Here is a 576,716-nt window from a genome sequence, read left to right on the forward strand (position 1 = left end):
GTGGGGCCGAGAACAGCAGGTGGCTTTCGTCAAGTTGAAAGAGCAATTTTCCTCATCAAGACTGCTAACCTACCTTGACCCATCCCGAACATTCCTGTTGACCTGCGGCGCTTCTCCATGTGGTGTCGGGGCCGTGCTGGCACACACCACGGATAACGGATCTGATGGTCCTATCGCCTTTGCCTCAAGAACGTTGGCTGATGCAGAGAAGCGATATGCCCAGATCAAAAAGGAAGGTTTTACTGTCAAGTTTGGGGTCAAGAAATTTAATCAATGTCCATGGGTATCGCTTCACCGTTCTCACGAACCACAAGCCCCTCCGAGAGCTCTTCAAGGAAGATCGAGCGATTTCTCCCATTGCTTCCGCCAGAATCCAGCAATAGGCATTGCTGCTTGCAGCATCTGACTATGTTTAGGACCACCTACCACCGCCCCGAGGCCAAAGTTCCTCATGCCAACGCATTAAGCCATCTGCCCCAACCGACCAGGCCACCTACACCAGCAGCGGCTGGTGAGGTCATTGCCACCTTCCATACACCTGGGTGGACCCAGACTGATCCACAGCTATCCTGTGTCCACCACATGGTGCAGTATGGGACTCAGCACAGGGCGTTACCGCAGGACCTGAAGGCCAACGCCACAAAGATGCAGGAGCTTAGCAGAGAGATGGTGTGCTTCTTTCGGGGACCTGTGTAGTGGACCCCGAACATGAATGTGGCCTGCACTTGACAGACCTCCACAATAAATACTCAGGTGTTTCCAAAATGAAAATGTTAGCTCGAAGCACCGTTTGATTGCGTGGCATTGATATAGACATCGGACGGGAGGCCGAGCGCTGCATCCAGTGTCAAGTACACCAAACGTTGTCTCCTGCAGCCCCGCTCCACTCGTGGGAATGGCCAGGTCATCAGTGGTCTCCCGACCATACAGACTTTGCGGCCTCCTTTCAAGGGTCGATATTCCTCATCCTTGTCGATGCCCACCAAGTGGATGGAGGTCCTCAGGATACAAGCGACGACTGCCCGGACTGCCATAGAGAAACTCTGGCACATTTTTAGCACGCACGACATACCCGAGGTGCTGGTATCAGACAATAAACATAGAACACAGAACATAGAATTTACAGTGCAGAAGGAGGCCATTCGGCCCATCGAGACCCTTGAAAGAGCACCCTACTTAAGCCCCACACCTCCACCCTATCCCCGTAACCCAGTAACCCCACCTTTCTGGACACTAAGTGCAATTTATCACGGCCAATCCACCAAACCTGCACATCTTTGGACTGTGGGAGGAAACCAGAGCACCAGGAGGAAACCCACGCAGACACGGGGAGAACGTGCAGACTCCGCACAGACAGTGACCCAAGCCGGGAATCGAACCTGGGACCTGGAGTTGTGAAGCAACCGTGCTAATCACTGTGCTACCATGCTGGCTTACGAGTGTGGCATTTGTGGTATTCACGTCTGCCAATGGAATCCGTCACGTGAAGACTGCCCTGTACCACCAGTTTCGAATGGGTTGGCCGAGTGGGCAGTGTGCGAGTTCGCACCAGGAGACACAGTACACACCCAGAACTTCAGTGACGGGCCGCTTGGATCACGGGCGTCATGTTGGCGAAAACAAGTCCAGTTTCCAACTAAATACGGACACAGGGTTGTGAGTGTAATCGCCACGTGGACCATCTCCGCAGCCGCATGCCGGATTCACCCGCTGTACCAGCCATTGATTCAGATGTCCCGGCTCTGCCATATTCACCATTACCCCGGCTGCCCCATTACCGCCGGCGCCCCAGCTCCGCCGGTTGTTGAGGATCCAGCGGTAATTTTTGAGGACATCGAGATGCCAAACGAAGAACTGCCTAGCTCCGACTCGGAAACCGGGATGGACATTCTGCCACCGCCGGAGGTGCCCATGCCAGCTCCTGTGACCACACTGGCGTTTCTGCCGCCGCTCAGATGCCCATCACGTAAACGCCACTCCCCGGTCCAACATACACCTCCTGATGCCGCAAGGTCTGCCCTTGAATGTCATTCATAGGCAAAACGGTCGAAAGACCCAGCGCACTTACCCATGGATGTGGACATTGCTCCAGACGCAGTGGAGGAGGAGTGTTATAACCCCAATGGAGGTTCCATGATCAGGACCATACAATTTCCCATGACCTCCCTGGAATATGACCTTTGTCCTTTAAGGGAGGCAGGGCTCCCCTTTTTTTAATTTAAAAAAAATAAATTTAGAGTACCCAATTATTTTTTTTCCAGTTAAGGGGCAATTTAGCGTGGCCATGCCACCTAACCTGTATATCTTTGGGCTGTGGGGGTGAAACCCACGCAGACATGGGGAGAATGTGCAAACACCACACGGACAGTGACCCAGGGCCGGGATTCAGTGCCGTAGTCCTAGTGCTAACCTCTGTGCCACATGCCGCCCTCCAGGCTTCCCCTTTAACGGGGGCGGGATTTCCCCTTTACAAGGAAAGCCCCAGCTGTATAAAAACGCTGGCCGAGATGCAGGTTGGGGAAGGAGTGGAGGAGTATTGGAATTGGAATTAGAACCGGAACTGGAATTGGAACTGGAACTGGAATTTAATTTTTTTCCATTGTCTGTATTCTGCTTATCATGGATTCAAACAGTTACATGTATACAGATTATATTTATTAGAATCTTAGATAATTATTTGAGAACATGTAATGGGGCACTTATTGGTGCTGGTGGTGGGTTGAGAGTACCCAATTATTTTTTTTTTCAATTAAGGGGCAATTTAGCGTAGCCAATCCACCTACCCTGCTCTTCTTTGGGTTGTGGGAGTGAAACCCACGCAGACACGGGGAGAATGTGCAAACTACACACGGACAGTGACCCAGGGCCAGGATTCAAACCCGGGTCCTCAGCGACGTAGGCAGCAGTGCTAATCACTGCACCACATGCCGCCCTGTAATTTTAATCTTAACACATCTGAATTCCAGCAAAGGTATGATTCAGAAAGTGGTATGTGCATTTAAGTGCAACCTCTGAACTTCATTTTTACTTCAATTATCTCCTCCTTAGCATTTGAATATAAGTATCTTGCCTTTTTATGAATAATATTTCTATCCTCTTTGCTGCATGTTTTAATGACTGCCTGTAATGTTACCCTTGTTAATTATCTTTAATTTGTTGGTTTGCTTCTTTCCCTTAAGCTTGAAAACCAATAATAATTCATAGCCAGAAATAATTTATCAGCAAAATAATGCAGCAACATAATAATTTAACAACACAACAAAACTACGGTATGCACTGGATTTTCCATTTCTTTAACAAATAATGAAGTACAAGAATTTGATTACCCATGCAATGAGTTAGATCGACTGGTCAATCATCAACCATGTCTGGCTATGGGCAGCACGGTGGCACAGTGGTTAGCATTGCAGTCTCACGGCACCAATCCCAGGTTCGATCCTGGCTCTGGGTCACTGTCCGTGTGGAGTTTGCACATTCTCCTCGTGTTTGCGTGGGTTTCGCCCCCACAACCCAAAGATGTGCAGGTTAGGTGGATTGGACATGCTAAATTGCCCCTTAATTGGAAAAAATGAATTGGGTACTCTAAATTTATATTTAAAAAACATGTCTGGCTGAATTGTGGAACTACCTGACTCATGTATCAGATTACTCTGTTGATCAGGGAGCATTGACTTGGCTCTGTTGTTTTATTACCAGGCATGTCATCCTGGAATTGCTATTAAGCCAAAAGGGGTCCAACTTCCATCACCCCGTAGGAGGATAAGACCATAAGGAATAGGAGCCAGAAATGGCCCTTGAGCCTGTTCACCGTTCAATAAGATCATGGCAAATTGTCTCTTTCAAGTCTACATTGCTGTCCCATCCTCGTGTTCCTTGATTTCCTTGGTGTCCAAAAATCTATTGATCGCAATCTTGGATATCCTCAACAATTGAGCACCCACGCCCCTCTCAAATAAGGAATTCCAAAGATTTAAGATATTTCCCCTCATCTCAGTCCTTATGGGGTCACCACTTTCCTCTCCACCGCTCAGTTCTAGACTCTGAAGCCAGGAAAAAGGGCCTCTTGGCCTCACCCCTGTCAAGCCCTCTAAAAATGTTATACATTTCCTTTAGGCAACACCCATTCTTCTAACTTTCAGCGAAAATAAGCCCATTTTGCACCATCTCTCCTCATACAACAACTTTGTTATCCCAGGAATCAATCTAATAGCTAGAATGATAATGTTTTCAGTTACTGATTCACTTTATGATAATTTTATTTTAACTCTGAATACTCATGCCCATGAACAACAACAACATTCTCAATTGTACATTTCTAGAGCTATGCTGCGCCTGGAGAGTAAATACATTTTATATTTCTGGAAACTGGAGCATCCAGAGGAAACCCAGGCAGACACAGGGAGAACAGGCAAACTCCACACAGTCACCCAAGGTCAAAATCGAACCAGGGTCCGTGGGGCTGTGAGCCATCAGTGCAAACCACTGTGCCACTGTGCCATCACACTAGATCACAACTTCACCTGAAAAGCCAGAAACCTTAAACCTATATTGTCTACAGTAAACCAAGAGAATCCTTCAGGCCTGAAACATTTAAACTACCATTTTGAGGGATGTTCGTAGAAGTGATTTTTTTTTTTTAGCCTTTAGGTCATTTAAGTGCATGCTTCATCTTTACAAACAGCCTGTGATGCACGATCAATTGCACAAAGACGAGAGTTGAATACAACTGAGGCTTGATTGCTCTAAGATGTGTGGCCTCCTACAGCAGCTAACGAAATGGCTGCTGCACGGAGGACACACATATTTATACTCTTCATCTTCGGGCGTGGGCGGGGGAGGACGGATGGTCCTGGGGGGGTTGCTGCTGAGAGCGCCGGGGGAGGGGAGGGTGGCGCTGGGCCGGAGGGGTGTGTGTGTGGGGAACCTACTGGTGCCAGGTCCCTGAGGGAGACAGAATCCTGGCGGCCGTCGGGGTACGCCACGTAGGCATACTGGGGGTTTTGCATGGAGCAACTGCATCCTCTCCACCGACGGGTCCACCTTGTGGAGTCGGATGTGACTACGGAGAAGGACGGGTCCTGGAGCTGCGAGCCAAGTCGGGAGCAACACCTGGGATGTGGACTTCCTGGGGAAGGCAAAGAGACGTTCATGGAATGTGTTGTTAGTGGCGGTGCACAGTAGTGACCGAATGGAGTGTAGTGCATCAGGGAGGACCTCCTGCCAGCGGGAGGCGGGGAGGTTCCTGGACCGTAGGGCCAGTTGGACGGCCCTCCATACCGTCCCATTCTCCCTCTCTACTTGTCCGTTTCCCTGGGGGTTATAGCTGGTCGTCCTGCTGGAGGCGATTCCCCTGCTGAGCAGGAACTGGCGCAGCTCATCACTCATGAATGAGGATCCCCTGTCACTGTGGATGTAGGCAGGGAAACCGAACAGAGCGAAGATTGTGTTGAGGACTTTGATGATGGTGGCAGACGTCATGTCGGGGCATGGAATGGCAAAGGGGAATCTGGAGTACTCATCGACCACACCGAGAGAATATGTGTTATGGTCGATGGAGGGGAGGGGCCCTTTGAAATCCACGCTGAGGCGCTCAAAGGGGCGGGAGGCCTTCACCAGGCCCGCATGGTCCGACTGGTAGAAGTACGGCTTGCACTCCGCACAGACCTGGCAGTCCCTGGTGATCGTCCGTACTTCCTCGATGGAGTAGGGCAGATTGCGGGCCATTATAAAATGGTACAACTGTGTGACTCCCGGGTGACAAAGGCTGTCGTGCAGGGCCCGGAGTCGGTCTACTTGTGTGCTGGCACATGTACCTTGGGAATGGGCGTCTGGGGGCTCGTTGAGCTTGCCGGGGCGATACAAAATCTCGAAATTGTAGGTGGAGAGCTTGATCCTCCACCTCAAGATCTTATCATTCTTAATCTTGCCCCACTGTGTGTTATTGAACATGAAGGCTACCGACCGTTGGTCAGTGAGGAGAGTGAATCTCCTGCCGTCCAGGTAATGCCTCCAATGCTGCACAGCTTCAACGATAGCTTGGGCCTCTTTTTCGACGGATGAGTGATGAATTTCTGAGGCATGAAGGGTGCGGGAAAAGAATGCCACGGGTCTGCCTGCCTGATTGAGGGTGGCGGCTAGGGCAACATCTGATGCGTCGCTTTCCACTTGAAAGGGCAGCGTCTCGTCTGCTGCGTGCATCCCGGCCTTGGCGATATTGGCTCTGATACGGGCGAAGGCCTGTTGAGCCTCGGCCGTCAGGGGAAAATGGGTGGACTGTATGAGTGGGCGGGCCTTGTCCGCATAGTTTGGGACCCACTGGGCGTAGTATGAAAAGAACCCCAGGCAGCGTTTGAGGGCCTTAGGGCAGTGGGGGAGGGGAAGCTCCACGAGGGGGCGCATGCAGTCGGGATCGGGCCCCAGAACTCCGTTCTGGACCACATAGCCGAGGATGGCTAAGCGGTTCGTGCTAAATACGCACTTCTCCTTGTTGTAGGTGCGGTTTAGGAGAGTGGCGGTGTGGAGAAATTTGGCAAGGTTGGCATTGTGGTCCTGCTGATCATGGCCGCAGATGGTGACATTGTCTAGATACGGAAAGATGGCCTGCAAACCGTACCGGTCGACCATTCGGTCCATCTCCCTTTGGAAGACCGAGAACCCGTTGGTGACGCCAAAGGGAACCCTGAGGAAGTGATAGAGGCGACCGTCTGCCTCGAAGGCCGTGTATGGACGGTCCGCTTTACAGATGGGGAGCTGGTGGTAGGCGGATTTGAGGTCTACCGTTGAGAAGACCCGGTACTGTGCAATCTGATTAACCATATCAGACATGCATGACAGGGGGTACGCGTCGGGCTGCGTGTACCGATTGATGGTCTGGCTGTAGTCCACGACCATTCTGTGTTTCTCCCCAGTTTTAACTACTACCACTTGGGCTCTCCAGGGGCTGTTGCTGGCCTCGATGATGCCTTCCTGAAGCAGCCGCTGGAACTCGGACCTGATGAAGGTCCTGTCCTGGGTGCTGTACCGTCTGCTCCTGGTGGCGACGGGTTTGCAATCCGGGGTTAGATCTGCGAAGAGGGAAGGTGGATCGGCCTTTAGGGTTACGAGGCCGCACACAGTAAGGGGTGGTAGGGGCCCGCCAAATTTCAGGGTTAGGCTCTGGAGGTTACACTGAAAGTCCAGGACGAGTAGTAGGGCAGCGCAGAGACTATGGAGGCCGTAGAGGCGGAAGCCGCTGAATTCTATGCCCTGGACCATGAGTGTGACCGTACAGTACCCCCAGATCACCGCGGAATGGGATCCAGAGGCCAGGGAGATTCTTTGATTGGCGGGGTGTACTGCAAGGGAGCAGCGCCTTACTGTATCCGGGTGGATGAAGCTTTCGGTGCTCCCGGAGTCCAGCAGGCAAGAGGACACGTGTCCGTCGATCTTAACGCTGGTCGATGCGGTGGCCAGGTTGTGCGGACGAGACTAGTCGATGGTCACTGAGGCGAGTCGTGGTTGGTCGTTGCTGGTGTCGGATGATGGGGTGTCCAGGGGGCATGGGTCCTGCAACGCTGGTGGTGCTCATGTACCGTGGGGGAGACAAGATGGCGGTGCCTGAAGATCTTGGGGAGGACAAAATGGGGACGCCCATGGGCCACACGTGGCGGGGTTTGAGGAAGATGGTGGCGCCCATGGGCCGCACGTGTTGTGCGGAGAGGAAGATGGCGGCGCCCACTGGCTGCGCTTGGTCAGAGGGGGAGAAGATGGCGGTACCCACTGGCCGCACGTGGTCCAGGGAGATGAAGATGGCAGCGCCCATTGTCCATAAACGAGGGGGATGGGGGTGATAGCGGCGACTGCGTGGGCCTGGCACACCGCGGCGAAGCGCCCCTTCTTACCGCAAGGGGCAGCGCAGGCCGGGCTGCCTTGGCAGGGGTGTTTCTGCTGGCCGCAAAAGTAACATTGGGGACCCCCAGGGTTCGCTGGCTAGCACGTGGCGCAGGCGTATTGGCTGGGTCAGGCAACCGCTGGGGCGGCCGTCTGTGGGGCCCACGATGCGTAGGAGGGGTGAGCCACGTGGCTGGGGGTGTAGGCCTGAACATTGCGCAAGGCGACCGTCAGAGAGAGCGTTGGCTTCTTTGTCTCTGCGAGATCGAGCGTGGCCCCTTCTAAACGTCGCTGGCGTATGAGGTCCGACCCAATCCCCGTAACAAAAGCATCCCGCATAAGGAGGTTAGAATGTTCAGTGGCCGTAACAGCCTGACCGTCACAGTCCCGGACTAGTGGGATAAGGGCCCACCAGAAGTCTTCTATGGACTCACCAGGGAGTTGAGAGCGAGTGGCGAGCACGTGCCTGGCAAAGAGCGTGTTCGTCTTCTGGGCGTAATTTTCTTTAAGTAGCGTCATGGCTTCGGTGTAGTTTGGCACGTCCTGGATCAGCGGAAAGACGTTGGAGCTCAACCTCGAGTACAGTATCTGTATTTTTTGAGCCTCCGGAACAGGGCTTGGCGCCGAGTTGGTGTACACCTCGGAACAGGTGTACAGCTAGCCAGTGCTGAAAGTCCTTTTTGGCGTCGCTTGATTGCAGATCCAGCTGCAGGCGATCCAGCTTGATACGGAGGTCCATCTTCTGAAAATCTTAGAGAAATAAGTTGATGCATGATCAATTGCACAAAGACGAGAGTTGAATACAACTGAGGCTTTATTGTTCTAAGATATGTGGCCTCCCACAGCAGCTGGCGAAATGGCTGCTGCACGGAGGACACACATATTTATACTCTGCCTACTGGGTGAAGCCAGCAGGCAGGGACTACCGTTGTACCTGTAGTACAGGTCCTACCATACATCACCTAATATAGGTGCAACAGTGGTTTACCACAGTCTGTTCTTGTGCGTGCATCTCTGTGTGGATGAGGAGTGTTGTGATTCTTTTGGGTGTTGTGAAAAATAAATGTATTTTTTAAAAATATTTTTATTCTCCTCCTTTTTCACATTTTCTCCCAAATTTACACCCACCAACAATAAACAATAATCAGTAACGAATATGTCGATCCCCATATCAATAACAACGATCCCATCCTCACACCAAACCCCAAACATTAGCCTGAACATTCACATAAACAAATGACAAAAAGGAATCAGGAATCACCCATAGTCACCATTAACACACACCCCCCCCCCAAACCCTCCCAACCACCCTCCCCAACTAATGTTCGATGTTATCCAGTTCTTCTCTTTTCTTTTCTTTTTCTTTTTTTGTATAAATTTAGAGCACCCAATTAATTTTTTCCAATTAAGGGGCAATTTAGCCTGTACAATCCACCTACCTTGCACATCTTCAGGTTGTGGAGGCGAAACCCACGCAAACATGGGGAGAATGTGCAAACTCCAGACGGACAGTGGCCCAGAGCCGGGATCAAACCTGGGACCTCGGCGCCGTGATACTGCAATGCTACCACTGCGCCACCGTGCTGCCCTGATGTTATCCAGTTCTTGAAAGTGCATAATGAATAATGCCCATGAATTGTAGAACCCCTCCATTTTTCCCCTCAGTTCAAACGTAACCTTCTCAACAGTCACCAATTCCAACAGGTCCCCCCGCCACGCCAGTGCACAGGGTGGAGAGGTTGCTCGCCATCCCTTCAGGATCCGCCTTCAGGCAATCAACGAGGCGAAGGCTACTACATCTGCCTCCGCACTCGTTTCCAACCCTGGCTGGTCCGACACCCCACATATGGCCTCTCAAGGGCCCGGGTCCTGTTTCACGTGCTCTACTAAAAACCTCCTTCCAGTAATCCTCCAGCTTTGGACAGGACCAAAACATATGAATGTGATTTGCGGGGCCCTCCCCGCAACGTTCACACATATCTTCTACTCCTTCAAAGAATTGGCTCATCCTTGCCTTCGTGAGGTGTGCTCCATATGCCACCTTCAGCTGTATCAGCCCCAACCTCGCGCACGAGGTGAACGCGTTCACTTTCCGGTGCACCTCATACCAGATCCCCTTCTCCATATCCTCTCCCAACTCTTCCTCCCTCTTTGCTTTGATCCCTTCCAGTGCTTCCTTCTCATCTTCCAAAATAGCTCCGTAAACCGCCGACACTACCCCCTTCACTAGTCCCCCTGACATCAGTACCTCCTCCAGCAATGTGGAGGCCGGCTCCACGGGGAAGCTCTGTATCTCCTTTCTTGCAAAATCTCAAACCTGCATGTATCTAAACCTTTCCCCCTGCTCCAGCCCATACTTCGCTTCCAGCTCCTTCAATCCTGCAAACCAACCCCCAAGAAACAAGTGTCTTAATCCCCTTCTCCCTTTTCCGAAAATTTCCATCCCACTTCACTGGCTTCATTCGTGAAAAATAAATGTTTACGCTATCTTTTGATTTAAATTTAACTGAAAGCCTGTTTTGTCAATGTTCTTTAAAGCCACAACATTCAAAGGGTTTAAACGTTTATTCTCTAAACTACACCTTGGGTGAGATCGTACGGCTGTTTCCCAGTGGCATGGGGTGGATTCAGCGGCTTGATCAGAAGATCCCCTGCCAGCCAACGACGGGCCAGCTTCTGTTGCCGAGAAACACGTCGCGGGGAGGCCAGAGCATCTCACCCCTTGTTGTGATCAGTCGAGACGTTGGGAAAAGGGAGAAATTATCCCACATCTCTCCTCCTTCCATAACAGTGGATGTAAAAGTTTCCACCCAACAAAGAAGACAATGGAGTTAATTTAATTGGTATTCGTTGGATTCAACTCAGCAGTGGACAAGACAACTGCCATGTTTATCACAGTCCGCACACTTCAAAGTAATATTGTGCTATGCTTTAAAATATTTGTCGAAATCTGATCAGGATCCAAGATAAATGTTAATCTTTCTTTTCCATTCAATTTTACTTTGCTTCATTGCTTGGCTGTTCCCTTCTCCTTTTTTATTATTATTTTTCCAATTAAGGGGCAATTTAGCATGGCCAATCCATCTACCCTGCATAGCAGGGGCTGGTTTAGCACAGTGGGCTAAACAGCTGGCTTGTAATGCAGAACAAGACCAGCTGCGTGGGTTCCATTCCCGTACCGGCCTCCCCGAACAGGCTCCGGAATGTGGCGACTAGGGGCTTTTCACAGTAACTTCATTGAAGCCTACTTGTGACAGTAAGCGATTATTATCTTTGGGTTGTGGAGGTGAGACCCACACAGACACTGGGAGGACTTTCAAACTCCACACGGACAGTAACTGGGGCCGGGATAACACCCACGTCCTCCGTGCCATGAGATAGCAGTTCTAACCACTGTGCCACCCTACTGTCCCTCTCTCTTGATCACCAGTTATCACTGGACAAAGCCATTAAAGTGAAGGAACAGAAGAAAATATCAGGCGCCCTCCTTTGATTCATTGATCCCCTTTATCACCATTATAGAACATAGAACAGTACAGCACAGAAACAGGCCCTTCGCCCCTCGATGTTGTGCCGAGCAATGATCACCCTACTCAAACCCACGTATCCACCCTATACCCGTAACCCAACAACCCCCCTTAACCTTACTTTTTTTTAGGACACTACGGGCAATCTAGCATGGCCAATCCACCTAACCCGCACATCTTTGGACTGTGGGAGGAAACCGGAGCACCCGGAGGAAACCCACGCACACACGGGGAGGACGTGCAGACTCCGCACAGACAGTGACCCAGCCGGGAACTGAACCTGGGACCCTGGAGCTGTGAAGCATTTATGCTAACCACCATGCTACCGTGCTGCCCATTATATGAAGGTTTCAGTTGAGGTAGATCATTCTTTATATTAATCTATTTTCTGGGTTAGGTGATAATTATAAACAAAATAAAGTTCTGGCATATCCTCCTAAAAGAGCATTAACTACATAAGATCAAAGTTCAAAGCTCTGTGGAAACAAACAAAAACTTCTAATCACCACTTGTGCTTGTGGTTTACCGACAGTGAAACTAATCCCTCCATATCTGCAATCTCAAAATCTCTCGCCTTGTCTGAGGCTTGCCAGGTTTTGTGCTCATGTCCTTTGTTTCTGTATTTATGGTTGAAGTTAAATAACCTGGTTAAATCTGCCTTTCAGCATTTGAAAGATCCAAATGTATATTTCTCCCAAACCTCTTTTCAAAAATGTAAACACATTCAATCTCCTGAGGCTGCTCTCAGAATGCACAGCTTTAGAAAGACAGTGGGCAATTTACCCCTCCAGTCTGATGGTCATATAAGGAGATCATGGCTGCTCTGCGAGCTTAGGTCCACATACCCTCCTTTGCCCTGTATTCCTTATACTTACAGTTGACAGGGCAGCACGGTGGCCTAGTGGTTAGCACAACCGCCTCACGGCGCTGAGGTCCCAGGTTCGATCCCGGCTCTGGGTCACTGTCCGTGTGGAGTTTGCACGTTCTCCCCGTGTCTGCGTGGGTTTCGCCCCCACAACCCAAAAATGTGCAGAGTATTGGCCAAGCTAAATTGCCCCTTAATTGGAAAAAATAATTGGCTAATCTAAACTTATAAAAGAAATACTTACGGTTGACAAAAAGCACGTTTCACATTTAAAACTGGTCGAGCATCAGTTGCCATTTGAGGAAGCGAACATGCATTGCTCATCCCTAAACATCATGAGAAGGTGGAAGTGGGTCTTCTTCCATGAGTTATATAGAGCTGTATTTTGTAAGAATGGCAAGGATCCTGACGACAGGCTGGAAAGCCGGCAGCAACCCGCCCTCGGCCGTCTGGGGTATCTCCTGCTAAATTCTAAGCCCATCTGGTAAATAATTAAATACTGTCAGGGGTCCCATTGCTTTACAGACTGGGGCCTGGCCAGCTCTTCAGTCTCGGCATCATCGCTGGGAGCAGTGGCCACTGCTGCACTGCATCCAATTGACAGAATGTAGCAATGGGTGCTATCCACGGAACAAATGAGGTCGGGGTCACTGCGGCCAGTCACTCAAGCCCCAGCGAAGGGAGAGGGATTTGGTGAGAGCAGGCGTTGTGCTGCCACGGGGGAGACCATTGCCACCATGCGGCCCGCCTCGGTGGGCCACAGTGTGCCTGATCAGGATGAGGCCCACAGATGCCCACAGCAAGGTCTCTTAATCTGGCAGAGGCCCTACCCTGCACTGGTAAAATACCAATGGGAGGGAAAGAGGTCCTTCATTGGCCACTTAAATGGCACAATTGGCCTTTGGGTAGGAGTGCTACCCTCCAACCTCTCTACCAGCAGAATGCTTTGGTGGCAGAAGGTGATGGGCTTCTGCCTGGTTTGTACCACCGTATTTTGAACATTCTGCCATGCTGCCCATTCTTAGCAGGCTAGTAAAACCCAGAAGCTTAACATTATTTCTCTTTTTTTTAAATTTAGTGTACCCAAATAATTTTTTCAATTAAGATGCAATTTAGCGTGGCCAATCCACCTACCCTGTACATTTTTGGGTTGTGGGGGCAAAACCCACGCAAACACGGGGAGAATGTGCAAACGCCACACGGACAGTGAACCAGAGCCGGGATCGAATCTGGGACCTCGGTGCCGTGAGGCAGCAGTGCTAACCACTGCATCATCGTGCTGCCCTGACATTATTTCACTTGACATCAGGTGGCACCGTGGTGCAGAGGTCCCAGGTTCGATCCCAGCCCTGGGTCACTGTCTGTGTGGTGTTTGCACATTCTCCCCCTGTCTGCTTGGCTCTCACCCTCATAACCCAGGCTAGGATTGGCCACACTAAATTGTCCAGTAATTGAAAAACATATATATATAGTTCTCTTGACACAATTAGATGCCCCTGAGATATATCCTGATATAAAAGTGACCTGTTCATGAGCAGCTCTGAATTACGTAACTGGAAGTCTTCAACAAATAACCAATAAAAAACAGCTTTTTGGTTTTCTTTCTACATTTATCCATTACCGAGAAACAGCAATTGGACTTGTATTGATAGGGACCTACTTAATCAAAATGCTTAACCCAATGGATTATGTTGCAGAGTAGTTATATAGGTCAACATCAAAGACATTCCAAAGAGTCAGTTAGCAATGTTTCACTCACCATGGAGGCTCTTGATCTGCTGAGTATTAGCAGCATTTTCTGTTTTGATTTCAGTAATATTTAACCGTACCAACAGGATAGACTAGCTCTTGGTTTAACATTTCATCCAATTTATTACATGTCCAACAATTTCACATGCCCTCAGTATTGCACTAAGCCTGGATTACTGTCGCATCATAGGATAATGCAGTCCAGAATTAGGCCATTCAGCCCATTGATTCTCTGCTGCCTCTTTTTGTATACATTCTGCCAGACCTCTGGGTATCATAGGCTCCAGGTACACCCTCACTCCAACTCTTACCTTATCCTTCCCTTTCCCCGCTTTAAGTAAACATCACAAGAAAGAGAGGGGGCTGAATCATGGGAGAGTAACCAAACTGATAACAAGTGAAGGAGAAAATAAGCAAAGAGATAGAGGAAAGGGGGAGTGTGGAGAATAGGGTGGGGAAAAGCAGGTGAAAGAAGGAAGTACAAGAAAGAAATTAAGCTGGAAAGGTCAGGAGAAAGAAGTTGGGATTGCTCTTCTTGGAGAAACTGAAGGTTGAGAGAAGACTTGAGGTATTCAAAATCATGAGGGGTCGGGACAGTAGCTGAGGGATGGAAGGATTAAGAACGAGAGTGCGCAGATTTAAGGCAATTGGCAAAAGAAGCAATGGAGACATGAGGAAAAACTGAGCCCAATTTAACCAAAAGGTTTGAGTGTGGTGGCAAGTGGGTATTGCAGCAAGCTTCCTGATGCTCGGACAAGCGACAATGCTATAAAACATTAATTGATCCACTTATTGAGGCCCATGGGCTTCACGCCACAATGATGGTCCCGCCAGCTGATTGGCTGGGACTGCGCTCGCCAGCCCCTGCTAACAAGGGCGAGTAACAATTAAACCAATCCTGCACAGCCAGTCCCACTCCACTCGCAGCCATGCCACCGAGGAGACCAGCCCACGATTCGGCGACACAGACCTGGGCAGATTATTGGACGCAGTCAAGGCCAGATGGTGTGCCCTGTTCCTCCGAGGGTCTCGGAGAGTCAGCCGCAGGGCAGCCAGTGCCACCTGGAAGGAAATGGCAGCGGCCATTAGCTCAGGGAGCGTGACCAGTAGGACTGGTACACAGTACTGTAAGGTTAACAACCTCCACTGGGCCGCACCGGGTTGGCACCCCCCTCCCCCCACCCCAATGAGAATGTGTCTGGCACAGCCGCACTCAGCACTGTTCCGGGCCTACCAGTGCTGCTCATTCTGCCCCCCCACCCCCCATTTCCCCCATCCCTATACTCCCCATCTCCCCTGTACTCCCCATCTCCCCCATACTTCCCATTCCACCCCATACTTTGCATTCCCCCCCATACTCCCCATCTCCCCCATACTTCCCATTCCCCCCATACTCCCCATCCGCCCCCCCCCCCCAACCCTGCCAAAAGCCCCCACTCCCAAGCCCCACCACCCCCCGGGACCCTCCACCCCCACACCCCCGCGATGAACGACGCATGCGGCTCACGGTGCCCGTTCTGTGTCCCCACATGGAAAGTTGGCCCACAACAGACGTGAGAGGGCCCAGACGGTCGCAGGGGTGGCTGAGGACATGTCGGTCACCAACGTAAAGGTCGGCGTACGGCGCATTGGTGAGGATCCACTGGCCTCCACTCAGATGTCCTGTCATGCGTGAGTTGTTAATGCCATGCAAGTGACCCATCCCTCCCACTGACCATATGTCCATTCTCCCGCAGGATCTCAGCCAACGGTGCCAACCCATCAGGGTGGTCCCCCCACCACCTCCCATGAGAAAATCTTGAGGAGAGCTTCGAGGATACCACCATCAATGCGTCACAGCTATCATCCCCACCCTCCACCAGCGGGGACACACACCTCAGTGAGCAATGGTAGTGGACAGGCACCTTGGGCACATTCTGGTGAGCACCTCACAGTTGCTGATGCACATCAGCTGGAGGCAGGAATGCCAAGGCGAGACAGCAGTCGGAGGTTTGCTTGATCCCAGGATCCAGCTGAGTCCTAGTTAGATGCTGAGCCTCTGGGCCAGGTTTGCCTCCCACAGGCATGTCCAGGCATCACAGTCTGATTGGGATGCAAGGTGATGTAGGAGCAGTTTCAAGACCTGTGTATTGAGTCATTTTCCACGTGGGGTTATTCCCTGTGGCTCAGCTCAGTACAGAGAGAAACAAACACAACAACCTGGACAAGAAGGCTTATTTAATCAAGCTTGTTACGTTTACATGGAAAACAGATTGGATATCTGCCAAGACCTGTTCTGCCAAACAAAGACCAGAACACAGTACTTATACAACATTCAAAATTCAATAGCCCACCCAAGTTGGACGCGATCCAATCCCTGAAGCTGCTACTATTAAGCTTAGCCAATAGAATTGCAAGCAGTGTTTAATTTTCACCCAATAGAATTGCAAGCAGTGCATGATTGATCCTCATCCTGACAGCTGTGTACAATCCCAGCAGCTTGCGCTGACTGTTTGTGAGAAACAGAACAGCACTTTGAATTGTTTCACAAAGACAGAGGGCGGAATTCTCCGACCCCCTGGGGGGTCGGAGAATCGCCCTGGGCCAGCCTCAATCCCGCCCCCGCCATGTCCCGAATTCACCGCCCCCCCGAGATTCAGCAGGGGCGGGAATCAGGCCGCGCTAGTCGGAGGGCCCCCACGGCGTTTCTCCGGCCCGCGATGGGCCGAAGTCCCGCCACTGACAGGCCTTTCCCGCCGGTGTGGTTTAAACCACCTCTGGTACCGGCGGGATTGGCGCGTGGGTGGGCTCCGGGGTCCTGGGGGGGGGGGCGCAGGGCGATCTGGGGTGCCCGCCACCCGCTGATCGGTGGCCTGGCCTGCGATCGGGGCCCACTGATCGGCGGGCGGGCCGGTGCCGTCAGGGCACTCTTTTTCGTCCGCCCCCGCCATGGCCTTCACCATGGCGGGGGTGGAAGAGACCCCCTCCCCTGCGCAGGTATGATGTCAGCAGCCGCTGATGCTCCGGCGCATGCGCGGTATTCCGCCGGCCGGCGAAGGCCTTTCGCCCCCGGCTGGCGGGGCGCCAAAGGCCGTTCGCGCCAGCCAGCGGAGCGGGAACCAGGCCCGCCGCCGGAGTGGTTCACGCCACTCCATCCCGCCGGGACCCCCCGCCCCGCCGGGTAGTGGAGAATCCCGGCCAAGATTTCAGAAGTAATATCCTTTTGGTCAAGTTAGCTATTTTAAATCCCATTTGATTACTTATTACTGCTATGTCCTAACAATGCATGTTTAATGGTTAATAATGATTACTCAGTCCTATAATTCATCTCAATCCTTAATAAAATAACTTATGTAAAACTACTCTCGTGGCATGCTAACTATTCAGTTTTAAGAGGTGTCATCGCTGAACCCCCCCTTCACTAGGCGATAACTTCCACATGCCACATGGCAAGCCTACCCACAGGGGTCCACCTGGGATGTGTGAAGTGCTCACTTAACTACAATTGCCAATTCCCAATTAGCAATAGCCTTCAGCCGTGTGGCCAGAGGCCTCCACGGTCAATGGAAGTGATGGGTGGTCGGTGGAGCAGGCAGGCTGGGGCTGGGGTTGCACCAGGAATGGGAGTACACGATCCAGGGGGTGGCATGGCGGACCCGCAGGCGCTGAGACACCCAGCTCCCCCTCCTCCCCCCACCCAACTGAGGCCAAGACCATAAATGTCCACCCCCCCCGCTCCATAAGCCCCCGACCCTCCCCCTCGCCGATGGCAGCCCACCCCGACGGAAGCTAGCCCCCTGGTGAGCTCCCCCACCCACCCTCCAAGCACCAGTGCAGCAACCCCAGTCCCCGAGCACATTGCCCGGGAGAATAGATAGATGCTCACCTCCTCGGATCCCCACAGCAGCCCTTCTTCCAGCTTTGCATTTTAAAAAGGAGTATTAATCGGCGCCCGCATGGCCATTTGCTGGGGAGGTGGTCAGATCACGGGAGGCTGTTAGATAGGGGGTCGCTGCCTTTACTGTATGGAGATTGGTCACAAGTGGTGATTATTGGTTTCTCGTCACGCTACGGCGGGATCCTGATTTTGTCAACGTGGGCGGGCTGGTTAGATCACCCTTTCCGGTTCTCAATTTTGGCCTTTCCCATGATCTGATGGCCTTGTTGCACTCTCACTTCAGCACAACGTGGCCATTAAATCGAGCCCACTACTTCACTCAGTAAATAGTTGAGGTCTGGATTGCGCTGCCTCACAGTGTGGTGGAGGCAGCTTCAATTGTGGCCTTCGAAAGGAAATTGGATTATTATCTGAAAAGGAAGAATGCGCAGGGTTACAGGGAAATGGCAGGAGATCAGCACCTGGGTGCTTTAAACAGCCGGCCAAATGTCCTCCTTCTGCTCTGCAGCAAATGTGTGAGAGCGCAAGGAGAAAAAAGTGAGCAAATGAAAGGGGGAGAAGAAAAATCATTCTGAGTGAATCCATCTCCAACGAATAAACTTCTGACTTTATTCAAGTTCCAACCACACAGCAGCTGAGTGAATCGAGAGGGAAATTGTTTGGAGGGAAGAATCGGAAGGTTCAAATGAGGTGCGTCAAGTGACAGAAAGCAAGATTTTATTCAGGGGCAAGAAGGAGAAGATGCAGAGACGCTAATAGCTGACACCAGAATAGGATTGCTTTATATACTAACTTCTCATTCTCTCAGGATGTCTTAGAGTGGTTCACAGCTGATGAATTATTTTGGAGTACATTATACATGGTTTTGGATGCAAATACATCATCCAACTGATGCATAAGAAGGAAAGCATGGGAAGACCAATCAGTTATTCTTTTTTTTAATATAAATTTAAAGTACCCAATTCATTTTTTCCAATTAAGGGGCAATTTAGCGTGCCCAATCCACCTACACTGCACAACCTTGGGTTGTGGGGGTGAAACCCACGCAGACACGAGGAGAATGTGCAAACTCCACACGGACGGTTACCAGGGCCGGTTTTCGAACCCGGATCCTCAGTGCCGTAGGCAGCAGTGCTAACCACTGTGCCACATGCTGCCCTGACAATCAATTATTCTGATTTTGTAAGGTATGTTGACCAGGACTCCAGGAGAATTTTCACTTCTCCTTTAGATAGTGTCAGGTGTTGAATATTTTGCATATCAGATCTTCACCAGTGCAATGCAGAGATGACATTAGCTTCTAACAGGAACAGGTTTATTTACACAAGTTTATAAAGATTTCTGCAATCACAAAAGGTTCCCCACGTCTAGCTTCTAAGCCTTTCTGTGGTGTCTGTTTACTTTGCTCTGGGTCTACACCCAGGCTTAACCAAGCAAGCACAATGTGCATAGATCACGTATCAATTTCACATATTCAAAAACAGAACAATTGAACTCGACATCAACCAATCTGCTATATCCACCTGATCAGGCAGACAGGGCATTACATCTCTTATGAAAGATGACACCTCTGATAATGCAGGACTCTGCCATTACTGAGCTGAATGTCAGCATGGAATTATGTACACAACTCCACAAACTTCCCACGACAGATTATCCCACTGTCAGGGTGGTTCAATCTAAATTCATCTACATAATCTATTTTGTGAATGAGACATTAGACCAAGGGCCAGTATGCTGGCAAATAATCTATGGCACTGCTCAGACAGAATAGGAGTTCTCTTGGTGTCATAGAACATCGAACATAGAACATAAAGTGCAGAAGGGGGGCATTCAGCCCATCGAGTCTGCACCAACCCACTTAAGCCCCACTTCCACCCTATCCCCATAATCCAATAACCCTTCCTAACCATTTTGGTCACTAAGGGCAATTTATCATGGCCAATCCACCTAACCTGCATGTCTTTGGAATGTGGGAGGAAACCGGAGCACCCGGAGGAAACCCACGCAAACACGGGGAGAATGCAGACTCCGCGTTGACAGTGACCCAGCAGGGAATCGACCTGGGACCCTGGCGCTGTGAAGCCACAGTGTTATCCACTTGTGCTACCACCAGCATCATTAAAAAGTTACCTAACTTCTATCATATTGCTGTTGGTGGGAGCTTGCTGTGTGGAAATTGCCTGCTGTGTTTCCCTCCAGCGCAACAGTGACTACACGGTCACCTGAAATGTAATTCAGTGACTGTGATACACTATGGAACATCTTGAGGTCATGAAAGGTGCAATATAAATCCTTCTTATTGTTTTCTTCTTGCCAATTGTCTTCCCTACCTTTCTGAAGATATTGAATTCTCCATTGGAGGTGGCTCCATCAGCATCTTTCAACCTATGTTGAGTTTTTCCATCAAGTGCGTTGCAATTAAGTTTAGCTCACCTGGCAGAAGAGGGCACATAATTTGGGTCCCCCCTGCCGACTGCTATTCAGCGGTCCCCTGATGGATGTCAGTTTTACAGATACCAAGCCAGGATCAGGGGTGCTCTTATGGGCTAAACAGCCTGCTGACGTCCAGGATCACACATGAAACACTTGTGCAAGATAGTAAGGTGGTCTCTATGCCAGTAAAAAGAATGGGAGAAAACTGAATGAGAAAAAGTAGTCTTCCAAATAATGAGATTGGTAAACACAGTTTGGGCCAAAATGTTTCCATGTGCTCCAAAAATGTGAGTGCATCTTGTACCACATTTCAACACAATAGAAAAGACACCAAATAGACAACTATTGATCAAAGTATTTGTGATTTCACCAGTTCTAGAAAAGTAGAACCAAAGTACATGGTCAATCTGTAGAACTGACACCTTCGGGATATTGTGGAAGTAGTTATGAGCAATCCACCCAAATATGAATGAGATATATTTACTTCAGAAAATAACATTTTGGGATTCTGTATACAAGTGATTTGAGACCTGGCCTGTGGTAAATGTAGCTTGCTTGAGAAGACAGGAAAGTGTCTATGGAACAATAATTGTTCCTAAAGCTCTCCAGCACTGAAATTTCTCTTGTCACATTTCTGGGTCTGTTGTAGACTAGTTGATAGAGATTGATTAGTATCATTAGTCTATAATTACCATTGCTATTGTATCATGCGGCTGACAGCATGGTCGAAGGTGAGTGAGTCTTTTTTTAACTAGCAATTCCTTTGCCTGTACATTTGTTGTTTAAAAAAAAGACCTACATTTTCCACACTGTGGATCGTTGACTTGACGGGGTAATCGGGACAAAATTTAAGATGGGGAGGAAAGAAAGAAAAAAATTGAATTTACATCGCACCTCGTCGCATGCACTGGGTGCTTGACACCCAATGGATTACTTGGGAAAGAAGTAATTGGGAAGTCACCCAAACTGCCGGCTCATACGGACTCGAAACGTTAAGTGTGCCTCTAACCCCACAGATGCTACCAGACCTGCTGAGTTTATCCAGCATTTTCTGATTTTATTTCATGCTCCTCCTCTCAGTTGGCTGAAAGGTGATCTATGAAGAAGTTTGGAATTAATTAACAGTCCAAGTGATGTAGAATTTGGTGGCAATGATAACAAAGATCACAATTTGTCCAGCAAAAGTGGCTAGGTTCTGTGGTAAGTCGCCACTCACAGAGTAGACACATGAAGCTGAAAATTTGTAGCTGAGGAGGTGGAGCATAAGGCAAAGCAGCGTCTCACATTTTGTGCTGTGTTGAAAGTATTACTGGAACCGCACGATTGAGTTAAATTACCTTATAATAACTCCCGGCATCATGAGGTTCCCTTTATACAATCAATTAATTGTGTTTTTTTAAAAGCCACTCAGCTTCACCTTGGAATTAAGAATTGAATCAAACCCACTCTGCCCTGTAATCTACTTCTTATGGATTTAATACTCATAATTAAATCGCATGCCACCAAGATGATTTATTTCACTGCAAATTAAGTTTAATTGTCTGCACAGCTGCAGTTTTGACTCAAATTTCGAAATGTTTCCCAACACTTCCATTTTTAGAGGCCTGATTTTATCAAAGCTTGATTGGGTGTTACATACTCCCAACTCTCTCTCACACACACATTCTTTCCTTATCTTTAAAACCAAATTTTCTATTTCTTTCCCCACTCAGCCAACAGAATGACTGGCTGTTCTTTAATGGATGATCATTATTCCCTTCACCCTCTTTCTGGAAGTATCTTCTTCCGAGCTATGATGGGGACATTTAACATGTCACATAATGACTGGAAGGCCAGCAATCTCCTACCTTACCACGCCCTGCAGATGTTCAGTAACTTCAGCCTCTCAGTGTTCTTCCACTCTGGCCGTGATTTTGCTCCAGTACTAGGCCGTCAGGAAGTACAGGGTCCAGGAGAGCCAGACCTTTTCCCTCACTGTTTATCTCTGACTGATAGAAGCCAAAGCTGGCCATCTAGAGTTTCTCCTAACTAGCACGTTTGTAAATGGCTATCTGGTTCTGTGCAATGACGGCAGGTGAAACATCTGTTCAGTATATGGTGATTTCTGCTTTTAACTTGTGCAAAATAACGTGTTGTGCAGATTCTAATTTTTGTTTTCTGTTTTCTCGTATTTATTGACCCTGGGAGAACATAGAAGACAGGTTCTAGATCACTGTGGTGTTCATTAACCATACAAAAGAAAACACTTAACTGCTTGGAGATGCAAGCAGCTCACTCATCTCTTATCTCAGATCTGTACGTCGGGGTTTAGTTCTTATTTGGAATGATGTGTCAGTTGTTACTCAGTTGATGGCACTCTCACCTATGAGCCACGAGGTTCCAGGTTCTAATCCCATTCCAGCACTTGAGCACAGGAATCCAGGCTGACACTACAGTGAGAAACTGAGGGAGTGCTGCACTGTCAGAATGGCTGACATTTTCCCGTCCACTGCGGCGTGTTTCCCAGCAGCAGAGATGGCTCGCCAGTGGCCGCCGCGGTGATCTTCCGATCCTGCCGAAGTCAATTACCATTTGTATTGCTCGTCGGCCGTGTCACCAGGGAACCCGTCACGGTGCGGGTGAGGGCACATAATCTGGTAATTTCCACATTACTGTTTGTGGAAGTTTACTATTGTGCAAACTGCCTGCCATGTTTCCTAGTTTACCACAGCGACCACGGCTCAATAAAGTACATCATTGACTCCAAAATGCTTTGAGGCTTCCGGTGGCCATGAAATGCGCTGTATAAATGAAAGCCTTTCTTTCTTTTTATGACTATTCTGTGAGGCAGTCATGCCTGCGGGCTGTCCACCCCTACCATCAGATGGAGTTTTGTAAGCTTCAGTCGTGTACTGTATTTAGATAACCATGCAAACAGAGTATTAGAGAGCGGCAAGTGGCGTAGTGGTTAGCACTGGGACTATGGCATTGAGGACCCGGGTTCGAATCCCGGACCTGGGACACTGACCGTGTGGTGTTTGCACATTCTCACCGTGTTTGCGTGGCTCACACCCCCACAACCCAAGGTGAACAGGTTAGGTGGATTGGCCATGCTAAATTGTCCCTTATTTAGAAAAGATTATAATAATTGAGTACTCTAAATTCATTAAAACAAAACACAGTATTAGGCTCCCCATACCTATATAGTTTTCCCATTCCCAAATATATATGGCATTTGGATCCTTCACAGATATTCTCTCGATACCATGGATTGGTAGGGAAAATGATACAGTTGCCATTGTATAAATAATTCAACTTCCAGGGTTCTGATGATACCCTCTAAACTGCTTTTCACTGGTGCTGTTCTAATCTAAATTCTAGCATCCATGAGCTGACTTCTCTGATGTTTACAACACTGTTGAATAAGATAGCCTAATCTGGCGGGGCATAGCATGACTTCCTGCTTCCACCCTTACATACCTGCTCAATGTGCCAATCTCTGTGGTACCTCAGCTCCACGTCCCTACGATTGGTCCCAGCTCACCATTGCCCGCAGCAATCTGCTTTCCGGTTCCTTCTGGCAAGTCTTATGGGCTCTTCATGATCAGATTGATGGTTCTTGGCTGTCAGCAAAACAGGCTTTTATCCCCTAACCCAAAGATTTTTTTTAGAACAAATGAACACAAGACGTCAACTATTTAAAAAACAAAAACTATTTTTTCCAGTGTGCCCGATACTTTTTCTCTACAGTTGGTCACAGCAGAATCATGAAGACTCTGCTGCTATCCTGGAGGGTTGGCAGCCCTGTTTCTACCTCCATCTGCCTTTACCCCAGCTGAAGGGGGGGGGGGGGGGGGCAAGGTGGCGCAGTGGTTAGCACTGCTGCCTACAGCGCTGAGGACTCGGGTTCGATCCCAGCCCCGAGTCACTGTCCGTGTGGAGTTTGCACATTCTTCCTGTGTCTGCGTGGGTCTCACCCCTACAACCAAAAGATGTGCAGGTTAGGTGGATTGGCCACACTAAAGTATTCCTTAATTGGAAAAAAAAATAATTGTGTACTCTAAATTTATTTTTAAAAACAGCTGCAGAACTTGTTTCAATTCCCCGAATCTGCGACTGAATTAAAGAAGCTGAATTTCGGGCCTCTGAAATTTTTGGTTGCAGATCTCCTGCGATTAAAATTGAAACGAGCCAACTATAAAAGCAGTACTATTTCCGTGGCTTTTAAGTGCCGCCAGTGGTGGGTCTTCAATTAAATCCAAAAACCCAGGAACTAGAATGTCTCCCTTTCAGCTCTGAGGATTTCCCATCTTGATTTTGAGCAGCAGTGAAAAGACAGATAAAAGGAGAGGACAGGTTATGGGCGATACAGCACAGTTCCCCCAGGACCACTTTGTGATAGTAATGTAAAAGTGCCAAGTACTGCTTCCGTTAATGCATGAGCCTGAATACTCACGGTTACTAACTGTATTGCTCCAGCAACTCAATCAAGGAGTGGGAAAAATGACAGGACATAGGCACACAAGCAAAGCTCCCCGGATTGAACACTGTTCTTACTCTGAGCTAGTCCTTGCGTGAAACCTACCGTTATGAGCATCAACCACCAGTGACTTACATCTGTTGACAACTGGCAGCTGTTTATGCATGTCGATTTCACATTTACATAAAATTACACAAGTTCCTTTGGGCCAACCAATCACATCTCTTGCTAATGTTGCAGTGCTTGACGATGCTGACATGTTAATGATCTGTGAATCTCATAATGAAGTAGATAGTACTTAAATAAAAACAGAGGATTGCTGGAAATACTCAGCAGGTGAGGCAACATCTGTAGAGAAACAGGGTTAACGATTCATTAGAACTCAGAGATGTTAAGCAAGTCCAGGAGTCGGGAGTGAAAACAGAAAGTGCATCTGTGGAGAGAAACAGAGTTCACATTTTGAGTCCATATGACTCATCTTCAAAGCTAAAGAGAGGGCGAAATGTGATGGATTTTATACTGTTTAAGGGGGGAGGGGGGGAGCAAAATAAAAGATCAGTGATTGGTGTGATCCAAGGAGAAATTTTGACAAATATGTCATTGAACAAAGAACAAAGAAAATTACAGCACAGGAACAGGCCCTTCGGCCCTCCCAGCCTGCGCCGATCCAGATCCTTTATCAAAACCTGTCGGCTATTTTCCAAGGATCTACTTCCCTCTGTTCCCTGCCCATTCTTATATCTGTCTAGATGCATCTTAAATGATGCTATCGTGCCCGCCTCTATCTCCTCCACTGGCAAAGCGTTCCAGGCACCCACCACCCTCTGCGTAAAAAACTTTCCACGCACATCTCCCTTAAACTTTCCCCCTCTCACCTTGAAATTGTGACCCCTTGTAATTGACACTCCCACTCTTGGAAAAAGCATCCACCCTGTCCATACCTCTCATAATTTTGTAGACCTCAATCAGGTCCCCCCTCAACCTCCGTCTTTCCAACAAAAACAATCCTAATCTACTCAACCTTTCTTCATAGCTAGCACCCTCCATACCAGGCAACATCCTGGTGAACCTCCTCTGCACCCTCTCTAAAGCATCCGCATCCTTCTGGTAATGTGGCGACCAGAACTGCATGCAGTATTCCAAATGTGGCCCAACCAAAGTCCTATACAACTGTAACATGACCTGCCGGCTCTTGTACTCAATACCCCGTCCGATGAAGGCAAGCATGCTGTATGCCTTCTTGACCACTCTATCGACCTGCGTTGCCACCTTCAGGGTACAATGGACCTGAACTCCCAGATCTCTCTGTACATCAATTTTCCCAAGGACTCTTCCATTGACCGTATAGTCTGCTCTTTAATTGGATCTTCCAAAATGCATCACCTCGCATTTGCCTGGATTGAATTCCATCTGCCATTTCTCTGCCCAACTCTCCAATCTATCTATATTTTGCTGTATTCTCTGACAGTCCCCCTCGCTATCTGCAACTCCACCAATCTTAGTATCATCTGCAAACTTGCTAATCCGACCACCTATACCTTCGTCCAGATCATTTATGTATATCACAAACAACAGTGGTCCGAGCACGGATCCCTGTGGAACACCACTAGTCACCTTTCTCCATTTTGAGACACTCACTTCCACCACTACTCTCTGTCTCCTGTTGCCCAGCCAGTTCTTTATCCATCTAGCTAGTACACCCTGGACCCCATGCGACTTCACTTTTTCCATCAACCTGTCATGGGAAACTTTATCAAACGCCTTACTGAAGTCCATGTATATGACATTTGCAGCCCTTCCCTCATCAATTAACTTTGTCACTTCCTCAAAGAATACTATTAGGTTTGTAAGACATGACCTTCCCTGCACAAAACCATGCTGCCTATCATTGATAAGTCTATTATCTTCCAAATGTGAATAGATTCTATCCCTCAGTATCTTCTCTAACAGTTTGCCTGCCACTGATGTCAAGCACACAGGTATATGATTCCCTGGATTATCCCTGCTACCCTTCTTAAACAAAGGGACAACATTAGCAATTCTCCAGTCCTCCGGGACCTCACCCGCGCTCAAGGATGCTGCAAAGATATCTGTTAAGGCCCCAGTTATTTCGTCCCTCGCTTCCCTCAGTAACCTGGGATAGATCCCATCCGGACCTGGGAACATGTCCACCTTAATGCCTTTTAGAATACCCAAAACTTCCCCCTTCCTTATGCCGACTTGACCTAGAGTATTTAAACATCCATCCCTAACCTCAGCATCGGTCATATTCCTCTTCTTGGTGAATACCGATGCAAAGTACTCATTAAGAATCTCACCCATTTCCTCTGACTCCAGGCATAAATTCCCTCTTTTGTCTTTGAGTGGGCCAATCCTTTCTCTAGTTACCCTCTTGCTTCATATATACAAATAAAAGGCTTTGGGATTTTCCTTAACCTTGTTAGCCAAAGATATTTCATGACCCCTTTTAGCCCTCTTTATTGCGCGTTTGAGATTTGTCCTACTTTTCCGATATACCTCCAAAGCTTCATCAGTTTTAAGTCGCCTAGATTTTATGTATGCTTCCTTTTTCATCTTAGCTAGTCTCACAATTCCACCCGTCATCCATGGTTCCCTAATCTTGCCATTTCTATCGCTCGTTTTCACAGGGACATGTCTGTCCTGCACTCTAATCAACCTTTCCTTAAAAGACTCCCACATTTCAAATGTGGATTTACCCTTAAACAGCTGCTCCCAATCCACATTCCCTATCTCCTGCCAAATTTTGTTATACTTGGCCTTTCCCCAATTTGGCACTCTTCCTTTAGGACCACTCTCGTCTTTGTCCATGAGTATTCTAAAACTTACAGAATTGTGATCGCTATTCCCAAAGTAATCACCGACTGAAACTTCAACCACCTGGCCGGGATCATTCCCCAATACCAGGTCCAGTATGGCCCCTTCCTGAGTTGGACTATTTACATACTGCTCTAAAAAAACTCTCCTGGATGCTCTTGACAAATTCTGCTCCATCTACGCCTCCAACACTACATGAGTCCCATTCAATGTTGGGGAAGTTAAAATCTCCCATCACGACCCCCCTATTGCTCCTACATTTTTCTATAATCTGTCTACATATTTGTACCTCTACTTCACGCTTGCTTTTGGGAGGCCTGTAGTAAAGTCCCAACAATGTTACTGCACCCTTTCTATTTCTTAGCTCTACCCATATTGCCTCAGTGCTCGAATCCTCCATAATGCGCTCCTTAATCACAGCTGTGATATCATCTCTGACCAGTAATGCAACTCCTCCACCCTTTTTACCTCTCTCCTGAAGCATCTATACCCTGGGATATTTAGTTGCCAATCTTACCCATCCCTCAACCAAGTCTCAGTAATACCAATAACATCATATTCCCAGGTACTAATCCAAGCCCTAAATTCATCTGCCTTACCTGCTACATTTCTTGCATTAAAACAAATGCACCTCAGACCACCTGTCCCTTTGCGTTCATCATCTCTTCCCTGTCTACTCTTCCCTTTTGTCACAATGGGTTTATTATCTAGTACCTTACTGGCTTTAGTTGCTGCCTCTTTACTGATCTCTAACTTCCTAATCTGGTTCCCATCCCCCTGCCACATTAGTTGAGAACCTCCCCAACAGTGTTAGCAAATGCACCCCCTAGGACATTGGTTCCAGTCCTGCCCAGGTGTAGACCATCCAATTTGTAATGGTCCCACCGCCCCAGAACCGGTTCCAATGTCCCAAAAATCTGAACCCCTCCCTCCTGCACCATCTCTCAAGCCACGTATTCATTCTGACTATTCTTGAATTTCTACTCTGACTGTCTCGTGGCACTGGTAGCAATCCTGAGATTACTACCTTTGAGGTCCTGTTTTTTGACTTATCTCCTAACTCCCTAAATTCTGATTGTAGGACCTCATCCCTTTTTTTTACCTATATCGTTGGTGCCTATATGCACCACGACAACTGGCTGTTCACCCTCCCCCTTCAGTATGAACACAAGACATAGGGAGTATTAATGATTGTTGTGTTAAAGATTAAAGAAGGTGCTGATAATGGCATAAAGGTAGGATAACAGAATGTGTTCTTAGCAAATCAAGGGTCAGCATTCTGTGAAAGCAAAATTTAAGGACCTGTTTTTGTGTAAAACTTTCGCTCTCCACAAGCATGACCCAGAACCTCCTGTCATTTGCCATTTCAACTAACTACCCTGCTCTCAGGTGCCCAGGTGTCAGTCCTAGACCTGCTGCAATAGTCCAGTGAAGCCCAATGCAAACTGGAGGAACAGCACCTCATCTTCCAATTTGACACTTTACAACCTTCTAGACTTATCAGTGAGTTCAACAACTTCAGACCGTGAACTCTCTCCTTCAGCTTGATGCCTTTTTTAAAATTCCCCCAACCCTCCCCTCCCCATCTTCCACAGGACTATCTGTCACTCGTACTTGATCTTAAATTTTGCTTTCACACAGCGCTGACCCTTGTTCTGCTATTAACACATCCTACACAGTGTTGTGGAAATTATAATAAAGACAACTTCCTCGAGGTTCGATTTAAGGAAATTTATTTACACAAATATATTTGTAGAGAGAGTGTTCCAGCTGCAAAGCCAGTGCACTGTGCTCTGAGATTCGATTGAAGGAAGAATATCTTTATAGTCTGAAATAACAGCTTGAAGTAAACAGGCATGTTTATATTAAATAGTCCTTGGAAAGTACGTAAGATGAAATACGTAGTACGTATGTTCTTGCCCTTGGCTAAAAACTCGAGTACACATTTTGTTATCTTTCGGAGGACAATGTGTTTTCATAATAAAGCCGAGACCAGAATATTAAGCAATATTTCATTTAAGTTACCTGACCTACTTATTTTCATTCAAAAGTAGTGTTGAACTATAGTCAAGCATTTCCCAGCATGCTTCTAAGTTGGCAACTCATTAATTTCCCTTCCACACACAGTAACGTCATTGAAGCCTACTTGTGACAATAAGCGATTATTATTATTATTTTATACCACTGTCAGCACCTTCTTTAGTCTTTAGCATTACCATTAACACTCCCTTTGTCTTGTGACCATGACATGTTTGTTAAATTTCTCCTTGGCTCCCACCCTATCCCTGACCTAATTTGCTCCACCTAATCCACCATTTCTTGAACTATATAAAAACCATCACATTTGTCCCCCTTCCCCACCCTTTAGTTCTGAAAAAGAGTCATACAGACTTGAAATGTTAACTGTTCCTCTCTCCATAGTTGCTGCCAGACCTGCTGAGTTTTTCTGGGTTTTTTTTAAATTTCAGATTTCCAGCATCTGCAGTGTTTTGCTTTCATTACAGGAGTATGAATGTGGAGGGAGAGGCGAGAGAACAAACAGTTGGTCTGTGATCGGGTAGAGGGCAGAAATTAATAAGTATCAAAAGGGGTGTTGGTGTCAAGCAGGAAGGAAGTGGTAATAGGACAAGCAGAATCATTATCAGAATGTGCAAAACACTGGAGCACTAATTATGATTCAAAATTCTTGAATTGAGTGCAGTTCCTGCCCATTTTTCCTGATATTTTATTTTTTTCCATCAGATATGATCAAAATAATTTTGTTTGTCCAAAATTCCATCCCATCATGACTCTCTTCCAAAGCTGCTAATGCCTTCTTTCAGTTGACCTCCTACTGCATTGGAAATAATGGGTCTTGCACCGGTCAATTTCCCATCACCTGAAAGCGCTTAAAAAGACGTTGACTGCGAACAGTTTTTCCTGCCTTATTTCCATAGTTGTAATGGGACCTGCTGCCAAGTGTAGGCTCAGTTCATCCAGCCCAGGAATCCTCTGTTTCGCTGTGAGGGGAATTTCACCAGGTCCCTGCCCCGTCTTCCGGACTTCTGCTTCCAAGTAAGGATCAGGAAATCCAACAGTGTTATGCTGACTGCCAATCTGAAAGGAATCTGTTGCCGTTATATGATGAGTAATCGCTTCAACATCAGCTTGGGTTGCAGAATTCTCAGGCACAGCCTATGGACCTCTGGTGTCTCTCATATAACAGCTCCAAAGGGCAGCATGGTGGTGCAGTGGTTAGCACTGCTGCCTCATGGCCCCGAGGTCCCAGGTTCGATCCCGGCTCTTGGTCACTGTCCGTGTGGAGTTTGCACATTCTCCCCATGTTTGCATGGGTTTCGCCCCCATAACCCAAAAGATGTGCAGGGTAGATGGATTGGCCAAGCTAAATTGCCCCTTAATTGGACAAAATGAACTGGGTACTCTACATTTAAAAAAAGAATGAGTGGGGTGACATAGAAGCCTATCAAATTCTAACAGGACAGAGAAGCACGGTGGCACAGTAGTTAGCACTGCTGCCTCACAGCGTCGAAGACCTGGGTTCGATCCCGGCCCCGGGTCACTGTCTGTGTGGAGTTTGCACATTCTCCCCCTGTCTGTGAGGGTCTCACCCCCAGAACCCAAAGATTTGCAGGTTAATTGGATTGCCCACGCTAGATTGCCCCTTAATTGGAAAAAATTATTGGGTACTCTCAATTTTTTTTTTTTAAATTCTAAAAGGACTAGAGCGGGTAGATGCAAGAAGGATATTCCTGATGGTGGGGGTGTCTAGAACCATATGAGGATACGGGAAAGCCCATTTAAAACTGAGATGAAAAAAAAGTTCTCCAGCCAGAGAGGAGTGAGCCTGTGGAATTCGATACCAAGAAAGCAATTGAGGCCAAAAAACTGTATATTTTCAAGGAGCGGTTAGATAAAGCACGTGTGGTGAAGAGCATCAAAGAATCCTGGGGGAAGGCTGGGTCAGGCTATTGAGTTGGATGATCAGCTATGATCATAATGAATGGCAGAACAGACTCAAAGGGCCAAATGGCCTCCTCCTGCTACTATTTTCTACGTTTCTATGTACTTACACCAGGAAAACCCTACTTACTTCCCAGATCCTCAACTTTAAAAAAAATAAATTTAGAGTATCCAATTTTTTTTCAATTAAGGGGCAATTAGCATTGACAGTCCACCTACCCTGCACATTTTTGGGTTGTGGCGGTGAAACCCATGCAGACACGGGGAGAACGTGCAAATTCCACACAGACAGTGACCCGGGGCCGGGATCGAACCCGGGTCTTCAGCTCTGTAGGCAGCAGTAATAACCACTAGGCCACTGTGCTGCCCGCCCCAGATCCTCAACTTTGACTTCCGGTAATTGCTGTCCCCTTCAGAGTGGCAAGCTGCACACACACATATATCAATATTTCACACTGAGGTCTGCATTTGTAAGTCACTGTCTCCTTACCAGTACTTGCTGGCGGGATTGGTCATGCTAAATTGCCCCTTAATTGGAATTTTAAAAAAAAGTAATGGAGATCACGCTGGTAGGTGAAGAGGCATCACAGGAATAGTTGGTTATGGAGGGATGGAAAATTAACAGAGTCATCAGCTGAGCACGGGGTGAGTTTTATTTGAGTTATTAGCAATTGAATATTGTTGATTCAGTTTCTGTTTGCGGCCTTCAGCAAGGGGCAATGTAGATGTTGGACTAGAATTTCCATTCAGTGTTATTGCTAATTTTGTCCACCAGGGGATGCCAATGTAAAACATACAATCCATCAAAATGACATTTCGAATTATATTTTATCGTCATTTGTAAGTATTCAATTTTTTTCTCTTGATTCTTTATAACCTCATTATTCCTCAGAGTTATTTTATGTGCGTGGAAAAGTACTTGAGGGCAGTGCCTTTTTAAACACAATTGCCAGGGATTTCCAGGCCATTATTCCATTCCTAATTATACTAATGGACGATTTCAGGGCAATCCAGGCCCCTTCACTTCTAATGCTGCAGGTATTATCTCCATCTGTTAGACTGCTACCAGCTCTCATAGCTTCCAATTCTGAAATGCAGAAAGTCAATTTAGACCCCTGTGATAGTTCTACTGATGTGACTTTCAGGATACAGCCAGTGAAAATCATCGCCCATCTTGATTTTTTGACTCTGAGCTTGTAGAGTTTGCGACAGCAATTCTGCAAACTGTCATGTGGGTTTCCAATGTGCATTGTGATTAGATTCTTAATAATTCAAAAGTATCGACTTCCAGTGGCATTTGCGAGCGGCTCGGCCGCATCGAGAGGAGCTCCCGCTGGTGGCCACTATTTGCAGTGCTTTCGGGGGTTTCCCCGATTCTTGGCTCTCCCCCCCCCTGATTATTGTCGGCCTTTGGGGCCGTCCCAGGCATCAAGTGGGGCCGGATTGAAAACCAGCGAGGAGCACCCGCGCGGGAGTCGGGCGGCTGGTGCTGAGGCGTCGGGCCCAGCACGCGTGAAGGTTGGAACAGCAGGGCCGGAGTGAAACTGAGGTCGGTTTGCAGGATTGAAGGAGCTGGAAGCGAAGTATGAGCTGGAGCAGGGGGAAATGTTTAGATACATGCAGGTTCGAGATTTTGCCAGAAAGGAGATACAGAGCTTCCCGGTGGAGCCGGCCTCCACATTGCTGGAGGAGGTGCTGACGACAGGGGGACTGGAGAAGAGGGTAGTGTCAGCGGTTTACGGAGCTATTTTGGAAGAGGAGAAGGCACCGCTGGAAGGGATCAATGCAAAGTGGGAGGAAGAGTTAGGACAGGATATGGAGGAGGGGTTCTGGTGTGAGGTGCACTGGAGAGTGAATGCCTCCACCTCGTGTAAGGTTGGGGCTGATACAGCTGAATGTGGTATACAGAGCACACCTCACGAGGGCGAGGATGAGCCGATTCTTTGAAGGAGTAGAAGTTGTGTGAGAACGTTGGGGGGGGGGGGGGGGGGGGGGGGGCTAATCACGTTCATATGTTTCAGTCCTGTCCAAAACTAGAGGATCACTGGAAGGAGGCTTTTAGGGTAATTTCTGAAGTAGTGCACGTGAAACTGGACCCGGGCCACCGGGAGGCCACATTCGGGGTGTCGGATGAGCCAGGGTTGCAAATGGGTGCGGGGGCAGATGTTGTAGCCTTCGCCTCGTTGATCGCCCGAAGGCGGATCCTGATAGGTTGGAGAGCAACCTCTCCACCCTGTGCTCTGGCGTGGCGGGGGGACTTGTTGGAATTCTTGACTCTTGAGAAGGTTAAGTTTGAACTGAGGGGAAGGATGGAGGGGTTCTACAATTCATGGGCGTTATTCGTTATGCACTTTCAAGAACTGGATAATATCGAACATTAGTTGGGGTGTGTGGATGGGAGGGTTGGGGGGGAGGGGGCTGTGTGTGTTAATGGCGACTATGGGTGATCCCTAACTCCTTTTTGTCATTTGATTATGTGAACATGCGGACTAATGTTTGTGGTTTGGTGGGAGGATGGGATCGTTAATTGATATGGGGATTGACTTATTTGTTACTGATTATTGTTTATTGTTGACAGGTGTAAATTTGGGAGAAAATGTGAAAAAGGAGGAGAATAAAAAATATTTTTAAAAATAATTCAAAACAATGGGCGGCATGTGGTGCAGTGGTTAGCACTGGAACTGCGGCTCTGAGGACCCGGGTTCGAATTCCGGCCCTGGGTCACTGTCTGTGTGGAGTTTGCACATTCTCCCCATGTCTTTGCGGGTTTCACCCCCACAGCCCAAAGGTGTGCAGGTTAATTATTTATTTTCCAATTAAGGGGCAATTTAACGTGACCAATCCACCTAACCTGCACATCTTTTGAATTGTGGGGGTGAAACCCACGCACACACGGGGAGAATGTGCAAACTCCACACGGGCAGTGACCCGGGATCGAACCCGGGTCCTCAGCATTGTGAGGCAGCAGTGCTAACTACTGCTCCACTGTGCTGCCCTAACTTTCAATTTTCAATCAGTGATCTCACTCCACCCCACATAAACCCCAGGAACCCTCAGTTCCTGCTGAGGGAACAGGATTGGGAGGGAGGGAGTAAAGACTTTACTGCAGGGAAAGGGCTATCGACAGTTCCAGAAATACTACAGAAAATGAATAGGCAATTGGCTGAAAGAGTCTCATAGCCATTTGCAAGATAATGAAGAAATGCCTGCTGGTTGCATATCTTTACTGATAGTGGACTCAACAAGTGAAATCTGTGTCAAAGTTGACAATATCCAGCCATTAAGCTCCAGTGTCTGTTATCAGTGTTTGAAATGATCTTTTAAAATTGGCATTCTGAGTAACCTTGTATTGTCAAAGGAAGGAAATTGCTGCCCTTTCAACATTATATAATTTGTTACAGTTAAATACCGTGAAGCAAAGTTCGCAGAAGTGCAATGCAGAGTCTGTGAAATAAACAGCAGAGCACACAAAGTAAATGGCGACACTTTCCTGCAATCAGCTTATCCGTGGAAATGGCAAATTAAGAAATCATTTACAACTCCTTAAGCAGTGAAGTTATTTCTTCCCTGCCATCCTCCCGCTCACACACAGGACAGAGAAGGTGGCCATTCGACCCATCGTTCAATTGAGGCACCCAAGATAGTATTAGATGAATATTTGAATGGAAGTAAGGCACAAGGGGGACGGCACTAAGTCATGATGCTCTCGTTTGGAGAGCCGGTGCAGAAACGACGGGCCGAATGGTAACAATCCCGCTCTTTCGCTTTAGCCCTGCAATGTTCTCCTGTTCAATGGTTCGTCCAATTCTCCTTTGAAAGTACACATTGAATCAGCTTCCACTGCCCTTTCACACAGCGTCTTCCATATCTTAACAAAGCTGTGTGTAAAATAAAACTATCAGAGCAATCTTCTCCCAGTTGGTTAAAATACAAAACGTGCCGTCTTGAATCCTGTAAAAGCCCGTCCCAATGCCACAGCAGAAGTAATGAATGGATTGTCCACATTGATTTCCGGGGTATTAGTTATTTCATTATTAAATCGCGTACTCATCAATCTTACTGCGAAAAATAAACCTTGGAACAAAGTGTAATTACTGAGTTTCCAAAGTTTGAAATTCGACGGGACAGAGAATCGATTGGTAAACATCTGCTTTGCGTGGATTGTAACCTTTACCCCTCCACACTTGGGAAATGAGTTTCAATTTGTACACACACCCATCAAATGTAACAATCCCAACACACAATTCAATCATCCCAGCTAACGGCTCAGACGCAATAAGGTGACCGGATCTCTGTCCTTATGAGGATTTAAAAAAAACCTCTGTAAAGTCTCACTGCAAAATCCACAGCAGGGTTTTCCTGAAGCAACAGGTGTACCTGACTCTGGTGGGGTCCGGTTTCAAATTGCTACATTCACATGTCTCCTTTCACGCGAATCTCTCTGTAACAGGCACGATCAGCAGGAGAGAGTGGAGGGACGAGTCTTGTAAATTACAACCTCCCGTCCCTCCTCCCCCTCCCATAGTTTCAGTTTCTACCTCCTCCCAAGGACAAATAATGATTACTGAACTCAGGAATTCGGCGCTCTTGTGACCTCGACTTTGGAATTTGTGTGAAACGTGGTAACCAGTAGATGCTGGCAAACAAGAGTGTTTTATTTTAAATCGCTGAAGATTTAATTGGAATTGTACAGGCCATTCGGTCCATAACCACTCCCCTTGCCCTTTCTGCCTGGCTCCCTGTCATTGCCTCCTTTCCTCCCCTCTGTCACAGGTATTTTGCCCAAGTTCGCCTTTTGAAAGTTACAACTAAAGTCTGCTTCAGTCACTCTGCCAGGCAGGGAGACAGAGAGAGAGGGGAGGGAGGGGGTCTTTATTCTTACATTAGCCGCACGATTGGCTGGAGTATGAGATCTGCTTACAGGTAACTGGGGTTGCGGAATGGTTAATAAAGCTGTGTGGATAAGTGATACAATTTGGTGTAAACTGCCACCCACACGTGATAAAGCGCAGCCTGTGTGTAGTGAGATAGAGGGAGAGCCGAGCCCAGTGTGTTGTAGTGAGACAGACAGAGAGCCTAGCCCTGTGTGTGTGTGTGTGTGACGGCGCCTCTGTACGAATTTCTCTACCTGCTTTCAATTCTGTTTGCTTTCGCTTTGATTGGACCGGCGGTCAGAGTCTGTGGAACAACTTGCACCATCATTGGGCGAGAACCTCAACCCCTCTCCTGGGGAGGAGAGAGAGAGAAAAAGAAAAAGAGAGTGTGAGAGAAAGAGCAGCCAAAGTTCTTTGTTACCAGTATCGATTTTTGAGGAACCAGTTGCACTTTTGCAATCGCCTGGATTCTGAAGGCGCCATCCTCCCGGAGCGGGAGCCGAGAGAGGGATATTCCGGGGAATGTGCGTTGTGCAAGTGCTCCGGTGCAGTTTGTGAGCGGGGAGACAGACACACCATCAGGATTTCGAGAGGTGGATGACATCCCCGTCCATGTTCCGCAGCATTTCCCATCTGCTGTCAACAGTGAATGCGCTGAAAGCCTCGGGATTTTGTTTTTAACCCCCCCCCCCCCCCCCCCCCCAATAGAAAATAATTGCGAACCACTCGACATCACCGAGAAGTGTGTGTGTGTGTGTTTAAGCCACCAACCACAGGCAGCCCGGAAATCTAAGACGACCGACTAAGAGAGACACCGAGGCTGCAATAGAGACGGATTTAAACCATTTTTATTTTTCGCCTTTTATTTACAACCCTCCCCTCCAAATCGGATCGCTTCAACACTGGGAGACGTGTTGTTTTGCAAACAGCGAGTGGCTGCCAAACTATCGAGGCGTGCGATTCACGATCCTAGTTCCACAGCACCGACCCGGGTCAACATGAGTTGGTCCTGTTGCAACATGAGGAGGTAAAAGGGGAAAACAAAAAAAAGGAGGGGGGATTTGTCAAGAATTTTTCCCTCCCTCAAATAAGGGACTGGAATAAGATTTTGTTGCAACCCCCCCAAAAAAAAAAATAATTGAAAGGACATGGCTAAGAATTCCCCAGATGGGTCCAGAGAGGATCTGAGTAAACTGACCGACGAGGAGTTGGTGAAATGGGGGAAGGTGGAGCTGGTGAGGAGGCTCCGGAGGAGCGAGGCTGAGCGGGTCAGCCTGATGCTGGAGCACGGCAACCTGATCAAGGACGTGAACCGGCGGCTGCAGCTCCACCTGCACGAGATCCGGGGGCTGAAGGACATCAACCAGCGGCTGCAGGACGACAACCACGAGCTGCGGGAGCTCTGCTGCTTCCTGGACGATGACCGGCAGAAGGGCCGCAAGCTGTGGCGCGAGTGGCAGCGCTTCGGCCGCAGCACCGCCGGCGCCGTGTGGCGGGAGGTGGGCGCCCACCAGCAGAAGCTGCGGGAGCTGGAGGCCCGGCAGGAGGCCCTGCTGCGGGAGAACCTGGAGCTCAAGGAGATCGCCCTCATGCTGGACGAGGAGCGCAACGACGCCGGCAGCCGCAGCTCCATCGACAGCCTGACCAACCTGCAGGGCGGCTCGGGGGCCAGGGACGTGGGCGACGGCAGCAGCACCTCCAGCGCGGGCAGCGCCGGCAGCCCTGACCACCACCACCAGCATCACAAAGCCGGGGACAAGGGGGCTCCCAGCAAGAGGTCCACCGACGACCTTTCGGGTCCCCCTCATCACAGGAGCATCCCCAATGGGCTGAACGGTGAGTACTTGGGGGGGTGTGTGTGTGAGGGGGGTGGGTGTTGGTGCTGCTGGAGGGTGTGACACACTCACCTTCTACACCTTGTCAAAGTAAATGGCAGAGAACTGCGACCAAAAGAACTTCAGTGGGGCTGAGCCATGGACTCGCCCGCAGGTAGCTATAAATTCAGCTGGGGAAACCGTCTATTTAGGAGTCCAAAGATGTGCCGGTTAGGTGGATTGCCCCTTTAGTGACCTAAGGTTAGGTGGGGTTACAGAGATGGGGTGGGGGAGTGGGCCGAGGTAGGGTGCTCTTTCAAAGGGTTGGTGCAGACTCAACGGACCGAATGGCCTCCTTCTGCTCTGTTGGGATTCTTTGACTCCGACAACATGCTGCGTGTGAAATAGAAGTTTACATAGTGAAGTTACCAGTTATGCTCCACCAGATCAGGGGGCTGGTTTTGCTCAGTTGGCTGGACAGCAGGTTGGTGATGTAGAACCCAACACTTGGGTTCAATTCCTGTACCAGCTGAGATTATTCATGAATCTTCCCCTTTGCCTGAGGTGGGGTGATCCTCAGGTTAAATCACCACCAGTCAGCTCTCCCCCCCTCAAAGGGGAAAGCAACCTATGGTCACCTGGGGACTTTATCAGATCAGTTCACGCTCAGATTTGATTAAGTCGTTCCCTTCATGCTGTGTGAATGAAAACATTGTAACAGTCGCAGGCAGAATACTCAAAGTATAACCACTGTATCCAGTCATTTGAATTGAGCAGCTAACCGTATCTCTGTTCTCCCTTTACAAGAAACGGATTTGATTTCTATTGAAATAGGCATTCCTTCTTAACTTTCCTTCGATCGCGTATGTGCTTATAAATAGACCAGTAAAGGGATATTAAATATTATTGTGGTATCCCCCCCCCCCCCCCCCCATAACCTCCTAAATCCACCTTTTATTTTCCACAATTTTTATACTTTATTAAGTATCAGCCTGCAAAATTACATTCCCGGTAATGGGCATGTCTCGAGATTCACATGCTGCTGTTAATTAACATGGAAAAACACCAACAGTCTCCCATTTTGTGTTTAGATGAATTTTGGGCCCAAGTTCAGTTATTTCCTGCCACTGTGCCTGGGCAGCACATTTAGGCAGCTGAACAACAAGTGTTGTCACTTCAGATTCTGGAAAGGCATCATAGACATTTCAGCATTTGGAATCAAACGGGAATCCAATTCACTTGTTTTATTTGATGGTTTTGCACTTCCTTTCCATGTCACAACAGCCAAATTGACCTTGTAAAATACAGGATTCCTAATCCATGGATTTACTTCTCTAACGCATGATAAATCATTCCATGTGCCCATGCTGGGTAACAAAGCACCCAGTGTAAGAATTTCTTTGCTTTTGTGACTTAAACTCTAAGTAATCAGGAGCCACTCTGTTTTAAAAAGGAGAAACATTGCTGGAAATAGTCAGCTGATTTGGGAGCATCTGTGGAGCGAGAAACTGAGAAAACATTTCAGGTCAATGACCTCTCGTCAAAATGATTCCTCCAGGAATTGAGGGATGTGAGGAGTGGATGGGGACATGGAGTTAAACTCGATGATGAGTCATGAGTATTAAATGATGGAGAAGGCTGGTATGTTCCATTCCCATCACTATTTCTTTGATTGAACAACTGGATTGTGATGTAATCCTGGAGTGTCATGCATAGCTTTACAGTTTCTTAATTAGGGTACACCTTTGGTATCGGAGTAGTTGCAAAATTGAGTGCATTGCATTTAAAATACACATAGTATCATTACCAGTTAATTAGTATGCTAGTTTGGTTCTTGTTTTGGAGATAGCTGGCTGCAGCATAATTACAAACTGCTGTGGTTCGCAGTAATGGGCCCTGGCCTGTTGGGCACCCTGATGCATGCAGTGTTATTACATCGCATTGCGGAGTGATCTACTTTAACAGTATCAGAATAGTTTGCCAGATCGACGCTTTTAAGGACAGAGGGAAATAAAAGAAAGACTTGCGTGACTAGAGTGGCCTCCACAACCGAGCGGTTTGCAACCAATGAAGAGCATTTGACGTGTCGTCACAAATATGGCATAGAAAATGGGGGGGGGGGGGGAACAGTTGCAATTTGGCAATGACCTGATAATTGGTGCGGGGGGCCCAGTGGTCAGCACTGCTGCCTCATGGCACCAAGGACCTGGGTTCGATCCTGGCCCCAGGTAGCTGTCCATGTGGAGTTTGCACATTCTCCCCATGTCTGCGTGGGCCTCACCCCCACAACCCAAAGATGAACAGGGTCGGTGGATTGCCCATACTAAAATTGCCCCTTAATTGAAAAATTAAAATAAAACAGATCTTTGACATACATCTGAGAAAGCATTCATCGTCTCTTGTGAAAGATGGCAACCCCAGGAGTGCAGCATTCCTTAGCACTGCGCTGGGAAGGGCAGCACGGTGGCGCAGTGGTAGCACTGCAGTCTCATGGCGCCGAGGTCCCAGGTTCGATCCCGGCTCTGGGTCACTGTCCGTATGGAGTTTGCACGTTCTCCCTGTGTTTGCGTGGGTTTTGTCCCCACAACCCAAAGATGTGCAAGGTAAGTGGCTTAAACTCACTAAATTGCCCCTTAATTGGAAAAAATGAATTGGGTACTCTAAATTTATATTTTAAAAAAAGCACTATGTGCTGGGATATCAGCCTTGATTTCTTTTTTTTAAAAATAATTTTTATTGAAATTTTTCGATACAAACATTTACCCCTACTACATTTTAAATTATAACACCACAAATCCCCCACGCCCTCCCCCGCGCGCACCCCCCCCACCCTTCCCCCCCCCCCCCCCCGCGCTACCCGTCTAGCAACCAAACCGTTTTTCCCTTTCTGCCGATGGCCTCGGGCAGTCATTGCCCGCGACCCCCCGCGGACGTGCTCCCTTCGTTGCTATCCCCCCCCCCCCCTTTCTCTCCCCGAGCCTTGATTTCTTTATCTCTTAAGTGGGATTTGAACCTGGAATCCCGTGACTCACTGGTGCTTCCAACTGAGCCAATACCTCTCACAGAAAGGAATTAGAAGTAAATTGTCAGCACCAGAAGTTGTTTTTTTTTGGAAAAAGGCTTCCTAGTACCTTAGTGAATTGATGCATTGCCTGGTGTCGTAGGAATTCATACAAACCAACATTTACCAGTTTTGATTCGAGATCCATGCTGGTCTCAGAAACAGGACAATAGTGAAAACTGCACATGACCGTTGCAGCCCTGCATGGCAGAAGGAAAAAATAGTGTCAGTTCTGCAGTCAAGTTTCCTATATTTTTGGTACTTTTAAACCTTTGTATAAAAACTGAATTGATTTGTGCTGTGCTTTATCAGTCTTTTCCTCCAACTGTTCAATGATAAAGCCACGGGAGAGCAAACCGTTGGCATTATTCTTCTGTTCATTGGACAACCATATGCTTTAACATAGTAAAATGACCCAGACATCCCCCACAGGATGTCTTTTTTATCACCCAGAATTGTACACCTGAGCCCCTGAAGGAGGTTTTGGCGCAGCTAAGCAAAAGCTTGGTTAAGGAGTTGGGTTTGAAGAAATGCCTTAAAGCAGGAGGGAGACATTTGGGGAAGGAATTCCATGTCTTAAACAGCCGGCATTAGTGAAGTGATTAAAATTGAAGAGGTCCGAATCGGAGGAGCACAGTACTCTTGGAAGGTTGCAGGGCTGGAAGGGTTTACAGAAATATGGAGGCATGAGACGAAAGCAAATTACTGCAGATGTTGGAATCTGGAACCAAAACTGAAAATGCTGGACGATCTCAGCCAGCCTGGCAGCATCTGTGGAGAGAGAAAGGAATTAATGTTTCGAGCCTGGATGAATCATCCAGACTCGAAGCGTTAGCATGTTCTCTCTCCACAGGAGTGGCCAGACCTGCTGAGATTGTCCAGCAATTTCTGTTTTGGTTGTGGAGACCCTTTGTTGAAGGGTCAGTCACGAGGGAACACAAATCCGTGGTGAGGGCAGGTGGTTTGGGGGGGTGGGGGTGGCATGTTTACCCAGAGGATGGTGACGGTCTGGAATGCACTGCCCAGGAGTGTGGTAGAGGCGGATTGCCTCACATTCTTTTACAAAGTACCTGGGGCGGCACGGTGGTGCAGTGGTTAGCGTTGCTGACTCACGGTGCCGAGGGTTCGATCCCAGACCCGGGTCACTGTCCGTGTGGAGTTTGCACATTCTCCCTGTGACTGTGTGGGTCTCACCCTAACAAAGATGTGCAGGTTAGGTGGATAGGCCACACTAAATTGCCCTTGGAAGATGACTGACCGCCTTTGAAAGAAAATTGTATAGATATGGTTCTGTGTACTGTCTATTTCACTTAATCTTATAAATATTGTGGGCCCGTTGTGGAAGAAGTGAGAGAAGAATCACAACCATCAGGGATTCCTACTCAGCAAGTCTGGAGGGTTAAATAAATATCATTAACATGTTCCACAATATTCCTCATGTCCTTGTTTTAATGCACAGCAAGAATGCATGAGCTCATTATTGATTAATTATAGTGTTTGGATTTTGTAAACATGGAATGGAACCTGTATTGCATCCAAACTTGGAGCAGGTTATTTATTTAAAACTCATTCCAATGTCGATTGATTCTATTTACATGACAGTTGAAAGCAAGGATAAAGCAACAAGATTATTCATTTTCTCATGATCTGATCACTGTTAGATATGCAGATAATGGTGTTTAGCTACACTTGCCATTTTATTCTTTGAACCGTTATCCAAGCCAAAAGGCTTCACTGTGATCTTATCAGTCTGTTTCCTTTAATCTATCCTGCTTATCCCGGGATTACATTTGGCATACTCCAGTACCAGTGTGTTTGGGGAAATAAAATGCATCTAGTTTTACAGCCATGATCCTCCAAAGAAAGGATGGGTCATTTCCAAGTTATGCTTGATGTCACCTCATTGATGCATTTACTTTGCTAACCTGCTGAGATATAGCCATTGTTCTTTCATTCTATGTACCCTGCATCTGCACAATGTTTTCTGGACTGCAGATTAACAAGGGGTATTGTGCTTGAGTTTACAGTGTTACATTGAACCCAGCAAAACTGCTGGCAGCAAACCAAAGCTTGGTGGGGGTGGCCTGTGGTGGATTAGCGTTGTTGACTAAACAGTCCAGAATCCACTAGTTGCTGTGATTTGCATCAACACAGCAGTTACATTTACTTACTGCATTAGTCCCATGCAAGTTGGCAGATAATATACAATTTGATGCCTGATATGACCTGGTGGTGGCAGCTGGATTTCCAGATGACCTCTGGGCAATTGTGCTGTTGGGTAGATGACCCTTCATGAAATAGAGAGGAGGAGGGAGGTGTACAGCTGGTAGAACCTGACAAGTAAGCTCTGGCACACCTAAGCTGTGCAGCGGACAAGAGTTGTGTACGCGGCTGCAGGCGAAGACTGGAAGAGGTTGCTGATTCATTGATGGGTTTTGCCCTGTAGAATTGGCCTTTACCAGCTCTCGGGGCCTGAGAGAAATGAAACCTTTCTGTATTTTGTTTTATTTGGTCACGGGATGTGAGTGTCGCAGGTAACGTTAACATTTATTGTCCATCCCCTAATTGTCCCTTTGAAGGTGGTGGCGTGTTGCTTTCTTGAACCGCTACAATCCCATTAGTGTGGGGGGGGGATCCAGCATTTTGGCCCAGTGACAGTCCGGAATATAGTTCCACGTTAGGATGGTATGGCTTGAAGGGTGCCTTGCATGTGGCCTGTTCCCTTTGATCTGCTGCCTGTGTCTTTCTAGATGGTGAAATCACAGGTTTGAAAGGTGCGGTCGTAGGAGCCTTGGTACCAGAAATACCCACATCCCACAAACAAACAAGAAATTATGTATCTGTGTATTTTATCACTTGCATGGGCTTTTAAGAAATTAAAGTTGATTTCAGTCAATCTTGTGCTTGGATCTGAGGGAGAAAGTCCTGGGACTGAGAAGTTAAGAGGGAACAAGTGTTAGAAATGGTACTGCATTCATTTCCTGTAGCTGGCATGTTTTACAAATGACATCATTTATTAACCGGAAGGAATAGTATTAAATGTGTCGAAAGAATGTGGTCAGTCAGGTTTGGAGCTGGAATTCTGGTGATAGGCAAGTGGACTATACTGCATCTGTTCACCTGTTTGAATCTGTCAGCACCTGGTGACCTCAATACACCTGTAGCGGGTATGCAAAGATGCACAGTCTATTTAACTCTTTTCACTGCTGCAGTGGCATTTCCTGGCTTATTTGCATATGTTAACAGTAAATTTGAGTCATCACAACAACTGAGACGAGTTAAAAGTTGTGTGGAGGGCGGCACGGTGGAACAGTGGTTAGCACTGATGCCTCATGGCACTGAGGTCCCAGGTTCGATCCCGGCCCCAGGTTACTGTCCACGTGGAGTTTGTACATTCTCCTGGTCTTTGTCTGGGTCTCACCCCCACAATCTAAAGATGTGCAGGGTAGGTGGATTGGCGGGGCATTCCTTGCCAAGGCCCTGAAATTAAGTGAAGTCTTGTTTAATAGTTGGGGTCGTTATCTGTGCTGCCAGTGCCGGGAAGCACCCGGCTAAACGCGCTCGATGATTTCTTTTAAATCGCACCCATAGTTTTTCTTCTCTTAATAATGGTTTTATGTTGTAATTTTACAAACTGGAAGAGAACATCATGCCAGCCAGCGTTGCACTTTATCCAGGCGTTGTTCTTTAATCTTCAGTGAAGCACTATGGAAACCGCAATTTAATGCTAGGGGTTTCTGAGATAGCCCATTATTATATTGTACTTTATTATATTGTACTTTACACTTCATTGGCAAGAGGTTGCACGTAGACACTTGGCTTGAAGAAGGAGTGGATTAGTAAGCTATTTGATTTTAATTGTATACCCATAACCATATAAAACATATACTATTGTGGCATGGAACATGATAGCTGGTATGGTCAGGAAAAGAGCCACATTTAATTACTAGTTGTGAACTTGTCTTTCCAATTTTAATTGTGAGAATGATGACATTGAAAAGTAAGATTTTAGGGTCCTTTTTCTCTCTCACATGATTGACAAAATTGATATTTAACTATTAATCGCAAAGTGCTGGCATGAGAAGAGCATAACACGTGGTGTTATCGACCACCAGAGTGGAAATTGGCACACTTTAAACAAACTCCAATGGAAGTGTGCCACATTAATCTATAGTTATAGGTGTCATTGGGGAAGGTGCAGGGTGCACACTACAGCAGAGTGGAAGTTGACATGTAATTGAAATTTAAAGGGCTGGAGACAATTGAGGGGGAGCACTTGCAGAGCAGGCGTGAGTGTCCTTCTGCCTCTCCTATGTTCCTACCATTATAGGGAGTCTCTTTAGCAGCCTTTGCCAGAGCTGAAGGAGCAGAAAGCACCAAGAAGAGGCCAGCAAAATTAAAGGGGTAAAGAAATCCAAGGTACAGGCATGAATCTTCAGGACGGTGCTTAGAGATGGGGATTGTACGCAGGACCCTCAACCCATCATCTCCATCGGTCAGCAAAACGTAGAAGCAATTCAAGGTTACAGCAGCATCAATATCGCTGTGTGTGCCAGCCCTATGATTTATTGCAGCATTTGTCCATTTTGTAGATGGCACAGCGTTGCATCTGCTTCCTATTGATCCAGAATGGCAAAGTCGTTTCCCGTGGTCACTATCAGGTAGGCTTGTCAGGTCCTGCATAAACAATGGCATCTTGACTGCCTGGTCAGTCAGGCAATGCCAGGTTTTGATTGCGTGGTCAGTCAGATGATGCCAGGTTTTGATCACCCTGGCTCTGTCTTCTGCATGTTTAGTCACTGAAGGCATGATGCAAAGTGACTGGAGTCCCATTGAAGAAAACTTGAACAGTTATAGTTCTTCAAGCTGCTGTATTGTTTTGGTGGTCTTACTGGATGTCTGTCTCTGCCTCCAAGGCTAGAGTAAGTAAACGTCCTTGGTCACACTTGACCCACCCATGTAATCTCCTGGACTGGTTTTATTCCCGTGAAGAGATGGAGGGGGCTGGGGGAGGACAAGTATTTCACCCTGATGTTTCCAGTCTGCTCCAGGAGTAGCGGGCTGTTCTATATAGCCAAGGACCTTCAAAAGTCTCCCCCTCCTGAATCTTGGGAGTTAAATACTGTTGGTTAAGCAGTGTCAAACTGGAAGGAGAGATTGCTGCCTCTTCTAATCCCTGCAGGCCCCATCATCCTCTGCCCTCCCGTGTCAGGCTAGTCCTAAAAACAAACAGCGGAAATTCTAATTATACGGAGCAAAGGCTGATGGGTCTCTACCTCCTATTCTAAGGATTGGTTTAGGCTTAACTTCAAGGTGTGTGATTATGAAATTCAATCTAGATGTAACACACCTTGTTGATGAAAGCTGAATACAGCCATATGCTGTTGATCAGTAGCCACTGATATACCGTACAAGCCTGTACTAGAATTTCTGTTGCCTGGAGGAGAAACCTAATAATTGAAGTTGCGGATACGTCTATATTCCCATGTGCAGAGCGGCTGTTGATTGTGACCTGATTTGCTTTAAAGGGCGTAGTGTGAATGCGCAGAGTGGATTTAATTGCTGGGCTTTTTCTAGAATATAGCACTGCAATTGCAATTAATAGGGCATGTGTGCTGCAGGATTGATCACATCCAGTCAACATTAGCGGGTCGGGCAGCACGGTGGCTCAGTAGGTTAGCACTGCAGTCTCACGGCGCTGAGGTCCCAGGTTCGATCCCGGCTCTGGGTCACTGTCCGTGTGGAGTTTGCACATTCTCCCCGTGTTTGCGTGGGTTTCGCCCCCACAACCCAAAGATGTGCAGGCTAGGTGGATTGAACACGCTAAATTGCCCCTTAATTAGAAAAAAAAAAAAATACTCTAAAAACATTAGCGGGTCAAATCAACATTTCTGAAATGCAGTCTCTGGGTAAAATTGCTCCAAGGCGGAAATGAGGGACACGGAGTTGGGTTCTGGTCACTGTTACAAACACCGTGAGTGGTTCCAATCCCTGTGACGTCAGCCAAAGGAGGAGGGTTTTTAGACCCCACACAGCAAGAAAATGACGTGTCATTTTAGCCCAGGAAAAAAAAAAAGAGCTGAGATTGTTGGCTAAAGACTCAAGAAATGGATACCGTGTCTAAGAAGAAGAGAGTAGGGCGGGTGACCCAAAACAAACTTGGTCGACCAGGTACGTTTTGAGGGGAGAAGCAGTGGAGAGTGGCCACCAGTGGTGTGGAAAAGGCAGGGAAGTAGAAAGAAGTGGCTGCAGGGGAAAGCCAGTCAAAACCAGTTGGGATTTTTTTTTTTGCAGGATGTCCACAGAGCTTTCAGCACTCTTGGCAAGGAAATCTGCCACCAGCCACCAACGTTGGGCTGGAGAATGGAGGGGTTGGTGGGTTGTTAGACATAAGGCAGGACGGGATTGTGGAGATGCAATGAAAGGATTTAAACACATGGATCAACGTTTTCAATTAGGGAGGCTGGAGAAACCAACATAGATCAGCAAAGGCAGGAGTGATGGACAAAGGCTTGATGGCAGAAGGATATTGGCTGCAGAGTTCTGGTAAGTTAACTTTTGTGGTATGGAATATTGAAAGAAAGAACTTGCATTTATAACGCACCTTTCACAACTTTACGAGGTTGCAAAGCACTTCACAGCCAATGAGCTGCTTTTAAGTGTGTGGTAGGAGAGGGGCAGCTAATCTGCACACAGCCAGGTCTCTCAAACCGTAATATGATGACCTGTTTCAGTGATTTTGGTCAGGGGTTTAATATTGGTGAGGATACTGGGGAGGTCACCCGAGCTCTTAGAAATATTGTTGTGGGATTATTTAGATCTGGGAGACAGGGCAGACGGAGCCTCAGTTTAACACCCTAGCAGAAACATGGCACCTCTGACAGTGCTGCACTCCCTCAGTATAGCAGTGGCATGTCAGCCTGGATTTTAAACCTACGTCCTAGGCGAGTGCTAACCACCGAAACATGGCTGAAATTGGAGTAAGATGGTCTGAATGTGACTGAGGTTAGGATTGGGGTAACAATTACAATGCCAGAAAGGGTAATTTACAATGCCTCCAATGGATAATGTTTATATAAGAGGCACAGTGAAGTTACAATGCTTTCTCTTGCAGAATTTAGTAAGGAGTGATGGGCTCACGCTGTCCTTATCCAGCACTCATTACAGCCCCAGGCCTTTGAAAAGGTTTTCCTGCACACATGAGGTGTCCCTTTGTTTTGCACACTGCTTCACACTTCCAACATGTTGTTCATGATGATTTCCGATTTTGGTGACTTGCTGGATTGGATTTGGATTTGATGTATTGTCACGTGTACTGAGGTATAGTGAAAAGTATTGTTCTGCGTACAGTCCTGACAGATTATTCCACACATGAAAATGTAAATACATAGACACTGGCATTGGGTGAAACATAAATGTGGTACTGCTCGAGAAGATGTATTCAGTCCATAAGAGGATCATTCAGGAGTCTGGTAACAGTGGGGAAGAAGTGTTTTTTGAACCAGTTAGTGAGTGTTCTCAAACTTTTGTATCTCTTTCCCAATGGAAGAGGTTGGAAGAGAGAATAATCCAGGTGGGAGGGGTTTCTGATTGTGCTGTCTGCTTTCCCAAGGCAGCAGGTGGTGTAGACAGAGTCAATAGATGGGAGGCAGGTTTTCATGATGGACTAGGCTGTAGGGCAACAGTGGGCTAGCACTGCGGCCTCACGGTGCCAAGGTCCCAGGTTCAATCTCGGCTCTGGGTCACTGTCCGTGTGGAGTTTGCACATTCTCCCTGTGTTTGCGTGGGTTTCGCCCCCACAACCCAAACAAGATGTTCAAGCTAGGTGAATGGGCCATGCTAAATTGCCCCTTAATTGGAAAAAAATGAATTGGGTATTCTAAATTTATTTAAATAATAATGATGGACTAGGCTGTGTTCACGACTCTCTGTAGTTTCTTACGGTCTTGGGTTGAGCAGTTGCTATACCAGGCTGTGATGCAGCCAGGTAGGATGCTTTCTGGTAGAAAGCATCCTATTTTCATCTGTAAGAATTGGTAAGAATCAATGGGAACATGCCGAATTTCCTTGGTTTCCTGAGAAAGTACAAGCGCCGTTGGGCTTTTTCCTGGTCGTAATATCGACGTGGGTGGACCAGGACAGATTGTTGGTGATGTGCACACCTAGGAATTTGAAGCTGTCCACCATCTCCACCTCGCCACCATTGAGGCAGACAGGGGTGTGTACGATACTTTGTTTCCTGAAGTCAATGACCAGCTCCTTGGTTTTGCTGATGTTGAGGGAGAGATTGTTGTTGTTACACTACGCCACTAGGTTCTCTGTCTCCCTCGGGTAACCGGACTCATTGTTGTTCAAGATCCAACCCACTACGGTGGTGTCATCAGCAAACGTGTAGAGAGTTGGAGCTAAATTTTGCCACGCAGTCGTGTGTGTTTGTGTGTGAAGTAAAGTAGGGGGCTAAGTATGCAGCCTTGCGGGTTCCCGGAATTGAGGACAGTTGTGGAGATGGTGATGTTATTTATCCTTACTAATTGTGGTCTATGGCAGGCATTGTCAAATTCAAGGGCGTAACCCGTGGGTGGGTGGCGGGAGGGTCACGGAGCCATCCATGGAGCGCTCCCGATCACGCAAATCCTTCCACACAGCTGCCGGCCAGGAACAGATTGAAAAAAATTGGGCCGCACTACGCATGCGTGCCCGATCATCAGTGCACATGCGTGCATTTAAAAAAAAAAAAAATATGGTTGCAGCCTTTTTTTTCAAGTTCGGGGGGGCCAAAGGGACCATTGGGGCAAAAGGGACCCAAAACCATTGCCTCCATTTTTGTTAGCAGCAAACAAGGTAAGAGAAAATGGTGGGTCGCGCAGGTCGGCCGGCGTGGGTCATGAAGGTCGGCCGGCATGGGTCCCGAAGGTTGGCCAGTTGGTAAAAATGGATCCCCGGAATAAAAGTTTGAATAACTCTGGTCTATGGGTTAGGAAGTCGAGGATCCTGTTGCAGAGGGAGGAGCCAAGTCCCAGGTTTTGGAGTTTTAACCTTGGCTGGGATTATGGTGTTGAAGGCAGAGCTGTGAAGCATTTCATAATGATAGATGTCAAGGCCACCGGATGGTAGTTGTTGAGGCACGTTTCCTGGTTGATGGAATGAATTGCTCTTCAGTGTGAGATAATGATGTTTTGCTCTCTTTATCTGCCTGTCTCGCTCTCTCGCACTCTCTCTATTTGTCTGTCTCTCTCTCGCTCTCTCTGCTGGCTAAACACTAATGGAATTTATACCCAATAGCCATTATGTTTGTACTCCTGCATTTTGACTTCTGGAAAACAATGGACTTTAATTGAGGGAGGAGACAGGGGTAGAAGGGTCCGGTGCTTTGTGTCAGTGGGAATACACAATTTCTAATTGAGAAATATAGTGCAAGGGAAGGATGATGTTCAGTTCCTGCTGTGGAAAAATTGTTCAAAGTTAAAACTAGTTCCAGAAATGAGGATACCTTTATCATTGTCAGGCTGCCTCTCCCTTTTATGCCTCTGAAATCTCATTCATTGGGGTCATGAATGCGTCTCCTTTTGTTTGCCCTGCGTCCTTTCAAAGGAACGCAACAAAGGACATTGAAAAGAGCGTGACAGTTGTTTTGAGGTCTGCGGAGCAGGAAGGGTCAGTGAGGGGAAAGGGTCTGCTTGTCAAATCGCCCCTTTGTCTTGGTAATTGGATTCCAGTTGTCTGGGGGCCCCGGAGCCTGGTGGATGAATGATTTTGAAGCAGAGAATCTGTGGGTAGGCCCAGAGAGAGCCGAATGCGATTGATTGCAGCAAACCTGTTGTGTGTTATCTGCCGTAGTAAACACTATCTTTATTGTCATTGGCTGTTGCGTAGCAGCTACAACGTAGTGATTTACAAAATTCTCCAACCAGAGATGTCCAAGTAGTTAAAGTCCACCAAAGGCGACCGACTGAGCAGTGATTGAACATAACACTAGAGACTTGTGTCGGGATATAAAGGGTCACTTGGCATTATCTGTTCTTATTGTAGAACTGAGTTTAAATGTAACCTATTTTAGCACTACTATTGAAATTCTTTGAATCTATACAATCCCTGTAGTGCAGAAGGAGGCCATTCGGCCCACCGACCATACAAAAGAGCACTCGACTGGGTCCGCTCCCTGGCCCTATCCCCCCAATCCAACCTGCATGTCCCTGAACATTAAGGAAGCAGTTTTAGCATGGCAAATGCATGTAACCTGCACATGCTTGGATTGCGGCAGGAAACCAAAGCATAGAATGCATACATAGGCCTCTGCCCCATCTCCGTAACCCCAGCTAACTAAGGGGCAATTTAGCATGGCCAATCCACCTAACCCACACATCTCTGGACTGTGGGAGGAAACCCACGCAGGCACGGTGGGGGGGAAAAGTGTAAACTCCACATAAACAGCCACCCAAAGCTGGAATTGAACCCGGGTTCCCTAGTGCTGTGAGGCAGCAGTGCTAACCACTGTGCCACCCACCTTTGCAAGGAGATCATATTTCTTTCTCCTTTTTTGTTTTTTATTCGTTCGTGCGATGTGGACGTCGCTGGCTGGGCCAACATTTATTGTCCATCCCTGAGGGCATTTAAGAATCACATGTTGGCCAGACCAGTTAAGGGTGACAGATTTCCTTCCCTAAAGGACATTAGTGAATCAGATGGGCTTTTATGACAATCGACAATGGTTTCATGGTCATCTTTCGACTTTTAATTCCAGTTTTAAAAAAAAAAACTGAATTCAAATTTCACCATCTGCCTTGGCGGGATTCAAACCTGGGTCCTCGGAGAAAGACTCTGGAATACTAGTCCTGTGACAATACCACTACGCCACTGCCTTCCCTTCCACCTCCCTCACACACACTTTTTTTTTCCTTGAGGCATTGCCTGAAACTGTGATGCAGTTCATGAGCAACAGCAAATCAAGTGACCCCAGACAATGTTGGCAGCTTGTTTGACTTGTGAATGTCTTTCAGCCTGACCACTTTCCAATTTCGCCTCCCCCAAAATTCTATATTGAACATCCTCCCATTTACCACTTTGGTGAAAAAGGCCTGTTGGTATCAGCAATTTGAAATGTCGTGCAGATTAAATGGAACATTGATACAATCCTCTGTGACGCTCTAGTGCTCACATTCATGACTCACACGAATATAAACACAAAAGCTTGGACACCCCCAGTGCAAACTGTCTATTAGCATCTGCATCTTAAAACAGTTACTGCATAGCTTGCCAATACTCATTACGGGAAGCTGTTCATCAGCCCACACAATGTAAAAATGACACATTGCCTTTTGCGCACACCCTCCCCGACAATCATCGGAGCACCGTTCAAACCTGAATATGGATCTGTGTTAATGAAACAACTCGAGCTTTGAATGCTTGCCTGCTATTTTCCTAATAGGTCAGTTGGTTGGTCTGCAAGGTGACAATGAGTGATATCTACCATTAATTGCTGCCCTGTTTGGAGGAGTTGGGCAGTATCCATTGTTAATACTGGCTCTTTGATACTGCTTCGAATGGCCAGTCTCTCAGAAACAGCAATGAAAGATTGGGCCTCTGTAGTAGGTTTGAGAGGAGGTTTAGATCAACGCACATATCCAGATGGCAAAAAGATGAAGGTTGTCTTGATGGATATTATAGCCTGGGTAATGGATTTAACCAGCACTGATATTTTTGTTTGTCTCTTGTCTCTTGAAAGCACAAGACCTGGACAAGAAAACTATAATTAACAATTTACCTAATCCCCGGATTAGGGATGGGAAAATTGGCAGAGGCTTCAAGAGTTTCTTGGGGGCTATTGAATGATTGCTATCGGCTTCAGATGTACAGGTATTGGTGGGATTTAGATTTACCTCCAGTAGCCTCCACCCCCTGCGGTTGAACCACCCGCTGTTACTCATTGTTGAGGTTCACACATGAAAACAGCCACTCCGACAAGTGCTGATTACTAAACCAGCAAAGAAGAGGCAGTTTTGGGCAGTGGTAGAATTGACAAGTCGGAAATGGGGTGTGTTGTAGTGAAGAGAGGGGAAATGATGTTCTGTAACAGCACAGGAAAGACTGCTGAGCATCAATATCATGGCAGATGTTAATATGTATCATTCAGTTTGCTGAGCAGGACAGATGCAAATGGTGAAACGTTCCCATTCGGATCTGCATAATCCATTAGAGTGCTAGGCAAGGGTCAGGGAATCTGTACAATGGGAGGCGGAACGGGAAGTGATCAGGCACATTGTAATTCTATGCTTGGATTAGGCACACATTGATTGAGTCGGTGGGGCAGAATTTCTAGACCCACACTCTGCTGTCTCATGTTAAAAGTGCTTCCACCTCAGCAGGTGCTCGGATGCTTCAAGAGTTGTCAGGCTTGCAGACTGACTGGGTCGCAGAAGACTTAATGCGGCCCTGCAATGGCTAAACGAGTCGTCGAGTTTCAGCTAGTTTGATAGTAAACCTGGCCTCATAAAGCTTATTAGACTCTCCACAAAAGACTCACTGGGAGCCTTTAATACAACTCAAAAGTGCAGGTAACAAAGACTGATGAATTTTCTTAGTGAGCAAGCTTTGTAAGGAATGTACAATTATAAAGCGTATAGTGGGGGGTGCACTTCAGAGAGTATGCTAATGCAAAAGATTTTTCAGCAGAACTTGAACATTCTAATGTGTGTGATACATCTCACATTCTCTTTTCTCTCTCTCTCTCTCTCGTTCCCTACCCCCGCCGTTTCAGGTCACTTGAGATTACATTCTCTGAGTTGATGAGCAGCTTCCCATAATGAGTATTGGCAAGCTATACGGTGACTGTTTTGAGATGCAGATGCACAGCCTACACTAGGGGTGACTTAAGTTTATTTTTGTCTTTGTGGATTATGAATGTGAGCACCAGAGTGTCACGCAGAAGCTTATATCTATGTTACATTTAATCTACAAGTTGCTGACACTAACAGCAAAGTTCAAAGGAAAAAGGTTCTTTCCAAACTCGACAGTCCCACAAAATTCAAAAAGGGAGCAATCCAGGTTACAGACCTGGTCAATGAAACAGATTTGTGTCTGTGTGTCAGCTGTGGCTCAGTTGGCAGCCCTACTGTCTCTGAGTCAGATAGATGGGGCCACTCCCAAGACATGCACATAAAACTCTAGGCTGACACTCCAGTGCAGGATTGAGGGGGTGCTGCACTGTCTGAGGTGTCACCTTTCAGGTGAAATGTTCTTTTTTTTAACAGCACCCAATTCATTTTTAAAAATAATTTTACCGTGGCCAATCCACCTACCCTGCTCATCATTGGGTTGTGGGGGTGAGACCCATGCAGTCACGGGGAGAATGTGCAAGCTCCACATGACACTGTCCGGGGCCAGGATCCAACCCGGGTCATAGAATCATAGAATTTACAGTGCAGAAGGAGGCCATTCGGCCCATCGAGTCTGCACCGGCTCTTGGAAAGAGCACCCTACCCAAGGTCAACACCTCCACCCTATCCCCATAACCCAGTAACCCCACCCAACACTAAGAGCAATTTTGGACACTAAGGGCAATTTATCATGGCCAATCCACCTAACCTGCACATCTTTGGACTGTGGGAGGAAACCGGAGCACCCGGAGGAAACCCACGCACACACGGGGAGGAAGTGCAGACTCCGCACAGACAGTGACCCAAGCGGAATCGAACCTGGGACCCTGGAGCTGTGAAGCGGTTGTGCGATCCACAATGCTACCGTGCTGCCAGTAACTCTGCCAGTTGGGTCCTCGGCAGCCTGAGGCAGTAGAGTTAACCACTGCGTCACCGTGCCGCCCTTTCAGACGAAATGTTAAACCAAGGCCCTGCCTGCTCTTTTTAGTGAATGTGAGAAGTCCCATGCCACTATTTTGAAGGAGGGTGGGAGTTATCCACCACATCCTGGCCAAAGTTGATCAAAAAATATAGACAATCTGTTCATTATCATGTTGCTGCTTGTAGGAGGTCGCTGTCATGTTTTGTCCATTACCACGGCGTCTAGAATCAAAAGCACTTAATTTGGTTGTAAGGTCCTGTGGTTGTGAAAGGCGCTATTTAAATACGTGTTTTCTCTTTTTGTGGTTAAACTGAATTTCGAGGTTCAGGGGCCATTTATTGTCAATGACCCACAGCCCTGGCCTGCGTACTGCAGATAAATGAGATACAAATGTGAAATTGTTTGTTTCATGAGCTACCCAACAACGACCATTTTAAGCTCTGCATTTGCGTTATAACTTACTCATGGAAATGATAAACTAGCTACTCGTTCTCAACTGCAATCCTTTTTAGTTGCCTTTTTAGTTTACTCAAACAACAACTTCTTCAACACCTTTAAAAAGAAAAAATTTAGAGTACCCAATAATTTTTTCCAAATAAGGGGCAATTTAGTGTGGCCAATCCACCTACCCTGCACATCTTTAGGGTCTGGGGGTGAAACCCACAGACACAGGGAGAATGTGCAAACTCCGCACGGACAGTGACCCAGGGCCAGGATTCGAATCCCATCCCACCCCCCCCACACACACACACACACAGACACACACACACAACCCAAAAAGATGTGCAGGGTAGGTGGATTGGCCACACTAAATTGCCCCTTAATTTGGAAAAAAGAATTGGGTACTCTAAATTTAAAGGGATAAAAACGGATATGATATGAGCCACATGAGGAGATATTAGATCAGGTGGACCAAGGCTTGGTCAAAGAGAGAGGGTTTAAGACGTGCCTCAAAGGAGGGGAGAGAGAGGTGTAGAGCCAGAATTCCAGAGCTTGGGTCGAGGCAACTGAAGGTATGGCCACCAATGGTGTGCACGGTGGATCCCCTCCATGCACAGCGCGTTCACCATTGGCCGGTGGCAGGATCTCCTCCATCCACGCCGTATTCGCCATTGGCTGGTGTCCGGGGCTTCCCTTTGTTCACACCCTCAGACGCTGGGGAGCCTGTGTCAGGGTGGGGAGAGGGGGGGGGGGGGGGGGGGGGTGTCAATGCATGGGGCTGGGGGTGCTGAAGATCCCGCTGGCAGGAACGGCTGGAAAATCCCATCCAGGGGTGGGGTGGAGTAAATATTCGTAGAACTTCACAGGGGACCTGGTGTCTTTTCGGTGTTAAAGTGGATCTGGTGTCGGCAGAATTTTAGAATATATTTCCACATGGAGTAGCAGACTCTGACCAAATTGAAAGCAGGACTGATTTAAAATAAACATTTCTCTTCCTGCCTTCCCCACCTAAATTTAAAGTCGGGCCTCCTGCTTGTTTCAGAATATGTGACTGGAATGTCATGTCTTTCCCTGGATCCATTCAGCATCTTTAATATTTGCCTGAAGGCAACATAACATTGCTCCGCATCTAAAGTATTTGGTGTAGGATTTGAAACTAGCCCTGCACTATAAGGATAACAACAGAAAATACTGGAAGTACTCAGTACTATCGGGACTGTTTAGCTATCATAACTCGCATGTCAGCAACATTGACAAGTTTGGGTTCCCCAGTGTACATGGTTGTATCGAGCTCCTACTATCCGAGCAGTAAAAACTAGCTAGATTGATGTATGGGTGATGCTGATGTATTTCACTGCATCATGCAAAATGAATAGAGCTTGAGAATTGCATCTCAACATCTTTTTTTAAAAAAAGGAACGGCCTTTATGTATTAAATTGCATATTATATGACATGTATTAAATTGCACTCTATATATTAATCATAAACTGTTCTTGTAAACATAGCAACAATGTTAAGGGTTTTATCTGCAGGTGATGAAGTGTACTGGGCTCCTGGAACAGTTCTCTATTCAGTGCATTACTGGTGTTAATTGGGCCTGGGAGAGGGACTGAAGAGAAATACAGGTAGCCAAATTGCGAGACATAATAGATAATATCAAATGTTTGCTTCAGGAAAGCTGCCTTTAGAATCTGCAGACTCTTGATTGCAAATGCTCTGGACTAGCTACCTACAGTTGCTTGACTGAACCTGGCAACAGCACATCCGCATCCCCAGAGCTTTAACCTAACAGTTGTGCCATACAGTGACATTTCTACCGTTTTACGATGCTGTAAGGGTGTTAGGCTCCGTGGTATTATTCTCTGTGAGTCAGAAGCTTGTGGGTCCAATTCCCGTTCCAGAGTCTTAAGTGCAAAATCCTCGCTGATATGCAAGTGCAGCACAGTAAGAGGTACGGTCTCTCAGCAGAGACATCGAACACAGATCCTGCCTGTCCCTCAAGTGGGCATAACCGATTCCATCACACCAAATTGAAGATGAGGAGAGGAGTTTCCCCTTGCAGGCTGTAAAATTCTACCCTGTCTGCCATGGGCCACATTGCTTTAATGTTCATTCACCAGTAACTTCATTGTAGTGTTTTCTTTTTTTTTTTTTTTTTTTTTTATTAAATTTTGAGTAGCCAATTATTTTTTTCCAATTAAGTGGCAATTTAGCGTGGCCAATCCACCTAACCTGCACATCTTTGGGTTGTGGGGGTGAAACCCACGCAGACATGGGGAGAATGTGCAAACTCCACACGGACAGTGACCCAGGGCCGGGAATTCATTGTAGTGTTAATGTAAGCCTACTTGTGACAATGGTTATGCATCTTCAAGTTTACTAGGCCAACCAAGTGGAAAGTTATGCAGCAGAATGGACATGAGGTGGTGGCCTTTCCGTTCTCTGGGATTGGGGAATAGTGAGGGACATTTTTCTACCTTAAAGACTCTATGGCCGTGATTTAATGGCCACATTGTGCTTGAGCGAGCGGAGGCTGGTGATCGATGCAGAGATCCGATTCAATGAGGCCGTCACTGAGCGGTGCATTGGACTCCTCAAAATGCGGTTCCAATGCCTCAACCACTGGTGGTGCCCTTTTAGTAGGTATGTACCCCCCCCCCCCCCCCCCCCCCCCCCCCCCAAAACACACTCACACTCCCAGAGAGGTTGATGGGACTGTTGAGGCGCGGGGAGGGGAGGGGGGGTGAAACCCGCTGGGGTCCTCAATCAATGCCACAGTCTGACTTCCGCCTGTCTGCTGAGCGCTCGCTCACATCCATCACCTGCACATGGTGTACCTGGTAGGAGGGGAGACGGGGAAACATCCAGCACTTGCATGTCTGGGGGGCTGGGGCAAGAGATTGGTGGTCAGCCTGCATTGCAGCAGAAAGTGTCAGTGGTGTCATATTTCTCGATGCAACACTTTATTTAAAAAAAAACCCAAAACAAATTATCCATTCATGGGCGTTGCAGGCTGTGCCAGCATTTATTGTCCATCCCTAATTGCCCTTGAGGGGACAGTTAAGAATCAACCACATTGCTGTGGATCTGGAGTCACATGTAGCCCAGACCACGTAAGGACGATAAATTTCCTTCCCTAAAGGATATTGGTGAACAGGATGGGCTTTTATGACAATCGATCAAGGTTTCATGGTCATCATTAGACTTTGAATTCCAGATTTTTATTTAATTTAAATTTCACCATCTGCAGTGGCGGGATTTGAACTCTGGGTCTCTGGTTTAACTAGTCCAGTGACAATACCACTATGCCACCGCTGTACATATGTGTTGCCAACTGCCCCTGGCTCCCACCTTCCCTCTTGTCGGGGAACAATGACGCACCATTGTCGGGGGGTGGGGGGTAGGTCTCGGGAGTTGGTGGCCACCATCGCCAATCCGTAGGGTGGCTCCAGATTGGCATCCAGTGTCCCCACCTCCTGGTCGGTGTCCATAGGATCCTGGGATTCGCCTCGGGATGGGGGGGCATCTATAGTCACCCTGGCTGCCCCTGTGTCATCTGGCTCTGCCAGTCCTGGTGCTCCCCAATGTCTGCTGCATGGTTTTGCACTCATGGCGATAATCCTTAGTGACTGGGATATGCTCTAGTACACTGGCAATGCCCACCTGAGGCTGGGACATGCTCTGCAGTGTCTCAGCAAGGGCCACCTGGGACTGAGTCACGTCCCCCAGCAACTGGGACACACTGTTGAGGTGATCAGCCAGAGCCGTCATTGACTGAGTCACGCCTTGTACACCACCACTCATGATGCTGACGTTGTGCACTTGTGCACCAGGATCTCAACTGCGGTCGCCACCCTTGCAGTGTTGCCTCAGTGCCACTTGTTGTCAGCGCTTTCTCCTGTCCGTAGCCTCTGGCACTCCTCCAATCGGCTGTGGACCTGCTGGGGTGTCACTGACATCTCCCTCGAATTATCACGGCCGCACCTTAACATCTGCATCAGCTCTGGGTAAACCTGCTCCAGAGGCTTAGCATCTGACTGGGACCCAGCTGGGTCCTGGGATCCAGCAGACCTCTGCCTACTGTCTCGCCTGGGCATTACTGGCTCCACCTGATGTGCGCCAGCAACTGTGTGGTGCTCACCAGAATGTGTCCCAGAAACCTGACCACTACTGTTGCCCACCGAGTTGTGCGTCTCTGTGCTGGTGGAGGGTGGGGGTGAAGGCTGTGCCGCAAATATGGTGGTATATGGTGGTGGTGGTGGGGGGGGGGGGGGGGGAAGAGGAGAGGTGCCAGGGGGCCAGTGTCAACCCATGCGTGCATCCGGTGGAGCTTGTTGATCTTGCGGCAATGGGTGCTGGCCCCCCTGATGACTCCTCCCAAGCTGATGACCGCTGCCACTTCCTTCCAGGCAGCACTGGCTGCCCTGTGGCTGACCCTCAGACCCTCGGGTGGACAGGGCATCCCGTCTGATCTCAACTGCGCCCAACAATCTGGCCGGGTTGGTATCCCCGAATCGTGGGGCTGGTCTCCCCAGTGGCATGACTGCGAGCTGTGCGAGGTTTGCTCTGCAGGATCGGTTTAAGTGCTGTTCTCCCTTCTGTTCGAGGGGAGCTGGCGGGCGTGGTCCTGGCGAATCAGCTGACTGGACCATCATTTGAAGCATGAAGCCCGTGGAGCTTCGTCAAGTGGTCCAATTAATGTTTGATACCAGTGACTGCCTCGCCGGGCCGAGCGTTGCGAAGCTCGCAGCATTTCCCACTCGCTACCACACTTCGAGACATCTCCATTAAATCACGGCCGATATAAATGCAAGTTGTTGATGATGGTGCAACAAAGGGAAGAACTTGCTTTCTACCTGAAAGGTGCTCATTGATTCTACATCAGATTGGTAGCTTATGACAAACTGTTTCCGGTAATGATAGCCAACAGCATGTAGAAAGATCAGAGTTATCTTTGTGTGTGACGGACTTGGCAAGCTGTTTAAATACCACTCCGATAAGCACACTCCAAACAAGATTCTGATTCATCCTGACAATAAACAAAGAACCTGACCCAGAGACTGTAAGGTCAGTGTTTATACAAATAAAATGTTCATTGGCTCGATGGTGGGTGCAAGCATGACAGTGGCCCAGTCTCTCCCTCTTTAGCTCGGTCTGTTTCCACATGGGATGGGCTGACTTTAAAGGGGGCGCCATTTTCATGAAGAAAAGTATGGCCTAAAATTCTCCCTGTCTTCTTTTCCTTTCCTTTCTTTCCTTCTGCCAACAGCGAAAGTTAAAGGTTTGCCAAATACTTTTCATACAGTTTTCCCATTAAAAGGCAAGTAAATTTTACTGCTGTGTAGGATATCAGATCCTAGTACAGTGTCGATTTTACATGGCAGTGTGACCATTGCTTGTTCTGTGCTTTGCAGAGAGACAAGAGAATGATTCAGTTGCAGTAGTTGGACTTAAGCTGATGCGGATTTTGCTTTTTTTTTGTTACAACATTCGAATAAGTTGCACTGGATGCTCCTGAGATAAGCAAATAATGTTATTTATCAAACTATCGCTGTTCAGTTGGATCCATCAATGATCATTTGAATACCCTGCAAAGCTTTCAGAAGAATTTAGCTCACGAGGAACATTTTCTTGCTTTAAAGGTGCAGGTTAAATGCGATCCAAGGATATGCCTGTGGTGTTTATTGGAGATGCTGGTTTGAGCAGTGGGAAATTGAAATGGTTCATTCCGGATTTTCATTTGTGGTGTGTGAGGGGCGGGGGGGGGGATGAGGTTTGTTTAAAAAAAAATAAATTTAGAGTACTCAATTCATTTTTCCAATTAAGGGGCAATTTAGCGTGGCCAATCCACCTACCCTGCACATCTTTGGGTCGTGGTGGCGAAACCCACGCAAACACGGGGAGAATAGAGCGGCACGTGGCACAGTGGTTAGCATTGCTGCCTATGGCGCTGAGGACCCGGGTTTGAATCCCGGCCCTGGGTCACTGTCCGTGTGGGCACTCTAAATTTATAATTTTAAAAAACCACGGGGAGAATGTGCAAACTCCACACGGACAGTGACCCAGGGCCGGGATCGAACCTGGGACCATGGTGCCGTGAGGCAGCAGTGCTAACCACTGCACCACCGTGCTGCCCGCAGGTTTGTTTGTTTTTTTTTACTCTGAATTGCAGCAGAATTGTAAGAATGACTGATTTAAGTGGGATCTCATTACAACCGCTAGGTTTGGAATATCTAGCATTGTTTACTTGTCATCTGCGCACCCCCCTCACTTTTGTTTGTCACCACTCCAAAATAAAAAATCATGGGTGCGATCTAACGGCCGGGTCCTGCCCGAAAATCTCGCGAGATCACGATCTGGATCCTGCCCACAACAGGCGGGACCCAAATTTGCATGTTTAAGTGTACAGTTAAACACACTTGAATGTGCACTCACCAGATCTAACCAGCACCCGGGATCGAATGCCTTTGCCGAGGAGACCCCAGCCTGACCTAGTTTAGCACTGGTGTCTGCAAACAGGGACTAGGCAGAGCAACACTTGGAGACGGGGAAGTCTCCTCGGGGATCAGACGCCCTTGGTGGTCAGCCTATGGGCAGGGTGGGACCCTGGGACTGCTGATGCCAATTAAGCACTGGCCGTGCCATCTGGGTGCCAGCCTGACGCTGCAGTGTGCCCAGGTGGCAGTGCTGGGCTGGCCGACGGGACGGGCAAGGTGGCATTTTGCCCACGCCTGGGAGTGCACAGCCCTTATGAGGTGCGCGGCTCAATGACCCCCATTTATTTATTTATCTCTGTTTTTTTTTTGTTTGTTTATTATTTATTTATTTAAAAAATAAATTTAGAGTACCCAATTAAGGGGCAATTTAGCCTCACTGATCCACCTAACCTGCACATCTTTGGGTTGTGGGGTGAAACCCACGCAGACACTGGGAGAACTTGCAGACTCCACACGGACAGTGACCCGAACCAGGAATCGAACCTGGGACCCTGGCGCTGTGCAGCAACAGTGCTAACCACTGTGCCGCCCATAGGTGAGCCAGGGCATTGGGAGAGGCAGGAGGCCGCGGTGGGGTGTCCAGCGCGCAGGAAATGAGACTAAGTGCTGCCTCGGAGGGCCGTTTCTCGCTGAGGCCCCGAAGTGAAGCAGAGTCCAGTTTAATAGCAGGGCTGCGCTTGGTGCTGGGAAACACCCGGCGAAACGGGCTCAACCCGGGGCCATGTTTCATTTCCGTTAAATCGCGCCCGATATCACCTTCGCTGTGAGGTCAAATTCAGTTCAGAAATTGGTGGGAATGGACAAATACACTTTTATATTAATTTGCAGTTCTTCATGTGCCTCCGTACTGCATTAGAATGAAGACTGCACAAACAGGTCTGTTGGGGCACCAGCTCACTGTCTTGGTAATGGTGACACACAGACCTGAGACCCCGCTCTCTGCCAAGCTCGCACTCACTTGGGAATTCCCAGCCACTAGCCTTGCTGCTGTGGAAAGCAGATGCCAGGCACTTCTCTCTGGGTGAATAGGCAAATTATTTTTGGATTGAAAGTGGCGTTGGTGGAAGCTACTAATGAGACTGACATTTGTGGCCTGGGAAGGGAGGAGATTGGAATGATTTCACCCCCTTGTGTATGTAATCGAATCACACAAGACCAAAAACATCCATTTGCCTCTTGTATTTGTGGCAGCTCTTTTGAAAGCACGATCCAATTAGTCCCAGTTCCCTGTTCTTTCCCCATACTCCCAACAATATTTCTGCCTTGGCATTCATGTATTGTATTCACCCAAATCCCTTTTTGGGTAAGGCTCTCAAAATATCCTATTTGAGCCAAAAAGTTGCTGGCAGAATTTTTTATTTTTTAAAATAAATTTAAAGAGTACCCAATTATGTATCTTTCCACCTATGGCATAGCCACCTAACCTGCACATCTTTGGGTTGTGGGGGTGAAACCCACGCAGACAAGGAAGAATGTGCAAACTCCACATGTACAGTGACCCACAGCTGGGATTCGAACCCAGGTACTCGGCATTGTAGGCAACAGTGCTAACCACTGTGCCACACGCCGCCCCTTGTTGCTGGCAGAATTGAGCCGCGGAGGTCGGCAGTGGATATTCCCAAATGGAAGTTCAACACTGATACCCACCAATGCTTAGGGCCTTGTATCTCTAAGGAAACGTAAAAGAGGGACATGAGTGGAGTCTGAGTCTGTGGCCAATATGAACTGAGAATTGTAAATTAACAGCAGCATTAAGAGTGGGCTGAGCTGTTTAAATTTGCAGTTTGCTATATTGCCTCCACAAACCCGACTCTGTGCTAAACCTTCACAAGGAGATCTTGTAACCTTGCAGGAACAAATTCCAATAATCTGTGCAGAATGCTGACGTGATTACAGGATAATAGTTGGCCAACAGGGAGTTTCTGCAGTGAAATAGAGAAGTTTGGATGATGGGCACTGTGGGAGTAAAGCTCGAGTAACTTCTGAATGTCAGAAGAAGCCCGAGATGGAATTAATGTGGGATATTTGCTCCCAAATTTACGGCTCGGTTCACAATGTGATGTGATAGACATAGGTGAAAGGATAAAGCCATAATATAAGGTCATAATATAAGGTATGTCGATGTGGTTAGATAAAGGTGACTGGGAAGAGGCTCGTCCGGCATGCACAAGCTCTGGCATGGCTGCGTTTGGCTGAATGACCTCTTTCTGTGCTGTACATTCTATCTTATTACCTTTTTGTAAATACTACGTTCTCTATTTACACTCGATTCTGCAATGTTTCACTTCGGCATCCCCGCCTTCTTCATCCATTCAAGATTTTTATGATGGCGTGTTTGACAAATAAAAGGGCCTCTTTCTATTGGAGCAGATGGGATTTAATAAAGGTGAAGGGCCTGAATAAGGTGAATAGGGAAAATCATTTCCTTTCTGGTTTGGGAGTGAGTGGGGTTGCAAACTCCTTGCGCATGATCAAACTTCCAGCAGTACATGTGACACCTGATGACCAAAAATGTTGAGGCCATAGTGGTGGCACCGAGATGTCTCGTGTGGCTCTATTATAAAAGCAAATATGCTGAAATAAAAAAAGAAAGGGCTGGAAAAACTCAAGCCTGGCAGTATCTGTGTGAAGAGGGAAATATTTAATATTTCTAGTCCAATATGGCTCTTCAGAACAATAATCTTGAGTTCCAAAGAACAGCTGTATTGGACTTGAAATATTTCTTTTTTCTCTCCACAGATGCTGAGTTTGCCTGGCACGTTTTCCTTTTAGTTTTCATGATGCTTTGTGTCTCGAAAACAGCTCTACAGTTCAAACTCTCTAATGGGATGTTGGCGTCGCTGGCTAAGCCAGCATTTATCCCCCATCCCTAATTGCCCTTAGGAATGCAGTGGTGAGCTGCCGCCTCGAACCGCTGCAGCCTGCGTGGTGTAGGTACACCCACAGTGCTGTTAGGGCTGGAGTTCCAGGATTTTGTGTGAGGAGAGAAGTCTCCTGTGCTTGGACGCATTCCGGGAGGTTGGGTCAAACCAGGTACGACGGCACATCTTTTCACCAAGGCTGCTCATAGGTGCATGGGAGGTCGATCCTCAAATCCACAAGACTCCCTAAGCCTGATGGCTCCAATGAAGAGGACTCATCAACTGAATAATGTCACTGAGGATGGGATTTTCCAGCCCTTGACGCTGGCGGTATCCTCCGCTCCTGCTGAAGGCAACCCCCTCCCCTGCGGTTCCTCGGTGGTGGACTGGTGAGCTACGCAAAACTTTACAGACATTGGCGGGACGGGAAATCCCATCAATAGTCAATGGCGGGCCACCTCCGTTGATGGAAAACACAAAGTGGGGGTAGGCTAGAAAATCCTGCCCTGAGAGTAAAGAGAGGGATTAAGAGAAACATGATTGCATTAGTGCATGGAATGTTTTGTATCAGGAAGAAGTGAGGAAAAGTGGAACTAAGCATTTAATGCAAAGGCTATGTGGAAGGAGGTGAGCAGCAGGATTGGTTTTGGGTTAATCTAGACCAAGTTGTCACAGAAATTGGCACCACCACCTTTTTTTTCCTTTTTATAAATTTAGAGTGCCAAATTCATTTTTCCAATTAAGGGGCAATTTAGCGTGGCCAATCCACCTACCCTGCACACCTTTGGGTACATAGAACATAGAACAGTACAGCACAGAACGGGCCCTTCGGCCCTCGATGTTGTGCCGAGCAATGATCACCCTACTCAAACCCACGTATCCACCCTATACCCATAACCCAACAACCCCCCCCACGGTAGTGGGGGCGAAACCCACGCAGGCACGGGGGGAAAATGTGCTACTCCACACCGGTAGTGACCCAGAGCCGGGAACGAACCTGGGACCACGGCGCCGTGAGGCTGCAGTGCTAACCACTGCGCCACCGTGCTGCCCTCTATGATTATAAGTTAATCTTTCCTGGGCCGGACTTCTCCGATCCTTGCAATTCACTTTTCCTGCTGGCAGCACACCCCCACCCGTGGGTTTCCCAGCGGCATGGGATAGTTTCAGTGGGAGTAGAGAATCCCGTCACCGAGAAGCACGTGGCTGGGGAACCGGAGAATCCATCCCCAGATTTGAGTTAGGAGTATAACCATGGATTGCCCACATTGTGTTCGGTCACAACCTCTTTTTTTTTTCTAAAACAAAAAAGGTCATTATTTTGCATTTGATCAAATTCAATCCAATTGCCAAGTACTGTTCTGTAGCGGTCAGAATCCCGGGGAGTATCTTTTACAGAATAAACAATTTGTGCTCCTAGGAGCATCTGAACAAAATCATAAACTCTAGTTAAAGTAGAAAGCGCTGGATAAACAAATATTTTTTTTGCCTTTTTATACTGGTTCAGCATTTGGGGAAAGAATAATGTTTTCCGATGTCAGCCAGAACAATTCTCTTTTTACAAGACATGATTAACATGATAAAGAAGATGGCTGTGTGCTGCCCTGGCAACAGCCACTGCACTGTCCACTGACAAAGGGAAATGTGACTAATTGGACACCATTTTATGCCTTCATGAGTTCTATGTGATGAGAGTAAATAGGGGGCTTCTCCAAAAATTGGGCTATGTCCTCACGGCAGCAGGGTCGCATGGTGGTTAGCATAAATGCTTCACAGCTCCAGGGTCCCAGGTTCGATTCCCGGCTGGGTCACTGTCTGTGTGGAGTCTGCACGTCCTCCCCCTGTGTGCGTGGGTTTCCTCCGGGTGCTCCGGTTTCCTCCCACAGTCCAAAGATGTGCGGGTTAGGTGGATTGGCCATGCTAAATTGCCAGTAGTGTCCTAATAAAAGTAAGGTTAAGGGGGGGGGGGTTGTTGGGTTACGGGTATAGGGTGGATACGTGGGTTTGAGTAGGGTGATCATGGCTCGGCACAACATTGAGGGCTGAAGGGCCTGTTCTGTGCTGTACTGTTCTATGCCTGTGTAAAAAAGCACTGGGGTTTGACTCCCAGTTTCCTGCAAAAAAATTAAAGAGCTATTCACTTACCTTTAGGGGGCTAGCAGGGACCCGGGGAGCTTCACGCAGGTTCGGCTGCGGATACGGGTCCCCGCACTTCCGGTTCCGAGTCTGTGCATGTGCACGGTGGCGGCCTCCAGCGGATGCGCCAAGCACCATGGCGGACTTGGACCGCAGACCATCACTAAGAAACAAGGTGTGTCCCCCAACCCCCACCACCACCACCAGGACGGCCGCGGACTGAGTCCCGACTGGCCATAGTGGTTAGAACCATGCCATCGGGAATTCAGCTGGTCGGGCGCGGAGTATCGCTGGGAGGGTCTCTGGCAATGCCCCCCCTCCCGCATGGCGTGATTGATGGACGAGTGATTCTCCTGGGCCCGGAGAATCGCCGGTCAGGAACGTTGATTCTCCGTCCCCGCGCCAAATGCGGTGGCTTTGGTGCGGGGCTGGGCAGAATTCAGCCCAAGGATTGATTTGGTCATTCCAGATTTCTCTGCACTGAAATTGTGTATAGACTTGGAGTTGACCATGTTTCATATTTGTTATCGAGGACCTGAACTTTTAAAACCGTGTGAAGTAAAGGAGTGACTGCTGGAAGTCAGCAGGTGGTGGCACCTTTTAACGATACAGGCTTTTACCATGGGAAACTGTGCCACTTGTCTTTTTCTCTCATTGGCTGGCGGCAGGATGTTCTCACAAAAATGAGAATTGACAACAAAAGAGAATAGTTCAATTTTGGTGCGCTAAGTCCAACCACATTACCAATTGATACAGTAAAACCCACAGTGATTGGAGCAGCGTCTTGGTGTTGGACTTGGGGCGTTGCCATTACTCGAGAAATATTCCAGAGGTATAAATCATTAGTTTAAAAAAAAAAATAAATTTGGAATATCCAATTAAGGGGCAATTTAGCGTGGCAAATCCATCTACCCTGCACATCTTTGGATTGTGGGAGCGAAACCCACGCAAACACGGGGAGAATGTGCAAACTCCACACGGACAGTGACCCAGAGCTGGGATTGAACCTGGGACCTCGGCACCATGAGGCTGCAGGGATAACCCACTGCGCCACCGTGCTGCCTGTTCAAATCATTAGTGATGTCCATGTAGACACTCGCTCACAAACAGCCAACACAACTCATGTATTCCTTCTATCAGCCTTTACATCCCCACTAACACTGAATGCTGATGACACATTCCTTTCTCTGTATGTCATCCAAATGTGCTCATCTGTTTTTTTTGAGGTGGCAAAAATAATTGCGTTTGGAGTTGGACCACCATGTTGTAGCTGTTACAATCACTGCATCTCCCACACGGGTGTCCCTTTCATACTTCTGTTTGATTTGGTGCCCCCGTGTTGCGCAGGAATCAAAGGAGGCCTGCGTCCTCGCTGTATTTTGGGCCCCTCGAGAGATTGGTACAGCAAAGCTGTCAGAGAGCCAGATGGCTGCCCACCTTGAGTTATTTGAAATTTCCCCGGGGTTGCAAAACGCTACAAAAACAACTTGCATTATATAGCCCCTTTTGCATAATAGTAAAACTCCCCAAGGCACTTCACAGAACTGTAATCAGGGGAAAAATTGGCACCAGCTCAAAAAGGAGATATTTGGACAGGTGACGAAAGGCTCGGAGGTAGGGATTTGTTATAGCCGGGAGAGATAATGGGTTTTCTCTTTTCCAACTCTTGACTTTAAAAGAAAACATGTTTTACCCACCACTCCCGCCGAGCTGTGAATACCAGACAAATAACAGGTTTCTTTGTAGGTTTAAGAAGAAAAAATATATATTCAGAACTACACCTGACTTCACAGACACACACACACACACAGAAAATAAATTATAATTGCAAACCGGTAACATGCTTAAAGGTCCGCAGTTTTCTGCCACACTTGTTTTTTGTGAGGTGAAGGCCAACAATATCCGGCCGTTGCTGCCAGTGGGATTTTCCAACACTGCCGACAGCGAAGCTCTATTGGTGAAGGTGCTAGTCACGGGAAGATCCTGCCGCCAGCCAATGATGGACCGCCTCCGGCACTGCAAAACACACTGGGAGGGGGGAGCTGGAGGGTGGGAAATCCCGCCCCAACGCTTGAAACATTGCAGGCCTGTACTTCCGTTGTGGTCCATTGAACAACAGAACTCCGGAGGGTTAGAAAGTTGAATTTTGAGATGGTTTTCCCCTTGCACCTGTTTTCTGGTGCGGAGCACCCTTGCTGGCAGTGGGATTCTCCATCCCGGCAGCTGGCCAATGTGGTTGCCCAATGTGGGCACCCCCACGCCGTTGGGAAATCTGCGGGCGGGTGTGCTGCCGCCGAAACGGCAGATCCCGCCGACGGATCTAAAAACTTTGTTTTATCATGTGACTGTTTTTGTCCAACATCCTCGCAAGTAGTTTCTGACAACTAGACCATTGTTAAACAATGGGAGTCTGCATTCCACACATTCACATATCAAAGTGATTGATTAGGGGTTTTTTTGCGCACCGATTCTTTGGAATTCTAGTCCAAAGCCAAAACTCTGCTTGCGGTATTGTGGATCACTTTCTCTAATTATTTTCAGTGGGATGATCATTAGCCATAGGAGAAGTCTGCAATAATTTACTATCTTTTCAGTGGGATGTGCCAAAAGTTTGTCTGTATTTTTAATGCCTCGTCCAGACATGAAGACTAGCTTCAGAGCCTTGTGTTGTTCCATGTATATTGATAGGAGAGAAGAAGGGCACCTGACCTCTCGACTCCATTTCATCTTAAAAGTCGTATTCATTTTGAATTTATACTCCATATATTACATGGGCGTGACAGATTAAATAGAGCCTCAAAGGAGCTGGGGTGGTGAAGAGGTTTCGGGAGGGAATCCAGAGCTTGGGGTCTAGACAGCTGAAGGCATTGTCGCCATTGGCAGGACAAAGGAAGTGCAGCATGCGCCAGAGTTGGAACAGTGAGTTTTTGGAATGTGATCGGGCTGCAGGAGGTTATCAAGATATTAATGGATGTGACAATGGATGGGATTGACAGATTGAGAGTCAGCATAGGTTAGTGAGCAGAGCTTAAAAAGTGTCCACCTAAAAGAGGACAAAGGTTCACTGACGATGCTCAAAAATGCCCCACACTACACAATAGGGCAGACTTCATCATGGAAACCAAACCTAACTTCCTGAAAAGAGGATTGAATCTTACAAATTTGGAAATGTTGTGAAGCAGTCACTAGGTGAGCAGATGGGGGTAACCTTGAAGACACTGTCCACCTGAACTTTTGAATAGTTTTAATAGTACTTCTCGAGACTTGGGTGGCAAGGTGGCACAGTGGTTAACACTGCTGCCTCAGAGGGCAGCATGTGGATAACACTGGGACTATGGCGCTGAGGACCCAGGTTCGAATCCCGGCCCTGGGTCACTGCCCATGTGGAGTTTGCACATTCTCCCCGTGTCTGTGTGGGTTTCACCCCCACAACCCAAAGATGTGCAGTGTAGGTGGATTGGCCATGCTAAATTGCCCCTTAATTGGGAAAAAAAAATTGGGTACTCTAAATTGGAAAAAAAAACACTGCTGCCTCAGCACCAAAAATTCTGCTTGCGGTATTGTGGATCACTTTCTCTAATTACTTTGAGTGGGATGGTCATGAGCCATAGGAGAGGTCTGCTATAATTTACTAGCTTCTCAATGGGATGTGCTGAAAGTTTCTCTGTCAGGTTCAATTTGGGGCCTCGATGGACTCTGTGTGGTGTTTGCACGTTCTGCCCGTGTCTGCGGGGCTTCTTCCGGGTGCTCTGGTTTCCTCCCATAGGTTAGGTGGGGTTACAGGGATAGGGTGGGGGAGTGAGCCTAGATGGTGTGCTCTTTCAGAGGGTTGGTGTAGACAATGGGCCGAATAGCTTCCTTCTGCACTGTAGGAATTCTGTGGCCTTTCTCTCTGAGGTAGAATCGTGTGGAAATGATAGTATTCTGCTGCAGTGAATTGTGAATTGGCAGACTGGCTGTGGCTAAAGTGTCGGTAAAGAATCTGGGTTTGCTTGGAGACCAATTATTAATCAATAATGTCCTGCAGAGATTGATGTTTGGACCTTTTGCTGCTTCCTGTTTTAATTAATGATCTAGACATTAGGGGAATTATCTGCAGGTTTACTGACTTTTCGGCAAATCTGCATATTAGAGCGAGGCAGCTAGTCTAACTCTAATATGCATTTTCCCATGGCACCGAGGCACTGGGATCTATCAACTTCGCCTCGTCGACATTGGGCGAGCACAGTTCAGTACTGGACTCCACAAACGGATACCAGACAGAATGGCACTTGTGGGGGTCTCCCAGGGATTGGAAGCCACAGGGGCTTGCCACCTGGGTAGGGTGGTACCCTAACACTGCTGGTGCTACCCTGGCACTTTCAGCCTTATAGTGAGTTGGGGCTTTGGAGGGGGGAATCGGGGTTCATGTCAAGGGCTCCAGAAATTGGGACGCTATCTCTCACTACACTGAGGAGTTCCAGCGAGCGGAGCTTCTCACCGCTGAAAACAAACGGGGCCATGTAAGGCCTTGGCCTCACTTTCCCCGCTGAGAGCCTCATCTAACCCGGTGATGTTTGATAGTGTTGTGTTTCTCGGCACTGCGAGCACCGGGAAACACGCTGCTAAACGTGATCGCTATGGCACTTTATTCTCATTTCGTTAAGCGCGCCCACTGTCAAAAGTTTCGAATAACTTTAAGAAAATGTAGAAATAATTGAAAGAAATTAGGAGTGGCGGTAGAACACATTATGAGCACACATTGACCAGCTATCTGCTCACACTGCTAATAACATAAGAACATCTTTAACAATGAAGTATTTGTGATTTATAAGAACTGATCAAGAAGGAGGAGTTTAATCAAAGAGGCAGCACCCATAGTTGTTCAAGATGATGAAACCAAGCGTGGCGCAGTGGCGTCACGGTGCCGAGGTCCCAGGTTCAATACCAACTCTGGGTCACTGTCCGTGTGGAGTTTGCACATTCTCCCGGTGTTTGCGTGAGTTTCGCCCCCACTGCACAAAGATGCGCAGGTTAGGTGGATTGGCCACGTTAAATTGCCCCTAAATTAGAAAAAATGAAATGGGTACTCTAAATTTAAATTTAAAAAATAGTGATGAAACCTGGTTCAGAATGGTATAAACCTACTGGTTTCTCGCCAAGAAATTCGGAGAAATTGTAGAAGGGTTTCAAATGTATTTTGAACCCTCCAAGCATGCATGTGTAGGTCAGGTGAGTTATAGGGACAGGGTGGGGATCTGGGCTTAGGTAGGGTGATCATTTAGAAGGTCAGTGCAGACTCGATGGGCCGCAGGAATTCTATGGTTGAAATATTTGTCCAGTTGTTGGGGACTGGATGTCTTGAGGTAGAGAGCCTTTTGTGTCTTGTTTCTCGGACAACTGAAGAATGTGAGGATTCAAAGTAAAACATTCCTTCGAATATTTGATTGATACCCATATCTGATTTTATTTTTAGCGTCGTATTTTTAAAATCTTTTTATACTGGATTCTCTTATTAGAAACAAGACTATATTTTATTATCTTTCATAGTCAGTAACACTGCGATGTACATATCCAGTTTGAAGTATATTGCAGGCATGTCCGTCACAACTGACCTGTCGGTCTTTTTACATCATGTTTGGTTTACTGTTTCATGGCAGGTTTCCATGGTTCTGGGTGGGATGGGCCCTGTGTGCAAGGATCCATAGGGCATGACAACTACATGTGACAGGCTAGATGACCCAGCGTTCTTTTTCCTTTCTGTCAATTTTGTATTGTTTGCATTTGAAACAAAATACTTTTTTGGTCTGGAGCGCTGCTGCGCACATTTGGGCATCCTGGAAGGAAACACCACTTACCCAAACACCACCGGGTTGTCTCAACTGGATCAAGTTGACAGAATTCAAAAATATTCAGTCTCAGAAAATGAAATGCACATTTCACAATTTTCTCTTTTTTTTTCTGGCTTCTGGATTGCTGTACATCACAACATCAGGATTACTGTTTGGAAGATGCCTTGAATCTCTTTCAATAATAAAATGAGTTAGTTGATCCGGTAGGGTTAATTGCCCACTGTGACAGCCAACTGTGTGCCTTGTCGATCATGCTTTGCTTCCCAGGGAACGGTGAAGTTAAAGAATGGTTTGCTTTTGATGTGGAAATCTCGGGAAGAGATAACGGCCATCGTGTGCATTAGCAGGAGAGTGATTTCTGCTCGCGCAGACAGCAGAGTCTGGTTGAAATATATTCTTCATTGATAACTCAATTGGACATCTATCACACTAAATAGCCTATAGTCGGAGTCTAGCTGCAATAAATGTCAAGCCAGCTGCTTAACTCTTCCGAGAGCTTAATTAGAAGAATGAGCTATCTGCACCTGTCAGTGACTGCGTTTTCTTGTGCTTATTCCTTGGTACCTGTGTGGAATGATTATCGAGCTTAGTAATTTCTTTTTGGATGAGTTCTATTGGAATTGAACGGTTAAGGGCGTCCAAAAACCAATGTTTAAGGCAGCAGTCTTGGCATCACAGTAGCTTTCCTCTCTTCACCATAGTAGTAACGGAGATCCCTGTGTCTTCCTCATTTGAGAGTGACGTTGCAAATTTTGTATCACATTTAAACAACGCAACATTACTGAAATGCAGCAACCAGTTTGAGCGCGGTGTTAATTTAGCAGCTCAAGATCACTAAACCAGATTATCTTGTCATTATTATGTTGCCGTTAGTGGGAGCTTGCTGTGTGCACATTGGCTGCCATGTTTCTTGCAGTACAACAATGACTACATTTCAAAAGAACCTCAGTGGCGGTAAAACACTTTGGGCCATGGAAGGTGCTATGTTAATGCAATTCTTTTTCTTTATACAGAAATCTCCACATTTTCTTTACTATTGTGTCCAGGATAAATGAGTCATTTAAACCCGAGGATAAGAAGGGAGTCACTGTTGTTCTTGTCATGCATGTGCAGTCTTGCTTAATCCTACCGTATAACTACCAAGGCCAGATCCATTATCATCCGCGAAATTTTATAACTGAGCCTAATTGCCAACCTAATGAAATGGATTACAGAGGTGTGTAAGTAAAGTGGGTTCTTCATTCAAATTACTGCATTGTCTTTTTTACTTGAAACAGCCTCAAGTGATTTTTAAAGGCTTCTGTGGTAAGGTTAGAAGAAGATTGTCTGCTGGTGCAAGGGGCCCACATCTTCACTGTGCTAAAGTTTCTACTCTGGCACTGCCAAAACCAAGTGCTGTGTAAGTCTGTTGCCTTCAGGGGAATCTCCGTGTTGGGCCCTGGGATCTGGCTAGGCCTGCTCCACGGTTGGAGTCGGAGTGTAAATGCATCCTGGATTCCTTCTTGGGAGTACGGGAATCCGAACGAAATAGAAAAAGCCTTGGGATAAGGTGCGCTTATTTCGGCTGTCCCAAGATTCAAAACCAGAGTTGACAAGAGGGGGTGCAGTTCCTGACATGATTATGATGGTGAGATGCAAGGGCAGCACGGTGGCATAGTGGTTGGCACTGCTGCCTATGGCGCTGAGGACCTGGGTTCGAGTCCCGGCCCTGGGTCACTGCCCGTGTGGAGTTTGCACATTCTCCCCCCTGCCTGCGTGGGTTTCGCCCCCACAACCCAGAAGATGTGCAGGATAGGTGGCTTGGCCACGCCAAATTGTCCCTTAATTGGAAAAAGAAATAATTGGGTATCTAAATTTATACAGAAAAAAAAATGATGGTGAGATGCAAACGCAGGCTGTAGTTTCAAAGGGCACTGCTCAGATATATTCTGTGGCAGGTAATCTGGAAATAAATTAGTGTTTACTGATTCGGACGTTTACTGGCTGCCAACTTGTTTTAGATATTTTTGACACTTTACAGCATGATAAAGAAAACGTGCATTTATATTTGCCGCGATTCCGTGCCCGCATTTGCTGCAATGTGTGTATGAAACTCTGACAACGGGAATCTCGCTGCTGAGGTCTCGTTTTGTGATTCTCCCCACCTTGCCGGTGATGTAATGAGGGAGGTCGGGAGCCTCATTGCAATATAATTAATGGGCCGCTCCGCCTTATAGTCCCCCCCACATTTGGAATCCCCACCGAAGTGATGTCACGTCGCGACATTTACGATTTAAAAATGGGAACCAGGCGAAAGGAATCTGCACAGTTTAAATATAACCCCAGGTGAGAGAGGGGCATGTCCGGGCAGTTCCCTGGCATTGTCCCCTGGCACTACCAATGCCAGAGTCATGCCAGGCTGCCGAGCGTCAGTGCTGTGGGGGTGGGCTCTTCTTATTGGTGAGAGTTGTTCCCCTTGTATGTATGGGGGAGGGGAGTGTCTCTGTGCAGGGGAAAGGTTCCTGTGTTTTCTATCCGAAATTAAGTATGCCCCAATCCCAGGATCCACCCCTTCCAGCCTGGCTATGCAGTTGCGAACGAGCCCACGTCAGCCAGCACTCTGTGCAGAGAATGGAAAATTCCGCCCATCGTGTTTTCCGCAATCGCTGGGCATCCCAAAGCATTTCACAAGCATCGAGGTGCAATCACTCATGGAATGCAGGAAAACACTGCAACCAAATTGTGCGTAAATTTCCTGCTACTTTTACTACATTACGACAGTGACGACACTTCGGAAAGTGTATTTAATTGGCTGTGAAGTACTTTGGCACATGCTGAGATTCTGCGGTCACAGTATCACAGAACCTTTATGGTGCAGTAGGAGGCCATTCGACCCAAGGATAGATGCAAGACTTTTATCACCTGTGCAGGACTCTGAGCCAAATTCACCTTTGCAATTGAAACTGTGATGTCTAGACTATTTTTAGCTTAATATCCTCTTTTTAATTTAAAGTACTCCATTCATTTCTCCCCCCCCCCCCCCCCCCCCCCCATCCCCCATTAAGGGGCAATTTAGCGTAGCTATTCCATTTACCCTGCACATCATTGGGTTGTGGGGGTGAGACCCACACAGACACTGGGAGAATATGCAAACTCCACACGGATAGTGACCCGGGGCCGGGATCGAACCCAGGTCCTCGAAGCCGTGAGGCAGCAGTGCTAACTACTCCACCACCGTGCCACGCTTTAGCTTAATATCTTAAAGTTGTTTTGTTCTTGTTCCTAGTTTTGATTCCTGGACAGCTGTGGTTTCTCACACCGTGTGTCAGTGTTACTTTTAATTTTGGCAGTGAGAAAGTTGGCAGGAAAAGCTTGAGTAGATAGAAGAGGAGAACAGTGTGTTAAATAGTCCGTTGGGTCAGTTGATGGTCGTTTTGTGGCATATGTATTCTGTAGACTGCGGGCCCAATTTCAATGTGACATAAAAGTTCCTGAATTTTACAGAAATTAATTATTAAGTATTGAACAGGCTGGGGGAGGGGGGGGGGGGGGTACACAGCAAGTGTGTTTATTTGCATGAGTGAACTGATAAGGAAATAGATTTTAAACCACAAATCTTGACAATAAAATGTTGGCTGATGGTGCTTCCTCGAGCAGAGCCAGGAATGTGGAAAAGAAATTGTCAGTTTGCACGATCTCCCGTGTCTACGCGGGTTTCCTCCCACAGTCCAAAATTGTGCAGGTTAGGTGCATAGAGTCATAGATGTTTACAGCATGGAAACAGGCCCTTCGGCCCAGCTGGTCCATGCTACCTAGTTTCTATCACTAAGCTAGTCCCACTCGCCTGAATTTGGCCTATTTCTCTCTCTATATACCCACCCTGCCCATGTAACTGTCTAACTGCTTTTTGAAAGACAAATTGTACCTGCATCTACCACTGTCTCTGGCAGCCCGTTCCAGATGCTCACCACCCTCTGTGCGAATAAATTTTCCCTCTGGTCTCTCTTGTATCTCTCTCTACTCACCTTAAACCTATGCCCTCTAGCTCTAGACTCCTCTACCTTTGGGAAAAGATGTTGATCATCTACTTTATCAATGCTCCTCGTTATTTTATAGACCTTTTAGCATTGGCTATGCTAAATTGCCCCTTTAGTGTCCAAAGATGTGTAGGTTCGGTGGGGTTACCGGGATAGTCAGGGAAATTGGGCGAGGTGGAATGCTCTTTCGGGAAGGCGGGGGGGGGGGGAAGGACTCGATGAGGCGAATGGCCTCCTTTTGCACTGTAGGGATTCTATGGTCACCTTTCACACCTTTCATGACCTTGTGGTGAAGGGAGGCACGGCGACGCAGTGGTTAGCACTGCTGCTTTATGGTAACGAGGATCCGGGTTCGATCCTGGCCCCTGTCCATGTGATGTTCGCACATTCTCCGTGTTTGCGTGGGTCTTACCACCACAACCCAAAGATGTGCAGGGTAGGAAAATTGGCCATACAAACTTGCCCCTCAATTGGACAAAAAAAAAGAATTGGGCACTTTAACTTTATTTCTAATAATGAGCTTGATGTGTCCCAAAGTACTGTAGGGCCAGTCTTTAAATAATATGACCAGCTTGCACAGGGCAAACTCTCACAATAAGGAATAGTTTCTGAAGTGAATCCCTTATAAAACATACATGCTTCCTCATCCTTAATGCCTCCTTTTGAGTACAGGTGCTGATTTCCTAGCGAGACTGAGTCGCTGTGTGCTGTTATTGCACAGTCCCTTCCAACCAGATCAAGACAAGTATTTGGCAAATTACTTAGAACAGGAGCACTCTTTTGTATTAATGAGACATGTTTGGGGACCAGCAAGTCTGTCCCTTCCCACCCACCCCAGTTGGTCCGTTTGTGCTTGCCTACTCATTTGTGCACTTACAGGATGCTCCCACCTAACTGAAATTTGCTGTGTCTTTATGGAGGCCATGTAAAAACCACAAATCTGTAGCATGTGGCTTATTTGACGCCTTGAAATTGTTGCACCACCCAACAAAGGAATTTTTCAAGGTTGACTACATCCCTAGAACAGAATGCACAAAAGAGTCCGCTGTGGTGTATGTGTGTATGTGTTTGTGCGTGTGGTGTAAGTAAGCATGTGTGCCAGCAGACATCCAGTTCAATGCAGCACAAAGCTCCACCCAGTCCAGCCCTTTGAGGCCCAACCATTTAACTTTATCTGATATCGACCCAATTTGACATTTTTCTGATTGTGAAATATTTAACTGACTTCAGTAGTGTGCTGTAATGGAGTCCAGGTCGTCAACAGACCTCTTGCATGACTGCTTAAAATAAAGTATACAATTATGTTATTTTACATTGTCTTCCTGTGCGGTGTTTTAAACAATACTGGGCTGTATTGTTTCGGGGCTGGATTCTCCAATAGTGGGGCTATGTCACCACGCCAGAATAAAAACTTTGGCGTTTCACTCTTGACTTTCCTTAAGAAAGTCCTGAGTGATTCTCCCATCTGCAGGGGGCTGGCAGGGCCCTGGAGTGGTTCTTGTAGCTCTGGCTGAGGATACGGGGCCCTGCACTTCCGGCCAGGAGTCCGCGCATGTGCACAGCGGCCGCCTCGTGCTACATGGCGGACTCGGACTGCGGAGAGGCACCAAAAATGTAGAACCCCCCCCCCCCCCCCCCCCACGTTCGCACGCACCCACAGGTCCGTGATGCCCGATCGCTCCTGTGGCCGTCCATGAGGCCCCCCCCCCCCCACCAGGGTGGCCGCGGACTGATGTTCCTGACGGCCGATAGGTGGTTAGTACCACGCCTTTGGGAACTCGGCCAGTTGCGCGTGGATAATCTTTGTCAATGAGATTCTCCGGGGACTGGAGAATCGCGGGAGCGGTGCCGGTCCAAATTTCCAGTTTGACGACCATTCCCCCCCCCCCCCCCCCCCCGGTGCAGAATGCGATTTCAGCCTTGGAGAATCCAGCGCCTGATTTTCAAATTCTGGTCCACTCACCCAGAATTGGAGGTTCTTTAATCAGTCACTGGAGCAAAATACAAAGGCCGTTGCTGAACCAGGCGGGTTGATCATGACTGCCAACTGATTTGCACAGGAGACCAACAAAAAACACGCTGTTCATTCCAACGTTCAATAAGCATTGTGTTAGCGACACGCTGGGGTTTCAAAAGTTTCTTTGCCTACAAGCATATAGCCCTTGGGGGAAATTGTGGATATTTGAGGCTTTTTGGAGCAAATAACCGTGTCCAGTTGAAATTTGGTGAAAGCGATGAGGGGGCAAGTTCAGGGCAGTTCGACGAATGCAAAGTGGACGATTTTGATTTTATCATCTGACCTGCACTTGTGAATTGTTAGAAGCTGGTTGCTGTACTTGGCAATTGCCTCTTGACTCACATGAACAAGTGGCAGGACTACAAAGAGCTGCAGCTATATGGCAATAAAGTGCAAAGCCAATGTGAGTCGGCCTGTAGCTCAGTGCAGTGTTCAAGGGACTCGGGAGAAGGTTCCCCTTCACTAACTAACCTCAGAACCAAGACCATAAAAGTTGCCTGGTCCATTCACTCAACACTTTCACTGTACTGTTCCCCCGCCTGTTAAAATGGGTTATTTTGGTGCTTCACTGTGGTGAATTCTTTCATAACGAGCTGTTGCCCAGTTTGTGAATGTTGAAAGCCAAATGGACAGATTTATGTAATGATTGTGGTTGAAAGCTTCTTTTTTTCTGTTCAACTGAACATATGGTGCTCCAGCTTCTTAGATCCAGTCAGGGGTAGGTTGATTGAAACTTCAAAGTGCATTGGCATAGTAGTTTGTGGCAGCAGATCTGAGTGTGGATGTGCGACAGTAGAGTTGGCAAAGCATCCACTGAAAGGTCAGCAAATTGGCTACCACTTCAACAATTAACTTGGGGCATTGCTAGGAGTGGTGAATGCTCATTTGTGGGAGTGTGTGTTGTGAGCATATGTGTATGTGTGCAGGAGGTGTATGTGTGGCAGATATTTTCTCTCCCCTCCACTTTCAGCCCCTAAATAATTGGAATGGAACGGTATCTAATTTTTGTTCACAATTATTGACCAAGTTGTGGGATGCTGATTGCAAATCTGACAACTTAATTGGCTTCATAAGGACGAATGCATCAAAGTCACTCTGATTCCAATTATCCCTCGGAGTTTTAAAAATTTATTTGTACATTTTTTTTTCAAACATCTTCTCCTGTTATTTCTGGATCAGATTTTGTTGCAGCAGAGTGTGCATAACGATGTGGGAATTGTTGAAAGATTACGGGCGGAATTTTGTGACGCGATCGTGTAAGGGCGGGGCTAGAAAAGGAGGCGCGCTGTTCAAAAGTACATTGGCAGCACAGTGGTTAGCACTGCTTCCTCACAGCAGCAGGGACCTGGGTTCAATTCCTTGGGTGACTGTCTGTCTGTGTGGAAGTCTGCACATTCTCCCCGTGTCTGCGTGGGTTTCCTCCCGGTGCTCAGGTTTCCTCCCACAGTCCAAAGATGTGCAGGTTAGGTGGATTGGCCATGCTAACTTGTCCCTTTAATGTCCAGGGAGTGGACCTAGGAAGGGTGCTCTTTCCAGAGGGTCGGTGTAGAGTCAATGGGCCAAATGGCCTCCTCCTGCCCAGTAGGCATTCTGTGGCTGAGATTGGGAAATCCTGTGGGTGGGAGGAGTCATTGAATTCCACCCTGCGCTTTGAGTGGCCTCCAGGTAGGAGTTCCATCGTTTTCTTTCAGGGCATTTACACACGTTACCAAACGTTGTTGTTCATTAAAATCCTAATTCCGCGGTATTTATTGATGCTGCCGCAATATTTGAATCGTCCTTTGCAGGAATGAGAGTTGTGTAGTGATATACTGACAACACACTGACATCCATCATTGCTTGTGCCCAGCTACAATGCGGCACCAACAACTTACATTTAACATATGACAACTTTAGCATAGTTAAACATCCCAAAATGCTTGGCAGGATGTTGCCAAATAAACTGCATTGCACAAAGACGTTTTAGACCAGGCAGTCAAACCCGTGGTCGGTTTTAAGGAGCATCTTAAAAAAGAGAGATCGAAAGATTAAAGATTGAGAGAGAGAATTTCAGGGTCTAGGCTTGGCTGTCAATGATGGCGTGATGAAGAATCTGGGATACGCAAGGCCAGAATTGGAGGAATGTCCGATAGCTGGGAGAGTTGTAGGGCTGGAGGAGGCCAGAGATGGGGGCGGGTGAGGTCATCATGGAGGCACTTGAACAGAAGGGTGAGAATTTTAAAATTGAGACACGGAACCTGGTCGGAAGGAGAATCTGATTGTGACTGACCGGCTTTTGGCCCGAATTGCGTTTTCAGCATTCAGCCTCAAGTGCCCAAGCTGCTCGGATAATTAAATCAGCGAGTACCTGGGCCCTGCCACCATGAATAGTAAATGTTTAATCCTCTACTCTTGGCTGATTTCAGCAAAGATCACAGGGCAGACACAGTTTTGTGGTCACAGTGCCCATGGTTTGCGAGGAGAAAATTGGCCAGGGTTCTCCCTCCTTGTCTGTAACCCCAGCGCAGTGCTTAAGGGAATTGAGGCACCCAGTTCAGATGAGAAGTTAAACCAAGACTCCCACAGGTCTCGTGAGGTGGATGTAGAAGATTTAATTGGTCATCTATCACTTTGCTGCGTTCCGGGTGCACATTAGCCACCATGTTTACCTTCCTTTTTAAAAAAAATTTTAAGTACTCAATTCATTTTTTCCAATTAAGGGGCAATTTAGTGTGGCCAATGCACCTAGCCTGCACATCTTTGGGTTGTGGGGGCGAAATCCACGCAACCAAGGGGAGAATGTGCAAACTCCACACGGACAGTGACCCAGGGCCGGGATCGAACTTGGGACCTCGGCGCGGTGAGGCAGCAGGGCTAACCCACTACGCCACCGTGCTGCCCTATGTGTTTACCTTCCTGTATGATTGTGACAATGTTTCGAACGGTAATTAACGGGCCTTGAAATACTTTCAGACCTCCTCAGGTCAGGCAAGGTAATAATGTAAAGATGTTCATTCATGAGAGAGTTGGACTGTGAGGAAAATTGAGTAGAATGCTCTCTGGAGTTTGGAGATCATTGCAACATGGAGAATTCTTTTTCCTGGTTTGATTCAGCAGGGACTAAATGGAGCCAAGTTCTTCCTTATCTTTCTGACAACTCGCGCTGGATGTGACCGTGGGGAGACAGCAGGCGAGAACAAATTGATCTAGATTGTGAGGTTGACTCACCCTGCCAGCACTCCGTTTCTGTCTCGGCTGGGGAGAAATAAGAGGCATGTAGTGGTGAGCAAGTCACACGCTGATACTCGTGTTGTGGTTATGTGGTGTTTAATAATGGTTCATCCACCCTCCAACGTAATAGTTTTGAATTGCAGAATTCAAATTGGAAACCCATTTTTACATAACTAGCACGTTACCACGTGAGGTGTATTGCAGGATGTCTGATGGTCGTGAGGAATCAACATGTTCTGGAAGTGAAAATGAACGAGGCAAACTTAGAATTAAAAAAAAAGCACCCAGCACTGATTCACAGATCCAGTCTAATCGGGCAGAAGACTAGATAGTGAGGTTTGTCCCCTTGGACGTTTTTTCTATTGCCTTGCCTGGTCACGTTAATTCTCATTGTCTACCTGCCCCGCCACCCCACTATTAACCCTTTTAGTTATGATATATAGTTATGCCATTTCTTCCATATGAATCAGAAGAGGACCTGAGAGAGTATCTGTGGGATGCTTTCCTGCTCGATAAATAGTCTGGAACTTGTGCCCACCATGACTTCCGGGTGAGCTTGCCACAGTGAATGGATACTGGGGCCGGAAACTGGAGCCTCAGCGCCTCCATACCAAGACCACGGAGCAGAATTAGACCTCGAGCCTGGACCACTTGCGGTGTTATCTGACATCTCATCGCACTGCGAGGTGAAGAAGTTCTTAACGCGTTGCCTACTTGTGTACGTTAGTGCGTGAGCGCCCATGTGTTTGTATCCTCCCCCTCTCCAACCCCACTGAGTTTGAGTGAATTAACGTTCCGCTACGTACCATAATAAACTGCATCCCGAGAATTTTCATTTAATGACAAGTTGATTGATCAGCATGCTTCTTGACGCCATTAGTTAGCTAAAAGCCCAGACGGTGTGCTGTGACGGCATTAATTAGAGGCCAGATTGTTAATGATGACTGTGTTGGCATCGTGCCGGCTTCCTTGAGCAATGCAAAATGTTGAGTGCCTGTGCAAATCAAAACTGTTTGCCTGGTTAGAAAAAACTGCCAGCTTTTAAAACAACATCTCCACGTTATTTGTGTGACATTTTTTTTAGGTTCGGTTTTAAATTCTGAATTACTCACATTTTTGAGGATTTGGGTCACTTTTGGTGTATGCAAAGCTTCACTTGGCAACCTTTCAGTGTGCTTATCAAGAAAAATGTGATGGTGTTTCTGATTTGGAAACAGATCCTTTGTTGTTCCATCTTTGGTAAAGCTGTTGTGAACTGGCATATATGCCCCACCAGAGCTTGTAATAATGCTTCAGCTTCAGAATATTCTTTCCAAGCAGTCAACAGGAGGATTAACAACTACTTTTTTTTTTAAAGCTGAGGACCTGGGTGACCCGGACCATGCAAATCGCTTATTGCCCAACTCTCATTGCTATGACAACTGAGAGAGGGGCTCCCTCAAAGAGGGTATTAAAAGTCGACTGTGAGGTATGGATTATCGTCAGGGGCAGGTTAGCATGGCAGATTCTTTTCCCTCAAGAGCTTTCCGTTTAGGGCGGCACGGTGGAGCAGTGGTTAGCACTGCTGCCTCACTGCACTGAGGACCCGGGTACGATCCCGGCCTTGGGTCACTGTGGAGTTTGCACATTCTCCCCGTGTCTGCGTGGGTCTCACCCCCGCAAGCCAAAAAGATGTGCAGTGTCTGCGTGGGTCTCACCCCTGCAACCCAAAAAGATGTGCAGGGTAGGTGAATTGGCCACGCTAAATTGCTCCTTAATGGGGAAAAAAAAAGATTTGGATACTCTAAATTTGTTTTTTTTTTAAAAACTTTTTGTTTGGGTTTTTAAGGAATTCTGGCAGGTTTAATGATTTTTTAAAAAGGTGTTTACCCACAAATAACCAAGGCCCCACACACCTGAAGGCTAATATCCTAGCGTTACTGCCATCATTTACCCCTCCCCTTTGGGGAAATGGTGGCGTAATGTTAACACTACTGGACTAATAATCCAGAGGCCCAGGATAATGCTCTGGAGTTCCTGTTTCACATCCCACCACGTCAGCTGGTAGAATTTTAATTCAATTAATGAATAAATACAGAATTAAAAAGCTACTGTCAGTGATGGTGACTGTGAAACTATGATTGATTATTGTAACTATCATTGATTATTGTAACTATGATTGATTATTGTAAAGACCTATCTGTTTCACTAATGCACTTCAGGTTGGCACAGTGGTTAGCACTGCTGCCTCACAGCTCCAGGGTCCCGGGTTCAATTCTGGCCTCAGGTGAGTGCCTCCCAACAGTGTAGCACTGGTATCACAGTGGATAGCACAGTTGCATCACCGTTCCAGGGTCTCAGGTTCGATTCCTGGATTGGGTCACCGTCTGTGTGGAGTCTGCATGTTCTCTCCGTGTCTGCGTGGGTTCCCTCCAGCTGCTCCGGTTTCCTCCCACAGTCCAAAGATGTGTGGGTTAGGTGGATTGGCCATGCTAAATTGCCCTCGTGTCCAAAAAGGTTAAGTGGGGTTACTGGGTTACAGGGATAAGGTGGAGGCAAGGCATGCGCTTGAGTAGGGTTCTCTTTCCACGGGCCGGTGCAGACTCAATGGGCTGAATGGCCTCCTTCTTCTGCGCTGTTAATTCTGTGATTCTATGAAACTCCTTCAGTACTGCACTGCAGTGTCAACCTTGATTTTGTGCTTGGACATCTGGCGTGGTACTCAAATCCAGAAACGCTATCAACCGAGTCACGACTGACACTCTGCTTGTTGATGCATTTTTAATTTAATCCTTCTGTTTCCCGTCTTGGTAAACATGCCTACCTGTCTGCACCAAACTATCTCCAGGAGTAAACAACACAAAGGTTGACACTCTGGCACCATGGGACTGCTTCAATGTAGGGAGCAAGGTCCCACTGGCCTGTTTAATCATTTCAGAATCAGCATGCATTCATCAGCTGTGGCAAGGTCAGCATTTGTTGCCCATCCCTAATTGCCCTTGAGAAGGAAGTGGTGAGTTGTTTTCTTGAACCACTGCAGTACATTTGTTGTAAGTATACTCCCAATGCTTTAGACACATAACCCGATCACCTTGTGCTGAGGAGCTCCGGCAAGCAGAGCTCCTCAATGCACAAACGGGACTAAGTGCGGCCTTGACGGGGAATTCCCCGCTGAAGCCCTGAATCTCCCCGAATGGGAAGAGAGTCCCGTTCGATAGTGTGGGGCTTCTTGCCGCTTGAAAGCCGGGAAACACCCGGCTAAGCGGGTACGTTATGGGACTTTGTTCCCATTCTGGTAGCCCGCGCCCTAAATCTTTATAAGGGTTTTGGGGTCTTAATGTTTAGGTTTGTCATTCCATTGGGGGAAAAACGTGCTAGTTGTCATTAAAACAAGAAAGAAAGACCGGTATTATTTTGCAACCAGTGAAGTAATTTTGACGTGTAGCCGCTGTTATAATATAGATACAACTAAATGATCTGGTTTTCCTACTGTTGGCATTGAAATATAGTGAATCAAATCAGTTTAAACTGTTAAATTGTTTGGTTGAAGGATATAGATTTACATTTGAGGACAGACGAATTAATTGTAAATTTATGTCCAAATGTAAGTATTTTATGCGAAGTGGATATTGTACCAGAGATGTCATTTTAGAAGGTAGTTGTGAAGTCATTCAAATGATGCCAAACTCGTTCATTGCCGACTGAGCTTACATTTTAAAACATAGGAGTTTTAAAGGTTTTCTTGATATTTTACTGACAACAGCAGATGACCAGATGTGTCCCTCTGTCTCAATCCCAGTAAGAAGGTAGTTGTAGGGACGGTGGCGCAGTGGTTAGTGCTGCTGCCTCCGGCTTTGAGGATCCGGGTTCGAACCTGGCCCCGGGTCACTGTCCTTGTGCAGTTTCCACATTCTCTCCCATGTCTGCGTGGGTCTCACCCCCACGATCCAAAGATGTGAAGCGTAGGTGGATTGGCCATGCTAAATTGCCCCTTAATTGGGGAAAAATAATATTTGGGTACTCAAAATGTTTTTTTAAAAGGTCGTCGTTGCCCAGTTTTTTGCCAGCTCCTGTCCAGGATGCCACAACTGTCTTCTGAAAAGGCGTGTTTGAGAATAATTATGGGATTGCAGTTGTCTTCTAAACCACAGAGACACAGAGTCTAGGCTCTTACCTGAATGATGCCACTTGTGTAATAAACGGGAGACTGGTGTCTGTGTGATATTTTTCATTGAGTTAGCACTTTCAGAATTGTCTAGAATTTTTTTACCAATTGAGGGGCAATTTCATAGAATCATAGAATCACTACAGTGCAGAAGGAGGCTATTCGGCCCATTGAGTCTGCACCGGCCCTCTGAAAGAGCCCCCACCTTATCCCCATAACCCAGTAACCCCACCTAACCTTTTGGACACGAGGGGGAATTTAGCATGGCCAATCCACCGAACCTGTACATCTTTGGGTTGTGAGAGCGAGATCCACGCAGACATGGGGAGAATATGCAAACGCCACACAGACAGTGACCCGAACCTGGGTCCTCAGCGTTGTGAGGTAGCAGTGCTAACCATCATGCCACACCCAAGTTAGGACTTTCAGGAGCAAGGTTTTAACTTGTTGCAGAGAAGGAGGCATTTGGCTCATCATATTGGGTAGAATTTTCCGATTATTAATTTTTTTTTTTGTCCTTTCGGGTGGGAAACGTGGAGGGTGGATCGTTGGCTGCACTGGTGGCATTCCCCGCCATATTTTTGACACTTTTGTGGAAAAAAGAAGAGAAGGAACAGGTCCAATGATGTCATGCTGGCAGAGTGGGCTCATTAACAGCATGCCCCGCCAGCAATTTAGGCTTTTGAAAGATTAATTTAAAGGACGCCCTGATTTTAAAAAATAATGGATCACCCCAGGAAGCCCCCCACATGGGACATTGTGTTGTTTCTTTGAAAGAACGATCTGATTATTCCTACCCCGTTGCTCTCTCTCCATAGCCCTGTAATATTTACCGTTTCAAGTATTTATCCACTTTCCATTGGGAAAGTTACAATTGAATTTGCTGCTGCCACCCTTTCAGGCAATGTATTCCAGGTTGTACAAACTCACTGTGTGTAACAGGGCGGCACGGTAGCACAGTGGTTAGCACTGTTGCTTCACAGTGCCAGGGACCCGGGTTTGATTCCCGCTTGGATCACTGTCTATGCGGAGTCTGCAAGTTCTCCCCCTGGATGCTCCAGTTTCCTCCCACAATTCCCGAAAGCCGTGCTTGTTAGACGAATTAGACATTCTGAATTCTCCCTGTGTCTATCTGAAAGGTGCCGGAGTGTGGCGACTAGGGGCTTTTCAGTGACCTCAATGCAGTGTTAATGTAAGCCTACTTGTGACAATAATAAAGATTATTATTACTAACAACGATTATTAAAATAAATCGTTCTCAACTTCCCTCTGGCTCTTTTTCCAGTTACCGTAAACCTGTGCCTACTGGTTACTGAACCTTCTAGTGAAAACAATCCAACTTTTCATAATTTTGAACATTGTTTCAAATTCCAAGGTGAAATAAACTTCTCCAGTTTCTTAAGCCTGATTTCTGAACAAATTTATCAAAACAAGCCGTCAGCAAATTTATCAAGACAGCCGATGGCGAATTGTTCAGAAGAAGCTGCCGCTGGAACTTGATGGGAGTTTGGCCACTTAATTCAATAAACCTGAACATTTGCTTGCCCTCTTTTTGTGCATATATGCATTTAGACAAACTGTCCCTTTGTTTCAATATGTCGTCGCAGCTGGTGGCAGACAAGTGGCTGTCGTTTCATGGCTGAAGCCTTCAAGACAAGTACTTTATTGTGTGCGGCTGGAAGAGGAAAAGAGAATTGGCCAGCCCGTTCTTTAGAGGGTAGTAAGTGATTTAATTCACATTGAGATGAAGAGTATGAAAAGCTTATTTCCTCGCCTCCAGCCTGCAGAAGTATCAGGAAGAGTGAATAATCTATTCTCTGGCTCTGTGAGTTTGATGCTTCAGGATTCATTTCCGAAATTGACATCAAGACTTGCCCTTTGCTCAGAATTTATTTCTAAAAAAACAACATTTTTGTTCCATCCGTTCGCTTGCAGCCCCTCTGATCCCCAGGCTCGCAAATGCCTTTCACATCTTGTTGCCATCACATTTGGAATGACCTGAGCTATGTTAACAGTTCTGTGTCCTGTGATGTAAAAGGGGAATCAATGGCCAACCTTGCTTGAATGGGTTGGGCACTTTTCCAAACCTTCCCTGACTGTTTGACACCACATCGGTCTTGTGGATGAGCCTGTTTCAAGGAGACTAAGCTGGCAGCAGATGTCAAAGAGATTCTGACTGTTTCGAGCTGTCACTTGATATTGCGCAACAGGAGGGGCCAGCCCCTCGAAGTTGTGCGCAGGCAGTGCAGCTCAGATGGTTGAAACTAGAGTCAGCGATTGTCGGTGAATGCAAGCAAGCGTTTACTCATGGGCATCACTGTTGAATCTGAAGACTGTTCTAATGTCGGCAATTGCACTTTTCAGCCAGGTCATGGGACAATGCGCAGGACCAGGAACTTTGGCTGGTTTTCCTAAGCCCCCTCCCCCATGTGGTTAGGGCACATGGGCCAGTGTGCGGTTGATTCCAGCCCCACAGGCCCCGGAGTCCCTATACAAGTGAATGAATTAACCAATAATTCTGATAAAATTCCCGAAATCTAATTTAAAGTCCCCAGATTTGTAAGTTGAAACACCATTACTGTTTATTTATAACAGAGATAAAGATGAAATATGCAGTAATTACACGGAATAACGGCAAGCTAATCTACTACCCACCCCCTTCTGCTGTCCCACCCGCTGCCCAGCCACGACAAACAAACACAGCGGGGTGGAAAGGGGTAAAGATGATAAGGATTAAGATAAAAAGAAAGATAAGAGTCCTTGCTTTTAATGTTGAATTCTTTGTCGCAGGCTTTCCTCCCAGTATGCTGAGTGTGTGCAGTTGCCGATGGTCTTCTGGCAGTAGCATTCATTCAGTACTCACGGGCAGTGTCTCTGGAGAGACACTTTAGCCTTTATTAAACTGGGCCTTTTAACATTGCCAATCCACCTACCCTGCACATCTTTGGGTTGTGGGGGTGAAACCCACACAGACACTGGGAGAATGTGCAAACTCCACACGGACAGTGACACAGAGCCGGGAATCTGGCACCTCAGCTCCGTGAGGCAGCAGTACTAACCACTCCGCCACCGTGCTGCCTGCAAATGGAGTATAATGAGGGAAAATGTGAAATTGTCAATTTTGACAGAAAAAATAAAAAAGAAGCATACCATCTAAATTATGAGAGATTGCAGAACTTGGGTGCAGAGGGATCAGGCTGTCCAAGTGCATGGATCGCAAAATGCTCGTATACAGGTACAGCAAGTATTCCGGAAAGCTAATAGAATGTTATAATTTATTGTGTGGGGAGTTTAGTACAAAAATAGGGAGGGTTTGCTTCAATTGTGCAGGGCATTAATGAGTGCATTTGGAGTGTTGTGTACAGTATTGATCTCTTTATTTAAAGAAGGATGTAAATGCATTGGGAGTAGTTCAGAGAAGGTTTACCAGATTAATACCTGGAATGAGTGAGTTGACTCATGAGGAAAGGTAGGTCAGGCTAGGCTTGTATTGCTGGAGCTCAGAAAAGTAAGTGGCGACTTAAATGAAATGTATAAAATCCTGAGAGATCTTGATAGGGTGGAGGTGGTAGAGGAGATGTTACCTCTTGTGGGAGAACCTAGAACTGGGGGATCATTGTTTAAAAATAAGGGGCTGGATTATCCGTAGCCCGACGCCAAAATCGTGTTCAGCGATTGGGCGGAGAATGGATTTTCGCGCTGAAATCGGGGCTGGTGCCGGTCAGACGCCGGTCCGCCATGCTTCAAACTGGTGACGTTGTGAAGTGTGCCGTTTCAATGACTTTGGTGTATCATTAGCCAGCCCACCCGCGATGCTCCATTCCCAATGGGGCCGGGTTTCTGACGGCGCGGGCATGTGTGGTATCGGCCGTGTGGGAACCCGGCATGACGGCTGCGGACTGTATCCAGTGCCGCCACGCTCAGCCGGGATCTGTGCCACTGGTTGGGGGGGGGGGGGGGGGGGGGTGGGTGGCATGGGGGCTTCTGCAAGGACTGAGGACTGGTGGGGCGTGACCAGGGGGTGGGCTGTGGGATCGCGGTTGACGGGTTGGGGTCACGCACGACCGGCGCCATGTTGCATGATGCGATCGGTGCAGGTCATCAGCCGTGCGCATGCAAGACCCGGGACCCGGCCATTATCTGGCCGTTTTTGGAGCGATCTGTGGGTGTTTCACCCGGCACTAGTGCTAGCCCCTCACCTCATACTGGAACCGCGTGAGGGGTTTGCGCCGATTTGCTGCTCGTGAAACACCATGGGTTCCATGCCAGCGTCGGCATTTAGCCGCTGAAACGGTGAATCCAACCACTGGAGTCTCCCATTTAAAATGGAGGTGAGATATGTTTTCTTTCAGAGGGCCGTGAGGATCTGGAACTCTCTTCCTGAAAACAGAGTCTTTGAATATTTTTACGGCAGAGATGGATAGATTCTTGATCAACAAGGTTATTGGAGGTGGGCATGATGGAGATTTGAGGTGACTCTCAAGTCAGCCATGATTTTACTAATTGACGGAGCAGACTGGAGGGGCTGAATGGCCTAATCTTGCCTCTTGTTCATATGTTTATATGTACTGTTGTACCCAGTCACGAGGTTAGCCCCCCGATTAAGTTTGATATAGTGATTATGTCTTTTAAATGTGTGTCATATGGCATCACAATGGTTGTGCCACTGGACTACTGCTCCAGGGTTTGTGACAGTGTGAGCAGAGCGTCGACAAAACAATGACCGTGAAAGCTGTTGGTTTTGATGCCCACTGTACCCGCCTGTCTTTTGGGGAAGGAAACTTCCAAAACGCCGCAGGTCTGGCCAGCAGCTTGACGCCCAATCCTGCATTTTGTTCTTGATGGTTAATCTTCTTTGGCGGTCCTTCGGCACCGATGACTTGCTTCCTGCCCAGTTCGCTGGGTGGTGAGGTGGCTAACAAATCCACATATGCAGATTCTGCCACATGCAGGGGCAACCGGTGCCTGGAAGGTCAGGTAGAGGGTTGCTGGGAAGTTTTTTTAAAATAAATTTTTAGATTACCCAATTATATTTTCCAAACAAGGGGCAATTTAGCGTGGCCAATCCACCTACTCTGCACATTTTTGGGTTGCGGGGGCGAAACCCACGCAGACACGGGGAGAATGTGCAAACTTCACACGGACAGTGACCCAGAGCCGGGATGGAACCTGGGACCTCAGCGCCGTGAGGCAGCTGTGCTAACCACTGCCACCGTGCTGCCCTAGGGTTGCTGGGACGTTTGCGCACTCTCTGACGTGCCACAGAGTTGGGCAAATAATTGTTTAGAAGAAGCAGGGCCAGCACCACTTGCCCAGGGCAAGATAGAATGGACAATAAATCAATAAATGCAGCAGCTCATCACACTCTGAAAACAAATAAAGTAATTTAGTCTATCACCTCTGATGTTGAGTGGAAATCCTCTATCTGTAACACATGAAATGCAAGTATTGCTGGCTGATCTTTCTTCATCTTGTTTGCTGCCCAATCAGCAAAAAAAATCCTCCCGAGTTAGTCCTGTTGTGAAATTTGTGTAAATGGGGAAACTCCAATCTTCAGTCTTGACAGTACTCAGAATGAACTCCTCAGAATTATGAGTTTTAAATGCAGCTAAAATTAGCTGACGTAAAGAACTTCAGAGCATCAAAATTCTTTTGAACCAGCAAATTAATGAAACTTAAAAATGGTCAGTGTGTTCTGTTATTGATGGCATCTGCTGATTATGCTCTTTGTGTTCTCTTCAACGGTTTAGCTCAGTTGGCTGGGCAGCTGGTTCGTGATGCGGAGCGGGGCCAACAGCAGCGCGGGTTCAATCCCTGCACCGGCTGAGGTTATTCATGAAGGCCCTTGCCTTCTGAACCTTGCCCCTCGCCTGAGGTGTGGTGATGCTCAGGTTAAATGACCACCAATCAGCCCCCCCCCCCCCTCAAAGAGGAAAGCAGCCTATGGTCATCTGGGACTGTGGCAACTTTACCTTTTTACTTTTTCTAAAATGCATTTATTTGTTTGTCATGGATTATCGTTCGAATAAAACCTGAGGTGAGGAAGCCTTATTGCGAAATCCTGGAGGGTCACCAAGCAGCACTTTCAGAAGTCTCCAAAAAGGTTACACCATTATATTGTGTTTGAAATGGGACGAGAAATGAAGGGAAAGCTAGAGGGTGATTAATAATTGTTTTACACTAGGATTTTATTTTTTAGTGGGGGGGTGGGGGGGCAGCAATCTTGAATCCCAAAAGTTATCCAATACATGGAAAGAGTTAATGGCATGATTTGTTTTTAAACAACACATTTTAAATATTCTGAAATGTACTAAAGGACAAAACCTGTAGCCTTGCTTGGTTACTGTTGTACAATGAGAGGAGTGGGTGGGTTTGGTGCCATGTGCTTGCAGCCGCTTTCAGTTCTCGCTCCCGCCAAAAGCCAACTGATCCTCAGAGTGAAAAGGCACAGTGACATTTGTCCCTTGGCCTAGCCCTCTTGCAATCTGGGCCCTCTGCCACATCATGGTGCTTTTTTTACAATGTAGCCAAAAACCTTGGCTTTGAACTTGTTTTTCTGCCTGCAAGGTTTGAGAGTTATGCGGCCGATTGCTCACGAGGCTGATTCAAACCTGGCCGCAACACAGCAGAGGGTGAGGCTTCATCCAGGGAGCATCACGCAGTGTTCCCAAACGTCCATTTCTGGGAGGCTGAATCACTGAGATATAGCAAAGTGAATTACTATACTCTGGCAAAAGACCAGCAGCGTCTGTCAAAGCACATGAAGTTTCCAAAGCCCGAATTAAATGCGGCAGTCTCTTCCAATGAGTTTGAAGCCCGATTTATTGAGAACTACCTCAATAAAGCCCTTTAATCTGAACAATCAAATGGGGTCCTTTAAAAAAATAAAATAAATAAATAATTCATCCAAGTGGGTGTCGCTGGTGAGGCTAGCATTCTTTGCCCATCCCTATTTGCTGTTCCACTGTGAAGGAGCAGATTTAATCTGGACGTGGGTAATTGAGGCATCGCACATCTGGGATTGTAGGATGGATGTGTTTTTTTTAATGTTAGACTAATTTCTCAGGGTAGTCTACTTGCTTGTTGTTGGGTTTTGCTGTCGGGTTGCCTATGACTGTGCCTAATGCCAAGGAACAGTTTACCCGGACCACTGCACAAAGAGTTACTTCTGCAGGCTGCCAGGATGAACAATTGGTTAACGCTCAAGTGATTTCTGACCACCCGCCATCTGCACACTCCGATTACTTCATGAACAAAAGCTTGTGGTGGGGTTTTTAAGAGTTTGTTTTGAAAGGAATGGCAGTCACCAACTTCTGGCAGTGTGCAAGGATTTGAAGTGGGGTGGAATCTGTTTTATTGGTTAGCGGAAAACTATGTAAAACATATTGAAGTGGAAGATTGGGATTGGATGCAGAACTTAGCATCATCTGTAAAGGAAAGGCTCAGATCGACTTGACCATAGACGATTGAAAGCCATTTTCCGAAAGCTTTTTGTTATAGCTGACTAATCCGCCCATGGCATTGCCCGCAATGGGTTGAATTTTCATCCCAGCGTGGAGGTAGGGGTGCCAGCAATTTCTCACCACAAAAGACTTTTTGTGCAGATCAGTCAGCATGTCCCCTGCTCACGGGAGGTGGCGTCTGAAAGCATGATGGCTACCTGCCCTCTTCACACGGTGTCTGGCTGTGGCTGGAGCTTGTGGATGGCATGGCGACCAGTCCCTCGCTGGCAGGGCAGGGTGGTGGGGCCTGCGGGCGCATCCTGCAAAGCAGCCCAGCATGAATCACCTGGGCTCTGAGGGACACAACCCTGGCTACAGGCCGTCCCCCTGTGGAGGGATGCCCCTCCTCCGCTCTGGTGGCCTGGCCGCTGCAGCCACGGGAACATTCTTTCACATTTACAGGACTTTGAAGAGGGTGCTTCCCTCTTGAGGATGGGGCGGTGTTCCCAGCCGACCAGAGCCCCGTCCGTACATTTGGCTCTTTCGAGGTGCGGAGCCTGCCAGCCATCCTTAATTGGGAGGGGCTCCTGGAAGCAACCTCTTTATTAATCACCGCCTCCAGAGTCCTCCCACTGCCACCCCAAAATAGCTGTCCCAGAATTCAGCCTGGCACCGAAAATGGGACCCTGGAGCTAAACACCAGCCCAATGAATCCGGGCACAACAAATAACGGTTTTATTCTGTGTATCAGCCAATGCACTAATCATGGTCACTGAATTACAGTGACTGTAAGTCGAACGCTGTGCTTAATAATTCAATTTAATTGATCTGGGAAACAGAATATCCAATTGCGGCCCAGGTCGTTTATGACAGGCTGAAGCCTTGAAGTTAGTATTTTAGTGAAGGTGTTAAATCGCAAGGTACACAATTCTGCGTATAAATTTACTAATTTCATTGTGATTTCTACAATTGGTTGATTTTGTTTTGAAATCGTGGACATGATTTTACGGCCACGCACCACCCAAAAAGCAGCTCGCCGCGGGGGCAGTGTGGCCGATAGAAACTGGGCAACTCTGCTCCCCGGCTCTACCGGGCTTGCAACACCGTGCGAGGTCAAACATGATCTCGTGAGACGTTACGATGGCAAGATCACTTTTTAGCAAACCTACATATCCAATGCGAGACAGCTAGTCTCACATAATGTGCAAATTCCCACGGCGTTGGGATCGATATCCTTTGCCTTGGAGACCTCCTGGCGAGCGCCGTCTAGTGCTGGTCTTCGCAAACGGGGACCAGACATAACGGAACTCCATGTCTCCCAAGGGATTGGAGGCCCCAGGTAAAAGCCCTTTGGGCAGGGTGGTACCCTGGTACAGCCAGAGGTTGTGGTGGGGGGGGGGGGTGCTAGTGTGTGCGCAAGGAAGGGGTGTGCAAGGGGACCCTCCCATAATGCATTGGGGATTGTCACTTCGGGAGCTCCAGGCCCTAGGTCCCGGCGAGTGGAACTCCTCAGTGCACAAAACGGGACTGCGTGCGGCCTCAGCTGCTCATACTCTGCTGAGGCCCCCTATCTAATGCGAGTGCCATTTTATAGCGTTGTGTTTCTCGACACTGCGAGCGACAGGAAACACACGGCGAAACATGCTCGCTGTGGAACTTCGTTCCCATTTACTTAAATCCCGCCCCTTACTTTGGAGATCAATTTTACGTACATGGAGAGAGGACGGCTAAATCCAGCTATTGTGTCCCAGATTGTGGGCCGAGAAACCAAATTCCCATTTATGGGTTTTGGGTGTGTGCACGTTTCAGGTGAAGGTGTGATCTGGCTTCACCGCCACCATCCCATGTTAGAGATTTCACCAAGGCTTGCAGTCCAGGCCACATATAGAAAACCATGTTTGTGTGAGTTAGCGAGAGCTGTCTGTTCTCATGGGAACAATGCCACACCATGAGTTTCGTCTTTATGGGGTGGGGGTGGGTGGGGGGTACAGAATGGGGAGGCCAAAAGAGTGATAGCTGCATTGCTCCCTCACGGCGCCGAGGTCCCAGGTTTGATCCCGGCCCCAGGTTTGATCCCGGCTCCGGGTCACTGTCCGTGTGGAGTTTGCACATTCTCCCCGTGTTTGCGTGGATTTCGCTCCCGCAACCCAAAAGATGTGCAGGGTAGGTGGATTGGCCATGCTGAATTGCCCCTTAATTGGAAAAAATGAAATGGGTACTCTAAATTTATAAAAGAAGAGTGATAGCTTTCTCAAAGTATACCAGAAGATTCCGTCAAAGCCTGTGTGTTAAAGACAGTGCCATGATGTATTCGGTACCACAGGGCTGTTAAGACATAAAATTCCCCAAACAATGCGTTGATGGCCCATAAATGTAGCTTCAGCCCATGGGGCAAAATTACTATGGCAACCGACATGAGAGTAATTGAATCAACTTCTCAGATTGGCCAGCAGTTAGTTGTTTGACAGGAGCCGTAGTTTAGCCAATCAGGCAGGTGATCCCTCGTGGATGAACATGTCCAGATGTTGAGCGAGGGCGGTGGGGCATATGGAATGAGGGGACTTACTTTTCATGCAGCGAGCTGTGATAGGCGATGTGCCCCTGAAATGGGGGAAAGATTTCATAATAACTTGCAAAAGGAAAATTGGATAAGTACTTGAAAAGGAAGGTTTTATGAGGCGATGGGGATAGGGCAGGGGGATATGGGGAAATTGGATGGCCTTTTCAAAGAACCAACACTGTCGTGATGGGCAGAATGGCCACTTCCTATGCTGATGGGTTGGGGGAGGGGGGGAACCGAAGGGGACCCTCCCATAGTGTGTTGGGGCCTGTCACTTTGGGGGTTCCAGGCAGTCGTGGTAATGTCACTGGGCTAGAACCTCTGAGGCCCAGGTCAATTTTCGGAGCACAGGTTCAAACCCCACCGTAGCAGCTAGTGGAACTCAAATTCAGTAAATAAATCTGGGACATAAAGCTGGTCACGATAATGGCGATCATGGCAACTATCATCGATTGTTGTAAAAACTCATTGTGTTCATTAATGCCCCCGAGGGAATGAAATCTGTCGTCCTTACCCTGTCTGACTCCAGATCCGCAGTTTTGTGTTTGATTCAGAGCTGCCCTCTAAAGTGTTCTCGCAAACCTAGAGTTGCCTTTTGAAAGTTGATGTGAAATCTTCAACCCCTTTCTGGTGCTGCATTCCAGGTCAAGGGCAAATAGTAGTGGGTCATGGGCAAATAGGAGTGGGCAACAAATGCTGGCCATGTCAGTGACACACTCACCCCATGAAAGAATAAACTTGGGGGAAAAAAAATTGATGAGTAGTTGAAAAACTGTATCTAGCCTTCCCTATAAAACATGATTTTTGCTGAAAAAAGAGACGTATGTCGAAGCTTTTTGTCTTGCACTCATCAGGACACTTTGCAGGAATGCCAATATAAAGTTTTCCCCTTGTTATAACCCGCACGAGACCTAGGGGGAGGTCCAATTAGTCTCCCTGTTAGTCTCATTGAGTACCAGCTTCCCTGCCATGGACACTATATCTAAAAGCTCGGCCCAAGTGGGAGCTGAGCAAAGAAATCCCAATTGGGACCTGTGTAAAAACGTGTAAATAGTTTCTTGTTCAATAAATAACCAGTTCTTTAAGCCTATCGTGTCGACTCCTCTTCTGGATACAATACCCCTTGCGTTGGTATTCTTACAAAGTTTTCTGATGAGTTCAAGAACAAAAGATTCGACCTTTCTCTTTCTTTCAGCACTACTATACTACCAAACGACTAAAACATGATATGTTGAGATAGAGAATTTCTTTCCAGAATGTCAGCCCTATTTTCATCCCACTCCAGCATCTAGCTGCTTCTAAAAATGAGCCGAGCGTCTTGGCCTTGTTAATCCTTCCTTGTAGCTCATTCCAGCTGGTGTGTGAAGAAATGCTCCCTGACGCCTGTCCCAAGTATGCCCCTTTTTAATTTTGAACCCTATAGTGCCTGCCCCAGCTGGTGTGCGTCTGAAGAAACATTCCGGAATCCCATTCGACCTTCCAGATTTCAGTGCAATGATCACTTGAGCACGCCTGGAATTGAACCCCGCAAGCAGTCCCTGTCTGTGGGGAGAGGAAAGAAGAGGAATGGGGAATATTTTATACGCTCCCCGATAGTTGCAAACCGGTTAAGGTGTGGAACTTCAAATAAAAAGGTTAACATCAGGTTATAGGACAAAATGTTCTCTGAAGGCAATTCAGTTGAACAAGGTCATGGAACATTCAGGTATTTTGAGAAACGGAAACGACATTGTTTCTCAGTTTTAAACATTGATCAGGTGCCTGAATGGGCAATGTGTGCTGTATCTCAATGAGTCTAACATTCCTTTAATCAATTACAGCCCATTATTGCTACTGTTCTTGTTCAGTAAATGCTGATTTATGAATTAAATGTTTTGGAGGAGGGAATTGTTAGCTGGTTAAATTGCTTTTCTCATATTCAGGTTAATTGCCGCGATCGGACAGCTGAATCCCGTTTTAGATTTGAGCTGATCTACATTTCGCTGCGTTGTCCACTTGCACCAAGTGAAGTGGCGGCAGGGTTAAAAATAGCATTTTCAATGCAAGTTATACAAGGTTTTTCCTTTTAGTCGTCCCCGAGACGTTTGAATGGCTTTGAAAGTGACAGATACTGCATTTTGAATAGATCGGTGTTAATGACGGTAATGTGGAAATGATGCTATTTGCCTTTGTGCTCAACACTGTGTAGGAGGTCATTCCTAAAGCTATGGAATGTCGCAAAGCTTTATAAGCACTTCGTTTTCTTTTCAACCCAGCAGGTAAGTGTGTACACCAAGGTCACTTTCAGAGTTCGACTCGCACATGCGTCATGAATGGGATTTGTCTCAACCTGTCATTTTCCAAGAAATTGCCTAATCTATCTGAGTCAGTGGGTAGGTGGTGGGGCAGGTTACAAGGGAGGGAGAAAGAAAATGTGTGCGAGGTACCACTCCTTACCTCATCATAACTTGGGTGTGTTAAACTTGATCCTGCTTTTAACAAATCTGCAGTGACTTTCCTTAATCAATCCCACATTCGTTAAAGTGACTGTCAGTTATGCCCCGGATCACCATTTCCAAAAACTTTCCCATCACTGAGGTTTCAACCGACTGACCATCAGTATGCCCTTATTTCTAATAGGATGGTGCAACAGGTTTGAAAGGATGAATGGCTGCCTATTATCACTACGTCTTTCCCTATAGTGGATGTTTTAATTTGAGTGGGACTGTTTGGGTGGGACAATGAAGCCGTGTTGAATAGAAATTTATGAGGATAGAAGTAGATTTTTTTTTTAAATTCCCGATTTAAGGGCAATTATCATGACGAGTCCACCTACCCTGCACATCAGTTTGAGTTTGTGGGGGTGAGACCCACGCAGACACGGGGAGAATGTGTAAACTCCACACAGACAGTGGCTCGGGGCTGGGATCGCACCCGGGTCCTTGGCACTGTGAGGCAGCAGTGCTAACCACTGCGCCACAGTGCCGTCCGGTAGAAGCAGATTTATGCACCTCGGTGGTACCCCCTGCCTGCCAGTGTTGCCGGATCTGGGGTTGGGCTGCCTACTCTCCAGTTCACAAATGATGCTCAAGTACCTAATGGCTACCAGAACTGTATCAGCGTAGGTCCTAGATGGCCTTTTGCACCTTTTGTAAATAGAATTCTTCACGTGTGAACCCAGGAGCTGTTTGATTGCAGAGGCTTTGCGGCCGAGCCCAGTACTAATGAGATCTCTGTGTGTACATTGTGGCAGGGATCACTCAACATTGACAAGTTTTACCTGATACTTTCCTTTCCCCTTGGACAGGATGTTGATGTCGAGGCTAATTATAGCAGCCCAAGTATTAAGTACTACCCTGGCGGAGCCCGATTTAATCTCACTGAAAGCAGAGATCGGTTTACGGTCGTTTCCAATTTGCGTGAATCTGTGTTCCCACAGCATGTGGAACCCAAGGGGAGATCTGAACGTGCATTTTCTCGTCTCTCCTGAACCTTGCACAGGTCCCTAGGGCTCCCTGAGGCCCGCTGTTTATTGTATCTCCCCTCTCGCATCTCTTCCTCTTCCTCCTGCATCTGTAGAAACATTTAAGTTGCTGTTCGGCTCCGCAGTGTGAGGTCAAGAGCTTTCCGTGTGTAGAATTGTGCGACTGAGTGCGTGCCATTGCCTTGCCAGGAATTTGGAGATTTAACAGAGGTGTTCAGAATGATCAAGGGACTTTGATAGAGTCGATAGATTGTTCCCATTGGCAGATGGGATTCGAACCAGAGAAAATAGTTAGACATATTTTCATGTAGCGAGTTGCTATGGTGCAGACTATAATGCTTAAAAGAGGGTTGTGGAAGCAAATTCAATTGTAATTTTTCGATGGGCATTGCACAAATACTTGCATACAGTCCTAATTGAATCTGTCTTTCAAAGAGCTATCATAAACACGATGGGCAGAATGGCCTCCTTTTGTGCTGTATAATGCTATGATTTTAATACGTCTGATCAGGGCTGACAAAGCATATATTTTTTTTTAAATTTAGAGTACCCAATTCATTTTTTCCAATTAAGGAGCAATTTAGCGTGGCCAATCCACCTATCCTGCACATCTTTGGGTTGTGGGGGTGAAACCCACGCAAACACGGGGAGAATGTGCAAACTCCACACAGACAGTGACCCAGAGCCAGGGTCGAACCTGGGACCTCGGCGCCGTGAGGCCGCAGAGCTAACCCACTGCGCCACCGTGCTGCCTCTCACAAAGCATATTTGTAGGAGTCAGACTCCATTACATAGAACATACAGTGCAAAAGAGGCCATTCGGCCCATCAAGTCTGCACCGACCCACTTAAGCCCTCCCACGTCCACCCTATCCCCGTAACCCAGTAACCCCTCCTAACCTTTTTTGGTCACTAAGGGCAATTTATTATGGCCAATCCACCTAACCTACACTTCTTTGGACTGTGGGAGGAAACTGGTGCACCCGGAGGAAACCCACGCGCACACAGGGAGAACGTGCAGACTTCGCACAGGCAGTGACCCAGCAGGGAATCGAACCTGGGACCCAGGTGCTGTGAAGCCACAGTGCGAATCACTTGTGCTGCCCGTAGATGGTTAAGGGGTTACCATTAGATGGTTAAGGGGTTACTGGTTAGCATTCACAGTGCTTCGAAGTAATTACAGTGACAGAACAGGTTCACACACAGCTGAACAGGCGATTATTGGTAACCGGTTGAAGGTGGATCTTGCTGTGTGTTAATGCCTGAGAGGGGGGCGTTTTTCACGGAAGGAGTCAAAAACATCTTCCAAAGTGCCTGTGCTAAAGAGGTTTTGTGATCATGGATGTGTAAGTTCAGCCTTGTGCGGCACTCATGGATGTCCAGCCTCCCATTGTCAAATGCCGACACTGCGATTGGCTTGTTTCCATTGGGGTTTACTGTTCTTGGTGTGTAGCTGTCAATGTGTGAAAATGGTTCCCTACCAAACAATGCTGAAGGGCTGGCTAATAAAAAGTGCAGCCCTGTGGGACTTCAGATTTAGCTGTACTTCTAATTAAATCTTCTCGATGCTCCTGAAAAGTATTGACATTTATTGAAAAATCATCATCGAGTCTTGTTCAATATATGTAATATGCATGTGTCTCCCAGGGCTGTTGTACTGCAAGAATATCTCTTGATTCATGACCAGAAGTGCTGCCAGGGGAGACAATGGCATAGTGGTAATGTCACTGGACTAATAATCCAGAGGCCCAGGCTAATGCTCTAGGGTCCTGGCAGCTGGTGGAATTTAATTTCAATTAATTACACTGGAATTAGAAACCAGCCTTGGTAATCGGGATCATGAAGTTATCACCAATAATGTCCTTTGGTGAAGGAAATCTGCAACACATGTGGCCGATACGTGACTCTCAGACCCACAGTGTGGTTAACTCTTAACTGCCCCCTGAAATGGCCCAGCAAGCCACTCATTTCAAGGGCAAGTAGGGATGGGCAACAAATGTTGACTTTGCCAGCAATGCCCACATCCCATGAAATAATTTTTTTTTAAAAAGGGCCGGCACAGTGATTAACACTGTTGGCTCATCACGCCAGGGACCCAGGTTCAATTCCGGCCTTGGGTGACTGTGTGGAGTTTGCACGTTCTCCCCATGTCTGCATGGATTTCCTCCGGGTGCTCCTGTTTCCTCCTACAGTCCCAAAATGTGCAGATTAGGTGGATTGACCGTGCTAAAATTACTGCTTCGTTTCCAGGGATGTGCAGGTTAGGTGGGGTTACGAGATTGGGGCGGGGGAGTGGATCCAGGTAGGGTGTTCTTTCAGAGAGTTGGTGCGGACTCGATGGGCCGAATGTCCTCCTTCTGCATTGGATTCTATGGTTCTAAAAAGAATTGTTGCCTAGTAACTCATTAGAAACATCCTAGGCTGGAGGAAGACCAGCACTGGTAAACCTGAACTCCTGGGAACTTCCTCACCATATCTTGCAACAGCTCAATTGTCAACAATCAATCCATCTGACCAACTATTGAGATTGCAGCAAGCACAAAAATCTTTGTCCCAGCAGTGTCACGCATGTCAGCTCTTCTGTCGAGGCCCAATCACTGACCCACTTGATTTCAGCAACAGCGACAGGTGATCCCCTCCATGGAATATTAAGCGTTGTAACATTCTGCTAACGCCACCCTATAAGGATTAGCGTAAAACCTTAGTTCAGTGCAGTCTTGTAGCGGTCAGGTTATTGATGGAAAAGGGCACAAAGCAATCTGGAGTAGAAAAATAGGAGGGTCAATTTCCAAGGGCCCGCTATCTCCAGTCAATTGGAATAAAAGATTGGCCGGCAAATCCGCAAGGACACAATGGACTTGCCATGAAAGAGGCGATAATTTGGTACAGTCAAGATACATTCCCACGAGGAGGCAAGTTGGAGCAACCAAAACCAGGACCCTCTGGATGACAAAAGAGATAGAATAATGTGCAGCAATAAAATGGTGCATCTGACAGATGACAGGTTGGACATGTGGGCTGAATATAGAAAGTTCAGAAGGGAAGTGAAAAAGGAGAGAAAAAGAGCATGAGAAGAGACTGGCAGCCAACATAAGAGGGAATACACAAATCTTCTGTAGACGTATAAATAATGGTAAAAGGGGGTTGGGGCATCTTGGGGACAATAAAGGAGGATCTACACATAGAGGCAGGGGACATAGCTGAGGTATTAAATGAGTATTTTGAGGAAGAGGATGCTGCCAAAATCATAGTGAAGGATTAGTTGGTTGAGTCACTGGATGGGCTAAACATTAATAGAGAGATGGCATTAGAAAGGCTGGCTATTCTTAAAATTAATAAGTCATAAGGACTGGGTGGGATTCATTTGAGGACGTTGAGAGAAGTGAGGTTAGAACTTGCAATGGTACTGTCTTATTATCTTCCAAGCACCCTTTGGTACAAGGGTGGTATCCAAGCATTGGAGAATTGTCAATGTCATAGAATCATAGAATTTACAGTGCAGGAGGAGGCCATTCTGCCCATCGAGTCTGCACCGGCCCTTGGAAAGAGCACCCTACCTGAGGCCACATTGTAACCCCACCTAACATTTGTGAACACTAAGAGCAATTTATCATAACGAATCCACCTAACCTGCACATCTTTGGACTGTGCGACCCAATATTTGCCGTGCCTTGTTCAAGCAAGGGTGTACTGCTAAGCCAAGTAACTGTTGGCCAGTCAGTTTAATCTTGGGGATGGGAAAGCTTTAAAAAAAAAAATTGGTAAAGGGAAATCATTCTTAACTAACTTGATTGAGCTTTTTGATGAGGTAACAAAGAGGGTCGATGATGTGATGTGGTGCACATGGATTTTCAAAAGCATTTAGTGAAGTGCCATACAATAGGCTTGTCAGTAACATTGAAACGTCTGGACTGAAAGAGAAAGTGGTACCATGCTTAAGAAGTTGGTTGAAAGAAGGGAAGCAAAGAATACATGTGAACGGTTGTTTTCAGACTGAATGAAGGTATACAGAGCAGTGGGGTTCTCTAGGGTACTAAGACCATTGCTTTTCTTAATATTTATATATATTTGTATTAATAACCTAGACTCTGATGAACAAGGTACAATTTCAAAATTTGCAGGTGAAGAGGCTAGTGATGGACTTCAAGAGGACATAGATACAACCTGGTGGAATGTGGCAGATGAGATTTAATGCAGAGACCCGTGAAGTGATACATTTTGGGGGCAGACTGAGGAGAGGCTTGAGAAAATAAAGGACACAATTCAAAAGGGGTCAAAAGAGCAGTGGGGCCTCGGGATGCATGGTGAAGGTTGCAGGGCAGATTGAGAATGTGGTTAAAAAGACAGGATCCTAGGCTTTATAAATAGAGGCATAGTGTACAAAACCATGGATGTCATGCGGAATCTTTATAAAGGTTCAGCCTTTGAATCCAAATTTGGACACCACACGTTAGGAAGAATGTGACGGCATTAGAAAAAAATCAAGAGAATGATTCCAGGGTTTGCAAGATTTTGGTTACGTGGATATATTGGGGAGGCATTATTTGAAAAGCGATTTGGCAGAGGTGTTCAACATGAAGTGACTGGACAGATTAGGTCGGGATAAATTGTTCCCATTGGAGTCAAGAACAAGAGGTTGCAGATTTAAAGAGATTGGCAAAAGAGCCAATGGCCACATGAGGAAGGCTTTTTTTATGCAGCAAACGGTTAACATCTGAGAGTTTGGTGGAGACAGATTCAATTGTGGTATTCAAAAAGGCATTGGCTACCGATTGGAGCTGATGAAAAATAATTAGAAGAGTTATGGGGGCAGGGAGGGGAGTGGAACTAGGTGAGTTGCACCTGCAGAGCTGTCACAGTCATTGTGGGCTGAATGGCCTCTTTCTGTGCAGTAACTAACAATAAAAAATAAATAAATTAGAGTACCCAATTATTTTTTTTCCAATTTAAGGGGCAAGTTAGCGCAATCCACCCAACCTGCAAATCTTTGGGATGAGGCCCTCGCAGACATGAAGAGAATGTTCAAATTCCACACGGACAGTGACCCAGGTCCTTGTCGCTAGGAGGCAGCTGTGCTAACCACTGTGCCACCATACAGCCCAGTAACCACCAATTCTATGCTCTTCATGTCAGAATTCCTTCCAATAATTTTGCCGCGACTGCAATTAGCTGACAGGTGTGTACTTACTCGGGCTATCCTTTCCTTTTTTTAAAACAGTGGCAGAATGTTTAGTAGTCCTCTCGGACTGAAAAGGATTGGAAAATTATGGCCAGGAATTCTGTTAATACTGTACTGCCTCTGCTTCAGTTAATGGCCTGGGATTCATTTCATCTGGATCTGATGATTTTTCTACTTTCAAAGATGTGAAAGCCTTCAGTATTTCCTCCCTCCCTAACTATGTTCATCCATTGCAATATTTCACAAAACTCCTCCTTACCAACCATGCCTGCATTGTTCCTGTTTTCTTTTTTTTAAAATAATTTTTATTCAGATTTTCCCCAGGCTGCTGCTTCTGCTGGCCTTTTTTCCCTACCGTTCTGCCAGGAAATCTAGGAAAGGCTGCCACCGCCTGAAAAACCCCTGTACTGATCCCCTCAGGGCAAATTTCACCCTCTCCAATTTGATGAACCCCGCCATATCGTTGATCCAGGCCTCCACAGTTGGGGGCCTCGCATCCTTCCACTGAAGAAGAATCCTCCGCTGGGCTACTAGGGACGCAAAGACCAGAACACCGGCCTCTTTCGCCTCCTGCACTCCCGGCTCCATTGCGAGTCCCCAGCCTTGCTTGACCCTGGATTCTACCACCCTCGACACCGTGCTTGCTACCCCCTTCCAAAATTCCCCCAGAGCTGGGCATGCCCAGAACATATGGGCATGGTTTGCTGGGCTCCCCGAGCACCTAGTACACCTGTCTTCGCCCCCAAAGAACTTACTCATCTTCGTCCCGGTCATATGAGCCCTATGTAGCACCTTGAACTGTATGAGGCTAAGCCTCGCACATGAAGAGGAGGAGTTCACTCTTTCCAGAGCATCCGCCCACGTCCCCTCCTCAATCTCCTCACCCAGCTCCTCTTCCCATTTACCCTTCAGCTCCTCCACCGAGGCCTCGTCTACCTCCTGCATCACTTGGTACATGTCCAAAATCCTCCCCCCTCCAACCCACACCCCCGAGAGCACCCTGTCCTGGACCCCACGTGGGGGCAACAGAGGGAACCCTGCCGCCTGGCAAACGCCCTTGCCTGCATACACCTAAAAATGTTCCCCGGGGGGAGCCCAAAATTCTCCTCTAACTTACCTAGGCTTGCAAACTTCCCATCTACAAACAGGTCCCTCAACCTCCTAACACCTGCCCTGTGCCAACTCAGGAACCTGCCATCGATTCTCCCTGGAACAAACCGGTGGTTCCCCCGTATCGGGGATACCTTCGAGACCCCCACCTCCCCCTTGTGCTTTCTCCATTGCCCCCAAATTTTGAGGGTAGCCGCCAACACCGGGCTCGTGGTATACCTCGTTGGAGGGAGCGGCAACGACGCCGTTACAAGCACCTCCAGGCTCGTGTCCACACAGGATGCCATCTCCATCCTCTTCCATGCTGCCCCTTCCCCGTCCATTACCCGCTTAAGCACCATCGCTGCGTTGGCAGCCCAATAGTACCCACAGAGGTTGGGCAGCGCCAGCCCTCCCCTATCCCTGCCCCGCTCCAAAAACACCCTTCTCACCCTCGGGGTCCCGTGCGGTCACACAAATCCCATAATACTCCTGTTGACCCTCCTAAAAATGGCCTTCGGGATAAGGATGGGGAGGCACTGGAACAGGAACAAAAACCTTGGGAGCACCGTCATCTTGACTGACTGCACCCTGCCCGACAACGACAGCGGCAACATGTCCCATCTTTTAAACTCTTCCTCCATTTGCTCAACCAGCCTTGTAAGGTTAAGTTTGTGCAGGGCCCCCCAGCTCCTGGCCACCTGGACTCCCAGGTACCTAAAGCTCCTCTCCGCCTTTTTTAGTGGGAGCCTACCAATCCCCCCTCCTGGTCCCCCGGGTGCACGACGAACACCTCGCTCTTACCCAGGTTGAGCTTATACCCTGAGAAGTCCCCAAATTCCCTGAGAATCTTCATCACCTCCGGCATTCCCCCCACTGGGTCCGCCACATATAGCAATAAGTCATCCGCATAAAGCGACACTCGGTGCTCCTCCCCACCCCGCACCAGTCCCTCGACTCCCTCAACGCTATGGCCAGGGGTTCGATCGCCAACACAAAGAGCAAGGGGGACAAGGGACACCCCTGTCTCGTCCCTCGGTATGACCGAAAGTACTCCGATCTCCTCCTATTCGTGGCCATGCTCGTCATCGGGGCCTCATATAACAACCTCACCCATCTGACAAACCCCTCCTCAAACCCAAACTTTCCAGCACCTCCCACAAGTACACCCACTCAGCCCTATCAAAGGCCTTCTCCGCGTCTAGCGCCACCACTATCTCCACTTCCCCCGCTACCGCCGGCATCATAATAACATTCAAGAGTCTCCGTATGTTGGTGTTCAGCTGCCTTCCCTTCACGAACCCCGTCTAGTCCTCGTGGATGACCCACGGCACACAGTCCTCTATCCTTGTGGCCAAGATCTTCGCCAACAGCTTGGCGTCTACATTTAACAGCGAGATCGGCCTTTATGATCCACACTGCAGGGGGTCCTTGTCCCGCTTAAGGATCAAGGAAATCAGCGCCCGGGGACATAGTCGGGGGCAAAGCCCCCCCCCTCCCTTGCCTCGTTAAAGGTCCTAACCAACAGGGGACCCAGCAGGTCTGCAATGTTCCTGTTTTCTGACGACAGCCAAAAAGTACCCCCCCAAACCCGCGTCCGCCCTTGTGGGGTGGGGTGGGGGCGAGGGGATCCTTCACCCAGGGGTGGGGGTGGGGGTGGCCTCACAGATGGGCAGGCAAGCGATCGGGCAGCACCGATCAGCGGGCGCGCTCGATTCTGAGGGCGGTGGGGGGAACCTACATTCCTGGTGCCGCTCTGAGGGCTGAGTCGCGCATACGCGGACTCCCGACCGGAGGTACAGGGCCCCGTATCCACAGCCAGAGCTGGAGAAGCACTCCAGTGCCCTGCTTGCCCCCGGAAAATTGTGAAACGCCCAAGTTTTGATGCTGGCATGGGATCATAGCCCCATTATTGGAGACTCCCACCCCTTGATTTTAACGTTGAGAAATGGACCACAGCGTCGCCCAGAAGGGCGATCACACAAACAGGAGTCGATTGGTTCAGCGCGATTTTTAGAGCGCTGGAAGGCTCAATGGCTTCAAATGCGAATGGAACATCTCCCTTTCTTTGGGATACAAAACAGACCAGCTCGTACTGAAGCTAGATGTACAAACACGCAAGCTGTCTGTCTGAACCCAGCAGCTAGGGGGTGAATATCAAACGTGGACAATTTTAACCGTCCACCCGCCTAGTTTCCCCTGTGCAGTTCGGTTTCAAATCCCAGATCCCCATTGGGAGCCGAGGGCCATCACCCAACACTGGTCATTCTTTTCAATGTTAAAGCCGACAGAAAATAAAACTGGTAAAATCATCGGGCGCATTTCACAATCACGGGCAGAAGTGCCGAGGATGCAAATAAATTAGCAGTGAGAGTCTGTATGGAGCTCCGACAAATTAAACATGGGTAAACATAGCAGTCATTTTATATTTTAAATAAGTGAACTTTAATGAAGCAAGATTGAGAAGCCAGAGGTCCCTGGCATGTAATGAACACTGAAAGTAGCTCACTAAATCTCAGCTAATGGTGCGTGTAAAATCTAATGCAGCCCGAATAAACAAATCTTTACTCGGCTAATAACCATGCGAGCAAACCGCAATCTTAAGCAAGGAAGGCTGTTCCAAGATGGTTTGGTTGCCATTGAAACCAAATTGCACAATCTGGACCCAATTTTTCAACCGTGTAAGCTTGATAGGGCTTTGAGTGAATTGAAATCCGACCCTCTGGAATTTGGAATTCTCTCCTCCTGGAATTGGTGTTGGATGCTGTGTCGATTATAGAACATAGAACATAGAACAGTACAGCACAGAACAGGCCCTTCGGCCCTCAATGTTGTGCCGAACAATGATCACCCTACTCATCCACCCTATACCTGTAACCCAACAATCCCCCCCTTAACCGTACTTTTATTAGGACACTACGGGCAATTTAGCATGGCCAATCCACCTAACCCGCACATCTTTGGACTGTGGGAGGAAACCGGAGCACCCGGAGGAAACCCACGCACACAGGGGGAGGACGTGCAGACTCCACACAGACAGTGACCCAGCCGGGAATCGAACCTGGGACCCTGGAGCTGTGAAGCATTTATGCTAACCACCATGCTACCCTGCTGCCCCTAATTGAAATTTAATATGCAGCAAATGTGCATAAATGGAGTTGAGGTAGAGATCAGCCGTGATCAAACGGAATGGTGGGCAGGCTCAAGGGGTTAAATACTCCAATGACAGTCAAGATTCTGCCAATCAGAAAGTGGCCGGATAAAGGAGTGACTCTTCAGCCTCGGTCGGTAGGTGCTTTGATACTGAACCAGAGACCAGGGCATCTCTGGTTCAAGCCCGCCTCGGATTTGGCTGGTTTCCCCCCCAAATTGTTTAACTAACTTGATGAACTTTTGTGATGTGTTGGCAGAGATGGCTGATGGGAGGCAATGCCCTGTGATAAAGCAGTAAGTGGAGCGTGCCCATATAACCTTGTCCATAGTGCTAATTCGCAGCTGATGGAGAGCTGAGAGAGGAAGCTCATGTCGTAGTAATGATAATCGCTTCTTGTCACAAGTCGGCTTCAATGAAGTTACTGTGAAAAGCCCCTAGTCACCACATTCTGGCACCTGTTCGGAGAGGCCGGTACGTAAATTGAACCCGCGCTGCTGGCCTGGTTCTGCATTACAAGCCAGCTGTTTAGCCCACTGTGCTAAACCAGCCCCTGTGGTGCAGAACGCTGACACCGACGAGAGGTCTGTGCGCACGTGTGGTTCTATGTGTCTGTGGGTCTCACAATTGGATGGAAAATTTTATGTGCACTATTTCAAACCCGAGTTGAACCCACTGTTTAAAGAAAGTGGGAATAGTGCAGACAACATTGTTCTCGCATTTAGCTGTTTTAATGAAGTTGTGTTCCTCAGGTTCTTTTTATTTATTTATTTATTTATTTATTTATTTAATTATTTCAAAATTTGTTTTCGATTTATCGTTGCCAATCCATCTACCCTGCACATCTTTGGGCTGTGGGGGTGAGATCCGCCCAGACATGGGAAGAATGTGCAAACTCCACACAGTCGGTGACCCGGGGCCGGGATCGAACCCAGGTCCTCGGCCGGTTATGGCAGCTGTGCTAACCAATGGGCCACTGTGATTTTATCCAGTTTCGACGATGTCCGACCTGCTTTCCCAGACCTCGGGAGACCAGGCAGCTGAAAGGAGCTGAGGCTTGCTGGGCGGGGCAGTATCAACATCTGGTTGCTTGTAGAGCAAGAGTTGCCGCCCTCAATCTTGCTCCCTCGCCGTAAATAATGAGCCAATATGTAATTTGTTTCAACCTCGAGAGTAACCACTATCCCTGGGCAATTACCTACTTGCCCACGTGGCTGCAGTAATTGCATTTTATTGGATGTGAAGTGCTTTGGCACCTTAGGAATAGTGGAATGGGCTATCCAAATCAAAGAACACAGATGCCTGCACTTCAAATACCAACTCTTATGTTTTCTGCAGGTGCAGCTAGGAAACTACCGGTTAACCTCTCATTAGGATGATTGGTGGAAGGGAAGAGCACGGTAGCTCAGTGGTTAGCACAGTGGCTTCACAGATCCAGGGTCCCAGGTTTGTTTCCCGGCTTGGGCTACTGTCTGTGCGGAGTCTGCACGTTCTCCCCGTGTCTGCATGGGTTTCTTCCGGGTGCTCCGGTTTCCTCCCACAGTCCAAAGATGTGCAGGTCAGGTGGATTGGCCATGCTAAATTGCCCTTATTGTCCAAAAAAGGTTAGGTGGGGTTACTGGGTTACGGGGATAGGGTGGAGACGTGGGCATAAGTGGAGTCTCCACCGGCTCTTTCCAACGGCCGGTGCAGACTTGATGGGCCAAATAGCCCCCTTCTGCACTGTAAATTCTATGAAACCTAGGAGTTGTTATTCTGAGGGTTTTGTTTTGGTGTTTCGCCTAGTGTTCAATATGTTGCACAATATTTCTAATGACCTCTTTATTCTCTTCACTGCAATTCTTAAACCATCAACTACTATCGTGTGTTGTATGTTCTTTTGAGGTGGATGAGTAAGGCTTTTAGGCTCACCTTGGCCTATCCACTCTGGTCAAAAAGCCTATAATTCCTTCATCACTGCCACCAAATGACTCCTAATTGATTGAAGACCTTGGCTTAACTGACCTAAGATGACAACAAATTAGTTCTCTCGTCCACCTTCCAAAAAGTTACTCCATAGTTTCATTCAGTAAGTATGAAGTCCCATGGAATTTATATGATGCAGGTGAAATTAAACATTAAAAATAAAAGCAAAATACCGCGGATGTTGGGGGATCTGAAATAAAAACTGAAAATGCTGGAAAAACTCAGCAGGTCTGGCAGCATCTGTGGGGGGGAGAAACCAAGTTAACGTTTCGGGTCGTTGTGACTCTTCCATAAAACCTTTCTACAGACCGTTCTGTAGTGGAGTCATACCGACTCGAAACGTCAACTCTGTTTCTGTCTGCACAGATGCTGCCAGACCCGCTGAGATGTTTCTGAAATTATAGAATGTCTCTGCTAAAAGCTTGATGCTGGGGCCATGAGGTTGTTTGCATTTAAACCTGGAGTTTTAATAATGAGGCGTTAAACTAATTAGTGCTTTCTGTATTTGCGTCTACAGAGTGAAAAGCTGAGGCTGTTTTTTGTTGGCATAGGCCACACACTGACTCAAAACTACAGACCTGAATCGTCCCAACTGCTGTAATTACATTTGCCAATTGTTAACTTAAAAGCATGCGTGAGGCACCGCTTAGCAATTATTTGTATCTAAACCCAAATAACATCAGCCTGATGTGTAAACATTTGACACATTACTCAGTTATGTTGAATTATCTTTCTGCGTTGGCTCTCTGAGGAATCTGTGCCAAATTTGGGGCAGCAGCATCCTTGAAATAACAGGACAAGTTGAGGTTTTTAAAAATATTTAAAAACAATACCAATGGGATCGTTGACTTTGGCAAGTGGGAGCACAGAGTATAGAAGTAAGAAAGTTTAACAACACTGGTTAGGCCTGAGCTGGAGTATTCTATCCAATTCCGTGTACCACACTCTCACAGGATATAAAGAGCTTGGAGCAGTACAGAGAAGGTTTCCACGAATGATGTGCAAAGACGTGCAGGTTAGGTGGATTGGCCTTGCTAAGTTGCCCCTTACTGGGGATAGGGTGGGGGTGGCGAACTAGGTAGAATGCTCTTGGGTCAGTGCCGACTGAATGGCCTACTTCTGCACTGTAGGGATTCTATGGTACAATGATATAAAGGATGAGAGGCCGGGTTCTTCTCCTTGAAGATTGTGGGTGATTTAATATGGAAGTGGTAGACAGTGAAAAACCGTTTCCACTTACAGGAGGGCTGGTAAGAGGAGCTCAAATATATGGTAATGAGAAAAGACCATGAGCTGGGGTGAGGAGCATTGCGCGTTGAGTTATGATCTGGGATGCACATCCTGAAAGGGTGGTGGATGCAGATCCAGTAGTGACTTGCCAAAGTGAATTGGGTAAACACTTGAAGGAGCAAAAATTTGCATTGCTATGGGGAAAAATCGAAGAGGAGTGGGAATAACAAAGAGCCAATACAAGCACGATGGGCCAAACGACCACCTTCTGATGCTGTCCCATGGCGATATTGGGGGAATTTGGAATCAGCACTGGTCGATGCGTCAAATAAGTGCATTCACCAATTGAAAGTACTTTTGAATTCTGCGCCAGTGTGATTGTAGAATCCCTCCCACTATCCGTGTTAAACGGGAGCAATCGCTGCTGCCAGCAGTGCCTTTTGGTCAAGCAGGTGTCTGACGAATCTCTCGGGTCGTCCTTTCTAATGACCTCAATTAATACTGCTGCATTGCTGAACTGCATAAACCGAGCCCCGTGATTGTGTTGAGTGTCTCGGTGTTCTGAAATCCGGGAGCTTGATTTCAAATGGGTAATACATTGTTGGACTGCAGTGACCGTTAAAAAAGCTGCAAAGTGCACTGCAATGTCTGGTGTGGCAACAATCTGGGTGTACATTTTTTTATCTATTCATGTATTATATCTATATATTTTATAGCTATTTAATGGGGAGGTACTGCTGTGACCTGTTTTACTCTATATTTTTTATCTATTCATGTCTCTTATATCTATATATTTTATTGCTATTTAATGGGGAGGTACTGCTGTGACCTGTTTGACTCCTGTGGGGAAAACAGAGGTATGTTATAATGGGAGAGTGCCGTATTGCTTGGTCTTTTTAATTCACTAATTAATTTCTCCTCCACCATGCTCCATTGCATGGATCTCATGTTGTTGAACATGTCACGTCCTATGATAGAAATCCTCCCTTTTGTAGAACCTCAGTCACTAAAGAATCATCATCACCTTGTTTTTTTTTTGTTCAGCGCATTGACTTCAGGGCGAATTGCATTTTGTTTTTATTTGGTTGAAGGTCCACCGCCCGGCCACCATATTGACGTAGTTAGTCTGAGACAGGAAGCAGCAGTACGCAGTGACATTTGGCAATGTATGTAAACCAGGAGAAGAGAGTGGGATAAATTGGAATTGTACAATGGAAGTAAAGCTAAATCTTGACTTGCTACGTTAATGGTGTGTTGTTGACTATTCGGACCGGGAAGGAGTATTTTTATTTTCCCTTTTTTTAAAATAAATTTGGAGTACCCAAATCAGTTTTTCCAATTAAGGGGCAATTTAGTGCAGCCAATCCACCTACCCTGCAGATCTTTGGGTTGTGGAGGCGAAACCGATGCAAACGCGGGGAGAATGTGCAAACTCCATACGGACAGTGACCCAGAGCCGGGATCGAACCTGGGACCTCGGTGCCGTGAGGCAGCAGTGCTGACCACTGTGCCACCGTGCTGCTCTGGGAAGAAGTATTGTTAATCCCAAGTTTGAGTCGGATTAGCCATTCTGGGCCTCCCGAGACGGGACGGGAAACAGTTGGGTTCACAGCTAATTTGTACTTTACAAGAAGAGTTCCCTGGATTCCAAATCAGCGCGCAAGTTTCGTTAAAAAAAATCTGGCATTTGTTTAAAGTCGCACTTGAAGCTCTCATTTTCTGCCTTTCCAGCTTCATTTACGTTCAAGCCCTGAAGTAATGGGAAGAAGGCGGGGGAGTGGAACTAGATGAATTGGGCATTTAGAGAGCCAGCATCGGCACAGTGGGCCAAACGGCCTCGATGTGCTGTAACAATTCTGTGATTCAGTGAGAGCTGCTGCCAGAGCTTTGTAGAATGTGTGTTTGCACCACGGCCTGGATTCTCCGATCCGAATTTGCCAGCCACCGCTGCCAGTGAGAAGGGAGAATTTGCTGCCCAGCCCAAACGCCATTCACTACAGCGGGACCGGAGAATCCCGACTGGCATAAACGGAGGGAGAATTCCAGCCTACGCGAACGGACGGAAAATTCCAGCCCACGTCTCTTACAATTCAAGGAGACCTCGAAAGTGCTTCACAGTTAATGAAGTGTAGTCACCATTGGCTGCCACAGTTCATACATGGTGATTTGCGCCCAGCAAGGCCTCACAAACAGCAGCGAATTAAACGCTAGACAACCAATTTTTATTTTTTTTTGTGCTTTTGATTGAGGGGTAGACCAGGACCCCTGCTTCGTTTTGTAACAAAAACACAGAAAATACTGGACAATCATAGCAGGTCTGGCAGCATCTATGGAGAGAGAAGGGAGCTGATGTTTCGAGTCTGGATGACTCTTTGTTAAAGCTGGAGAGACCTGGAGGTACGGTTTTACTATTGCGGGCGGGGAGGGGGGCTGTTGGGTGACTCCAAACATTAGCTCCCTTCTCTCTCTGCTGTCAGACCTGCTGCGATTGTCCAGTATTCTCTGTTTGCGTTTCAGATTCCAGCATTTGCAGAAACTGGCTTTTGTCTTCATGCTCCCTTTTTGCAATCATGCGGTGGGATCTTTTACATGGGGACATGAGTATGTAATTGAACCACTTGAGGTGGTTTGCCTATTCAATCAGATATGAGATATTTTTGGCTATCCCTCGCTAGTGAAGGTGAGTGTCTTCCAGAACTTTACTCCTGAAAGCTGTTTCAATTTTTAGAGTGTGTCCGTTGGTCCTAGATTTGCACAACTAGCAGAAACAAATTCACCTTGTCTGTGCTCTCACTTCCTCTTAACATCTTAAACTTTGATTAAGCCACCCGTAACCTTCTGGGGTCCAGTGAATACAAATGCAATTCTAGTTTGCGTTATCAATTTTTACGTTCACCACAAAGGGCAGATGAGCCTCAGCTTAACATCTTACCTGAAAGATAGCACCTCTGACAGAGCTGCACTCTCTCAGTACTGCACTCCACCCAGTAATAGGAAGGACTGTATTCAGAGGTATGCATGTGGGCAATTAAGTTTTTTTTTGTGCCTTTGTAGTAAAAAGGCTTCTTGTTTCTTGCCAGTCTGTTGACGAAAGGTACAATCTGGTTGGCACTGATTGTTTCCCCAGCATCTATGGAATTTCTATTTTCTTTATCTTCTTTACCAGTTACTCTCTCCAACTTTTCTTTCTGTATCTTGGTTCATTTTACCCAAGTTATTCAGTTTAAATAAATATTGGGCGTGATTCTCCGCCCCCCACGACGGGTCGGAGAATAGCGGGAGGGCCTTCCCGACATTTTTCCCGACCTCCTGCTATTCCCCCCCCCCCCCCCCCCCCCCCCCCACGGCTGCCCCCCGACACGAATCGCTGCTCGCCGTTTTCCCCTAGCCGATGGCCGATTTCCCAGGCCTTTACGGCCGTTTTCACGAACTCCAACACACCTGCTCTCACCGTTCGTGAAAACGGCCGCAAAGTGCCGTTCTGGGGAACCATGGCCCCGATTGGCACGGCCCGAACTCCGCGCACTCTTTGTTCTCTTTGTGCGGGGCGGCTGAGGGGCATAACGGCCCGCGCATGCACGGGTTTTCACGCATATGCGTGATGACGTCATCCGCGCATGTGTCATGGAGGACGTCATCCGCGCATGGAGTCGTTTGCGTCAGCCGCCGTTAACTTTGGCGCGCGGGCTTAGCGCAATTCGCTAAGCCCGCGATGCCGAGGTTCACGGGGCCCCGCTGCTAGCCCCGACCGGGGAGCAGAATCGGGTCCCGGGAGGGGGCGCGGAGGCTGCCGTGAAACACGGCCGGTTTCACGGCAGCCTTCACGACTCTCCGCATTTGCGGAGAATCGCGCCCATTATGCCTGTTGGCAGACTACAGTCCAAATCCCACCAACTAAAAATATAGTGTTGCCCATGATCCATTGGAAACCATGTGGCCTTTTTTGCTAAATGAATTATTTTGCACTCTGGTTGCATTACCCAAGTTGGGAAAGTGCTTCTATAGGTGTTTTCATTCTGGCTGTTTTCTACTCTTGCTGACTCAAGTACTCTCTCTCTCTTGTTTCTATGTGTTTACAATTGTTGACATGATTCAGAGGCTGCAGCCCATAGTTCAGCCTCTGTTATATTGTGATCTCTATTAATGATGCCGCAAGGCAAAAACTACTGTCCTGAATTTCTGTGCCTGTCCCCTGGTTTATTCTTGCTCAATTGATAAATTGGTTACAGATAACGTCATGGTAATCTGAGTTGATTTAGTCGCTTCCACCTTAGATCAGGCATGGTATAATCGCATTAAACAGTATTTGTTATGAACAATTTGTTATTAATGAGTTACTTGGGCAGTAAATTCTCTCGTTCTGTGATAAATAGTAGAAATTGTACATTCACCTGCCTAGGGAGAAAAACCAGCTTCAGTTGTAAATTAAGCAATACATTTAGGATTGTAGTGTATGAAGCCATGAACTGTTGATTTATACCTGACAAGGTGGACACTTGTGCATTTATTGCCCTGACTCATCACTCCTAATTTTTTTAAAATTGTGACTCAATTGTATTACACTGGGTTAGCCATTGGTCTTTTAGTTGAAATGCCAAGGTTCAGATCCAGGTTAGGGACTGGTGGATAACGCAAGCCTTTGGCCCCCTTGGGAAATCAATCCTTTTGCAGGCAGAATTATGCCGATTTTTAGTGGGTGTAGCTAAAACCTCCCGAACCTAACACTGAATTGACAACCTCGATCAAACACCTCTTTTAAGGATGGTTGGGAAATGAGGAGCGAGTGCTCAGCTTGTTGTAATATGCCTTTTTTTTTAATAAATGTTTTTTATTCAGTTTTCATGTTTTATATTGAACAAATTACAAATTGTTAGGGAGAGAGGAAAAGAAAAGAACACGCAAAAATTAACATATATATTTACAGGTAAGCATCTTCGTAATAATAACTGTGGCCTCCCCCCTTTAGCCGGCATACATATTTTACATTCCCCAATATGGCCGAGGCACATGTTTATTGGCATTTATTTAGTTTGGTTTTGGGCCTTAGCTAGCCATCAAACCCCCGTAACGAACCCGTAGCCCCCCCCCCCCCCCCCCCCCCCCCCCCCCCCCCGGCTACCTTCCCCCGATTCCCGTCCATTTTCCCCTGATTCTTGGCCACCCGACTATTCTTCCTCTTGTACGTTGGCCACAAACAGGGCCCGGAACAGTTGCATGAATGGTAATATGCCTTTTAATGGATTGTAGCATGACATCATTGGAAAGGAAGTGTGTCAGGTTTTCCCGTTTTAATTTCATTTTTGCTTTTTCAGCAGAGCTCGCAGCTCTGCAGCTCTGATTTCTTCATGATGTGGAGATGCCGGCGTTGGACTGGGGTGAGCACCTGAGGAAGGAGCAGTGCTCCGAAAGCTCGTGTTTGAAACAAACCTGTTGGACTTCAAACTGATTTCTTCAGGCTTTATACCTCCTGTATGAATGTTCCTATGTGCCTAGTATAAATAAAATAAACCCAAAATGTGTTTACGCCATCCCTCATGAGTAATAGGTGTTTTTTATATCATGGTAAAAAAGAATCTCCCAAGTTTTGATCAGAGTAATACGAGGGAACTTTGCTTCTCATGGTGCTGGACAATGTTGAGGATCGAATGGCACTAATGCCTAAATATAATGCCTGTGGGCAGCATGGCAGCACAGTGATTAGCACTGTTGCTTCACAGCTCCAGAATCCCAGGTTCGATTCCCGGCTTGTGTCACTGTCTGTGCGGAGTCTCCGTGGGTTTCTTCCAGGTACTCCAGTTTCCTCCCACAAGTTCCAAAAGATGTGCTTGTTAGCTGAATTGGATATTCTGAATTCTCCCTCCGTGTACCCGAACAGGCGCTGGAATGTGGCGACTAGGGCATTTTCACAGTAACTTCATTGCAGTGTCAATGTAAGCCTACTTGTGAGAATAAAGATTATTATTATAATGTAAAGCTCCCTGGCACCAAAATCCCAAAGTACAAAACTTCACAATGAGGAAAATCATGTATTGTCAGGAATTGTGGTAAAATTGCAGCGAGTGATGATATCCCAGACAAGAGCAATAGCTTCCAACTCCCAAGAGGACCGTGATCTTCAGCTCTCACATTTGTTCCAAGCAATGCCTCCGGGTTGATTTTGGGCACTGGCAGTGTGAAGTACAATGGTGGACAGACAAAAGCAAAGTACCGCAGATACTGGAATCTGAATCAAAAACAGAAAATACTGGATGATCTCAGCAGGTCTGACAGGTGGAGAGAGAAGTGAGTTACCGTTTTGAGTCTGGACAAAATGCTTTTAACCGAGTCGACTTCCAGCCCGACAAGAGGCTTTCAGACTGTGGCGACGCCTGCTTTCAAGATATTGACCCGATCTTACTCGGGGGGTGACAGTAAATACACAATAGATATAAAATGATGGCATTGTGAAAAGAAAACAACTTTTTTTTTGTTTGCTGAAACAACGTGCAGAGAATGATCCATCTGATTGCCGCATGGTATACGGGAAGTGGCAGCGCTTCAGGGAATTCAGGAAGCTTAATCCTCCTTTTTCCCAGTGTTTTTTGATGACCAAATATTATCTAACTTTTTTTATGTGTGTGGACAGAAGTCTGAGTTACAGGATGATATCCTCGTGCTTTCAATTAGCAGTCTGCCAAAACGCATCTCTCTCGACTGAACAACTGAAAATAGAAACCGCCTTTCCCTTTCCCTTTCCTGGTTACCTGTAGAATTGATTGTGCCAATTCCAGAAACAAATCTGATCATTTAAAAATCTGTTCCAAAAAATTGTAATGTTTTGACACATTTCTCCCCCCCCCAACCCTTTTCTTCCCTTCCACCCAACCAAATTTGGAAAAAAATAATTTCTAATACTTGCCTCCAGAGAGGGATTAAGTAGATTCCCAACCCCACATGCTATTTTTAGCCCCCCCCCCCCCCCCCCCCCCAGGAGAGGGCATGACTGGAAGTGGGTGGAGTGAGGGGGTGGGGTAGGAAGTCTCTAACTATAGCATTGGGCGTATGAGGTAGATGTGATGGCCCAGTTTGTCTTTTCCTGCTCATTGTATTTGTACAGTCGCCTTTTTGAAGCCCATTTTCCCAAATTGTATTTTTTGTTGTTGGAAGAGCTTGCCGACAGTTCCGGGCCACACGATGTTAATTGTCCAGCTCCAGGCCCTGAACAACAACTAGCGGCCTTTCCTGTATTAAAACGTCCCAAAGGCGCTTCACTGGAATTTTATTGACACCGGCTCACAGAGCCAATATTAGGTCAGATGACCAAATGCTTGGCCAAAGATACAGGCCAGAACTCTACAACCCCCCCCCCCCCAAAGATTTGGGAGAGGGGGGCCGTGCCCAAAATCTAGCCATGGGCGAATGACAGATCGGGGGTGGAAATAGGAAAAATTACTAAAAGCCATTTCTCGGGATGGGACGTGGTGGGGGCAGGAGGGGAGGTGGAGCACTGTCATCTGAATCCCCTGTCTGACTGGGCCACCCTCCCCTGAAGGCCCAGAGAGCTCCAGACCTCCTTTCACTGTCTCTCTGGATGGTGGGGGCTCGTAACTGAAGTAGTTAGCTGTGGAACTTCAAAATTTTTTTTAGAGTACTCAATTAATTTTTTCCGATTAAGGGGAATTTAGCATGGCCAATCCACCCACCCTGCACATCTTTGGGGTGTGGGGGCGTAAAAACAGGGAGAATGTGCAAACTCCACACGGACTGTGACCCTGGGCCAGGATCCAACCTGGGACCTTGGCACCGTTAGGCAGCAGTGCTATCCACTGCGTCACCGTGCTGCACCAAAACTGTTTCTTTTAAATTTAGAGTATCCAATTATTATTTTTTTTCAATTAAGGGGCAATTTAGCGTGGCCAATCCACCTACCCTGCACATCTTTGGGCTGTGGGGGTGAAACCCACACAGACATGGGGAGAATGTGCAAACTCCACATGGACAGTGACCCAGGGCCGGGATTCGAACCCGGGTCCTCAACGGCATAGACAGCAATTCTAACCAATGTGCCACCGTGCTTCCCCAGAGTATCCAATTATTAATTTTACTCATTAAGGGGCAATTTAGCATGGCCAATCCACCTACCTTGCACATCTTTGGGCTCTGGGGGTGAGACCATGCAGACATGGGGAGAATGTGCAAACTCCACACGGACAGTGACCCAGAGCCGGGATCGAACTGAGGTGACCCAGAGCCGGGATCAAACCTGGGTCCTCGGCGCAGTGAGGCAGCAGTGTCAGCCACTGTGCTGCCCTTCAGCTGTGAAACTAACCCAATGTTTATAAACATCAAGCTTTGATTGGCCATTCCGGAACCACTTCAAACAGAATCAAGTGCTTTCCAATCACTTCCCTTCACAGTTGACTGATTTTGAAGTGGTCAGGTAGAAATTGATAGGCATGTCAATCAAATCTTGATGTTTATAAACGACGTGGTTAGACCACTTCAGAGTTACTCAAACATGAGGAAGATGAAAGGAACAATGCTGACAGCTGGGGTGTGTGGAAGCTGTCAATCACAGCCTAGTAAAATCAATATCAAAGAGAAATCAATGAATGGCTTGAAAATCAAAGATCTGAGGGGTTTAAACTCAGCTGACTGGTTTTCACTTCCCAGGAATTGACAGGTGCTGCTTCCTGTGTCTGAGCCAGCAGGTGTACTGTCCAGGTGAGCGTTAAAGCAGTGTTTTTAATTCACTGCCACTGTCTGGGCCGCTCTCTAGCTTGCAGACATAAGTCTCTCTTCTCTTGCAGATAGGGGTCTCTTTTGTGTGTGTGTGGGGGGGTTACCTGACATGGCTCTTTTCTGAGGGTGTCTCCATATTTAGGTCTCTGCGGAGGCCTCTTTATTTAGGGGGTCTCTGGTGGGGGTCTGGTAGGGTTGGGGTGGGCAGGTCTTGCATTGTGGGGGTGGCCCTCGGATGGACTTTGGGGGGTGATGCACTATCAGTTGACCACAGAAGCGAAGTTGTAGTCTGAAACTGAAGGCTTTAATAGACAAGATGTTTCCCCAGCAGCTCAGGTACAGAAAGGAAGCTGTGGGGAACACACAGGCTCTTATACCCCGCCTTACAGGGCGGAGCTACCTTACAGCTCTAACCAATGGGTGACTAGTGTTACATACCATTGGGCCAATGAGCAGCGAGCCTTCTCCACCAATGGTGTCTCGGCATTGCTAGTTACTGTAATACCTCTAGTCATACTACCACAGGGGGCACCTCCCTTACCCCCTTGAGCCCGCCATGAGGCCCACTGTGTCAGGGCCATGTTTGTCAGGACCTGTAGTAATTCTCACCCACGTGATTCCCGGCCCAGAGTACTGGAGAATCACGCGGGATTGGAGAATAATAATAATCTTTATTAGTGTCACAAGTAGACTTACATTAACACTGCAATGAGGTTTCTGTGAAAATCCCCTAGTCGCCACAATCCGGCACCCGTCCGGGTACATTGAGGGTGAATTCAGAAATGTCCAATTCACCTAACAAGCACATCTTTCTGGACTGTGGGAGGAAACCGGAGCACCCGGAGGAAAGCCACGCAGACACTGGGAGAACGTGCAAACTCCGCACAGACAGTGACTCATGCCAGGAATGAAACCCGGCTCCCTAAAGCAGCAGTGTTAACCACTGTGCCACATAATATGGTGCCCATCTTACTAGCCCATTTGCATCCTCTCACTGGCGCGGGGCACGCTCCTTAAATTCGACGCCTGCGGGATGCCGGAGTATCAGAAGTGGACCGGCGCCCCAGTTTTCTTCACAACGCTGGATTCCCTGCCTCATCGGTGCCTCCTGCTACCAGCTGCACGAGGTGGAGAATTCATGCCGAGATATCGGCAGCAAAAAAAATTATTTGTAAATTGGGCTTGTGCTACAAGTGTAATCTGCCAATTTACTTTGAGTTTAGAAATACTGTTCAACTCATCTGACTTGAAGAAGCGGCTGAGTGAGTTGCTAGGAAACCTGACACATGAAATCAAACCCAATTTGCATGTAGAACAAGCAGGAGGCTGAGCAGGTCCAATCAGAACCACTCCTGCCCTATAGATAAATCAGCAGCAGACAATCTACATCATCAAAGGTTTGTGGAGAGTATCGGGAATCTGCAAACGTATAATCTTCATTCCAGACTGCACACGGTGCCAATTAATGCGACCTTAACCGTTGGAGGATTGGGCAGCATTATCCGAGCAGAATTCAACTTTAATGAGGCCAGTTAAATATTCTGTGTATTCAGCGATTTAAATATTCTGCCTGTTTTCCCTATAGTTCCTGCTCCTATTTAGCAATAGAAATTCGCGCAGTCTAGTTGTTATGAACAGACATTGGGACTCGAAAACCAAAACAGAAAATGCTAGAAAACATTCAGCATGTGTGTTCAGAAGAACAGGAAGCGATTGAAAAGTCCAAGCTCTTTAATAGATGTTGGGCATGATCTACCCGAACAGATGCAGAGTCCTATAGCACATGATTAGCCGGGTGTTTCCCAGTGCCCGGAGCACCAAGAAGCAACCCGCTAACTAATGTCCATCCCAATCTCAGTAGGGAATGCGCAGCCGAGGCTGCACTTAGTCCCATTTCTTGTACTGAGGACTCCGCTTGCCAGAACACCTCAGTGCAGGGAGCAATCAATGTCATTTTTAAATGCCGTCCTGATCTCTCCAACCCAAACCCCCCCCTCGCCCCCGCCCCAAGCCCCAGCTCACTATGCGGGGGTCCCCAGACTCCTCACCCCCGTGCAGGGCACTCCCCAGCATGATCCCACTGTGGAGAAAATGCCAGCCTGCCAGTTGGCAGTGCCACATTGACACATGGGCAGTTCCAGGCTGACTGTGCCAGGGTGCCCGGGTAGCACTCAATGCCAGGGTGCCACCCTGCTCAGAAGGCATGCACGTGGGTGTCTCCAAACCCCTGGGAGACCCTCCGAAACGTGCTGTTCGTTGGATTGGATCTTCTGGATTCTCCCACAGTGTATCCGAACAGGTGCCGGAATGTGGCGACTAGGGGCTTTTCACAGTAACTCCATTGTCGTGTTAATGTAAGCCTACTTGTGACAATAAAGATTATATTATGAGTGCCGTTCAGTCTTGTCCCTGTGTGTGGAGTCCAGCACTGAACGGCGCTCGTCTGAGGTCTCCAAGGTGAGGGAGTTAGATTTCACGCCTTGGTTAGTTCTCGGGAATGCATATTAGAACCAGACTAGCTGTCTCACTCTAATATGCAGATTCTCCAGAAAATGATCCCAGACATCCTGCGAGGCGTGGCGAGCTGGGTAGATCCCAGAAGTGGGATCTCCTCGCATCAACGGGTCACTGTGATTTGGGCGCAACGCGACCAGTAGATCCTGTCTGTTGTCACTTATTTTGTAATTACAAAGGAAAAGAATGCATTTAGTTTCTCTGGCCAATTTTCTTTCTCTCATCTACTTGGAAGCATTGACTCTTTTCGGCGTATAGTCTGAAAGGTATCTCGCATAGAGGCTGGGATGGTAGATTCTCCTGCAATTCCTGCCTATGGGACAGCAGCAGAGAATGTGAACAAATCTAAGCTGGCAGTGAGGCATAATGTCACCTCGCAGCCCAGACCTGGATTCCCCACTGCCCCCTCTGCGACTATTTCTGGTTGCCCTGTTTCACGTGTTCTGGTAGCCATGAGGGCCAGTCTTCATTTTCCCCATCCCCAAACCCCCCCCCCCCCCCCCCCCCCCCCCCCCCCCTCACCTCAGTTACCACCATCACCTGGGATTGTCATGTGGAAGGGCATGATGGGCGCAGGGTGTGAGCAATAAAGGTCCCGAGGTCTGCGGTTGTAGAATGAGGGCCCAATAAGGGCCTCTAATCCTCTGCCACCTTTCCGGCCTATTTCGAGGCCTACTAGGCACCAGAACGATTGAATTTCATTGAGCGCTCATGCCTCCTTCATGGTGGTTTCAACAGGATTTGACAGCAGTATATGGGGATTGGGGGGCGGGGGCGGGAGTGCAGGCGACTTTTTAAAATGGAAGGGATCCTGTTGAAATCTTCAGTGACCCTGACCCAGGTAAATGGATTGGTGATGGAGAAGCGAAGAGAAGACTATCCAACCATGAGTGTGTTCTTCATGAGTAGAAGACACCATAGAAGGAAGCAGTCAAGTCCAGTACACCCTCACTCTATCCCTGTACACACTTTACCACAACAACTTGGATGTGGAAACCTTGAATGATTTGTTTCCCCCTGCTCCTGATCTCGCCCCAAGACTGAGGGCAGTAATAAGGCTGTTAATCCTCGTGATCAGTCAGCCAAGAGCTTGTTGCTCTATATAACTTTACTGCTCTACTGCAGCACAACACCTGGGTTGACCCTTCAGTGCAATGCCGAGGGAATGCTGCACTGTTGGAGGTCATAATTGGCAGCAGGGTGGCACAGTGGTTAGCACTGCAGCCTCGCACCACTGAGGACCCTGATTTGATCCCGGCCCCTGTCCGTGTGGAGTTTTCACATCCCCCCCCCCCCCCCCCCCCCCCCCCCCCCCCCGTGTCTGTGTGGGTCTCGCCCCCACAATGCAAAGATGTGCAGGGTAGGTGGATTGGCCACGCTAAATTGCCCCTTAATTGGGGACTTTAAATTTATATTAAAAAAGAAGTGATTACAATCCGATCATCCATGATCTTATTGAATGGTTTAGTCGGTCCATGGGGTCCACTCCTGCTACTTATTCATATGCAAGAGTTTCGGGGAAATAATTATATTGAATCCTCAGCACAGAAACGGACCATTTTATACTCCTCCAACCCTACTTCGTATATAACTACTGATTCCTTTCCCCTGTACTTATCTAGTTTTTCCTGAAGTGCATCAATTCTATTCGCTTCAATTACTCCATGCGGTAGCGGGTTCCACTTCCTACATGTTTCTCCTTGGTTTCCTGTTGGAATGATTAGGGACTATCTTATATTTTCTGGCTCTTAGTTTCAGACTCTTCCACAGCTGTGACCCTTTGTGAATGAAAGGACCCATTTCAGTTTTGTTCCCCCTATTCGTTCATGGGATATGGGCGTCGCCCATCTCAATATTGCCCATCTCGAAGAGTCATTCACGTTGCTCTGGGGTCACATGTAGGCCAGGCTAGGTAAGGAGAGTAGATTTCCTTCCCTCAAGGGCATTCGTGACACCAGAGGGGTTTTAACGATAATTTCAATTTCATGGTCATCATTCGACTTTTTAATTCCAGATTTTTATTGAATTCAAATTTCGCAATCTGCAGTGGCTGGATTTGAACCTGGGTCCCCAGAGCATTACTCTGTGTCTCTGGTTCATTAGTCCAGTGACAATACCACTATGCCACTGCCTCCCCATTGTGTTATGCGCTGGTGTAGCACTGGCAGTGGTAGTGTTGATTAATGGGATTATTAGTCTGTGTGCACTACTGTGCTGTGCATGATGTGAGGTTTGAGCCAGGCAGGTTGCCTGGAGAGGGATGAGTCCGAATGAACGGTGTTGAGTATGATTTGAGCACAATTGTATGGGCTAATGGGGCTAAATGAATACATAACTCAAATGGGACTTGGGACTGAATTTTAAAAAAAGCTGGTGAACAAGCCACCAAAGCTTTTCCCTGACGTGCGTTGAGGGTAAACAGAATGCACAGGACGGAAAGTGCATAAGTCCATTAATTTTATGAGTGTAAATACTAAGGGCGCAATTCTCCGCTCTCACGAAAATTCGGAGAAAAGCGGGCGGCGTAAATTTTTAAGGACACGCTGGTCCGACGCCCTCCCGCTATTCTCCTCCCCCCCCCCCCCCCCCCACGCCCGCCTCCCGACACGAATCGCTGCCCGCCATTTTTTTACGGCGAGCAGCGATTCTCTCCTGGCCGATGGGCCGATTTCCAAGGCCCTTACGGCCGTTTTTACAAGCGTAAAACACACCTGCTGTGACCGTTCGTAAAAACGGCCGTAAAGTCCCGTTCTCAGGAACCATGGCACCGATTGGCACGGCCGTACCACGTTCTCCTTTCTCCCTCCGCCGCCCCGATGGATCAATCCGCGGGGCTTCTGCGGGGCATAACGGTCCGTGCATGTGCGGGTTTCACGCACAAGCGCGATGACGTCATCTGCGCATACGCGGGTTGGGGTCGTCCAATCCGCGCATGCGCGGCTGACGTAACCTGACGCGTCAGCCATCGCTAACTCTGGCTAGCGGGCTTAACGAAATTCGTTAAGCCCGCGATGCCGGAGTTCACGGCCGTGCGATACTAGCCCCGACCGGGGAGCTGAATCGGTTCCCGGTCGGGGGGGGGCGGAGGCTGGCGTCAAACGCGCCCGTTTTTGACGCCAGCTTCCCGAGTTTTCGTAACTCGGGAGAATCGCGCCCTCAGTTTAAGAGAACACTTGTAAATGTAGTACAACTTCCCACTTGTAATTTTATTGCTATGATTTTTTGGCAAACAATGTAAGATTATTAAACAAACACACAGCAGGTTGTCTTCAGCATTTTATACAATGAGGTCAATGCTAACGAGTCAAAACTTCTTTCCGTGGTATTTGCCCTAATCAGTTGCCCAGTGCCACCTGGTAGATTTGATGCTCCAGGGCACTTTGGCTGTTCTCCTCATCCAATTTTAAGGTCAGCGGAGAATCGTTCATGTTTAAACTCCCCACCGCCCCACGACTTCACCTTGGCAGTGGGGGAGGGGGCGGGGGCTGTAAAATGCAGTGAGCCATTCAAAAGTCCATTGAGTTCGGCGGGTCTGAAAAACCCCAATGGTGGCTGGGAAAATTTCACGCACGATGTTGAATTAAGGACCTGGTGGCATTCGACAAGAAACTTTGCATCATGCCCAGATGGTGACATTGAAGTGGGTCAAAAAGACATAGCAGTCGCACATAACTTCTTGCGTTGAAATTATCCAAGTTAAGCTGCATCCCATTCAAAGGTGCTGTGAGGTAATCATTCCTCCCCAATGTTGTTTAAACCTTGCACTGACTAAGAAACCGTGATTGAGTTTTATTTCCTTTTGCCATTTAACGGTCCAAGTTTATAACCAAATCATTATAGCTCCGGAAATAGATCAAAGCTGGACTGCCTTCTAACTGCTCCCTATTACAGCAAATGATTCTAGAGTTGGGGAATCTGGGTTAGTCGCTTGTAGCAACTTCCACCAAGTGCACAGTGAGGGTTTTCAAGATACGATAGCCATTGTAGGAAAAGCTGCCATGACGCTTTTTATAGTTCCAAACCAAGTGAGCACATGGGTTTCTGAAAGAAATGAAAACAGCAGCAGAACATGGGAAATTTAGTAAAGGATATGCAACAATAATCTCCTGCTCACCATGAATAGCCTTTGACTGAAATACACCAAATGCGTCAACAAATAAATACGTGTTTTTCAAGGCCAGTGTCTGTTGTTATATGTGGAACAGCACAATCTTGGCGTTTATGTGGCTCCACACGCTGTTATGTGGTTGTTCAACTTGTGAATAGACACTAGGGTTAGCTCTGGAATTTGATTCAATGAAGTGAGCGATTAAAAATTTTAATTTATATAACTGGCACCTCGCCACTAATTTCATCTAACAATAAATAAGAATGGGTGATTGACAGGGGCGATGGAGAGGGGTGATCAACCAGTACTGAGGTGACCCCAAGTAAAATGAAAGAAACTGAAAAAGAAAAACCAAGATTATTAGGGTCATAGGATCTGAGAAATGTTTTTTCTGTAGAATCAGGTGGAAATTCAGTAATGGTCTTAGTTCTGCAGCCATATAAATGAAAATAATCACACAGGAACCACAGAATATTAATTTCTGATCACCCAGACATAGTTTTCATCTTTTAGCTTTTCAATGAAGAGAATAAATTATGGTTGAATTATTTTTTTTAAATTGTGTAAAATGATTTATATTATCCTTTTTTTGGGGGGCAGTCTCAAACCATGGGTCACAAATATAAGCCAGTTGCCAATAAATTCAGTCGCTTCTTTAGCCAGAGAATGTGGAATCATAGAAACCCTACAGTGTAGAAAGAGGCCATTTGGCCCATCGAGTCTGCGCCGACCCATTGAAAGACCACCCTTCCTGGACTCGATCCCCGCTCTAGCCCTGTATCGCCACCCAACCTCTAGACACTAAGGGGCAATTTAGCATGGCCAAGCCACCTAACCTGCATATCTTTGGCATGTGGGAGGAAACCAGAGCACCCAGAGGAAACCCATGCAGACACGGCGAAAGTGGAACTGGCTGCAACATGGTGTCTGTCTAACATAGGTGCAATTAAGGGGTTAAGGGGACCCTAGGTCAGTACATGAAGGCGTACGCAATAGGTTGTTAGGGTGGCAGTGATGCGTAGTCTTGCGTTGAGCATAAACATTGGCCTAGACCTGTGGGGCTGAACAGCTTGGTTCAGTGTTGTTCATTCCCTTGACAAAGTCTGCTTAAGACCACCCCTATATAAATCCACAATCGACCGTTGATCGTTGGGAGCAAATCTGCATCCCCCCTAGTTTAGGTTGAAGGTGAGCCATGTCCATCTGCTAGCTTTAGCTCCCTGGATCAACAATGTGTAATGGAGATCCCCTCCATTCTCCCAACTGGTTCAACAGGGGGCCTCCGAAAAAAAACATTGTTAAAGCTTGAGTTCTTCTCCATGAGTTCCCAGCAAGACTTCTTTTTATGCATTCATGGGTTGTGAGCATCGTTGGCAAAGTCAACATTTATTGCCCTTCCCTAATTGCCCTTTAGAAGTTGCTCATTGTATGGAAGGTTTAATGTCATTAACAGACAGTGTATGTTCAACTAACTGTTTGTGTTGTGTTCCCCCTCCCCCCAAACTACTCTTCAAGTATCTCATGCTTAGGATTCCAAACATACCAGTGCTTATTGCTTCCAATACTGGGGTCACTGTCAGGCTTAATAGCAGTGCTCACATCATCACTTCAAAAAGTCCTGTGTTTTGTCAGTTTATAGTCTTGTTTGCGCACCCTGCCTCTGAGATTGCTTCTCGGATTCACAAATGGGTGGTCGAGGGTGGATTTTATGTTGGGTTCCTGTCAGCGAGTGTGCAGCATTCCAACAGAGATCATGATGTACGACCTATAAATCCTTTTATATACATTTTTAAATAATCCAACAGCAATCAATGCTTTTTATCTTTTATTTTACTACCGGTTCCTGAATTCTCAAGTGAAAGCTGATCTCTGCTGATGTAGTCCCTGTTGAGGAGCGAAGGGTGATGAGAGGAGAATTTGGTTCCCCTGTGAACCCAGGTGCCCCGTTGATAATAATGCACCAGGTTCATCTGGACAGTAGCCAATTGGACCAGAAAAGAAAGAAGGAAAATGTATAACTCTATATTGCCTTTGAGACATTCTTAGGTTTGTTAAAGTGCTTTACAGACAATGAAGAAGACAGGAGACAAGTGAAATGAAATGAAATGAAAATCACTTATTGTCACAAGTAGGCCTCAAATGAAGTTACTGTGAAAAGCCCCTAGTCGCCACATTCCGGCGCCTGTTCGGGGAGGCTGGTATGGGAATTGAACCCGTGCTGCTGGCATTGTTCTGCTTTACAAGCCAGCTGTTTAGCCCACTGTGCTAAACCAGCCCAAGTGGAAGCATGAGCCAGCAAAGGGAGGGTGGGGGTGGAAAAAGTGACAGAATTGAGGGTATTGTAAATCGGGTAGCTGAAGCATTTGACCGTTAGCTTTTAAAGAACAGACTGAAAAGTTCAGTCTCACTCATGCCATGCTATCACAATGGGACAAGTAGAAGAGACAGGCCCCAAAAGCTATCCCAGCTGGTGAGTGGCGTGAACCCACACCACCAGCATTAAGCACGACCCTCTAATCGACTGAGCTGACCGACCTAATTTATTTGAGGGACGAGATGAGAAGCCGGAATAGCTGGAATTTTACTGGCTTTGTTTGGCTGTTGGAAATGGGACCATAAAAGAGCAACTTCACAGAGAACAGTGGAGAATCCTTGAAGGAGATGGGAATGGAGAGAAAATAATGAGGCTTCCTATTACCGTGGACTGGATCAGTAAGTTTTTGTTAGCTCTGTTTCATAAAATGAAGGCATGTTTCCATTTCTTCTAAACCTTCAAAGGTTCGTTCACACCTTTTGTTAATTAAGGTTCTTTATATTTTCTAAATTCTCCTCCGCCCCATGGGGCGTTTGCTGAGCCTCTGCAGGGTGAAGCCACAGTGATGCAACAATTAGATGGCACCGCTGTGGGACTAGAGGCTGTATTTATCATGGTCTGTAAACACTGTGCTCAGCACATTAGCCTATTCCCGGCTAACTGCTCTCTAATCCAGTGTTGTTTTGGAGGATTAAGTAATGAAAGCGCTCTGCCACAGGCAGGCATTCGAACCCTCAGCCCGAATGCTGCGGGAAGCCTGACAGTGCATGTCTCGAGGGAGTTGCCTTTATCAGGGGACAGGCCTGCCCTGCTACTCTTATTTATTTGTTTACTAAACAGATGCCAGCTCTTCAAATTTGAAATCGCAATGCGTTTAAAATTGAATTTAAGTGGGGAATAGGATAAAAAGGAGGGAATTTTTACACTTGCCCAGATGTGCCCAGTCTCCATCTAGAAATTCTAAACTGGTCCAGTGGGGATCCAGAGACCTGAGCGTGCAATCTTGGCTGACGCTCCAGCACAGTACCGAAGGGGGTGCTGCACTGTCTCTTGGATGATACGTTAAATAAAAGGTTCTGTCTGCCCCCTCAGGTGACAGCAAGAGATCCTGTTACATTACTTCAAAGAAAGGCAGGGGAATTCTCTGGCGAGTTTGCTTCAATATTTATCCATTAACCAACTTTACCCTTTAAAAAGATCCACTTAATCTGGGAATTGCCTCATTGCTGTCTGTGGGAGCCTGCTGTGCGAATTTTGGCTGCGATGTTTCTTTATTACACCAGTGTAGTTGGTTGTAATGTGGGACACTCTGAGTTTGTGAAGTCCCTGGGGCAGCACGGTGGTGCAGTGGGTTAGCCCTGCTGCCTCACGGCGCCGTGGTCCCAGGTTCGATCCTGGCTCTGGGTCACTGTCCGTGTGGAGTTTGCACATTCTCCCCGTGTTTGCGTGGGTTTCGCCCCCACAACCCAAAGATGTGCAGACTAGGTGGATTGGCCACGCTAAATTGCCCCTTAATTGGGAAAATTTAATTGGGTACTCTAAATCTATTTTAAAAAGTGTTTGTGAAGTCACCCCCCACCCCAAATCCATGTTGCAAAAGCTCTCGAGCATTTTACTTCCAGACTCAAGAACCTGACCACATTCCTTGTTGCCTATCAATCCTCCATCCTCCATAAACTTCTAATTAAGCCACCACTACACTACATACCTTGTCTCATACGCTAACCCATACTAGCTCTCCCCTTCCCCACCCACAAATGCACTTCATGTTGTTGCGCACATCTAGATACCCCTTCTGTCCTATTTTCACCCAGAGCTATAAATCCCTCCTCAGCACTCCATACTCTGCCATGGATCCTTTCCTCCCTTCATAGGATCAGAAATCAGACTAGGCCTTTTGGCCCATCATACTTATATCAGCCCTTTGAATGAGCTACCTAATTAGCCATGTTCCCCAGCTCTTCAATCATTCTATTTTTCCTTTTCAGGTATAGATCAAATAAAAAATTTTTGGAAGGCATTATTGAATCTGTTTACATCACTTTTGGGTAATTTCACTCCACCATTTGGTGCCGGAACCTTCAGTTGGCTGGGCTTGGCTTTCTGTGGGTCCGGATTTCTAGAACCTTCTCCCTCAACCTGCTCCACCTTTTCAAATCCTATTTTGACTATGCTTTCAGTTGCCGTCTCCCTTTCCTCGCCTGCAGCCCAATGTGCAGTTCATTATTTGTGGAGCAAATACCTGGAATTTGGTGGCTGCTGTGAAAACACACCTGAGGTACCTGCCTTCTAGGAAGGCGATAAACTCAGCTGCTTCCTTGCACTGCATTAAATCGCTGGGCTTTCTGCGCAGGCCCAGGAAGTTGAACAGCACCACAGAGGAAGTGCCAAGGCAGCGTGTTGAGAAGTCAGGCCCAGGGAACCAAGAAGAAAAGAAAGGCAGATGCCAATGCTTTAAATCTGAAATGAAAACAGAGGTGGCTTGTGCTGCACCCAACCAGCCCGTCAACATCTGCAAGAAAGAGGGACAAGGCAGTTAAATGTTTCAGGAAGGGACTCTTCAGCAGATCAGCACTCTCTCCCTGTGCTGCTAAACTTGTTTGGCTCTCCCTCCAAATACTCTCCAGGCGGCTGTCTGTTTGCAGCATTTTCTGTTTTTATTTATGGATTCATATTCCATTGAATGTTTCCATGCGGAAACTCCTGGTTGTAAAACGCATGCTGGGCACAGTTTCGATGCAAGACTCCAACAGCTCCTGATGTGGCATCAAAGTGCAGAACGTTTTAACCCATGCCTCATTGTCTTTCTCGAGGCATTAAAGTTGACATCATTTCTCAACCTTCCCCCCCCCCCCCTCACCTAAATATTTTTCAAACCTTGGTACAGTAATGGGTTTTCTTCTGAACAGTGGGTGCTGTTCAACGGCCTTGTCCCACTTGACTTGGTGACGTGACGGGGCCGTTGAATCTTGTGTTGCGGGGGGGGTTGTTAAAAGATTTGCGAGTCATCTTCCTGCACTGGCTGAGTTGAGCTGAGAAACCCCCCTCGAAACGCACCCAAAATGGGACCCTGTTTTTTTGTCCCATTGAATCTTGCCCAGTATCCAGGGGGCAGCACGGTAGCATGGTGGTTAGCATAAATGCTTCACAGCTCCAGGGACCCTGGTTCGATTCCCGGCTAGGTCACTGTCTGTGCGGAGTCTGCACGTCCTCCCCGTGTGTGCGTGGGTTTGCTCCGGTTTCATCCCACAGTCCAAAGATGTGTGGGTTAGGTGGATTGGCCATGCTAAATTGCCCGTAGTGTCCTAAAAAGTAAGGTTAAGGGGGGGTTGTTGGGTTACGGGTATCGGGTGGATACGTGGGGTTGAGTAGGGTGATCATTGCTCGGCACAACATCGAGGGCCGAAGGGCCTGTTCTGTGCTGTACTGTTCTATGTTCTATCTGGGTATTGACTCAGTGGTTCAGAAAGCAGTGTGCAGCAGTGGACAAAAGCAGCTCGAGACAGAGGGTCAGAGATGTAAATGTCTAACTTGTAATTCCACCAGCATGAAATATAATGGGTTTTAGACTCAAATTATTACTTCCATAAATCTTTGATTTCAGGATTGTGACATTTCCCTACAACCTGTAGAAGGGGAATTGTCCAGAGCATCTAAAACCACAGCCTACTGTAGCCAGCTGGGCTATTAATCATAACCCAGGGACTTGCAGAATTAAATGCCTGGAGTTAACCTTATATAACAAATGTGAATCGGTATATGTAGTTAATGCTTGCTTTAGTTTCAATGTATTCTGTTCAAAATGGGTTCTCATTACTTGTCATAATGAAGGATTTCCCCATTGCAGACAGTAGCAACTGGTGAAATATTTGATACAGTAATATGTGGCATGGGAATTAATACAATTATAATCCAGGTGACAAAAGCATCCAGAAGAGGAGATGAAGTAGTCAACCCAAAAAAAACACAATGAGGCAAAAGCTTGTGCAATGTGTTGCACTGGAAAAGGATCAGGATGGCAGACATGAGGAATCCAGGCAATGAATTCAGGAATCACAGAAAATTATGCTTTGTATATTGGGGTTAAGCACCAGCCAACTCCTGAAATGCAAATAAATGGATCTTCCCAGTACTGTGTTGTCTTTAACGTGGAAGTGACCTCTCCATTGCTGAAATGTTGCCTCTGCCTTAATGGGTTGGGTTTTCCCCCCTCTCCGTCACTGCTCCCAATGACACTGACTCGTGCTCTTCGAGGCTTGGCGGGTCCACCAAGTTTGATTTGAATCAAACCACAGCATTGTGCCTTCAGTGGTTTTAAAATTGCCGTTGCAAACTGATTACCGATACGTGGACCTTGGGCACCAGTGACAGCCCAAATGCCTATATTACAACAGTGATCACACTTCAAAGGAACTTTGCCTCTCCTGAAGTCATGCATTTCTTACATTTCCTTAAGATTTTGATGAATCCTGTTTGCTTAAATGGAGGATTTGACCGCGCGGCAGCTACCTTGGCCAGGCATGGGGCCCCTGTGTGACCAAGCTTTCAGGTGACCTGTTGGAAATAGGGATACTGACATACTCTTTTCAATGTGTCTGATAAGAGGCCTGGGAATAAAAGGCACTCGTGACTGTTGCAATTGTGTTTTTTTGCACACAAACGTATCACACCATCTTGATGAAGATTACAGCAACTTGAAAAGATTTCCTGACCAAACCATTGCATACCAGCATGAAGTGGCAAGTCAGGCTGCCTTTATTCTAATACACCCAGTTCCTGATAAATCAATGGCTTGTTGGTTGCTATTTGTGTACTTGGAGCTGTCGGACTCATGTACCATAGTGGCCACATGGAGCGCAGTGGCTCTGATCATGGGCTGTGTCTGAGCCTAGGATATTAAACCTAGGAATTCAAACTTTTGACATAACCAGACAAAATTCTGCTGTACTCATCGGGAGGAGGTGGTTGTGTAGTGGTATCGCCAGTGGACTAGTAATCCAGACACCTAGGGTAATGCTCTGTTGACCTGGGTTTGAATCCCATTCACTGGGTAGTGAAATCCAACAAACATCTGGAATTAAAAGTCCAATGATGATCATTGTCACTTGTCATAATTTTCTTTTAAATTTAGAGTACCCAATTCATTTATTTTTCCAATTTAAGGGGCAATTTAGCATGACCAATGCACCTACCCTGCACATCTTTGGGTTGTGGGGGTGAGACCCACACAGACACGGGGAGAATGTACTAACTATATATGGATCGAACCCTGGTGCTCGGCACTGTGAGGCAGCAGTGCTAACCACTGAATCACCGTGCTGCCCTATCAATTGTCGCAAAAAACCATCTGGTTCGCTAATGTCCTTTTAGGGGAGGAAATCGGCCATCCTTACCGGTCTGGCCTGCACGTGGATGACCCTGAAATGGCCTGGCAAGCCATACTGTTCAAGGGACAATTAGATATGGGCAATAAATGCTGGCCCAGCCAGTGACACCCACATCCCATGCAGCAAAGCGAGGCAAAGGGGATGGTCACTGAGCTGATAAAAGGGGAAGGAAACCTAACTGGCATGATGGTGACTACACTTCAAAGCCATTCATTGCGCACACTTTGGGAGGTCTTGAGACACCTGATCATCGTGTGACTATTTGTGTTCTTCGGGGGAGGATGAGTGAAGGCAAGTTGAAGCTGACGGTTGTTTAGGATCTTCAGGCAAGAGCAGCACATGATCATAGTGACTGGAAGAGTGGATAATGGAAAGCAGTGATATGGAGGCAGTGTGGGGTGCGTACAGTGATATACAACAGGAAAAGGCAGTTTGGGTAGAGTGAGGCAAGAGGCCATGTGGGGGGGGGGGGGGGGGGGGGTTTGCAGATTCCCAGCCGTGCTGCAGCTTTTCAACTTGCGGATTTTGAGGCAGAGACGAGTGTTAGAACATAGAACATAGAACAGTACAGCACAGAACAGGCCCTTCAGCCCTCGATGTTGTGCCGAGCAGTGATCACCCCACTCAAACTCACGTATCCACCCTATACCCGTAACCCAACAACCTTACTTTTTAGGAAACTACGGGCAATTTAGCATGGCCAATCCACCTAACCTGCACATCTTTGGACTGTGGGAGGAAACCGGAGCACCCGGAGGAAACCCATGCACACATGGGGAGGACGTGCAGACTCCGCACAGACAGTGACCCAGCCGGGAATCGAACCTGGGACCCTGGAGCTGTGAAGCATTTATGCTAACCACCATGCTACCGTGCTGCCCATGACCATGCTGTTGGTCTTGAAATAAATATTCACCCAAAAAATAAAACACTCGGGATAAAAGCAGAGATTCAGTGCAAATTAGAATATAGAATGAAAATTAAGGCAGTACAGTGGCACAGTGATTAGCACTGTTGCTTCACAGCACCAGGGTCCCAGGTTCGATTCCTGGCTTGGGTCACAATCTGTGTGGAGTCTGTACGTTCTCCCCGTGTCTGCGTGGGTTTCCTCTGGGTGCTCCGGTTTCCTCCCACAAGTCCCGAAAGACGTGCTGTTAGGTAATTTGGTCATTCTGAATTCTCCCTCGGTGTACCCGAACAGGCGCCAGAGTGTGGCGACTAGGAGATTTTCACAGTAACCTCATTGCAGTGTTAATGTAAGCCTACTTGTGACAGTAAAGATTATTATTATTATTTGGAGTATTGATCCAAGCAAATTATTGGAGCATGGGGAATAGTTCAGTCAAAGTGCCACTCAGTTCAGTTAGGAAGTTAGAATCTAAACCTATGTATACTATCTATTTGCGAAACTTGGAACTCCAAGTAAAACTTTTTGTCGCTGATTTAACTTCAGGAAATAGCATGTGGTGTTGTACTGTAGAAAACAATCTCATTCTTGCTCAAACCCTAGAGACTGAGAATGCAGGAAATAGGTTCCGACAATGCCGGAAAGGCACCTCATATCAGCCAGCACTTGAAAGAAAAGACATGTCACACTCAAAACGTTAGCCAGCTATTTCTTTCAGATGCTTACTGAGCTGCTGTGTATTTCTAGGTTTTTATTTTATTCTTTGCCGAAGCTCTCGTTTATCTTTCTTTGCTGTCACAAAGAAGATCAGTTAACTTGCCATAGTTCAGGAACCAGACCCTGAACGTTCCTGACCTCTATGGGGCATTTGATAAACCCACAGTGATCAGGACAGCTGGTTAACATCAAACTGTTCAATAAACCTCACCTTTCTGTCGGGACCGTAGTGTTTAACCAAGATTACTGCCCAGGTTATCCAGGTTGATCCTAAGAATGAGAAATTTCTGAAAGACTCCAGATACTGAGATAATTTCCATTCAAGTACCAAAGGCTGAAAGAACATCAAATTGTATTATTTTTTCAATTGCTAAGAGTTTGATATTGTAAATATTTAATATCAACACACCCAAATATGGCTATATGTCCAAATATCAATATGACTCCCAGCCAAGCTGTTCCAGCACAGCTAGAACACTGACATCTACCCGGCAATGCAGGAAAATTGCCCAGAAATGTCCTGTACACAAGAAGCACGAAAAATCAAACCCGGCCAATTACCCCCACCCCGCCCCATCAATCTACCCCTCATTATCAGACAGTGATGGTAGGGGTCACAATTGGTGCTATCAGGCGGCACTTACTCATCAATAACCTGCTCAGTTTAAGATCTGCCAGGATCACCCAGCCCCTGCTGATCTCATTATAACCTTGGTTCAAACATGGCCAGAAGAGCTGAATTCCAGAGGCGTGATGGGAATGGCTGTCCTTGGCAACAAGGCAGCGTTTGACTGAGTATGGCATCAAGTAGCCCTCGCATAACTCGAGTCAATGGCAATCGGGGGGGGGGGGGGGGGAAAACTCTCCACCGGTTTGAGTCATACCTGGCACAACAGAAAATGGTTGTAATTGTTGTGAGCCAATCATCTCGGCTCCAGTACATCACTGCAGGAGTTCCTCAGGGTAGTGTCCTAGGCCACCCACCTTCAGCTGCTTCATCAATGACCTACCTTCCATCATAAGTTCAGGAGTAAGGATGTTTGCCGCTGATTGAAAAATATTCAGCACCATTTGTGACTCCTCTGATTCTGAAGCAGTCCATGTAGCAGGGTAGCATGGTGGTTAGCATAAATGCTTCACAGCTCCAGGGTCCCAGGTTCGATTCCCGGCTGGGAGTCTGCACGTCCTCCCCCTGTGTGCGTGGGTTTCCTCCGGGTGCTCCGGTTTCCTCCCACAGTCCAAAGATGTGCAGGTTAGGTGGATTGGCCATGGTAAATTGCCCGTAGTGTCCTAATAAAAGTAAGGTTAAGGGGGGGGTTGTTGGGTTACGGGTATAGGATGGATACGTGGGTGTGAGTAGGGTGATCATGGCTCGGCACAACATTGAGGGCCGAAGGGCCTGTTCTGTGCTGTACTGTTCTATGTTCTATGTCCAAATGCAACAAGACCTGGATAATATCGAGCCTTGGGCTGACCGGTAGCAAGCTTGCAACGTCTCTTGACAATCAGTGGCATTACCATCACTGAATCTCCCGCTATCAATATCCTGGGGGGGGGGGGTCAACCTGCCCACCTGCCCACCACTTACAAAGCACAAGTCAGGAGTGTGATGGGGTACTCTCCACTTGCCTGGCTGAGTGGAGCTCCATCAACACTCCAGAAGCTTGATGCCATGCAGGTCAAAGTGGTCTGTTTGATTTGTGCCCCATCCACAAACATTCACTCCCTCTAACATTGATGCACAGTGGCAGCACTGCTACCTTGCAGCGCCGAGGACCCGGGTTCGATCCTGGCCCTGAGTCACTGTCCGTGTGGAGTTTGCACATTATCCCTGTGTCTGCGTGGGTCTCACCCCCACAACCCAAAGATGTGCAGGGTAGGTGGATTGAACAAGCTAAATTGCACCTTAATTGGGGAAAAAACTAATTGGGTACTTTAAATGTTAAAAAAGCAGTGTGTACCATCTACAAGATGCACTGCAGGAATTCACCAAGGCTCCTTGGGCAATACCTTCCAAACCCACAATCACTGCCACCTTGAATGATGAGGACAGCAGGCACATGGGAACACTGGGATCACCACTACCTGGAACTTCCCTTCCAAACCACTGTGTCTTTGTATTTACATTGTTTATTTATGTATGTCCTTCGTTTTTTCATGTATGGAACAATCTGTCTAGAGACTGAACAGAGGACAATACTTTTCACTGTACGTCGGTACAAATGACAAATCTAATCAAAATTACCCTGTTATGGAAATATGTCATCGTTTCTTCACTGCCGCTGGGTCAAAATCCTGGAACTCTGTCCCTAACAGCACTGTAGGTATACCTACACCACACGGACTGCAGCGATTCAGGAAGCCAGCTCATTACCACCTTCTCAAGGGCAATTAGGAATGGGCAATAAATGCTGGCTTAGCCAGTGATGCCCACATCCCATGAAAGAATTAAAAAAAATAAGGGGTGACTGATGAGGGGGTCATCAATTTAAAATAATGGTTAAAAGTCTGAAGAAATGGGGCAGCACGGTGGTGCAGTGGTTAGCATTGCTGCCTCACGGCGCCGAGGTCCCAGGTTCGATCCCGGCTCTGGGTCACTGTCCGTGTGGAGTTTGCACATTCTCCCCGTGGATGCGTGGATTTCGCCCCCACAACCCAAAGATTTAGCAGGGGCAGCACGGTAGTAGGGGCAGCACGGTAGCATGGTGGTTAGCATAAATGCTTCACAGCTCCAGGGTCCCAGGTTCGGTTCCCGGCTGGGTCACTGTCTGTGCGGAGTCTACACGTCCTCCCCGTGTGTGCGTGGGTTTCCTCCGGGTGCTCCGGTTTCCTCCCACAGTCCAAAGATGTGCGGGTTAGGTGGATTGGCCATGCTAAATTGCCCGTAGTGTCCTAAAAAAAAAGTAAGGTTAAGGGGGGGGTTGTTGGGTTACGGGTATAGGGTGGATACGTGGGTTTGAGTAGGGTGATCATTGCTCGGCACAACATCGAGGGCCGAAGGGCCTGTTCTGTGCTGTACTGTTCTATGTTCTATGTGCAGGCTAGGTGGATTGGCCACGTTAAATTGCCCCTAAATTTGGAAAAAATGAATTGGGTACTCTAAATTTATGTTTAAAAGGTCTGAAAAGAGAAGTTAAGGAAAGTCTGTTTAATAGTGGGCTGTTAGAATACGAAATGCTTTGTCACACGGAGTGCTTGAGGCAGGGCCAGTTTCATTCAGGAAGCTAAAGGCCGGAATTCTCCGGCCATTTGCTGGCGGTGGGATTCCCTGGTCCCGCCAGCAGCTCACCCCTGCCCGTGGGTTTCCCGGCGGAGTAGGGTGGCTACAAAGGGGATTCCCATTCCCATTGACAGTGGCAGGAGCAGAGAATCCCGCCGCCAGCAACTGTCACACTGCCGCGAAACAGGCGGCTAGGAGGTCTGAGAACCTCGCCCAAAGTTAGATAAATAGTTTGATTATTTTTGTATTGCTGTCAAAGAACCAGCACAGATGCAATGTGCCGTATATCCTCTTCCTGTGCTGTGAGCAGACAGGATTCAAAGACAGCTGCAGAGAGTGGAAGGGCTTCAGTTAAGAAGTGGGTCGATTGTCTTGACCTATTTGCGCATTTATGTAGCACCCCTTCATTCCTGCACTAAAGTGTCAGCCTAGATTTGCGCTCGGGTCTCTGGAGCAGGAACGTTTTGACTCCCTGACAAGAGGGCAGCCACTGAGCCAAGCTGACACATTCGAAGAGGCCTGAATGATAAATGGAAATACTGGAGACAGTCAGGAGTGTCTGCACCGTCTGTCACAAGACAACAAGTTGGATAAGTTGTCGAACTGGTAATTACTCTCTCCACAAAGCTCCCGTCCCCGTCCCCGTCCCAATCTTTCAGCAACTGCAGTGTTTTGCTTTTTAGGCACTTGAGGAAGGAAGCTTTGCTTCAAACCGGAGATTCACCTGCCATCTCTGCATCAAAAGGGCCGACATTACTGTACGCTGTAACAGCTGGTTTCTGAAGCCGAATAAAAAATGGACATTTTTAGGAGGTGGGGATAGAGAAAACAAAATAAACACCTCAGGAGAAATATTGAGGGATGCATAAATGAGATAATGGTGCACAGGTCCAGTGGAGAGATGCCATGAACACAGCTACAAAGCGGCCTCCATCTGTGGTGAAATCTGGATAGTTCTGTTCGACATTTAAATTGATGATTGTGGGGCGGCACGGTGACGTAGTGGTTAGCACTGATAACTGCGGCGCTGAGGGCCCGGGTTGAATTCCGGCCCCGGGTCACTGTCCGTGTGGAGTTTGCACATTCTCCCCGTGTCTGCGTGGGTTTCACTCCCACAACCCAAAGATGCGCAGATTAGGTGGATTGGCAAAGCTGAATTGCCCCTTGTCCTTAGGTACTCTAAATTTATTTTTTTTAAATTGTTGATTGTGAATACGTTGTGACAAGTGACCTCTTGTCCCAACCTGAATTTACAGTGACATCCCTGTGAAGTGCCCAGATTATTTCATAGGAGCTGAGTATGCAACGGTACCAAGCAACATGCAGTATGCAACATGATGCAACTGTACCACTAATTGTAGTTGACAGCGTCAGGTAAGCACTGATTTGAATAATGAATATGAGCTCATCATGGGTCTTCATAGGGCTGGCCTCGTTTCAGCCGTACATTGATTGTGTTTATGGTGTGGGCTAGGAGGCTATTTTCAGAATGTGTACCTGTAGCTACTGGGAGCTGCATTAGTCCAACACACACCTCATGCACGCACATACATATGGGGCATTGGTAACCTTGGTTGCTGTTAGCAGATGGTTTGGTGTTTTCTTGTGATTGGGTTTGGGAGGGATGGGTGGAAAGCTGCAATGGGCGACGGTTAAACCAGGGGATTTGTTGTAATTTAACATCTTGCAGTTATTCGCACACCTGGACAGCATTTTCACCATTCTCTAATTTAAAACAATTTGGGGTGTGCACTTTCCAATTGTAAGAGTGGCTATCACAGTAACCATCTGGAGGTTTCTGTCAGAGTTGGGGGTGAGGAGGCAGGTGGTGCGGAGGATCAGGGGAAGAGGCAGAAACGTCAATGATTAAACTTGTTGGTGAGGACAAGCTGATGGAGAATGTTCAACCTGCCCAAAATGCCCTTGAGGTTAATATGGCCCCCCACTTTCTCTTTAATCTTCCATCCACCCCTTCAACATTCTGTCCCTCCAACCCCGATGCACAGTCGCAGCATGTGTACCATCTACATGTGTACCATCTTCAACAGCACCTTCCAAACCCACGGCCACTACCAACTGGAAGGACAAGGGCAACCGATGCATCACTAAAATGCAAGTTCCTCCTCAAGTTTCACAACAATATAAATGCTGGCCTAACCAGCGACACCCACATCCCATGAAATAATTTTTTAAAAGAAGAGCCTTTCGATGGGTGGTGGGCTGTGTGCAGGTAGGGAGGTAGCTATGGTGTGTCTGGTAAACCTCTCCTTCCAACCTGGTAACATCTTATTGAATCTATCCTGTACGTTTTCGATTGCTTTATGCCCTCCTTTTTGTGTTCCTCTTTGAACTAATCTCTATTGCCATCACCACTAAAATTGTATAAAGACTGTCTATGAATATATATTAGTTTAGCTGATCTAGGGAAGGGAGGTAAGGGATATTCGAAGACTACTGACTATGGATAGCTGAGGCAGGAACCCTACATAATATGAAACAATAAGTCACTTTTCACGCATTTCCACTTGATACAGGTGAGGCATATGATACTCCCAGAATTCGGTAAAAGCCTAAAACAGCTTCTGTTTATGTCTATCTCCACCCGTGAACTTGGAAATTGCTTGACAAATAGATGGGAGGAATAAAGTTACATTCAGGGATCAAGTGCCAGTATGTAATCTGAGAAAAAGGGAAGGGCTGACAAATAAATATCGTACTGAGAATAATTAACAGAGCCACGAAGCTCATGGCTGAATAAACAGACCAATACATACTGCATGAGATTCAACCAAGAGTTGGGTGAGAACCGTGCTATAATGTTACACCCTGAATGACCTTTGTATGAAGTCTCCCATCCAAACGCAGTAACAAAGCTGATTTGAAACGGACTGCTAATGTTGGGGAGGAAGATTTAAGAGGACGAAATTTGTGAATTCCACACTTGATCCACCTAGGGCAAGGTAGGGGCAAGACAATGGGTCAAGGTCAGAGCAGCGTGAAAGGCACAATCCTTGTGCGTGGAATTTTCCCCATTCCTGAGACTGTTACCGCTGCACTGTGACAGTGCTGGTCCCAGTGTCTGCCTGGGGCCAAGAAGTGATCAGTGAGGAAGGAGTTACACAGCCTACCGAACAGTTCAAAAGGTGAAAAAGGGATTGAAACCTGAGGCAGTTATTTATTACTGCGGATTAGGGCAGCAATCTTATCAACTGAAGAGGACAACATTTCAACGGTGGGTTGCCAGGTCAACATTGTATGATACCTGCACCTGTTAGGAATGTTCTTATCTGACACGTAATGTAATACACTGATGCCTACTTACCACAGTGTGCCCAAAGTTAAATTATCAGCAACAAGTCTGCCAGTCATACCGGAAATATGTAAGCCACATACTCCAGCGGAGTGAGCTTAAACACTTAGGAGCAGGAAGGCACTCGTTTCGGCCCTCAGTCTACGTTGTTGCCTGTGAGGGGCTAACAGTTGTCAATTCAGAGTGAATGTGGATAACAGTCACTTGGGCCAAGTGTACCTCATGTGAATCAACCCCAGCAAAGGGACCCACCCTTGGGACAGGAGAGGAAAAAGTGGCACGGAGCAAAACATAATGGGACGGGTGGGGGATTTCTGTCTGCACAGGCAGCAATCTGGTGAGTGGATTGGCCACACATCATACAACCCATCTGATCCTCACCCTATTCAAATCATGTGGTGAATTTGAAAATGATTTATTACAACCAAGGTTAAATGTTACTGATTTAGAAAAAAGACACGTGGAAACCTGATCTGATTCCACTCGGGCAAACCGTTGATCTTTCTTTCCCTTTCAGATCCTAATTCATCCGCTGTCCATTTGCACCATTTCTAGTTTTGACTTCAAAACGTAAAGAGCCAGTTGGAGTTGTTGTGTGGCAGCTGTTGGGCTGCGTCCTGCTTTGCCACCCCACCGGTGGAAGGGTCGAAAGGGAAAGGAAATGGTGTTGAGCTGATTCCCTGGAAATGCGGAGGGCTTCCAATTGGGCAGGGGGCCGTAGAAGTTTGGTACCTTTTCTCTGGCGATGCTTGGGCAGATTTAGTAGCGACCGAGGTCATTGAGGATAATGATTAGATAAATGGTGAAGCTGTTTCTAACCAGGCTGGGGGACGGTGATGCAAAAGCACACATTGAAGATAATCACAGAAAGGGTGGTGAGGAAATATTTGCACAAAGGATGATTAGAATGTGGATCTCTCTGCATCGAACTGTTGATCCAGCTACATAGATTCCCTTAAAAGAGAGTTTGATGTTTGCTTGAAAATACGGAATATTAAACAGCACAAGAGAATGTGTGTGGAGAGAAACCCTTGTGCAGACTTGCTGGATCACAGCTATATTATTCTAAATATTCACTGATACCGTTGGTTTAAAAAAAAAGGTTGGCATTTCTACAGCCATTTAATAATAATAATAATAATAATCTTTACTGTCACAAGTAGGCTTACATTAAACACTGCAACAAAGTTATTGTGAAAAGCCCCCAGTCGCCACATTCCGGCGCCTGTTTGGGGATACAGAGGGAGAATTCAGAATGTCCAAATCACCTAACAGCACGTCTTTCGGAACTTGTGGGAAGAAACCAGAGCACCTGGAGGAAACCCACGCAGACACGGGGAGAATGTGCAGACTCCACACAGACAGTGACCCAGGCTGGGAATCAAACCTGGGACCCTGGGCTCTGGATAGAGTGGACGTAGCGAGGATGTTTCCACTTGTAGGAAAAACCATCTCAGACTAAAGGGACGATCCTTTAAAACAGAGGTGAGGAGGAATTTCTTCAGCCAGAGAGTGGTGACTCTGTGGAACTCTTTGCTGCAGAAGGCTGTGGAGGCCACTTCACTGAGTGTCTTTAAGACAGAGATAGATAGGTTCTTGATTAATAAGGGGATCAGGGGTTATGGGGAGAAGGCAGGAGAATGGGGATGAGAAAATATCAGCCATGATTGAATGGCGGAGCAGACTCGACGGGCCGAGTGGCCTAATTTTGCTCCTATGTTTTTATGGTCTTATGGACCCTGGAGCTGTGGAGCAACAGTGCTAACCACTGTGCTACTCTGACACCCATTTTCATTGCCATCTGATGTCCCAAAATACTTTACAGTGTAATGAATTACTATTGAGGTGCAGTCACTGTGATGGTGTAGGAAGCGTGGCAGACAGTGTGTGCGCAGTGAATTCCCACAAACAGCAACGTGATAATGACCGGCTAATCTGTTTTTATGATGTTGAGTAAGGAACACATTTTGCCTAGGAGACCCGGGGATAGCTTCCCAGCTCTTCTTCAAAATAGTGCCTTCATCTAGTTTCGAGACGTTAGCTCTGCTCTCTCTCCACAGATGCCATCAGATCCACTGACATTTCCCAGCATTTTCTGTTTTTGTTTCAGATTCCAGCATCCGCAGCTTTTACCTTCATGTGAATAGTGTTTTCCTTCGTTTGGCAAATTCATTCGATAACACCTCTCTTCCTTTATGTTTTTCTTTGTAGGAACCTAGCTAGATCTCTCACTGACTTGTGTGGGTGCGTGTGTATGGTTTGTGTTGTCATGGCGATGCTCCAGAACGGTTGTCTTATATTTCCCCTAAGTACTGGATACACGCTTTTAGATCTTTCCCATTGCAGCAGTTGTTTTCTCTTCCAGACGCAACCACTTAAATTCACTGGGGAATCTTCTACTGTCTTGTCATAACTCTGGCAGAACCCCCAACCTTCCTCCCAGGGGAATGGTTTGCAAACAGCTGCTTTTAACTGCTTTCCTGACGCCCTGTGCTAACTAACAGCACAAACGCTAACGTAATAAACCTGTCAACAAAATCTATGGAATCAAAGAGACAACGGCAGCATGGATGCGAATTTGGCTGTGTGATCGGAAGCACAGAGTAGTGATGAATGGTTGTTTCTCAGACTGGGGGAAAGGTATAACCAAGATGTTGCGTTAGGACGCCAGCTTTTCTTGATATATTAAGAATAATTGCTTATTGTTACAAGTAGGCTTCAAGTGAAGTTACTGCAAAAAGCCCCTAGTCGCCACATTCCGGCGCCTGTTCGGGGAGGCCGATATGGGAATTGAACCCGCGCTGCCTCCTTGTTCTGCATTACAAGCCAGCTGTTTAGCCCACTGTGCATAAACTCGGGTGTATGGGGCACAACTTCAAACTTTGCAGTTGACACAAAACCTGGAAGTATTGTGAACTGTGAGGACATTGGATTTAGAAGAATGAGAGGTGGCCTTATGGACGGCACGGTAGCACAGTGGTTAGCACTGCTGCCTGCGGCGCTGAGGACCCGGGTTCAATCCTGGCCCCGGGTCACTGTCCGTGTTGAGTCTGCATATTCTCCCTGCGTCTGCCTGGGTCTCAAACCCCACAAACTCAAAGCTTTGCAGGTTAGGTGGATTGGTCACGCTAAATTGCATCTTAAATTTGAAAAAAAGAATTGGATATTCTGAATTTAAAAAAGAAATCAAGGGCTCTGGGGGTATGGCAGGAAAGTGGAGTTGAGGATTATCATATCAGATCAGCATTGATCTTATTGCATGGTGGAGCAGACTTGATGGGCCAAATGGCCTACTTCGGCTCCTGCATTTTATTGGCTTCTAATCTTTAGTGATTGTCATAGACAGACTGGTGGAATGGGCATATACATGGCGGATGAAATTTTATTCAAAGAAGTGTGAAACAATTAATCTTGGTCAGAAGAAAGAGGGGGAAGAGAATATAAAACAAATGGAGAGTTTGAAAGGAGGGCAGGAGCACAGGAATCTGAAGGTATATGCATAGAAATGTTTGAAAACGGCTGAGGAAAAGGCATCCTGGATCCTGGGATTTTTAATTCGAGGCCTAGAAACCATAAAAACAAGGAAGATGTTTACAAGGAAGAGTTATGTACAGACCTCCTAACAGTGGTCAGGACCAGGGGCGCAACATGTACCGGGAAATAGAAAAGGCATGTCAGAAAGGCAAGGTCACGGTGATCATGGGGGACTTCAATATGCAGGTGGATTGGGTAAATAACGTAGCCAGTGGATCCAAAGAAAAGGAATTCATGGAATGCTTACAAGATGGCTTTTTGGAGCAGCTTGTCATGGAGCCCACAAGGGAGCAGGCTATTCTGGACCTAGTGCTATGTAATGAACCAGACTTTATAAAAGATCTTAAAGTAAGGGAACACTTAGGAAGCAGCGATCATAATATGGTTGAGTTCAGTCTGCAGTTTGAAAGAGAGAAGGCAAAATCGGATGTAATGGTGTTACAGTTAAATAAAGGTAATTACGAGGGCATGAGAGAGGAACTGGCGAAAATCGACTGGAAGCAGACCCTAGTGGGGAAGACAGCAGAGCAAAAACGGCAGGAGTTTGTATGCATAATTGAGGACACTGTACAGAGGTTCATCCCCAAGAAAAGAAAGATTATCCGGGGAGGGATTAGACAGCCATGGCTGACAAAGGAGGTCAGGAAATGTAGCAAAGAAAAAGAGAGATCCTATAAAGTGGCCAAAAGCACTGGGAAATCAGAAGATTGGGAAGGCTACAAAAACAAACAGAGGTTAACAAAGAGACAAATAAGGAAGGAGAAGATCAAATATGAAGGCAGGCTAGCCAGTAATATAAGAAATGATAGTAAAAGTTTCTTTCAATACATAAGAAACAAACGACAGGCCAAAGTAGACATTGGGCCAATTCAAACTGATTCCGGAAGGCTAGTGATGGGAGACGAGGAAATGGCTGGAGAACTTAATAAGTACTTTGCGTCTGTCTTCACAGTGGAAGACATGAGTAATATCCCAAAAATTATAGAGGGTCAGGGGGCTGAGTTGAGTATGGTTGCCATTACAAAAGAGATGGTGCTAAAAAAGCTAAAAGGTCTTAAAATTGACAAATCTCCTGGCCCCGATGGGCTACACCCTAGAGTTCTGAGGGAGGTGGCTGAAGAAATAGCGGAAGCGTTGGTTGAGATCTTTCAAAAATCACTGGAGTCAGGGAAAGTCCCGAACGATTGGAAGATCGCTGTTGTAACCCCCTTGTTCAAGAAAGGATCAAGACAAAAGATGGAAAATTATAGGCCAATTAGCCTAACCTCGGTTGTTGGTAAAATTCTAGAATCGATCGTTAAGGATGAGATTTCTAAATTCTTGGAAGAGCAGGGTCGGATTAGAACAAGTCAACATGGATTTAGTAAGGGGAGGTCATGCCTGACGAACCTGTTAGAATTCTTTGAGGAGGTGACAAGTAGGTTAGACCAGGGAAACCCAGTGGATGTGGTCTATCTGGATTTCCAAAAGGCCTTTGATCAGGTGCCACACAGGAGGCTGCTGAGTAAGGTGAGGGCCCATGGTGTTCGAGGTGAGCTACTGGCATGGGTTGAGGATTGGCTGTCTGACAGAAGGCAGAGAGTTGGGATAAAAGGTTCTTTTTCGGAATGGCAGCCGGTGACCAGCGGTGTCCCACAGGGTTCAGTGTTGGGGCCGCAGCTGTTCACCATATATATTAATGATCTGGATGAAGGGACTGGGGGCATTCTAGCAAAGTTTGCCGATGATACGAAGTTAGGTGGTCAGGCAGGTAGTGCTGAGGAAGTGGGGAGGCTGCAGAAGGATCTAGACAGTTTGGGAGAGTGGTGCAGGAAATGGCTGATGCAATTCCACGTGAGAAAATGTGAGGTCTTGCACTTTGGAAAAAAGAATCCAAGCATAGACTACTTTCTAAATGGTGAGAAAATTCATAATGCCAAAGTACAAAGGGATCTGGGAGTGCTAGTCGAGGATTCCCTAAAGGTAAACATGCAGGTTGAATCTGTGATTAAGAAAGCGAATGCAATGTTGTCATTTATCTCAAGAGGGTTGGAATATAAAAGCAGCGATGTGCTACTGAGCCTTTATAAGGCTCTGGTTAGGCCCCATTTGGAGTACTGTGTCCAGTTTTGGGCCCCACATCTCAGGAAGGACATACTGGCACTGGAGCGTGTCCAGCGGAGATTCACACGGATGATCCCTGGAATGGTGGGTCTAACATATGATGAACGGCTGAGGATCCTGGGATTGTATTCATTGGAGTTTAGAAGGTTAAGGGGAGATCTAATAGAAACTTACAAGATAATACATGGCTTAGAAAGGGTGGACGCAAAGAAACTGTTTCCGTTAGGCGAGGAGACGAGGACCCGTGGGCACAGCCTTAGAATTAGAGGGGGTAAATTCAGAACAGAAATGCGGAGACATTTCTTCAGCCAGAGAGTGGTAGGCCTGTGGAATTCATTGCCGCGGAGTGCAGTGGAGGCCGGGACGCTAAATGGCTTCAAGGCAGAGATAGATAAATTCTTGATGTCGCGAGGAATTAAGGGCTACGGGGAGAATGCTGGTAGGTGGAGTTGAAATGCCCATCAGCCATGATTGAATGGCGGAGTGGACTCGATGGGCCGAATGGCCTTACTTCCACTCCTATGTCTTATGGTCTTATGTGGGGCGTGATTTAACGGAAAAATTTGAAGTGTCACTTTGGGCACGATTGGCTGGGTGTTTCTCAATGGCTGCGATGGCAAGATCGCAGTTAGTGCCGAAAATGAGCCCCCACCAGCTTCTCTCCATTACTGGCTGTCTCGCTGTCTGATTTTCCAGACTCGCACCTCAGTGTCTTGCCGCCAACAAGGGGGAGTTTACGTGCTCCCTCAGCAGACCCTCCCTCTCAGCAGACAAGCATGGCAGCGCGCAACTGGCTCCTCGCTTGGGGATGTTGGCCTGGACAGGCTGCTCGGTGCTGTGAATGATAAATATCCTGTTCTCCCGAGGGGTTCGGAGGGTCAGCAGCAGGGCCTCTAGTACTGCCTGAGGGGTGAGTGGCAGCGGCTGTCAGTGCGAGTGTCAGCATGATCGGGTGGACCAGCATCCAATGCCGGAGGAGGACAAACGCCATCCACCGAGCTGCAAAGATAAGTTGGCACCTCTCTCTCCTGGCATCATTCCCGCCTGCCACCCGTCAAATCCCTGGCACCCACCAGCACAACTCCTTCATGTCCAGTTGTGGTTCTCACACATTCAACCTGCTACAAACCCCTCTGAACCATCAAGCACACAGCTCACAAAGCCCTCTCTTTGTCCCCGCAAGAGAGAATAGCCCATAATAAGCGGAAAAGACTGGTTGTAAGCTGACGGACAAAGCCTCGTCTCCGCATCAGTCACTGGCCTCCGCACTGGCATCATTATGCAGGACCTAAGTGGGTACCCCTTTCCCCCAAAAGCCAACCTGTCATCCTGGGGTGGTCCTTGAAGATGCTTGGGATCCCTCAAGTGATCTAGGATGTAGCTGTCATGCACGCTCCCTGGGAAGCGTGCTTACATGTGTATGACCCGGAGGTGGTGGTTGCACACATTAACATTCAGGGAGTGAAACCCGTTGGGTTAATGAAGGGCACACCCTGATGCCTCTGTGCATGCAAGATGATATGCATGCCACCCTGGACTAGGGCATCCTGGCGATAACGGAGTATCCTGCAGCCTGGGTGGGCTTGGTCCAACTCAAATTTGATATAGTCAGCTGCTCGGGCAAACAAGGCATGCGTGACCTCACGGATGTACTTGTGGGCTGTAACTTGTGAAATGCGAGTTTGATTGAAATGCGATGCAATAATCATTGTCTGAGACATGGCATGTGTACGCATGAAAATCCACTTGACAACAGAACGGCCTACTTCTGTGCTTTAACCATTCTATCAATGACCTTTCCCAAGTTTTGCCACCCTTTTTTTCAAAACTGTAACACCAACCCCATCTTCAGAAAACGCCCCCACTTGCCCTGTCGTTGCGCCATCTGTCATCTCCCCAAAGTTCTTCAAAGCACTGTCACCTGACAAATCCATGAATTAATTTCCGCAAGCTCACTATCATTTCCTTGCTGACCAATACTGGCTCGCCATTGTTTGATGCATCGAATTTACAATTTTTATCTCTGCTTTGAATCACTTTGTAGCCGTGCCCAGCTCCCCCTGTACTTGCAAAAGCTCACGCATGCATATGCATGCACCGCACACGCACCATGCATATGCATGCACACCCACAATTTCTCTGACCCCACCCTCTTGTGTATCTCTCTCCTGGAGATTAAAGGATTTTGGATTGTACTCTTGTTGTTGTTGATCCACGAGAACTTACCTCTTATTCGTTGCCCAACACTCTCCCTAACAGGAGACTCCTTTTTTCTGGAACATTCTCTTAAATGAACACACCCGTCCAAGAATTTCCGGTACGCAAGTCAGAAATGGTGCACACAATCAGCAGTCAGTTAGCAGTGCATTTCCAATTTGCAACTTTGAAATAATCTCATGGAATTTACCATGATCTTGTTGAAGCCTTTGACAGTTTACCGTGGCTTCCCCCCCCCCCCCCCCCTCCCTCCCTACCATGCACAAAATCAGCCTTGTGGGCGGCCAGACTGCTGTCTGGTTGATCCCTCCCCAGTACACGTTCTGATTTACTTTGCAACACAAGAGTTATGCCTCTTTGAAAAACAGTTCAATTTTCAGTGCGCACACGTCGAGCATAAATCACATCCTTGTTACTCTTGTACATAATTTATACTCGGGCTTTTGTTTTGTTACTATAACAGGCCAATAATGCAGGCTTCAGGTCTCTGGGGGGAATGCAATAAACGGTTAGTAAATGATAAATACTTGCTCACTTCAAACAACAGTATTTTTATTCCTTCACCTCGGTTGTCCCTCTCTGCACAAGTGGGGGGAAATTCTTCGCCTTGCGCCGCTGCAAATGCGAACCGCGGTGGGTCGGAGAATTGGGTGCCCTTCCAAAATTGAAGTGTGTGCCCAGCGCCGATTCAGGCACCATGTTCCAGTTCCTTGCTGGTGGCGCTAACCAGGCTTGCGCCCTGCGATGGCATTCAAAACCGCCATTTGCGTGCATTTAAAAGTGATTGGGGGGGGGGGGGGGGGTGATACGCTGTATGCTCCGCCCTCTGTTATGCACTGCTCCTCTCAGGCGGATGTCTCGCGGGTGTGAATTGCGACAAGTATTTACAAAATGAACTAGGTGCCATGGCTGCGGAGCCGGAGGGGGAGGCTCGCTTGGGGAGGGGTGGCCTGTGACCCTCTGTTAAATCACTTTTAAATGCACGGGCCGGGCAGCACGGTGGCGCAGTGGGTTAGCACTGCTGCCTCATGGCGCCGAGGTCCCGGGTTCGACCCCGGCTCTGGGTCACTGTCCATGTGGAGTTTGCACATTCTCCCCGTATTTGCGTGGGTTTCCCCCCCCCCCCCCCCCCCCCCCCCCCCCCCAACAACCCAAAAATGTGCAGGGTAGGTGGATTGGCCACGCTAAATTGCCCTTTAATTGGAAAAAATGAATTGGGTACTCTAAATTCAATTTTTTTAAAAATTAAATGCACGGGCAGTAGAGGGTAGTTCGTGACTTGGTGTCAGGTCCATGGACTTGGGGTCTCCTCCTTGGGTTTGGGTGGCCTGGCTCCGACCGCCATTGCTGCAGTCTGTCTTTTAAAGGCACCCCTTTGGTGCTACTTACAAACTTGTGGCTCCTCAGCACTGCTGAGTGCTGCCTGTGTCCTTTAAATGCCCAGAAGGCCTCTATCATCTGGCAGCCCACCCAGGCCTCCCCTCTGGACACCCTCGTACCTCACCCTCTGCCCTCGTACCCCAGATGTGTCATCAAGGGCCAAGCTCAATCAGGAGCCCGCAGGTGTTGGCATTCCTCAGAAGCGCTGCCCCATTGCAGAGGATCAGCAGAGCACACCCCAACCAGAGGATGCCTGCACCATTGCCTACGGAACCTCCCTGGTCTCTGCCCCTCTCAGGGATCCCACCCCTCCGGATCACAAGCTGTCCCCTCCTGGTGAGACTGGCAGCTCTGTCTGCCTCTGCCACCACTTCCCAGGTGCTGTTCAGGAGGGCAGGCTTGGGTCTGCGGCCCACACTGGGGAAGAGGGTGTCATTCCGCTCCTCACTGGAATGGAATTGTGGGTCCACGTCTGACTCCCGACATTGGGGAGCACGTCTTCTCCGAGCCATCTTGGTGTTTGCAGTGAATGTGCGGTAAGTTGAGGGCTTAAAAACAGCTCCAGCTGCCAGCTGGTGCTAACTCCAGCCCAAGAGGTTAGAACTCTCACTGGGCCGGGAAGTGGTTGGAATTTGCGCCAGCAAAGTGTTGGCCCGTTAGCGTGTCCTGAATTGCTCGACAAATAACGCCCCCTATGGGCAAGTGAATTGCACGCAATTCAGTCCCGGCGCCAACACTTATTCTCCCAAATGGAGAATTTTGCCAGATATCTTCTCCTGCTGTGGTCTAGCCCTCCAGTTCCTGGTCCAAGTACCCAGCCTTCACCTGCTAGCTGTGATGGTGAATATTAGCCGGTTAAAGGCTCATGGAAGGCCTCACATAGCCAAGACCAAGCTTTGCCTCTTCTAATCACGTATGTGCACATTCAAGATAGGAATTGACTTGGGTGGCATTCGGGTGCAGAAGCCCCAGAACTTCCTTTCCTCCCCTCCGCCATTGCTACCCCAAGCCGATACTAAGAACAATTGCAGCAACTGAGGTTAACTAACTCAGCAGGAACCAAGAGTTGAGCCTCAGGACTGTCATTTTGAGGGCTGTGCCATTGCTTACCAGGCTACTGGGGGGAAACTCTCAACCGCTGTAGCCGCAGGCGTTTAACACGCTAGAAATGAAGGCTAAAGAATCCCTTCAACGAAGCAATCTCTATTCGACTTTGGATTTCGAAGTCTCTTGATCTCTGATGTGAATCCTGTTTGAGGTGTGTATTTTTCTAATCTGCGCTGCGCAGCAAGGCATTATACACTTCGTTTTTTTTAATCTTAAAGGGACATCTTCATGCCTGTAATTAAATATCTGTGCATAAGTCACATGGAAAGATTTGCCCAACTGAATTAACTTTATTTTAATCCCTCACTCTGAAGTGTCTGGGCGTACCACCAAAGGTATCATGAGTACTTGGGGCTTTGAACCGTTTTTGGATATCCTGTGAAAGGCGCTACATAAATGCACGTTCTTTCTTCTGCTCACACTTTCGTTGGTCGAATATTATCAAGGGTGACGTTCAGCGTGTACACAGCCCAGATGACAATAGATAGTGGCTAATTATTGATGAAGAGGACAGAGCAAGAATTCAGCAGTTACATTTCACAAATTGCTCTGTTTGGTATCCTTGAACTTATTCTGTTCGCAGCATAAACACACAAAAGATTGCCTTCTCTCACTGTCGGTGAGTATAGCTAAGTCATTCAGTGGGAGTTGCACAGCCTATTTTATATGGTTATTGCTTTCCCAGCTGAGAAGAATGACATGCAGTTGTAACTCTTTGTGCGATGGGTAGATATGAACTTGGGCATGCTCCCAGTAGTGGGAGTGAATATTGACCAGTAATCTTGGATTAAATCCCCCTCCCTTCCTCGCTCAAGAATGGGCAGACTAACAACAGTTTCCCCAACATTTCTGGCTGAGATCCAGAAACTCAACACAGACATCAAATGTTCTTTTAATAAAAGCCCAGAGGTGACTAGTTCCATATAAGGGCCACCGTAACTGCTTTGTCCTTGAAAATATCAAGAAGCCTTCAAGTGACATTGCCTTTGGATTCCAATCAAAGGGAAAGTGCTTTAATCTAATCTCCTGTTACTTCTTGTGGTATTTTCCTAGAGTGGGTGTGTCGCACTTTTTTCCCACTGACTTATCTCCCATAGGGAATGAGCCGGACTAGTACCAGAAAATAAGCCCTTGACAAACGGGTCCTGTGGAAAGCACAAAGCCAAATAAAGGCAGACATTGTTAAAATCCCATCAGGCCCATGTGTCTGTCAAAAACGTCTAAAGTGCATCAGCCACCTGCAGTAACAAAGAAGTGCACTTGAAAAGTGACTTTCATGAGCTCAAGGAATCTTAAAGTGCTCCACAGTCAATCAAGTTACTTTTGAAGTGTCGTGTTGTACTGTGGGAAACAGGGCAGCGCGGTGGCGCAATGGGTTAGCCCTGTTGCCTCACGGCGTCGAGGTCCCAGGTTCGAATCCCGGCTCCGGGTCACTGTCTGTGTGGAATTTGCACGTTCTCCCCGTGTTTGCGTGGGTTTCGCCCCCACAACCCAAACATATGCAGGGTAGGTGTAATGGCTACGCTAAATTGCCCCTTAATTGGAAAACATGAATTGGGTACTCTAAATTTAGAAAAATAAAAAATAATGTGGGAAACCGCAGCCATTTTTCACACAGCAAGGACCCAAAAGCAGCAATGAAGTCACGACCAGGCAATGTTTTGGTGACATTGGTTGAGGGACAAGTGTCAGCCTGGCTGGTAAACTTAAAAAATGCTAGTCCTTTTATTTTAAGATAAGTTTAGAGTACCCAATTCTTTTTTTCCAATGAAGGGGCTAAGTTGCCAATCCACCTACCCTGCACATCTTTTGGGTTTGTGGGGGTGAGACCCTCGCAGACATGGGGAGAAGAGTCCACACGAAAAGCAATGTTGGATTAAGGTATCAGAGATGTTAGGAATCCTTTCGCATGACCTTTCTGTCAAGTCTCCATGTGGCTCCACCCAGGCAGTAACGAAGCTGTTGCGTCCATTAATCAAGGGTTTAGTGTTTGGATTTTTCAGTATTCAAAGCTGCATTTCCGAGAAATATGTTTGGTGGCTGCATGGATTTAAAGGCTTTCGACACAGTGAATACCAGTGAAAAATTCAGGAAATAAATAAAACTTGACAGTAATGGATTGGCATTTGTTCATTATCTTTTCAAGCCATCGCTATGTCCAAATACATACCACTGCAATTGTATGTTTTGAACATTTGAATGTTTTTCCTGCTGCCAATTATTTATGAAGTTGTCTTGTTGCTCACCTGGGGAAAGAGAATGGGCCATACAGATCACTTTCTGGTGACTGTTGGCCCAAGTGTTCCGCAAGCAGGTGACGGTCGTCTGGAACAAACCCCCTGAGGGGGCGGTGGAGGCATGTTCGATCGAGTTATTCAAAGGGGAATTGGATTGCTTTCTGAAAAAGAATGAATGTGCAAGGTTATGGGGAATAAGGCAGGGGAGTGGGATTAGTTACAATGCTTTTTCAGAGCGTCAGTGCAGACTCGATGGGCCAAATGGCCTCCTTCAGCGTTGTAAAGATTCTGTGATTCAGTGCACTGGCTTCAAAAACCCCGGGCAGGTGTGAATGATGGCAGGTAAGAGTAGGAATTTTCTGTGCCGTCTTTTGCATGTGAAGGCCAATTAGGTATTTGCGAAACTGAACCAATGTTCAAGACAGCACATGCTTGGGGGATGATCGGGGATGGGGGTGGGAGAGGTGGGGGAAGGATGCAGAAAGTTAGACAAGGAATAGTGTTTCAAAGAGCGGCCGATGGTTAATTATAGAGTGTCAGAGCGCCTCAGTGATTAAAATCATTATTATTGATAGCTCTAATGGCTGCCGCTGTACCAGCTTTGGATAATAAAACATTCACATTGGAGGAATATCAGCAGTGTAGTCTTCACTTCACATTAACATCAAGAATTAGAACCACCAGAGTGGCGGCTTGTGGCGCAGTGGTTAGCACTGGGACTGGGGTGCTGAGGACCTGGGTTCGAATCCCGGCCCTGGGTCACTGACCATGTGGAGAGTGCACGTTCTCCCCGTGTTTACGTGGGTTTCACCCCCCCAACCCAAAGATGTGCTGGTTAGGTGGATTGGCCACGTTAAATTGCCCCTTAATTGGAAAAGAAAAATAATTGGCTACTCTAAACTTTAAAAAAAAGTTTTAAAAAACGAATTAGAACCATGTCCATCACTCCTCCCCATGGGGATGCTTTCGTGTCCTCCCCAATTCAGCAAACTATCGGAGCAGAATGTCTCCCAGTATTCACATGTTGGTAGAATCCACATTGGTGTAAACAAAAACCTGCCAGCTCAACCCCATTGCTTCCTGACCGTTACACTTTGCACTCGGTGCTGTCTCACACCCCACATTGCCACTTCACCTTGGATGCTCCATAAAAATAAACCTAAATCTGTAGCAACACCTGGGAGTTCTGTGGGGGGGGGGGGGGGGGGGGGGGGGGGGGGGGGGGGGGGGGAAGCTTCTTGGAGACATCAACGGGAAGCATGTTACTTTTAAAAATTCCTATTCAGGATGTGCATGTCGCAGGCAAGACCAGAATTTATTGTTCATCGCTGTTTGTTACGACTGGGTGACTTGCTCGGCCACTTCGGAGGCAGTGAATTAAGTCAGTCACAATTTTGTGCGACGGGAGTCACAAACAGGCCATTTGTGGCTATCATGCTGAGAGGTGCTACGGCTGGGGGATGGGGCGTTTGCATTCAAGGGGTACCAAGCACTCTGTCATAACACAAGTTACATCTCCTCTGTCCGAACCATAGCGATCATTGATGGGGGGCAGTGGTACAGTGGAATTGTTGCTGGATTACACCCGGGGTAATGCTCCGGGGACCCGGGTTCGAATCCCACCACAGCAGATGGTGAAATTTTAATTCAATAAAAATCTGGAATTAAAAGTCTAGTCACAGTGACAGGGCGGCGCTGCTTAGCGTTACTGCCTGTGCCGCTGAGGATCCAGGTTCGATCCCATCCCCGGGTCACTGGCTGTGTGAAGTTTGCACATTCTCCTCTTGCCTGCGTGAGTCTCACCCCCACAATCCCAAGATGTGCAGGGTAGATAGATTGGCCCCTTTATTGGAAACAAATAATTGGGTACTCTAAATTTTAAAAAAGTCTTAACAATTTGTCGATTCTCGTATAAACCCATCTGGTTCACTAACATCGTTTAGCGTTATGGAATCTGTCGTCTTTACCTGGCCTGACTATGATGTGACTCCAGATCCACAGCAATGTGGTTGACTCTTAAAATGCCCTCCGGTATGGGCAATAAATGCTGGCCCAACCAGCGACACCCATATCCCATGAACAAATTTGTTTTTAAATCCCTTTCACCCAAAAAAGTACGACATGTATTTTTACCCCATCTCTTATTTCAATTTCAATTAACGCCTATTTTAGAAAATGTTTTGTGCTCAATATGGGCTCAAACTCAGAGGATACTTGCAAATCACAATTGTCACTTGAGTCGAGGCTGAATTTGAACCCAGGTGCCAGAGGTCAAAGATCAGCATCTAACAACCCCGCATTACACAGCCCCTTACCTTATTATATGTTTCCATAAGTTTATATGTGATCTTCCTAAGCTTTGGGAAAGAAATCCAGAAGGGGTTTTCCAACTCTTCCCGCGAGCAGGGTCTTCCAGTCCTGTCCTGGTGCCAGGGAGCAGTGCCCAAGGGAAGTGCCGGGGACAGTGCTGGAAAGGTGGGAGGAGGGGGGGGGGGGAAAGAGAGAGTCTTCAGTTTGGTTGGGTGGGTGTCCCCAGGTCCCGTGTGAGGAGGGGATACTGTGTGGTGGTCGGTGTTGTGCGTGGATGACGGTCTCTGTCTCCCTGGGGTGGGGATCTTTTAAAAATATTTTTTTAAGATCAGGATGCCCTTTGGGGCAGCACGGTGGCACAGTGGTAAGCACTACAGCCTCACGGCGCAGAGGACCCGGGTTCGATCCCGGCATCCTTTTCTGCTGAGTCGATGCTGCCCGCTCTGTAGGTCTGGCATGACGGCTTGAGACACATCTCCAGCATTTTGTTTTTACTGAGTGTTAGAAAATATGGTGACAAAAGCTTGGGGGGGGGGGGGGGGGGGGGGAGATTTGCCTGCAATCTTGAAGTGATGGAATTATAATGAACATGCAGCCTTTGGCGTTGTGTGTGAGAGATGTATGAAAGGAGAAAAGGAGTATGTGTATGACAGTTAAACAGTCAGTTCTCGCCAACTGGTTTGTGTAGACTTGTATATGTTAAATCTTGGAAGTTTGTGCAGTATTTTGACAGTGTTCCATTTATCATTGAACTTCCAGACAAGAATTTGAAATCTTTGCATGTCACCGGCCAGCTGGGAATATTGACACTTAGCAAATACAGAGCAAATTTGGTATGCTGAATTCCCGTTGTAGATTGTAAAAGCCTGACAACAGCTGGGAAGTGGAGAGGGTGATAAATGCCTTCAGAAAAGATGTGGAACGTTGACTTCCTGTCTACGGATGATGTCATCAGGGGAAAAGAAGGAGATCAGGGAGTGGAAGAGGCAAAGGAAAGATCCTTAGGGTCTCGCGAGATAACGGTGCGAGTCCAAGAATAGATGCTATTACTGCAGAAGGTCGGGCTGGTAAGAGTGGAAACCAAACGGAGCTGTCCCAACACTCGCTCCTGCGGAAACTATTTTCCATTGGAACACAACGGCAGAAAGAAAGTCAAATATAGGGAACAAAATTTCCTCCCACAGTCCAAAGATGTGCAGGTTAGGTGGATTCGCTATGATAAATTGCCCTTCGTGTCCACAAGGGTTAGGTGGGATTACGGGGATAGGGCGGAGATGTGGCCTCAAGTAGGGTGCTCTTTCCAAGGGCCGGTGCAGACTCGATGGGCCGAATGGCCTCCTTCTGCACTGTACATTATATGATTCTATGAAATCTTGCGCACAGAATTCTCAAGTCACAATGGTCACGGTGAATGGTAGCTGCCTTCATAGGTTTGGATTATATTTGGATCTATTGTCGCGTGTACCGTGATACAGTGAAAAATATTGTTCTGCGTACAGTCCAGACAGATCGTTCCATTCATGAAAAACTAGGACATATGATAAATACACAATGTACAGGCATAGACATCGGGTGAAGCATACAGAATATAGTGCTACTCAGTGGAGAAGATGCATAGAGAGATCAGTTCAGTCCATTCATGAGTCTGGTACAGAGAGAAAGAAGTTGATTTTGAACCTGTTAACAAATCTCCATTTCAGTCCAACAGGACACAATAATTTGTATTTAATCCTGGGATGGAGGAGTAGGTGATTGACAATGGGTTGTATTTCATCTTGGGATGGAGGAGTGAGCATCATAGAATCCCTACAGTGCAGAAGCAGGCCGATCGGCCCACCGAGTCTGCAACAGCCCTCTGAAAGAGCACCCGACCGTGGCTCACTCCCATGCAAATCCATAACTCCACCTAACTAAGGGGAAATTTAGCCTGGCCAGTGTACCTAACCTGCACATCTTTGGACTGTGGGAGGAAACCGAAGCACCCGGAGGAAGCCCACGCAGACACGGGGAGAACGTGCAGACTCCACACAGGCAGAGACCCAAGGTCGGAATCAAACTGGTCTGTGGCGCTGTGAAGCAGCGGTGCTAACCACTGTGCCATCCCATAGATAGATTATATGGGCTCTGTTTAGTCCTGCCATGGATAGTATGTGAATGATATGGGTTGTACAAAGTTATGTGTAATTGTGACTTTGCAATAATTTTACTTCTTTCCATCTTTTAAACCTTCCAAGTAAAGTTTGCACTCCAGCTTTGCAAAGCGACATTACAACAGTATTTAAGTAGACGTATGAAGCAAACATTGCCTATTCATGCTCCCCAATGCTGGTTCTTTAGAACATAGAACATTACAGCGCAGTACAGGCCCTTCGGCCTTCGATGTTGCGCCGACCTGTGAAACCCCTCTAAAGCCCATCTACACTATTCCCTTATCGTCCATATGTCTATCTATTGACCATTTGAATGCTCTTCGTGTTGGCGAGTCCACTACTGTTGCAGGCAGGGCATTCCATGCCCCTACTACTCTCTGAGTAAAGAACCTACCTCTGACATCTGTCCTATATCTATCTCCCCTCAATTTAAAGCTATGTCCCCTCATGCTAGACATCACCATCCGAGGAAAAAGGCTCTCACTGTCCACCCTATCTAATCCTCTGATCATCTTGTATGCCTCAATTAAGTCACCTCTTAACCTTCTTCTCTCTGACGAAAACAGCCTTAAGTCCCTCAGCCTTTCCTCATAAGATCTTCCCTCCATACCAGGCAACATCCTGGTAAATCTCCTCTGCACCCTTTCCAATGCTTCCACATCCTTCCTATAATGCGGCGACCAGAACTGCACGCAATACTCCAAATGCGGCCGCACCAGAGTTTTGTACAACTGCAACATGACCTCATGGCTCCGAAATTCAAACCCCTACCAATAAAAGCTAACACACCGTACGCCTTCTTAACAACCCTCTCAACCTGCATGGCAACTTTCAGGGATCTATGTACATGGACACCGAGATCTCTCTGCTCATCCACACTACCAAGAATCTTACCATTAGCCCAGTACTCTGTCTTCCTGTTATTCCTTCCAAAATGAATCACCTCACACTTTTCTGCATTAAACTCCATTTGCCACCTGTCAGCTCAGCTCTGCAGCTTATCTATGTCCCTCTGTAACTTGTAACATCCTTCCACATTGTCCACAACTCCACCGACTTTAGTGTCATCTGCAAATTTACTCACCCATCCTTCTACGCCCTCCTCCAGGTCATTTATAAAAATGACAAACGGCAGTGGCCCCCAAAACAGATCCTTGTGGTACACCACTAGTAACTGGACTCCAGTCTGAACATTTCCCATCAACCACCACCCTTTGTCTTCTTCCAGCTAGCCAATTTCTGATCCAAACAGCTAAATCACCCTGAATCCCATGCCTCCGTATTTTCTGCAATAGCCTACCGTGGGGAACCTTATCAAACGCTTTACTGAAATCCATATACACCACATCAACTGCTTTACCCTCATCCACCTGTTTGGTCACCTTCTCAAAGAACTCAATAAGGTTTGTGAGGCACGACCTACCCTTCACAAAACCATGTTTTTTTTAATAAATGTTTTTTATTGGGTTTTTGAACAAGGTATATTTACTGTTATGTACACAGGATAAGAAACATATATATATACATATATATATATATATATATATACATACACATATATAGAAGAGAAGGGCACACCCAAACATACCAAAGAAAAGAAAATAGTACATAGTAAAAAAAAAACAATAAAAAATAAATAGAATAACTGGTAGGGTATTGTGCACCAGCTCAACTGCAGCAACTCTGTACACCTGGCAAAATTATTTACAACACGTAAGTAGGCGACTGTTTGGGGGTGTGGGGGGGGGGGGGGGGGGGGGGGGGGGGGGGGGGGTGTGGGGGGAAGAATTGGGGAGGCAAATATACATTCGGGTGCCGGAGAGATAATTACAGTGGGCGATACTCGGCTGTCTTTCGTGTTGTTGTTGCTTGCTTCTCCTGGATGGATCTCGCTGCGGTCTCCCGCTCTCCTCCGCTTCTGCCGTTCCTTCCGTCTTTATTCTCCTCGTTCCCTGCTCCTGGAGATGCCATTTGGGTGGTGCTGCTGACCTCCAGTCAAACAGGATTCTACGGCGGGCGATCAGGGAGGCAAAGGTAAGGGTGTCCGCCCTCCTCCCCAGGAATAGATCTGGCTGGTCCGAGATCCTGAAGACCGCCACTTTCGGGCATGGCTCCACCCTCACCCAACACCACTTTGGACATTGCCCCAAAGAAGGCTGTCCAGTACTCCACAAGTCTGGGGCAAGACCAGAACATGTGGGCGTGGTTCACAAAACCATGTTGACTATCTCTAATCAAATTATTCCTTTCCAGTTGATTATTCATCCTATCTCTTATAAACCTTTCCAATACTTTGCCCACAATAGAAGTAAGACTCACTGGTCTATAGTTAACGGGGTTGTCTCTACTCCCCTTCCTGAACAAGGGGACAACATTTGCTATCCTCCAGTCTTCTGGCACTATACCTGTAGACAAAGATGACTTGAAGATCAAAGCCAAAGGCTCAGCAATCTCCTCCCTAGCTTCCCAGAGAATCCTAGGATAGATCCCATCCGGACCAGGGGACTTATCTATTTTAACACTTTCCAGAATCGCTAACACCTCCTCCTTATGAACCTCAAGCCTTTCTAGACTTTGCCAGTCCAGCTGGCGTAGATTAGACTAAGTCCCTTACTTGCGGGACCTGATGGCGCGGGCGGGCTCCGGGGTCCTGAGGGGGGTGCGGGGCGAACTGGCCCCGGGGGGTGCCCCCACGGTGGCCTGGCCCGCGATCGGGGCCCACCGATCCGCAGGTGGGCTTGTGCCATGGGGGCACTCTTTTCCTACGCGTCAGCCGTGTCAGCCTCCGCGATGGCCGACGCGTAGGTGAACCCCCCCCCCCCCGCGCATGCGCGGGGATGACGTCAGCAGTCGCTGACGGTCCCGCGCATGTGCGGGCTCGCGCTGGCTGGCGGAGTCCCTTTGGCACCGGCTGGTGTGGCACCAAATGCTTTCCATGCCAGTTGGCGGGGCGCAAACCACTGCGGCGTCGGCCCGCCCCAAAGGTGCGGAATCCTCCGCACCTTCAGGTGCTAGGCTGGCGCCGGAGTAGTTTGTGCCCCGCCGGCCAGCGTGGAAGGCCTTTGGCGCCATGCCAGCCGGGGCTGAGGGGACTCCGCCGGCCATCGCGGTTGCTGACGTCATCCCCGCGCATCCGCAGAGCGGTTTCACCTACGCGTTGGCAATTGTGGAGGCTGACACGGCCGACGAGTAGGAAAAGAGTGCCCCCATGGCACAGGCCCGTCTGCAGATCGGTTGGCCCCGATCGCGGGCCAGGCCACAGTGGGGGCACCCCCCGGGCCCAGTCCGGCCTGTGCCCCCGCCCCCCCCCCCCGGAGCCCACCCGCGCCGCCAGGTCCGGGACCTAGTATAATCTACGCCGGTAGGACTGGCAAAGAACCAGCGGGACTTCGGGGCAATCGTGGACCGGAGAATCAACGGAGGGGCCGCCGACTGGCATGGTGCAATTCCCGCCCTCGCCGAATCTCCCATGCCGGAGAATTCGGTGGACGGCGGGGCGGGATTCACGCTGCCCCCTCGGCGATTCTCCGACCCGGCGCGGGGGGGGGGGGGGGGCGGGGAGAATCCCGCCCATTTAATTTTAATAAAATGTCCCAAGGCACTTTGAGAAGCACTCAACCACACAAGGAGATATTAGGGCAGATCACCTAAAGCTTTGTGTTTTTTTTTTTTCTCTTTTTTTAAAAATTTCGATTAGCCAATTATTTTTTCCAATTAAGGGGCAATTTTAGCCAATTAAGGGGCAATTTTTGCGTGGCCAATCCACCTACTCTGCACTTTTTTTGGGGTTGTGGGGGCGAAACGCACGCAAACACGGGGAGAATGTGCAAACTCCACACGGACAGTGACCCAGAGCCGGGATCGAACCTGGGACCTCAGCGCCGTGAGGCGGTTGTGCTAACCACTAGGCCACTGTGCTGCCATCTAAAGCTTTGTTAAAGAGGTAGATTCTAAGGATGGCCTTAAAGGAGGAAAGAGAGCGTGTGAGAGAGCAAATTCCTGACCTTCAGGCCCATGTCACTGAAGGTATGACTACCAATGTTGGGAGAATTAAATTCTGATTAGTGTAAGAGGCCAGTTAAAACTGCACAGTCTACCAGTGCGAATCTTCCTGCTGTTTGTCAAAGTAGGACCCGGAGGAAACCAGAGCACCCGGAGGAAACCCACGCAGACACGGGGAGAATGTGCAGACTCCACACAGACAGTGACCCAAGCCGTGAATCGAACCTGGGGCCCTGGAGCTGTGAAGCAACAGTGCTACCCACTGTGCTACCGTGAATATATTTTGTAACTTGATGAAATGGCTGGAAAGCAAGACATAAGTTATAGTCCAGTAGATATAGCTACATTTGTTTTGGTTTGTGATAGTGTCTGAAGAACTTGATTAGTCTGATTATTCTTTCACTCCCGGTTGCATTCCATTCCAGGTCAATGCTGATGCCTCCACGATCTGCTTTATTATCTCCTCGGCATAATGCTCGTATTGCCTGTGTTGTTTCAATATTATACCTGTACTTGATGTGCTGCGTAATAAATGTCAGATACTGAATGAGTTGCCCACCCCCTTTTATTCCTGCGCAGTCTCTGGTCCGTTCCTGGTAGTCGGGTTAAAACAAAATTCAAGTTAACAGCAATGGGGATCAATCTGGGCGGCGTGTTCCCAAATTTTGAAGCTGACACAACTGCAGGAAGGATTACATTTCATAAATGGCTGGGAAACTCATGGGGCATCCTGTGCTCCCACCCAGCAGACTACACCCCTGTCTGCACCACAGAATTGGGCCGCATGGCAAAGTTGGCTCCGGAATTTCAAAAACGCAACGTGAAAATTATAGTTCTCTCAATTGACAGTGTTCAGGATCACCGTGGATGGACCAAGGATATCAATGCATACATCGGGGCATCGAGTGTTGAAAACCTGCCATTCCCCATCATTGCCGATGAAAAGAGAGAACCGGCCGTTCAACTGGGGATGCTTGACCCTTGCGAAAGGAACAAGGAGGGCCGACCACTGACTGCTCGTGCTGTGTTTGTTATTGGCCCTGACAAGACACTGAAGTTGTCCATCCTCTACCCAGCCACCACTGGGAGGAACTTTGATGAAATTCTCAGAGTTATTGATTCCCTGCAGTTGACAGCTTGCAAGAAGGTGGCCACACCAGTGGACTGGAAGGCTGGTGGAGTTTGCATGGTCCTTCCCAATATTTTTGAAGAAGACGCAAAAAAAACTCTTCCCGAAGGGACTTCAAATGAAGGAGCTTCCTTCCTCCAAAAAGTACTTGCGCTTCTCGCCTCACCCGTGAAGCACGTCAACAGACTCTTCACATCTACATGAAATGCCACACTACTTCCCCTTCGTGCCTGTTCTTGCTTCAAAAGTTACTGAAGGTGGGCAAACAAGAATCACATTCTAATGACGATTGCCTTTTTTTGTGATGGGTTTTCTCAATGTAACGTTCAATGTAACCTTTCTACAATAAAATCATTTGCAGGAAGAAATAAAAAGATACTGAAAGGGTTGACACCCTCATTTCATATTTGCACCCCGCTTGGCCTTGCGGACCTGGGGGAGATTTTTTTTTTACTATGGGTTGGGTTTCAGCTGGTGTAGTTCAGAGGTCCAACAATTCTTCAGTGCAGGGGACAGAAATAGCACAAACATTGCTCAGGAGGCAAACTAAACCTTGACCAATGCAATCTTGTCTACGATGAGGAAATTGTTTTGACACTAAACAGTGGCAAATCGAGAAACTAAATGAAGAAGACCGGAGGGGAACTTTGGATTTGCGTTTTCATTCTTCCTTAGCAGGGCTGGTCACTTTGCTTTAATTTATTTGCAAGTTGAATTGACAAGGAAGTTGCACGTTTTCAAACTCACCCAACCTGCCGCTTCACTTAACACTTGCATCTTTCTTATTCATGATTCAGTTTTCCTCCCCTTTTACACACTCCATCCCAATTGATTTATTTGGTGATGGCTAAGTCTAGATCTATTTATAGAGTCCCTAAAGCTATCCACAATGTCAGCTGTAGCCCAGCTGGTAGCACTCTTCCTCTGAACCCAAATGTTGTGAGTTCAAGTTCCGTTGAAGAGATTTGAGTGCAGAACCTGGTCTGGTACGCCAGTGCCAGTGACGAGCAGGTGGTGCACTGTCGGAGGTGCTCCCTTTCGGCTGAGATCTTAATCTGAAGCCATGACTTCCTTCTTGGCTGGATGGATAAGTCCTACGGCAATATATTGGAAAAAAGCCGAAGAGTTCTTCCAGGCCAATGTAGTATTCATCCCTTGGCCAACATCACGAAAACAGATCGTTATTGCATTGCAACACCAAAATTGCCTGTCTTGTTTCCTGCATTGGATGCCGTAGTGATAATCGTTAGTGGCCTAGTAATCCAGAGACCCAGGAAAATGCCCGGGGGATCTGGGTTTGAATCCCATCGAAATTTCAATTCAACAAAAATCTGGAATTGGAAGTCTGATGATGACCACCAAACCATTGTCAGTTGCCTTAAACATCTATCTGGTTCACTAATGTCCTTCAAGGAAGGAAATTTGCCAACTTTACCTGCCTGGCCTACATGTGACTCCAGATCCACAGTGATGTGGTTGACTCTTAAATGTCCCCAGAAATGGGCTATCATGCTATTTGGTTCAAGGGCAGTTAGAGATGGGCAATTAATACTGGACCAGCCAGCAACACCAACATCCTATGAATAAACGGGAAAACAATTACAACAGTGACTACGCTGTGTTCTATTTCTATGTTTGTTGAATATAAACTTATCCGTCTCACACAGGACTGGGAAACCAAAAATGCATTTAGTTCACTTGAAAATAGAGTACAATAGTATAAAGTACTGTACTATAAAGATTCAACAGCTATTGTTAACAGGAAAGTACAGCAGTGGTCTATTCTGCTTCACACCACATGCTGCTAGTTAAACTGAAAGTTCCTCTGGATAATATACCGGTCACATGGGTTATGTCCTGGCGACTTAATCATTAGCACAGTCTCTCTTAAAGGTGATATCACAATACGCTCAAAGTACTTCATTAGCTGTAAAGCACTTTGGAGCACCCTGAGGTCTCAAAAGGTACCAAATAAATACAAATCATTTTTTTCTTTTTACCCCATTTACTGTTGCTGCACTCCATGCCCTCTCAAGCTGACAATGAAATGCAAACATTGCCAGTATAAAGGAAGACTTGGGTTTTCGATAGCTTGCCATATCATGTTTCTCAGAAACTCTAACACTTGAACCAGTCAATAGTTTTTTTTTAAAACGTACCTATTCTAGTGCAAAATAAGTAATTGTTTCTTTCCGTCCCACTCGCCCTCTGTATTGGAGATGTTGCAGAAATGCCTGCAGCAGATACTTGAAACCACTGTGAAGTTATTGGCACAACGCCATCTGAGCGTGTATAGTGCCTCCGTGATTCATTGTGGTTGGAAGGTGCTCATTTGATTTCTATCAAACTTCTTTCATCTGTCAACAAAATGAATTATAGGCAAATAAACCTAGTGATGTCATCTGTTCACACTCTGACCTTCAATGCAATGGGAAGGATGCAATACACATGAAGTGTTTTATGACACTTTCCACAACTGCCGAAGCACTTTTGCGGCCAATGAAGTACTTTTGAAGTATAATCACTTTAATGTAGGAAATATGACAGCCAAGCTGTGTGCAGCAAACTCGAGCAAACAGCAATGTGATAATGGCCAGATATTCTGCATTCTGTGATGTTGATTGAGGGATAAATATTGTCCAAGACATCGGGGAGAACAACCCCTGTTCGGCTTTGAATTAGTGCCATGGAATCTTTTATGACCACCTGAAACTTGGTTTAATGTATCCTTTGAAAGACAACGGGTGCTATTCATTGGCCTCTTCGCGCCCGACATGTGCTGGGATGAGGTTGTTAAATCTCACGAGAGGCCTCTGGCAAAAGTTGCGATGCTCGAAATGTCTCATGGATTCAACAGAATTTTGCGAGACATCGCGATCTGGATCTTGCCCTCACTGGGTGTCGTCTAGATTAGCATATTTAAATGAGCAGTTTGGCTCCTTTACATATACGTTTGCCAGATTCACCCGGCGCCTGGGACATGATGGCCATGCCTGGGATATCCTGCCGGGGCGTCGTTTAGTACTAGTCCACACAAATGGCACCTGGAGGGGGGGGGGTTCTCCCAGGCCATTGGAGGCCCCAGGGTGGTCGGGGACAGGGCAAGGTGGCACTCTGGCACCCAGGCACATTGGCACTGCCATCCTGGCACTGAGGGTGCCCAGATGGTGCTGTCAGGGACATTTCCAGGGTTCCAGGCTGGTACTGCCAGGGTGTCCTGGTGGCAAGCATTTCCTGGGTTGCAAGTTGGCAGTGGCAGGGATCGGGCCCGAAGGGGCGTTACCAGGTAGAAGGGCAGGGTTGCCAACTCCAGTTCTTCCAAACCCCTCCTCTCACCCATACGAACAAATAAACAAGGAGCGAGAGTGGACCATTCAGCTCCTCTGGGCCTGCTCCACCATTTAATAAGATCATGCACGTTTCACTCAAGTCGCCTCTTAATCTTCTAAACCCCAGACAATACAAGCCTGATCTGTACAAACTTTTCTCATAAGACAACCCACCCAATTAGTATTAGTCTGCTAAAACTTCTCTGAACTGCTTCCTATGCATTTATATCCTTCCCTAAATAATGTGACTAATATTGTACACAGTGCTCCAGGTGTGCTTTCACTGATGCCCTGTACAACTGGAACATAACCTCAATACTTTTGTATTCAATTCCTCTCACAATAAATTACAACATTTTTTTAGCTTTTCGAATTATTTGCTGTAGCTTTATACTAACCTTTTGTGATTCATGCACCCGGACACCCAGATGCCTCTGCATCTCAGAGCTCTGCAATCTCTCACCATATAGAAAGTAAGTTTTTAAAAAATTATTTCTGCTAAAATGAACAACTTCACGTTTTCCCACATTACATGCCATTTGGCAGATCTTTGCCCACTTACGTAACCCATCTATATCTTTGTGTAGCCTCCTTCTGTCCTCTTCACAACTTACTTTCCTACTTATCCTTATGTCACCAGCAAATTTGGCAACAATCCCTTCAATCCCTTACTCCAAGTCAGTTACATATATTGTAAAGAGATGAGGTCCCAGCAATGATCCCTGTGGCAAACCAATCGGTGCATCTTGACAATCTGAAAAAGACCCATTTATGCCTACTCTCTGCTTCCTCTTATCCAGCCAATCTTCCATCCATGTCAATATGTTACCTCCTATACCAGGAGCTTTAATCTTCTGCAATAACCTTTGATGTGGCACTTTATCAAGTGCCTTCTGGAAATCTAAGTATAGTACATACACCGGTTACCTTTTATCCACAGCACATGTTATATCCTCAAAGAGCTCCAATATGTTGATTAAAAATGATTTCCCTTTCACAAAACCATGTTGACTGCCTGATTACCTTGAGCTTATCCAAATGCCCTGGTATAACTTCTATAATAATAGCTTCTAACATTTTCCCTGCGACAGATGTTAAGCTAACTGGACTGTTGTTTCCCACTTTTTGTCTCCGTCCCTTTTTGAATCATGGAGTTACATTTGCTATTTTCCAACCCAATGGGACCTTCCCTAAATCTAGGGAGTTCTGTAAAATTGAAATCAATCCATCAGCTATCTCACTAGCCACTTCTTTTCAGACCCCAGGATAAAGTCCATCAGGGCCCCAGCTCCTGTCAACCCTCAGCCCCCACAATTTACCACCTCTCTGGTGGCTGCAATTTTCCCGACTTCCTCCCTCCCTTCCTTCCATTTCCTGGTTTATAGCTGATTCTGGAATGTTACTTGTATTCTCGAAAGAGTTGACTGTTGCGAAATACCAGCTCAATAAATCTGTCATCTCCTTATTTTCCATTACCCACACAACCAGTCTTTTCCTCCTATCTGCAATATTTTTATTGCTAAGAAACAAAAGCACTCCCAAGAAAATAAAGACTGAATGCCCTCTATGATTTTTTTTTTGGGTCCCGGGTTTGTGCTCGCAGCAGCATTCCAGGGATTTGTGTTTAATTCCTGGAGGCTCCAAGGCGCCCCGGAAGGTTGGCAAGGCTGATATGGAAACTATACCTCATGGAAGGTGAAAGACTTTGTGAACCCAACATATAATTAACATTTAACGATGGATTTTTATGCTGGTTGATTGGCAGCAAGAACTTTTTCCTGTCATTGGCATCTCAATTAAGACTGTGCCAGTTTGGTAGCACTGCAGTCTCACGGCGCCGAGGTCCCAGGTTCGATCCCGGCTCTGGGTCACTGTCCGTGTGGAGTTTGCACATTCTCCCCATGCTTGCGTGGGTTTCACCCCCACAACCCAAAGATGTGCAGGGTAGGTGGATTGAACATGCTAAATTGACCCTTAATTGGAAAAAATGAATTGGGTACTCTAAATTTATATTAAAAAAAAGACTGTGCCAGTTTAATCAGCTATTGAGGTGATTTTTACTGATTCACTTCAGTTGGTACGAAAGAAATGTTGCCGACCCTCAGAGCTCCTGAAGACAGACGGGATCGCTGTTTATTTTTGTTTTTGGAGGTCCCAAGTTCAATCCCTGATCACTGTCCGTGTGGAGTTTGCACATTCTCCCCGTGTTTGCGTGGGATTCGCCCCCACAACCCAAAGATGTGCAGGGTAGGTGGATTGGCCACGCTAAATTGCCCCTTAATTGGAAAAAATGAATTGGATATTCTAAATTTATATATATTTTTTTAAATTTTGTTTTTATTTTAAAAAAAGTTTTGTTTTTGGGAAAAGGGAAGCTTTTGTTCCCCCGGTGGCTCGTCTCACGAGGGCAACCTGTAACCTCTGCAGCAGCTGTACGCTCAGTCAAGGTACAGGCACTGACTGCTGCCATCTTTTCCGTCTGAGCCACAGGCCTAGAGCTTTGTTTCTATTCACCGGCCTCGGGATACCCTCCCTAACCATCAGGGAGGGTTCACTGGCATGGGAACAGACTCCTCAATTGGTGGTTTGAAGACAAAAGTGCAGACGATTTTGGCTGTTGTTTGGATTGTAAGGAATGCTCACAGTGCTGTAAACAGAATGATTTCCAAGCGGCAGGAGAGTTGCTGAACCAGTCCGTGGAGCAGTGCAATTGGGAAAACGTGGCGGAAGGGATTTGACGCTGATAAGGTGCTCGGAAAAATGTAGGCGTGTACAACAGACTGAACTCAATTCGGGCAGCGCAAATATTTGGGAAGGGCCCCAGTATTCCAGTACATCTTCCGATCCCGATGAGGACGAACCCACACCAGGGTTTTTCCGGGGGCAGGGGGTGCATAGAACAGGACACCCCGTTGACAGCGATGGGATTCCGCCGCCGGCCAATGGAGGGGCCCCTCCGCCCCCGCGGGAGTGCACGGAAATCCCGGCCATAATTTTTCATTTCATTAATTCATAGATTTGTTCACTTTGTTCACTGTCTGTGCGAAGTCTGCACATTCTCCCAGTGTGTGCGTGGGTTTCCTCCGGGTGCTCAGGTTTCCTCCCACAGTCCAAAGATGTGCAGGCTAGGTGGATTCGCCATGGTAAATTGCCCTTAGTGTCCACAAAGGTTAGGTGGGGTTTCGGGGAAAGGGCAGAGATGTGGCCTCAGATAGGGTGCTCTTAGGGTGGCACAGTGAGTTAGCCCTGCTGCCTCATGGCACCGAGGTCCCAGGTTCGATCTGGGCTCTGGGTCACTGTCCGTGTGGAGTTTGCACATTCTCCCGGTGTTTGCGTGGGTTTCGCCCCCACAACCCAAAAGATGTGCAGGTTAGGTGGATTGGCCACGCTAAATTGCCCCTTAATTGGAAAAACTGAATTGGGTAATCTAAATTTAAAAAAAAGGTAGGGTGCTCTTTCCAAGGGTCGGTGCAGATGTGATGGGCCGAATAGCCTCCGTCTGCAAATTCTATGATTTTATGATTAAGAACCTGGACGCATAGTTGGAAGAATATAGTATTTGCTGAACTAGTGCTTGAGTCAGGGGTCGATTTCCCCTGGCTGCAGAATCAAAAAGCATGGATTCATAGTCTCAGTAGAAGGGGTTTAGGACTGAGGTGAGACGAAATGCCTTCAAATGGTTGTAAATCTATAACATTCTCTCCCCCAGGGCTGTGGATGTACAGTCATTGAGTGTATTCAAGGCTGAGATCGATGGATGTTTGTATTCTAAGGAAAGCAAAGGACATAGGGATTAGGTGGGAAATGGAGTTGATGTAAAGATCAGCGTGATTCTATTGAATGGCGGGACAGACCTGAGAGGCTGTGTGGCCTACTGCTGCCCCGAGTTCTCATGTTCTTGCTGGTCGAGAATAAGTCTACAGAGGTTAATCCAAATCTTCATAATCCACTGGATCAACCAATTTGAAGCAGTGTGTGCAGTCCTGGTCACCAGACCAAACCATAGCAACATTGGTACATGTACAGAGAAAAGCAACAAGGTATCAAGGGGATTAGCCATGAGGAAAGATTAGAGAAAGCTGGGCTCTAATACTGTATGAAGAAGGAAGGGGCTTAAGGGGGACTCCTTGTGTAAAGTATTCAATAAAAGTGATTAACAATCTGCTCGGCAGGTTAGCAGAGGCCAAAATATTAGTAGGGTGAAAAAGAAAAGCAGGAATTGTACAGGATGTCAAACAGAATCTGTGAAGTGAAAAGATCCGATCTGACGTTTTTGTGGAGGTGACTACTACCAGCTAAAATACCAGCCTTATTTTCTGCTCTGGGGTTGAGTAAAAATGCCTCATTTCCCCTTTATTTAGTTGCTTCCATGGTAAATCTGAACTGGCATGTCAGACCCAAAGCCTAAAGGTTGGCATGAAGCATGAGATAACACAACATACTGACTACTGTGTACAACAGCAGAGTGGTCTTCCTGTTCATATAGTTCACTTTACAAGCAAACTAATTTATCTCTCAGTGCAATTTACAAGCAAATGAGTTTGAATTGGGAACTACATTGGGATGATGTGAAATGCAGCTGTTTGCCTCCAGTGTCCTTTTCTCTTGTCAGTACCTCAATTATAATTGCTTCCGGCACAGGTTTGGGCCTGTGGGGAGCATACTGGAGGTATGAGTGGAAGGTTGTGCGTAGGTGAAATTTCAAGTGTTCCGCAAATTTCAAAAGGAAACGTCAGGAATAAAAACTGGGAACCCTGGAAAGGCTCAGCAGGAGAGAGAGAGAGAGAGAGAGAGAGAAATAGAGTTAGCGTTTCAGGTCTGTGACCTTTCATAAGATTTGAGAACAGTTAGAAATGTGATGGGACGGGCAGCACGGTGGCGCAGTGGTAGCACTGCAGTCTCACGGCGCCGAGGTCCCAGGTTCGATCCCGGCTCTGGGTTACTGTGTGGAGTTTGCACATTGTCCCCGTGTTTTCGTGGGTTTCGCCCCCACAACCCAAAGATGTGCAAGGTAGGTAAATTTAACATTCTAAATTTCCCCTTAATTGGAATAAATGAATTGGGTACTCTAAATTTATTTAAATGTGATGGGTAGGCGGCACAGTGGTTAGCACTGCTGCCTCCGAGCACCGGGGACCTGGGTTCAATTCCGGCCTCGGGTAACTCTGTCTGTGTGGAGTTTGCACATTCTCCCCGTGTCTGCGTGGGTTCCCTCCGGGTGTTTCGGTTTCTTCCCACAGTCCAAAGATGTGCAGGTTAGGAGGATTGGCCGTGATATAAAAAAGAAATGTGCTGGGTTTTCACACGTGAAAGGGGGGGCGGGGCGGGGCGGGGCAGGGCGGGGGGGGGGGAGGAAGGACAACAAAAGAAAAGGTCAGTGAAAGGGTGGAGGGCAGGCTAGGTTTAACGTCAGAAGATTCCATGGTTCAAGGCTAAAGACTAGAGGAGGTGTGGTTGGCAGGGTAACAGCAATCCGAACATAAAGTAAGAAAGAAAAGAGAGAAACGAGACATCTGAACAAAATGGAGGAAGAGGCGATAATCTAAAATGATCAAACTCCATGTTGAATTCAGGAAGCTGGAAGCGCTGAGTCGAGAAATGAGGTTTAAGGACGGGGATTATCAGTGGTGCCCGCTCTGAAAACTGAAATGGTTTGATTATACCCAGCACTTCCAATCTCTTTAGTTCTGCTTCAACCTTCTAATGCAGGGGTGGGCAAACTACGGCCCGCGGGCCGGTCTTTATGCGGCCCACCAAGTCATTAAAAAAAAACAATTTTTAATTATTTTTTTAAGGTTAATGGGGGGGGGGCTGTTGGGTTACTTACTGGTATAGGGTGGATACGTTGACTTGAGTAGGGTGATCATTGCTCGGCACAACGTCGAGGGCCGAAGGGCCTGTTCTGTGCTGTACTGTTCTATGTTCTATATGAGGCGCCCAGATCATAACCGGGTGAAGTAATTATTTTACTTAATATACTATGCGGCCCTTTAAAATTGTGAATTTCTGAATGTGGCCCTTGCACGGAAAAGTTTGCCCACCCCTGTTCTAATGCAATGTGTGGCACTAGTCTGGCTCTGGAGAACTTGGATGTTGGATTGACATATATCTTGGCTTTTATGCCCTTACTCTATCCCAGTTCTTTGTGAAAAATGTCTTCATATCTCCCGGAGACATCTTGGAGAGCGCAGTCAGATACTTTGAAGACTTCCAGCCAGTTGAGCCTAATCTTCTGTAACCGATCTCTTCTCAGTAGACTGGGTCTATATCCCTCCATGACAACCAAAGGCAGATTGGACTCCTGTCCTCTGTACGTCACTGAAGTATTAGCTGTTCTGAGGATCTTCAAAATCTCCCCGGTGTATGGTGAAAGCTTGAACGTAGTACTCTTCAAACATAAAGACTGTGTTCCTGCACGCAGATATTGGAAGCTTTGCTCACCCACTACGGTCACTGAGGCCTCGGTGTCGACGCCCTTTTTAAGGGGGTCTACCATTTACCCTGAAGACAATTTCAACCGAAACCATCTTATTCAATTGGACTGCATTCAACTGATGCATTGCATGCTCTTCTTCAGAGCTCTTCTCCACTGTGTTATGTTCTATGTTCTAAGCGCTGTTGTGCTTTTTTGCATTGGCACGCTGTGCCTCGTGGCAATGTGCTTGAATTGTTCCCCTTCTGTTGCAATGGAAGTACACAAACTGCCGAACATGTCTGGTCTCCTGGGGATGGTACCCCTGATTCGATAGCAGTCCACCTCGGATTCGGTTTGACACCTCGATAAGGTGCATAATAGAGGCGATACACACCTTGGACCCTCTTGATCCCGTGGCCAACTGTGGAACTCCCCTGTGAGAGAGAGAAAAAGAAACAAAATATAAATGTGCGGCTCTTGTCAAACTGTTCCAATCAATCATAACCTACCAGCGAAAATCTTATTGTTTTCTAGTTGGTATTGAGGTGCAGGTTGTGCTTTTTCTGTGTGTTGATCTTGGACAACACTTTTTCTCCTCATCAGACACCACAGCTAATTCATAATTCATCTGGGTGTGGAGCCTCTCAATGCACAAAGTGCCCATTGTATTTGCCCATCTAACAACGATGAATCAACCGTGTGGGAAATTTGGTTGTTATGAAGCAATTTGGCGATGCCTGAGGACATGATAAGGTGCATTTTGGGTTCTCACTTTTTCCATTGCAAGTTTTTTTCTTCAATAGTGCATTTTCCTCCCCTACCTGACACTCTTCTCTCCTGCTGTTGTGGTCAGTTTACTCTCTGCTGCCCTGCAGAAATGTACAGAGATGTCTACTCTGTGTGTAACGTGCCCTACAGAAATGTAAGTTCCTCATTAAATTTAATGGCCATGTATAACTCCAGGCCAGAAGAGAGATGACTGGGTCATTTTACAGTCAGTCATGTGTGGAGACTTCATTGCAGTAAGTGATGGGATTTGATTATGCACAGTTTGTATTTCGTTATACCTTTCACTCCTTGCTTTTCATGGAATTAATGATCGTGTTGTACAGCCAAGACTTTGCTGTAGTCTTGGTCATGAGTTCAGAGCTCTCAAGACCCATCCTGTCTCTAGCACTTACAGTGGTGTCAACCCAGAGGCCCCTTTAACTTGCTTAATTCACTGAGCAACATGAGCACTTTGTGACAGGTTGTCCCAAAATGGTTTGTCTTCGTGATCAGCATACACACCCCCCCCCCCCCCCCCCCCCCCCCCGGGGAACATAAAGCTCAAACGAGAATTGTGGCAGGGGTATTTTAACAAAAATAATAATTGATATTACACCTCTGTCAGCGAAGGAACATCATCGAGAGTTCCTGGGCCTATGGAACACAACATCATCGGTGTTTGTACAAATATACTGTGATTGTGTCAACTGGCAGAGTGCATTATTGTGAAGATTATTGCAACTGGTTATCGTTGGGAAGTTACATTTAGCTTCTGTACACAGGCAGGGGCAGGAGTATTAAAGATTAAGGACAGTATTCTCCCATGCCCCCACCAACAGGTTCAATGGCATGGCAGGCGGTGGGGGAGAATTTGGTGGGAGGCCCAAAAACCGGGTTTGAATTTCCTGTGGGATCTTTTGCTGGTGCCCACCATGGTGGATCGGGGAATCTGTTCATTGCCAGTATGTAACTGATCTGCATCCCGCTAATGTGATGCAGATGAACCGACCGGAACCCCCCCCGGCAAATGCCTGATTCGCCAAAGAGTGGTCCAGAACACACCTGGAGCAATGTGGCATGCAGAACCTGCCTGCAGAATGCCTGTTACTGCCTCCAGAGGTCAGGATGGGGGCTGCTAGAGGCTCTGGAACACCACAGCAGTGGGTGGGATGGAGCATCTATCCGGTCCAGTGCCATATTGGGGATTCATCCTCTTCAACAGTGGTCACTGTCTGTGAGGAGTTTGTACATTCTCCCCATGTCTGCACGGGTTTCACCCCCACATCTCAAAGATTAGGTGGATTGGCCACACTAAATTGCCCCCTAATTGGAAACAAAAATAATTAGGTACACTAAATTTATAAAGAAAAACAGTGAGTCTAGGGCAGCACAGTGGCGCAGTGGGTTAGCCCTGCTGCCTCACGGCGCCGAGGTCCCAGGTTCGATCCCGGCTCTGGGTCACTGTCCGTGTGGAGTTTGCACATTCTCCCCGTGTTTGCATGGGTTTCGCCCCCACAACCCAAAGATGTGCAGGGTAGGTGAATTGGCCACGCTAAATTGCCCCGTAATTGGAAAAAAATGAATTGGGTACTCTAAATTTTTTTTAAAAAGAAGAAAAACAGTGAGTCAGTGATGTTGGGCACTTGGATATGACAACAGGACGCAATCAAGCCTGCACCACTACGGAATATGGCACTAAACCCCTGGATGCATAATTAATAAGGTTGGGGGCAGACAATATGATGTGGTTTCCCGCAACCTCCACAGTGGGAAACACTCCTCTTCCCGGCTCCGCCATGGCTGTTAGACCCAGATGGGGAATTCCACCCCAGGTTTCCTATAGCTGCTCACTATCCATTGAGTATGTTTGTGTCTGTCGATTGAGGGTGGAATCAGACCAATTATCGAATTACCAAACACTCTTAAGAACTAAAGAACATAAGAACTCGCTACCAAGGCTCACATTTGGAGGATTTTTATTGCACGGAAACTTGCCATTCTACCTTCCAGGTTAATGCCAGTGTTATTGTCCATTCGAGTCCCTTCCATCTTTCCATCTCTCTATTCTGCTTTAAGATGCTCCTTACAGCCAACCTAATAACTTAGTTCCTGGGATATTTTACTACATTAAGGACCCGATATAAATACAAGTTGTTGCATGTTCAGAGCAACTCTAAATGCACAGAACAGTGCAAGTCCCATGTTTCACCAGGAAGCAGCTCACAAATTGCTCTATTTGTCATGGTGGGCTTTGATTTCACAACTCTTGAATTATGAGTCCAAAGCCATAAGCTCTGGCCTATTGAATAATGCGCCTTGGAGAGGGGTCCCGTACCACGTCACTTTTATTAAAAGTGTGGCATATTCAAATCTAATCAGGTTGAGTACAACTTTATTTTCTGAATCAGATTGGCTTCAGTGTGATCTACTTTTAAAACGTCTTGGGTTTGTTGCCAGAATGATGACCTCAGTGGTGACTGGTAGCAATGTGTCGAGTTTCGCAATCCTTGTGAGTTCTTCCAACCTGTTCCCAGTTGAAGGTAGCTGGTCAAACCTGATTACAGGGTAGCCCTGTGTGGAAAGTTGCCCCACCCTTAGCGTTACTTCCTGACTGAGAGTTAAGTAGAGGCTTGCAGTCCAAGCACCTCCTGTCACATTTTTAAGGAGCTGTTTTGAAACATTGCACAATTTAGAAGAGGAGTGTGACTCATGACTGTATCCAGACTAGCTGCAGAAGGAGGTATTGGGTTGTTTTGCAAAGCTTCTTCCATCCTTATCAAGGCATTGGTGGTCAACATCAGGAATGGTAGGAATGTTGGCAGTCATTCGACAAGTAGAAAAACAGGTTCCTAACCATTAACCCTCTTGGTGTACTGCTTCGCCCGTGTGTTAAGTTTCTTACCATGCTGTAAGAATATTTTCCCAAGGGAAGGCTGCAGAAAATCAAAGTGTTTCTCTCCCCTGAGAGAAACATCGAGGTCACACTCGGCCCAGGCTCATTAACCCTCTCCCACCACAACTGCCACCTCCCAACGTACGAGAAATTTCTTCGCTCACAGAGATTAGTTGAATGTGGAATTCACTATCACAGGAAGTGATTGAGGCAAATAGCTTCAATGCTTTCAAAAGGAAACTGGGCAGAACAGTGAGAGGAAAAGGGAATATATCGAAAGGCCAAGGTGAGATAGATGGAATGGGAGGATAATTATGTGGCGTATAATCACCAGTACAGACCAGTGGGAATGAATGACCTATCTCTGTGCTCTCTGGCCTGTGTAGGGTGATTCTATTGAAAGTGAGTGAGACTTTCGAGATCTGTTTCAAGTTGCATGTTCAATCTGACATACCTCTGCCTGTGTTCATGTTCCACCCAAGTCCCCGCCTACTTCATCTAACCCTATCTGTGTATCCTGCTAATATCTGGTGCAACAGAACGTATCTGAGGATTAGCTTCATAATCAGCTGGATATTGTAACATGGTGAGTTAGTTCCTGTGGGATTGCACTTTCTTTATTCCTTATCACAAGCCCATTGGAGTGGAAGGCCATTTAGCCCATCAGAACTGATCCAGCCCAGAAGATGATTAGATCTGGGGAGGCCCCCCCCCCCCCCCCCCCCCCCCCCCGATGTCGGCACGGGATTTAATTGGCATCATTGGCGCGGCGTCGGTCGCGGGCCGCTCTATGTGGCCAGCCCGCTGATTCTCGGGACGGGATGTAGTTAAAACGCTGAGTCCCACCAGTGCCGTCCACACCTGCACGCAGCCGGCGCGAACTCTGCGTGCAAGGGTCGGGCGGCGGCCTGTGGGAGGGGAGCCTCCTATGCGACCTGGCCCGCTATCGGGGCTCACCGATCGGTGGGCCAGCCTCTCCGTCCCCCGGCCCCTTCTCCTACGCGCCGGCCCCTGTACTCCTGCACCATGTTGCATCGGGGCCGGCGCGTTGAAGGAGGTCGCCGCCTTGGCGCCGATGCCACTGCGCATGCGCGGATCCCGCGGCGCACAGTTCGCGCCGGAATCGGCAGCTGGAATGGGTGAACCGGTCCAGCGCCGTGCTGGTCCCCTGTAGGGGCTAGAATTACTCGTGGCAGCGGCCTGTGCATGCCGTTGTAAAACGCGACGGTGTTTACGACGGCGTGGACACTCTGCCGCGGGATGGGAGAATCCCGCTCCTGGTTTCCTCACAGTATAAACGCAGTAGGTTATGATGGAGCTTCATTAAACGCTCGTTGGATCACAGCTAGAGTACTGTGTGCAGTTCTGGTCACCACACTGTAGGGAGGATGTGATTGCACTGGAGAGGGTGCAGAGGAGATTCACCAGGATGTTGCCTGGGCTGGAGTGTTTCAGCTGTGAAGAGGGACTGGATAGGCTGGGCTTGTTTTCATTGGAGCAGAGAAGGCTGAGGGGGGAACTGATCAAGGTGTACAAAATTATGAGGAACATAGATAGGGTAGTTAGGAAGGAATTCTTCCCCTTAGAGGGGTCAATAATCAGGGGGCATAGAATTAAGGTAAGGGGCAGGGAATTTGAGGAAAAGCTTACTCTAAATTTATGTTTTAAAAAACAATTGCACCCAGTGGCCAGATCTGAATTTCTTCATCCCATAATCAGTGGTAGTGCCTCAGCTGTCTTGGCGCTTGGTTCTGTCCATAACCCACTCCACCTGCCCGTCTCCATTTCATTTTTCTTATAAATTTAGAGCACCCAATTCTTTTTTTTCCAATTAAGGGGCAATTTAGCCTGGCCAATCCACCGATCCTGCAGGGTTGTGGGGGTGAGAACCATGCAGACATGGGGAGAATGTGCAAACTCCACACACAATGACCCGAGGCCGGAATTGAACCCGGGTCCGCAGCACCGTGAGGCAGCAAGTGCTAACCACTGTGCAACCGTGTCTCCATTTCATATACTCTTTCAAACCTCTTTTATTGATGCCAGAAATAGATGTCCCGGCACCACTAACACTACTAATTTGAAAAGGAATTCCGACAATGTTATGCGAGGAATGGTAATGATATGTAATAGATGTTATGAATTTGTGGTTTTATCACTCTTTCTTCAAATACCCAACTCTGCGCACACATGGTTATTCTAGCCTGCCTTCATCCCCCCTCGGCTCATTTCAGGTAAAAATGGGTTATCGCTAAAAGTCAGAGGCTTTCAAACTTTTCCGTGAATATTAGTGCAAACAAGGGACTTCCCGTAAATGTTGGCTTTTTCTACCTGCTCTCCTCCTTAGTAAATATTGGTGTATTCCAGAGATTCTGCCACAAATATTATCAGATCCCTGGGGAGTATCCTTGTAAACATTGTCAGACTGTTGGTGATTGGAGGGGAGGGGAGGGGGGGGGGGGAACGAGGGACGACAAGGAGAGGTTCTACTCCATAAACATAAACAGCGTCAGACTCCAGGAGTGTTCCTGTGAACCTTTTGTGGCGGTTGGAGGGGGCTACACCTGGAAACATTATTAGAATCCTCGTTTGGCAGGGGAGGGGGGGGGGGGGGCACTACACCTGGGCCAGAATTTTACATTGTTCAGGCGGGCGGGTGCCTGACCTAGACGTGCGTGAAATTGCGTGTGAGGATTTTGTCCCAGCAGCATCGCGCGTCGCGCACAACATGTTGGTCGGCGGGCAGGCTTCAGATTCCCACACGCACCTGCCCGCTGTCATCACTGTCATTAAGCCCATCGAGGAGGGAATTGGTGATGATTTTGCATGGCCCATCCATTTTTGTCATTGGGTGGACGGGCCAATCGGTTTCCGAGTCAGAAGATTGTGTGTCCGGCTCCCGTTTGTACTGAGGGACCGCTGCGACCATCAGAGATGCTGGGCGGAACCTTAACAGAACTTGACAAAGTGTCAGGCTCAGACTGAAAACTGATGTGTAGCTCTCCAGTTGTACAGACCAGTTTTCTCTCCCATTTATTTTGGGCCAGGGTTTAGAGAACACCAAAGTATATCATGGAGTTCACCTGACCCACAACTTTGAATAGATTTTGGTTATGGAGAGTAAAAGGGCCCACTTTACAGGTGTGATGCAACAGAGAGCTAAAGTATTTTAAAACAAAAACAATGTTTATTCTATGAATCCAGTTAATATTTTATAAACATACAGTAAACATCTTATTAACTGCCAACACTGATACTCCCCCAAAGATACAGTACTCTATAGGTAACCCTTAGTAACTTTCCTAACAACATCTATAATCAAAGACACTTTTTAACAAAGACTACGGCCGCGATTCTCCGCTCCCCACGCCAGGGGGGAGAATCGCAGGAGGGCCGGACGAATCACGCCACGCTGCCCTGGCACCCCCCGCGATCCTCCCACCCCCCCCCAAACGCGACCCGCCGCTCGGAGAATCGCCGCTCGCCGGTTTTCCCGGCGACCAGCGATTCTCCGGCCTGGATGGGCCGAGCAGCCTGACGACCCTGACTGGTTCACGCTGGCAGCAACCACATCGCGGGACAGGTAAGTGTGGGACCTGTGGGGGGTGGAGAGAGGATCGAGCACCACGGGCGTGCTCGTCAGATGTCTGGCCCGCGATCGGTGCCCACTGATCGTCGGGCCGGCGTCTTAAGAGACGCACACTTTCCCCTCCACCGCCCCGCAAGATCAAGCCGCCATGTCTTGCGGGGCAGTGGAGGGGAAGACGGCGCATGCGCAGGTTGGAGCCGGCCAACCTGCGCATGCGCAGCTGACGTCACTTAGGCGCCGCCGGCTGCGTCAAACTCAGTGCGCCGCTTCGACGCAAGCGTCAAGGCCCGGCGCCAAAGATTCGCGCAACGCCGCTCCTAGCCCCCCGGGGGGGGAGAATAGGGGGCGAGGAGCGGCCTCCGACGCCGGTGTGAAACACTCCGGGTTTCACTCCGGCGTCGGCATTTAATCTCCCTTTGGGAGAATCGCGCCCTATAGGTTTGCATTCCTTACAGAAACAGGTATTGCTTTGAAATCATCAAGTGATCTGGAAACATTCTTTAGCAGAGAGAGGCCAAAATACACCTTCTTGGTTTGAATGCAGCTCTCCAACTGAAAACTAAACTAAAACTCAGAGCCAAAAACAACTTCCAGCGCAAAACAAAAGTAAAAAGCAGAGCCAGGGCCCACCTCCACCCACACACTGACATCACTTCAGCCACAGACAAACATTTCTTAAAGTGACATTCCCATGACACATATGGTAAGCCTGTCTGAAGAACAAAAGGGTGGGCGTGGTTTTCACTCTCATTTTGGCAGGGTGGGGCCTCATAAAGCTGGCAACCGGGCCCACAGAGATTAGGGCACCATAATTAAAGGACAGCTGGACCAGAACTGCAGCCTAATGGCCCCCAGCCCCCATCATGGAGATATTGTGGGGTGACCCCCCCCCCCCACTTCCCAGCATTCCCCCTGTGCCGGGAGCAGTGTCAGGGCGTGTCTCTTTCCGCCTGGAGGATACACTTGCCTCTCCTCCCCCGAAGGGATTCCCTCATTGCTTCTCGTTTGGCCAAACCTGTTGTGAAAGATGGTGAGGTATGAATATTCAGTGAGGGGGTTCATGTGTTGCGGGGGCCCGCTACTAACATTTAAAATGATACAAATCTATTAAAATGAACTCATGACATCACACCGGTGAGGGCCGTGGAAAATCGGGAAACGCGATCCCTCCAACAAGAATTCTCTTGGGATTTTCCCGATTCTTGGGGATTTACAGTCAACCCCGCGCACAGCTGGCACGGGCTCAAACTCCCCACCGCTGCCTTTTGTGTGAGATGATAATCAGAGGCCCTGTCTGTGTTTTCGGTAGGGCGTTGAAGATCCCATGGCACTACCCGAAGAAGAGCATGAGAATGACCCTGACCAGTATTTAACTGTCATTACCATGTCGCTGTTTGTGGGAACGTGCAGTGCGCAGATCAGTCGGCACGCATTTTACATGACAACAGTACCTCAAAAGCACTTCCATTGGTGTAAAATGCAACGGGGGCATCATGAGATTGTGAAAAACGCTATTTAAATCCATTTTCCTTACTTGTCCCTTTCTACAAATTAAGCCAGTTTAATGCAGTGTATTTTTTTTTTTAATTCTTTTTTTTCCAATTATGGGGAAATTTAGTGTGGCCAAATCCACCTACCCTGCACATCTTTGGGTTGTGGGGGCGAAACCCACGCAAACACGAGGAGAATGTACAAACTCCACACGGACAGTGACCCAGAGCTGGGATCGAATCTGGGACCTCGGCGCTGTGAGGCAGCAGTGCTAACCCACTGTGCCACCATGCTGCCCAAATGCAGTGTATTCTTGATAACTCAGTCCTTTGCACTCTACGATAAATGACCAAATTATTTGAATTAGCAATGTAAATAAAGCAGCAAATGAGGAATTTGAATGATCAGCTCAGTTGAATTAAAGGACTGGATTAAGAAAAATAGGTTGCAATTCAGCCCTTTACATGAGATGATGGGACACTTGTTGACGTTGAAAGGGAATCTGCTGCAGCCCAATCTGTCATTGCAAATGTTTGTTGTTTATGTTTCATCCTGTTCATTACCCCTCGAGCTATAAGCATCATTTCAAATTCCAACGTCTTCAAGCTTCTGTCAACCTGCCCTGCTTCTTCAGGCCATCTCCCATGTTTTAATAAAACGCTGTACTGTCTGTGGTGTTACTGATATTTGCTGTGAAGAGATATGACTTTCGGAGTGCAGTTCCGTTCTGCTAAGCTTGGGTTTATCTCACTGACTGTTCGTTTTGCCGGCCTTGCATGCAGTCAGTTTGGGTTAGGATGAACTGAGCGGATTGCAATCTGCCCAGCATTCAGGCTGCTCCTTGTTTACTTCATGCGCTGGGAGGCATTCGGTTGCTTGTCCAACCCTTGCACTGAGAGTTCACATTATATCACATGGTTGGAGGTTAGTTTCAAGATGTTTATGCCAACCCTCCTGCAGATCTCTCATCCAATGCCATCAGAACGCTAGACTGAGAAAATCCAACTTAGCCCATCTGTTGTCCAGGCCCAGTCTTGGGACTTGGGCCAAAGTTTTCCGGCCCTTCCCGCCGGCGTGATTTTCCATTCCTGCCAATGGTGCCCCTCCCGCTCCCAGTCAAACAATGCCTCTTTTAAAAATTCTTGTCATAGTTTTCAAATCCCTCCCTGATCTCACCGCTCCCTATCTCTGTAATCTCCTTGAGTCTTGTACTCCTCTAATATATCTGCACTCCTCTAATTCTGGCCTCTTGAGAGCCTCACTGATTTTCATAACTCCTTCACTCGTGGCTGTGCCTTCAGTCGCCTGGACCTGACATTCTGGAATTCCCCTCCTAAAGCTTTCTGCCTCGGTATATTGCTTTCCTCCTATAAGCTGCTTCTGAAAACGCATTTCTATGACAAAACATTTGGTCATCTGCTCTAATATTGCCTGATGTGGCTTGGTGTCAAATTTTGCTTCGTAACACAGCTGCGAATATTTTTTCTTTGTTCATGGGATGTTCTTTTTTTCAGTCTTTTAACCATCATTTTAAATTAATGACTCCTGATCACAGTCTCCCCTAATTGTTTTTAATTCTTCCGTGGGATGTGGGCGTTGCTGGTTGGGGCAGCCTTCATTGCCCATTCCTAATTGCCTTTGAGAAGGTGGTGGTGAGCCGCCTGCTAGAGCTCACTGTGCTGTTAGGGAGGGAGTTCCAGGATCTTTACCCAGTGACAGTGAAGGAACGGCAATATGGTTCTAAGTCAGAGTAGTGAGTGGATTGGAGGGGAACCTCCGGCTGGAGGTGTTCCCATGTCCCTGCTCAGTTAGGTGCTAATGATAGAGCCTTGGCATGTTGCTGCTGTGCATCTTGTAGGTGGTCCCCACTGTTGTCAACATGCATCGATGGTGGAGCAAATGGATGTTTCAGCTGGGGATGGGATGCCATCAAGCAGGCTGCTTTGCCCTGGATGCTGTTGAGCTTGCCGAGTGCTATTGGAGCTGCACTCATCCAGGCAAGGGGAGCGTGTTCCATCACACTGCTGGCTTGTTCCTTATCGATGTTGGACAGGTTTTGGGGAGTTCTAATGTAATTATGTACTTACAAAGGTTTTAGATAAATAAGAATTTGACAGTTTGTATCAAAATCTCAATGGGTCTTATTCAATGTACCACAAAGGTTGGTCAACTATATTGGAGTGGATATTATCATGGTCACTAATGTAGCACAAATGGCAGCACGGTGGCGCAGTGGGTTAGCCCTGCTGCCTCATGGTGCCGAGGTCCCAGGTTCGATCCCGACTCTGGGTCACTGTCTGTGTGGAGTTTGCTATCCCCGCATTTATGTGGGTTTCGCCACAACCCAAAGATGTGCAGGTTAGGTGGATTGGCCACGCTAAGTTGCCCCTTAATTGGAAAAAATTAATTGGGTACTCTAAATTTATTTAAAAAAAGAAAGTAATGTAACAGAAGTGGGATGGTATTGGTTTGCCGGATACACTCACCTCCTGCTATTCAGTCTCGGTAACGCCAATTGAACTGAACAGCAGGTTCACTGTATAACGGACGGGCGGTATCACATTGCTGCTCCCTAAGGCAAAATTCTACCTCATTGTGTTGTTTGTGGCACTTTGGGGAAGGAAAATATTTTGGAATTTGAAAGAAATATTCAAAATGTGTTGAGAAGCTGTGTTCTTGTCCTTTCTGTGTCTGCCCTGACTGTAAATCCTGCACGGAATTTGAAGTGGTAGATCGACAGCGAGGAGGAGACCAAGCTTGCTCGGCATTACTGACAATAGCCATATCTCTGTCACTCATCCTTCCTAACTCCAATGTTGCTCTTCTTTTGCAGACCCAGCTTCAGCCTACATCAGGCAGCTAGAAAGCAAAGTCAAGTTACTGGAAGAAGATTACAAGATTTTATCACAGGTATGCCCTACCAGACTCTTTTGGTTTGCCTGCATCCAAGTCCAAACTGAGCACTGGGATAGTGGGCCGCACTCCAGCATCAGCCACTGCTCATAGTGATCATTGTGAGGTCCTCTCCCCCAGAAATGGAAGCAGGACAGAGATGTTGCATCGTGCTTTTATACACTCAGCATTGTTGCTCTCTGGATGCTTCTCAAATTCAAACTGATGGCCCAAAGTGCTTCTACATAATGATTGCACTTGAGCTGGCTAATATCCATCCAGTGCTCGTGGCAACGTGACAGCAGGTCAATGGCAGATCCATTAGTACTTGTCGCAAACATGGGTCCAATGTGACCTGAGAACAACATGGCTCCCGAAAACCGTCTCTGACTGCTTGTAGATCTGGTGTAATTGCCAAGAGCAGCTACATTTTGGCATGACTTGGAGAAATGATTTTATCTGAGGACCCGGGTTTGAATCTCGGCCTTGGGTCACTCGCGGAGAGTTTGCACATTCTTCGCGTGCCTGCGTGGGTTTCGCCCCCACAACCCAAGGATGTGCAGGGTAGGTGGATTGGCCACGCTAAATTGCCCCTTAATTGGAAAAAAATAATTGGGTACTCTAAATTTATTTAAAAAAAGAAATGATTTTATCTGCAGTGTGATCCTTAGTGGTGGGACCTGTCCAGATACATGTGATACGTTAATGAAACACCGCTGAAAATTGGTGATGTCTTCCAAGCCCCGAATGCTCTTCCTTATTCGGGGTCAGAATTCAATGCAATTCATCTGCAGAGCCAATGAGAAGAGGTGAGATCATTTGTCTGAACCCAGCAGCTTTTTTAAATTGAGGGTTAAATTTAGTTGCCAGAAAGAAATATTTGTGAATGCTTTTCCCTGCAAATGTCCCACACAGTCACGGGTGTTGTCGAACCCGGAGGCAGGGAAGTCAATTATCAACTTTCCTGGCTGCCCACCAATCAGCCGACACTGTCCGATTAACATTTGCATTAATTTCAGTGGCAGTAAAAATTGATGACGGGCACCTGATCCTCAATGCCAGCTCTGGATCAACTTGAAAAAAATCTACCCTTGAGCCTCCACCCAGAAATGTTACCCTCATTGCAGTTTTGACTGGTGACACAGTGTGCAAGCTCTGGGTGGAAGGTGGGGTGACTGTGCGGTGCATGAGAATCCTACGTTTAGAGCACAGCATTGAGGACTGTCGTGAACAGAGCTGGGTAAAAATAACCTCCCCAGCAGTGACAGCAAAGAGGGGGCATGATGGAGGAAGGTCACTGTCTCAGATCTTTCAAGTCATTGTACACTGAGGGTCCGGAAAATCTGTAGAGCCCTTGGGGCTGTATACCTGACGTGGAATGTATGTTGTGAATATCAAGAGTATTCAAATTGTTTTCTGACACCTCGGAGAGAAACATGCCACATGGAGAAAGTTAATTCTATTGCACTTTCTGTCATTTTTCAATTTGAAACATTTTGCCCTTGGGCTGTCTGCCTGACATGGAATGTATGTTATAACTATATCGTGAGTATTACAATTGTATAGAGGCATCTAAGGGTGGAACATACTTGATGGAGGCCGGTCGGATTTTATTGAACTTAACCTGTCATTTTCAGATGTTTTGTAATGTAGTTTTACAAATTTTATGAATAAATTATATTTTGGGGGAAAATAGAGAGTGAAGGAGTCAAGGATGAGCTGTCCACCAAGCAAAGCAGATTGGAACCTTTTTTTGACTTGACGCAACCTTGGCCTTTCTCGTTTCGCCAGATGGTGTGCTGTTCCCGAAATGCACGAACTGCAATTTTTCTCGGCTAGAAATTGGCAACACTGCATCCTGTTTACTGACTCCTTAACATTAAAGATTTAGTTTGTGTACATACAGTGCAACATTACAATGTTATGGGCAGGGCTGCTCACGCCACTCTCCCAAGGGCAGACTTACCTGATTTATCTCGTAATGAAGGCAGTGAACCAGGCTGGCATATAGCCCAGTGTGCATGATACCCCTCAGCCACCTCACTCAGGCTATTCTTCTGTGTGAGCTTCATGCTGCCCAGAGTAGAGATCACAAGCAGCCTTATCGGTAATCTCAATCTATGCCCATGTATATGGGGGTAGGGAGAATTCAACAGATTGCCACTGAGTCATAATGTACTTTCCTATGGATGACGCCTTCATTTGGCCATCTCCGTTCGCTGCAGTTCGCAAACATCGATCTTTTGTGCACTGTTTAAGGTAGCGAGCGCATCACACAACTAGGAACAGATGCCAACGGGTTGGGACGGAATCTTTGCTCCCATCAGCAGCAGGAAGTTTGGTAAATGGGGGGAACTTAATTTGGCTGGAGGCCGGCTACAAATCCATTTCCCGACAGCGGGGTAAACTTTAGAAATTAAACCCTGAGACTTTAAAGGTGAGTCAAGTTTCCCGACAAACAATGACAGGAAGCCCTTTGAACACATTAGCATGTTATGTATGCTCATTAAAACACCTGCTTGCTAGAATTAAGTTCCCCGCCAAACTTAAGTTCCCAGCAGCGAGAACGTAGGACGTTCGTTTTCATGACTGCACACAAGTGGCACGCAACTGGTGAGCTTGACTTCTTCCACGCTTAATGGTGAGTTGCTGCTGCATTGTCCACTTTGGGGGAGCGTCAGTGAAAATCAGACAACATAGGAGGCCGGACGGTGACAGTGCCAGTTGTATGGAAGGTAACAAAGGAAGTGAGGTGGGGTTTGTGGGGAAGGGTGGAGCAGTGACCAGGCAAAGGCGGATGGGATTGCGCAGGCTGTCTGGGTACCCTTTACGTACGGCACCCAGACTTTCGACCACATGAGTTAATTGTGGGGATGCCTGCCGGTGATCCATTGCGGGGGTGGGGTGCAATGTTGATGCCGGTGATCTTTGGGGTGCAGGGTTGATACTGGCAATCATTGATGGGGGTATTCCGACGTCCAGGGGAGAGGGGGTTAACTTTGTTCTGACATCGGGGCATCCTTTAAAAAAGCACCCTAATCTTTCTGGAGCTGGGCTTGCCTGTGTCTTTTGGCCCCACCCCTCGTAATAACAGCACAAAAACACACCACCCCTTCTAAAAGATGACAAAGTGTGGGAACATCGCAACGGAAAACCTGCCTATTTCGCTGGGGAGAATCATACCAGCTTTCAGTCAGAACCTGACACTTTACCGTTTTTTTGGCAAAATGCAAATTCAACCCGTAGACTCCAGAACGGAAGTTCCCAGCCTCAGTCTGATTTTCAGTATTTCTGTTGCTAGCAGCCACCTGTGCATCTCCACGTGGACCTTCTTGATCCTGTCCATAGGAACCAAGGTTAAACATTACGAATAGCGCAACAAATTTATAGCTATTTATCCGACTGTTGCTTGGATTAAATTTCTATCTCCTGCTTTCATTCCCTTTTTTCTGCCGCAATCACTCAGCTGCAACGATATCCTTTTATCTATCTCTCTCTCTACCTCTCTCTGTACCTCTCTGTGTGTTTATTTTTGTCTATCAAGTCGCCCTCTTTGAAAATGAATGCATTGAATCTGTTCATTTGTGAGTAGCTGTATAAAAATAGCCATGAAAAGTGCTGGATTGGCATTGAAAGATATTCACATCCCACCCTAATTGGTTGACCTTGAATGCTTTTTGAAGTAGCCAACCGGATGTGAACAATTACCCACAAATTTAATAAGAAGAAAAATTGGACCATCCACTGACAACAACCGAGGCATGGTGCCAGGGGTAAGACTAAAAGCAATCACAACTCACTCAAATCCAGATTGTCCAAATTCAAAGCAAAATGTCAAGAGCCACACAATAATCATGACTGCTTGAATGTGTCAACCCGTGAAAGTTGAACCATACCCAAAGCTGTATGACTAATTTAGCAAACGATGAATGCCCAACCTCACTGAACTTGCTCACGCTGAAACCAGAGCTGGAGGTGCTTTTATCAATACCCCTTCTTTTGTTCCAATCTCTGATGTTTCAAGCTCCTGACAGCAGCCTCTGCCTGCTGTTGGTCATTAGCATTTGTCATCATATGCCATTCTCTTTGGACCTGCTTTGCTCCAATACGAAACCCAGAGACTCAATTGAGGATGTGCTACAGACAGGACTGTGTTGCTACTCTGACCTGCTCAGTAGTGTTGGGCATTTCGCAGACTTGTTACACCGCAGGAGAAGCCATTTGGCCCATCCTGTCTGCACCAGGTCTCCGAACGATCATTGTGGCTAAGTGCCCTTCCCCTCCCCTGCTTACCTCCCCGTACCCCTATGCATTGTTTCTATTCAAGTAATCATCCAATGCTCTCTTGAATGCCTCAATCGAATATGCCTGCGTCAGACTTGCAGGCAGTGCATTCCAGACCTGAACCTCTTGTATTGTGAAAAGAGTTTTTCTCATATCACATTTCCTGCAGGTCAGGCGCTTTACATTTCCAATGGCATTCAGAAGCCTGGCCTGCCTTCCCCTTGTCTCCCCACCTGCCCCCTCTCATGGAAATATTCCACTGCAACAATTTTAAAGGTGGCTTTTCTCCTGCAGTGAATTACTATTTCTTTCTGTTCCTCGGGTTGCAATGCATACCTGCCCATCCTTCCTTGGCTCTATTTTGTGACGTTATCGGAGTGAGACGCCTTGCCTCGAATCAACATGCTCCTCTTTACCTCCTGCACCTCATTACCCCATGACTGGCTATGACTTTTTCCAACCCATCAGGAGAAACAGGGTTGCTCCAGTGTCCTTAGAATCCCTACAGTGCAGAAGGAAGCCATTCGGCCCGTCGAGTGTGCGCCAGCCCTCCAAAGGTGCACCCTACCTGGGTCCATCCCCCCACCCTATCCCTGTAACCCCATAACCCCACCTAACCTGCACACCTTTGGACCAATAGGGTGGCCATTGATCCAATTTGATACTGCACGGTTAGTTTTCAGCTGGTCTGAACCCCATCCAGCACCAGGTGCCTTTATGTCCAGTATTTGATTTTGAAACACCTCCAAGGAGCACCTTGGTTTTCCTTGATGGTTCCCACGGTCACAGGTCCTCAGCTGGGTTCTCCCACAAGCAATAAAAATACCGTCTTGAGGAACAATGAGGCATAAATATTCCATCACCCATCAGCCCCTAAAAAAACTGTTTACGTTTTAAATACAAGCAGGGTGCATAAGTTTATTTAAATAACAGAACTTCACCGCTGCTATTTCTGGCTGGCATGTGGCAGCCTGACTTCATTCTCTTGTTTCTAGAATTGGTGTCAGAGATGGTACGCCTGGCTCCGGATCTCAGCTTTAGAACCTCCATGGACAACAGCAAGAACAAGGGCATTGAAGGGTGTTACAAATGCTTAGTTTATAATACACTGTCCCCCTTTTGTGCTAATCATTGGAAGGGAGCGTTAGACTGCCAATATAGGCCGGTATTGTTTGGACAGACGTGTTTTGTCAGAACTCTGGGATGCTACAAGCAGATGCCGAATAAGGCTCCTCTGCCCTAACGATGGCAGACTTGTGCCTCAGGAAAGCAGGCACTAACTGCACGTTTTCCTCGTATGGCATTTGCCATCACCGATCTGTACTTCACCCGAATGTTCTAAAGCTCAAAATAATCCCTGCAGACTTCTTGCAAGATTGGAAGGACATCAATCCATTATTGGAGAGAGAGAGAGAGACAGAGAGAGCAAGTTAACAGTTCAGGCCCACGACCTTTCATCAGAACCATGCTGATGAAAGGTCACCAAGCTGAAATGTTAATTCTGTCACTCTCTCTGCACCGATTTAGCCAGGCCTGCTGAGCATCTCCAGTATTTTCTGTTTATTTTTCAGATTTCCAGACTCTATAATAATTTTTTGTTTGCCCAAATTAGAACTGGCTGCTTCACCATATGGCACCTCCGTATGAGATTAGCAGTTGAATGTTGAATTGGAAGGATAGCTTAGTTCATGCTTGATAGGAATTGGTTGCGACTGCATGAAATCTGTTTGATGTAGGACTGTTGCATATATTGCATACATATCACCTGAAGAAGGAGCCGTGCTCCGAAAGCTCGTGTTTGAAACAAACCTGTTGGACTTTAACCTGGTGTTGTAAGACTTCTTACTGTTGCATATATGTTAGTCTGCCTTGAATCTGGAGCTAATCAGTGTGGTGCAAGTTGCTAACTCTCCGTGCCTATGAAGCTCTATCCTGTTGAATTAAAATAAACATTAAGAAATGGTCAGCTGGGGGCATCACGGTGGCGCAGTGGGTTAGCCCTGATGCCTCACGGCGCCGAGGTCCCAGGTTCGATCCCGGCTCTGGGTCACTGTCCGTGTGGAGTTTGAACATTCTCCCTGTGCCTGCGTGGGTTTCGCCCCCACAACCCAAAGATGTGCAGGGTAGGTGGATTGGCTACACTAAATTGCCCCTTAATTGGAAAAAATGAATTGGGTACTCTAAATTTAAAAAATAAATGGTCAGCTTGGGAAAATAATTTAAAAAAAAAATGAATTTAGAGTATCCAATTCTTTTTTTCCAATTAAGGGGCAATTTAGCTTGGCCAATCTGCCTAACCTGCACATCTTTTGGGTTGTGGAGGCGAAACCCACACAAACATGGGGAGAAAGTGCATACTGCACACGGACAGTGACCCAGAGCCGGGATCGAACCTGGGACCTCGGCGCTGTGCTGCCCTAGATAATTGTTTTTAACTGAGTGAAAATGGAGTGATGCTCCTTTTAAAAAAAATAAATTTAGAATACCCCATTCTTTTTTTTCCCAACTAAGGGGCAATTTAGCATGGCCAATTCACCTACCCTGAACATCTTTTTGGTTGTGTGGGTGACATCCACGCTGACACGGGGAGTGAAGCTCCTTTTAACCCTGAGAAATAGCAGTGCTTCTTCACACTTGGCGGAGAGGTAAATGTTTACATTTCCTTTGTGTGCCCCTGGGAGATTGACCTCTATGCCTTCCAAATGGTGTTCTTAAGAGGCCCTTTGCAGCCTCCCGTTATACTGGCTACACATTTGCGGTTTCCTGTGGGAACGCTGGGTACCTAACATTGCCTGAAAAAACTGTGAGGCAAACAATTGCACGCACTCTGTAGGGGGAAACATTTTATGGGTTTTTGTTGGCGTGGGGAGGTGTGCCCTCTGACCTGTACTTGTCATGTATGCCGGGAAATTATTTTCCACTGAGCACTGGAAGAGGATAAGGCTTCACCATGGGTCACTCACTCCCAAAATGATCTCTGGATGTACTAAGATCGTGACCCCATTTGTACCAGCTGTTTTATTCCTGATGCCACACCCACCTTAAGATGCACATAATTAAAGAAACCGCTCCTTACTCAGGAGCAGTGAAAGACATGGGACGCAATTCTCTCCAAAAAATTCCAAGTGTGGTCTCTGGCACGAAACAAGGTGTGATTCCCACCGGGTGGTTGGGTACGATCCAGATCGCAATCCAGCCACACGTAGAAATTTTCTTGAAGGGGGGTGAGTTTTGCACCAGCATTGAGGGGCAGGGCCTAAACCCACCTGCAGGCCCGGCTTCACAGAGCTCGGGGCACCATTTTTAAATAGCGCCTGTTCACTAAGTAGCAGTGAACCCCCACCCCCTCCCAAATATCGCCAGCATCAGGGCCAAAGGGTCTCTTCAGGCCTTCTTGCCGGCAAAGTGGCACAAGCCTCACTGCTCCGCAATTGCCCTTTGGCGTGCACCCTGGCAGTGCCAACTTGGTAGTGCCATATCAGCAGTGGCAGAGCGCCAGCTGCCATGTCCCCGGCCACCTGTGGGACTCCAATGGCCTCCGAGCCGCCAAGAGAATCCGGCTGTGAACTGCACAAACATATTTAAACGTTTATTTAAATATGCTAATTTGATTCATACCCAGCACGGGCACTAACCAGATTGTGTCGGCTCCCGCAGGCTGTTCGGCACCGGGCGAGAACCCGTTTACGGGCTCTCCCGCTATTCTCCGGGCATAGCAGGATGTGCCTGGGCACAAAGTGGCCAACGGACCTCCCGAATTGGTCCTATTTTTAAGATCGGTTATTACCTGAGATTGATGGGTTGTGGTTTTTATTTGGCAAGATATTTTGAATTCACCGTTGCTCCAAGTGCCCTGAAGGTTTTCATGGCAGTCCACTGTACCAGAACTTGAACAAAAGATGTTGCTGCCATTAAAATAAACTAGTGTTCTATTTGGACAGAATAGGTTTGGGATTTATTTAGCCTGAAGCATCAGCTCATCAATATCCCCCCCCACAGCCATCGGCCAAAATCTCTTCAATGCTGTGGAGCCCCTCAGTCGTGTGAAAGTGTCAGGATGAGGAAAGAAAGGCTCCAATTAGTGGCTGATTGAATCTTTAAAGGCCTCTGGAATTGGGTGTCAGTGACAGTGCTGTCATTAGTTTACCAGTCATGGGTAGTGAAGCTAGCCCTACAGCCATATGACCTTGATGTGCTAAAAAACTCCTGCCTTTTACTGATAGTGGTAGCTTGATCTAATTTTATCACATCCGCTGGCATTACAAAGGGGCAAAGTATTATCTATACCACACAGAATGGGCAAACCTGCTTATTCTTTTTCAATTAAAAATAAATCCCCACTTTGATTTATTCACTTCACATGTTTATTCATCATTCAGATTGTTATTTATTTAATGTAAATTTCGAGTACCCAATTCTTTTTTTCCCAATTAAGGGGCAATTTAGCTTGGCCAATTCACCTACCCTGCACATCTTTTTGGGTTGCGGGGGCAAAACCAACACAAACACGGGGGGGGGGGGTGTGGGGGGGGGGGGGGGGGGTGGCGGGGGGATGTGCAAACTCCCACGGCACAGTGACCCGGGGCTGGGTCGAACCTGATGTTATTTCAATTTACAAGGCAACACCGGAACTCCCTCCCTAACAGCACAGTGGGGTACCTACACCTCGGGGACTGCAACAGTTCAAGATGGCAACTCATCACCTTCTGAAGGACAATTAGGGATGGGTAATAATGCTGGCCTAACCCAGCGATGCCTACTCCCATAAAATATTTTTTTAAAAATCTATCGAGACTTTGTTTCAATTTGGTTGCCACAGTGGGGAACTCCCCGCCAAGGCCGCACTTACGTCCCGTTTCCAGCACTGAGGAGCTCCACTCGTCAGAACTCTTCACTGCAGGAAGAGATCGGCACGCCATTTTTAAGTGGCATCCCGATCTCTCAACTCCCAAAGCCCCGACTCACCTCCAAAGGGGTCCGTGGGGTGGGGGAAGGCACCTCGGACTGATTCCCGCTGTGGGAAAAATGCCAACCCTGCAAGCTGCCCATGTGGCACCAGTAGTCCCAGGGTGCCACAGTGCCCAGATCCCCTGGGAGACCCTGCTAGTGCCGTTCCACCTGATGCCCGTTTGTGGGGACCAGCGCTGAATGGGAGCTCGCCCAAGGTCTCTGAGGCCAAGGGTTTGCATCCCAACATCTGGTTAGATCTAGGGAGTGCATACTGAGTGACACTAGGTGTCCTGCCCAAAATGGACGGGATTCAGGTCGTGACGTCTCGCGAGATCACGTTCGTCTTGCGAGTTGTGGCAAGCCGGGTAATTCCGGGAGGCGGATCTCCCGTCATCTACCGGCCACGCCGCCATTCGGGGCAACGCGGCAGGTAGAACTCACCCATCGTCTCGGTGAAATATTTCATTTCTGGAACTTGTGTGATGTGAATGATACCTGCCACTCATCAACTTAAGCTTGAATGTAGTTGAGGTCTAGCTGCTTATGGGCGGGAATTGCTACAAGAGTCACGAATGATGCTGAACATTGTGCAATCAGCCAAACATCCCTACTCCTGACCTTATGTTGGAGGGGTGCTCATGGATGAATTGGTTGGGACTAGGCCTCCCTCTGAGCAACCCCCAGTGCAGCCATTAGCCCATCATGCCTGTACTGGCTCTTTGAAAGAGTTATCCATTGGTCTAACCACGCCACAAACACACCCCCCCCCCTCCATCTCTCAGCCCCCAACCCAGCCTTGCTCTTTCCCACATTCCCACAGCTAGCAAACTTTCCATTTCAAAAAAAATTATCTTGTTTGAGGTCCTGAATTCCAGGTTTGAGGTCGTCGAGGCAAAATCGATTAATAAACATAGAACATAGAACACTACAGCGCAGTACGGGCCCCTTCGGCCCTCGATGTTGCGCCGACCTGTGAAACCATCTGAAGCCTATCTGACCTACACTATTCCATTTTCATCCATGTCTATCCAGTGACCACTTAAATGCCTTAAAGTTGGCGAGTTACTACTATTGCAGGCAGGGCGTTCACACCCCTACTACTCTCTGAGTAAAGAAACTGCCTCTGACATCTGTCCTATATCTCTCACCCCTCAATTTAAGCTATGTCCCCTCGTGTTGGTCATCACCATACGAGGAAAAAGACTCTCACTGTCCACGCCTATCTAACCCTCTGACTATCTTATATGTCTCTATTAAGTCACCTCTCAGCCTTCTCCTCTCTAACGAAAACAACCTCAATTCCCTGAGCCTTTCCTCGTAAGACCTTCCCTCCATACCAGGCAACATCCTAGTAAATCTCCGCTCTGAACCCTTTCCAAAAGCTTCCACATCCTTCCTATAATGTGGTGACCGAACTGCATGCAGTACTCAAGGTGTGGCCGCACCAGAGTTATGTACAGCTGCAGCATGACCTTGTGGTTCCGAAACTCAATCCCCCTGCTTATAAAGGCTAGCACACCATATGCCTTCTTAACAGCCCTATTAACCTGGGTGCAACTATTCAGGGATTATGTACCTGGATGCCGAGATCTCTCTGTTCATCTACACTACCAAGAATCTTGCCATATAGCCCAGTACTCTGCATTCCTGTGACTCCTTCCAAGTGAACCACCTCACACTTTTCGCATTAACTCCATCTGCCACCTCTCAGCCCAGCTCTGCAGCTTATCTATGTCCCTCTGTATCCTTAAACATCCTTCAGCACTATCCACAACTCCACCGACCTTCGTGTCATCTGCAAATTTACTACCCATCCTTCTACACCCTCTTCCAGGTCATTATAAAAATGACAAACAGCATGGCCCCAAAACAGATCCTGCGGTACACCACTAGTAACTGAACTCCAGGATGAACATTTGCCATCAACCACCACCCTCTGTCTCTTTCAGCTAGCCAATTACTGATCCAACCACTAAATCACCTTCATTCCATACTTCCTTTTTTCTGCAATAGCCTACTGTGGGGAACCTTATCAAACGCCTTACTGAAATCCATATACACCACATCAACAGCGTTACCCCTGATCCACCTGTTGGGGTCACCTTCTCAAAAAACTCAATAAGGTTTGTGAGACATGACCTACCTTCACAAAACCGTGTTGAGTATCGCTAATCAACTTGTTTCTTTTCAAGATTGATTATAACCCTATCTCTATAACCTTTTCCAACATTTTACCACAAACCGAAGTAAGGCTCACAGGTCTATAATTACAGGGTGCTCTCTACTCCCCTTCTTGAACAAGGGGACAACATTTGCTACCTCCAGTCCTTCCGGCACTATTCCTGTCGACAAAGACAATATTTAATCTGAGTGACTAGGCTACAAGTGCAAAAGGAACAATTGCTTTTTCAAATGCAACAACTTGGGCAATTGCTTGGAGTAAGAGTGCTTCCCTGAGGCAGAAAACTGTGTTGGATAGAGAGTAGAAAGATTTGGTTGAAGTGTTTAAACGTTTCTGATGGGGAGAAACTGTTTTCACCGGCAGGAGGGCAGCTGAGCAAATGGCCCAGATTTCCGATAATTGGCATAACATCCAGAGTGGAAATGAGTGTGTTTTATACACAGCGAGTTACTGTGACCTGGTAAACACTTCCTGAAAGGAAAGAATCTGGACACAGATTCAGAAGTAACTTACAAAAGGGAATTGGATATGAGCTTCAAAAGGAGAAATTTGAAGAGCAGTGGGCGAAGAGCAGGGAGTAGGACTAATTGGATAGCTTGTTTAAACAGCTAGAGGCGCAGTGGGTTGATGACTTCTGTCTGTGCTGTATGGCTCTATGGCGATAGAGCAGATTAAATGATCCATGAGAGGGGCTGGCTTGATCTTTTTCTCAGCCGGTCCTGAATGTTTCTCCTTTTATTTAATGTTGTTGTGTCTTTATGCCGAGGCAATAGATGTCTGGGACCTACCTGTAAGCACTTTATAAAATTGGACCTAACATCATGAGTCTTGCACTTGACACTGCCCCAGGTTCGATTCCCACTTGGGTCACTGTCTGTGTGGAGTCTGCACGTTCTCCCCGTGTTTGCCTGGGTTTCCTCCGGGCGCTCCGGTTTCCTCCCACAAGTCCTGAAGATGTGCTTGTTAGGTGAATTGGACATCCTGAATTCTCCCTCAGTGTACCCGAACAGGCGCTGGAATGTGGCGACTAGGGGCTTTTCACCGTAACTTCACTGCAAAGTTAATGTAAGGCTGCTTGTGGCAATAATAAAGATTATTATGGGAGAACCTTGTTGGCAACAGACATTCCCAGCTTGGGTGTTTGCCGAGTTAACCCCTCACCCTGGCTACTCCACAGGTTTTTAAACAGGGGGAGCCAAGTCCTAAGAGGAACCTGAAGAACCCTCGGGACTCGGTGGTGTTTTGTCATCAGAATTCCATATTTTCCCAGCTGTTTCTGTGATTTGTGTGTACACGGCAGAACATAAACCATTTTCCTCTTTGGAGTTGTGGAACACTTGTTGCTGGGAGGGTATCAGTATTGGCAAGGGGCTTGTGGGAATATCATTCTACAGAATTGCATAACATTCACAGCACAGAAACAGGCCATTCAGCCCAACTGGTCTATGCTAGATGTTTATGCTCTGCGCAAGCCTCCTTCTGCTCCTCTTTCAGTAGTATCCTTTTGGTTCCTTCTCATGTGCTTGCTTAATTTCCACTTCAGTGAATCGATGCAATACGCCTTAACTACTCCTGGAGGTAGAAGGTTCCAGTCTTTGGGTTTCTCCTGAATGTCTTATTAAATTTATTAGTGTCTATTCTATATTTATGGCCTTTTGTTTTTATCATTCCCAGAAAATGGGCACAGCTTCGTTGTGTCTCTGCATTCAAATCCTTTCATAATTTTAAAGACTTCCTTTAGGACACCCTTTATTCTTCACTTTTGGAGAGGAAAAAAGGCCCAGCCAGTTTATTCTTTCCTGCAAGTAAATCCTCCCAGTTCTGGTATCATCCGTTGCAAATCTTTCTTGCTCACTCTCTCCGGTGTCGGGGTATCGTATTTGGTAAATAATGTGGAGTTCAGGGCGGGGTTCTGCGGGAATCGACGGGGCGGGCAACTCTGGCGCGAAGGAGTGGCGTGAACCACTCCGGCGTCGGGCCGCCCCGAAGGTGCGGAATCTTCCCAGCTTGGGTGTTTGCCGAGTTAACCCCTCACCCCGGCTACTCCACAGGTTTTTAAGCAGGGGGAGCCAAGTCCTAAGAGGAACCTGAAGAACCCTCGGGACTCGGTGGTGTTTTGTCATCAGCATATGCTGGCGTCATCCCAGCGCATGCGCCGGGGTGTTCATCTCCGTGTCGGCCATCGCGGACTTTTACACCGGCCGACGCGGAGGAATAGAGTACTCCCCGCAGTTCGGTGGGCCCTGATCGCGGGCCAGGCCAAGGTGGGGGCACTTCCCGGGGCCAGATCACCCCTGCGCCCCGCCGGGGACCCCGGAGGCCGCACAGCAGGGCGGGGTCAGAGAATCCCGCCCCAGAACTATTATAGAATGATAGAATTCCATTCTCAGTACTGTGTAACCAGTGGTGACATTTGCAGGTGGGGGAGGGGGGGTGGGGGGTGGGGGGGGGGGGGGGGTGGGGGGGGGTGGGGGGGGGGGGTGGGTGGGTGGGGGGGTGGGTGGGTGGGGGGGGGGGGTGGGGGGTGGGTGGGGGGGGGTGGGTGGGTGGGGGGGGGGGTGGGGGGGGTGGGTGGGGGGGGGGCCTTCATGCAAAACTGCTGTTGCAATCTGTTAGAACAACACGGTTCAGCCCAACTTTAGATCAACTCCCACTGAACAAAGAACAAAGAAAAGTACAGCACAGGAACAGGCCCTTCGGCCCTCCAAGCCTGCGCCAACCATGCTGCCCGTCTGAACTAAAATCCTCCACACTTCCGGGGTCCGTGTCCCTCTATTCCCATCCTATTCATGTATTTGTTAAGATGCCCCTTAAATGTCACTATTGTCCCTGCTTCCACCACCTCCTCCGGCAGCGAGTTCCAGGCACTACCCTCTGTGTAAAAAAACTTACCTCGTACATCACTGCACCAATGTCACATTTCTATCACTGTGTCCTGCCTGAACAGTATTTTCAATTGAATGCCAGATTGCACCACCTAGTCCCCCTGATAAATTTGAGTGTTTCATTTATCACACTGAGTGAAGAGAGTTACTCCATGAAAGCATGAAAACTTGTGCCAATGCAATTAGCATTGGATTTTTCTGTTTAAAAAAAAATTAATTCTCTGGTCATGGGCCTCATTGGCGAGGCCAGCATTTGCGGCCCATCCCTCATTGCCCTTGAGGAAGTGGCAGTCAGCAGCTGAGGTGAACTGCTGCTGTCCATGTGGTGTAGGTACACCCACACTGCAGTTAGGCAAGGGAGTTCCAGGATTTTGACCCAGCGACAATGAAGGAATGGCAGTATATTTCCTTGTCAGGACAGTGTGTGGCCTGGAGGGGAACGTGCAGGGAGTTTGCATGTGGAGAGATGGCGGTAATGTCACTGGCCTAGTAAATCAGAGGAATGGCTAATCATGTTGGGATGTGGCAGCTGGTGGAGTTTAAATTTAGGGGAGCACGGTAGCATTGTGGATAGCACAATCGCTTCACAGCTCCAGGGTCCCAGGTTCGATTCCGGCTTGGGTCACTGTCTGTGCGGAGTCTGCACGTCCTCCCACAATCCAAAGATGTGCAGGTTAGGTGGATTGGCCATGATAAATTGCCCGTAGTGTCCAAAATTGCCCTTAATGTTGGGTGGGGTTACTGGGTTATGGGGATGGGTGGAGGTGTTAACCTTGGGTAGGGTGCTCTTTCCAAGAGCCGGTGCAGACTCGATGGGCAGAATGACCTCCTTCTGCACTGTAAATTCTATGAAAAAATAAATTTGATTAATAAAATCTGAAATTGAAAACTAGTCTCGGTAGTGGCGATTATGAAACTATCATCAATTGTTGTGAAAACCATTCTTGGTCACTAATGTCATTTAGGGAAGGAAATCTATCATCCTGACCTGGTCTGGCCCACGTTATTTTAAAATTCTTTAAGGGTGGCACAATGGTTAGCACTGCTGCGTACACCACTGAGGGCCCGGGTAGGATCCCGGGTCACTGTTCATTTGGAGTTTGCACATTCTCCCTGTGTCTGTGTGGATTTCACCCCCACAACCCAAAGATGTGCAGGCTAGGTGGATTGGCCACTCTAAAATTGCCCCTTCATTGGGAAAGAAAATAATTGGGCACTCTAAATTTATTTTTAAAAATGTAAATTCTTTCATGGGACGTGGGCATTGCCAGCGAACAAAACATTTTTATTGTTCATCCCTCGTTTTCCTTGAGAAGGTGGTCATGAGCCGCCAAAATGAACCGCTGCGGCCCGTATGGTGTAGTTGAATCCACTGTGCTGTTAGGGAGGGTGTCGCAGGATTAGGACGCACTGACAGTGAAGACCGACGATATATTTCCAAGTGTGGCTCGGAGAGGAACCTGCAGTTGGTGGTGTTCCCATGTGGCTGCTGCCCTTGTCCCCCTAAATGTTCGAGGTTCAGGTTTGGAAGGTGCTGTTGAAGGAGCCTTGGTGCATTGCTAAATTGCATCTTGCAGATGGTACACACTCCTGCCATTCTGCACGGGTTGTGGAGGGAATGGATGTTGGAAGTGGTGGATGGGGGCTGCTTTTTCCTGGATGGTGTTGAGCTTCTTCAGTGTTGTTGGAGCTACGTCACCCACGCAAGTAGAGAGTATTCCATTATGCTCCTGATTTGTGCCTTCAGATGGTGGACACATTTTGGGGAGTCAGGAGATAATTGCATCAGGAGATGATGACTCGCTACAGAATTGCCAGCCTTAAACCTGCTCTGGTAGCCACAGCGTTTATATGGCTGGCCCAGTTCAGTTTCTGGTCAATGGTAACCCCGAAGATGGTGACATTGGGGGATTCAGCGACTCCGCCCTCCCCAGCCGAGTGTTTCTGGATGGTGAGCCATTGCTGGCAGCGGGGTTCTCCGTTCCGCCGCTGGCCAATGTAGCCACCCCACATCGCATGGAAACTCGTGGGCGTGGGGGGCGGTGCACTGTTGGCGGAATAGAGAATCCCCCCAGCGGAGAATTCACCTTAATATCATTGTGAGGGTCGGGAGACCTCACACTGTACATTTTTATAAAATAGATATCCTCGTGGCTATTTCTAAAATTTTGAAAATGGAAAATATATCTTTAAAGTGGCTGAAACTGTGTCTGTGGTCCCAGAAGCAAAGAAGCTACTTTAAGTTTCGAAACCTCATGCCTCATTATCTCTGGGAGCGACTAATGGCCAGCTAGGGACTGCACAACCACAATTCAAAGGCCTTTATATATTTGATAACCCAGGCTTGCCGGCAGGGACAAAACATCTACTAAGACAATGGTCTCTCAAACTTTCCTTTCATCCCTTAATGGCAGTCCTGGAGACCAACCAAATTCCAGGCCCTGTATAAACATCTTTTGTTGAAGACATGGCATGAGGTAATGTCACGTGACCCAAGCCTTTGGCTTGTTTAACAAGTTAATAATACTTTGCTGAGCTGCATGTCTCAGTCTGCTGCCTTAATATTTGCAAGCCATACAGGAGCTCTGACCCAGGTCGGACATCTGGCCCAGTCTACCCTGCTAGTGTTGGCAGCTCTGTTCCATCGCCTACAAGACGGATTCACCTCTGCATGCCTATCTCATCATGCGAGGGCAACACCACCAGAAAAATGAATTATCCAACATCGGTTTTCAGCCCGCTGACCTCTGTGAACGAATACCTCATCAAACTTTAATTCTAGACTTTGGGACATGTGCAAAATGATATTTTCTTCCTCTGTACTGTAAATCTTTATGTTCTCTATCTTTATTTTTACTCTTGGAGCGTGAGAGGGATGTTGTAAACCCTCATTTCGCATTTTGTGTGCAAATAAACTAACCCTTTGAGTTTATCCTATCTCGAGTTTGCTGTGGGGTTATTAATAGAAAATTGGCTTGCACCTGAACTGAGGTGAAATGCACCATTACCTTTTCCCAAAGGCAGAAGAGTCTAGAACTCGAGGGTATAGGTTTAAGGTGAGAGGGGAGAGATACAAAAGAAACCTGAGGGGAAATTTCTTCACACAGACGGTGGTGAGCATCTGGGCAGTGGTAGAGGCGGGTACGAATTTGTCTTTTAAAAAGCAGTTACATGGCCAGGGTGGGTATAGAGGGATATGGGCCAAATGCAGGCGAGTGGGACTAGCTTAGTGATAGAAACTGTTTCCATGCTGTAAACATCTATGACTACTTACAAAGAGGGAAATAAATCTGGACACCGTTTTGTGGTGGACTGGTGGTGAGAGGGGAAATTAATGCTGTTTAAATAAAATATTCATAGTTTATAATTTGTGGAATTTACTTTGTGAAATGAACCCACTATTTGAATGTCAAAGGCAAGTTGATTTGATTCTCTCTTGTTGGAGATGGCTATTTCCTGGCACTTGTGTGGCACAGTCGTTACTCGGCCAAACCTGAATGTTGTCCAGCTTTTGCTGCATTTGGGCATGGACTGCTTCAGTGATGCCAGATCCCACAGTAAAGTGGCTGACACTTGATCACCCCTCGGAAATGGTCTGGGCAAGCCACTCAGTTCAAAGGAAATCGGGGTGAACGACATATACTGGCCTTGCCAACAACACTCACATGCTGTGATCTTTATTAAAAGCTGGTGGTGTTCTCATACACCTGATGCCCTCGTGTTTCCAGGATGGTGGAGGTCATGGGTTTGTAAAAAAGGTGCTGCTTGGTCAGGTGCTGATGTACATTTGCTGCCACTATACCCCAGTAGTGGAGGGAGAGATGGAATATTTAAGGTGGTGAATGGGCAGCCAAACACATTGGACTGTTTTGTCCTGGTTCGTGTCGAGCTGTTTGAAGATGCGCACGCACCGTGCACCAATGGTTGGGACCATGCAAAGCATTGTAGTCTGGGTTTTAGGGAATACATTTTTCCGGAAGCAGCAGAGGTAACATCTTGGGTTAGTAATTCAGCAAATCCAGCTGAATGAAAGTATTTTCCTCACAGTCCTGACTAGAGGAATACTGGACAGATAATTTGTAACTGTCAAACTAACACGTCAATTGTACTGTGTGGCAGCAGACATGCTGCTATCACCCACATATCATTCCTGGTGCCTGACCTTGGTGCTTTGTGGGTTTGTGGGTGTAACTACGCTGTTGATGTCACACAGTGGCAGTTCCATCAGCCCATTCTCACACATGCTCAGAATGGTGGCTCCAAATTGTGGTGTGTGCAGGTTCGGGTTTAATCAAAGGGAGTATCACCATAGTCACTGCAGCACTCGAAGGCGGAAAAATCTGGGACCCGTTTTCCTCCTCCCTGCATGTAGGCATGTGCTTTGTTTTTATTTACCTCTCCTCTCGTGAAAGCGACGGCTCCCTTCCTGGGTACAGCTTCATGGCCCATCATTTATGTGCGAGCCTTGACGGTGAATGGCAGGATACCTGGCCTGACCTTTAACCCGGAGGCGAGTTCTGTAGGTGTGGGATGTGTTTGTGAGGTCAGGAAATCTGGAAGAAGGGTGTCATAACCTGGGGTGAAGCAGGTCATGGGACGCTAATGTGACAGGGGGATTGATATTCCCAAAGCATGGTGAATACACACTCCCCCACTGAGGGCCAGCACGTCCCCATCTCCATCCTGTATAAAACTGGAGGGCCATGCACTGTGAGCTGGCCCCTGTAGTAGAGTAACTGCTCTGTACTTTTGTTCTGTTGCATTTAACGTTTTTCCTTTGACTTAACCTGTTCGGCTCGATGTGGACTCCTTTCTGGACGTTATAATAAAGGGGTTTCCTGATTGTCCTGCCAAAGTTAACTGCCCCTGGGGAGCCTTTGATTGGGTTTACCGCCTGCAGGCAGCTGGAGGACCTTCAGGCAGGAAGCCTGTTTCACAACCCTGATGCGTACGAGAACAGTTAGGCCTTTTGGGCAAGTTGGGGGGGGGGGGATGCTGAATGGACTAAACGCATGGATTCCGCACTTCTTATCTCCTTTCAGCTGTCGAATTTCCAGAAGCTTGGAATAGCCAGGGATCTGTGATTTACAACAGAGTGGGACTTGAACCCATGACCTTTTGATTTGGAGCCAGTAAACAAGCAACATGGTCAACATTTTAACATTCAAAAACCAAGCTTTGAATCTAATTCTTGATACAAAATGGCTTTTCACAGGAGCTGCAAAACTTCCTAAAGCAAATTGGTCTGGGCCCAGTCAGATGGGTTCCCCAAATGTCAGGTGCCATTAAATCTGCAATTTAAAAATAGCATTTGCCCGTTGGTCCAGGGGTCTTTCTGCAGTGTCAGAGCTGTGCTCAAATAGCTTCTTTAGCGCCTGTCAAACATAATAATTATCACTGGGGGATTGAATCTAAGGAATTTACCTTGTGAGATCCATCCAGTGCTTGAAGGATTCCTCATTAACAGTCCCTTTAGAGATCTCTTATCAGCCGTCTCACCAGCAACTCTCCATCTTCAGGCAGCCTCAGGCACCTTGACTTGTTCCTCGCACACATCGAAACTCCACTTATTCAACTGTTAAAATGTGTAATGGTTTGAAGGAAACCTGTGAAGGTTCAGCAGTTTTTTCTCATTACTTTTGAAGTTATCCACTTACCCTGTTTCACTTTACATATATACATATATTTCTCTGACTGTTTGCTGTGCTTTGTGATTTCAATATTTTATTCCCCTAATTCGTGAATGCAGTGAGTGTCTCGAGCCATATTATACTCCTTGTTTATTTCAGCGTTTGCTTCTGACCTGATGGGCCGCTCTTGATCTGTGATTCTAGCCAGTGATTTGCAACCATAAGATTATCGTGCACCTGACTAATCATATCCCTTACCTTGCAACTACAACCCGTTTTTTGGTCTGAATTCCCAATAACCACACCGTAAATCAGAATCCTATTGCCCACTATTCCAAAGTGTGTCCTAGATTTTCCAAAACGATGCAATCTGTTGAATTGCCAAAGTGGTGTCTCAATCAATAACTACTCATCAGCTCCCTCCCAAGGAGTAGAATTCTGTGGAAGAGTCTTACAGGAACTTTGTGCCTGAATCCCACCTCAACTCCACCGTACCGCATGATCCCCATAGGCCTTAATACCTTTAAGTATCCAAACATCCAGCAGTCTCGATTTTCAACGTACTCAAATGACAAAAAGGAACTTGAAAGCAAACAACACCTGTCATACCCTCAGCACATCCCAAGGCAGCTTACAGCCAATGAAGTACTTTTGTAGCTAATCACTGCAGTAATCCCAGCAGTCAATTTGCACGCAGCAAGCTCTTTAGAATCTTCCAGGTCTGCCAGAGTCCACGAATGGTTGCCGAAGGCTATCTTTGACTAATGCGATACAAGTTCTCCAGCAATTATGTTTCTGTGAGAAATTCCAATGCTAAATCAATTATCATTTTTGAAAATTATATGCGCATTTTAACTTCTCTTCCACAAGACTCTCTGTGCCACATATTGTAGAATGTGGTCTGTCATTTATTTCCTGACCTGATCCCAGCCAGTTGGTACAAGAAAACCCCAGGACACTTTGCTATTTGAATTTCCCTCTTTCACTGGTGTTCTGTACTGGTTTTCTCAGTTAGTTCCCTGTCCACCATCCACAGGCACAGGAGTGCGATAGAATACTCTGCACTTGCCTGGATGAGTGCAACTTCAATAACACTTGAGAAACGCGCGACGCCATCCTGGACAAATCAGCCCGCTTGATTGGCACCATATCCACCACCTTAAACATTCACTCCCTCTACCACAATAGCAGCAAGTCTATACCATCAACAAGATGCACTGCAGCAATTTGCCAAGGCTCCTTCCATAGCACCTTCCAAACCCCATGACGTCTACCACCTAAAGAACAGAATCAGCAGACGCATGGGAAAGCAACCACTTCAAGTTCCCCATCAGTACACACACCATCCTGACATGGAACCGTGGGCGGAATTCTCCGCAAGGCCCAACGCCGTCGTGAAACCTGGAGAGGTACACGACGACGTTGGAAGCCTCTCCCGGCCCCCTATTCTCCCCTACCCAGGGGGGGATAGGCGGGCCGTACCGGGAAACCCGGCGGACGGGCCTTGTCCCTGGCTTCAAGGCCCGGCGCGCCAAGAATGACGCCGCGGCGGAGCCTAATGACGTCAGCCGCGCATGCGCGGGTTGGACAGCTCAAATCCGCGCATGTGCGGTTGCCGTCTTTCCCCTCAGCCGCCCCGCAAGACGTGGCGGCTTGACCTTGCGGGGCGGTGGAGGGGAAAGAGTGCGTCCCCTTGAGACGCCGGCCCGACGATCGATGGGCACGATCGCGGGCCAGTCCCCTCCCGAGCACGGTCGCGGTGCTCGATCCCCGATCCGCCCCCCCTAGGCCCCCACTTACCTGGCGCGCCATGTTCACGACGGCAGCGACCAGGTGTGGTTGCCGCCGTCGTGAACAGGTCGGGAACGGCAGGCTGCTCGGCCCATCCGGGTGGGAGAATCGCGGGCTGCTGTGAAAAACGGCGGCCCGCGTTTCTCCGAGCGGCGTGTCGGAAAACCGGACACGCCATTTTGGGGGGAGGGGTGGGAGAATAGCGGGAGGTGCGGGAGCGGACCTCCCGCTATTGTCCCACCCATCGTGGTTGCGGAGAATCGCGCCCAATACTGTTCTCTGACTGTCGCTGGGTCAAAAACATAAAACTCCCTTCCCAACAGCACTTGGATGTATTTACACCTCACAGACAATGTTTCAAGAAGGCAGCTTCTTGAGGACAGTTGAGGATGGGCAATAAATGCTGACCTTGTCACGGACGCCCACCTCCCATGAACCCTCTTTACTGGATAATTGGGTGTTGGGGGTAGGAAGACAAAGGTGGATGTGAGGGTGCAGTGGGGGGTTCATCTCAGGAGGAGATTCCCCTTCCTTTCCTCCCTTCAGCAGTGACCAGCTGCAGCTAGAATCACAACCTGTCCAGATGATCTTTAATTCTCAAAGACCCTGCAATAATTGTGACAATTGGAATCGGAGGCAAGGAGTGAGGGCAGAACCCAGATAGTGCTCTCCTCAGGCAGACAATCTCCTGAAAAGTACTGTACGATTGAGACACGTATCAAATCATTGAGATAAACTGCAGCTGCGCAATCTTCTCATTAGTTTGGGGCAGTAAAGCTCCTTTGTAGCCTCTCCTCATCGCCTTCACTCCAATCCCAACTTAATCAGCCTGTGAACACAGTTCCGTGACCTCTCTAACCCTTCCCCAGAATTCCACCGTGTCTGGGGCCTTCAGACAGCTGCTGCAATCCCATTAGTTTCCGAAGTAAAACCTGGCGGAGTGGCTTTTCAGACCCCTTGGAGCTTTCCTCCTTTCCTAAAAGATAACAGCGAGTTTGCCACATGCAGTGAAACAGTTTCAGTAACGAGCACATCTGGCCATGTCTTCAGGCGGTCATTCCAGTCACCGGCTTTGCGCCTGGTCATTCATTTATTGTCAGGCCAGATGCTCTCATTGCTCATTCTGGCTGTGCCAGCCGCTATTTGGATAGTTAATGATCCAGAGGTCATTGTGACAAATTGGTAAATTGCAGAGCACCGCAGTGTGGCAGGAGATGAAGAAGGAGGAGAATAATCTGCACCCGAGGATGGTTATTTAACTTTGGGAAATTTAATTCAAATTTAAAGCTGTAATATTATTAGGATCGCCATCCAGAAATTTTTGATGATAAATGTGGGCTTCCTATTTCCAAATTCGAGAGTTTGGGGAAAGTATACCTGATTTGGATCCAAGGACTCTACATTTTCAACCGTCAGCTTTCTACCCACTTCCCCCACCCTCCTCCAACAAGTGCACCAGTTTTCCCTAAGTGAGATTTCAGCCCTCTCTCACCCTCGGGACTGTGCCAATCATAATAATAATTAATAATAATCGCTTATTGTCACAAGTAGGCTTCAGTGAAGTTACTGTGAAAAGCCCCTAGTCTCCACATTCCGGCACCAGTTCGGGGAGGCCGGTACGGGAATTGAACCCGCACTGCTGCCTTGTTCTGCATTGCAAGCCAGCTATTTAGCCCACTGTGCTAAACCAACCCGCATCCAGCATTGAGGTCGTCCAAAACTCTGCTGCTTGTATACCAGCCCGCTCTACAATCCCATTCCGCCACCTCGCTGACCTACGATAGCTCCCAGTCTGGCACTGCCATGATTTTTAAGATTTTCTCTCTTGCTTTCAAATCTCTCTATAGTCTCACCTCCTCCCTACCTATGTACCCTCCTCCAGCTTGACAATCGTCTGAGATTTCTGTGCTGTTCCAGTTCGGTCTCCTTGCGCACATTTGATTTTCATGGCCTCGCCGTTGGCAGCTGTGTCTTCCACCATCTATGTTTTATGCTCTGGGATTCCCTCAACCTCTCCACTTCTTTACCTTTCTTTCCTCCTTTAAGACGCTCCTTAAAACCTATCCCAATATCTCTTAATGTAGTTGAGTGTCAAATTTTATTTGATCTTTTCGCCAGTGATGGATATTTTGCTACATAAATGGAAAAATGGAAGTTACATAAATTACAGCCATTCTCCGGTTCATTCCCCAAGCAATACCTTGACCAATCAGAGGCAACTTGCCTGGTTTGAATTTAACAAAGCTTGGCAGTGAACCTCAGTCATCGGTCAACTGGTGCATTCTCCATGGTGATGCCTTGTCCAATCAAAGTCCACTTGCCAACTAATCAGCAGTCTCTTCTCATGCAGTATAAATTGTTGTTCCCTTTACATTTGGTATTCACTGCAAATTGTCCTGTTGAAAATTGTCAAAACTAAATGCTTCGGCAACGTGTATCTTTTGTTCAGCAGTCGTCAACTTCTAACATAGAACATACAGTGCAGAAGGAGGCCATTCGGCCCATCGAGTCTGCACCATAGAACATAGAACAATACAGCACAGAACAGGCCCTTCGGCCCTCGATGTTGTGCCGAGCAATGATCACCCCACTCAAACCCACGTATCCATCCTATACCCGTAACCCAACAACCCCCCCTTAACCTTACTTTTTTAGGACACTATGGGCAATTTAGCATGGCCAATCCACCTAACCCGCACATCTTTGGACTGTGGGAGGAAACCGGAGCACCCGGCGGAAACCCACGCACACACGGGGAGGACGTGCAGACTCCACACAGACAGTGACCCAGCTGGGAATCGAACCTGGGACCCTGGAGCTGTGAAGCATTTATGCTAACCACCATGCTACCGTGCTGCCCACTTTTGTTTAATAATTATATTCAGCACCGACCCACTTAAGCCTTCTGAAAAATGAAATGAAAATCGCTTATTGTCACGAGTAGACTTCAACGAAGTTACTGTGAAAAGCCCCTAGTCGCCACATTCCGGCGCCTGTCCGGGGAGGCTGGTACGGGAATCGAACCGTGCTGCTGGCCTGCTTGGTCTGCTTTAAAAGCCAGCGATTTAGCCGAGTGAGCTAAACCAGCCAACCAGCCCCTGATCAACTGACCAACCAAACGACTATTTATATATATTACACATGATACCGGGGCACAGAAGTGGGCCATTCTACCCAACTATCCATGCCGGTGTTTAGGCTCCACTTGAGCTTCCTGCCATCTATCCTTATCTAAATCTATCGTTGTCTACATTATTCTTAAAACCATCTGTATTATGTGCTTCAAATACTCCTTGTGGTAACGAACTCCACTCTGGATAAAGAAGTTTCTTCCAACTTTCCTAATAGGTTTTTTGATGAACCTCTTCCATTGACGGTCCTCGGTTATGCTCTGGTTAACCGTGTTTCTGTTCAGGGGGAAAGGCAAAAATGTCTTTCGTGCCCACCTTGCCGCTGTGTATTTCGGAAGTAAATCTCACGAGTTGGGATGTTTACAGTTCTGCATTTTTTTTTTGCTGCACTCTAAGACGTTGCCATGACGGCGCACTAATGCTCTCCGAAACTGCTCAGCACCCGGGCCTCCTGGATCAGGTTCCAGCCAATGCCCGCTTTGACTCTTTGTCCTGAAGCGAACAAAGCAGGCATTTTAAAAGTGCAGTGTGCCTAGGGGTTTAAGTACAAAGCCTACCTGGGCCAGCCTCTGTTTCACAGAGGGACAGTTACCCTTTTTCTTTAAACAATGTTGGTGGGTTTATCTCTTAAGATGTGTTACCCAGCAGCAAAAGAAAAACCTTTCGATGAATGGTTAACTGATGAAAGTCCGTATTGTATAGGCGCCCATTATCTGACTGTACTCGTCTGGTCTTTAATTATTGTAGTGCCTGACCGCAATGTCACCAGGGAGTGAACAATACTCTTTTTAACCAAATTCAGTGCTGCCGTCTAATCAGTGCCACCATAAACAGTTCTTTCATTGTATATTTAATAATATTCAGGACAGGAGCTGTCACTTTCCATCAGGAGGAGAGAACTTGCTGACTGGAAGGAGGAGACTTTTTCTTCATTCACTGTCAAGGAGGCAGTTCAGCTTCTAATTTGAGAACACATCAATCCTTCAATTTGATTTTTAGAAAGGCTGACGTGAACTGTAGGCAAATATTTAGGCAGCCCCGGCATTAAGGTGGCTGTGAATGTGGCAATATTGTAAAGATGCCATGCACAGCGGGTGTCCTTTTTTAAAAAAAAAGTTGATGTTTAAAGGAAAAAAAGCTTCCAATTCAGTGAATGGCACCAGCTGCTATGGTAGGATTCGAACCAGTTTCCCAAGAGCATTAGCCTGCGCTTCTGGATTTCTAGCCCTGTGACTAGTAATGCTCCTCCCCCCACCAAACCCCCAACATCATCTCTCCCTTATTACAATCCCAGACCAGACCCCAATAGTGGCTAGGATACTGGACCGAAACCCCAATATTTTGTAAGATTGTGAGGAGAGGATACTTCGCTCCAGGACTGATTGCACAAAGAAATAGTGATATGGTATTTTAAAAGGAAACTTTATTAATAACACAATAATAAACTCTTTAACATCAGGTGTAGAGGTGTACAAGGTGATGAGAGGCATGGATAGAGTGGATAGCCAGAGACTTTTCCCCAGGGTGGAAATGACTGTCACGAGGGGACATAATTTTACGGTGATTGGAGGAAGGTATAGGGGAGGTGTCAGAGGTATGTTCTTCACACAGGGAGTGGTGGGTGTGTGGAATGCACTGCCAGCAGAGGTGTGGAGTCCGAGTCATGAGGGACATTTAAGCGACTCTTAGACAGGCACATGGACAGCAGTAAATTGAAGGGGTGTAGGTTAGGTTGATCTTAGATTAGGGTAAATGGTCGGCACAACATCGTGGGCTGAAGGGCCTGTACTGTGCTGTACTGTTCTATGTTCTATAACACCACTTAAATGATACTATTCAAGACAATACTCTTAATTACTATCTCTATTCCCAAATAAACAGCCAGAAAGAAAAGAAAATGCAGCACTCAATTGATTTTTCTCTTCATACATTTGTGCAATATTTTTTACAGTGTCATTGCAAAATCTACAACAGCAACGATGTGGAATTGATCAGGATAGTCTCCGCAGTTTGGTTTGAGGAGGTGGGAACTGCAAAAGTGAGGAGTTACATTGCTGCTGGTGGTCGGAGGGTTTAATTACACTAGACATAGGCTTACGCCACGATCAGCATTTGCAATGGGTTGAAGTTTACACAAAGGTCTAACAAAACATGACAGCCTGAAGTAAGGTTTTGCAGATCGAAAGAGTGCACAGATATAAACTTTTAAATAGAATATGAGGTTGAAATGCAACCATTATTGCAATGTAGGAGATCCTTTTTGACTACAGCAAGCTCCCAAAAATGGCAATGTAATAAACACGACACAATCTGGGTTAATGGCGCTGGGTGGAGGAGCAATATTGGGCGCGATTCTCCGATATTGAGGCCAAGTGTTCGCGCCGTCGTGAACGCCGTCGCGTTTCACAACGGCGCGAACAGGGCCCGGGCACGACCTATTCTGGCCCCCACACGCCGCTCCAGCCTCCTTACGTGGTGCCAAATGGGTGCCGCGCTGTCCTGCGCATGCGTGGGGAACTTCTTATGCGCGCCGGCCCCGACCCAACATGGGGTCGGTGTTCAGGGGCCTGGCGCAGCGGAAAGTAGGCCTGGGGGTGGGGGGGGGGGGTAGAGAGAGGCCGGCCCTCCGATCAGTGGGCCCCGATCACGGAGGCCCCCCTCCCCCCACAGGCCGTCCCCCAAGCCTTCGTGACGAGTACCCGCCGGCAGCAACCAGGTGTGGCCAGCGCCGGCGGGACTATCATTTTTTTTACCGTCCGCTCGGCCCATCTGGGCCGGAGAATCTTGGTTTTAGCATATGATACAAAGGTCGGGCCTGGGAGTGTCAGCCTAGATTCTGTCCTCTGAAGACTCCTTTATCTCCTCATTACCATGCATACCCAATGTAACTAAAACGAAGAAATCCAGCCTGGATTACAGTCTTTCTAAGACTTCCAACATTACCAGCCAGCCGCAGATATTTTTGGGGTGGAGCGTCGGTTCCGATTCTTGCATTCTCTCATCCCGAAGGTGAAGGTAATTGTTTCTCTATTGTGGTAGTCTGCTTTAGCGGTACCTAGTTGGAGGTACTTGATGCTGTAAGATCATTGGTGAAGCCTGCCTGCTGGTTCCGCCCAGTAAGGCGGAGTATAAGAGTCTGTGTTTCCCTAGCTGCTGCATTCTGTACCTGCGCTGCTGGGGGAAACATCTAGTTCAACAAAGCCTTCAATTGTCCTACAATCTCGCTTCGGGAGCTATTGATCGTGCATCACCTACGAAAGGACCGAACAATTTCTCTTTATTCACTTCTTCCTAGCTTGCAGGACAGAATAATTCGCCGCACAATTTCACACAGGTACATCCATGTCCTCGGATATTACGGGAGGCATGTTTTATGATGGTGATGGTTGGGTGATGGTGTTTGATGTGGTGACGTTTTCGCCTTGTGCTTTTCTTTCACACAACTGGTGCGAGGATCTATCGCACCGGAGAAACTTCCAGAACTGAAAGAAAAGCAACATACTGCGGATGCTGGGAATCTTGAAATAAAACAGAAAATGCAGGAAATATTTGGCAGTTGCATTCCAGTTCTTTTCTTTATATAATTTTTGAGGACCCAATTCATTTTTTCCAATTAAGGGGCAATTTAGCGTGGCCAATCCACCTACCCGGCACATCTTTGGGTTGTGGAGGTGAAACCCACGCAGACACGGGGAGAATGTGCAAACTCCACACGGACTGTTGCATTCCAGTTTTGAGGAAAAGTCATCATCCTGAAATATTCATCCTGTTTCTTTCTGCACAGATGCTGCCTGAGCTGAGGGTTTCCAGCATTTTCTGTTTTTACTCAAAACGGAATGCTACTTTCTTTTGGCACACATCGCATCTTGTGCTCTCTCTCTCTCTCTCTCTCTCTCTCTCCCCCCCCCCCCCCTCCCTCCAGCAGCGATATGTATTTGAAGGCATTTGGTTTATTTTTCTATTCTATTTAATTTAATCTATATAATTCCATTTGTCACGGACTAAAAATCACTTTGATTGTAAGCTAAGGAGTGATGTTGATCCCACAATGGATGGAAGGGGCACCCCTGGACTTCAGTATTAATGTTTTTGCAGTGTATGTCTGCTTGTTCCTCAATGTCTGTGTGTATTTGTTTAAATTTCCAGTTCCGTGCACACCCCAAACACCCACACGGGGCACCCCAGGCCCGTTCACGCGCGTGCAAAAAAAATGCCAGCTTGGCGCCTTGGCATTGTTCATGCCAGCTGGCAGTGGCATGGGCACCTTGGCGGTGCCAGCTGGCAGCCAAGTAGCACTGCCAGGATGCCCAGGTGACACCAGCAGTTCCAGAGCACAACCCAGCCCAAAGGGTCTGCAGCTGGCGGCCTCCGATCCCCTGGGATATCCCCATGAGTGCCATTTTGCCTGGTCTCCATTTGTGGAGACCAGTACCAAACAGCACTTGCCCAAGGTCTCCAAGGCAAAGGGGTTTGAATCCCAACGCCCGGGTACCTTGGGAATCTGCACATCGGAATGAGACTAGCTGTCTCACTCTTATTATGTAGATTTTCCAAAGAGTGAGAGCGCAACCTCTCGCGGGATCACGTTAGATCTCGTGAGGCGTAGCGAGCCAGATAGATCCCAGGAGCGGGATTTCCCTTTTTTTAATCAGTCATGCTGCGCCCCGGTGAGCAGCGTGGCCATTGGATCGCGGCAGTAACTTTCAAAAGGGAATTAGATGCGAAATAATGAGTTGTGGGAATAGAATGTTTCAAAGAGTTAGCACAGATGTGACGGACGGGATGATCTTATTTTATGATCTTCAGGTGGAGAGAAATGTTTAAGGAACAGTCTTTCATTATTCAAAAGAACTTATACTTCAAAGAACAAAGAAAAGTACAGCACAGGAACAGGCCCTTCGGCCCTCCAAGCCTGCGCCGACCATGCTGCACGTCTAAACTAAAATATTCTAGACTTTTGGGGTCCGTATCCCTCTATTCCCATCCTCCTTCCACCCCTCTTCACCAAACCCTCCCAACATATCCTATTTCATTTTCCCTCAAATCCTTAACTCATTTCCTATTATTTGTATGTGTACTATTTGCCTCAATTACTTTCTTTGGTAGTAAGTGCCATATTCTTACTGCTCTCTGACTAAAGAAGTTTCTCCATGGATCCCTAATTGGGTTTATTAGTGACTATCATATGATGAGACCTCTCGTTTTGGATTCCCTCACAAGTGAAAACCTGCTCTACATCTGCTGTATCAAGTCTTTTCATTATCTTGCATCGCTACCAGATCACCATTCTGTTCTCCATAGGAAAGAGACCCAATCTATTTAGTTCCTGACAGATCCAAGGGGTGGCCAAGGTTACACTCTCAAACACTGAGCATCAGGAACAGATATATTTCACAGGGGGACACAGCCAAATACATTGTTTGGTCAGAAGCATCAACCTGCGTGCTGTTGGGTGCGGCGCAGTGACGTGGTGGTTAGCACTGCTGCCTTGCTGCGCCGAGGACCTGGGTTCGATCCCGGCCCTGGGTTACTGTCCGTGTGGAGTTTGCACGTTCTCACTATGTCTACGAGGGTCTTACCCCCACAACCCAAAGATGTGCAGCGTAGGTGGGTAGGCCACGCTAAATTGGAAACAAAAGAATTGGGTACTCTAAATTTACAAAAGAAAAAAAACTGTGCGTGTTGTCAATCAAATGGTCACTTGTTTCTGAACTAACAACAGTCAATCATCCTCCACCACATACCTGTGTGGACTGGGCCAAAGGCTTCAGCACCATGTACCACAGCAAGAGTCAGCACCTCCACAAGAGGAGAGACTTTGCTGAAACAGTGTGTAGCAAAAATAGAATGGATGAGGACTCTTTTTAGTTTATTTTAATGTATTTGATCCCAAGACCAGAAGTGTTAGCTGTTTTTAACATACCTCACTTTCTTCCCTCTTCCTCAAAATTATTAAGATGTTACAAGTGTGAGGTTGATTGTGTTTGACGCCTCAACAGAGCACAGGTTAGAGTTACACGGAGGATTATGTACAGCAAGGAGGGCAAAACTCTTGAAATTACAAAATGTGAGCTCTTCTAGCGCATTATCGGTGCTTTGGTTAGTTTGTTTTCGTCTCTTTTCCAATCTCTCGCAAATGTCCTATTTCCCATTTCCCTCTTCTTTTTTGATGATACTTTTGTCTGTTGCATTTCTTCACAAGTTATCTAGCTTACACCTTTTAACTATTCCCAATTTCTTTCAAGGACCGTTCTCCAGAGCACAATTCGCAACTCTCCAGTTTATGCTCGGGGAGATCTGTCAGACCTTCGTACGTGATCAAGGTGAGGCACGTCAGTGTTGGGTGATTTGGTGACTGACTGACTACCCTGAGTGGCCTGTGTAGGTTCTGTTTGTTGGTGGAGCGAGTGCGGGCGGGGTGGGGGGGGGGGGGGGGGGAGACTATTGCTGTTCTGTTTCAGTAAAAATCTTGCTGCACATTTTTATTTTTAGTTTAGATTACCCAATTATTTTTTCCAATTAAGGGGCAATTTAGCGTGGCCAATCCACCTACTCTGCACATTTATGGGTTGTGGGGGCGAAACCCACGCAGACACGGGGAGAATATGCAAACCCCACATGGACAGTGACCCAGAGCCGGGATCGAACCTGGGACCTCAGTGCCGGTGAGGCGGTTGTGCTAACCACTAGGCCGCCGTGCTGCCCTTCTTGCTGCACATTTGGTTGGGTTGGTGGGGATGCCACTCATTGCATCTCTGTGCTTTCAGTTAAAATGCATTGGGTGCATCGCAAAAAGACTTCATGTAAAACAACTGAGAAATTGTACCCGTCTTTTTTTTTCCCCCCAAGAGCTCGACTTGGGAAACCCTTAAGCATGTTGATGAGCTATTACACATGCCAGACCAAAAAAGAAATTTTGAGCAGTAGAACTCTTCGGTTTGCAGTCAAGTGTCCCCTCTCAGCTGAAGCCAAACAGGCCAGATTCAACGTGTCCAAGAATGGGCTATTTTCAATCCTTCACTTTTGATAAAATAATTGCACAGCAAGGAGAAAGGGCCTCGGGAATAATTGAAGAGCAACTTTTGTGAGGCATTTTATTGAAAATCAGCCATTCATCCTTATTATCCACCTCAGTCATTAGTGGCCAGTTCTGCCAAGCCAGAGCAGGTTTCTGCACCAGCCTTGCACGCTGCCTTTTCTTGTTGAGTGAGGAAGCTTGCTTTCATGCCTGTCAGTAACTGTGCACACTTCTTGGGACTCTTGTGAGCACGAGAGAGTGGAAACCTTCAGCTCGTCAGTTGCGTCTGAGTTGGAATCCAGGCCCCAGGGATGAGTGGATCCCCAGTTAAGGCAATTTGCCTCTACCATTCATGCCTTTAATGTCAGACGTTGGGACAGTAAATTATCAAAATGAAAAACTAACTGTAATATGAAGAGAAAATACAGAAGCTTCATTTTATGACGCATGTCGTTTTGTGAGAAGTATTTTTACAGAGCTTTAAGTGTTAAAACAGCGGCACCGATCACGTTTTCCTTATCCGTACCTCCGGCTCAGCCTGCAGTTTTATCCATCTGTCTCGGAATAAGCCAGTTATCAAGAGGGCTGAAGTTTCATTTTATACAGAATTTCGGGGCAGCAGTCTGGAGTCCTGCTGTGCCCATAACATACAAAATGGCAGCCCAGTAGTTACATGCTGAAGAGATTGCTGCACTCACAACACGGGAACGTAGACGGTGCTGGGCAAACAGTGCAAAATGCAGCAGCAATCTGGAGACCGATCAGAAGGTGCGGCAGAATGTTACCGATGTAAAGGAATTCACAGTACGCTCTGCCAGCAAGGTTTAGTGGCGGCACATTCCCTGCACACTGTGCAGTAACTTTCTGTTCTGTTGTTATGTATGCTGTTGCCTGCCCTCTGCTAACACTAGACGACGCATTTTATTACATGTGACTGCTCTGCTGTGTCCTCCCCTGTGTCTCCTGCATTATTTGTGGAAACACGGTCTGATCTCGAATACAAAAGCAGCCATCTCCTCCTATTCACCCCATCCTCCCTCTCCCTTCCTCCACTCATTCATGTGAACACCATCATCTGACCGAGAGGGGCCGGGCATGTGACCGGCTCCCATTAAAGAGGCTGCAAAGAATCCGTTTGATTCTCCCACTGATTATTATTTTTAAAAGATTTTCACTCCCTCCCATTGGGAAAGGCCCAGTCACTGCTTCCCCCTGTTGGTCAAGGTGAAATCAGACGGTTGTCAAGCAAGATAGTTTAGCTGGGAACCACCATCTTGTCAACAAGGATGGAATGAGGAAATCCTCTCACATGTCTGAGTGGGAACAGGAATAGGCCATTCAGCCCTTCAGCTTGCTTCTGCCATTCAACTAGATCATGGCTGATCTGTCCCTTTACTCCAAATTTACTCGCCTCTGGTCTAGATCCCTCAATATAATTAGTTTAATAAAAATTATGGGCGAGATTCTCCGCAAACGCGGAGAGTCGTAAAGGCTGCGTGAAACCTGCCGTGTTTCACGGCAGCCTTCCGCCCATTCCCGGGACCCGATTCTCTCCCCCCCCCCCCCCCCCCCCCCCCCCCCCCCCCATCGGGGCTAGGAGCGGGACCCCGGGAATCACAGCGTCGCGGCCTTAACGACCGTCGTTAAGGCCGCGCGCCAAGATGACGCGCGGCCGGCTCCAACCCGCGCATGCGCGGGTGACGTCATCACGCCATTGATGGAACCCGAGCATGCGCGGTTCCGCATTTCTCCACCGCCGCGCGTCAAGATGTGGCGGCTTGATCTTGTCGGGCGGCGGAGGGGAAATAGTGCGTCCCTTTTGAACGCAGGCCCGACAATCGGTGGGCACCAATCGCGGGCCTGTCCCCTCCCGAGCACAACGGTGGTGCTCCCGCCCCAAACGGGCCTCGCATCCAGCGCCCGTTTTTACGACGGCAGCGAGCAGGTGTGTTTGCTGCCGTGAAAAAACGGGCGTAAAGGCCTGGCCGCTCGGCCCATCGGCCGTGGAGAATCGCCGCATGCCGTATAAAAAGGGGAGCGGCGATTCGTGACGTGGGGGGGGAGAATAGCGGGAGGGCGTGAAAAATGTCGGAGGCCATCCCGCTATTCTTCCAACCGGCATGGGGGGCGGAGAATCGCGCCCTATCTATCTCCTTCTGAAGGGCAGCACGTGGTGCAGTCGTTAGCACTGCCACCTCACGGCGTCGAGAACCTGGGTTCAATCCTGGCCCTGGGTCACTGTCTGTGTGGCGTTTGCACATTCTCCCCATGTCTGGGTGGGTCTCACCCTCACAACGCAAAAGATGTGCAGGGTAGGCGAATTGGCCTACCTTAATCGCCCCTTATTTGGGAAGATTAGAAAAAAAACTATCTGCTTCCTGCAAATTTCAATGGACCTGGTATCTACAGCTATGTAGACGTTGTGATACATGAAGACGAGAGGTTGCCAGTGGGCAAGCTGTATGTTTAGCAAACACTTGATCACTTTAATTGCAGGTGAAGTATCCAAACATTTATGGGTGGCATGGTGGCACAGTGGTTAGCACTGCTGCCTCACAGCGCCAGGGACCCGGCTTCAATTCCGGCCTTGGGTGACTGTGTGGAGTTTGCACTTTCTCCCTATGTCTGCGTGGGTTTCCTCCGGGTGCTCCTCTCATAGTCCAAAGATGTGCAGGTTAGGTGGGATTATGGTGTTGGGAGGATAGGGCTGGGGTGTGGGCCTAGGTAGGGCGCTCTTTCAGTGGGCTGGTGCAGGCTCGAAGGGCTTAATGGCCTCCTTCTGCACTGTGGGAATGCATTGATTCGGATTTGTTTATTGTCACGTGTACCAAGGTTCAGTGAAAAGTTCTGTATAAAAACTGCAGTTTGTACCAGCAGCAGAAAACTTACAAATGACTGGGGTCGAGGCTGCTGCAGTGTTTTCAAGAGGCATCAAAGGAAGTTTTCATTTTAAAGTATTTATTTTGTTGTTGTTTAGCATTTTGAAAGCCAGCTGTGCTCCCACTGGAACAAGGGAACAGAGTAGGTCGTTTAGCTCCTCGGGCCTGTTCTGCACTCTTATCATTCCTGCTGGGAGGGCAGCACGGTGGCGCAGTGGGTTAGCCCTGCTGCCTCACGGCGCCAAGGTTCCAGGTTCGATCCCGGCTCTGGGTCACTGTCCGTGTGGAGCTCCCCGTGTTTGCGTGGGTTTCGCCCCCACAACCCAAAGATGTGCAGCGTAGGTGGATTGGCCACACTAAATTGCCTCTTAATTGGAAAAAAATGAAATGGGGACTCTAAATCTATTTTTTTTTAAAAAATCATTCCTGCTGGGAGGGGTTAAAGACAATGTTCCCAAACGTTCTCGGCCTAGCAATACACTGTGGTGTAGAAAATGAAGGTATCACTTGTATTTAAATAATGCCTTTCACAGCCCCCAAATGTCTAGAAGCGCTTTCCAGCCAATGAAGTACTTTTGAAGTGTGCTCATAGTTATAGTGTCGGAAATCCGGCAGTCCCTTTGAACAGAGCAGACGCCCACAATCAGCAATGTGTTAAAGCAGGAAAATCTGTTATTTATTCCCACTCCCACAGATTTTGACTGTGCTGGGGGGGCGGGTCACCTGAGAGCAGACAGAGCCTGGGTTTTACGTGTCTTTCGAAAGGTGGCACCTCTGGCACTGCTGCACACCCTCAGTACTGCACTGGATGTGTCAGGCCGGATTTTATTTCCACGACTCTCTGGAGGGATATCACCAAATCTGCCTTAGGCCATGAATTTCTATCAGGACCTTCCATCTGATTAGTCCTTAAATAATATTTGGTTGGCTCATTGCGTGTGGAGTTGCTGTCAGTGTTATGTTACCATGATTGGTAATATGTAGTATTCTTTGTCCTTTCTTCCAGAATGACCCGATGTAGTGTTGACAAAGAATATACCAATCAAAAGATTGAAACAAAACTATTTTATTATTACACTATTAATTAAATGAAGTTCAAACACTCTACTGAGCTACAGATAATAATTAAATTATATTGAATCTGTCTTACAGTACTCAATATTATATCTAGCCACTAACTACACTATGATCTAACCTTGTGCTATCTCTATCTACTCTAAGCTTCTGCTTGTGCTTTCAACATGCTTCTCCTTATGCTATTCCCAGAATCCCCTGAGAGGCTGTCTTAAATACAGAGAAGTAGTAACGTCCTCTAGTGTTTGATTAACACAGGGATGTAATTATTAATCCTTCACTAACCTGACTATGTACATAACATTACAGCCAGCTTAATAGAATGTTGAAAATTGCAGCGTTTTTACTTTAGTGAATCTGATAGGAAATGTTGCAAAACCATCTAGATTTGATATCAGTTGGATTACTTGTTTTTAAATAGACTGTGCCAAACGAGGTGACAAAGCTTTGGTTTAATAATATGTCACAGGAGGTCTCGCATGCGCTGCGAGACAGAAGTGGAGAATCTCAGGCGCGCTCTGCCTGTTATTTTCTACACAGCCTGTGTGTGTATTGTGGTGAATTATACTGCATTATAATTCACATTGTATTGCTTTGCATTATATTATGTCCTTGTGGGCTCTGTATGTGAGCCGTTGCGCGGCTCTGCCCTTGGGGGAGATGAGGAGCTTGTACAGGGCTCCACCTTTGGCTCCGCCCACTACCGAAAGTATAATGTGCTGCAGCCGTCAGCCTGCTCTCAGTTCCTCTGGTCGCAGGCAGGCTCTGTTGTAAGACTATTAAAACCACAGTTTGCTTCCAATCATGTCTCTAGTGAATTGATAGTCACATCATGTATGCAAAGCCCGAGCGATGTGGTAGGGAAGCAGTTCTGGTCTTCAACTCTCTTCGGACTTCCTTCCTATGCTCCAGCTTTCTCTGCCTTCTTCTGCGATACCTGACACTGAGATTTGTTTCCATGAGAACCAGTGACTCCGACTGGCCGTTCTCCATGTGGGAGTGCAGGCTGTGAGTGACAGGAGGCTGGCCAACCATGTGGAGTGGGCAGGGCATCACAACTGAGCCCATTGCCCAGTTGAATAGCGACCCAACTAGGCACTCTGAATGTATTAGTTCCCCCAATCCAGTGTCGGTAATATTAGTGTCCGTTACCAGTGTGCAGGCTGGAATCTGTAACTTGGCAAAATAGCAGAGGCCCAACCTTGATCTATCCTGGGTGGTTGAGTCATATATTCAAGCCTTAAATCCATTGGACCATTGAGGAGAGCCATACACGTGCGTTTTTTTTAATGTTCATGACTTACCCTTCCTGAAGACTGTGTCACGTGTTTTGCATCTAGTTCCCATGATTAGTTGGCCAATTGTTGTCCTGCAAAGTCTCTAGATGGTGAGTGTGGAATGGCTGTTCAGTTGTAAGGACCGTCCAAGTCAATCACAATTCTTCCCATCGCCTTGTGCGGATGCACACATCCTCTAGGAGTCACTGAGCAAAATCAGGAATGGGAATCCCAGTCAGTTGATGTCGGGAATGTCGATTAGAAGCCATTGTCTAGCTGTTGGTGATGCCTGACTGGATTGAACCTGGCACCATCCTGTCCTCAAGTACATCTATCCACTCAGCCCCGCTTGGGAATGCATACTGCTTCTTTTTAACTTGACGGCACGTCCAAGTCCAAACTGCTGTGCGTTGAAGTGAACCCCTAAGGCTTCCATTGCTTTAGCAATCCCTGCCTCCTTTGGGATGCCAGCGCAGACACGACGGGCTGAATGGCCTTCTTCTGTGCTACAGCCATTCTGTCAGCTATGACTAATCAGCTGCCTTTCGTTTCCTCCCCTCCACCCTGCCCTGCTTTAATAATCAAAATATCCCGAGGCAATAGCTCGCCAAACCAGTCACAGCTCCAAGTTATTATTAATGTCACGTTGTGACTGAAAGCTAGATGCAAGAATTCATAGGCACTAGCATTTCACCACAGTAGCTGTCTCTTCAATCTTATTTGAACTCAGAGTGTCCAAAAAAAATCGACTGACAGCAAATTAGGATTACTCATGCACATTATTGTTTAAAGATGCTGTGTATCTAGCTGGCCGTTGAAAGATTGACAGTGAGCTTGGGTAATGTGTAATGTGTCAGGCAGCACAAGCAGTGTAGAGGAACCCTGTCAGAATCCAATACTAGTAGGAGGGAAATGTGCAAACCAAACTGAATGATGTGCACAGGGAAGAAAGGCTGAAGCAAAAGCTCTGGGCAGACTTCATTCTTTGCTCATCAGGGGATTAAATATCACGGGGCAAACAAGCAGCGAACTGCATTATTGGACTGTCTTATATCCTTTTACTTTTGTATCTGATTAAATAAACATCAATACAATTTTTGGCTGAGGTACTAGTGACGTGGGAGGATGGATAGGTTAAATCCCAAGTCTCTGTGCCCATCAGGGGTAGCAAAGGAGTTATTGATTTTTATACCGTTGCTCGCAGATAAGCGGTTTGGTAAGCGTATATCCTTCGCCATTAGGGAGTATGTTGGGTTTAACAGGAATGGGGTGATCTCGTTTCCACGCTCTGGGAAGCCCTGAAGGCAGTCATTAGGGGGGGGGGGGGGGGGGGGGGGGGGTGATAATCTCTTACAAGAGGCATCGGGATAAATCTGGAAGCGTGGAGAGACAAGGCTGGTGGATTCTGTTCTCGAGGTGAACCGCCAGTACTCGATTGTCCCCCGTCACCGGAGTTGTTGGCGAGTAGAAAGAAATTGCAGACGGAATTCGAGTTGTTGTCAACGGGCAAGCCGGTGAACCAGCTGCGGCTCACGAGGGGGGCTTTTTATGAATATTGGCTGCCTCCCAGGAGATAATGCAGTCCAGGGGCTCGGGCGAAGGATTGGTTCCCGCCCCAGAGAAGGTTAATGAGGCATGTGAGCCTTTCTACCGAGAGCTGTACAAGTGAGAGCCCCCAGAGGAGAGATCATCAAGGATTCAGTTTTTGGATGGGTTAACCTTCCTGGAGGTGGAACAGGAGGGAAGGCAGGAGTTGGAGGCATTGATAGGGCGGGAGAAGGTCATGAACTCTATGATATTAATGCAGACGGGTAAAGCAGTGGGCCAGGGTGGATTGCCTATTGAATTTTACGAACAGTTTGTGGGTCAGCTTGACCGCTTCAAATTCTGAGGTGTGCACATCACCAACAACCCATGTCGATGCTAAAACCAAGAAAGCACAACAGCGCCTATACTTCCTCAGGAAACTAAGGAAATTCGGCAAAATCTCACCAACATTTACAGATGAACCACAGAAAGGATAGCATCCTATCTGGCTTGGCAGCATCACAGCCTGGAATGGCAACCGTTCGGCCCAAGGCCGGAAGGAACTACAGAGAGTCGTGAACACGGCCCAGTCCATCACTCAAATCCGCCTCCTATCCATTGACTCTGTCTACACCTCCTGCTGCCGTAGAAAAGTGGGCAGCATAATCAAAGACCCCTCCCACCTGTGTTATACACTCTCCCAACTTCTTCATTGCATTTGGCAAGCCCAAAAAGGGGGATCGCTCACTTGGGGAGAAGGCCATGCGAGTGATTGATTGGTGGGGTGGGGGGGGCGGGGGGGAGGGGGGGGGGGGGAATTGGCTTGCCAATGATTTGGGGGGGAGGGGGGGTGCGTGTTAGCCTGAGAATAAGATGCCCTTTAAAAATGGTGCCCCGATCTCTGAGGAGCGGGACCCGTCAGCAAGGTTAGATCCCACCCCTCTTAAGGCCGGCACAAAACCCACCCCTCTCCAAAAACGTTACAAAGTACCGTTGAATCCCACCTCAGCAGCGCTGCCAGTGCCGACGGGAAGCACACCGGTTTTCCCGTTGATGGTAGCAGTTGGTTTTTAAAACGTTGCATTGCGGCCATTGTGTCTGAAGGGACTACAATAACCTTAGCTCTGCTTCCACCTTCATTAAAATAACTACCCCCATTGCCTGAGCACCCATCAAAAATACATCTGCAAGGTGGCATGCGGCGCAGTGGTTAGCACTGGGACTGCGGCGCTGAGGACCCGGGTTTGAATCCCGGCCACTGCCCATGTGGAGTTTTCTCATTTTCCCCGTGCCTGTGTGGGTTTAACCCCCACAACCCAAAGATGTGCAGGTTAGGTGGATTGGCCAGGCTAAATTTCCCTTTAATTGGAACAAAATTAAAATAATTGGGTACTCTAAATTTATATTTAAAAAAATACATAAATACATCTGCAAAGGGTAAATATATTTATTCCAGGGGGTGGAGTCATTGAATACGTTCTAGATGGAGTTTGATGGACATTCGGACACTAAAGGAAATGTCAAGGGAGTGTGGTTGGGGGGAGGGAGAAGTGTGGGGATTGGGCGGGAGAGTGGGTCCGGCAGGAGAGTAGGTCAGAAGTGAAAGATCTGACACAACCTTCCTGTTTGGCAGTTCAGGCTGGAGGAGCCTACTCCTGCTCCGTTTTTTCCTCTAATGTTCTTATCTCACCAAAGCACATTTCGAACTGTGTCTAAATGGAATCATTTCATGTGCCACCTGTTAATTCTATTCCTTTTCACAACGTGCACGATTTGTGTTTGATTATTTACCAGATCTGCCCTTTTGTGCACTGACATGTTTAGCCAGCGACAAAAAAGATCACTGGCGGCTTCCAGTCTGGGGAGGTGCCTGCTATATTAACAATGACATTTCCATACCTGTCTGCTTCATTTAGTGCCTTATTTCAACTTGTTTTTGAACCGTTGCAGTACAGGAGAGATATTTTCATAAACTGTTTGTGTACATCAAGCTGTTGTGTTATGCTATTGCTAGTAACATAAGCTGCCACTTGATGTAGGCTCTGCTGAAAGATGCTCCAGACTCAGAGTTAAGTTTAACGTATTTATTGAACAATTAACAATACTCTTAAATGAATTTGACACTTGACTAATCTGCCTCTAGTAACTCAGTCTATTCTGCTAACTATACAAGCTTGCTCTCGACCATGTGCTAGAGTGTGCTGATAATCAACCCTGTCCTGCTCTCTTAGCTTCTGCTGGTGGAAGAGGCAGAGCCTGTGTGCCTTATCCTTTATATATGGGTCGTGTAGTGCCCCCTTGTGGTAATGCCACCTCTGGGTGTCCTGATTGTCCATTGGTTGTGTCCTGTTCTAATGACCCATTGGTTGCGTGTCTGCATGTCATGACATCTCTGGTGCTTCCTCTAGTGGTTACTTAGTTGCAGTGTATTTACATTAACGCCTTGTGTATATACAGTGATGCATATCACCACACAAGCCTGGTAGATGTCTCTTAGTCAGAAGTGGAGACCGCTGAAAGGTATGTTAAAGTATGCATGCTTTCTGCCCAATTCCCGGTTGTCTTAACTTTTTGTCACGTTTTCCTGTCAAAATCTAACAGTGAGGGGCAGCACGGTGGCGCAGTGGTTAGCATTGCTGCCTCACGGCACCGAGGTCCCAGGTTCGATCCTGGCTCTGGGTCACTGTCCGTGTGGAGTTTGGTCTGTAGCAGTAATGTAGAGAGCATCTGAAGTCTTCCTCCAAATTGCACCACCATTTTATAATAAAGACGCAAGGTATTTTTATTTTATTGTATTTGTACACTCCATAGATATTTAATATATATAAATATATATTGGATTTACTGACAACCCCGCTGTGTGCATTTTGGCAGTGGAGGAGACCCGCCGTTGTCAAAGGGATTTCCCGGTGACAGCATCTCTTGTCGCCGGAAAGCCTGTGCGCCGGCATGGAACCGGATTTCCCCGCGGCATTATCAGCCGGTAAATCCCGCCTGTTATGTATCTACAACAACTGACTGCAATCAATGCCTCGTGCAACTGACTCGATTTGTTTACATTTTTTTATTTTTTATTTTTTTTATAAATTTAGATTACCCAATTATTTTTTCCAATTAAGGGGCAATTTAGTGTGGCCAATCCACCTACTCTGCACATTTTTGGGTTGTGGGGGCGAAACCCACGCAGACACAGGGAGAATGTGCAAACTCCTCACGGACAGTGACCCAGAACCGGGATTGAACCTGGGACCTCAGCGCCGTGAGGCTGTTGTGCTAACCACTAGGCCACCGTGCTGCCCTTACATTTCTTTTTTATAATTTAAAGCACCCATTTCATTTTTTTTCCCCAATTAAGAGGCAATTTAGCGTGGCCAATCCATCTATCCTGCACATCTTTTTGGGTTGTGGGGCAAGACCCATGCAGATGCAGGGAAAATGTGCAAACTCCGCACGGACATTGACCCGGGGCCGGGATCGAACCCGGGTCCTCGGTGCCCTGAGGCAGCCGTGTTAACCACTGCGCCACCGTGCCGCACGCTAGATTTGTTTTAAAATGTAAATTCTACAAAGCAAACCTGTATAATTTATACACAAAATACTTTTGGCAATTAAAATCTTTCCCGGAACATAGCAGCATTGATAGACAAAAAGGACTTGCCTTTATGTAATTACAGCAAAGTGCCTCAACTAGTAAACTGATTTTGAAGTGTAGCCATTGATAGAATGCAGACTCACCCAACTTTCCAAAGTTCTTGTACCCCCTTACTAACTAGAGTTAGGAGGAGGGACTTCGGGCTGGGTGTGCGGGTGAATTAGGGTTGTTAATTGGATATTAATGGTACTCATTACCTGGATTAGCTGGAGATTCACTTGTGTTCCTGTAAATGGGAACAGGTTCTGATTTCTGGGTTACGGTTCCTGTTTGCAGTGTGTACATATCACTGTAAATGTTTATGAAATTGGGTAAACGGGCAGCACAGCGGCGCAGTGGTTAGCACTGCTGCCTCACGGCGCCGAGGTCCCAGGTTTGATCCTGGCTCTGGGTCACTGTCCGTGTGAAGTTTGCACATTCTCCCAGTGTCTGCGTGCGTTTCATCCCCACAACCCAAAGATGTGCAGAGTAGGTGGATTGGCCACGCTAAATTACCTTTAATTGGAAAAAATGAATTGAGCACTTTAAATTTATTTTTTTTAAAAGATAAAATTGGGTAAAGACTGGATACAGTTCTAACCTTTACCAAAATAGAAGCAAAACGCTGAGAAGGCTGGAAATCAGAAATAAAAACAAAGTGCTGGGAAACCTCAGCAGGTCTGGTAACATCTGTGGAGAGAGAGAGAAACAGAGTTAAGTCCAATGTAGCTTGTTCAGAGTTTGGAAGCCGGTTCACATTGGACTTGGAACTTTAACTCTGCGCGCGATCATACGGCCTCGCCACGCCAGACTGTGGACACGAGAAGTCCCGTTTGATAGCTGGGCCGTTCTCGGCGCTGTAGGCACTGAGAAATACCCCGCTATATGTGCCCAAACCAGGGCTGCTTTTTCCCCTTTAAATCGCCCACGCCTCTCTCCACAGAGGCTACCAGACCTGCTGAATTTTCTTATCACGTTTGTTTGTTGATAACCGTCACCACCTGGTTTTCTGGAGTTTAAAAAAGGTATGTTCACAGATGCTGGATTCCCAGAATCCAAATTATTCCAGAGCCAATATAGAACCTCTTTAAAGATCCTTTATTAGCTCCACTTATTGTGTTTTATAATAACATGCTACTTCATATAGAGGTGTTACGACTAACTAAAAAAAAATGTGTCCCGTGACTCTGAGATGAGCTATGGACAGCAGAAGGGGAAACATATCCCCATTATTTGTTCCGACCTAGTATCCAATTATTTCTTCCAATTAAGGGGTAATTTAGTGTGACCAATCTACCTACTCTGCACACGTTTGGGTTGTGGGGGTGGGGTGTGAGACCCATGCAGACATGGGGTGAATGTTCAAACTCCATACAGACAGTGACTAGGGGTCGGGGTCGAACCCGGGTCCTCAGCGCCGTCAGGCAGCAGTGCTAACCACTGCGCCGCCGTGCCGCCGCACGTACACTGACTGGTAACAAGCACTGTGCCTTCTCCGTGCAAGCAAGGATTGTGGTTACACGTAGAAGCAAGGACTGCATGATTGGGGGAGGGGTTTGCAACGAGCGGGCGATCCCCGCACTGATCGATTCCACCCAGACACAAATCACCTCCCAAATGTCCACACGGTGGACAGGTTTGACCACATTTGTGAATCGGTTTGACCTAGCCTAATTCAGACGGTTCTGGCATGAATATTCAGTTGCAGGCTACCCACAGGTTACAAGGATAAGTGGCAACAGATCTCAACAAAGGGTGGACAGAGATACTTTTGTGTGGGACAGGGCGGGGGGGGTACAAGTGCTCCAACTCAGAGCAACAAGTTGCTAATCCTATCGCTTTAGCAAAACCTGCGCTCTGCAGTTTTCTGATTATTTATTTGGTTTTCAACGGGTTTCAGTTACATTCTTGGCAAACTGATCAAAAGCCTGAAGAGCTTACGTGACTGATTTAGGTTAATGATGTCGATCAATCTGATAATGTTGATATCTGAGCCCAACCATTTCAGTGATACTGCCTATCCAATCTCCTCGTGACTCACTAGGTGAAGCTTTCTCTCCACCTGGTATGTCTTTTATTTTTGCTGTCAATTCGTGCTGAATTGTTGGTTTGTTCATGGCTTGAAGCCCAACGGGACCTGAATTGAGATGATATAAAAGCCTTTAAAGGTTGCCTGAAAGAGAGAAATATTTAAATCCCACAAATCCAGTGAAAACCCATTCACACTCAGTTCTCAATAGTTGAAACTTTTGTGTTTCTGAACACTCTGTCTGAACATAAACAGTTGTGGATTTTAAAATTATTATTCCACCACCCACATAATGTTATTGCAAAATTACTCCTGCTTATCTCTATTTGACGTCTTTTTTTAATCCTCTGTGAGGTGACATTGCTTAATTTCTTACCCCTGTCAAAGGAAACAAGCTCAGGCCAGAGGTAATTGCTCATAGGGAGCAATTCCAGTAAGAAAGGGTAAGGGCCCAAGGCCCCACTCAATACTAGGCTTCGGGCCTCCTTTCCATGAAACCAGTGAGCAGCCAGTACCTGCTAGGCATCCCCAGGCTGCTCGTTGACGAAAGATAACTTGAATTTTTGGCGGCTGCAGCAACACGGGTATTGGAAGGAGTGGAGGGAGTTATTGGAGGGGATGGGGGCGATTGGCAGAGGGCGGGGCAGGAGACAGCGACCATGAGAGGGAGCGCGGCAAGCAGGATGGTAAGGATGAACAGTGCGAAGTCTTGGTGCCCGTAGCTTTAGTGTGGGCTCATTTCTGGTGGCGGCCTGCACCAGCCCCTTCAAAGGTCACTGTAAATAAAATAGTAATTCGACAATCGCCAGGCAGGAATGTTCCCTTCCAGTCGGGGAACACGTCAGCAGTCAAGGGCATTCAGCCTCTGATCTTCGGGTAAGTTTTCCAAGGCGGCCTTCAGGACGTGTGACAACACAGAACCGCCGAGCAGAAGCTTATAGCCACGTTCCGCACACATGAGTATGGCGTCAACCGGGACCTTGGATTCATGTCGCATTACACTCACCCCCCACCATCTGCCCTGGGCTTGCGAAATCCTACCAACTGTCCTGGCTTGAGACAATTCGCACCTCTTTAACCTGAGATTACCCCTCTCTCTGGAATTGTAAAGACTTAATTACCTGCAAATGCTCGCATTCAAAGTATCGTCTTGCATCTTTGACTTTGTCTATATATATGTTTCTGGAACCTACCTCTTCATTCAACTGAGGAAGGAGCAGTGCTCCGAAAGCTAGTAATTTGAAACAAACCTGTTGGACTTTAACCTGATGTTGTAAGGTTTCTTACTGTAAATAGAACAGGTTTACTTGGTGCAGGCAGCAGTCAGGCTAACCTGATTTTACTAAGAGGACCTCAAAAGGACATTGGGTCCCCTATTTGCAAACACAGATTGGGCCTTGCTTGTTTCAGGCAAAGCCTCCATGTCTGTACCATAATAGTTGATACTTTTGCAATCATTTTACGCCTGTAAAACGGGTGGAACATTGTTAGATTTCTAAGCCACTGTAACCAGGCAGCTGCCTGGAAGGCTGAACACAGTTTGGGCCCGATTAAATCATATGTTGAGCAGATAGAGAGCTCCGTCAGTCAGTACAGCTGTGTGAGAAGCTTAGTGCTACTTAGTGTATTGCCATTATTCTCCTTACTTGTAAATAGAACGGTTCATGCTATGAGAGTTTGTAACATTGCTCAGTATTAATTCTGTCGCGAAGATGGAGAGAACTTAGAGGGCTGAAGAAGATGGATTCATACATTTTGACATTGCCAGGCAGTCTGTTCAGAAACACCGCTTTGTTCTGCATCTCCAGTGGGCTTCATTCCTGTGGTAGCACACTGGTTAATGTCCCTGGAAGGTTCACATAGCTGTTAACCACTTTAGTAAACAACTGCACACAGAAGTATTTCAGCATTGGTGGGAGCCTTTCACCATAGTCGAGTTTCAATCGCATTCCTTTGTGGCGGGTTTGACCTATCATCCACCTTATGGTTTCACTCTTTCTCCCCCCCCCCCCCCCCCCCCCGCCTCCCCAAAATCCCAACCCCACCCTCAATCCCAACCACAACCTCAAGCCTGGGAATTGTGGTCTTCACTGTGACCTGTTTAGCTGGTGTGGGTTGTGAGACAGCAGGTTTCCTCGCCACTAAGCTGAAGTCAGACCTGAGGCAGCGGAATAAAGCTCCATTTTGTTTTTGTGTGCGTGGATTGGGGGCAGTTGGAGGCCTGTGCTTCTCGTGCATTTGTTGCTCTAGCTGGAGAGTGTAATCATAGAATCGCACAGAACAGGTGGAGGCCACTTGGCCCATCGGGCCTGTTCCCTTTGAAAAGGCTCGAGACTTTTCACAGTAACTTCATTTGAAGCCTACTTGTGACAATAAGCGATTTTCATTTCATTTCTCTGCTCAGGAAAAGGTCCTATTTAAAAAAGGAATCACTCGGATGATATTTCTGAATTATAGTGTAATTGAACCATTGAAAAAGGAAGGAGATAATCGCGAGCTTAATGAGGCAATGTTATAATAAGGTGTCAAGTCTGCAATGATTTTGACCTGCAGTTCCTACCGAGCCAGGGAAATTATCCAACTCTGAAACGCCGGGGGATTGCTAAGTTTATTAGCTGTGCAAGTACTTAGACTGCAGCAGGCGTGTGGGAGGTCAGTGAGTGGAGCTCTCGGGGGAGGAGTGGCTGCTCCACATCTGAGAGCGGCTGACAGCTGCACAGATGAATGGTCCCACTGGGCCACTTCAGGGGTTCTGGGCTGGAAAGGTCCCAACCCTGGAGCACGGAATACACTGATCCCGACTGCCGGGATTAAGAGGAACAGGAGAGATGGATCGTGTGTCACAGTGATGAGAAACAGCTGTAGTTTGTAGTTCAGTTACTGCAGAAAGTGGTCGGTGGGGAGCAGGAGCAACGCGGGGGGGGGGGGGGGGGGGGGGGGGGAAGCGGCAGGGATGCTGGTAGAGGAAGGTGATACCTCAAAGGTAGCTGATAGGCTTTAGAACCCACACTTTTAGAGAACTGTCAGTGGCTTAAATCTTTATGAAGAAAATTGACAGGAGAGTGAGTGCAGCATGGGTATCAATGATATTTGTACATTTGAATCCTTCGCCTGGTTCCTTCTCCTCTTCTATTGAGTGTGAGTTTATTCTGACGATAGTCCCACGGGTGGATTGTGCTGTTCTGACGGGACGGAAGTGTAGAGGTGACGATTAGTATTTTGGAAGTTTGGGCCTTCTGCAGTGACTGTGCCAACTTGAGCAATTAGTGAGCCAAGGCCCAATAGTTTTTCACCAAACTCCTGCTAAACAGGAGGTGAAGCATGCTCCATCCAATAACTCCATCAATTATTGTTAAATGTTTGAGTTGGTTGGAGTAATAACAAATCATTTGTTTCAAGTGTAGCCCATAAGAAACTGTGGGCAGAAACCGCCTCCATCTGGGGAGCAAGTCCCGCCTTAGATGGCCGGAAACTGTGTTGCCCCAGCAGTGCTGGTTTGAGTAGTGGCCATTGCCGGGACTGCGGGCAGTCCCTGAAGAAGAGGAGCTCATGGGAATTGGAGGTAAGTCTGGGGCATCAGCTCGTTAGCCCCAATGAGGGAAGCGTGGAAGTTGGGATGGGGTTGCAGGCTTGGAAAGCTGGGCAGGGTTGGAGGGGGGGTTTTGCAGTTGGGGGGGGGGGGGGGGGGACTGGGCACAGGGGCCATGAAGGAAGGAACACCACCTGCGCCCCCCCCCAAATCTTGCCCAATACCACCCACAAGTCTAAAACTGTTGGGATACCAGTGTGACATGGGTCCTCCCTGCTGCTGTTTAAGTAGTGGTAGGGATGGGATGAGGCATTGAAATGGCAACATCCAGGGCCTGTTCCTCGTCGGAGGTGAGAACTCTGATGTCCGGCACCCTCCCACCCATCTGGGCCCTCTCACGTCAGTTGTGGGCCAAATTTTCCTGTGGGGACACAAGGGCGCTCGTGAGCAGCATGCATCGTGGTGTGCGGCTAGGGGTGCATGGAGGGAGACAGGCGTGGACACCACTGCTAAGCACATGTGGGGTATGTTGATGGGTGCCAGGGTATGCTAGGGCATGGGCGCAGTATTGCATTGAGGGGGGGGGGGGGGGTGGGGTGGAGGTGCCAAGCATCATCAGGGGGGCCAAGTGTAGGGCCGTCATGGGGTGGTGTCCAGGAGTGACAGGCAGGACCGGTGTCAGGGGGCTGATGCGAACTCACCCGCAAAGCCCAGCAGAGGAGTTTCTTGCAGCACTGGGTGGCAGCCCTCCTGGTGACATTCCCCGAGCTGATGGCCGCTGCCTTCCAGGTGACACTGGCTGACCTGTGGCTGACTATCCGACCGGCTCGGGGCAACAGTCCACAGATGTGCGGGTTAGGTGGATTGGTCACGCTAAATTGCCTTGTAGTGTCCAAAAATTAGGTGGGATTGCTGGTTTACGGGGTCGGGTGGAGGTATGAGTTTAGGTAGGTTACTCTTTCAGGGGCCGGTGTAGTCTCGATGGGCTGAACGGCCTCCTTCTGCACTGGAAGTTCAATGATCTATGGGTAGCAAACAGGATATCCCGTCTTCTAACTGGTAACAATCACCATGGGGTTATCTAGGACAAATATCATCTGTGCCTCCAGCTCTCTGCTCCCCTCCCCACCCACCTTCCAGAATAATGCATTACATACAGATAAACTATTGTTGCAAAGCTACTTCAAAAGGAACAGATCGAAAGATGAGCCTTTCCCCCGACATCGCTCATCTGTATTTAATTCCTGTGAGTGTTTCGCTTATGTAGGCCACCGAGTACTGATGCCAACTCAGCGAAGAATTGTAGGTGAATTCTTGAACCATGAGCCATTGCTACCTGCTTAAATCCCTCCGCTCAAATTGCCATTTCAGCTGTGAGGTTGAATTGTACTGTAATAGGAATTAATGAATAAATCTTTCCAGCTTGGGCACTCTGGACTGATGTTCTGTTTTCCTCTCCAGACAGCGGGACTGCATGAGGCAGTCGGACACCAGCTGATGCTCCGAGATCTCAGTGTGGAGGTGGAGGGGCATCTCTGACCTTTCCAAGTTTTAACTGTAACCTTCGTTGACTATGACAAGACTGTGATGCATTTTAATGTTGTTGATTCAACTCCCTCACACTGGCAGTTCCTGCAGGCCATTACTCCTAAATATCTCATTAGTCTTTTAAACAGAAGTAGTCAACAGAGAACAATAATTGAAAAAAAGACAGGAGGGCCTGTAGTGGCTAAACCAGGCCAGTGTTAGCCATTGGCTCAGGGGCTAGCATTCCTGGCCTTGGTTCAAATCCCAGGGATTTGAGCAGAAAACTTACGCTGCCATTTTAATTCAGTACTGAGAAAGTGCTGCACTATCTTTTAGATGAAGCAATAAACCTTCTGCTGTCTCTTAGGTGGACATAAAAGATTCCCAGGGCACCATGAGAAAGAGTGGGAGATCTTCCCCAGTGTCCTGACCAATATTCATACCTCAATTGGTATCAAACATCAGGTAATGGGGTCATTATCACACTGCTGTTTGTGGGATCCTGCTATGCAGCAGTTGGCTGTCATCTCCCCTACAATGCAACAGCGATTACTCTTCGAAAGTACATCTTTGTCTGTAAAGCTCTTTGGGAAGTCCCGAGGTGGTGAAAGATGCTGAGTAAATGCAAGTTTTTCCCTTTTTTCCCCCTTTTTGTAACTTTGATTGTTGAATGTGGGCAAGGTGCTGATAACAATGGGCAAGCTTCTCCGATCCGCCAGCCCCTTTACCCTGTGCCCCCGCCGGCAGCAGCATCCTCCATTCTGGCAGCCGGCCAACGGGATTTCCCACTCCACCCCACTCCGTCGGGAAACCCGCGGGTGCGCTGCCGTCAGAGCGGAGGATCCCGCCGGCGGAGAATTAGGCTGAATATCTTTACATTCGGTTAAAGCGGCAGCACCGTTATCAGTCAACAAAGCGTGGTTGAGGGGTGTTTCCTGCCAATGAAAGGCTGCTTCTCAACATCATAAATCTGGTCAAAATGCAGCGAAGCATTGTGTGTGAGGCTGTTGCCATGAAATGTCACACAGCACAAGGCAGCAGGGTTTAGTTGAAGGGCAGAACAAGTTTGAGGGGCCGATTGGCCGCTTCTTGCTCTTTTTTCCATCTCCCTTGCTACCAAAGACAGTCGCCCATTTCAAAGGGCCCACCTTGCTGTCTCTGCCTGCTCATTATGGCCCCGTCTTTCATCTCAATAAAATACACATGCTGGGCCATTATGCTGCAGATAATCGTGCCCGGAACTATGGGCAGCAATTCATTCAACTGGCAGGCCTGCTTGATAACCTTCGCTAATAGAGTACAGACAACAAAATAGATCCACCAATAGTTAGACGGAATCCATTCTCAGAGTTCTGCTCTCCATGACCATGTTGGTCCTTGGGTTTCAGTCATAGCATATTGAGTTTTGATTGCCTTGGATTAAATTTTTAGATTTTGTCCCCAGCCCTAAACCTTGTGTGTGTGTGTGTGTGTGTGTGTGTGGAGGGTCCATTTTGTATTCCTAACCACTGGGGTGAGGTAGTTCTGGGACCAATCTCACATGGGCCTCACTCAATATTGGCTTTGGTGCAGATTTTATTTTCAATACAGATGCATAGACCTCTCTTGTCTCTGACATTTCAGTCATACTTTGGCTGCAAAGCTGTTTGGTGTCATGTTTTGTTTTATAACGCCCTGTGAAGCACGTTGGCCGTTTTATGTTAACAGTGCTGTATAAATATAAGTTGTTGTTGGATATCCTGAGGTTCGAACAGGCACTATATAAATGCACATCCTCAATTTTCAGTGACAGCCAGAAAATAGTGGAAATACACTGCAAACCGTTCCGCACCTGCAATGGGGAAAGAAAGGGTTAATTTTTTGGCTCTGGATTTTTCAAATAAACTTCAAGTACCCAATGCTTTTTCCCAATTAAGAGGCATATTAGCGTGGCCAATCCGCCTACCCTGCATATCTTTGTGTTTTGGGGGTGAGACCCATGCAAACACGGGGAGAATGTGCAAACTCCACACGGACAGTGACCCGGGGCTGGGATCGAACCGGGTCCTCGGCAACGTGAGGCAGCAGTGCTAAACACTGCACCGCCGCGCTGCCTATTGGCTCTGGATTGAGCTATTTACTCAAGATCTACGTCTGTCTCCTCTGTTTTACACGCTGGTGGATCTGCTGCAGATTTCTCACATTTTATGTTTTTGCTTTGTGTTCCCAAAGATTGTGGATATCCCTTATGTATCTACTGCGACAATACTGCGACAATACTGCTCCTGATGAAGGGGAAACCTTGTTGAATTAGTGTTAAGGAGCTATAAGCACAGTCTAGAGTTATTAGAAAAGTATGGGAAGTCTGACCTCCTTAATAAAGACTATCCATTTCTCTTAAAGCAGTCAAGCACTGGGGACCTGAAGGTTGGCCGCAAGACGTACCCAGCGACGCACAAGTCAGATTCTCCACATTCATCACCGCTGCCGCCACCATTTCAGGAACCTACGCAAAATGTGAGTATTGCTCAGGCAGGGATTGCCATCGAATAACCAAAACTCTGCTGCACACACAGGTCTGTTAAGAAACATCCATTATTGTTCCATGCCAATCACCAACGTCTAGCTCAGCCACCAGAGTGGGACAGTGTGTGTGCGTGTGATCACCATTACACACTGGGATAGTGTGTGTGATCACCATTACACGCTGGGACAGTGTGTGTGATCACCATTACACACTGGGACAGTGTGCGTGTGATCACCATTACACACTGGGACAGTGTGTGATCACCATTACATGCTAGGAAAGTGTGTGTGATCACCATTACACACTGGGACAGTGTGTGTGCGTGTGATCACCATTACACACTGGGACAGTGCGTGTGATCACCATTACACACTGGGACAGTGAACCATTAGAGAACCATATGGGTTTTTACAACAATGAACAATAGTTTCATGGTCATCATTATACTTGTAATTCCAGATATTTTATTGAGTACAAATTCCTGCCATGATGAGATTCAAACCCAGGTCACCAGATCATTATCCTGGGTCTCTGGATTACTAGTCCAGTGACAATACCACTATGCCACTGCCTCTGGGACAGTGAGTATGCATGATGACCATTACACGTTGGGACAATGTGTGTGATTACCATTACATGCTTGGACAGTCAGTGTGTGATCACCATTGCACACTAGGATAGCATGTGTGTGATCACCATTACACACTGGGACATTGTGTGTGTGATCACCATTACACACTGGGACATTGTGTGTGTGATCACCATTGCACATTGGGACAGTGTGTGTGATCACCATTACACACTGGGACAGTGTGTGTGCGTGTGATCACCATTACACACTGGGACAGTGTTTGTTATTACCATTACACACTAGGATAGTGTGTGTGAACACTGTTACAAACTAGGATAGTGTGTTTGTGATCACTATTATGTGCAAGGATAGTTTGTGTGTGATTACCATTACACACTGGGACAGAGTGTGTATGATCACCATTACACACTGGGACAATGTGTGTGTGATCGCCATTACCCAATAGGATAGTGTGTGTGTGATCACCATTACACACTGGGGCAGTGTGTATGTGATCACCGTTACACACTGGGACAGTGTGTATGTGATCGCTGTTACACACTGGGATAGTGTGTGTTGTTACGATACCTGACGAGAAACCTGAAACAATTTTCAATTTGTATAACTGAGGAAAGAATACCCCATGCCAGGAGAGACGGCTATGATCAATAAGTATCTTTTATGTTAAACAAACTTTAATTTAAACTCATAATTAACCACATTAACATTAAAAAATGGCTTTACAATTGAATTAAACTGTTCTTAAAATAAAAGGAAAAGCTTTAGTTTCACTATAAATATTCTAATCAAGCAACCCAATGTAGTTAAAAATTCACTCATAAATAACATTAGCCGTCAGGGTTACTTGCTTATCTGTGCTGACCTGTGGAGAGAGAGACAATTTCAGGAACAAACTGGAAATCCTTCTGTCCTATCAGACTTGAATCCTATGGCAAACTGCTCTTCAACTTAACATCTTAAAACAGACTGCAGAAGTGCAGACAGACCTGGCTCCTCCAATTAATTACATCATCTGTATACCACAAGGATGTCCCATGGCCTGTTTAGCAGGGACTAAACACCATCCCACAAATTATCCCCAGCACCCCAGAGAATCTCCTGCAATCTAAACAATGTTCCATTAACCATCTCTCTGTAAACAAGTAAATGGTTAAAATAATAATTACCTCACCTTTTACGACATCTTAATTTCAGAGTTAGTGGACACTGCCCAGATGTATTTTATACCAGGGTTTCTAAATCAAATCACTGCCCCAAATATGAAATATAATATATAACAATTTGTACATTCATCACAGTGCGATCACCATTATACACTGGAACAGTGTGCACAATCACCATTACACACTGGGGAAGGTGTGCGATCACCATTATAGACTGGGGCAGTGTGTGCGTGATCAGTATTACACACTGGGACTGTGTGAGTGTGCTGGCCATTACTCACTGGGACAGAATGTGTACTAATCACCATTACACACTGGGACTGTCGATGCATGATCACCACTACACACAGGGACTGAGGCCGATATCTGTAAGATTATAAAAGGGATCAGTAGGGTTTTTGTGGAAGGGTCATAAATTTTTTAAAATATAAATTTAGAGCGTACAATTATTTTTTTTTTCCAATTAAGGAGCAATTTAGTGTGGTCAGTCCACCTATCTTGCATATCTTTTTGGGTTGTGGGGGTGAGCCCCAGTGGCCTGGGGCTGGGATCGAACCCGGGTCCTCAGTGACGTGAGGCAGCAGTGCTAACCACTGCACCACCGTGCTGCCCTAGAGGGGTCATAAATATTCGATAGTCACCATGGATTCCAAAGGGAAATTCAGGAAAAACCTTTTTTTCCTAGACGGTGGTTAGAACTCGCTACCACAATGGGCAGTTGTGCTGACTAGCATATGCATTGAAGGGGAAGCTGCATAAATATGCAAGGGAAAGGAATAGAGCCATGTGTTGATCAGGTGAGCCGGACAGAATGGAGGAGACTCCTCTAGAGATGTTGAGCCGAATGGCCTGTTTAACTGCTGTAAATTCAGTGTATCACGTGTAAAAGGCACAGCACAAATGAAATAGTAACGCAAACGGAAACCTGCAAAAAGAGGGTTGGATGAGCTAACGCCCCCTCTAGTCCCATGCTGGTGAAAACAATCTGAAAGGTTTTGTGTGTATTAAAAGATTATTGCAGCTGATGAAACATGAAAGGGACAAAATCAGAGAGAATGCGATGAATCTCCGACCAAGTCTTCAGCCAAGTGGATAATTTGAGGAGCAGGGCTCTCACGGCAAGGATTTCAATTGTTTTTCTGCCAGTCTGGACTCATTAAGCTGTGTCCTTTACGCACGATTGCAATGAGAAATACATAATCCTATCAAGCACAGCATTATTCTGAACCTAATTGCACTCGTACAGACACAGTTTCACCACTAATGACCTGTGTGGCTCAACAGTGGCATGAATAATGACACATGGCTCTGTGAATCTCTGATAACCGCAAGGTTATTTGTCTAAATTAGACCATTCATATTCATTTAAGGCTGGTATACGTGGAGGTAAACGCATTGCTTTTGTATAATTGGCAGCAGAATCCAGTGTGATAGATGCCAGCTGGGATCTAGAAGCAGCAACACACTGGATGTGGCTCAGGGGGATTTAGTTGAAAAATATTGGAATCTGGAGCAAGCCTGTCATTTGCCTTTGTACAGTGAGCTCTCTGTAGAGCGTGTTTGAAACAAAAATCACTTTCAGATGCTCTGCTTTCATGCATTCTCCCATCGTGCCGATCGTCCAAAGACTGTTAACTCATCCTCGCTGCATTAGAGAGATTGAAATGAATAAAACGTCTCCCTGGGATTCAAACCTGTAACTACCTTGATTGAAGAGCTGGTGCTACAATCACCAGCTTCTGAAATTGATTTGATGTTGAAATCCGTTGAATGTTGTGATTGCATTTTGTAATAGAAGGACTTGCATTTATATGGTGCCTTTTCGCAGCCTCAGGGCGTCCCAAAGCTCCTTACAATGAATGAATTACTCTGTTGCAACGGCAGAGTGCAACAGCCATATTGTACCCGGCCAGCTTCCAACAATGTCTTGATGACCAGATCATCTGTTCTAGTGATGTTGGCTGTTGCTCCTCTTCAAAATCCCTTTCACATCCTCTGAGGGGCTCAGACAGGGTCTCAGTTTACAGTCTGACCTTTGATGGTGTCAGCCAGTGATGGGCAACCTAGGTCAGAGAGTGGGCCGTGCGAGTGTCCCACCTTCATCTCAGCGGGCTGCAAGATTGAAATTGGGCTTGTTCACAAATCATGACCCCACGAATCAGGTTAAGGACATTTAATGCCTGTCAAATATTTCAGAACGAGTTATAGAAAATGCTTCAATGTTGTTAGCAATCAGCATGCACCGCACTTCACTTGCCCTCGCTTTATGTGTGTGTCACCTCAGTCATACCGGTAGGAAAAAAAGACAAAGAGGGAAACCAACAAAATGTGGCGACCTTGCACATGGGCAACGGCCAACAGAATATCTCGTGGGCCGCACTCAGAAGCCAGATGGGCCGCATGTGGCCCCCACCATGTAAGCACCCCCTCAGTACTGCATTGGGAGTGTCAGCCTAAGCTTTATGCTAAACTCTCTGGAATAGATCTTGCAAGTGTGCTGAGCCACTGTAGACACAAAGCCATGAAACCTGATGCTAGCTTTTATCAATGGCAATCGATAGATTGTTGGGCAATCTTCAGCCTTTGACTACATTTCTTGCTGCTATGCATGGACGTGCTCTGAGGGACTCCTGATTAGTTTGGAGACTAGTTTTCTCCAAGGATAATGAACAAGTGATTTCTCATTGCCAGCGGCTCTACGAAGAGGAGGCAAAAATATAATTGCAACTAGATTGGCAAGTCCCACCTTACTTCTTGGTCCAGTTGCAAGCAATGTCTTCAGTAAGATATCTCTTACCCTCATCGAAATCTTGGCACACAGCACTAACCGTCCCTCGATAAAAGGAAGGGCGAAGGTTAAGTTCCCAAACGCATCCCTATCAAAGAGGTGCACAAGAATGACCTGCTGGACATATTGTCCTCTAGGTTTTGCTTCCTCATTATGAATAAGCGTAAGACTTTGGTTTAGAGTCTTCCCATTTTGGAGTGGTCAAGATTGGTCGCAAACATGAACTGCCATGCAATTTGGATCTGTGTACCACAATTTCCTCCAATGTTCCAGACACAAAACATTAAAAAAAAAATTCTGTGTACCCAATTTTTTTTTTCCAATTAAGGGGCAATTTAACGTGGCCAATCCACCTATCCTGCACATCTTTGGGTTGTGGGGGCGAAACCCACACAAACACGGGGAGAATGTACAAACTCCACACAGACAGTGACTCAGAGCCGGGATCGAACCTGGGACCTCGGTGCCGTGAGGCAGCAGTGCTAACCACTGCGCCACCGTGCTGCACTGATACAAAACATTTGAATGAAATAGCACTTCAGTCTCCAGCTACAGCAATTTGGAGCACATATCCGAATTCCTTTCCTATTTTCAGCCCTTCCCTTTTAAGAACTATGCAAATCCAAATTTTGGGGAGATGAAATTTTGGGGAATTGCTGGGTAGGGAGAGTGTGTAACTTCCATTCTGCCCAGGGCTGGGGGAAAGGGGGAAACAATACAATGTGAACCTGGTTCTGTGGGGCCTTGGTCCTGCCCTTTAAATTTCAGTTGAAAGTTTCATGGGTGTGTCTTCTATCTTCACCCCCCCCTATCTCCCTCATCCTCCCCACCAATCAGGTAGGGCATATTTTGGGGGGGGGGGGGGGGGGGGGGGGGGGGGGGGGGGGGTGAAGTTAGGAGACATACCCGTGAACTTCCAACTGAAATTTCAAGGTAGGACCAAGGCCCCACGGAACCAGGTTCACACCCAAGAAATTCTAGCTCCTACGACTTTGACCGCTGATGCTAATAGAATCCAATCATCAGTCCCTGTTGAATCTTTGAAGGTTCAAATCCTGAAGTGGACTCGGCTTCCTATGAGAAATGAAGACTTAAAAAAAACCCATTTGCACAGCCCATTTGGACCTTGTGGACAAGAAACTCCTCAGCTGAACATTAGAGCATTAGAAGTGGGGAAAAGGGTAGGCCGCCCTTCACCCCTTGAGCCTGCACTGTTACTAAGATCATGACGGAACTCCAATCTCAGATCCACTTTTCTGCCATATCCCCCTATTCTTTGGTTGTCTTGATACAGCATATTGAATGACTAAATGTCTACAGCTCTCTGAAGGGGAGAATGTCAAAGATCACAACCCTATGAATGAAGAACTTCCTCCTCATCTTAGCCCTAAATGGCCAACCCCTAGTGACTCCTAGTTCTAGGCTTTCCTGTCAGAGGAAAGGGGGTGTCGGTGTCTATCCTGTCAAGCCCACTGAGCATTTTATATGTTTCAATGACATCACCTCTCGTTCATTCTTTGAAACTCCAGGTGGATAGCAAGGCATAACTGTGTTTTGGAAAGGCAGATTGGGCAGGGTCAGGCACTGTTGGAACACCTCTACAGGCAAGGGCGGAAAACCCCAGACATGCAAATGCCCCTGTCACCAAGATTTGGAGAAGGACAAATACAGACTCTGTTCTGCCACACTTAGGCAGGTGGAACAGAGCCCCAGGACTGTTTACATGTGGTTTATTCATAAGCAACCACAGTCTGCATGTAACCAGGAGCTTTAACATTGTTAAACATCCCGGCGGCATGGTGGCGCAGTGGTTAGCACTGCTGCCTCACGGCGCCGAGGACCGGGGTTCGATCCCAGACCCGGGTCACTGTCCGTGTGGAGTTTGCACATTCTCCCCGTGTCAGTGTGGGTCTCACCCCTATAACCCAAAGATATGCAGGGTAGGTGGATTGGCCTTGTTAAATTGCCCCTTAATAAAATAATTTGTCAAACATCCCAGAGTGCTCCACTGGAGCGTTATCAATGAAAGTTTGACAATGAGTGCTGGAAATCTGAAATAAAAACTAAAATGCTTTGGAAATACTCAGCAGGTCTGGCAGCATGTGGAGACAGAAACAGAGTTAGAGGTCGCACTTTCACCATGTTTGGTTTTGGGTCAGAACAGAAACCCACTGCCGGTGGGAAACTGACGAAAATTCAGATTCCCCCACGGCTAAGCCCCCCCCCCCCCCCCACAGTTTCCTGCCCAATTACAGATGATAGAGGTGGGAATGTAGCTAGGAGTCCAATAAGGTTTGGGAATGTATTTATACTCCCACGGCACCCGAATCTGCCAGGCGGTTTTTAGTAACATTTACAATGGCGGACACATTGTGCGTCAGTTTGAATAAGTGAGCAATCTAAATTGTGGGAAATTAGATTGCAATGGCAGAAGCCTGCATTGCTGACAAGTGTATGCTGCACAGCGATGAATATCCCTTGTTTTAATCCACTCTCTTTTATTTTAAAAAAAAAATTTTTTTTGGAGTACCCAATTCTGTTTTTTTCCAATTAAGGGGCAATTTAGCATGGCTAATCTACCTACCCTGCACATCTTTTGGGTTGTGGGGGCGAAACCCAGGTGCACACACGGGGAGAATGTACAAACACGGTGCCACGGGGCAGCACGGTAGCATGGTGGTTAGCATAAATGCTTCACAGCTCCAGGGTCCCAGGTTCGATTTCCGGCTGGGTCACTGTCTGTGCGGAGTCTGCACGTCCTCCCCGTGTGTGCGTGGGTTTCCTCCGGGTGCTCCGGTTTCCTCCCACAGTCCAAAGATGTGCGGGTTAGGTGGATTGGCCATGCTAAATTGCCCGTAGTGTCCTAAAAAGTAAGGTTAAGGGGGGGTTGTTGGGTTACGGGTATAGGGTGGATACGTGGGTTTGAGTAGGGTGATCATTGCTCGGCACAACATCGAGGGCCGAAGGGCTTGTTCTGTGCTGTACTGTTCTATGTTCTATGTTCTAAACTCCACGTGACAGTTACCCGGGGCAGGGATCGAACCTGGGACCTCCGTGCCGTGAGGCAGCAGTGCTAACTTCTGCACCACTGTGCTGCCTTTTTTTAATGCACTCCCTGTTGAATGTTTCAGTATAAAATGTGCCGGAGCTGTGCCATAGTGATAGTAAAGTAAAAGTAAAGTCCCAGATGACCATAAGCTGCTTTCCCCTTTGAGGGGGAGAGCTGACTGGTGGTGATTTAACCTGAGGATCACCACCCCCAGGTGAGGGGCAAGGTTGAGAAGGCAGGGTAGCACGGTGGCGCAGTGGATAGCATTGCCTCCTCACGGCGCCGAGGTCCCAGGTTCGATCCCGGCTCTGGGTCACTGTCTGCGTAGAGTTTGCACGTTCTCCTCTTGTTTACGTGTGGGTTTCACCCCAAAACCCAAAGATGTGCAGGGTAGGTAGATTGGCCACACTAAATTGCCCCTTAATTGGAAAAAATGAATTGGGTACTCTAAATTTATTTTTAAAAAAGGTTGAGAAGGCTGGAGCCTTCATGAGTAACCTCAGCCGGTACAGGAATTGAACCCGCGCTTTGCATCATGAACCAGCTGTCCAGCCAACTGAGCTAAACCGGCCCCCCAGTAGTGATAAGCTGTGCTTGGCTGCCGATTTGAAAATGCAGCTTTTAATTAGAGCCTTGTATAGGATTGCTTGGGCATGAAAATGTATGCTAAATGACCCCGGTGCTTCATCACTCAGAGTCACTGATGACATGTGGCCATACGGACAGACTCATGGCAGCTGGTAGAGGCAGTGGGTGTGTTCATGAGTTGGCACAGACATATGGCAGCAAGCTGAGTCCTGCTCTAATGAAATGTCTCTGCTGAATGGGCAGTTACACCCACATGGTGCCCTCCCTTTCAGGGGTCTATGTTGACCCTGAATCATGTCAAAACATCAATAACAACATACATTAACACAGGCATCGTCAAACTCAGGGACGCAACCCGCGGGTGGGTGTCGGGAGGGTCGCGGAGCCGTCCGTCGCGGTGCTCCCGGTCGCGCAAATCCGCGCGCAACAGCCGGCTTTTAATAATGCCGGCTGCGAGTGGCCTTCAAAATGGCCAGGAACAGATTAAAAAAATTTGGCTGCACTGCGCATGCATACCCCATCATCGCTGCGCATGCACAAAACCATGCGCATGCGCACCGATGATCGGGCACACATGCGCAGTGCGGCCGCATTTTTAAAAATATATTGTCGCAGCCTTTTATTTTTCAAGTTCGGGGGGGCCAAAGGGACCATTGGGGCCAACGGGACCCAAAACTATTTCCTGCATTTTTGTCAGCAACAAACAAGGTAAGAGAAAAATGGCGGGTCGCTCAGGTCAGCCGGCGTGGGTCACGGAGGCCGGCCGGCGTGGGTCGCGAAAGTCGGCCGAGTTAGGTCCCGAAGGTTGGCCGGTTGGTAAATAAGAGTCCCCAGAGAAAAAGTTTGAAAAACACTGCATTAACAATATTTATTTATTTAATTCTCAATGTTGAAATCCCGATCAGCGATCGGCCAGAGAATCCCCGTTCACGACCAAATCGGAGGCGGCGCCACGTTTGCGATGCTCCACCCCCTTCAAAACAATATTCTCAGAGAGTACACTGCGCAACGTATCGAGGGCCTCGGGACATTTCCTGAGGCCCGCCCCCGATATTCCGCCCCCGACCGGCCAAGTTCCCGACGGCGTGGGTCTCCCATGATATCACCCCGTCGGGACCCCGATCTGGCAGCTGCGGACTCAGTCCAGCAGTCGGGGGAGGGCTGATCCACGGGCAGGGGGGGAATTATCAGGGGCTGGGGGCACTGTAGGGGGGGGTGCGAGCCAGGCAAAGGGGGGGACTATTTCACAGGCCGGGTCCGTGAGCGGCCACCGGCATGTAGCACAGCGTGGCTGCTGCAGGCCGCCGCCGTGCGAATGCGTGCACACGGACCCGGCAATTCTCTGGGCTGTATCGGCAGCTAGAACCGGGTGATCTACGCTGCTGGCATGCTAACCCCCAGCCAAATGGAGGATCGGTGGCTTTTTTACGCCATTTTTCTGCGGTAAAACGCCACATTTCCCACGCCGGCGTGGGTATATAGCCTCAAAATCTGAGCCACATTAGGAGATATCAGAATGGGTGACCAAAAGCTTGACTCTTTTGGGCAGCACGGTAGCATTGTGGATAGCACAATTGCTTCACAGCTCCAGGGTCCCAGGTTCGATTCCGGCTTGGGTCACTGTCTGTGCGGAGTCCGCACATCCTCCCCGTGTGTGCGTGGGTTTCCTCCGGGTGCTCCGGTTTCCTCCCACAGTCCAAAGATGTGCAGGTTAGGTGGATTGGCCGTGAAAAATTGCCCTTAGTGTCCAAAATTGCCCTTAGTGTTGGGTGGTGTTACTGAGTTATGGGGATAGGGTGGAGGTGTTGACCTTGGGTAGGGTGCTGTTTCCAAGAGCCTGTGCAGACTCGATGGGCCGAATGGCCTCCTTCTGCATTATGGATTCTATGAATGGTACTCATTGTATCGAGGCCGGGGTGGAGTGTGGAGGTCAACTGTAGCATCGCTTCTGCAGGCCCACTATACCCAAACTGTGTTCCATTATTCTGTTTGTTTTTTAAATGCTTCATTACACTGTCGTGGAAGTGGTGGGCCCACTTTTACTCCCAGGCCCACCTCTCTTTGTGCTTATTCTATTCTATTTAGCATTCGGAGGTTGCACACTTGACTTTTGGTCCAGTGTGAAATTAATTTATCAGTATTAAATTTAGTTTGTCATGTGTCTCTCCAAAGTTGCATAGCTGATCCAAATCTATCACATCAAGCCATCAATCACATCATCCCCTTTGCAAGTCATTAGCCACGTCATCCTACTCTGCTATTTTAGCACAATATCACAACAAATGCTTAGACTGGAATTTTCTGGCAGTTCTCGCCAGCGGGATCCTCTGGTCCCGCTGACAACAGGTCCCCGCCCGTAATATTTTACTGTAAGGCTGACCGAGCAGTGAAGTCAGATCATGAACACATGACGCAAGTTTGAAAATGCTACATTCTTACACTGATGTAACTCTGTACTGATCTCAATTCACTTTTCAACAATACCTTCAAGGATCAGTGGAGTCATTGAGAACCCACTGAATCTTATTATGAGCCCAGACCAGACGCCAACCTTTGCTCAGATATCGGACAGAAACTCAATATTTGTAAAGCTGTTTAAAAAGGATATTTAGCTTCAGGAGTGACTCCGCTCACAAATAGGGAATGGTATATTGAAACAAACTTTATTATTACCTCAGTATTAAACTACCTTTGACATCATTAAAGAAATAGCTTACAATTACCAGTTAAACGACGCTTAACGATATAACGAAACAAACTCCTCAAACTTAGGCATACAAGATGATAAAAGGTATGGATAAAGTAGACGTGGAGCGGATGCTTCCTCTTGTGGGGCATTCTGGAACGCAATGTCGTAGTCTTAGGATAAGAGGTAGCAAATTTAAAATGGAGTTGAGGAGAAGCTACTTCTCCCAAAGGGTTGTGAATCTGTGGAATTCGCTACCACAGATTGCGGGGGATGCAGCGACAGTGAGTACATTTAAGGAGGAGTTAGACAGATTTTTAATTGTTAATGGGTTGAGGGGTTATGGAGAATGGGCAGGACGGCGGAGTTAAGGCCAGGATGAGATCAGCCCTGATCGAATGGCGGAGCAGACTCGATGGGCCAAATGGCCTAATTCTGCTCCTATATCTTTTTTTTTTAATTTAGAGTAGCCAATTATTTTTCTTTTCCAATTGAGGGACAATTTAGTATGTCCAATCTACCTAACCTGCATATCTTTGGGTTGTGGGGGTGAATGTGCAAACTCCACACAGACAGTGACCCAGGGCCGGGATCGAACCCTGGTCCTCAGCTCCGTAGGCAGCAGTGCTAACCACTGTGCCACCCCTCAGGCAATATATTGTTGACTGCAACAAGAAACTTGGATGATTTTTATTCACCATCTCCACCATATCCCTCCTCCTCCAACCAATCAAGGGACATGGAGACCAATGATAGCATCCGCATCATCGGTTTGGTTACAAGAAACTAGATCGAAGCCTCTCCAGTCTGTATGACCTTACACCTCACTAGTTGCTGCATTTATACAATAGACTGTTACATAGGCTCAAATTCTTCATTGGAATAACTACCCTTCATGTGCTGTTCTTGGCCCATTGGAAAGGTTCCCCTGGAAGTGTGAAAAGATGGAGCTTGGCAATAACTATCAAGGTGGTGTTGGAAGTTGAAAAGTGAGGTGAAGCGTCTGCACTGTTTTCTTTCATTCACAGGCCTAAGCCTGGGTGTCGAGTGTGCAGCTGTCACACAGAACGAGCACATGTCACTTCCCCAACAGAAACCTGACCGTTACGTCCATTTAGTTGCACAGGTTTGAACTGCCTTGGAAAGATTGCAACGTTGCATGTGGGAACTCACTACATTTGAGTATGGGTCAAAGATCGCGTTTCTGCATCGTGACCCAAGTTCTATGTTGTGTGCTCACATCACCAGCGAGACCCGCCTTTTCTTTACTCGCATCCAAACATTATTACATTCGTCAAGTGTAATCTTTCCTTGACCGAGAGTATAGGAAGAAAACATACTTCTTGACCTGAGTTTCTGAGCCCGTTATTAAGAGATTTCCATTTTCAGTCCAAGGTCACTGTACCCAGTGTGGTTTCTTCCAGACTAGAAGCACCCAACCTAATGACCAGGGCGTTGGTTCAGACTGTAGTGGAAGCTAATTAAAAAGTCTCTAACAACTAATGCCTTAACATCTTAAGAACCAAGGTAAATTAATGTAATCATTCAAAATGGCCGTGTCATTGAAGGCACCCTATTTTTTCTGAATTGGAAGGTTGTGAGTTTAAATCCCACTTGAAAACTTGTGCACAAAACTTTCAACTGACACTCCAGTGCAGCATTGAGGAAGTACGTGTAAAAGGTCCATTGGCACTATGTTGGAGAAGAGCCTGATACCAGAGGTTGATACCCTGGCCAATGTTTATCCCTCAATCGGCATCACAAAACAGATTAGCTGGTCGTTGCTGTTTGTGGGAGCTTGCTGTGCACAAATTAGCTGCCTTGTTTCCTGCAACAGTGACTACCCTTGAGAAGTACCTCGTTAGTTGTAAAGCACTTTGAGACATCCAATGGTTATAAATGCTGATACACGAATGAACGTTTTTCTCATTTGTTTGCAAGGGTGCAAACCCTCATTCCGTTTGACCAAAATTAAGGCCGATATCTGTCACTCATGCTATGTGGAATTATCCAACCTATTCATTTTCGGAAAGGCATACACAGCACATGTATGAGTTTTTAGTTCACAGTCTTTGATGGGTGAGGGTTCCCACCGGCAGTGTGAAGTTGGTGAACTGTATATTGTACGCGAATTTAAACTGTAAACCTGCATCCTAACCCCGGCAACCCATTCACCGCATTGTCAACCTCATAGTAAAGCGCTTTCCTTTCAAAGAATATTTAAACAAAACAACTCCTCTCCACAAGGTTGTGTGGCAACCTGCGTTCCCTTAACAAGATGATGTGAAACCAGACCTGCTCAACGCTGAGAAATCCCATCCCAATTGTGATTGCCAGATATGAGTGATGGGCAAAAATATTAAAGGTGATGTGTGGTTCACTGAAGCACTCCATAGCTCTGAATGTGACAGAGTGAGTTGGTTTTATATGAAGTCAGTGTGTACCCGTCAACCCATGTTACAGCTTTGACCTGCAGAGTACATTCAATCCAGAAAGAAGGAACTTGCATTTATATAGCACCTTCCATGATCTCAGGATTTCCTAAGGCACTTTGCAACCAATGAACTACATTTAAAATGTAGTCACTGGTAATGTTAAAAATGCAGCAACCAATATGTACAGCAAGATTACACAGTAGTACTGTGATAATGACCAGAGGGATAAATATTGGCCAGGAGTCTTCTGTGAAAAGGTACCATGGCATTTTTCACACCTACCTAAGAGGGCAAGCAGAGGCTTGGTTTATCATCTCATCCACCAGTCACCCCTTCAACAGTGGAGCACTCCTTCACAGCGGCATTGGACTGTTAGTCTGGAGTGGGTGATCAGGTCTCTGGACTGGGGCTGACTCCAAGGCAAAAGTACAATATTGCCACTGAGCTGGAACAGCCAGAGAAATGCACTTAAATTTAATTTAAAGATTGCCTTATTACCCACGCTCCTCTTGACTCATTCAAAATGCCAGGAGCAGAATATCATGAGAATTCGGCAAGAAAAAAATACCTCTAGGTTTTGTGCAAGTTTCAGAATGAATGCAAAGTAGCACAAGGTGACTGATACTATGTGGAAAGTTGTTATTTGAAAAGTTAATTCGGAAAGTTCAGAAGAGCAAGTGTGATGATAGAAATCTGTGAATGGAGTGATATTTCGAGGCAGCATTGATGCAGGAGATGGATGTATCCCATCAATTTCTCTGCACGGCTGAGTAAATTTTCAAGCCCGGTGCTAATGGCAGGGATTTGTTGTTTTAGCATTGAGGGGAAGAAGAGGATAGCTCATGCTGGAAACCTGAGAGGCATGGACAAATACACCCTGGGTCACTTGCTCTGAATGACCCATTTCAGTGCATGAGGGATAATGTTTTCGCTTGTTCAAATGGAACCGGTGCTGTGATTGAGCAGTGGACAATGTGCAGGTTGATAATTCCGGCAGGAAGCAGTCGCTCCCCTGACAGGTGAATAGTTGTCCCTTCCTACCCTGTGATCTCACAGTTAATGGGGGTCTTCTCTTTGTGCAGCCGCCCATGAAAGGGGAATGTATTCAGATATGAAGTCTGCTTGGGAGGAGGATGGGAAAATACTAAAGGCAAGAGGAGAGGTGGGGGGGGGGGGAAAGAAAAAGGAACGTTTAAACATAATGGAAAGAAAATTGGGAAACAGAAAGCAGAGCAGCATGAAAAGGATTTTTCCTGGAATCAGCGGCGGCACTCCCCATGGCACTGCCAGCCTGGCACCTTGGCACTGCCAGGCTGGCAAGGGCATGGCAGGCCGGCAGTGCCAGGTTGCCCATGCCAAGGATCGGTCCTGGAGGTGCCTTGCCCTTAAGAGATGGGATGAAGGGGGGGGGGGGCCTCGGAGACCTTTTAAGAGGTAAGTTGGGTGCAGTGGGAGAGGGGTCTGAAGGCTCAGTCAGGTAGCTGAGGGGGTTCGAAAAATCTTCCCCCCCCCCCCCCCCCCCCCCCAAAACAGTGCAATCCTCTTCCACACATACGCCCAACAGTGCAATAATCTTTCACCACCCAAACAGTGCAATACTGTTTCACCCCATCCCGCCAACAACAATCTTTCACCCTTCCCACCCCCCAACAGTGCAATACTCCTTCACCTCCCCAACAGTGCAATATTCTTTCAGCACAGCACCAAAGTGTCAGGCTAGTTTATGTGTTCAAATCTTGGAGGAAGGCTGACAACTCTCAACCTTCTGAATGACAGTCCAGGTTGCTGGCACTGAGCAGAGCTGCCATTTATATCATTATCTTCTACAGTTTTAAGCTTTGAAATCCCTCACAGCTACAGGCTAAATTTAATGCACTAATTAATTTGAAAGTAAATGTTATTTGCAGGTTGCCTCGGTTCCCTGGTCTTTTTAAAAAATAAATTTAGAGTACCCAATTAATTTTTTTTCCAATTAAGGGCCAATTCAGCCTGGGCAATCCACCTAACCCGCACATCTTCGGGCTGTGGGGGTGAAACCCACGCAGACATGGGGAGAATGTGCAAACTCCACACGGAGAGTGACCCAAGGCCGGGATTCGAACCCGGGTCTTCAGCGCCGCAGTCCCAGTGCTAACCACTGCGCCACATGCTGCCCTTCGCTTCACTGATCTAACAAAGTGTCCTGCCAACACATTTTCCCAATCACAATGCCCTCTTTAAAGGCCTTTTTACCTTTCGCATTTCTCTTGTGAGGATGGGATATTGGCTTCTGCAGTTCTAAATGTAATGGGCGATTTAAGGGTTAAAAGCCTGGGGTCAGTGTGGTTTATCTGGGGGAAGTCCCTGGAGAGTTAATGATTTGCAGCCTGCCTGCAGAGATATACTGGGTGGGAATTACTGGCTGCGTCCTGCCCGAATGGAGGGTGGTGGTGGTGGTGGTGGCGATGATGATTATGGAGAGGCCTCTTCCAGAATTTACCCGGATCTCGCGAGACGGCACAATCTGGATCCGGCCCACTGTGGGCGGGGTCAGTATTTGGATTTGGTAAATCTGCATATCAGAATTAGTAGCTAGTCTCATTCTAATATCCACTCGCCTGATCTACCCGAGGCTTTGGGTGCTAACCCCTTTGCCTGAGAGGCCTTAGGCGAGTGCTGTTCAGTACTGGTCCCACAAACGGGGGACCAGGTGGAATGGCACTTGCGTGCGGGGGGGGTGGGCAGAGTGACACCCTGGCACTGCTGGTGCCACCTTGGCACTGCCAGCCTAGCATCCTGGTGGTGCTACCAGGGCATCCTTGCAGTGCCAGTCTGCCCAGGTGGCACTTCCAGGCTGGCAGAGGCACTGCCATCATGCCCGGCTGGCAGTGCCAAGGTGCCAGGCTGGCATTTTGCCCATGCTGCGAATTGGGCCTGGGGGGGTGCCCTGCCTGCAAGGTGGGGGGGGGGGAGGAGGGTTGCTGGTGCCGTGGACCCCCTTATAGGTGGGTAGAGGGCATTGGGGTCGTGTCAGGGTGTTGAGAGATTGGGGTGTCATTTAAGAATGGCATTCCCATCTCCTCCTGTACTGGCCAGTTCTGGCAAGTGCTCCTCAGTGCAGGAAATGAGTGGCCTCAGGGGAGTGTTCCCCGTTGGATTACCCTAAAAAACCAGAGTGCCATTGGATAGAGGGGTCATTCCCATTGCTTGTAGCGCCAGGAAGGACCCATGATTTCTTCCCAGAATGGACTCTCTTTTTCTTTGGTTAGATCGTGGCCATGTTTTTTTTAATTTTGAAGAGGTGAGGTCAGTGCTGGCTGGAGTTCAGAGAGACACGGTGCCGTTGTGTGAGATGCTGTGTGGAGAGAGGCAGTTTGGAGAAAACCGGTAGTGAGACAGAATTTCGGAGAAAGGCTTTTTGGAAGTGACGTCTGATCTCTGATCTAAGCCCTTGTTTTTCTTGAGAACAGGTAAAGACAGAGAGTCAGTGAGTTTGGGGAAGCTTTGAGAGAAGGAGCAACTGAATTGCCATCTGCCTGATTCTGAGTCCACAGTTCTTTTCCAAGTAATATAGTTTACACCGTGACACTACTATTTTAAAAGCAGAGCAGCCTTGTCTGGAGACAAGGGAAAGTCTGAAACAAATCAAGTGAAACAGCCATTTGAGGACCTTCAGACAACAGACTAAGAAAGGGTTCCCAAAAGAACCAGGATCTGTTTTGCAATTACCGTATCACTTTAGGCCTTGCTTGTGTAAGGCGGGGTGAGAGCTGTACGTGTGTTTTCTCGTTGTTTAATGGGAAATTGAATAGTAGTTTTAAGGTGTGTGACTGCACTGTTCTTTTTGGGTCTAAAGTTAAAAAGTTGAATATTGTTATTCGTAATAAAATTTTGTTAAAAAATAACCAAGCTCTATTTCTTTCCTTCCACACAGTCTTAAAAATAATACAAAATATTGGAGTTTTCGGTCCAGTATTCTAGCCACTGTTGGGGTCTGGTCAGGGATCTTAATACTCTAGAATGGATCACAGAGTCCTGGAGTTGGCTTATTGGGTTCACATTGCTGAAGCAACACAAATCTCTCATAATATAATGTCTTTAATGTGAAAAACATTCCACAGCACTCCACAGAGAACATTTTGAACGTTAAGACAAAAGTGGAGAGATTGAAATGGGATTCAAAAGGTGTTAGGCCGGCTAAGAGTCTAAAGGCCCTGTTCTGTCAGGCCCCAATGTCTGTGGGCATCACTGAAAATAGAGGGGTGAAGGAAAGTAGGGATATAAAAAAGGAATGGTTGAGTCCCAAAGCGAACGTGTAAGGTTTAGAGAGATAGTGGCTTGGTCAACGTGGTCAGTGTTTGTGAAAAAAATATTCTTATTCTCCTTTTTCACATTTTCTTCAAAATTTACACCCCACCAACAAAAAGTAAACGGTAACGAATACAATGTCAATCCCCTTAATAACAACAACGATCCCATCCTCCCACCAACCCCCAAACAACGGTCCGCATAACAATATAAGCATCAAATAAAAAGAAACCTCCCAAGAAACAAAAGAAAAAGGAATCAGGAATTGCCCATGGCCATCATTAACATATATAGTTGATCACTGTGCTGCAATAATGCCTCTTCCACTTCCTTCAATGTCTCACCCTGCTCCCGCCCCTCTAATATTCAAAGCCATCCAATCATCGAAAGTGTACTGTGAATGACACTCATGAATTATAGATTCCTCCCCCTCCCCCCCCCCCCCCAACACTCACACACAGATTCCTCCCCTTCACTTCCTCTTGTAAACTCCTCCCCCCAGCATCGATTCCTTCCCCCAACTTTTCACCCCGGCTAGACTCATCAAAACCTGTTCTACCAGGCTCCGATTTCCGCAGACCCGCCCCCACCTCACTCCCGTTCACTGGCCGGCTTAAACCAGCCAGCGTAGAGCCCCCGCCCGGGTCTCCTTTCCCCCCCTGCCCAGTGCCAGGGAAACAAAGAAATCCCCTTTAACACACAACCCCAGCATACACACCCAAGCCCAAAGAACCATCATTGCAAATGAAAGTCCCAACTCTTCCCTTGTCCAACTATACACCAACACAGTGAAAAAATAAAGTTACATGAGGCTACATCAGCACAAGACCCGCTCTCAGTCTCATTTCTCAATTCTGCCACAGTCCTTCTGCATTCACAAACCCCTCGGCTGTTTCCGCCATCCCAAAATAAAAGTCCTTGGACTTGTAGGCCACCCTCAACTTAGCTGGATACACTATGCCGCACTGCACTTTGCTGTTGTACAGTGCCTTCTTCACCCAGCCGAAGGCCGCCGTGTCCTCGCCAACTCCACCGTAAAGTCCTGGTATACGCGTATACCAGGTCCAGCCCACTGCACCACCCGCTTCTGCTTTGCCCAGCACAGGACCTTCTCCTTCACGCTGTACCTACGGAAACAAACAGTCACTACTCTTGGCGGCTCACTCGCTTTTGGTATAGGCCTTCACGACCTATGAGTACCCCTCCCCCAATAGCTCCGGCAACATCGTGACAAAATACACCGTCGGCCTCGCGCCTTCCACCCCTTCGGGCAGTCCCACGATCCTCACATTCTGCCACCTGGATCTGTTTTCCAGGTCTTTCATTTTGGCTCGCAGACCCTTGTTGGTCTCTTATCATCCTCCGCAGCTCCTTCCCCATCGAGGTGAGTTGATCACTGTGCTGCGATAATGCCTCTTCCACTTCCTTCAATGTCTCACCTTGCTCCCGCACCTCAGCCGCTGCACCCGATACCGCCGCCCTCCCCGGGCAATCGTCTCCTCCGCCAGCACTTTCAATACCACCCCCATCTCCTTCTTCATCACCTCCATGTGCTTTGTGAACTGTTTTTCAAGTTCCACGACCATCACCGTGGTCATTCCTTCTGCCGTGAGCAATGGGGCTTCCCTCGGCGCCCCAGCCTCCGCTTTCCTTACAGTTCCCGCGCCGACCTTTCCACTCACCGGCGGACTTTCATTAGCCCCCTTTTCACGGCTGTTTTTAAAAAAAAACTTGGACATTTCTCCTCAATGTGTCTCCCTGTCAACTCTTTCAGCATCCGTTGCCCCTGGGACCGGGCATTAAAACCCCGAAAATTGTATTCCTGAGCGGGAGACCTCCAACATGCGGCTGCCTGCCGTCACCGGAATTCTCAATATGGCCAGTGTTAAGGATGTCTTAAAGGAAGAGAGCCTGGTAGAGAGGGGCGCGGGGGGGGGGGGGGGGGGGGGCATATTCCGGAACGTGAGGCCTAGGCAACTAAATGGAACCAACAGTGGAGCGATGAAATAGAGGAATGCGCAAGAGGTCAGAATGAGAGGGGCACAGATAGGGTTATGGGGCTGGAGGAGATTGCAGGGATGGAGAGGGGTCGAGGCCCTGGAATGATTTTTTTTTAATACATCCTACTGTCACTATATGGTTCATTGATTCTCTACAGAGTATAGTGGGTGAATGGGCATGGAAGCTCGGCCACAGAGGATAGGTGGGTGGCATATGAGGTTCTATGGATGGGGCATGGGAAGTGTGTGGAGGGTGAGACCTAGAATGCCTTTCTGTTTTTATTACAATTGGAACAAAGTACCTCAGCACTGAGGTGGGCCATTTCCCGCCTCAACACTGCCTCCATGGCTGCCCCCGAACATTTTCAGCTCGCCTGACTGCAGCATGTCCCAATATAAATGTGTTGATTTCCCTTGCATAGTATTCTTGCAAATTGTCCTGATGAGTGCAAGATGAAATGTTTTGACAAGCTCTGTCTCTTTTTTTCAGCAACAGAACGGGTTTAGCAATGTAAAATATGGTTGCACGACATTTATTGTTATTCTGTGATACGTACAAAGGCACTGAGAGTAGTGGTTAGAACAAGTGCCATTTGGGGCGGCATGGTAGCGCAGCGGCCTCATGGCGCTGAGGACTCAGGTTCGATCCCGGCCCCGAGTCACTCGCCGTGTGGAGTTTGCACATTCTCCCCGTGTCTGCCTGGGCCACGCCCCCACAGATGTGCAGGGTAGGTGTTACATAGTTACATAGAATTTACAGTGCAGAAGGAGGCCATTTGGCCCATCGAGTCTGCACCGGCTCTTAGAAAGAACACCCTACCCCCTACCCAAGGTCAACACCTCCACCCTATCCCCATAACTCAGTAACCCCACCTAACACTAAGGGCAATTTTGGACACTAAGGGCACTTTATCATGGCCAATCCACCTAACCAGCACATCTTTGGACTGTGGGAGGAAACCGGAGCACCCGGAGGAAACCCACGCACGCACGGGGAGGATGTGCAGACTCCGCACAGACAGTCACTCAAGCCGGAATCGAACCTGGGACCCTGGAGCTGTGAAGCGATTGTGCTATCCACAATGCTACCGTGTGGATTGGCCACACCAAATTGCCCCTTAACATAGAACATAGAACATAGAACGATACAGCGCAGTACAGGCCCTTCGGCCCTCAATGTTGCACCGACATGGAAAAAAAACTAAAGGCCATCTAACCTACACTATGCCCTTATCATCCATATGCTTATCCAATAAACTTTTAAATGCCCTCAATGTTGGCGAGTTCACTACTGTTGCAGGTAGGGCATTCCACGGCCTCACCACTCTTTGCGTAAAAAACCCACCTCTGACCTCTGTCCTATATCTATTACCCTTCAATTTAAGGCTATGTCCCCTCGTGATAGCCACCTCCATCCGCGGGAGAAGGCTCTCGCTGTCCACCCTATCTAACCCTCTGATCATTTTGTATGCCTCTATTAGGTCACCTCTTAACCTTCTTCTCTCTAACGAAAACAACCTCAAGTCCATCAGCCTTTCCTCATAAGATTTCCCTCCATACCAGGCAACATCCTGGTAAATCTCCTCTGCACCCGTTCCAAAGCTTCTACGTCCTTCCTATAATGGGGCGACCAGAACTGTACGCAATACTCCAAATGCGGCCGTACTAGAGTTTTGTACAACTGCAACATGACCTCATGGCTCCGGAACTCAATCCCTCTACCAATAAAGGCCATCACACCATAGGCCTTCTTCACAACCCTATCAACCTGGGTGGCAACTTTCAGGGATCTATGTACATGGACACCGAGATCCCTCTGCTCATCCACACTACCAAGAATTTTACCATTAGCCAAATATTCCGCATTCCTGTTATTCTTTCCAAAGTGAATCACCTCACACTTCTCCACATTAAACTCCATTTGCCACCTCTCAGCCCAGCTCTGCAGCTTATCTATGTCCCTCTGTAACCTGCAACATCCTTCCGCACTGTCTACAACTCCACCGACTTTAGTGTCGTCTGCAAATTTACTTACCCATCCTTCTGCTCCCTCCTCTAGGTCATTTATAAAAATGACAAACAGCAACGGCCCCAGAACAGATCCTTGTGGTACGCCACTCGTAACTGAACTCCATTCTGAACATTTCCCATCAACCACCACTCTCTGTCTTCTTTCAACTAGCCAATTTCTGATCCACATCTCTAAATCACCCTCAATCCCCAGCCTCCGTATTTTCTGCAATAGCCGACCGTGGGGAACCTTATCAAACGCTTTACTGAAATCCATATACACCACATCAACTGCTTTACCCTCGTCCACCTGTTCAGTCACCTTCTCAAAGAACTCGATAAGATTTGTGAGGCATGACCTACCCTTCACAAAACCATGCTGACTATCCCTAATCATATTATTCCTATCTAGATGATTATAAATCGTATCTTTTATAATCCTCTCCAAGACTTTACCCACCACAGATGTTAGGCTCACCGGCCTATAGTTACCGGGGTTATCTCTACTTCCCCTTCTTGAACAAAGGGACCACATTTGCTATCCTCCAGTCCTCTGGCACTATTCCTGTAGCCAATGATGACCTAAAAATCAAAGCCAAAGGCTCAGCAATCTCTTCCCTGGCTTCCCAGAGAATCCTAGGATAAATCCCATCAGGCCCCGGGGACTTATCTATTTCACCTTGTCCAGAATTGCCAACACTTCTTCCCTACTCACCTCAATGCCATCTATTCTAATAGCCTGGGTCTCAGCATTCTCCTCCACAATATTATCTTTTTCCTGAGTGAATACTGACAAAAAGTATTCATTTAGTATCTCGCTTATCTCCTCAGCCTCCACACACAACTTCCCACCACTGTCCTTGACTGGCCCTACTCTTACCCTAGTCATTCTTTTATTCCTGACATACCTATAGAAAGCTTTTGGGTTTTCCTTGATCCTACCTGCCAAAGACTTCTCATGTCCCCTCCTTGCTCGTCTTAGCTCTCTCTTTAGATCCTTCCTCGCTTCCCTGTAACTATCAAGCGCCCCAACTGAAACTTCACGCCTCATATTCACATAGGCCTCCTTTTTCCTCTTAACAAGAGATTCCACTTCTTTGGTAAACCACGGTTCCCTCGCTCTACCCTTTCCTCCCTGTCTGACTGGTACGTACTGATCAAGAACACACAATAGCTTCCCTTGAACAAGCTCCACATATCCAGTGTGCCCAACCCTTGCAGCCTACTTCTCCAACCTACACATCCTAAGTCATGTCTAATGGCATCATAATTGCCCTTCCCCCAGCTATAACTCTTGCCCTGCGGGGTATACTTATCCCTTTCCATCACTAATGTAAAGGTCACCGAATTGTGGTCACTGTCTCCAAAGTGTTCACTTACCTCCAGATCTAACACCTGGCCTGGTTCATTACCCAAAACCAAATCCAAAGTGGCCTCACCTCTTGTTGGCCTGTCAACATATTGTGTCAGAAAACCCTCCTGCACACATTGTACAAAGAACGACCCATCCAATGTACTCGAACTATATCTTTTCCAGTCAATATTAGGAAAGTTAAAGTCTCCCATAACAACTACCCTGTTACTTTCGCTCTTTTCCAGAATCATCTTCGCCATCCTTTCCTCTACATCTCTAGAACTATTAGGTGGCCTATAGAAAACTCCCAGCAGGGTGACCTCTCCTTTCCTGTTTCTAACCTCAGCCCATACTACCACGGAAGAAGAGTCCCCATCTTGCACCCTTTCTGCCACCGTAATACTGTCCTTGACTAGCAGCGCCACACCTCCCCCTCTTTTGCCCCCTTCTCTGACTTTACTAAAGCACCTAAACCCCGGAACCTGCAACAACCATTCCTGTCCCTGCTCTATCCATGTCTCTGAAATGGCCACAACATCGAAGTCCCAGGTACCAACCCATGCTGCCAGTTCCCCTACCTTATTTCGTATACTCCTGGCATTGAAATAGACACACTTCAAACCACCTACCTGAACACTGCCGCTTTCCTGCGAAGTCAAATCTGTGCACCTGACCTCTCTACTCTCAATCTCTCGCACCCCAAAACTACAATCCAGGTTCCCATGCCTGGAATTAATTGGGGAAAAAAAAAGAATTGGGTCATCTAAATTTATATTTTAAAAAAACAAGTGATATTTGAAAGCAAATGCTCCCGAGATAGGAGGGTAAATGCTAACCTGGACGGCATTGGAGGACTGACCTGTTTCTGTGGTGTAACTCCTACATGAGCCTGATTTTAATTCAGTGCAAATGGGTGCATTTTGAATAATTTAAAAATCTCACTATATATTTCTACCACTGATCTGAATGGAGTATTTTAAGGGGGGAAGAAATTCTGCAGCGGTGTGTAAGTTATGCAGCAAGACTTTACCACTATATTAAACTTTAAGACTTTACCACTATATTAAACTTTAAGACTTTACCACTATATTAAACTCTTGGCACTTTTTTAAAAAGTCACCGTTAAACTCTGTGGCTTGAACCTATTCACTTGGGATAAGAAGAAATTGATTTAATTCCTCAAAGCTATTTTAACCTACTTGAAAGTTTGCCTACGTTCTTTTGTTCAAAGTGACACATACATTAAATCTAAAACAAATGATGCCTGGAGGCAGGTGTAGTATTACTGGGTTTGTTGAGGAAGTTTATAGTTGAATTAGTAAATTGTTTCATTGTTCCTTGCTGAGAGCTCTCTTGGTTTTGAATAATGGAGGTAGGAAAAGGCCTTTTATTCCTGGTGTGTGGTAGGTTTTTATTTGTGCGGGCTTGTCCACACTGAAAACGCTCAAAGATAAATGCAGCCGTCCGTTCCTCTCATGTTTAATGCGAGAGATGTTGAAGTGTTTGTGGAGGTTTAAGTTGCACCATTTAGTTTCCAGAAGCTCCGTAGTAAATTGGATAACTTTGAGTTGTTGCATCGCATCTTGTTCTACAAATTATATTCTCACCACATGACCTTATTTGAAAATTGATATATTTTGATGGCACTTACTTTAAGCAAGTAATTGAGTTATTGCTGAAAACCCCTAGCGTTGCTCACTAAATTGCACCCATTTCCACCTCTCTCTGTTCCAACATCTGGCACAATTTTTTTCCTTTGCCCCCCCCCCCCCCCCCCCCAAGCCTCATTCTCTTTCCTCCTCTCCTATTCTTCCCCTCCTCTTTGTCCACTCCTTACCCGCTCCCTATCCCTCTCACCCCGTCTCTTTCTCTCTCTCCTCACTTCCATTCCTTGGCTCGGCTCCACGTCCCCCGCCCCCCTCCCCAATCAGTCCCTTCCCCTCCTTTTGTTTGATTGCCTCTATCTCTCTTGCCTTTCTCGTGATTTAAAAAAAAAATTCTCCCTCCTTCCTTCCTTCTCTCACTCTTTCCTTCTGTCCCTCTCCCATCCTCCATTATCTACCCACCCACCTCCTTCTCTCCTTTTCTTTCCGTTCCCCTCTCTTCCCTAATCTATGCCCTTCCTTTTTCACCATCGTCTCCTTTGCCCCCCCCCCCCCCCCCCCCCCCCCCCCCCCCCCCCCCGGCCACTGCATCCTGTTGATGTACTCAGTGTACTCAAAATGTTTGTGTTCTTTAAACAGGGTCCTCCGCGACTGGTGACTGGGGACCCCAATGTTCCAGTGGTGCCACCTGGATTCATCCCAACTGCCCAAAAGCCAGAAGCTGTAGTGCATGCGATGAAGGTAAAATGCTGCAGCCCCTTTTGTTTCCCCCAAGGAGATGCCTTTATTGAGTGACGTAAAAGAAACTGGTCCTTGCCAAGGGTGCGGGCTGAGCTGACCACCAAAATAATAACAAAGTGATTCTTGTGAACTGGAGGACTGAAAATGTTTGTTTCTTGTACCTGGAAAGAGGGTGAATGTGCTGCACAGCCTAAACCTTGTGTTCTTTTGTCTGATTGACAAAGGCAATCAGTGACTACAAAACAAAACCACCCAGCCAGTCCTGTGTCAATCACCCATGACTAAAACAGTCCTTCAAATAACGCAAATAAATGGCTGTGTTTTTCTTCAGAGTTTATTTCGTTCAATTCACAGGGTTATTTTTAATCACTTTGGTGTCCGGTTCTCTCTCTCTTGCTGTCTGCCCTGCCCCCCCCCCCCCAAATCTCACCTGGCCCCCCTCCTCCCCCAGACACATTGCTTCTCACTCTTAGCTACATCTGGGGGGGGATGGGCTAACGCTAAAGAGGGGCCCGTGTCATTCTGTGAATTAGCCAATAGAAGAACCATACTTTATCAATAGGTCTTTTGTCACCTCTACTCTCTCTTGCTCTTAAAACAGCACCCCCACCACCAGCACCACCAATAAAGTGTGATGGTCATCTAAATCCTTGGGGGGACAGATGCCTTCCTGAGTGCACCTGCTGCTCATCAGTTATTTGCTTCCATTGTGTGAGAAAGTTATAATTTTGTTAGATCTTTAATGTTGTAGCTTCATCCTGTTACCTCCCCTTCCTCCCCCCGCCCCTATTCCGTTCACTCTTCGTGTCAAATCTACGCAGTCCGTTTCCCAAGTGCTAAAATGAGGATTCCTTACAGAGGATTTAACAAGTCCACCATTTTATAATGGACAAAGCAAAACCTGTTTTCACTCCATGCTTTTCTTTATTGGATACTGGGAATGTTAAACAATGCATTGATGGTTGTATTCCCTGCCTCTGATATTGGGTCCATTCCTTTAAGGGTCAGGGTTGTTTCATCAATCTGCACTGAGCATTGCTTGCCGGGGATAATTCCCATTGAATAGCAGGTCTCACAGCCCCAATGCTGCAGCAGCAATTCATAAAATCTACCTGTAAAAAGTCACTTTCTGGTTTTTTTTCTTTTATTGAGAGATTTGCCGGTGTTTTGTCGATCCAATTCCACAATTACGGGATTTACCCACAAAACACTACAGGCGCGATTGAACGTGGAAAAAAAAGAGTCTCGTATTGAGCGTGTTTAGCAGGGTATCTGCAGCAAGGCCTCTCGTGAGATTTAATAATAATCTAATCTTTATTAGTGTCACAAGTAGGCTTACATTAACACTGCAATGAAGTTACTGTGAAAAGCCCCTAGTCACCACATTCCGGCGCCTGTTCGGGTACACAGAGGGAGAATTCAGAATGTCCAAATTACCTAATAACATGTCTTTCGGGACTTGTGGGAGGAAACCGGAGCACCCGGAGGAAACCCACGCAGTCACGGGGAGAACATGCAGACTCTGCACAGACAGTGACCCAAGCCGGGAATTGAACCTGTGACCCTGGAGCTGTGAAGCAACAATGCGTACCATCGCTCTCCGATTTTTATGGCCCTGTCACATCAGAGTCAGGAGCTATGATGCCGTACAATCGTGCCCTACATATCAGTGGTCTTATTGCCATAGCTTTTACAGGCACCCGGCCTTCTCTCAGAAAAATATACACAGATATATATATGTATTCTGGAAGCCAAGCAGGCTGCAAAGTAATCAGCATGCCTATTAACAGAGAGGTTGCAATTATCTCAAGTGGGGTAACCTTTTGAACATTTTGTGGCTCTAAAGATTGGAGTTCATTTTGGTTGCCACATGGGAGATCTTTCACTGCTAGAGTGCGACTGTGAAAGGGCTAGTGTAAATCTGTAACTCCCTTGTCCGCAAAAGCTGAAGCGGCTGGGGGTGGAGGGCAACTGAATACTTCAAAGCGGAACTTGTTAGATTTTTGTTCAGCGATGATTTTAAGGATGATGGAACCTCAACATGTTGAGGCAATTGAGTTATAAATCAACCATAGGGCCTGTACTGTGCTGTTCTGTCCTAGGTTCTATATGTATAACCTAACTAAGTGACAGAGTAGGCCGGAGGGACTGAATGACCTAGTGTGTGTGTGTGTTTTGGCTGGTGAATATGTCCTTTATTCGGTTCCATTGACTTCAGTAGAGCACAATCTGGGTTGGGCTGTATATTAGGCAAACAATGCAGTAATGCCCTTTCTGATCTTATTGCCCAAGACAACTTTCTAGCCATTAATATGCACAGCTACTGCATTTAAGTTTAAAACGTAATTTCCTTTCAAAGGCGATTTTCACAGTAACTTCATTGCAGTGTTAATGTCAGCCTACTTGTGACAATAAACGGTATTAATATTATAATTTTTTTTTAAACCCGTCTCTCTCCCTCTCCCAGAAGACTCTTGATGAAGTACCAACCCTCAGCACCAGGGCTGTTCTGATAATTTAGCTCATGTAGCCAGGTGAGAGCTTGGAGAACGATAACCCGCAGGCTGATTGACACTGGAGGGCATCGCGGACACACGTTCAAACATGTGTCAGGAGCCACTCAAGGGAAATCAGGCTCCCTCGTTGATTTTGGTAGTTTTCCCTTCATGTCCTATTAATACCTTAATTTAGGACAAAGTGAGGCACCAAACCTGTGGCTCAGACCTCCACCGGGTTAACCGACTGACTGAGCGGGAACCCTTCGTGAGACTAATTAGAAAGCTAGGTTACACACTGCTAGACATTTCTGTGAAACTACAAAGAGTTAAGTGTTCAAGCTGTTTTCTGAAGTACATGTGACCCAGAGTTTCTTCACTGTTAACTTGATGTAAATCTTGGGTTTCCAGGTCTTGGAAGTTCATGACAACCTGGATAGACAGTTGCCTGAAGACTGTGAGCACGATGACTTGAGCGAGAAGGAGAAGGCCATTGTTCGCGAGATGTGTAATGTAAGGATTCTGTTGTCTTAGCAATGTGAAACAGTACCAGAACAGGACAATATCAGATGGCTTTGCATGGTTTCAACAGGCCTCTCGCCATGGGAATCCACACGGCCGTCATATTTAGGAAATAAGAAACAAAAGTTTGGAGTTTGATTATGTGCGATAGTGCAAGATGAGCATAGTGAATTGGCAGCTCATTTACATCTCCCAGTTTTTATTCCTGTCAAAGTTGGGGGAAGTGTGAAACAAGCCACTGGTTCAGTATATCCAGACTCTCACTACCACACAAAGTCAAACTCTACCCCCTTGTGTTTAGCCAGAGTTAGAACATATAATCGCAGAAAAGTTTCCCCAACACAAGATTCTGTTGGAATAAAATCAGCAGAAAGATTAACTCCGCTGAATTACCGATCAGCTTGTGTAATGGCATGGTCCACAATATTTCCAATGACTTTATACTTGTCATGATTAATAAAAAAACAGAATATTCAGGAGATGTACAGCAAATCAGGCAGGAATTTAAATTCAATTAATAAAAATCGGAAATTAAAAGCTGAATAAAAGTAATAGCGACCATGACCGTTGTCGATTTGTCAGAAAAATCCATCTAGTTCACTAATGTCCTTTAGGCATCAGGTCAAACATGGGCAAGGAAGCCCCCAGCTGATTACTACCTAGCAACTTCTCAGATACTGTAGCAGACCCTGGCCAAATGCAACATGACCTGGATAGTATTCAGGCTTGTATCATTTGTGCCACAGATATGACAGACAATGATCATCCTCAACAAGAGAGAGAATCTAACCATCTCCCGTTGACATTCAATGGCATTACCATTGTTATATACCTCACATGCTGAGGGTTACCACTGACCAGAAACTAAACTGGATATAAATGCTGTGGCTATAAAAGCAGGTTAAAGGCTGGGAATTCTGTGGAGACAGACTTCCCAAAGTATGTCCACCATCTACAAGGCACGTCAAGAATGTGATAGAATGCTATCCACTTGCCTGGATGAACGCAGCTCCAATAACACTCTCAAACCATGACACTGTCCAAGGCAAAGCAACCCTTTTGATTGACATTCCATCCACCACTTCAACATTTATTACCTCCACCATTGAATCAGTGGCAGCAGTATGTACCATCTATAAGATGGACGCAAAAACTCACCAAGGCTCCTTTTGCAGCACCTTCTAAACCCGCAACCTCTAGCGGTAGAACGACTAGGACAACAGATGCATGGGAACACCGCAAGTTCCGCTCCAAGCCACTCACCATCCTGACTTGGAAATGTTTTCCTCGTTCCTTCACTGTCACTGGATCAAAATCCTGGAACTGCCTCCCTAACTATGGGCGTTCCCTACAACCCATGAACTGCAGCGGTTCAAGAAGGTGGCTCACTAGCACCCTCTCAAGGGAAATTAGGTATGGACAATAAATGCTGACCTAGTCAGCGAAGCCCACGTCCCAGGAACAAATAAATTAAAATAAAGAACATTACATGGGGGCAGCAGGGTAGCATGGTGGTTAGCATAAATGCTTCACAGCTCCAGGGTCCCAGGTTCGATTCCCGGCTGGGTCACTGTCTGTGTGGAGTCTGCACGTCCTCCCCCTGTGTGCGTGGGTTTCCTCCGGGTGCTCCGGTTTCCTCCCACAGTCCAAAGATGTGCGGGTTAGGTGGATTGGCCATGCTAAATTGCCCGTAGTGTCCTAATAAAAGTAAGGTTAAGGGGGGGGTTGTTGGGTTACGGGTATAGGGTGGATACGTGGGTTTGAGTAGGGTGATCATGGCTCGGCACAACATTGAGGGCCGAAGGGCCTGTTCTGTGCTGTACTGTTCTATGTTCTATGGTTGCTCTGAAGGGGCAGCACGGTAGCACATCGGTTAGCGCTATTGCTTCACTGCTCCAGGGTCCCATGTGTGATTCCCCGCAGGGTCACTGTCAGTGCGGAGTCTGCAAGTTTCCTCCGGGTGCTCCGGTTTCCTCCTCCAGTCCAAAGATGTGCAGGTTAGGCGGATTGGCCATGCTAAATTGCCCTTAGTATCCAAAAAGGTGGGGTGGGGTTACTGGGTTATGGGGATAGAGTGGGGTGTGGGCTTGGGTAGGGTGCTCTTTCCAAGGGCTGGTGCAAACTCGATGGGCCGAATGGCCTCCTTCTGCACTGTAAATACTATGATTCTCCTGTGATCTCTAGCTTGGTCTGGTTAGTGTTGAAGTTGATGACTTCAGGTGGGATTGTAGCAAAAGCACAGCAATTGGTTTCAGCCTCCCTGATGGAGATGATGTTGTCCAGCATCCCTTTGCCTGATTGTTATTCATCAATTGGTGCTGGAAGTACAAGTCTGAATCGGATTGGTAGCCTGGACTCTTACTTGGTGAGGTACCAGAAGGAGCTTTATTCATTGACATTCTGTCTCCAAGGAGTCAGTGCTTTATAACGATCGGGGTGAGAAGGAGAGAATGAGAATTTGTGCAATGAAACTCAATTTCTGCGTAGTCTTGTGATATAGGAAAGAGGAAGCGTGTATGATGGTCTAACTGAATGGCAGAACAGACCTGAGGGGCTGAATGGACTAGTCCTTTGGCTATGTTCATTCCTATAATGGTGTGTTTAGAGCAGGGGTGGGCAAACTACGGCCCGCGGGCCGCATGCGGCCCGCCAAAGGTCTTTATGCGGCCCACCAAGATCAAGTCATTAATTTAAGGTTAATGGGGGTTGTTGGGTTACTGGTATAGGGTGGATATGTTGACTTGAGTAGGGTGATCATTGCTCGGCACAATATGTTTCATGTGAAGTTTCTACTTTAAAATATTAATTAATAAAAATTAATTGCTTTTTTTTCCTTTAAAAACCTTTTATTTTGGCTATTTTAAATATTAATTATTTTACTTAATATACTATGCGGCCCTTTAAAATTGTGAATTTCTGAATGTGGCCCTTGCACGGAAAAGTTTGCCCACCCCTGGTTTAGAGCATGGAAAGAGTGGGTCTGTCTCCAGTGTAACATTACTATCTGTGTTTACCTTTCAGGTGGTCTGGCGTAAGCTCGGAGATGCAGCTGGTTCGAACCCTTCCATCAGGCAACATCTCTCGGGCAATCAGTTCAAGGGACCTTTGTAGTGCTGTTGCCTGCAAGGCATGGACTTGTGCGAAGGATGGAAACACATTCTCATTGCATCTGTACGCAAGTGGAAAGAATAGAACTTCTGAGAAGTGTAATCCTGGCCATTGACTCAACTTGGCCCCTATCTACCGTCTAAATGTGAAGAAAAAATGCTGACTTTTCCCCTAGTGGTGGCGAGTTCTGCAATGTGCTGACCACAAAGCAAATGTAAATTCCTCATATATAGCTGACTGTACGTGCTGCTCTGGTAAGGTGTACTGCACAGCATACTGCAGTCACATGAATTGATTTAATGGAGTCTGTGTAGAGAGATTAATCTCAATACGTTGATCTCTGGATAATGTCAAATAATCTCCCCACCCCGCTCCCTGGATGTCCCCTTCACATTAACGATTGCTATGACCCCAATATAAGCAAGCTCCTTTGAGTGTTGTGTTTCCTCATTAAATTACTTGGATTGGACAGTATTGCTGGGAGGTATTATAAACAAATCCTCGTCCCAGCATATGCAGCATTGGTTCCATAGAGGCTGTTCAGCCGAATCAATGTGAAAGGGTCACGTTTCCATCAGAGGAATACCTGGCCCTCTGATAACACCCACCTCTCAGTATATAGGTGTACAGCTTCCGCTGAAAAGGTCAGGAACCAGCTTTGGCTCAGAAAGTCATTGACCTGTATAGCCCTGAGAAAAGAGAATCTGAAAGGGTTCAAAAGATGGTATTTCCGCTGCTAAAAGGTGCAGCAATTGAGGAGAAAACATAGTTTTCGTTAAAAGGATAGTATTCTTTTCAACAACCAGAATTTACCTTGCTGGCTTTTGTTCTGATTTAGTCTATTTTCAGAAATCTAATCACTCAGCCCCTACTGTTAAATTATATTTGCAGTTTCCCAGCCCCCTATTTTGTTGCAGGCGGCCAAAAGCTGTGCAAATCTGATGTAGTAAAGTTCAATTTTGAAATAAGTGAGTGTGGCACAATTTTAGGCTCTAAGAAATAGATTTTATCCAACCAAAACCATTGAAGTATTGCACATTCACCTGATCCCTTGCCCACTTTAAATTCACCTGATTCACCTGAGGAAGGAGCTGCACTCCGAAAGCAAGTGATTCAAAACAAACCTGTTGGACTTTAACCTGGTGTTGTAAGACTTCTTACTGTGCCTACTTTAAATTTGGAAGCTCCCTTATGTGATCAGATTGAATACTGTCTCTTTAACAGACGACGGTGAGGCTTTTGAGTTTGAAATGGTAACAGACTGGGAATAACTAGAATAGTTCTAAGTAGTGCTATTTTAAACTGTGGGTTAGAGAATGACACGGTACCAGCTACTCCTTGTTAGAGGGACTGACTTAACAGACGTTTGAGATCAGCGCTGGTTTTAAATTGAACGCTTAAGAGTATGCAGTGGATGTTCAGGAATGTTCATTGATGAGGTTGTTTTTGTAGGATTTTGGAGCTCGTAAATCTTTAGACCTGAGATATACAAACATACCAGTGTCACCACGGGAAAAGGTCATTTGACCCAGTACCTAACCTCTGCAATTTAGTTCCTACATTGAGCCGTTTTGCTTCATTCCTTCCTCAACTCAACAGCCTTCATCTTTCTGTTCAGTTCCATCGTGGGGTATGTTTCTTTCTGGTTGCTAATGTGAGTGACCTGCATGATTTTCTCAGTGGGGGGGGGGTGGTGGTGATATAATGATGTTTATAAAGAACATTATCTTGCGTCTCACCATGCCACTTTATTTCAGGGTGCAGTGCTGTTTATACCTGCAAGCCCTACAACCATTTAGTGAACAGCAAAACTCCACAATGACATAAAGCAGCTGTCAGACAGTTTTCAAGGCTGAAGGAGATATATATTGGTCGACATAGTTCTCTGTTCTTCAAATAGTGCCAGTGCCATGTTCACCAGCAATTGCAGCTGGTACCTCACTTTAACATCTCACCTGGGGAACAACACTCTTACAGTGTTGGTCCAGCTTGAGTGTGCAATCCCTGGAGTGAAGCTTCCATAAATAGTAACGGCTCAGGTTCATATTGTATCTTTGGTGCAGTAAAACATTGCAAGATGCTTCGCAGGAGTGTTTATCATTAAAGTGGGCACTGAGGCAAAGGAGGAGAAAGAGGAGACATTGAGACACGTGACTGAAAACTTAAGTCAAGGAAGTAGGCTTTAAGGAGTTGCCTTAAAAGAGGAGAGAAGACACTTGGGTTGTGCCTGAGGAAAGAGACAACATTTGACTGCGCAGTCTGTACCCTGCCCCCACCCCGGACAATCCCAGCAAGCCATGCATTTTAATTTTAACTGATTATATACATCAGTGTTCAACAGCGGGCACAATAGTTTGAATCTGTTTCTGCCTGTGTCTGATCTTATTTTTTTTTAGTTGCTTGACTGCCATTCTCAAGTGACCTGTGGTTGGGAGTGTGTTTATTTTGCTGGTTTCAACTTGCTTTCCTTGCACTGGTCGCTGACACAGTGGTAGCCGGTTTAGCTCAGTTGGCTAGACAGCGGGTTCGTGATGCAGAGTGAGGCCCACAGCGCGGGTTCAATTCTTGTAACGGCTGAGGTTTCTCAACCTTGCCCCTCGCCTGAGGTGTGGTGATCCTCAAAGGGGAAAGCAGCCTATGGTCATCTGGGACTGTGGTGGCTTTACTAGCTGACTCATCTCCAGTGTAATCTGTCCTAGTAGTTCTGAAGCATATTGGCACAAATTATGCACCAATGGAAAAACGTCACTGCACTTGATCCTAGACAAAAAATATTCCACTGCTGCTACCAGAATTGGATTAAACAGTTGGATTATAATATTTACATAGCTCTGCTCACAAAACACGCACTATGCAGGAGGAAGGAGTATGGTTGACTGAAAATGTACTCGAAGCAAATGTAACATCTGACATTTGACTAAAAAGAGCAAGAACCCATTGGTTTGACCTACAGTCTAATCTAGTTGGTTATTGAATGAGGCAGAAGTTGAGGGTATTATAAGTAGTCTCCATATATCTGGGCTAGGATGCGATAAATATCTTGTGGCGGTGTGCTTGTACATGTAAGACTACCAGTTGGAGATTGGATCAGACTTGACCCCCTGTCCTTGTATAGCTGATTGAAACTCACTTTCCAGGGTCTCAAGTGAGCTACAGGAAAACTGCTCCCAAGAATCCCAACACCTTCCAGGTTAGAGGGACGATAAGGAGAAGAACAGGAAAGGGGTGAAAACTGTAGCTCAGGATTCGCAAGCATTGGACTGGACTGGAATGTACTGGACTGACGCCAACATGATGCTAGGGTTGGTTTAGCACAGTGGGCTAAATAGCTGGCTTGTAATGCAGAATAATGCCAGCAGCGCGGGTTCAATTCCCGCACCAGCCTCCCCGAACAGGCGCCGGAATGTGCTGACTAGGGGCTTTTCACAGTAACTTCATTGAAGCCTACTTTGTGACAATAAGCGATTATTATTATTACGCTGACAGACCCTCGTAGTCCCCCACACACCGGGCTTGCAGACTCAGCTGGAGCTCTGGGAAGGTGATCCTGATGGTAGAGAAGGGAAGTGAAGAGACGTGTTTGTTGTCTAGTTGGTTCAGGGTGGCAGAGGCCTGTATTCAGATAGTGCGAAGCAGAAGGGTAAATATTCAGGTTCTGCCTGCTGCGGGAATCGTCGTGGGCGGAACATAAGATTCGACGGACAATTTAAAGCTCCATTGACCTCGGGCGGGAATTTCCGGTACAAACCGGGAGATATTAAATCGAAAATTTATATTGAAATAGTGAATTTTCCATGTTGGCTTCTTCACTTTATGGAAACCATAAAGGCTTCTGAGAATTGTACCAGGTTAAGGATTCCTTGCTGTGAACGTGTATTAAATCCATTGCTCCTGGGTTAGCCTTTTGTGCTTACAGTAGGCTGATTTTGACAGGGTTAAACTAAGGAGCATAAAATGAGAATGAGTTTCACAATATCCCCAGGCGTTTGGAGCTCTTAAAGATGACCCGACTGAGGTGGACCCGGCGGCATTTTGTTACAGGCCCATTTCCAGCCAATGTGGTCCGAAAACAACTTCATTCATCAATTTGTCCAAAGACGTGAACAAACAACATTTTTATTTTCAATCTGATCATTGTTCAAACTAGAATGTTGAAAATCTAACTCGGAAGGCAGCTGTGTTTTGTTTTTGTGCACTAACCTCCTTGTAAATATACCTCCGGCAACATTCTCTGAAACCTGGAGAATTAAAAGCTTTTATTTTACCTCAGAATATTGCAATGTAGGAGCTGTACACTGGAATAAATACCCAAGACAATATTGTTTTCTGACGGTGTAATATTTGAGTAATATTGCGGTATAAATTTATCACAGCAAATTTATATATTATGTAATTCTCTTTCGGCATTACTGAAAAATGTCTGCTCCTGACGAGGAACGATAGGCTCAATCCTATTCTGTATGATTCTGATTTGATTGCTGCAGTGGGTTTAAAAATAAAGCTAGTAGAATTATCTTTTTAAGGGCATTACATTCATTTATCACACTCCCATCATCAAAACGAAATCTGTGGGAAAATATAGATGGCCCACTTGTTCTGAAAGGGTGAATTCTTAAAGTTCCTTCCACTTGTTGCTGACGTCCCCTCCCTTCAGTTAATGGCACCTTGCCTTCTATTTTTTTTTATTGGCAACAGGTTGCAGACAGCATTATTAGTGGCTGTGGATGGATTGATTCTACTTGAAGACACTGGCCCCTTTTTTCGCCAAGTGCGCACACAGTCCAGGAGCAGGAAGTGAACAGCAACAAGACTCTCAATTTGCCTTTTCAACAAATTTTCGTTTGATCCCAAACTCCGTTAAACGCAAAGCTTTCAAATCTTCGATTTTATTCTGCAGTAATGGTTCTGACCAGACTTCTTGACGCCTTATTTGTTTTTGTGGCTGAAGGAAGACTGTTCGCAAAACTAAAAGAGTTAAAGGCTCTTGAAATACTTCTCACAGAATAAGTTATGTTGCTTTTCCATTACCGTCACTTTGGAACAACTAAAAAAAAACAAACACTTACGATATTTAAGAGTGCTGGATAAACTCAGCAGATCTGGCAGCTTCTACGGAGAGAGAAACAGGATAACTTTTTTTTCCAGAGCTGAAGAAGCTCAGAGCTCTGAAAAAGAGTCGGGCGGACTTGAAGCGTTGACTCTGTTTCTCTCTGGGCAGCATGTGGCGCAGTGGCTGTTTCACAGCGCCGAGGTCCCAAGTTCGATCCCGGCTCTGGGTCACTCTCCGTGTGGAGTTTGCACATTCTCCCCGTGTTTGCGTGGGTTTCTTCCCCACAATCCAAAGATGTGCAGGCTAGGTGGATTGGTCATGTTGAATTGCCCCTTAATTGAAAAAAATTAATTAGGCACCTTAAATTTATAAAAAATCCGGGGGAAAAAACCCTGTTTCTCTCTTCACAGATGCTGCTTGACCTGCTGAGTTTATCCAGCATTTCATGCTTTTGTTTCAGATTTCCAGCATCCGGATTATTTTGCTTTTATATTACTGCTTTCAATAATCAATAGCTCTTACATAAAAACAGGAATTCACAGCAGAACCATCAGCATCTGGGAAGAAAAAAAACTTAACGGTTAAAATTTTAGGTCGAGAATCTCAGTTGAAACTCTGATAATTTGGTTTCCTCAATTTCTTTTTAAACTGTTTAATGTACTGTAAGGGCTGCTGAGATTGGGGCAGGGTGTCTCTGAAGACGAATTGAGCTGGCAGTATAGAAGCAATAGTTAACAGCAGGGGTGGGGGGGAGCGGGAGTTAGGTGATTAATCGCTCTCCTTCAGCTCAGTTACCGAGCTGGTTCACTCAATGCTATCAGCATTTAATAACCAAATATACTTGCAGCACCTTGTTGTGATGTACAAAAGATATTGAGGGTTTTCTTTTTAGAAAAGCAAAGTTTAAAAAATAATTGAATTTATTTTCTTGTTCATGCATTTGAAACAAGTGGGAAGATTTGGGAATAAGTAAACTGGTCAGGTTCTGGAATTGATTTCAGAACTCCTTCCAGCTCATTGGATTGGCATGTTTTGGCACAGTTGATAACTTGTTTGGTGTGGTGGTCCATTGCTTATTAGTAGTGAATTTGAGTACAGGACTGTTGGAGCCATTATAGAGTTTAAGGCGCCCGTTGTGGTAACATTATCTGTGCTTGTATTGGGTGGACAATTTATGGCTGTGTTCCCCTTTCTGAATCTCCCAAAGGGTGAAGCTTGATTGCTACACTTCTGCTGATACCATGTCAAGACTATTGACAAAAGTCATTCAGATGACTGTAAGTCTAATGGACACCTTCCAATCTCCTTTTCCGTGTTAGTCTAGTTTCACACAAAGTGTGAACAATCATCCCTTTTATTCTGTGCCTTGAGAAAGCACATGTATCATAGTGTGGACACAACTGGACTCGGAGTCTGGGTGCTCTGATGGTGTTATGCGAGAGAATACTGGGATCGATGGGAGTCATTCAGCAACTTGTTCCTTCTCTGAATCTAAGTATTAATCTTTGTTCTTGCACGGTAGGCATTTAGTTAGAGGATGATTTACGCTGCTTGGCTCAAATGGAATATACTTGAAAGGCTTCTGGTTAATTGACTACGACTGTTGATCTCCACAATCCCTTTATTATTCCAATTCGCACTCTGTGGCCAGTCAATAAATCATATTGATTGGGTTTTCTTTCACCATTTACAAGTAATGATAAAAATGAGTTATTCTTACTCAACCTGTTATTAATCATTTCTCTCAGTCGGCTACCTAATAGGTATCTAATGGAAATGATTTTGCTATTCTAAGATTCTGTGGCCTGTGGATATTTTTTTTCTCTGCAATGTCTGTAGTACATATTGGAACTGCAGGTACTTTAAAGAAGTAATTAAGACCAGTTCCCTGATGACCTATTGAGGAAAGGCACCATTTGCTGTATCTTTAAACCATTCAGATCTGACTGTCCTAGGTTCAATTCCTGAAATACTCTCACCCAGAACAGTATGGAAGCTGGAGCTTTAACGACCAAGATCGACAGGTTTTTGGTGGGTAATGATGTCAAGTGATATTTGGCGAAGGCGATTAAAACGGGTCAACCATGATCTAAATTAAACGACCTGCTCCTGTTTCCATGTTCCTTTGGTCTCTGTTGTGATTTGGGCACTCTAGTGGTTGAACAGACTTGGGTTACTGAAAGGTGAGATTCCTATTCCCGATCCCTAAGCAGTGATTCCTGTTGGAAATTTGCATGCACGCGGACCATAGAAAACACACTATTTCCCTGGGGGGGGGGGAGGGGGGATATCTTCAGACTGCTCTTGTCATGTTTGTGCAGAAGGAGGCCATTCGGCCCATCCTGTCTGTACCAGCTCCCTGAATGAGCAATTCACCGAGTGCCATTCTCCTCGTAACCCTTCACATTCTTCCTTTTCAGATAACAGACTAGTTCCCTTTTGAATGCCACATTCCCAGGTAGTGCATCCCTGACCTTAACCACTCCCTGTGTGAATAGTCTTTTTTCTCACATCGCTTTTGCTTCTTTTTCGAATAGCTTTAAATCTGTGCCCTCTCGATCTTTCCTGGCCAGGAACAGCTTCTCCCTATCTACTTTGCCTAAACCCTTCCTGATTTTGAATACCTCGTGTCAGCCTTCTTTTCTCCTCGGAATGTAAGTCCTAACTTCTCCAATCTACCTTCTTTACTGCCATTCTTCATCGCTGGAACCATTCTCATGAATCATTTCTGCACTCCCTCCAAAACCTTCATATCCTTCCCAAAGTGCGGTGCCCAGAATTGGGAGCAAAATGCCAACTGAGGCTGAACTTGTGTGCTTTACAAGCTCAACATTATGTCCTTGTTCATATACTGTAGACAGCTATAATAGAGCATACTGTACTCTTAACCCATTCTGCCACCTTCAATTACTTATACACTTATAACGGTAGCACAGTGGTTAGCACTGTAGCTTCACACTGCCAGGGACCAGGGTTCATTTCCCGGCTTGGGTCACTGGCAGTGCGGAGTCTGCATGTTCTCCCTGTGTCTGCGTGCGTTTCCTCCGGGTGCTCCAGTTTCCTCCCACAAGTCCCAAAAGACGTGTTTGTGAGGTGAATTGGATATTCTGAATTCTCCCTCAGTGTACCCAAACAGGTGCTGGAGTGTGGTGACTAGGGGATTATCACAGTAACTTCATTGCAGTGCTAATGTAAGCCGACTTGTGACACTAATAAGGTGATCATTATTATAATACACCCAGGTCCTGTCTGCTCCTGCGTCACTTTAGAGTTGTACACTTTATTTCGTATTGTCTCTCCCTGTTCTTCCTACCAAAATGAATCACTTCACATTTCTCTGCATTGAACTTCATCTGCCACCTGTCTGCACATTCCACCAACCTGTCCATGCCCTTTTGAAGTTCTACACTATCCTCACAGTTCATAATACTTCCGAGCTTTGTGACAACCGCAAGTTTTAAAATTGTGCCCTGGGTCGAGGCCATTAATATATATTCCTCTGGGGAGCACCGCAATAAGCCATCCTCCAGCCTGAAAAACATCCCTTAACGACCGCTCTCCATTTCCTGTCACTCAGCCAATTCCATGTCTATGTTGCTACCGTCCCTTTTATTTCATGAGCTGTAATTTTGCTCTCAAGCCTGTTGTGTGGCACTGCACCAAACACCTTTTGGAAGTCCATGTACACCACATCAACAACATTGCCCTCATCAATCCTCTCTGTTACTCTTCAAAAGACTCTGGCAAGTCAGTTAAACATAATTTTCCCGTAGGAAATCCATGCTGCCTTTCTTTAAGTAACCTGCAGTTGCCAAAAGGCTATTAATTTTGTCCCGAATTTGTAGAAGTTCCTCCCAACACCGAAATGAAACTGACTGCCCTGTGGTTGCTGGGCTCATCCTTCCACTTTTCTTTTGGGGACATTTGAGTAAGGTCTCCAGTTCTCTGGCAGCATCCCTGAGTGGAAAATTATGACCAGTGCCTCTGGAATTTCTGCTCTCACTTCCCTCAGTATTTATCTCAAATGAACCTGATGCCGTATCAACTTTGAGACAAATATCACCTCCTTATCAATTTTAAAAATTTCTAGTGTCTGAATTATCTCCTCTTTCAGCTTGGCCTGGATAGCATATTCTTCTTTGGTAAAGACAAGAGGGCCTGATTTACCAGCCTCGTCACGCTTGACCCTGGACACAAGGCCGTTAAAGAGGGTGCCTGGTGGGTAGTGGCAAGATGCTTGGGTGGCATCTTGCCCGCACCAAGGATCATGCCTGGGGGTGCCCTGCCTTTATGAGCTAGGGTGGGGGAGGGGCTGAGGACACCCTCATTAGTAAGGTTGGGGGGGGGGGGGTGCTCCGGGGGCCGTGGTGGAGGTTCAAAGATTGGGCTGAGCTGAGGTTGTTAGTGCAGGAAATGGGACTAAGTGCGTCCTTGGCGGGGCCATTCCTCGCTGAGGCCCAGAAATGAAGCAGAATCTCGTTCAATAGGCAGGTTGTTCTTGGCACTGGAAACACCTGGCTAAACACGGCCAACACAGGACTGTTTCATTTTCGTTAAATCATGCCCATTAATATTCCTGTTGCATCAAATAAGCTTTATATTTATACATGATACTTCACAGCGATGGCACAGTGGTTCACAGCATCAGGGACCTGGGTTCAGTTCCGGCTTTGGGTGACTGTGTCCGCGTGGGTTTCCTCCCACAGTCCAAAGGTGTGCGTGCAGGTTAGGTGGGGTTACGGGGATAAGGCGGGGTAGTGGGCCTAGCTAGGGAGCTCTTTCGGAGGCCTGGTTCCGACTCGATGGGCCAAATGGCCTCCTTCTGCACTGTGGGGTGTCTGGATTCTATGGATATTCTTAATCAATACTTCTCTTTGTGTCGCAAAGCCACGGGGAAACATGAAGAATGTAAAGTGTGTCTTCATGACTAGACTCAAAAGTCACAAAATCCATCTCCCCCTGTAATTTGCTGAGCAGTCAAAATGTATCCACTTGGCTAGCCTCTTGAAATTTCTCTTTGTGTGCACATGCATATTGGCCTGTAGATTCTGAGCATTTAGCTTAATACCGAGCCCTGAACAAAAACTGAACTGAGCATGAATCAAGCTTTATTCCAGAACTTGCAAAACCAGAGGCAGCAAGCAGAGAAAGTTGCAATGGTATCCCTCACTTCCTATGTGCAATGCTAGTAACGTAGCTGATTGTCCGAAACGGAAAAAGTGCAGGTACACAGTAGTTAATCAGTCGAATGTGATGATATTGTGCAGACAGGTTTCCAAGTTGTCAAGCCTCCGGAGTCAAAGGTTGCTTTTAAGATGGGAATTATATAGAAAAACCAAGCAATCTGGGTTCAAAACATCTCTCGAATTTATACTGCACAAGTTGTTTCCTGCAGAACAACATTGCTTTAGGCGTTGATGTGTTCAATGTTTTGCTATTTGTTTTCTACTTCCGAATTCGACTGGCTGTGCCTCGAGTCCCAAGCGAACTATTCTTCCCATCCCAAACTCTTCCCTTTTTTCCCACGGATAGGTCACAAAGACCCTGATGGGTGCATCAGATTTGGGGGTTAATGCTTTCAAGAGAGGGCACAGGAAGAAGAAAATCGTCAAGAAATAAAACACCACTTTTCTTTTAGCACCAAAGTTGTGTTGAATGTTGCTAAGAATGCATGTTTCCAAATATCTGTATATACCACTATGGCAATATTGTGGCTGTTTATTTCTTTAGATCCACGTAAATAGCAACATTGCGACCTAATAAATGATAATTATTAAGGTGGAACTTAACCATCTTTAGAATCCTAGGTTAATGTGACCCCCTCCCCCCCCCCGCCCCGCCCCGCCCGCCACCCAATCCTCATACCCACCGGTGGCAGATCACTTCCAACTTACCCATGCTTCTTGAAGAAGCTGCATTGAGAGATAACAGTGGTTCCAGGGCAGGGTGAGGCAGAAGGTGGATTTTTTTTTAAAAAAGAATGAAAAATACCAGGTTTTTTTCTGAGGGAATTATCAGTAGAAATATCTGTGTGTAAATGCAAACTAGAGAAATGGAGAACGAGAGCAGATGAACTGTGAATATAAAAGATGAATATTTTGATAAAGGTTGTGAAGCAACCATGTTAACTACTTGAGCAGATTTGCAACTGAGGTTTCACTGTGGAACTTGTGATGGGGGAAATTCCTGCTGTTATTTTACCTGCTGTATATGTGCATGCTGATGCTGTAAACAATAAGAGTGCTGCTGTTTTTGACTGCTCTTTCTGTACATATTGAACGCTCTGTGGGCCTGGCATGGATTTGTATCTTCAATGGAACACACCATTTATTTCCCTGCCCCTGAAGTGTATTTTTTTTAAAAAAAGAACAATTTTAGTCTTCAATATTTTAGTTAAACAATGAAAGGAAATATGTCTCACTGTTAGCTGGCTTTAAAAACAAAATAAACATACAGATTCACTCTGCTTGTATGTGCCTTTATTTTTCAAACATCCAAAGTTAAGGATACACTAGCCATCCTTCAATTACAAATGTTTGGTTCTTTCCATTCCAGTATGTTTATTGTATCGTGATTGATTCCACTGTTTCTTTGCTCACGCTGCCGTACCCAAAACACCCATACTAGGTATCAACTGTGCAGCTTGAAGAAGCTTATCCTGATACCTGACCCCAACTTAACCAGTAAATATTAAAATCGGACGTGTTCAACACAATTTACAAGTAAAGGTTTTGTTTTTGTAAATCACCACAAATTTTTTTTCAATAGATTCTCTTTCTCCCCTTAATTTTGCTGAAGTTGAGGGCAGCACGGTGGTGTAGTGGTTAGCACTACTGCCTCACAGCACCGAGGTCCCAGGTTCAATTCCGGCCCCGGGTCACTGTTCGTGTGGAGTTTGCATTCTCCCCGTGTTTGCGTGGGTTTCACCCCCACAATTCAAAGATGTGCAGGGTAGGTGGATTGGCCATGCTAAATTGCCCCTTAAGGAAGGGGCTAGACCAACCCAGGGAGGGGGGGGGGCTAGACCAACCCAGGGAGGGGGGGGGGGCTAGACCAACCCAGGGAGGGGGGGGGGGCTAGACCAACCCAGGGAGGGGGGGGGGGCTAGACCAACCCAGGGAGGGGGGGGGGGCTAGACCAACCCAGGGAGGGGGGGGGGCTAGACCAACCCAGGGAGGGGGGGGGGGCTAGACCAACCCAGGGAGGGGGGGGGGGGCTAGACCAACCCAGGGGGGGGGGGGGGGGGCTAGACCAACCCAGGGAGGGGGGGGGGGGGCTAGACCAACCCAGGGAGGGGGGGGGGGCTAGACCAACCCAGGGAGGGGGGAGGCACCACACCAGCAGAAAGCGGGGGGGGACCACAGTGCATCTCCTGGTAGGGAGGGAACACCTGGTCAGGGGAGGGGGCACAAAATGAACAGAATAGGAAAATTGAGCTCGGTATCGTACAGGCCTCGGCAGGGGAGGAATGGGCTGAGGAAACAAGATGGCGCAAGCAGGCACTTTGGAGGGTCCTGGAATAAAAGGGAGACCCCAGAGTGGAACCTGACCAGTCCAGAGGAGGAAGTCAAAAGCGACCTGCAGAGATGGGATGCACTCCCGCTCACTGTGGTGGGGAGGGTGCAGACGATCAAAATGAATGTACTGCTGAGGTTCCTCTTCATGTTGAGATTCATACCAATCTTCATCCCCAAAGCCTTCTTCCACAGCATAGATAAAATGATCATGGCATTAGTGTGTGTGCACGGGGAGTGGTAAGAACCAGAGGATCCCTAAGTCAATGCTATAAAAGGAGGCAAACATGGGCGGTCTAGCTGTGCCAAATCTACAGTACAACCACTGGGCGGCCACAGCTGACAGGGTAAGGGGATGGGTAGGAGAGCCAAACACAATGGATGAGGGGTCTTCCTGGAAGGGAACGACCTTCCGTGCACTTGGCACAGCAGCGCTCACATCTTCTCTCCTCCTCCCTCCTCCAACAAAGTACACATCCAACCCAGTGGTGGGAACCAATGAAGGCGTGCAACCAAATGAGACATTTTGGTTAATGCGAGATGTTCTCCATAGCCCCCCCCCCCATCTGCGGCAACTACAAATTTCCACCACCATGCTCGACGCCACCTTTAAAAAATGGAGACGGGACGAGGAGACCCAAGCGCTTAGGGACCTCTATATAGGGGACAGACACGCAACCTTAGACGAACTGACGGAAGATCTACCAATGGGACAAGGAGCTCAGGCACCTCCAAATTAAACACTTTCTCTGTAAGGAGACAGCAAAGTACCCCAGGGCCCCGAGGGACACTCTCCTAGAGGAGCTAATCAACATCGACAGTAAAGGGCGGACGGGGGGAGAATAGAAGGAAAACTGTGGGAACATATACGGACGGTTGCTAGACAGGGAAAGACTACCACTGGTCGAAGCTAGACGAAAATGGGAGGACGAATTGGGGCGGAAGTGATTGGGGAAGCACTGAGCAGAGCCAACTCCACATCCTCCTGCGCTAGGCTAAACCTTATGCAGTTTAAAGTGGTGCACTGAGCCCATCTGACTAGTACATGTTCTTTCCGGAGGTGGAGGACAAGTGTGAACGGTGCCAGAGAGGCCCGGCCAACCATGCCCACATGTTCTGGTCATGCCCCAGACCTGTCAGGTTCTGGACAGCCTTCTTCGAGGCGAAGTCCAAGGTTGTGGGGGTGAGGGGGGGGGGAGCCATGCCCGAGAGCAGACGTCTTCGGGGTATCGGAGTAGCCAGATCTTCATTGGAGAAGAGGGCCGACACCCTGGCTTTCGCATCCCTAATCGCCCACCAGAGAATCCTGCTGGGCTGGCGATTTAACGAGGGAAGGATTTGAAGAAAGCACAAGGCAGGACAATCCTAGTTCATCATCCTTACAAACTTTGTGGTACCAATGCGCCCCCTGCTGAATAAAAGCACACATTACAAAGTGTACATTTGGGTCAGAGCAAATAAACTTACTGAGAGATAGATGTTCGAAACCAGGTTAGAAATAGATGGTGTAAAAGAAGAGGATTGCATCATCTCTCTCTTTCTTCAGATTGTTTGATGTTTATTTACACCAGTGCCTTTGGTTTAGGGTGGAATTAACTATTTGTTCGATAAATTACAGTAAGAAATCTTACAACACCAGGTTAAAGTCCAACAGGTTTGTTTCAAACACACGCTTTTGGAGCATTGCTCCTTCCTCAGATGAACGAGGAAGGAGCAGTGCTCCGAAAGCTAGTGTTTGAAACAAACCTGTTGGACTTTTACCTGGTATTGTAAGACTTCTTACTGTGCTCACCCCAATCCAACACGGGCATCTCCACATCTTCAATAAATTAGACAGCTCTCTCTCAGAAACAATGACACCACCATGAATGGTGGAGGTTAGAAATAAAATGCAGAAAACACACCGACATCTGCGGCAGAATTATACAGGGCAGGAGACAATTCAGTCCATCATGCTCCTATCTGCTCTTTGAAATAACCCCCTAATTTAATCCCATATATCCATTTAGTTTTAGTCCCATACTGTAGCTTATTACCCAAATGCCTGCAAATTAGTGATATTCAAGTTTAAAGGTATTTTTAAAAATCTACTCCAGGTAACATCAACAAGATAATTTCAGAGCAGCACGGTGGCGCAGTGATTAGCATTGCTGCCTCACAACGCTGAGGTCCCAGGTTTGATCTCGGCTCTGGGTCACTTTCCGTGTGGAGTTTGCACATTCTCCCCGTGTTTGCGTGGGTTTCGCTCCCACAACCCAAAAGATGTGCAGGGTAGGTGGATTGGCCACGCTAAATTGCCCTTAATTGGAAAAAATAAATTGGGTACTCCAAATTAAAAACAAAAGATAATTTCCACTTCAGCATTCCTGCCTGTGATTTTCCAATCCTCTGGTGTAATGGGAAGCAAATCAGAGTTTTCTGAAGGTTCCATCACGTCATTGGTCGCATTGGCAGCATACTTTGTGAAGTTCTGCTTATTTGTACATACATAAACATTTCTGTCTAATATAGGTCATTCATTACCTCCTCCTCATTTTACACTTCTGTATAGCAGGAGTGAAACATCTCCAGTAACTACCCTGGCTTTCAGATGCCGTTTTACAAAGGATGGCCCCGTCATCAACTGAAAACCATTTCACAGTTAATTTTTTAAAAAACCATAAAATTAAAGAAACTTCTAAAACCAAATGACTCCATTGTTCCCAGTAAACACCAGCCTCTTACAGATGACGGGTTGTGCTGCCTGTTGCTGTAAATTAGTTATTAAAGACTATTTACTCACTTCACAGAGGCTCAAAGCTTAAGCTTCAAGTTTCAGGATTAAATCTGCTGATGCCCCACCAGGAGATAGATTCTTCAACATCGAATGTTGCCCTTCCGTTATGACGCATGAGGGCACCTGCACTGACAATGAAGCACATTTCATAGGCAGCAATGTTGAATGTACACTTCATGTCTCAGTCACAAATGGTGGAACAAGCAATAATGGTGAATTTGGTGCAATTGTCTCCTGGAGGCCCATGCCTCTTGAACCCAGTTACCAGCGCCCAACTCGTTGGGTCATCCAGTTACAATTCTTTTAAATACCAATCTGCATCATCTGGGCATATTCTCATGTGACTGCACTTTGATATTAATGTATACACAAAGGATTTACAGCTCAACATTCCTGCTGGACCGTTAGGCGGAGACATCTCCAGAAAGAAGCGACATCTCAAGAAGACAGATATCCGTTATTCATGGACAAGGTGGTCCAGGAATCTGCCAAAACCTACTCTTTAGAATGACACAAGTGCCGTTTTAGGGTGCTGGTTCTTCTGGAACATGCAGCAAGAGACAGCACCTTTAAGACAGGAAGCAAGAGAGAGAAGAAGAGAATTCAAAATTAACCTGTGGATTTTGGAAGAATAATCAATTCAGAGTTCTTGAGGGGAAGATCCTCCGTTTGCGGTTCCATTTCGATGGGAGATGAAGTCAGTTTGAGCCCGCCCCTCACCAGCTTGTAATTCTCTTTGCTGACAGATTGGTTACATCCAGTCCATGTGCAGATCACTAATTTATTTAACTTGGATCTGATTACTAGATATTTCAAATTTGTGATAAACTTCCCGTGCAGCTCCTGTGGTCTTTCCACAATAAATGGACACAGTGGTTCCAATAGCAAATTTATTCGGCTACAATAGCCACTAAATGTACAATACTATGGTCAATGCCCAGCTCACAGTACAATCTCATATGTTACATTCAGGCATTGACACTTTTTGGAAAAATAAACTTAATTCTACCTATAGACAAGTAGTCTACAGAGAAAGAGTAAATTACCTGGAATTCTTTTTTTCAAGTTATATCAGATAACTGGAAAGAGAGGGGAACTAAACTAAACGTTAAAAAAAACAACAAAGACCAGCATGAAATTCCCAACTGTCCGAGCGTTCCACTTGTGATCTCAACCCAGAAATATCATTGGTTTAAATGTCAGACTGATTGGAACCAACGATCACTTGACCAGCATAAATCAATGTGCTGCCGTATCACACTTTTGAGAAGTTAGTAAAGTTCATGTACAATTAAGGTTTTCCTTTTAAACAGAAGCAGACATATCCAAGAAAATAGAAAGGTCCGTCTGATCACAGCAGCGGTGACACGGTCGCTTCCTCAAACCAGGAGCCAGAGATCATTGTCCCGGACTTTGTTTGGTTTGGTTCTTCCACTGAAAGACAATACGGAGGTGGAACAGCAGTAGCCCGAACGAGAGGAAGAAAGAGCGAGAGGGAGAGAGAGAGAGAGAGACTGACTATCGATTACAATAACCAGAGATCAATTCCACCTTTCCAGGGTAACAAATGTATCCATACAAATCGAAACACTGCAACTATTGGTTTTTGAACAAACATATTAGAGTAAAACAGGCAAAAATGTAACCTGATGGGCTTCTTGGGAAGGGCCAGCAATCACGCAGTTCACATCAGTCAGTCACAACCGATGCAACAATCAGGGTACCAGAATTGGTCTCAGCTCCCTCGCACTGGCGCCAGCAAGGAAAGAGAGATGGAAATGTATCCTCCAGGGCTCTGGTTCCTTATCTGGCCACTCCTATTGTGCAGATATCAGGATCAAATATGGGCATAATGAACCCCCCCCCCCCCCCCCCCCCCCGGCAGTAGAACAGCCACCGACATTGTCTGGGGGGGGGGGGGGGGAGAAAACCACCTGTACCTCTGTTTGGAAATGGGGGTGCGAGTGGGAAGGGAAATAACATTATAAGTATGCAAGAATCACCACAGCTCAGCATACCTTTTTTAAATTTAGAGTACCCAATTCATTTTTTCCAATTAGGGGGCAATTTAGCGTGGCCAATCCACCTACCCTGCACATCTTTGGGTTGTGGGGGCGAAACCCACGCAAACACAGGCAGAACGTGCAAACTCCACACGGACAGTGACCCAGGGCCGAGATTAAACCTGGGACCTCGGCACCGAGCTCAGCATACCTAACCTATCATCTCACTCCTAGCAATGAATAAAATCAAGTGGTTGCTTCCTTTAAACATGGATTTAGTGTCAAGGGTGTTAAATCTTGCAGCAGGAGCTGGGATAAAAGAGACGACATGCAAGAGTTCAATGTGCAATTGCTAAAGAACCAAGTCATGCAATTCACACTATATCTTTGAATTAAACTTTTGCCTTTTTCAGATGTAACAAGAGCACAAACAGCTGCTCGGAGATCTCCTGCACCAAAACATGAAAAGGGCAGTTTATAATGTTGGCCAGTGTTCCTTACCCTGGTCACTGCTCAACAACTTTGACAAAATCCACATTTTGGAAGTGCATTTCATCAGGTTTAGGAATAACCCTCCATGGCTTCAAGTCTAATTTATGAAGAGGCAACAGGATGTCTGCTATCGCTACCTTTGGAAAAGTGGCAAGAACATAAAAGATTGGAAAAACTTTCTTACTTGCTCTCAAGTTAAAATTATTTATTGGAGATTGGTAACCTGTACTGGAGGTCAGTACAATCAGGTTCAATTCACAGTCTTCACAGCCAAAGACAGATCCAGTACAGAACACAATACAAATCTGGTTAACTCTTCCCCCAATTCTTTTCTCTTCCACTGATTTGGTTGCCCCACCTTCGTAAACAAAGTTCCAATGGGGACATTAGTGGGCCAAAATCCACTTGGCAAGAAGAGGTAACCCGGAGTAAAACTTGCGACACAAATTAAGAAATGTCTGGTCACTGATTTGCCAGATAATTCCATCTGGCCGCTTCACGAACTGGTGCATTTTACCTGGCGGAAACAGCAACCGAGAGAACAAGTTGTAGGAGTACATTTCGGTGGGAGGGAGAGGGGAAGAAAGCTGGCTAAACACAGGAGATGAGGCATCTACGCTGAAGCAAAGTTCCTTCTCACTCACCTGCACCTAGGAAATTCAGAATGGATGGCAGAAAATAAAATGGAAGTGTATACAATTGTTGTACATTATGCATCTGCATTATTGTAACCAATTATGTGAGAAATCAGACAATCTGAACCATATGCATGGCTCATTTCAGGGCCACTCCAATCCCAGTGAGAAACCAAATCTCACTTGCCAATTACCAAAGTCCAAACATCCATTATCTCAACCAACCTCCCCGAGTCAGCCCAGCCACAGGCGGCATGCCTGGTGGCGGCGGCGGTGGTCCGGGAGGTTGCCCCCCAGGCGGAACTGTGGGAGGAGGGTAGCTGGTTGGTGGGAGACCCAGTGCTGGCGGAGGAGGCACTGTGTGAGCGGGGGGAATCCGAGGAGGGGGCAAGTAAGGAGGATTGTACCCCGGCGGAGGATATCCTGGAGTAGGAGGGGGGATGTTGGGTGGATAATTTGTGGGAGGCGGCACGGATGGATTGGGGTAAACGTGTGGGTGGTAAGGGACATGGGTCGGCGGTCCATAAGATGGTATGTTTCCATAAGAGGGTCCGTCAGTCTTCATCATAGATTGCAAACTCTGGAAACCTTCCCCAGACATGTAGGAGCTTGTTGTCGACATTCCCATTATGTAGGCAGCAGAGGGTGGAGGTCGTTGGGGAATCGGTGGCTGCTGGTGTACAGTAGGAGGATGAAGAGGTGGTGGGATGGAGGCTTTTGCCACTTCAGAGGAGTTTCCTGTTGAAGGTGGTTCACTCTCTATAATGTTGGTCCCTGTACTTATGGGTGGTTTGCGTTCTGCAAGTTAATAAAAAAGACAAATTTTATCTTCAAGTACTTAACAAATATCGAGTGACTTTGCACTTGTTTGGGGAGGGGAATAAAGGAGACAGATAACAGGCAGCAGACACATGCAGAAACATCACTGCAATGATTAAGAAGGCCTAGAGATTTCTCTCTAACATGAAGATCAAGTTTGGTTAGTGGGAAGAGGGGAGAAAGGAATGGGTAGAGAAGTACAGGCAACCCCAGTTAACACCCACCACATGAAAACAATTAGACAACCAACTGATGCACAATTAACAAGTGGGACAACATTGGTTGAGAGAGAAAACAATCTGTCAACGTGATCACAGATTCTGCACTGTAAATTCTATGATTCTGATTGAAGTGAGACACAAATGCAATAGAGAATTCCATCCTTCCAGCCCCACACACATCTGGAAATGGAGAATACACTGCAGAAAATCAAAAGGACATCCAGCTGCAATTAACATAGTTAACATAGAATTTACAATGCAGAAGGAGGCCATTCTGCCCATCCAGTCTGCACCGGCCCTTGGAAAGAGCACCCCACTTAAGCCCCATCCCACTTAACCTAGTAACACCTAACCTTTTTTAGGCACTAAGGCCAATTTATCATGGCCAATCCACCTAACCTGCACATCTTTGGACTGTGGGAGGAAACTGGAGCACCCAGAGGAAACCCACGCAGGCACAGGGAGAATGTGCAAACTCCGCGCAGACAGTGACCCAAGCCGGGAATTAACCTGGGACCCTGGCGTTGGGAAGCAACCATGCTAACCAGTGCGCTACCATGCTCTATACACCCACATGATTCCAGATTAATCCCCGCATTCCCTGAAGCACCGAATCATACTGGGTGTATATTTACATGTCCTAGTTGTCTTGATACCATGTTTAAGCTTGATATACAGGAATGACTTGGAAGTGGTTATACTGGGCTTAACTTCAAAGTTTGCAGATGACACGAGACTTCAGGAAAATGCAGAGACACGTGGCAAATCAAATTCAGCAGAGAATTGTGAGGTGATACATCATGGTCCGAAACATGCTGAAAGGTAACATAGAACCTACAGTGCAGAAGGAGGCCATTCGGCCCATCGAGTTTGCACCGATCCACTTAAGCCCTCACTTCCACCCCATCCCCGCAACCCAATAACCCCATCCAACCTTTTTGGTCACCAAGGGCAATTTATCATGGCCAATCCACCTAACATGCAATTCTTTGGACTGTGGGAGGAAACTGGAGCACCCAGAGGAAACCCACGCAGACACGGGGAGAACGTGCAGACTTGGCACAGACAGTGACCCAGTGGGGAATTGAACCTGGGACCCTGGTGCTGTGAAGCAACAGTGCTATCCACTTGTGATACCGTGCTAACCCATGAACTAAAAGGTACCATTTTAAAGGATTGCAGGAAGAGAGAGACTTGCAGGATGAAAGTATGCAAATCTTTGAGGAGGACAGGACATTAAGAAAAGGGATTTGATCCTAGGTTTTATTAATAAAGAAACAGAGAAGAAAACCGAGGTAGCTATCCTAAATCTTTATAAGACACTGGTTATGCCTCAGTAAAGTATTGAGTTTCAATTCCAGGGCACACTTTCCCACTCTAAGCAGCCCCCTCCCATTCCCAACCAGCTTCCCATCACTCATCCTTCCATCCCACTCAGCTCCTCTACTCACTGACTCATGCCCTCCCATCCCATTCAGCCACTCCCCAATCACACCCATCTCACTTGCTCATGCTCCCATCCATCTCCAACCCTGCTGACCCGCCCGGGTTTCCCCACCCTGCCTGAACGTGGGAGACCTGGAGTGGAAAAACAGCTAATGTGATGATAGATACATTTTTTCCCCCTTTTATCCATCAGACAAGAGGAATAAAACAAGGATTTATTAACTCAATTGAGGTGAATATTATTTATAATCACTGCCGAGAGGCTGAGCTGTTCAATTCCATTTCCGAATGATAACAATAATCTTTATCAGTGTCACAAATAGGCTTACACTAACACTGCAATGAAGTCACTGTGAAAATCCCCTAGTCACCACACTAGGGCATCTATTCAGGTACACAGAGGGAGAATTCACCTAAACATAGAACATAGAACAGTACAGCACAGAACAGGCCCTTCGGCCCTCAATGTTGTGCCGAGCCATGATCACCCTACTCAAACCCACGTATCCACCCTATACCCGTAACTCAACAACCCCCCCCCTTAACCTTACTTTTATTAGGACACTACGGGCAATTTAGCATGGCCAATCCACCTAACCCGCACATCTTTGGACTGTGGGAGGAAACCGGAGCACCCGGAGGAAACCCACGCACACAGGGGGAGGACGTGCAGACTCCACACAGACAGTGACCCAGCCGGGAATCGAACCTGGGACCCTGGAGCTGTGAAGCATTTATTTATTTTTTTTTTTTTTTAAATACTTTTTATTGAAGAAATTTTTCAGAGTACAAACATTTTAACCCCCCCTACATTTGAATTATATCAACAGCTGTGAAGCATTTATGCTAACCACCATGCTACCCTGCTGCCCCGAACAAGCACCTCTTTCGGGACTTGTGGGAGGAAACTGGAGCACCCGGAGGAAACCCACATAGATACAGGGAGAACGTGGCTACTCCACACAAACAGTGACCCAAGCCAGGAATCGAACCTGGGACCCTGGTGCTGCAAAGCAACAGTGATAATCACTGTGCTACTGTACAACTTGGATTTCTATAGCACCTTTCATTAAACTCAGCACATCATACCTCATTACAGGTAGTAAAGTAAAGCAGGAAAAATTGCCACTTCAAATGTTTTAAGTAGGGGTCTTATAAAATGGCCCAGGTTTATTTGTCTGCATGAGAACCATAATGAATTTATTAGTATAGTCTGTCACCAAAGGGTGAAAGGGGCTTTGAACACAACCAACCCACTACACATTGAATGAAGGTTAATAAGCTTGGAATAAACCATCACATTGAATAATTTAACAACTATAAAACAAACAATATACGGCTAATAAAACAAATTAATAGAATTGTAAGGACAGCATAATTTGACAGAGCATCAGTGTGGACAATCTATTGACAGAAACTCAGAAGCTCACCTGGAGGAGGATGGCTAGTTGGTGGTAGTGTTGGATGTGGGGTTTCCAATTTGGGAATTTTAGGAGGCTGTAGTTCTGTAGGGAGATGAGAAACACACAGATAATACATTTGGATTCAGATACTTACAGAAATATAAAACCCAAAGAAATGAATTCAATTAATTTTATATTTTGAGGGCTAGTGCCAGAAAATAAAATTATGAAAACTACCCAATTAAAATCCAACTATTCACTTAAGTCCTTAAAAGGAGGAAACCTTCTACCCGCTAGCTAGTCTTCCTACACGTGACTTTAGTCCACACTGATTATATCTCAATGTTCTTTGAAACAGCCAGGTAATCCACTCATGCACAAACAATTGTGACAATGTTTAAGCCAAAAAGGAATACAGCAAGAAAATCTGGAATTTCTTTCTAATGTCAGTGGAGTCTGTAATTGTTTTAAGAATATTTGAAAATGGGCAGCACGGTGGCCTAGTGGTTAGCACAACCGCCTCACGGCGCTGAGGTCCCAGGTTCGATCCCGGCTCTGGGTCACTGTCAGTGTGGAGTTTGCACATTCTCACCGTGTCTGCGTGGGTTTCGCCCCCACAACCCAAAAATGTGCAGAGTAGGTGGATTGGCCATGCTAAATTGCCCCTTAATAGAAAAAATAATTGGGTAATCTAAATTTATAAAAAAAAAAAAGAATATTTGAAAATGACTTAATAGTTTGCATCAACTGTAAAAGGGATAAATTGCAATTTTCTTGGTTAAGAAGTATGGATGCACATGACACAGCAAATCTCAACTTCAGGAAGTTAAGACCAGAAGCCATGTGGCTGGCAGACAAAGGAGAGCTACAAGCAGGAGAGCTGGAGATTGCGTCTGCATCTTTGTGCTGATCACCTTCAAAGAAAAAGCGGTACACACCAAATTTATGTGAGGCGATGCAGATAATCTTTTTCAGGAAAAAGTCAGAGACAGGAGCTCCTGAAGGCAATATGTGAGCTGGCAAAAAAATGTCTGAAATCTGGAAAGCTGTGTGTATAGTTTAGAGACACTAAAGACCTGGATGTTGTCCCAAAAGTGGCCAAACTGGGATCCAAGTTGCTTTTGGTTGGTCGGAACAACTCTGGAAAGCCTCACAATTAGGACCATCATGAATAGAGGGAGACAGTGTTTGTAAAAGTGCGCATTGCTGATGATAATTATGCCTATGAAACATGAAGAGAAAAGCTATTGTCGGACAGAACACCTGACCTACCCTGTTTGAATAAAGAATGCACATTGTGTAGCTATTGTTATTGGCCAGGGTTTAGAGAACCCCAAAGTGTATCATGGAGTTCACCTGACACACAACTTTTAATAGATTGTGGTTTGGGGAGCACACGGCCCATTCCACAGGTGTGGTAGAGGAGAAATGGAAAAGTATTTTTTAAAGCAAAACAATGTTTATTCTATGAACACAAGTTAACCTTTTTAAAACAGTGATAATCTTAGCAACCATTAATTCAAATACAACTCCCAAAGACTACAACACTACGTAGACCTTTAAGCTTTCCTTTTTAACATCCACACAACTTAAAAACAAAACCTTTAACAGAAGCACATCAGGTTAAAGTCACTACTGAAAACATTTATAATTCTGAATTCACCAAATGATCAAGAGATAGTCTTTTGATGGCAGAGAGAACAGCAGTACCCCTGCTTGGTCTGGCTTCAGCTCCAACACTGAAAACAAAACTAAAACGCACCCTGCAGCCGGCTCAAAAACCAAAGTAAAAAGCTGACAGACAGCCCAGCTCCACCCACTCTCTGACATCACTGCAGTAGTAAACACCCATTTCTTAAAGGTACTCTCACTACATATATTTATATACACACCCATTTATAAACACCCATTTCTTAAAGGTACTCTCACATGATACCTCCCCCCAAGAAAGAAAAATAAACCATCAACTTTAAGATGGTTTCATTTTTCATCTTTTCACTATCCTTTAAGAAATGCAGACAGTAAATATATTTTTCGTTTCAAAAAACACACGCAAACAGGTATGATAATATAGTCCATTTTTTCCCCGTTCTTCTTCCTCCAACTGAAATTCTTCTCAATTGACAGTCTCTTTGAACAAGAAGGTCTCTGCACAATCCGTCCATTTCTCTACGCTTCGGCATTTCTTTTTAAAGTCAGATACTTCAGTTCACTCTGATCACAGAGTATCTTGTAATTCTCCAACACAGGAGCATTGGTTATCACAGCTTTCAGGGTGTCAAATGCCTGTTAAAACTCTGCTGTCCATTGAAATTTTCGACGTTTCTTAAAGCAAGTCCATCAGTGGAGCAATCACGCTAAAACTTTTTGCACAAATATTCGATCAAATCCACTCATGCCAAGAAATCGCATTATTTCCCTTCGTCTTGAGGGTATTGAAAACACCTCAATAACCGGTGGTTTCAGATCCCGTGCGACCATTCAACCCTGTCCAATCGTATGGTCAAGGAAAGTGACTTGTGCCTTTCCAAATTCACTTTTGGCTAGATTTATCACCAAACACACATCCTGAAGTCGATTGAATAACTCCATCAGATGTTTCAAATGTTCTGTCTATGTCTGGCTGAAAATTACCAGATCGTCGATGTATACCGCACAATTGGTCAATCCTGAAATGACTTTATTAGTTAACAGTCAAGATGTGGCTGGGGCTTTTTTCATGCCAAATGGCATAACTTTGAATTGGTATATACCATCTGGAGTCACAAAAGCTGAAATCTCCTTCGCCATTTCAGATAAAGGTACCTGCCAGTAACCTTTAAGTAAATCCAGTTTGGAAATAAAAGCGGATTGTCCCACTTTCTCAATGCAATCCTCCAAACGTGGGACAGGATAAGAGTCCTTTCTTGTAACCGCATTAAGCTTTCTATAATCCACACACAACCGTTGGGTACCGTCTGGTTTAGGTACCATCACTATGGGTGAGCTCCATTGGCTGCAATCCACTTCAATTATGCCATTTTTAAGCATACTCTCAATCTCTTTGTTAACCTGTGCCAAATTTAAAGGGTCAAGTCTATATGGATGTTGTTTGATCGGAACGGCCTTTCCCACATCTAGATCATGTATAGCCATTTTAGTACTTCCCAATTTATCTCCACAAACGCGCCCTTGTGATATCAATAACTTACAGGTCAGTCCGTTTTTCCTCTGGAAGGTAATTAAACAATTTATCCCAATTTCTAAGAACATCCTCGTTTTCTAATTTAATTTGAGGTATGTCAAACCATCATCTGGATTTGGTTTGTCACTTTGAGTTAGAATCATTAAAACCTTCTCCTTTTTCTCTCCTTACCTTTCAAAGTACATAAGCATATTCACATGACAGACTCGGTGAGTTTTCACCACATAATTCACCTCACTTCATTTCCTTTCAGTTTGATGAGGTCCACAAAACCTTGCTTTTAAATGTTCACCTACCACTGGTAACACTAAAACTTTATCTCCACTGACAAAACTACAAACTTTGTCTAGCCAATTCACCTGCTCTATTTAATCGTTCCCTAAAATTTGATATGTATCCAATAATGTAATATCTGATTTCTCACTCACCAATTTTTCCTTAATTAATTTAAGTGGTCCTCTTACCTCCTGACCAAAAATTAGTTCAAAAGGACTAAATTTGGTTGATTCATTAGGTGCATCCCTAATTACAAACAATACGAATAGAATTCCTTTATCCCAATCCTCTGGATAATCGTGACAATAAGCCCTCAACATTGTCTTTAATGTCTTTAATTCTGGATGGTACGCAGTTGATTTAAATTGTTTTATTCCTGAGCTATCCACAACTTCTTTGAATAACCTGGAGGTAAAATTTGATCCATGATCTGATTGTATTTCTGTGTGTAGTCCATATCTAGTAAAGAATTTAAGTAACTCCTCCACAATCTTTTTAGGTGTAATATTACGTACTGGAATGGCCTCTGGAAACCTAGTAGACACATCCATTATTGTCAAAAGATATTGATTCCCACTTTTGTTTTAGGAAGCGGTCCTACGCAATCAATTAGGACCCTTGTAAAAGGTTTCTCAAATGCTTGAATGGGATTAAGGGCGCTAGTTTTATCACAGCTTGAGATTTCCCTATCACTTGACATGATTGACAAAATTTAACTACATCTTTATGTAGTCCAGGCCAATAAAAATGTTTCTGGATTTTAGCTTGAGTTTTCCTTATTCCCAAATGACCTCCCACTAGTACCTCACGTGCAACTCGCAACACCTCTTTTCTATATCCTACCGGCAATACTACTTGATGAACTTCTGCCCACTTTTCATCCGCTTGCATATGTAAAGGTCTTCATTTCCTCATCAAGACATCACTTCTACGGTAATAACAATATGGTATACACGCAGATTTCTCTTCCGTGTATGCTTTCGGAAACATCCATTTTATTTCAACATCTTTCTGTTGTAACTCTGCCAATTTTCCTGAACTAAAAATATCCGCCTTATCCTCCACCTGTTCTTGTTCTTTTTCAACCATCTGATCAAAAATCATTTCTGATAATTGCACTTCAACTACATCTTCACTCTTTGATTTCTCCTCTTGTCTTAACCTGTGACTTTGCGACCTTGTTACGACACAATCCGAAAAAATCCCAGGATATTCGTCCTTCAACACTTCAGTTGTCTGATTTTCCACTGGCTTATCAACCACCGTAGGCATCACTCCCACCTGCGATCCAGCTATATCATTACCCAAGATAAACTGTATTCTTGGACAAGATAGTTTATCTATTACTCCTACTACCACTTCACCACTCTTCACTGGACTTTCCAACCATATCTTATAATTGAACACTACGCCTCTGACCCCGAATTCCACATATTACCACCTTTTCTGGCAACATTCTTCCCAAACTACATAACTCCTCATCTCTTACCATTAAACATTGACTAGCTCCCGCATCTCTTAAAATTGTGACTTCTCTACCTGCTCCTCCTGATACACGAGTAAACTTTACCCACAAGTAAATTCTTTGAAGAGATCTGGCGCCTTCTTATCAATCATCTCTTGATCAGGCTGTACAATCTTTTGCACCTCCTTTGCTTCACTTGGCCTTTCCTTTACCACTTTAACAAACCCACTATGTTATCCTGTTTTACCACATCAGCCCTCCCAGTGCTTTTCTTCAATCACCAACACTGACTTTACATGGCCTAATTTATTACAGTGAAAACATTTGAAACTTTTAATTTATTTTCCACCCTCCTGGATTTCTTTATTAATCTGGAGGTACATTCTCCTTATTATCTCCCATCAGATCACGTTTGCCTTTACCACTTGAGTATTTCTCATGTCCCCAGTTTCAATCCCTCACCGGCTGAAACTCATGTTGGAAACCAAGCTTTGATTTATGAACTAATTCCTAATCATCTGCCATTTCTGCTGCTAATCGTGCAGTTTTAACCCTCTGCTCTTCCACATGAATTCTCACTACATCATGAATTGAATTTTTAAACTCCAAAAGTATAAATTTCTCCGAGAGCTTCATATGTCTGGTCTATTTTCAAAGCCCTTCGCCACCTATCAAAATTACTCTGTTTGATCCTTTCAAACTCCATGTATGTTTGACCAAATTCCTTACATTTCTAAACCTTTGGCTGTAAGCTTCAGACACTAGTCCATATGCACTTAAGATGGTTTTTTTCACCTCCTCAAATGTCCCAGACACCTCCTCCGGAAGTGATGCAAACACTTCACCAGTTTTACCTGCCAGCTTTGTTTGAATCAGTAATACCCACATGCCCTGTGGCCATTTCATTTGTTTAGCTACCTTCTCAAATTAAATGAAAAAGGCTTCCACTTCCTTCTCGTCAAACCTTGGCAATGCATCGATATATTTGAATAGATTCCCACCAAGCCTTCGACTTTGATGCTCTTTCTCACTACCCTCATCATTATCCACCAACTGTACGTTTCCCATTATATCTGACAATTTTAACTGACTGTCATGTTTCATGGCCATTTTCTGAAGTTCGAACTCCCTTTCTCTTTCTTTTTGTTCTGCTACGGCTATTCTTTCTGTTTTCCTTTCTTCTCTCTTTTTCTCTTTCATCTCTCTCTCTCTCTCTTTTTCCTCTCTCTCTTTTGTATTCAATCTGCTTTAATTTTATATCTCATGTTCCATTTGTTTAATTTGCAACTGAATTTTTGCTATTTCCAATGAGTGAAACTGTATCTCAGGCAACTTTAAATGCTTAGCCAGCACCATTATTACCTCATCATTTTGCATTTTGTCAGGTAATGTTAACTGCAATGTTTTTTGCCAAATCTAAGTCTGCTTTTAGTCTCTGTCCGTAAGGTACGGCGACAGTCTCCACCCCCAAAAACCTCTTGAGATTCTGAAAGAGCCATGGTCCACAACACACTCCCTACTTAAACTAAAATACCACACCTGAAAAGCACACACAATGTGCTCACCCCTCACTGTCTTTAAGTTCACTAAGCCAATCCAATACACTTTTATCTCGGATGAGCCCCCAATTTGTTATGGGTCAGAGTTTAGAGAATCCCAAAGTGTATCATGGAGTTCACATGACCCACAACTTTTAATAGATTGTGGTGTGGGGAGCACACGGCCCACTCTACAGGTGTGGTGCAGCAGAAATGGAAAAGTATTTTTTAAAGCAAAACAATGATTGTTCTATGAACTCACGTTAACCTTTTTAAAATATACAGTAAATATCTTAGCAACCATTAATTCAAATACAACCCCCAAAGACTACAACACTAAGTAAACCTTTAAGCTATCCTTTTTAACATCCACACAACTTAAAAACAAAACATTTAACAGAAGCACATCAGGTTAAAGTCACTACTGAAAACATTTATAATTCTGAATTCACCAAATGATCAAGAGATAGTCTTTTGATGGCAGAGAGAACAGCAGTACCCCTGCTTGGTCTGGCTTCAGCTCCAACACTGAAAACAAAACTAAAACACACCCTGCAGCCTGCTCAAAAACCAAAGTAAAAAGCTGACAGACAGCCCAGCTCCACCCACTCTGACATCACTGCAGTAGTAAACACCCATTTCTTAAAGGTACTCTCACTACAGATATTTATATACACACCCATTTCTTAAAGGTACTCTCAGATGACACAATGTAGTACCACATCCGCGGAACATAGAACATAGAACAGTACAGCACAGAACAGGCCCTTCGGCCCTCGATGTTGTGCCGAGCAATGATCACCCTACTCAAACCCACGTATCCACCCCATACCCGTAACCCAACAACCCCCCCTTAACCTTACTTTTTGTAGGACACTACGGGCAATTTAGCATGGCCAATCCACCTAACCCGCACATCTTTAGACTGTGGGAGGAAACCGGAGCACCCGGAGGAAACCGACGCACACACGGGGAGGACGTGCAGACTCCGCACAGACAGTGACCCAGCCGGGAATCGAACCTGGGACCCTGGAGCTGTGAAGCATTTATGCTAACCACCATGCTACCACTCTGCCAGCCGGAGGGAGTGATGTGCACATCTGTGGTAGGATAAGAATATCTTATGTTGCACTGACTATTAGTGAAATTTACTTTTTTTTTACTTGAAATATAATTTGCCTGTTAATTCATGTCAACTTACATCGATTTGTGTTCAGGTAAAAGTTAAAAAGTGAAATCCGGTTGGCAATTTCTACTTTGGTGTCATTTGGTAAACGTGCTTATTTGGGGTTATGATTCCCTCATGGGGACCATAACACGCTAGTTACATTAAAAATGATGGACCCATCACCAACTCCGGGTAACAAGGGGCAGACAATACACAGACAAGTATGGTACAATCACTGTGTGGGCACAATGAAGATTAAAGTCTAAAAATGCTACCTATTGTCTTGCCATCTTCCTTTGGAGAAGCAACCTAACAAAGAGAAGAACAAATGCAAAAAAGGTTAGATTTAACATACTGACACGATGATAGAAACAACACAATAATACAACTTGCAACAGCATAAATGGGGTTCAGTGGCATGTTTCCTTGTTCTCAGACTGCACCCTCAATCACCAGGAATACACCTTGAGCAGAACATGACTGCACCTATATTTATGTTGCTTCACTTACTGCGGCTCGTTTGATCTGCCGAGGCGGTGTTGACTGAGGTGAAAGCTTTTTGGTCTGCTGCACCTGTAGTGGTGGTATCGGCTGCTCCAAGCTTGGGATTGTTGGCATTTGCTGCTGGGCTGCCTGGGGCATCTGTTGTTGACCCTGGGAATAAAGGTCCAGTATCTGATGGCAAATATCTACACGAGACAAAAAAGAAGACATCAGTCATTATAACTGTACAGAGTATTTCAAGAGAAACATCTAGCAATTGAGTTATGCATACAGATTTTGTACAATGGATCAAAGTTGAACTTGGTAAAAGCTTTGATAAAGTTAAAGTGACTGCGTTGGGTTACAAAGTAGACGCACCTTAATTTTATTCACATATTCGAGTATTAATCGGTATTAGTTTCAATTTAAAAAAGATTCTTCAAATCTTCACTAAATCAGTGGGTTAGGTTCTTGGCACAAAAGTGCTACTGGTGCCCCATCAATTGTACCAAACAATTTTAAGCTTGTTCTATATCTCAACTGCTAAATTTAACAAGCCAATGGCATGTTGTTAAAAAAAAACACAAAGCCAGCAAAACAATAGCTTATATATAAGCAATTGTTTTGCTGGCTTTGTGTTTTTTATATCACAACAGAAACAAAGATCTTTGAACTTTTCAGGTTAAATTCCATAAGGTGCCACGACACCACGGGACAGCGCACGGTCAATTCCAGCCCACTTGATCTGGAGCCCAACACAGTTGAAATTCGATGTTATTTCAAACTACCCAAGGTCTTAGCCTGAACCCAATAAACGGCTGTCACCAGTTTTGTAATTTTAACACAAATAACCTTTAATTATTTAACAGTAATAATGTACTATGTAATAGCCCTTACCCACACACACGCCCATTCAATTAAAGACGTCAGAGTTAAAGTGTTTCAGGAGTTCAATCTTTCGCTTTTACGCTTCTTCCTTCTAAGCTTGAGATAGTTTTCTCTGGCAAGACTGTTTACTTTCTTTGCAGGTTCAACTATATAGTAAAGATGGGCCAGGCAGAGAGTCAGGGGGAGAGAGAGAGAGAGAGACAAAGAGAGAGAGAGAGACAAAGAGAGAGAGAGAGAGAGACAAAGAGAGAGACAGAGAGAGAGAGATCACAGAGAGAGAGAGAGAGAGAGAGAGAGAGAGAGGCAGAGACAGAGAGAGAGACAGAGAGAATGAGAGAGTTAGAGACAGAGAGAAAGAAAGCAAGCACCTTCATTCAAGATCCAAATCACTTTTGACCAGCTCTCTCAGTAGCATCCCAGAGGAACCAATCACTGACTGTTGACAGCCAGAATACTGTCCTTGACCAACCCACAGATTGCCAGCCAAATGGACGGATTTCCTCCAAAGCCGGTTCTTAAGATTCCCTCAGCACTGATAAATCCGTTTTCTTCCCTCCAAAAAACAAATCCTGGAATACACTGCCCTGATTCGCGGGCTGCCTCAGCTTAAGACCACAGACCAAAAATAATATAATAAAACCAAAGAAACAGGAATAAAAGGAAATCAAGAGGCAAGACTGCAACAAAAGAAACCATAGTAGCATGGAAGGTTAGAAACACACAGCATACTGCCAACACTGTATGGTAATCTGAACTGTTTACTGTACCTTCCAGTAGTTCCACAGGCACATCCTGTACAAACTGCTCCCACCACCTTCTGTAAATGGGCTTTGCTGACCACTCCTGGATCTCAAATTTGCACAGCCTACCAGCTAGGTACATCACAGCCACAGCAATGATCTCCGGCTCCCACTGCAGACACAGCATGGTGCACAGGCTGCAAGACAAAATGTATATCATCCCAGGAACCAAAGCAAAGCATCAGACAGAAAGAGGTAGTCTGAACGTTTGCAATAAAGAATTTTACTCTGTTAATGCACAAACAGTTGTCACAGCTTTGTAAATGAGAATAGATTTTAGAAAGATAGCTTACCTGTCATTTACAAAGGTCCAAGCCATTTGCACCAGCTTTTGAAGTTTATTTTTGTCACCTGCAGAAAGAGAAAATTGGACTAACATTATGTGTAACCTCGAAGTTCAAAACCTATGAATGAAGAAAAGGTTAGGATTAAAGCCTAGCGTCTGTCTATTTTAAAACTGCATCTATTGGCATTAAAGGCAATTAACTTCATTATTTTCATATAACAATCAACAACACATTTTAGGAAGCATTCTAACTTTAGGTATTAACACATTCCATGCCTTGTTTTGCCAAAGCTCAACCACTGATTATTTAATTCGGGGTGTCCAAACTTTTTGGATCAAGAGATAACATGGAGCCTCTGGGATACCGATTAAGTTCACAACTACATCCCCATTACCTTGCGTATACCCCACGGTGCTGATATGATCTTGGATGTTCAGATTAACAATTTCCCGTGGCCACAATAAACAGCCCTTGCCAAATTTCCAGGCTTCACAAAATTCACACAGGACAAACTAAAGAGTTAGGAAATCAAAGTATAAATAGAATGAAGATTTCAAGGCTTTGAAGGCCAGAGTTTTGGGGCTCTGTGGTCACAGGTGGCTCTCGGGATACAGGTTAGACACCCCGCTTTAACTAACTCTATTTGTGTGGTGTGGTTATAACTACCGGCACAACATGCATTGTACAGTTCATGCTTCAAGTTCACGTCTGAGTATTTGCGCTCCTCAATATAACACTGCAACCTTGTAAATGCACCACATGGTATGGTACTTAGCACGAGAGATCACAAGCTTAGCCCCGGGAATGTCTGCTTATTTAAACAGGAGAAAATCCCCCCCAAAAAAAATTAGGGGATGCCAACAAAATTCATAAATATAGCCTCAACTTTTTTCTTTAAATTAAGAAAAGGAAAAGTTTGAGGGGGCATGGTTGTTTCACTTGTGACTTCTACCAGGAACATGCATATTTAAGATCATAAGAAACAGGAGCAGTAAGCCACATGGCTCCCAAAGCTGCTGCACCATTCAATAAGCTGATCTTTTACCTCAACTCCACTTTCCTGTCCTATCCCCATCTCCCACAAGTGGCCAAAATTAGATGGATCTGTCTTGAATTAATTTAACAAGAGAGCATCCAGAACCCTTTGTGTCAGAGCATTCCAAAGATTCACAACCTTCCGAACAAAGACATTTTCTCTCAGACCTAAATGACTAATTGCTTATCCTGTGAGTGTGGCCCAGAGCTCTGAACTCTCTAGCCAGGGGATCTATCTGGTCAAGGCAGCTCAGAATTTTGTATTTTGCAAAAATTCAATAAGTGGATAAATTGAGGATAAAATGAAGATAGTATGGAGTTTGACACTAATGTCCATCCAAGCTCAAAAAACCCTGTGAGGTTCACAAAGAATGGACACAGCCAACAAAAATGGTTGAATGCCCAGGACTTGTACCCTAGCAGGAATAAAAACCTGAAGGTACAGGTGGGCAGGAGGGGAGCTGGAGGAGGATGGGAGGGAGGAATAATTACCATAGGCAACAGATACAACAAAGGCAGCCAACTACATATTTAGATGCTAGAATTACAACCAAATACTAAAAAAAAAATGGAAGATGAGCAAAATATGAAATGCAATGGTGCAAACTCTAGGGATGAGAGGGGATGTTTTTAAAACAGTCTGCAAAGGGTGCTGGTCAAATGTGACCTGGCAAGTCCTTGGGGCCTTGAAAATCAGGGCACTTTCAAAGACCTCCAAACATTAAAGGGTGGGTGTTATAATCTTGGAATGGAATTGTAGAGTAATCAGTTGCATTAGTGAAACCAGCAAAAAGATCCATTAGGAAGTTTTTCAAATTTTAGAGTCACTCTGCGTCAGTTGTGCAGAATACATTAAAAGAAGCTACCTCAGCACAGTTGAGGGATCAAACCAGACCCATTTTCTATGGCTTGGTGTCATATCAGGTTGTGCATTTACAAAGCAAGTTATACATTGGGTGGGTACAAGTACGCCTGAACCACTCATGTCATGCTTGACATCACACCGCTTACTTCTAAAATGTACTAGACACACGTGTAGACACATCATCCATTGCCATATTACTACATCTTTAGATATGTATGCAGCACTGCATAAGTCATTAAACCTTCAGTGTGAATATCCAATAGATCACACAGAGCAAACTGGCTTGTCAATATCAACACGCACAAATCAAAACCACTTGAGAAAGATTTAGCATAGCGAATTCAAAGGCTATAGTCGAATTGAAGTATTCAGAAGGTTGTTTCCGCAAGTTTTCTTGCAATTTACAATTATCTCAGCCCAAATGAATAATTACCTGGTGGTCACTTACGTTATTCGTTACTAAAGCCAATTTTTAAAATGCATTTCGTGCTCGTTTCACCAGATTATTACCCCATATGTTACTGCAAATGATCTTTCAGAATACATAGCCATCAGAAGCTCTAGCTTAAGTTTTTGTTTGAAATGTGGTGCCTTCTATGCTGAACAAGCAGTGTTAAAATAGCAAATAGAAATGCAATAAATTGAGATTGCAGATGCTCTGCTTAAACATGTAATTCCAGTACCTTTAAGCTGTTTGGCATACTTAAGCAAGAACTGATAGGGATGTTCAACCTGCAAGTCAAATTTAATTGTCTGTAACAGTATCCTCTCGAGAACCATGACTTCTTCCTAATTTGGAAACAAGACAAAGAAACAGAATGAGTGAAGACATGGTGAAACGCTACCCCATTTCAAAATCATAGTACTGTAGCAATATACACATGCACAGAATTATATTACTCCACTATATGTGAGAGATATATTAACAGCAAATTGTTCTGAAGATTAACAAACTGATGGATTAATATATACAGATTTAACATAAATTATGCCCAAAGTTGGTTCGAGAAATACAATACATCCCACTTACAATATTTGGACAATTGGGTAAGCAAAAAAAAAACTCCCAATGTACAGAGAATGTTGGTTTCACTGGGCAGAATTGCTTTCTTTACAGAAACCCATTTACTGTATAATACCTTTTTGAATGGGCAGCACGGTAGCATAAGTGGCTAGCACTGTGGCTTCACAGCGCCAGGGTCCCAGGTTTGATTCCCCGCTGGGTCACTGTCTATGCAGAGACTGCACGTTCTCCCAGTGTCTGCGTGGGTTTCCTCCGGGTGCTCCGGTTTCCTCCCACAGTCCAAAGACGTGCAGGTTAGGTGGATTGGCCATGCTAAATTGCCCTTCGTGTTTAAAAAGGTTATTGGGTTACGGTGATAGGGTGGAAGTGAGGGCTTAAGTGGGTCGGTGCAGACTCGTTGGGCCGAAATGGCCTCCTACTGCACTGTATGTTCTCTGAATTAGTCAATTCTAGGATCTATTTCATAGACAAAAACAAGATTCTAAGTCTTGGTGAAGTATGAGATGATCTAACCTAGTCCAGATGCATCCAAAAGCTCCACAGCTAGTTTCTTCATTAACACATTTTCATAAATGCCTCTTTTCTCTATCTCTGCCCTCCTACTGGTGAAAGTATTTGTGGCAGCAACTAAATTTTCATTTGGCACTTCATTAAAGTCAGGGTTAAAACGCAGATGAGAAGAACGAACAGTGTGCATGTGCTCACTGCAAATTCTTTCGAAGGTGGGGCCCACACCTATCTGTCAAATCGCTACAACAGGTGACGACAAAATAATGAGCCCCGAGACACGAACCCCCATCCCCGTTCTCCAAAGTCTGGCTCTTTCATCCTCCTCTTCTCATCGCCTCTACTCTTTACCTCCTCTCGCCTTTCACTTTGCAACAAATGAGCTTGAGGGTCAGAGAGAAGGAGCACATGTACTGAAGTTGATGTACAAATTCCTCAGAAATAGAAATTACACTGCAAAAGGAGTTTCATTCTGGGACAATTTCAGCAAAGACGCCAAATATAAATTCACACTGTTCCATCAAGGGACACTCATTAGCCAATACTTCCTTACCCCAGAAAATATTATTTTGGTGGGTGGGGTGGGGCAAGGTGGAGGAACTTGATTAATTCTCTGCTGCAGCAGAAAGCACAATGGAATACCAACTTATGTCAGATTTTCAGGTACTTAAGGAGAAGCCCCTGTGACTTGCAATGATTAAAAACAAAATGTGATAAGAGAATTGCAGATACAAAAACAATGTGATGAAACTTTTTTTTCTTCACCCTAAAAAAAGGGCGGTATGGAGCTAGAACTGACAAACCGTAACGGGCTGCGGAGGCGAGAGAAGCCCTCGGTATCTTTAAAAAGTACTAGAATGGACCGAGTGGCCTCCTCATGGGTCAGAAATGTCTTATGATTTGCCACATTGTTAATATGTATTCTTAAAACATGCTAAACTATAATGAACACGAACCTTGGGATCATCTCCAAATTGTGAGAATTGTACATCATTCAGCAAACTTCGAGCAGTCTTAATGATGTCTTTACACTTTTTGGGAGTCTCTTCTACTTTCCCAGCCAGGAAGAGGCAGCAGGCTCCTGTGACCTACAAATTAAATTCATATAACACAAGATAACGTTAAGTTAGGGAAACAAGAGTCCGACACATTTGCTGTGGTGAACAAAACTTATTTAAAGTAGTGGATCTGTGATGCCCACTGTACAGGTGATTTGTAAAGTGCGTTTCAACAATACAATATCTTATCTGCAGGGATCGGCCCTGACCATCCAACCAGAACACGTTATTAATAACAGTTGCTGCAAACCCCAGACATTTTCTAACATAAATGTTTTCTTTTTAAATTTGTTTTCCTGTGCCTTGCTCTTTCCTTACATGAGCAGTCAGGTATCCAACCTGCACCAATCTGCAACTAGCCTCTCATAACTACACATTAGAACAATGGTTGAGCTTTCTCTTTCTGTGGGGAAATGCTTGGCCTGTCACCGAGTGGTGGAAGGAAGAGCCCCTATTTTTCTATCCTCAAGTTTGATTCTCCAGCTCCCATTTAGCCACATTCTTTTCATGTTCCCGTCTCAGCTCAGAGACACTCTGTGGCCCACAAGGCTCCAGGTCAGGTCCAACCAACATCCCTGTGTAATGGTGACATTACTAGACTTAACATACACTCCAGTCCTTGTTTTACACAACCCAGCATACTAATGGTTTGGACTGGGCCAAGGACACACTGCACTACAGAAACATTATGGTCTTTGATCGAAAAGATTAGAACAGAGCCAATTTCAGCCTCAGCTTAATTACTCAATATCCAACAGATTACCTCCTAAAAAAGTATTCTAAATGAGGAGAAAAACTGTCAGTGTAACATTTCTAGAGAAATGGCCATTTCCAAATTTCTGCAGATTATTAGGTTACATTGAAGGGTGCTTTTCTCATCCGTAGAGATCTGTGCTCATCCAAAGGTGGTTGGAAATATTTGAAAACTTACTTTCTTCCATTTCGAGAGAGATCCAGCATGTTGAGGTCTACTGATTGGAATATCAGTCAGCAGTTTCAGAGCCTGTGGCTCTCATAGGCAACGTTGCACTTATTGCTTGCTCTGCTCTTTGCACTAAGGAGTACAATAGAGTTTCTTGTCAGTCCAATAGTCAACCCTGTGCTGTGGACTGGAGTCAAGAGTGTCCCATGTCTGTATCATCAGTGGAACAAGTATAATGCTAGAATTGGTGATTACACACTTTTAATTTATTCTACTCGGAACATTTAAAATCTTCATTGCTCTGGATGCATTTATGAAAATGATTTCTTGTATTGTAACAAGGCCTAAGAAACAAAATGAGAGCACCAGATAACACAAGTTTTAAAGGGTGCTGCATGATCCAGTTCCCTTTGTAAATCACACACTGATGATGAATGTCTGGATCCTGCTTTCGGCTGCTAAACTGCACACTATTCAAGATTATCCAGGAATGCAGATAACCCCAGTCCCCTTTTGTCTAAATTTTGCTTGCTTAAATCCCTCACCCATGTCTCCCTCCAACAATAAAGGTGAGGATTTTTTTTTAATCACGAAGGTCGAGTCATTCAATTAGCACATATGCTATCCTCACAGCAATAGAAAGCTCTGAGGTTTCATTGAGAACGATTGTTGGTACTTACATATCTTGGAAATTGTTTGAAGGAATGAAACATATAAAAACGATGAAAATAGATGATTCCCGTGGCCAGTGTGTCATAATGTCTTGGCGATTTGGTTAAAGAAAGGTTCAGTTTGCAATACTTTCCCTCGGCAGCTGTAAACAGGACTAAAATACAGGAGTTGGACAGGGGTGCAGCAAGGACGCGTGAAACACTGGGAATGGGGACACTTGCTGCTGTCACAGATACCATTACAATAGCAAAATACCATTCCATCATCAACACCAGGGCCATTTTCCCTGGACCCTGTCTGCCCATCTCTCACATTTCCAAAATTCCCCAATGAACCAGTTGATTGCTCAGTGTGCAATTTAGTCATGATTGGGAAGGTCCATGTTCGATCGCTTAGCAGTGCTGAATTATCAGTTTATAGCTGAGATGCCATTACATTGAATTATAATTCAAAACTGTTAGGTAGGCAGGGCAGCACGGCGGCGCAGTGGGTTAGCACTGCAGCCTCACGGCGCCGAGGTCCCAGGTTCGATCCCGGCCCTGGGTCACTGTCCGTGTGGAGTTTGCACATTCTCCCCATGTTTGCGTGGGTCTCGCTCCCACAACCCAAAAATGTGCAGGTTAGGTGGATTGGCCATGCTAAATTGCCCCTTAATTGGAAAAGAATTAATTGGGTACTCGAAATTTATTTTAAAAAACGGTTTGGTAGGCCAAGACATGGCTACAATAGGATGCAAAAGTTGTTTGGGCAACTATTGACAAAAAAAGAGGAAATTTCCACATTACCCTCCAGATACTCCCAAGTTTTAGTTAAGTAATGGAGAAGAGCATGAAGCAATCTAAAGTAGAACTTCTAAATTGGAAGAGGGCTAGCTTCAAGGGGATGAAAGGGATCTAGCCAGAGTAAAATGGAACCAAGTATGATAAGAAAAATTGTAACGGGTGTTTTTTCAAGGAAGCGATGTTTCAGGTTAGGTACATTCCAACAAGAGGCATTGGGAGATGAGCCAGTTAGGCCTCCTTGGATGATGAGAGGGAGAGAGAGATAGAGAATATAATGAAACAAAAAAGATGGTACATGATGCATATCAGGGAAATTCTTCAAGGACATCCAAGCATACAAAATATAAGTAGGCTACTTGGCCCTTCGAACTTGCTCAGTCATTCAATAAGATCATTGCTGATAGGTCAGTGTTTAGAGTTCCACATTCCCATCTCCCCCCAATAGCCCCCGATTTTCTTTCCTAACAAAAATCTATCTACCTCTGCACCTTAAAAAATATTCAATGACCATATAGCCATCACCTTCTGAGGCAGTCACACAATCCTTAAAAAACATTCTCCTCATAAGGGCTTTTAAAATTGTGCTACCTCGTTCTGGACTCACCCACAAAAGGAAACAACCTTTCTACATCCACCTTGTCAGGTACATCTACAGGAACAAATACAATCAGTTGAGAAGTGAAGAGGGAAGTAAGACTGGCAAAGAGAGAATATGAGAATAGAATGGCAGTTAATATAAAAGGAAACCCAAAAATCTCCTACCAGCATGCACAGAGTCAGCAGTAGTAAGAAGCAGGGATGGGTCCTATTATATAGAGAGGGTGATATATGGCACGTTTATTAGCTGGACAGATGGGTAAAGTTGGCTATGCTTTGAGTGGTATGTCACATGGTCTAGATGGCTTGCATCTCAGATGCTAAAGGTTGGGAATGGAGATCGAGGAAGAGTTTGTCAAAATCTTCCATAGATATAGGGGAGGTTTGCAAAGTGGCAAATGTGACATCTATGTTCAAGGAAGTGTGCAAGGGAATTCCCAGTAATTATACACCAGTTAGCTTAAAATCAGTGGTGGGTAAGGTTTTAGAAACAATAATCAGGGAGGGAAAAAAAAAAAGAGTTGATAGACACTTGGAAAGGTTAGAGTTTACAGAGAACAAGGAAGGATTTGCAAATGGTATATCATTTTTGACTAATCTAATTACTTTTTTTGATGAAGTTACAGAGCTTAGTAAAGAGAATGCAATGAATGTTGTCCCTACAGATGTAAAGAAAATGTTTGACAAAGTTCGAATCCGGCCCTGGGTCACTGTCAGTGTGGAGTTTGCACATTCTCCCCGTGTCTGTGTGGGTTTCACCCCCACAACCCAAAGGTGTGCAGGATAGGTGGACTGATCATGCTAAATTGCCCCATAATTGGAAAAAATAATTGGGTACTCTAAATTTATTTTAAAAAAGTCAAAAAGATCACTTTTTGGAGAGTATAATTTCAAAATGTGTTGACAAATTATTATAATACCAAACTTGATGTGGCAAACAGTGGGGATGATATAAATTGACTACACAGGATGTAAACAGGTTAACAGAATGGAGAGCCAAGTGGCAGATAAAATTTGATAAAGACAAGTGTGGGATGACGCATTTGACAAAATGGATCGGTAGGAGGAATATAAATTTAATGGCACAGTTCAAACTGTGAATGGAAGGAGCTTGGGGTTTATATGGATAGATCTTTGTCGACAGCAGACACATTAAGATAATAATAATCTTTATTGTCACAAGTAGGCTCACATTAACACTGCAATGAAGTTGCAGTGAAAAGTTGATTCGGCAGGTGAGTTGTTACAGACTCCTTAGCGGATTCCGACTTCCATGGCAACCGTCATGCTCTCTATATCAATCAACACCTTTTGTGGAAAGTCCCTAGACGCCACATTCCGGCGCCTGTTCGGGTGCACAGAGGGAGATTTCAGAATGTCCAATTCACCTAATAGCACATCTTTCGGAATGTGGGAGGAAACCAGAGCTCCCGGAGGAAACCCACGCAGACACGGGGGAAGAACGTGCAGACTCCGTACTGACAGTGACCCAAGCCGGGAATTGAACTTGGGACCCCGGAGCGGTGAAGCAACAGTGATAACCACTGTGCTACCGTGCCACCCGGTTGGCGGTATTGAGAGAAAGAGTTAATTTTGCAAGTCAGTAACCCTTCGTCTAAATGAACAAAAATCCATGTTTAGGAATACTTGATTTTAAAATGTGTGATGACAGCAGAAAAATAATAGGCAATCTAGCTCACAACCAGGCTCTGTGGGTATGAAGGATAAAAAGCACCTGCTTTAATCACAGCAAATCCCTTTATTAGACAGTGCTCCTGGCAATTCTACCGGGAAACTGCGGTTCCCAATTTGTAGATGGAATTGGATAAATGAGAAATGTTGGTTCAATTTCCAAAGTGATAATCTCGGATGGACTTATTATACCCAAGCTACTTTCTAATTCCTCAGTAGGAATATCAATCCTCAGATGGTAAAGTCAGGAGTAACAAATGCTCCGGTCTTAGTTATACAAGAAATAACAGCGATGGATGTGAACTATGCATTGGAAGCTCCAACATTTTCTTCCAAGAAATCCAACAGATAAATAATCTCAAACTTTAAGGCAAGGTACATATTGAGTCAGCAAGGTACAAATTTTGGCAGAATGCATATTCTGGGTTGTCAAAAAAATGTCACACACTGAAACGTTAACTGTTTCTCTCCATTGGTGCTGCCAGACCCGCTGAGTGTCTCCAGCAGTTTGTGTTATCAAAGAGCTAAGTGATCTGGGTTTGAACCTAACTATAATTATTGGACCAAAACCAGGTCTTTGCCAGGTGTGACACTCCTACGTGAAATTTACTCAATATATTCCTTAATAGAAGGATTTGAGTGGCAGATCCAGACAATGGAGAGGAGAACATCCAATTTCCCAGCGCTGGCATCCTTACCTCAATAAGCAGAAATTTTGATAAGACACCAAAAGGATACAGCCCAAGACGTGTCCCCACATCAAATATAAACCTGGCACCCTCCCGACGGTAGCGTGCCTCTGTTGCTGGATCAAGACCCTCTAGCTGTGACGGGGTGTGCGCAAGATCCTTCTTATCCCAATACCAGCATGGCTTCCTGAGATCCACGTTTGCCAGTGCCGTCGTCGGGGTGGAGTTCTCCTTGTTTTCCTTCATTTACCTGGAATCCGGTAAGCAGGATTTCACTTAACACATCAATTTGCTAAATTTATAATTACCTTTACAAATAGTATCAAATTTCATCAAGCTACTGACCTTCCAAAAACATACTAGATTGAAGTATTGATTTAAAGCAAATAGGGGTCAATTCTTTAGCTCAATTAGAACATCGGGGCGGGGGGGGGGGTGAAATTGGTCTCGGCCAACACTGCAACATGGTCACTCAGGGAATCAACAGTCAGTTTTTTTCCACAAAGCCAGTTTTTATTTTCCAATAAATTGGGAATATTGCCACAGCTTTTAATTTCAAACCAAATAAACACATTAGTAAAATTAGCAGATGCGACTCCGAAGAGAATTCCATTATTGCTCCGTGAACTTCAGTGGAAGTAGTCCTGGCGCAGTGAAACACATGGTTGCTAATTTGTGAGAAGCCCATCTCATACGTGGACAGATTTAATTCCCATGTGCAAATAACACTGACCTCAGCACTCCTGGATGTGTCACTGAAGGAACCCAAGGTAAGAACAAAGGTCAACTTTACATTAACTCTACAGTACTGAGATTGTGGTCGACCGCATTCTAAATGAATTCCACAATGTAAAGCACAGAGTTAATTACCCTTGGTCTACTATTAAAATGTTTGATTAACGTTAAGAGACATGATAATTTCTGCAAATGTGTGTTGCATTAATTACCTTTCAATACCACGGCTAGATATCAGATTAGGTGATTCAGGGCACACCTACAAGCCTTGTTTTATATGCATGCTTTGAACCATAATTCAGCAGCCATTTCAGCTCGGGGAGAGACAGAGATATAAACTATGATTCGCTGTGGATCACTGGAAAAAAGTCTCCATTATAAACCTGTTAATTTCAGCAAATTTCATCCAAAAGAAAATAATATTCTCATTTAGGATGCAAAACCACTTCAATTCACACCCGGAAAACGTATTTCACTTTGGCGATATAGAGTGTCTGAAAGAACCAATAAAGCCTGTTTATTAAAATCTAAGTTTTCAGTCTTTCAAAACCATAGATCAATTTTCAGCACTGCTGAAGAAAAGGAGTTTCAAACAAATATAAATCCTACCACCCACTTTACTCAATCTCCGAGCTAGCCTTAAAATGGGAAGCTCGTGTTCTCACCAGAAACAGGCTCGATGTGGAGAGTGATCATGCATGTCAGTCTTCAGCCAACAAGATTCACTCCCCATTGTATCAAGAAACGGCTGAAGACACTGGATCCTGCAACGGCTATGGGCCCTGACAATATCCCGGCAAAAGTACTGAAGACTTGTGCTCCAGAGCTTGCCGCACCCCTAGCCAAGCTGCTGAAGTACAGTTAATGACACTGGCATCTAACTGACAATGTGGAAATAACTAATAATTTAATAATATTTTATTGTCACAAGTAGGCTTTTTTTTTTTTTTTTTTTTTTTTTATAAATTTAGATTATCCAATTAATTTTTCCAATTAAGGGGGCAATTTAGCTTGGCCAATCCACCTACTCTGCACATTTTTGGGTTGTGGGGGCGAAACCCACGCAGACACGGGGAGAATGTGCAAACTCCACACGGACAGTGACCCAGAGCCGGTCACAAGTAGGCTTAAATTAACACTGTAATGAAGTTACTGTGAAAAGCCCCTAGTCGCCACATTCCAGCGCCTGTTCGGGTACACTGAGGGAGAATTCAGAATGTCCAATTCACCTAACAAGCACGTATTTCGGGACTTGTGGGAGGAAACCGGAGGAATCCCACCCAGACATGGGGAGAAGGTGCAGACTCCGCACAGACAGTGACCCAAGCCAGGAATCGAACCTGGGACCCTAGCCCTGTGGGTGTACGTACACCTCAGGGTCTGCAGGAGTTCAAGATGACAACTCACCACCACCTTCTGAAGGGCAACTGGGGATGGACAATAAATGCTGCCTTTACCAGCAAAGCCCACATCCCATAAATGAATTTAAATAATGAAAGAAAACTAGCACAAAATATGAAAAACTATAACAAAAGCTTCTATAATTATATAAAAGGGAATAGAGTAGCTAAATTGAACGTACGGCATGATGACACAGTGGTTAGCACTGCTACCTCATAGCGCCACGGACCCAGGTTCAATTCCAGCCCCAGCTGCCTGTGCCATGTTCTCCCCGTGTCTGCATGGGTTTCCTCCGGGTGCTCCAGTTTCCTCCCACAGTCCAAAGATGCGCAGGGTAGTGGATTGGCCATGCTAAATTGCTCCTTAGTGTTAGGTGGACATATAGGGAATGGGGTGTGGGCTTGGGCCTAGATAGGGTACTCCTTCCAAGGGTCGGTGCAGACTCGATGGACCGAATGGCCTCCTTGGAGGATGAAACCAGGGAGTTAATAGTGGGGAACACAGATACGGCAGAGATGTTAAATCAATATTTTGTCTGATTTCATGGTGGAGGACACTAGTACCACCCCAATAGGTACTGCAGAGGTAATAGAAAGGGAGGAACTTAGAACAACAATCATCAAAAGAGGAAAAGTACTAAACAAACAATTGGAATTGAAGGCAGACGGGCCCCCAGGGCCTGATGGTCTACATCCTCGGGTCTTAAAGGAAGTGGCAGCGGAGTAGTGAATTAATTGGTTAAATATTCCAAAATTGCCTGGATGCAGGAAAGCTTCCAGTGGTTTGGAAAAATGCTAATGTAATGACCTTATTTAAAAAGGGAGGGAGGCAGAAAGTAAGAAACTATAGACCCGTTAGTTTAACATCTGTCTTGGGAAATTGTTAAAATCCATTATAAAAGAAGTAATAACAGGACATTTGGAAATCCATCAGTCAGTATGGTTTTATGACAGGTAAACCGTGTTTGACAACTTTGCTAGAGTCGGGATAAATGGGCAGTTTTTTCGTTGGCAAGATGAAACTAGTGGATCCACAGGGATCGTTCCTCAGGCCCCAAGTAGTTACAATCTATATTAATGACTTGGATGCAGGGATAGAAGCCAAATTTGCATATGACACTAAAATAGGTGGGGTAATAAGATGCTATGAGGAAATAAGAAATTTGCAAATGGATATGGATAGGTAAATGGGCCAAAATGTGGAAGACAGAGTTTAACATGGATACGGTTCACTGGTTGATTCCAGAGATGAGGGGCTTGTTTTTCAAAGAGATTGAGCAGGGTAAACCTATACTCTCTGGAGTTCAGAAGAATGAGAAGAGAACTAATTGATGAAATTATAAGATGATAAAAGGTATTGACAAAGTAGACGCAATGCAGATGTTTCCTATGAGAGGTCACAGTTTTAGAAGAAAGGTAGTAGATTTAAGTGAGAATTACCACTGCCCTTAACTACCAAGGTCCCAAAGCACTAGAATTTCTTCCCCAAAACACATCTGCATTTATATAGCACCATCAGCAAAGCAGCTCAAGGTACTTTACAAGAGTATTATCAGCCAAAATTGGACATTGAGCCATGTAGAGAAATGTTCAGAGGCACCCAAATTCTTGGTCAACGTCTGAACCAAAGTTGCCCTCATACTATCTCAAAAAACAAGACTAAGTTTTACAGCGTGGCTAAGAAAAGAAAGAGAGATGAAAGAGCAAGACCTGAAATATTAACTTGATTGCCCTGTCCACAGTTGCCAACAGACCTGCTGAGTATTGCCATCATTTCATGCTTTTATTTATGAAAAAGAGAGATGGGAAGTCCACAGCTTAATAGCAGAAGGAACAGTTGTCAATGGCAGAGCAGCATAAATCAGGAATGCACAAGAGGCAAGAATTGGTCCCAAGGTGCTGGAAGCTTGTAGTGCTGAAGGTGGTTAGGAAAATGGTGTGTAAACTTTTGCACAATGTTGTTCTTTCACTTTCTATTATACATCTTACATGAATGCTTCAACATTCATTAACTCTTTCTAGGCTACTACTGCACTAAACATACACTCAGTAGAACCACAAATTTGAAGAGTTCTTCCCTCTTGCTAGTACTGCCCTGTTTATGATTCTTTAAAAAAAAACTTAGAGTCCCAATTATTTATTTACCAATTAACGGGCAATTAGCGTGACCAATCCACCTGACCTGCACATCTTTGGGTCATGGGGTGAAACCCACGCAAACATGGGGAGAATGTGTAAACTCCACACAGACAGTGACCCAGGGCCAGGATTCGAACCCGGGTCCTCAGCGCCAGTCCCAGTGCTATCCACTGTGCTACATACCGCCCTTATGGTTCTTTTATAATAATCTTTAATAGTGTAAGCCTACTTGTGACACTAACACTGCAATGAAGTTACTGTGAAAATCCCCTCATCGCCACTCTAGCGCCTGTTCAGGTACACAGAGAGAATTAAGGATGTCCAAATTACCTAACAGCACGTCTTTTGGGACTTTGTGGGAGGAACCCAGATCATGCGTGCAGACGACGCAAGAACAGTGACCCAAGCCAGGAATCGAACCCAGGTCCCAGGCACTCTGAAGCAACAGTACTAACCACTCTGCTTCTTTAAACAGAGATTAATTTCAGTCATCTTTGTTTAATCCTTGCTGCTACAACACCCAAGCATCACAATATCATGATTAGGGTAGGCAACCAGAATCAAAACGATTTTTGAAAACTGTGCAGGCAGTAAAACACACTGCACATTTAAATTACTCTTTTTCCATGATCAGGTAAGCCAACTTAAAATAGAAATATAACCGTGAACTTTTTATTTCATTTAAAAAAAATGAATTTAGTGTACCCAATTCTTTTTTATTTACAATTAAGGGGCAATTTAGCATGTTCAATCCACCTACCTTGCACATCTTTGGGTTGGGGGGGTGAAACCCACGCAAACACGGGGAGAAAGTGCAAACTCCACACGGACAGTGACCCAGAGCCGGGATCGAACCTGGGACCTCGGCGCCGTGAGGCAACAGGGCTAACCCACTGCGCCACCGTGCTGCCCTGAACTTTTTATTTCACGTACTTCTTGGAAAATTGAGTGGCCATTAAGAGTTTGTCACACCTAATGGCAGCTCACAATTTACTGCAGTACCAAGAAGTGCTGCACTGTTAGAGGGGTCACTGCTCCGGACAGCATTTCTGTACCATGGTGGAACAGACCACCGTTTAGCTCTCAAAACATCATAATTTATCTCACTGACTTTAGTGCTCTGTGTAAGTGGCTATGAAAAATAAGCTCTAAAATAATTGGCTGTAAAATAAATTCAAAACGTGCAGATAATCTAAAACGAGTTCTCAAAACATCTCGACAACAGAACTAAATATGGTCAAAATTTTCGTCAACTCAACTGATCAGAGCTTTACCAAGTGATCGGAATTCCTCAAAGACATAACATATGCAGAAATGTATCTACTGAGGGGTGCACTGCCCCCAAACGTGCGCGGTTCGCCTTACTAAGCTCCCCCAAAACAACAAAGACATGGAGCGCCTTCGGCCCTCTCTGTACTGGTAAACAGCGGAAACACAAAATATCCAGGGGTCACCGAAAGGACTCTGTAAATCGCATTTCCTTTGTGGGGAGGTATAATGTTCCTCCCCACTTCACTCTACCTCAACCAGAAGATGCGAAGCTGAGAGATGAACCTCACTATTATCCCCCGCCCCCTCAAAAGGAGCAGACGGCCCAAAGCAGTTCAGAGGTGAACCAACACAGTTTCCCTAGGCGACATGTGCCCGCCGCGCTCTCTAACCTGAGACAGTGCCGAGGCCCCAAGCCTCCACTGAACCAGGTTCGGCTCCCTCTCCTCGACCGTCCAATCGAGTCCACTGCCCCCGCTCAGCAATCAGCCGGCTCAGTCTCGACCCGCCGCGGGGGCAGGATCCGAGGCGACGAGAGTGAAGACGGATCGATCAACGAAAGAAGAACTGCCCCCTCGCCGGCACTTTCACTCTGACTCGCTAACTTCCCAAACGAGTCAGAGATAGGGCGCCGCCATTTTGAATGAACCACCCCCCACGCAGACAATGACCAACTGCGCCGGCGCGCGGCTCGACCGGGCCCGCCTCCTCCCCGTCTGAGCCTGACGTCTTGTAATTGACAGGGCATTCTCACCAATCGAAAGCTGCCATCGAAGGGGCGGGCTGGCGTCACCCGCCTAATCAGCGGTAATCCTCCCGGAGGGGGACAGACGGAAGGGGCGGGGCTACACTAGGAGGGGGTAGGGCCGGGGGAGGGCGGGGGCGCTCGGTTGACAGTTGAAATCGGAGGAAGGCTCAAGCTGGCCTGTGATTGACAGCAGGCCCCGCCAATGGGCGCCAGACATGGGGGGGTAGGCGTGCAGCTCGGGCAGCTATCAAGTTAGGCTGAGGTCAGCAGCAAAGCTTGACTGACTGGGGTGTTTTTTTCCGCTCTCACTGCCGAACCCATTTACCTTCATCCAAGAACTGCGGTGTTCAGGTTGCTTAATTATTCTCTTCGGTGTTTATTTTTTAAATGTTGCCATTAATTCTTGTCGGTATAAAGTGCGGTGGGCACCCGGCTGTCTGAGCTCTCCTATATAAGCATAAGGTGATTAGAGCATGAGTGAGTGATGGGGGTAAGGCAGGGCCTTGCAGAGCTTCCTCTACCAGCCTTAACCCTTTATTTGGCCATTGCACACTCAATATGGTGTCAGGGATAATCTAAACCTTGCTCACCAAGCCAGACTTTGGATAAAGCGTGTGCAAAGTGAGACCAGGTTCAATCCAGGCTACAATCAAGAATGTTTGTTTCATTCTGCTGTTGAGCAATTGTTGAAAGTCACTTGCTGCTTTTAAGACTTGAGTAGAAGGAGTGAACTTTTTGGGGGTGAGGGAGCGGTTCAATTTTAAATATGAATGGGCAGTGCCATTCACTGCACTGTCTGATGTAAAGGACAGCAGGCAGTTGCTGTTCACTGAATTGTGAGGCATGGATGGCTTGGCGAGGATTCAGAAAGTTCCACTCCAGACCCTTGTGAGACAAAAACCTAGGCTGACAGTTGTCTTTCGGATGCATGGTAGCATTTCGGAAAAGAGCAGATAAATTTTCCCAAGTGATCTGACAACATTACTGAAACCAAATAATCTACCTTTTATCATATTGTCGTTTGTGGGAGATTGTTCTGAACAAGTTGGCTGCTGCATTTCCTACATGACAATATACCTCATTGAAAGCCAGCCCTCCATGCGAGGATGCTATCTACTCGGGGTTGTAAGTTTCTGCCAGCAGATCATAAGACCTAGGAGCAGAATTAGGCTGATTCTTGACCTGCACATGGGGCAGGACATCCTGTGAGGTAGTATGATCTGGAGTGCAGGATTTTCTTTCTATTCTTTCCTTCTCTGCTTCATTGTTACGGCAATGGGACTCAAAACCTGATGCACAAGTTGTTGCCATTTTGAGGGATTAGTGACGAGCTCCTCCCAGTTATTAAGGTCAACACTGCTGTACTTCAAGGAAAGCTCCGAAATGTCTTTGAAGAATTTTCTCTGTCCTCCCTGGAATGTTGTCCCGTTGAGAGAATAGGACCTGGCGGGGGAGATGGTTTTCAGCCATCCAGACACTATGGCCATTCTGTCAAAGCTGATTTTGCAGGAGCATTGCCTGAATGAGGACATGGATTCAAGAAGGGCACTAGTGTGTTTTTTATGGTCCTCCGATTGAATCTGGAGGATGTGCCTGGAGGCAATGTTGATTGAATTTATCTAGCGCTCTTGTGTATCGCTGATATACTGTTCAGATCGCGTTGCGATACAGGAATGATTCCAACATTAAGACAGTGGCTACACTTCAAAAATAGTCTGTTGGCTGTAAAGTGCTTTGGGATGCTTTGAAACCCTGAAAATGCAAGTGTTTTCTTAATGATTGGCCCTCCAAAAATTCTTAATACAACTTTTTGAAGTAGACTAATGCAGCAGCCAATGATTTAATTAATCTGTTTTTAGTGATGTTGGTTGAAGGAGGAATGTTTGCTGGGACAACAGAAGACAAACTTTGGTTTAGGGTAGTAACTATTTAAAGTGACAGTATCTTATTTTTAACGGTCGTGATAACATTACAATCATGGTTTACATTGATTCTTTTTATGGTGTCTGGACAACATTTTAGGTTTAATATATATAAAAACATTGTGCTTCTCTGAAACTCTGAAATCCGTCTGAAAGGTTGGTGTGGGTATACTTATATACCAGGGCACTTTGTTTTCTTAGAACTGATAAGTATCTGCGATCTTGAAGTTTTATTGTGCAATGTTTTGCATTTGTAGGTAGGTTGCCTAGATGTCCAGAATGACCAAAACTAAATAGGCAATCTACATGAATGCAATATTTTTTTTCTTTTTCGTATAGCTTTCCCCTGTTCTGCTGCTCATGGCAAGTCAAAGAATGAACTGTTTTAGAATCATAGATGTTGATAGTACAGTAGGGGGTCATTTGGTCCATTATGTCCATTGCTAAAACAATCCAAAATAAAACAATCCAAAATAAATCTCTTTTTTCCCTCCTGTGTCACATCATCAATGCTTTTGTGTCACTGAGGTGTATTTGCTCAGAAATCCCTGAAGTAAATGCTTGATTAGGGTGTTACAAATCTAAGTGAGAATTCAGGAATTATGTAATTTTTGTCACCGGTCACTGAGAGCCATTGGAGAGCTGGCCTGCATAGCAGGGAGGGTGGGGAAAACTGAAATCTTGTTTAGAATGAGAAAAAATGGAATGACCAAGTACAGGAGGTAGAAAAAGTAACTGTAAGGAACATTGTTTGAAAAGTTTTAACTTCCCTAAATTTACATATACACTTACAATTGCTCAATTTATTATTTAAACATCTGTGGACTGCTTCAGTTGGCATAGTAGCACGGTGGTTTAACACTACTGCTTCACAACGGCAGGAACGCAGGTTTGATTCCCGGCTTGGGTCACGGTCTATGCGGAGTCTGCACGTCCTACCCGTGTCTGCATGGGTTTCCTCCGGATGTCCCGGTTTCCTCCCACAAGTCCCGAAAGACGTGCTTGTTAAATGAAGTAGATATTTTGAATATATTGTGGCAACTAAGGGATTTTCACAATAACCTCATTGCAGTGTTAATGTAAGCCTACTTGTGACACTAATAATAATAATTATTATTCTTGTGAAGGTAGTTCAACGTGTCAGTCATGCGACATAAAATGGGGAGAAGTGGCATGGTGTTAATATCACTGGACTAGCAATCCAAAGGATTATTGCACTGGACTAGCAATCCCTAACCCTAATGCCCTACGGACACGGGAATTTGAATTCAAATAAGAAATCTGGTTGATGAATGTCCTTTTGAGAAGGAAATCTGCCATCCTTACTCAGTTTGACCTACATGTGACTCCAGACCCACAGCAATGTGATCGATTCTTAACTGGCCTTAGAAATGGCCTAGCAAACACTCAGTTTAAGGACAGTTAGTGCTGGGCAACAAATGCATTCTTTGTCAGTGACTCCCACAGCACATGAAAGAATAAAGGGGGAAAAAAAACTAGGTGTGTAGATTATCAGTTACACCGAATGGACGAACTGGCATTTATATAGTGTTCTCTAAGGACATTCCAAAGCACTTGAAAGCCAATTAACTACTTAGTTTTAGGCTAAGGAGTGACAGATCTAAAACAGAAATGAGGAGGAATTACTTCACTCAAAGGGTCGCGAATCTGTGGAATTTTCTACCCCAGATTGCAGTAGACGTTGGAACATTAAACAAATTTAACCAGGTGATAGATAGGTTTTTAATTAGTAGCAGGATGAAGGGTTATGGGGATGTGGGCAGGAAGGTAGAGATGAGGCTGAGCTGTGATCAGCCATGATCGTATTGAATGGCAGTGCAGGCTTGAGGGACTGACTTGCGTACTCTTGCTCCTAGTTCTTATGAAGCGTAGTTATTGATGTAATATAGGAAATGTAGCTGCCAAATCACACAAAACAAGTCCCACAAACATGACCAGATAATATGTTTTTACGTGTGAAAGTTGCAATGTATTCAAGACTGAGTTTAAGTCAACAGATCAATATACTGTGCGTAATGATTTATCACTGAAAATGTTCAGCAGTGACATGAAGTGCACATCTTTGGAGGAGTGAGCTGTCTTGTTTCCTCCATCATGTTTTCGTGGTGTATGTTTCGATGGTTGCTATCATTAATATATGCTAACCATAGAATTTCTTTATAATCAGATGGCGACATTGACTATTTCATTTCGAATCTTTTGCATCAGTGGTTCAGGCGGAGATGGTGGTCTAGTCGTAATGTCACTTGACCAGTAATCCAGAGGCCCAGGCTGATGTTCCGAGGACACGGGTTCGAATTGCAGCACGGCAGCTGGTGCAATTTAAATTCAATTAATAAAATCTGAAATTGAAGACCTGATTCCCTGATTGTTGTAAAAACCCATCTGATTCACTAATGTCCTTTCGGGAAGGAATGTGCCAACCTTACCTGGTCAGGCCTACTTATGACCCCAGACCCACAGCAATGCGGTTGACTCATAACTGCTCTCTAAAATGGCCTAACAGGTCACTCAGTTTAAGGGCAGTTAGGGGTGGGAAACAAATTCTGGCCTTGCCAGTGGCACCAGTATCCCATGGAAGAATAAAGAAAAGACTGGGTCCTGGCAGCCTTGCCCACACGGTGTCCAGAAAATAGACTTACAATGAAAAAGATGTGTACAGAATATAAGTTAGCAAGGGGGAAACATGTTCTGAAATGACATAAGGCAAGAATCCAATTTCGCTGTTCTGATAGCTATTATAAAATTACTCTAGACCTTATGGCTGACGATTTGATTAATTGTAATTGCTTATGGATATCTGCTATTCTCGACATGTCGACAGATGTATGTGACTTAGGTGCAAAAACAATACTACTTTTAAAATGCTGGGTTGTGTGTGAGCACAAAGGGAATCCAGTCTGTGGCATTACCAAAGCTTTTTTCTGGATTGAGAATAACTGCGCCTAATATATCCCCTGCAGCATGTTTATGCAATGAAATAGGCTTTTTAAAAATTTAATATCTTGCAGATTATAGTAAAGCCCTTTTGGATCTAGGTGTTAGCCATGCAATTTGTTTAATATAACTTTAATATTAATTACATTACCAGGCGTTTTGCCAACAGTGTTGGACATCTAGAGAAAGCTGAGTCACAGTTGACTCCAGAACAGATAGAAACTTGTAATTTTGGTCTGCTCTTCTGGCATCATTGGTAGTTTTATTTGGCATTGCAATAAGGTTGAGCTTTGGTTACGATTGTGATGAATGTAGGAAATTATTACATGTTATATTTTATGTTTTGTAGTAATGTTATTAAAAACCCTTAATTCAAACATATATTGGCAGTAAGTTTGCTAAAGCAGGGGCGGCTCATGACGCATGGTTAGCACTGGGACATTCTCCTCGTATCTGCGTGGGTTTCATCCCCACAGCCCAAAGATGTGCATGTTAGGCAGATTGGCCATGTTAAATTGCGCCTTAGTTGGAAAAAAATTAAAATAATTGGGTATTCTAATTTTTTTTTAAAGCTGTGATTAAGGGGTTGTAAAGATGAAGTAATCATTGATTTTTAACTATTTACTTTTTACATATAGATGACTGATGGAATATCTGTTTACATGTAGATGGCTAATGGAATATTCTTAATATTTAGGAGTTTCCCTGTGGTGTCGATAATTTATTAATGGATTGTGTTTAATCCTAGCTGAGCAGATCACGTGACATTTTAGTGGGAGGGAACTGGATAATACCTGATGCTTGGGGTGCAGATTATGTAATTAATGGGGAGGAGCCAGGTCAGTCTGTAGTTTTGCCGTAGAATTTTAGTCTGACAAGACTGAAGGATTTTCAGGTTGTTCCTGAAAGGGTCTCTCCAAAAGTCTGCACAGAGAAACATGCAATTTTGATTTTTTTAGTGGCAGTAGAACTATATTGGGTTTATTAACTGGAATATACTGTGGCAGGTGCAAATAGTAAATACTGCTGATAATATGGTGAATTATATGTTTATATTATAGTTTGTTTTTCCATAAAAGATACCCATTCGTCAGTGTGGTACTCCTGTGGTTTAGTAGTTCTCCCTCACAGTCTTGCAAATTATTGGGATTCTCGCACCGTCCTAACACAATGTTGAATAATCATGATAGTGTTTTGTAACAATTGCAGTTGTAAAATGTCAAGCCGGTACTGCAGGATTCCATTAGTGTTGAAAACTGGGAGGGAAGACCATAGACATCAATAATTAATGATTAGGTGATGGCTAAGCTTTGATTGTAAAACCTGATGATAGTCGCAGGAAGAGAAGATCTTGCATAAAAGTGAATAGTGAAAGAGGAACTTCTGTTCAATGTCGGGTGGTTGCAAGACCCACCACACAACGCTGTAGTTTTCATACATTATATAGGATCACAGAATTGTTGCAGTACAGAAGATTGCCATTCAGCCCATTGTGCCTGTACTGGCTGTCCAAATGAAAAATTCATCTAGTGCTGCTCCCCTGCCTTCTCCTCGTTCTTCCTTTTCAGAAAACAGTCTAATTTCTTTTTTAAAAATATACTTTTATTAAACGTTTATCACTTTATATCCAAAGAATACAAAAAGTATAAAAATCACAAACAACAGTAAACCAAATAATTAAGACAATAACCTAGTTGAACCCCACCCCCCCCCCCCAACAGTTAACAGTGACCAATTCCCTAAAGTACAATATGAACGGTTGCCAGCGACAGTAGAACCCACCGATTGACCCCCTCACTGTATATTTGACCTCCTCGAGGAGCAAAAGCTCCATTAAGTCACCTAGTCACGGCAAGGCGCTAGGTGGGGTCAGCAGTCTCTAACTCGGGATGAATCGCCTCCAAGCAACCAGTGAGGTAAATACCAGGGCACCTGCCCCTGCACCTGTCTGCAACTCCGGCAGGTTCAACACCTCGATTTTAGCCACTAAAGGACAGGGCTCCAGCTCAATATTCAGGATTGCCATATTGTGCTTGGGAAAAAATGAGACCCAGAAATCCACAAGCTTGGGACATACCAGAACATGTGCGTATGGTTCGCAGGCCCTCTCGAACAGCGCTTGCACCTATCCTCAACCCCATCAAAGAAACAACTAATTCTGGTGAGGTGTGCCCTGAGCACTACCATGAACTGGATCAGAATCCACCTCGTAAAGGATGACGTAGCGTTCACTCTGCGGAGCGACTCATTCTACACCACCTCGTCCAGCATGGGTCCAAGCTCCTCTGCCCATTTAGCATTCATCCACACCACTGAGACCAAGTCTTCTCCAGAATCCGTCTATAGATGCTGGATGTACTGACGGTTCCTCTTCTGACCCCTAGCAAGAAAGAATCCTATCCAATAAGGTTGGAGGCAGCGCCACCGGAAATGTTAGGAATATTGGTTGAGCAGAATTGGGAACCTGGAGCTACCTAAACGTGTCTGAGCTCAAGAGCCCGACTTCTCTTTAAGCTCCTCCAGACTGGCAAACCGCCCCTCCAAAAATAAATCTCTCACTTCTCCAGCCCTGTCCATCACCAAATGTGGCATCCAACTTCGCCAGTTTGAATACGTGGTTCATACAAATAGGGATCCACCTTGATAATGACCCCAGAGTTGCCTCCATAGTTTTAAAGTGGACACAACCAACAGATCTATTCCTCTGTAGGAACACCCTCCAAATCCTTCTTTTTTTCCTGTTTGTTTTAACTTAGTACCCAATTCTTGTTTTTCAATTAAGGGACAATTTAGTGTGGCCAATTCACCTACCCTGCACATCTTTGCGTTGTGGGGGTGAGACCCACGCAGACATGGGGAGAAGGTGCAAACTCTACATGAACAGTGGCCTGGGGCAGGGATCAAACCCAAGTCCTCGACGCCGTGAGGCAGCAGTGCTTACCACTGCGCCACATGCCGCCCAAAGAACTGCTTTCTCATGGGATTTTCAAACTGTTTTGATTCAGACAGAAGAGTCTCATTCATATTTGACAATGTGTTTTTTGTTTTCTTTTGTTTTTATAAATTTAGAGTAGCCAATTAGTTTTTTCCAATTAAGGGGCAATTAATGTGGCCAATCCACATACTCTCCACATCTTTTTGGGTTGTGGGGGTGAGACCCACCAAACACGGGGAGAATGTGCAAACTCCACACGGACAGCGACCCAGAGCCGGGATCGAACCTGAGACCTCGGCGCTGTGAGGCAGCAGTGTTAACCCACTGCGCCACCGTGCTGCCCTATATTTGACAATGTTAGCCACTCACCAGCCATTATAAGAATAGGAAGCGTGGAACAATGAATGGTATCATCGAGCATGTTCCTTCTATTAACATTGTATCATGTACTCCACGAGACCAACTTAATCTCCTGAGGGAACGTTTTAAAATTTTCTCTATAATGTCAAAAGTATATAAAAAAAAACTCCAGGATACTTGTGTAATCATCCTGTGGGTTTTCATCACCCGAATGAAACACATTATACAAGGAACAAAGAAAAATACAGCACTGGAACAGGCCCTTCGGCCCTCCAAGCCTGTGCCGATCATGATGCCCTAACTTAAAAAAGAAAACCCACTGCCCTTACTTGGTCCATATCTCTCTATTTCTTCCTATTCATGTATCCATCCAGATGCCTCGTAAATGTTGCTAATGTGCTTGCTTCCACCACATCCTCTGGCAGCACCTTCCAGGCATTCACCACTCTGAGTGGAAAAACTTACCCTGTACAACTTTCCCCCTCACCTTGAACCTGTGCCCCCTTGTAATTGACACTTCAATTTGATGGGGGGGGGGGGGGGGAGGGGGGAGACGACCCGGACGGACCTCTGACTATCCACCCTGTCTCTGCCTCTCATTATTTTGTAGACCTCTATCAGGCCTCCCCTCAGCCTCCGTCTTTCCAGTGAAAACAATCCTAGTTTATTCAACCTCTCCTTATAGCCAACACTCTCGAGACCAGGCAACATTGTGGTGAACCTTCTTTGCTCTCTCTCGAAAGCTTCCACGTCCATCCGATATAAGCTGCTCAATCCCCTGAAGAAAAAAGCCGTGGATAGAAATACCAGAAGGCACTGAAATAAAAGCACAAATCTCGGCAAGATGTTCATCTTGACGGATTTAACTTGATCTGCCAAGGACAGTGGAAGGCTGTTCCACCTTTGTAGGTCAGCCTTGACCCTCCCCACCAGGTTGGTGTAATTCAATTTACAGAGTCACGACCAATCCAGAACCCACAAATACTGAAAGCTAGCCCTAGCCAGGTGGAAATGCAACCCCCTCCTCCCCCCACCTGGCTTCCCTCCCAGAAGAGTTGACCACAAAATACTCACTCTTCCCTCAATTTAACTTGGATCCCGAGAAGGAGCCAAGGCTCTTTGACATACCCATTATGTCCCCCATAACTGGCCTCAGGTCCCTCGCATATAGCAGTAGGTCATCCACATACAAGGACACCCTTGTGTTCCACCCCACCTCAAATAATTCCTTTCCACTTAGTTGAGGCTCTCGGGGCAATCACTAGTAGCTCAATCACCAGTGGCTCAATTGTCAGCGCGAACAAGAGCTGAGACATAGGACAACCCTGTCTCGTTCCCCCTATCCAGCCAAACGACCCAAACTCATGGTGTTTGTACGCACACTGGCCGAAGGAGCCATGTACAACAACCGCACCCATGTCACAAACCCAGGGCCCAACCCAAACTTCTCCAAGACTGCAAAGAGGTACCTCCACTCAACCCTGCCAAATGCTTTTTCTGTATCCAGCAGCACTATTATCTCTGGTTCTGGGGTGAGAACAACATTGAACAGTCGTCTCACGTTGGAAGACACCTTTTGGCTCTTCACAAATCCCATCTGGTCCTCCCTGTTTACCTCTGGGAGACAGGGCTCTAACCGTACCACCAGGTTTTGGCCAAAAGCTTCGTATTCACATTGAGCAGTGGAATCAGGCAATAAGACCCTCACTCAGTTGCATCCTTATGCACCCTTGGTTACCCCTTGGAAGGGGTAGCACGGTAGCATGGTGGTTAGCATAAATGCTTCACAGCTCCAGGGTCCCAGGGTTCGATTCCTGGCTGGGTCACTGTCTATGCGGAGTCTGCACGTCCTCCCCGTGTGTGCGTGGGTTTCCTCCGGGTGCTCCGGTTTCCTCCCACAGTCCAAAGATGTGCGGGTTAGGTGGATTGGCCATGTTAAATTGCCCGTAGTGTCCTAATAGTAAGGTTAAGGGGGGAGTTGTTGGGTTACGGGTTACGGGTGGATACGTGGGTTTGAGTAGGGTGATCATTGCTCGGCACAACATCGAGGGCCGAAGGGCCTGTTCTGTGCTGTACTGTTCTATGTTCTAGAAGGGAGATCGATGCCTGCCCCAATGTCTCAGAGAGAGGACCCCACTTCAGGGAATCATTTTACGACCTCATAAATAACAGAACCAACTGATCAGCAAACTTCTTAGAAAATTCTACCGGGAACCCATCTGGCCCCGGTGCCTCACCCGTCTGTATCTTTCCTTGGGCTGTTCAGAGCTCTTCCAATCCCAGCGGCACCTACGGTTCCTCCCGCAATTCCTCCCCCACCGTGGGAAAATCTAGACCCTCCTTACAAACTCTGCCTTTCCCCGCTCGTCCTCTAGTGGCTATGATCTATAAAGCCTCTCATAACTCTCTCCCTTTTTAAACCCCCTCGCCTTGTCGGGGACCTCTCAAAGCCCGTCACCACCCCGCTCACTCTTTCGTCAGCCCTTTCCACCATGAAAAATCATCCCCCCCACTCCCCTCACCCAGGCTTTCAGACTACCTGCTGCCTCGGCTAACCCCACCCCTTACCAAACAAATGAACAAATAACTCGGCCCATTGTGCCTTACCAAAACTGGCCCAATGAGTCGCAGCCACCACCATGTCCCCCCTCCCCCCAACACTCAACTCACGCTAACTAGTCACTCCTGCTTGCTAGTGAGGTGGCCCCACCCAGGATCTCCCTCCAAAAAGCCAACCAGAAACAACAGCCTAATGCTTCCTTGCACGCCCTACCCAAGTACCCAAGCCTTGGCATCCTAACTATCCTCTTCCCCTCCTTTTCCAACCCTAACATCCAAGAAAAAAAAAGATATATTGACACATTGTAGTAAAACATTATCATCAAACTGCCCCCCCACCCCAACCCGTTCTCTCAAATTCCCCATCAGCTCTCCTCAGACCGGTCCCAGTCCCATCTCTCTGATGAAGGCCTCTGCCAGCTTCAGAATATCAAATAAATTCGAGTCCATTGTTGCTCGCAGTCACGCCGGGTACAGCTACTTGAACTGCACTCCTTTGCTGTAGGTACTCCTTAACTGCCTTCACCTTATTGAAGGCCGCACGCCTCTTCGCCAGCTCTCTCCCAATGTCCTGGTAGATCTGCACTGTGTCCCTATCCCAATCAATGGTACGGTTCTGCTTTGCCCACTCCTTCCTCTGGAGACTATGAAAGGGATAATCACCTCCCGCGGTGGCTCATTCGGCCGTGGCTTCTCCCGGAGTGCCCGATGAGCTCTATCCAACTCCGGAGGGGTGAACACCTCATCCCCTCCCACCAGGCGAGAGAACATCTTCGAGAAGTACGCGGTTGACCTCTAATTCCTCCACTCTCTTAGGCCTTGAGGTTCAATCACTTTGATCTGTTCTCCAAATCTTCTACTTTTGCCCTTGTTATTCTTTGCCACGAGCAGCAACTTCACTTCCATCAAGGCAAACCGCCCCTCATGCTGCAACAAGGCTTCCTCCATGATCTTCAGCATCTCGCCTTGCTCTTCCACAGCCTTTGAGGTCTTACCTAGCTGCTCTCCGATCGGCCCAATGCCTCCTTAAGAGTGACTTTAAAGGATTTCTTCATCTCTTTACCTTGTTGCTCAAACTGCTTGTCTACCTGCTTTCCAAATTTTCCAGCTCCTGCGCCAGCACAGATAGCATGCCCACTTTAATGGATGTGGCTGCCTCCGCAATCTTCTGCCCTTCAGATTCCTTGGTAGCCTGCCAAACTGGTTTTTCTTCCCAGCGGCCTTTGTCGTCAAACCTTTCGACATAACTCTGTGGAGTAATTGTTCTCTCGATCAGCCAACGCTGTTTGGACACGTAAATCCCCTGAAAAACAGGCAAATAGGATCAAAAAACGAAGAGTCTGGCAGGAGGCACCTTTTGTGCGACTTGCTCTCGCCACCGGACGTCCAACAGTCTAATTTCTTTTCCTTGTGTAGATTTTGCTGCTTTAAATCCAGTTGCTTTAAATCTGCACCTTTTTGTTCTCAATCCTTTCACCTGTGGGAAGTCTTTCCCTATCCATTCTGTTTGGATCCTTCATGATTTGGAAACCTCTATCAAATCTCCAAGAAAAACAGTCCTAACTTCTCCAACCTTTCTTCAGCTCCTTATCCAGTCACTGAAGGTAACCACGTGCTCCAGGCAGTAAAGAAGGCAAACAGTATGTTGGCCTTCGTAGCGAGAGGATTTGACTACATGAGAAGAGATGTCTTGCTGCAATTATACAGGGTCTTGGTGAGGCCATACCTGAAATATTGTGTGCAGTTTTGGCCTCCTTATCTGAGGAAGGATGTTCTTGCTCTAGAGGGAATGCAGCGAAGGTTCACCAGACTGATTTCCGAGATGGTGGGACTGACGTATAAGAAGAGATTGAATCTGTTGGGATTATATTCATTGGAGTTCAGAAGGAGGAGGGGATCTCATAGAAACCTATAAAATTCTAACAGGACTAGAAAGGTTAGATGCAGGAAGGATGTTCCTGATGGTGGGTGTGTCCAGAACCAGGGGTCACAGTCTGAGGATACGGGTACCATTCGGGACAGAGATGAGGAGAAACTTCTTCAGCTAGAAAGTGGAATTTGTTACCACAGGATGAAGTTGAAGCCAAAACATTGTATGTTTTCAAGAAGCAGTTAGATATAGCACTTAGATCGTAGAGGATCAAAGCATATGGGGGTAAAGTGGGATTAGGCTATTGAGTTGGATGGTCAGCCACGATCATAATGAATGCTGGAGCAGGCTCTAAGGGACGAATGACCTCCTATTTTCTATCCCTGGAACCATTCCTGTGAATCTTTTCTGCACTCTCCCTAATACCTTCCTAAAATGAGGCACTCAGAACTGGACAGAATATTCCAGCTGAGGCCAAACTCGTGTCCTATAGAACAAAGAAAAGTACAAGACAGGAACAGGCTCTTCGGCCCTCCAAGCCTGCGCCGACCGTGCTGCCCATCTAACCTAAAATTTTCTACGCTCCCGGGGTCCGTAACCCTTTATTCCCATCCTATTCATGTGTTTGTCAAGACGTCCCTTAAACATCACTTTCGTACCTGCTTCCACCACCTCCTCCGGCAGCGAGTTCCAGGAACCCACTACCCTCTGCGAATAAAAGACTTCCCTCGCACATCTCCTCTAAACTTTGTCCCTCGTACCTTAAACCTGTGTCCTCTAGTGATTGACTCCTCCACCTTGGGGGAAAAAGCTTCTGACTATCCACTCTGTCCATACCCATAATAATTTTGTAGACTTCTATCAGGTCGCCCCTCAACCTCCGTCGTTCTAGTGAGAACAAACTGAGTTTCTCCAACCTTTCCTTGTAGCTAATGCCCGCCATACCAGGCATCGAGACACCCTTTAAACGTCACTTTCGGACAAAATTTGACACTGAGCTACATAAGGAGCTATTAGACTAGATGACAAAAAGGGGTGGGTTTTAAGGGGTGTCTCCCAGGAGTGAGATAGAGAGGCAAATAAGTTGTAGGGGGGTAATTTCAAGTCTTCGGGTCTTTTCAGCTGAGCACATGGTTACCAGTAGAGAAAGGTTGAAAATTGGGGATGCATAAGATGCCATTATTGGAAGGGCTGGAGGACTTGAGGTTAACGATTGGAGGCCAGTCAGGTATGCATTGGAATGGTTGAGTCTCGAGGTAACAAAGGCATTGATGAGGATTTCCATGTTGATGAGCTGAGCCTAGGGCAGGGTTGGGTAAGGGCAGCACGATGACACAGTGGTTAGCTCTGCTGCCTCACAACGCCAAGGACCTGGGTTCAATTCTGGCTTCGAGTGACTGTGTGGAGTTTGCACTTTCTCCCTGTGTCTGTGTGAATTTCTTTCAGGTGCTCCGGTTTATTCCCACAGTCCAAAGATGTGCAGGTTAGGTAGATTGGTCACGATAAATTGTCCCTTGGGGTGGGATTGTCAGAATAGTGTGGGGAATTGGTCCTAGGCATGGTGGTCTTTTGAAAGGTTGGTGCAGACTCAATGGGCCGAATGGCCTCCATCTGCACTGTAGAGATTCTATGATATTCGGTTACAAGAAACAAACTGCCTGGGTGAAGGTGTGAATATGTGGTGGGAGCCCATCTCAGTCAGATATAACACCAAGGTTGTGAACTGATTGGTTCAGCCACAGACCGTTGTCAGGGAGAGGAATGGAGTTAGTGGCTAGAGAATGGAATTTGTGACATCGGCTGAAACCAATGGATTTGGTCTCCTCAATAATTAATTATAGAAAAGTTCTGCTCAACCGAATATTGTTTTCCTGCTTTACGATTGCTGAACTGAAGGGTCTTTGTGTGTGCGTGTGAATTAGTGTCGTCAAGTGCTTTGGTAATACACTCAATATGTGTGAGATTCCTGTGTTAAAGCTTGGATCAGGTATACTGATACAGGCAGGAGAGTAGTCCGTTACTCCCCACAATCTGAAGCATTTTTGTCTGCTTTTGCAATTTTCTCAAAACATGAGAAAATATCTGATTTCACAAAGAATTGGGGATATAATTGTTCCAGATGTGAGAAGACTGGTGGCTCGAGGGCTATTTTGGAGCATTTGACTGAACAAGAATCTGAGATGAGCTGTTGCTTGTCTTGGAAGATTTATGCAGGGCACAGCAACGGAGGCTGAATGAACGCTGTTCTGGTGGAAGAGTCTATAATGCACAGAGGTACAAGAGGGCAAGAAAACCAGAAAAGTAATATAAACTCCCTTTCTGTAAAACAAAGAAAAAAAAATAAAGTAGATTAATGATAATGGGAAGTTTCTGTTCTGTACAGTCAATAGCCTTGAAACTTTGTAATCTAAAAGCCTCCAAAACATAACTGTCTCCAGACATAAATGCTTGCTTAACATTTTTTAAAATGAAGGTAGTGTTGCTTTAAAGGGAGTGTGTATGTACTACAGTAAAACTTTAGATCCAAGATGCCTCAACCATTCATTGTTTACATACTTTTTTTTTCCTTGGTGTGTTTGTACACACGTGTACAGGAAAACCTTCAAGAAAAATACAGGGAAATGCATAGTGTTCAGGAAAAGTCTGGTCACGATCTGGGAGCACTGAAAAGGAGGTAAGCCAGGGCCTAGTGTTAAGATCGGTTAAAGGAGTAAAGTTCCCGAGATGTTTTGGGCCGGATATGCAGTCATTAGTTTCTGTTATTCCCAAAGGAATATTCTATTTTGTCGCTCCCCTTTTAACACAAATTTGTTCTTTTGAAAAATAACTTTATGCCCTGAAACTAATGATTAGGAATCTGTAACTAAGCTTCCAGTTGCAATTTGTCTGCAGCTCCACTCCATACATTTTCAAACTGTGGCCACTTAACTTTAGGGGATGTGTATGGAGAATGACGAGGGTCCCCAGTGTCCGATCTTGTCCTCAGATTTCTCTATTTCCTGGCCTATTGTTTCCTTTGTTGTGTGCTAATTATCCATGTTTCTGAGATGATTGTTTTGCTTTCGAGTAGCTGACTTTGACACAGAAGTTTGGACCAGTCTATTTGCAGTGGGTGTCCCTGCAGCAAAAAATATTTGAAAGTCACTGTTTCAGGGCTTCAGTCAGATACACTAGATTTTGAATTGGTTTACTTGGAAGGTATAGCTACTTTTTATTTTGTATAACTTTTTGGGCATTGTTTTTCTTCCTCCTATATCGTGATGTAGCATGGACATTTTGTTATCCTAGCCCAAATTATCATTCTTCATGTGTTAGCCAAGGCAGTGAGGGTTGACCGGCTACTCCACCATGGAGGGGGAGGTGGCTTTAGCACCAAGACTTTTTCTATCCCCCTCTAATATTCACGCTTGCAGATTTCTAGCAAAAGTGCTAGCTATTTGTCAGGCGCAGGAAACCTGGCTTCTTTTTCTGCTTGTGTTTCACCCTTGCTTGTGTCTCCCAAGGATTTACCTTGCTGCCCCCCTCCTTTCTATCTTTCATTAACATGGTGGCCCTTGGTGACATCATCCAAGCGCACATTGTTAGTTTTCACATATGACTAGTCCCCTCCAAAAGCCAGAGTGATACTGCCAAATCTAGACCCCAAAGATCTAAGCACTGCAAATAATCTAGACGAGTATTAGAAAGTGCAGGGACAAAGTCAAAAAGGAAATCAAAAGAGCGGGTATGAAAAAAGATTAGGAAGTAAAGTTAAAGAAAACCCAAAGAAAGGGCGGCACATGCAGTGGTTAGCACTGCTGCCTCACGGCACTGAGGCCCTGGGTTTGATCCCTGCCCCAGGTCACTGTCCATGTGGAATTGGCATAATTGTTTCCCTTGGTGGAGAATTCTAGAACCAGGGACACAGATTCAAGATAAGTGGCAAAAGGTGTAGAGGGGACATGAGGAAGAACATTTGTATGCAGGCGGTAGTGCGAGTCTAGAATTCGCTGCCTGAGTTGGGGGTGGAGGCAGAGACCCTAAACACTTTGTAAAAGTACCTGGACTGCACCTTAAGTGCTCTAAGTTACAGGACTATGGACCAGGTGCAGGAAGGTGTGATTAGAAAGGGAACCTGGGTGTCCTCGGGCTGGCATAGACAAGATGGGCTGAATGGCCTCCTCTTTGCTGTAACATTTCTATGATTCTATATGCGCTGATGACACCCAGTACCTCGCTCTACTCCACTGTTTCTAAATTATCAGACTGCTTATCCGACATCCGGTAATAAATGTGTAGAAATGACCTCCAATTTATATTGAAAAGGCTGAAACCATTGTTTTGGGGCCCACACTCCAAACACCTTTCCTAGACATTGACTGCGTCAATCTCCCAGGAAAATGTCTGAGAGCAAACCAGACTAATGAAATCTTGATTTCCTGTCTGCCTCCAAGGTTTAAAACAAAAATTAGAGTAGCCAATTCTTTTCTTTTCCAATTAAGGGGCAATTTAGTGTGGCCAATTCACCTCGCCTGCACATCCTTTTGGAGTGTAGGGGAGAATGTACGCCACACGGACAGTGACCCGGGGCCGGGATCAAACCCGGAACCTCGATGCTGTGAGGCAGCAGTGCTAACCACTGCGCCACCGTGCTGCCCTGACTGCCTCCAAAATGAGTTTTCAACCAGATATCTACTCCATCATGAAGATCACCTATTTTCACCTCCATAATGCTGTTCCTGCCTTAACCCATCTTCTGCTAAATCTCTGATTGGTGCCTTTGTTATCTCTCGATTTGACTATTCCAATGCATTGCTGGCTGTACTCACACATTTTATCCTCGATAAACTTCAGATCACCCAAAACTCTGCTGCTCATGTCCTTATTTACACCATGTCCCATTCGCCTATTGCTCTTGTACTCTGACTTACATTGGTCTCAGCCAAACAATGCCTTGATTTTAATATTCTCATCCTTATTTTCAAATCTCTTCATGGCTTCACCCCTCTATATCTTTATAATTTCCTCCAGCTCCACGCCATCTGAGATATCCAAGCTCATCTAATTCTGGTCTCTTGAGCATACCCAATTTAAATTGCTCCACCATTGGTAGCATACCTTCAACTACCTAGGACCTAAGCTCTGAAATTCCCTCTCTCAACCTTTCTGATTCTCTACCTCCTTTTTAAGATACTCCTTAAAACCTACTGCCTTGTCTAAATTTTAGGCCTTCTGCCCGAATATGTGTTATGTGGCTTGGCTTTCAATACTCTCATGAAATAGCTTGAGGCTTTTTATCGCATTAAAGGTATAATACGAATATAAGTTGTTTTTTACCTCATCATGTTAGGAGAAGTTTGTTCTTTTCATTTAAACAAGTGAATTGGGGAAATAAATCAAGTTTCCACAAGTGTTATACTCATTGGACCTTTTGAAACTGAGCAGCAACAGAAAAAACACACATTGTGAATAAAGTGAAGGCTGAGAATACAGTGTAACCTGTATTTACCTAGTTGAAACAGAACAGAACACTTCATGTTTTAAATTCAGTGTTGATTTTGAAAATTTACTTGGGTTCTTGCAGTATTGTTGAGAGGCCTGTGTGAAGGACATCTGTAAAACTGGGCAATCGCTCAGTGGAGACTGAATTATTTATATCACAGCAAGTTATAAGTGTAAAATGATCAGTTCAATTTTTAATTTGGCATATCAGCATCTGCTAATAAAACACCTCTGTTTGGGTTTTGCCAAACAGCATGTGGTAATGATCGCCAGTTGCAGTGGATCCCTGCCCCTATAATTCATCAGTTAAAGTTAGAAAATATCTGGGATGGAAGCATTTCCATTTATTTTGGAAATCTTTAAAGGTTGACTTATTAAGTCTTTTAAACAGAGAATTAATTCTATTGATGACTTGCGGGGCTTGGCAAATCAAATGGTTAGCAAGATATTTAATGGGCACTTTTTAACTGTTTCTGCTCTGTGAATAGTTCTGTTTAATGCTTTTGCTGGTCCCTGGCCAGTATTTCTGCAATGAAATAAGACATGAATGTGCTGTGTAATGCGCTGCTTCTACTTTGGAGGAGTGATTGTGTTGACCATGCATGGAGTGCAATACATCAACTTCCTGTACTGTCTTAGTTATTTTTGTCTATTGAGAAAAGTTGGGGAAACCCGCTCTCGTTTTGAATTTTTAAAAAATGGAATGGTATCACTGCAGGTTTGCTTAATTAGCTTCATTATGGTTGGATTAAGTTAGATTTAAACAAAGGGCAGAAAGAATGGGTGTAAGATGTTGATCTTGACACTGTAACTTTTTAAAGAATGTTGGATAATGATCAAATTCGTAGGGTGAGAATATCTTTTGTCACATGACACACCGCCCTTTTTGACGTTTTCTTGCCACAGGAAAGCCTTGGCTGAGATGCCAATAATTATACAAGGCTTACTTGCAGCCTGGAACCAATCCAGCTTGTCATCATGAAGGTTTATCTGTCGTTCATTATCTTTGGTTTATCTGCTGGATTTGTACTGGTTCTGATCTACAGTGCTTGGAATGATGGAAGTTTGAACACTTGAATGGACTGGAACACCTAATTACTGATGAGAACATTCCTTATACATTCAGATACAATTAAAATCTCTTGCTCTCTTGAGCAGGCATTAATCAGGCAAATAATTATGTTTATTATACATTATCTCTGTCACTAATGCAATTTATCAAGCATGTACGCTAGGGACTATTTAGAATCAAAATGCTAAAATGGGGCAAGTTTAGGCAGAGGATGCTGGTTCGTAGAAGGATTTAGATCAGCTTTGCAAATAGGCAAATATATTCAAACTGAGCAATACAAATGCATTAGAGAATGAGAATCCAACTTTTATGCAGTTGTAACATTTTGGAGGCTGTGCATTTCAACAAACATAAAAAATTTGCATTACAAAAATAATCTGTAGGTTAGCTAAATATTTAGTACAACTCGGATAAAATAAATAGGAGAAACTGAAATTGCTGGAAACCTGAAAATGCTCTAAGTATAGCATTGGAGGGCAGCACGGTGGTGCAGTGGTTAGCACTGCAGTCTCACAGCGCCGAGGTCCCAGGTTCGATCCCAGCTCTGGGTCACTGTCCGTGTGGAGATTGCACATTCTCCCCATGTTTGCATGGGTTTCACCCCCACAACACAAAGATGTGCAAGGTAGGTGGATTGGCCACAATAAATTGCCCCTTAATTGGAAAATGAATTGGGTGCTCTAAATTTATTTTTTAAAAGTATAGCATTGGTAAAGTAAAGAACTAAGACCGGGTCTGTCTGATGTTTCATGGAGGCAGTTGACTCGCATAGTTTACAGCCTTTTCTGTTCAGATTTTCTGTTCAGATTGTGCTGGAGAGTAATGAAATTCATTGTGAGCTTAGGTTTTAGTGAATTTCTGTCGTCGTCCTCTGATCAGCAATCAGATGGATCCAAATCGACTGCAGTGTACAAGAGCACCCATTTTTTCAGTGCCAAAATGCATCATTTGGCCGTTTATCAGTTTATAGGTTGACCCCCCTCCCTCCCCATTGTTCAGCTAATAAATGCATGTTTACGGTTATACTCACACATCCCAAAATATATGTTTAGCATTATCTTCTTCTAAGTTGGTGCATGGGATCAAGCAGGCAATGCAGACATGTTGCCAAGAAGATGTACGAGAGTTTAAGACATGCCCCCGCATGGTGAATGATGAACAGAAATGGATCCTCCTGCAAAATGAATGAAGAATGAAACTGGTTTAAAACTAAAAGTTGTAACATTTGCTCACTCATCAAATGACTGCTGCAATGAATGATTTTGGTGTTTGTGGAAAAACGGCAGGAATAGAAGAAGCAATTTGGTCAGAAGATGCCCTAGATCAAATGTGTCAGCTACTTCCCTGATGTTGGCAAGCATGTATCAGCATGGCCCTTTGAAAATTGTTAGAATTGTTATATCGTCACCGGAAATGGAAGGTGTATTTACACCTTTAAGGGGACCAATTGATGCCCTGAATCCAACAAAGTTTCAGAACAACAGCTAATTGGTGTAGTCGCTTTTTGGAATGGAAATGTTTCGTGTTGTGGAAGACAAAGATAGAGTAGAGGCTACCAAAAAACCTTGGGCAGCACAATAGCACAGTGGTTAACACTGTTGCTTCACAGCGCCAGGGTCCCAGGTTCGATTTCTGGCTTGGGTCACCGTCTGTGTGAAGTCTGCACGTTCTCCCTGTGTCTGCATGGGTTTCCTCCGAGTGCTTCGGTTTCCACCCAAAAGTCCCAAAAGACGTGCTATTAGGTATTTTGGACATTCTGAATTCTCCCTCCATGCACCTGAACAGGCGCTGGAATGTGGCGACTAGGGAATTTTCACAGTAACTTCATTACAGTGTTAATGTAAGCCTGCTTGTGACAATGAAGATTATTATTATTGATGCCAAAATTACTAGTTTATAGAGATTCATCATCAGACAGCATCAAAATCTGAGCATCCATTATGTCACATCGGTACGAGAAATGTAACATCCATGAATTTCAATGTGCCCCGCAATTGAATATGGTGATCTTTCAAAAAATTTGAAGTATTCAATTAAATGCGGAGCAGAAGATAATTTGTTGTGGAGAGATGATTATGAAATTAAAATGCCACCTCGGATCCAGAGTAGGATCCTTACCATGATGCCATAGCCAAATGACTCGGGATGAATTTGATACACTCTGGTGCCTATGATGATAGATTTGATTGTTTCTAAAACATTATAATTGTGGTTCAAACTATCCTTGTATAATTATTTCATTAGATAAACCATGACACATTGATTTAATTTGATTTATTGGTGCTATTTTTATACACATTTCAAAATGGCAATCACTTTCGCCAACATTGACGATTCACATTTTATACTGAGTCGTTTTCGGAAGGATGTTTTGAAGCTTCAGTGGTCAACTTAATAAGCCACAATTTAGGTATCTCACAGTTGTGACAGGTTCATAGACTTTTTGCATAGAACATCAAATATTACTAGATTAGACTACTGCTGACTGTAATGATCCATTCCGCAATAATAGAAATAAAATTCACTCGCAGAGAAGGAGCCCTGGGTGTGAGGTTTGACTCATGACATGCAATATTGAACAGCTTTTCAAATATATGAAATTCTCATAGAAAAGAAATAGAGTTTGCAGTGGTAGTTCTGGTAGTTTGCTTATTGCAGAATACTTCTTTTCAGTGAGCAGGCCCAGCATGCACTGAGGCACACTGTATTTCTGATATTTTGTGGTTTGTGCTAAGTTGTGTTTTTGTGGAGGCTCTAATTACTTCCAGAAATTCCAAAGCTGTGTGGCCTGTAGAGAACATTGTTAATACTAATGTTATGTCTGTATCAGCATGTAGGATGTAAAAGGAAGCTGATACCTGTTCAGTAAATGCAGCTGGCTTGAAATGAACCTGCTGAATGTATCATCTGATTGGAACTGACCTACTTGACTGAGGCATGATAAATCTATAGCGGGCTGCTGTTTGGAAACAAAGGGAGGGAGGAGGACACACTTGGTTATTTTTTTCAAACATACTTGATATTTGGGGACGGGATATCTTGTGAAATTAGTGCTTACTGTCATTGACATAAAACCCTGTGGAGATTGTGTGACAAGAGAGTAAGCATTTTGTATAATGTACTTCAGTTGTGCAATTTTAAAAAATGCTTTCTCCCTCCCCATTGTGTCCATAGTATTAATTTGCATATTTTATTTTGTAACCGTGCCCTGTTGTGTATGTACCTAAACCAGTTCAGTTGGATGCTAAAACTCCATATGTATGCACCAGTGATTTTAGTCTGGCCACGAGGATGGGATTGTGGCTGATCCCAGCAGAACAGATTTGGATTTCACAAGTTTCCTGCAAACCAGACAGGCTGAGTTATTTTGCTTAGAAATTGGCTTAAAAATTTGTACCCTGGGCGGTTTATGCACTTTCAGAAATGGCTGCATAAGGGCGGCACGGTGGCGCAGTGGGTTAGCCCTGCAGCCTCACGGTGCTGAGGTCCCAGGTTCGATCCCGGCTCTGGGTCACTGTCTGTGCAGAGTTTGCACATATTCTCTCCGTGTTTGCGTGGATTTCACCCCCACAACCCAAAGACATGCAGGAGAGGTGGATTGGCCACGCTAAATTGCCCCTAAATTGGAAAAAATGAATTGGGTACTCTAAATTTAAAAAAAATAATGGCTGCATCAACAGGTATTATTGGGTGACTAGCAGAATATAGTTGTGACTGAGAGTATGTGGAGTGGCTGGAGATGTTTTTCACATCCTTGAAGATCCTGATAATTCGGCTGTTAGTCAGGCAATGGAGAAAAGGAAAAGGGTGATATTTCTGACTGAAGCAGGCCGAGAAGTGCCTGACAGAATTTTCCTGTCCCTGCTGAGCCAAAAGATCCGCTGCTGTCAGATATTTTGTGTAAACAATCCCAAGCCATTTGAAATTGCAGAAAATGCGCGGCATGTGGTGCAGTGATTAGCACTGTTACTGCGGCGCTGAGGACCCGAGTTCGAATCGCAGCCCTGGGTCACTGTCCGTGTGGAGTTTGCACATTCTCCCTATGTCTGCGTGGGTTTTATCCCCACAACCCAAAGATGTGCAGGTTAGGTGGATTGGCCACGCTAAATTGCCCCTTAATTGGGGAAAACAAATGATTGGGTATTCTAAATTTAAAAAAAAAAGAAATTGCAGAAAACTATCAGTTTGGAATAAGGAATGAGTTGCCCAATGAGTTTATCATGGCCTTGAAATTCATTGTAATTTTGGAGAATTTAAACAGAGAGAATTATGGGATAGAAGAGTGTATGCATTTGCAGCAAGTTGTTGATATTGCTTAAATTAGCTTTTGACGTAGCTAGCCAAATAAGATTGTCCATGGATATGGCAGAACGTGACTCGAAAGAAGTTAGCTAACAACTACAGTCATGGACTGAAGTAAATAGCTGCAGCTGAATAAGCAAGGGTCCATCAAAGGCAACTAGTCTTAGCAATGATACTTAAAGTCCTGTTACCAGTATTTCGGCCAAAATTGGTTGGACACAGAATTGTCCATTTCTGAAGGTAGAGCGCTACAGTTGCAAGAAGAAGGCCATCTTGCCAAGGCATGTCAGATGTGGGTAAATGGGGGCAAAACCTGAGTGGAGGAAATGGCGCTCACTTATCACCCAACTTGCCTCTTACCTCAGACCCCGGTTATAGACCCCCTCTACTAAAGGGAACATTTCTTCCTATCCAGATAAGGTGAAGTCGTCATAGTCCCAGGTGACCCTGCTTTCCCCTTTGTGGGGAGAGCTGACTGGTGGTGATTTAACCTGAGGATCACCACACCTCGGCCGAGGGGCAAGGTTAAAAAGGAGGGCCTTTGAACCGGTACAGGAATTGAACCCACGCTGCTAATCTTGCTCTGCATCATGAACCAACTATCTAGCCTAGTGAGCTAAACCGACCCCTTATTATCTGCCTAATCTATGTCCCTCATAATTTTGTACAAGGTTCCCCCCTTCAGCCTTTTTTGCTCTAAAGAAAACAACCACAGCCTAACCAGCCTCTTTTCATAGCTGAAACTCTCCAGCTCAGGCACCATCCTGGTCAATCTCTTCTGCACCTTTCTACTGGGGAAATGGTGCTGACTGAATTGTGAGAGCTGGCTTGAACTCGATGGGCCAAATAATGGCTGCCTCATTTGCCATTATGACTCTATGACAGTAACTTGGAGTCTGCTTAATTATGCTTCTAAATCTTAAATCCATTGGCATTTGTTCCACATTTAAAAACAGATCTTCAGTATTTAAAACATTTTACCAAGGGTGTTTTACTTTACATTTATTTATGGAATGTGGGTGTCGCTGGCTAGGCCAGCATTTATTGCCCATTCCTAATTGCCCTTCAGAAAATGATGGTGCGCTGCCTTTTGAACACCTGCACTGTAGGTGCACCCACAGTGCTGTTGGGAGTGGGAGTTCCAGGATTTTGACCCAATGTCAGTGAAAGAACAGCAATATATTTGCAAGTTGAGTTGGTGAGTGACTTGGAGGGTAATTTCCAGGTGATGTTGTTCCCGTACGTCACTGCTCTTATTCTTCTAGATGGTAGCAATCATAGGTTTGAAAGATATTGCCTAAAGAGCCTTGGTGGGTTCCTGTGTACCAATGTGCATATTCGATTTTGCTTTCTTTGCGGTGCATTCCAGTGAAGACATATTGAGAAGAAGATTAGAAATATTTCAAATTTGGGACATGTCCTAATTTTGCAGACTGCTGTTACATGTGTTGCTGTATCTCAGTAGATTGTTTTGTTTCCAGCCTTTTCTATTCTGATTTTGGTGGGACAAGCAAGCTCAGCTGGAGGGGAATTAAGTTGGGGAATACTGTTGTGAGCTTAAATTGTTGATAAATTTGTGTCATCCCCTGGTCATTAGGGTGGCACAGTGGTTGGCACTGCTGTCTTAGAGCACCAGGGACCCAGGTACGATTCCGGCCTTGGGTGACTCCGAGCTCGCATGTTCTTCTGGCATGGGTTTCCTCAGTGTGCTCCAGTTTCCTCCCACAGTTCAAGGATGTGGAGGTTAGGTGGATTGGCCATGATCAATGTGTAGGGATTATGAGGAAAGGGCGGGCGAGTGGGCTTAGGTAGTGTGCTCCTTCAGAGGGCTGATGCAGACTTGATGGGTCGAATGGCCTCCTTCTGCACTGTAGGAATTCTGTGAATCTGTCCGAGGAGGAGCCAAATCCATCTCTCAGTTGTGTAATTCACATACAGGTCTATAAATCTTTTTTTTAACAGGACACCAATTATTACTAAATTAAATTAACCTCATTTCAGGACATTTGTAGCAATGTACAATTCTGTCAAAGTAGGGGTAGGGATTTTGTTCATTCTATTGTATTCTATTGCAAGTACCATTAGATTCCATCTTTTACATCTTAGTTGAATCTTGCACAATGTGCCCAGAAACCCAAGCTTGTCATTTTAAAAAAACTGTAAGAATATTTGAGCTTTCAAGATAATTTGGTTGCTGGTCTTTTGATGGATTGTCAAGTGTACAATGATGCTCCTGTGAAACACTGAGACTCTTTACTGTGTTAAAGTTGCCATTTAAATGGCAGTTGTAATAAGTTTCAGGAATGGAAATATGGTTGGCCAATGAAATCATTGATTCTTAAAAAAAATGATAGTTATCTGCCCTTCATTGTTGCAGTAAAACTAAACTCTGATGACCAACACCTCAGCTCCTAAAATTAAATCGGGCATCGTCACCAATAGCAACTCTAACAGCATAATTAATTGTTTTTCTATGCATGACCAACAGTCACACTGGCGGCAACTATGCAGTAATAAAAAGATTAAAGGTGCCATCATGTCTTATTACAGTCCAGAAAGAGCAATTCTGGCAATCAAAAAACTCTGCCAGATTAGTTTAGTGTACCTGAATGATTCCTTGATCTCCAGTGGCTAATAGCAACGCATTTGATTAACTAAATTATCTGACAGTCAACTGCATTCCAAAACTAGTATTTTCGCAGCCTCCTGGAAATGTTATGTAAGATCATGGCAAATAGGCCATCCACAGAGACTTAAGAGTTTTGTCATGAGATGTTGCTTAGCACCAAATCACTTGCCATAAGGGATCCACATCCAGATTCTATATAAATCAGAGTTAATGATTGCAGTAAAAACATGCAATTCTGGGAATAGGCCTGGCAGCATCTGTGGGGAGAAAAACAGTTTGTGTTTCAGGTCAGCCAATGAACTTGTATCAGAGCAGATTGATTAACGATTGCAGACTGGATTGTCGATCCATTTGAACTGCTGATTTTAGAACTGTTTTTCCCAGGGCAATTTAACATATTTTGGGGTACTGTTTTCAGTCTGGCAAAAACAAAGATAAGTCACGGAATTAATGGTATCTTTAGCAGCCACAGAGGAGTCCAAATGAGCGACGTAAAGAAAATTCTTTTTTTTTTTGCAAAGTAAACAAAATATACACAGTACACTTCAGGTCCCAGCCAGGACTACACACACTCTGATCATTTGGGCCAGCTTTTATGCTGGAGTCCATTTCCTCTGCTGATGGGCCCATGTCCCTCAGCAGGGAAGCCCATATTCAACAAGGCTCACGGGGAGGCTAATTGGTCCATCACTGTAGGTCTTGTGCGGGTTATAACGTTTGACTGCCTTCTTGAGGCCTAATAATGGCTCGGCCAGTAACTTTCATATGGGTCATCATATTATTCACGCCACCAACCAAACGGTCGAGCAGCATCTCCGGACGTGATAATCACAAAATGCAGCTGGTTTCCTTAACTATGTTAAGAACTCGGTAACAGACTCCCCTGGGATCCTTTTTGCCCTGTTAAACCGGTAACATTGCACGATGACCGGCAGGGGGGGGTCGTAATGGTTACCCTTGAGAGCTGCAAACTCTTCCAAGGTCTTTCGGTCTGAGGCTGCGAGATACTTGAGGCTTGTTTTCACACACTGGGTGGGGGCTCCACAGGCAGTAAAGAGTATTACTGTCTTCCGCTCATCATCACTTATATCAAGTATCGCATACACACTGCATGTTGCGTCCAATCCTCCACACTAACATAGAATACATCAAGTCTCTCAAAGTGCTGCATTTTGAAATCAGTACAAACCTAAAACTGGTGCTGTGGTAGGAGATGACCGTTCTTCCAACGGTTAGCAGAGCCGATTGTAGCTCCACTTTTACCCTCGTCGCCAATTTAGTGGCCACAGAGGAATCTAAATGAGAGGCGTAACGAAAACTGGTTTATTGCAAAATAAACTATATACACAGTGCACCTTGAGTCCCAGCCGTGACTACACATACTCTGCTCTCATCTGGGTCGGCTTTTATGGTAGATGCCATTTACTCCACTGATGGGTCCCTGCCTCTCAGCGGGGACGCTCTTGCACAACGAGTCTCATGGCGAGGCTAATTGGTCCATCACCCTGGGTCTCGTGCAGGTTATAACAGCATCTTTACTCTCTTCCACACTGCTGAGTTTCATAAGTGTTAGCTTGTGCTAAATTTTCAAAAATCCACTTGCAGATGTGTAAATTGCCTTGTCTTCTCTTCTTTTCAGTGTGCCTGGTAATAAACAGATGCAATTTCAAGCAAAGTAAAAGTTTATCTAATTCTCCCATACAGGGGTGGCACAGTGGTTAGCACTGCTGCCCCACTGCGCCGAGGACCCGGGTTCAATCCCGGCCTCTGGTCACTGTCCATGTGGAGTTTGCACATTCCCCCCCGGATCTCACCCCACAACCCAAAGATGTGCAGGGTCACGCTAAATTGCCCCTCAATTGGAAAATTAAAAAAAAAATGTTGTTACAGTACAGCTCATCTTTGTATCTTACAATTATTCCTCAAAGCTATTCATGCCTTATACACAAATATATAGGGGAATAAAAGGCAATTTTCCCCTTTGTGATCATCCATCCACATAGATGCCCTTTCTTATAGTGTTTTGGAATTTCACTCTTTGGGCCTACCCAGAACTACGAATGTTGATCACTGCATAAAACAGAATCAACTGCTGTCAGTCATGTTCTCACTTTCTCACTGTTGGGTTTAGTTAGGACCTCTCTACTCCAGGTCTCATTAAAGTCTTGGTCCAAACATGGGCAAAAGAGCTGAATATGGAGGTGAGGATGACCATGACATCAAGCAACAATTGAGTGTGGCATCAAGGAGACCAAATAAAATTTAAGTTGATGGGAATCTGGGAGGCAAAACTCTCCACTGGTTGGAGACCTACTTAGAACAAAAGAAGATGGTTATGATTGTTGGAGGCTTATCGCCTCAGCCACAGGTTATTGCTGCATGAGTTCCTTGGGCCCAACCATCTTCAGCTGCTTTCCTTCCATCATTAGGTCAGAAATGGGGATGTTTGCTGGAGATTGCGGAATGTTCAATTCCTTTCACACTTCTCTGGATTGTACTCCACTCTGGTTTGTTTTTTTTTAGAATTAGAACAGTACAGCACAGAACAGGCCCTTCAGCCCTCAATGTTGTGCCGAGCAATGATCACCCTACTCAAGCCCACGTATCCACCCTATACCAGTAACCCAACAACCCCCATTAACATTATTTTTTAGGACACTAAGGGCAATTTAGCCTGGCCAATCCACCTAACCCGCACATCTTTGGACTGTGGGAGGAAACCGGAGCACCCGGAGGAAACCCACGCACACACGGGGAGGACGTGCAGACTCCGCACAGACAGTGACCCAGCCGGGAATCGAACCTGGGACCCTGGAGCTGTGAAGCATTGATGCTAACCACCATGCTACCGTGGTGCCCACTGATGTTGCTGCATTGCAGCTGCTGGACATGTTGAGTTCTGAGTCTGCATATATCTGTGGATTTTTTTTTCAGGCTCACTGTTAGCTATTCATAGGTTCCATCTGCCATCCAATTTTTCTTTCTCCATGAATACTTTAGTTACCCATACTGAATTTCAATATGGTTAGTCCAATTACACGTTAGATGTAATGCGTTTTGTAGGACTTTGACTGGCCCCATCCTCCGTTTGACATCTGGAAATTAAATAAGGTTACATCAGGGTACTGATTCAGGTTGTTACAGTAAATTACAAATGTATGGAGTCCTAATATAGATTTATCCTTTAACCATACTTGTAATTATTTCTATCAATGTTCTACTGTCTATCTCATTGTGTCCTTCCCCTTTTTCCTTGCAGGTTATATTTTTCTCCCTTGTATCAGGTTTGATGTTTTCCTATTGATGCATTCAGGTCATATATTCATTCATAACATTATTTTGGGAGAAAAGCTCTCGAACAACAAATTGTTAGTGAGAACATTGGCCAGAATAGTTATCAGACGCAGTTTAACTTTCGAATTGCCAAGTTAAGTACTGGTGTGCTACAATAGGAAGTAGACTGAAGGTGAATTTTCAGCTTTGAATCCCAGGACAACTTTCAGGTTTATAGCTTTAAGTCACAATTACTCAGGTGGACAATATTTCTTTTTAATGAACAGGCGTATTGCAGCAGCAAAAGTTTTGAGGCTTCACTTAAAAAAAATTGTAATAGCGAGGGACTAATTGTAGTAGGCCATGGCCTGTTTGAATGTGCATAGATGTAATTAATGAGAGACTTTGTACTGCTTTATTTTACAACAGAGCAATGGGCAAAAAAAGTAGAGTCAAAACACAGAAATCAGGAGGTGGAGCTACGGCGACTGTTTCGATAAAGGAAATAATGAATCTGATAACAGAACTGCTGCAAAGTAAGTATGCTTTAAATTACAAACCTTATACACAGTGTAATTTTAATTTATCCCTAGATGATTTTAACTTATCAGTAGGTGGAAAAAATAGATGATAGTGACTTGGCACCCTACTTAACATCTTGCCTGAGTTTAGTTCCCATAACTGGCCGGAGTGTGAAATAGGCTGCCTTTTTGCTATCCCCTATTTATCAGATTTGATTTTAAGGGGGGGGGGGGTTGTTGGGTTACGGGTATAGGGTGGATATGTGGGTTTGAGTAGGGCGATCATTGCTCGGCACAACATCGAGGGCCGAAGGGCCTGTTCTGTGCTGTACTGTTCTATGCATTTAAGATCTCATATTTATTTAACATGCATCTTGTGTGATAAAAGGCATAATTCTTTCCAGTGAATTTGATTGTTTTCATGTCATAAAATTTCCAGAAATTGGGAATCATTTGGCAAATGTCATTTTCTTGAAAAGCTGTGCCTCGTTGGTTGAACTTGTGCCAAATCTGAAAAGGAATTATGCAATGAGGGTATAGAATCATAGAATTTACAGTGCACCGGCCCCGGAAAGAACACCCCACAACTCCACCCTATCCCCGTAACCCAGTAATCCCACTTAACCTTTTTGGACACGAAGGGCAATTTTTTTAGCATGGCCAATCCACCTAACCTGCATATCTTTGGACAGTGGGAGAAAACCGGAGCACCCGGAAGAAACCCACGCAGACATGGGGAGAACGCGCAGACGCCACACAGTCAGTGACCCAAGCCGGGATATGAACCTGGAACCCTGGAGCTGTGAAGCAATTGTGCTAACCACTGTGCTACCATCCCCCCCCCCCCCCCCCCCCCCCCCCCGCCCCCCCCCCGCCCCATCTAAAATATAGATTTTAATACAGACAGAGATATAATTTCTTGGGCAAAGGACACCTGAAGAAACTGGCTACAAAATATAAGCCTTGGGTAACCTACTGGTCATCCCGCTTTGGCCACCTTGCCATTCAGAAAGTCCTTGGGTATGCCACCGCTTTGCACACTGCGGACCTGCCCAAGCCAACAAAACCACTTCAGTTTGATGAATGCTTTTGATCTGCAGAGATATACCCATAAAGTGCTGCAAACAGCAAAAATGGAAATGGTTGAGCTTTTCTTGCAAGCTTCAAGTCATCCATATTTCACAGTCATATTATAACGTGCTGAAAACGCAGGTCTTATATAAACTTTGCCCTGCAGGTCAGCTTGATGTTGTTTGAGCACATTTTGTGAGTTGACCAAAGGTGGTTTCTGCTTTCCCTATGCCTGAATCAAGATTTTGGGGCAAATTGCCTGTCCGCTGAAGCTGTTCAGTCTCCGTCCACACTCCTTCCATGACAACATGCACTGCGCTGTACAGTTTGATGGTTCCACCTCTGACTGTTTCAGGCTCCTCCTGCGGGTCCTCCGCAGGCTCGTCTTTTATCCCCTCTAAGTCCTCCTCCTCCTTCAGTATGTTGCCCTGCTGCTGTGCCAGGTTGTGCAGGGTACAGCAGACCACCACAAAACAGGAGACGCTCTAGGGGGTGTACCACCAAAGCAGTCCGGGCATCGGTACCGCTCAATGACAGCATTGGTGGCAACATGGGCCTCATTCCCATAGATTCACTGCAGCAAAAGGAGGCCATTCAGCCCATCGAGTCTGCACCGACCTGCTGAAAGGGCACCCTACCTGGGCCCAGGCCCCCACCCTAACCCAGTAACTCCACCTAACCTTTGGACACTAAGCGGCAATTTAGCATGGTCAATTCACCTAACCTGCACATCTTTGGACTGTGGTAGAAAACCGGAGCACCTGGAGAAAATCCACGCAAACACTGGGAGAATGTGCAAACTCCACACAGATATTTGATTTATTGTCACATGTACTAAAGTACAGTGAAAATTATTTTTCTGTGGCCACGGGAACATACACAATGTGTACATCGTCACCCAAGGCTGAAATAGAACACAGGTTCCTGGCGCTGTGAGACAGCAGTGCTAACCACTTTGCCACAAGGCCGCCCCTTTACATTTGGGTCTCGTCATTGGTCTCCAGTCTCCGAACTGGCGTCATTAGCCAAGACCTCAGCAGGTACCCCTTATCCCCCAAGAGCCAATCTGTCATCCTGGGGTGTTACTCGGAAATGCCAGGGATCTCCCGAATTTCCCAGGATGTAGCTGCCATCCACACATCCTGCGAAGCGTGCACACAAGTGCATGAACGGATATGATGGTCGCACGTGAGTTGAACATTCAGGGAGTGAAACTCCTTCCTGTTAATGAAGGGCACTTCCTGATGCCCTGGTGCGTGCAAGGCACATCAATTGCCCCCTAAACCTGGGGCAGCCCGGCAATGGTGGGGAATCCTTCAGCCCAGGCACCTTGGTGAGCTTGGTCTAACTCAAAATTGAAGTCTGATGCCCAGGCTTGCAGGACATCCGTGACCTCCCGGATGACTGTGTGGGTTGTAACTTGTGATATTTGGGTTGTAGCTTGTGTCATGTTGCACAAGTCCCCGCTCGAGCCTTGGAATAAACCGGTTGCATAGAAGTTCAGGGCAGCGATGACCTTCACTGCCATCTGGAGCCGGTGTCCTCCTCCTCCACAGAGCCCCCTGCGGCACATGCTGTCTGTCATTTCCTCAAAAGATCATTGATATCTGTGCATCTTGGGCCGTCGCTGGCGCCCCCCTCTGGATTCCTCCTCGGCTTTATGGGTGGCCAGGTCTTCAGGATATGTGGCCGCTCCCTGCACGTGGAGTGCCATCTCCAGCCCGCATCAACCTTGGCTGCCACCAGCCCTGCGAGGACATCCTCTGTGTGACCAATGCCACCATCCATTTTGATATCTGTAAGGAATTGGAGAAGGAGCGAGACCGACAATCAGTTAGGGCTTCCACCCAGGGACCCTCAAATCCCGCACTCTTGAGTGCCCCTTCTTCTCTTAGAGTGCTATCCAGTGAGCCAGTTGTGCTGGAGAACCAGCTCTGCACAGTCACCTCTGACCACACCAGTAGCCCTAGACCCCAGATCCCTGCCAGGAACAACAGGGAGTCCGTGCTCGGGTGCCCTCTCCTGATCCACGCACTTGCCCAGTGGTTGCAAGGATATCCCCAGTGCTGAATGAGTGTTTAGTTATTGGCTGCTGCCTCTATGGTTCTGTCGCTTCTAGAGGTCAGGCAAGCTATTCAGGATTCAAAGTTTGATTGAAATGTGATGCAATAAGCATCATCTGAGACATGGCACCTGTACCCACGAGAAGCCACTTGAGAATATTTTGTTTATTAAATGGTCAACAGTATCAAAGATTTTAAAATCAACTATATAACATCCAATGTCACAGTAACCATTAAACAACAAGGAAACATCACCATTCCATATTGGCACTAATACAAAACCTCATCAGTTCATTTTCACAAAAACAACCTAACCCCTCGCAGGTTCCTCAACAGAAGTGGAGGATAAGCCTGCGAATGTGTTATCATGTCCAAGACTGTGTCATAGAAATGATCTGTCCATCAATGTATTACTTGTTCCACATATCAGTGCCATTCTCTGTCCAGTAGCCACAGCTGTATAGGCCCTCCCACACGGCTCATTCTCACCGGAACCAAATCCTGGCATCCACATATTCCACTGGTGCTCACGGTGCAGTTGAACATCCTTGACTTCTAGCATGTTTAACCTGCTGCGTCCTGCCAGTTACAGGCAGCATTCACCACACCAGCAACAAAAGCAGCCGCAACTACAAAAGCATTGCTTTTATTTTTCTTTTTAAAAAAAAAAATTTAGAGTACCAAACTTTTTTTTTTCTCAATTAAGGGGCAATTTAGCGTGGCCAATCCACCGACCCTGCACATCTTTGGGTTGTGGGGTGAGACCCAGACAGACATGGGGAGAATGTGCAATTTGCACACGGACAGTGACCCAGGGCCGGGATCGAATCAGGGTCCTCGACACCGTGATGCAACAATGCTAACCACTGTGACACCGTGCTGCCCTTGCGAAAGTATTTCTTCAACGGCTTCATCAGGTAGCACATTTGGATCGAGCACCAGTCCCCGCAGCATCTTCTTGCTTCAAACCAGATTGCCTTCTGGATGCATATGTCCCCCTGAGCCTGGTTTTCGTAAAAAAAATTGTCCTTCCTTCCAGCTACAGAATTGGAAGGAAACAGTGAAAGCAACCACCAGGCATCTGCAGCTACCAGCAGGAGCAAGCAGCAAACACAACCTGCAGCTGTGAAGTGCTCTCACAATTAACAATGCCAATTCCCTATTAGCAATAGCTTTCATAGAATCGTAGAATTTACAGTGCAGAAGAAGGCCATTCAGCCCATCGAGTCTGCACCGGCCCTTGGAAAGAGCACCCTACCTAAGGCCACACCACCATCCTTGATTGATGAATTATTTGCTGGGTTGGCTGGCAAGCCAACACTTGGTAAAATTGACTTCCATCAAGCATATCTTCAAATGAATGTGGATCCAGATTTACAGCAGTCCTTGATGATTGTGACACACAAAGGGTTATTTCGATATAAACTTCCGCACCAGTGTTATTCTAATGAGCTATGGATCAAATCTTAAGAGTATTAGACAGAGTCCAGTGTAACCTGGATGACGCATAGGTTACAGGGAAGAACGTCTCGCAACCTAGATGCCACATTTTAGAGATTAGCAAGTTATGGATAACGAGTCCGAAAAGACAAATGTGATTTTTCCAATCTTCAATTGAATATCTGGGACTTGTCATTAACACCAAGAGACTGCATTAGTCGTCTTCGAAAGTCATAGCAATTACTGAGGCATCCGCACCTCAAGACTGTGAATATACTTCAATATTTCCTTGACATATCAAACTACTACAGAAGGCTTCTTCCTAATCTGGCTGTTATTCAAAAAGCTTACAATTTATGGTCAAAATAAAAGGTGGACATGGCTGGATCAATGTGAAAGAGCATTCTTGCAAACCAAAAAGGAGCTACTCAAGTCAGATGTTCTGACACATTTTGATCCACATTTACCTTTGCAACTGGCATGTGACGCATCACCTTATGGGGCTAGGGCGGTGGTTTTCCACATAATTCCCACGGGTGAAGAGAAGCCACCACACATGCATATTGGTGGTGGAATGAGTCATCATTCTACCACCACTAAGAAAACATGTATTAATTTAATTACGCTAAGGCCACTGTCGTATTGTAGGGGTGAAGGAAATAGCCAGAAGCTATGTTTGGCGGTTAGGGCTCGATGCCGAAATCGAGGAGAAGGCAGGAATGTGCTAGTTTTGAGCAAAAGTGCAGAATCTGCTGCCATTAGCCCCAATAAGTACACCTTTGGGAATGGCCTGAAGAGGCCTGGAAACATACATGTCAATTATTCTGGACCGTTTGAAGGGCATATGTTTCTCATTCTAGTTGGTGCTCACTCAAAATGGCCTGAAGGTGCTATCATGAAAACGACGCCAACGGAGAAAACAATTGAGTGATTGGGTGAAATCTTCAGATTCGGTTACCCAGGACAACTTGTGAGCATTAATGACTCTCAGTTCATTTTGCAAGAGTTTGTGCACTACTGGACGACCGGGACATCAACCTCCAAACACCAAGTCGATTCTGGTTAAGCCGACTGCAGACGATGTCCAAACCAAGCCAAAGACACAGAAATTGAAGCAAGCATTGAACCCCAGTTGCCTGTAGTTTGCCGACAACCACACAGAGATCGACGGCCTCCGAAACGTCTGATGTATTGACTGTTATTGTTGATTGATTGTTAATGTTATACTGTTTATTGCGTCGCGGACCATTGATTTAAGAGGGGAGGAAAATGTTGTGTATTCATGATATTTCTAGTATTTCCTCACCAGCACCCATACAGTGGAACAGAGGCACTTTAAGAGACCGATGACGTGAAGTCATCTCCCTGCCATTTGCGCAACCAAACAGGCAATGTAATAGAGCAGCCTGTAGTGTTAACACCTTCTCACCAAGCTCTTTGTGTGTTTGAACCTTTGAAGCGTGCAAACGTAATTTTAAAACCACCCCACAAGCATATTGGGCAGCACGGTAGCACAGTGGTAGGCACTGTTGCTTCACAGCATCATGGACTCAGGTTCGATTCCCAGCTAGGATCACTATCTGTGCGGAGTCCACACGATCTCCCTGTGTCTGTGTGGATTTCCTCCTGATGCTCCAGTTTCGTCCCAGAAGTCCTGAAAGACGTGTTTGTTGGGTGAATTGGACATTCTGAATTCTCCCTCGGTGTACTTGAACAAGCGCCATGGTGTGACGACTAGGGGATTTTCACAGTAACTTGATTGCAGTGTTAACGTAAGCCTACTTGTGACAATAATAAATATTATTATTTTCTACATTCATCCAGGTTAGAAGTGGGAATTGAGTCCTAAGTAAGTTTAAAAAAAATAAATAAAAATTATATGGACAGTCCTTGACTCGTGAGGAGTAGATGAATGAGCATGTGGGCAGCATGGTAGCACAGTGGTTAGCACAGCTGCATCACAACTCCAGGGTCCCAGGTTCGATTCCCGGTTTGGGGCACTGTCTATGCGGAGTCTGCACGTTCTCCCCGTGTCTGCGTGGGTTTCCTCCTATAGTCCAAAGATGTGCGGGTTAGTTGAATTGGACGTGCTAAATTGCCCTTAGTGTCCAAAAAGGTTATGTGGGGTTACTGGGTTACGGGGATAGTGTGGAGGCATGGGCTTGACTAGGATGCTCTTTCCAAGGGCCGGTGTAGGCTTGGTGGGCCGAATAGCCTCCTTCTGCACTGTAAATTCTATGATTAATTGCAACCGTTGTAATTCCAGATTCCAGTTATGCTGACTTCAGCAGGCGAATCGTGGTTTTGAGCTTCCAGTAGCACTGACTTCAGGAGGCAAATGATCAGTTTTGAGATTCTGGTGTTCTGCAGTTTGGCAAAAAACTTCCCTATTTCCATTACTGCTGTGGTCTGTGCTAACTTGGCTTATTTCAATACTCAGAGAGGGATTAAGATATACCTGCAGAAAGCTTTTGCAGAGGTGCTACTGCTGCTGGCTGATGCTTTGGTGTCACCCACGTTCTGATATGTCCAGCATTAGTTCACACTTCCATGCACACACCTGGTGCAGTTTTTTTCAGCTGATTGTATCCCAGTCATATCCCATTATGTCCCATTGTCTCCAGCGGAGATGGCAATTGATTTCTGTATGCTTTAGAAGTATCATTGGCTGGAAACTGGGTGTGGATTTGTTACTTGTTACATCCTCAACCATCTTTAGCTTGTATGTCCACTTTAAACAAGACCTTAAGTCTTATTTATAGTTCAATATTTCCAGATGTAATTCAGTATTTTGACACTGTATAATGTCTTTCATGACCTCGAGAGATTACTACTTGGAGATAAACTAATATGTTACTAAAAAGCAAAATTCTGTGGATTCTGGAAAGCTGAAATAAAAACTGAAATTACTAGAGCAAGTCCGGCAACATCTTTGGAGAGAGTTAATTCTGGGGGTACGGTAGCACAGTGGTTAGCACAGTTGCTTCACAGCGCCAGTCCCAGGTTCAATTCTCGGCTTGGGTCACTGTCTGTGCGGAATCTCCACGTTCTCCCGTGTCTGCGTGGGTTTCCTCCAGGTACTCCGGTTTCCTCCCACAAGTCCAGAAACTTGTGCTTGTTAGCTGAACTGGACATTCTGAATTCTCCCTCAGTGTAACCGAACAGGCGCAGGAGTGTGGCGACTAGGGGATTTTCAAAGTAACTTCACTGCCATGTTAATGTAAGCCTACTTGTGACAGTAAAGATTATTATTATTACTTCTGATTAGTGATTCCATCAGAAATTATTGTGAATCCTCTTATTTGTTGCCCTTGTACCCATTATAAAATTTTGATATTGTTCAACGTGAAAGGAGGTGGTTGTATTTCTATGCTAAGAAAACCAGATTAAATTGAAATGTTTGTAATTTCCTTCTGTAACTTAAATCAGTATTTTGCAGAAGCTTAAACTATCATGGGTATTCCCAGATTTAGACGTACAATTATTTTCTAAAATTTCATTGAATTACATGGAACAGCATCTATCCACGTTGGTGTTTAGGCTTCTCTCGAATTTCTTTCATCTAGCTTTATTGGCATAACCCTCTATTCCCTTCCCCCTCATTTGCTTGTCTAGCTTGTTAAATACACTTAGAGGATTCACTTCCACCACTTCCTGTGTTAGCAAACTGCACATTCTCACCACTCTCTGAGTAAATACGTTTATTCCACAATCATTATTTGATATCTTGGTGATTTGTTTTTATATTGATGGTTTCTAGTTTACTCTTTCTCACAAATAGAAACACCCTCTACCTGCCTACTTTTTCAATACATTTCATAATGTTAAACCTACCACTCAGTAGAAGTCAAAGCTATTCTTTTTCCCTTACTTTATCTGGCTACATTTGTTGGTCTCCCAGTAGTGAGTAAACAACTTGTAAATAAATTGAAGAATATCGTTATTTTATTTTCTTCTTTGAGGCAACATTCCATATGGTTAGTAAAAGTTTGTTTACAAACCTGCCGGGATCATAATGATGAGTTAGTTTTCTGTTTATTTTCATTTTTTTCTAAACTCTTGAGTATTTCAAACTTATTTGTCTAAACTTTGCCTACGGGGGTGGTCATAATCATAAATTGCTTTGATGAGAGTAAATAAGGATGAGCTACCTCTAGTGGCAGAAAGGTCAGTAACCAGGATACAAATTTAAGGGGATGGGCAAAAGAATCAGAGGCAGCATAAGGAAATGTTTTTAATGCAGCAGGCTGTTGTGATCTGGAATACATGGTTAGAAATAATAGTGAAAGCAGATTCAATTGTAACTTTAAAAAGGAGGTTGGATAGATAATGGAATGGGGGAAAGAAGATTATGGTGCTGCGAGGACAGAGCAGGGAAGTGGAACTAATTAGGTACCTCTTTCAAGAACTGGCATGGTCATGATGTGCCAAATAACCTACTTCTATGCTCTGATTCTATATGACATTTGAGTTCATCAAGTCATTATGTTCATACTGAAGAATTAAGCACTTTGCTGCCCCAGAAACAAAGGCTTAACTTAAATCACTCAATGCGGGTGTATCATAGCCAGTTTCACAGTGAGGCTTAATGAGGGCAACGGTATGTTGTTGTCAACTTCTGATCATCTCTATAGCCCCAGTGCGATTTGTATTTGTATATTAGCTACCCTTGAGGCTTGTTGAGATTGGAAATGTTCATGTCCGTTAGTGCTGGGGTATTGGAGGGGGGGATTCTTATAATGTTCACATGCTCAAGTGACTGGGTTATTGAGCCTGGACAATCATTCACATAGAAGAGATAGAGGGAGTACCTTGTAGGCGAAGAAAGAAGAGCCATTCCTCCTGTCAGTTTAATGTAGATTTAAAAGCGGGCCACAGGACAGATGTCTACCTCCGTATCCACCTTATGAGATATTTAAGTGCTTCACCTTATAAGCATATGGATTGGTAATAAAATAAATTTTATTTTTAATTTCTCTTCAAGAATGTAGCAATCCTTCCACAGCACCAGGAAAGGAATGGGAGGAATATGTGCAGATCCGAGGCTTGGTTGAGAAAATTCGTAAAAAACAAAAAGGTATATATGATTGATTTACACTCTTGCAGAATATGATTTCTTATGTCCACATAAACAAACTCCCTCTGATTCCACACACTGTCATCGCTAACCATTACAGAGGTAGTGTAAAATTTAAACTGGTTCATAACCGATGACATGACGTTACTGTGCTGTAGTTTTAAACATCCGTGTTTTCTACAGCATTCCATTGACAAATTCATCAGAAGTAATGTCAAAAGGAAGCCTGTGGCTTATCTTTGGGAGGACCAATTCTCCCGGAGCACGCTGTAGATCTGGAATTGAGGTTTCTACCCACTTTTCAGCAATGCTGTGGATCTTAGCTTGGGCACCTCCAATAAAGCTCCAAAATTCCTCTCCAACCCTAGTATGTAATAATGAAAAGGCTCCACTACACAGTTATTTGGAATCTCCAATGTAATAAATCTTAATTCTTGGAAGTCTTATGTTAGAAAACTAATTTCTACAAAAACAATCTAAAATCTTGACTTAAAAGTACATGGCAAGAAAACTTCTAAAATGGCATTGTGCTTGGCTTGCTGTGAAATTCAAGCATTAAGACAGCAACATAGAAAATAGGAGCGGGATTAGGCCATTCGGCCCTTCAAGTCTGCTCCGTCATTCAATATGATAATGGTTGATCCTCTATCTCAACACCATATACCAGTGCTTCCCCCCATACCCCTTTACACTTTAGAGTTTAGAAATCTATCTATTTCCTTCTTCAGTATATTCAGTACTTTGGCCTCCACAGTCTTCTGTGATAGAGAATTCCACAAGTTCACCACCCTCTGACTGAAGACACTTCTCTCCATTTCAGTCCTAAATGTCCTACCACGTATCGTGAGACTGTGGCCCCATGTTCTCGACCCTCCAGCCAGAGGAAATAACAACCCTGAATCCAGTCTGTCCAACCCTGTCAGAATTTTATATGTTAGATCCCGTCTAATTCTTCCAAATTTCAGTGAATACAGGCCCAGTTGAACAATCCTGCCATCCCCGGAATCAGACCGGTGGATCTTTGCTGCACTCCCTCCATGCACTCCCTCTTGGATGAGGAGACCAAAACGGCACACAATACTAAAGTTTCTATCCATGTCCATTTTTCTCCCCTGGATCCTTCAATATTGGAAACAACATATTTCTCTCCACTCAGTTCAAATGCATAAAATAGCCTGATAGAAATGCTATTCTACACAACCATTCTCTTTTGGTGTTTATCATCAATCTGAACAGTAGTCCTAATCCAATATACCTGCTGTGCTCCCATAACTCTCTACCTGGCTTTAAACCACTCATCTAAACGTATCTTAAAGATGGTCTCTGTTTCAATCGCCAACTCTAATTCCTCTTACTCTTTGTCCTAAGTCTTCTATTTGTCCCTTTGTTTTCTGGACCCTTCACGGCCTATTCTCTCTACTCTGTTTAATCAGATCACAGCACTTTTGACAAATGATGACCTTTGTTTGAATGAAAATGGTCTTAGTTTTTCAAGTATTTCTTTGCATTTTTGTAACCCAATACCAGGCAATTCCTAGTAAATTATGCTTTACTCTGCTCATTGTCTTAAAGTCCTTCCAAAATATGGGACAGGATTCTCCCATTTGGTGGCAGAGTGTCCACGTCGTCGGAAACGCCGTCGCGTTTCACAACGGCGTGAGCGGGCCGCTGGGAGTACCGATTCTGGCCCCTGTAGGGGGCCAGCATGCCGCTGGACGCATGCTGCTCCAGCCTCCCATCCTGGCGTGAACTGTGCGCCGCAGGATCCGCGCATGCGCAGTGGCACCGGCGTCAACGAGGACATGCGCAGTGGCCTGCGATTGGTGGGACCTGATCGCGGGCAGAGTTCCCGCCGGCTGCGACCAGGTAGGGACGGCGCCGGTGGGACTCTGCCTTTTTAGAGCGGCTGCTCGGCCCATCCGGACCGGAGAATCGGCAGCCCGGCTGCGTAGAGTGACCGGCGCCGCGCCAAATGCGCTGGTGCCAATCGTGCCGATTCTCCGCGCAGGAGATTCCATGCCGGCCTCGGGGCGGCGTAGCGGTTGCAGGGATTCTCCGGCCCGGCGCGGGGCTGGGAGAATCCCGCCCCGGTGTCCAAAATGCACAATATCCCAACGGTAGACTAACTGCGAATACCTCTTTGATACTTGCTCAGCCTAGCATGCAACTGTATTTTGAATGCTTATAATCTGTTTGACTCTTAATGAGATTATGCTCAATTTACAATTAGCTCATTTAAATGCAATTTATTGGGTCATGCTTGAGCTCAAAAAATTACTACTGCTGCATGTTAATTGCATCATTATATAGTACTTTATATCACCATGTATACACCATCATCACTTATTGCTAAGCCTAAGCTTCCCTAGTCTTTTCTTGTCTCAGTTCCTTTAAATTTGGAGTTACTATGCATACTCTCCAATTCATGTATGCCTGTTTTAGCTTTGTGACCAAGATTTTGCATTGTCTGATTTGGATACTGTTCTATGTCTATTTGATTTGACTTTTAACTATTACTCTTTGGGCTACTCCTGGATCCTTTTTTTCTCTTTCTCAACAATTTTTCACCCAATAAGCAATACTTCATATATTTTATTAATAGGAACAGGAATAGGCCATTTAGCTTTCTAGTCTGTTGTGCCATTAAGTCTCTGACATAACTCCACATACCTGTCTTTGCCCCATATCCTGTTGCCAATTGAGGCCCTTAAGTGGGCACATAATTCCCACTTGGGGACCTCATCCCTTTGCCACTGGTATTAACCCAGTGGAAGACAGGGGACTCACTATAGGGGGAACATAGCGAGCAATCCCGTGCAGGGGTACTTGTGGTCACCTGGGGTGGCAGGGGTCCAACGTTCAAAGGCAATCAGTCCCTGATTCAGGGACTCGGAATTGGGAAGCGCAACGCTCTTCTGAGGGCCAACAACTCTTTCTCCCCAAGCCACTGCCATCACACAGCTGTGCCTGAGCCCATCGACGATCCTAGGCTTCGGGTGAATGTTGTACTGACAGCAGCCTCGGCTTCCTTGGTGTCGGTGCCATTCAGCAGTTCTGTGGGTGGGAGTTCTGCTCCCAGGGTCTATAGTCCCTGGGAAGGCGTATCACGATCCAATTAAGTACCTGAGTGGCACTTAATTAAGCAGGCCTTCCCTAAAAGAGGAGCTGTGAGGCTATTTGGATGAACTGGTCTATAATTCCCTGGTCACCTTTCTTAAATGGCAGGTTGATGTGCAAATTTCCAGACTAAAGAAACAGTTCCAAATCAAAAGAACTTTGGATAATTCTCAGTAGAGCATCTGCAAAGTTCTCATCTATTTCCTTTCAAATCCAGGGATGGAAACCTTCTGACCGTGGGCAACTGTCACTGTAGTGCCAGTATTTTTGTCAGTATTGTTATTTTGTTATTTTGTTATTATGCTTCTGTAAACTTTAGTGAGCCCTGGTCCCTGATTCAATATTAGTTTCCTTGTTATGTCCAGCATGCAATCCTCTTCCCTGACTGTGAATACTGATAAAGTAATTATTCAGTATAGCTGCTCTGGTGCAATACCACTTTATTTTTGTTTTTTTTGGGTTTAAAAAAAAAAATAAATTTAGAATACCCAATTAATTTTCTCCAATTAAGGGGCAATTAAATGTGGCCAATTGACCTACCCTGCACATCTTTGGGTTGTGGGGCCAAAACCCACGCAGACACGGGGAGAATGTGCAAACTCCACACGGACAGTGAACCAGAGCCGGGATTGAACCTGGGATCTCGGTGCCGTGAGGCAGCAGGGCTAACCCACTGAGCCACCGTGCTGCCCTTCAATACCACTGTTATAAGTTTTCAAGCAGCCCACATTTCTCTGGACCACAAAGCAGAAAATGCTGGACAATCTCAGCAAAACTGACAGCATCTGTGGAGAGCGAACAAGCTAATGTTTCGAGTCTGGATGACTCTTTGTTCTCTCCCTTCTCCATTCTCTTTGTTTTTGCTTTGGATTCCAACATCTGCAGTAATTAGCTTTTTTTTTTAAAAACCTATTTTCTTAATATAGATTTTTTTGGTTGATTTTGATATCCCTTGCAAGTGGGTTTTCACACTCCCTTTTTGAGGCTATTCCCATCTGTCTTGCCACCATTTGCTGCATTCTCATCAGCCAGGATCTGCACTTTTTAATGTTTTTTCTTTGCTTCAATACTATTAAATTTTTGTTTGAACACTTTTTCATTGAAATCTGTCTTGTCTAAATCTAGACCTTTTTCTGTTGTATTTCTCCTTTTGAAGCTCCATGTTGAGCTGTATTATATTATGATTGCTATTTGGTAATTTACCATTTTTTGTTCAGTTAAAAAACAGCTCTAAATCTGCAAATTATTAACACTGTTCTCTGTGAGCTTTTACTCCATTTAGTGTTATTTGCAGATTTAATAATCTTGTTATTGGTTTCTGCATCCAAACCGTGTATGAATATAAGTTTTAAAGCAGTTCGAGCACTGAGACCTGTGATATTCCACTCAATGCCTTACCCTCATCGGATGCTACTGATATTTGTATCCAGTTGAAACCGAATTATCATGAGGAGTTCTCATGCATTTAAAAAAAAAAGTGGAAATTTGTTGAATGGTATTTTTCCCATTTAAATTCAAGCTGGCTATTTCTTAAACAAATATATTGAAGTTTACACCTTTTCATTTTCCATTATTTTACGCATTATTGATGATGCAGTTGCTCAGCTATATTTGTTTTTACCATTGATATAATATTTAAACTATTGATATAATCTTGCTGAGCATCATGCCTATTCCCTGTCGTCTCCTTAATCTCACCTGGATAGACTCTATTTTGTGAGTCATATTTACATGGAGGGAGCACTTCATACATTAAGAAAACAGAAACTCTTGAGGACACATGTGGATATTTGTTTACTATTGAACTTTCACAATTGATTGGTGTTTTCTGCCTTTGTGTATATAATGTAAATAATTATTCGATAATGTCTATCTTCAATGAATTGATCACTTTACAATTCCTAATTCCTCCAAACCAATCTTTTACTGTTATGGCACTAAAACTGTTTTAATATTGCTTAACCTTCCTTGCCTTATTTGGACCAGTGTGTTTTTAAAGGCATTTTGCAATTCTTTGTACTTGTACATATCCAAAACACCTTGTCCCTCTTTTGTCCTGTTGACTTTGCATAGACTGGTTGCTTAGCTTTATTTTGACTTTTAGTGTAGGTCAGAACATTTCCAGATTCAATCTCTGGTCCTCAACCCACACAAGAATTGGAAGCACTGAAGTGTGACTGTGGGCTGCAGAGAGGTTAGAACTATTGGATCAGTGAAGTTGCATGGAAGTGACCGTCAAGTGAGGAATAGGATTGGTTCAGATGACATGATCCTTGTTTGAATTACTTCCCCTGACATTGTCTTGGTTACCACATAATAAAACTAACCATTTGAATGAGGTTGTTAGCATTGGATTTTCACCAGAGCAGTTTATGTCAGGACAGAAGAAAATGGATGGAGGAATGCAATAAATAAGTAATCCCGTGCAATGTAAGATTAAGATGGCATTGTAAACCACAAGACTGAAGTTTCAAACAGTTTATCAACCTCAAGATGTTTACTGCTTTTTAAAGCTCCAGACTTGAAAGCTCTTTTTTGAACTGTTTTATGCGTCTGGGATAACATTTCAGACAGCAGCAGATGGTATGCTTCTCCAATTAAATTATGTTGCATAGCCGATCATGGTATCAGGATTTAATTAACTGAGCAATGCAAATGTTATTGTAGATTGTCTGTGTTATCATTCTTTTACCAAAGCTGCTGCCAATCAGTTTGTACACAACCCGAATTTCTCCGTTTATTCATTTACATTTTTGAATTCTTAAATGTCTAATATTATGTTGAATTTTGTTTTAATCTTCTGATTAGTAGAATTTTGTGATTCACTCGTAATTAACTTCTCTGATTTTAAGTTACTATGTGGTTTGTAATCATTTAGGACTATCGGTTGTCTTTGATGGGAACAGAGAAGACCACTTTGATGAACTACTGCAGTGGGCAGCTGACTGTGGCGCCTCAACTGAGGCTTTTGAAATCACTTACTTTCCAGAAGAGGGCTATGGTTTAAAGGCAACTAAAGACATTAAGGTTTGTCTCTTTTAACCTACATCATCCACCATCTTTCCCATGAGGTAATTTTGGTCTGCAGAGATCAGAGTACCCAGAATCATTTGTAGATTATCTTTAGTATAGAGGTCATCCCAGTTATTTAGCAATGGTTTCATAATCCTAAATGTCTGTCCTGTAGTGTCCCTGCCACACTGTCAATGACAACCCCAACTTCATTGAAGTATTGTAGAGTAAATGAGTTAACTTCCGTTTTCTGAAGCAACAACTCCCACCTAAAGGTCTGACGACAAATCAGTTATAAATAACTCATGTAGAGTTAACTCGTGCATCAGTGTTGCATTTTAAAATAAAAAGTGAGTATAACAATAATAATCTTTTAGTGTCTCAAGTAGACTTACATTAACACTGCAATTAAGTTATTCTGAAACTCCCCTAGTCGCCACACACTACGACACCTGTTCGGGTACACTGAGGGACAATTCAGACTGTCCAATTCACCTAACAAGCACATCGTTCGGGACTTGTGGGAGGAAACCGGAGCACCCGGAGGAAACCCACGCAGACACTGGGAGAATGTGCAGACTCCACACAGACAGTGACCCAAGCCAGGAATCGAACCCGGGACCCATGCACTGTGAAGCAACAGTGCTAACCACTGTGCCAGCTATTTATCTGTAGATATCGAGATTTATTGTCTATTTGCATGGAACTGCTTATTCTTTGATTCTGTGTGTCTACTAACATTCCTATACAGATGGAAATGGGAAGGGCTATTAGTACTCTGCACACATGCTAATATGGAGCCCATTTCATCATCCACCTTGCCCTTAAATTATTTTAGAGACTGCTTTAAAAGCAGGAAATAAGGTGGGAAATTGTCTTTCTAGCCCTGCCTAACCACTTACTTAAATATTTCTAGTATTTTTCTTGGCATTGTCAGGAAATAATTTCCAATTCTTCGCTTGTTACACAAGGGTGATGTTTCTGTCTCAGCTAATTTTTTTGCCTTGGTTAGACATGAGGGGAAGCTAACACTTCTGCATTTTACCTCTCATCCAATCTCCACTCAGCTTCAAACCTGTGCCACCAGGTTCGAGAGAAAATGCAAAATGGGCATTTTTAACACATTCTTGACTTTCTCTGCTCACTCTCTCCTTTTTGCACTTTTTCATCTTCTTTAATTGTAACGTTTTGTTTTTTGTTTCTAAGCTTACAATTTTCTTAATGTGTTCTTGAGATATGGGTGTTGCTGGCAAAGCCAGCATTTATTGCCCAACCCTATTCCCATCAGAAGGTTGTGGTGAGCTGCTTTCTTGAACCATTGCAGTCTGTGGGGCGTAGGTACACCCACTGTACTATTAGGTAGGGCGTTCTTGCAGTTTGTCCCAGTGACAATGAAGGAAAAGCAATTTAATTTGAAGGATGGTTTGTGACTTGGAAATGGTGGAGGTTCTGTGCATCTGCTACCCTTGTCTTTCTGGGTAGTAGAGGTGGGATGGTGTTTGAGAGATGCTGTTGAAGTCTTGGCAAATTGCTGCCGTGCACCTTGTCGAGGATATATACTGCAGCCACGGTGAGGAAAGTTTAAGGTGGTGATTGGGTGCCACTCGAGCAGCTACTTTGTCCTTCATGCTGTTGAGCTTCCTGATTGTTGTTGGAGTTGCACTCATGATCTTGTTTTAGATTATTTTGACTGTAGTATCTTGATCATTCCCATCATCAGTCCCAACTCTTGTACCTCTAGGAGTGTCTACCCTTGCCTTATGATCTATAAAAGCATTCTGTAACTTGTCCAGGTAAATAAACAGGAAATCCTGTTTAGTGATTGTTTTTAGGTACTAGATTAACCACAGTTTATTATGATCAGTCCTTGAAGACAGCATAGGAACACGTGAGATATTGTTTAAAATTTTAAATATAATTCCTTAACCACACAAATTATCAGTCATGTAAATTTATTTTTATAATAGACTTGTTTAAATCTAGTGGAAGACAAAATGATTGAAAGATTGCAAATTGAAGAACTGTTCTCACTTAACGAGAAACCGTATGAGTAGGTTCTTCCCGGAGGTGGAGGACAGATGTGAACGGTGCCAAAGAGGCCCGACCAACCACGCCCACATGTTCTGATCTTGTCCCAGACTTGTGGAGTACTGGACAGCCTTCTTCGAGGCAATGTCCAAAGTGGTGGGGGTGAGGGTGGAGCCATGCCAGATAGTGGCGGTCTTCGGGGTTTCAGACCAGCCAGATCTATTCCTGGGGAGGAGGGCGGACGCCCTTGCCTTTGATCGCCCGCCGTAGAATCCTGTTTGGCTGGCGGTCAGCAGCACCGCCCAGAGCTGCAGACTGGCTGTCCGACCTCTCGGATTCTCTCCAAATGGAGAAAATCAAATTCGCCATCCGAGGGTCGGACGACGGCTTCCACAGAACGTGGGAGCCATTCATGCAACTGTTCCGGGACCTGTTTGTGGCCAACGTACAAGAGGAAGAATAGTTGGGGAAGGTAGCCGGTGGTGGGGGGGGGGGGGGGGGGGGGGGGGGGCTACGGGTCTCGTTACGGGGGTTTGAATGGCTAGCTAGGCCCAAACCAAACTAAATAAATGCCAATAAACATTTGGGGAATGTAAAATATGTATGCCGGCTAAAGGGGGGGAGGCCACAGTTATTACTACGAAGATGCTTACCTGTAAATATATATGTTGATTTTTGCGTGTTCTTTTTTTTTTTCTCTCTCTCTAACAATTTGTAATTTGTTCAATATAAAACATGAAAACTGAATAAAAAAACATTTATTTAAAAAATAAATAAATAAATAAATGGCTTGCAAGTACACTGTGTTTTACATTCTTAATGGCATTTGAAGCTAACGGTCTTTTTCAAACAATGAGTGCTGCTGCTGAGATTTCAAGAACTGCTTTCTCATGGGATTTTCGAACTGTTTTGATTCAAACTGAAGAGTTTCATTCATATCTGACAATGTTATTAGACCCTGGACTGTGAATGTCTGACCTTGTCCACAGGTCCTTGAAGAGGGCAGGACAGGTGGTCAAGAAAGCATGTGGAATGCTTTCCAATGTTGGGCGAGGTATTGAATACAAAAGCAGGAATGCTTTTGCTGGTTACGCCACAGCTGGAATTTGGTGTACAGTTCTCGTCAGCACATTACAGGAAGGATATAATTGCTCTGGCGCAAGTACAGGGGTTTTACAAGAATTAAAAGTTAAACTGCAGCTACAAGAAGGGATTGGATAGGCTAGGGTTGTTTTCCTCAGAACAGGGAAGGTTAAGAGGTGACCTAATTGAGATATACCAAATTATGAGCGGCTTAGATAGACAGGAAGGACTTGTTTCCCCGAGCTGAGGGGTCAATTATCAGGGGGCATCAATTTAAAGTGTTTGGTAGAAGGGTGAGAGGGGACATGAGGGGAAACCTTTTCACCCAGAGAGTGGTGGGAATCTGGAATTCACTACCTATGTCGGTAGTTGAGGCTGATACGCTCAACTCATTTAAAGATATCTGCATCTGAAGTGCTGTAACCTGCAAGCTAGCTACGTATGGAAATTGGTTAAAATGAGCAGCTGGTTTATTTTTTTATCTCTCGGCTGGTGAAGGTGCAATGGGCTGAAGAGCCTCTTTCTGCACGCCAACTTTTCCATGGTTTCTAAATTCAAAAGTGAACTGTCAATCACCAAGTATATAAAAATGTGAAAACTGTGTCACCCACCCATGAACCTTCCAGGGAGACCACAATAATCTTCTTGAGTAGTCTTTCTGAAGGCCAAAATATGGCAAAGTGTTCTGATTTTTTTACTACTGGTAGAATTCAGAGACGGGCCCCAAATTTGCTTCAGGCATAATGGGGATCAAACCCTGCGCTGTTGGCGTTAATCTAATTCACTGAGCTAACCTGCCCTTTACCACAATTGTAAATGCTGCTAAGTTGCACTGTGTTTAGGACCTTCGCAAAAACTGGTTCAATCTACCTGCACATTGATAAGTTTCAAAGGGGTAGAAACCACACTAAAACATAGACATCATTTTTGTCATACTAACATCTTTATGTTTTATATTCAACCATTCCCGTACCAGCCTCCCCGAACAGGTGCCGGAATGTGGCAACTAGGGGCTTTTCACAGTACCTTCATTTGAAGCCTACTTGTGACAATAAGCGATTTTCATTTTTTCATTTTCTTATCCATTCCATCCATTCAGCCACTTGCACCTAATTTCAGCAGGATTTCAGCGAACTTCACTGCTCATTCCTGTTAGTTTTGCACCTGATGTCATATAAACTGTTATTCTACTAGTCCGCTTTACCCCAGCTGCACCGTAAACACGGGGCGGGATTCTCCCATCCCGCAGCAGAGTGTCCACGCTGTCGTAAACGCCGTCATGTTTTACGACGGAGAGAACAGGCCGTTGCCAGGAGTAATTCTGGCCCCTCCAGGGGGCCAGCATGGCACTGGAGCGGTTGCGCTGGCATGCGGAGTGGCACCGGTGCCAACGCATGCATGCGTAGTGGCTTCCTTCAACGCGCCGGCCCCGACGCAACATAGCGCAAGGCTACAGGGGCCGGCACGTAGGAAAGGAGGCCCCCAGCCAGAGAGGCCGGCCCGCTGATCAGTGGGCCTCGATCGCGGGCCAGGCCACGTCAGAGGCCCATCCCAGGGTCAGGCCTCCCCCCCCCAAACACACACACAAACCGCTACTCGACCCTTCAACGGCGAGGTCCCGCCAGCTCAGAGCAGGTTAGAACAGCGCCGGTGGACTCGGTTCTTTTCTTATGGCCACTTGGTCCATCCGGGCTGGAGAATCGGTGGGCCAGCAGCGTAGAGTGGCCCGCTACTGGCGCAGCGCCAACCACACCGGCGCCAGTGGCACTCTGGAGAATCGCATGCCGGTGGCGTGGCCCAGTCGCGGGGATTCTCCGGCCCGGCCCAAGGCTGGGAGAATCCCTCCCAGGTTGTTAGCATTCTTGTGATCCAGAAGTGTATGCAACATTTCTGTACAAGTTATTGCAGAATCTCAGCAGTGATGTTTATTTCTACAGCTGTTTGCATTCCAGAATTCACAGCTCTTTGTGGACTTACCTTTTTTCAAAAAAATACTGAAATGCAGAATGCGACATTTACAATGCTTACACCTACGCAATGGCTCATTGGTTAGCTGGTTTAGGCACAAGATCTTTAGGGTGAAATTGCACATTTGTTGAGAGTACATCTAGATGCGCAGACTTCTGATTCCAGCCAGTGCACATTTCAATTATAAAATTGTAGGCACTTACAACCTGGCCTCAGCAAGTCTGTAACTTGGGCTTAGCGATCTTTAAAGGTCTGTAACCATGGCCGAACAGACCCAAACTTCAAAAACAGAATATTGTCCAATTTACTGTGAGAAGAAATGCCTAATTGTTTCACATTCATGTTAATGCAATTTCTTCGTAATATTACACAATACAATTTCAAACCTTTTTAAGGATTAAGGATTCTTTCTCCAGACTTGCGGTGTTGTAATGGTTCTCATTTTCTGTTTTTATTTTTAATTCCATTAGTTTAATTTCCTTTTGATTTGCCTCATAACCATTTTGTTCTGTACAAGTGATACAGGGCTTCTTTACAGTAGTAGTGGATACTGTGGTATGATCTTAAAATAAGTCTTTAGCTTGAAAATTTACAATCCTAAAAGCTTATTATTTGGTATAAATCAATGCTTGCATCCTCTTGTGGTATAATGTATTCCAATAATTTTCAATCTGTGTACACAAACTTTTAACCCAGTCTGTTCACCGTCCACGTAGCAACCATTACAGCAAAATAACCATGTTTATCAGGGAACAGGGGCTGCACGGTAGCATGGTGGTTAGCATAAATGCTTCACAGCTCCAGGGTCCCAGGTTCGATTCCCGGCTGGGTCACTGTCTGTGTGGAGTCTGCACGTCCTCCCCGTGTGTGCGTGGGTTTCCTCCGGGTGCTCCAATTTCCTCCCACAGTCCAAAGATGTGCGGGTTAGGTGGATTGGCCATGCTAAATTGCCCGTAGTGTCCTAATAGTAAGGTTAAGGGGGGGAGTTGTTGGGTTACGGGAATAGGGTGGATACATGGGTTTGAATAGGGTGATCATTGCTCGGCACAACATCGAGGGCCGAAGGGCCTGTTCTGTGCTGTACTGTTCTATGTTCTAGATGTAGGAATTACCAGCGAGGTCAGCATTTATTGCCCACCACTAGTTACCCTTGAGTAGGTGGCAGGGAGCTGCCTTCTCAAACTGTTGCAGTCCATGGGTTAAAAGTACTCCCACAAATGATGTTCGGTTCGGTAAAGAGTTACCAGATTTTGAGCCAGTGGTGACCAAAGGAATGGTAATAAAATCCAAGAATTGGATGGGTTGCAATTTGGAATGGTTGTTCCCCTCCATCTGCGGCCCTTGCCTTTCAATTTGGTAGAGTTTGAGAGTATCGGACCGGGTGATACATGATTCTCAATAAGACGTAGACATTTTAAATATTTCATCTATGTAGAACCTAATCTTGTTTACAAATTCGTGTCTGATTAATTTAAACTCATGATATCGTACCATCTTGGGTGCCTTCCTTAAAACATTTCGGAATACTTTTCCCATTTTGTTGCAGCAAATGAGTGCATAAGCTTCAGCGAGTAATGAAAAGGTAAAACTGAAGATTTTTTACTTTGAAATGAAGGGTAAAACCTTTCCATGACGAGAATGTTTACATTTTAGCCCCCATTAACTTCATCTCCAGTTATCCCCGAGCTACAGTTCTACATTTGGTAACAGAATTTTACACAAGCCAACTACCAAGCAAGCCATAATTTATACCAAGTGATGGATGGTTAAAGTGCTGCACTGAATAGATTTTGTCCCATGCTAACCAGGAATGTAAAGTCTCGCTTTAATTCTTGCAATCGCAACATCAGTTCATATTTTTCTTTCCTTTTCTTTCTTTGCTGCCTCAGCAAAGTAAGCTAATTACATTCACTAAGATAAAGATATTTGCAACCACTTTACTGCCTTATTCTGAAATTCATTGCAATAGTTTCTTGCTCTTTGTTCCAACTTGTCATGATCATTAAATTGTGTGGTCATTTGCCTTTTTGATTTTGCAGTACTTGGTGTAATTCAGTTACATGTGCAGTTTGAAAACTATGTGAGCTAGGTTTGATATGTTCCCCTCATTTTCCTGAATGTACATTAATCTTGCAAGCTCAAGGCTCATTGATTTTTTTCCCCTACCCCCTCCAATTTGCTTTTCTGGAGTACTGCAAAGTGAGCTTATTTGATTTTATCACTGCGTTTACCTGGTTGCATTCACGTGGCACTGTTGCTGAGTCCTATGCAAAATCTCTTTTGTGAATAAATTAATAATTTAATTGAATATAGTGCACAGAAGCAGGTTATTCAGCCCAAACCATCTATGCCAGCATTATTGTTCCACTCGAGCATCCTCCTGTCTTTTGATGCCTAATTTTATCACTTTGACCCACTATTCCCTTCTTCCGGATGAGCTTGTTTAGCCTTCCCTTTCCCTGCTTTTAAATTGAATCTTTCCCATCACTTCCTCTAAAGATATCGAGTATATCATCTTTGTATATATGAATGATCATGTGGAATAGCATGTAATTATAGCATCCAGCCACTACATGGAGTAAGAGCACATCTCACAAGCCACACGGTGGTCCATGTGCTCTTGGAGTGAGTTAGGAGAGGGGGTTGGAGACCGTCGTGTTTTTCAGTAGTCCTGTGTATTGATTGTAATTATTTGATCTAATGCTTTATCGGCAGACTTAAGAATTCACAATTTATAGCGTATTGTAAATAAATTGCCATTGATTGAGTACAAAGTCTGCATGTTCTTTGGAGCAACACTACAACCTTAATAATAATTTAAACAAAGAACATCACACTTCCATCTCCCCCCCCCCCCCCCCCCCCCCCCCCCCACCCCCAAACATTAGTTTAATGTCCTGTTTACCTCCCTTGTTAGTAGATTTATCAAGCCACTGGTCCCAACCAGGTTTAAGTAGAGTTCATCCCAACAGGACAGCTCCTTCTTTCCCTAGAATTGCTGCCAGTCCCCTATGAATCATAACTCTAGTCTCCCACACCACTGTTTCAGCTTTGACTACTATTTAACCTTATACTCTGTTTGCCCCAATTTGCACATGGCTCTAAAGATTATTAACTGTGAGGGCCTGAGTATTTTACTTTGAGCCTAGCTCCTCAAACTCTCAGCAGGACATTATCCTTAATTATACCTGCTTGAACTGCCAGAGCTAGATCTTTTCCCAGCATCCCTACTCTAACTTCCTCTCCACTTTTGAGCAGAAGTTCTTAATTCTGGCATCAAGCAGAAAAATTAACCTTTGCAATTCATAGAATCATAGAGTTTGCAGTGCAGAAGGAGGCCATTTGGCCCATCGAGTCTGCACCGGCCCTTGAAAAGAACACCCTACTTAAACTCTTTTTGGTTGGCAGCCTGTTCATTTCTGCAGAAAGGGAAAACCTCATTCAAAGAATGAGGATATCCATTCCAAAAGTAGTCAACATTTTCAGGCATGGCACTACAATGTGCTGGATTAGCATATTACACCCAATAGAATCAGGGCCCTGCTGATATCATGCAGATAAACCTGATGATGCACTAGCTCTGTAAGACTCGTGCTGAATGAGGCAATTTGAGTGTTATTTGATGTTGACTGGAAGTGGTACTACTGTCTAGATTAACGGGATGCTGCCAGTTAAGGTAAAAACAAATGGCCATCACCAGTGAGATGCTGCCAGTTAGGGTAAAGAAAATGGGCATCACCAGGTTTTTGTTTTGAAGTTATTTTACATTCTTTCTGCGCCTTCTAATCGATTTTGAATGTGATCAGCAGGGATTTTTGCTTCTTGCACAATCAAGATGACAGTTGATGGAAGGAGAAATTAGCACCATGCATTTTTTTAAAAATCCGAAGCAAGTGCTGTAGTTACTGCGACTTGGGACTCTCAGTATACATGTGATTTCTGGGAATTGGTTGCTTGTGCTTCTGTAACCCACATTCATTGCGTTCCTGCTCCAAATCTGGTAAAGAATGAGCGCCTCTTCCTCTATTTTGGAAACGATTAGAATTCTTAAGAGGAATGTCAATATACTTTGAGATGCTGTGGTGACATGTTCCTTTTGCATTTTTAGGCAGAAGAACTTTTTCTGTGGATTCCCAGAAAAATGCTGATGACCGTTGAATCTGCTAAAAATTCTGTACTGGGTGAGTAATGATTTACCAATATAGCTACTTTGTTGTCTGCAATTGCTATGGTTTACTCTTGAAATATTTAATCTTTCTGAAATGCAAAAGGCAGTTTGCACAAAATTTTATTTTTGTCAGGGCCTGGGAAAGAGATCAATTTGCGTTTATCAAGTTGAAGAAGTATGTGTGCGATTCTCCTGATTGGAGACTTAAGTGCTCCCGCTAGTGGGCAAACTAGAGTGATTCACACTGGTGTGAGAAGTGACCCTGAAGTGCCATTCAATGGCATTTAGAATTTTTCTTTTACTCTAAGTCAGGTTTTCAGTGCCATTAAATGGCACACCAGGGTTCTTGCTGGACCTGAGAGGGGTGGGCCCTAATCTCTGCCAGGTCCCATCCCTCAGAGACCAGGCCACTGCTTTTAAAGGCATCCTGGTCTCCGAATGTGGCAGTGCCAAGAGCTTGCAGGTGCTGAGAACAAAGAGATAGCTTCTGCTCCTCTGAATTAATGGATCTCTATCGAGCTATATAACTAAACAATCTTAATCCTCCCTTTGAAACTGCTTGGACCTGTCACATGGAAAGCTTGTAAAAGCCAATAGTCATGGAAATTGAATGTAAACAATGCAGTTCTAAAATTTAGGCTTCGTTGCATACAAACGGGTTAGAAAAAGTTAAAAGGGCAATGAAATTGACTGTGCAAAAACCACTTAAAGGTTTCCACCAGATTAAAAGGAATTATTTTACCTTCATCTCACAGATCTTTGAACTTGGCATACTGACAGACTGTTTAAAGGGTTCTGGGGTACCACTGGGAACACTTTCACTTTATTATCGCAGAACTGTATTTTTGAGATACTGCCAGACAGAGTTTAAATGCTGCAGATGGGAAGAGCAGCCAAATTACGCCCCTTCCAGGAAAGACTCCTGACCTGAGCCCCTCTGGCTCAGCACAAGCCCTCCTGACCCCCACCTCCCATGAAGGACCTGCTGAGGCATCCTGGAGGCATTTGTAGGGAAGGTACTCACCCCCTTGCCATCTGTCGGACTACAAGCTGCTAGGTCCCTGTTTCTCAGGACATGCGTCAATTCATGCTCGTAGGACTCTTGGCTGGGGAAGCTGGCGGATTCCAGGAGGCAGGTGAATAGGGCGTCCTGCCCGCAAGTTGCATCCAAAACAGCTCTGATTAGCTATTTGCATGTTCCCACCGAGGAACATCATAGGGGATGCTGGGGAACTCGGCGGGGCATTCTAGGAAACTTGCAATAGGTTTCATAACCGTTGTGAAAGCAATTTTTGGCCTGATGTCTGGTTCACCAGGCCAACGGGATTCCCTCCGCTGGCGGGCGGTCCCGAGTGTGTTCAGTGTTGTATTTTGCCCTTCAGGTCACTTCCACCACCAAGTTTTTAAAAATAAATTTACAGTACCCAATTCATTTTTCCAATTAAGGGGCAATTTTAGCATGGTCAATCCACCCAGCCTGCACATCTTTGGGTTGTGGGGGCGAAACCCACGCAGACACGGGGAGAATGTGCAAACTTCTCACGGACAGTGACCCAGAGCCGGGATCGAACCTGGGACCCCGGCGCCATGAGGCAGCAGTGCTACTCACTGCGCCACTGCGCTGCCTGTTTCACCACAAAGCTGAACAATAGATGTCCACTCGTCCAACAATGAGTCTATATTGGCCCAGTATCCTCAGTGTCCTGAGCACGTACGGTGCAACCTAAATTAAAGTTCCTCTTTCTTCAATTTGCTTTGTTTAGGAATAAACAACCATTCAAGAGAAGGGAGATGCTATTCTATTTTTCTAGATTTTAAAAATAATTTTGAAAATTAGATGCTGAACCCAAGAAAACAGTGGAGCGTAATTTGCTGTAGGATTGCACCTGCTGACAGTTAGATTCGCTCTCGCCCATTTAATCTTAGCTATATTTTGTGCTGCAAGTTGCTTTAATTGGGTATTTGAGTCCCGAGTGAAGAAGTTAACCAGCCATGTACCTCCTTAATCAATCAGGTCATAGGATTGAGAAATAGCCAGTGCAAGGACTGACAAAGAATTATTATTTTTATTCATTTTTAGGATATGAGCATCACTGGCTTGACCAGCATTTATTTCCCACCTAGTTGCCCTTCAGAGGTGTTGGTGAGCTGCCTTCTTGAACCATTGCAGCCCCCAAGGTGTGTAGGTACACCCACTCTGCTATTGGGGAGTGAGTTCCAGGATTTTGACCTAGCAACAGTGAAGGAATGATTTATATTTCCAAGTTTCTTTGCCATGCAGTGTTTGCAGGTAGTAGGATTCTATCTTCATGCCACTTGTAATCGTCCCATGTTGCCGCGAAATCCGCTGGTGGGGTGCACTGCTGGTAGGAAAATGAATCGAAACGACCGGAGAATTCTGGCCTATGTTTCTATGGATCTGTAGTTTACATAGCACCATCTAGTGGTTGACGTGTCACTGAAGTCCGGGTGCTCCCGTTTCCTTCCACAGTCCGAAGATGTGCAAGTTAGATAGATTCGCCATGCGAAATTGTCCCTTAGTGTCCAAAGATGTGCATGTTATGTGGGGTTACAGGGAAAGGGCAGGGGAGTGGGCCTAGGTCGGGTGCCCTTTCAGAGGGTTGGTGTAGACATGATGGGCCAAATGGCCTCCTTCTGCACTGTAGGGATTTTATTCTAACTAAATTTACATAGCTGTACTGATCGGTGTGTAGTTTTCACTAATTTTACAAATGTGCTTTTCATGAAACCCTACCGAACCTACCCTATGAATTTTAAAATTAATATTTTCCTATAGGTGTGGAGTTGTAGATTAGCTTTCTATCTTCAGTTTCACAATGGCATATCATGTGCCAGTTTCCACTGCAAAATTGAGATTGCTTCCTCCTCCTCTTCTCCCCCCACCCCACCCCCGTACAATGTATCTCAAAGCAGGTTAATTGATGCCGCAGGATGACTAGTATTTGCAATAGAAAGCAAGTATCTTTCTTGTTTAGTCTAATGGGTGCTCTTCTGAGGTTACAACTGTCATGAAATGCAGGCATGCAGATAATATACAGACAGGCAGCTAATGAACACAGAAAACAGCACACGACCAACGAGCAGGCAGGACACTCAGGGGTGGTATCTCACTATAAAAGGCACGAGGCACTCACACGCCGCCTTTTTCCACTGATGAACATCTACAGAGTGAGTCAGGGTGTACTTACAGTATTACACCTCCAGCACGTGGCTAAGAGTAACCACACTTAGGTTAGCAGAGAGTCAAACTCGTAGAACTGTGCTAACTGCTACTGGTTCAATAAATCAGATTGAACTAACTTCAAGGTCTGGAGTATCTTTTGGTTAAAGCTGCATTGAGTTGCAGCCTGTGTTATTCCAGAGTACATAACGCGTCAAGAGCATTTTTGTGATTGAAGATGTATGAGCAGTTTCCTCTGCATCAAAGTTCATTGCCCAGCTGGTTTGATAGAGGGTGTTTGATTTTTTTTTTTTAGTCATCAACTAAAATTGTAATTCACCTGCCCTCACAGATCAACTTTTCTCAGTTTCCAGTGAATTTCTGTGTGGCAGCAGAGACTGAAATTACTCCTTTCCTTTAGAATTATGGCTCCTGATGATTGACCACGGTATTGACAACTATGGAGAAACTTGTGTGCGGGCAGAATGCAAGTGCCCAAGCTAAAAATAAACACAGTGGGCACGGTGGCGCAGTGGGTTAGCACCGCAGCCTCACGGCGCTGAGGTCCCAGGTTCGATCCTGGCTCTGGGTCACTGTCTGTGTTGGGTTTGCACATTCTCTCCGTGTTTGCATGGGTTTCGCCCCCACAACCCAAAACAAAATATGCAAGCTAGGTGGATTGGCCAACTAAATTGCCCCTTAATTGGAAAAAATGAATTGGGTACTCTAAATTTATAAAAAGAACATGGTGTTACAGACCTATGAATTAAAATTTGAAGAGGGCCTTATATATTTATGCATTTCAGGAAGCCTTCATTTGTATGTTCAGTTGACCTCTATTTCACTTGTTTGTAAGGGCACCACACTGTGAGTCCTTCTTCTCAGTCCCCTCCATTTCTCCCTCACCCAATTTTTCTATCTAATGTTAGAACTATGAACCAACAAAACCCTGTCTACACTGTCAGATGAGTTTAAAACCTGGTGGCTGTGCTGCTCAAAACTCGTGCAAAAAAAATAAAGTTCTGTTGGAGTCAAAGTGTATTATACAAACTGTATTGTTTTTTCTTTTGGCGGACTTTGAACTTTCAGAGCAAGGTCCCATCAAAACAACAATCCTCTGAAGAAGAGTTATGCAGACACAAAACACTGTTTGTGACAGCTTGGCACCCTGGCAATGCCACCTTGGTGCCAGCCTGGCACTGCCAAGGTGCCCAGGTGGCATTTCCAACTGCCATGGGCACTGTCAAGGTGATAGTTTGGTGCCAAGCTGGCATTCTATGCATGCGGCAGGGGGCTTTGGAGATAGAGGTGCCATTTTAAAATTTATCACTACACTCGGGAGTTCTGGCGAGCAGAGCTCCCCACTGTACAAAACAGGGCTATGTATGGCCTATGCTGCGTGCTCCCTGTTCAGGCCCCTTGTATACACAGCGGGTTGGGTTGAATAGCCATGTGTTGTCGGCAGTGCGAGCGCCGGGAAACACGTGGCTAAGTGCGCTCACTCGCATTTTGGGAAAATCGAGCCCCCTGTTTTTCGGGGCTTACTTCATTACAAATCTCACTTTTGCTGTCAGACCTGCTGAGTTTTTCCAGCTTTATTTTTGTTCAGAGTTCAGATTTCTGGCATCCGCAGTATTTTTATGTTTAAAACAATTATGTGCTCGCTTTAGTGGGCTGGAGCTTTCAGTTCTGATTTTAAAGTGTTATTTGTTTCATGTTGTATTCTTACCATCAATTATTTGCACAGTCCAACTAGTGAAGACAAACTGCAAACAAATAAAGGATTACTATTGGCTTTGGCCGGAAAGCAGAGGTCTGTGTGCTTAACTGCTGAAACTTCTGTGATAAGGTTGAGTGGAAGTGAAAGGCTGTTAATGGGAATAAGCAGGAAGCATGTTTATTTTTTCTTCCTGGCTACATATTCAATATCATTTTAGGAATATCTCAGTGGAGGTATATCTGCAGACAAACATCCTGGCATTTTAAAATGGCCCTGCCAAATTAATGTCATTACTCAGTGGCTTTTGGGCAGAAACCAGTGCTCAAATTCCTAAATCTGCACCTTGAACATTGCTGCAAAATTAGTTATTTGGCATTTACACACAAACTGTTCTGGGTGAAGTATGGAAACTGTGGTGGGTGGTGGACCGTATGGGCATGGCTTGGGATTCCCCAGTCACTACAATAGAATAGTCCGTTTGAGAAATGAAAACGTAGCTTGCATGGTATTCTACTTTCTTTGGATTTTGTTTTTCTCTTTTAAATTATCTTTAAAAAGTGAGACTTGTAATGAAGTAAGCCCCGATGCATTCAGTAGCCTTAATAATGTAATATTTGTGTTATTCGCAGCTCTGAATTGCCTGTGCAGAAAGCTGGGTAGCTTACAGAGGCAGTAAGCTGGACTTGCTGATAACTAAAGAGGTCAATTAATTATTTCTCATACTGTTGCATTAATACTGGCCTAATATCTGTACCTTCTTTGAAATGCAGGTCCCGTTTACACCCAGGACCGGATACTGCAAGCCATGGGAAATATTACCCTTGCCTTTCACCTGCTTTGTGAACGTTTGAATCCCAATTCCTTCTGGCTGCCCTACATTAAGACATTACCTATGGAGTATCATACCCCTTTGTATTTTGACGAGGAAGAAGTATATTACCTTCAGTCAACACAAGCCATCCACGACGTTTTCAGTCAATATAAAAACACCGCTCGCCAGTACGCTTACTTCTATAAACTCATCCAGGTGAGTTTACTCATTGCAGCAATTTTTTATGGAATTTTGAAGGAGGTCTCTAATTTCAGTATATCAGCAGGCATCATTTGCGTTTCTTTAAAAACACTATCAAATTCAGTCTGGCTTTGAAGGTATTTTAAAAATATTTTGATTAACTACTGATGGCTCTACCTCAGCACTGCTCACATTCCAATGTGCTTTGTTTATGATAAGGGGCTGGTTTAGCACAGGGCTAAATCGCTGGCTTTGAAAGCAAGCCAGCAGCACGGTTCAATTCCCGTACCAGCCTCCCCGAACAGGTGCCGGAATGTGGCGACTGGGGGCTTTTCACAGTAACTTCATTTGAAGCCTACTCGTGACAATAAGTGATTTTCATTTTCACCTCCGAGTGCGCTGTCTTGCATTTTGTATTATCCTGCTGCTAAAGTGGGACTGTTGCATTTCGGTGCTAACGTTTAATTCTTGTAAAATGCGGGCAGCACGATGGCGCAAGTGGTTAGCACGGTTGCCTCATGGCGTCGAGGTCCCAGGTTTGATCCCGGCTCTGGGTCACTGTCCGTGTGGAGTTTGCACATTCTCCTGTCTTTCATTTTCGAGACTTTTTGTGCTGCAACATAGACATGAGAACTTCCATCAGAGAAAGAACGACCTGCAATTATTTATCACGAGCAAAGAGCTAAGAAGCTTTATGCATTTGTAAGTTTAAATATATTGATTAGGACCAGTAGTTAACCTGGTTTGTGTTTTAATCTCTTATCTCCATGGTGAACCAGAGTCAATGTTAGTGTTTTGCCAATTTTTTACTCTTTCTCTACGAAAATCATTTTGAGAATTGCTTTTGGGTGTTCCCACAAGTTTTTCTTGATAATATGTTAATTGATTTTTTAAATAAAAGAAAACAATAAGCAATTAATTGAAAAAGGCAATAGAGAAAAGAAATAAAACGCTAAGAGGTGTAAAGGGGATTATGAAAATAAAGCATGCAAGGGTACGGAAACTAAAACAAAAGGTTTTATAAATATATTCAGCTGGGATATGATGTTGGGGAATGTAGGTGGGACTATAATAGATAATAAGGAAATAGGTGACTTATTACATTAGCACTTCTATTTTCACAGTGGAGGAAGAGACAAACTGCAAGGGAACTTAAAATAAGTCACGGGGAGTGACGTGTAGATTTAATATTTTTTCAAATGTTAATGGAGAAAATAATAGGACTTTGAATAGACAAGTGCCCAGGGCCTGAACGTTTTCACCCAGAGGTATTTACAGAAATAGTTGAGGAAATTGTAGATGCATCAGTCATAAGTTTCTAGTGCACTAGTTATAGAAATTGTGCCTTCAGATTGGTAAATAACAAATGTCACTCTTATTTAAAAGGCGAGGAAGAATCCAGAAAACCAGAGACCTGCCTGTTTAACAACAATTATGGGGCAGTTTCCTGAAATGTATTAATAGAAAAGGGGAGCAGGATAATTTAAAACCTAGGGGTGGTTGCACCTGCCCTTGTATGAATTTCCCTAGGTAAGTTGCATATACTCAGTGTAATGAGCCAGGGCCAATGCCAGAACCAGTGAATTTGACAAAAAAGGTAGAACCCTGTTGTTAATGATATGTTAATTATATTGTTAAGATACACCGGTGAAGAGCATTATTTAATTAAGTACTTTGAACATGTATAAAGAGGGAGAAGCTGGGGCACTGGCAGGAGAAGAGGAGTGCTTTGAGATGAAACAAAGTCATTGAACTTTCAGAAAAGAAAAGCTCTGTCTCTTGATTTTGACGTCACCAACCGGCTTGGATTCAATGAACACTTGAAAGATACTTACAGACGGAGGATGCTTTGGGAAGAATGTTTTCTTTAAGCACATGAGGAAAAGGACAGGAAATTGCCTCGTGTATTCTTTTCCTGAGTGCTTTTGCTTGTTGAAGTTGAAAATGGGAGGCTCCTATAAGCAAATGAAGAGGAAAATGCATGACCATGAAGTGTGGAGAAATTAGTAGAGCTGCCCTCAGACAGATCACCACTATGTAAATAGCAACCGAGTAAATGCGAACTTGGACATGTATAAGCTGACAAAAAAGACATGGCATGGATTTTTTTTTTTTTTTAAATAATTTTTATTGAAATTTTTACAAAATAAAATACAAAATACAAAATATAAACATCTTAGCTCTATTAACATACAACCACAGTACCACCCCATGAACAATACCCCCCAGCTTCAATAGCATCTTCAAACAAAAAGAAAAAACAACAACAAAGAACAGAAAAAGAAAAAAAGAAAAAAAAACCAAACAAGAGGTAGATAGCACCCTCCACAAACCCATGTGCACAGTTCTCCCTCCCCCCAATCCTTCCCCCCCCCCCCCCGGGCTGCTGCTGCTGTCGGCCTATTTCCCTACCGTTCCGCCAGGAAGTCCAGAAACGGCTGCCACCGCCTGAAAACCCCTTGTACTGATCCCCTCAGGCAAATTTCACCCTCTCCAATCTAATGAACCCCGCCATATCCGAGATCCAGGCCTCCACGCTTGGGGGCCTCGCATCCTTCCATTGGAGCAAGATCCTCCGCCGGGCTACTAGGGACGCAAAGGCCAGGACCCCGGCCTCTATCGCCTCCTGCACTCCCGGCTCCACTGCCACCCCAAAAATTGCGAGTCCCCAGCCTGGCTCGACCCTGGATCCCACCACCCTCGACACCGTCTTTGCTACCCCCTTCCAAAACTGCCCCAACGCTGGGCATGCCCAGAACATATGGGCGTGGTTCGCTGGGCTCCCCGAGCACCTAGCACACCTGTCCTCGCCCCCGAAAAACCTACTCATCCTTGTCCCCGTCATGTGGGCCCTATGCAGCACCTTGAACTGTATGAGGCTAAGCCTCGCACAGGAAGAGGAGGAATTCACTCTCTCCAGGGCATCCGCCCATGTCCCCTCCTCAATCTCCTCACCCAGCTCCTCTTCCCATTTACCCTTCAGTTCCTCCACCGAGGCCTCATCTACCTCCTGCATCACCCGGTATATGTCCGAGATCCTCCCTCCCTCCAACCCACACCCCCGAGAGCACCCTATCCCGCAAACCCCGTGGGGGCAGCAAGGGGAACCCCTCCACCTGCTGCCTGGCAAACGCCCTCACCTGGATGTACCTAAACATGTTCCCCGGGGGGAGCCCAAACTTCCCCTCTAACTCCCCCAAGCTCGCGAACCTCCCCTCCACAAACAGGTCCCTCAACCTCCTAACCCCTGCCCTGTGCCAGCCCCGGAATCCGCCATCAATGCTCCCTGGGACGAACCGATGGTTCCCCCGTATCGGGGCCTCCATCGAGCCCCCCATTTCTCCTCTGTGCCGTCTCCATTGCCCCCAAATTTTGAGGGTAGCTGCCACCACCGGGCTCGTGGTATACCTCGTTGGAGGGAGCAGCAACGGCGCCGTTACCAGCTCCTCCAGGCTCGTGCCCACACATGACGCCGCCTCCATCCTTTTCCATGCTGCCCCTTCCTCGTCCATTACCCACTTACGCACCATCGCTGCATTGGCAGCCCAATAGTACCCACAGAGGTTGGGCAACGCCAGCCCCCCCCCCCCCCCTATCCCTGCCTCGTTCCAGGAACACTCTTCGAACCCTTGGAGTCCCATGCGCCCACACAAATCCCGTGATACTGCTGTTGACCCTCCTGAAAAAGGCCTTCGGGATAAAGATGGGGAGGCACTGGAACAAGAACGAAAACCTCGGTAGCACCGTCATCTTGACGGACTGCACCCTCCCCACCAGTGACAACGGTAACATATCCCATCTCTTAAACTCCTCCTCCATCTGCTCCACCAATCTTGTACGGTTGAGCTTGTGCAGGGCCCCCCAGCTCCCCGCCACCTGGACCCCTAGGTACCTGAAACTCTTCCCTGCCTGCTTCAATGGGAGCCTACCAATCTCCTCCCCTTGATCCCCCGGGTGCACCACAAACACCTCGCTCTTGCCCAGGTTCAGCTTATACCCAAGAAACCCCCGAGTTCCCCAAGGATCCTCATCACCTCCGGCATCCCCCCCACCGGGTCCGCCACATACAGCAACAGGTCGTCCGCGTATAGTGACACTCTATGCTCCTCCACACCCCGCACCAGGCCCCTCCAGTTCCCTGACTCCCTCAGTGCCATGGCCAGGGGCTCAATCACCAACGCGAAGAGCAAGGGGGACAGGGGGCACCCCTGTCTCGTCCCCCGATGCAACCGAAAGTACTCCGACCTCCTCCTGTTCGTGGCTACACTTGCCATCGGGGCCTCGTAGAGCAGCCTCACCCACCGAATAAACCCCTCCCTAAACCCAAACCTCTCCAACACTTACCACAAGTACTCCCACTCCACCCTATCGAAGGCCTTCTCCGCGTCCAACGCCACCACTATCTCCGCCTCCCTTCCACCGCTGGCGTCATAATGACGTTGAGGAGTCTTCGCACATTTGTGTTCAGCTGCCTTCCCTTCACAAACTCCGTCTGGTCCTCGTGTATGACCCCCGGCACACAATCCTCTATTCTAGTGGCCAGGATCTTTGCCAGCAGCTTAGCATCGGCGTTCAGCAGCGAAATCGGCCTATATGATCCACACTGCAGAGGGTCCTTGTCCCGCTTCAGGATCAAGGAAATCAGCGCCCGTGACATAGTTGGGGGCAAAGCCCCCCTCGCCCTTGCCTCGTTAAAGGTCCGGACCAACAGGGGGCCCAACAGGCCCAAATACTTTTTATAGAATTCCGCCGGAAACCCGTCCGGCCCCGGCGCCTTCCCCGACTGCATGCTCCCTATCCCTTTGACAACCTCCTCCAACTCGATCGGCGCCCCTAGTCCCCCCACCTGCTCCTTTTCCACCCTTGGGAATCACAACTTGTCCAAGAAGCGCCCCATTCCACCCTCCTCCACCGGGGACTCAGACCGGTACAGTTCCCCATAAAAGTCCCTGAAGACCCCATTGACCTCTACCCCCCTCCGCACCACCTTCCCAGCACTATCCCTCACTCCCCCAATCTCCCTGGCCGTGTCTCGCTTCCGGAGCTGGTGCGCCAGCATCCTGCTCGCCTTCTCCCCGTATTCATACACCGCCCCCTGTGCTTTCCTCCACTGGGCTTCCGCCTTTCTGGTCGTCAGTGGGTCAAATCTGGCCTGGAGGCTACGCCTCTTCCCCAGCAATCCCTCCTCTGGGGAATCCGCATATCTCCTACCCACCTGCACCATCTCCCCTATCAGTCTTTCCCTTTCCCTCTGCTCCCCCCTCTCCCTATGGGTTCGGATGGAGATCAATTCCCCCCTCATCACCGCCTTCAATGCCTCCCAGACCGTCCCCACCCGAACCTCCCCGTTATCATTGGCCTCGAGGTATCTCTCAATACACCCCCGGACCCTCCCGGCCACCTCCTCCTCTGCCAGCAGCCCCACCTCCATGCGCCAGAACGGACGTTGGTCCCTCTCCTCAACCAGCCCGAGGTCCATCCAGTGCGGGGCATGATCCGAAATGGCGATGGCGGAGTATTCCACTTCCTCCACCCTCGACACCAGCCCCCTGCTCAGGACAAAAAAGTCAATCCTCGAGTAGGCCTTATGTATATGGGAAAAAAACGAGTATTCCCTGGCCCTTGGCCTCGCAAACCTCCAAGGGTCCACCCCCCCCCATCTGGTCCATAAATCCCCTCAGCACCTTAGCCGCTGCCGACCTCCTACCCGTCCGGGACTTGGATCGATCCAATGGGGGATCCAGCACAGTGTTAAAGTCTCCCCCCATGATCAGGCCCCCCCACCTCCAGGTCTGGAATGCGGCCCAGCATACGCCACATGAACCCCGCATCATCCCAATTTGGGGCATAGACATTCACCAACACTACCCGCTCCCCCTGCAGCTTGCCACTCACCATCACGTACCTCCTGCCACTGTCAGCCACCACCTTCAACGCCTCAAATGACACCTTCTTCCCCACCAGGTTCGCCACCCCCTTACTCCTCTTGTCCAGCCCTGAGTGGAATACCTGGCCCACCCACCCCTTTCTCAGCCGGACCTGGTCCACCACTCTCAGGTGTGTCTCCTGGAGCATGGCCACATCCGCCTTCAGGTGCGCAACAACTCGGGCCCTTTTGACCGGCCCATTCAGCCCCCTCACATTCCAGGTTATCAGCCGGATCCGAGGGCTCCCTGCCCCCTTCCCCTGCCGATTAGCCATACCCCCTCCCTTGCCCACCCTCGGCCAGTGTCCCACACTCTGCCAGTTTCCCACGGCGGTACCTCCTCCCCTCCAGCACCCCCTGCGTCTTCCAGCTCCTTCCTGACCGTTCCAGCAGCAACCCGGTAACACCCCCCCCCCCCCTTCAGGCTAGGACCCCTCCTAGCCGCGCCCACCCCTCTACAGCACTCCCGTGAGCTAGCTATCTTCTGCTGACCCCGGTGGCTCCCGCCCTACTTTCGGCTCCTCCCAACGTGGGACTGCCCCTCCTCCATAGTGCCCATCAACCAGTCCACCCTCCCCTGCTCCTGCGCGGGAAAAGAAAACCCCGCCCCCTCCCTCTCCCAGCGCGGGGACCCCGCAGAAAACTTGCGCTTTCGCCCTGCCGGGCCCCGCCTCCTCCAGGGCCACTCCCATTGTCAGTCCCCCCCACCAGCTCCCCGAACACCCCGTTTACCCCTCAGTCCAAACCCGTCCACCCAACTCCTGCTTGAAAACCCATAAAGAAACACCCGTACGACATCGCCCCGGCCACCCCACATCTTACCCCAAACCCCGCAAATACACATACAGTATAAATAAATACAGTATTCTACAGCATCCCCCACCAGGGGGACCCTCAGTTTGTGTCCAGTTTCTCGGCTTGCATGAAGGCCCACGCCTCCTCCGGGGACTCAAAATAGAGGTGTTGATCCTTGTAGGTGACCCACAGACGCGCCGGCTGCAGCATTCCAAACTTCACCTTCCGTCTGTGGAGCACCGCCTTCGTCCGGTTAAACCCGGCCCTCCGCCTCGCCACCTCCGCACTCCAGTCCTGGAAGATCCGCACCTCCGTGTTCTCCCATTTGCTGCTCCGCTCCTTCTTGGCCCACCGGAGCACACACTCACGATCCACGAACCGGTGGAACCTCACCAACACCACCCGCGACGGCTCGTTCGGCTTGGGCCTCCTAGCCAAAATTCTGTGGGCCTCCTCCAACTCCAGGGGCCCCTGGAAGGACCCAGCCCCCATCAGCGAGTTCAACATCGTCACCACATAGGCCGCTAGGTCCGACCCCTCCAGCCCCTCCGTGAGGCCCAGGATCCGTAAATTCTTCCTCCTTGACCGGTTGTCCAACTCCTCGAACCGCTCCTGCCATTTTTTATGGAGTGCCTCGTGCACCTCCACCTTCCCCGCCACGACCTCGTCCTCCCTCTCGGCGGCCTGCTGCTGCAGCTCCCGGATCGCAGCCCCCTGGGCTGTCTGGGTCTCCATCAGTTCCCTGTTGGTTACCTTGATGGACTCCAGCAGCTCCACTTTCAAATCCTGAAAACAGCGCAGCAGCGTCGTCTGCTGCTCCTGGACCCACTTCTTCAGCTCCTCTCAACTTTCGCCGGCCGCCATTTTGTTTTCTGGGTCCCGATTTTTTCCAAGAGTTTCTCCCGATTTCCTCCCTGCTCCGCTCCTGGTCTGCACCATGGGACCTCTGGGGCGACTCCTGGCCACTTCTCCCGTCGGGATTCGCCTCCTCAGCTCCGTTGGGGGCCTTTAAAAAAAGCCCCGCAGTCCGTCTATTTTGGGAGCCTCCGAACGTGTGGCTCAGCTGTTCATTGCCGCTACGGGAAGTCCCTGGCATGGATTTATGAAGGGCAGTCTTACTGAATATTGATGTGGAGATGCCGGCGTTGGACTGGGGTGAGCACAGGAAGAAGTCTTACAACACCAGGTTAAAGTCCAACAGGTTTGTTTTGAATCACTAGCTTTCGGAGCACAGCACCTTCATCAGGTGAATGAACAGGTGGGTTCCAGAAACATATATATATTATATAGACAAAGTCAAAGACGCAAGCCGATACTTTGAATGCGAGTCTTTGCAGGTAATAAAGTCTTTACAGGTCCAGATGGAGCAATTGGAGAGAGGGAAAATCACAGGGTAAAGAGGTGTGAATTGTCTCAAGCCAGGACAGTGGTAGGGTTACGCATGCCCAGTCCACATGGTGGTGGGGGTTGGGGGAGGGGGGTGAATATAGTGTAACATTAATCCAAGGTACCATCATTACACGTGAGAACACCACCCACCAGGTAGGTGATACATATTCATGTGACTCGGCCAACGTTGCCTACCTCGTATGCTGCAGGAAAGGATGTCCCGAAGCATGGTTCATTGGTGAGACCATGCAGACGCTGCGACAACGGATGAACAGACATCGCGCGAAAATCGGCAGGCAGGAATGTTCCCTTCCAGTCGGGGAACACTTCAGCAGTCAAGGGCATTCAGCCTCTGATCTTCTGGTAAGTGTTCTCCAAGGCGGCCTTCAGGACGCTCGACAATGCAGAATTGCCGAGCAGAAACCTATAGCCAAGTTCCGCACATATGAGTGCAGCCTCATCCGGGACCTTGTATTCATGTTGCACTACATTCACCCCCCACCATCTGACCTGGGCTTGCGTAATCCTACCAACTGTCCTGGCTTGAGACAATTCACACCTCTTTAACCTGTGATTTAGCCTCTCTCCAGTTGCTCCGTCTGGACCTGTAAAGTCTTAATTACCTGCAAAGACTCGCATTCAAAGTATCGTCTTGCATCTTTGACTTTGTCTATATATCGTTTCTGGAACCCACCTCTTCATTCAACTGAGGAAGGAGTAGTGCTCCGAAAGCTAGTGATTCAAAACAAACATGTTTGACTTTAACCTGGTATCGTAAGACTTCTTACTGTGCTCAATGGATATTGAGACGGTTACTAGTATGGTGGATAGGGGAATGTCCATGGATGTTCTCCAAATGGACATGCAGAAAACATTTGATCAGATTCTGCATAAGATTATTAGCAAACATGTGAGTGCATGGAATGGAGATAGTGCCATATGAGAGCAACTGGAGCAGAGGTTAGAGACAGTGTGTGTATAAAGGGCACATTATCAGATTGACAGGATGTGGTAAGTGGTGTCCCCACTTAGATTAACCGGGCTTCAGCTTCTCATTATGTATTTTATTGACTTGAATGAAGGAAGTATTCAGATGACACTAAGTTAGAAAAAAGCAGCAAGTTATGTAGATGGGAGCAGGATGTTATAGACTTAAATTTGAATATAAAACTATAAACCATAGGGATAGAGATGGACCAAGTGAATGAACAAAGTTCTGGCAGATGGGCATCAGTGTGAGGTTACATACTGTGGTTCTGAGAAAGACAAATCAGAATATTTTCTGAATGACCGAGATTAGGAACTATAAAGGAGCAAAAAAAAATGACAGTCCGTGTACATTAATGACTAAGTTAGTACCCTGGTAACAAATCAAAGACTTCTGTGATGTTGGTCTTTATCTCCCATGGGGTTGGAATACTAAGTGGTGCTTCAGTTGTACAAACCATCCTCTGAACCCATTGTACCTACTTTTGGGTACTGATTTCTGAAAGATCTCTCCGCTTTGGAAGTGGGACTGTTCAAATTATCTGTTATTATATCCTGGTTTAAAGTGCTAAATTATAAGAGCGGATATAATGGGCAGCATGGTAGCACAAGTGGCTAGCACTGTGGCTTTACAGCGCCAGGGTCCCAGGTTCGATTTCCCGCTGGGTCACTGTCTGTGCGGAGTCTGCACGTTCTCCCCGTGTCTGCGTGGCTTCCCTCCCACAGTCCAAAGATGTGCAGGTTAGGTAGATTGGCCATGATAAATTGCCTTTGGTGACCAAAAAGGTTAGGAGGGGTTATTGGGTTACGGAATAGGGTGGAAGTGAGGGCTTAAGTGGGTCGGTGCAGACTCGATGGGCCGAATCGCTGCCTTCTGCACTGTATGTTCTATGATTGCATAAACCTGGCTTGTAACTCCTTATGTTTAAGAGGTTGTAGGGTAAACAAATTGAGATTTTAAAATGATACAGGAATTTAATAGAATAAATACAGACAAAGCTATTTTGGTGGAACCCAAAAGAGTGCATAATCTTCAATTACAGCTCGACAAGTTGGGATTGAAATAAGGAGACACTTTTTTTCCTAAGTGAAAGGCAGTGGAAATCTGGAACTTCTTTTTTGTCTGGAAGGCTAAGTCGACCGGGTCAATTGAATTTTTAAGAGCTTGATTGATAAGTAAGGGTATTGATGAATAAACTGACTAAATGGAGTTGAATTACAAGTCATGCTTGATTTAATTAATTTGTAGAACCGGTTCAAGAGGTTGAATAGCTGCTTTTGTTCCTACTGTTCTGTTGGAAAGCATTTGATCTATTTGTATGTTTTATGTTCCTCTGTTTATAAAGATAGTCAGGTTTGTAAATGAGAAGGCTGTGTGGCTTTCCCCAAGCGATAGAACTGCTGAAGGGCAGTTGGTTATTTTGTCAAATAAGATATGGGAAGTGTGTGTTCTTTATTTTGTAGAATTGCACAAAGTTAAGTCACACTGATTGAGTTAAGTGTACATGATATTAAATGCAGTTCATGTATTTACTTTACTGTGAAATTCAACAACTTATTCATTTGTGGCAAACTTGACTTTCTCTATCCGTCTTCGAAGAAATTGAAGATGTACATGTACGAAAGACATCAAAATCTGGTTCAGGTCACAAAGGGATACTATTTCCATGCAATTACAGGAGATGCTGACAGTGCTGAGTCTGTAGAAGTACTTCCAAAGATTATAGACATAATCGGTCATGCAACTCGCAAAACAATGGCAAATGTAATATTTCACTCAATGTGATGTGTGGAAAGACTTCATGTGTAGCTACTATGTAATTGTTACAGTATGTTCTATATTTAGATGTATTATTTAGTTGTTAATTGTAGATAAAGTGGTTCATTATTCGACAACATGTTCTGTTTCATCAGACGTTTAAAGTAGTGGCCTTGCTTTGACCATGTTCAATAGAATTTATTGGGGAAGCCATAACCACACACAACAGTTGACGTCAAATGAGATAGATATCTGGTATTTTTACATTTTGTTTTTCAGGACTCAAGGGATTCATTGGCCTGCCTCCATTTCTGCCTTCAGTGCTTGCACGTATTTCAGTATATAATACAATTACAGTTGTAATTTCCAGCAAGCCAACAGTGAAATCACCTGAATCCCATATTATCTAATTCAATTAACCAGTTTGTGTATCATTATGGACTTTGCAAGGCCAATTAATGAAGTAATAATGGAGTCAAATGCTAGAAGTGCTCTGCATAATAATGTATAAGGTAAGCAGCTGAAGGCAGGCGTGGAGGGAGGTCATATAAAAACTGAAATCCTTATGGTGTTTTTACAATGATAAAATACTGTTTGTGTACATGTATGCCTCTACTTGTATAAAGGAGGTGAATTACATGCTTATAGCGATGCCCAATATCTGATGTTTCACAGTTCCTTAGAACAGCCGTAATAGGCACAGAACTGCCTCTTGTGGCCCTCTCAACAGGGTCAACAAGAACCAGGTCAAAAGGAAGATTCGAGCTTGGAGACTGCTGCTATGCCTCTCACCTAGCATCATGTGCATGCTATGAAAAATATTGTTTTGGCTCCATTGAGTTAGAAATTTGTAAATTCAAGTCTCAGTCCAGGAAATCTAGAATGACATTTCTATGCTGAACTGATGGAATGCTGTATTTTTGGAGGTACCAATCTGCATATTCGGGTGGACATAAAAATCCAAATCACTGCTGGCAGACATGTAAGAATTCTTCCCAATGTCTTGACCAAAAGTTGCAGTCTCCTCCCTCGATAAGCCAGCAAAAAATAGATTAACTGATCTTTCATCTCATTTGCCATTTGTGGGTCTTGATGCACACAAATCTAGGCCAAACTTCTCCCATATAACTGTGACCCCACTTCAAAAGCAATTCAGTGGTTGTAAAGCACTTTGGTCATTCTGGGAGCATGGTGAGGCCCTCAATTATAGTTCTTTCAGAATCCCCCTGTGTTATGGGCCAGGGTTTAACATTTTGTACCCTGTTTGTATGCCTAGAAGCCTAAAAGCTTTGGACTGCATTGTTTATATTCAATTTCACAGACTATTGACTTTTGCAATCTTTCTGATTGACAGGTCCAGGCAGTTTCAAAGGGAGGATTAAGTTTATTTATATAGTTTTGCAGGGATCCATTAAGAAGCAGCTGTTTTTCTAAGTGCAGCTTTTTTTTTGTTTGCAGCATCTACAAGCTCTTGGCACTGCAAAGGGGCATGGCCTGAGGGGGGGGGGGGGGTGGGCGGGAGGGAAAGAGGAGGCTGAAACAGCATTCTCAGCCCTTTAAAAGCGGCGAACAGGGCCTGCCGGTTAGAGCGGCACAGTGGCTTGAACTGTTGCCTCAGTTCCAGGGACCCAGGTTCAATTCTGGCCTCGGGTGACTGTCTGTGTGGAGTTTGCACTGTCTCCCCGTGTCTGCTTGGGTTTCCTCCAGGTGCTCCGGTATCCCCCCACAATCCAAAGAGGTGCCGGTTAGGTGGATTGGCCATAATAAATTGCCCTATTGTACAAAGGGTTAGTTGGGGTTACGGGGATAGGGTGGAGGCATGGGCTTAAGTAGGGTGCTCTTTCCAAGGGCTGGTGCAGACTTGAAGGGCTGAATACCCTCCTTCTGCACTGTAAATTCCAAGAAGAGATTAGATCCCACCCCTCTCGGGTCCAGCAACAACCCTGGTGTGCTGTCGCTCCTCCCGCCAGCAGGTATCACTCCAGTTTTCAGGTTTTGTTTTAAAAAACAGTGCAAATTCACTTTGTTTTAAAACCCAGTTCCTCCTTTCGGCAGGGGCACCGACTTCATGTAACATAGTTCCATCTCACAACCGAATGGTGCTTTATGTATTTACATGGTACTTTATTTAAAATAATGCATTACCTCTCTTCAAACAGTGAGCAAAAATTGTTCAATCCAATTCACCTATGTGATCCTGTGTTGCACTTTATTTCTTGGAGAGTGAAAGGCCAGCCTGAACTCATAATTGCATCTGTTTAAACGAATTAGCTGAGGAAAACATAGAAAGTATCCTCATAATTGACCTGAGCAGTCACACGAGTATAACCTCTGGTTGACTTGCAATAGGCATTGTAATTAAGCTTTGTGACCTTAAATGGTTGCACACATCAGAAGTCTAGAATAATTCTATTTGTGTTGTATGATATAGTGCCCCTCTCTTTATAAATTATATATTCTGACCTACCATGAGTAATGCAGTGGAGATCTTCCTCAAATCTATAATATGCCAATTCCGTTATCATAGAATCATAGAATTTACAGTGCAGAAGGAGGCCATTCAGCCCATCGAGTCTGCACCGGCTCTTGGAAAGAGCACCCTACCCAAGGTCAACACCTCCACCCTATCCCCATAACCCAGTAACCCCACCCAACACTAAGGGCAATTTTGGACACTAAGGGCAATTTATCATGGCCAATCCACCTAACCTGCCAATCTTTGGACTGTGGGAGGAAACCGGAGCACTTGGAGGAAACCCACGCACACACTGGGAGGATGTGCAGACTCCGCACAGACAGTGACCCAAGCCGGAATCGAACCTGGGACCCTGGAGCTGTTAAGCGACTGTGCTATCCACAATGCTACCGTTCTGCCATAATTTACTTATGCCATTAACTCTATGAATCGCCCTCTCCAATGCCCTGATCGATAGGTTGGACAAGGGATGTAATCTTAATGACTTTGCAGATCATTTCAGATCTGACCAGTAGAAGCTGGGGCATGAGAATGGGCTTTTCTGACTTTACCACTGGTCCTTTTGTTATTTTTAGGAAGTGCCTAGCCCCTCTTCTGTAGTTGGTTTTGATAACTTCTCCTCAATGGTTTTTTTTGATAACGTATACAAAATTGGGAACTTCACCATCTTCACATCTCTGCTTTTATGACTCCAGCATCCACAAACTTCTCTCTAATCTACCAACATGGTTAATGTAGAAAAGCACACTTTTATGCCACCTATGGGTCCTCTTCAAATGAAATTGATGCTTTGTGCTGTGCATCCAGATCCCACCAACTTGTTTATACATCCAAACTTTACAGCACCAGTAAAACAGGCCTCTAAGCCATAGGACTGATCCTATGAAAGAGCAATGTATGAACAAACCGCTACTCATTTCCCAAGATGTTTTTACCTGGATTTTTATCGTACCGATCGGCGCTCCTTTTTCTGGTTTATGAGACTGTGGAAGATGACAATGCAAAAACCCGACTACGGGCCCAAGAGTGGGGTGCCATAGACAAAGGAGTCCTGGGACAGTGAGGTCCCAGAGAAAAGAGATAGAGGACCGAGGAAGAGGCCAAAGAGAGCAGACCACCGGTAGTAACCACTGGGGAGAGAAGCGAAGGAGGTGGCTACAAGCTGCAAACGTACTGCGAATGACCGGCTCCAAGTAATGAGGGCTTAGGAAAAGGTTGATTACTCGTGCTGAGGCAATGGTAATCCTTTGGAGCAGGTACCTTTGGAGTGTTACCTTGTTGTGACTGAGAGTTGGTGCTGGAGTGTAGACTTGGGAATGTAGTTTCACAAGATGACATTGAAACCCTGGGAGATGAGCAGTTGTGGAGGTAGTCTGTGTCTGAGTGGCTTTGGAGACCTGATGTTTGAGAGTAAACAGTTTTGAATCTATTATGAGGGAGACAGAGTTTCAATAAGATTGTTTGACTCATGATTATTGATATTTGGGTTGGTTGCTGAGAAATCCATGGGGAACTCTTGGTCGCATGTCATTTGTTGTGCATTGTGGTATTCTTGACCACAGTTTTCCTCTCAATTCATGTTTGCCTCGTGTTAATCCTGAATAGATGTTGTAAATTGATTTATTTTTCTAACCTTGTATAGTAAAAGTTTATTTAATTTGTTCAAATACTATAGAATCCTGTGCTTTGTTCTCTTAGTAAGTACCTGGGATCGCAAACTTTGTCTGCTCTGAACAAAAAGTACTGGTCCCTAACAGATCATAACAGAACCTGGGGGTCTGGTTCTGGATCATAACACAAGAAACCGAGAGCAGGTATAAATGGATCGCAGGTTGGCAAGATGTAATGAGTGGAGTGTCTAAGATCAGTGGTTAGCTCAGTAGGCTGGACGGCTGGTTTGTGAATTGGAGCAATGCCAACAGTGGGGTTAAATTCCCACACCGGCTCAGGCCATTCATGAAGGCCTTGCCTTCTCAACCTTGCCCCTCGCCTGAGGTATCTCAGGTTAAATCACCATCAGCCAGCTCTCAAAGGGGAGAGCAGCCTATGGCCCTCTGGGACTCTGGCAACATTTACATTTGTTTTTAGTGATGGAACCTCAACATTTCCAATTTACATAATTGACTTGGATGAAGGAACCAAATGTACGGTTGCTACATTTGGTAATGGCAGAAAGAATAGGTAGGGGATTAAGTTATGAAGAAGACATAAGTGAGTGTGCTGTTAAGATCCCAGTTGATGTTATAACTGGACGGGAAGATCCCAGAATGGAACCCTGGCCCAAAAGACCATAACTTTTACTTTTAGCTTTAATCAAGCTTGGAGGAACAGAATCACAGGACCACTGATTTGTTTTGACAACAAAGAAAACCATTTATTAAAAATTGTACTATAATAAATACTCCTTTACTCCGCCCCTCGCTTGACAATTCCACACCAATTTAAAAATTAATATGGATTACAAAGTACATTTGAAGCTACAATGGTCTCATTGACATGCACAGTTCATATTTTAAGGCACACAGATTGGCTGTGGTAAAATACACACTCTGCTCTGAAACCAAGTTGGTGTCTATTGATTTCTTCCTCAGAATCCCCCCAGATGATTGGCATATGAGAGTTTCTAAACACCACTCCCAAAACCTGCTTTAAAACCTCTCTTAAATCAAGCTTTTCATTAGTGGTTTAAATGCCAAAATCCATGCCACGTTTTCCAGAGGACTCTTTTGAACAGACCTTCTGCTCCACTTCTATTAGTGAAACCACTCCAGTTTTCCACCAACTCCTATTAGGATTTATTTGTCTTGACTGCTTTTACACACAACACATTTCAACATGCAGCCACCGATTGCTCCATAATTATTTCAGTTAATGTCTCACAAACTGTCATAAGATATCACAAACCTTGGGCAGCATGGCGGCGCAGTGGTTAGCATTGCTGCCTCACTGCACCGAGGTCCCATGTTCGATCCCGGCTCTGGGTCACTGTCTCCCCATGTTTGCATGGGTTTCGGCCCCATATCCTGAAGATGTGCAGAGTAGATGGTTTGGCCATGCTAAATTTCTCCTTACTTGGAAAAAATTAATTGGGTGCACTAAATTTTTTTAAAAAATTACAAACCTTGGAACCATTCGACTTCTCACGGTTTGACTTCTCACTAGCCAGTTCCTTTATAGTTCTGTGACTTTAAATGAACAGTCCTCTGTTCTGCTCCCAGTTCCTTTTTGTTCCCTTATCTTCAGGCTCCTGGAAACTCCTCTTCATTGTTCTGGCTTTCTCAAGTAACTGACCTTTAGATTTCTGGCACTTGCTTATTCCGCTGTATGGCTTTTCTTCTAGAAAAACTGAGAGAGATATTCCCTTTCCACATGCCTGTCATTAACTACTGTCACTTCCAGCTAAAACTAAAGAGCAACGGAAAGCTTTTTTCCCTTACAAGCGTTTCTAGTTGCTCAGCAACTATATTTATTCTTCATGCCGTAGTTCTCACAATAGAAATGCAGTTAGAACTTAGCAACCCCCCCCCCCCCCCCCCCCCCCCCCCCCACACACACACACACGCACACGCACACGCCTTTTCCCAGCATGAATCTAAATATAGGTCCCTTCCAAGCCCAGAAACAATAAATGAAACCCACCTACAATGGTGCCTTACTTCTAATGTTTACCATTACAAATATAAATCGCTTTAAACTACCTTTATTTTCCTAGCAGGGCATAAATTTAGCAGATCGAGTGTATTGCGAGGAAATATGAACTTGTTCACTCCGGCAGGGAGAATCGAAAAGAAGCATATTATTTAAATGACAAGAGAACACAAAACTGTGCAGTAGAGGGATCTGCATGCCCTGCTATATGAATCACAAAAGGTTTGATTGCACATACAGCAAGTGATTAGAAAGGCAAATTGAATGTTGTTTACTGTAAGGGGAATGGATTATAAATGTTAGGATGTTTTGCTACAGTTGTGCAGGGTGCTGGTGAGACCACATCTGGAGTACTGTGTACAGTTTGGTCTCCTTTATTTAAGAAATGGCGTAATTACATTAGATGCAGTTAAGAGAAGGCTCACTCATCTGATTCTTGGGATGAAGAGTTGTCTTCTGAGCATAGGTTGGACGGGTTGGACCTGTTTCCCCGGTGTTTAGAAGGATGAGCATGGATTATAATGAAATATGCAGGATCCTGAGGGGACTTGACGGGGTAGATGCTGAAATTATGTTTTTCCTTATGGGGGAGATTAGAACTTGGGGACACCATCTAAATATTAGGGGTCTTCCATTTAAGATGGAAATGAGGAGACTTTTGTTTTCTCTGAGGGCCATTAGTTAGTGGAATTCTGTTCCCCAGCAGAATCGTTTGAATATTTTTAATAGATAGATTCTTGATTAACCAAGGTGTCAATGGGTATTGGAGGTAGGCAGGAAAATGGAGTTGAGGCTCAATCGGATCAGCCATGATCTAATTGAATGGTGGAGCAGACTTGAGCGGCCGAATGGCGTGCTCCTACTCCTAATTTGAATGTTTGTATGTAAAGACATTTTTCTCGTATCGCATATTGAATTTATAGTGACTGTGTTATATTTATAACTTTTAGTTTTGGATTCCCAGGCAAGTAAAACCATTTGCTCCATGCCGGTTTCCTCCCATAGTCTAAAGATGCTCAGGTTGGGTGGATTGACTCTGCTAAATTGCCCCTTTGTGTCCTCAGGTTAGTTGTGGTTATGGGGATGTGGCGGGGGATCAGGTGAAGGTGGGATGCTCTTTTGTAGGGTGGATGCGGACTCGATGGGCCAAATGGCCTCCTTCTGCACTATGGGGATTCTATGTCTGGACAACACTATCATTTTGAGTGAAGACATCAGCAACAGAATATAAATAATGGAGCAGCAGCAACATTTAAACAAGATAATAACTTTGTCACAATGCTGAGTCATGGAGCCACTGAATGAGGTTTTTATGGGAACTATTTTTCAATGAGTACAAATGCATAAACACAAGACTAGCTTGCACAAACTACCAGACTTTCTGTGGAATAGCCCATGGTAGTCTGAAAGATAAGGAAAATAAATTATATAATTTGATGTTCTGTTCTGTGTACCTGCAAAGTTAGTGACTTAGTTTCCTGAAATTTAGTTTCTTGAACATTCCTGTGAACAATCTGGGTGATAAATTATAGGGCACCTTTTTCTCCTTGTATCTTGTAGATGGTCAGACTTTGGGAGGAGGGGTCAGGATGTGAGTTACCACAAGATTCAGTGATGGTAATACCATTGACTGTCATGGGGCAATGGTTTGATTTTCTCTTATTGGAGATAGTCATTGCCTGGCATTTGTGTGGCGTGGATGTTATTTCTCACTTGTCAACCACAGCCTGACTATTGTCCAGGTCTTTTGGACCTTTGGCTGGATTTGGATGTCGATTGCTTCAGTGTCTGAGGAGTCGTAAATGATGCTGAACATTGTGCAGTTATCAGCGAACATTGCCACATCTGACCTTATGTTGGAAGGAAGGTCATTGATAAAGCAGCTAAAGGACCTAGGACACTATCCCAAGGAACTGTGGCCTTGTAAAAGTTTTCAATAACTGGAGTGGCTCTGAGAGTGCAGAGTATTGTGGGCATTGTACCTGTTATTGTTTACTGAATGATATGTTGGACAACCAGTGGCAGTAGTGAGAGGGTGGGAGGTCATTTGATTAAATCTCCCAGACTGTGCTCCGACCAGAATTGGCAACCCCATAGTTTTCAAACCTATTTCATTAGTCCAGAACCTTTTGGGACGTCCTGAGGGGGGGGAAAAGGCGTACGTAATGTAAGTTATTTTTTATAAAATATTTTGTTTATCCACCTTGGGATGTGTGTGGTGTATTGCAATTTTAGATTATTACCTCAAGTTTTTTCAAGATCTGGAGTACTCCTGATCAATTTTGCTCAACTTCCACTAGAGGGAGCCAGACTCAAAGACACATAACTGTGTTCTTGGGAGTCCAACTCAAACCTCTGCTAAAGGAGTGAAATCAGCCAAGATTGTTAACTTACTCCCGATGGACTTATTTACAATTACATGTTAGCTAGATTGTAAATTTCCCCGAAATTATAACGAGTCGGGTGCAACTCTTTAAGTAAATATTCCCCTCATAAGGGAACAGGACTCTCATGAGTCTTTGATACCGGAGACTAAATTAGACAATTTAAAGTTTTAAGCTCTCAAATGTATTATAATAAGGAAGAATGCAATCTGGTGGTTATACAAGATGCATAAATCGCAACACTTAGATCAGTAGTGCCCAACCTTTTACCTGTCACGGCACACCTTTTATACTACAAAAGACTTTGAGGCACACCTCCTATTTACTTCAAGTAAACTGTCCTCTAGCTAAAGCCATTGTTCTTTAAAAGCTCCATTAAAAACCTGTCAAACCACCATTTAATACAGTTTTTTTATATCAGTTTAAGAAGTTTGCAATGAAATCTTTATCACCAGCTGCATATTGGACAAAATATTTTAATTGAAAATTTCGACGTGGTTCCCATTAAAGATCTCCATTGTTTTCAGGGGTTTTTAAGTCTACGTTTCACAATGTGTAAGTTCAGAAGTGAAGGAAATACTGTGAGCAGCATCTTCCAGACAATGTTAACATGACACCTGGGCCTGCCTGTGTGAGCAAAGTCCCTTGATATCCAAGGAGGAACTGATGACAGGGCAACTCGCAGGTCTTGCTCCACTGACAGGTGCTCCCTCCTGTAGTCTTTAACATAAAGCAATATTGCAAAAGTCAACTCTCACAGGTAGGTTGTGGGAAACAATGAGAGTACTGCTATAGTGTGATCTGAAATAGATGGGTATTCTTGCCCCCCGCCCCCCCCCCCCCTCCCCCCAAGCAACTAAAATGTGCCCAGAGGCAACTCTGCAAACTTTAGTTTGTGTATGGTCCATCCTGAGTTCCTCGTGTTCTGTTGATAATTTCTTTGACAATTCAAGAGAAAGTGAACTAAATGGACCATGTATCCAGTCAAATCTTCCATACTCGTGAACAGCAGGAACATTTAAACTTTTCTTGTGGTATTTTAAGATTTGTGGGGATGAGGTTGAGTATGGTTTTTGCCAGCAGGATTTGCTGATTCCAGCGTGAACATCTCGATTGACCCACTTTTTCCTGCCAAAGGGCCTGTTTTGATCTGAAATCTTGAAGTTTATCTCTGGCAGTTAGAATGTTCTCTCTTTCCTCCTGCATTTTAACATTCAGATCATTCAAATGACTGAATATATCTGAAAGGTATGCAAGCTTAGCACACCAAGAATCATCACATATTCAATCTTCAAAACAAGTATACCGTTTCGGATGCTGTTGGGGGGGATGACCTACCGGGGGAAGGCCCCAGCGGCCAGGTCTCTGGCACTGAGTCTGGCTCTGGGGCTCAGAAGGGAAGGGGGGAGCATAGAAAAGCAATAGTAATAGGAGATTCAATGGTTAGGGGAATAGATAGGAGATTCTGTGGTCGTGAGCGAGACTCCCGAAAGGTATGTTGCCTCCCGGGTGCCAGGGCCAGGGATGTCTCTGATCGTGTCTTCAGGATCCTGAAGGGGGAGGGTGAGCAGCCAGAAGTCGTGGTGCACATTGGTACCAACGATGTAGGTAGGAAAAAGGGTGTGGAGGTAATAAACAAGTTTAGGGAGTTAGGCTGGAAGTTAAAGGCCAGGACAGACAGAGTTGTCATCTCTGGTTTGTTGCCGGTGCCACGTGATAGCGAGGCTAGGAATAGGGAGAGAGTGCAGTTGAACACGTGGCTGCAGGAATGGTGTAGGAGGGAGGGCTTCAGGTATTTGGATAATTGGAGCGCATTCTGGGGAAGGTGGGACCTGTACAAGCAGGACGGGTTGCATCTGAACCAGAGGGGCACCAATATCCTGGGGGGGAGGTTTTCTAGTACTCTTCTAGCAACTAAGGTAGACGATAGTCAGGACGCCAAAGCACATAGTGATGCAGTGGGGAAGGTAACAATGACAAAGGAGAGTACTTGCAGGCAAGGAGATGGGTTGAAGTGTGTATACTTTAATGCAAGAAGCATCAGGAATAAGGTGGGTGAACTTAAGGCATGGATCTGTACTTGGGACTACGATGTGGTGGCCATCACAGAAACTTGGTTAGAAGAGGGGCAGAAATGGTTGTTGGAGGTCCCTGGTTATAGATGTTTCAACAAGATTAGGGAGGATGGTAAAAGAGGTGGGGGGGTGGCATTGTTAATTAGAGATAGTATAACAGCTGCAGAAAGGCAGTTCGAGGGGGATGTGCCTACTGAGGTAATATGGGGTGAAGTTAGAAATAGGAAAGGAGCAGTCACCTTGTTGGGAGTTTTCTATAGGCCCCCCAATAGCAGCAGAGATGTGGAGGAACAGATTGGGAAACAGATTTTGGAAAGGTGCAGAAGTCACAGGGTAGTAGTCATGGGCGACTTCAACTTCCCAAACATTGAGTGGAAACTCTTTAGATCAAATAGTTTGGATGGGGTAGTGTTTGTGCAGTGTGTCCAGGAAGCTTTTCTAACACAGTATGTAGATTGTCCGACCAGAGGGGAGGCCATATTGGATTTAGTACTTGGTAATGAACCAGGGCAGGTGATAGATTTGTTAGTGGGGGAGCATTTTGGAGGTAGTGACCACAATTCTGTGACTTTCACTTTAGTAATGGAGAGGGATAGGTGCGAGCAACAGGGCAAGGTTTATAATTGGGGGAAGGGTAAATACAATGCTGTCAGACAAGAATTGAAGTGCAGAAGTTGGGAACATAGGCTGTCAGGGAAGGACACAAGTGAAATGTGGAACTTGTTCAAGGAACAGGTACTGCGTGTCTTTGATATGTATGTCCCTGTCAGGCAGGGAAGAGATGGTCGAGTGAGGGAACCATGGTTGACAAGAGAGGTTGAATGTCTTGTTAAGAGGAAGAAGGAGACTTGTGTAAGGCTGAAGAAACAAGGTTCAGACAGGGCGCTGGAGGGATACAAGATAGCCAGGAGGGAACTGAAGAAAGGGATTAGGAGAGCTAAGAGAGGGCATGAAAAATCTTTGGCGGGTAGGATCAAGGAAAACCCCAAGGCCTTTTACACATATGTGAGAAATATGAGAATGACTAGAGCAAGGGTAGGTCCGATTAAGGACAGTAGCGGGAGATTGTGTATTGAGTCTGAAGAGATAGGAGAGGTCTTGAACAAGTATTTTTCTTCAGTATTTACAAACGAGAGGGGCCATATTGTTGGAGAGGACAGCGTGAAGCAGACTGATAAGCTTGAGGAGATACTTGTCAGGAAGGAAGATGTGTTGCGCGTTTTGAACAACTTGAGGATAGACAAGTCCCCCGGGCCTGACGGGATATATCCAAGGATTCTATGGGAAGCAAGAAATGAAATTGCAGAGCCGTTGGCAATGATCTTTTCGTCCTCGCTGTCAACAGGGGTGGTACCAGAGGATTGGAGAGTGGCGAATGTCGTGCCCCTGTTCAAAAAAGGGAATAGGGATAACCCTGGGAATTACAGGCCAGTTAGTCTTACTTCGGTGGTAGGCAAAGTAATATAAAGGGTACTGAGGGATAGGATTTCTGAGCATCTGGAAAGGCATTGCTTGATTAGGGATAGTCAGCACGGATTTGTGAGGGGTAGGTCTTGCCTTACAAGTCTTATTGAATTCTTTGAGGAGGTGACCAAGCATGTGGATGAAGGTAAAGCAGTGGATGTAGTGTACATGGATTTTAGTAAGGCATTTGATAAGGTTCCACATGGTAGGCTTATGCAGAAAGTAAGGAGGCATGGGATAGTGGGAAATTTGGCCAGTTGGATAACAAACTGGCTAACCGATAGAAGACAGAGAGTTGTGGTGGATGGCAAATATTCAGCCTGGAGCCCAGTTATCAGTGGCGTACCGCAGGGATCAGTTCTGGGTCCTCTGCTGTTTGTGATTTTTATTAACGACTTGGATGAGGGAGTTGAAGGGTGGGTCAGTAAATTTGCAGATGATACGAAGATTGGTGGAGTTGTGGATAGTGAGGAGGGCTGTTGTCGGCTTCAAAGAGACATAGATAGAATGCAGAGCTGGGCTGAGAAGTGGCAGATGGAGTTTAACCCTGACAAGTGTGAGGTTGTCCATTTTGGAAGGACAAATCTGAATGCGGAATACAGGGTTAATGGTAGGGTTCTTGGCAATGTGGAGGAGCAGAGAGATCTTGGGGTCTATGTTCATAGTTCTTTGAAAGTTGCCACTCAAGTGGATAGAGCTGTGAAGAAGGCCTATGGTGTGCTAGCGTTCATTAGCAGAGAGATCGAATTTAAGAGCCGTGAGGTGATGATGCAGCTGTACAAAACCTTGGTCAGGCCACATTTGGAGTACTGTGTGCAGTTCTGGTCACCTCATTTTAGGAAGGATGTGGAAGCTTTGGAAAAGGTGCAAAGGAGATTTACCAGGATGTTGCCTGGAATGGAGAGTAGGTCATACGAGGAAAGGTTGAGGGTGCTAGGCCTTTTCTCATTAGAACAGAGAAGGATGAGGGGCGACTTGATAGAGGTTTATAAGATGATCAGGGGAATAGATAGAGTAGACAGTCAGAGACTTTTTCCCCGGGTGGAACACACCATTACAAGGGGACATAAATTTAAGATAAATGGTGGAAGATATAGAGGGGATGTCAGAGGTAGGTTCTTTACCCAGAGAGTAGTGGGAGCATGGAATGCACTGCCTGTGGTAGTAGTTGAGTCGGAAAATTTATGGACCTTCAAGCGGCTATTGGATAGGTACTTGGATTAGGGTAGAATAAGGGAGTGTAGGTTAACTTCTTAAGGGCAGCACGGTAGCATTGTGGATAGCACAATTGCTTCACAGCTCCAGGGTCCCAAGTTCGATTTCGACTTGGGTCACTGTCTGTGTGGAGTCTGCACATCCTCCCCGTGACTGCGTGGGTTTCCTCCGGGTACTCCGGTTTCCTCCCACAGTCCAAAGATGTGCAGGTTGGGTGGATTGGCCATGAAAAATTGTCCAAAATTCTATGATTAACCTAGGACAAAAGTTTGGCGCAACATCGTGGGCCGAAGGGCCTGTTCTGTGCTGTATTTCGCTAATCTTTGTTTGGCAATTCATGCAGAACCAAAAGCTCTTTCAGTGTGGTACGGAGCTCGTAAGGGTGGGAGAGGACATTCCCCCAAGACAGCCATCACACTTCTGAGTGCATGAGTAAACCGTGGTACTCGGCTCCCATCTCTTCACAAAAAATAGTAAACAGGTGCGATTTCAAATGATATGACTTCATGTAATTCAGTTTTCAGATGGCATTCTTTTGGCAACAAGGGCGTCAGTGGCTAACTTGGATGTCAGGATTCTGTTCTTTATTTTAAAAAAAATAATAATTTGTAGTACCTAATTCTTTTTTTTTCAATTACGGGGCAATTTAGCATGGCCAATTCACCTACCGAACACATCTTTTTTCGGTTGTGGGGGTGAGACCCACGCAGACATTGGGGAAATGTGAAAACTCCACACGGATACTGACCCGGGTCCTCGGCGCTGTGAGACGGCAGTGCTAACCACTGCATCACCATGCTGCCCTCTGTTCTTTCACCTTACTCGCGAATCCTTTGACTTTTTCTCTCGTGAACGATGTTCCATCAATGCAGATGCTATTGCACTTGATCCAGTTAAGATAATTTCCCTCCAAATAAGCAGCTGTGAAGCAAAATATTTCCGCTCTGGTCCCATGACCAGGTAATTCTTTGCAAAACAAGAAATTCTCTTTGATAGATTTCCAATCCGTTAATATCTGTGGAGTCATCAATCTGCAAGGCAAATTTTCCACTCATTTCACGTTTCTCTGAAGCACCTGTTCACTATCAATAGACATTTTGTCAATAGCCATTTAATTATACTATCAGAAAGAGAAACTTTGGGTGTGATTTCTCTTCCCCCCGCAGTGTGTTTCGCAGCAGATGGAGGTGGCCCGCCTTTGGCTGATGGCTGGATCTTCTGATCCCACCGCTGTCAGCAGGAATTCCGGTTTTATGCACCCAAGCGGTAGTTCGCCGGCGGCGGCACCCTAAACTCCCGCCAGTGAGTCCTGTGGAAAATTCCAGTTTTGGCCGATTTCTTTGGCAGCATCAGCTCCCAACATTATTCTCTCGATACTTTTGCATGTCGGCAGGATTACGGTTGAGCAATGGCGTCTTTGATTTTGCTAGGAGCTCAGCTACTGGGTAATTTGCCTCCTGCACATTATCTGAAGCCTCCACACGCTCCATCGTATGTTGATTTTCCTTTACATTTTGTTCTCTGGAGAAAGATTGATGTTCTGTGTTGCAATAGCGCATCAACTTACTTGGTACCATTGCAGCGTTTGAGAGTTTCCCCCTGCAAAGTAGGCATTCTGGGACAGGGCAAAAGGCATCAGTCCACAAAAATCCAGAGGCCAAGTAGCAGTCACTCTACTGTCTGTGTATGAACCTCGCTTTTCTTTTCTTGAGGTTCCATTCTTTCAGCCACATCTGAACTGGGGGAATGATTCTTCACAAACTCATCCATGGCAGGCTGTGGTCAAAGACACCACACTGCAGAATAATTACCCCTGAGCATCAACTTACAAGCACAATTTCAGCTCTTCGACCATGCCAAGCCAAAGGCTGCTCCTCCAAAGTGCTTGCGGGGGAAGCCAGAGGCTCGTCGTGATTTGGACAAAGGTTAGAGTTGGTTTATTTACATTCATTTTTAATAATTTTGAACCTTATTCCGTGGTACACCGCTTGGGAACCTCTGACTTGGATAAATCCCAAAATGAAAAGATAGCTAGTTCTCATTTCTGTTAGAGAATCCAAGTTTTAGATTTGACTTGTTACAGGGGCTGCAGGGGTTCAAGAAGGCAACGCCCCACCACCTTCTGAAGGGCAACTAGGGATGCTGGCCTAACCAGCGATGCCCACATCCCTTAAATGAATAGGGAAAAATAAATTTCTTAAAAGAAAGTAGTGATATCTATCAGATATTAAAAGTAAGATGATCTTATTCCCCGAGGCTGTGAGGCTAATTAGATTCAGAATTAGTTTGTGTCGAGGTATTTGGGATGAATTTTGGGGTTGTATAATCGTGTACAAGATGGTCATTTGATTAATAATAGACCATCGATAGTTAATACCCTGTTTTTGGTGAAAGGGCCACCTATTATAATGAGTGGCCGTTAATTTTTCTAAGAAATATTCTTTTGAATCTAATCCTGAAAATTGGACCTGAGGTAACGGTCATGTTGGTCAATTTTGCTTAGTCAAGATGCAGTGTCCAGCAAGATAATAAGGCTTACAGCCTTTTATCTGATTGTGGTTTTAATTATCAGGGATGGCAGTATGCGTACGTGCCAGTGTAATAGCATGATCCAAAGAATACTATTTTTTAGGTATGTGTATTTCTGATCGATGAATTCACATTGTCATGAAGGGAGTTAACCATATGTCTTTTTGCAAGCTAGTTTTGACTCCTTTAAAATAAGTTTTACTGTGAATTGACCTAAAGTATTTGACCCACATTCCTTCACATGTGGACATCACTGACCAACATTTATTGCCTATCCTTAATTGTTCTTGAGAAAGTATTTTGCTTTTGTGGAGCTATGCTTAGACTACACGCAACTTGTATGTACCCTTTTTAAGGTGATGAGATCTTATTGCAATAAATAGGAGCATCCAAAATTCAATTGGAGGGTATTTCAATTTTTACCTGCTTGTAAATTAGAGGCTGCTCCCCAAAGTCAGAAGAAACCAGTAGTAAATGATCGGCCGTATGCACTTTAACACTTGGAAGTGAGAGTTGTATTTTTATTTTAAATAAAAGTATTTATTATTATAAAAGGTTTAACTTGTCCCCGTGTATCGTTTCACCCCAGCTGTGTTACTGGCTCCTCCCTAAGCTAGAAACCTGACCCTGAACAGCACACAAACAGTGCAGCAAATACAGAGCAGCCACATCACTCTGGCTAATTCCTTCAGATGTGATGGGTGCTCCTCACAAAAATAAGCTCAATCCCTCATTACAATCTTGTTTAACAAAAGTGATTTTTTTTTCCCCCCCAAATATAGACTTTGGTTATGTATTCAAGTTTTCAATCTACCTGAATGAATTGGCATTCATATGGGGCGGAATTCTGCGGTTCCCCCAGCCGCATGTTTCTCGACGGCGTGCCATTCGTCGGTAACGGGGATCTCTACTCCCTCCGCTTGGTCAATGGAATTTCCCATTGAAGCCACCCCACGCTGCCCGGAAACCTGCGGGCGGGAGTGTGCTGCCGGCAGAACCAGAGAGTCCCAACGACCGGAGAATTCCGGTCATGGCATTTGCTTAAGTTCCTTTTCTGGATAAATATCTAGAGAATTGCACCATATATCCCCAGTGGTTCCAGTTACTTAAATGATTATTTATTTGGAGGTTTGTGTTCGAAGGCATCCTCCACAAGGAAATCTGATGATACGTTCTGAGATGGACAATCTCCTTCTGCACTGTAAATTCTATGAAATGATGAGCATCATGCAGCTGGTCTGCTTCCAGACTTGGGAAAGAGCCAATATTTATTTATTTAACTCGACCTTAGTTTTTAAAATGGTGCTAAATAATCCTTGAAAGCAACCAAATGCTTACATAACCATGGTGGTGGCCAAACTTCATGGAAATCCCCGTGTCTCTCATTTTTACTAGCATTAGTATGAATGAAGTTGGTCTGTTTCCAGATGTCTTGGGATCCTTTTTTTAAAAAAAGCTTGATCCCTGCCAAGTTAAAGTGCTGAGTTTACTAATGAACAACTGCACTTGATAAGTCAAAACAGACCGACTGTATTCTTTTTTTTTAAATTTAGAGTACCTAATTAATTTTTTCCAATTAAGGGGCAATTTAGCGTGGCCAATCCACCTACCCTGCACATGTTTGGGTTGTGGGGGCGAAACCCACGCAAACACGGGGAGAATGTGCAAGCTCCACACGGTCAGTGACCCAGAGCCGGGATCGAAGCTGGGACCTTGGCGCCGTGAGGCAGAAGGGCTAACCCCTGCGCCACCGTGCTGCCCCCGACTGTATTCTTATCATCAATGTGCAATGGACATGTCCTATGAGGACCTGTAGTTTCCACCTCTCTCTTCCCCCTCCTCCCCACTCGAGAGAGACTGCTCTGTCTCCTTGTGACTGAAATATATGTTTCCTAACCTCTATGGAGGAGTCCTCCATGACCATTTTCTCAGGAAGCAGAGATTTGTGGTTCATCACTAGGTTATGTTTTGATGGTTAAATAAATAATTAACAATAATGCAAAAAACAACATATACAGGAAATACTCAGTAGCCCAGGCACTATCTGTGGAGATCATGCACCCTCCCCCCCCCCCCCCCCCCCCCCCCCATCGATATCCCTTGATTCCATTAGCCCCAAGAGCTATATCTAACTTCTTGAAATTACACAATGTTTTGACCTCAACTACTTTCTGTGATAGTGAATTCCACAGATTCAATTTATATAGTTCCTTTAACATAATAAAATGTCACGAGGCATTTTACAAATGTTATCAAACAAAATTTAACACTGAGATACATAGAGATACTGGGCCAGCTGATTAAATATTTTTGGTCAAAACAGTACATTTTTAGGAGCATTGGCGAAATTAAGGGAGCAAGTTCAGGTTGGCACGGTGGTGCAGTGGTTAGGACTGCTGCCTCACAGCGCCAGGGACCAGGGTTCGATTCCGATCTTGGATAACTGCATGGAATTTGCACTTTCTCTTGTGCATGTGTGGGTTTCCTCCGGGTGCTCTTGCTTCCTCCCACAGTCCAAAGAAGTGCAGGTTAGGTGGATTGGTCATGATCAATTGCCCCTTAGTCCAAAAGGTTAGGTGGGGTTACTGCGTGACGTGACGGGGTGGGGATTTGGGCCTAGGTTGGGTGCTTTGTCAGAGGGTCGATGCAGATTCGATGGGCCAAATGGTCTCCTTCTGTACTGTGGGGATTCTATGAGTAACTTCTAGAGCTTAGGCTGTTGACCACAAAGCTGCTATTGGTGGAGTAATTAAAATTGGAAAACTCAAGGAACCACAATTTGCGGAAAGCATGCATTCTGAAGGGAGGAGGAATGGCTGGAAGGCTAGAGACAGGGGAGGGTGAAGCCATGGAGGATTTGAAAACAAGAATGAGAATTTTAACATGTGGCTTTGCTTAACCAAGAGCCTAGATAGTTCAGCAGGTATGTGGACAATAGTTGAACAAAATTTGGTGCAAGTTAGCTTGCAGCAGCAGAGTTTTGAATGGCCATGAGTTTGCACAGGTAGAATGAGGGGGAAGGCTAGAAGTGCATTGGAATGCTCAAATTCAGAGAGTTTCCATTGCAAATGAGCTGGGGCAAGTGATCGAAAAAAGAACCAGAGGCAACGTGAGGAAAAATGTTATGCAAGTTAGGATCTAGAGTGCACTGCTGAGTGTAGTGGAGGCAGATTCTCACATGGTTTTCAAAAATAATTAAATAGTTGTCTGAAGTTTGCAAGACCAAGGAAAAAGACTGAGTAGCTGGATTAGATGAGTTGCTCTCACAGAGAACTGGCACAGGCACGATGGGCTGAATGGCCACCTGTGTTGTAACTATTCTCTAGTGTGTCAGGCAATATTACGAGAGATAATTGTTAATATCAGGAGGCAGGAGGGGAATTAGATAGCAGTTTTTTGTGTAGGAGTATCTGATCCAGCAAAAACGATGTGGGTCTAATCAGTGGGATGGACTCTGAGAGGAGAGGACGTGAATGGAGATAGGAAAGATGTGAATTAGAGTTAGGGCATGGGGAGCCAGAAACAAAGTTTGTCCCAATGGGCTGGGAGAAGAGAAAGATGCAATAGAGGCTGTTGAACAGATGGTCTTGATCTTTGTAACAAAAAATATGAACTCATGAGCTCCTAACACTTAGCGACAGGAGAGCGGTATTTGTAATGGAGAGGAGGCTACAGAGTTGTGACTTTGATATATCGCAGCAGTAGGAACAGGCTTTTTTTTTTTACAAGCTGACTAATAATTTTGAAATACTATTTGTCTGTGGCTGCATGTAACAGGCATGTGCACGTTATGCAGAATAAGAGCACAGGAATGTACCATTCGGCCCCTTATGCCATATAATGTATTGGTACCGACTTGGGTTGTGTCCATCAAGCGCGACATTCAACTGAGGCACGCTGCTTCCTGCTCATTTGGATATAAAAATAGTGTGGCATGATCTGAAGATCGACAGGGGTGTTGCCCCAGTGTCTCGGTCAATTTTTGTTCCAGCTTCACCAAAAAGAAATTATCTTGTCATTTGTGTCACTTGCAGGCTCTTAGAATGTGCAGATTGACCTCTGTATTTGCTTGCCAAACAGTAACTGCACTTCAGAAGTATTTCTTAGCTACAAAGTGCTTCAGGGTGTTCTGGGATTGTGAAAGACTCTATGGGAATGCAGTATTTTTCCTCACTTTATTTTCAATATATTACAGTGGCCAGTACTTGTGCAGATATAAAGCAAAAATTATTTACAAGAGCTTTTTGCAGACAGCCTCTAGAAGCAGCCAAGAGCAAGCGTGGCCTTTAACAGACAGCACTCTACTCTCACCAGAAATATATTTGTACTACAATCCCTCATTGACTGGAATACTACACAGTCTATCTAATAAATTGCACTGAGGCACTCTTTTTATGCAGAATTTACGCTATAACCTGTCTCTTTCCCCACCCCACCCCACCCCCAACTTCTCTAACTGGGGGTTTGTAACAAATAACCTAAACTGTCTCTGCAATAATGACTGCGAATCTTTGTGCACTACTCTGTTGGACTCACCTAGTTTAGTTGTATTACACCTAAGCCCTGCTGATACTATAGAGCTAGCACTGCAAACTGCCCCCCCCCCGCCACCTGTTCAACTATATGGGCCACGTGACTGAGCCAAACCTGTCCTTGCAAATCCTACCTCCAACTGACATCTCCATTTCCAACTGGGTTGCATTGGAGTGCAAACTGAGGATTTACTCTATTGATCGTTTGTCCATGTAGTGCCTTTTTGGGACCACAAGATGGAGCCTTGGAGTTCAGATGTGGTCTTTCAGGCTTCCTTGTATATCTGCATGCATTTTGCATCTAATTCACATACCAAGGGAAATGGACTGAAGAAATTTCACACATCAAACTGCAGTGACCCTACCTTCTGGTTTTGGGGAAAAAAGACTAAAATACTTTTGCAAAATACTCTTTTTAAAAAAAGAAATCAAGGATCAATCATCTGTGAAGAAAGTCATTTGTAACAGGTGGTTTGTATATGACAAGAGTCGGTGTTGGGACAAGGTTTATCAGAAGCGTCCACACACCATCAAAGAACTTTTACAAATATCACATAGACCTCCTGCAGTGAGATGGTCTGCTTTCCAAATTTCCGCAGCCTTTGAAAAGTACTCAGAATTAGATGCTTGTCTATTTGGGGGCACTGATGTTTAGAAAAACCCTAACGTTGAACAGGCTGCCAGAATTTGTTTGAATGCATAACTTTTAACCTATTTATTAAATTCTTCAAATAATACTGTAAATATCAGTTCCCTCTTTTTGCATTGAACATCTGGAACAATTACAAAAGTACACAGACAATGATTGATCTATTCTCCCCTAGTGCACACTGCTATGCATGTACTACATGTTTAACAGATTCTCGATGTAGCTATAATGTTCTCGACTAATTAGTCTCCCTTAACTGAATCCAGGTGGTGCATATTTTCTGTGGTCTCCCATGGCTTTAAAATGCAATTATTAGTAAATTTGCTAACCTGCTCACTAACGTCCATAATTTGTATTTTCAATGGCATTCCCAGATCTGTTGCAATCTTGATGAACCATCATAAAAAGAGGGTGCTTTTTCTTTCAGTGCAAGAGGTTTAACGTGACTGGTTTGCTTTTCTCCTTTCCAGTGGCATACGGACTGATGGTCAGTGCATCCTCAGTAAATTACTACTGGATGTCTAACCAGGGCACAAGTCAAATGTTACAAAACTTTGATAATAAGCTCCTCAGCTAATGGGATTATCCCTCACTGTGACCTTGAATGTACTTGGACCTAAAAATGTATACATCCATAACCATTTTAAAAAAGGAGGTACCCTTTGACCTCATGGCGGCAAATGGCAGAAGAATTTCTGGAGGGGAATGGATCACTTGACCCAACCAGTGTTTACCCTCCATGTGAGCCCCTTGTCCCATTTGTCTGCCTTTTCCCTCAACCATCAATCTAACCGTCTTCTTGACTGGATTTCGAACTCCAGTCCAGCCAGCGAGGAAGATTATGGGCGGGATTCTCCATCCCGCCAGCTCAGATTTCCTGCATGGCTCTCCCTCGCCGTCAGAGAGATTCTCTGTTCCCACAGCCGGCCAATGGGGTTTCCCACTGTGGCCACCACACGCCGTCGGGAAACCCTCGGAAATGGGTGCCCTGCCGGCAGGGCGGAGGACCCTGCCGACATAGAATCCCGCAGCATATATTTTGACATTTCTTTTGCTTTATTTCCACATAATTTCTTTTCTCTTTTTTTGGGGGGTCTGTTGCCATAGGCCTAATCTCACTGTCCATGTGGAGTTTGCACATTTTCCCCGTGTCTGCGTGGGTCTCACCCCCACAACTCAAAAAGATGTGCAGGGTAGGTGAATTGATTAAATTACTCCTTAATTGGAAAAAAAAAAGAATTGGGTACTCTAAATTTATTTATTTTTTAAAGCATAAGCCGAAGCTGAATTTCATGCCCGTGTGTGTATATAATATTCTTATTCTTGGTCAGTCCCTCAGCGATGAGGATGACTTGCTTCCACTCTGGGAGGTGGGTTCTGTGGTGCTTGAATAGTCCAATCCTGGATCTGCAGACACTGGTTTGGCAGCTGGTGTTTGATGAGGTGGGTGGGTGGGATTCTGGATCCTGTGCTCTCCTTCCTCTTGGCCTCCGTCTGCTCCACCCTGTGATACCCGAGGTGATTGGCACCTTTGCGTTTGCTTCTTCTCCAGCTTTTGAGTTCTCAGGCAAGCGATTCCCACGTGTCGATGGGGATGTTGCATTTATTTAGGGAGGCCTTCAGAGAGTCCTTGTAGCTTTTCCTCCGCCCTCCTAGTGATCACTTGCCATTGCAGGGCTCAAGAGAACAAAGTGTATCCGCCACCTTGTTCTTTAATGCTGGCCTTCTCCTGCCAGTCGTGTCTTGTTCAGGGCGGAGATGTGGTACCAGAATTCCCGGGCTATGATGGCGGAGGGACATTCAGGTCTGTTGCTGTTGCCCATAAGGGTCCTGACATTCCAGGTCCTGAAATTCATTTGGGTGGATGGGGTGGCGTTGGGCTGGAAGATGCCTGTGCATGGATTCTTTTAACATGTGGTGGTCATTGCACGCGTTCCCAGCGGAGAGAGGTCCTGGCCCAGTGGCAGGGAAACCTGAGACAGCTGGAGACGAGGCTTTGCTGTAGGATGGGGACCAACAAACACTCGTCATTCTCTGCTCACATGTCCGCCTGTCAGTGACTCATGTTTAAGGGGTGATGTAATTATTCCACTCTCTCATGCCTTGCAGTCTTGCCCCACTGCTTCACCTTTCACCCCGCTGCGCTCACTGCTCCCCTTGCCCTGCATGCCCTGCTCCCCTCGCTCCTGCACTGCTCCCCTCGCTCCTGCACTGCTCTCCTTGCTCCTGCACTGCTCCCCTCGCTCCTGCACTGCTCCCCTCACCCCTGCCTGCCCTGCTCCCCTCGCCCCTACCTGCACTGCTCCCCTCGCCTCTGCGTGCCCTGCTCCCCTCGCCCCTGCGTGCCCTGCTCCCCTCGCCCCTACCTGCACTGCTCCCCTCGCCCCTGCGTGCCCTGCTCCCCTCGCTCCTGCGTGCCCTGCTCCCCTCGCTCCTGCGTGCCCTGCTCCCCTCGCCCCTGCGTGCCCTGCTCCCCTCGCTCCTGCGTGCCCTGCTCCCCTCGCCCCTGCCTGCACTGCTCCCCTCGCCCCTGCCTGCACTGCTCCCCTCGCTCCTGCACTGCTCCCCTCGCTCCTGCACTGCTCTCCTTGCTCCTGCACTGCTCCCCTCGCTCCTGCCCTGCTCCCCTCACCCCTGCCTGCCCTGCTCCCCTCGCCCCTGCGTGCCCTGCTCCCCTCGCCCCTACCTGCACTGCTCCCCTCGCCTCTGCGTGCCCTGCTCCCCTCGCCCCTGCGTGCCCTGCTCCCCTCGCCCCTACCTGCACTGCTCCCCTCGCCCCTGCGTGCCCTGCTCCCCTCGCTCCTGCGTGCCCTGCTCCCCTCGCCCCTGCGTGCCCTGCTCCCCTCGCTCCTGCGTGCCCTGCTCCCCTCGCCCCTGCCTGCACTGCTCCCCTCGCCCCTGCCTGCACTGCTCCCCTCGCTCCTGCGTGCCCTGCTCCACTCGCCCCTGCCTGCACTGCTGTAGGTTTTGGTTGATTGTTGTGTTTTTCATTTTTTGCTTAATTTTTAATTTTGTTTTTCATTATTTTTCTCTAATTTTCTTCACTATCTTAATCATGCCTTCAGTTTGTTTTCTCTGTTTTGCTTTCAGTCTTCTCACAAAGTCACAGAATCTTTATGGTGTAAAAGGAGGCCATTCGGCCCATCAAGTCTGTTCTGGCTCGCTGAAAGTGTATCTAATCCCATCTAATCCCACTCCCCTGCTTTGTCCCTGTAACCTTGTGCATTCTTTCTTTTCACCTGCTTTAAAATAAATATCACTTAAAAAAAAAATATGTAACATCCTGGTTTCTTAGCTGGATAAATTAAAATTATGGGTTTCTCTAATAATCTTCCTTTAGTTTCCTTTTACTAGACAGCATAATGGGTCAGTGCCTTAATGCTGTATTTTTTACAACAGGGAACACCGGTGGTTGTTCCCCAAATGCAATCTTCTATCTAGGTTCCATGTTTATTTAGCAGTAAGCACCAAGCAATAAGTTGGGCTTTTCCTTTGATTCACTGACTTTGAATGATGGTTGCTTGCTTTTTTTTTAACATGAATTCCATATGTAAAATATTTCTAAAACAGCTCCTCTACATGCATGCTCGCCCCATGGCTGCTTTCCACTTGCCTTAATCTCTGTCAAATTGGGTAGAACCAGATTGCAGCAGCCCCACATTTACATCCCCACTGGAGTTGAATCTTCTGCCCAAAACCCTAATTTACTTCCTTAACTCCCTTCAGAACCTGCCGCTAATCCGGTTTACAGGCTGCACCCTCGTTTTTTTTTCTCACACCCGAGCAGTCCTGACTGCATTTTGCTTTGATTTCATTTGCCACTTTCTTGTAAAGTCAGAAGCTTATACAGTCATGTTGGTTAATGTAGTGTGTCACTTCTATCCTGAGCCATTTGCTGCAACGTGGACAAAGAAACTGATTAGGTTTAGAGCATTGTGTCATCCTGTCTGAATGATGTGATCTGATCTTTTCAGGTTTTCACTGCACTTGTAATATGGTGCCATACTGTACAGTCACTCAAGTCTGCAGTGCTCTTTTTGATTAAAAGTATAAATCCAACTTCTCCTGTATTTATTTCTCTCCCACCCCCCCACACACACACAACCTCCCATCTCTACCATTCTCAAGATTTCCAGCATTCCTCATTTGCCAGCTCCCTGTGAAGTAAATATTTATTCTGCAGCCTATTTTTAAACATAATTTTCTCTCGTATCAATTACTCCGCCAAGAAACAGGAATTGCCTATGTTTGAAAAAGAGATTTGGGTTCTTCTGAAAACTTGGGCTTTAGACCAGTTCATCCAACTACCACTACCTGCAGCAAACTGTGCTGAAAATGTATTTTCGGTCAATAAATTTCAGTAAGTGGACCAGCATCTGTGCCGTGATAAATTACATTTTTAAAGATATGTTTTGTTTTGTTGGAGAGTGACAGGCAGCTCTGTGGACATGTTGTCATGCTGCAGTTTGAAGATGCAAGGGGTGATGTGATGCACATTGGCATCATGTTGCTTCCTTTTTCATGCATTTACATTTTTGTATTGTACAGAAGTTATGCTGCAGCTATACAAAACCCTGGTTAGACCTCACTTGGAGTATCGTGTGCGGTTCTGGGCACCACACCTTAGGGTGGATATTTTGGCCTTGGAGGGAGTGCAACGTAGGTTTACAAAAATGATACCTGGACAACAAGGGAGGCAGTGGCGTAGTGGTATTGTTGTTGGACTAGCAATCTAGAGATGCAGGGTCATGCTCTGGGGATCAGGGCTCAAATCCCACCATGGCAGATGGTAAAATTTTAATTCAATAAAAATCTGGAATTAGAAGCCTCAAGGTAACCATGAACCCATTGTTGACTGTCGTTAAAATCCCATCTGGTTTACTAATGTCCTTTTAGGGAAAGGAAATCTGTCGCCCTTACCTGGTCTGGCCTACATGTGACTCTTAAATGCCCTCCGGGGTAGGCAATAAATACTGGCCCAGCCAGCAACAACCACATCCCATGAAGGAATAAAGAAAAAGGGGTTAAGTTACGAAAAGGGGTGACACAAATTAAGGGCGGCACAGTGGTCACTGTCCATGTGGAGTGTGCACATTCTCCGTGTTTGTGTGGGTCTCACCCCCACAACCCAAAGATGTGCAGGGTAGGTGGATTGGCCACCCTAAATTGCCTCTTAATTGGAAAAAAAAATCCAGTATTCTAAATTTATATTTCATAAAACATACACAAATTAGCCCTGTTTTTGATAGAATTTAGATGGTTAAGGTGATCTGAGATCTGATTAGGGCGGCACGGTATCAAAGTGGATAGCACTGTGGCTTCACAGCGCCAGGGTCCCAGGTTCGATTGCCCGCTGGGTCACTGTGCGGAGTCTGCACGTTCTCCCCATGTCTGCGTGGGTTTTCTCCAGGTGCTCCGGTTTCCTCCCACAGCCCAAAGATGTGCAGGTTAGGTGGATTGGCCACGCTAAAATTGCCCTTGGTGTCCGAAAGGGTTAGGAGGGGTTATTGGGTTACGGGTAGCGAGGGCTTAAGTGGGTCGGTGCAGGCTCGATGGGCCGAATGGCCTCCTTCTGCACTGTATGTTCTATGTTCAATGTTCTGTTCTATGATAAAGTATTTAAGACAGGGTGGATCAAGATAAACTATTTCCACAGGTTCAAGATTCTAAAACTAGGGGGCATAATCAAAGAATTAGGGCTAGGTCATTCAGGAGAGATGTTAGGAAGAACTTCTTCATCAAAGGGTGGTAGAGGTTTGGGACTTTCTCCCACAAACAGGAACTGGAGGTACAACTGTTAATTTTAAATCTGAGATTGATAGATTTTTGTTCAGCAAAGATATGAAGGGATACGGACCATGATCTCGTTAAATAGTGGAACCGGCCCGAGGGGCTGAATGACCTACTCTTGTTCCTATGTTTCCTACTTTTTGTTTTTACAAAGAAGTGTTCTTGCACAGTAGGTGGGGAAAGCAAGTTTTAAAAAACTGATTAAGCTGCTGTGACAAATTGTGGTTAATGATTGTATAACATTTTGATTTATAACACTGACACCATGAAAACTTTTGTAAGTTTAATAATTTCAGTAAGGTGCATGTGAAATTTTGGGCAATGATCATTTGAAATACCCTTTGTACGAGTACAGATTTTGGCTTGCCAAAGTTAGGTTGGTCATTTTTGATCAGGACTCCAGAATAAGGTACTGACAGTGGCAGTATTTGAAGCATCATACACGAAAAATATCACCACAAGCAACAATAAATATTAGCGGAACTACTATTTTTACCTTCTCACTTTTATCTCTCCTCCCTGTAGTGTATATATTGAATAAACTTAATCATGGTGTTTGCATGCCTCATTCTATTATCTAAGCTCTACTTTAAAAAAAAAAATTTACGGGATGTGGGCATTGTTGGCTGGGCCAGCATTTATTGCCCATTCCTAGTTGCCCTTTAGAAGGTGGTGGTGAGTTGCCTTCTTGAACCGCTGCAGTCCCTGAGGTGTTGGTACACTCACAGTGCAGTTAGGGAGGGGGTTAGACCCAGTGATGGTGAAGGAACTGCGATATATTTCCAAGTGGTGAGTGGCTTGGAGGGGAACCTCCAGGTGGTGGTGTTCCCAGGTATCTGCTGCTCTTGTCCTTCTAGATGGTAGTGGGTTTGGAAGGTGCTGCCTAAGGAACATTGGCGAGTTCCTACAGTGCATTTTGTAAATGGCACACATGACAGTTGTTCATTGGCAGTGGAGGGATTGAATGTTTGTGGAATGGGTAATAATCAGTGGGCTGCTTTGTTCTGGATGGTGTTGAGCTTCTTGAATGTTAGAGCTGCACTCATCCAGGCAAGTGAAGAGTATTCCATTACACTCCTGATTTGTGCCTTACAGAGATGGTGGACAGGCTTTGTGGATTAGGAGGCGAGTTACTTGCCATAGGATTCCTAGCCTTTTACCTGTTCTGGTAGCCACAGTATTAATATCGCTAGTCCAGTTCAGTTTCTGATCCATGGTAACCCCCAGGATGTTGATTGTGGGGGATTCAGCAATGGTAATTCCATTGAATGTCAAGAGGCTATGGTTAGATACTCTCTTGTAGGAGATGTTATTACTGTACTTTGTTCAGATAACCAAGTTGAAGCTATTTCCCGATGCTCATGTTCTCTTGGATAATGGTTCTCTTTGTTAGTGGAATCTTGTGGAGGTTTGCCTTATATTTTCTATATTTTGCCACAGAAAGGAAAATAGACTTGCATGCGTATGGTGCCTTTTACCACATCAAGAGATAGATTCTGTCAATGTGGAATGAAGGTAGCAGTATTTGCTAACCACTGCCAGCGGGGTGTTTATATAGAGTGATCAGGGAGGAGATGTGGCACCTTGTCCCATAAGCACGGTTTCTTGATGCTTACAGTAAGGGAGAACAAATTGCAGGCATGGGAGAGCCAATCCAGGAGTCTTTGCAGCAGCGTTTTTGTGTGAGCAACTAGCGAGGCATCCTCAAGGAGGGCTTCTTTAATCTCTCTCCTTTTTGTCTTCACTGAAACATGAACTACTTGCAGCAAACAGAAAAATTCAAGAACTCCTATCTGCGCGTCTGTGGTACAGCATTCTGGGTATCGTGTTCAAGACCAAATCACAAATGTGACAGTCCTCTCAAAAGACAAATCTCCTAAGTATGTTGGTCACTGAATTGGAGGCAATTTCACTGGCTCAGCGATATTTGCAGGATGGAAGACTGGCGTGTACACTAGGAGTTTCTGTATGGCAAAGTAGCCAGAGTTAGTGGGCTGCCAAAAGCTACAATTCAAGGGTGATGCAAGCATGACAGTAAGGTGCTAAATATCAATTTCGGCACCTTGGAGAGACTAGTTGATGGTAGAGGGAAGTGCCACCACCACCTCTGGGCCAGCATGTGCCACCGTGACTATAGTTGTTCAGCAATAGGTTTTGTTTTTAACTCATTCATGGGATGTGGGCATCGCTGGCTGGTCCAGCATTTATTGCCCATCCCTGATGGCATTTAAGAGTCAACCACTTTGGTGTGGCTCTGGAGTCACATGTAGGCCAGACCAGGTAAGGATGACGGATTTCCTTCCCTAAAGGACATTAGTGAACCACGTGGGTATTTACAACAATCAACAGTGGTTTCATGCTTATTGTTAGGCTTTTGATTCGATTCTTTTTCGACTGAATTCAAATTTCACCATCTGCTATGGTGGGATTCGAATCCAGGTCCCCATAGCATTACCCTGGGTTTCTGGATTACTAGTCCAGTGACAATACCACTGCCTCCCTAACATTGAAGTTGACAACCCATAATGGCACCTGATGACCACTTCATATGTGGCACAACCTGTCCCATGTGGATTGGTCTCCACAGCCATCGTCAAAAGGGCACCATATGAAGGTAGCTCATTCTCAGCAGATGTGAATTGCCGCATGTCCATCATCTTACACAGATAGAAGGATGCCAATGACAATATCCTCCAGATAAGATGTTGAACCAAGACCTTGTCCAACCATCAACACCAAAGGTCTCACGCCGCTAATTGAAAATCGTAGCGTTCTTCTCATGTCCTCACCACCATTCTTTCCTTGACTAATTTACACCAATAAATAAACAGATTCACAGGTTTTTTTTTTTACCTCGTTGCAGTTTGCGGGACTTGCTGGTGCAAAATAACAATTTGATTGCATTTGACAATGTAACAACAGTCGACCACACTTTACAAGTAGTTCATTTTGTGAAATGCTTTGAGACATTTCAACCAGGCACTTTGTAAATGCAAATATTAATTGTCGTGATAAAAGTGGATATGAAGGTACTAGTGCTTACTCTGTTGCTGAAATTGGCAATAAAAAATTCACTCCCTGATGTTAGCTGCCATTTTAGAAGATGTGGAAATTTGTGTTTTTTCCCTCGAAATTTGTGCTCCTCAAAGGGTTAATATAATTAAACTCATTAATTTTTCTTAATGATTTTTCCACTTGACTGAAATTGTTAATCTGTACAACACAGCAGTTGTCTGTCTGCTGTGTACATAACTTGTGTCTGCAGATACAAGACAATTTAGTGAAGTCTCAATTGCTTCCCCACTTGACTTGACACAATTAGCTGAGTGCATGACATGTTGATTGCTGATAGTCTCAATTGAAGGGTGCACTGCTGCTAAACTGTCATATTCAGTGGGCAACTTGAAATATTTTTAAATATTTGCTTGACCTTGTAATTCCTCTTTCTATCCTCCCTCCAACTGCAAAGGAGGAGAAAAATTGCATTAGAATGCCAGTTATTCGTGCATCTTTTACCCAAAGAGTTCAAACCTGTAGTTCATTCAAACCTGTAGGTAATGTGGAGAATCAAAATGTGATCCATATTAAAATATTGCTATGTACCAGCTTCATTGTATTTTGTAGTGTTTAATTTGTGACTAATTTTTTAACCTCATTTCATTCTGGGAGAATAGGATTTTATACGATGTTCGTCCATCCTTCACCTCACCAGTTTAAAATGGTTTCACCTAATTTGGAATCAAACTTCATTAAATCATCCCTTCATTCACAGGAGGTCCAGGTGGAAATGGGTGCCCTCCAAATCATTGTCCCATATGTGACAATTGACACCAGTTTCCACTCTGATTATTAATCCACAGGAAAAGCCTTTTGATGTCTAGAACATACAGAACATACAGTGCAGAAGGAGGCCATTCGGCCATTGAGTCTGCACCGACCCACTTAAGCCCTCACTTCCACCCTATCCCCGTAACTCAATAACCCCTCCTAACCTTTTTGGACACTAAGGGAGATTTATCATGGCCAATCCACCTAACCTGCACATCTTTGGACGGTGGAAGGAAACCGGAGCACCCGGAGGAAACCCGCACCGACACGAGGAGAACGTGCAAACTTCGCACAGACAGTGACCCAGCGGGGAATCGAACCTGGGGCCCTGCCGCTGTGATGCCACAGTGCTATCTACTTGTGCTACCGTGCTGCCCTAAAGCATGAGAATTTGCTGATGACCACCTAAAGGCATCAGTAATATCTGAATGGTTGTTCTGGAAAACAAGCCAGGTGGTTTACTGTTTTTTTTAAAAATTAGATGGTGAGAGTACTTTACAATGAACCACTTTTCACTGCCTCCTGTTTCTTGTTTTTATTCACTTCATCCTTTTGCATTGAACATTGTTCAAGACTGAAGGGACTTCATAATTGTAGAAGGATGTTTTAACAACATTGTTGTAGTTGCCGATGATCAAGTCACCTGACTAAAGGAGTTGAGATTTTCCATCGGGACAGAGGCAAAGTGCTTTCAGAATATGGTCACAGCCAAAGTGAATAATTAAATAAATAATCGGACCGGTAAATTGGGCTGAAAAGACCATTGCATAGATATAGACTTAACCTAACAGTTGTTTATTTGCTTTGATTTTAACGTTGTGGCGACTTTAGAATCCCCCCCCCCCCCCCCCCCCCCCCATTAAAATGAATTCACTTTGATGCAAAGGCAAATATTAAAATAAATTTCGATTGCATATGACAACGGCCCTGTGATTATTCAAAAGATCTTCTGCTTGACAAACAATTTAGTTTAATTGACCCTGTCGGGAAAACTATTTATTGCGTATTTACAAGTTGGTTGGCTATGGGCTCAACACGATCAGCTAATTCATTTTCTTTCATTGGGGAGTAACAAAAGATGCATATTTAGTTAATGATTAAGACAAGACAGGAGGAGTTGTGCAATTTACCTGAACTCCAAGATCAGATATAGTATTTAAGGATATGTCAATTGTTCTTGGTTTTAATGTTGAAGCCAATTCGCTAAAAACTTCTGAACTATAATTTATTGCAAAATGTATTGCCCGCCCATCAATATGTTGTGTTTGCTTTATTAAGTATTTAACTTATAAATATTAAAAATCTATGTATATGTCAATCAAAGCATGAAACTTTTGTGGATATTGTACTGTCATTTAAAGTTGGAAACACTATTTATTTTAGTTTCTTTAGGCGCATAATAATAATGTTTTGTTACATGTTTGTGTGGACTTTATAGCTCCAATGTTTATTACATCCGTGATTAGCTAAGAGTGATATAAAAATATTTTGGTATTTTCTTTAGTGCAGAATATGTTTGAGCACAGTACCTAGAAAAGGCCTTGTGTTATGGAAACCAGTTTGACCTCAGGCTTGAAGTAATCTCCTCAGTATTACTAAATGCCAAAGGCGGGATTGAATCGCAGGTGTTCTACAGCCCCGATAGCAGCGTTGATCCCAGAGCAATTCAGGACAAGCTAATGGGCCAGCACTGGCGACACACGGAAGTAATGCGATTCCAATGCACCTGGTGTGTGACTGACAAACTGCAGCCGCATATAAGTACTCTTCCCCCCCCCCCCCCCCCCCCCCCCCCCCCGGCCGCAAACACTATCATTCCAGCCAAGCCGATGCCACCCTGAAGAGCGACCCGAGTTTCACAGATGCAGAGTTGGAGACACTGCTGGATGCTGTGGAGGAGAGGTGGGACATCCTGATCCCCGGGATAGGAAAGGGGCTTCTGCCCACTGGCGTCAACTGGGCCTGGACGTAGGTGGCAGAGGTTGTGAGCGCTGCGGGCCCCACTGCCAGGACCGAGCAACAGTACAGGATGAAGCTGCATAACCTCAGGGCAGCTAGGGAGCGACACCACCTGTGGTAAATCAGGAGGAGGTAGGAACCCCCGAGGGAGCAGACGGACAGAGGGCAGCCCGACCCCAGGAACGAGCTGCTGTCCAGAGACAGGTTTAGCACATCTGGAAAGGGCAGTCCCATCAATGTTGAGAGATGCAGGCTCAGAGCCAGGCTCTACAGGAGAGGGTGTCAGCATCCAGCCAGCACGTGCAGTTGGAGGTGTCCAACCGCCTACAAAGACAGGAGGTGGTGCGTCAATATATGCTACCCAGGCCAACATCGCACAGATGGCATTGTGGTGGAGGCCTTGAGTGTGAAAATATTGGCCATGGGTCAAGATGTCCAAGGCCGGAGATACTGTACAGACCGTGGCCGAGGCACCAGACTGGGTGGCCATGTCACAGGCAACCATATACCATGATGGGCAACATGGGCATTGCAGTGGCGCTCCAGAGCTTGACCCAGTAACAACGGGTCATGGCTGCTGGCATCGAGGGCATTGGCCTGCCGCTGGCTGACTTGTGCCAGTCACAGTCCCTGAGTGACGTGACACCAGTCCCAGAGGAGGTGGCACAGTCCCTGTGCTCCATGGCCACGTGCTAGTTATCCTGGTCAAGACGAGAGAGGGCCTCCAGGACTGGCAGCGCCAGGTGGCTGGGAACCCCTGGAGCTCTCCCCGGCTGCGCCCATGAAGGAGTAGCCTGGGAGCCACCGGGCACCCTGTGGGAGGAGGAGGTGATGGGGCCCGTGCTAGTGACTCCTGCAGGGTGATGCTGGAACACCACAGCACCTCCGAATCCACCCACCTGTCCCTGGCGCATCTGAGAAACGGCGGGCTGAACAAGGTGGCACCAAGATACCCGTGACACCCAGAAGACTGCGAGGCCAATCCGGGCCCAGCCACTCCGGAGGATGGTGACCTACAGGACCCAGGGCGAGATTCGCAGCAGGCTGCCTCCGCTTCTGATGTACCGCCTGGGGTACCCGCTGGAAGGAGCATTTGGACATGCAAGGTTAGAAAGTTAGACACCAGTTAAGTTGGCACGTGTGAAGCACATAGGTTAGCGTTAGCGACTGGGCACAATAAACACCTGTTTACCGGCGTTCTGAACTTCCTCGGTCCATTGGCTGAAGGGTGTCAGGGATGGCCTGGGAGCAGAGTGTGTGCCATTGGGGGAAGGGGTGGGAGGTCAGTGGTGTGGGGCATGGGTTTGGAAGTGACATGAGCCAGGGCCCATAGGGCAGTCGGAGGCCATCGCTGGGGCTGCCCTCAAAGGCAGCAGGGGACAGGGCTAGATATGTGGGGACGCCGTGTGGTAGGGCCTGCCAGGTGAGTGATCTATCATCGCAACCCCCCAGCGGTTCGATGGGATGGTGAGATGGAATGGCCAACACGCATGCAGGGATCACCCAGGCAGATGGTGAAAGTGCTACCGAGGACAGGAGTCAAACTTCATCAGATGACGCGGAGCACCAGAGCTCATCGCGGAGGGGGTCATCATCATCCTCCATCCCATGGACCAGACCCACTGAGACTGCCAACCCCCGGGCCAGCACCTTGTAGTGATGCAGGTGTGAAGCACAGAGGGGTGGGGGGAGGGGGATGTTCGAGCTGCCGGTGGCCAGGCCCCCTTGTCGGTAAACCTGCAGGCGATCAGATTATCCCATGCCTGGTGGCCCTGGCGCACAGGTTGTACGACCTCCTGTGGCTGCCCAGGCCCCATGTCCTGCCCATCCTGGCCCTCCCCTGCACCCTCCTGGCTGGACGAGCCATGGCGTTCATCCTCCTCTTCCAGCATGCTGCCCCTCTGCTGTGCGATTCTGTGGAGGACACAGCAAGCCACCATGATGTGGGAGACCCTCCTGGAACTGTACTGGACGGCCTCTCCAAAGCAGTCAAGGCAACCGAACTGCACCTTCAGCGTACCGATGCACCGCTCGATCATGCTCCTGATTGCAACACAGGCTTCGTTATAGTGGTTCTTCAATTTGATATGTGGCCTCCGGATAGGCGTCATCAGCCACGACCGCAGTGGATAACCCCTGTTGCCCAGGAGCCAACCCCCCACCCAAGGGAGCGCCTCGAAAATATCGGGCACCATCAGGTGAGCTAAGATGAAGGCGTCATGCACGCTGCCTGGATACCGGGTGAAAACGTGCATGATGAGGGAGACAATCAACTGGTCACACACCAATGTTCAGCGAGTGGAGTCCCTTTCGATTCGTTAAGGGCACTCCCTCATACCGCGGGGCTTGTAGGGGGACATTAATTCTGTCGATCACCCTGTGGACCTGGGGCATCCGGCAATAGCAGTAAATCCCGCTGCCTGAGCAACCTGGTGGCTTGGGCCGTATTGAGGTTGATGTATTGTGCCGCCCGGGCATTTGGGGCCTCCGTAATGGCGCCTGAAAGTATCCCATTGCAAAAAGGTTCAGGGCGACCATCACCTTGACTGCCACCGGGAGTGGGCGTCCTCCCCAAACCTCGCAGCTCCAAATGCGGCAAAATATGGCACAGATGTCTCACGATCTCCCTCCTCAGCTGTGGTAGTCAGTGGTGCGCACGGTCGAGCAGGTCTTTGTACAACAGGCGCTGCTGGTATACACAGGCCTGAGGCGACACCTCCTGCCCACCTCCTCCTCAGCCTGTTGGGCGGCAGGCTCCTGTTTACAGGGTCCTCCCAGAGCAGCTCCTGCTCATGCAGCCTGAGTGCATCGGCTAGGGATAGGGCGGCTCGGCAGATGCCAACCACTTCTGGTTTGATACCAAACAGGGGTAAAGGGCACACGTTTGCATGGTGAGTATTCCCGTTCCCAACTAGGTCCAATGATCTACCGGTGGCCCTGGCCTGCCGTACGACCCACATGTCTCGTCTCTTTTTCCCCCACCCCCCCCAATCCCCGGCCGCTGCTCCTGACACTTTACCCTCGGTCCCCCTGCCTTCCATCCCACAACCCTGGCCTCGTTGACACAGGAGGGGGGGGGGGGGGGAGTACCAGTGACTGGTGCTACTCATGCTAGTGATACGCTCTGTGGCCACTGTCTTGCGCCCTCCTGTGGGGCACCTCCTTGGGTGGGCTGTGTGAAACCCCACCTTCAGGGTGAAGCCAGTTTGTGGGGGGAAGGGGGTGCAGTGAGCTACTGACTGGCGCCATGCTTGGTGGTGTGTAGGCAGCGCCCATGGGTGGGGGGGTCAGCCAGAGGTGGGCAGACCCTGGAATCATAGCTGTGGTGTGCTGTGGGTCCTATGTGCGATGCACAGGTTGTGCCTACTTTGGTGGCAGGATAGACAGGGGCAGGGACGCAGTGGGCAGCCAGGGCTTGGTGACAGCCTGTAGTGATGTGAGGTCAGCTAGCTGAGGATGTCACTGGCGGGATGTCTGCCCTGCGAGGGGCAGTGTGCCAGGGTGAGTGCCGGTGGCCATGGTACATGCATCCTCCAGTCGGGACGTGCTTCATGGCTCCCCTGCAACGCCTTGGATGGGCGCACTGGGGTGTGCCAACACCTGGTACACCACTGGCTGCGCTGGACCACGCCCATCCCATTGATGGGCAGCTGGGATCTGTGGGTCTCTCTTCGCTCTCGCTCTCTCTCTAGCCCCCCCACCCCACTGTTTCTCTAGCTCCACACACACACACACACACACACCACTGTTTCTCTAGCTCCACTCACACACTCTCACACACTCTCACACACACACACACACACACCACTGTTTCACCCGGTCCCTCACTTTCTACTTCCCATCCCGAACTCCTCCCTCTCCTTTTGGAGAGCCCTGCATCGCTTTCTTTCAGAATGGCTTGACTTTTTAAGTGCCTGTCAAACACTGAACTAATCAGCGGTAGGCCTTCAATGAGGAGCTCCCTTTTCTGAGCAACTCCTTTCTGTCTTGACCCCCGCCCCCCACCCTTTCTGTCTTGACCCCCGCCCCCCACCCTTTCTGTCTTGCTCCCCCCCCCCTTTCTGGCTCGCTCCCCCCCCTTCCGTCTGGCACCCTCACAGTTTCTGTTACCCCCTCTCCGTTTCTGTCTCAGCCCTCCCCCCATTTCTATCTCCGCCTGGTCGCCCCCTTTTCTGTCTCTCTCTGATTTTGCCGCTCCCCCTTATCTCTGTCTGTGCCGTTCCACCCCTCCTCCGCCGTAATACCCAGTCTCACCTTCTTCCCGTCACAGACAAACCTATGCTTTACCTTTCCAATGCACACATTCAACTCCCACCAACTCATTCCATTCATCTGAAGGCTTTGATGCAAGTAAAACTGGCCAAACATTAATTATTCCATCTTAAAAGGAGGCAATAGGGAGCTCCTGAGAGGTACATGAGACAGCAAATGGTATTGAAATTCAAATATCAATTTAGATTAAACCATGAATGTAAAGTTCCAAAAATCAGAAAGGAAATTCAGGACTGATTGCTGGACATTCCCACCACACAATAATCAGCATGTAAGTGAGGTAGTGGAAGCAAAGACCCTAGAGTTCATGTCGGTACCTGAGCTGGAATGGGTCAAATGACCATCCTCGTCTATAATGATGGCATCTTCAGTGACGCTATATTGGACCCCATTCTCAATTGACCATACTTGGCAACTTATCTACTGCATTTTAGACATGTCTAGAAATAGCTTGTCTATTTATGTGCCAAATAAAGGGAAAGATACATTCTTCTTTGCTATTTCTGGTTTCTTCTGCAGATCCCCGAAGTAGGCACATGCCTGAATACTGACACGCAACCAGAAAATGCTGATAAACGCAGCAGGTCTGGCAGCATCTGTGGAGAGAGAAACACGGTTAACCTCTCGAGTCCGTATGACTCGTCAGAGGCTGAATGTTTCCCGATATCACTGCATGCCTGTATCAGCAAAGCAGTTTCAGTGCCCAGTGCAAACCCTATATCATTAATTTGCCATTGGAGAGTGGATTCACTGGGTTATAACAAAATGGTCAGGAAACCTAAACCTATTCTTTCGCTGAGGTGATTGGGGGCCTGTTCTTGACTTCCACTGACCACATATCAGGGTTTTGCCTTAGTAGAAATATCATAATGTGCAGAGGCTAAATAGATTTTTTTTTAAAACATGGTACGTGGTAGACCGGACAAGTTATTTTCCTGAATGTATCTTGTCACATGAAAGTCTTTTTCCATTCCACCCTCCGGATATTTAGAACAACATTGGCTGTTTCTAGGAACATTGAATGAATGCACCATTGAATGCTGAAAAACCAGTATTATATTGATGTTCATCCTTGTCTTGGAGTAGGCGATGTAGAAGCTGAAGGATTGAACATGACAGTGTAAGGAAATAAACCATCGACTGGCTGAGTAAGGTACTGGATTGAAACTGGCAAAACCTCTGAGCATCAATTTGAGTGCAGCACTGGGCGAACATGCAGTGTCTCTCAAGCTGGCAACAAACCCGAGAGAGACGGCCACCGGGTGGCAAAACAGAAAATGGGGTAACCTCTGTCAAAATGACCAGTTTGCACAGCACATTGCAGCTGGGAATCTGGCATAAGCTGGCATGTCTTTCCTCAGGTGATGAAATCTTTGCTGTGTACCCCTCCCACCTTGCATTAGCAACGTGAGTTTTTTTTCATTCTGTCATGGGATGTGAGCATCACTAGTGAGGCGAGCATTTATTGTCCATCTCTAAATAGGGTGGCACAGTGGTTATCACTGCTGCCTCACAGCTCCGGGTTCAATTCCGGCCTTGGTGACTGTGTGGAGTTTGCACTTTCTCTCCGTGTCTGTGTGGGTTTCCTCCGGGTGCTCTGGTTTCCTCCCACAAGTCCCGAAAGACATGCTTGTGAATTGGACGTTCTGAAATCTCCCTCAATGTAGCACAAGTGGATAGCACTGAGGCTTCACAGCGCCAGGGTCGCAGGTTCGATTCCCCACTGGGTCACTGTCTGTGCTGAGTCTGCACGTTCTCCCCGTGTCTGCGTGGGTTTCCTCCTGGTGCTCCGGTTTCCTCCCATAGTCCAAAGATATGCAGGTTAGGTGGATTGGCCATGCTAAATTGCCCTTGGTGTCCAAAAAAGGTTAGGAGGGGTTATTGGGTTACGGGGATAGGGTGGAAGTGAGGGCTTAACGTGGTATGGTGCAGACTCAGTGGGCCGAATGGCCTCCTTCTGCACTGTATGTTCTATGTATGTAATGTACCGAACAGGCGTCGTAGTGTGGAGACTAGGGGATTTTCACATTAACCTCATTGCAATGTTAATATAAACCTACTTGTGAAACTACTAAAGATTATTTTTTTAAATGCCTTGAGAAAATGGTGGCGAGCCATTGTCTTGAACCACTGAAGTCCAAGTAGTGTAGGTACATCTACTATGTGGTTTGGAAGAGAGTTCCAGTTTTGACCCAGGGACAGTGAAGGAACAGTCGTGTAGTTCCAAATTAGGATGGTGTGTGGTTTGGAGAGGAACTTGCAGGTATATCTGTGATCCTTGTCGAATGTAGTACAGGCAGCGGCTTTAGAAGGTGATGTCAGAGATGGCTTGGCAAGTTGCTGCTGTATATCTTGTCGGTCATACACTGTCTGGTGGGTGGACTGAATGTTTATGGTTGGTTTGGGTGCCATTCAATTGGACTGCATTCCCCTGGATGGTGTCCAGCTTCTTGAGTATTGTTGGGGCTGCACTAATTCAGGCAAGCAAAGCATATTCCATCATTCTCACTGATGCTTTATAGATTATGGACAGCCTTTAGGGAGTCAGGAGGTGAGTTACCTGCCTCCGAATTCCTAATCTCTGATTCGTTCTCGCGATCGCAGTAAATGTCTGGTCCAGTTCAGTTTCTGGTAAATGGTAACCTTCCGGATGTTGATATTGGGAGATTCAGTTGTGGAAATAACATTGAATATCAAGGAGAGTTGGCTAATTTCTCTCTTGTTAGAATTGATTATTGCCAGGCATTTGTGTGGCAAGAATGTTATTTGGCACTTATCAACTCAAAGTTGAATGTTTTCCAGATCTTGCTATACAGAGACATAAACTGCTTCAGTATCTGAGGACTTGTGAATGGTACTGAACCCTGCAGTTGTCAATGAACATCCCAACTTCTGACGTTACGATGGAGGGTAGGTCATTAATGAAGCAACTGAAGATGGTTGGGCCGACGTCATTAACCACAGGAACTCCTGAATTTATGTCCTCGGGTTTAGATAATTGGACAACCACAACCATCTTCCTTTGCACTAGGTATGACTCCAACCAGTGGATACCATTCCCACTGACTCCCAGTGATTTCAGTTTTGCTAGGGTTCCCTCAGGCCACATTAGGTCAAATGCTGTTTTGATCTAAAGGGCAGTCACTCTTATTTTGGCTGTGGAATTGAACTCGACCAAAGCTGTAATGAGCTCTGGGTGACCCTGGCGGAAACCAAGCTAAGCATCAATAAACAGTTACTGCTATAAAAGTGCCACTTTATTGCACTGTTGGCGACACCTTCTGTCACTTCGCTGGTGATTGAGAGTAGACTGATGTGGTAATTGTCTGGATTGGATCTGTCATGCTATTTGTGGACTGCACACACCTGGGCAGTCTTCCACATTGACAGGTGGTTGAGAATATTGTAGCAATACTGGAACAGCTTGGCTGGGCATGGCTAGATTTGGACAAGTCTGCAGCATTGCAGCTGAGATCCTGTCGGGGCTCATAGCCTTTGCTGTAACCAGTGCCTTTGCCTATCATGGAGTGAATTGAATTGGCTGAAGCCTGGCATCAGTGATGCCGGGGACCTCGAGAGAATTGTTCTCCCTTTCTCTGTTGCTTCTTTGGTTGATGAGTTCACTGAATGGGTTTGGTTTGATTGACGCTGCTCAGTCAGACTCCATTCACCTGCTTCTCCCTCACCCTTCCTGCCACTCAACAAGGGTCAGAAAGCTAATGCCTCGTGGTTGGACGTCAGCTCCAACTTGAATTTCACGGCCAAAGGATTAAGCTGTTACTCCAGTCTGTATCAGGATAACTAATGCTAAATCAGTTTGACCAGTCTCCAATGAATTTGTACTTTGTAAAATATTGTTGCAGGTCAACCCAATTTTGCATTAAAATGTTGCTTCCCAACTCGCCTTAAATTGCCATTCAGTAGCCAAAGTCTATTTTAAGCTTGGCTGCTTAATGAGGAGGAAAGAGGTTGACAGCGTTTGACTGAACCGAATTGGCAGGTGCCAGAGTGAAAAGAAAGAAGAAAACTTGCATTTGTAGAGCACCTTTTGTGACCTTGGGATCCCCCAGATGCTTTACAGCCACTTGCGTACTTTTTGAAGTGTAGTCACTGTTCTATAGAAATTGCAGAAGCGAATTTTCAAACAGCAAGCCCCCCACAATAGCATTGCGGTAATGACTCTCTAATCTGTTCTCATGACCTTGGTTGAGATTAAATATTGGTTGCGACGCCGAAGCAAATTATCCTGTTCTTCGTTGAAGTAGTGTCACGAAACCCTTTTCATCCCCACCCTTCGAGGGCAGAAGGGGGCTCAGTTTAATGTCTCATCCTAAAGACTGGAAAGGACAGTCAATTATCACTCTATGTCCTAGTTGTTTTTTTAGGTGCAGTCACGGTTTCATAGAGTATCATAGAATTTACAGTGCAGAAGGAGGCCATTCGGCCCATCGAGTCTGCACCGGCTCTTTGAAAGAGCACTCTACCCAAGCCCACACCCCAACCCTATCCCCATAACTCAGTAACCCCACCCAACACTAAGGGCAATTTTGGACACTAAGGGCAATTTAGCATGGCCAATCCACCTAACCTGCACATCTTTGGACTGTGGGAGGAAACCGGAGCACCCGGGGGGAAACCCACGCACACACTGGGAGAACGTGCAGACTCCGCACAGACAGTGACCCAAGCCGGGAATCGAACCTGGGACCCTGGAGCTGTAAAGCAATTTTGCTCACCACTATGCTACTGTGCTGGACAAATGTGACGGTAAGGTTCCTCAAACCTCAAATAAATGCCCAAACAGTATAGTCAAGAGCTCATGGTGGAGAGGGTAACCTATCAACATGGATAAATGATTGGTTAGCTAACAGGATGCCAAGTGTCGGGAGAAATGGGTAATTTTCTGGTTGCCAAGCTGTAAATAGTGGAGTGCCACGGGAGCCGGTGCTGAGGCCTCCACTATTTATAATCTATATCAATGGCTTGAATAAAGGAACAAATATATTGTAGCTAAATTTACCATGACACTAAGATAGGTAGGAAAATAAGCTGTCAAGGGGAGGTAGAGAGCCGACAAAGGGACATGGATAGTTTAAGTGAGTGGGCAAAATTTTGGCTGTGGAAAATGTGAACTTGTCCATTTTGGCAAGAAGTAAAGTAGTATATTATTTAAATGGAGTGAGATTGCAGAACTCCGGTTCAGGGGGATCTGGGTGTTACTGGTACATGAATTACAAAAAGTTAGTATCCACATGCAGTAAGTTATTAGGAAGAGGAATGGAAGGGTGGCACAGTGGCGCAGTAGTTAGCACTGCTGCCTCACAGAGCCGAGGACCCGGATTCTATCTCGGCCCCAGGTCACTGTCCACGTGAAGTTTTCACATTCTCCCTGTGTCTGCGTGGGTTTCACCCCCACGACCTAAAGATGTGCAAGGTAGGTGGATTGGCCATGCTAAATTGCCACTTAATTGGAAAAATATAATTGGGTACTCTTAAATTTTTTTTAAAAAAAGGAATAGATATCAGGAGGAGATTTTCCCTTGTTTGGGAGACTAGAATTCAAAGTTCTCCCTTTTAAAACGGAGATTAGATTTTTTAATTGTGCCTCAAGAGGGTCGGTAGTCTGGTACTCTCTGCCCTGGAAGGCAGTGGAGGCTGAGTTTGAACATTTTCAAGGCTAAGTTCGATAGATTTTTGACAGACAAGGGAGTCGAGGGTTAAGCAGGTAAGAAAGTGCAGTTGAGACCACGACCCGATCAATCATGATCTCTTTGAAGGCGGAGGAGGTTCAAAGGGCCGAATGGCTCACTGCTGCTCCCAAGTCCTATGTTATTTAACAGAGAGAGTTGATTGAGCAATATTGGCCAGGACATCCAGAGAACTCCCTAATTTTGTACATATAGCTTTGAGCTTTATTTTATATATCTACTGGAAACTGAAGGTGGATCCTCAGGTTTCATCTTGACAAATTCACTCAGTCTCGTACATGTTTGGTGGCCAAGCTAAACATATGTCCTTAGTAGGGCTTGAACCAGCAACCTGCCAATTCAGTCAGGTGTGTCACAAACTCAGCCGAGATTGTTATTAGTATGAGACCGCCAACCCCAAAGCCCTCTGCTGACCGATTCCAAATCAAATCGCAGCTTAATTGTGAAGTACATGGACCAAGTTTGCAAAAAGACAGCCGGCATGTAAAGGATTCATTTGGTTGCAGAACTTCAAATTGCCAGCAGATGGTGCCACTTACTTGCATGTTGTGCAATATTGCAAAATAGCATTGGCGGACTATAGTGAATCTTGGAACTTTTTTTTAATATAAAATTGATTTTTTTTTTACCCCATAGCAATAAACATAATGTTCTTACAGAGAGATAAGATCAATAAGAAATTAATTTAACCTTTTCTTTTCTCTGAAGAAATATGATTTTACAAATATTTGAACCCACTGAACTCTTGCAATTTTAATCTTTCTCGGCACCAAGGTTGTGTTATTATAAATTACTGATAATTGAAAAATGGTAAAGTGTTTAAACTTGGGATTCATTTAAAAAGGAAAAGTTGCAATATTAATCTGAAGCAGTACAATCAATACCCCTAGCATTTTTTGTTGAAAAGTATAGAATAAGTCAGTATAGAATAAAAGCAGATTTACTTTTTATTACCAGACTAGTAGTTATTTTGTGACAGTGTCCTCATGAGCGCAGGAGTCAACAAAAATGGGCTTCTACATGGAACTACTTTAGTATCCGTCAGTATATATCTGAGGGATTTGGTCGGCTGTAATTATTTTCTCCTCTTTATAATGCAGTCGACATTGAAAGCCGATAGACTTGTCTAACATTCAAGCTGGGGGTTTTATTGAAGCCAGCTGCCTGTTAATACATGCTGCTGCCTTGATGCTGAGAGCAGGCATCTTTCATGGAACAAAAAAAAAGGCTATGGTTTATGATACTGTGTTTTTCTTTTTCCATAAACGGCAATGCCTTCCCCTGCCCCACCCCATTTCTTTGATTTTTCTTGAGCTCTTTCATCCAAAGGTGTCGATTCATTGCTGGTATTCAGTTCCATTGTCACTCTCCAGTACCTATGGCTATTGTTTGCGGATGAGCCCTTGACTGTCGATGTGGCCAAGAATGATCCTGCTGCCCTTGCCCCCTAAACAGCAGCATAGGCCCGTAATGGGCTTTTTGTTGAGTGGAGTTTGCTGTGTGAAAATTGACTGCCATGTTTCCTATTTTACAAGAGTGATTAAAGTACTTTTAATGGCTGTTTTAAGTGCTTTGTTATGTCCGGAGGTCATAGAGGGCATGAAAGAAATGAAAGGAAAATAATGAAACATTTCCCTGGAGGGGTGCAACCTGGGCCCAGGTACATCTCCAAATAGTTGAACGTACAACACCGATGACTGAAGTCTGGGTGCAGAGCAGCTGTCCTCTTGTTTAGAGAATTGTGCATGACGTAGAGCTGAAGAGGGTAGAAAATTTCCATCCGAATTAAAGATTAAACAGCATGGAATCTTTACACCTTTGCCCTTTGCAATGTATACTGACCAGGCAGTTGTTTCTTTCTTGCGGTGCACATACAGGTATTTTAAGAAAGAGGAAAGTGCGCAATTATATAGATACATCTTCAGTATATCCCAAAGCACCTCTTAGTCAATGAAGTCCTTCAGAAACATAATTGCTGTTGTGATCTAGGGAAACATTTTGCTAATTTGTATATCGCAATGTCCTACATACTGAAAATGAGATTAACAAACAGGTAAGCTTTTGAAAGGTGTTGGCGCAAGGGTTAAATGTTGAACACTTAACTGCTCCTTTTTGAGTACTGGTATTTGGCATTTTACATCCACCTGCACAGGAAGGTGGTGCATCCATTTGGCATCTCAGCTGAAAGATGGCACCTCCAACAAGGCAGCACTCCCTCCGTACTGCACTGAACTACAGATTTTGTGTTGAAGTTTCTAGAGTGCGAATTGAACTGGAGGCGAGAGTTGGCACAGATTTGTCAAAATTGATCTAATGTCAGCTGCATGGGTGAAAGGACAAAGCTTTATTGAAATGTCACTGTTCATATCCTCATCCTGAATGTTCCAGTGGTACTTCAGCCTTCAGTGCTTTGCTGTTAACACTTCACTGTGTGGTTAAACCCTTAAACTGATCCTTACTAAAATGAAGAAATTAAAGTGTACCGGTAATTTTTAATAGCCCACACAGGTTACAGAGGTGAGTCTCTGCTGGGTAGCACTTTTATTTTTAAATGCAATTTGTCTGAAATTGGTCAAATCGATGCTAACGATCATGGAACATTTAGCGCAAATTATATCCGGTGCAAATCAAGATTCCGCGATCTTTGGTGCTGGTTTAAAACCACTGCGTAGGAAGCCCTGCCCACAAAACTGGACACCCCCTCCCCATATTGAATCATGGAAAATTTTACTTTTGGCAGTGTGCAAATGTCATGACCTGAAATTTTGAGCTAAAAAAGAAACACTTCTGAAAGCTAGCATAGTTTGTACGCCAATTGTGCCCGAAGCCGAAACTCTTGGCTACAGCATACTTGCCCAAACATTTCCTGACAATTGAGTGGAAATTAATTCCTCTTACATTTGAAGTATTAATGTTGGGATATGGAATCCTTTACTTGTCCACAGGAAATAAACGGTGAGCAACACACTGGAAGTCAACTTTTACATTGCTGACTGCTGCTAGTACAATAATAGGTCGAAATCTAAATAATCTCCATGAAGAAAATTAATAGTATATGTTTTAGATTAGAATATGGTACTTTGGAGTTAATTGAATAACTTTTTACGATTCCAGTTGATGTTATAACTGGGTGAGAAGACCGCAGAATGGAACGCTGGCCCAAAAGACCGTAACTTTTACTTTTTAAAAAATAACACGTGGAGGACCAGAGTCACAGGACTGTTGGTTAGTTTTACCAACAGTAAAGAAACTTTAATTAAACATGAACATTTGGATTATTATATCATACCCCTTTACTCTCCCCTTAGTTTAACAATTACGCACAGGCTTTAGGATTAACACGGATTACAAAGTACAAATTAATCTACAATGGTCTCATTAACACATGGTCCCTTTGATGCACACAAGATGACTGTGGGCAAATAAACTGTCCACTCTGATCCCCAAGTGAATGTTTGTGAATGTCTCCTCAGAATTCCCCCAGATGATTGTTATATGAAAGTTTCCAAACTCCACTCCCAAACACAAACTTTAAAGCCTCTCATAATTATGCTTGCAGTTTGCATTTCCAAATCCTGACCAGTTTTTCCAAATGACACTTGTAAACAAAGCTTCCGCTCTACTTTTAACAGAGAATCCAGTCCAGGATTTTACACCAACCCCATTAGGATTTCTTTGTCTTGATTGCTGTGTGAATTGTTCACAATTGCTTTAATCCTCGATTCCCAGACTGCAATAAAATGGCATCAGATGTTGGATTTACCTTTTGAAGGCTGTTGTCCCACTTTTAAATCTGGTTATTGCATTTGTCTCAGAACACTTGGTTTACTCTCCCTTGAATTCTTCTGAGCCATATCTTGGTCTCTGTCTACTTAACTCCAATCATCTTAAACTTTTTTTCTGTCCCAATTTCCTGGCTGCCTCGTGGCAGCCCCCATTCTGTCCAATCTTTCTTCTGGCAGAGTTAAACGATGATCACTCTCCAAGGTCCTGCCTCCAACTGCCCCCAAATTCACCTGAAACTAAAATTTAACAGCGTCTCCACTTGATAAAACCCCCCAAGCAACGGCCACATACCTCTGCTGGCCTATTTATTCTCCACGCTGTAGCCCCATCCAAGCACAATAGAAACACAGTGGGAACTTAGCCAACACCCACACATACAAACATCCTTGTTCAGCATGGATCTGACTATAGGTTTTACCCTTTCAGGCACTGAAACATTAAATTAAACCCACTTAAAACTATGCCTTATTTATAATGTTTACCAATACTCACCTCACTAGGGGCTTTTCACAGTAACTTCATTGAAGCCTACTTGTGACAAAAAACAATTATATAAAAAAAATACAGATATAAATCCCTTAAAACTACCTTTGTTTTCCTAACAAACTGTAACTGCATTATTTGAGCGTATTATCTAGGCTGATATTTCAGTCCAGCAGTGAGGGGTGCTGCACTGTTGGAGGTGCTGCCTTTCGAATGAGGAGTTAACTCAAAGCTCAGTCACTTCAGGTGGATATAAAAGATCCCGCTGACCTTTTTTTAAACTAGGAGTTATCCTGGCCAAAAATAGAAGTTCTGATTGCTGGTCCTTTGCTGTTTGTGGGAACTTGCTTGTCCACAAACGCATCTCTTTCTACATTACTACATGAGAGGGGTTCTATAACTGCAGGTTGCTTGGTTGGTTCCTTCATGTTCCAAATAATTTAATCTTGTGGCTTCAGATGAATGTAATAAACTGCTTGAGCTACGCTCTGGCAGTCCACAATGTTATCTGGGCACCTTGATTAGATTGCTGCCTTGTAATCACTGCTAGATAACTCTTTTGTATATGGCACCATAATGCTGAGTTAATAGGTTTGTTTCGTTTGTGGGGGTTCTCTTCAGATTCATAATGGGTATTTCATACTCCTAAACAGACCCAGTAATGCACTGCCAGTGCTTTATTTAGCAACTCCTACCACAGGCAGACAAAATAGTTTTTAAATCAGATTTACGCCGTAGCATCACTATTGATTTAGTTGCAGTTAGGTTTGCCATGTTGAGGAGTAGGGCATTCATTCAGCTGTCGAACTTGTTCTGAAACGAAGGGCAAATTTAATTGCCTCTCCCATGAGTGGGGGAGGGGAGGGGAGGGGGGGGGGGGTTGGCATTTAATCAGGTGGGCGGGGTCTCCATTTTGCCTCCACCCCATGGGAAGGTCCATGGTCGGCTTTCCTACCTCACTGTCATTTTGGGCCTGTAAGTGGCCAATTAACACCACTTAAGGGTCTCTTCATAACCACCAATTATATTAACCCAGCAGCAGTTTGACCAGCTGATGGCTGAGACCCCTGTTGCCTCCATTAAATGTTGCCCTAAATCTGTTTCATGTTCCAGTTGCAGTTTCCCACCTTAACGTCTGCAACCACAAAGATCTGTGGCTGTTTGGTTTCAACGTCTTTTCCTCCTTTTTGCTGCAAAGTTGTTATTTTTTGCTTATAACTTCTCATGTAGTTCACCACGGTAGGTCTTATGTCTGGACAGTGATTTCCATCACTGCTCACTTTTTATTGTAATACTTGACCAAATTTTCCATCATGCAATTTGGTTCAGCTACAACAGGAAAAGGAAAGGCTTGGGTTCCTTCCTGATTCTCCCAACTCGCCGCTTGTCCTCCTCTCTCGAATCACCGTGTCTCACTTTTTTCACTTCCCGCATTGACCTTTCCATTTGCTAATCCTCATATACACTACTTCCCTCTCCCAAACGTTTGCTGTGAGTGAGGGTTCGGGGAGAGTCCCCAAGCTGGAGAGTCAGTCAGGGAAGCAACAGGGGGGGGGTTGTAGTGGAAGTTGCAAATGGAAGGGTGGGGAGGCAAGCTGGAGAGTTGGGGGAAGGAAGACGTGAGCAAGAGGGTCTGGGGACGGAAGAGCTGAGCAGGAGGGTTGGGGAAGGAAAGAGGTCAGCATGAGGGTCGGGGGAGGAAAAGAGTGTGCATGAGGGCTAGGGAAGGGAAGAGGCAGGGAGGGCCGGGGAAGGGACGAGGCGGGCGGGGGAGGTAAGCAGCAGGTGGGAGGGCTGGAGGCGGCAAGCGGGAGGGTCGGAAAAGGGGAGGTGAGCGGGAGGGTTGGGGGAAGGGAGATGAGAGGCGAGCGGGAATGTTGAGAGAGAAGAGCAGGGGGAGGGAAGAGGTGAACGGGAGGGCCGAGGGAGGGAATAGGCGAGCGCGAGGGCAGGAGGAGGGAATAGGTGAGCAGGAGGGCCGGGAGAGGGAAGAGGCAAGCGGGAGGGGCGGAGGAGGGAAGAGGCAAGCGGGAGGGGCGGAGGAGGAAATAGGCGAGCTGGAGGGCCGGGAAAGAGAAGAGGCAAGTGGGAGGGACGGAGGAGGGAAGAGGCGTGCGGGAGGGCTGGGGAGAGAAGAAGCGAGCTGGAGGGCTGGGGGAGGGAAGAGGCGAGCGGGAGGGCTGGGGGAGGGAAGAGGCGAGCGGGAGGGCCGGGGGAGGGAAGCAACGAGCTGGAGGGCCGGGGGAGGGAAGAAGCGAGCGAGAGGGCCGGGGGAGGGATGTGGCCAGCGAGAGGGCCGGGGGAGGGAAGAGACGAGTGGGAGGGCTGGGGCGAGGGAAGAAGCGAGCTGGAGGGCTGGGGCGAGGGAAGAAGTGAGCGGGAGGGCTGGGGCGAGGGAAGAAGCGAGCTGGAGGGCTGGGCGAGTGAAGAAGCGAGCGGGAGGGCTGGGGACGGGAAGAGGCGAGCTGGAGGGGCGGAGGAGGGAAGAGTCGGGAGGGCATGGGGCGAGGGAAGAGGCGAGTGGGAGGGCCAGGGAAGGGAAGAGCCGAGTGGGAGGGCTGGGGCAAGGGAAGAGGCGAGCGGGAGGGGCGGTGGTGGAATGAGGCGAGTGGGAGGGCCGGGGCGAGGGAAGAGGAGAGTGGGAGGGCCGGGGCGAGGGAAGAGGCGAATGTGAGGGCCATGGTGAGGGAAGAGGCGAGTGTGAGGGCCGGCGGAGGGAAGAAGCGAACGGGAGGGCCGGGGAGGAAGTGGCCAGCGGGAGGGCCGGTGGAGGGAAGAGGCGAGTGGGAGGGCCGGGGCGAGGGAAGAAGCGAGCAGGAGGGCTGGGGCGAGGGAAGAGGCGAGTGGGAGGGCCATGGCGAGGGAAGATGTGAGCGGGAGGGGCGGGGGGGTGGAATGAGGCGAGTGGGAGGGCCGGGGCGAGGGAAGAGGCGAGCGGGAGGGCCGGCGGATGGAATGAGTCGAGTGGGAGGGCCGGGGCGAGCGAAGAGGCGAGCGTTAGGGCCGGGGGAGGGAAGAGGTGAGCGGGAGGGCCATGGCGAGGGAAGAGGCGAGCGTTAGGGCCGGGGGAGGGAAGAGGCAAGCTGGAGGGCCAGGGGAGGAAAGAGGCGTGTGAGGGCCGGGGCGGGGGAAGAGGCGAGCGGGAGGGCCAGGGCGAGGGAAGAGGCGAGCGGGAGGGCCAGGGCGAGGGAAGAGGCGAGCGGGAGGGCCAGGGCGAGGGAAGAGGCGGGAGGGCCAGGGCGAGGGAAGTGGCGAGCGGGAGGGCCGGGGGAGGGAAGAAGCGAGCGGGAGGGCCGTGGCGAGGGAAGAAGCGAGCGGGAGGGCTGGGGGAGGGAAGAAGCGAATGGGAGGGCTGGACGAGGGAAGAGGTGAGCGGGAGGGCCGGGGGAGGGAAGAGGCGAGCAGGAGGGGCGGGGGGTGGAATGAGGCAAGTATGAGGGCCGGGGGTAGGGAAGAGGCGGGCGCGAAAATGCAGACGGAAGTGTTGGAGGAGGGAATCGCAGTTAATCTTTTGAATAAAACTAACATGCTCAGTAACCCCATTAAGAATGATATAATGGCAGCCCTATTGGGGAAACGCCCTAATTTACCAGCTGCACTAGAATGAAAGCCCCTTAAATGAGAAACGCTTGTGCTTGAAATCGAAGCAGTTCAGAGGAAGTTAATTCCTGGGGTGAAGAGGTTTTTCTGGTGGAGAATATTGAGCTAGTTGGGACTGTACCCATTGCAGTTTAGAAGAAAGATGTGATCCTATTGAAACGTTTAATTTCTGAGGGGGCTTGATAGAGGATGTTTTCCCACATTGGGGTGTCTAGAATTAGGGGGGCATGGTCTAAAAATAAGGCTCTCCCATTTAAGGCAGAGATGAGGAGGAATTTCTCCTGAGGGTCGTTAGTGTTTTGACCTCTTCCATAGAGAATAGTGGAGGCCAGGCCATTAAATATATTCCAAGGTGAAATAAGTCAGATTCCTGAATTACGAGGGAGTTGAGGAATATGGAGAGCAGGCAGTTAAGTGGAATTTAGTCCACTCTCTGATCCACCATGAACCTATTGAATAGTGGAGCTGGCTCGAGGGACTAAACAGTGTACTACTCTTATTTCTTATCTTATGATATAGTTACAAAGTTTTTCCTTGCAACAGCTATCTTATTGTGTTATAGCATTAATAGTTTCTGTTGTAGAGTTTGTTAATTGTTCTGTTGATAGGAGGTGCAAGAAGCCAATGCTAAAGAATGGAGCACTTTTCCATTTTTAACGTGCATTTCCTGCTCCCAAGTCTGACATACAGGGTCGGTGGGGTACAGGCAGAATAGGCAGAACGCTTTTTGCTGCCTGTCCAGTGTATTTTACCCCCAATACTTGCGGGCCATACCTATTACACCATTTCTGTGCATTTCTCACGTGAACCTTATAGTGTGCCTGAGTGAAATTGCCAGATTGTATTCCAGAAATATGAAAAACTTGAATCATGTATCAAATTCTTCCTCGTCCACATTCTGACTCTGAGCCACTCCACAGCAGATAGAAAAGCCACTTGGAGCAATTTTAGTTCCATAATCATGTTACGTGTGGGCTGGTGAAGTAGCCCCTGACTTGTGTACACAGGCACCATGTGCCTTTTCCACCACATTTGAGTGGAAACAGAAGTTTATAGCAGCTAAAATAACATTTACTTTTATTCGGCTAAGCATACAAGTAGTCGTCAAATAAACTGCTTAAATCAGATTGAATAAATGTTTCACCATGAGGGTTGTTGCCAAATGAATCTGGCACATAGATGCATTAATTTTCTCTCAACTCACTTGAAATTGTGTACAATCATCATTCGAAGAAGGAAATACAGAAGAGCCAGGCTTATTTCGATCTTGTCTTTATGCAATGGTTAAAAAGTGGATATTATTACTCGTATTTCAGAAGCATCTTGCCTTTAATACTCCTGTCCTATGAAGAAAGCGGAGACAGGTTTCTCTCCTCCCCCCCCCCCCCCCCCCCAACATTAAAGCACAGTAGAGCTAGCATCTAATTAGCAGTCTTTTGTGATCTCCAGTTTGGCCAAAACTGCATTATCTGTGCTGGCTTTTGTTGTATAATTGATTTGCGGTGCAGCTACTTAAACCTGAGTCTTCTCTTCTCCCCCCCCCCCCCCCCCCCCCCTCCCCCTCCCCTAACCTCCCCTCACCACTACTGTACTCCTGATGCCAACCAATCTACTATTGAGAGAAATGATGAATTACCCCAACTTCTGATGCTAATGCATCAAGGAAGAAATTGCACGCTACATAGACTGCCACTGACAGTAGCACTGCATCAGAGCGCAGTGCAAGGAAAGGCTCCCAGTCCATAAAAAAAAAAAATCCGTCTCCCGGGCCCCTGCCAGTGTCAACAAGTGAACGTTTTTGGAAAAGAGGTGACATTCGGTAGGCTGATGAAGGACTTGTTGGCAGCAGATTGCGTTACTGTCACAGGCCCTAAGTTTTATTTTGTATTGCTGGTGGGTTCTGCTTGCAGGAGTTGATGGAGCAGATTTATGACAGCTGCTGGGCACAACAAATTAAGTTGACAGTGATGTATGGGAGCATTATGGCATGATGGACCTGCCGTAGCTCGGCTGGACTCCTCTTGCTTCATTTGGCTCTTGTTAGTATCTGTTAGGCTGCTAAGTAATGAAATTCTGCTGACTGACTTGTGTTTTTTTTTTCTCTTTCCCATTCTCCTGTTTGTTTGCTCCTTCTCCATCTCTTTCCCCCTTCCTCCCCACTCCCACTTTTCCCTATACTTTCACCTCTTTATTCTTAGACCCATCCAAATGCTAGCAAACTGCCCTTGAAGGAATCCTTCACGTTTGACGATTACAGGTTGGTATTTAAAAGAAAATGTGAGAGAGAATTTAGGAAAGGAAAGTTCTATTTTTTTTCCCCTAGTGAAATAGTGTTGTGAAACGAGCTCTGCAGCAGCCTGTGCATAAAGTTAGTGCCTCATTTTAATAATGGGAACCCCACTGTACTTGCAATCCATCTGCTTCATCAAAGGTGACTCATCAGGCAACGAGCAAGATCCAAAATGTGCTGACTTAAACACTCTTAAGAATGAGGGATTGAAATACAGCATTTTTCAAAGACAACAATCCCAAAGTACTTTATCCAAGTATAGCTTTTTGTTCGATGTGTTGAGAAACGTACCTAAAATTTGCTTACTGAAGACTCGATTGATTTGCCGACCATCCACTGACGTTAGTAAGTAATGCAAGTGGACATATCACTTTCGTCTTTCTGTCAGTGAATTTTCATCACTCAAACTCCAGCTTCCAACTGTTGCACTAAGTTAATACTTCATAACTAATTTTAAAAACTGATCAAAATTGGGTAAGGGTGCACCTTTTCTTTAATATCCTTCGAAATTTCCTACAGTAGTTCTCACAGCAGCAAATTAATCTTTAATTCCTGGAGATTCCAAGACCGTCCTGAAAACTAAACCTCCGAAGGGCTACTCTTGAAAATAGATTGATTTCAAACTTTTAATCCGCATTTCCTTCTTGCTGTTGAATGACGATTTAATTTCCAGTAGCTATCCCTTAAAATAAAAACGGACTTTATCGTGGAGGCTGAATGTGCAGGAGGGTGGGGTGGGAGGACTGGATTTGCAGGAGGGTGAGGGTGGGAGGACTGGAGGTGAGGGTGAGCGAGCCTTTCTTTGAAGACCGATCAAACAAGATCAAAACAATTGTACCTGCAAGGGTCTGAATAAGGCCTCCACTAATGTTATGTTGAACTCTTAATTCTGATCTGAGTACAATTATCTTTGGATTTATTCTTCATGTCTCTCTTTACCTTGCATGGGTCTGATGTACATGCGGTGTTCCCACTACAACAACGGTCGGGTTTGATGTTTGTGAAACACAGGCAAGCATAGAGATTTGGCAGAGAACCAGTGATGGCACAGGCACATCCTAAATATACTTTTGTGCACAAAGTACAAAGTAGCAGGAGTCCAGAAACAAAACAGTGGATGCTGGAAGTCTGAAAGAATCTGTGGAGAGAGAAACAGTGCTAATGTTTCAGGCTGTTCTGATGAAAAGTCATGATCTGAAACTCTGTTTCTCACTCCACAGATGCTACCTGACATGCTAAATGTTTCCAACATTTTCTGTTTTTATTATCAATAGAACATGCCCCCCCCCCCCCCCCCCCCCCCAGCCTGCTTTCTCATTCAGTAAGATTATGACTAATCTTCCACCTCACTTCACTTTTCCGTCCATATATCCCTTGATTCCTGTGGTGTCCAAAAATCTGTCCATCTCTGTTTTGAGTATACTCGATGGCTGAATGTGTACAAGCCTTCTGGAGTTTCAAGAATTCCAAAAATTCACAAGCCTCTCGATTACAAAATGCTCTTCATCTCCGTCCTAGGTAGAGTCTTATCTCTTCTCACTGCGCTTGTAGACTTCAATGAACAGCATGTTGTAGATACGAATAGTTTAGAACTGCTTTATAAAGTCTGTAGTCTGGTTCATAACCTAAGAGTTTGTCATCACCAGCACCTTCAGTCACAGAATTAAAGGAGACATTAACCTAACACCGTTGAGTTGCAGGGGTTTGATTACACGTTTAGTTGTGTGTTGTGTGAACCTTCTCTGAGATTTGATGGCTGAAAGATGACTGGTGAACATTCTCTGATAGGGTATATAAACTGACATATGTTGCGTATAACTTCCCACATGTGATGATACATGCTCTCCAAGGGATAGAGGAAGATGCTGAATCAGCACTGGGAAGCAGTAGTAAGATTGGGAAAATGAAAGAATGCTTGAAGAACATTTTTTTCTTTGGGTGCTTTAAAAGAAGAATGGCGGCTTGGTCTTTGGGGCACTCAAATTTATGCAAGCATTGCACCATGGCCTGGATATTACAGGGTGCCACAGTCCTACTTTCCCACATTCCCACACCACCACCTGCCCCACCGGAGAGCCCAGCATTGATCCCGAGAACTGGCCCGCAGCAATTTAACTAGGGGAGCAGCATTCATTGCTGTATGGTGACACTCGCGTTCTTATCTCGGGAGCAAGTCGGTCAATCAGTTGGCTAACAGCTCAGTCGTCTCAGCAGAGCCAGCTGGAAGTGGTGGCGACTGTTGGAACTACAGACAGTCTCCGATACTGAAGAGGCCAAGCAAGTTGGGGGTCTTGCTGAGAGCTGGGCAAGTTCAGGAGTCTAGGGGTGGTGGGTTATAAGGGGCACTCCAATTAGACCGAGGGAACCTGCAAAGGATGTTGTTTCCCCCTCCCCTTGTACAATACCAGGCTACGCAGCTGAACCTGCCAGGCTTCCCGCATTGTCTGGACTGCCTCACTGTGGGTAAAGTACCAGCCAGGCCAGGATGACTCCAAAACCTCCCGACTGCTCCCTGTAACATTTTTTAGACCATCATGAGCGTAAAGTTAGGCGGTGGAAAGGCCCCCACTGGATTTTACGTGTCCCCGCTTGTAAACCTGCTGGTGGGGGGAGAAACCTACTGGTGGGAAGTGTAAAATTCAGCCCCATATTCTTGAACTTGAAAATATCAACTTACTTTCCAATTTCATAACGGTTTCATTTTTCTGTTGCATTGCAGATGGGCTGTCTCTTCTGTCATGACTCGCCAGAACCAAATTCCAACTGAAGATGGTTCCCGGGTCACTTTGGCCCTTATACCTCTGTGGGATATGTGTAACCATACCAATGGCTTGGTGAGTGAAACATCCACTTATACCCTGTAAGGGACTTTAGTCTGCGTCACTTAAAGTAATTTGAGCGATCTGCCCTTATGGTTCTGTTGTTTCCAGCAAGTAGCCCAGTGACAAAGCAGTTTACGCCTTGTCTTTTCAAACAACATTAAAATAGTTGCCTGGCTGTTAGGTCTTGGAGCTCAAGGTGCTTCCTGCAGCAATGCAGACTAGCTAGGTTGCAGAATGACCTGGGCTACAGACTTCCCCACAGCCGCTGCTTGTGTTGTTGTGACTTGCGATGAAACAGTTGTTCAATCTCAACTGTGATGTCTTTTAATGGATACGAGTGAGTCGCTTCTCACGGAGTCAGTAGCGTAGATATAGAAAAGGCATTTCCTCTCATGGGCCACTCCAGACTGGCCGACATAATCTTAAAATTCGGGCTAGGCCATTCAGTATGTTAATCAATCAGGAAGCACTTAAAGGGTATCAGCAATCTGGAATTCTGACTCCCAAAAGCTGTGATTGATGAAACAATGTGAGCTTTTAAGACCAAGGTCGCTCGTATTTATTTAAGCTCAGGGCATCATGGATAGATGGAGCTCAGATATAGATCAGCCATCATCTGCTCAAATGCTGCAGCAGGCTTCAGGGGCCGAATAGCCTGCTCCTGCTCCTATGTCAAGTTGGAAGTTGACCAACTGATACACTTCTATTGTGTGAGAAGGGTTAATGCAGATAAACTATTAGAGGATAGCCAGGGGTGGTGATCAGTCCTGCAAAATATCTTGGGTGATGGTGAGCACGAATAGATCTATTTGTGGGGATAGTTATGCAAGTACAAACTCCAAACAAGGCACACTGTGCCCTTAAATGCCCATCTGTTCATTACATAATAGTGAAAGTTATTTTCTTATACCGTTTCTTGGTATGGAGAAGCAGCGTTCCTTATGATTGGATGATAGACGGCTAACATGAACAAGGACTTGAGAGTGCAACAAATGTAGTTTTGTCCTCTGAATGTGTAAACTCTTATGTATTTTACCTTACAAAGGACGAGAGGAAATTTCCACCTTTGCTTAAAGCTACTGTTTTACATAGACTGATTTTGTTTACACCCGAGGACATTTCATACCTGGAAACTCTTTTTTAAAAGTTTTTTTTATTCCACACACTTTCAGCATTTTTACAATTTCAACAGCCCCACAAACCCCCTCACCCCTCTCCTCTCACAACATCAACTGTAACCAACTCCCCAAAATGCATGATAAAGAAACCCCAACAATTGTAGAACCCATCGCTTGCCCTCCCCCCTTTGGAGCAAACTTCACTTTTTCCAGGGTCAAAAACTCCAGCACGTTTCGCAGCCAAACCGAGGCACAGGGTGGAGAAGCTGACCTCCACCCAATAATAATAACAATAATCTTTATTGTCACAAGTAGGCTTACATTAACACTGCAATGAAGTTACTGTGAAAATCCCCTAATCACCACACTCCGGTGCCTGTTCGGGTACACAGAGGGAGAATTCAGAATGTCCAAATTACCTAACAGCACATCTTTTGGGACTTGTGGGAGGAAACTGGAGCACCTGGAAGAAACCCATGCAGGCATAGGGAGAACGTGCAGACTCCGCACAGACAGTGACCCAGCGGGAATCAAACTTGAGACACTGCCACTGTGAGGCCACAGTGCTAACCACTGTGCCAACGTGCTGCCCAACAAGACCCACCTTCGAGCAATCAGCGAGGCGAAGGCTAAAACATCTGCCCAGCGCTTGCCTTGAGCTCCGGCTGGTCAGATAGCCCGAGTATGGCTCCTAGGAGAGACCAGGCTCCTTGTCCATATGTAAGACCTCTGAAATGGTGCTGAACACACCATCCTCCAAAACCATTCCAACTTCGGGCAGATCCAAAACATATGAACATGGTTTGCAGGGCCCCTCCCACATCGCTCACAGACACCCTCCACCCCTCAAACAGCTGGCTCATCCTAGACTTTGTAAGGTCTGCCCTATACATTAGCTTCAGCTGTTTCAGCCCCAGCCTCACCAAAAGATTGAGGCATTTACCCTCCACAGCACCTCGCACCAAAGTCCTTCCTCCAGCGCCATCCCCAAAGTCTTCCTCCCATTCACCTTAACCCCCTCCGTGGACACCTCCTCCAAACTCCTCGCATAAATCGCCGAGACAAGCCCATCTCCAACCGCCCTGCTGACGGCATCGCCTCCAGCAACAAGGAGGCATGTGTTTCCGATCTTCCTCGCAAAGTCCTGCACCTGAATATACCTGAAACCTTCACTCCGCCCGAGCCCAACATCTCGCCCAGCTCCTCCAAAATCGCAAATCGCCCTCGCAGTAACAGATCCTTAATTTCCTTAATCCTCAATGATTCCTCTAGTTGGGAAATTATGAGAGGTTTCCAAGAGTTAACAGAAGAGCAGAAACTGAGAACTATGAACAGATTGCTGTTCAATAAAATCACAGAGTTGGAAAAGCATTGGATGAAGAGGGGCCAAAATGATATCTGCAGTACGGTTTGTAAGAAATTACTGGTTTGGAAAACTGGTTTGAAATAATTGTGACCCAACCTAAAATGCTGCCTCCAGATCTTCAACATGGCCACCACCACTGGGCTCATCAAATACTTCCCTGGGGCCATCGGGAGCCGTTGCCAGTGCCCACAACGCTGACCCCCTGCAAGAACCCACCTCCATCCTCACCCACAAAGCCTCCCGAATCTTTTCTGCATTTGCCGCCCAATAATAATATATCAAGTTTGGGAGGCGTCCCCTCTGCAGCATCACCTTCTTAATTCTAGGCACCTTTCCCACCCAAACAAATAAGGAGATCAGCCTGTCCACCCCCCTAAAAAACACCTTGTGCAAAAAGACCGCAGGCATTGAACCAAGAACAAGAATTGCGGCAAAACATTCATCTTTACTGTCTGTACCCAGCCCGCCAACAACAGAGAGAGATTGTCTCACCTCTGCAAGTCTACCTTCACCCACCCAATCAGGCTAGTGAAATTAAACTTCCGAAGCCGTGCCCAATCCCGGGTTACCTGCGCCTCCAGATACCTAAAATTCAACGCTGCCAGGTGAAATGACAGCCTCCCCACCCCCGCTCCCGGACGGGAGATTATAAAGTATTCCCTAAATTCAATTTGTATCTCCAAAAAGTCCCAAATTCGGACCTGGAAACTTGGTGCCACTTAGTTATAGGACTATCTTAACCTTCAGCCCTCCTCTTTGTAGATCACAACTGGGTACAACCTGGAGGATGACAGGTGTGAATGTGTTGCTTTACAGGATTATAAAGCTGAAGATCAGGTAAGGAAGAAAGTTATTGGTTTCATGCTTCCGAGAGGTTTTGTAAACATTAACATTATTTTGTTATTGTAATGACATTTAATTTTTTAAAACCCCAAGGGAAACAGGTATTTCAGTGAAGTAATCTTCCCAACAGAAGTAGTGCTATGTGTTCACGGATGACAATTGGGAATCCTGTTCTATTTTAAGACGGATATGTAGATAGGATTAGATGAAGTAGAGTGAGAAGGGGCTCCCATGAAACATAAACGCCAGCATAGAGCAGTTGGCCCGTTGACCTATTTCAGTGATGTAAATTCTATGTAATGTAATATGCTATCAAGGCAGGAACATCTTTACTCCTTTGTAGACTTATTTGAGGAGAGAGAGTGCACATTGTCCTATTTTTAGCTGATGGGTAATATACAATGAATCACACCCCAAATCCTACACAAGTGGAATGACTGAGACTTCAATTTTTTTTTAAGTAAAAGATTTAGCCAGTTCCTTTGAGACTTGCTGCTATTTTTAACCCTATTAATGAGGTCATCTAATTTTTCAAACAGTTTATGCATACTTGATTGTGCTATTGTTTTAGTATTTATCTTCTACAATATTTCTACTGCTTTATCTTCTACAATATTTCTGCAACACACAAAGACGCAGCAAGCTTTGGTAAGGGATGAAAGGCCATGTGGAAGTATAGTGAGATGAAAGCTTGATAGTGACAAACCCAGATTCTGAAAGAATCGCAATATCACTGAAAGGAATCACAATGTAAAACTGGGGCAGGGCAGCAGGGGAAATGTCAAACACAATGCAACCCTGGCTAACATCGGTGTGCTTTGCTAAATTAACTGCAAAGTATTGTTAGGAAAAAAAGCTAGTTTTGAGGGATATTTATTTGTATTAGAAATAAGGTATAGTCTTAAGTAGGTTTAATTTAATGTTTCTGTGCCTGAACAAAGGTGTTTGTATATGTGGGGGTTGGTTTCAATTCCAACTGCGCTTCTATTGTGCTTAGAGAGGGCTGTGTCGTGAAGAGTAAATAAGCTAGCAGTAGTTGCTTAGGAACTGGGGCCTTGTAAGGTAGAGAAGCCTTTGCGTTTCAGTGTAGCTAATTTGATTGCAGTTGCAGATGGGTAGTGAGAAAAAAAGGCAGCTCTCATAGCTCTGCTAGAAGCAGTTGTCCGTAGACGGCTAAAGAGGGAACATCTCTCTCAGCCTTGCTAGAACAAAAGCCATACTATGGAGTAATGGTTAAGAAAACAAATGGTTAAGGAAACTGGAGAAATGAAGAGACGTTTCCAAGGATTAACAGAACAGCAAAAATTGAGAACCATGAACAGATTACTGTTCAGTAAAATCACAGAGTTGAAAAGGGAGTGGATCATGAGAGGCCAGAAAGAAATCTGCAGTAGGGGTTGTGCGAAATTACTGGTTTGGGAGACTGGTTTGAAATAATTATGGAAATCAGTGGCTGGACCTTGGAGTTTGTGTAAAAGCCTTTATGACAAAAGAAACCTGAAGGGCAAGGTGTAAAACCTGTAAGCGAAATCTTGATGGAAGCATCGCAGGGAAATGTATAATTTAAAAGTGTGACTTGAAAGACGAATTTGAAATCACTTGTGTGGAAGCCGAAGTTCAGCGAGACAAGGTGGCTCACGGTATAAGAATTATCTGAGGGGATTTTGAGGGGAAATCTATAGACATTCACTTGGGTTTAGAGAGAAGTGTGTCTTACCATAGTCATCTTGTGTGCTTAAAAGGGACTGTGTTAATGAGGCCTTTGTAGTTTAAAATGTACTTTGTAATCTGTGTTAATCTTAAAATCTGAGTGTAATTGTTGAGATAAGGGGAGAGTGAAGGAGTACTGCATCATAATCCAACGTCATGTTTATTAAATGTTTATTTTCTTGTGTTTTTAAAATTAATTAACGATTCTGTTTCTCCATGTTTTATGTATATTTTTTTAAGTTAACGTTGCGTCTTTTAAACCAGGTTCCATTCTGGAATCTTCCTGTCCAGTTATAACAACAACTAGGAACATAACAGTATTAGTAAAAATTATACTTTCTCAAGAATCAGTTAGTTTGCTTACTCATGAGTATTGTAAGTGGAAACAGCCCAGTGCATTGGCACTGAATTTGAATTGGATTTGTAGCATATCACCTGCCACCTCCCATGATTGGTTTCATTGATCACCGAAAAAAACAAATTCTGTATTTCTTTGGATTTGTGATAGCCGCTTTAGTTTGAAACAGCCCATTTGCCAACCCTCAGCAATTTTCTGCTCTTAAGGTTAGAACAATTATGCTCACGTATAAATGCTGAATTTACTTATATTGCCTTCCTGGGCATGCTATTTTTACGCAGGCATGAATCTGTTAGTTTTACATTTTAAAATAGCATGCACAGGAATTTAGTACAGGCTCATTAAATAAAAGAAAGAACTTGCATTTATATTCCTCTCATGAGCACAGGGTGTTTCAAAGTACTTTTGCAGCCAGTGAAGTACATTTGTAATGTCTGGTGAAATTGTAACTCATTCAAAACCCACCACGTGCACAAAGTTAAAATTGTGCCCATAGTCGCTGTTGTACAAAGCATGGCCAGGTCTCTCAAAAAGCAATGAAATACATTACCAGTTCACCAGCTTTAGATAAGGAAATAGAAAATGCTACAAATACTCAACAGGCCTTTCAGCGTCTATGGGGAAAGAAACAGTGTCAGTGTTTCAGTTTGTGGCCATTCATCAGAACTTTGTTTACGGTGTTGGTTAAGGGATCCCCCACTTCTCATCGAATAGTGCCAGGAGACCCTTTACTTGCACCTAAGAGGGCAGATGGGGCCTCGGTGCAACATCCGCAATAAAAGACAACACCTCTCGATTGTGCAGCCCTACTGTGAATTGTAGCTTGGATTATACCCTGGTTCAAATGTGAACTTTGCCAATAAGAAGTTGGCTGTTGAAGTCTTTATGTTTGTACATTGTAAGCATTTCCTTTAAGAATATCAGAATTTCCATACCTCCCCATTGTTGCCGTTATTTCAACATATTACTTATGGATTTTCTTTTACAATCATATGGAGATTTCTATCACATCCCTTTCCTCAAAATCTGGATGACATTGACCCTTTGGGCCTTGTGCCTGACTCTTTTGACATCAATTTGAGCTGCTTAGACAGCTGCAAACGGGTTGAAATTATGGGATTACACTGATGACACAAAGATAGGTACATTGAAAGCAGTGTAGATAAAAGTATAAAATTACAAGGGGATATTAATAGGTTAAGTGAATGGGCAAACTGACAAATGGATTTAAGTGTAGGTAAATGTGAAGTCGTCCATTTTGAACTTTAATGGTTAGAACATGTATTTTTCAATTGTGAAAAGTTAGAAGTAGTGGAGCTCTAAAGAGTCCTTAGAAAATGTCATCAACAGGTAGAGAAAATAATTAAAAAGACTAATGGATCTCAGCCTTCGTATACTAGAGTACCAGCTTTTGTATACTAGAGTACCAGGGAGTAGAGGTAATTCTTCAGCAATGCAACGTCATGGTTGGACCACACATGGAGTCCAGGGAGCCGTTCTGTGCATCATACATGAGGAAGGATATATTGGCCTTGGGGATATAGGATTGCAGTGTAGATTGACCAGATCATATCTGAACGTCCCAAGGTTTAAATAAGGACGAACGATTGCACAAACTAGGATTGCATTCCCTGAAATTTTGAAAGTCTTGAAAGTTACGGGCTGATTTCACAGAATTTTCAAGATTTATTGGGAGTAGATAGAACGTATTTCTGTTTCTTGCGAAGTCCCAGGCTATAGAACATGGTATAAAAATTAAAGAGCAACCTTTTGAGAGTGAAATTAGGAATCACATATGCACATAGAGTGCAATAGATGTTTGGAGCATTCTTCTGCAATTGGCACTCGATCAGTTAATTTTAAGACTATGATAGATTTTTGTTATGCAAAGGTATTAAGCAATATAAGACCGGGTGGATTTATGGGGTTAAATCATAGATCAGCGATTGAATCACAAATCAGACTTGAGGGGCTAAATGGCTTGCGCTTGTTCCTTTTTTGCTATGCTGCAGGAAATCCCTGAATCGTTTTGAAAGATGCACTTGCAAACTAGGCTGAAACTGCCAGAACTCTCTGCTTTTAGTATTCAGTTTAAACCTACATCCGCAATTGAACTTGGGGCCTTTGAATTCCAGACAGTTTCCCAGACAATTTGTGCTGATCTAACACATGATATTTGAATCTTTCAGATCTATATTTTCTATGGGACTCGCTCCAATGCTGAGTTTGTGATACACAATGGATTTTTTTTCAATAATAACTCGCACGACAGAGTGAAGATAAAGCTGGGAGTGAGTAAAAGTGACCGTCTCTATGCTATGAAAGCAGAAGTTTTAGCTCGTGCTGGCATACCAACGTAAGTATTTTAGAAAGGGTTTTGTCCATCTCTTAACATTGGTCAAACACCAACCGGCAAATTCAGCTGTTTATGCGAGAATACATGTAAAAATATTAAAATTGTTTACCTTATCTGCAGTTTACCCTATAAGGCATATAAAATAATTAATATATGGACATTTTATTGCTAGTTTTTTGAGTTTCTGAATCAATGAACAACCCTGACTGGCAGTTGTGTTCCTCAAACTATCACCATAATGCCGCCCACTATCTTCTTTCTAATAAATTTAACGGGCGAAAAATCATGGACTGTGTGCTTCCAATTTCTTGATAACATGTAGTTGGTGGGTGAGACTCTCTGCCGTTGTAAACTCAGAAAATTATGCCTCAGTCTTTGGTTGTGACAGCCATAATCTAAGAAGCAGGTAATTGTGGTTGCTTCCAAACATGGGAAAACTTTATCGGGGAAAGGGGAACAGTCCAATTATTTACAGTATTGATCGGAGGAAGCACGAAATTCAGTTACTAAAAGTGGATCTCTACGTACGTCGAGGGTCGGGAGCAGGGGAGATGTGTTTTTCCATTTAAAACTTAAAGACAAAGTTTGCAATATTTCATCCAAAGTGACATATGAAGCTTTGGTATGGTCACTACAGATCTTTTATGGGCTAACTATTAGAATACAGTTTCTCTCTGCCTGAAAATCTCTAGCCCTCCCTCAGAAGCCTCTGTCGGGTGAACAAATGAGACTAAAGCGTCTTAAGAATTATTAGTCAGCATAAAATAAAGTATTGCATTTACCACGAATATGAGTCTGCATTTTTCTTGACCGAAGTATTCACTTATTAAATGCATTGCTGCTTCAGTGTAAAAGTCTAATATGCCACCACCTCTGATTATAACACTAATTAATAGAGAGAGCATATAAAGTGTCCTCTGATACCCAACTCACATCAAAACACATTTTGTATGGCTCCCTGAGACAGCCTGATAATGATGGAATTAAGAGAGTGACTTAAGTGGAACTGATCGTGCCTTTTTCTCACCAGAGTCATATTGTTTAAAGCATCAGTGGTATAATTAAATGTACACTCCAATGTTTTGAAAGCTCTTTTTGCCTCGCTACAATATTTTAAATGCCTAAGTGCAGTTCCCCAAAAGGCAAGTTTTGAGACCTGTTGCAGTTGAGATGAAAGACTGCTTCCTGGTCCTACCCACCTCCTTGTTTAATGCACAATTGAGTTCAAATCAAGAGGAGAAATGAAGGTATCCATTCATAATGGTCCCACTGAAATGGGTTTGAGAAGTTGGAGTAGGCAAGTGTTCGAAACACAAAACTACTGTTCAGAGGCAAACTACAATAATTTGTACAACTACAATAATTTGTGTAGTGTGGCCATGCACAATTTCCTTTGCTTCCGAGACCATGCAGTTTGTCTTCAATATAGTGAGGACTTCATATATAATGCTTTCTAATTATATGATGGTGAGATATTTTCCTACAAACATGCTGAGCTCTGCTCTGTTCCTTTCTTGCTCAAGAAATGATTACGTCTGTAAGTATTGACTTGCAGGCACAAGCTTGTGCACTACTCCCCCACTCAGCAAGATACAGATGCATTTCAAGGCTGTCAAGATTAAACTCTATCTTGTTCTTTTCACACTTTCTCTCTCACTATCTTGAGCAATCACTGTCGGTAAGTCTTTCTCCTTATTAACTACCCGTGGGGCTGTGCGGCTTGCTGGTGCAGTGGTTAGCACTGGTGCCTCATAGCGCCGGGGTCCCATGTTCGGTCTCGGCCCTGGGTCACTGTGTCTGCGTGGGTTTCACCCCCACAACCCAAAGATGTGCAGGTCAGGTGGATTGTCCTCGCTAAATTGCCATCAATTGGGGAAAAAATAACCGGGTACTCTAAAGTTTTTTAAAAACTACCCATAGGGTGTCCTTTACATCAACTCAAAGTCTCTTATATCCCCGTCCCATCTTCTAGCTGAAGGAAGAAGAATGAAGCTTGGAGGGAAGAATAAGCAGCAAAAGTACCAAGGAGAAAAAATAATCATACCTGATAAAGTAATAGTTGGGAATCATTTTCTGCATTTTGCACTACCAGAGTACAGCGCACATGCTGGAAGCTCAATATTGAAATATCAGTTGCAGAAAATTGTATATTCATTCTGCAGCCCACCCAAGTTGCCATTTGTTAATTTAAATGGATGAAAATGTGGTCAAGCTGAATCATGGATGCATGACCCTGATTATCTAGTTTGTGCACCAAGTGTGAGATGGGAACTAAAGGTTGGAAAACTTGCCCATTATTCATGGTACTTAATCAGAATGGGCTGTCAGTGAATCTTATAATCTGTGACTTGCTGTTCATTATATGCTGTGAACTTAAACTATGACTTGTAAATTGCTAGGTCATTTCCTGGTTTGCGGCTGCTGCTTTGATAACTCACCTTTGGTACAATTAGGTACTTGTTGAAGCTGATATTGTGATTATTCTGACAGACTAACTCCAGTGTCCATGTGTTTCTGTCAGCTCCAGCGTATTTGCTCTACACTGCAGTGAACCTCCCATCTCAGCCCAGCTGTTAGCTTTCCTACGCGTCTTCTGCATGACTGAAGGTAAAGCCTTTTCCCCATTTTTTTTAAAAAGTGGGGGATATTGATGTAAATGATTGTGAGGCGCTAATCTCAAAAGGGCTAAAAAATTACTCCTTTCGAACTGCAAGTGAGAAACTCGAGTAGTTTATAACAGATCCCTAAAGTGAGATCATTTCTGAGAAGTTATTTGTAATTATCTATTCCATTGACTAGGTTTTGGACTTGCTGCTGATGCATGTCTTTGTAGACGTTGGCCAGTGCACTCTCTGCTGCAGATCATAATGATGTTCTTGCTCACTTGTGTCTCTTCTTCCACATAATTTACTCCAATCATCAATGACTGTACATTTTGCTATTTCTCAGACTGTCCTAAGTAATACTAGGTCAGCATTAAGGATGGCAAATTCTTATATTTATTGCCTTTACTGTAATTGTTAAAAGGATACCTTGATTTGTCACTTGGATGTATTGAGAACTGCTATTAATATTGTCATTTTTCCTGCAAGTGCCCCCGCCCCCCAGCAAGTAAAAAGCTTTCTGGGGATTTATGTAATCCAGTCTTGTGCACCCAGATTTTTTTTTTTTTAAATCTCTACACCATATAGTGTCGTTTATATCTGTTAAGTCGTGTGTATTCATGATTTCATTTGTGATATCGCCTCCCTGTGACAGTAATTCTTCCCCAATTTCCCTCTTTAAATAAATAACCATTTATTACATGGGGTAGGAAAGAAGTGTTTTAAATGTTTTAGTCATGGTATTCTGGCAGTCGAAGTGCGGGGTAGGCTTGATTGCTCTTTTTTCCTGGCCTCTCCGGCGACATGGTAGCACAGTGGTTAGCACTGCTGCCTCACAGCACCAGGGAGCGGGGCTCGATTCCGATCTTGAGTGACTGTCCGTGTGGAAGTTTATACATTCTCCCTGTGTCTGCGTGGGTTTCCTCCAGATACTCCGGTTTCCTCCCTACAATCCAAAGATATGTAGGTTAGGTGGATTGGCATGCTAAATTGCCCCTTAGTGGTCAAAGATGTATAAATTAGGGTAGGGGGTTATTGGGATAGGGTGGGGAAGTGGGCCTGCGTGGAACACTCTTTAAAAAGGCTGGTGTAGACTCGATGGGTCGAATGGCCACCTTCTGCACTGTCGGCTTTCTATGATCATGTAAATCAGCTAGATTCATATTATCACAGTAAAATTCAGTTTGGGGAAAAAGGGACGGCACAGGAGCACAGTGGTTAGCAGCTGCTGCCTCACAGCGCCAGGGTCCTAGGTTCAATTTCGGCCTTGGGTGACGGTATCACAGTGGTTAGCGCTGTTGCTTCACAGTGCCAGGGCCCTGGGTTTAATTCCCGCTTGGGTCACTGTGTGTGGAGTCTGCACGCTCTCCCCGTGCCTGCATGGGTTTCCCCCGGGTGCTCTGGTTTCCTCCCCCAAGTCCCAAAAGACGTGCTGTGGGTGAATTGGGCATTCTGAATTCTCCCTCAGTGTACCCGAACAGGCGCTGGAGTATGGCGACTAGGGGTTTTCACATTAAGTTCATTGCAGTGTTAATGTAAGCCTACCTGTGACACTAATAAAGATTATTATTATTGGGTGAAGTTTGCATTTTCTCTCCGTGTCTGCGTGGGTTTCCTCTGGGTGCTCCAGTTTCCTACCACAGTCCAACGAGGTGCAGGTTAGGTTGATTGGCCACGCTAAGTTGCTCCTTAGTGCCCAAGGATGTATAGGTTAGGTGGGGTTACAGGGATAGGGTGGGTGTGGGCCTAGATTGGATGCTCTTTCAGGGTGTCGGTGCAAACCCGATGGGTCAAATGGCCTCCTTTTGCGCTGTAGGAATTCTATGGTTCTATATGTTCGTATCTTTCTATTAAAGTGATTTCTTATGTTATGTTGTATGTTCATAACGGGTTGCTGTTGTGGCTGAATTTGTTGATACAGATTGCAGAGACTGGCTTGAAGCACCTCCAAAAGGAGCATGTATTTCAGATTAGCTAATGCTCCCAACGCGTCTAGTTGTCGTGTTTTTGTGGGAAGGCTTCACTGGAAAGTTCCCAGTTGATGATAGAGGGGTACTGTTCTGTAACATCTGTGTCTGTATAAATAATACAGTTCAGAAAAGAAAGATGATTTCACCAAGGCATTATAACATCTTTAAATGAAAATTAGCAAAGAGAACTTTTCTTCACATTAATATTTGCTATTCAATACATGGAGGAGTCCTTTTAAATCTCATAGAATGTTTACATGAATGTAACTACCTTTTGTATGCTGCTAAAACATAGAACAGTACAGCACAGAACAGGCCCTTCGGCCCTCGATGTTGTGCCGAGCCATGATCACCCTACTCAAACCCACGTATCCACCCTATATCCGTGACCCAACAACCCCCCCCCCCCCTTACTTTTTAGGACACTACGGGCAATTTAGCATGGCCAATCCACCTAACCCGCACATCTTTGGACTGTGGGAGGAAACCGGAGCACCCGGAGGAAACCCACGCACACACGGGGAGGACGTGCAGACTCCGCACAGACAGTGACCCAGCCGGGAATCGAACCTGGGACCCTGGAGCTGTGAAGCATTTATGCTAACCACCATGCTACCGCGCTGCCCTCGTTGTATCTTGTATCTTGTTGTATCTTGACTAGTGAGTAATGAATAATAATTCGAGCACGATGACCGAGGAGGTCTTGTGGCATATTGGGTAGCGTCTCTGCCTCTGAGCCAGAAGCTCCGTGTTCGGGTCCTACCCCAGGAGTTGATAGCAAAGGTAGGCACATTCATACCGCGGCCAAAGGATTGAATATCAACCTGCAAAATCCTTCCAACATGCCTTTGGCAGACAGTAGGAGCAGGAGAGACTTGTGGTCAGCCATGCCTAATGCGGAGCAACACACCCCAGGCGATAAGCCTCTGGTGACAGGTTAGCAACTCTTGCTGTGGGAACAGATGAAAGTCCACCTTGTGCACCGCTAAGTGAGAGAAGGGAAACAACAACAAACAACCATGGCCAGGATTTTCCAGCCGGGGCCCACGGCGGTGGGACCGGAAAATCCTCGTGGCGGGTGGGGCTAGAAAATCTCCACTCATAATTCTGATGGAATTCTGGATTTTTCCATACATTCTGCAAATCATGCACCTCTTCTGAGACAGGACAGGAACTGTGATTGTATCTTGTGGCCTTGAGTTTGTCCGTTTGTGTGTACATTCAGGTATTTTGAAAAACACACCTCGTAAGTTACAGGTAGACCCAAAGACCTGGTTTTCCTGAATGAATAAGGTGTTTGCTGCTTCAGAGCAATCAATAGTAATCTCAAATAGTAATCTCTGCAAATTATATCTGCAAATAAGGGGCATAATGGCTTTTTCAGCCCATGATCGTAGCATGATAATTAATTTGTCTTTCACAGTAAGACAAGCAGAACACCTTTGGACAAAATGTGCATGTTTCTTGCCTATACTATGGCCTCAATGGAACAGTTAGCACCAGAAAATCGACACTTGTGGGTAGTTATTGTCAAACATTTATTGCTTTATTGTCAAACGCTTATTATGAGAAGGTTCTATGCAGCTAGACTTTCTCAAACGTTGTCAAAGTGTCTTCCTCCTCCACTCTCTGAGAGCCATGCCACCACCTCCATTTCTTGCTCTGAATTGGAGTTACATGTTCACTGCAATTGGGCATTTCACAGCAATTTATGCTGGACCTTTGACTGATGTAGCGATTTTATAATGTGCATGATGCATCATGTGAATTCAATCAGTGTTCATGTAAGAGTACATACCACACTGATGTTAAATGTTGCGTCAATTAAACTGACAAAGATAATTAGAAGGCCGTCAGTTACAAGATTGTAGGACAAACTTGTTGAGCAAATGAAAATAGTTTTTTCTGCAGTTTTCCTTTGCCAGTTTAAAAATTGGTTTAGCATTTAATTTTAAGACCGCAAGTATTTGAAGGATTACAGATAACTTCCATTTTACACTGCTGTTTATGGAATCCTACTATCTTAAAAATAGCCAGTTGTAGCTTTCTGGATTATGTAAAGAAAGTGAGTTTGCTGTGAAAATGCTGATATATATAAAAAGAAATTGCAGAAGGTTAATCAGAATACGATTGCAATGAAAACTGCTGATGATTTTTTTTAAAAATGGGCAGAGGTTAAACAGAGTTGGGCAGAGATACCAGTAGTTTGTGGTACCGAGCAGTTCTCAGTCAGCTCTGAGTCAGCTAGTCTTTATCTGCCTCTGGTTCCTCCTGGGACACTACAGCAGAACCATGGAGGGCTCCAGCAAAAGACAGAGTAGTTTTCACTACATACTCCTCACTGCACCTTCGTGGATGATTGGTTTTTCATTATTGTGAAGCAGATTATTGTGAACCCTACTTCAATATCTTTATTTTCATGTTTGTCAGACGAATCAAAGAATAAATGGTGAGGGTGGAGAAATAGAGCCACATTCTTACCCTCCCTGCTCCACCCTTGTAACCAGTCAGTTCCCAATTGTGACGGACTGCCATTGGAGACGTATAATGAACCAGTGGACGATGAACGTAAATAAACAAAAAACAAGGTGCAGCAGCACACGTGGTTCTGTGAACTTTAGTTAGTGTAATAATCAAAAATGAGCATTGTGCAGTGAGAGTGCTTGTAAGTCAAGATGATTAACCACTTCTCTGGATCATTTAACAAGGTAGTGGAATTATTTAATTTGTATCCTCCTACGGTTTGGCGCTTCATGCAACTCGCCTCCTGACTCCCCCAAAGAGTGTCCACCATCTACAGTTCATTAGGTTGATTCCAGAGATGAGGGATTTGTCGTATGAAGAGAGATTGAACTGTTTAGGCCTACACTCGAGAGTTTAGAATAATGAGGAGGGATCAAATTGAGGGAGAGAAGATGATTAAAAGGTATGGATAAAGTAGATGTGGAGCGGATGCATCCTCTTGTGGGACATTCTAGAACGAGATAAGAGGTAGCAAATTTAAAACTGAGTTAAGGAGAAACTATTTCTCACAGAAGATTGTGAATCTGTGGAATTCGCTACCCCAGGGTGCAGGGGATGCAGGGACAGAGTGTAAATTTAAGGAGGAGTTAGACAGATTTTCAATTGGTAATAGGTTGAAGGATTATGGAGAACGGGCAGGACAAGACCACATTCATGATGGAATACTCTCCACTTGTCTGGATGAGTGCAGCTCCAACATCACTCAAGAACCATCAAGGACAAAGCCCACTTGATTGGCATCCACCTTAAAATTCACTCCCTCCACCACCAACACACAGTGGCAGCAGTATGTACCATCTGCAAGATGCACTGCAGCAACTCACCAAGACTCCTTGACAGCACCTTCTAAACCCATGACCTCTACCACCTTAAAGGACAAGGGCAGAAGGTGCTGAGAATACCACCACCTGCAGTCACACATCAACCTGAGTTGAACTGTATCGCCATTCCTCACTGTCGCTGGGTTAAAATCCTAGATCTCCCTTTCCAAAAGCACTGTGGGTTTAGCTGAAACACACGCACTGCAACAGTTCAAGAAAAAACATTTGGGGATTGTCAATAAATGCTGGCCTGGCCAGCGTTGCTCACATCCCTTAAAATAATGTAAAATAAATGCCTTTCCTAGGACAGCTCCCACCTATTGCACTTTGTGGGATCTTACTGTGTGGAACATTGGCACAAAACAGTAATTCAATACATCAAAAGTATTTGCTTTGTTGTGAAGCTATTTGAAATGTCTTGAGGTTGCAAAAGGCGCAATATAAAGTTCATAGAATAGAATCACAGAATTCCTACAATGCAGAAGAAGGCCATTCAACGCTCGACTCTGCACCAACCCTCTTAAAGAGCATCCTACCTAGGCACCCAGAGGAAACTGGAGCATCCAGAGGAAAGCTACACAGACACGGGGAGAAAGTGCAAAGTCCACAAAGACAGTCGCCCAAGGCCGGAATTGAGCCCTGGTCCTAAGCGTTGTCAGGCAGCAGTGCTAACCATTGTGCTACCATGCCACCCTGAAACTCCTGAAGTGTGTGCCTGCTACTTATTTTTCTATTCTATATGCACTTTACTTTTATCTGCATTACATTTTACTTGCCCCCTTGCTTGTTCTGGCAATTTGCTATGCCATTCCTCCGATTCCATTGACCCTTTCATTTTGGTATCCTTGACAAATTTTACACTTTGCATTGTGGTTCTTGATTTAAGTCATTCAATAAATGATAAACTGTAATGGTCTCAACTTTGAACCCCAGGGCACACCACTCGATGCTTTCCCCCAACCACACCACCCATTAATGGCTACTCACTAATTTCTGCCCTCAACCAGCGTTTTATGGGCAGCACGGTAGCATTGTGGATAGCACAATCGCTTCACAGCTCCAGGGTCCCAGGTTCGATTCCGGCTTGGGTCACTGTCTGTGCGGAGTTTGCACATCCTCCCCGTGTGTGCGTGGGTTTCTTCCGGGTGCTCCGGTTTCCTCCCACAGTCCAAAGATGTGCAAGTTAGGTGGATTGGACATGATAAATTGCCCTTAGTGTCCAAAATTGCCCTTAGTGTTGGGTGGGGTTACTGGGTTATGGGGATAGGGGGGAGGTGTTAACCTTGGGTAGCGTGCTGTTTCCAGGAGCCGATGCAGACTCGATGGGCCGAATGGCCTCCTTCTGCACTGTAAATTCTATGATCTTAAGTTCGAAACTAGGGCTCACCATGAAACCCCACTGCCTTGACTTTGACTAATAGCTGATCGTGAGGTACGTTGTCCAATGTCTTTTGGAAGTCTAAAGGACTTTCAATTATCCCCACTTGAGATGTTACTCTCATTAGGACGATGAGGAAGTTGGCCAAGCAGGAACTTACTTCCCTGAATCCATGTTGGTTACTGTACATAATGGGAATAAATCATATAGCCTTTCTTTGGCCATTCAAATAGATGATGGCATATCTGTACCTGAACTTCATTTTTTACCCCCTTTTGTACTCTCTCCTTTAAAACCCTTAACCAGCAAAAATCTATCACTTCGCGTCTTAATAATTTAAGTTGACTGAGCTGCAGTCTCATTGTCTTTTGGGAATGTGTTCCAGACTTCCTCTGCTCTTTTGTGCGGAAAAGTGTTTCCTAGACAACCTGGTTCGAATTGTATAATTCTGCCCTCTTCTGGATTCCCCGACAGAAAGTACCTTATCTATGTCTTACCCTATCAAATAATCGCATCATTTTGGGTACCTTGATTAGATCTCTGCTCAGCCTTCGAAACTCAAAGGAGGATTTAGCTACCTGATCGCTTCATTTAACCCTTTAAGCCCTGCCATCATTCTGGGTGTCCGGTCTGAAACCATAATGAGAGTACAGCTGGTCATTATTCATAAGTCACCATTAACTTAGATTACAACACCGAAGAAGGTTGAATGATTCAATCGAGCTAGATGGCAATTGATGCTATCTGTATTTGTGTGTATGAATTGCAGCCTTTTCTGACCCAGCTCTTTATAAGTTCACTTATTAATCAAAACTTTTCATGGAAATGAATTGATTTTTAATGTCTTGTTAAATAAATGTTTAAACATTTAAATTTCCTGATTACGTCATCTTCCGAGGTGACATCAGGCACAATGGGTTGCACTGTGATCTCTGGAGATACAAAAGGCTTTCAGCATGTACCTATTCCATTATTGTGACGTAGTTAAGTTTTACCATTTTGTTGTGTTTAACTGAATTAAAGGTAGCAACATCAGGATATCTGAAATACTTCTGAACGGTGTTGATTGCTGTAATGTAGGGAAAAGTGGAGTCATTTCGTTTTCACAGCAGAATCTCACAAACAGCAATGAGAAATATGACCAGATAAACGGTTTTTGATGATGAGGGATAAATGTTGGGCAGGGTACCGAGACATCCCGTCTGTTCTTCCAAAGTGTGATTGAGTTATTTTACACCTATCTGAAAGAATTGACCTCTGTTTAATGTCTTATTCAAAAAAACAGTATCACACTGAATATTAGCTTGGATTGTGTGATCATGTCTTCAAAGGAGGGTTTGGACCCACGACTTTCTGATTCAGAAGTGCCAGCACTGAACCAAGTATGACACTGTAATGATGCATTGTGTAAATAATTGACAACAGCGGTCAATTTGGGATTTATCTGGGAAAACGTGGCAAATGGATCCATCCTCTTTTTAGCTGTTCCTTTCTTGAAATATTGGGCTGGATTTTCATCCTCAAGGTGAGCACTGGGAGTTGGGAAATGTATCTGCCTGGCGCACACTCCTTATGAGAAAGTGACTTCAAAGGCAGGATTATTGTTGTGGAGAAGGAGAGCGAGTTGGTGATTGGAGTCAGGCCCACCACCATCCCAGCAAGAGTTTGGAGGTAGCCACAGGGGCTGAGCAGTTTAAAGGTCGTTGAGGACTTTGTCATATTTACAGTAAAATCAATAAAACAACAGCTCTCTAGCCCTCACCCCCTCAACTCCTCACCCCTACATGCCAACTCATGTCACCAAATTGCCCCACAGCCCCTCAAATCCTCCATGCTAAACTATCAGAATTATAGAATCTCTACCATGCAGAAGGAGGCCATTTGGCCCATTGCGTCTGCAACAACTCTCTGAAAGAACACCCTACCTAGGCCCCTGCGCACACCTCCCCCCCCCCCCCCCCCCACCATAGCCCCATAACTGCACCTAACCGTTGGACGATAAGGGCCAATTTAGCATGGCCAATCCACCTAACTTGCACATCTTTGGACACTGTGGGAGGAAAACGGAGCACCCGGAAGAAATCCATGTAGACACTGGGAGAACATGCAAACTCCACACCGGCAATCACCTAAAGTCGGAATCGAACCCGGGTCCTGGTGCTGTGAGGCAGCAGTGCTAACCACTGTGCCACCGCCCATTCATCTAGTTTACACTCTGTACAGAACTATTTTTTTAAATTTAGAATACCCAATTCATTTTGTTTCCAATTATGGGGCAATTTAGCGTGGCCAATCCACCTACCCTGCACATCTTTTTGGGTTGTGGGGGCAAAACCCACGCAAACACGGGAAGAATGTGCAAACTCCACACGGACAGTGACCCAGAGCCGGGATCGAACCTGGGACCTCGGTGCCGCGAGGCCGCAGTCCTAACCCACTGCGCCACCGTGCTGCCCTTGTACAGAACTATTGAACCCTATAGTAACAACAGTATATGTGACAAAGCTTTTAAAATGTAATTAATTACTACAGCCCGATTTTAAAAACGTCAATCACCAGATCCTTTAAAGTATCAGTAGCAGAAATTATAAGCACCTGAAACCTCTTTCTCTGTAAATCAAAATATTTATGCAATTGACAGATAATATCAAAGAGAGAGAGCTGTCAATCAAGCAATGTTTTCACTGACGTGCAGGTGTTTCAACAAAGTTTATGGATGTCTGGCCTCTCAGCCAAACCTTATTATGCATTCATCAGTGCATAAACAATGTAAAAGTAGAAAATGCCAGAAATGCATTGCAAATTGGTCAGGTCCTGCAAGGAAAGATAGGCAAATGTTTGGGTAGAACCCTACTTTTGGATTTAAAAGTGACTCCAGTAGAGGCAGTCTACAGGTGAGTTTAAAATTTTCAAAAAGAAAATGAGTTTATACCATAAAATGTACTGCCAGCCGGAGGCTAATAATAGTGATGAAGGAAAATAATCTATGAGCAAGTCAGCACAAAGTATTCTGTACATCTCTTTGTAGACATTAACACATACTTCAGAAATTCCTGCTCTCCGAGCTGGGAACTGGGTACTATTTGAGGGATGCAGAAAAAGGGGGAGAGAGATATTCAAAGACAAACCATGGGGTGATAGGCCACATGCTACCACTTTCTTTTCAAATTGTAATCGGCCAAAGTTACCTGATGTTGAAACCTGGCCCCAGGGTCTTTGAGCTATCAACATCTGAATACTCTAAATTATATCCTATGTAATTACAGATGAATTGAAAGAACATCTTGTGGAAGAGCATGCAATCGATAAGATCTTTACCGTAGGAAATTCTGATTTCCCTGTAAGCTGGGATAATGAAATCAAACTGTGGACCTTTCTCGAAACCAGAGCTGCACTCCTCTTAAAAACATATAAAACTACTACTGAGGTAGGTTCCTCATATATTGTTTTCATACATAAAAATATTAAAACCAGGAACTTAGTGATTTAGCTAGTCTTATGAATTTTTGCTTCCGTGTTTAGTCTTGCATGTGTAAACAAAATCTCATTTTGTGTCTTCTAGAATTTATTGATACTTTTATTTCAAGAAGATTTTCACTATGTAAAGCTGCAATAACTAAAATGGAAGTTAAATTATAGAATGATTTAGGTGGCCACTCCGACCATGGTGTGTAGACTTTGAAAGAAGAGCTGTTCAATTTGTCGCACTGCCCTGCACATTCCGCATGTCCTGCAAGTTTTTCAATTAAGTATTTATTTAATTTCCTTTTAAAAGTTACCGTATGCTGAAATTGTGGCATCCAGGAGTCAATGGGAATCTGGATTGGATACATAGCTAGCACAAATAAAGATGGTTGTTGGACGTCAGCCATCTCTGCTCCAAGACACCATTGCAGGAGTTCCTCAAGGTAGTGTCCTCAGCCCAACCACTTTCAACTGCTTCATCAATCTCATCAATGACCTTCCTTCCTCCCATAAAGTCAGAAGTGGGGATGATCGCTGATGATTGCACAAGCACCATTCGCAATTCCTCAGATACTGAAGCAGTCCATGTCCAAATGCAGCAAGATTTGCACAATATTCAGGTTTGGGCTGACAAGTGGTACGGAATATTCGCACCACCCAAGTGTCAGGCAATGACCATCTCCAACAAAGAGAATCTAATCATCACCCCTTGACATTCAATAGCATTACCATTGCTGAATCCCCACCATCAATATCATGGAGCTTGTCATAGACCAGAAACTGAACTTCACTAGCCATATACATGCTGTGATTATAAGTGGGTCAGATGATAAGAATCCTGCAATGAGGAAACTCCACCTCCTGACCTCCCAAAGACTCTCCACCATCTACAAGGCACAAGTCAACAGTGTGAGGAAATACTCTCCACTTGCCTGGATGAATGTAGCTCCAAAAACACAATATTCAAGAAGCTTGACATCATCCTGGACAAAGCAGCCCGCTTGATTGCCATTGCACCCATAAACTTGCACCCCATCCACCACTTACACGCAGTAGCAACAGTGTGTACCATTTACAATGATGCACTGTAGAAACTCACCAAAGCTTCTCGACATCACCTTCCGAACCTTCTTCTCTAAAGCTTTGTTTTTAAAAGTTTCTTGAATTTGCACAGCAGATTGGTAAGTGAGATTGTGACGTCCTGGGATATACACAGCAAAGTGCTTGCCATGTGGTAATATTACTGAATTTTTTATGGTAAACATTTATAAGGAAATGTTGTGCAGAGGGTATAAACTGGTGTGTAGACTTAAGTGAGATTATTTTCAGGAGTATTCTGTGAAGCAGTTGACATCTGGACCATAACACACAAAACATTTTCCTTATTTGCTCATCTGTACCTTATCTTTGTTACCTGTGGATTCCACTATTCCAAAGCTCTCATGGCCCGCCTTCCGACTTTTACTCTCTGTAAACTTGAGCTCATCCCAATCTTTGCTGCATGTCCTAACTGTCACCAAGTCTTTCTTTTTAACAAACATTTTATTAAGGCATTTATGGTTTTATAACAACAAAAGATACCAATACAAATGTATGATGTGGAGATGCCGGCGTTGGACTGGGATGAGCACAGTAAGAAGTCTTACAACACCAGGTTAAAGTCCAACAGGTTTGTTTCAAACACAGCGCAGCTCCTTCCTCAGGTGAATGGAGAGGTATGTTCCAGAAACATTTATATAGACAAAGTCAGAGATGCTGGACAATGCTTGGAATGCGAGCATTTGCAGGTAATCAAATCATTACAGATGCAGGGAGAGGGATAATTCCAGGTTAAAGAGGTGTGAATTGTCTCAAACCAGAACAGTTGGTAGGATTTTGCAAGTCCAGGCCAGATGGTGGGGGGTGGATGTAATGCGACATGAATCCAAGATCCCTGTTGAGGCCGCACTCATGCGTGCGGAACTTAGCTATAAGTTTTTGCTCGGCAATTCTGCGTTGTCGCGTGTCCTGAAGACCACCTTGGAGAACGCTTGCCCGGAGATCAGAGGCTGAATGCCCTTGACTGCTGAAGTGTTCCCCGACTGGAAGGGAACATTCCTGCCTGGTGATTGTTGCACGATGCCCGTTCATTCGTTGTCGCAGTGTCTGCATGGTCTCGCCAATGTACCACGCTTTGGGACATCCTTTCCTGCAGTGTAAGAGGTAGACTACATTGGTCGAGTCGCACGAGTATGTGCCGCATATACAAATACAATTACAATACAAATGTAAACATATAATTCAGTGTGTAACATCACCCCAACCAACAAGCATACCGCGCCAATATAGCTTATACACACAATTCCCAAGTCCCTCCATCTCCTCTCGCTGATCCTGCCTAAACTGAACTGAATTAAACTAACTCCCCCTACCCCACTTATTCCCTACCCCCCCCCCCCCCCCTATTGTATCTGCTAACTTTAGTTTTCCCCGAAGGGGTGGATAAATGGCTGACACCTCCCGATGAACCCTAACACTGATCCTCTCAGGACAAAGTTATTTTCTCTAGCCTGAGAAACCTAGCCATGTCGCTAACCCATACCCCCGATTTCGTGGGCTAATCAGATCCGTCTCCGGGCTATCAAAGAGGCAAAGGCCAAAACGTCAGCTTCTCACACCTCCGGGTCTTCCGACACTCCAAAGTTTGCCACCTCTAGACTCAGCGCCACCCTAGTTTTTAGCACCGTGGACAAGACAACGGCAAATCACTGCCAGAATCCCTTTGTACATTTCCGAGACCTTCCCATCACCCACCCCCGTTTTAGAAACTGCCTTATCCTGTATCCCCTGTGGCGGTAGAAGCGGAAAGGTCGAAACCTGCCATCGCACAAAGTCCCTCACCTGCAGATAACGAAACCCATTCCCACCTGGCAATTCGAACACCTCCTCCAAACATGGAAAGCTCCCATCAATAATGAGATCTCCCAGTCTCTCAATACCTGCTCTCTACCACCTTCGAAACCCCCCATCCAACCTCCCCGGGACAAACCAGTGATTGCCACAAATTGGAGCTCATACCGACGCTCCCCTCAACTCCATATGTTTCCACCACTGTCCCCAAACTCTCAGGGCCGCCACCACCACCGGGCTTGTAAGTACCGAGCCGGCGAGAATGGCAAAGGTGCCGTTACCAGCGCTCCTAAACTTGTTTCCCTGCACGCTGCCGCCTCTACCCTCTCCCATATCGACCCCTCCCCTACTATCCACTTCCTGATCATAGCTACATTTGTTGCCCAGTCGTAATTCCTAAAGTTCGGAAGGGCCAACTCTTCAATCCCCCTTCGGCTCTGCTCCAACAGCACTTTACTCACTCGTGGGGTTTTACCCGCCCACACAAACCCAGAGATCACCGCGTTAACCGCTTAAAAATGCCCACGGTATAAAAATTGGTGGGCACTGGAAAACAAATAAATATCTCGGGAGAACCGTCATCTCTACGGTCTGTCTCCTCCTGCCAGTGACAATGGGAGCATGACCCACCTCCAAAAGTCCTTTTTCATTTGCTCAACTAACTGGGCCAGATTTAACTTGTGTAGCTGCTCCCATCCCCGTGCCACCTGAATTCCCAAATAACGGAAACTCCCTCCCACCACTTTAAACAGCAACTCCACCAGCCTCCTCTCCTGCCCCCGTGCCTGGATCACAAAAACCTCACTTTTTCCCATATTCAATTTATACCCCTAGAACCGGCCAAATTCACCTAAGATCCGCATAATCTCTTCCACCCCCTCACCCCAGCGGGTCAGAAATATGCAGGAGTAGGTCATCCACATACAACGAGACCATGTGCTGCAACCACTGCCGCCCCCCCGAATTAGCCCCTTCCATTTCTTTGATGCTCTCAGTGCCATCGCCAATGGCTCTATAGCCAAGACAAACAACAGTCGGGAGGGGACATCCCTGCCTCATTCCCCTGGCACTGCCTGCAATATTCCAAGCTCACCCGGTTCATTTGCACACCCGCCACTGGAGCCTGATGCAGCAACCGCACACAATCTACAAAACCCTGCCCAAACCCAAACAGCACCAGGACCTCTCACAAATACTTCCACTTCACCCGGTTGAAGGTCTTCTCCGCGTCCATAGCAACCACCACCTCCACCTCCCTCCCCTCAGAGGGCATCATGATGACATTCAAGACCCTTCTAACGTTGGTCGTTAACTGCCTTCCTTTTAATAAATCCCGTCTGGTCCTCCCCCATCACCCCCAGAACACAATCCTCTATTCTTAAGGCCGTGATCTTGGCCAGCAATTTGCAATTTGACGTCAACATTTAGTAAAGAGATTGGTCTGCATGACCCACATTGTTCTGGGTCCTTCTCCTGCTTCCGGATCAATGAGATCGAAGCCTGCGACAATGTTGGGGGGAAGAACAGCCTGCTCCCTAGCCTCATTAAATGCCCTCACCAGCACCGGACCCAGCACCCTAGGAAACATCTTCTAAAATTCCACTGGGTATCCATCTGGCCTCCCTGGTCGCATCCCTGAACTGGGTGTGCTAGCAGCCTACTGGCCTTCTCCCCATATTCATGCAGCGCTCCTGTCGCCTTCCTCAACTACCTCACCACCTTCCCTGTGGATATCAGACCAAACTCCATCTGCAGCTTCTGCTGCTCCTTCAACAACCCTGCCTCCAGGGCTTCAGAATGCCTTCTATCCACCTGGAGTATCTCCCTAACCAGCCTATCCATCTCTGCCTGCTCCACCTCCTCCCTATGAGCCTGCATCGAAATCAGCTCCCCCCTAACTACTGCCTTCAGTGCCTTCTGTACTATTGCTGCCGAAACCTTCCATCTGTCATTTACCTTCAAATAATTCTGGATGGCATCCCTCACTCACCCGCACACCACCTCATCCACTAACAGTCCTACGTCCAATCTCCATTGTGGGCGCTGAACCCACCCTTGCTCACCTGTAAAACTACCCAGCGTGGGGCATGGACGACACACCAATCGCCGAATACTCGGTATCCCCCACCCCGCCAGCAAAGCCCTGTTCAAAATGAAAAAAATCAATCCAGGAGCACACTTTGTGTACATGGGAGAAAAAAGAAAATTACTTTGCTCTTGGCCATCCAAACTTCCACGGATCTATCCCTCCCATCAGTTCCATAAACCCCTTTAATTCCTTCGCCACGGCTGGCACCCTCCCTGTCCTTGAACTCGACCGATCCAAACTCGGATCAATAACCGTATTAAAGTCCCCCCACCCCCCACCATGATCAGCCTATGTGATTCCAAGTCCAAGATCCTCCCCAACACCCGCCTCATAAACTCCACGTTGTTCCAATTTGTTGTATAGATATTCACTAATACCACCGGCATCCCCTCCAGCTTTCCACTCACCATTACGTACCTACGCCCCGAGTCCGACACTATACTCCCTCCCTCAAATGACACCCGCTTATTGATCAAGATCACTACCCCCCTAATTTTAGAATCTAGCCCCGAATGGAATACCTGCCCAACCCATCTCTTCCTCAGCCCAGTCTGATACACTAACCTCAGGTATGTCTCCAAAAGCATTGCCACGTCCGCCTTCAAACTCTTCAAATGCGCGAGCACGCGGGCCCTCTTGACCGGCCCATTCAGCCCTCTCGCGGTCCATGTGATCAGCCAAGCATCCTAACCACCACTGGTCCCCGTCCCCCCACCCCCGCTCGAACATACATATGCAAAACATAACAATCCCCAACAAACACAAAGAAGGAAATTCCACCCACCATCCCCCGTTAAGAATAAAGTTAACCTGCAAACAAAACGGAGAAATTATCCCAAACTTAGTGCAAAACAATAGATACAAACAGGGCCGGCCCAAGGTACCGGCAACTCGGGCAGTCGCCCGGGGCGCCATGTGTTAGGGGGCGCCAGAGACTCTGGTCCCGCGCATGCGCAGTTGGGCCAGTGCCAACCAGCGCATGCGCGGTGGCCGCCCTCCCCCAGGGCGGCCCCCTCCGCCCCCCCCTCCGTCCGCCCCCCCCCCCCCCTCCGTCCGCCCCTCGGCCCCCCCCGCCGCCTCGGCCCGCCCCCCCCGCCGCCTCGGCCCCACCCCCCCGCCGCCTCGGCCCGCCCCGCCCACCGGCTCCGCCCCCCCCAAGGGCGCTGATGTTCAGCTTGCCCGGGCCGCCAGCAACCCTAGGGCCGGCGCTGGATACAAAACCCAAAGGGAAAAGATATTTAGCAGCATATCAAGAACACAGCTACTTGCCTCACAAGTAGGCTTACATTAACACTGCACTGAAGTTACTGTAAAAATCCCCTAGTTGCCACGTTCCGGCACCTGTTCGGGTACACAGAGAGAGAATTCAGTATGTCCAATTCACCTAACAAGCCCGTCTTTCGGGACTTACGGGAGGAAACCGATGCACCCGGAGGAAACCCACGCAGACGCAGGGAGAACGTATAGACTCCGCACAGTGACCCAAGCCGTAAATCGTAAGTACTTGGCTATAAGAGTAGGTCAGAGGCTAGGAATCCTGCGGCGCGCAACTCAGTGCCTGACTCCTGAAAACCATGTCCACTATCTGAAAGCACAAGTCAGGAGTGTGAAAGAATAAAAGCAAGTTACTGCAGATGCTGGAGTCTGAAACGAAAGGGAAAATGCTGGAAAATCTCAGTAAGTCTGGCAGTATCTGTAGGGAGAGAAAAGAGCTAACGTTTCGAGTCCGATGACTCTTTGTCAAAGCTAGCAGAGAGAGTGGGAAATATTTATACTGTGGAGTAGGAATGAAAGATGAGTCATAGCCACAGAAACCCAGGGAAACTTGGTAGCTCTTTTCTGTCCCTACAGATGCTGCCAGACTTGCTGAGATTGTCCAGCATTTTCCCTTTCGTGTGAAAGAATACACTCCCTTGCCCGGATGAGTACGGTTCCAACACTTGACACCATTGAAGACAAAGCAGCCGGATTGATTGTCATCCCATCCACACACGTACACCCCCTTCATCAGTGCCACATTGTGGCAGCAGAGTGTATATCTACAAGATGCATTGCAGGAACTCACCCAAAACCCCTCAGACATCCTCTTCCAAACCCATGCCTGCTACCATTTAGAAGGGAAAGGACAACAAATGAATTGGAACACCAATGCTTGGAAATATATAATTGTTCCTTCAGTGTGACTGGGACTAAATCCTGTAACACCCTCCCTAACAGCACTGTGGGTATACCTATACCACAGGGACTGCAGCAGTTTAAGAAGGCAACTAATGGCCACCTTCGCAAGGGCAATTAGGGATGGGCAATAAATGCTGGCCTAGCCAACGACGCCCGCATTCCATGAATGAACTTAAAAAGTCTGGCCTCTTGCCAAATTTTCTTGATTCCACTCCTGGCAGCTGTACCTTCAGCTGCCAAGCTCTATACACTGGAAGTCCCTCCTTAAACCTGGTGTGTGTGTGTGTGTGTGTGTGTGTCTCTCTCTCTCTCTCTCTCTCTCGCTCCCCTGCTATATGTTACTGCTTAAAACCTGCCTCTTTACCCAAGCTTTTGGTCATCCATCCTAATATTAATGTTGCTCGGTGTCAATTTTTCTTTGAAAACACTTTAGAATTTTTTTCCTCCTAAGTTAAAGATGGTATAAACTTTATATTGGAACGCTTCATGAATTTACCGCCTCAATTAAATCACCTTAACCTTCTCTACTCCAAGGAGAGCAACCTGAATCTCTACATTATCTCTATGTAACCAAATGTATGAATCTTGTGAAATTAATTCAATGTTGTCTCTTTCTAAATCCTCCTCCCCCGCCCCCTCCCCCTCTCTTGATTTTAGGATGATAAATCACTGCTTGAAAAGCCAGAACTGTCCTACCATACCAAGATGGCCATCCAGCTCCGCACAGCAGAGAAGGAGATCTTGGAAAAAGCAGTGCAAAGTGCTACGACAAAAAGAGAGCACTTTACAGAACTTCAGGGCAAAGAGGCACCGCTTCCCAAATATGAGGAAAGTAGCATCGCCATGCTGGAGAACACTGTAACAGACTCCAAAATTCCGATGATGCTGAGAAATTTAAACAGTGATGATGAAGGAGAACAGGATTTGAATTTAACGGAAGCCCTGGAGGAGGCAATCGTCGGAGGGGGGGGCATAATGAATGGAGAGAGCACTTTTCCCAATGATACTGATCCCAAAAGTCATGAGAACCCGAAAAAAGAAAACAATGCCAAAGAGGCTGGAGATGCCAAAAAGACCATATCAGGAAATAATGAGCACACTCACACAGTAGAAATTGAAGAACAATCATGAAATATAATGAGCAAAAAAAGAAGCTTGTACTTGTGTGAAGTGGAAATGGGAACTCTGAACATTTACTGTAGCTGAAAGTGCAACATATTTGATCATGTCCTTTTTAAGGTGAGGTGTAGCTGAAGTGGTCTTGTCATAAGAAATTACTTTCCAGTAAAATTGCGATGTATTTAAAAGAAGTGGTCTTAAAATAGCTTCTGGCCAATGTTTGTCTAGTCTCGCTGTTGGGCTTGGATATAGGGAGGACTGTCAACCGTCAGAATGCATTTTTAGTAGCAAACGTCAGTGAATTAAGACTTGTTTTATTTAGCTCAAAAAATAAGCGTTGGGTCATATGAAAAACAATTCAGCAGTGAAAAGCTGATGTTAAATATTTTTTTGATTTCATAACATGTGTATATTGTTTAGTACACAAGTTTCTTTTTAAAATGTAATACTTCTAAACACAATATTCGTTTTGTTTCTACATTTGAAGAAGTTCCATAGGAGTGATGACTCGTATGCACTTAAACCCATCCACAGTGACCACAAACCAGTTGCCCCTTGTCGACTATCATAATCAGGTGGTTACTATTTCTAGTTTTTGTTTATTGGTGCAAAGAATATCAAGTGGTGGGCGAGGAACCAACTGGAATGTCATAGACTGAATGTCACGGTTCCATATGTCTGCTCCAAACACGTTGTACGCATTAAACATAACCACAAAGTGGGGTTGACGTAGAATGACTTCCAGTGAGGCTCAACTTTCTGACTGGGCAAATAAAGTGCCAAGCCTTTTGCAACCACAGCATAGAAACTTATAAACCCTTAGAAGCTCCGGAGTCTTTGAAGATGTTGATTGGTTCATACGTTTGGCACCAGTGTCATCTGAAAACAGTTAAGGAAATCTAGACTAATATTTTCTGTTCTAGTCTGTGATAGTTTAAACTGGTGTGGTCCTTCGTTCCCATGAGAATGTTAGTGCTATTTGTTTGAACCCCTCAACCAAAGGCATATCCCATCTGCAAAAGACTATGGGCAGATAGTTACCAGAAGCTGTGCTTTATTCCGGTTGGAATGATGGGGATTCTGTGAGGGCTGAGGTTTAATGGCCTTCATAAGTTGGTGAACCAACATTACCATAGTGCAAAAGCTAATATCCCTTTCTTTCTGCACCTCTTCAAACTAATCATTGGTAATGTAATCTCTGTCCTAAGCAAAGCCATACATTTTCTTACTTTTAGACTAAATTTGTCACTCTGCTTGTACATTGGATCAACGTATCCTATTTTGCCAATTTAAAATGATGTAATAGTGCAATGACTTATGGGGAAAACTCCTTCGATATGGAGCAAACAGAGCAAAGATTTGCTTAAAATGTAAATACAGTTGTACACTGATTCTCAAAATAGAGGTCAAGACTTGCATCCATAAGCCTTTGATAATTTACTGCTCCCACCCCACCTCTGCGCAGCCCCTGATAACTGAAAATTACCTTCATATGATGCTGGCCACATCTAATTTGGGCTTCAATTGTGCAACTGCAGCTCTGAATCTGAAGTTCAGGTTCAGTTAATGTTATGATTGAACCATCTTTGGGTGTTGTGAGCAGAGTAATTCTGAGATTATTGCCGTAGCAATATAATTCAAAGTTGCTGAATTCAAATGGCCAGAAAATTCAACGCTTTTCTTCGTACTAGATTCCCAGCTGCTGATATTGATTTTGTTTCCTTGCTCAACTCACATATTTTTCAAGTGCGTGATTAGAGTGTGATCAGAATAGAGTGAATTTGGAAATCTGTAGAAACAGGATACTTGCCCCTGTCGAAGGAGAGTGAAAGTTCAGAGCACAAACCAATCCCATATAAGTGGGAAATAGCAGAGCTGATGATTTGACACAGTTAAGTTTACACCTTTTTAAGGTGTCTTTGGATTATGAGCTTGTTATTTCTATCATGGTGACCAGTATAATGAGCATGATTTATGCTGACCTCTCTGTATTCTGAGAATTAGCAGAACTGTATTTGAGATGGTGGTGTAACCACTGCAATGGAAAGGGCTAACTGCTATGAACATATTCTAGTGTGTTTATAATTTGCACAACTTATTCTATTTGAAAGAATACATGTGAGTTTTGTAAATTTGCAGCCCTTATTTGCTTTAATAATTTACCTGGCTGTATTGCTCATTTAACCCTTTGAAAATTCAAAAGTAAATTTTATTTTGAAGAATGATCTTTTTTACAGTTTGATTTGGAGGTGTGTCTGTAGCATCCCTCCTATGTCTCTGAAATATTGTTCACTGATCAGATTGTTTTGACTTCAAATGTTGGACAGGGTGTGAAACACCTTGTATGTTTTATACAGTTCTTTAAAGTAAATGTAACTATCTATTCTGCACTTAATGTAGGATCTAGACCAGATGCTTCTACAACCTTCAAAATATTAAGGGAGATCAATGAATGGGAAGCTTTCAAGATGGGGCCAGTGCCCTAGAAAGTTCAGGCTTCATTTCCTCTTGAATGTGATTACATTGAATGATGAAATTAAAGTAGTTCACCTTCTAAAGACGATGACTGGGGAGCATTTTGTATTTTTTTTGAGACAATCTACTTTCCGCTCACTACTGACCCTGTTCTTGTTTGTTTGCAAATTGGTGACTCGAGTTTCTGGCTCCTCCCTGCCGTGTTGGAAGAAATCTTGTGCTCAGATTTGTAAATCACCACAGAAAGGCAATATTTTCATTTTTAAGAAGAAAAATGAACATTACTTCAAGCAACGTATTATTTTATGTAAGCGTATTTGTATTCTGATTTCAAAAGAAAAGGTCGCAGTTATGGGGAATTTCTCTGAAGCTGCAGCGTATTAATACAGCAAAGTATTAGCATGTCACCTATTAACTTGAATAGGAAACGTCCCTACAAAAGGATGGCCGTTGTTTAGAAGATCAAGCAAAGTATGTTCACATAAATGTGTTAAATCAGGTGCAGCTAAGTCTTTCAAAAAGTACCAGCAGCAACTACAGACACTTGTCCAGACTTCTTCCAGAGGGCCACCTATATATAGTTGTGCATCGTAGAACACTGAAGGATGCATATAAACAGGTTGGTGGATAAACACTAAATGTGTCCATGTCTAGAAATTTAAGCACATAAAATCTGTCACAAAAATTCTTTATTGTGAAAGTAGGAATGAGTCACCAGGTTGCTTGGTTTCCTGGGCACATCTCGCCCAGGGGTTGGAGTTTGGACTCTCTTGCCTTCTTTGGCCCATGTATAAGTTTACTAGGGTCCAACTTCATGGCAAGATCTATACATCTGCAGGTGACCATGAAAACAATAAGAAAAGACTGGTAATCTAAAATAAAAACAGTTGCTAGAAATGCTCAGCAAGTCCAACCACATTGTGAGGAGGGGGAGCAGCGGGCGCATAAAATAATATGGGGTAGGCAGTGGGCACATAAAATAGGATATGTGCCCACCCCACCATCTTTCCACCCGCTCCATAATATGGGAGGATGGGGCATTGGAATTGACAGCCTAACCGCTTACTTTAAATGAATAACTAAGGTTCAATTGGGCTTGTTAAAAAGCCAGCAAAACATCATCTGCGGGATTCTCCGTCAGCGGGATCCCCCACTTTCCTGGCAGTTTACTCAAGCCCGCGGGTTTCTCGCAGCCATGGGGTGGCCACAATGGGAAACCCCATTGGCCGGCTGCGGGAAGGGAGAATCCCACTGCCAGCGAGGGCGCGCCACACAGGAAAACGCTGCTGGCGGGATGGAGAATTCCGCCCATGTTTATGCTATAACTGTTTATGCAGCGAATGCATTTCTGGTTATTTACATTTATTTTTATTAGGCTGAAATTTGTGCTTCACTATATTTACCAATTGTACATTGCAAATTAACTTTCTTTTAACATATAGTGTTACAGTTTTTTTAAAAGGAGTTGAAGGGGAGTGTCCAATAGTGACTGATTGCTGAAGATGATTAGTGGTTACTGTGGTGTTGTTCAAATGCAGCCTACACCAAACTATAATTATGGTTTTCGCAGGTTTTTTTGCTTCATGTGACTGGCCACTATTATCCAATTTCTCCCCGTTGCTTTATTTTTCCCCTGTGCTGTAGGTTTATTCACAAAGTTGCATAGTGACTACATTATTGTTCATTGCATGAATTAAAGTAACATAATAAATAGAACTTTTTGATCCATGAGGTGAGAGTGGCTGCACTAGAATTCAAGGCAGCTTTGACTGAGTATAGCATCAAGGAGCCCTTGCAAAACTGGAAAATGGGAATTAGGAGGGAAAATGTCTGCTTGTTGGAGTCATACTTAGCCCAAAAGAATGATGGTTGGAGGTCAATAATCTCAATCCCAGGTCATCACTGCAGCAGTTACTCAAGGTAGGGCCCTAGGCCCAACCATCTTCAGTTGCTTCATTAGTGACCTTCATTCAATAATAAGATCTGAATTGGGGACATTCGCTGATGATTGAACGTTCAGCACAATTGCAACTCCTCAGATACTGAAGCAGTCTATGTCCAAATGCAGCAAGACCTGGACAATATCCAAGCTTGGACTGACAAGTACCATGTAACATTCATCCCATGAATGATTATTTAAAAAAAGACCATTAAAGGCTTCTACTGTTGAATGTTCTTGATACTTAGAAGGGAGGAAGAAAAGACTTTGAACAGACCATGTCCGTTGCTTTACCATTTTTGATCAGTGACATCAAAACCATTTACATGATCAGACAAATTAATTTAAGTGGCATAACCAGCAAAAGTAACTTTGCTATGTAACTAACTAGTGAACGCTTCACTTGAAGCATGTTAGTTACTTCAGTCCATGCGACACGAGCATGCTTTTCACCAACTACGTAAAGCAGTCTCAAGCTTTTCTTAAACGACAATCGAGTGATCACTGGTAAAGGACTGTAGTGCAGATGGGTGCAGGAATGTTGCACAACTGAGCCATACTCAGCAAATAAAAAAACTAAAATGCTTTTATCAAAAACATGGGGCAGAATTCTCCCAGCCAGCCCATGGTGGGTTTGAAGGCAGGCAGGCGCGAAGAATCGGGCAAGAGAGAGGCAAAAAGTCAGAAACCCACCAGTGCAAAACAACGCTGCACTTGCCCCAATGGGCAGCATGGTAGCACGGTGGCTTGCAATGTTGCTTCACAGCGCCAGGTCCCAGACTCGATTTCCAGCTTGAGTCACTGTCTGTGCGGAGTCTGCACATTCTCCTTGTGTCTATGTAGGTTTCCTCCGGGTGCTCCGGTTTCCTCCCACAAGTCCCGAAAGACGGGCTTGTTCGGTAATTTGGGCATTCTGAATTCTCCCTCTATGTACCTGAACAGACGCTGGAGTGTGGCGACTAGGGGCTTTCCATAGAAACCTCATTGCAGTGTTAATGTAAGCCTACTTGTGACAATAAAAATTATTATATTTTTCTTAAGTTGGTCTACCCGCTGGCAGGTGGTGCAAAAACCATTTGCATTTCGTAAATGTTTCTTAAAACCGCTAACCACTGGCATCCCGTTAGGCCTTTCAATCTTGTGTCAAGCCAGCGGCAAATGATGTTGACATCAAACCTGATTGCTAATGAGTGGCATGCTCAAGGCGGTCCACAATTCACCAGAGACGTCAAGGTGAGAGCAGCAACATCCTGCCATTGTGCTGTGTGGGTCATCAGTCTGCCTGGGCAATTGGTTCCTGTCTCCATTTCCATGCCGAACTGGACATCATAGACTCTCTTTTGTCACAAGGTCAGATCAATGCTGCGCCTGGGGTTGGGGAGTACAGGGTTTTCCTTCCCCCACTGGTACCATGTAGCAGTGCTTATTGAGTCAGGACTGTGCTGCGGGACTCCTACAGACACCGCATCAAAGGTCCTAAGTTCGACCTGGGGATAGGGTGTGAGGTGAGGCCAGGGAGCAAGGCCTGATTAATACAAGAGGGGGGGGTTCATGTGGAAGGAGGATTGTTCAGGGAGGGAGGGTGAGGGCTCAAAATGGCACACAGAGGGGCAAGGCTGATGAGAATGATGAACAATGGGAGGCAGAGAGAAGATCGGGGCAAGGGAAGCTGGACCCTGACAACACATGGGGCTGGTTTAGCTCACTGGGCTAAATCGCTGGCTTTCAAGCAGGCCAGCAGCACTGTTCGATTCCCGTACCAGCCTCCCCGGGCAGGCGCCGGAATGTGGCGACTAGGGGCTTTTCACAGTAACTTCATTGAAGCCTACTCGTGACTAAGCGATTTTCATTTCATTTCGCTGCAAGAAAAGCTCGCAAATAAAGTGGTCAAGGAGATGCCACATAGTTTAGTGGAAAAGGATGGATGAAGACTCCAGGTGTGATGGGTAGACATTCAAGTGGGGCTTGGGCACCTTCCAGGTGGTGGGCTTGGCTGGAGGCTTCTTGAGGCTGCTAGCCTTTTCCCTCTGGGTTGCTAAAATCCTGCACAGTCTGATGCAGGCAGAAGGGCTGTGGTCAGTGATATGAATGTGCTGGACTGGTATTTAAATATGGCGCCGGGCCCTTCGAATCCACAGCTGAGGGCAGGTGGATGAATCAGCTGCCAGCTCACCAGGTGCCTCAGAGGGGAACGCACTTGTGCATAATTAATGAGGCTCCAAGTTCAGAATCTGGCATGGGATCCCGCTATTCTGGTTGGTGGGACAGGTGCCGCCGGACATGCCCGTCATCGCACTTGGTCTCAAAATGGGTGAAGTCCGCATGCAATGTAATGGAACTGAATGGGGGGGGGGGGGAAAGCATCTGGTCCTTATAGCACAAAATGCTGTCGCCGCCTCCACTGTTCAACTCTGACTTTTGTTTTCAAACACCAGACAATAATTGCATCTTTAAAGAAAAATATAATTATTTTGCTTACCACCAACAAATGTTTTTTCTTATAAATTTAGTGTACCCAATTATTTTTTCCAATTAAGGGGCAATTTAGCGTGGCTAATCCTCCTATCACGCACATCTTTGGGTTTTGGGGTTGAAACCCACGCAGACACGGGGAGAATGTGCAAACTCCACACGGACAGTGACCCAGGTTGGGATTCGAACCACCAACAAATGTTAAATGACACCAATTGATTTTCCCCTCCAAAAGATGTAATCCTTCCGGAATCTTCTCCCTAAAGCTTGAACATAGCCTTTTATCTGTTACTCATCCTCAAAAATCATGATAAATTGATGTTTGTTTTAAAAATAAATTTAAAGTATCCAATTCATTTTTTCCAATTAAGTGGCACTTTAGCGTGGCCAATTCACCTAGCCGGCACATCTTTTGGGCTGTGGGGGCGAAACCCACGCAAACATGGTGTGAATGTGCAAACTCCGCACAGACAGTGACCCAGAGCCGGGATCGAACCTGGGACCTCGGTGCTCTGAGGCAGCAGCGCTAACCACTGCGCCACCGTGCTGCCCTAAATTGATGTTATTAACGACAAAAATAAATCTCATTTCATTAGATAAAATAAAGTTAATTTGCATCTGGTTATGTACTTGATAGCTATATAGATAATCAACAATGCCTAGACCTGTCAATGCCCTTCAGAGTAATCCATTGTAAATTAAACAACCTGAGAACTTCTGAAGACATTTTATATATAAACACAAGTCCTCTTTTATTTTTTCACCATGCACTGAGCACAATGACTGTTTTAAAATGGCAGTAGTTTTAATCATTGATACATTTTGCTGGCAGCTTTTTAAAATATGGGTACAAAAGGAGGCAAAGCCCAACTTTTAGCAGGGAGTGCATCGTCGAGGAAAGATAGAAGATTTTGATTCCCTGGAGCGTGTGCCCTGAGATATCACTCCTCGCTGTGTCATTGGATTGGATTGGACAGGATTTGTTTATTGTCACCCCTTCTGTATGGAAACTCTGCTGCAGGAATTTTTTTTTAAATGTATATCTTAATTGGCAAAAAGTCTCTAAAAGGAGGGTGGCAAAACGGTGCAGTGGTTAGCACTGCTGCTTCACGGCGCTGAGGACCCGGGTCACTGTCCTTGTGGAGTTTGCACATTCTCCCTGTGTTTTCGTGGGTTTCACCCCCACAACCCAAAGATGTGCAGGGTAGGTGGATTGACCATGCTAAATTGCCCCATTATTGGGGGAAAAAGAGAATTGGGTGCTTTAATTTCTTTTTTTTAAAAAGTCTCCAGCAGGTACAAATATGATTCACCAAAACAAAAACTGCTATGGCATATTATAAAGTATGAATATGCTGCCACATTGAACTGTTTCCGATTCTGCCATAAAGCTTTCAACAAAAGCAGGGATAGTTGCTCCAATGGGCAGAGCATGTGCTGTGATCTAAACTTTCTGGATTACCTTTGTGAAGTGTTGTCACAGCCAAACATGAAATTTAAAAAAAATATGATCCTGGCCTCCAAATATACAAACATACAAATTAGGAACAGAAGTAGGTCATTCAGCCCCTCGAGCCTACTTCTGCCATTTGATTGTGGCTGATCTGACTGTGGCACATACCTTTCTGTCTACCTCCTACACCCCTTTGACCCCCTTGTCAGTCAAGAATTTTTCCAACTCAACCTTAAGAATATTCATTGACTGAGCCTCCATTGGTCTCCGGGGAAGAGGATTCCATAGACCAATGGCCCTCTTAGGACAAAGAAAATTCTATTTGCTGTCACTAGGGCTCCTTTGGACCTGGCTGTGCTTCAAGGGCACATGGAAATACAATTTCAGCTGTTGTACTTGTATTTATTAAAATATTTTGAAACCCGAAAATGGTGGAGAATAAAGGCTCATCTGCAAAATATGCAATTATCAGCCCTTTTAAGTGTTTGTACTGTGGTAAAGGTTGAATTCCACTTGAAGAATTTATAAAATGCGGGCAGTAGCCATATTTAAGCTGGCCACTAGAGAATCTTAACTGTTCAGCTCATTTCCAGAGGAAAGAATTAGCTGACCTCACTGATATTTGCATTTGCTTTTGGTCCTATTGTAATCCCTAGGGGCGAGCAGAAGAAAACTGAGTGATTACTGAGCTTCATTAAATAGCCAGGAACATATCTGCTTCCATTGGAGTTGGAAGTTTTTTTTAACATAACTCCTCTGTTCTCTTGACTCACCAGGTACCAGAGAGATCACAGAGGAAATGGAATCTCTCCCTCTAAAATACAACTACTTCCTCCTTCCTGACACTGCAAATTGTTCAAGGCAGAGGATGCCAGCAAAATTAAACAAGCATTAACCAGAATCGAAAACTGGTCTATAATTTGAGAACATGCTTCTAATCAGGGTGTTAACTGGAGCTCGGTGGTAGCGATTTGTCTCGGTGTCATAATGTTCTGGGGTCAAGCATCACTCTAGTGAGAATGAGAGCACACAATCGAGGTTAATACTCCAGTGTCAGTACTGGGGAGTGCTGTTGGAGTATTGTTTTTCAGAGGAGGGGTTAAAGGTCGGAGATCTCCCGCCATTGTTTGAAGAGCATGGTCCTGACCAGACAGACCCACCAACATAGATTAATTGGCCATTTATCTTGCTGCTCTTTATGGTGGCTTGCTGTGCACAAATTGGCTGCTGTGTTTGCCTCCATCACAAAAGTGACTACATTTCACAAAGCACTTGATTGTCCGTGAAGAGCTTCAGAGCATCCGGAGGTTGTGAAAGACGCTAATTAAATAGAAGCTCTGTATTTCCTTCCTTCTGACCCTCTGCATATATAATCGGGCAGAAAAACAGAGCATTTCTCCAAATGGATCTGAGTTTACAGTAGCTCATCATAGCACCAACCAGCTGAAAGAGTTCAGGTTAAACGTTAGAGATTACAGACGAGCAAAGAATGAACTATTTGGTTTTTCTTTTTCCTTCTTTCTCCAGGTAAGTGAGTTCAATTATTCTCTATGCTTCGCAAATAACTACAGTCTCTGAAAAATCATACTGCAAGTTACTTCATATGTTCCAATGATACAGGTGCAACGCAGATGTGCTCCTGCATCAAAGCAGAGAGACAGCATCATGTCACCTGCAGTTAAAACCCCATAACCCTGCAGCATGCAACCATTTCAACAGACCAAGAAAACAAAATGTGCACTAACTGCACCCGGTGTGAAAACGTCCAAAGTTTTACACCAAAGTAGATCATTGAATTGTACAGTGCAGAAGAGGCCCAATGGCCCATCAAGCCTGCTCAGACAAAACAAAAACTAATCTACACTAATCCCGCTTACCAGCACTTGGCCAATAGCCTTGAATATTATGACATGTCAAGTGCTCGTTGAAACACATTTTAAAGATTGCGGGCTGGATTCTCCGCTGTCGGGATTCTCCGATGCTCCGGCAGCCCGGGAATTTCCTGACAGCGTGGGGATGCCCACAGTGGGAAACCCCAGCTGGCGAGACGGAGAATCCTGGGGGCGCGTCGCACCAGACGGAGCATCACGTCCAGTGAGGTTTCCTGCCTCAACTTTCATTGAATGAAAAATGCAACCACATGGTTCCTTGTGTAAACAACAAAAAGCCCAGTATGATCTCTGGTTCAGTCCTTGCTCTGCTTAGTTAGCTGATCTTGGCTAGTAAAGGGGTAGAGCCACTGCACTTGGCCTCAGAGTCCACCGGCTATGTGGAATGTAAAGAGCCAGACATCCCATTTCTGATGGCTGAGTTGCCCTGCTAAAAAGTGAAAATGTGTAGCTGCTAATTGAGATTAAAGATTGGTTCAGTCATAAAACTCCCCACATCAAATGTTGTAATGACACTTCGAGAACAAATGTAAAGATTGGCTGCATGTCCAAAGTACTGGTCAGCTGTCTGTATTTATCCAACTGTGAGATGTGGCAGATCTGTGACGCTTCCAGCGTTCCAGTCGACTACATCTGCAGCAAGTGTAACCAATGGCAGCTCCTCACAGACCGCATATTTCAGTTGGAGCAGCAATTGGATGCACTTAGGAGCATGCTGGTGGTGGAAAGCATCATAGATAGGATTTATAGAGACGTGGTCATACCCAAGGTGCAGGCAGAGAGATGGGTGACCACCAGAAGGAGCAGGCAGTCAGTGCAGGAATCCCCTGTGGTTGTCGTCCTCTCGAACAGGTAGACCGCTTTGGATACTGTTGGGGGGGATAGTCTTTCAGGGGAAAACAGCAGCAGCCAGAGCAGTGGCACCACGGCTGGCTCTGATGTTCAGCAGGGAGGGTCAAAGAGCAGAAGAGCAATAGTCATGAGGGACTCTATAGTCAAGGGCACAGATAGGCGCTTCTGTGGACGTGAAAGAGACTCCAGGATGGTATGTTGCCTCCCTGGTGCCAGGCTCCAGGATGTCTCAGAACGGGTAGTGGGCATCCTGAAGGGGGAGGGCAAACAGGCAGAGGACGTTGTACATATTGGTACTAATGACATAGGCAGGAAGGGGCATGAGGTCCTGCAGCAGGAGTTCAGGGAGCTAGGCAGAACGTTAAAAGACAGGACCCTTAGGGTTGTAATCTCGGGATTACTTCCTGTGCTACGTGCCAGTGAAGGTAGAAATAGGAAGATAGAGCAGCTAAACATGTGGCTAAACAGCTGGTGTAGGAGGGAGGGTTTCCGTTATCTGGACCACTCTGAGCTCTTCCGGGGCAGGTGTGACCTGTATAAGAAGGACGGGTTGCATCTAAACTGGTGAGGCATCAATATCCTGGCCGCGAGGTTTGCTAGTGTCACACGGGAGGGTTTAAACTAGTATGGCAGGGGGATGGGTACCAGAGCAATAGGTCAGAAGATGAAAACATTGAGGGAGAATTAGGGAATAGGGCCAGTATGGCTCTGAGGAAGGGCAGACAGGGAGATGTTGCTGAAAACAGCGGGTTTGATGGCTTGACGTGCATATGTTTTAATGCAAGTAGTATAACAGGTAAGGCAGATGAACCTAAGAGCTTGGATTAGTACTTGGAACTATGATGTTGTTGCCATTACAGAGACCTGGTTGAGGGAAGGACAGGATTGGCAGCTAAATGTTCCAGGATTTAGATGTTTCAGGCAGGATAGAGGGGGATGTAAAAGGGGTGGAGGAGTTGCGCAACTGGTTAGGGAGAATATCACGGCTGTACTACGGGAGGACACCTCGGAGGGCAGCGAGGCTATATGGGTAGAGATCAGGAATAAGAAGAGTGCAGTCACAATGTTGGGGGTTTACTGCAGGCCTCCCAACAGCCAGCAGGAGATAGAGGAGCAGATAGGTAGACAGATTTTGGAAAAGAGTAAAAACAACAGGGTTGTTGTGATGGGAGACTTCAAGTTCCCCAATATTGACTGGGACTCACTTAGCGCTAGGGACTTGGACGGGGCAGAGTTTGTAAGGAGCATCCAGGAGGGCTTCTTAAAACAATATGTCGACAGTCCAACTTGGAAAGGGACTGTACTGGACCTGGTATTGGGGAATGAGCCCGGCCCAGGTGGTAGACGTTTCGGGAGGGGAGCATTTCGGGAACAGTGACCACAATTCAGTAAGTTTTAAAGTGCTGGTGGACAAGGATAAGAGTGGTTCTAGGGTAAATATGCTAAATTGGGGGAAGGCTAATTATAACAATATTCGGCGGGAACTGAAGAACCTAGATTGGGGGCGGATGTTTGAGGGTAAATCAACATCTGACATGTGGGAGGCTTTCAAATGTCAGTTGAAAGGAATTGAGGACCAGCATGTTCCTGTGCGGAAGAAGGAAATGGGCGAGGTACTAAATGAATACTTTGCATCAGTATTCACCAAAGTGAAGGAATTGGTGGATGTTGAGTCTGGAGAAGGGTGTGTAGATAGCCTGGATCACATTGAGATCCAAAAAGATGAGGTGTTGGGCGTCTTGAAAAATATTAAGGTAGATAAGTCCCCAGGGCCTGATGGGATCTACCCCAGAATACTGAAGGAGGCGAGAGAGGAAATTGCTGAGGCCTTGACTGAAATCTTTGGATCCTCACTGTCTTCAGGTGATGTCCCGGAGTACTGGAAAATAGCCAATGTTGTTCCTTTGTTTAAGAAGGGTAGCAAGGATAATCCAGGGAACTACAGGCCGGTGAGCCCTACGTCAGTGGTAGGGAAATTACTGGAGAGAATTCTTCGAGACAGGATCTACTCCCATTTGGAAGCAAATGGACGTATTAGCGAGAGGCAGCGTGGTTTTGTGAAGGGGAGGTCGTATCTCACTAACTTGATAAAGTTTTTCGAAGAGGTCACAAAGATGATTGATGCAGGTAGGTCAGTGGATGTTGTCTATATGGACTTCAGTAAGACCTTTGACAAGGTCCTTCATGACAGACTGGTGCAAAAGGTGAAGTCGCACGGGATCAGGGGTGAGCTGGCAAGATGGATACAGAACTGGCTAGGTCAAAGAAGGCAGAGTGCAACAATGGAAGGGTGCTTTTCTGATTGGACGGCTGTGACTAGTGGTGTTCCGCAGGGATCAGTGCTGGGACCATGGCTGTTCATAGTATAGATAAATGATTTGGAGGAAAATGTAACTGGTTTGATTAGTAAGTTTGCAGACGACACAAAGGTTGGTGGAAATGCAGATAAAGATGAGGACTCGGAGGACACAGCAGGATTTAGATTGTTTGGAGACTTGGGCGGCGAGATAGCAGATGGAGTTTAATCCGGATAAATGTGAGGTCATGCATTTTGGATGGTCTTATACAGATAGGGAATATGTAGTGAATGGTAGAACCCTCAAGAGTATTGACAGTCAGAGAGATCTAGGTGTACAGGTCCGCAGGTCACTGAAAGGGGCAACACAGGCGGATAAGGTAGTCAAGAAGGCATACGGCATGCTTGCCTTCATTGGCCGGGGCATTGAGTATAAGAATTGGCAAGTCATATTGCAGCTGTATAGAACCTTAGTTAGGCCACACTTGGAGTGTAGTGTTCAATTCTGGTCGCCACACTACCAGAAGGATGTGGAGGCTTTCAAGAGGGTGCAGAAGAGATTTACAAGGATGTTGCCTGGTATGGAGGGCATTAGCTATGAGGAGCGGTTGAATAAACTCTGTTTGTTCTCACTGGAACGACAGAGGTTGAGGGGCGACCTGATAGAGGTCTACAAAATTATGAGTGGCATAGACAGGGTGGATAGTCAGAGGCTTTTTCCCAGGGTAGAGGGGTCAATTACTAGGGGGCATAGGTTTAAGGTGCAAGGGGCAAAGTTTAGAGGAGATGTAAGAGGCAAGTTTTTTTACACAGAGGGTAGTGGGTGCCTGGAACTCGCTGCCGGAGGAGGTGGTGGAAGCAGGGACAATAGTGACATTTAAGAAGCATCTTGACAAATACATGAATAGGATGGGAATAGGGAGATACGGACCCAGGAAGTGTAGAAGATTTTAGTTTAGACGGGCAGCATGGTCGGCACAGGCTTGGAGGGCCGAAGGGCCTGTTCCTGTGCTGTACTTTTCTTTGTTCTTTGTTCTGTACTCCAGTGTAAGTCATCACCTTTTAGAAGGTGGCAGGAAATTGGTGTGGGTGGGGCTGGTCAAAAGTAAATGAGTCACTTACACCCACTCAGTATTCGGTATCCAACTTCCTGTGAAGGTTGACATGTTGAGCTTTGTGTACTGCAAAGGTGTGAGTTGAGAAGGTGTGAATTGATAACGAGGTGGAAGAACAGCATGGCATCTTACTGAATAATGCAAAATGTCTTCCCTTGATCCACTGACATTGTCTTTTGTTGAGAAGTGTATTACGTTATTACATGTGTTTTGTCAAGTTATGCTTGTTTAAATGGATATTTATTTCCACCTCTGTAGGACCTTCAAAATCAAATGTTAAGCCCAGACTCTTAGATGAGCTGTGCTCTGATCTGTTCACACTAGAACTGTTAGAGGTCCATCAAAGTTGGCTTCCCTCCCTCAATGGTTCCACTCTGCACCTTTCTTCTGAAATTCCAGTGTGGAGAACCTGGTTTTTGTCATAACATAACCGGACTCTTGGGCATCCTTGATTATGTTTCAAACAATATAATTGCATACCTAAAAGGTTAGGTGACCGAATGTTGTGCATGGGAAATTCAAAGTTGTTTTTTCTTCAGAACGGAGTATTTTCCAGCTTTGATCTCCTTCGAGAAGGATTAAGCTTCATAAAATTTAAGTTAAATAAGCTTGGATGTGAGAGAGCCCAGAACCACTGTATTGTTGAAGAACCAAGGGTGTAATTTTATGGCCTCATCGCGGCGGGGGCCATTCAAAAGGATTGATTTCGGAGGGACTGGAAAATCCCGCAGGTGGGAGGGGGCCATGAACTTCCACCCGAAGGATGGAGAGTCCACACTGCAAGGCTGGTGATACGCTTATGGTTGAGAAATAGGAATTTCAGAGCTATGTGCTGAAAGGGGATGTCACAAAGAAGTTTGAATGAAATGCCGCATAGAGCCCAAAGAACCCCCAATATTCCAATTTGGAACTTACACAATTCTACAGCATCTAAGAGGGCTTCTGCTATTATATCCTCAGCCAGAGAGGCCCAAAGTGATTCTGGCTTTTCCTATTGACTTCCTGAAGAATGCTAATACAGCGTTGTTAGAATAGGTCACTGTGGGGTGTTGGGTGTTGGGGGGGGGGGGGGGGGGTCACATGATGTGAGCACGGGAGTGGCTGCATTTTCATGAGCTCTGGCTCTGCCCTTTTAATTTGTCTTCATCCTAATTCACATACTTGTCTTTTCCTGGGTAACATGGCTTGTGCTATATCCCTGGAAGGTGTCCTTGTGAGACGGGGCCAAGATAAAATGCTATAATCCTCGCTTGTTTGTTGTGGCTGGAGTGGGGCCCTGCGTGCAGTGGTGTAGTTGCTGTTTTGCCTTGGCGGTCCTGTGTGCATTGGATGATGGCTGCCAATGGAGGTGTTGGGCTGGATTCTCTGTGGTTCGTTTTGCCGGTTGGTCAATGGGGATTCCCATTGTGGGGCAGCCCAACGCCATCGGGAAACCCCCGGGCAACGGAGCATCCCGACGGCGGACAATCCAGCGAGTTGTCTTCGATGAAAATCTCGGCACTGCAGTGCCGGTCGGCAGGGCTCACTTCCAAGAGTTGCGGGCTACTGTCATGGAGGCAATGGAGGCACACAAAGAGAGAGCACTTTTCCTGAAGGGGGGGCCTACCTCTGTGTTGTGAAGATACTGCTACATGGTTTGTCATCCCTCCTGAAGGTTTTGGGAGACTGAGAAGTAGACTGAGTGGGGTAGAGTTCCCAAGTGAGTTCAAAAATTGGCTGCCATGTTTTAGTAATCTTGATTTGGAAGCTGTGTGTATCAGATTCGATTCAGCAGAACGTATCCCATAGAATTCCATAAGTGCAGAAGGAGTCCATTTGGCCCATCGAGTCTGCACTGACCCTCCAAAATAGCACTCTACCTAGGCCCATTCTCCCACTCTATCCACGTAGCCCTGCACATTGTTTATAGCCAATCCTGTCTTCGAGGTCAGAGGTTGGTCTGTCCCACCGAAGGTCAGGTATTGTCCTGTTCCTGAGGGGATGGAAGTGGCCGAACTGGCCGGGTCGAGTCATCCAAACGGCTGGGGCCTAGACTGTAGACCGCCCGGGTGCTGGTGAGATGGCATGGCAGAAGTAATGATGTCTCGTGCTTTGATTGTCAGAATCCTTCAGAGACCCTGAAGAGTGCACATCGATCTTGCTTTATCTTTGGCTTTTGCTTCCTTCCAGGAAGATGTCTTTATATAGAGACAGAGATCTCTACAATGCAGAAGAAGGCCATTCAGGCCATCGCATCTGCACCGGCCCTCTGAAAGAGCATTCTACCTAAGCTCATTCCCTTACCTTATCCCATTAATCCCACCTAACCTGCACAACTTTGGACGCTAAGGGGCAATTTATTTTTAACATGGTCAATCCACCGAACCCTTTTATAAAATATTAATTTATGGACTGTGGGCGTCGCTGGTTAGGCCAGCATTTATTGCCCATCCCTAGTTGCCCTTCAGAAGGTGGTGGTGAGTTGCCTTCTTGAACCGCTGCAGTCCTTGAGGTATATGTACATCCACTGTGCTGTTAGGGAGGAAGTTCCAGCAGCTGCTTTTGGGAGGCTTATCGCTCTTGACTATGCGGTCTGCTCCGACAGATATGGTTGCCAGCGATGGTGATGACCTGTCCGATCGTCTCGGCTCTGCACTGCAGGAGTGTCAAAGATCAATTTTAAGAGTTACGAGGTGTTTTTATGGAAGTGTTGGAGGTGCACGTGGAGGTTCTTGTAGCAGAGGGAGCACTGTCCTTGGTGGCTCAAGGGAGCACATTTAATCCTGTCCCCAAGGCCTGGGGTCAGGCTGACCTTACGACCCCTGGTCCTATGTTATCATGTTCCTGATGTCGGTCGAGAGGGGTTGGAGATGGCTGAGTGCCTGCTGGGTCACGCCCCCCCCCCCCCCCCCCTCCCCTCTCCGCCCCAGGTTGTTGGCCGCCTGGGTTGAGGTGAGATGGCATGTTGGAAGCAATGCGATTTCGTGCTTCGATTGACGGAATCCTTGGAAGACCCTGAAGAGTGCTCATCCTCTTTGATCCTGATTTATCCCTGATATCGGCTTTCTTCGTGTGCCAGTGGGGAAGTTTTTAATCCTGATAACTGCAGTTGTTATCCTGGACTTCATTCCCTGATAATTATGGCGTTGTCTGTTGATGTTGTCAATTTAGTTGTTTGCGGGGAAGTGAATAATTTGGGTATGATGGCCTGCGCTGTGGGCCATCCTGATTTCATAAGCTTATATCATGTTAAGCTGAATGTTGGATTCGTGATTTGTGCACAGCATCTTTATCCTGATGTATGCTGGGATGTGTGTGTGGGGTGGGGTCAGATGGAAGACGAGCAGGAGAGATGTGGGTTTTTCGGGTTGTGTGGTTGGACATAGTTTCCTGAGTTTTCTTTTTGGACAGTGCTGGGCTTGGCCTGGCCCGGCATTGAGCCTGGTACCCTGTTGTCCCCAAGGATTGGAGGTGCCCCCTTTTGAGGGTGCCTGTGGGGGAGGGGGACCCAGAGGGACTGGGTTTGGTTCTTGAGTGCATGAGGCTGGGGGATGGGCTGAGTGCTGCTTTTACTAGATATCCCGTTTCTTTCCCTGGTGTGGGTGCGGGCTAGCTCTCCTCATTGGTGTGTCTCGGGAGGCAGCTTGAGAAGTTGAGGCTGTGGGTTGGATACTGATTCCTGCTCCATTTTTTTTAATGTATGGTATTATTTTGTAACTTGGTTGTGTCAATTTCTAAAATATAAAATCCTAATAACTATACCCATTAAATAAAAAGTTCCCACATTCTCAGACTGATGTTTATTGTCTTGGGGAAAATCCATGTAGGATTATATTGAGTTTCTGTACTAGATTATATTAATGGTGAAAACTAAACGTCTCCCATTGCTATGCCTGCAGAAAATCAACAATCTCCACAATCTGGTTGGATGAGACATATGAACATGAGTTAACTTGATATTGAATTCTTTATATTCCATACAAAATCAAGGTTATTGTTCAGGTCTTTTCGTAAGTGCTAACTCGGATGCCGGCAGAGGTGAGAGGTTATGAAGAAAGACTTGAGAAGGTTGAGGACGACCGGAGAGAGAGTTTCAAAATTATGAAGAGCTGTGATAAGGTAGTGATTGTTTCTTTTAGTCGCAAGAAACTGCAGAGTGTGGTGAACTCAGCCCAGCACATCTCACAAGCTTGCCACCCCCACACTGATTCTCCCGCTGCCTCTGGAAGGCAGACCACATTATCAGAGACCCCCCCTCACCCAGGGATTGCCTTCTTCCAGAACCTTCCATCAGGCAGAAGGTACAGAAGTCTGAAGACCCGCACATCCAGACATAGGAACAGCTTCTTCCCCACAGCTACAAAACTCCTCAACGACTCCCCCTCGGACTGATCTGCTCCCTGTAAGAACACTATTCACGATGCCCTATGCTGTTCTTGCTCATGTATTTGCTTTGCTTGGCGCCTTGTTCCGCACTGTAACCCATCACTGTTTGTCGATGTACCATTTGTCAATGTGCTCTGTTGATTATTCTCTTTGTCTACTATGTATATGTACTGTGTACATTCCCCCGGCCGCAGAAAAATACTTTTCACTGTACTTCGGTACATGTGACAATAAATCAAATCAAATCACGAGAGGAGAGGAGAAAAATGTGAAGATAATCGCAGAGACAATTAAAAGGCAAGTGCAGAAAATTCTATCCACATAAGTGTTTAGAACGTTGAAGCAGAGGCCATGAATTATTTTTTTAAAGGAGAGTTATAGATAGATGCTTGTGAAGAGACAGAGTTGTTGGGTAAATAGCCCCTTTCTGTCCTGGTAGTATTTTGGGGAAAAGTATGTCAGCCTCCATTGCAGAAATGAATCTCCCATGAGGGAACAGCCATTGGTTGATCTATACCATTGAATAAGCTTGGAAGATGTCTTTCAACACCTGTGTTATTGAAGCACAGAATTATTGTGTCATTGATGTGTTTAATTGAACATCTGTAAGATGGCCACCAAAAGTCCCTTGCTGTTGGTAAGGAAACCAGAATCTCCAGTCAGCACTTTTAGAAATCCTCGAGTTCTTAACCTGTTTTATTTTCAATAGCATCCTGGAGAGGGCCTCTGAATCCAAATGGAGCAGCAGTAAAGGTAGACTACCTAACTGATGACCTGTATTTATCTTGACTGCTTGGCGTCTGCTTCCACATGGAAGTGGAGTGGAACTGGATGAGATGTTGAAAATCAGAAATAAATTGCACTTTGTGTTTCATTGCAAGATCAGTGCACTGAACTGTTGAGGTACCAAATCGGCTTGTTCTCCCCAACTGTTGATGTGTTGGAGAGATTGAGAGGTTTGTTTTCCATCTGTTGCCAAACTTACTTAGTAATTTATGCTGCAGTTGAAAACCTGCTTTGAGAATGTGATTAATGACCAGACACGTCTATTGAATGGATGGTAAAGAATCATAGGATGGCAATCATGCCAGCAATAATTAGCAGCAGATTGCCCAGTCATCTTATCTAAAAGAAGCTGCACCCTTTTCTGCATCCCTTACCAGCTCAACTGATAATTCAGCCGAAGCGTTTTGACGGATAACAGTTTACCTCAGTCAGTGGGCTGCAGCATGCCGTTTTAAAAATAAAATCTGAAATGTGTTTTTTTTCCATATGAGGCTACTAGATCATTTGCTCCGACTTGCACCTGTGCAATTTACTTTGGCTAGCTGCAAGAGAGGCTCCTTTTATTGGATTTTACAGCTCAATTTTTGGTTCAGACTGTCTGAATATTTCAGACTTGCAAGTCCAATCAGGTAACCTCATTCTTTGTAATGTGCTGCCAGGCTACTTTGTTGAAGGGTGCAGAGGGTCACGTGCTCACAGGCTGTTTAACAACATGAGCAATGATGCCACCCAGGGGGAGAGACGCCGCAATGTTGTAAGTTGCCTTGCTGTGGAGTAGAGCAGCGAGGAGTTGGATGGAGCAATTGCAGTTGACTTTAGAAGGTAATTTTAGAAGTTGGCACAGTTAAAACGATAGCCACGGGGACTTTCTCAAAGAATTTTGAGTTCCGATACCGTGGCTTTCTTTAGCCAGTTTTCCCTGCACATCCCTACTCTTGTGCTCCATTTATCCAATTCTTCTGGACCTCACACTCTAACCCCCACCCCACCCTTCTACAACGTTCCAATGTAGCTCAATGCAACTCAAAAAAGCAGCACCGTATCTTTCTACAAGGCACTTTTCAATGCTTAATATTGACTTTATTGACTTCGGGCTTTGCCAACTGGAAATGTGGGATGGTTCTGGAGGAGGAGGTGGGGGAAGAAGATTGGTATTTGAGTACCTGCCAACCTTTGGAACAAGAGGTCAGATTGAATTGATAGCGTAGTCTGCGCCCTTGGTATTTTCTTCTGTTTCCTCTTCTCCTGTAGTCTCAACTTTCTTTTTGTTTTCTGCCTCATCTTCCCCACCCATTTCAGCTAATCACGTGTTCACTTCGTCACATTAATTTATTTAATTATTTTTGAAAAAAATTTAGTGTACCCAATTCATTTTTTCCAATTAAGGGGCAATTTAGCGTGGCCAATCCACCTACCCTGCACATCTTTGGGTTGTGGGGGTGAGACCCACGCTGACATGGGGAGAATGTGCAAACTCCACACGGACAGTGACCCAGGGCCGGGATCGAACCCGGGTCCTCGTGCCGTGAGGCAGCAGTGTTAACTACTGTGCCACCGTGCCACCCCTAATTTATTTAATTATGCCTTCTGTTATTTAATTTAATAACTCTTTTAGCTATCCTGTTGTTCACTCGATGATTTTGCAGAACATTTTGTTGTGCGTGTATTTTCCTCCTTTACTCTGATCCTTTATAAATGCTGTCAATCTGTAAACTTTTCCGATTTTTACAAAGCATATACAACTGAAGCATTGACTTCTGACAACAGACAATGACGGACCTGAGCATTGGCAGCATTTCCTATTCTTTATTTTTCCATTCCTCCAGCAGTTGTGGGTTTTTGTTATTTTTTGTGTTTTGCATTAGGTAATGTTCCTGTCCTCTCCCCTCTCCGATCAGTTCAGATCGCTGAGCTAAAGGTCTTTTGCTCCTGGATAAACTGGGTTTGGAAAGTCCAACCTGGAGCTGAGCAGTCTCAAGTCCACAGCATGGAACTGACCACCATTTTGCAAAACATTAGCAAGCTCATTCACTGCGGCCTTCAAGACAGACCGTGCAGGGGAACCGCAAGTGCTTCAGTAATATGTGCTCTTCTGAGTTTGAGGTTAAGGAGCATTTGCTGGGTCAGATTCACTCCGACTCTACCTGACTTGGGAGCGCCTTATTCTAAGCCTGAGTTAGGAAATATTTCTCCTCATTCTTTCTCCGTGACATTATTAATGGGCATCAAAAAATTCCACACATAGGAAGAGGGGGAAATAAAACATTTCTCTATTGAGAATTTGAAAACCACATTTTGTAACTCCTAAACTGATCTTCAACCCTGCTTTAGAAAGGTCAGCAGTTTTAAAGTAAATTTGCTATTCATTCAGCATATACACCTCAGGCATACACTGTTGGAAGAGTTTTAACCCTTCTCGTCTGAACACCTATTTTATGTCTGTGTTGCATATGGATGCTAAATGACCTTCATATTTACAGTGCACCTCTAGCAGCAACAGAATATAAACTGCTTTTACATATTCAAAAGCTCACATGTTTCAGCCTTCATGTGCTGAAAGTTCCATCTACTGAAAGAAAAATAATACTGCATTCAATGAATATATTTAATGGGTCACTGTTTTTCTGTTAATGACTGAGAAAATGGTGGAGCAGTTAATGTGCCGGTCTCCCAATTGGATGACTTTGATGTTCCCATTCCCAGGACAGGCCACTGCTCAGTTTTGCCTGCGACTACTTGGCAGCGAGTTTTGCTGGTGCGAAGTGATGAAGTGTACCACAATGGTGGGACAATGCCTCCGAGAGGAGGGAGGGGAAAAAAACATGGCCTACTTGGCTCACGCTACTACAAACGCACCTCTTGTCAGTGACTTGCAGAGCAGCACTGACATCTGTCATGAAATAGTCTGAGCTCTGCATTCCTCCAGTCCCTTTGGCTGAGAGCAGCTAATGTATGCTGAACGATTTGGAAAATACATCTGTATGTATTGAGTTGGAGTGGCCCTGAACCCTTTGACACTTGTATTGTTGCAGTACCAGCAGTGTCGATGCAAGCCCTAATATCATTGCAGAATTCAGTTCTTCAAACTCTCTTTCAATATAGTGTTTGCAGTAATCATCCTGTAGCGTCACAATAAGAGCCTTTATGCCAATATACTGTCAGCTGAATAACGTAACAGCAAAGCTGAACAGTGCTTAAAACATATTTCCATAGTCTCCAAATGAACTGAGCATAATGAGGTCACATCCAAGTAATCATGTATGTCGCCATGTTTGCTGTGGAAGAGTGTAGTTATGTTACTATTTTGTATACAGTTTCAAGGAGCTGGATAATAGAATATGTTTTTGTTCCGCTTCCAGGTTTCTCTCCAGAAGTCACTGACTCAGCTACAAATCCTGGGCGGGATTCTCCAATCCCATGGCAGAGTGTCCACGCAGTTGTAAACGGCGTCGTAAAGTGACCGGGCCACTCCCACGACTAATTCTGGCCCCTCCAGGGGGCCAGCATGGAGCTGGAGCGGTTCACGCCACTCAAGCTACAGATCCCGGCAGGATCCGTGCATGCACAGTTGTGCCAGCGCCAACGAGGACATGCACGGTGGCACCGGCGGCAACGTGCGCATGCGCAGTGGCCTCCTTCAACGCACCAGCCCCAACGCAACGTGGCGTAGGACTACAGGGGCCGGCGTGCAGGAAAGGAGGCCCCGAGCCTCAGTGGGCCTCGATCGTGGGCCAGGCCACATTGGAGGCCCCCCCCAGGGTTGGAACGCCCTCCCTCCCCCAAGGCCGCCCCCCGACCCCTACACGCCAAGGTCCCGCCGGCCCAGAGCAGGTTAGAATGGCGCCGGCGGGACTCGGCTCTTTTCTTACAGCCACTCAGCCCATCCAGGCCGAAGAATCGGTGGACTGGCCACGTAGAGCAGCCCGCAACCGGCGCCGCGCCAACCACGCCGGCGCCAATGATTCTCCAAAACTTGCCCTTAGTGTTGGGTGGGGTTACTGGGTTATGGGAATAGGGTGGAGGTGTTAACCTTGGGTAGGGTGCTCTTTCCAGGAGCCGGTGCAGACTCGATGGGCCGAATGGCCTCCTTCTGCACTGTAAATTCTATGAAATTTCTGTAACTATCAATCACTTCATTTGAGAAGATGCCTTGTGTTATTGAGTTTCAGCAAACTAATTAACTTAAGACAAAGTTAACTGGCTAAAATGTTAAATAATTGTGCTGGTCTGTCTGTTACATAAATTGTTCTGGATTTGGTATTAAATAAGGATTTTAACTGTTGCACACTTATTTTTGCCTACAATTCCACCTTAAAGCCAATACCCAGTTATAATATCATCCATTTGAATATTGGGATGGTAACATGTTGAGTTACATATGTGCGTGCAGATGTGATTCCATGTGGCCCACACCACTTTTGACTGGTGGGAACCTTCCTAATGGACAACTGGAATTGGGGGGAAATTTCACCCGAGACACCTATAAACCCTGTTTATAAATAGGTGCAGAAAACATGCACCTTTTACCTCCAGTTAGCACAAACTGTTGCCTCATACTGATATGTCACTGGTTCCATCTGATAACATGGAGTCACATAGAATGCACAGCACCGAAATGGGCCATTCAGCCCTACTAGTCTGTGCTGGTGTTTGCATTCAAGTGTCCTCCCATTCTATCTCTCTCATCTCAACCTTTCAACATCTATTTCTATTATTTCTCCCATGTACAAATCTAGTTTCTATATGGTGTGGAAATGTGCCATATGTTAACCACCCAAGTGTTCAAGTTATTTGAGGTGCGAGAATCTAATATCGGAGTTCTAAATCCATAATAGACAGTTGAAATCGGAGGTGAAAATCTCGACATTAAATTTAATCTATCATTGTTTTACCCACTTGAATATACAGTTTGTAGCATCTTAAATTGGTTGGTTAACAATAGCACTTCAAAAGTAATCCTTTCAACAGCAATCTGTCGAGCTCTTTGGATGCCTCGAGGGTGTGGAAGGCACTTTTAGAAATGCACGATTATTTGTTGCTCTAGAAAGGATTGATCTTTACCTAAGACATCTGATGTAACCAATAAGTATTTAGTGTGGACTCCTAATGAAGCTTGTCTTGGCTGGAAACTACTTATCATTAATCCTCCATTTTATAGTGAGAAAGTTTTGATGTATAGAATCTGGCATTTTGGTGTTTGCTTTGCCCATTGTGGCTTTGCCAGCGCTGACACCCCAAGCAAATCACTACCCGGTCACACATTTGTTTGAAAATAATATCCGGCGCATCTATTATTTCCAAATCCTATGTAATATTTGCATTTTGCATGGCACAGCCCACTTTACTGACCCCACCCACACTATAGGTAATCGCTGTACTCCATCCTAACACCAGGGAAGAACCTCTGCGACGATCACACCAGCGCATCTCTGTTGCGGAAACCTGTTTTCAAAATAATAGTTCTCTGGTTATACAAACCTTTCAGTCTCCACTATCCATTCAGAAGTGGAGAGACAAACCGTCACTCTGACTGTGTATGAAGTTTCAGCGTGGTCTGGGGATAATGTGTGTTTTTGAAATGGGCATCATCATTATGGAGCTGGACTGGCAAGTTTAGAAAAAGATAACCTTTAAAGCTTATGGATTGTAAAGGGAGCGATACCCCCACACCTGTCTGACTTTTATGTATGATTCCAAATGTGGTTGATTCTTAACAAGCCATCCGGTTGTTAATAATGTGCAGCAATGTCCAATAATAATAAGTAAATCAGACAGACCTAATAGAATTACTTCAGGCATCAAATCAAAATAAGACTAAGGTAATCTCAGCCCATTTGTCCCTGCACGGTCTTCCGTGTTATTATCTGGGCCCCAAACAGAAGAGTTGAACACTCACTAATTGAGGAATTGCCTGACCTAATGGCACTCAGTGGAGGAGGGGGGGGGGGGGGGGGGGGGGGTTCTGCTCCCGCCAGTGGAGGAGGAGGGGGGATTTTCTGCTCCCGCCAGTGGAGGATGGGGGGGATTTTCTGCTCCCGCCAGTGGAGGAGGGGGGGGGGGATTTTCTGCTCCCGCCAGTGGAGGAGGGGGGGGGATTTTCTGCTCCCGCCAGTGGAGGAGGGGGGATTTTCTGCTCCCGCCAGTGGAGGAGGGGGGATTTTCTGCTCCCGCCAGTGGAGGAGGGGGGATTTTCTGCTCCCGCCAGTGGAGGAGGGGGGATTTTCTGCTCCCGCCAGTGGAGGAGGGGGAATTTTCTGCTCCTGCCAGTGGGGGGGGGGGGGGGGGGGGGGGTTCTGCTCCTGCCAGTGGAGGGTAGAGACACTAAATTTGGCATAAATGAAAAAATCAATGTCCTGCTGGTGGAGCAATAGTTTGGAATTTTGATCTCCCGGGTTTCTCCCTGAGCAATGTCAGGAAGCATGTTTGCGTTCACTGGCATCTCATGAGTGCTGGTTTAAAGGCCAACTCAGCCGCATCACATTCTTTCAGAAAATTATTCCTTGTACCTGATGGGATTCCCTTCATCCATGACTTTGAATGTAGAATCCCTACAGTGCAGACGGAGGCCATTCGGTCCATTGCATTCTGCACTGACCCCCGAAAAAGAGCACCAAATATAGACAACAAGCAGGCTTAGTAAGCCAAGAGATTGAAGCAAAGCCACATTCCTTACCACATTCAGTTGAGAAAGGTGGTGGACAACCAAGCAACCAATATAAGGAAAAGGCTCAATAAACCTCTCTTTCATAGAACATAGAACATTACAGCGCAGTACAGGCCCTTCGGCCCACGATGTTGCACCATCCTGTGAAATCCCTCTACACTATTCCCTTATCGTCCATATGCCTATCCAATGACCATTTGAATGCGTTTAGTGTTGGCGAGTCCACTACTGTTGTAGGCAGGGAATTCCATGCCCTTACTACTCTCTGAGTAAAGAACCTACCTCTGACATCTGTCCTATATCTATCTCCCCTCAATTTAAAGCTATGTCCCCTCGTGCTGGACATCACCATCCGAGGAAAAAGGCTCTCGATGTCCACCCTATCTAATCCTCTGATCATCTTGTATGCCTCAATTAAGTCCCCTCTTAAACTTCTTCTCTCTAACGAAAACAGCCTCAAGACCTTCAGCCTTTCCTCATATGATCTTCCCTCCATACCAGACAACATTCTTGTAAATCTCCTCTGTACCCTTTCCAATGCTTCCACATCCTTCCTATAATGTGGCGCCCAGAACTGCACACAATACTCCAAATGCGGCCGCGCCAGAGTTTTGTACAACTGCACCATGACCTCCATGGCTCCGAAACTCAATTCCTCTACCAATAAAAGCTAACACACCGTGCGCCTTCTTAACAACCCTCTCAACCTGGGTGGCAACTTTCAGGGATCTATGGACATGGACACCGAGATCTCTCTGCTCGTCCACACTACCAAGCATCTTACCATTAGCCCAGTACTCTGCCTTCCTGTTATTCCTTCCAAAATGAATCACCTCACACTTTTCTGCATTAAACTCCATTTGCCACCTGTCAGCCCAGCTCTGCAGCTTATCTATGTCCCTCTGTAACTTGTAACATCCTTCTGCACTGTCCACAACTCCACCGACTTTAGTGTCATCTGCAAATTTACTCACCCATCCTTCTATGCCCTCCTCCAGGTCATTTATAAAAATGACAAACAGCAACGGCCCCAAAACAGATCCTTGTGGCACACCACTAGTAACTGGACACCACTCAGAGCATTTCCCATCAACCACCACTCTTTGTCTTCTATCAGCTAGCCAATTTCTGATCCAAACTGCTAAATCACCCTGAATCCCATGCCTCTGTACTTTCTGCAATAGCCTACCGTGGGGAACCTTAAAAAAACGCTTTACTGAAATCCATATACACCACATCAACTGCTTTACCCTCATCCACCTGTTTGGTCACCTTCTCGAAGAACTCAATGAGGATTGTGAGGCACGACCTACCCTTCACAAAACCATGTTGACTATCTCTAATCAAATTATTCCTTTCCAGATGATTATACATCCTATCTCTTATAAACCTTTCCAAGACTTTTCCCACAACAGAAGTAAGGCTCACTGGCCTATAGTTACCGGGGTTATCTCTACTCCCCTTCTTGTACAAGGGGACAACATTTGCTATCCTCCAGTCCTCTGGCACTATTCCTGTAGACAAAGATGACTTAAAGATCAAAGCCAAAGGCTCAGCAATCTCCTCCCTAGCTTCCCAGAGAATCCTAGGATAAATCCCATCCGGCCCAGGGGACTTATCTATTTTCACACTTTCCAGAATCGCTAACACCTCCTCCTTATGAACCTCAAGCCCTTCTAGTTTAGTAGCCTGTATCTCAGTATTCTCCTCGACAACTTTGTCTTTTTCCTGTGTGAATACTGACCAAAAATACTCATTTAGCACCTCTCCTATCTCCTCAGACTCTACGCACAACTTCCCACTACTGTCCTTGACTGGCCCTACTCTTACCTTAGTCATTATTTTATTCCTGACATACCTATAGAAAGCTTTAGGGTTATCCTTGATACTACCTGCCAAAGACTTCTCATGTCCTCGCTTGGCTCTTCTTAGCTCTCTCTTTAGAGCCTTCCTAGCTAACTTGTAACTCTCAAGCGACCCAACTGAACCATCACGTCTCATCTTCACATAAGCCTCCTTCTTCCTCTTGACAAACAAGTGTTTCAACTGCTTTAGTAACCCATGGTTCCCTCACTTGACCACTTCCTCTCTGCCTAACAGGTACATACTTATCAAGGACACGCAGTAGCTGTTCCTTGAACATGCTCCACATTTCCATTGTGTCCATCCCCTTCAGTTTTCCTCTCCAGGCGATGCATCCTAAGTCTTGCCTCATCGCATCATAATTGCCTTTCCCCCAGCAATAACTCTTGCCCTGCGGTTTATACCTATCCCTTTCCATCGCTAAAGTAAACGTAATCGAATTGTGGTCACTATCACCAAAATGCTCACCTACCTCCAAATCTAACACCTGTCCTGGTTCATTACCCAGTACCAAATCCAATACGGCCTCGCCTCTCGTTGGCCTATCTACATACTGCATCAGGAAACCCTCCTGCGCACATTGGACAAAAACGGATCCATCTAAAGTACTCGAACTATAGTGTTTCCAGTCAATATTTGGAAAGTTAAAGTCCCCCATAATAACTACCCTGTTGCTTTCGCTCCTATCCAGAATCATCTTTACAATCCTTTCCTCTACATCTCTGGAACTTTTCGCAGGCCTATAGAAAAGCCCTAACAGGGTGACCCCTCCTTTCCTGTTTCTTAACTCAGCCCATACTACCTCAGTATTCGAGTCCTCATCAAATGTCCTCTCAGCCACCGTAATACTGTCCTTGACTAACAATGCCATCCCTCCCCCTCTCTTACCACCTTCCAAGAACTTACTGAAATATCTAAACCCCGGCACCTGCAACAACCATTCCTCGCCCTGCTCTATCCATGTCTCCAAAATGGCCACAACATCAAAGTCCCAGGTACTAACCCATGCCGCAAGCTCACCCACCTTATTCCGGATGCTCCTGGCATTGAAGTAGACACACTTTAGACCACCTTCCTTCCTGCCGGTACACTCCTGCAACTTTGAAACCTTACTCATGACCTCACTACTCTCAGCTTCTTGGGTACTGGAGCTACAATTCAGTTTCCCAATCCCCTGCAGAACTAGTTTAAACCCTCCCGAAGAGCATTAGCAAACCTCCCCCCCCCGAGGATATTAGTACCCCTCTGGTCCAGGTGTAGACCATCCCGTTTGTAGAGGTCCCACCTACCCCAGAATGAGCCCCAATTGTCCAGGAATCTGAAACCCTCCCTCCTGCACCATCCTTGCAGCCATGTGTTCAACTGCTCTCTCTCTCCCTATTCCTCGACTCGCTAGCACATGGCACGGGTAACACCCCAGAGATAATAACTCTGTTTGTTCTAGCTCTAAGTTTCCACCCTAGCTCCCTGAATTCCTGCCTTACATCCCTATCCCTTTTCCTACCTATGTCGTTGGTACTTATGTGGACCATGACTTGGGGCTGCTCCCCCTCCCCCTTAAGGATCCCGAAAACACGATCTGAGACATCGCGGACCCTGGCACCTGGGAGGCAACACACTAACCGCGAGTCTCTCTCGTTCCCAATCTCCTATCTATCCCCCTAACTATGGAGTCTCCAATGACTAATGTTCTACTCCTTTCCCCCCTTCCCTTCTGAGCAACAGGGACAGACTCTGTGCCAGAGACCTGTACCCCATGGCTGACCCCTGGTAAGTCGTCCCCCCCAACAGTATCCAAAGTGGTATACCTGTTACTAAGGGGAATGGCCACAGGGGATCCCTGTGCTGACTGCTTACCCCCAGCCCCTCTCACTGTCACCCATCTATCTTTTATTCTTTGGCGTAACTACCTCCCTGAAGCTTCTATCTATGACCCCCTCTGCCTCCCGAATGATCCGAAGTTCATCCAGTTCATTCCTCAAGCAATGTAGAGCCCAGCACATGAAGCAAGAGACTGGACAAGTGTCATCGGCAAAAACGTTAGACAATTCTACTTGGCCTCATTCCACGCACCATTGCTAGCTGGTTCTCTGGCTAGCTAATCTCAGAACAGAAATAATAGTGACATCTAGCTCACATTATGAAAGATTGCTCTCGTATCAGAGCAGCACTGTAGCACAGTTGGATCGCAACTCCATGGTCCCAGGTTCAATTCCCGGCTTGAGTCACTGTCTGTGCGGAGTCTGCACGTTTTCCCCGTGTGTGCATGGGTTTTCTCCGGGGGCTCCGGTTTCCTCCCACAGTCCAAAGATGTGCATGTTTGGTGGATTGGCCATGCTAATTGCCCTTGATGTCCAAAAAATGGTTAGTTGTGGTTACGGGGATAGGGTGGAGGTGTGGGCTTGAGTAGGGTGCTCTTTCCAAGGGCTGGTGCAGACTTGATGGACCGAATGGCCTCCTTATGCATTGTAAGTTCTATTAAATCTATGTTCCATCCACAAATAATGGGATGTCTAACCTGTGCAATTATCACACCATCCACTAGTTCTCAATGATTCATGCCAGACCAGAGGTGTAAGTGCCGTCAATGTCAAGACTACATCTGACTGTGTTTGGCACCAAGGACCCTTAGAGAAAAGGTTGAGGCAAAAAACATTTAGCTAATCCAAAAGAAGATGATTGTGGTTGTCAGAGGCCAATCAACACAGCCTTTGGATGTTACAGAAGAGTTCCTCAGGGAGGAATCCTCAGTTGCTTCATCACTGCTCATAATTTCTTCATAATTTGAAGCAGTCAGTCAGTCTTTTAATAATAATCTTTATTGGTATGACAAGTAGGCTTACACTAACACTGCAATGAAGTTACTGTGAAAATCCCCTCGTCGTCACACTCCGGATTTACGGCGGGTGAATTCAGAATGTCCAATTCACCTAACAAGCACATCTTTCAGAGAAACCCCCCCCCCCCCCCCCCCCCCCCCGGGCCTGTATGGCATCCAGACTTGAACTAACAAGTGACAGGTGGCATTCATACCAGTCCCCTTTCTTTGATCTTCAGCAGCATCACCATTACTGAGTCTCACACCATTAACATCCTGGGAGGGTCACCACTGATCAACATGGATTGGATCAGCTATATCCATATTGTGCCTGCAAGAGCATGGCAGAGACTACTAATTATTGCTTCTCCTCCTGGTTCCTCTCCACCATCTCTCTCAGGCTCTGGGTCGGACTGTGATGGAATCTCACCATTTCTCTTTATAGGTGCAGCTGCAATTGCACTCAATAAACTGAACACCATCCAGACTTAATGGTGACTTTGCCATTGGACTCAATATTATTATTTTTTTTAATTCAATGTTTCCAATTAAGGGGCAATTTGGCATGGCCATCCCACCTACTCTGCACATCTTTGGGTTGTGGGGGCAAAACCCACGCAAACAAGGGGAGAATGTGCAAACTCCACACGGACAGTGACCCAGAGCCGGGATTGAACCTGGGTCCTCGCAGCCGTGAGGCAGCCGTGCTAACCCACTGCGCCACCGTGCTGCCCCCCATCATTTTCATTTTTAGAAAATATTAACATTTTTTTTTATAAATTTAGATTACCCAATTATTTTTTCCAATTAAGGGGCAATTTAGCGTGGCCAATCCACCTACTCTGCACATTTTTGGGTTGTGGGGGCGAAACCCACGCAGACACGGGGAGAATGTGCAAACTCCACACGGACAGTGACCCAGAGCCGGGATCGAACCTGGGACCTCAGCGCCGTGAGGCGGTTGTGCTAACCACTAGGCCACCGTGCTGCCCTGGAAAATATTAACATAAGATTCTTCTTGTAGTAACTAAGAGATTTTTTCTATGAACTTCAGGGACTGTGGACTAGATGAGTCCGAAATGCTGATTTGCTGAACTCAAACGTTAGTACAGAAACAGAGGGCAGTTAAGCTGCCAGGGACTCAGACATGTTGCCAGGGAGTCAGGGAGATAGGTGTGCTGTTCTCAGTGGGTGCAAGTCTATGGAGTTGACGCCAGTTGGGAAATCACATACAGAGAAGCCATCAGGACAGATGGCGTCGGGAATAGAAATGTCACAATGTTGCAGCGGGAGAGTCTTTTCTTCAGGTTCAGCATATTGTTCAGGCAGTGTGGACTGTAACTCGTACCATCTCCAACCTGGAAAAGTAATGACCCTGTCACTGTGTGAAAAGTAGAAAATAGTCAATATCTCCAACACTCTCATCTTTCACCTTGATGACGAATTTGTGAGTCATTTACACACACAAGTGGGATTACAGGGCTGACAAAGTTCATGTTAACTTGAGTTTTTAACCACGCATTCTGAAAATGAAATGAAAATGAAATAAAAATCGCTTATTGTCACAAGTAGGCTTCAAATGAAGTTACTGTAAAAAGCCCCTAGTCGCCACATTCCAGCACCTGTTTGGGGAGGCTGGTACGGGGATTGAACCGTGCTGCTGGCCTGCCTTGGCCTGCTTTAAAAGCCAGCTCTTTAGCCCTGTGCTAAACCAGCCCTTCTGGCATATTCATCTTACAATTTTATACAGATTAAATATTTCTGTACTGTGATTTTTCATGTTTGGCTTCTTAAAGTAGAAAGGGTAACTTTCTGTTTGATGAATTAATGTCTAGTCGGACTGCTTGGGAGGAGCTCAGTGTAAACATCGGTAGACCAGTTGGTCCTGTTTCTGTGTTTTTATTGCAAAGTAATTCCATGTAATACGAAGGTTCAAATATCAACAGTCACATTTAACTTACTTCTAGAAGTTAGGCATGAGAGCAGCACCATTCAATCTTCACAGCTTTGCCTGTGACTTCTGACTTGGGCGAGAGTGCTACCACTGAGCCAGGATTCACACCTAAAGAGGAATCAGGTGGGTATTTCAATAGCAGCACAGTCTGACTTGCCAGGTTCCGCACTCAGGTCATCCACTGTGCCCACTTGCAGGCCCAGGAACACCTCCCCATACACTGTTGTAAATATTAGCACGTTAAGCAAACATTTTAAGCAGTTTCCACCCTGCCCTCGCTGCCATTTAACACATGCCTCAGCAGGCCAGGTTAAAATGTCATGCAGAACAATTGGATGTTAAGTGGCAGCTACTGCAGTCAACTCGAGACCCGGGATTTTCTGCAGGAAACCACTTGAACTCGTTTAACATCCATACATTTTCAACACCAGTTTAACATTTTAAAGCGGGTTTTTGAAAAGAAACGTTCATAATATTGAAGGATACTTTATAAAAAATGGAACCTGCCACATGAGCTCAATTCTCACTGGTCTGAATACATGTAAATAAGTATACCTTGGCAATAGGCTTCTAGAGACTACATTTGAAAATGAAATTAAAATCGCTTATTGTCACAAGTAGGCTTCAAATGAAGTTACTGTGAAAAGCCCCTAGTCGCCACATTTCGGCACCTGTTCGGGAAGGCTGGTACGGGAATTGAACCGTGTTGCTGGCCTGCCTTGATCTGTTTTCAAAGCCAGCGGTTTAGCCGGGTGCTAAACCAGCCCATTTTGTGTTATTATCATAGTTATTACAAGAGTCAATGTGGTGTTGAGTAGCCAGTAGAGGGAGCTACAGTCACAACTATATAAGGCAGTGATGCTAGACCTTAGGGGAGAAGTGTATGCAGGATTTAGCTAGTGAAGGTCAGAAGAGCAGATAGTGCAAATAAGGTTAGATTATAGTTTATACCAGTCATGAGATTAGTTGTAGATTGAGTGTAGTTAGATGTTATTGATTAATTGTGTATTCTGAAGGACTACGTGTCGAATCCTAGTTTAGTAGTGTAAATAAAATCATAGCTTTGTTTAAGTTAAAGCTATTTTCTGGTCTTTGATATGCCAACCATCCTGAAATAAGCAACACAAATACACCACATGGTACCGGGAGTCTATTCCTTATAAGAAACAACAGTTAGATTAGGTTAGAATAGCATTAGAGATTGAGAAAGCAATCCAGAAGCTACAACTCAGAAAAAAAATCAAAGAACAGCACACATTTCAATTACTGATAACTTGCATTTCTGTGTTGAGTTCTGCATTTTGATGAATCCCGACTATATTTTTAATTGTAATGTATTAACTAAAGCAGAAATGTTACCATATGTGTGGGGCCACATTGGGAGAACAAAAACAGCACTCATCATCCCCCAGTCAGCATCCTGGGATCAGATTACAGAGTATGCAACTTGGAAACCCTTTTGAAGATGTCAAACTCTTCAAAGAAACCGATCAACAGAAAATAAACTAATGAAAGGAAAAACATTGCTAATGTTGGTCATCTAAAATGATAATGGAAATTTGCTGCTGACCCAACCGTGTATTGAATTGATGTTTGGAGTGTCATAATATCCACTCATGTATATAATGAAGTGCAGACAGACAGTGATTGACACATAAGATGACCAGTAAGCATACAACACAGTACAGCCAATCACCAGACAGGACACTACCACTATAAAGCCAGAGGGCACTAAGTTTCCTGCCCTCTCGGGATCCAGCTACTGAGACAGTCAGAGTCCATGAGCTAGCAAGTGCAAACACCATGCGGTAGCTAATACTTCTGGTCAGGCTACTACAAGGTCACCAGTCAGATCAGTATAGTGTCGACCCACAGCTGAATATGTATAGCAGTTCTATTGTTAAATAAAACAGTGTTGGATCTTCTCCAGTGTTAGACGTCTGTTTCTAGCTTCCCTGCATCGAGTGCAGTCCACTTCGAACCAACCAGCCTAACACATCATGGTACCAGAGTGAAACTGATCTTGACGGACCTACCTCGAGTGAATCAGCATTGACCAGCAAGCAGCCATCCGGTGAAATGGAAAACATCCAGCCTCCTCCGCAACTCCGCATCTCCGGCAACCTCGGTGCCAATTGGAAGATCCTCAAGCAAAAGTTCCTCTTGTACATCGAGGCCTCCGACCTCAAGGCAGCATCGGATGCCAGGAATATCACGCTATTTCTCTCCACTGCGGGGGATCACACCATCCATATCTACAACTCACTTACGTTCGCCGACGGCAAAGACAAAACGAAATTCAAACCAGTCCTGCTGAAGTTCGACAGCCACTGCGACATTGAGGTGAATGAGAGCTTTGAACGGTACATCTTCCAGCAGAGGCTTCAGGGTAAGGATGAACCTTTTCACTCCTTCTTGACCCATCTCCGCATCCTAGCGCAGTCATGTAACTATGACTCAACGGCTGATTCCATGATCCGGGATCAGATCGTTTTCTGGGTCCACTCCAACTTCCTGCGGCAGCAGCTCCTTAAAATCAAACAGTTGACCCTCTCTGTCGCTATTGAGACGTGTGTTTCCATGAGCATGCCAAGAATCATTACTCCCACATCAGGGCGGCAGAAACTGCAAATCTGGCCTCCATGAGGCGGAAAGGGTGCAGGCCATCGCACAGATGCAGGGCCTGAGCATCGAGGAGAGTGGCCGTTTTGCGCGCTTTTCCCGGATCCCTGCACATGCGCACCACGACCGAGTGGACAACGAGACCAACAACCTGACTGAGCAGGTGAGTATGTTGACCGACCGCACTGCGCATGCGCGATGGCGCATGGAACACGCTGACGTCAGGGTCATGATGTGTCTGAATTGTGGCTCCGCCCACTTAAAGCGGCAATGTCCGGCAAAAGGACGCCGATGTCTCCAGTGTGGCAAGTTTGGCCACTACGCAGCCCTTTGCAGATCTGCTCCACCGCTCAGCAGCCAGTGATCCCAGCTGCGGCGCAGAAGTGTCCGCTCAATACAACAAGGCATGCCAGGTTCTGATCCCGACAGCCCCACGGACCCTGATGCTGACTGCCTCAAGTCTCCATATCTGGTGGGCATCATAACCACACGTGAGCTGGTCTCCACCACACCTGCGCAATGCCTCTCGATCCACAGTGTGGATCCAGACGACGAGTGGTTTGCTGCCCTCACAGTTAACAAAGCTCGCATCTGATTTAAACTGGACACCGGCGCATCTGTGAACCTCATCTCTCAATCCGACCTCGACACCATCATCAGGCTCGACCAAGCATTCTTCCACCGGCCTGCCAGCTCCTTGACTACAATGGCAATGCCATAGCTGCCAGTGGCTCGTGTCAACTAGGGGTATCCAATAAGGCGATCAAGGCAACATTACGGTTTGAAATCGTCAGGCCTGACAGGGCCTCCCTGCTCGGTGCTCGAGCCTGCAAGCTCCTGAACCTGGTTCAGCGAGTCCACACCATGTCATCGTCACCGGCGACGGCCTCGCCCGATGGAAATTTGCAAGCCCACATAGGCGACATTATCACGCAGTACCGCAGTGTATTCGATGGAATGGGCACGCTCCCATACCGATATAAAATCCTGCTCAAGCCGAACGCCACCCCTGTAATTCATGCACCACGCCGGGTGCCAGTGCCCCTCAAGGATCGTCTGAAAAAGCAACTACAGGACCTCCAAGAAGGTCAGAGAGCCAACAGACTGGGTCAGCTCCATGGTCTGCGTAAAGAAGCCATCAGGAGAGCTCCGCATTTGCATTGATCCTAAGGATCTAAACCGCAACATCATGCGGGAGCATTACCCGATCCCGAAATGTGAAGAGTTGACCAGTGAGATGGCTCATGCCAAATTCTTCACTAAGCTGGACGCCTCCCGGGGTTTTTGGCAAATACAGCTGGACCCGTCCAGTCGGAAGCTGTGTACGTTCAACACCCCGTTCGGCCGCTACTGCTATAACCGCATGTCTTTCCGTATCATATCAGCCTCCGAAGTGTTTCACCGCATCATGGAGCAAATGATGGAGGGCATCGACGGGTGCGAGTATACGTGGGCGACATGATTATCTGTTCCACAACACCCCAGGAACACAATGCTCGCCTCAAGCAGGTCTTCCAGCGAATTCATGAACATGGTCTCCAGCTCAACAGGGCCAAGTGCTCATTTGGTCAATCAGATATTAAGTTTCTAGGTGACCACATCTCGCAGCAAGGTGTGCGGCCACACACTGACGAGGTCTTGGTGATCAACGCCATGAAGACCCCGGAGGACAAGAAGGCGGTTCTCCACTTCCTCGGGATGGTCAACTTCCTCGGGAAATTCATTCCCAATATGGCATCCCACACCACGGCCCTCCGCCATCTCGTCAAGAAGTCAACGGAATTCCAGTGGCTGCCCACATATACATAGATAGAATTACATAGAATTTACAGTGCATATGAAGCGGAATGGCATGAGCTGAAGGCAAAGCTCACCACAGCCCCAGCTCTAGCGTTCTTCGACCCAATCAAGGAAACCAAGATATAAATTGATGCAAGCCAGGACGGCATTGGGGCAGTGCCTCTCCAGCGAGATGACTCCTCGTCCTGGGATCCAGTGGCATGAGCCTCCAGGGCCATGACGCCCACTGAGCAACGGTATGCCCAGATCGAAAAGGAGTGTCTGGGTCTCCTGACAGGAATAGTCAAGTTTCATGACTATGTTTGCGGCCTGCCGAAATTCAGGGTGGAAACGGACCACAGGCCTCTAGTCCACATAATGCAGAAGGATTTAAAAGACATGACACCTCGGTTACAGCGAATTCGTTTTCGACTCCACTGACTCGACTTCGAACTTGTCTACACGCCAGGCCAAGAGATGATCATTGCAGATGCCCTATCCCGGTCCATCATCACACCGTGTGAACAAGGTGACTTAATCTGCCACATAGAAGCGCAAGTGCAATTGTGTGCCACCAACCTCCCAGCCTCTGATGAATGAGTGGTCCAAATTCGCGAGGAAACGGCCAAGGATCCTCTACTTCAGCGTGTGATGCAGCACTTTACCCATGGCTGGCAGAAGGGATAATGTCCCCAATTCTTTAACGTGAAAGACGAGCTGACGGTTGTGGAGGGAATTCTTAGGAAACTTGACAGGATCGTTATTCCTCAGAGCATGCAGGCTATGGTGCTGGGTCACCTCCATGAGAGTCACCTTGGAGTCGAGAAATGGCGATGCAGAGCTCGGGAGGTGGTTTATTGGCCGGGCATTAATCAGGACATTGACAACACGGTCCACAACTGCTCCACCTGTCAGAGGTTTCAACCGGCTGAACCCAAGGAAACGCTGCAACAGCACCAGATTGTGACCTCTCCGTTCTCCAAAGTAGGTGTAGACCTTTCCCACGCCAAGGGGTGTGACTACGTCCTCCTGGTCGACTACTTCTCCAGTTACCCAGAAGTGGTGAAACTGTCCGTCCTCACGTCGAACGCGGTCATCAAAGCCTGCAAAGAAACGTTCGCCAGGCATGGGATATGGCTCACGGTAATGAGCGACAACGGTCCATGCTTTTACAGCCAGGAATGGTCTGATCTTGCACAGTCCTACAACTTCCGCCATGTTACCTCCAGTCCCCACTACCCGCAATCAAACGGGAAGCCGCGAAAGGGGTACATATTGTCAAGCGGTTGCTGTGCAAAGCTGCAGACTCGGGCTCCGACTTCAACCCGGCAATGCTGGCATACAGGGCAACCCCACTGTCCACTGGGTTGTCTCCAGCGCAGATGCTCATGAATCGCACTCTGAGGACCACAGTTCCAGCCATCCATGTTCCAGACCTTGACCACCTCACGGTTTTACAGAAAATGCAGCAGTCCCGGGCCCAACAGAAGGCCACATATGATGCTCATGCCACGGATCTACCCGAGCTGGCTCCAGCCGATCACGTTCGTGTCCAGACGTACCCTGCCACAAGGCCAGCGATCTGCCAGCGATCCTGCCGGCCCACGTGACCACCGCAATGGCAGCGATCCCACCTATCCACATGCAGGCGGCTCCTGATCCACCTCTGCGGCGATCGATAAGAATTCGTCGCCCACCACAAAGACTGAATCTGTAGACTGAACTTTTGTAAATTTTGTGACTGAATTCATCGATGTAACCTTTGTAAATATTGCTTTGTTTGCCATTTATCTGCACTATCGACACCTTCCCGTGTATATACGTTTGTTCAAGCACCGTTTGTATATAGTCAGGCATAATATATACGTATACATACCTCAGTATTTATTTAACTAATAAAAAGATGTCATGATATCCACTCATGTATATAATGAGATGCAGACAGGCAGTGATTGACACATAGGATGACCAGTAAGCACACAGCACAGTACAGCCAATCACCAGACAGGACACTACCACTATAAAGCCAGAGGGCACTAAGTTTCCTGCCCTCTCGGGATCCAGCTACTGAGACAGTCAGAGTCCATGAGCTAGCAAGTGCAAACACCATGCGGTAGCTAGTAAGTCTGGTCAGGCTACTACAAGGTCACCAGTCAGATCAGTATAGTGTCGACCCACAGCTGACTAAGTATAGCTGTTCTATAGTTGAATAAAACAGTGTTGGATCTTCTCCAGTGTTAGACGTCTGTTTCTAACTTCCCTGCATCGAGTGCAGTCCACTTCGAACCAACCTGCCTAACACATCATGGAGGATAGCCCTTGTATTGAATTGATGTTTGGAGGATAGCCCCTTCGTTAGGTGTTCTGACAAAAAGATCCATACCCACAACATGAACCTGTTATTCTTCTCTTCACTGTGTCCACTGTGGATTTCCAACATTTTGTTTTATTCTAAGAACTTGTCCATGAAATTTTTCAAGAAAATGCTCGCTGTAGCAAAACATGCGAACAACATAGAAAAGCACACCTTTTAATCTAATTTTTGCAGAGAAATAAGTTGGATGGTGCAGCAGGCAGATGGCAGAGTAGTCATTAAATGGTTTGAAAGTTGTTTCTTATCCAATAAGATCATAAGACATAGAAGTAGAATTAGGCCATTTGGCTCATTGAGTCTGCTCCGCCATTTAATCATGGCTGGTATGTTCCTCATCCCCATTTTCCTGCCGTCTCCTAACACCTGATCCTCTTATTAATCAAGAACCAATCTATCTCTGCCTTAAAGACACTCAGTAATTTGGCCTCCACAGCCTTCTGCGGCAAAGAGTTCCACAGATTCACCACCCTCTGGCTAAAGAAATTCCTCCTCATCTCAGTTTTAAAGGATTGTCCCTTCAGTCTGAGTCGAACCTCGGGTTCTAGTTTTTCCTACTAGTGGAAACATCCTCTCCACCTAGGCCTCTCAGTACCCTGTAAGTTTCAATAAGATCCCTCCTCATCCTTCTAAACTCCAATGAGTACAGACCCAGAGTCCTCAATCGTTCCTCACATGACAAGCTCTTCATTCTAGGGATCATTCTTGTGAACCTCCTCTGGACCCTTTCCAAGGCCAGCACATCATTCCTTAGATACGGGGCCCAAAATTGCTCACAATACTCCAAATGGGGTCTGACCAGAGTCTTGAACAGCCTCAGAAGTACATCCATGGTCTTGTATTCTAGCCTCTCGGCATGAGTGCTAACATTACATTTACCTTTCTAACTACCGACTGAACCTGCACGTTAACCTTAAGAGAATCTTGAACTAGGACTCCTAAGTCCCTTTGTGCTCCTGATTTCCTGAGTCTTTTCCCATTTAGAAAATAGTCTATGCCTCCATTCCTCCTTCCAAAGAACACTTTCACACTTTCCTAACCTCACACTTTCCTAGCCTGTCCAAATCCTTCTGCAGCCTGCCTGCTTCCTCCATACTACCTGTCCCTCTGCATATCTTTGTATCATCTGCAAACTTAGCAACAGTGCCCTCAGCTCCTTCTTCCAGGTCGTTAACGTATATTGTCTGCCGTCCTGAAAAAGACCCCTTTATCCCCACCATCTGCCTTCTGCCGGTCAGCCAATCCTCTATCCATGGTAGTATCTTACCCTTAACACCATGTCTTGTGTTTGGGATTGTCACTTCTCCACTCCCACCAACAAAAAATTAGGGTATACTGCATAAGAGTGACACCATGTCCCAGAACTACAAGGCTGGTGTCGTTCCCTGCACATTCAACGCATCCATCCTTACTGGGTACTGACTGAAGGCCAATAAAAACTGAACACACGGGTGAAAGAACTGTTAGTACTGAGTGACCTACAATTTTATTCTTAAGGAAACCTCTAATCCTTTTGTTAATTTCTAGTTTTGCGTTGATCTTTTTTTTTGTGGTGATTTCTGGAGCTGGTAAGTGGGGAAATGCTACAGCATTGGATAGTAACGTGCATGTTTGAAGCTAGGAGCACCTGGATTAATGACTGTACCTGACCAATGTTAATCCAGCTCCTTGACAACATCTCCCTCAGTAACTCCAGCAAACCCATTCCCCCTTGACATCATCAGTGAACCATTTAGACTAATTATATTTTTAAAAATCAACAGAGAGACAGAAGCAGAAAGATATTAGAGATCCTGATAAATCTGGTTCTTAAAAGAGGTCCTGAAAGCATCACTCGCTCCTTCATGTGGTTCTCTGAGAGGCTGCTCTTAATGTGATACCATCAACTTAATGAGACATTGGTCACTGCCTTTGCTTCAGAGCAATTCTTTTCTCCATGACATTAATCTGCAGACAGCACTTGAAGTAATTACGTGCAATATTAATACGTTTAAGTTAGAAGATACTTGGGCAGCATAAATTTTCATTGTTTGCTAAGGTGATATTATCCTGATTGTTACTGTATACATTTTGGTGATTTTGAGGCTTTTGCACCAATCATTGATTTCACGACACAGATATTTAACCATGTACTCGCAGAAACCTGCAAAACATTTGTGTTTTATGGCAGCAGTACTTCTTTAAATCGCTATCCCATGCTATGCCATCCTTCCCATGCCATCCTCTCATGCTATACCCACTCTATTCATAGAATTTACAGTGCAGAAGGAGGCCATTCGGCCCATCGAGTCTGCACTGGCTGCTGAAAGAGCACCCTCGCTCAGCCCACACCTCCAACCTCACCCCGTAACCCAGCAGCCCCACCTCACATTTGGACCCTACAGGGCAATTTTGCATGACCAATCCACCTAACCTACATATCTGTGGACTGTGGGAGGAAACCGGGTCACCCAGAGGAAAGCCACGCAGACACAAGGAGACCGTGCAGACTCCGCACAGACAGTGACACAAGCCGAGAATCGAACCTGGGTCCCTGGCGCTCTGAAGCAACATTGCTAACCACTCTTTCACCTTTCTCATATCATTCAAATCCCACTCTATTTGAAATACAAGGGATGGGCTCCTTGATTGCAAGAGTTATAAATCACCTTTTGGGAGGTTTTTTTTGATAATTTGTATAATAATATTTTAGCACTGTGGTTTTTATTAAACATTTTTTCCAGATATTTGGCTTTTTATTTTGCAAAGTAAGCCAGCGGCCATTTCTTCACCCTTAAAGTAATCTTGTTTTTGACACTTTCTGGAGAGCCTATATTAATGGCTAAGGTGATAGAAGGTGAACAAGTGTTTGCCGAAGATATTGGGCAGGGTCCAGAACACTCAGCCAACCTTGGCACGCCAACGTATTAATGACCCAGGACAACTATCTCCGCTTGCTGAAGGTCGACAAGAGAAAACGTTGTCAATCTGGAGTACGGGAGCTATGCCCCACCTCGCGGCACAGGGATAGCGTTACCAGTGATCGGTAATTGTTCGAAGAAGAGGAAGATCTGGCTCTGGAGAGAGAGTGTGGGCCAGTGATTTTATATTGGTTTTATATTGCTCTAGCAAAATGTCGGCACAGCCCATGATGGATCAGCTGATGATTTCTGTGCTGTAAACCTATGTATATCCTCTGATTATAACCCATTCCTGGTCAGCATTGCACTACCACTGTGCAGGTGAAAAAGATGACTGGAGCTTTGGGCTGCAACGTCGGCAGTCTGCCATTGAATAATAATTTTTTTTTCAAAAAGTATTTTTATTCTCCTTTTTCACATTTTCTCCCAAACTCGCACCCATTAACAATAAGCAGTAATGAATGTAGGGGCAGCGTGGTAGCATAGTGGTTAGCACAGTTGCTTCACAGCTCTAGGGTCCCAGGTTCGATTCCCGGCTAGGTCACTGTCTGTGCGGAGTCTGCACGTTCTCCCCGTGTCTGCGTGGGTTTCCTCCGGGCGCTCCGGTTTCCTCCCACAGTCCAAAGATGTGCGGATTAGGTGGATTGGCCGCGCTAAATTGCCCTCAGTGTCCGAAAAACGTTAAGTGGGTTTTACTGGGTTATGGGGATAGGGTAGATACGTGGGCTTCAGTCGGGTTGTCTTTGTAAGGGCCGGTGCAGACTCGATGGGCCGAATGGCCTCCTTCTGCACTTTAAATTCTATGAAATTCTAATGTCAATCCCCATATCAACAACAACAATCCCATCCCATCCTTCCACCAACCCCCAAACAACTCCCCGCATGTTAACATAAACAAATAACAAAAAGGAATCAGGAATTACCCATAGTCACCATTAACACACACAGTCTCCCTCCCTCCAAACCTCCCAAGCCCCCATCCCAACTAATATTCGATGTTATCCAGTTCTTGAAAGTGCATGATGAATTACGGCCACGAATTGTAGAACCCCTCCATCCTTCCCCTCAGTTCAAACTTAACCTTCTCAAGAGTCAAGAATTCCAACAGGTCCACCCGCCATGCCAGGGCACAGGATGGATTGTTCGCCATTGAATAATAATAATGGACCTGCTCAATGTCACTACGATGGTGCATTTCCCAAAGTTCAGGGCTACTAAAGGCTGCCACATGTCCAACCTGTTGCTTTTGGAAAGTGTCAATGTGGCAAGGCTTTCAGTACCTGCATCATGTACCTCGCTGTCATGTGAATATGCATCCACTCTACGGACAAAAATATTGTGTGAATACTTGGTATGGGCAAGGAGTAAATACAAAACAAAGACCATGCCAAATAACTGGTACATTGTATTGTTTAAGTGTCCCAGATTCTTAAAGTGTGCTGTCTCCTCTTACATCTTCCAGATCCTACAAGTACTGTATACAGCAGCAGGTTTGGTCATTGACACATTGTCATTTGTGGGAGCTTGCAGTGCGCAAATTGGCTGCTGTGTTTCCTACATTACCATGGTGACTGCACCTCAAAAATATACTTTGTTGGCTAAAAAGTATTTTGGTACTGAGGTTGCAGAAGGCACTATATGAATGCAAGCTCTTTTGTCAATAAATGTCCTTCACGTGTTAATCCGCTCCAACTCAATGTGGTTGACTATTGATTTCCTCAGGAAACCAGGGATGGGCAATAAATAGTGATCTTGCCAGTGTCACCACATCTTGAGAACAAATAAAAGTTAAGAAGAGGTGTTCCCAGTCCTGTGCAAAGAATTACACAAGAAATACTTAATTGTCCATTAAGTGCTTTGAGATGCCTTGAGTTTGGAAAAGAGGCTGCATAAATTAAAGTAATTGTGCATCTACTGAGGGACTTGTAAGAGTCGTTTTGCAATGAAAGGGTTAAACAGACTGTAGTACAATTGTCAGGGCTAATTTCACAGGTCACCAGTACATAGGTATTTATCTTGTACTGTAATCAATTTATTTTACAAACACTAATATTCCAAATGCACTCGAGCAGAACCAGGTTAAGTTGTAAGTAAATTTCTGCATAATTTCTCCGAATCCAAGCCCTTTACAAATTTATGAAGGAACTCCTCTGTCTTTATTTAGTTTTGAATCATTTAATTCACTGCATTTCACATTTTATGTGCAGAGTGCATAATTTATCCACTGAAAGAGTATTTTTAAAATCACTCTAATTTACTGCAGTCTCACAATAATGGACCATACTAACCAAAATGTTTATTATCGGAAGATGTCATCTGTCCACGCTGGTTAGTGTTATACAAATCACAGCTGATAGAGTGTGTGGGGATTTTGGGCCATTGCTGTAGATGCGTGGACACATTTAATATGCACATACCATCCATTTATATTGAAGCACTGTTTGACAATCACAATATAACTGAATATATAATGTGCATAATTGCAGTCGCAATATCAGATCATTGGATCAAAAATACATATATTTTTTCAAATCTGCATCGTCAAAGAAATAATTTGACCAAAATACTTTGAAGTCCCCTATTCAGCACTGATGTGAACCAATACCTTAACACATTTTTCCGTTGATTTCCATAATTTTTCGATTAGAAGCGATGATATTTTTCACAAAAGGAAGTAGTCGCTTTGTGCTTGAGAGACTGTTTGCTTGTTTGTGTGTGGGTGGTTGCATGTATGTTTTGTGTGGAAGCCTATATGGGGAATTTTAGCCCATTGCCATATCAGGCAGGAGAGGATCAGGTGAGGGGGAAACCGGCAGTAAATTGGTAAATATGTGAGATCTGAGTCCAACTTGCTCTCAACTACCCTACTCCTAGTTTAACTGCGGCAAGTTTGGGATGATTTGATTAACCCACTCTGGAGTGGCATGTCAGTAATTTTAATACGTTGGTGAAACTCTGTCCCTCAGATTTTGATGACGTGAGCTTCCTGCTGGATGACCAGCTTACCCAGGGTTTGGGAGGTCCAACAGCTAGATGTAAATCTAGAGAACCAGAGGCTGCTCTGCCGTTTTGAGAGCTGACTGGTGGCGATTTAACCTGAGGGTCACCACACCTCAGGCGAGGGGCAAGATTAAGAAGGCATGAATAACCAATACGGGAATTGAACCCGTGCTGTTGCCGTCGCTCCGCATCACAAACCAACCATTCGACCCACTGAGCTAACCGACCCAGATAAAGGGAGGCAGAAACTGTCAAGTGCAGCAGCGGGCAAGTGTTTTTTTTTAGAAGACAGTGGGGAAGAAGGGGTAGGGTATATTTCCCCCCCAACCCCTCCAGCAAATCTTCTGACATGATTTGCCTCCATGTAATCTGCTGACTGCACTCCCACCCCACCACAATGCATGACTCTTTCCTCCCCTTCGTCCTTGCTGGCATGCTCTGAGATTCTCCACCATTGCCTTAATAGTTCTTTCTTTGAATGCTGGGTAAAAATTGGAGGGTAAATTGATAATGAGGTCCTGCATGTTCAGATATCTTTCCTCAGCCCCCGCAAAACCCACTCCCTGTTTCTTGTCCCCTTGTTATGATTCCTGCACAGACCGATACCTTTAAATAGAAATTCTAATTACCGCATAATGGTGAGATAAAATTCGCATTTTAGGCTTTGTGTGACAAACAGACAAAGCATAATTGGCTAAACCCTATTTTTGGGAGGTAACTTTAAACTACAGAACAGAATTTTCCCCTCATAATGTTAATAAAACTGAAAGCCTACAGGTATATGTTGCACTGTCCTTAAAGTAGGCATTCAGTTCTCCTTGAATCAGTCCAAAGTGATTCTTATCGCCAGATGGTATGCTTCCTTTCATTTCCTTTCTCAGCCTGGTAACTTGTAACCCCAGAACTTTCCTTCATGGTGAGAGTATTTTTGGAGATTCTTTCTCTAGCATAAGCTAGGCGAATCTTCCAGCCTAATTTTAACTCCTCATGAATTTGGTCTTTTTAATCCAAGGGCGAGCTCCCACCCGCATTCCTGCACGGTGAACAACAGAGATTTTCAGCCTTTACTTCCTCCCCCCCCCCCCCCCCCCCCCCCTCTCTCTCTCTCTATCTCTCTCTCTCTCTTTCTCTCTCTCGCTCCACCAGTCATGGCAGACTAATTTTGTCTGTGATATACAGTGACATTTTAGGAAAACCCCAATCTGAAAATAGCACTCTCTGCACCCTTCCCCTCTCACAGCCCATCTCCATGGCAGCATGAATCAAATGGGCCGCGTATCCAGGTGGGTGTGCTAATTAGCTATTCTTCAGACTCCAACTCAATCCTGTCCTGGAATCAAGTGGACAGTTAAATGTATAACAGTTTACAACCTGATGTTCTCAACAGCTTCCTGGAACTTTGGAGAGTACCAGTCCAACCACTGAAAGCACAAATGTTGCTGCCATTGCCTGCAAGTTTGAACACCTTCCACTTTCTTCCCAGCAAAACAGCCAGGCCTCCCTTTAATCTATAAATTACCCTTTATGTTACTCTCAATTAAAGACATAGTCCAAAACATAGCAATCTCCATTAGTTTAACATCTGTCAAAGCGAAATGCTGGAAGTAATGATATTACAACAGGGCCCTGAGATAAATTGAAGGTAATCGACTAGAGTCAACATTGTTTTGTGAAAGGGAAACCATATTTAGCCAATTTATTGGAGTTCATTGAAGAAGTAACAAGTGCTGTGGATAAAGAGGAACCGGTGGATAGGTTGGACTTGGATTTTCAGAAGTCATTTGGTAAGGTGCCTCATCAAAGGTTGTTGCGGAAAATAAAAGCTCCTGGTGTAGGGGGTAACACATTAGCATGGATAGAAGATTGGCTAGCTGATAGAAAACAGAGAGTGGGTATGAAGGGGTCTTTTTCTGGTTGGCAGGATTTGGTGAATGGTGTACCACAGGGATCAGTGCTGGGGCCTCAATTCTTTACAATTTTTATAAACGATTTGGATGAGAGGACCAATGGTATCATTGCTCAGTTTCCCAATGACACAAAGATTGGTGGGAAAGTAAGTTCAGAAGATGACATAAAGAGGCTACAAAAGGATGTGATAGGTTAAGTGAGTGGGAAAAGATCTGGCAAATGGAGTGTAATGTGGGAAAATGCGAGATTGACCATTGTGGCAGGAAGAATGAAAAAGAAGCATTTTACCTAAATGGCGAGAGATGGTAGAGTTTTGAGATGCAGAGGGAGCTGGGTGTCCTAGTGCATGAATCACAAAAGGTTAGTTTGCAGGTGCAGCAGGTAATTAGCAGAACAAATAGAATGTTATTGTTTATTTCAAGGGGAATTGAATACAGGAGTAGAGAGGTTATGCAGAGCAATGGTATGATCACACCTGGAGTGCTGGGTACAGTATGAGTCTCCTTATTTAAGGAAAAATGTAAGTTCATTGGAAGCAGTTCAGAGAAGGTTTACTTCAATGGGCAGGTCTTCACATGAGTAAATGCTAGGCTTGTAACTGCTGGAGTTTAGAAGAGTAAGAGGTGAATTGATTGAAACATAAGACCGTGAGGGGTTTTGACAGGGTTTAAATCAGCCATGATCTCATTGAATGGTGGACAGGAGGAACATTTCCATATTTCCCACTGCTAGTGCAATGACACAGCAAAGGGAAAACGATAGGCACTCCATTCCCTTCCTTCCCTCACCATTTAAGGGCCACCTCACTTTCCCGCCTGCTCCGGGGGTGTGTTATAATCCATATGATTTTATGAGAGATTGTGAATGTATTTGTACGTAAGCGATTGTGAATGTGTTTGCACGAGGGATTGTAAATGGGTTTGCGTGAGGAATTGTGAATGGGTTTGCATAAGGAATTGTGAATGGGCTTGCGTGAGGGATTGTGAATGTGTTTGCGTGAGGCATTGTGAATGTGTTTGCGCGAGGGAATGTGAATGTTTTCGTATGAGTGATTGTGAATGTGTTTGTGTGAGGGAATGTGAATGTGTTTGTGTGAGGGATTGTGAATGTGTTTGCGTGAGGGATTGTGAATGTGTTTGCGTGAGGGATTGTGAATGTGTTTGTGCGAGGGAATGTGAATGTGTTTGCGTGAGGGATTGTGGATGTGTTTGCGTGAGGGATTGTGGATGTGTTTGCGTGAGGCATTGTGAATGTGTGTGAGGGATTATGGATGTGTTTGTGTGAGGGATTGTGGATGTGTTTGTGCGAGAGATTGTCAATGGGTTTGTGTGAGAGATTGTGAATGTGTTTCCATGAAGGATTGCGAATGTGTTTGTGTGAGAGATTGTGAATAGCTTTGTGTAAGAGATTGTGAATGTGTTTGCATGAGAGATTGTGAATGTGTTTGCGTGAGGGATTCTGAATGTGTTTGCGCGAGGGAATGTGAATGTTTTCGTATGAGGGATTGTGAATGTGTTTGTGTGAGGGATTCTGAATGGGTTTGTGTGAGAGATTGTGAATGTGTTTGCGTGAGGGATTCTGAATGGGTTTGTGTGAGAGATTGTGAATGTGTTTGTGCGAGAGATTGTGAATAGCTTTGCGTAAGAGATTGTGAATGTGTTTGTGTGAGGGATTGTGAATGTGTTTGTGTGAGGGATTGTGGATGTGTTTGCATGAGGGATTGTGAATAGCTTTGCTATTGACAGTGCCCAGATACAAGGGAGAGTGCCTTGGTATCACCCTGCCCTTTGCCTGACCACCCAGGGGTCTTAACTTCCCAGCACCAAACCCCCCCCCCCAGGTGCCATCACGGCTGGTTCACGACTTTGTGAATGTTATGGGCCAGGGTTTAAAAACTCAAGTGTATTATGGAGGTCACCTGATCTACAACATTTTATGTTGAATTTAACTAGGATGAGTACAATAGCCAACTATTCAGGTTTTTATTCAACAGTCTTCCGAGACACTTTAATCAGAATAAGCTTTATTCTAAGAATTTAGTTAACATTTAAATAAACAGCAAGAACTTATATCAATTACAAATATACAGGCACCCCACAGCTACAGTATCTATGTATAACACATAATTAATTCCTTCTTAACTGTTCCAATTCAAAAACAAAATCCTATAAACCAAAAACCCCTTTTCAAGGACGTACCCAGCACTCTGCATTCTCACTTGAATAAGACTGGCCTTTCCTGAGATTCTGACCCCGTCTCACCAGCAGGTTTAAACCCTTCCGGAAAGCAAACAATATATTTTTTAATATGGTAAAGTTACCGAAACAGCAGGTAGCTATAATCAATGGGATTTTACTGGAACAGATATTTAAAATGAAAATATAGAGAGACGAAGAAAACACTTCTTTCTCCTGTTTGAGTCCACAGCCACCAAATATGAAAGCGAAAGTAAAACTCACAGCCACAGCTCAGCTCCACCCACAAAGATTACATCATTGAAGCCATGTGATAAGACAAAAACTTGACTTAAAGGAACACTCACATAACAGTGAGCCAATACCAGATGATGCCTGGCTGAGGCCTCGCTGGTGTGACCAGAGAATCACAGTGTCTGGATGAATTGGGCAGATTCATCTTTAAATAAGCCTAATGGTTCATTTGAATATGCAGGCCTGGATCTCTCCCAGCGAGAGCGAGATACAGATTGCAATGCACCGCAATATTCCAATTAATCTCTCAAGATGTTTTGAACGTCACAAATCTCACCAGAGGCCTCTAACGAGATTCAACGGGCTCAACAGGACACCAAGTCAAGTGTGGCGAAGCTGCTATACTGCGCCCAGTTTATGTGTCTGTGTGAAAGATTGTGAATGTGTTTGTGTGAGACTGTGAATATGCTTGTGCGAGAGATTGTGATTGTGTTTGTGCGAGAAATTGTGAACATATTTGCATGAGAGATTGTGTTTGTGCAAGAGATTGTGATTGTGTTTGTGTGAGAGATTGTGAACATATTTGCGTGAGAGATTGTGTAGGTGTTTGGTGAGAGATTGTGCGGGTGTTTGGTGAGAGATTGTGTAGGTGTTTGGTGAGAGATTGTGCGGGTGTTTGATGAGAGATTGTGTACGTGTTTGATGAGAAATTGTGTAGGTGTTTGGTGAGAGATTGTGTACGTGTTTGGTAAGAGATTGTGTTGGTGTTTGGTGAGAGATTGTGTCGGTGTTTGGTGAGAGATTGTGTCGGTGTTTGGTGAGAGATTGTGCGGGTGTTTGGTGAGAGATTGTGCGGGTGTTTGATGAGAGATTGTGTCGGTGTTTGGTGAGAGATTGTGTCGGTGTTTGGTGAGAGATTGTGTCGGTGTTTGGTGAGAGATTGTGTCGGTGTTTGGTGAGAGATTGTGTCGGTGTTTGGTGAGAGATTGTGTCGGTGTTTGGTGAGAGATTTTGTTGGTGTTTGGTGAGAGATTGTGTCGGTGTTTGGTGAGTGGTCCGGCAATCAATGCCCCTCATTATGGAATATGGGGCTATGTCTGGCTTTAGCATTTTATTGCCTTGAGGAAACATGCAACGAAAGGCACTCGCTATGGGACTTTGTTTTCATTTATTTAAATTGTGCCCATTATTTGTCTACTTGTGAGATTAAGCGTGTGTGTTTTTGTGAGAGATGGTGGGTGTGAGATTTCTGCTGGACATGTTATTAGATGTTCAGAAAGTAATGGTTCATTCTCGCTTTGTTTGTGATCATTTTTCTACAGAAGCCATCGGAAGTTTACTAGCGTGAAAAGACACACAATGGCTGGAAATTATCCTAGGCAATTACCTGCGTCTCACTGAACTGAATTTTTTTAATTTACAGAAGTCTCACCAACAATGAGAAAGTCCACTTAAAGTACAATGGCTTTGAAATTGCGCTGTGTGACTATTAGTGTACCAGAGGAGATTTAAAAGGGATTTTTTTTTTCCCCACACATAGTGTTCTTAAAATAGAGAATGTATTACCACAAGTGGCTATTACAGCCAAGCCAATCATGACATTTAAGGGGAAATTAGGTAAACACTTGAAAAGAAAAAAATTAAAGATTTTAAAGAAAAAACAGAGGAAAATGGAATTAGAGTGGCAAGTCAGCACCAACACAGGTACAGATTTAATAGGCTGAATGGCCTTTACCTGCGCTGAAATTATCATGATTCTCGGAATGTTTAATGTATTTGTATAAAATTTCTCTATCCATTATCTTAATAGAAGTGCTAACCTGTGAGCTTTAAATGGTTTAATGTCTCCATTAAAATAGCAGACAAAAGAACTTCACTCAAACACAGTAAGTATTCAGATGCTACAACTCACGCAGTTCACCACTCACTACGTTTATGGATTGAAATTTTTCCCTTTAACCATCAAAAACATTGCATTCTAAGCCAGATTAATAGTTAATCATAGAACGATACAGTTCTGAAGGGGGGGGCATTGGTACAACTGAACTGTCCAATTAGTGCCACTCCCCAGCCCTTTCTCCACAGTCTTAATTTTTTTTCAAATATTTATCCAACTTTGAAAGTCGCAATTGAATCTGCTTCCGCCTCCTGTTCAGGCACTGCATTCCATATTGTAAAACTCGCTGGGTAAATCATATTCTCTTTATCTCACCTTCAGTTCTTTTTTTTTAATATAATTTTTATTCAAATTTTCAACAGATTTTAACCAACAAAACAGAAGAAAAGAGAAAACAGTAAACCCCCCCCCCCCCCCCCAGAATACTGAAGCAATAAATTAACAAAAATAATTAATTAATATGAAAACAAATACACATACCCTGTAGAGAAAAAGGAACACCCCCCCCCCCCCCCCCCCCCCCCCCCCCCGGGGTTGCTGCTGAAGTTGACCGCCCCCTAATGCTCAATCAGGAAGTCTAGAAACAGCTGCCACCGCCGGAAGAACCCTTGCACCGACCCCCTTAGGGCAAACTTGACCCTCTCCAGTTTGATGAACCCAGCCATATCGTTGATCCAGGATTCCGTGCTTGGGGGCCTCGCATCCTTCCACTGCAAAAGAATCCTGCGCTGGGCTACCTGGGACGCAAAGGCCAGAATACCGGCCTCTTTCACCTCCTGCACTCCCGGCTCCGCTGCTACCCCAAAGATTGTGAGGTACTCCTGCACTCCCAGCTCCACCCTGGAACCAACCACCCTTGACAACGTCTCCGCAACGCCCCTCCAAAAGCCCTCCAACGCAGGGCACGCCCAAAACATGTGGGTGTGGTTCGCTGGGCTCCCCGAACACCTGACACACCTGTCCTCTCCCCAAAGAACCGACTCAGTCTTGTCCCAGTCATGTGTGCCCTATGCAACACCTTTAGTTGAATTAAACTAAGCCTCGCGCAGGAGGAGGAGGAATTTACCCTCCCCAGGGCATCCGCCCACGTCCCCTCCTCAATCTCCTCTCCCAGCTCCTCCTCCCACTTATCCTTCAGCTCCTCCACCGAGGCCTCTTCCACCTCCTGTATCACCTGGTAGATTGCCGAAATCCTCCCCTCACCGATCCACGTCCCGGAGAGCACCCTATCCTGAACCCCCCTTGGCGGCAACAGTGGAAACTCCGCCACCTGCTGCCTAACAAATGCCCTAATCTGCATGTATCTAAAGGTATTCCCTGGGGGGAGGCCCAACCTTCCCTCCAGCTCATCTAAGATCGCAAACTTCCCATCGAGAAACAGGTCCCCCATCTGTCTGATACCTGCCCTGTGCCAGCTCAAAAACCCTCCGTCCATCCTCCCTGAAATAAACCGGTGGTTCCCCCGTATCGGGGACCAGATTGAAGCCTTCACCACCCCCCCATGCCGCCTCCACTGCCCCCATATTTTGAGGGTAGCCACCACTACCGGACTCGTAGTATATCTTGCTGGGGGGAGCGGCAACGGCGCCGTCACCGCGTCTCTAGGCTGGTGCCCACACAGGACGCTGCCTCCATCCTCTTCCATGCAGCCTCCTCCCCCTCCATCACCCACCTACGTATCATTGCCACGTTTGCGGCCCAGTAGTACCCACATAGGTTGGGCAACGCCAAACCCCCCCACTTCCCTACCCCGCTCCAGGAACACCCTCCTCACACTCAGGGTCTTCTGTGCCCACACAAATCCCATAATACTCCTATTGACCCTCCTGAAAAAAGCCTTCGGAATCATGATAGGGAGACACTGGAAGAGGAACAGAAACCTCGGGAGCACCGTCATTTTGACAAACTGGACCCTGCCCGCTAGGGAGAGTGGCAACACATCCCACCTCCTAAACTCCTCCTCCATCTGCTCCACCAGCTTCGTAATGTTGAGCCTGTGCAGGGCCCCCCAGCTCCTGGCTATCTGGACCCCCAGGTATCTGAAACTCCACTCTGCCCTTTTCAGCAGAAGCTCCCCAATCCCTCTCTCCTGGTCCCCCGGATGTACTACGAACAGCTCACTCTTCCCCATGTTGGACTTATACCCGGAGAAGTCCCTGAAGTCCCCAAGAATCCTCATCACCTCCGCCATCCCCCCGACCAGGTCTGCCAGGTACAACAATTAATCATCCGCGTATAACGACAGCCGATGCTCCTCCCCCCCCCCCCCCCCCCCCCCCGCACTATCCCCCTCCAGTTCCTCGACTCCATCAGCGCCATGGCCAGGGGTTCGATCGCCAGCGCAAACAGCAGGGGAGACAGGGGGCATCCCTGCCTCGTCCCCCGGTACAGTCAAAAATTCTCCGACCTCCTCCCATTCGCAACCACACTCGCCACCGGGGCATCATACAGCAGCCTCACCCACCTAATAAATCCCTCACCAAACCCGAACCTTTTCAAAACCTCCCAAAGATATCCCCACTCCACCCTATCAAAGGCCTTCTCCCCGTCCATCAACACCACTATCTCCGCCTCCCCATCCACCGCCGGCATCATTATGACATTGAGAAGCCTCTGTACATTAATGTTCAACTGCCTCCCCTTCACAAAACCCGTTTGATCCTTATGTATGACCTGCGGCACCACGTTCGCCACCCTCCTGGCCAATATCTTGGCCAGCAGTTTCTCGTCAACATTCAGGAGCGAAATCGGTATATACGATCCACACTGAAGGGGGTCCTTATCCCGCTTCAGAATCAGCGAGATTAGCGCTTTGGACATCATCGGGGACAAAGCCCCCCCCCCCCCCCCCCCGCTCCCTTGCCTCATTAAAGGTCCTCACTAGCAGCGGGCCCAGCAGGTCTGAAAACTTCTTATAAAGTTCAACCCATCGGGTCCCGGTGCCTTCCCTGACTGCATGCTCCCAATCGCATTAACCAGCTCCTCCAGCCCAACCGGTGCCCCCAACCCCCCCACCTGCTCCTCCTCCACTCTCGGAAACGTTAGCTTGCCCAGAAAGGGGTCCATTCCACCCTCCTCCACTGGGGCCACTGACCGGTATAGCTCCTCATAGAAGGTCCTGAACACTCCGTTAATGCCCTTCGCACTCCGTACCAGACTCCCTCCTCCATCCCTAACTCCCCCTATCTCCCTAGCCGCCTCCTGCTTCCGGAGCTGGTGCGCCAGCATCCGACTCGCCTTTTCTCCATATTCATATACCGCCCCCTGCGCCCTCCTCCACTGCGCCTCCGCCTTCCTGGTGGTCAATATATCAAACTCTGCTTGGAGACTACGATGCTTCCTCAATTTCCCTTCCTCCGGGACTTACGCATACCACCTGTCCATCCTCACCATTTCTTTCACCAGCCTCTCCCTCTCCTTTTTCTCCCCCCTCTCCCTGTGTGCCCTCATAGAAATCAGCTCCCCCCTAACCACCACCTTCAGCACCTCCCAGACCACCCCCACCTGCACCTCCCCATTATCGTTAATTTCTAGATATCCCTCTATGCACCTACGGACCCGCCCGCATACCTCCTCGTCCGACAGCAGCCCCACCTCTAACCTCCACATTGGTCGTTGGTCCCTCCCCTCCCCCAGCTCTAGATCCACCCAATGCGGGGCGTGATCTGAAATGGCTATCGCCGAGTATTCCACACCTTCCACCCTCAGAATCAACGCCCTGCTCAAAACAAAAAAGTCAATCCGGGAGTAAGCCTTGTGGACATGGGAGAAGAACGAAAACTCCCTAACCCCCCGCCTCATGAATCTCCAAGGATCGACCCCTCCCATGTGGTCCATGAACACCCTCAGCACTTTGGCCGCCGCCGGCCTCTTACCCGTCCTGGACCTAGAGCGATCCAGTGCTGGGTAAAGCACTGTGTTAAAATCCCCTCCCATTATTAAACCCCCCCCGTCTCAAGATCTGGAATCCGGCCCAGCATACGCCGTATAAAGCCCGCATTGTCCGAATTTGGGGGGTACACATTAACCAGCACCACCCGCTCCCCCTGGAGCCTACCGCTCACCATCACATATCTGCCACAGCTATCCGCCACCACACTTGAGGCCACAAACGACACTCTCTTCCCTACCAAAATCGCCACCCTCCGGTTCCTCGCATCCAACCCCGAATGGAACACTTGCCCAACCCACCCCTTTCTCAACCTAACCTGATCCACCACTCTAAGGTGCGCCTCCTGGAGCATGGCCACATCCGCCCTCAGCCCCTTCAGATGTGCGACCACCTGGGCCAGCCACCTTCGGTTCTGTTGCCAATTACCTTAAATCTGCTTCCTCGGGCAACCAATCCTCTGCCACAGGAAACAAAGGCCGGAATTCTCCCGTCGTTGCGATTCATTGAGGGTTTCCCAGTGGCGTGGGGTGGTTATAATGGGAAATTCCATTGACTAGCGGCAGGAAGATAGAATCCCGCCACCAGGCGGCCGAGAAACATGCGGCTGGGGGACCGGAGAATCCACCCACTTTCTCCTGATTTACTATGTTAAAATGCTTTTGAGTTTTGAACACCTCTATTAAATCTCCCCTTAGCTTTTACTGTAAAATGAACAATCCCAGCTTGTCTAGCATCTCCATGTCCCAAATCCCTCATCCCTGGTACCATTCCAATAAAACATTCTGCACTTCTCGAGTAAATCTTATGAGCACCCACTGTAAAACTTGGCCATCCTCCCTAAAGTGTGAAGTCTTGGACACACTGTGCGCGATCTACACGAATGGGAACAGAGACCTGTAGCGCGATTAGCCGGGTATTTCCCGGTGCTCGGAACGCTGAGAACACTATGCTATTGAACGGCTATTCAGGTAGATTGGGAGCTCAGTGGGGACCTGCCACACTTAGTACCACTCAGCTCACCGGAACTCCTCAATGTAGGGAGAGATCGGGACTCCATTTAAAAATGGCATCCCAATCTTTTGACTCCTTGGCAGGACCCCCAACCCCCCAGCAAGCCCCAACTCCCCTATAAATTGGTCCTCAGCCACCCACCCACGGCCCCCCCACACCTGCGCAGGGTACCCCCCGGCCTGATCCCTGTCATGTGAAAAATGACAGCTTGTCACCATCAGACTGGCACCCTGGCAGTGCCCCTACCAACTGGAAGTGTCACTTGGGTGCCTTGGCAGTGCCTGGCTGGCACACAGGTGGTACTGCCAGGGTGCCCAGCTGGCAGTGCCAGGGTGCCAGGCTGATGCCCTGATCCCCTGGAAAATCCCCACATGTGCTATTCCATCTCGTCCCCATTTGTGGAGACCAGCACTGAACAGTGTCGTAATATGGCAGGCAGGCAGTGATTGACAAACAGGATGACCAGTAAGCACACAGAACACAGCAGCCAATCACCAGACAGGACACGACCACTATAAAGCCAGAGGGCACCAGTTTTCCCGTTCTCTCGGGATCCAGCCTCTGAGACAGTCAGAGCTTGTGAGCAGTAGCCAGTGCAAACACCATGTGGTAGTCAATTGGTCTGGTCAGGCTAGCCTCAGGTCTCCAGTCAAGTCAGCATAGTGTCAACCCACAGTTGTACATGTAATATAGCTAGATGTTAAATAAAATTGTGTTGCATCTCATCAAGTGTTGGAAGCCTGTCCCTCTCTACACTGCATCAAACGCAGTCCACATAGACCCAGCCTACCCAACACATCAAACAGTAGTCCCCTGAGGTCTCCAAGACAAGGGAATTAGATCGCAAACCTTGGTTAGATTTTGGGAATGTATATTAGAGTGAGACTAGAAGATTTGCCAGAAAGTGACCCCACCCACAATGGGCGGGATTCATATCGCGGTGTCTCACGAGATTGCGTTTGATCTTGCAAGGCGTGGCGAGCTGGGTAGATCCCAGAAGAGGGATCTCCCAGCAACTATCAGCTGCGTCTGCTACTTTTTGGGTGCAACAAGGGGCTGGTTTAGCTCACTGAGCTAAATCGCTAGCTTTTAAAGCAGGCCAGCAGCACGGTTTGATTCCCGTACCAGCCTCCCCGGACAGGCGCCGGAATGTGGCGACTAGGGGCTTTTCACAGTAACTTCATTGAAGCCTACTCGTGACAATAAGCGATTTTCATTTTATTTTTCAACATGGCCAGTAAATTGTAGCTGGAGTCTAGTAAATGATTTAACACAATGTCTTTGCTTTTGTACTGTATACTGTATGGTGCTTATGGACTGCAGAGCGATAGTTTAGCAACTACATGCTCTCGTCAAGGGGTCTTGTCCGGAGGAGACACGCCTCAGAACCAAAGATTGGAAAGGTTTGGACGTTAGCCCTTAGAGTCGATCTGCAGTTTAGGGGTCTTTTTTAAAATTCCTGAATGTTTTTGTTGCTCAGCCATTTTCATTTTAGCTGAGCCAGGTCCTAGGTCGGGTGTAGCACAGCAAAGCTGCTCTTACTCTGATTCAGCAATGATGGAATTCTGAGTCAAGCAGACCTTATATCGCATTCTGTGCGCTGTGTGAGTGTCCGGGTTCATGATTATCAGAATGAGTAGAAAGGGAGGCAAGATGTACGGAAAGATGATATTGGCCCTGAGATTGAATGTGTCTTGGTATGCACAGGTTTGATATGTCACAATGGCTGCTGTGGCCTCTTTGATAGGAGTTAAAGGCCTGTGGTTCCCTAGAGTGTATGGGATGGCCAGACAATCGGATAGTTAGGAGGGGTAACTGAGAAGGACATGCACCACTCTCCAAAGGTGGGAACACTGGATGGAGATCGAGGTTGCTAAAACAAAAGGTAATTTTATTATTTTTCTTTCAACGAATGTGAGGTCATTGGCAAGGCTAGCATTTGTTGCCCATCCCTAATTGCCCTTGAGAATGCAGTGGTGAGTCACCACTATCCCTCGTTGTTAAGTCATCTATATATTCTCTGTAATGTTACTTTGGGTTGTGTGTCAGTCCAACAGGGGGCAGGGCGTGGGTACTTGTTGTGTGGTTTATGAGGCTGGAGGTGGCTAGGCAGAGGTTCCTTGTTTTGGGATAAGCGAGTATTGAAGAGGGATTAGTGATGATCTCCGGGGTAGAGTCAGGAGAGCTGGAATTGAGAGTTCTTTGGCAATGGATGGTTGGGGGGGGAGGGGGCGGGCAGTGTGGTGAGGGAGCCTGTTTTTCAATGTGCTGAAATTGTAAGGTAAATTGACCACTGTCCCTCAATGTCAAATCGATCGTTTCCCCTGTGATGTTACCTCGGGATTTTGCAAAAGGGCCCATAACTCATGAGTGACTCAGGCGTGAGTGAGCTGTGAGAGGTTTCCATGTGGGTGATACATGGTCAATGATGTAATATTCTCTGAGTGATTCATTCCTGTATTTTAAATGTGCGTTGGAATCAGACTGAGTGATAATTCACTGCTGCACTGAATTAACGTCATGTCAGCAGGCAAAATAAAGTATCACTTGAACCCAGGGAATGAAGATATTTCTAGTGCAGTTACCACAAGCGTGGAGATAAAGGGTGAGTGAAAGTGTGTGTATGTGTGTGGCATTCCACAATTATTGAACAGTAGCTGTCTGATGACACTGAGGGATACCACATAAACCCCTGTTATTGGAAACAGTCAACCTTCAGCCACACGATTCAAACCCAGCTCCTCTCCTGACACCGCAATGAGTCATTTTGCCACCTGCAGAATAAAGTCTACACTGTTGGTACTGTATAAAGAAATGACTGTATTTTGCCTGATTGGCAATGGCAGCCTACCTCCTTTATTAAAATCACTAAGGTGACTATTGCGTCAGAAGGTGATTGAATTTTTTATTGAGTCAGGACAATTTCTAGAGCTGAACCTTAATTATAGAGTGAACGTAGTCAGGGTGCAATTCAGACTTTGATAATGAGCTGAGGGGAGGAGGCACTCTTCAAACGCAGGCTGGTAAAACTGGCTAATTGGCAGTACGGTGAGTGACACTTTATTGTAAAACAATAATCCAGGAATTCAAGCAGCTTGCATAATCAAACAGGAGGGGAGATCAATACTCTTCATCTGAATGCAGTGGTCTCAGTGCGGTCTGCACTTCATTGAAAATTAGAAGGTTTTATGTAGGTTTGTGAATTGTATAGTGCATTTTCTCACCTTTGAAGCTTATTTATTTCCATTGTTGTTTCGTGCATGTAAAGACAGTGAGCTGGGTTTCAGTGGTCATGTGACATTAATGTATCCCCTCAAAGAAGCTTGGGGCAGGGAACCAGTGGTATACATTTTCACGCTGACAGCGTCATTTGATCAAGCTTTCGGTCACCTGTCCTCATCCCCTGATATGGCTCAGAGTCAAATTCTCTTTTATAAATACCTCTGCCATTTGCCTTTGCCTCCCTGATCGCCCACCGTAGAATCCTGTTTAGCTGGCGGTCAGCAGCACCACCCAGAGCTGCAGACTTGCTGTCCGACCTCTCGGAATCTCTCCAAATGGAGAAAATCAAATTCGCCATCCGAGGGTCGGACGACGGCTTCCACAGTACGTGGGAGCCATTCAAGCAACTGTTCCGGGACCTGTTTGTGGCCAACGAACAAGAGGAAGAATAGCCGGGTGGCCAAGAATCAGGGGGAAATGGTCGGGAGTCGGGGGAAGGTAGCCGGGGCATGGAGGGGAGAGATGGACTGGGGGGGGGGGGGGAGGACGGCTAAACCTGAGAAGGGAGGGGCGAACCATGGTGGGGGAGGAGGGGAGAAGACAGCTAAACCTGGGGAGAGGGAGGCGAACCGTGGAGGGGGGGGCAGGGAAGCGGGAGCCGGAGGGAGGACACGGGATGCCAAAACGTGCATGACATCTCCAGGAGCGGGGAACGAGGAAACTGGGGATGGAGGATGGGAGGAGCGGCAGAAGCCGGGGCGAACGTGGGGACGGCAGCGAGACCCGTCCGGGAAGGGAGGGCGGCAGCAACACACAGCACAGCCAAATATCACACGCTGTGATTTTCTCCCCGACACCCAAAGGTGTGCTTGCCCCCCCAGTTCCCCCCCCCCCCCCCCCCCCCCGCCCCGCCCCGCAGGCAGTCGCCTACTTATGTGGGGTGGGTAATTTTGCCAGATGTACAGAGATGCCGCTGTCGAGCTGGTGCACAATACCCCACCAGTTATTCCATTTCATATGTTATTGTATTTTTATTTATGTTGGGGTGTGCCCTTCTCCTCTAAATGCGTGTATATATATATATGTGTGTTTCTTATTCTGTGTACATAACGGTAATTATACCTTGTTCAAAAAAAACCCAACGAAAACATTTATAAAGAAAAAAAAGTACCTCTGCCAAGCATCTTGGGCCAGCAGTATTAGGTCCCACCTACTGCCGAGATCTTCCAGACCCAATGAAAATCAATGTCCTTTTGGCTGGCTGGCCGCATTCCACCCCCTCCCCCCACCACCCCACCCCGCAGTGGGTGCCGCCAAAACATAGCCTTGCTACGTTTTAATACATCAAAGACACAATATAAACACAAGGGCCGGGATTCACCAATCCGAATTCGCTCCTTGGCCGTTGCCAGGTGGAACGTTGAATCCCGCCGGCGTGAACAAACGAAGAATTGTTGTTGCCGTTCGTTCATCTCAGTGCTGTTTGTGGGACCTTGTAAACAAAATGGTTTCCATCTTTCCCACCAGCATTATAACTGTGACTACAATATAAAAGTACATCATTGGCCTCAAAGAGCTTTGGGATGTGTTACACAGTCATGAGGGTGTTGCACAAATACATTTTCCTACTTTTATTATGATATAATTAATCGTTATGTCCATATTTGCAAGAGACTAAAAGATACCATGCCATGGACGGCACGGTAGCACAGTGGTTAGCACTGTTGCTTCACAGCTCCCAGGTCCCAGGTTCGAGCCCCGACTTAGGTCACTGTTGTACGGAGTCTGCACGTTCTCCCCGTGTCTGCGTGGGTTTCCTCTGGGTGCTCCGATTTCCTCCCACAGTCCAAAGATGTGCGGGTTTGGTGGATTGGCCATGCTAAAATGCCCTTAGTGTCCAAAAAAGGATGGTGGGGATATTGGGTTGTGGGATGGGGTGGAGGTGTGGGCTTAAATAGGGTGTTGTCTCTAAGGGCCGGTGCAGACTCAATGGGCCGAGTGGCCTCCTTCTGCACTGTAAATTCTATGATTCTATGATAATAGGAGTATGAACGGTTAAGTAAGAGAAATAATGCAAAACTGGGATGTCAGATTTCTAAATACGTTAAACGCCATTGCTTTTTAAATTCTGTATAGAAATTCATGGGGCAGCATTTGACATATTGACAACAGTTTCCATTTCTGATTGTGCTGGATTAACAAGCCTTACCTGTGCGAGAGCAGAGGCCGTTACACTTGGTCAGCACTGCCATTTCAAGATTGATGTCAGTAACCTCTGCTTCAAGTGTTGTGTTTGAACACTGGTGAGGACCCGGATCAAAGTCAGCTGTGATGGCTTCCAGTGCTGAATACCTACCGATGATGCCCACATATGAAAGGTTCATTGTGACTTTTGGGGAGGAGTACGCCGACCGGTGAATCAGATCTGGACCAACGAAGTGATCACCACCTACGTCACCAATCTCCTTTACATCAGGCCTGGCAAGCTGCGGTACACCGAATGGGACGTCCTGATGCAACTCATGTGGTATTATCATAAATGTAAGAACAGCAAGGGTTAATGAAATGTATAACTCAGCCATTAGAGGGAGCTAGATGTACACGTATATAAGACATTGATGCTAAGCCACATGGGTGAGAGGTTGAGGAGAAGGCTAGAAAGCAGACTGAAGGAAAGATAGTGTGAGTGCGAGCAGGTCATAGTTAATGTTATAGTGTAGAGATTAGTAGTAGATGATCTTCGGCATGTAGCCCAGGAACATTAGTGCTCGGGAGAGGGGTGTGGATGGGCCAAGTCGGGGGAGTGCTGGGCATCATAGGTGGGGGGTCGCCCCTGGGCTTGGAGGGGGGGGGGGAGCGGCTTAGCATCTGCAGGGCTTACAAGCTATCCTACAATATTGGGTACAGCCATAATAGAGGCAACTACAGCTGCTGCCTGTCTGTTCTACCAATCACTTCCAGGACAGAGCCCTGATCTTGGTTATATGCTGATGGTCACTTTAACTCCCTTTGACCATGAGCAACCCCTAGCTGCACTGTTGAAGGCTATTCCCTATATAAGTAATTGGCATTTTTAGTTATGTGAGCACTTCAAGTGCAATCACGTGGGTCCACATGCCAGGTCTCAGAGGAGTGTTATTGTCCAGCATTTCAAACAAACTGTGAGACCTGATACGTAAAGGAGTGGCGCAAAGGAGGAAGAAGAGGGAAAGAGGCAGAGAGGATTCTGGAAGAAATTCCAGGGCTTCGGGCCCAGGCAGCTGAAAGTTGGGGGCACCAATTGTCTGGTTCTGGCGTACCCCATCTCCGCTCATAGCCAGAAAACACTATGGTTTGACTGTGACGCATGAGATAGTTCAGTCTCAGGACCATTTAGTTCCATTCCCAGAGCTGGCATGGTATCTCCACATCGTTGCCTCTTCATTCAACCACAAGCACAGAACCTACAATGGAAATCTAAATGTATTATTAAAGGTTTGAAAGTGCTGCGACATGCCAGGAAAGCATATGTACTCTATATATCCACATTTGAAACCTCTGTACATGGATATATTTTACAATTAAAAGTGGATTTCAGTGATCCATAAGAGATCAGGTTGGAAGCTCCATCCTTTACCATAAATCTTTTAGTACCTTTCCTAAAGGCATTATAAGGATGAAACAAAAGACACACCCATAATCCTTCAGAATTGGTCTGAGCCCTCTCGGAAATGCAGAACAAAGCAAGCTAACCGGCAGATTAAAGGGTCTATGGGTTTGTTCAAAAGGGGCTTCAGGGGACGGTTTCAATCTGAGGAAAAAAGCCAAAATGCACCAAGTCACAACATGAGGCCCTCTTGCACTTTGAATTTATGTTCAGTATTTTCAAAAAGCTTTACGCACCGGTGAATTTACAGAGTTTGACATCTTGCAAGATTTCTATCTTGCTGCGAGATGCAGCTTGTTTTGGTTTGGTCGCCCGGAGACCACCCTGAAATGGATACTCTGCTCGGGGAAAAGTGAGGAGCAGAATTCCTGAAAATGCTACTTTCCCTCCTGGCGCACACCGCGGACAAAATATCCAGGTTCCAGGTTTAGTGTTGAGTTGGCTTTGGTCTGCAGGCAAGAGGAGGAGATGATGCAATTGACTTCAACCTGTCTGATTGAAGGAGGTGGAAGGTGGGGGAGGGAAGGGGGGGAGGGGGGAGTAAAGAAATTAAATCTGCCAGGGTTCTGACCCCTAGTGACCCTGACCAGGCAAAAATACACTGGTATCTGAGGACAGGTTCTGATTCATCTGCGATGCCTTTGATAGTTGAATTACGTAGAACATAGAACATAGAGCATACAGTGCAGAAGGAGACCATTCAGCCCATCGAGTCTGCACCCACCCACTTAAGCGCTCGCTTCCACCTTATCCCCACAACCCAATAACCCCATCTAACTTTTTTGGTCACTAAGGACAATTTATCATGGCCAATCCACCTAACTTGCACGTCTTTGGACTGCGGGAGGAAACCGGAGCATCTGGAGGAAACCCACGCAGACACGGGGAGAATGTGCAGACTCCACACAGACAGTGACCCAGTGGGGAATCGAACCTGGGACCCTGGCACTGTGAAGAAATTGTGCTATCCACTTGTGCTACCGTGCTGCCCATAATTGCTAAAAACCTAGAAAATGCCAACCAGCAATTAAACCAGGGTGGTGCCTCCCAACAGTGCTGATTTGATTGCGGTTTGTGGGGTCCCTAGGGGATCACTTCATTTGAATGAGCCATTATGGCAAACCTCACGCACCAGCACTGGGTGGAAGGTTGGGATTCTGATTACAGTGTGTAGGGGAGCAGGCGCCCGATCATCACAGCCTTGACTTCAATTCTCCAATTGTCCACATCCGCCAATCTGTCTCTGCCCAATGAAGGTGTGTGGGAACTTCCAGCTTTGGGATTCCTAACTCATCTGACACTGCTACCAACGTTAGGGGTAGGTAGAGATTCCAACCATTAAACCCTCATGGAATCTCCAGAGGGCGTATCCTGGCAGGACCAGAGTTGTTTTTGCCTCTCAATCTCTATTTGCTATCCTTTTGTACACAGGTGCCAGTGGAGCTGCTGAGCACCTTCAGCCTTTACAGCTTCAAAACTGCACTGGAGTGTGAATGGAAGTTAAAATCTTCAAAGGGGTAGAGGAAAATACCAGGCTGGGACAGGAGCAGCGACAGGGCAGAAAGAGGGATAGGAACAGGGAATGGGACAGGGACAGTGAATGAAATAGGGACAGGGAATGAGGCAGGGACAGGGGATGGTGTAGGGGCAAGGAATGCGATGGGGCAGTGAATAGGATTGGTGCAGGGAATGGGGCAGGGACAGGCAATGGGACGGGGCAGCGGTTGTTACTGGGTTGAGGCGGGGAATTGGATAGGGACGGGGCGGGGATTGGGACAGGGAATGGGATATCGACAGGGAATGGAACAGGAGCAGAGTAGAATAAACACTTCCCACATTCCGATTGCAAGGCCTTCCCCTCTGTTGTGACAGTAATTTCTCTCTCTCTCATTCTCAGTCACTTCTCTCAGTTCAGCCAAGTTCCCAAAGCTGACTGTGCAGGAGGGGCGTGCAAAGTTATGCTCAGAAACCCCAAGCAAAAACCCATATAAACTCCTGAAAGGATTTGCCTTGGAGCAGGGCTACCATATCGTTGGCAGCGAGACAGTCTCAGTAATGATTTGACCACTGAGCTATTCAGCCTGTTCCTCTGCCTCTTCCCTCAGTGCATTTCTCAGAGGTTGTTTGCTCAGAGCTAGTTAATTAAAAATTGAATGTAGCACTGAGGATAAAGTAAGACAGCTTGCAGAGAGCACTGGAGGTCCAGTTTCATTTAATCATCCTCACATGATGGAGCCATTTCAGGGAACTGTGCGTTTGGTCCCTAACGCAGGGGCTGGAGTCCCTTACTAGAACTGAAAATAGAGTGATTAAGAAGTGCCTTCACCACGTACACAGGAAGGCACAGGCCGTGCGAGTAACTCCTGCAGCTAGCCTGCCCAACATTGTGACAATCAGGAAGATGTAACAATCGCTGACCTTTTTTAAAAAGATCACGTTAATTTAGAGTACCCAATTATTTTTTTCCAGTTAAGGTGCAGTTTAGTGGGCCAATTCACCTACCCTGCACATCTTTGGGTTGAGGGGGTGAGACCCACGCAGACATGGGAAGAATGTGCAAACTCCATGCAGACAGTGACCCGGGGCCGGCATCGAACCCGGGTCCACAGTGCCACAGGCAGCAGTGCAAACCACTGTAGCACTGTGCCGCCCTGAAATGATTACATTACTGCGTATCCGGAATGTAAGGAAGCATCCGCCCAGACTGATTGGGGGTGGCAAAAATGGACAGGGACCATTAAAAGTATAATAGAGTTGTGCAGAGGGACAGGAGTAATAATAATAATCTTTATTATTGTCACAAAATAGGCTTACATTGCAATGAAGTTACTGTGAAAATGCCCTAATCCCCACACTCTGGCGCCTGTTCGGGTACACTGAGGGAGAATTCAGAATATCCAAAAGCACGTCTTTCGGGAACTTGTGGGAGGAAACCGGAGCACCCGGATGAAGCCCACGCAGACACGGGGAGAACGTGCAGACTCCGCACGGACAGCCTGGGAATAAACATTTTCTGACACAACAGAGATCCCTATGCAGCATTGCTTTTCAAACTGGAGTTCCCAGATTCTGAGGGAAGGAGGTGATGCATATTTTGAGGGTCTTCAAACTTATAGCTGAATTTGACTGCATTTATTAACCCACTGGGATGTTATTCCTGGTATGGGACATTTTTTTAAAAGACTGATGTGCAATAATATCGCTGCTTTCTTGGCCAGTAAATCAACCGCTCCAATTCTGATTCCCACCAATCCGTGGCCCCCTTTTGCTTCTGATCTATACACTGCCCCTTGGTGACATTATCTGAAAACATGTCAGTTTATGCATTTACGCTATTGACACCCAGCTCTACCTCAGCACCACCAATAATGAGACTGTTTATCTGACGTGCACCATGGGATGAGCATAAATTTCCTCCAAGAAAATATTGGGAAGACTGAAGCCATTTCCTTTAGGCCCCACCACAAACTGCTCCCGAGTGACTGAAGCATTTGTCTCCCTGGCAACTGATGCTGAATCAGACAGTGCACGTTCTTGCTTTTATTTTAGTTCATGTCCTTGGTTCCGTAGTTGACACCAAGAGGAGTTTCCAAATGCATTTCTACATCATCGGTTAGACAGCCTAATTCCGCCTCTGTAATTGCCTCACCTCAGCTCCTCTGCTGCTGAAACCCCCAGCCATGCCCTTATTATTTCTATACTCGACCATTTCATCGCACCTCCGGCTGGGATGGAATCCAAAACGTTGCTGCCTGTGTCCTAACTCACAACAAGTCCCCTCTTATGGGCAGCACGGTAGCACAATTGATTCACAGCTCTGGGGTCCCAGGTTCGATTCCCGGCTTGGGTCACTGTCTGTGCGGAGTCTGCACGTTCTCCCCGTGTGTGCGTGGGTTTCCTCCGGGTGCTCCGGTTTCCTCCTACAGTCCAAAGATGTGCAGGTTAGGTGGATTGGCCATGCTAAATTGCCCTAAGTGTCCAAAATTGCCCTTAGTGTTGGGTGGGGTTACTGGGTTATGGGGATAGGGTGGAGGTGTGGACTTGGGTAGGGTGCTCTTTCCAAGAGCCGGTGTAGACTCGATGGTGCGAATGGCCTCCTTCTGCACTGTAAATTCTATGATTCTATGATTTCTATCACCCTTATGCTCGCTGACTTTCAGTGGCTCCTGGTCAAGCCATGCCTTAATTTTAACATTCACATCCTTATTTTCAATTCCCTTCTTGGCCTCGTCCCTCCCCATCCCTGTAACCCCGTCCTGTCCTGCAATCCTCCGAGATATCTTCTCTCCTCCAATTCTGTCTTTTGAGCATCCCTGACTTTAACTACTCCGCCATGAGCAGCCATACCTTCTCCTTATAAGGCCCTAAGTTCTGGAATTCCTTCCCTAAATCTCTTCAACTCTTTCTCACTTCAAAGGCTCCTTAAAATCTACCTCTTTGACGAACCTATTAGCCATCTACCCCTATATCTTTTCACAGTAACTTCATTGTGGTGTTAATGTAAAGCCTACTTGTGACAATAAATATTATTATCTGTTCATGTGGTTCGGTGCCAAATTTTGTTCACACCCCTACGAAGACATTGGGAAATTGTACCACATTAAAGATGCTACATGAATGCACAATATTGTTGTCATTTGGCAGCTCACACAAGGGGCCAACCAATTGGTGTTCAGAGAACATCTCAGCGAGTGTAGTGATACTTGGAAGGAGCACGCAAGTATTTGCCAGGGATTCACAGGAATGTGTTAATATTTGCAGAAAATCCCCAGGACTGTTTTAATAGTTTCAGGGAGTTCCTGGGAGTCGGTTAATACTTAAAGGAAATGCCTGAGATTGTGCCAATCATCCCCACATTGTACTGACTTTTTGGGAGTCTGTTAACAATATCAGGAATTTCCAGGTGTGTGGTTATAATTTCAGAGGCATCTAGGAGAGTGTTTGTACTCTCAAAGAGTTTCCAACACAAACCTTTGCTGCACAATATTGCAATTGTCACTAAAATTCAAAATTATTGCTCTAGCTCTCTACTCTGTGAGAAAGGTTGTTCCTGTGGGGGAACCATAAAGCAGGACAATCCAATTTGCCGACTTACCCCCAAGTAAAAAATTAAACAAGGATTGGCTTTTTTGTAACTCTTACTTCAACTCATATCAAAACCGATACCAATTACATATGAAGTAATAGGCATGTGATAATTCAAATAAAAAGGTAAATTTCAATTTAAATAGCTGTTATGACAAAGATACATTTGCTGCCACATAAATGTGGCACTACGTAGCTAAACAGTTTCTTCAATATGCTGTTCTTTATTTATGAAGGGACTCCTATCTGACAACCGCTTTCATATCCGAGTTTCACAGCATGATTATCATCGAATAAGTCACATTTCTAAGAACACTCCCTCGATTACGACAATCCTTATGGTGTAGCCGTTCCAGAGTTCCTTTTCAACTGAATAACCAAAAACACACAGGTTCATGTTTTGGTCACTTCTTACACAACTTTCCAGGTTTTAGATCTATTTAGCCAGATCACACATTACCTCCAAGACCTTCTGCCTCCTTTTCTGCCAAACAGAAAAAATTGGGGCCGGATTCTCCGACCCCCCCGCCAGGTCGGAGAATCGCCGGGGACCGGCGTGAATTCCGTCCCGCCGCTCCGACGCTGGATACCGAATTCTCCGCCAATGATTTTTTGGTGGGTGCGGTGATCGCTCCCCGCCAGTCGGAGGCCATTGGCAGTCGCCCCCCCCCCTCCCCCGGCGATTCTCCGGTCCCTGATGGGCTGAGTGGCCTCCCGTTTTCGGCCAGTCCCGCCGGCGTGGAGTAGACCAGGTCCGTACCAGTGGGACCTGGCTCTGAGGGCAGCCAGCCGAGTCCTCAGGGGAGCGCGGGGGAATCCGGCCATGGTGACCTGGCCCACGATTGGGGCCCACCGATCTGCGGGCGGGCTTGTGCTGTGGGGGCACTCTTTCCCTCCGTGCTGGCCTGTGTAAAGCTCCCCCATGACCTGTGCTTAGAAGAAACCCCCTACGCCTGCGCATGAATCACGCCAGCAGTCCTGGGAACACGCTGGCGCTCCTGCACATGCGCCAACTCTCGCCGGTGGCGGAGGCCCTTCAGCACCGGTTGGCGCAGCGCCAACCTCTCCAGTGCTGGCCTAGCCCCTGAAGGTGCGGAGAATTCCGCACCTTCCGGGCGCCCTGAAGCCGGAGTGGTTCACACCACTCTTTGGCGCTGGTACGGCTCACCTACCGGATACCGGAGAATCCCGGCCCTGATTTCTTCCTGAGATGTGGAGGTGCCAGCATTGGACTGGGATGAGCACAGTAAGAAGTCTTACAGCACCAGGTTAAAGTCCAACAGGTTTGTTTTGAATCACTAGCTTTCGGAGCCCTGCTCCTTCCTCAGGTGAATGAAGAGGTAGGTTCCAGAAACATATATATCGGCAATGTCAAAGATGCAAGACAATACTTTGAGTGCGAGCATTTGCAGGTAATTAAGTCTTTACAGGTTCAGACAGAGCAACTGGAGAGAGGGACAATTACAGGTTAAAGGGGTGTGAATTGGCTCAAGCCAGGACAGTTGGTAAGATTTCACAAGCCCATGCAGACACTGTGACAATGGATGAACGGACATCGCGCAACAATCGCCAGGCAGGAATATTCCCTTCCAGTCGGGGAACACTTCAGCAGTCAAGGGCATTCAGCCTCTGATCTCTGGGTAAGCATTCTCCAAGGTGGCCTTCAGGACACGTGACAACGCAGAATCGCCGAGCAGAAACTTATAGCCAAGTTCCGCACACATGAGTACGGCCTCAACTGGGATCTTGGATTCATGTTGCATTACATTCACCCCCCCACCATCTGGCCTGGGCTTACAAAACCCACAAGTCCGACTGACCAAAAAGAAACATTTAGCCAGATATTCCTATTCATTGTTTTTTGATGGTAGGGCTGGACTCAAATGACAATTGATTCCTCTGATATTGATTGCCATTTGATTTCTCCCTGTTGAAGTCTACTTGGGGTGTAGATCAGTGCCTGGGAATCGCTTATGGCCACTGTTCTGATCTCTGGAAAATATCCCCTGACCATTCCTGTTCCGATCTGCCAAACTTTCTGTGCCTTCTTGCATGGGGTGGACTTTGGTGGAGATGGGTTCCAACCCATTGAGTCTCTCCACCAGTCCCTACATTTGACCTCTGCTCCAGAAGGGGCTGAAGCTCTCCGCCAAGACAAAGCTTTACACTGAAGTAAAGGCTAAATAGTGCGGGTGCTGGAAATCTGATATAAATACAGAAAATGCTTGATAAACACTGCAGGTCTGGCAGCACCTATGGATAGAAAAGCAGGGTTAATGTTTCGAGTACGTATGACTCTTTTTCAGAGCTAATGAGGAGGTGAAAAACAATGGATTTTATACTGTTAGAGAGGGGGTGGAGTTGGTGAAGCAAAAAAGGTCAGTGATCGGTGTGAGCTGGGAGAGATGCACTGTTAGATTGTGCCTCTTTACATGCAAAATCTATATTACAGCTACCAATTCAATACGAAAGCACGTAAATCGCTCTCTTAGTTAGAGCAAATAGATTGAAATATTTCTCAGCTCTGTGTTGAATCATCTGGGGCAGTCAGTAAGATGCTACAATCAGGCTCAGGACTCCCTGGGTTGGGATAGGGGGCCTGTGTGAGGGTCATGTGCTGGGGGGGTGGGGGGGGGGGGGGGGGGGGGGGGAGGATATAATTGCCTGCAGCTTTATTATCTGATTGTTATCACAGTGACCCTACAGGAAGTACATCTATGTGGTTGTTCGATGAGTGCCGAATCAGACTTTATTTTGAATGCTATCACATTGGTCTCGCCAGTCAAATATCTTTAAATTGCTGGGACACTTGCGGAGCCTGTCCCTTTGGCTTGGTGACAGAGGACACCATAGAATTATCCTCCCGCAGGAGTAAACATGTTTCGGTGAGGCAGGTAGGAAAATTTGAAAGGGAAAAGAAGGAGCCCATTCCTCTGCAAAGCAAATGCCAGTACTGATGGAAATGTTTGACATGCTGCATTAAAGGAGACTCATTTGCCTCAGTCCCATCCAGAGTAGTCTTCCTAAATTGCAATGCCCTAATAGCAAGGGTTGGGAGATCACTAAAATGCTTCTGCATTTGCATGGTTAGGCAAAACTAAATTTGGTCCAAGCAATGGACCAACAAGGAGGGCAGTGTGTCTGTCTCTGAACCAGATGCTCTGGTTTCGGGTCCCACCTCACGACGTGACGGCCAAGAAAGCTTCGTTGAAAACGCGGCCAAACAGGTGCAAAATTCTTCCAAACATGCTAATATCTGGCGGTAAGAACGAGAGAGACTCCTGGTCAGCCATGCTTGATGTGGAGTGGTGACCCTCAAGCTATAAGGCTCTGATGACAGACTAGCGACCTGTTCCAGGAATTACTAGCTATAGAAACAGATGAAAGACTGCCTTAGTGCACCACTACGTGCGGCAAGAGAATCGCAATGGACCAACTAAGGCCATCGTAAAGGGCACCAAGCTTGGAAATAGGAGAAACGATTCATAGTCTGAATTTTAAACTTTTGGGAAACTAAAAGCATCACATCATTTTGGCACATTTCTGATCGTGTCGTGTTAATATTGTCTTAAGGACAATTTATTTAGAATACATTTCATTTACAAATTCAAAAAATCGAGATTGGATGGATAAGCTCCTCCCTAAAACAACAAAATGAATGATTTGGATTTGAATCAGGATTGGTGTTACATTTCTGTACCAAGTCATATGTTGCCATCTCTCTTTGAGCTCCAAATTGGAGCCTAGCTCTGAATCACATTTTGCACTCAAAATAAACGATACAATGCTGGGTGGGGCTATCCAAATGTTGTCTGCCGCAGAGGGAGTACACATAATGTCATTTAGCAGTGAAGGACATGACCAAGCCCAAAAAAAGGCATGAGATAAAGTTAAATCAGAAGGTAATGGTCCATGTCAAACTTGTAGTCGGTATCGGGAAAGGAAGTTTAAGGGAGGATTAAAAGACTCTAAGAAGAAGAGAAGATTCCAGAAGTCCATGAGTTCCAGAGCTTCAGATCTTTGGAAAAAAATTAATTAGTTGGATTGTACTAGTGCGTGGCCTGCATACCGGGGGTGTTCTTGTTAAATCTTCTGGCATGTTATCAGTTATTTGGAAGTTTGAGATGAATTTCACTTTACTCCATTCACGAAACCTGAAATGAGCCATTCCCACTACAATCCAGTTAGCACATGTCGGTACCTGAGTGGCAGTAATTGTAATATCTTACCATTTGGAGAAGCGTTCGATTAATTGAAACAAAAGATCATAATTAGGTGTCAGAAAATCCTGAGCTAGGAGACGGAAAATGGTTACACCATTGACATAGTATGTACAGAATGAATACAATAACCAATCCAAATAAAAAGGGAAGCTTTGTTGCATTATTTGCATAGCAACAGTAATTAAGACATTGCAAATTTAGCGACAGACCTCACTACTGAATGACATTTGAGAGAGCTTCCTCTACAACAGATGACTTTTGAATAATCCCACCCTGCAGCTTGTGCTGGATTGTGCCTTTATTTCCTGTGGAAAATATCATTCAGATGTGGGCTTTAACTTGGGGTTTGGAAGAAGAAAACAGCAAAGTAGCCTGGTGCACAAGTATAACAATCATCTTGCTTCCAATAATTAATTGACTTGTGTTAGAGCAGTGTTTCTCCATTCAATCTCTGCTTGTTTACTGCAACTTAAATGTGCTCAGACTACATTTCTCATTAGGACAATAATAACTAAGGAAACAAAAGAGCTGAATAGGTGATCAAAGACACAATACTATTTGTTTTTTTAAAAAGCTTTAAAATCCAGACTGCGTAATTCAGAGTTGAGGAACGTTGTCTATTTAATGATATGACCACTAAACCATTCAGGCTGTTACCAAGTTCATTTCCCTACTCATTCCTTGGAGATTGCTTGCTCGGAACCAGTTAATTTAAATTGAACATGGTACTCAGGATAAGAGAGACAGGCTGCCAAGAAGTGGAAGCCCCAGCAGGCCCAGCAGCCTGGGTCAGGGAGATGGACAAAAACGGATGTTCTGCACTTCAGGTTCCCATACCTTCATCTATCAGTGCCAGGAGGGGAGCCGTCATCTTTCTCATAACCTAATTGTGGTTCGAGATATGCATTTCTCCTTTTTTTTCATCGGAGGGACACACTACATATTCGTTAGGAGAGCACATCATTTCTATTCTCCTAGGTCAGTGTGGGAACAATTAAGTGTGGAGGGTGCAGCCAGTTTTCACTGAACGGTGGACAGTTGATGAATGTGCGAGCAGGCAGCGAGTGACAATATGCAGACAAGTGATGTAATTTGCAAATGGATACAGCAAGACAAAGTCATGAACAGCAAGGATTTTTTTTTTGTTTTTTTTTTAACGCACAAAAAAAAAAGCTGTGGAAAAAAAGGTGCACGCACAAAGGACATTCGCAAAAAAATGTTTGGCTATTTTATAACTATCTGTGTAAATTTTCCAACGCGCTTATGACTATTTGATGCGAATTGAAATATAAATAGGAATTTTCATTAACCCCGTGAGTGCTGAAACTTCTGCATATTGTAATTGTGAGCATATTCTCTTCCAAGGTTCTGAAGTTTCAGGGAACCTAACTGATAAATGTGGTTTTGATTGAAAATGGGTTTGCAATGCCCTGCTGGGACCGATGCTCTCACTTTCTTCATGTGAGGTACCCTATTTGAAATATGAAGCCGTGCTTATTTAGGAATCAAAGAGTAGTTTTCTGCTCGAATACATAATGTCTTCATTAAAACTGCCTTTCAGCCTTGATCTTATTATGGGGTCCATGTCAAATTTAGTCCGAGGTGAACTTGATTTAGATTGATCCAAATCCAAATGGATGATTTCAAAGTGGTGTTGATCACTGAAGAAAGTATCTCCACAGACATTGTCACTGAACATTTATAAACACAGAGCTATGAAGTGATGTATTGGATGCATGACATTCATCCTATCACTCTTTCTTTTGCTGATTTAACAAGAGTGTTTCCACTCTTGTCTGAACATCTCCTGCAATTGCTCCTCTTCCACCTGGTGCCTTCCAAATAACAATCCTTGGCCCCGTCCTCTTCCTTGCCTGCATGCTGCCCTTTGGCAACACCATCCCAAGCAAAGGCAGCACAGTGGCACAGTGGTTAGCATTGCTGCCTCACAGTGCCGAGGACCCGGGTACGATCTCGGCTCCAGGTCACTGTCTGGAGTTTGCACATTCTCCCCATGTCTGAGGAGGTCTCACCCCCACAACCCAAAAAGACGTGCAGGGTACGCGAATTGGCCACGCTGAATTGCCCCTTAATTAGAGAAAAAAATTGGATTCTCGAAATTTAAAAAAAGTCACCCCAAGCAGGATGAGATTCTACATGTACTCTGACAACAGGCAGCTCTTCCTCTCCAGTACCTTTCTACATTCCTCCATTACTTTGTTGCTGACAGTCTTTTTGCCTCGCATTTCTTTCCCCTTTCCCTTTGAGGTTGTTAACTTGTGTCATTTCTGATCCCAAACAGTGCTCGTCCAGGAACACCATTCCAACACGAAGACCACCTTCTTCCACCTCCATAATATGGCCTGTCCTCCTCCTCCATCAGACCATTTACTGCAAGACTCCTCGCCAGTGACACCTCCAGACTCAACCATTCCAATATTCTTACGGCCAGACTGCCATTTTGCTGCCTCTGTGCAGTTCATCTTATTCAAAACTGCCTATTCGATACTGTACCAAGCCCCAATCCTCGCCCTTCCATGTCTCTGAAATCTTTTCCAGCCCTACAATCCTTCTTATAACTGTTAAACCAACCCCTCTCTCTTTGACCCGTCATGGAGGCCATGCCTTCAGATGTCTAGGCTCTATGCTCTGGAATTCCCTCTCCCTGCCCACCTCCCTCCCCTCCCCTCAGACCTTTCTTAAAGTTCATCTGTTTTGTCAAACTTTCAGAGTCATCCTAACTAACGTCTGATTCTTAGCCTGGCGTTCACATTAATCAGAAAGCTATTTGGCCTGAACCTGAAACAACTTTGTTTCTCTGTACAGATGCTGCCTGGACTGCTGAGTATTTCTAGCACTTTTTGATTGAGTTATTTAAGGAATTCACTTTAGTCTGATTATGCCTTTGTGTTTGTCAGTCTCCGTTTCCCTGCCTGGCAGTCCACGCTGCCACTTTCTGAGTTTATGTAGTAACTGCGTAGTGTACTGACAGTGGATTCCCTCACTTAGAACCAGTGAAAAGCTGGACTCCGACCTGCCCTCCAGGCAGCAACTCTTTAGTGGTGCTTATTTGATTTTATTCTCTTTCTTTCTTACTTATGGCAAGTTCTGGTCAATTAAAGGTAATTTCTGCGCTGGAAAGGCTCTTTATCCTCGGAAAGTCCATATGATAAACCCAATTCCTAACACAGGAATATGTCTCACATGACTGCTTGTGGATCAGTGATGGGAGGTCAAGGTTGCTGTAATCGCTACAATATTCCAAGCACGTTCTATAGTGAGTCACCTGCAAGGTTCACACTATTTCTTCCTCCGCGGATGCTGTCAGATCGACTGAGTATTTTCAGCATTCTCTGCTTTTAATTCATGTCAAGGTGTTTTTAGCAACATTTTTCTTTTGACTGGGATCTGGATGAGCTATGTTCGATTTTGGATTGTAGAACTAAAATTTGACCTCCAAAAATGCACTGGGTGAAAGGAGACCTAAAAATATCCAGTTAAATTATTTGTGTTATTTCATTTGCAAGAAATAATTATACATGTGCATAAAGAAATGAATAAATAGACAGATAAATGCTAGATAAAATAAATACATTAAAAATAAAATAAGCAGATAGATGCCAGATTAATTAGATGGTATAGGATAGTTGGTACGTAGAGAATAGATAGATATAAATAACAGATTAATTAGATTGTACATGATTTTTTTTGTATGTATATATAGAATGGATAGATGATGGATGCGTGAATAGAATGGATGAAAAGAAGCAATAACATTAATGTTTATACCTAGATGTATTTAGAAAAATAAGCCTCACTAAGAAATTGCTAACAGATTAAACGTACCTGCCAAAAGGATTGAAGTACTAGCTTTAAAGGGCAAGTCTAAACTGTTTTGGCAATGCTTGGCTTTTGCTATTAAAAACTTTGTCAGATAAAAATGCATCCCTCCCCCTGTTTGAGTTTCTGTAATTATTCCTCCTTCCCCAAGCCCCTGATGTCCTTTTTTATTGCATTCATCTCCTCACTGACAGCCTCCTGCTCTTAAATCAATCTAACTACACAAAGGTTGCTGGTTGGTTGATATGTAACTTTCTGAAACGGGCCAGAAATTGACAAGATGATTGTTGAGAAAGGGGGAATTTCCACAGCATTTAAAGACAAACATATTTTCATTTGATTCACCCCATCACAGATTATTTTCAATCTTTAGGCTATCTGGTCTACTAATATTACCAGCTGCATACCTGAGCAATCTCACAGAGACCAAAGTGGTTTACATGCAGACAGCAGAAAGCCCTATTATATGTTATCTGCAGCCATCATTACTGGAAGCCCATATTGAATAGATTTATGGATAATGAAACAGTAACATATAGAAAGCCTTTGCTGCAAATTAATTTCATGAACAATCCCCCCCCCTCCTGTTCAATCGCTTTTAAGTAAGCATTGGTCTTTCCGCTATCAACATTGCTTTTATTTTTCTGAAACCTTTTATTTTTCTGAAACCTTGTGCTGAATTTTGCGAAGGATATCATTGCCAGGAATTGGAACAACTTTCCATATTGGGTACTCAGTGGGAGCATCAAATAGCCCCAGTCCAGGTGTGGCACGGCCAGATTATAGGGCGGAATTCTCTCACGTAGTCCACGGTAGGATTTGTGGTGATTGGGCGCGATGAATCTGGCGGGCTCCAAAAAGTCTGCACCCCACCGGCGTAAAATCACAATGCCATTCTCCCAATGGCGGTTCGCCCGTCCAGCTGACCAGTGGCGCCAACAGCATTTTCATATCATGAATGCTCGTTAAAACAGCTGCCCGCCAACATCCCATCAGGCCTTTCAGCCTTGCATCATGCCAGCGGAGATTTACGGCAGCGTCAAACCTGAATGCTACTGAGTGGCGTGAATAAGGCGCCGCTCGGTTTGCTTGAGGCTTCGGGGTGAGTGCAATAAATTACTATCGCAGTGCTGAGCGGTTTACCGCCATGCCGGGGCAGGCTGGTTCCCGCCTCCATCTCCGAGCTGGTCTTTCATGGATAGCACTGTGCTGCTGGACACATGGATCCTCCTATGTCGCCGAGTTGGATCAGAACTGCGCCTGGTTTTGTGGCGTACCGGGGCCTCCTTGCCCCTGGCACCACACAGCAGCGTTTATCCGTACAGGATGGTGCTGTGGGACTCATGCCGTCTGAGCATTGACGGGGTGAAGAGTGAGGTGAGGGGATGTGGCTTGATGAAGACAAAGAAGGCAATGTGGAAGGAGGGTGGGGGGGGGGGGGGGGGGCGAAGGCTCACTATGGTACACAGAGGGACAAGTAGGTGGATGAAGAAGACAAACAATGGAAGGCAGAGGGAAGACTGAAGGGAGGGGAAATGAACCCCGGCAAAACTGCAAGAAATGCTCACAAACAAGGGGGTCAGAGGGATACCATATTGTTTACTGTAAGGGGATGGATGAAGACTCCAGAGGTAGTGGGCAGAGGTCTTGCGGGGGGGGGGGGGGGGGGGGGGGGAAATGGTGATTGAATCAAGGAACTGTCTTTTTCTTGAGGCTGCTAGCCTTTTCCCTCTGGGGTGCTGACATCCTGCACTGTTTGGTGAAGACTGGTGGGCTGGGGAAAGTGATACCAGTTGACTGGACTGGTATTTAAATATGGCGCCGGGACCCTTCAAACCCATCAGCTGAGGACGGCGGAACGGATCAGCTGCCGGCCCATCAGGGGAATAGGAAGGGAACTCTCTTGTGCCTGATTAATCAGCTTCCAAGTGCAGAATCTGGTGCGGGATCCCCCCATTGTGGTCAGTGGGATGATGGTCTCAAAGAATTTAGCTCCCATTACTAATCTTTCCAATTTGGTGTAAGAACAGTAAGTGACACCAACACAGTAATCAACATACCAAAAGGAGAGGTGAGGGAGAAGGCCCAACCAGGACTGTAACACAGAGTATTCCATATCCTCCATGAAAAGCTGGCTCACAGGTAAGATCCATTGTTAAGCTCCAATGGTAACTCTATAATAAGAACTGGAAGCAAGTCTTGACTTCTTCGTATTCTCCGAAATGGAGGCAGAGTGTCCGCGCCGTCGGGAACGCCGTCGCGTTTCATGACGGCACGCAACGGACGCGGGCACTACCGATGCTTTTTCACGCCGCTCCAACCTCCCTTCCCGACGCCAGCTGCCGCCAACTGGCCAACCGCGTGGCGAGGTTGCGGCGATTCTCCGGCCCGCTGCGGGGCGCGGAGAATCCCGCCCATTATGATCAGTAATCACTTCTCCAACAACAGCTCCACCTGTATCCCCTTTATATATTGGTGCAATCTATTAAACAAGTACCAGGGAACATTAACTCTTCCCTAACACCCATATGGGTTCCTTTGCGATACCTTTTGTTTGGAAAAGTGAGTGGGGGCCATAGGACAATTTCAATAAGCTTTTTAGTTCCTATTCAAATGGTATTAACAGGGACTATTGGACGTGAGTTGGACATTTTAGTTAACCCTATACATCATTTGGGTTGTACTCTAGCCCCAAGAGGTGAACAACTGCCATCTTGAAAGTCCTGATTTACGGAGGTGAAGCATTCTTTCATTGGAGAGTACGGTAGAACAAGGGCAGCACGGTCGTGCAAGTGGGTAGCACTGCAGTCTCATGGCGGCGAGGTCCCAGGTTCGACACCGGCTCTGGGTCACTGTCCATGTGGAGATTTCACATTCTCCCCGTGTTTGCGTGGGTTTCGCCCCCACAACCCCAAAAAATGTACTGGGTAGGTGGATTGGCCTCGCTAAATTGCCCCATAATTGGAAAAAAATGAATTGGGTACTCTAAATTAAAGGGAAAAAAAAGAGTATGGCAGAACTGATGGATATTTCTGGCTGCAGAATTCTGTGCACATTCAAAAGACGTACAGACTATGTTTGTACATTCATAGCCAGGTGGCGCGTGGAAAGAGTGCTCTTGTTGCTTCAATTCTGCATAGGAGTTCACTGTGGAGCATCTAGACACCATGGTAGTATTTGGAGTGAGTGAAGTAGAACCAATCACAGAAATGTTGCACTGTACAATAAATTTCACCACACTTTTTATCTAATGGGATGTATCAAAACCCTGAATGTGTAAAAGTTAACCCTTCAGTTTTACTTATTAAAGACTCTGTAGTTTTCTCGGTAATGTTTGATAATCTGTACACATAACGGGCTGGCATAAAAATACATCCGAGAGAAAGCAGAACATGCGTTAAAAGAAGCCTCTAATTGCAGATCTCCGATGTCATATGTCTGTTGTCTTTAATTACAAACCATCTGCTCACCTGTGTATAGTCTACTCCCAGCAACATGACACCAACCTCCTATTGCGGAGACAAAATAAAACAAATTATGCTATCTGTATTATATAAAATAACAGATGGTTGAGCTGGATTACTAGATTGTATACAGTTCTATGTTGATCGTGAGCTTTAATATACTGTACAGCCCTTACATATCGAGGCCCATAACCACATCAAGCTCACATATACCTTGATTTTTAATGTGTCCCTGATCATCCATTATTCTGTATGCAACAATGTTCCTACAGCTGGTTTTGTTTCATTTCTTTTAACAAAAATGATTTTAAAATTTTTTAAAGCCGTGTATCTGATTTGTGATTGCAACATTAAAGTGTAATTCTATTTTCTAGATGAACAAGCATATTCTTGAGAGGAACAAAAATAGAGAGAGAGAGCGAGGTGGGGGAGGGCGAGGGTGGCTATCCCAGATCCCAGTCTACATGGCAGATAATTTTATTCACTTCCATACATCACTGCTCAGCGTATTAATAAGCGGGTGAGAAAAAGTGTGATGAATGACAGACAGCCACTGTGTCTCCTGTTTTATGAGTTTCAGTGCACTGCCCAGAGAGCACTGGAGAAATGCAGAAGCAAAGCAGCAACACGAGGAGGTTTCAGCTGTTCACTCTCAAAGCCAGAGTGCACGGAAAGTAAAACAAAAAACACACAACTAGTTTTTATTTATTGCAGCGAGTCTCCCTGTAACCAGTTAAAGACCATTATTTTTATAGTATGCATGGAGCATATGGCATTGATTGTTACATATAGACACCAAGACAAAATGAAAACTGTGTTTGTAAGTTGTTTTTGTTTAGCTGTTGTAGGACAAGTAAATGCACAGAAAATAAAAGCGATGTCTGATTTATTTTGTACCAACATACAGGTCACAGTCCCCAAAACACGGAGTTAAATATCCAGTATAGTTATGGATCGGGAAAACTACTTTCCCAGATAGTTCGTTCTTCGGGCAACCGTACCTCTAGGTGGCCAGTTATTAATATTCAATTCTTTATTTTTACTTTACATTTCAACTAAACTTTTAAGAGATATAAAGTAATTCCCCAAGCTTGAAAATGAACATTTTACCGGTGTAGACTCCCATCGACCAAATGACCTCTCTGTGTGCTGTAGAAGCTCTGTGGCTGTGGAGGACTCTGGGTTCAACACATGCTGAAGTTCAGAGCAGTTTCTGCATGATCTTGCTACTGATTTTGTTGGTGTGTTTCCGATGCAAGCCTGCTATCAGTCAATAGGAGGCTGCTGGAGGTCCCAGTATTGTCTGACCGTCAGATCCACCAGCCATACTTTGTGATGACGAGTTCCATCAGTCTTCAATGGAGCTATCAGGTAGAATACCTTTGAGAGCACGGGTGATTTGTTGTATTTTACGACAAAGCACAAAGACTTACTGTGGGTTTTTTTTTAGTCTCTCGTCTTATCCCCCTTTTTACCTTTTCCCAAAAGAATCATGTGAAAACAGAGGTAAATTGGTGGAGAAAGAATTAACCCCAAGCCTCCCAGTATGAGCCTCATATTCTCGAGCAATTGTTGACAATTATGGATGACCTGTTACAGCAGTGCATGGTGCCACGGAGCGAGGTGACATTATGTGAAATGTTCAGAATACAAAGGGTCAATGTCATATCATGATTAACCACTAGATGAAGCCATAACTATATAAAGCACTGACTCACAGGCTTCTGGGAGAGAGCTGGAGAAGGCTGGAGAGGAGCAGTGAGAGAGTGGAGAGTACAGTAATAGATAGAGTGTAGATGGTAGTGTTAGTTGAGCGTACATTGTAGATTACTAGATTATTGTTTACTATAGGAGTAAGTGATCGAGCTTTAATAAGTAGTGTAAATAAAAGTTAGCTTTGTTAATGAACACTACAACGTCCGTCCTGATAACAGCATCACAAAGAACTCCATCGAGGGGAGGCAATTAAGTTGTATCAAACCTTAAATCCTGATGGGGGCTGGCCAGACAATTTTGGAGGTGACCTAAGGGATAGATGCCGTAGTAAATGAAACTGAGAATTGGAAGTGTCTGGAATTGGTTCATTCCAAATTAAAGATTCAAATCTGCCTTGATTAATTTTCATTTACGATATTAAACAAATGCAGGTACTGAGCGTAAACACAACAGACAACTGCCTACATTTTTAAAATTTGTCCGGCATGGTGAAGTGGTTAGCACTGCTGCCTCACAGCACCAGGTTCACTTGCGGACTTGGTTGACTGTCAGTTTCGAGCTTGTACATTCTCCCCATGTCTGCATTGTTTACCTCCGAGTGCTCCGGTTTCCTCCCACAGTCCAAATGTGCAGGTTAGGTGGATTGGCCACGCTAAATTGCTCCTTAGTGTCTAAATATATGCAGGTAAGGTGGGATTACGGGGATAGGGTGGGGGAGTGGGCCTAGAGAGGATGCTCTTTCAGAGGGCTGGTGCAGACTCGATGGGCTGCATGGCCCCCTTCCCCGTAGGGCTCGTGGAATATGAGCTCCTACTAAGTGGTGGAGGCTCAACATCGGGCTTATTAATCCCCCAAATTAAAAGCCGGCCCAGGAAGGGACCGGCCTCCCAGGGATACAGACGGCCTGGAGTTGGACTTTTGCTTAGTTGCTGCATTTCCTAGCTGTCGGTCGGAAACAAACTACTTTTGGGTTACCTTTTTGGTGCTCTTCATTAACTACAATAATTACCATGGTACTGTTCCATTAAACAATGAAGTTAGCCTCTTAGTTAACGTGTCAGGTTGGGGGGAGATCCAGACGTGTATCAGTGCTGCCTTCTCTGGTTAAAAACAGTAAGGAGATACTTGTCATGTCCGATCATCTTTCCAACATCTCTGACATTTTTATCTGGGTCCTCCGATGTACACTGTTATCAGAAACACCATAGAATGATTGAGCAGTTGCAATTGACACTTATCCAAAGAATAAGAGGGGCTGAATGTCGCAGAACCCCAGGGCGAACCAAGTAACAGCTGAGCTATCAGGTTGCAGGGGCCAGAAGTTGTCTACCCTTTGTACAGCAATGAATATCTGCTCCAATCGCCGTGTGGTGAAAACATGCTAAAATAGGTCACAGTTCTGAGCGTATACAGAACTCTGTGGCAGTTTGAAAGTGCAACAGGCAGATGGGGCAGCCTGGTGGCACAAGGTGGGATAACTCTTTGTGTGATAGTGTGAAACAGGTAATAGTGAATCAACAGCCACTCTGACATCGTTTGATGAATTATTATTGGGTGGCAAACAGCAATGGTGAGGAAATGGTCAGTGGAGGAGGAATCGGTGTGGGGGCGGATGGAGGCGTGTAGGGGGACGAGGCTGGGGGCACTGTTGTTGTTGCCCCTTCTGTTCTTGCCGGTCTAGTACTCCGTGAGCCCAGTGGTGGTTTCGGCATTGCGAGTGTGGAGCCAGAGCAGGCAACATTCCGGGTTAGAGGGCAAATCGGTGTGGGTGCCGATATGTGGTAATCACAGGTTTGTGCCGGTGGGGCTGGATGCGAGATTCGGGGCTGCCGGCAGGTGGAGATAGGGACTTGGTTATTGGGATCTGGAGGAGTTGGAGGAAACGGTTGAGTTGCCCGGAAACAATGGTTTCAGGTACCTGCAGGTGAGGGGTTTTGTGAGGAGAGAGATGCCGACCTTGCCGTGCTCCCTCCCCTGGTGTTGTAGGACAAGCTATTATTGGAGGATGATATTGGGGAGGGGAAGGTGTCGGAAAGCCACAGTGAGTTGATGGAGAGGGAGCGCGCTCCAGTGGAGGAGGTTAAGTGTAAATGGGAGGGTGAGTTGGGTGGGGAGGTGCAGGCCGGGACGTGGAAAGAGGCCCAGCGGAGCGTGAACGCATCCTCGTCGTGTGTGAGGTTAAGCCTCACCCAGTTTAAGGTGGTGCATAGGGCCTACATGATGGTTCCAAAGATGAGCTGGTTCTTTGCGGGGGTGGAGGATAGGTATGTGCGGGGGCCCCGCAAATCACGTCCACATATTCTGAGCGTAACCGCGGTTGAGGGGTTCTGGCGGAGGTTCTCGGACGTGATTCTGGGTGTGGGGGTGGCCCGGAGTCCGTAGACGACAATATTCGATGTGTGAGAAGATCCGGGAGTCCAGGTGGGGACAGAGGCCGACGTATTGGTCTTTGCCTCCCTGATAGCCCAGCTCCTGACCTCATTACATCCTTGGTTCAAACGTGGACAAAAGAGCTGAACTCCAGAGGTGAGGGGAGATTGACTGCCCTTGATATCAAGACAGTATTTGATCGAGTATTGTATCGAGGAGCTCTAGCAAAATGGGAGCCAATGGGAATCAGGGAGGAAGCCCTCCACTGGTTAGAATCATGCCTTGCAAAACATTAGTTGTGGTGGTTGGAGATCAGTCATCTCAGTCCCAGAATATCGCTGCAGGAGTTCCTCAGAGTAGTGTCCTAGGCCCAGCCATCTTTAGCTGCTTCATCAATTACCTTCCTTCCATCATAAGGTCAGATAGGGGGATGTTTACTGATGATTGCACAAATTTCAGCACCATTCGCGGCTCCTCAGACATTGAAACAGTCCATGTGTAAATGCAGCAAAACCTGGACAATATCCAGGCTTAGGCTGACAAATGGTAAGTAACATTTGTGCCACATAAGTGCCAAGCAATGACCATCTCTAATAAGGGAGAATCAAACCATTGTTCCTTGACATTCAATGGTATTACCATCACTGAATCCCCCACTATCAACAACCTGGGGGTTACCTTTGACCAGACACTGAACTGGATTAGCCATATAAATACTGTGGCTACCAGAGCAAGTCAGAGGCTTGGAATCCTGCGATGAGTGACTCACCTCCTGACTCCCCAAAGCCTGACTACCATCTACAAGGCAGATGTCAGGAGTGTGATGGCATACTCTCCATTTGCCTGGTTGAGTGCAGCTCCAACAACACTCGACACCAAGACTCCAAGAAGCTCGACACCATCCAGGACAAAACAGCCCGCTTGATTGGTAACCCTTCCACAGACATTCAAACCCTCTACTACCGATGGACAGTGGCAGTTGTGTGTATCATCTACAGGAACTGCAGGAACTCGCCAAGGCCCCATAGGCAGTATCTTCCAAACCCACGACCACTACTATCTAGAATGAGAAGGGCAGCAGATACATGGGAACCCCACCACTTGGAAGTTCCCCTCCAAGTCACTCACCATCCTGACTTGGAAATACATTGACGTTCCTTCAGTGTCGCTGGGTTAAAATCCTGGAACTCCCTCCCTAATATCACATTAGGTGTACTTACACCTCTGGGACTGCAGCGGTTCAAGAAGGCAGCATCTCCTCAAGGGCAATTAGTGACGGGCAACAAATGCTAACCTAGCCAGTGAAGCCCACATCCCTTAAAAATGAATAAATAAGTAAAACTGATTTGCCCACTTCACAATTTTAATTGGCACAGGGGTGGGATGGCTGTACACAAGCTTTCTCGCTCGAGGTTTATGCATGGTGCAGGTGAAGAGACACGCAGCAATCTGCCACATGATTAAATGCCCCCCCCACCCTCTACCTAGCTCCAAACTTGCCTTGGGGAAGTCATTAAATCCTATTTGGGCCACTGGAAATGCATCAGGATAGATCTTTCAGCCCCTGCTTTATACTGATGGTTAAACATTGCCAAATTCGGGAGAGGGACAGAATACTTTAATAATTGCCTGCAAAACACAACAGGGATGCCCGTTCTGAAGAGCAGGGGAATGTCAGAGTGACCCACTGACCCTCCAATGGGAAAAACCCAAGGTCCGTGTCGCCAAAGAACCTGAAGATGTCAAAGGACATCCCTTGGCTCCACCCTGGCAGGAGCAGGTCCACGCTGGCAGATATCATCCAAAGCTGTTCCTCCCAAATTTAGGCCCACAACTCCAATATGTCCATTCTCTACAGATAATGGTCCTGTTGGGTCTACCGTGCCACCAGAGCACTGGCTCAACATGAGCATGGGCGGGCACATGGACACGCCTTCATTCCCTGGATGAGAACCAAGTGTGAAGACTTTGGTGCAAATCCACGATTCCAGCAGTTCTGGACTCTGGACCAAATACCAATCCCTAATTTTCACAAGTTCCTTCGGGAACGGGTTTTCTACTGTTATATCTTAAAAAATAATGGAAATCGATGTCCAAAAAAAATGTCTCGACTCAATGTACGTACTGGCATTCCCTGGAGTCTCCTGCACGAAAGGAAAGCATATCAATGAAATGTCACTGTATCTGGTTCAGGTGCATTTTAGGATACTAAAGGAGGTTTAGGGGTTAAATTGTGAGCGTTCTGGCCATAATCCACCAATTCTCACTAAATATAGAAATGGCACCAGAGGACTGGCAAATGGCAATTTGTTCAGAAATGGATGCAAGAATGAACCCAGAACCTGCAGGCTAGTCAGTTTACCTCATGGTGGGAAAGCTTTTAGAAATGAAAATTCAGGAAAAAATTGATAATCACTTGGGCAAATGTGGATTAATTAAGGAAAGCCAGAACAAAACCTGTTTTTAAATAACTTGTTTGGGATTTTTGATGAGGTAACAGCAAGGGCTGCTGAGGATAATTTTGTTAATGGAGTGGATGTGGACTTCCAAAAGACATTTGATAAGTGCCACAGAACAGGCTTTACAGCGATGTTAAAATCCATGGAATAAAGGGAAGAGTGGCAACATGAATACAAAGTTGGCTGAAAGGTAAGGATGGCAGATTTCCTTCCCTAAAGGGCGTTAGTGAACCAGATGGGCTTTTATGACAATCACCAATGGTTTCATGGTTATCATTAGAGTTTTAACTCCAGATTTTTATTCAATTCAAATTCACCATCTCCCATGGTGGGATTTGAACCTGGATCCCCAGAGCAGTTCCCTGGGTCTCTGGATTATTAATCCTTTGACAATACCATTATGTCATCAGCCCCCCACCCCCCAAACTGTGAGGAGGATAGTGATAGGCCTCAAGAGGATATAGACAAGTTGATGGAATGGTTGGAAACAGGCAGATGAAATTTTAATTGAGAGAAATGTGAATGATATATTTCGATAAGAAGCTGGAGTCGAAGCAATCCAAAATAAAAGATACAATTTAAAAATGGGCGAAGGAGAGCAGGGGTCTATATGCACAAATCATTGAAGGTGTCCGGGCAGGTTGAGAAAGTCATTAATAAGTCATTGGAAATCCTGAGCTATATATATAGAGGCACAAGGTTGGATTTTTGTCGAGTTTTGAAGACTCCGCACACATTTAAAATTTGTGGGTGGGACCCTGATGTCCCACCAAATTTTTTGCCAGTAGAGAAAAGCAGACGGGGTGTGACTCATACAGACAGGAGACCCACACTCAGCAGGGTTAATTGAACTCAGTACTGAGTTAGAACGTATCCATTTTGGCTGGCAGAAAGGCCTTCACCCTAAGTGTGGGAGTCACAAACTGATGGAGTAGGTGCAAACACTAACAAAGGGCGTATAGGGTCTGTATAACTGTTATGATCTAAGTTTCTTAAATTCCCCACTCTTTAAACTTTAAAGAAAACAGGAAGCAGCTGTCAGTGGGGGTTAAAAATACTTCTGCTGGACTATTTTGTTGTCAGGCATAGGTTTGGGAAAAAGGTAGCACCTGGTCATGCAATTTCAATAGTGCTCTTTGTTGATCTTCACCCAAGTGCTATCATTATCTCATTATGAATGATGGTCTGAGTTTCAAAATCTAAACTTATCCCAGTAGCTTGTTCTGAGTTCATAGTTTAATTAACAGTTTAAAGAGGCTATTAAAGGATTATCTGTCTGATGTGGCTACTAAATAGAAGTTTGTTTGTTTTTCTAAGACACAAGGAGAGTTGAAAACCTGAACGGATTTTATGAATGGGAGTTTCTTTCACTATTAAGTGTGTTTGGAGTGATGGCTATGTTAGATTGTTATAAGCTTATTTTTTTCTCATCTCCACATGGCTCTTGAGGTCTGGCTAGGGTAGATACTAGGTAAGTGGGTATGGAGGCATGAGAGGACAATGGGGGTGGGGATCATGATTTTACATGGACGGTGTGAGGCACAGTGTATGTAGGAGGGGTATGAGGGGGGAATAACAACAGGGACAAATTCACAGAGAACTGAGGTAGAGGTTCTGCCTCAGCGTACACCTGTCCCTGCCGCCACCTATGTTCTGCTGCTGAGGTTAATGGACTTGACTCGCTCTTGCATCCAACTCTCCTGAGTGAAAGTTGCATGTTTCGGGGCATCTTTTGCCCAGGCAGGTCTAGTGCGTCAGGAAAGTTCCCAATTCAGGCTACATTCCTTTGGTGGCCAAAATCCAGCCCATGTGGTATAAAAGCAAGGAAGTGATGTTGAACCTTTATAAGCCAGCATGCTTTTCAAAAGGGGAATAATGTTTAATTAACTTTCTGGAGTTTATTGAGGAGGTAACAGAAAGGGTCAATGAGGATACTGTTGATGTGATGGACGTGGACTTTCAGAAGGCATTCAATATGGTGCCACACAACAGACTTGTGAGAAAAATTATCATTCCTGGAATGAAAGGGACAGTAGCAGGATGGATTATCTGTACAATAGGAAGTACAGAGAAACGGTCAGTGGATACGTTTTGGGCTGGAGGAAGGGCTGTAGTGATGTTCCCCGAGAGTTGGTATTGGGATCCTTGCTTTTCCTAATATATTTTGATTATCGAGAATGATCTTGATGTGCAGGGGACAATTTCTCAGTTTGTGGATGATACAAAACTTGGAAGTATTGTAAACTGTGAAGAGGACAGTGTAGAATTTCAAAAGGACATAGATAAGTTGGTGGAGCGGGCAGAGAAGTGGCAGATGAAGTTCAATGTGGAGAAGTATGAAGTGATGTATTTTGGTAGGAGAAATATGGAGAGACAATGTAAAATATGGGGTAAAATTCTTAAGGGAGTGCAGGAGCAGAGGGACCTGGGTGTATATGTGTATAGATCATTGGAGGCGGCAGGACAGGTGGAGAGAGCAGTTAATAAAGCATACAGTACTCTGGGCATTATTTATAGGGGAATAGAGTACAAGAACAAGGAGGTTATGCTGAACTTATACCAGGCACTAGTTAGACCTCAGCTGGAATACTGTGCACAGTCTGGGAGCCACACTACAGGAAGGATGTGAATGGATTTGAGAGACCTATGTTCTGTTGATCTTTTCTCTACACCTTGCTCTGACTGTAACATGATATTCTGCAGTCTCTCCTTCCTTCCCTATGTACGGTATGCATTGTTTGTATAGCATGCAAGAACCAATAATTTTCACTGCAATACATGTGACAATAACAAATCAAATGAAAGATTGCAGAAGAGGTTTACAAGAAAAGTTGCAGGGATGAGAAACTTCAGTTTTGAGGATAGAGGTTAGGCTGTTTTCCTTGGACAGAATAAGATTAAGAGGAGATTTGATAGTGATGTTCAAATTTATGAGGGAGCTGGACAGAGAAGATAGGGAGAAACTATCCTCGCTCGGAGAAAGGATCGCGGACGAGAGGGCACAGATTTTAAGTGATTCGCAATAGAAGCAAATGTGATGTGAGGACAAAACTTTTTCACACAGCGAGTGGTTTGGGTCTGAAATGCACTGTTTGGAAGTGTGGTACAGACAGTTCCAATTGATGCATTCAAGACAGTATTAGATCATTACCTCAAATAGAAGCAATGTGTGGGGGGCATGGGGGAAAGACACTGAACCATGATGCATCTTTGGAGAGCCTGTATAGAAACAATGGGCTAAATTGCCTCCCCTGCATGAATTCTGCGATTGTTTCTGTGACTGTGATACTCACCACTACTGAGACTAGATTTTAATTCCAGAATTATTGATTCAAATTTAATTCCACAGCTGCCATGTTGGGATATGAACCCTTGTCCTCAGAGTATTTGCCTAGGTTTCTGAATTACTAAACCATCGATATTACCAGTGCGCCATTGTCTTGCCAAAGAATCAGCGAAATGTTTCCTGATACGACCCTAATTTTAAGGTTTTGCCCCCATATTCTGACTTTCCAACCAGAGCAAATAATTGTCACTATATTATTTTAACTCCTTTAATCATCTTAAACATCCCAATTAGATCATCCTAAACCCCTTAATCGTCTTCACTCAAGGGAGATACAAGTTTAGTCTACACGATCATAATTTAGCTCTTTTCGTCCTTGGAGAAGAAAACCATTGGGGAAAATAAATCTTCATAGTTTGGGGGATAAGAAATGTGTGGTGGAGAGGATCACTGACAGAAATCCCAGTTCAGGTTTCAGCTGGTAACTTCTTGATTCTTACTGTTACGATATCTTCGAAACCACTCGATTGAATTACTGCTTTGCGGTCCACAGCACAATATCCAGCATTCCTCAATGTCTAAGTGCCAGATAAGTGGTGGAATCAGGTAAAAGAGATGCCAGGGAAGGCCTGTACTTGTTGAAGCCCTGGAACAAGTCCGGACGAGTGCCTTAGTAAATGTGCAGTCATTAATTACACATTATTCAGCAAAGGGCTGAGTCAAACAGAAAGTTCAGAGTGGCTGGCTAGCAGTGCTAATTTATTTCTCCAATTCTGTCTCTGCTGAGAACTATTCACAGAATGTTCTTAGCAAATTGAAAATGATCCCCCCCCCCAATTAAATATAATATTGGTTACTCCGGTAATAGTATGTGGCAAAAACAATCAGGAACAGAAGATTTTGCCGTGTGCTCTAATTTGTTTTCATTGGTAATTCGGGGTGTGGGCATTGCATGCCAAGCTACCATTTATTGCCCTTCCCTATTTGCCACATAGGAGGTGGCAGCAAACCTCATTCTTGAACTGCTGCAGCCCATGAGGTGATGGTGATCCCACAGTGTTGTCATCACCCAGCAATGATGAAGCTATGTTTATATAGGTTCACAAGAATGATCCCTGGAATGAAGAGCTTGTCATATGAGTACTCTGGATCTGTACTCATTGGAGTTTAGAAGGATGAGGGGGAATCTTATTGAAACTTACAGGATACCGGGAGGCCTGGATAGAGTGGACGTGGAGAGGATGTTTCCACTAGTAGGAAAAACTAGAACACTAGGGCACAGACTCAGACTGAAGGGACAATGAGAAGAGATGAGAAGGAATTTCTTCAACCACAGGGTGGTGAATTAGTGGAACTCTTTGCCGCAGAAGGCTGTGGAGGCCAAATCACTGAGTGTCTTTCAAAAAAGAGATAGACAGGTTCTTGATTAATAAGGAGATCAGGGGTTATGGGGAGAAGGCAGGAGAATGGGAATGAGAAAAATGTCAGCCCTGATCGAATGGCTAAGCAGACTCGATGGGCCAAATGGCTTAATTCTGCTCCTATGTCTTATGGTTTTATGGTCTTATATGTCCAAGTCAGTTTGATGTGTGACGCGGAGGAGATCTTATTGTTCCCATGCATCTGCTTCCAGTTAGTAGAAGTAGGTGGTTTAGACGATGATGCCAACGCTTTCAGGGCTTGCTGCAATGTATTTTGTAGTCCGAAGACTCTGTGGCTACAAAGTACCAATAGTGGAGAGGCTCGTTGCTTAGGATAGGGTGCAATGTGCAGATTAAGCAGTTTGTTTCATTCTAAATTGTGCCAAGATTTGTTCCAGCTGCACACTTTAAGGCAAGTGGAGAGTATTCCATTAAATCCCTGATTGTGTCTTGTGGATGGTGGACCAGCTTTGGGGAGTCGGGTGATGATTAATTCCCCTCAGAATGGGCAGCACGGTGGCGCAGTGGGTTAGCCCTGCTGCCTCACGGCACCGAGGTACCAGGTTCAATCCCGGCTCTGGGACACTGTCCGTGTGGAGTTTGCACATTATCCCCGTGTTTGCGTGGGTTTCGCCCCCACAACCCAAAAGATGAGCAGGCTAGGTGGATTGGCCACGCTAAATTGCCCCTTAATTGGAAAAAATGAATTGGATACTCTAAATTTATATAAAATAAAAGCTCCCCTCAGAATATGCAGCCTCAGACATGTGTGGCTGGTCCCGTTGAATTTCATGTCAATGGTGGCTCCTCAGGATGTCAATGGTGGGGGATTCAGTGATGGCCGTGCCTTTTAAAGTTAAGGAGGAACGGTCAGATTCCCTCTCTTGTTCGAGGTGGTCATTGCCTGGCACTCATGTGGCACGAAAGTTACTTGTTTTCCATGCTTCAATGTGGTCCAGGGTTTGCCGTGTGTGGGCATCATGTGAGGAGTCGTGTATGGCACTGGACATAGTGCAATCCGTGAGCATCCCCACTTCTGTCCTGACGATGGAGGGAAGGTTATTGATGAATTTTCTGAAGCTGGTGAGCCATGATCAGCTCTTACACCATTTCCAATAGGAAATGCATTAACCCATCTTCTTTTCTCTGTAATCACAGATTTCCATGTACAGAAATAGTTTCAGGTGGGATTAGTGCCTTCAAAACAGTTAAAAATTAAACAGCAAAATTACCATACTTCTGCCAGTAGATGGCAGCAGCTCCTTTCTTTCCCGCTATGACATCTCAATTTTCCATAAATTAATTATTTTTTGTCAGGACGTGGGTATCTCTATAAAAATCACTGGTAGAATAAGATGTGAATTGGCCACATCAAAATTTTAATTTTAGAAAAGCTATATTCACAACAGCTACCCAATCCACGCCTGCAATATACTAACTCCCTCGACCTTGAGGTAAATTCTACCCCTATGTACCCTAGGAGAGCTAAGACTGTGAAGAGAATCACTATTCTGAATGATTCTTTCTTTTAGTTGGTATATAATCAATTTTCCTACACTCAGGTCAGGCCAAACAAGTGGAGTTTGTTTATTTATTTATTCCAATTAAGGGGCAATTTAGCGTGGCACTTCCACCCACCCTGCTCATCATTTTGGGTTGTGGGGGTGAGACCCATGCAGATACGGGAATGCAAACTCCACATGGACAGTGACCTGGGTCCAGGATCGAGCCGGGGTCTTTGGCGTCATGATGCAGCAGTGCTAACCGCTGCACCACTATGCCTCCCCTTGCTTGTTTACCCACTTCAAAAAAGTTAGAAAGCCAGGTTTCGATGAGGGAGAGTGTTCGGTCCGTCCTCAATGATGGAGGATCTCAGCACACCAGTGCAAAAGGCATGGCTGAAACATTTGCAGCACCTTCAGCCAGAGATGCTAAGCGGGTGATCCGTCTCGCCCTCCTGCTGTGGTCCCCAGCACCACAGATGCCCGTCTTCAACCAATTAGATTTACTCCATGTGGCAAGAAATGGCTGAAGGCAGCGGATACTGCAAAGGCTTTGGGCCCTGACAATATTCCAGTGGTCGTACTGAAGGCCAGCTCCAGAACTAGCTGCACCCCCAGCCAAGTTGAACCTGTACAAACACAAAACTGGCATCTGCCCGGCAATGGAACATTGCCCAGATGTGTCCTGTACACAAGGATCAGGACAATCCAGCCAATTACTGTCCCCTGAGCCTCCTCTTATCATCACTAAAGTGATGGAAAGTGCCATCAACAGCGCTTTCAAGCGGCACTTGCACAGCAATAACCTGTTCACTGATGGTCAGTTTGGGTTCCGCCTGGGTCACTCAACCTTGGTCTAAACGTGAACAGAAGAGCTGAATTCCAGAGGTGAGGTGAGAGTGACCGCCTTTGATATCAAGGCAGCATTTGACCGGGTGTGGCATCAAGAAATGGGGATGTTTGTTGACAATTCACAAAGTACCACTTCCTTTACAGCAAGACCTGGGCAATATCCAAGCTTGGGCTGATAAGTGGCAAGCAACATTTATGCCACACAAGTGCCAGGCAATGACCATCTCCAACAAAAGAGAATGTAACCACCTCCTCTTGACATTACCATTCAAGAAAGGCCATTCTTTTTCAAAATGTTCCGAAGTACTGAATGGTTTCCACGGCAGTGAAGATACGCTGACATTTGAGGTAATTCTGGCATGTCGAATGCATGTACCTGACGCGATTGTGAGTTTCTCAGTGGATCATAGGATGAGACATCACAAAAGGCCTTCATTGGCCCACCCTCCCTGTGTGCTGCCGCTTTGAACAGGGAATAAATTATTCCCAGTCCCCTGCTCTTTCCGCTGGAAATTTTCCCCCTTCGAGTATCTATCCAATTCTCTTTCGAAAGATACTATTGAACATTCTTCTCAACGATCTTTCCAGGTAGTATCTTCCAGGTTACAGCAACCTTGCTATGCAGAAAAAAAGACTTGCCATCTCTCTCCACCCCCCCCCCCACCCGTCCCTGATTTCTCTTGCCAATCACCTTGCTTGTTTCTCTCTATTTATTTTGTGGGTTTCCCTGAAGAAGTTGACAACTGATGTGATAGCTCCGGAGCAGTCTCTCAGTCCCAGGGTCAGGAGAAATCATTTCCCTCGGTACCAGACAAGGGACTCATCTCATGGTTCCATGAATTGCAAACATGCACATGCGCCTCAATGCTGGCTGATCCACTAAGAACTGAGGAAAGGTAGAAATATTTGCAGCAATTGGATTTGGAGGAAGAAAGAGCGAGAGAGAGAGAGTCAGCAGCCACAGAGTTGGGAGACTGACTCTGTCTGCTGACACTCCTGTGAAGTGCCTCGGATTGTTTTCACCTTTTATAGGTGCTATATAAATGCAACTTCTTGAGGCAGTTGGTTGTTGCAGCATTGCCACAGTGATAGTTTTTGACCAATACACCCCAGCTATAGTTTGAATGCCTGTAGATCGCCCAGGAAGATTTTCTATCCCTATTCATTATTTTTCTTTCATTGTTATTTGGTGGTTCACCAGCTTAATCTGTTTATCTTCGCTGAGCTTTCCCTTGTTGCGAAATGGAAGTTGAAAGCTCAGGCAGATTAAAGCTAATAAACCTATTTGACTTTTGGGACTCTTGACCCCTTGCCATTGCAATCTATTGCTGCTAAAATGTGCCAGTGATTGTACAAGTGGCAATAGATGGACTGGCAGTATAAGAGCAGGTGAGATACCAGGGTAATTATAGGTCAATCTGTTATGATAAACAGTAATGAGTGTTCGGTCCAATGCCCCCCCCCAGCAACACGCACACACAGAAAGTGGAGACACCATTATGGTCTGATTGCGATGGGAGTTATTAACAATCTGAACCCAATTCTCATGAGAAACAAAGACTTGCATTTTGATAGTGTCTTTCATGACCGCAGGATGTTTGAAAGTGCTTTTCTGCCAATGAAGCGCTTTTTCAAAAGTGCGCTCATGTTGTGAATGTAGAAACACGGCAGCCGATCTACGCATAGCAAGATCCCAGAACAGATTGTAGCCTCACTGCCTGCTTTCCGTGCTAGCTACGGATTAAATATTGACCAGGAGAGTGGGGATTAATTTTTTTTAAATAAATTTAGAGTACCCAATTCATTTTTTCCATGAAGGGGTAATTTAGCGTGGCCAATCCACCTAACCTGCATATCTTTGGGCTGTGGGAGGAAACCGGAGCACCCGGAGGAAACCCACGCAGACACGGGGGGAAAGTACAAACTCCACATAGACAGTCATCCAAGGCCGGAATCGAACCCGGATCCCCGGAGCGGTGAGGCAGCAGTGCTAACCACTGTGCCACCATGCCACTAATGGATGGAGGATGGAGTAGAGGGAAAACAAGAAGTGTGGCTGGGAGGAAGTTACACGGCCGCAACACAGTCGAAGAATACATCACAGCATCATAAACCCAAAGAGCAAAGCATTCTATAAATTTTATTAGTGACCTCCAAATTATCTTACACGCTGCATTTCCCTCCCAGCTTAAACTTTACAGTTCATACTGGTATAGTGATAAGAGAATTGGCAGAACTAGCCAAGTCCAAGGTCATGATCCCGTGTATTAACAAGTGAGTCGTAATTCAGGAAGTGCTCAGTACAGGGTCACACAGCTGTTGCCCACATCTTACAAGGTTGTTTTCTCCAGTGAGAATTTCCTAATCTGCATCGATTAGATGCAATCTATACAGAGTATTTTGGGCTAGGGGTTGAAATGAAGGTTACTAACTTTATTGTGCAGAGCATCAAGACAGAGCTGAATTCTATTTCGTTTTTTTTTAATGAATTTGTGCTCATCAAGGTGAGGCGTGTTGGGAAATGGAACGCTGTCCTGTTTCAGACGGGCCGTGTCAGGTCAGGTACAGCAGGAACCCGAAGCAGAGGAAAGGTCAAGGAAAAAGTGCCGCAGATGCAGGAAATAGGAAATAAAATCAGAAAATGTTGCCAACACTCAGCAGGTCAGGGCAGCATCTTTGCAGAGAGGAACAGAGTTAGTGCTTCAAGTCAATGATCTTTCTGTGTCTCTCTCTCCACAGACGCAGCCTGACTTGCTAAATGTTTCCAGTAAAGATCCCACTGCATCCTCCAGCCCAGCTTTGGAGATAACCGTGCTCCCCTGCTCCATCACTCCGCTGTGACTTTATTTTGTGTCTAATACCAGCCAATCAATTACCCTTTCAGAGCAGCACTGAAGCCAACTTTGACTCAAACTGGAAATCAGCTTGTATAGTGAGCCTCAGTTTATCAGAAACCTTACAGAAGAATTTTACTCTATCAGTTTTGATTGGATTCAATCCCTATCATTGAATCATAGAATCCCTACAGTGCAGAAGGAGGCCATTTGGCCAATCAAGCCTGCATCGACCCTCCAAAAGAGCACTCCGACCTAGGCCCAATCCCCCGCCCTATCCCTGTAACCCCACCTAGGGACAATTTTAGCAAATCCAATCCACCTAACCTGCACATCTTTGGACTGTGTGAGGAAACCGGAGCACCCAGAGGAAACTCACGCAGACATGAGAACAATGTGCAATGTCCACACAGACAGTCGCCCAGGATCGAACCCAGGTCCCTGGCGCTGTAAGGTAGCAGCGCTAACTACTTTGCCACCGTGCCACCCTAGGTACTAGAATTGCAACGTTGCTGTGCTAGCCCAGCCCTCCAGTGATCAAAGCTTCAAAAGGAAAATAAAACAATGTGAGCAACCTGAATATTACTATGAAGATCCAGAAGGTCTTTGTAGGTGAATAAACACGAGTTTAATGCAGACATAGATCGGCCGCTACGGTGGCGTACACACAATCAATCCCCGTTGGTACGACCGGAATGTCGATCGATCCCTGTCCGGGCCGGTTTTTATACAGTCCGGTAACGAGCCCCAGCTGGGCAGGTTTTGTAAAGGTCAACAAAAAGAGCTCACCGAGTGGGTCAAAACAAAAACTTACTTTATTTTACAATTACTATTCTGTACAGCTCCAGTAGTTCTCAACGGGTCTTCTTTAGTTGGTGCCTTACTGGCCAACACTATTTATACAAAGCCAAGTATTATTAAGTGTCCCCCGCCCCCTTATCGGGGGAGCTTGCACTCTGCAAGATCCATGGGGTAGTTAATCATTCCTGTTCCGTAAGATCCATACGGGTTATAACGGCAGGCCCCTGTCCATTCGCAAGGAAGCTCATATTCCACGGGTCTCACAGGGAGATTGATTACGGTGTCCCCGTGGGCCTCATGAAGGTTATTACAATTACTAATTCAACCTGACGGTTGTACTCAGTAAGTCCCCATTTAAAACTGCCCCATTTTGAGTTTTTCCACTTTAACATCGGTCAATTCACATGACCTAATGATGCCATTTTGGGATGCCTGACCTTCCCTGTCATTGTCGACCTTCTCAGGTACTGCCAATGCTTCCTCTTGCCGCCTCTCAAGCTTGTGACTTAACTCTGCCACTCTGCGACTCTGCGACTCTACGACTCTGCAACGCTGCAACTCTGTGACTCTGCAACGCTGCAACTCTGCGACTCTCCAACGCTGCAACTCTGCGACTCTGCAACGCTGCAACTCTGTGACTCTGCGACTCTCCAACGCTGCAACTCTGTGACTCTGCAACGCTGCAACTCTGTGACTCTGCGACTCTCCAACGCTGCAACTCTGTGACTCTGCAACGCTGCAACTCTGTGACTCTGCGACTCTCCAACGCTGCGACTCTGCGACTCTGCAACTCTGCAACGCTGCGACTCTGAAACTCTGCGACTCTGCAACGCTGCAACTCTGCGACTCTGAAACTCTGCGACTCTGCAACGCTGCAACTCTGCAACGCTGCAACTCTGCGACTCTCCAACGCTGCAACTCTGTGACTCTGCGACTCTGCAACTCTGCGACTCTGCAACGCTGCAACTCTGTGACTCTGCAATGCTGCGACTCTGAAACTCTGCGACTCTGCAACGCTGCAACTCTGCGACTCTGCAACACTGCAACTCTGCGACTCTGCAACACTGCAACGCTGCAACACTGCAACGCTGCAACTCTGCAACTCTGTGACTCTGCAACTCTGCGACTCTGCGACGCTGCAACTCTGCAACGCTCCAACTCTGCAACTCTGCGACTCTGCAACGCTGCAACTCTGCGACTCTCTACACTTTGACCAAGCTTTTGGTCAGCTTTCCTAATATCTCCTTTGCGACTTGGTGTCCAATAGTGTTTGGCAGTGTTCTCGGGCCAGCATTGATCCTCTTACAGTGCAGCACTCTCTCAGAACTGACCCTCTGACAGTGCAGCACTCCTTCAGTACTGACCCTCTGACAGTGCAGCACTCTCTCAGTACTGACCCTCTGACAGTGCAGCACTCCTTCAGTACTGACCCTCTGACAGTGCAGCACTCCCTCAGTACTGACCCTCTGACAGTGCAGCACTCCCTCAGTACTAACCCTCTGACAGTGCAGCACTCTCTCAGTACTGACCCTCTGACAGTACAGCACTCTCTCAGTACTAACCCTCTGACAGTGCAGCACTCTCTCAGTACTGACCCTCTGACAGTGCAGCACTCCTTCAGTACTGACCCTCTGACAGTGCAGCACTCTCTCAGTACTGACCCTCTGACAGTGCAGCACTCTCTCAGTACTGACCCTCTGACAGTGCAGCACCCCTTAAGTACTGACCCTCTGACAGTGCAGCACTCCTTCAGTACTGACCCTCTGACAGTGCAGCACTCCCCCAGTACTGACTCTCTGAGAGTGCAGCACTCCCTCAGTACTGACTCTCTGACAGTGCGGCTCTCCCTCAGTACTAACCCTCTGACAGTGCAGCACTCTCTCAGTACTGACCCTCTGACAGTGCAGCACTCCTTCAGTACTGACCCTCTGACAGTGCAGCACTCCCCCAGTACTGACTCTCTGAGAGTGCAGCACTCCCTCAGTACTCACTCTCTGACAGTGCGGCTCTCCCTCAGTACTAACCCTCTGACAGTGCAGCACTCTCTCAGTACTGACCCTCTGACAGTGCAGCACTCCTTCAGTACTGACCCTCTGACAGTGCAGCACTCCCTCAGTATTGACCCTCTGACTGTGCAGTACTTTCTCAATACTGACCCTTGAGACGTTTACTATGTGAAAGGTACTATATAAATGCAAGTCGTTGTTATTGTAAGAGAATTGCAGGTTGAAATCTGCAAAGAATAGGCCACACTCATGGGATTTGATAGTAAAAATGGAATTTGACATATTGGTGTTTTGTAAACCTGTAACTGTCATTTATGCATTCCCACCTCCCGGACCAGAGGAAACAGACCTCCTCTACTCACTCCGACAGATGGTTCCTGCAGGGTTGTCAAACCTATTGTCACAATGGGTCCAGTGTCCCACATCTTACAGGTGAAGCAGCCCAGCTGAAGCTGTTTGAATTTTGCGTTCAATTTCTATTTCTAGAGCTTTTATTGTTTAGGCTGCCCTGGTGTGTCTCTTTGAGATTTCCGGTCTTCGGGGCCTGCGGAAGCAGTGGCAGATTTCGGGGTGTGGGGAGATGGGTGGGGCAAGAGCCGGCTGACAAAATATTCCTATTGGGACATGAAGGATAAAGCATCGACCCAACCCCACCTTTCGAATTCTGACTAGTGTGTAGTACATGCGCAGACGTTTCTACTCGATTCCCAAAACACTTGTGCTTCACTAACCCCCACCTCTCCTACACCTCTCCCTTTTTAAACGTTACCCACTCCAGCTTGATTCCCCCCCCCCCCCCTCCCCACCACCACCTCACCACCCCGCCCCTTCACCACCCTGCCAACACCTCATTTGAGAGGAAATCTGCGGCCCACCATTAATTTATTTGTTCTTATGAATCAAGTGCTGCCCTACACAGTTTGTGAACAGTTAGTCTTGCCAATTCCTAGTACCAGACCAAAAGTGAATAAATAAATAAAAACCCACAATCAAATGACTGGAAAAAAAAACACTAACCTCTGATCCGTTAAACTCAATTTATTTTTCATTTTGGGGGAGAAAGATTTACACAGTGTATTAGTTTATATTTTCATTGAGAGAATTCACTGAAAAATAAAAGGGTGACTGTCAACTGCAGAAACTCAGTTCTATTATTTATTTCACACAGTGTCTCCAAAGGTTCATGGCGTTATTATTGCCTCGGTACTGTTATGCCTTTTCATAACTAAGTTATTGTATGTACAAATTACTTTAAATTATATAAAACGAGTGAATATTATGGGGTTGCTATTCCCTACACTCGCTTCATGCACAGCGCAGCAATATGAACTATATTCAGCCGTCCTTCAGGATATATCCTTGTCGGCTGGGGGTGATAGCCTTTAAACACAGTTAAATACAGTTTGGGAGTTTGACACAGAGCTGTGCAGGAGCTGTGCCTCTCGGCGTTAACACACAGAAAAGACACATGCAGCATTCTTGTGGCCTTACAGAACCCACACAAAGGAGGCCATTCAGCCCAACAGGGCCTTTGCCAGTGCAAAAGCAAAATACTAGAAATCTGAAATAAAAACAATAAGGTTGCTGGAAATCCACAGGGGTTCTGGCATCATCCATGGAGATAAACCGAGCTGGGGCGGGATTCCCTGGGTCCCCCAGCCGCCTGTTACTCGGCAGCGCACCGTTCGCTGATGGCGGGGTTCTCCATTCCTGTCGCTTGTCAAATGGATTTCCCATTGAAGCCATCCAAGGCCGCCGGGAGACCCGCGGGCAGGAGTCTGCTGCCGGCGGGAACAGAACAGTCCACACAGCCGGAGAATTCCAGCCCTGATGTTAATAATAATAATCTTTTATTGTCACAAGCAGGCTTACATTAACACTGCAATGAAGTTACTGTGAAAATCCCCTTGTCGCCACATTCCGGCGCCTGTTCAGGTGCACAGAGGGAGATTCAGAATGTCCAAATTTCCTCACAAGCCCGTCTTTCGGGCAGCACAGTGGTTAGCACAATTGCTTCACATCTCTAGGGTCCCAGGTTTGATTCCCAGCTTGGGTCACTGTCTGTGTGGAGTCTGGCTGTTCTCCCCGTGTGTGCTCCGGTTTCCTCCGGGTGCTCCGGTTTCCTCCCACAGTCCAAAGATGTGCAGGTTAGGTGGATTGGCCATGCTAAATTGCCCTTAGTGTCCAAAAGTGCCGTTAGTGTTGGGTGGGGTTACTCGATAGGGTGGATGTAGGCAAATTAAGTGGGGTGCTCTTTCCAAGAGCCGGTGCAGACTCGATGGGCCGAATGGCCTCTTTCTGCACTGTAAATATTC

General features: G+C 46.0%; 4 protein-coding genes across 11 annotated transcripts; 3 read left to right on the top strand and 1 right to left on the bottom strand.

Moving 5' to 3' along the window:
- Positions 1–36,550: 36,550 nt before the first annotated feature.
- On the top strand, positions 36,551–274,882 carry ccdc85ca (coiled-coil domain containing 85C, a). 6 transcript variants are annotated; one of them, XM_038774577.1, is made up of 7 exons: positions 36,570–38,287; positions 187,038–187,114; positions 218,195–218,272; positions 238,823–238,936; positions 264,142–264,243; positions 267,150–267,251; positions 270,282–274,882. In XM_038774577.1, exons 1-7 carry the CDS (start codon positions 37,600–37,602, stop codon positions 270,369–270,371), a joined length of 1,251 nt encoding a protein of 416 aa, XP_038630505.1. In that variant the 5' UTR covers positions 36,570–37,599; the 3' UTR covers positions 270,372–274,882. The 6 variants fall into 6 exon arrangements, with proteins under 6 accessions (XP_038630539.1, XP_038630548.1, XP_038630505.1 ...); XM_038774586.1 differs by having other exon boundaries at positions 238,826–238,936; XM_038774602.1 differs by lacking the exon at positions 218,195–218,272 and having other exon boundaries at positions 36,572–38,287; positions 238,826–238,936.
- Positions 165,153–165,939, top strand: LOC119951436 (peroxiredoxin-6-like). Its single transcript, XM_038774632.1, is given in 2 exon segments — positions 165,153–165,809; positions 165,811–165,939. Coding segments are annotated over 2 exon segments (669 nt in total). The 5' UTR covers positions 165,153–165,221; the 3' UTR covers positions 165,892–165,939.
- A 13,505-nt stretch (positions 274,883–288,387) lies between the features above and the next one.
- On the bottom strand, positions 288,388–318,883 carry ccnk (cyclin K). Of its 2 annotated transcripts, none has more exons than XM_038774649.1 (11): positions 318,595–318,883; positions 312,709–312,909; positions 308,908–308,989; positions 307,204–307,335; positions 305,400–305,505; positions 302,823–302,880; positions 302,497–302,666; positions 300,869–301,047; positions 300,634–300,667; positions 292,755–292,829; positions 288,388–289,636 (listed from the first exon to the last, which is right to left on the bottom strand). In XM_038774649.1, exons 2-11 carry the CDS (start codon positions 312,903–312,905, stop codon positions 289,050–289,052), a joined length of 1,620 nt encoding a protein of 539 aa, XP_038630577.1. In that variant the 5' UTR covers positions 312,906–312,909; positions 318,595–318,883; the 3' UTR covers positions 288,388–289,049. The 2 variants fall into 2 exon arrangements, with proteins under 2 accessions (XP_038630577.1, XP_038630570.1); XM_038774642.1 differs by having other exon boundaries at positions 302,823–302,901; positions 318,595–318,882.
- A 283-nt stretch (positions 318,884–319,166) lies between these two features.
- Positions 319,167–477,490, top strand: setd3 (SET domain containing 3, actin histidine methyltransferase). 2 transcript variants are annotated; one of them, XM_038774660.1, is made up of 14 exons: positions 319,191–319,301; positions 334,149–334,228; positions 348,741–348,847; positions 358,391–358,483; positions 364,479–364,627; positions 373,800–373,872; positions 379,531–379,787; positions 443,225–443,283; positions 446,036–446,150; positions 449,385–449,459; positions 453,723–453,889; positions 456,411–456,496; positions 466,451–466,611; positions 474,463–477,490. In XM_038774660.1, exons 2-14 carry the CDS (start codon positions 334,176–334,178, stop codon positions 474,934–474,936), a joined length of 1,869 nt encoding a protein of 622 aa, XP_038630588.1. In that variant the 5' UTR covers positions 319,191–319,301; positions 334,149–334,175; the 3' UTR covers positions 474,937–477,490. The 2 variants fall into 2 exon arrangements, with proteins under 2 accessions (XP_038630597.1, XP_038630588.1); XM_038774669.1 differs by lacking the exon at positions 334,149–334,228 and having other exon boundaries at positions 319,167–319,301.
- The last annotated feature ends 99,226 nt before the right edge of the window (positions 477,491–576,716 follow it).

The sequence above is a fragment of the Scyliorhinus canicula genome, chromosome 2 (assembly GCF_902713615.1).
Source record: "Scyliorhinus canicula chromosome 2, sScyCan1.1, whole genome shotgun sequence".
In the NCBI taxonomy this organism is placed as follows: Eukaryota; Metazoa; Chordata; class Chondrichthyes; order Carcharhiniformes; family Scyliorhinidae; genus Scyliorhinus; species Scyliorhinus canicula.

Bases quoted from the DNA above. Each gene is read 5' to 3' on its own strand.
- ccdc85ca (XM_038774577.1), top strand. From the start codon at position 37,600: ATGGCTAAGAATTCCCCAGATGGGTCCAGAGAGGATCTGAGTAAACTG. The intron at 238,937-264,141 runs GTGAGTATTGCT...TTCTTTAAACAG, and splicing joins TTCAGGAACCTACGCAAAAT to GGTCCTCCGCGACTGGTGAC. The intron at 267,252-270,281 runs GTAAGGATTCTG...TTTACCTTTCAG, and splicing joins TTGTTCGCGAGATGTGTAAT to GTGGTCTGGCGTAAGCTCGG.
- ccnk (XM_038774642.1), bottom strand. From the start codon at position 312,905: ATGAAGGAAAACAAGGAGAACTCCACCCCGACGACGGCACTGGCAAAC. The intron at 305,506-307,203 runs GTTCGTGTTCAT...TTTCCAAATTAG, and splicing joins AATTTGGAGATGATCCCAAG to GAAGAAGTCATGGTTCTCGA. The intron at 300,668-300,868 runs GTAAGTGAAGCA...TCTCTTTGTTAG, and splicing joins GGCAGATCAAACGAGCCGCA to GTTGCTTCTCCAAAGGAAGA.
- setd3 (XM_038774660.1), top strand. From the start codon at position 334,176: ATGCATAGTGTTCAGGAAAAGTCTGGTCACGATCTGGGAGCACTGAAA. The intron at 334,229-348,740 runs GTAAGCCAGGGC...ATTTTACAACAG, and splicing joins CTGGGAGCACTGAAAAGGAG to AGCAATGGGCAAAAAAAGTA. The intron at 379,788-443,224 runs GTGAGTTTACTC...CTTTATTCTTAG, and splicing joins ACTTCTATAAACTCATCCAG to ACCCATCCAAATGCTAGCAA.